The sequence below is a fragment of the Schistocerca nitens genome, chromosome 9 (genome assembly GCF_023898315.1).
Source record: "Schistocerca nitens isolate TAMUIC-IGC-003100 chromosome 9, iqSchNite1.1, whole genome shotgun sequence".
In the NCBI taxonomy this organism is placed as follows: Eukaryota; Metazoa; Arthropoda; class Insecta; order Orthoptera; family Acrididae; genus Schistocerca; species Schistocerca nitens.
In genome coordinates, this window is record NC_064622.1 from 442,979,987 (window position 1) to 443,464,907 (window position 484,921).

The 484,921-nt window shown below is 40.3% G+C and overlaps 2 protein-coding genes and 2 non-coding genes across 5 annotated transcripts; all 4 read left to right on the top strand.

Annotated features, from left to right (window-relative positions):
* Positions 1–108,305: 108,305 nt before the first annotated feature.
* On the top strand, positions 108,306–108,380 carry Trnat-ugu (transfer RNA threonine (anticodon UGU)). The gene has a single exon. It is a non-coding gene; the product is annotated as a tRNA-Thr (tRNA).
* A 72,229-nt stretch (positions 108,381–180,609) lies between these two features.
* LOC126202961 (phosphatidylinositol 4-kinase alpha) lies at positions 180,610–384,254 on the top strand. 2 transcript variants are annotated; one of them, XM_049937089.1, is made up of 40 exons: positions 180,610–180,766; positions 180,843–181,056; positions 181,144–181,323; positions 184,517–184,706; positions 193,625–193,711; positions 193,833–194,007; positions 206,004–206,181; positions 209,495–209,704; positions 220,116–220,181; positions 253,811–253,911; positions 269,198–269,345; positions 269,601–269,790; positions 276,941–277,127; positions 277,292–277,395; positions 280,216–280,375; positions 281,974–282,133; positions 282,264–282,403; positions 282,673–282,806; positions 282,924–283,025; positions 283,581–283,754; positions 285,219–285,384; positions 294,251–294,454; positions 294,816–295,056; positions 303,054–303,211; positions 317,056–317,184; positions 322,596–322,778; positions 327,381–327,576; positions 330,133–330,359; positions 332,276–332,457; positions 332,649–332,781; positions 350,854–351,033; positions 356,484–356,604; positions 358,152–358,295; positions 358,463–358,592; positions 359,945–360,122; positions 364,303–364,428; positions 371,127–371,249; positions 372,521–372,644; positions 372,755–372,914; positions 383,030–384,254. In XM_049937089.1, exons 1-40 carry the CDS (start codon positions 180,677–180,679, stop codon positions 383,253–383,255), a joined length of 6,321 nt encoding a protein of 2,106 aa, XP_049793046.1. In that variant the 5' UTR covers positions 180,610–180,676; the 3' UTR covers positions 383,256–384,254. The 2 variants fall into 2 exon arrangements, with proteins under 2 accessions (XP_049793046.1, XP_049793047.1); XM_049937090.1 differs by lacking the exon at positions 220,116–220,181.
* Trnas-cga (transfer RNA serine (anticodon CGA)) lies at positions 308,359–308,432 on the top strand. The gene has a single exon. It is a non-coding gene; the product is annotated as a tRNA-Ser (tRNA).
* A 20,279-nt stretch (positions 384,255–404,533) lies between the features above and the next one.
* Positions 404,534–440,134, top strand: LOC126203298 (uncharacterized). The gene is made up of 2 exons (XM_049937556.1): positions 404,534–404,841; positions 439,431–440,134. The coding sequence occupies exons 1-2, from the start codon at positions 404,670–404,672 to the stop codon at positions 439,949–439,951; spliced, it is 693 nt and encodes a 230-aa protein (XP_049793513.1). The 5' UTR covers positions 404,534–404,669; the 3' UTR covers positions 439,952–440,134.
* The last annotated feature ends 44,787 nt before the right edge of the window (positions 440,135–484,921 follow it).

Sequence of the window (484,921 nt, forward strand, 5' to 3'; positions counted from 1 at the left end):
TAAAACCTGGTTCCTAAATCTCTGTCTTACCATTATATAATCTATCTGAAACCTGTCAGTATCTCCTGGCTTCTTCCATGTATACAGCCTCCTTTCATGATTCTTGAACCAAGTGTTAGCTATGATTAAGTTATGCTCTGTGCAAAATTCTACAAGGCGGCTTCCTCTTTCATTCCTTCCCCCCAATCCATATTCACCTACTATGTTTCCTTCTCTCCCTTTTCCTACTGACGAATTCCAGTCACCCATGACTATTAAATTTTCGTCTCCCTTTACTACCTGAATAATTTCTTTTATCTCGTCATACATTTCATCTATTTCTTCATCATCTGCAGAGCTAGTTGGCATATAAACTTGTACTACTGTAGTAGGCATGGGCTTTGTGTCTATCTTGGCCACAATAATGCGTTCACTATGCTGTTTGTAGTAGCTAACCCGCACTCCTATTTTTTTATTCATTATTAAACCTACTCCTGCATTACCCCTATTTGATTTTGTATTTATAACCCTGTAATCACCTGACCAAAAGTCTTGTTCCTCCTGCCACCGAACTTCACTAATTCCCACTATATCTAACTTCAACCTATCCATTTCCCTTTTCAAATTTTCTAACCTACCTGCCCGATTAAGTGATCTGACATTCCACGCTCCGATCCGTAGAACGCCAGTTTTCTTTCTCCTGATAACGACGGCCTCTTGAGTAGTCCCCGCCCGGAGATCCGAATGGGGGACTATTTTACCTCCGGAATATTTTACCCAAGAGGACGCCATCATCATTTAATCATACAGTAGAGCTGCATGTCCTCGGGAAAAATTACGGCTGTAGTTTCCCCTTGCTTTCAGCCGTTCGCAGTACCAGCACAGCAAGGCCGTTTTGGTTACTGTTACAAGGCCAGATCAGTCAATCATCCAGACTGTTGCCCCTGCAACTACTGAAAAGGCTGCTGCCCCTCTTCAGGAACCACATGTTTGTCTGGCCTCTCAACAGATACCCCTCCGTTGTGGTTGCACCTACGGTACGGCCATCTGTATCGCTGAGGCACGCAAGCCTCCCCACCAACGGCAAGGTCCATGGTTCATGGGGAGGTTCAATATAATATAACTAGGTAATTTGTTTACAAAGTAAACAAATGTACTAGTCTCTTGTAGGAATCTTGTCTCTTGGCTGTTACATAGATATATTTTTTTTTTTACATCAATGTACACAGAACACAGCATAGTTACAGCACATATATATACACTCCTGGAAATTGAAATAAGAACACCGTGAATTCATTGTCCCAGGAAGGGGAAACTTTATTGACACATTCCTGGGGTCAGATACATCACATGATCACGCTGACAGAACCACAGGCACATAGACACAGGCAACAGAGCATGCACAATGTCGGCACTAGTACAGTGTATATCCACCTTTCGCAGCAATGCAGGCTGCTATTCTCCCATGGAGACGATCGTAGAGATGCTGGATGTAGTCCTGTGGAACGGCTTGCCATGCCATTTCCACCTGGCGCCTCAGTTGGACCAGCGTTCGTGCTGGACGTGCAGACCGCGTGAGACGACGCTTCATCCAGTCCCAAACATGCTCAATGGGGGACAGATCCGGAGATCTTGCTGGCCAGGGTAGTTGACCTACACCTTCTAGAGCACGTTGGGTGGCACGGGATACATGCGGACGTGCATTGTCCTGTTGGAACAGCAAGTTCCCTTGCCGGTCTAGGAATGGTAGAACGATGGGTTCGATGACGGTTTGGATGTACCGTGCACTATTCAGTGTCCCCTCGACGATCACCAGTGGTGTACGGCCAGTGTAGGAGATCGCTCCCCACACCATGATGCCGGGTGTTGGCCCTGTGTGCCTCGGTCGTATGCAGTCCTGATTGTGGCGCTCACCTGCACGGCGCCAAACACGCATACGATCATCATTGGCACCAAGGCCGAAGCGACTCTCATCGCTGAAGACGACACGTCTCCATTCGTCCCTCCATTCACGCCTGTCGCGACACCACTGGAGGCGGGCTGCACGATGTTGGGGCGTGAGCGGATGACGGCCTAACGGTGTGCGGGACCGTAGCCCAGCTTCATGGAGACGGTTGCGAATGGTCCTCGCCGATACCCCAGGAGCAACAGTGTCCCTAATTTGCTGGGAAGTGGCGGTGCGGTCCCCTACGGCACTGCGTAGGATCCTACGGTCTTGGCGTGCATCCGTGCGTCGCTACGGTCCGGTCCCAGGTCGACGGGCACGTGCACCTTCCACCCAGCCTCCCGCATGCCCACTATACGCCCTCGCTCAAAGTCCGTCAACTGCACATACGGTTCACGTCCACGCTGTCGCGGCATGCTACCAGTGTTAAAGACTGCGATGGAGCTCCGTATGCCACGGCAAACTGGCTGACACTGACGGCGGCGGTGCACAAATGCTGCGCAGCTAGCGCCATTCGACGGCCAACACCGCGGTTCCTGGCGTGTCCGCTGTGCCGTGCGTGTGATCATTGCTTGTACAGCCCTCTCGCAGTGTCCGGAGCAAGTATGGTGGGTCTGACACAGCGGTGTCGATGTGTTCTTTTTTCCATTTCCAGGAGTGTATATAAACAATGAAGAGCCAAAGAAATTGGTACACCTGCCTAATATCGTGTAGGGCCGCAACACGACGTGGCAAGGACTCGAATAATGTCTGACGTAGTCCTGGAGGGAATAGGCACAATGAATTCTGCAGAGCTGCCCATAAACCCGTAAGAGTACGAGAGAGTAGAGATCTCTTTTGAACAGCATGTTGCAAGGCATTAATGTTCATGTCTGGGGAGTTTGGTAGCCAGCGGAAGTGTTCAAACTCAGAAGAGTGTTCATGGAGCCACTCACTCTGTAGCAGTTCTGGACGTGTGGGATGTCACATTGTCCTGGTGGAATTGCCCAAATCCGTCGGAATGCACAATGGACATGAATGGATGCAGGTAATCAAACAGGATACTTACGCACGTGTCACTTGTCTAAGTCGTATCTAGACGTATCAAGGGTCCTATATAACTCCAGCTGCGCACGTCCCACAACATTACAGAGCCTCCACCAGCTTCAACAGTCCCCTGCTGCCATGCAAGGTCCATGGATTCATGAGGTCTCCATACCCGGACACGTCCATCAGCTCGATACAATTTGAAACGAGACTCCTCTGACAAGGCAACATGTTTCCAGTCACCAACGGTCCTATGTCGGTGTTGACGAGCCCAGGTGGGGCGTAAAGCTTCGTGTCGTGCAGTCATCAAGAGTACACGAGTGGACCTTCAGCTCCAAAAGCCCAAATCCGTGATGTTTTAATGAATGGTCAGGACATTGACACTTTTTGATGACCCAGCGTTACAATCTGCAGCAATTTGCGGAAGAGTTGCACTTCTGTCACGTTGAATGATTCTCTTCAGTCGTCGTTGGTCCCGTTCTTGCAGGATGTTACACCGGATTCCTGATATTCACGGTGTAACCTCCCCACAATAATTTATAATCATTAATACAAATAAATATCGTCATTCAGTGTAACCTGCCCACAAAATTCTTTCTGCTTTAATCTAAGCTCAAAATTCATTCACATTTAGCGTAACCTCAAAACAGAAAATATTAACATAAATAATACTCACGTTCAGTGTAAGCTCAAAACAGAAAAATTCCTAAACCTCTCAACAGTAAAAATTATAATTATGTCGTTCACATTCAGTGTAACGTCCCAATAAAAAATGAATTCAGTAACCTGGTAATAAAACAATGTAACTAACCTCTCAATTAAACTGTCGCTCACTTATGACTTTTCAATAATTCACTGTGAATTTAACCTGATAAATTTTGTACGACAGCAGTGCTGCGTCACGGCCCTGAAGGATCATTCTGAATAAAAAAAGGAAAAATTCTTACCTCAATGAAGTCGCCGGATATATCTGCTGTTACAATAAATTTTTCCGGCACAGCTCTGTGCAATGCTGGCCGACCTATCTGTCATTTATGAAAGGAAGCAACTGATTTTTCTATTGCACTAATCGGGACGATCTTGGATGGGAGAAATTAGTAAATTCTTTAAATTGGAATGAATGGTTGTTAAAAGTTACTTCTTATGAGGAAGATTATTATTACTAGAGATTTAAAACATTTACATGCGACTTGAGATAACATTACTACATATGCGCGAGGTTGCTTTTTACCTTATACACTAATACTCAGGCTCCGACATCGCTGCACCGCGACCGGGCCAGCCAACACGATACACCATACCAGACCAGAGCAGGCTCCAGACTAGCAACAACTTACTGCTACAGCTACACAGTTCCTACTGCAGTCAACACTGCGCTCTGGTCAGAGATTTTCTTATACCTTGCATATCGCAGGCAGCGCATGAGCAATACATCGAAATTACATCTGCTCGGACCTCTTACATAACCCTCCACTCGGGGGGGGGGGGGGGGGGTCAAAAATTTGGCAGCGATGGTGAGTCAATTGGACTTGCCATGGGCAACAAATTTTTCTAAAATCTACTTAATTAACTAAGTTTACAGTCACAGAGTATATATATATATATATATATATATATATATAAGTGCAGAACATGAAATGAAATACAGTGCACATGCACTGAGTACAGAACAAATCAAGCAATGACAAAATGTATATGCAATGAGTACAAAACACATTAACAAATGACATAAAGTGCACACGCACTGTATATATTTTTTACCATTTTACAAGAACTAGGATACGTAATGAGTACAAAACATATTAATAAATGACATAAAGTGCACACGCACTGTATATATTTTTTACCATTTTACAAGAACTAGGATACGCAATGAATACAAAATGTGGTGTCACCGCCAGACACCACACTTGCTAGGTGGTAGCCTTTAAATCGGTCGCGGTCCGTTAATATACGTCGGACCCGCGTGTCGCCACTATCAGATATTGCAGACCGAGCGCCGCCACACGGCAGGTCTAGAGAGACTTCCTAGCACTCGCCCCAGTTGTACTACCGCCTTTGCTAGCGATGGTTCACTGACAAAATACGCTCTCATTTGCCGAGACGATAGTTAGCATAGCCTTCAGCTACGTCATTTGCTACGACCTAGCAAGGCGCCATGTTCAGTTACTATTGATATTGTAAATAATGTACAGACAAGAGCTACGTTCAACATTAATGGATTAAACGTAAGTATTCCACCATCTGCGTCCGTTTTTCTAAGTTCTAATTTCCTTGTCCTGTTCCAGACCTCACGCCAGCCTGCGTGGGTTAAAACGCGTGCCTTTCGGCTTCCTCTAAAATTCGTGGTTTGGCTCTCCTGCCAATCCACAGCACAAAACATATTAATAAATGACATAAAGTGCACACGCACTATATATATATATATATATATATATATATATATATATATATATACCGTTTTATAAGAACTAGGAAAGGAAAGGGAAGGATTGCATCATGATTGTAGCACAGTAGGTTGCACGTAGCTGCACTGAAAGTCCATATCTTTCTACAGAAGCACAACACCGAGTGAGACAATCTGAAGTTCTCTTCCCTGAAGTATTAATCAGTGAAGCCAAGACACTGAAATGTTGTATTAATATTCAATGTTATCATTTTGGTAGTACATTAGGTACACCAAACATTGGGACCATAATAACATCTCCATCGTTCAAGGTGGTGGACAGCATGATGTGTCAACACCACATTCTTGTAAGGTACACCAACGTACAATTAGTGCAAAAACCAAATATAGTGCTCCATGATCATGAGGATAGACAGGACAAACGGATATTGCAGTAATTTCTGGTAATTAGGAGAGAAGGTGAAGGACATTAAGTCTTATACTAGTCATCATAGAGAATTACACTAGTCTATCAACCGATTTGAGTAATTGTTGGCACTCATTGCCTAGTTACTAAACATTTCTGTAGTATGTATGGAGTATTACAGAACATTATTCATAAGTCATCTGATTACACTAAATATTGGCACTCATTGGCCAGTTACAAACCATATTTATGCATTGTTCAGAAATCATCATTCAAAGCAAGAGTTAATTAATGGCATAGCATTAACATAATTCATCTAGTTATAGTAATCATTGGCACTCATTGGCCAGTTACAAACCATTTTATTCATTATTCAGAAGTGATCATTCAAAGCAAGAGTTAATTAATGGCATACCATTTACATAATTCGTCTAGTTATAGTAATCATTGGCAATCATTGGCCAGTTACAAACCATTTTTATGCATTATTCAGAATTCATCATTCAAAATGAGAGTTAATTATTGGCATAGCATTTATAGAGTATATCAAAAATATTATTTACAGAAATTATTGGCATAGCGTTTATGCATAATTACAAAACATCATTCAGTATTACTCAGAACTCATCATTCAAGTGACATAGGACACATCCAAAATGCGACACACTGCAACTATTACTCAAGGTCCATGGTCCAATAATACATAGATATAGTGGATTCAATACATCTGACAAATCTGCATTATATTTAGTACTGTAAATATCTCTTAAACTAGTAGCATTATTAGGGACTGGTATTTTTTTCTTTTTTTTTTTTTGCCAGCAATGCATTGCGTTGGGATCGATAATTAATTGCTAGGGCATGAAAATATTTGCTTTTGACTTATTGCTGCAAATAAGGATTAGTAACGTCATTCGTCATGAGTCAGCTGTAGCAAGGTTATGAAACAAGTAGAGTATATGTGATCACATTCATGAATGACACACACAAATGGGTAAAAAAAATGCAAGTACTAGAACAGGTTTAATAACTAACTGCTAATAGCACATTAATTTCATGAATAGCTTCTCCTGGAAAAAATACAAAATGGATTATTCAGCGGAAAGAAGAAACGCATATTATGCTGAAAAGTAGTGAACTTCGAATTAACAGGTAATGAAACGTGTACTCAATATGTATGTACTCTAGCTGTCCTTTCCAAAACATTCAGTCATTATACCATGCGATATAAGACATACTGTCAAAACGAACTGCAACAAATACTTAAATAACTACATAGCATTTCTTAACTAACAGTAAATATATAAACTTCATCATTATTCTCATCTGCAAAGAAAAACTTCATTATTCATATTACCATAACTTCATCACTATCATCAGCTGCAAAGAAAAACTTCATTAGTCATATTAGCATATTCTTCATATAACTATTCATCATTCATTATCATCTGCAAAAAAGACACTTCATTATTCATTATTCATATTACCATTTACTTCATACAACTATTCATAGTATAGAGTTTCTTATTTCTAGCATATTTCATCACTAAAACTAAGATGTGTAGTTCTGTCTGACAGCCTGCATCAATCGCCTCGTATTCTGAAAGAAAAAAAAATTAGTTAAGACTGCTATCATACGATGTGTATAGTATATTCTTGTTAATGCTTGTTAATTCTGATCAATTTACTCTTCATCACAAGGTATTCCATTTTCTTTTGTTCATTCCGAAGGTGAAATTCCCATTTCATAGTAATCCACTGTGGTTTGTTTAATTTATTTCTTTTACACGTTATTGCTTTCTGAAAATGATGAATAAGGATTACTATCTTGCATTTAAATCATATACCCATTAAATAAAAACTTTAGTGATATTATTAAGCATACAGCATAGCATGACAGAAAACGTATTATGTCAAAAACATAGAGAGTATTCAGGTGCAAAAATGTACACACAGTCTCATAATGCAGTAGCCAAAAGTGTAGAATAGTCAAGATATTGAGATATCATAAGGCAAAATGTCAAAGTCAGCTGGTGTTTGTTATATCTTAAAGATTTCGTAGTGCATACAAACAAAACAGGAAAACAATCATACGAGGGTTGCCCAGTAAATAATGCCCCATATTTTTTTTCTCCGAAATAAAAAATATTAGAAATGTGAAACTTTAGGTGCGAGTTATTTGAAGTTTCCCGCGTGTGTACGCAAAGTTTCAATTTCCTCCGACAGAGAGCGGTGGTGTAGGAATGTTCTAAAATGGCGTCTGCAAGTGACATCCGTCAGAAACAACGTGCAGTGATTGAATTTCTCGTAGCAGAGGAAGAAACCGTGGGCAATATCCATAAACGCTTGTGCAACGTCTACGGAACATCTGCAGTCGATAGGAGTACTGTTGGTCGCTGGGCACAGAGGGTGAAAGCATCAGAGGGCGGTGCTGCGGAGCTCCGAGATTTGCCGCGGTCGGGAAGGCCTCCCACGGCTGTCACGCCTGACATGTTGCAGCGGGCTGATGTTCTCATTCGACGGGATCGACGCATTACGACTCGACAATTGACACTGGAGTTGTCAGTAAGCAAAGGAAGTGTGGATGTGATTATCAATCAGCTTGGATACTCAAAAGTGTGTGCAAGATGGGTTCCTCGGTGTCTTACTGTCGATCACAAATCCCAAAGAAAAGACATTTCTTTCGATTTGTTGCGACGCTTTCACGTTGACGGGGAGGCCTTTTTGTCACGGATTGTGACAGGTGATGAAACTTGGGTGCATCATTTTGAGCCCGAAACAAAAAGACAATCGATGGAATGGCGTCATGCTTATTCTCCACAGAAGAAAAAATTCAAAACAGGTCCTTCAGCCGGAAAAGTCATGATGACTGTGTTTTGGGATTGCGAGGGCGTAATTCTCATTGATGTGATGCCAAAAGGCAGTACCATTAATTCAGAGGCTTATGTCAAAACATTAGACAAACTTAAGCAGCGCTTCCGGCGCCTTGGGCGTCATGTTAACCCACAGGATGTTTTGATTCAGCATGATAACGCTCGTCCTCACACAAGTTTGAGGACTTGTGAACACATCGCGAAACTGGGTTGGATAGTGTTACCCCATCCACCCTACAGCCCCGATTTGGCTCCTTCAGACTTTCACTTGTTTGGGCCAATGAAGAATTTCATTCGTGGAAGACGTTTTGCCGATGACGAAGAAGTGATTCACGAAGTGACAACCTGGCTCCGTAGGCAGAGTAAAGATTTTTACCGGCAGGGAATACACGCTCTTGTGTCTCGCTGGAAAAAGGCCGTCGAACTTGAAGGAGATTATGTGGAAAAATAAAGCAAGTAGACAAAACATCAGTCTTTCACATATGTAAATTTGATTGTTGTGGAATAAATACTTCTGGAGAAAAAAAATATGGGGCATTATTTACTGGGCAACCCTCGTACATACACGAAAAATGGAAAATGTGCACGGTCTGATATATAACGACAAGAAAAGCGACCTGGTAACCTTATCGTGCCGGGCACTTGCCAAGAAAAAATACGGTAATCATCAGTAAGTAGTCACATAGATAGAATTGCATAAGTGGTCATAAAATATGTGAGTTTATCTGGAAAAATGTGCACGGTCTGATGTGTAACGACAAGAAAAGCGACCTGCTAACCTTACCTTGCCGGGCACTTGCCAGGAAAAAATACGATAATCATCAGTAAGTGTTCATATAAATATCTGCAAATGGCATTACAGTGCGACAAATCATAAAGTATGTTCATTCAATAAAGGGTTTAATGTTGGAGACATGGTGATTGCCTTTACTTTTTCTGTTTCTCAAAGTTTCGACGTGTACTACATTGGGGTGAGGAATGCTGCGAATTCTGTATGGACCTGCATATAGAAGCTCAAATTTACTGCATCTACTCTTTCCTCTGTTGGATAAATAATGTGTGCGTACTAATATCTTCTGTCCAATGTGAAAGTCACGGCGAGTACAAACCTGTTTTTGCTGTCTTCTCCGGCGTTCTGCGGCACGTTTGATGTTGTTCAGCGCAATGTCAATTATTTCATGGTGTCGTAGTCGACGAGATGTAGGAAAGGATACTAATTCTTTAATTTTGTTAGGTGGTTCAACATTTTTCAATATAACTGTTGGAGATAACATAGTAGATTCATTTGGTATGGAGTTAATTACTTCCTGGAATGACAGTATGTGTGTATCCCAATCAATATGTTTTTTATAGCAGTATATTCTACATAGTTTACCAATTTCTTTCATTAGTCGTTCACAAGGATTCGAAGAAGCGTGATACCTGGATATATAGATCGGAGAAATGTTTCTTGTTCGTAACATACGTGTCCATATAGCAGATCGAAACTGTGGTCCATTGTCGGAAATTACTTTCAATACATGCCCTACATGAAATAGAAAATGTTTTACAAATGCTTTCGAAACAGATTTAGCAGTAGCTTTGCGTAACGGAGTGAAGGTGACAAATTTCGAAGTGAGTTCAACAGCGACAAAGATGTAGCAAAAACCTCTATTAGATCTCGGAATCGGACCAAAAATGTCTACAGCGGCCATGTGTCACAATTTAACAGGTACAATGGGATGTAACGGAGGAATATGTGAATTCGTGTCTGACTTAGCTTTCTGGCAGATTTTACATGACGCTAAAACTCGTCGAATACGTTTCTCCATGTTGGCAAAATAACAGTTCTGTCTCAGTATAAGAAAACATTTTCTGGCTCCATAATGTGCGTATCTTAAATGAGTATACCAAATTAATTTGTTAACCAGTTCGTCAGGAATGCATAGTAACCAGTTGTTGCTGTCCGGGTGAGAGCGGCGAAACAGAATGTTATTGCGAACAGTGTAATGGTTTCTGATGGTAACATTATTCCTCTGGACTCGCATTCGGGAGGTCGACGGTTCAATCCCGTCTCCGGCCATCCTGATTTAGGTTTTCCGTGATTTCCCTAAATCGTTTCAGGCAAATGCCGGGATGGTTCCTTTGAAAGGGCACGGGCGATTTCCTTCCCAATCCTTCCCTAACCCGAGCTTGCGCTCCGTCTCTAATGACCTCGTTGTCGACGGGACGTTAAACACTAACCACCACCACCACATTATTCCTATCTTGCCAAAGGTGTTTAATTTCTTTCCATACGTTGGCTTTACTCTGCTCTTGTGCTATGTCTCGTAATGATGACGAAATAAAATTTTCAAATGCAACTTGTTGAATATACATGACGCTAAAATTTGCTTGGCAGAAGTTGGTTGCGATGTCTTGCTGATTGTTGCTGAGAGAACGGGATAGTGCGTCTGCTACAATATTTTGTGTACCGGGAATGTGAACAATTGTAAAATTAAATTCCTGAAAATAAAGTTTCCATTCTGCTTAATCTGTCATGTGTAAATTTTGCGGAAAGTAAAAACTGTATAGCTCTATGATCTGTGTAAACGGTCGTATGTCTTCCATAAAGAAAATGCCTAAATCTCGCAAATGCCCATACAACACATAATGTTTCTAGTTCTGTGACAGAATAATTGCGTTCAACAGGTGACAGAATGCGACTCGCAAAGGCGATGTTTTTAATTACTGTAGAACCATCTTCTTCACTTTCCTGAAAAATGTGTACGCCTAAAGCGATGTTAGAACTATCGGTGGCAATGGAAAAATTTCTAGTAAGATCTGGATGTGATAAAAGTGGTGCATTCAACAAAGCTTGTTTCAGATTGACAAATTCAGAATGTGCTTGGCTATCGCAGGACCAAATAGTGTTTTTACCCGTCAGTTGACATAATATAGGGGTGTCTAAAGCAGAGTGATGAATAAATTTACGGAAAAAATTAATTAAACCCAAAAAGCTGCATAGCTGTTTCTTCGTCGTAGGAACAGTAATGTCACGTAAAGCTTGAAGTTTTTCCGGGTCAGGCGCAATGCCTTCTGCTGAAATTACATGTCCAAGAAATTTTATAGAAGTTTTGCCAAAGTGCGATTTGCTAAGATTAACTGTGAGTCCTTGTGCACGATAAGTTTGCAACAGCTGTTCAAGAATTAGATTGTGTTCAGACCAGTTAGCTTCTGCAATAAGAATGTCGTCTACATACGTTGTGATTCTTTTAGTTCTGTCGGAAGCATAGTATTCAAACCGCGAATAAATGCTGCTGAAGAAATAGTAAAACCGAACGGTAATTTACAAAATTGATAACAGTCACCAAAACAGAGAAAAGCTGTGTACTTTCTGCAGTTCGGATGGAGCTGAATTTGCCAAAATCCCGATTTCAAATCTAATGTGGAATAAATAGCAGTAACATGAAATTTCTGTAGAAGTTCTTCTAGTGTTTGAGGGTGATCTGTTTCATTAATAATAATGTCATTGATGTGACGCGAATCAAGTACGAGGCGAAGTGAACCATCCTTTTTCTTAACAATATGGAGCGGGTTTATGTACGGACTAACTGCCGGTTCAATAATTCCTTGGTCAAGCATAGCTTGCAATTCTTTCTTAACTTGTTCTCTGTGCATATACGGAATGCGTAAGGCGGGTGTATATCGTATTCCCTGTAGCTGCGGCATGGCATATATTGGTCAAACTATCAGGACCGTGGAGGACCGATGTACTGAGCATAAACGGCACACACGTTTACAGCAGCCAAATAGATCTGCTATTGCCGAACATTGCTTGGATACTGGTCACCCCATGTTATATAATAACACCGAGATATTGGCATGCACGTCCAGCTATTGGGACAGTGTTATTAGGGAGGCAGTTGAGATTAAATTAGCGAGCAACCTCGTGAACAGGGATGGAGATTTCTGTTTAAACTCTGTTTGGAATCTGGCTCTCTCCCTTGTCAAAAAACAGAGGGACAGAGTCAATGCTACCTCACCTGCGAATTCATAGTCTCACTATCGATAGCTCTGACTGGTCATCTTTGGTGACACTAGTATTCAGTGTGTGTGTTATCTTTCCTGCTTCAGTCCGAGAACCGAGGTTTTAAATTTGCATGTACGCCGCCTGTCCGTTGCAGTTTGCCTTGAAAATGGCGGGGTGTTCTCCCGCCGAAATATCGGCCGTCGCTGAAAGTGTTACCTTGCTGAATTCCCGGTAGTTATTTGAAAGTCATTCACTAGTCATATGGCCTCTCCTAAGGCAGTAAAATATCTTTCAACTAGAAAGACATTAGTCCAGTATGTGCTGTTCACATCCAACTGCCCAACACTACAATAGCGAATTCCAACAATGCAAACCAGCCACAGACTGCACACAGCTCAGTCAGTGATTTTCATACAGAGCCCTACGTGGTGTTACCAACAAACGACAAACGAACTCGGGTTACGAAACGAGAATCAAAACGAACAGCGTTGCCACCAATGTGTTATCGGCGTATCGGTATTGGCCCAACGGCTTTTGATGCTTGGTCGACATGCTATGGCTGAAAAATCGACGTTTTTCTGGACACTTCCACTGGGACGTGCTACGAAGCCATTTTTAATACCAGCGGAGCATAATTTATTAAAATAGAGATTCTGTAATACGATAAAGTCACGACCTTGGACACACCTGTAAATATGTCTTCCCCCGCGAAATCCAGCTTTTGTCCCTCTTCCGGCCAGCAGGTAGACGGAGCGCGCTCGGTCCTACAGGCGGCCACAATGGGACGGACTGGTTCCGGCGGCGGGCTCTTTGTGGCCCACGCGAACGCTCAGTCGCTAACGGCTCACTTCGACGAGTTCTGTGACCTGTTCTGCCAATCGCTGTTCCATATTATCCTCGTCTCTGAAACTTGGTTGAAACCAAACATTTCTTCCGACGCTATCCGAATCACTGGTTACACTCTCCTAAGGGCAGATCGTGAAACACGACGCGGGGGTGGTGTGGGTGCCTATGTTCGCTCTGATCTGAGACCTACTATACTATGCACATCGGATGCAAAGGGCGAAGGAGAAGCAGAGTTCTTGTTTTTCGAAATAAATACATCAAATCAGAAACTGCTAATTGGAGTGATCTATAAACCTCCAAACGTCGGTGCTATGTCCTCCTTTCAGTCTGCCCTGTCCTCGCTCGTGACACTGTATGAACACATAATCATTATGGGCGACACAAACATCGACTTACAGTTAAAATCTCCCTCTGCAGAAAAACTAAGGAGACTGTTCCACTCCAATGATATGAGTTTAACACCGCTGGACCCAACTCATCACACGCCACACAGCCATACACTCATAGATATAATAGCAACAAAGCGACCAGATAAAATAATTCGCGCCAATCAGACATCCGCTCCAGGACTCTCTGCTCATGACGTGATATTCTTAAATTACTCAGTACATACTACCAAAGAAAAATCTCACCTGGTAACCTACAGAAACCTAAAAAATGTTAACCATGACGCTCTTCAAAAGGATTGCTCAGACATCCCTTGGCATGATATAAGCAATGAAGAGACTTTAGACGGAAAAATTCGGGAATTATGTCGCAAAATTATTGCACTGCATGATAAACATGCTCCTCAACGCACTGTCAAGGTAAAGAGAGCTCCCGCTCCGTGGCTCACCACTGCATTACGCCAGTTAATGAATAAACGTGATGCTGCACATAGGGCCTTCAAGCGTAACCCAACTCCCGAGGCGTACGAAGCTTATAGGAAACTCCGAAATAGAACCAAGCAAAGCGTGAGGAATGCCAAAATCAGACATGCCCGCTCTGTCGTATGCGGCATATCAAAACCTGCTGCACTGTGGAAAAAGCTGCGCAGTTTCGGTATAGGGAAGCGAAGATCTGACGCTGTTTATCAAGCGTCTGCAGAAGAATTAAACGATTTCTTCTCAACAGCTGTAAACTGCCACGCAGCGACAAATTACCAGCCCCAAGATATCAATCTCTCGAGAGACAAGTTTTTCCTAAAACATGTCACTACCGGCACAGTACACAGGGCAATTATGAGAATCTCTTCCGAGGCAGTAGGAAATGATGGAGTCAGCATTGGCATGATTAAGAACGTCGTAAACACTATTACTCCAGTTATCACAGACATCTTCAACCTGTCTCTTGTTAGTAGTGCATATCCTACTGAGTGGAAGCAAAGTTTAATTCAACCTTTACCCAAGACTGACAACCCTAAGTCGCCAGGTGACTACAGGCCGATCAGCATACTTCCTGCAATATCTAAAGCCCTAGAATACATCGTCCATGAACAGCTGACGGATTACCTCAAAACTCATAACATCCACGACAAATATCAGTCAGGCTTTCGAAAGCACCATAGTACAGCAACTGCATTAATCAAAGTAACTGATGACATTTAACATGCTATGGACAGACGTGAAGCTACCATCCTAACTCTGCTTGACTTTAGCAAGGCTTTTGATACAGTTGACTTTGATATATTACTAATTAAAATGAAGCAGCTGAATTTCTCAAACAGCGCAATACACTGGTTCGACAGCTACCTCAAAAACAGAAGTCAACAAGTCATTTGTGGGTCGGAAAAGTCATCATGGAAAAACGTGCGCTCTGGAGTTCCCCAAGGCTCCGTCCTTGGTCCATTACTCTTCTCACTGTACATTAATGATATTTCTTCAGTGATTCACTCCTGCAACTACCATCTATATGCCGACGACATCCAACTGTACGTAAGTGCAAGCCCCAAGAACATTGCTGACGCAGTAGCGAGTATGAACGCAGATCTTTGCTCTGTTTCTCGATGGGCACAGAACCTAGGTCTGAAACTAAACCCCAAGAAATCCCAGGTCATACTTGTATCTCATCCAAAGTTAATCAGTCGGTACTTTCGCGAAACAGTCCCTCAAATACTCCTCAATGGTACCCAACTACCATACCAAAAAACAGTAAAAGACCTTGGAATAATCATGGATGAACACCTAAACTGGGAAGAACAAACAGTCACAGCTTGCCGGAAATCGCTCTCCTCCCTACATGCAATTCAAAAATTTAGAAAAATATTTCCAACCCATGTTAAACAAAAATTAATCCAAACACTAGTCTTGCCTAATCTTTACTACTGTGATGTAGTTCAACACGGCACAAATAGTGAAAATTCGAGATGCCTCGAGCTAGTGATGAATGCTTGCGTTAGATACGTATGCAATATACGGTTGTATGATCATATCAGTCCTTCATACTCCCAGCTAGGTTGGATACGCCCACATAAGGCACGCGATCTCCACACGATGTGCTTACTCCATCGATTTCTTAGCCACTGGTGCCCCCAATACTTATCTTCTCACATTAAACACCTCTCATCATTCCACAACCGCAATACCAGATCGGATACGTCTAGCATCTTGGCTGTACCTTTACATAACACAAAATCTTTCTCCGTGTCATTCTCCATCTCAGCCATACGACTATGGAACGCGCTCCCCTGTGATCTGCGTCTTATCCAAAACCACTCAGCATTCAAGAGGGAACTCAAGACTCACATATTAGGGACGGTATAGCCACCATTGTTGTGCCCCTCTCATCTTTTTCTTTCTCCTCTCCATCATAGCTTCGAATCTTACCATTCTATTTCTCTTCCTCTAACCTATCTACCTCTTCTATATCTCTTTCACCCCATTCCATCGTCTTATGTCTCTGCTTGATGAGAATAACTCACAAGCTGCAAGAATATAACGAGAAAATTCCCAACTAGCAATAGGACTGACAATCATAAAAGAAAAATATGTTTACTTTCATATACATAGTCATTATTATATGATTACTGTCTCAGACTTTTTAGAAGTCTGGTTAAGAATGGAGTGACGCGGACCTTTATCAAGCGTCACTTCCTTTTTGCTGTACGGTACATGTTATATTGCATTTAGGAACTTTCGGGTAATTGAACATGTATCAATAATTACGGATTTCTGTAATTGTATATATATGTTTGGATGTAGCTGTATTGCATTGATGTATTGGTGGATATTGTGTGGTATGACTCCTGTAGTTGATAGTATAATTGGTATGATGTCAACTTTATCCTGATGCCACATGTCTTTGACTTCCTCAGCCAGTTGGATGTATTTTTCAATTTTTTCTCCTGTTTTCTTTTGTATATTTGTTGTATTGGGTATGGATATTTCGATTAATTGTGTTAATTTCTTCTTTTTATTGGTGAGTATGATGTCAGGTTTGTTATGTGGCGTTGTTTTATCTGTTATAATGGTTCTGTTCCAGTATAATTTGTATTCATCATTCTCCAGTACATTTTGTGGTGCATACTTGTATGTAGGAACGTGTTGTTTTATAAGTTTATGTTGTAAGGCAAGCTGTTGATGTATTATTTTTGCGACATTGTCATGTCTTCTGGGGTATTCTGTATTTGCTAGTATTGTACATCCGCTTGTGATGTGATCTACTGTTTCTATTTGTTGTTTACAAAGTCTGCATTTATCTGTTGTGGTATTGGGATCTTTAATAATATGCTTGCTGTAATACCTGGTGTTTATTGTTTGATCCTGTATTGCAATCATGAATCCTTCTGTCTCACTGTATATATTGCCTTTTCTTAGCCATGTGTTGGATGCGTCTTGATCGATGTGTGGCTGTGTTAGATGATACGGGTGCTTGCCATGTAGTGTTTTCTTTTTCCAATTTACTTTCTTCGTATTTGTTGATGTTATGTGATCTAAAGGGTTGTAGAAGTGGTTATGAAGTTGCAGTGGTGTAGCCGATGTATTTATATGAGTGATTGCCTTGTGTATTTTGCTAGTTTCTGCTCGTTCTAGAAAGAATTTTCTTAAATTGTCTACCTGTCCATAGTGTAGATTTTTTATGTCGATAAATCCCCTTCCTCCTTCCTTTCTGCTTAATGTGAATCTTTCTGTTGCTGAATGTATGTGATGTATTCTATATTTGTGGCATTGTGATCGTGTAAGTGTATTGAGTGCTTCTAGGTCTGTGTTACTCCATTTCACTACTCCAAATGAGTAGGTCAATACTGGTATGGCGTAAGTATTTATAGCTTTTGTCTTGTTTCTTGCTGTCAATTCTGTTTTCAGTATTTTTGTTAGTCTTTGTCTATATTTTTCTTTTAGTTCTTCTTTAATATTTGTATTATCTATTCCTATTTTTTGTCTGTATCCTAGATATTTATAGATATCTGTTTTTTCCATCGCTTCTATGCAGTCGCTGTGGTTAACCAATATGTAATCTTCTTGTTTAGTGTGTTTTCCCTTGACTATGCTATTTTTCTTACATTTGTCTGTTCCAAAAGCCATATTTATATCATTGCTGAATACTTCTGTTATCTTTAATAATTGGTTGAGTTGTTGATTGGTTGCTGCCAGTAGTTTTAGATCATCCATGTATAGCAAATGTGTGATTTTGTGTGGGTATGTTCCAGTAATATTGTATCCATAATTTGTATTATTTAGCATGTTGGATAGTGGGTTCAGAGCAAGGCAGAACCAGAAAGGACTTAATGAGTCTCCTTGGTATATTCCATGCTTAATCTGTATTGGCTGTGATGTGATATTATTAGAGTTTGTTTGGATATTAAGTGTGGTTTTCCAGTTTTTCATTACTATGTTTAGGAACTGTATCAATTTAGGATCTACTTTGTATATTTCCAGTATCTGTAGTAACCATGAGTGGGGTACACTATCAAAAGCTTTTTGGTAATCAATGTATGCGTAGTGTAGTGACCTTTGTTTGGTTTTAGCTTGATATGTCACCTCTGTATCTATTATCAGTTGCTCCTTACATCCTCGTGCTCCTTTGCAACAGCCTTTTTGTTCTTCATTTATAATTTTGTTCTGTGTTGTATGTGTCATTAATTTCTGTGTAATGACTAAAGTTAATATTTTATAGATTGTTGGTAGGCATGTTATGGGACGATATTTAGCTGGGTTTGCTGTGTCTGCTTGATCTTTAGGTTTCAGATAGGTTATTCCATGTGTAAGTGTATCAGGGAATGTGTATGGGTCTGCAATGTAACTGTTAAATAATTTAGTTAGATGTGAATGTGTTGAGGTGAACTTCTTTAGCCAGAAATTTGCTATTTTATCATTTCCAGGGGCTTTCCAATTGTGCGTAGAATTAATTGCTCGGGTGACTTCATGTTGCAAAATTATCACGTCAGGCATTTGTGGTATCATCTTGTATGAGTCTGTTTCTGCTTGTATCCACCGTGCATGCCTGTTATGTTGTACCGGGTTTGACCATATGTTGCTCCAGAAGTGTTCCATGTCTGTTATGTTTGGTGGATTGCCTATTTTAATGTGTGTGTTATCTATTGTCTGGTAAAATTTCTTTTGGTTTGTGTTGAATGTTTGGTTTTGTTTCCTTCTATTTTCACTTTTTTTGTATCTTCTAAATCGTTTGGCCAAAGCTTGTAATTTCTGCTTCTTCTCATCTAATTGCTCTATTGCTTCTTGTTGTGAGATTTTACCTAACCGTTTTCGTTTTTTGTCTGATATTTCATTTCTTATAAATTGTGTTAGCTGTCCGATGTCTTTTCTCAGTTTTTCTATTCTGATCTGTAGCCTGTGTTGCCATGCTGGTTTTGTGTGTTTCTTCTGTGTGTTGGTTGGTTCTGATCTCTGCCTAGTGTGTATATTTACTGTAGTGAGTGCTCCTACATAAACCAGTAGTTGTAACTCTTCCATTGTTGTATTTTCATTTATTTTGTTGTGTATGATTGTGTTGATAGTTGTTATTGTTGTTTCGACTTGTGGGTTATTTGGTGGTCTATGCAAGAGTGGTCTAATGTCTGTATTTGTGTCTTTGTATTCTATATATGTCAGCTGAAATTTCTCTTCTATATCTAACATGTGTGTCACTTCGTGTTCTATTTGTGCTTGTTCTGGTGGCTGTCTTAAGATTTCGTTTTCCTCTGATTGTTTAATTGGTGCGTGTTGTTCTTTGTTTGTTTGCTCTGGGATGTTTGAGTCCATTACTGTATTTTCTTCTTCTTCTGATTGCACATTATTTTGTTCTAGTATTTGTTGTACTTGTTGTTTGATGTTTTCTAATTCTGACTGGGGTATCCTGTTATTTTTGATTATTACACGGATCTGATCAGCTAGTCGTTGTTCTGTTAAAAATTTTAATTCTGGGTATCTGGTAATAAATGTTGTGTATACTTGTGTTCTGTATCCAGTTGTGTTGGTTCCTAGGTTTGTTGCTTGGTAATAACAGAACATGAGGTGTCGATTAACTTCATCTGACCATCTCATCCTCTGTCTTTGTTTTCCTTCTAGGGTGGTTGCAGGAAGCATATCCTGCAAAACACCTCTATTTGGATTTGAATCATTTTCTAGTTGGCTAGCAGTGTCGTTACCATTGTGGGCGGGCATAGGGTTCAAGTGTCGTTCCCGACCATGACGGCGCTTGTCCGAGGCTTCTTTAGTTCTGTCCTGAACCAAGTAATCACACTAAAAGGGGGGTTAGCCCTATTAGTGGTTTGTTCTTTTCGTCGCCTTTTACGACTGGCAGAACATACCGGAGGCCTATTCTTTTCCCGGGCCTCCACGGGATTCATTATTATTATTATTATTATTATTATTATTATTATTATTCTTGATTGTTATAATTATTTTTTGATTGTTATAATTATCAGTGTACTACTTTTATAATCTCTATTTTTTTTCTTTAACATTAATACTGTATAACATGTTATATGTCCTTAATGTTCTGTAGAAACTGAAACTTGTTGAATCTGAGTATGCCTGGTTAGGTGTAAGAGAGGACCTGAAGGCCCTAATCTTGCCAGGTAAAATAAATGCATAAATAAATAAATAAAGTGCAATATGAAACCTACAAGCAAGAAATTGTGACACTCGTCACAAAAAGAGCGCAATACCCCTGCATTTGTCTCTACAAAGTTTCAAGCTAAGTTCATCCCAGATACCGAAAATTTATTCAGACGTCTATGAAAGGCATGTACCACATTCACGCTACTTTTGAACTGGATCTGACCTCAATAGCGATGTAGTGGCACGGCATTTCGGAAGTCAATGTTTGTTAACGACAAAAATTCCATTGAAACTCCCTGGCAGATTAAAACTGTGTGCCGGACCGAGAATCGAACTCGGGACCTTTGCCTTTCGGGGGCAAGTGCTCTACCAACTGAGTTACCCAAGCACGACTCACGGCCCCTCCTCACAGCTTTTCTTCTGCCAGTACCTCGTCTTTAAAAATTCTATTCTTCGCATGCTAATGGCACAGTTTAATAAATACAGTCATGACAAGGAAGTTGTTACCGTGTGGCAGCTGGAGCGGCACTAGCACTCCAAGCGGTGAGAAGGCAGACATTCATGTGCGTCGGAACGATAATGTTTGTTTTTAATTGTTTACTATTTTATTAACGGAATAGTTGTTACATTTTTGCGTTCTGTGCGTTAGTAAGTTACCAAGAGACAAGAATTATCGTCAAATATATGAAAAACAGCCAAATGACACTGATTCAGTGACAAAAGCTGCAACCCATTCATGAATAAATACTTTCGAATATGTCTATATCTGCGGCTTATTCCGATAAAAGCAAGAGAATATAGACACATTTCATGCATGAGAAGCTTATATTTCTGTTGTTGTATGTTGTTATTATCATAGGTACTTTCCTTGATACCTAACAGTCATTCATGAGGTCCTATGATTTGCACATTCTTACCCTTCAATCGACTTTCTGATACAAAAACATTTTTGTATGTGTGATTACTTTTGCTTGAAAAGTGTATGTGTTGAAGATTCTTGCCCTGGGTGGCTCACATTTAGCATCGATTGTGAAATTGGTTTCCCTATGTTGATAATCAGTTTTATTGCTTTTGACGATTTATTCAGCACGTCTGTGTGGTTTTCTCTAAAGCTACAGCTGAGAAGGGTTTTTTGATATGCTAAGTAATGCAGGGATTACATTCCACATAAGTTTCCTACGGTCCAAATTCACTGATTTGGCTGAAAGTGTAGCGAAGAAGATTCTACTTTTTTGGATGGATATAAGACATCTTTCTGTAAAGGGTCAGGTCCTCTGGTGTTTACTACCGATTTTTTTTTGTATTAAGGGAAAACGACGTTATTCAATTAATGTCTGTGCGTTACAGGAGAATCGTAAATAAAGGGCCCTGTAATACACTGTTTCATATCTGCCAGAGTCCTTAGGAAACTAAATAATCACAAATGAGGTGTAATATTTTAGTTATAGCCGACTTTAAGACACTAGATACACTCCCTGTTGTAAAAACTATGTTACAAACCGATATAGGCGTTAGTATTCGCACTCATCCGATATCGTATTCAGAAGTGTCACTTTCTGGCCGCTTGGGCTGCTATTATCGCTGAGTGCAACAAAGACGAGATGGAGTGTCGCGACTGTTTTGTTAGACTGTGTTGATATTCACGCCTGAGATATTCCTGCTGTAAGGATTCGGTAATATAGAAACATGTCTCTGATTATAGCGATTAATGAGACAATAAGAGTGTCACTTGTTTCTCCATCTGTCTGACAAGCTTGTAACTCTGCTCGAATATGAAGTGTTATAAATTGTACTATTACTGAACGGTGAAATCCAGTGGTGGCTCGTGATTAATTTCACGGAAAGTGGTCGAGATGGAACCTTCTGAAGGTAGGTTTCTGCTTATCACCCGATTATTTACCGAAATTAGGTCGGTTTAGCTGAAAACTACTGTCTCAATCATAGGTAATTTCTCAAACAAGAAATGTCGACTTAACGTCGCATGAACATGAAGGCTAGAGATACTCTCCCAGTTTTCTGTGCTTTTATTGATAACAAATGTCTCATTTACAATTTCTATCCAAAATGTAGTTTTTGTTCGTCTGGGTCAAAAGTAATTTTTATACAGCTCTTTAACAGTCATAACTAAAAACTAGAATGTGCATACAAGTTTTGATACGGAAGGCTAACTAAAAAAGGATAAAACGTATGTGTTATGATCATTAATTTTTCTATGATGGAGACCTTGCGGACCTAACCTGGTAGAATGGTAAGGTAATGTTATTTCCAATTACAATCTTCGTGAACACTGTAACTGTGCGAAAGTCATTTTTATAGTAATTTCCAATGTAAGCAGAAATAAGCAATAAATTATTCGTGTTGTAGCAATCGTCACATGACTGTGTAATTAATATCGACAACTGAAAAATAAGAGAATTGATAAGGTTGTAGAGAATAGGACTACCGACATTACAAAAAAAATTCTTAGGCTCTTGTAGCAAAACGTCATCTAACAGAAAGCAGCTGACATTTACGTACAGCTATTCCATGGCTGCACTAAAGATTAGTTGAAGTCAGATTTTACATAACAGTCACGTTCGTTAATTGTTAATATGTAGGCTACATCATTAGCTTCTACTGCGATATTTGACAGTGCAACAGGAGGAGGTGGACAGCACTAAATCCTATAAATCTTTTAGAATCACCTTAAACATTTTCTAGTTGCCGGCAAGTTTATGAAACTTAATGTTTCTGAACAATGGACACCGTTCTCGTCCACGGTAAACGACTTTCAACGTCTAAGAAGATTATTCTTATTTCTAGTATTGAGTCCATGAAGTGAGCTGTTAATTCGAAAAATAGATATGTTATTTATCTCAAATATAATGAAGGAATAAATTTTAACTCACACCACAAATGCTTGATATTACACGCTTTATAACTCTACAGCTACGATGCCAAAGTATGTTCAATACTATCAGATAAGACCAGGCCTTCGGGTAAACTAAACAAAAAAATCTAATTTTAATCACCTCCCGTCTCAGACTGTGAAGTCTATTCTGAAAACTAACTTTTGTCAGATTATTAACTTTCTGAAAAAACGTCGAAATTCTTTTTTTCTAAATTTTATAGGTGAGTGAAAAAACTGTGTGGGCTTATATCATTTCCAAATTGGAAAAAAGTATTTTTATATATACATGGAACATGAAAGTCATGAGACATCTGACGAAGAGACCTTGTCAGTAGCAGAACGGTTTGCCGACGGCAAATACACAAAGCAAGGAAACGAACTCTTAATGAATTTATGTAACAATCAAATACACATTCCACAATCCTAGAAGCGCATATGATATTGTTCAAAAACAAACATTGTTCACCACAGCGTAAAATGGAATTGTTATTTCTTCATTCCGCTTCTAGATAACACTATTTTACAACTTGTACCTTCCTAATCCTTGAGACAAGTTTTCAAATTTTTGTGTGAATAACGACAGCTAACTGATTCTTCATAACTGATTTTTTGTTGTACCAATGCACTTACCAGCAAATTTTCTTCTGTAAACAATACAGTTCCGGACTGATTACTTTTATGAATTACAAGCTTTGCATTGAGTATAGATACAGATAATAGTACAAGGCACTTCTAAAATATTTGTTTATTTCCATCAACTAGTATTTGAGACTTCATGGGCTGACCTCCACACGTAGTATTTACGTAATTATTTTCGAGGTGTGATGCTGGATACCAGCTTGCAGCAATATGAACGGTGTTACAGTTAATATCCGTCTGACAGTTTCCATTTTAGTTGGCTATTGATCACAAAATTAATCAGTTTTCACTCGAAAAACTGTCATTATAAACCCGCCAACATCCAGCAAGTGCAGCTGCCAAGTAAAAAGTGCGTTCTCATATACACTATATGATAAAAAGTATCTGGACGCCTACAAAAACATACGTTTTTCACATTAGGTGCTATGTGCTGCCACCTACTGCCAGGTACTCCATATTAGCGACCTCAGTAGTCATTAGACATCGTGACAGAGCAGAATGGGGCGCTCCGCGGAAATCACGAACTTCGAACGTGGTCAGGTGATTGGGTGTCACTTGGGTCACACGTGTGTACGCGAGATTTCCACATTCCTAAACATCCCAGGTTCACTGTTTACGATGTGATAGTGAAGTTCAAGCGTGAAGGGACACATACAGCACAAAAGCGTACAGGCCGACCTCGTCTGTTGACTGACAGAGACCGCCGACAGTTGACGAGGGTCATTATGTATAATAGGCAGACATTTATCCAGACCATCACACAGGAATTCCAAACTGCATCAGGATCCACTACAAGTATTATGAAAGTTAGGCGGGAGATGAGAATGCTTGGTGTGAGGAGCGTTAACATTGGACGATCGAACAGTGGAAAAATGTTGTGTGGAGTGACGAATCACGGTACACAATGTGGCGATCCGATGGCAGGGTGTGGGTATGGCAAATGCCCGGTGACCGTCATCTGCAAGCGTGTGTAGTGCCAACAGTAAAATTCGGGGGCGGTGGTGTTATGGTGTGGTCGTGTTTTTCATGGAGGGGGCTTGCACCCCTTGTTGTTTTGCGTGACACTATCACAGCACAGGCCTACATTGATGTTTTAAGCACCTTCTTGCTTCCCACTGTTGAAGGGCAATTCAGGGATGGCGATTGCATCTTTCAACACGATTGAGCCCCTGTTCATAATGCACGGCCTGTGGCGGAGTGGTTACACGACGACAACACCCCTGTAATGGAGTGGTCTGCACAAAGTACTGACATGAATCCTATGGAACACCTTTGGGATGTTTTGGAACGCCGACTTCGTGCCAGGCCTCACCGACCGACACTGATACCTCTCCTCAGTGCAGCACTCCGCGAAGAATGGTATTAAGGGATCTGACATTCCACGCTCCAATCCGTAGAACGCCAGCTTCCATTCTCCTGATAACGACGTCTTCCTGAGTAGTCCCCGCCCGGAGATCCGAATGGGGGACTATTTTACCTCCGGAATATTTTCCCGAAGAGGATGCCATCCTCATTTAACAATACAGTAAAGCTGCATACCCTCGGGGAAAATAACGGCTGTAGTTTCCCCTTGCTTTCAGCCATTCGCAGTACCAGCATAGCTTGGCAGTTTTGGTTAATGTTACAAGGCCAGAACAATCATCCAGACTCCAGAATGAGATTTTCACTTTGCAGCGGAGTGTGCGCTGATATGAAACTTCCTGGCAGATTAAAACTGTGTGCCAGACCGAGACTCGAACTCGGGACCTTTGCCTTTCGCGGGCAAGTGCTCTACCAACTGAGCTACCCAAGCACGGCTCGCGCCCCACGTGCTTGGAATAAGCTCACACTATTCGTTGTTTAACGTCAATTACTACCTTTCGCAGGATACGAATATCATTTTGCAATTGGTTTTGACCACCTGATAACTTAATATGACGGTAAATGACAGCAGCGTCTGCACACTATCCAAGAGGCCTAAATTATTTGTATGGATTAGAAACAGCAGAGGGCTTATAACACTTATTTGGGGAACGCCAGATACCACTCCTGTTTTATTCGATGTCTTTCCGTCAGCTGCCATGAACTGTGACCTTTCGGAAAATAATGTGAATCCAGTTGCAAAACTGAGATAATACTCCATTCGCATGCAATCTGATTGGAATCTGCTCGTGAGGAACTGTATCAAAAGCCTTTTACAAATCTATAAATACGGAACACTTTGAGCTTCCCCTGTCGATAGCTCTCATAATTTCATGAGAATAAAGAGATAGTTGTATTTTACAAGAACGAAATTTTCTGAATCCATGCAATGTGTCAATAAATCGTTTCCTCAAGGTAATTCATAATGTACGAACACAGCAGATGTCCAGAAATTCTGCTGCAAATCGACATCAACAATATAGGTCTGTAATTCAGCGGATTACTCCTAATTCCTTTCCTGAGTATGGCTCTGAGCACTATGGGACTCAACATCTGTGGTCATCAGTCCCCTAGAACTTAGAACTACTTAAACTTAACTAACCTAAGGACATCACACACATCCATGCCCGAGGCAGGATTCGAACCTGCGACCGTAGCATTTCCTGTGTATTGGTGTGACTTGGGCAACTTCCCAGCCTACAGATACGGATCTTTCGTAGAGCGAGCGGTTGTATGTGATTGTTAAGTATAGAGCTGTTGCATCAGCATATCTAATTGGTATACAATCTCAACCAGAGGGTTTGCGTTTATTAAGTGATATATACTGCTTTGCCACATCGAGGATATCAGCTTCAAACATACTTATGCCTGCACCAGCACTAGATTCGAATTAAGGAATATTTACTTCGTCTTCTTTTGTGGAGGAATTTCGGAAAACCGTATTTAGTATGTCTGCTTTAGTGGCACTGTCAACTGTAAATTACCATAGCTTTCGCACAGTGTAGGCATTGATTGTGTATGCCGCTGGTGTATCTCTCATGCGATCAGAATCTCTTTGGATTGCCTGCCAGATTTCGAGATAGAGTTTCGTTGTGGAAACTGTTAAATGCATCTCGCGTTGAGGTTCGCTCTAAATTTCGAGCTTCTGTAAAAGTTCACCGAATTTGCGGATTTTTGCGTTCTTTAAATTTGGCATGCATTTATCGTTGCTTCTTCAAGATCCCTGTACCAAGGGGGGGGGGGGGCGGGGGGGGTCATTAATTTACACCGAGAGAAAAAAATCACAACACCAAAAAATTATTAACGTAGAGTAATTAAATTTCGGGAATACATTCGTCTACGTAACTTAATTATTTAAGTGATTAACACTGCAAGAACACAGGTTAACGAAGATGCGAGATAAACCACTGCAAATGTGAAATTCTGGAACATTAATAACCGGTGCAGCCACCAGAACGTTGAATGCAAGGATGCAAACGTGCACGTATTGTATCGTACAGGTGACGGATGTCAGTTTTTGGGATGGAGTTCTACACCTGTTGGACTTGGTCGGTGAATACAGGCACGGTTAATGCTGTTTGTGGATGACGTTTGGAGTCCTTGTCCGATGATGTCCCATACGTTCTCGATTGGAGACAGATATGGTGATCGAGCGGTCCAAGACAATATGGCGACACTCTGTAGAGCATGTTGGGTTACAACAGCGATATCTGGGCGAGCGTTATGCTGTTGGAATCACCCCCCGCCCCCTCCCCTCCGAATGCTGTTCATGAATGGTAGCACAACAGGTCAAATCACAAGACTGACGTACAGGTTTGCAGTCAGGGTGCGTGGGATGACCACGAGAACGCTCGTGCTGTCCTACGAAATCGCAGACCAAGCCATAACTCCAAATGTAGATCCAGTGTGTCTAGCACGCAGACAGGTTGGTTGCAGGCCCTCAATTGGCCTTCTTCTAACCAGCACACGGCCATCACTGGAAGTCAGAACCAGCTGTCATTAGTAAACACGACAGTCCTCCAGCCTCCCTCCAGTGAGCTCTCGCTTGACAGCACTGAAGTCGCAAATAACGGTGGTATGTGGTCAGTGGAATGCAGGCTACACGGCGTCTGGCTCGGAGCTGTCCTTGAAGTAACCGATGTGAACAGTTCTTTGTGTCCCTGTGGTGCCAACTGCTGCTCATATTGCTGCTGCAGATGCAGTACGATGCGCCTGAGTCATATGCCGAACACGATGGTCTTCTCTCTCGGTAGTACCACAGGCCCGCCTGAAGCCATCTCCTCTTACGATCGTACCTGCTGGTGATCACCGCTGACAGCTCTCATATACAGTGGCTGCTTTCCTGCCAAGTCTTTCTTCAGTATCGCAGAAGGAACATCTAGCTTCTCATAGCACTATTACACCACCTCGTGCAGACTCAGTGAGGTGTTGATAAAGGCGGCGTCGCCTTAAGGGTATACGGAATGAGTTTTTCGATGAAAAAATCGATTTTTGGGTAAATGCATTTTCGAAAAATTTAGACCCTCCCGTTTAATACCATGTATAAAATATTTGTATGACGTGAATAGAACTATTTTAAATAATTTTTTAAAATAATTTCGACACACGATGTTCCGCACTTTGTATATGACACCCGAAATATACCTGATATAGACAGCCTTGCCAGAGATATAATTGAGCACAAGAGAGTTAGCTTTCCTGTTGGCTACACTGCTAGACAGTTGACAATAGATTCTGCACCATTTGTATTGTTTCCTTTGTGAGTACATCCATGTCATTGTTGTGAAAGTCGCATGTGAAGAAGTCATTGAGTTTTCTTTCCTTCAATATGCCAAGACCTAGTCTTAAGGTATTTAGAAAGTGTGTACATTGGCGCAAGAAAGTAAAGTGTACTAAAAATTCGCCTGATTCATTTTCATCAGTATCTGATGTCCCAGTAGCGACTAACCTCAACACTGGTAGAGATACATTGAGTGATGCTGCTGCCACTACACCAGAAAGTGCTTCAAGAAGAAAACTAGCTGGAATTGAAGAAGAATACAAGAAACTAAATGCTGGGACTACAAAATATGAGGTAATTAACGTCTCTTTATTATCAGACGTTTTGGAGAACAATGTGTGCTGCAAACAATGTGGAAAATGTGGTGTTTCATTGAAAACAAACTTACATGTAGGACTTGCTTGTGAATTAGAGTTGATGTGCAGTTATTGCAAACACAGTGTTACTTTCTTCAATTCGTCACACGTTACTGCAGGTACAGGTAAACTATACGATTTAAACATTAGACTGGTTTATGGATTACGGTGTATAGGAAAGGGCAGGGCTGCAGGTGCCATGTTGTGTGGTGTGATGAACCTCCCTCCTCCACCTTCAAAATTTAACAAACACATAATTGCAATAGGCTCTGCTGTAGAAGATGTGGCACAGGAAAATGCTTTCCAAGCATTGCAGATTCAAGGAGAAAATGAAAACTAAACATGAAGAGGAGTGCATGGCAAATTACTATGGGTCAAGTGGTGTAAGAAGTATTTATCAACGCTCAGTAAAATGGTACAACATTAGATACATAAATTATCTTGGAGATGGTAACTCAAAGGCTTTCAAAGAAATTGAGAAACTGAGACCCTATGGTAACGATGTGAAAATTTCCAAACTGGAGTGTGTTGGCCATGTTCAGAAAAGGATGGGATCAAGACTTCGACGCCTCAAGGCTAGCATGAAAGGCAAGAAATTGGGCGATGGAAAAACTTTAGATGCGAGAAATAGACTGACAGATGCTACAATAGATCATATTCAGAAGTGCTATTGTCTAGCAATAAGACAGAATACAGCAGATGCAGAATTAATGAGAAGAGCAGTCTGGGCTCTGTTTTTTCATACAGCTTCAAACAATGAGAATCCCCAACATGGGCTATGTCCAAAAGGAGACGATAGTTGGTGCAAGTACAACAGAGGCAAGGTAACTAAGAAACAATACAATCACCCTCATCACCTGCCACCTGCCATAATGGATTAAATAAAACCAATATTCCGAGACCTCGCAGATATTAGTCTATTAAAGAAATGTCTTCATGGCCGGACTCAAAATCCAAATGAGTGTGTGAACCATGTGATATGGAATAGACTACCTAAACTGTGTTTGTGGGTATAAACACACTTCACTTTGGCGTTCATGATGCTGTTTCATCATTCAATCAGAGCAATATAACAAAGTGCAAAGTTCTGCAGAAGTTGGGGCTCTGTGTAGGGCTACGAACTGCCGCAGCTATGCTTTGTTTGGACAAGGAACGGCTCAGGTCTTCAGATAATGCTATAAAAGTATATACAAAGATGGCTAGACAGCATAGCAGAACCATCAAGAGGAAGCTGTTGGACGATTCTGATGATACAAGCTATGGAGCAGGCTTGTACTGAAGTAAAAACTTTGAAGCTAATTTCCCGTAACTTTAGTTTTTTTGTGTATAAGGTACATTTTCTCAGGGCCTATTTATAGTAGAAAGATGAAATATTTTGTAGTTGTTCCTTAAGACCTAATATATCTGAAGTAAAAGATATGTGGAATTATTTTTTATTAATGGATGTAAATTTTAAAATACTTGTTAAAATGTATAACTTTTTTTAACATTTACAAAAAATAAAATATCTGAAAAACTATACATTATTTTTTCAAAATTAATAATTCAGCATAAAAGCAGAACATATCTCTGCGTTCTGTGAAAAAATCAAGAGTATCTTCCAAATAACAAATGAGAAAATGTTCCTAACTTTTAGCTCAATTTAACGTTGTAAGCATAGGGCGTTCCGTATACCCTTAAAGGCATCCTTGACTAACATCAACTGACCACGTCCGGTCTCAAAGATAACATGCTCACGACCGTTACAGTGTGAATTTAAGGCAAATCTGATATGCATCTGCATAGTGGCGTCACTAGCACCAGTCTTATGTTTCTGTATTGGTATTTGAATAGACATTATGTTTCAGATGTACGAGTGGAAACACGCCTACCAATTCCCGTTGTGGTGTCACAGCCAGACACCACACTTGCTAGGTGCCTTTAAATCGGCCGCGGTCCGTTTACAGGGTGTTTCAAAAATGACCGGTATATTTGAAACGGCAATAACAACTAAACGAGCAGCGATAGAAATACACCGTTTGTTGCAATATGCTTGGGACAACAGTACATTTTCAGGCAGACAAACTTTCGAAATTACGGTAGTTACAATTTTCAACAACAGATGGCGCTGCGGTCTGGGACACTCTATAGTACGATATTTTCCACATATCCACCATGCGTAGCAATAATACGGCGTAGTCTCTGAATGAAATTACCCGAAACCTTTGACAACGTGACTGGCGGAATGGCTTCACATGCAGATGAGATGTACTGCTTCAGCTGTTCAATTCTGGCGGTACACCTGGTCTTTCAAGTGTCCCCACAGAAAGAAGTCGCAGGGGTTCATGTCTGGCGAATAGGGAGGTCAATCCACGCCGCCTCCTGTATGTTTCGGATAGCCCAAAGCAATCACACGATCATCGAAATATTCATTCAGGAAATTAAAGACGTCGGCCGTGCGATGTGGCCGGGCACCATCTTGCATAAACCACGAGGTGTTCGCAGTGTCGTCTAAGGCAGTTTGTACCGCCACAAATTCACGAAGAATGTCCAGATAGCGTGATGCAGTAATCGTTTCGGATCTGAAAAATGGGCCAATGATTCCTTTGGAAGAAATGGCGGCCCAGACCAGTACTTTTTGAGGATGCAGGGACGATGGGACTGCAACATGGGGCTTTTCGATTCCCCATATGCGCCAGTTCTGTTTATTGACGAAGCCGTCCAGGTAAAAATAAGCTTCATCAGTAAACCAAATGCTGCCCACATGCATATCGCCGTCATCAATCCTGTGCACTATATCGTTAGCGAATGTCTCTTGTGCAGCAATGGTAGCGGCGCTGAGGGGTTGCCGCGTTTGAATTTTGTATGGATAGAGGTGTAAACTCTGGCGCATGAGACGATACGTGGACGTTGGCGTCATTTGGACCGCAGCTGCAACACGGCGAACGGAAACCCGAGGCCGCTGTTGGATCACCTGCTGCACTAGCTGCGCGTTGCCCTCTGTGGTTGCCGTACGCGGTCGCCCTACCTTTCCAGCACGTTCATCCGTCACGTTCCCAGTCCGTTGAAATTTTTCAAACAGATCCTTTATTGTGTCGCTTTTCGGTCCTTTGGTTACATTAAACCTCCGTTGAAAACTTCGTCTTGTTGCAACAACACTGTGTTCTTGGCGGTGGAATTCCAACACCAGAAAAATCCTCTGTTCTAAGGAATAAACCATGTTGTCTACAGCACACTTGCACGTTGTGAACAGCACACGCTTACAGCAGAAAGACGACGTACAGAATGGCGCACCCACAGACTGCGTTGTCTTCTATATCTTTCACAACACTTGCAGCGCCATCTGTTGTTGAAAATTGTAACTACTGTAATTTCGAAAGTTTGTGCGCCTGAAAATGTACTGTTGTCCCAAGCATATTACAACAAACGGTGTATTTCTATCGCTGCTCGTTTAGTTTTTATTGCCGTTTCAAATATACCGGTCATTTTTGAAACACCCTGTATATACGTCGGACCCGCGTGTCGCCACCATCAGTGATTGCAGACCGAGCGCCGCCACACGGCAGGTCTAGAGAGACTTCCTAGCACTCGCCCCAGTTGTACAGCCGACTTTGCTAGCGATAGTTCACTGACAAATTACGCTCTCATTTGCCGAGACGATAGTTAGCATAGCCTTCAGCTACGTCATTTGCTACGACCTAGCAAGGCGCCATTATCATTTGATATTTATCTTGTGAGGCACGTACCGTCAGACCGATGTTCACCAATTATGGATTAAAGTTAAGTATTCCAGAAGCTCCCTACTTTTTTTTACTAGACTCAATTCCTTTGTTCCAGACCTCACGCCAGCCTGCGTGAGCTTAACGCGTGCCTTTCGGCTACCGGTCATAGTGGAATGACTGTCTGGCCAGTCCACAACACCCGTCTATGTCGCACAACTCTTTCTTGGTTACCATTTTATTTTGTTAGTGCATTTGATACAAATCTCTCCATTCCAGCCGATACTGTTTCTCTGAATTTAAGATATACCTGGTATTACACTTTCATAGTTAGTTCGGAAGGAATACACTACTGATCAAAAGTATTCGAAGATTCCTATGTAACGCGGAAATGACCACTAGATGCCGCGACAGGAGGACCCGCCAGCATAAAAGGAGGTGGGGTATTGTGTTGTCAGTAGAGAAGCAATAAGAGCAGAATGGCTCAGCCAGGGGAGCTCAGTGACTTCGAACACGGGCAAGTCATTGGATATCTATCACCTGAGTGACAAATCTGTCAAGGACATTCCAGTCTTTCTAAATCAGCCCAAGTCGGATGTTGGCGACGTGATTGTGAAGTGAAAACTTGTAGAAGCAACCATAGCTAAAATGATATGAAAAAAACGTCGTATACCGACAGATAGCGACCGTCGAGCATTACAGAGGATGGGTGTAAAAAATCACACGATATTAGCGGAAGGAATCAGTCTTGACTTCCAAAGTGTTACCAGCAGGTCGGCTAGAACAAGTGACACAGCTCCTCATAAGCTACTCATTTCTGTAGTCAATGCTCAGTAGATGATTTGAAATGAGTGATTTGGCGTGGTGAATCACCCTATACCGTGTGGCAATCCGGTGGAAGTGTTTGAGTCAGGCGAATACCTTGAGAAGATCATCTGCCATAATGTGTTCTGCCTGCAGTGGAGTGTGAAGGAGATGATGTTATGGTAAGGGTATGTTTTCTCGTCGTTAAGATGTAGTCCCTTTGTTGTCCTTAGGGTGCCGCTAAGTGCGGAAGGATATGAACACATATTACAGCACTGTGTACTGTGCTCAGTAGTGGAGCACCGAGTGAGCGAGGTGGCGCAGTGGTTAGCACACTGGACTCCCATTCGGGAGGCCGTCAGTTGAATCCCGCGTCCAGCCATCCTGATTTAGGTTTACCGTGATTTCCATAAATCGCTCCAGGCAAATGCCGGGCTGGTTCCTTTTGTAGCGGCACCACCGTTTAACACAGGAAAGTTATATTCGGTGCAATATTTCTGAGTGCACAAGTTACAGCCAGGCGCGGGCCTGTTGACACTAAGTTACGCTGACCAGCAGTTGTGAAGTAGAATGGAGGCCACAGGTCCGTCAAACCGATGAAAAGAGTAAATGCAGTGGTTTGTATGGCGCAAGTTACAGGCAGAAAGGGCCCACTAGCGCAACCTAGGTGTTAGAGTACGTGGCTCGGAGTGACGCGTTAGCAAAACAGAGGCGCACAGCCGCGTATACAGGGTGTTACAAAAAGGTACGGCCAAACTTTCAGGAAACATTCCTCACACACAAAGAAAGGAAATTTGTTATGTGGACGTGTATCCGGAAACGCTTACTTTCCATGTTAGAGCTCATTTTATTACTTCTCTTCAAATCACATTAATCATGGAATGGAAAGACACAGCAACAGAACGTACCAGCGTGACTTCAAACACTTTGTTACAGGGAATATTCAAAATGTCCTCCGTTAGCGAGGATACATGCATCCACCCTCCGTCGCATGGAATCCCTGATGCGCTGATGCAGCCCTGGAGAATGGCGTATTGTATCACAGCCGTCCACAATATGAGCACGAAGAGTCTACATTTGGTACCGGGGTTGCGTAGACAAGAGCTTTCAAATGCCCCCATAAATGAAAGTCAAAAGGGTTGAGGTCAGGAGAGCGTGGAGGCCATGGAATTGGTCCGCCTCTACCAATCCATCGGTCACCGAATCTGTTGTTGAGAAGCGTACGAACACTTCGACTGAAATGTGCAGGAGCTCCATCGTGCATGAACCACATGTTGTGTCGTACTTGTAAAGGCACATGTTTTAGCAGCACCTGTATGAAATCATGATAACGTGATCCACTGAGCGTAGGTGGAAGAACATGGGGCCCAATCAAGACATCACCAACAATGCCTGCCCAAACGTTCACAGAAAATCTGTGTTGATGACGTGATTGCACAATTGCGTGCGGATGCTCGTCAGGCCACACATGCTGATTGTGAAAATTTACAATTTGATCACGTTGGAATGAAGCCTCATCCGTAAAGAGAACATTTGCACTGAAATGAGGATTGACACATTGTTGGATGAACCATTCGCAGAAGTGTACCCGTGGAGGCCATTCAGCTGCTGATAGTGCCTGCACAACTGGTTCTCCCGTAGCACCCTCCATACAGTGACGTGGTCAACGTTACCTTGTACAGCAGCAACTTCTCTGACGCTGACATTAGGGTTATCGTCAACTGCACGCAGAATTGCCTCGTTCATTGCAGGTGTCCTCGTCGTTCTAGGTCTTCCCCAGTCGGGAGTCATAGGCTGGAATGTTCCGTGCTCCCTAAGACCCCGATCAATTGCTTCGAACGTCTTCCTGTCGGGACACCTTCGTTCTGGAAATCTGTCTCGATGCAAACGTACCGCACCACGGCTATTGCCCCGTGCTAATCGATACATCAAATGGGCACCTGCCAACTCCGCATTTGTAAACATTGCACTGACTGCAAAACCACGTTCGTGATGAACACTAACCTGTTGATGCTACGTACTGATGTGCTTGATGCTAGTACTGTAGAGCAATGAGTCGCATGTCAACACAAGCACCGAAGTCAACATTACCTTCCTTCAGTTGGGCCAACTGGCGGTGAATCGAGGAAGTACAGTACGTACTGACGAAACTAAAATGAGCTCTAACATGGAAATTAAGCGTTTCCGGACACATGTCCACATAACATCTATTCTTTATTTGTGTGTGATGAATGTTTCCTGAAAATTTGGCCATACCTTTTTGTAACACCCTGTAAATAGGTGCCGGTTTTCTAACGAGGGGCATTCAAGTGTGGCAGCTCTCCTAGACATTGGGGCGTGTCACACCACCGCTTACACGTAGCAGCAGATGGGGCGCCAGCTTTCCAGTCCACGGCGGGTCGCTGGTTCGACCCTCTGAGGCCAATGCGGGGTCTGTAGTCAGCTAGCGGCGGGCCACTCGACGACTCGCTACCGCGGGCAGTCGTTTTGGCTCCCAAAACATGCCGGAAGCATCCCGAGGCGAGGGCTGTCGGATCGCAGTTGCTTGTTGTCGCCGCTATGTTAACCATGACGGTGAAGTAGAATGCAGCGGGGCACCCTGCGGCTCCCAGTGGGACGTCTGTAACACGTCATCTTCTTGGTGTAGCAATTTTAATGGGGAGTAGTGTACTTACTGGTAAATTGAGTTCTGTAATACATTATCGTTTCGGGCCGCCTATTGGTACGATCCCGCCTCGGATCCTTTAAGTACGAATCGCACCTAGTGCAAAGTGACGTTGCTGTTTCGGCAGGTTCGGCTGTTTCCGTGGCAGAAGAGCCGCCGCCGCCGCCGCCCCCGCCGCCGCCGCCCGAGCCCCCCCGCGTCAGCATCGTGGAGGACGGGTGGGGCTGCGTGCGCGACCCGCTGACGGGCATGCCGGCCGTGGTGCGCCGCTACACGTTCACCAGCCCCTCGGGGCTCAGCCTGCAGCTCGTCAGCTACGGCGCCGCCGTGGTGCGCGTGCGCGCCCCGGACAAGCGCGGCGTGCTGCACGACGTCCTGCTCTGCGCCCAGAACCTGCACGGTCGGTCCGCCGTCTCTGCTGCCAAACTGTTTCGCGTGTCCGTGCTTGAAGGGGGAAACCAGATGGCGCTATGGTTGGCCCGCTAGATGGCGCTGCCATAGGTCAAACGGATATTAACTGCGTTTTTTTAAATAGGAATACATATTCGTGTAGTACGTAAAGAAATATGAATGTTTTAGTTGGACCACTTTTTTCGCTTTGTGATAGATGGCGCTGTAATAGTCACAAACGTATAAATACGTGGTTCAAAAATGGCTCTGAGCACTATGGGACTTAACTGCTGTGGTCGTCAGTCCCCTAGAACTTAGAACTACTTAAACCTAACTAACCTAAGGACATCACACACATCCATGCCCGAGGCAGGATTCGAACCTGCGACCGTAGCGGTCGCGCGGTTCCAGACTGTAGCGCCTAGAACCGCTCGGCCACTCTGGCCGGCATATACGTGGTATCACGTAACATTCCGCCAGTGCGGACGGTATTTTCTTCGTGCTACACTACCCGTCTTAAAATGGACCGTTTACCAATTGCGGAAAAGCTTGATATCATGTTGATGTATGGCTATTGTGATCAAAATGCCCAACGGGCGTGTGCTATGTATGCTGCTCGGTATCCTGGACGACATCATCCAAGTGTCCGGACCGTTCGTCGGATAGTTACGTTATTTAAGGAAACAGGCAGTGTTCAGCCACATGTGAAACGTCAACCACGACCTGCAACAAATTTTGATGCCTAAGTAGGTGTTTTAGCTGCGCACATCTGTAGTAGACAAACTGCGCGAGAATCGGGAATCTCAAAAACGTCGGTGTTGAGAATGCAACATCAACATCGATTGTACCCGTGCCATATTTCTATGCACCAGGAACTGCATGGCGACGACTTTGAACGTCTTGTACAGTTCTGCCACTGGGCACAAGAGAAATTACGGGACGATGACAGATTTTTTGCACGCGTTCTGTTTAACGACGAAGCGTCATTCACCAACAGCGGTAACGTAAACCGGCATAAAATGCACTATCGGGCAACGGAAAATCCACGATGGCTGCGACGAGTGGAACATCAGCGACCTTGGCGGGTTAATGTATGGTGCGGCATTATGGGAGGAAGGAGAATTGGCCCCCATTTTATCGATGGCAATCTAAATGGTGCGATGTATGCTGATTTCCTACGTAATGCTCTACCGATGTTACTACAAGATGTTTCACTGCATGACAGAATGGCGATGTACTTCCAACATGATGGATGTCCGGCACATAGCTCGCGCGCGGATGAAGCGGTATTGAATAGCATATTTCATGACAGGTGGATAGGTCGTCGAAGCGCCATACCATGGCCGGCACGTTCACCGGATCTGACGTCCCCGGATTTCTTTCTGTGGGGAAAGTTGAAGGATATTTGGTATCGTGATCCACCGACAACGCCTGACAAAATGCGTCAGCACATTGTCAGTGCATGTGCGAACATTACGGAAGGGGAACTACTCGCTGTTGAGAGGAATGTCGTTACACGTATTGCCAAATGCATTGAGGTTGACGGACATCATTTTGAGTATTTATTGCATTAATGTTGTATTTACAGTTATTCACGCTGTAACAGCATGCGTTCTCAGAAATGATAAGTTCACAAAGGTACATGTGTCACATTGGCACAAACGAAATAAAATGTTCAAACGTACCTACGTTCTGTATTTTAATTTAAAAAACCTACTTGTTACCAACTGTTCGTCTAAAATTGTGTGCCGGTCCAACTAAACATTCATATCTCTTTACGTACTACACAAATATGTAATAAAAAAATTGGGTTCCTATTTTAAAAAACGCAGTTGATATCCGTTTGACCTATGGCAACGTCATCTAGCGGGCCAACAATAGCGCCATCTGGTTTCCCCCTTCAAGCTAGACAAGTTTCGTTGTTTGTAGTTTTTTCGTTTGACGCTTATTTTGTGAGATAATTGGCCCGGTCACGATCAATGGACCACCCTGTATCTTCCTGCCATTTTCAGACTGATCCGACTGAAGCTACAGTCTTTTAAACCACAGAAAACTGAAGTGCCAGAGACGGTAGTTGGCGGCAAAGAGTATTCATAAATTGAATCTATGGCTACGCGATCGTCCCATGGCATGATATCGATGTGTCATTGTCAGCTGCACTGTAGCGACGTCTTTGCGTGCTTATTAAACAAAGCGTGTGATTCAATGATCTGTCGAGCTTCGACCCTTATATATCACAAAATACTTCACTTTAATCTGTTTGGTGTTATCTCTTATATGGAACTTAATTGGAATATCAAAGATAATGTTCTATCTACACAGGGTGTCTCACCTAACTGTGCCACCTCAAATATCTCTCGAACAACAATAGATATTCAAAAACGATTTTCTCCAGCATGAACGTACAGCAGGGGCCTAAGAAACCAAATATTATGCGAAATTTTAAAACGTAAACAAATACTACTTTCAACAGAAACTTGTGTATTTTTAAATGGACACCCTCTATTATTTTCTATGCAAATCAACAGCACGAAAAATCACAAAAATAATGGCGTAGGTTGCATCGCAATACGTCAGTTACATTCCGAGAAATTGCGAAGCGAAGTTGACGCTTCAAACAAATGAAGCGCACAGCTATTGCACGTCCTGAGACTCAAGCGTGCACCTCACGTTGCATGTGTCAGGGGCTCCACAATGGGAAGGTATGCACAATCGACAAAAATAATGTGGTGTCACAGCCAGACACCACACGTGCTAGGTGGTAGCTTAAATCGGCCGCGGTCCTGTAGTACATGTCGGACCCGCGTGTCGCCACTGTGTGATCGCAAACCTAGCGCCACCACAAGGCAGGTCTCGAGAGACTGACTCGAACTCAGCCCCAGTTGTACGGACGACAGAGCTAGCGACTAGACGTACGAAGCCTTTCTCTCTCATTAGCCGAGAGACAGAATAGCCTTCAGCTAAGTTAATGGCTACGAACTAGCAAGGCGCCATTAGCCTTACAGTGATTGTAATTAGAGTCTCACTTGTGTTCACCATAGAGATGTACAAGAAGAAATTAAAGATAAGTATATGAGAAGCTACGTACTTTTCTTCATAGCATTAATTACGTATCCTGTTCCAGTACTTCACGCCCGTCTGCGTTAGTCTCGCGTGCCTTTTTAAGCCACCTCTATCTACAAGGTGTTGGCCCAGCTGCCGACACATCAAATAAAGTGACACGTCCAGCGCAAAGTTACGTTTTTCAAACTGTAAGTGTATGTTTATTCTAGAGAAATGACAACTACAGCTACAAAGAGATAAAACACTTGACTTCACTTTGCTAAACACATTTACTAGTGCCATGTCGCCCACAGAAACTGTATTGTTGTGCATTACATCCAGCATAGAAAATACACCCACATCTTGGCCAATGAAACTGTGACACGTCAACATACGTTCGAAGTGCCCTCCGTTTGCATTAATACACATTTGCAGACGGGTAACGAGAGAATGTTGCACAGATTGTAGAGTTTCTACAGATATTGCTGCACACGCCGCAGTAATACGGTGTTGCATATCCTCTACTGTCGTTGGGGGTTCTTGATACACTCTGTCTCTCACTACGCCCCAGAGAAAGAAGTGTAATGGCGTCAAGTCGGGGGACCGTGCTGGCCATCGCACAGTACCTCCCCGCCCCATCCGCTGATTTGGAAATGTCGCATCTAGAACGTCTTTGGTATTTTTGTATTGTGTGCCGGACATCCATCATGTTGGACCCACATTGATCGACAAGATTCCAATAGTAGATCTTCCATGAGGAGCGCTAGTGTATGTTGAAGAAATGATGCATATCGCTGTCCATTCAATGTTCGTTCCACGGTAAAAATAGGTACCTACAATACAGTTAGCAATGATACCGCACCAAACACTGATACTGCAGTGTCGTTGATGACCAACTTGGCGAATCCAGTGGGGATTTTGCACGGGCCAGTAGTGCATGTTCCACAGATTCACATTACCATGATTTTTAAATGAAGCCTCGTCCGTAAACAGCGTACTAATTACGAATCATGGATTACCTTGCAACTGCTGAAGTGCAAAACGACAGAATGCAATGCGGGATTCAAAGTCATTCCCGTACAGTTCTTGGTGCAGCGAGATATGGAACGGATGAAACCGATGCCGATGCAAGATTCTGCTCATACTGCTGTGACTTATTCCTGCACCTCGTGCAATTTCTCGTACACCCATCTGAGGATTGGGCTTTACAGCAGCCATAACAGCAATTTCGTTTCCATTGCAGTCGCTGGCGTTGTACGTCGACGTTTTTCTGGAGCCCAGCTTCATGTTTCAGTGAGTGTCTTGCAGATGTTGCCAATGGTTCGAGTGACGGACACCGCCGATCTGGGTAGCGTTCAGCATACAGTGTCACAGCTGCTGTTGCGTTTCTGTGACATTCGCCATAAATTAGCCAGCCAGTGTGGCCGAGCGGTTCTAGGCGCTTCAGTCTGGAACCGCGCGACCGCTATGGTCGCAGGTTCGAATCCTGCCTCGGGCATGGATGTGTGTGATGTCCTTAGGTTAGTTAGGTTTAAGAAGTTATAGGGGACTGATGACCTCAGAAGTAAAGTCCCATAGTGCTCAGAGCTATTTGAACCATCAGTAGCCTAGAACCGCTCGGCCACACCGGCCGGCCACTATCAAATGTTTTACCGTGCAGGTGGGTCTTCAGACGACCAAAGAGGTAAAAATCAGACGGAGCCAAGTCCAGACTATAGGGAGGCTGAGAAACAATTTTCCAACCGATTTTCCTGATTTTATCCTCGTCGTAAGGGCTGTATGGGGTTTGGCATTGTCATGGTGTAATCTGATGAGATGACCCTGAAGCTGTAGTCTGTGAGTGTTGATGGCACGTTGCAGCTTGTCCAATGACAAACAGCAACGGCCCCGCTTAATTGTGGAGCCAGGTTCAAAAAAGTCAATGAAAATGACACCACATTGATCCCAGAGGAAGGAGGCCATCACATATCGGCCTGCTTTTCGTGAAAGTCTTGGTTTCTTCTTCAAAGAGGAACCCGGATGACGGCACTTCATGGATTGGGTTTGCTTTCAGGTTCGAACAAAAAAACCATGATTCATCCTGGGTAATGACGTCGTCAAAACACTGCTTCCACTCTTCAGTAAAGGTCTTCATGAGACCCTCGCACACATTCTTCCTCATCGTTTACATTTCTCTTGTCAATAATTATGAGGCCCAACCTGCACAGATTTTTCTCTACCCTAGTGACTGCACGAGTGATACCACACTACCCAATGACAAACGAGTCATTTCAGCAAGCTATCGTGTCGTCACACATCTGTCATTTTGGATGATTTGGTCAGTGGTCTCCTTATTTACGTCACTCACTGCCGTCGATGGTCTACCGCAGCGTGCATTGTCCAGTAAAAAGAAATCACCTTCTTTAACCCTCTGCAACCACCGCTGGATACTGCTGCGACCCACTGTGTCCACCCCATAAACAGGGAGCAACTTCCTGTGAATCGATGTGGCAGAATCATCGCCGGTCTTGAAGAGGAACTATCACCGACCGATGTCGCAACCTGACATCTACTTCACGGTCCATTATAGCTCACCTGTAAATAAAAGAAAACACTTTAATACACCAACTTATAGCTAAATGTTCCAAGTATGTTCACATAAAATTTCATTCTCCTCCTGCAAAAAATTAAAAAAAATTAGAGACGACTGTGCAAAACTTTTTGAACACCCTTTGTGCCATTCAAAACTGCTGGTTATTAAATACTACGTGTTGCTCGCCAGGACAGGAGATGTGACTTGTTGCTGGTTGTGCAGACTACATCAAATACCAGAAGCTGATGGGCAGCGGGGTGCGGGGACGCGTCGCCAACAGGATCTGGAGGGGCCGCTTCCGCCTGGACGGGCTGCCCGTGTTCGTGTCGCGCAACGAGGGCTCGCACTGCTGCCACGGCGGCTTCTGGGGCTTCGACAAGGTATTCTTAACAGCCAGTCCTTTGCCTGAGTACGACTCAAACCGCTCGAGCTGTTATTGTTAAAGCACGAGACATCTCGGAATCTGCTCGAGATTTACATCGTCTCGCAACCTGGAGACTTTCAGTGGTACTATCTGCGCGAAGTGTCCTAGTAATATTGATGTGCCATGCGGTAGAACGTTACAGCTCTAGTGCGCGCTGGTATGCAACCTGTAGCCCACGGGCGTAGGTTTTTAACGGTGGGCAAACAGTTGATACTACTCAACAACCCGACATGTTGAAATTTTTCACACGGGAAGAACACGCAAAAGGAAATCCACTGTTAAAATTTTTCTTTGTTATTCCTTGTAGTCATCACGAAATTGCTAAGTGGCTATTGGATGACGAAAACAAACATTTTCCCTACACCAGCGCACATCTGATAAATGAAAACTATTGCATGCGTACACTTCAAAGCAAATACTAGTTTTATTTGGACAGAATTCGGATGGAGTAAGAAATGGTCATGGGCATTTTTCTGCCTACCAGGCATGCTCGATCAGATGCGTAAGATGTGGTGATGCAAACTGACTATGCACAAACGACTGTCTCGCAGATATCCTGAAATAACGAAGGGCTGTCGAAAATTATATTGTCCGACTATTTTCTGAAAAATGCTAAAACTTCTTTATTTAAATCTGTGTGTCTGTACTTAAATTGTTAAATGACAGAAGATGAAACTGCTACGTTATTAGATTCTGAAACAGCTGAGTAAAACTGAACGCACTGAGCCTACTTTCTCTTTACTTTTTCTTATCATGTCAACACTGATCCACAACATTCTAGCTCAACTTAACCTGATTGCTCAAAAAAAAAAAAAAAAAATTACAACCTGACTTCAAATAATTAATACAGAAGAATGGCCCTGAATAAGAAGCAATCCTCATAATAACCTATACATTTCATTAAGCACTTACCTCACTAAATCTTCAGTATGCGAACTACTGCAATACAGCGATCGTCGATACTGCCAGCTAAATAAAAGATTCTAACTACTAAAGCCACTAACTACTAATAGGCATGTGGTTAGCAAAGGTAAGATTTTGTTGCAAACCAAATAATGTATTTTTTTTTTTTTTTTGCCTCAACAATGTGACATCCAGTTCAAACACGAATACAAATCGTTATTGACATCTAGTACAAAGATATTCAGTCTCCAAGTCGAACATGTACAGATCGTTAGCCTACGCTAACACTTCAGACCTCTACCCACCATCAATGCCAACTTCTCACATCTAACATCCATCGCTGCTGGCTGTTCACCTCCAACAGCCCAACAGTACTTCCATCACTGCTGGCGACTAACTTCCAACTGCCCAACAGTACTGGCGATTAACTTCCAACAACGAGTCCGACCAGCCACAGAGTCTCTTACAAAGAAAGCGCAGTCAGAGATCCAATGCAAAGCGTTACAAAGCGCTCCCAACACAGAAGCACCCGACTTACAATGCTTTATACTTCCGAAAAATTTCTTTATCGAGGGAATGAACAACACCATTCGTTCCGGGTAGAATCTAAATTTTATTGACAGTCTTTAAGTCTTCAAAAGGTCCTCCTGGCCATGAGTCCAATAAAAGCAATGAATTATTTTCTGCCGCGCCGGTTAGCCGAGCGGTCTCGGGCGCTGCAGTCATGGACTGTGCGGTTGGTCCCGGCGGAGGTTCGAGTCCTCCCTCGGACATGGGTGTGTGTGTGTTTGTCCTTAGCATAATTTAGGTTAAGTAGTGTGTAACCTTAGGGAATGATGACCTTAGCAGTTAAGTCCCATGAGATTTCACACACATTTGAACATTTGAATTATTTTATGCAACCATTTTTGCAGATTTTATTACATCGATTGGTTGATTTTCACAACTATGCAGCATTTTTTCTTTTTTTCATTTTTGGTCCTACTTTGCCTTGAGGTTCCTGAAGATAGATGCTGAGCTGCAGAAACACATATAACTGCCATTGTTACACACGAATGTGTCGTAGCATTCATCGACTGCACAAGCGCCTTAGTTTTTCTCTCTATCTTTTTTTGTTTTTTTTTTTTGTTTTTTTAGTTCGAAACGATAAAGTGCGGTTTGCACGCAGTTCTTGCAGGAAGTCTGACTGATTGGCTTTATACATGACATTTTAAGGGATAACAAGCAGTTTCGTCTTCACGTCAGATAAATATTTCTCTATAACCTGTTAATAACATCTCCTCTATACGCTAACTCAAATAAACTTCATAATTTTGCGACTTCCTTTTCGGTATAAAATCCTGAGTCGGTTTAACCAGGTGGAAGATGCTTGGAAATCTGTAATGTTTATCTCACTCACAATTGAGAGGACCCAGTCTCGCAGATCTCCCTTGGTAAAAGGGCACTGACTCTTACGCGCAGCTAGATCTTTCAAACAATTTTCCTTCCACACTTTCTTGAGTTCCATTTTGGCGCGTATTTCATACATCGTGTAAATTTCTCTTCTATTTATAGAATACACGTTACGATTTTACGAATCGAAACCAGCTTTGCACAGTGCTTAACTTCAAGCTCTTCCTCCCTGCTTTGTTTAACCAATAAATTTCCAGCGTTTTCTTTGTCAATGAAAACTATTACTGTTGGTGTTTTACTTGGCCTAGGAAGGTACAGTACACAAAGTGCACGCGCAAAGTCTATGGAGCATCTGCTATGGACAAAAGTACAGTTACTCGCTGGGCACAGAGGGGGAGATCATCGAAAAGCGGTTCGGCGGAGTTCCACGACTTGCAAGGGTCGGGGAGAACATCCACGGGTGTCACAACTGACAGCCCTGACCTTACCCCCTCGGACTTCCACGATGTTTGGGTCATTAAAGGACGAGCAGTGAGGGGGCGTTTCACACCGTGAAGCACTGGCTCCGCCGCCAGGACAAGGATTGCTACCGACAGGGCATGCACGCCCTTGTTTCGAGCTGGAGGAAGGCCATAGAACGGGATGGAGATAACATGGAAAAGTAGGGTGTGTAAATAAAACATCATCCTTTCGTATGTGTTCAAAAAATGGTTCAAATGGCTCTGAGCACTGTGGGACTTAACTTCTGAGGTAATGTGCCCTAGAACTTAGAACTACTTAAACCTAACTAGCCTAAGGACATCACACACATCCATGCCAGAGGCAGGATTCGAACCTGCGACCGTAGCGGTCGCGCGGTTCGAGACTGTAGCCCCTAGAACCGCTCGGCCACTGCGGCCGGCTTTCGTATGTGTAATTCTCATTATGTTCAATAAAGAATTGTTGAAGAAAAAAATGAGGTGCATTATCTTCTGGGTAGCCCTCGTACACCCCTACTTGTAGACACGTTGAAGAGCGTGCCGCGAAACACCAACAAATATACCAACTTCACACACCGTATGGCCATGGCACGGTCAAACACGATTGCCACTTTTTGCCACTGTGTAACGTCCTTACATTTATCCATTCTTACGTACAATTTCCGCTTGCAACATAAATGTATCACTGACCGCTTATGCCTTATGCTCAGTTAGAGGCAGTGCGTTTGCGGTTGAGCACATGACTTTGTCGCTGCGCCATCTGTAAAGGCTTAACGATTCATCTGCGCGTGCGCACTGCAGTGAGTAATTTTTTGTCCCATTAGTTTAAAAATCACTTGCCAGTTGCATTTTCAGTAAGTGCATGAACTGAGAACGTCAACGTCCATTGTGTACAAATCTAAGAGTCGCCTGTCCTCCGCGTGTTCTAATCATTACAAACGAAAGCACTGAACCATTAAGTGGTCGGGTGCACAGGGTCATCACCGCAATGGAACGGAAATGCAGCACTCATCGGCGGTCTAAGAGAAGTCGTGGTCACGGCCAGTCAATGGGCGGGCGTGGGAGAAACACTGTCTCAAACCTTTTGAGTCAAATTGAAACTGATGATAGTAGGACCACAACCGATTGCATTTAAATAGAGAACCAATGGTCGGAAATGCACATTTATTGTGTTATGGACATACACAGCGTACAGCATATAACAAGAAAGTAGTTGATGTTATAGTTCAAAGTGACGACCACTAGTCTCAACGCATGCATGGCAACAGTGCATGAAGCTCTGTCGTACTCTCTCAGTGATCCCTAATCTCTGTTGTAGCAGAAGGCAGGCAGATTGGACTGTAGCAAACGGGTCTTCTTCCTTACTTGTGACTTACTTATCACAAGTAACATCGCTGACACTATCAACCATGTTGGTTAAAATCAGGTCTTCATCCTCTTCTACGGGGGTTTCATACACCAATATCTTCACGTAGACCCAGAGGACAAAGTCAAGAGATGTGAGATCCAGCGGTCGCCCTGGCCATGGGACAGAACGTCCCATTCCAGTCCAACGATGAAAGTACGTGCTGTTCAGATACGCGGTGGTGCACTGTCGTGTTGAAACCGCAGTTTTTATGGACAAGAAACGATACAGTCTCTAAGAACCGTGGCAGCACATCTCGAAAGAACACCAGGTAACATGGAGGCAGCAGGTGATATTTGGCAAGACTGGCCCTTATGCTGACAGAGAGCCATTGCTGGTGGCCACTGATGTAGGTGGCGTAGAGATTGTCCTCAATCCAGACATTGCCGTTGCGGCTGTTGAAAGAACCATCACAGGTGAGTGAGGCCTCATCGTGTGGTTGGACACACGGTCCAACACCATCTTCTCAAAGTCTGTTGCTTGGGCATGCCTTTGGAGTGGAACTTGGGCAGTTCTCTGTGGTGTGAATGATCCTAGCTCTTGTAAGTTGGTATCATGGAGATATACTTCTTCGAATGAGGATGATGCCTGTTAGGAAAGCGTTCTCTGTACATTCGCGTTGCTTTACGGGCACTACATCCTGCCACACCATATTTTAAATGCATGTCTGCCAACTCTCGTGATGAGTAACGTTCCACCTTTGACGCACGTCATGCACTGTACATAGTAACATACCTGACTGGGACACATCACAAGCTGTCTGTTGTGATGGACAGGGACAGTGGGTGCGCGGGGCACATGTTAATGCGCCGGTGCGAAGCATACGATGATGATGATGATGATTACGATGATGATGATGATTGGTTTGTGGGGCACTCAACTGCACGGATATAACAGCCTGTACAAAGTCCCAACACTTGCTCAGTCCAAACTCGCCACTTTCATGAAAGATGATGAAATGATGAGGACAACACAAAACCAGTCATCTCGAGGCAAGTGAAAATCCTTGACCCCACTGGAAACCGTACCCAGGACCCCAAGTTCGGGAACCGAGAACGCGACGGCGAGACCACGAGCTGCGGACACGAAGCATACGGTCGTCATGTGACACGGTGCTAGGAACTAAGTTATGTGCAGTATGTCTGGTGATCAGGAGTGTACAGTCATTCATTGCATGTTCCAGTCTACAATAGACTCTCGGAATCTTTGCGAGAGTACGACAGAACTTCAAGCACTGTTGCAATACATGCGTTGAGCCTGGCAGTCGTCGCTTATTACTACGAACCACGTTGTTGTTGTGCGGTGCACGCTGTGTATATATAACACAATAAATATGGATTTCCTACTATTCAGCAGCGTGGGGTAGCCACGCGGTCTAGACGCCTTGCCACGGTTCACGCGGCTCCCCCGTTTGGAGATTCGAGTACTCCCTTGGCTATGGGTGTGTGTGTGTTGTCCTTAGCGTAAGTTAGTTTAAATTAGATAAGTAGTGTGTCTACCCCCATGAACCATGGACTTTGCCGTTGGTGGGGAGGCCTGCGTGCCTCAGCGATACAAATGGCCGTACCGAGGTGCTACCACAACAGAGGGGTATCTGTTGAGAGGCCAGACAAACGTGTGGTTCCTGAAGAGGGGCAGCAGCCTTTTCAGTAGTTGCAAGGGCAACAGTCTGAATGATTGATCTGACCTCGCAACACTAACCAAAACGGCCTTGCTGTGTTGGTACTGCGAAGGGCTGAAAGCAAGGGGAAACTACAGCCGTAATTTTTCCCGAGGGCATGCAGCTTTACTGTATGGTTAAATGATGATGGCGTCCTCTTGGGTAAAATATTCCGGAGGTAAAATAGTCCCCCATTCGGATCTCCGGGCGGGGACTACTCAAGAGGACGTCGTTATCAGGAGAAAGAAAACTGGCGTTCTACGGATCGGAGCGTGGAATGTCAGATCCCTTAATCGGGCTGGTAGGTTAGAAAATTTAAAAAGGGGAATGGATAGGTTAAAGTTAGATATAGTGGGAATTAGTGAAGTTCGGTGGCAGGAGGAACAAGACTTTAGGTCAGGTGAATACAGGGCTATAAATACAAAATCAAATAGGGGTAATGCAGGAGTAGGTTTAATAATGAATAAAAAACAGGAGCGCGGGTAAGCTACTACCAACAGCATAGTGAACGCATTATTGTGGCCAATATAGACACGAAGCCCATGCCTACTACAGTAGTACAAGTTTATATGCCAACCAGCTCTGCAGATGATGAAGAGATTGATGAAATGTATCATGAGATAAAAGAAATTATTCAGGTAGTGAAGGGAGACGAAAATTTAATAGTCATGGGTGACTGGAATACAAGAGTAGGAAAAGGGAGAGAAGGAAACATAGTGGGTGAATATGGACTGGGGGAGAGAAATGAAAGAGGAAGCCGTCTGGTAGAATTTTGCACAGAGCATAATTTAATCATAGTTAACACTTGGTACAAGAATCATGAAAGAAGGTTGTATACTTGGAAGAACCCTGGTGATACTAAAAGGTTTCATACAGATTATATAATGGTAAGACAGAGATTTAGGAACCAGGTTTTAAATTGTAAGACATTTCCAGGGGCAGATGTGGACTCTGACCACAATCTATTGGTCATGAACTGTAGATTAAAACAGAAGAAACTGCAAAAAGGTGGGAATATGAGGAGATGGGACCTGGATAAACTGACTAAACCGGAGGTTGTACAGAGTTTCAAGGAGAGCATAAGGGAACAATTGACAGGAACGGGGGAAAGAAATACAGTAGAAGAAGAATGGGTAGCTCTGAGGGATGAAGTAGTGAAGGCAGCAGAGGATCAAGTAGGTAAAAAGACGAGTGCTAGTAGAAATCCTTGAGTAACAGAAGAAATATTGAATTTAATTGATGAAAGGAGAAAATATAAAAATGCAGTAAATGAAGCAGGCAAAAGTGAATACAAACGTCTCAAAAATGAGATCGACAGGAAGTGTAAAATGGCTAAGCAGGGATGGCTAGAGGACAAATGTAAGGATGTAGAGGCTTATCTCACTAGGGGTAAGATAGATACTGCCTACAGGAAAATTAAAGAGACCTTTGGAGAAAAGAGAGCCACTTGTATGAATATCAAGAGCTCAGATGGAAACCCAGTTCTAAGCAAAGAAGAGAAAGCAGAAAGGTGGAAGGAGTATATAGAGGGCGATGTACTTGAGGACAATATTATGGCAATGGAAGAGGATGTAGACGAAGATGAAATGGGAGATACGATACTGTGTGAAGAGTTTGACAGAGCACTCAAAGACCTGAGTCGAAACAAGGCCCCCGGAGTAGACAATATTCCATTAGAACTACTGACGGCCTTGGGAGAGCCAGTACTGACAAAACTCTACCATCTGGTGAGCAAGATGTATGAGACAAGCGAAATACCCTCAGACTTCAAGAAGAATATAATAATTCCAATCCCAAAGAAAGCAGGTGTTGACAGATGTAAAAATTACCGAACTATTAGTTTAATAAGTCAGAGCTGCAAAATACTAACGCGAATTATTTACAGACGAATTGAAAAACTGGTAGAAGCCGACCTCGGGGAAGATCAGTTTGGATTCCATAGATGTTGGAACACGTGAGGCAATACTGACCTTACGACTTATCTTAGAAGAAAGATTAAGGAAAGGCAAACCTACGTTTCTAGCATTTGTAGACTTAGAGGAAGCTTTTGACAATGTTGACTGGAATACTCTCTTTCAAATTCTGAAGGTGGCAGGGGTAAAATACAGGGAGCGAAAGGCTATTTACAGTTTGTACAGTAACCAGATGGCAGTTATAAGAGTCGAGGGGCATGAAAGAGAAGCAGTGGTCAGGAACGGAGTGAGACAGGGTTGTAACCTATCCCCGATGTTATTCAATCTGTATATTGAACAAGCAGTAAAGGAAACAAAAGAAAAATTCGGAGTAAGTATTAAAATCCAGGGAGAAGAAATAAAAACTTTGAGGTTCGCCGATGACATTGTAATTCTGTCAGAGACAGCAAAGGACTTGGAAGAGCAGTTGAACGGAATGGACAGTGTCTTGAAAGGAGGATATAAGATGAACATCAACAAAAGCAAAACGAGGATCATGGAATGTAGTCGAATTAAGTCGGGTGATGCTGAGGGAATTAGATTAGGAAATGAGACACTTAAAGTAGTAAAGAAGTTTTGCTATTTGGGGAGCAAAATAACTGATGATGGTCGAAGTAGAGAGGATATAAAATGTAGACTGGCAATGGCAAGGAAAGCGTTTCTGAAGAAGAGAAATTTGTTAACATCGAGTATAGATTTAAGTGTCAGGAAGTCGTTTCTGAAAGTATTTGTATAGAGTGTAACCATGTATGGAAGTGAAACATGGACGATTACTAGTTTGGACAAGAAGAGAATAGAAGCTTTCGAAATGTGGTGCTACAGAAGAATGCTGAAGATAAGGTGGGTAGATCACGTAACTAATGAGGAGGTATTGAATAGGATTGGGGAGAAGAGAAGTTTGTGGCACAACTTGACTAGAAGAAGGGATCGGTTGGTCGGACATGTTTTGAGGCATCAAGGGATCACAAATTTAGCATTGGAGGGCAGCGTGGAGGGTAAAAATCGTAGAGGGAGACCAAGAGATGAGTACACTAAGCACATTTAGAAGGATGTAGGTTGCAGTAAGTACTGGGAGATGAAGCTTGCACAGGATAGAGTAGCATGGAGAGCTGCATCAAACCAGTCTCAGGACTGAAGACATCAATAACAGTCAACAACAACAAGTAGTGTGTAAGCCTAGGGACCAATGACCTCAGCAGTTTGATCCCATAGGAACTTACCACCAAAAAGTTTCAGTTTGACCCAAAAATATGAGACACCCTGTATTTAGAGCTCTTGGCAAGTCTCCATTCATCGTTCCGTGTAAGCCTTACGCAGGGTGGTTCATGACAACCCTAAAAATCGGAACATCCAGCGAAAATCTGGGTATCTGGCTACACTGGCTGGTAACACAATGTGCCATTCACTCCAGTCCCCTGCTGGTTGTCATCACACTGGTGTGTCGGACAGCATGCAGCCAAGTGGGTATGTGGCAGGCGGCTGTGACGTCGTGCGTGTGTTTCGCCGACAGGTGGTGTGGCAGTCGCGATTGGTGGACGACCGGGTGGTGATGAGCCACTTGAGCCCCGCGGGCGAGGAGGGCTTCCCGGGCTCCGTTCTGGTGCTGCTCGTCTTCCGCCTCACCGTAGACGACATCTTCGTTGTGGAGATGCAGGCGCGCTGCGACCGGGTCACGCCCATCGACCTGCGCTACGGACTCCTCCTCAACCTCGCCGGCCACGTCAGTATCACTCGGCACGCTACCTGTAGTCTTAATTAAGTTATTCGTGTTAAAGCCGGCGCAGCTCCGTGGCTGTCGACTGAACCATCTGAAAAAAGAAATAATTTTTTGTATAGCTTTATTGATGAGGAGACACGTTTTAGTTTTCAGTGTTCTTCAGTTGGTGGAATTCCTTTACGTTTTTGTCAATATAAGACTTTATCAATTGCTTTTTTAACTTCATATACTCACCACCAACACTTTTACCTTCACCGATGCACAAACTGAACGTACTATTCGTTAAGTGCCTGCCAAATGAATTTGTTAAAATCGGGAACTGCATCTAAAGCCAAATTACAGTTTTCTTATAGGTTCCAAAACTACTTATGAAGTCATTCATGTTTATAGATTCAATATTTCCAACCCCAAAACTTGGCGTGCTACACTCCCTTGCAAAAAAAAAGTGAACCACCGAGAAGACAAGGCCGGATGACGATGTACACTACTGGCCATTAAAATTGCTACACCGAGAAGAAATGCATATGATAAACGGGTATTCACTGGACAAATATATTATACTAGAACTGACATGTGATTACATTTTCATGCAATTTGGGTGCATAAATCCTGAGAAATCAGTACCCAGAACAATCACCTCTGGCCGTAATAACTGCCTTGATACTCCTGGGCATTGAGTCAAACAGAGCTTGGATGGCGTGTACAGGTACAGCTGCCCATGCAGCTTCAACATGATACCACAGTTCATCAAAAGTAGTGACTGGCGTATTATGACAAGCCGGTTGCTCGGTCACCATTGATCAGACGTTTTCAATTGGTGAGAGATCTGGAGAATGTGCTGGCCAGGGCAGCAGTCGAACATTTTCTGTATCCAGAAATACCCGTACAGGACCTGCAATATGCGGTCAAGCATTATCCTGCTGAAATGTAGGGTTTCGCAGGTTTCGAATGAAGGGTGGAGCCACGGGTCGTAACACATTTGAAATATAACGTCCACTGTTCAAAGTGCCGTCAATGCGAACAAGAGGTGACCGAGACGTGTAACCAGTGGCACCCCATACCATCACGCTGGGTGATACGCCAGTATGGCGATGACGAAGACAAGCTTCCAATGTGCGTTCACCGCGATGTCGCCAAACAGGGATGCGACCATCATGATGCTGTAAACAGCCATTCGTGCACCCAGGTTCCTCGTTGAGTACACCATCGCATGCGCTCCTGTCTGTGATGCAGCGTCAAGGGTAACCGCAGCCATGGTCTCCGAGCTGATAGTCCATGCTGCTGGAAACGTCGTCGAACTGTTCGTGCATATGGTTGTTGTCTTGCAAACGTCCCCATCTGTTGACTCAGGGATCGAGACGTGGCTGCACGATCCGTTACAGCCATGCGGATAAGATGCCTGTCATCTCGACCGCTAGTGATACGAGGCCGTTGGTATCCAGCACGGCGTTCCGTATTACCCTCCTGAACCCACCGATTCCATATTCTCATAACAGTCATTGTATCTCGACCAACGCGAGCAGCAATGTCGCGATATAATAAACCGCAATCGCGATAGGCTACAATCCGACCTTTATAAAAGCCGGAAACGTGATGGTACGCATTTCTCCTCCTTACACGAGGCATCACAACAACGTTTCACCAGGCAACGCCGGTCAACTGCTGTTTGTGTTTGAGAAATCGGTTGGAAACTTTCCTCATGTCAGCACGTTGTAGGTGTCGCCACCGGCGCCAACCTTGTGTGAATGCTCTGAAAAGCTAATCATTTGCATATCACAGCATCTTCTTCCTGTCGGTTAAACTTTTTTGCACTTTTAGGCAGAGATGACAGAAATATGTTAATGTCATACAACCGCAGACTGTACATTATACATAATCCACTAGACAAATATACTCTAGCACTCTTTAAAATTCCAAGATCCTAAGTCAAATAACGGTCTGTAAATTCTCAACCAGCCCCTTATTTTCTGCACATGATTTCGTCATTTGAGGCTCACGTCAAATGTTTCTCTAGTTTGTTTTATTTCTGACTTATAGACAAATCATTTCCCATATTATTTGATCTTTTTTATTCTCAAGTTTTGTTCAAAAAGCATGATCTTTTTGAGACTTCGTTTGCTTTCTGTTCTATAAATGATCTGTTCTATAAATGACCTGAAGTTGGTGCTCGATTTCACGCGCACCATTTTAACAGATATCACACCAATGAAATTTCTTATGCGCGAAACAGCTAGGCATTGAAGAGATGAACTTTTGACATTTGATTTACATAGCTACCGACAGCTGCTTATGAAATATCTCAGTTTTCCCTCAAATCACTAATTAAGTTTTTCTTTATTACCATGATTACTTTGAAGTAGTTATGTTTTTATAGAACTAGACCTCACGCCTGTCAATTTGATACTCCATTGGCTATGAAAATTCGGAAAAGATTTTTCCCTCAAATTACTAATTACTTCTGCCTCAACTACCATGATTTGAGACAGTTTCTTATTTTGTGCAAAACTGGACGTCCTACTGGTGGGTCTGATATTCCATTTGTCTATTTCTCCTCAACAGTTTGACTATCAAGTTTCGGACAAAAACGTGTTGTGCAATTTATATGGAGTCTTTTTTCCTGCACTCAAACCTCCGACCAAAGAATGATACATTATACTGTCTTCTAAGTATTTTTCGTGTTTTTATGTCTCTATTTCTCCTGTAGCGTAAATAATTTACCATATGTAAACGCAAATGATCACTAGCGACAAGCGACTTTCAGTGCAAGAATAATATTCCAGGGACACAAATGAGGTGCGAGAGCGCCAGTCATATCGCAGAAAGTATAAAACTTTCACTTAGACGTCTTTGCAGTTCCGCATTTCCTGTAGCAAATGCGTTGCTTTCATGCCTTCCAATTGGCCGACGTCAGACTAAATATGTTTGACATAACAGGTTTTGCCAAACTCGTTTCCCTGTATTCTAGAGCATAATTTTGATAGGTTTTATGAGTGATAATCTGTATGTACTCTTGAATAGGCTTATCGTGAGATATAATTTATGGAGATAACATTGCCGGCCGGTGTGGCCGTGCGGTTCTAGGCGCTACAGTCTGGCGCCGCGTGACCGCTACGGTCGCAGGTTCGAATCCTGCCTCGGGCATGGATGTGTGTGATGACCTTAGGTTAGTTAGGTTTAAGCAGTTCTAAGTTCTAGGGGACTGATGACCACAGATGTTAAATCCCATAGTACTCAGAGCCATTTGAACCATCTGAGATAACATTCTGGGAAGCGAGGCACTGAATTAACATTTATGAGTGTGCCACTCACACTTTTACTACTCACAGTTAAATTTTCCATTGTTTGTCACACAGAGCAGGATGCAAAATGACTGATGCGTACAGATCAAAAAATTACCATAACAGACTGGAGCTAAAAATTTTAAAACAATTCATACAGTGTAATGCCTTTGTGATACCTATATCATGGCAGATCTGCCTCTACACCACTTATAGTTCTTGCTAAAGAAGTTGGTTTGAGGTACATGGAGTTCCCTTAAGTATTCGCAGGAAGCAGATGTATTACCATTTTATTATAAACTTCCCCAGTAAATCAGAGATGAAGTTACGTTGCTGTTGAAATGCAATTTTCATCACAGTATCTGAACACCAAAAGCAAAAGTATCGAAGTACCATTGTTGATTTGCCTCAGAATTATTTATGATACACAAGTATCAAGATGCCTATAGTGTAATAACCAAACATAGCACATTTACAAAAATAAAAACACAAACATGTACATACACAAATCCGATAATTATTCTCAAACACATAAATGAATAAATAACATACTAAAAAAAAAAAAAATAAACTCACTGTATGGTCAGCGGAAGCGTGTCTTCTGCGTGTAACAAATTTGAGAAAAATGTTCTTGTAAGATAGCTACATGCACGATTTAGTGGACTAAACAAAATACAATCAGATATAAATTCAGTGCACACTGACCAGAGAGGAACAAAATCAATTCAAATTTTACTGTTTCATTTCTGAGTAGATCTGCTGTACCTATTCTAAGTTGCAGTTTAGAAATGTCATTTTCGGTACTTTTTCGCTTGAAAGACAGGATCGTCTGTCTGTTATTGTTTGCCCTGCTTTGAAAATATGCGCTCACATGGAACAGAGGTGGCCACAATACAAAGACGTCGTTTCATTATTTCAAACAGTGTAGGAAACAACACTTGATTTTCTTTCCACCACAGCAATGGATCTTGTAATCTGTGTATGAGTGGCATCTTCATATATTTATCAAGCTCGACTATACTTGCAGCACGTGGATTGTCTACACTTTGGATCAAGCCACCTACAGCTTGGTCAAAATCTTGCCAAGTGTCGCCACTGCTGAAGGTGAATGTGCTCACCACAACTGGTTTGGTTGGTGGTGGATTTTCTGTATAACACCGAGTGGGTTTCTGTCGTATTGCACAACATTTGTTAATTATGACAGCTTTTGTTTCATTTAATCGATGCTCAGTTTTTGGAAATCCATGCTCCCTGAAGCGAGGATCAAATAAAGTTGCTTCACAAGCAACTGCTTTATCTGCAAACTTTTGAACGAGGTTTGTGGAGATTCCGTCCTCAAGTTCAGCAGTTACTGTATTAGTGGCTTCATTGCTGTGATCTGAGTTTTTCAGTCTCAGACAGTGACTTTGTAAATCTCTCTTAATAAGACAACTTTTGACAAGGTTACATTTCTTTCACTGCTAATTTCTGTTGTGACTTGCTCAAAATGAGATAGTATGTCACAAGATTTTTCAATAACTGACCAGTCTTCATTGGACAGTTTTGTTTGTGAATCCACTCTGAGGATGGCGAGGGTGCTTTTCAAAGGCTCTTTGATTTTCAACAGCCTGTCAAGCATTTCATACGTAGAATTCCATGCCGTAGGGCAATCTTGTTTCAGTGTTAAAATAGGGAAGCCCATTTGCTTCTGAATATTGTGTAATTTTTCAAGTGCTTGAGGACTTCTTTTGAAAAATTCCGCTATTGACTTCACTTTTTCCCTTGTATCTGTAATTGGTTCAAGGCTTGCTTGCACAATTAAATTCATTGTTTGTGCAAAACAATGTACATGCCACCATTTGCACATCATCACTGCCTTCACCATATTAGGTGCATTATCTGTAGTGCAAGTTACAATTTTATTGGTAATACCCCAAGTCAAAGTCACATATTGTAATTCACTGGAAATGTTTTCTGCTGTATGCTTGTAATGGAATTTAAAATTAGATAACAAATATGGCTTCAGATTGCAGTTTTTATTAATGAAGTGAGCAGTCACTGCAATATAATTCTCATTTTTCACAGATGTCCATTCATCAGTTGTAATGCAGATGTAGGATGCAGTTTGCACTGCAGATCTTACTCGCACTCGTGTGCTGCCGAACACTTGAGAGAGTAATCTGTGGGAGAGTGTTTTTCTACTGGGAGGTACATAGTTTTCATTTAATAAATAAGACATTTCTCTAAACTCTACACTCTCAACTGCATTAAATGGAAAGTATTCTTTAACAACAAGTCTTAAAATCTTTTCGTCTATTTTGGCTCGTTTTGATGAAGGCACTGGTCTTGATGCAAATCCAGTAATCTTTGTTTGTCTACCACACCTACCCACAACTGAACCGGTGGAAGTGCTGGGTATTTCTTACACTGATTGTTCATCTTGACGCACAGGCACTGAAATGGCAGATTACTGAACAGTTGCTGTGGAAACTGAACTGGCTTCGTCACTGCCCAGATTCATAAAAACTGATTTCGAACGAGTTTCACTTAAATTAAGTGTTGGATGCTTATGTTGCAAATGTCTGTTTAAGCAAGAAGTTGAACTACTTTTAAACGTCAACATGCCGAGCACAAGTTACACTTAATTTTGTCAGGATTTATCTTCATAAAATAATCCCACACCGGGCTTCGTAACGCCATTGCTGAAGACAGAAGAACCAACACGAACGGAATTGGAGGCGGGAGCAAACTGCACAAACAACGGATACGATACCTCGATTCCCACATTTCGTTAGTATGGATAATCTATATCCGTCCTGCGAATGTCCATGCACATAAAATAAATCAACGTGGAAAATAGGCACATGGATTATAGACTCACAAATAAAGCCACATAATTCGAATAAATAACAAAATACAAGAGAAAAAAAATTTTTGTCCCCCAAGGTGTTGCGAACCATTACTATAAATCCACAATGCTTCCCAGCCCTTCCTGTTCACCATTACATCATCAATGATCCGTCAATCACATTGTTTGAAAGTGCATCCAATTTACGTATATGTCTAAAAAGTGCCACTCTACGCCATTTTTAATTCAAAATGCTGTACCTTAACTTGCGTTTTTTAATTTGATTACTGTACATGAATAGAGAAGCGTATGTTATAGGAGATGTGTAATTTAACTGAATGTTTTTCACACTCTTATTATTTTGAAAGCGAATAGTGTGCTTTATTTTATTGTGTGTCAGTGTTTATAAAGCATATACTACGTCATTTCGGAATAGAGCAATCAATTAGAAACGAGGCTTTATTTTCGGAAATCTTAAACTTCATGCTGTTGTGTGTCAAAAATATTTCGACACTCTTGAAAGTGTTTTATGAAATAGTGTATTAAACGTATTTCAGTATCTGTGCGGTGCCCGAATCTCGTCCGAGACAAAGCGAAACGAAACATCACTGTTTCGATACAATTAGTCAGTTCCAAGCACAAGTGGACTGAAACAGCGTTATTTTGAAACAACGATACAGTTTCTGTGCCCGGCTCGAGATCGAATCTGGTCCCGTTATCCGACACAGAGCGGAATGAAACACCACTGTCTCGAAACAGTGAAACATAGCCGTTTCGAAACACTGAAACAGTTCCACGTATCGATACACTGTGTCGAAACATAGAAACTGTCTGCCAGTGACCCAGCTAACTAGTAGACAATGGCTGCCTTCACGACATAGAAGTCCACTCATTGCATTAACGAGGGACAAAGCTCATTGGATTAAAAGGGGGATACTTCGAAAAATAATTGCATTTTAGATAAGCCAGTGAGCCTTTCTCTGCCAGGCCGAGAAATTTTCAACTTGTACCCATACACGGAGTTCGACTGTTTCGCAGAAGAACCTCTAAAATATAAGTTTAGTCAAAATTTTACAGGTAATACCGAAAGCATTCACCATTAACACTATATTCATTCATCTCTTTCTAGGAGACAGGAGAAAAAGGACTTTTAGAGCACACATTGACGATCAATTCTACAAAATACTTCGTGCCAGCTGGTGACAACCATCCATCTGGTAAGTTGTAAGTAATAAGGAATCCACTGAGGCAAAATTATTCTAATCTCTTGGAAAGTATGCTCTGTGTTGGTTATATGTTAGCCCACTCTCAGGTGCAGGGTTGAGTGTAAAGCAGCGGGAGGACGGCCATTTTTGAAGTCATTTAACGATTTTGGGTGATTTTGAAAATATGTTTTGTTATTAGCGTCTTTGTTGAAAGAAGCGTGAGGTAATCTGAGAGAGACACCTGCAACTCCTCCAGATTTTTGTTTGTTCTCTATGGAGGCTACCCTCATTGTAAATTCTCCATGACCACGTACGCTATTTTCGGATATGTCAAAAACAGCAGACACCTTGAGAGGAACCCACTTGCCTTTCTCATACTGTGGCATCAAGCAGTCAGGCCTGCAAGATGTGTGGTTTGCCAAGCGAGTGGATTCTTCCTTAATTTATCGAGCAACATGAATTCTCGTATCTTACTATTTAGTTACAAATTATCCTCCTGCATGAATAATACGCAACGGAAACACGCATCTGACTATCAGTGATTTATAGAACGCTGACTGCACACTACGCACTGGCAATACCACATTTACTTTTTGTCTTTGATTTAACGGCTTTTATATAAATTCGGGACATTATGACAACATACAATTTAATGAAAAAAGGCCACCAATCACTTTCTATTCACTATCTGATTTATTCCCAAACACACAAATTCTACAACCTACAACAAATTCACATGAGAAATTCCGCCCAGTGGGCATGGCTTTACGTTAGTGAATCTCTATACTATGGTCTCGTAATCTATTTACCGCAACAGTGCACTCCCTGGATCGGATGGTGGATCTTTTATTATACCTCACACTTCGCCTCTCACAATCATCCTCACGAAACTTTCCTCCAGATCGAGCGATACAGAAGGAACAGGCATACCCACAAACCTTTCGAAACTACCTTGCTACCCCCATGCAAAACACACATACCCAAATTACATGACATATACAACACAACAATATGATATACAACACAAAGAACTGTTACAACATCATCACTTTCCGCTTTCCCACTTCAATCAATATCTATCCCAGTTTCACACGACACTGCCCCACTTTGTAATTCTACTTTCCTACTGTGAACTCTGGAGATAAACGCACGTCTTCCTGTGCAATGCAAGCCAAGTGGCGTTGCTGGAAAAACGGCCGACTCACCTTGATTCTCTCTCAGAGTTTAAATTTAGCGTCACACGGAATGATATTTCTTAAATACTTCAACTTATGATACACACGCTATTTCTTAAATATTTCAGCTTATTGTACACACGCTATTAATTCTTAAATATTTCAGCTTATTGTACACACGCTAGTATCTCAACTTATAACTACACGTGGGCTCATTGTGACCGTTGGTTTACTACAATCCCCTTAAAATTACCTGCCTCACTTTGTAATTTTCCCCACAAAAGTTCCTGGGAAAGAGAAATGATTAGTTCTAACTACTCTTAAATATTCCACATCCATACCATGCCTCCACACTTTCATTACGGAGCACAACAAAAAAACAGGTCTTTACAGCAGAAGGTTCAGCGCCAGAGTGCCGAGTCTGAAACATGGCCGTCTTCCGGTTCTCTCGCACCTCTCTCGAAGTGGGAGAAGCACCTTGCTACCTTATTGGTCAGCCACCTTTCAGACGCTCAAAGCTCTGGTAACTTCCATCTCTTTGGTCTCACCAAAGGTAGCCAAAGGATCGACTCAAAGATGATCATATATTCCGATTCACTATCTGTGGTTAGCAGACGACCATACATTCATTCATTTCACAGATCTCACCAAACTGGATGTAGGGATTTATTTTGAGGGAGTGCACATGTGATCAATTAAATAAATAAATTGTCATTCTTTCCCACACTGGTATCCGGCTTCGCTGTATTAATTGAAATTGAGTTACTTTTACACAAAAAATGTGTTGTTCTGACAAGAATTTCGTACCTATTTTCAATGTTGGGCGGTACTGTACCCTTTCACCACCGGCTACCCATGCAGAAAAAAATGGCACGGTACTATCCTTGCAATGCGAGGGTAGTTCCGAACATTTTTTTAAGAAAACTGTATTAAAACAAACGTAGCAATTCATCAAAATAACCAGGAGGAGACCTTAGCCCCTGGTGACCTCAAATAGACGACCAAATTATTGACAGTTGTTGCATTATTGTACTCTCCACAATCCGGAGTAACGTACACATACAAATATATAACAATCCACATGACAAATAAAACATCACATCATAGAAATGAAAAATAATATTGATATAAAAATTTGCTTTAGTTACTGGGATCTTCGTTATTTTTATGAGTAATCCAAATTTCAATAATTCTAAAACAAATAAAAAAAATACTAATTGTACTCATGAAATTTTAAATAGCTCACCGTCCAAACACAGAGCAAGTAATCTGACATTCATAAATTGCGCTGTAAAAACCCTTACACAGCAAAGTCTAAATACAAAACAAAATCAACAAAAGAAAAAAATTTCGTACACTAGTTACACGTAGAATGTCAGGCTCCATACCATTACTCTAAAATATACCTCAAACCTACAGCGAAATAAAACTGAGAAGAAAAACAATGAAATACACCACAAGTTACATACTGGTTACGTAATATAGTTCGTCTAAGACATCATGTCATACCTCATTAACTATCATCACCTAAGCAATTGCCACAACTACTCGACAGTGAGTTTAACCTTATCCTTGTCCATCAGTACAAATACCTGCTGCTAAGCTAGTCAGTCCATCAACTTTGATCAATACTCGCAATAAATAGTTAGCAATAAGTGCTTGAATCTACCAGTAGCTCTCTTATCTTACTCTACTGTTCATTTCTCTGTTGTCACACATATAGACGACAAGAACTTGCATTTCGACTAGCCTTCGTTACACTTTAATGTGAAATATCACCACTGTGATAATAAAAATAAGTGGCTTCAGTCAAAACACCAACAAGATTATTACTATGCATGACATCAAAATACATCAGTTAATTCCGATATTTGTTGTGCAATGCAAACTCTTGTCCCCTGTGACAATCTTACTGATCAATGCTACATGAACCGCTACGTTAGTATTACGCCACTGGCTTATAATTAAAGCATCATTGTACCAAATATTCTAATAAACATGCTACGTGAACTTGATAACCCAGAACAAACAAAAAAAAACACTAACTATTCTAAACACAAATATTAATAAAATACAATTACGCTTGCTGTCCCTTCAGGAATGAAACATATAAAAAAAACATTTACACAATTACAAATACATTATTCCCTATCTTGCGAGTCACACGGAAACATTTCATTCTGTGATTTTCTTGGGGTCAAAAAGTTGCTGATAGTTTTCCTAGAACCACTGTCTCGGTGTCAAAGCTCTCCCATGGTTTCCCGGACGAAAGTCTTTGAGTCACCCAATTCGGCATTTTGAACACGCACTGAACAGTAAACTGTATCTCTCATTAAACACAAATGTCATAGTCACTCTCAGAGTACCATCCACACGAATCTGTTCGTCCAAAAAATGGCCCTACAACTACTATTATCCACGGTTCTGTCCTTTCAGTTCATGGTGTAATTAAAAGTCGTAAGTTTCAACAAACAGCACTTATTCCCGCGCCAATTCAAGAAATGTCTCCTACTACAGACGCAAATGTCAATGTCCCACTCTAGTTTCTTGCCTTCATACAATAATTGTTCACCATACGACAACTGTCCTCTAAGTATACCAAGTGTCCCACATGCAATTCACAAAGCACACTTAACAAGTCATTGTCAAAAGTTTATGGATCCCACCATTCAGTGGTCAAGACAAAACAAAACGATCGTTCTGTCTGCTAAAGACAAAATCTTTTCCACCACTCACAACGTGGAAACACCAGTCCTTCACTTTCCACATTATGGAAAGTCGCAGTCATCTTGTTTCACGGCTCCACAGTCCAGTACTAGGTAATAGTTGCTGGTAACAAATGCTCGCCGGGCTCTGCCGTGCCTCGTCCATTCTGCAGTAGCGCCGCTGCGCGCACCGTTGAGCAGAAGAAACCACCCGCTGTTGCCTCCGCGGGATACCTTCCCCAGTCGTAAGGGTGGCGGAACTCATGAATGGCCAGTGATACGTGCGTGTCGCCCCAGGCCATTGACCTGCTGTAGCGGGCGCATGGAGTGTACCTCGTCCGACAGTGGAGTGGGGAGTGCCGCGGCTGTGTCGCCTGTCGCCATGGCGACGTCAGCTCGGCCCATTAGCGGTATGGGCGTTATGACACCCAATTAGCCAGATCTTCCGTGCATCTCGCAACATTACAGACAAAAGGAAATTCTTACATTAAAATTATACACCCTAGTTTTCTACACATACAACATCAACATTTATCTCTTTTCTATAGACAGCCCACACTCGTGCTATTCATTGTACCTGTCGTCCCACATACAAAACATGAAAGTGTAAAAAAAAAAAAACAAAAGGAATAATAAACAATCTATACTGCTCATAATTACAATATCAAATAGTAGGCTACTCTATCATCCTATCACAGTGAAAGTGTTCGAAACTGTTTATTCTAAAACTACAATATACAATGAACTTTTGTGCTTGTGACTGACTGAAATTAATACCCCTTGAAAGTGCTCTAACAAAAAATAAGAATAATCCACAAGGCTCACAATTACCTACCACATGTTATTAAATAGTAAACTACTTTAACATCCTAACACAACAAACATTTTAGAAACTGATGACTCTAAATCTACAACATACAATGCACCTTTGTGCTTGTGACTGACTGAAATTAGTATCTTTCTATATATTTTACCTTTTTTTATTATATATAACAACATTTCTAGGACATGTATGAACCATCCACATGATGTCAGATCCTGACCTGCCATCGAGGTTCATCCCAATCAAACAATACATAATAATGTTTTAGTTACAGATCGGTAGCATCCCCTTTACAGGAGTGTGCGCATTGATCACACTACTCTACGACTCTCACTCACCAGACATCACATTTTCCCTCTCATTCAATCCATTAATACACTAACAGAATAGGTCTAGAAGTCAGCTAACCTTAACACCACCACACTCACGACAACATACCATACCTTTGCTCCCTTTTACTCAACCACATAACACATGAAGCTGTTTCGGAGAGAGCATTCCAGTCTCCGAATTCGTCCTTTCACTCTGGCACCTCTCTCCATCGGCTTACCTCTGCATTCACTTTATGTTAAATATCAACTTAGAATCGCGACATTTCATCTAAGAACAAAAATACACAAATTAATCAACCTGCAAAAATAACTGCACACATTCTTGGTACCGTTTTGATTGGTTATACTGGTACCAGGCTTCAACAACAACAAAAAATATTAATTTTGCCCAATCGCAAATTTTATGCTAAGAATTAGATCTACACTTATATCACATCTCACGTCAGTATTCCACAACGTTCACCATCTGGGTCTCATACTCCCTTTACGTCCTTTCACATTGCGCAGTTGTCCTCGTCTCTTCATTCGTATTTCGGCTCTCCGTCCGTCCATTACTCCATCATTTCCTGGTCTTCCTTCGCCATTGGCATCAATCTCTATTGCAGCATACACAGGCCTCTCTGTAACATACATCTAAGACATCTCCACATTATTCAATTCTACTCACCTTTATTTACCACTGTTTCATCACGTCGAATCTCTCTTTATTAATCACCTTGCTTCACGTCGCTTCTCCTCATATACCACCTTTATCCACTACTATTTATCACGTCGCTTCTCTATCTACCATCTTTATTCACTCATTAATCATCACGTCGTTTCTGCTTGATCCTTATTCATACGACAAAAAATGCGTACATACACCACTCTGTCGACTCCTGTTCATGACTCATTCGACCAGTCTATTCCGTCACACTTCCTGACATCCCGCCTGAAAATTCTTATGTTCGATTTGACCCTGCACAACGTTACACATCACAATTAAATACACTGACTATCTACCATAAATTTCCTACCTTAGATCTATCCTTAACTTTTCCATAATTTGATGTTAGAAATGTGATGAAGCCCCCGAGATTGTTTTCCCTTGATCGTCTCAATTAGTACAGCATTTTCATGAACAATACGCCACACTCTGAATGGTCCACTATACACAGTAAAGAATTGGCTAGTTAGGAATCTGTGCTTACACGAAAATTAAATGTGTGCAGAGAATATACAAGCTGGGAGAAATGGGCAACCCAAGTGTTAGTAACTTTGATGCTAGTGGCCTCTTTCCCTAACACCAGATTCCAAACAACCATACACAGCACTTCATTATAGCTGTCACCACGACAATGACATACTATAGATCAGATGGCATCTAATTTAAAAACTTCGATCACGTTACAGATGTTACCTGTAACAGCAGTATTAACGTACCCTATTCCATACTGACCACAATGTTGACCCTTTTACATTACGTGTTTAGTACCTGCAATAGTCAAGTCACACTAATTCAACTGGACTCATTGGCATCATTACATAACATTTTAGCAACTGGATTCTTTGAGGAAACAGTCCTTTTACTTTACTGTTCGAAATAAAATTTGCAAATTTTACTGAGATACCAGCCTAATAGATTCCATTACTGGCGTTTTATTCTCTGATCAGAAGTATGGTATTTGCATTCCTACATATCAGTAGAATATGTCTGCTACATAGACAATTTTCAGTGCCAGCTGCATGTGTTTTAGAGCAAGATATTAAGGGCTGATATGTTGGATTAGTTTCTCCTATTCTTGAATCCATTATGACAAGAATGAAATGCCTGGATTCCATGCTCTCCTGTCATTCTGACAGTTTCTGCCGTTCCTACCCTCGACACTAACTGACCTATGAGTCGTGTCTCCGTTCACGATATTGCTCTCATTACCCAGTTCCTGTAACAAGTGCTGAAATGACGCGGAATCGTCTAAGCCTCTGCCTGCCATCGCTATACCTCTGCTCAATTTCACTGGCAACTTCGTTATACAGATCCTAAAGAGCTCCCCAGGTTCGTATGTCACATTCAAATACCTGTTTCGTCTGAACATTTCCTGACAGCACGACACTGAATCCCTTAAACCACATTCGTTACGATTTGGCATCATCAATATGCTTTGTGTAACCTGGTCCCCCTTACTTTTCGACCAGAATTCATTTAAATAGCTACTACAGTCTTTAAGGTCTTCCTCCATTTTCGCTCTAGCCTCGTCCCTCAAATAGTTATACACAAACTTCGTTTTGAGGAGCAGTCCCCACGATGAAGGTAACGAATCGTGAAATTGAGACAGCCTTGGACTATACCCAGTTGGGTCTGCCACCTGTTTTATCTGACACAACCGTTCTTCTGACTCTCTGAATTCGTCTTCCTCTTTCTGCCTATTTTCGCCTTTTGAGTTTATCTCACTCTCCTCCTGCAATCTACCTGGTGGTGTGTCACCTTCGCTACTGCACGCTAATTGCAACCGTGCTAGTTCTTCACTATGTTTCCTACTTATTTCTAATTGTGCCTCTTTAAACTGTAATGGTGGTTGTATCTCCTCCTGATCGGCATAAACCTCTCGCTGCGTACTGTCAGAACCTGTCTCGCCTCTTGTACTGATCTTTTCTGCATCTGCACTAATCGTATTCATTCTGACCACTACCTCTTTGATTCGCTCATCCGGCAACACGTCCCTACGCTCAGTAGTATCACTCTCTATTGCAAATACTTGTACCTCCAAATTATTAGCTTTTTCTTTCATGGCGTCACATACTTCCTTCACCGCATCCAGATTCTTCTCCCCCTCATCTAACCGATTATTAACTGCGGGCAGACGCTCATCGGTAACTGAGTGTCCCTTCCTCATTGCCTCTTTATTTCCCTTATCCAATGCCTCCATACTTTCCTCACTATCTTTATCCATCGTTTCCCATCTCTCCTCATTACCTCTAAACATCGCGTCCATCATTTCCATTAACTCCCTATGTCTCTCCTCAGCCTCCCTATCTCTCTCCTTATTATCTCTATCTAATCTTTCCTTATTCTCCCTATCTCTCTCCTCATTCTTCCTATCTCTCTCCTTATTATCTCTCACCAAACTCTGTAACAACTGTAGCATCATACCGTCATTTGCAACTTTCGACGCGCTCACCTCGTTCGCCTGTGACACCGTAGCCTCGCTAAGAGTAGCTGCACTTTCACTGCATACCTGTCCTAATCTCGGCTCGCCCGCGTCGTCGGGAAAGGCCCGCGTTCGTGAACAAAGCCCGCCGCATAAAGGATCACCCAGGAGCGGTCCAGTGAACAATTCAACCCCTTCCGAGTGTTTGTCTTTCTCGCTCGTTAACACATGGTCAACAGCTTCCTGCTGCACTGCTACGTTCACGCCAGACTCGCTATTCTCCATGGTGACTACACTTTTAGACTGCGACCTAGTTACTACGGACATTACGCAAAAAAAAATTATACCACGATCTTCCAGCCTTGTACGATCTAGCAATTAAAAAAATAAAAGATCCTCACCAATCCAGAAAGAAATTGCAAACAAAAAAAATTTTACTTCTTAGCGCTATCACAATATATTCCATCAAAAAAAATAAAAAAATCTTAACAGCAATAATCCTGGCAACAAAATAATCCTAACAAAAGGAATCCTGGCAGGGTCGAAATTATGAGAGGCACCCACTTGCCTTTCTCATACTGTGGCATCAAGCAGTCAGCCCTGCAAGATGTGTGGTTTGCCAAGCGAGTGGATTCTTCCTTAATTTATCGAGCAACATGAATTCTCGTATCTTACTATTTAGTTACAAATTATCCTCCTGCATGAATAATACGCAACGGAAACACGCATCTGACTATCAGTGATTTATAGAACGCTGACTGTACACTACGCACTGGCAATACCACATTTACTTTTTGTCTTTGATTTAACGGCTTTTATATAAATTCGGGACATTATGACAACATACAATTTAATGAAAAAAGGCCACCAATCACTTTCTATTCACTTTCTGATTTATTCCCAAACACACAAATTCTACAACCTACAACAAATTCACATGAGAAATTCCGCCCAGTGGGCATGGCTTTACGTTAGTGAATCTCTATACTATGGTCTCGTAATCTATTTACCGCAACAGTGCACTCCCTGGATCGGATGGTGGATCTTTTATTATACCTCACACTTCGCCTCTCACAATCATCCTCACGAAACTTTCCTCCAGATCGAGCGATACAGAAGGAACAGGCATACCCACAAATCTTTCGAAACTACCTTGCTACCCCCATGCAAAACACACATACCCAAATTACATGACATATACAACACAACAATATGATATACAACACAAAGAACTGTTACAACATCATCACTTTCCGCTTTCCCACTTCAATCAATATCTATCCCAGTTTCACACGACACTGCTCCACTTTGTAATTCTACTTTCCTACTGTGAACTCTGGAGATAAACGCACGTCTTCCTGTGCAATGCAAGCCAAGTGGCGTTGCTGGAAAAACGGCCGACTCACCTTGATTCTCACTCAGAGTTTAAATTTAGTGTCACACGGAATGATATTTCTTAAATACTTCAACTTATGATACACACGCTATTTCTTAAATATTTCAGCTTATTGTACACACGCTATTAATTCTTAAATATTTCAGCTTATTGTACACACGCTAGTATCTCAACTTATAACTACACGTGGGCTCATTGTGACCATTGGTTTACTACAATCCCCTTAAAATTACCTGCCTCACTTTGTAATTTTCCCCACAAAAGTTCCTGGGAAAGAGAAATGATTAGTTCTAACTACTCTTAAATATTCCACATCCATACCATGCCTCCACACTTTCATTACGGAGCACAACAAAAAAACAGGTCTTTACAGCAGAAGGTTCAGCGCCAGAGTGCCGAGTCTGAAACATGGCCGTCTTCCGGTTCTCTCGCACCTCTCTCGAAGTGGGAGAAGCACCTTGCTACCTTATTGGTCAGCCACCTTTCAGACGCTCAAAGCTCTGGTAACTTCCATCTCTTTGGTCTCACCAAAGGTAGCCAAAGGATCGACTCAAAGATGATCATATATTCCGATTCACTATCTGTGGTTAGCAGACGACCATACATTCATTCATTTCACAGATCTCACCAAACTGGATGTAGGGATTTATTTTGAGGGAGTGCACATGTGATCAATTAAATAAATAAATTGTCATTCTTTCCCACACTGGTATCCGGCTTCGCTGTATTAATTGAAATTGAGTTACTTTTACACAAAAAATGTGTTGTTCTGACAAGAATTTCGTACCTATTTTCAATGTTGGGCGGTACTGTACCCTTTCAACCTCATATATAATTAAGACAATGACGGCCAATGATCTCTTCAGTGCAGATGCGCATCAATCTCGAACTCTCATGGGAATCGGCGAAATGTAGCGAGTAATGAGGCTAGTGAACTGGGACACTGTATCAGTAGTGTGTGGGAAGTTGAGAATTTCGGTCTGACGGGGTACGTGCTAGGCTAGCCCATGTGGCTGTGGTCACCACTCTGTCTAGATGGCTTAGTGGTCAGCGCACCTGACTAGTAGGCAGAAGACCCAGGTTCGAATCCCAGTCTGGCACAAATCATCAATTTGCCCCATTGATATAAATCTGTGCCCACTGGCAGCTAGTGGCTGCAGGATCAAAATCTTGTGTGTTCTTTCGGACATGTCCAAAAAAATTTTTAAAAAGCAGACACTACATATATAAAACACTTGAGCAGTATTCTAGAATACGCTGTAGAAGCATTTGGAAATAATTATTTTGTAGACTGACTGTGTTTCCCTAATATTTTACCAAAGAACGTTGCTGTTTCACGTGACTTGACTCAGGAGCACTCTCAGCTGAGGAAGAAGAAGAAACGAGGCTGCCGGCCGAAGTGGCCGTGCGGTTAAAGGCGCTGCAGTCTGGAACCGCAAGACCGTTACGGTCGCAGGTTCGAATCCTGCCTCGGGCATGGATATTTGTGATGTCCTTAGGTTAGTTAGGTTTAACTAGTTCTAAGTTCTAGGGGACTAATGACCTCAGCAGTTGAGTCCCATAGTGCTCAGATCCATTTGAATCGAGGCTGGGAGTGAAAGGCAAACACATACAGACAAGAACTGAGACGGACATGGCCTGGGTATTGACACGTTGCAGCAGTGTTGCTGGCAACACTCTTGCGGACACACATGGACGTGAAATAAGACCTTCGGTTCTCCTACATGCCGAGCGGCGATCTTACATGCCGGGCGAAAACCAGATGGAGAGATTAGAGGACCTTTACTCGACCTTTTCCGGGTGCGACTTTCAGGACACTGACAGCGACTTGCGGCAGCGACAGACCCCCCGCGGCGAAATGGGCTGCCTGCTCGCTCAGGTATATGGCGACGCGACAGAACTTGTCCGCAATCACCGTTATTTCCCAAGGCGCAGTCCAGGGGCAGCTGCGACACCATCGACAACGGAATAGAGAGAAGCGCGGCCGAACTGAATCTGACTTCCAACTACTTAGGTATTTTACTACAAGAACAATATGACATGGTAATATTGTCGTGCTTCCTCAACTTGATGAAGAAGAAGAAGGTTAATAGGACTTTTGCGGCAAATGACAGTGAAGAGGGTTATACCATTTTGATTAACAGACACCTTTTTAAACTACGACACAAAATCCTGCCTTTATTTTAGGTCAGTTTGCGCGTGTTTTGCACCTTACAGAGAATAGTGCAACCTGTTCAAGAAACCCATCACTTCAGCTGAAAGCCTCGTAGTGGCGCTTATTTTCTTCTGTAATACACAAATTTTTTACTAAAATTATTAAAATAATTTTCTCAAAGGTCTAATATTTTAACAACTCGTAACGTTTTAATACATCATGGAACGATAAGTAATTCCTCATTTATTATTAAGAACGAATATTTTCAGATTATAATTGAACTCTTTCTGCTGCATGCTGTCACATTTCTCCTTTACGGTGAAGATAGTGAAATATAATTGGAAAATAGCTATTTATTAACACTCTTGTGTGTCATTTAGGTAATAGCATTTTCATGGTACTGAATCGCTGTAATAAAAGCCTTTATTTACTCTCCCACCATCGACAGGTTTACAGCAACGAAGAGAGAGAAAACTTAACATAAATTTTATTTATTAAAATGTCAAGTCGTTTTTAAGAATCTTATAAAATGTAGTAAAAATTTAACAACGCTTTAATTTTATTTTAAGAGGAAATACCTCTCTCGAATAATATCAGTCTATTCTTGCACTTTTGAACTTCTCTTCTTGTAGTTTTATATTCATAGCTTAGTTCCTGAATTTCATATGCTTTTTGAATCAATTAAAATAGTGGGCTGGGGTGTTCGCATAGCCACACTCACACTCAGTGGTAATAAATTAATATATTCCTTCATAAGCATAAAAAATTCTTACTGATTTGGTTACCTCTCGTACCAGATTATTTTTAAATTACTCTTCAGAAAATACTGCACTCAGTCACAAGTTTTCTTAAAATACCATTAAGAGTTTCGGCCTTGAGCTCATCGTCAGATGGTGGTCTTGACTTGGTTTACATTTGTATCATCCTGAAAAGCCCTTCTCTAATATGTAAAGGAGGGCTTTCCAGGATGACACAAATGTAACAGAAGTCAACGCTACCATCTGATGACGGGCTCAGGCCCGAAATTCTTAATGGTGTATTAAAATCACTTGTAGCTGGTTGCAGTGTTTTCTACAGAGTAATTTACGAAAACAGCTGCTGTGTTCTCCACCAAAATGGATAAAATAAAAAGATTATTTATCCCCGGTGAATTCAGTGGCAAAATTGGTCGTTTCGTTCCACGATAACTACTGGCTCGCAACACTTAGACGAATACTGACCATGTATTTGTTTTCTCCGTGTCTTGTTTATAATGGACCAACAGTAAAAATGACTAACTGTTGCCAAACGGGAGTTATCGTGGAACGAAACTGACTGATTCTACCACAGAGCCGATGAAATGAGTAGTTAATATCTGTATGATTTCTATGCTGTAATAAAACAGCAGTAAAAATTTCATAGCTGTAGGAGTTTTCGAGAAACCAAACATTTTAGTTAGAAAAATAGGATTCTTTAACTCTGTTTTTCAAAACGGTTAAACTTTCCGCCATTAGTGTTACAGCAGGAAGTTTAAATGAAAATCCTTAATAAGATGTCTAATAACATGATGTAAAACACTGACTGAAATGCTAGTACTTTAAGTATATGTGTGTTGTCAACGAAATTTAGGCCTGTTCTTAAATTACCTGGAAGCATTTTAGCAGCCCAAACGTATTTTTCCCGAAGACAAAGAAGCGGAAACTACTGGCAGAGAAAGTGCATGCTCAAAATCTAGAAATTTACCTATTGTCTTCCGTGTTGAACTGTACCCAGGAAAACCTAGTTATCCTACAGAACCCATGTCTTTGGTTTCACTGAGAAATTTGATCCTGTTCAAAGCATTAATTCCCTGCGACATGAAGCCTAAAGTTTCTCACTATGTTCTTGAAAATATCACTTAAATGTCAATAAATACAGACTTACTAAAAATAAGAGTGTACTGGCCTAATTATCTTTTTTTTCAGGTTTATAGCAAGAGGAGAATCTTTCTCATCTCTAGTATTTTCTTTCCAAATCTCTACACAATATGTCAGCAGAATTGTGGAAGAAGTACTGTCCGCATTTGTCTACAAACTTTTCCCTATTTATTTCCAGCTCCTTGAACAGAAAAACTTGTACTCATGATGCTTTGATTCTAAAGACAGTGATGCTGAAAGAGTAACTAACAGAGTATTACTTTCTGTGAGCGTCTTATTGTAGTTCTCTTTGTGTAGACATCATGTAACACTACTAGGTAGAACACCTCAGTCACACGGTTTCCATCCCAGCACTGGTCACTGGTGCAGTGCTGCGATGGCATCTGCACCAGCCATGCTTCGCAGCCCAAACTCAAACTGCGCATGTGCGAGCAGACAGCACCTGTCTCCGCAGTGTGTCCTGTTGCAGTCACAAGCCACTGTCATACCTTCATAACACACCTTTATTAGGCAGTTGCGCTAACCACCGCACCATCCAGAGACAGTGTCTATCGCAGTTGCGCAGTCTATCTCGGCACACCTTTCAGACGACCCATCTTGCCACTTAGCGCCACCTATCTGCACCTGTTTACCTTGATGGGCAATGACTGACCACCTTCAGTGCCGATGTAGAGTTACGTTCAACCTCGTGTGAGAGCCTCAAAGTAGTGAACATGGAGTACATGGATGGGGCTTTGGATAGGTTGCAGTAGGTGGGAATGTAGGTTGGCCGAGAGGTGTGCCATAACAGTCTGCACAATTGCAATAAATACTGTGTTTGGGTGGCAGAGTGGTTAATGTAACTGCCTAGTTCAAATCACGGTCTGACACACATTTTGCCGGCCGGAGTGGCCGAGCGGTCCTAGGTGCTACAGTCTGGAACCGCGCGACCGCTACAGTCGCACGTTCGAATCCTGCTTTGGGCATGGATGTGTGTGATGTCCTTAGGTTAGTTAGGTTTAAGTAGTTCTAAGTTCTAGGCGACTGATGACCTCAGAAGTTAAGTCCCATAGTGCTCAGAGCGATTTGAACCATTTGAACTCACATTTTCAGTCATCACCACTGATTCCGCATAAACTCCTTATGCAGCTGACATCAATAGTTCCTCCCTTTCCTTTCCATTCTTCCCATCCCCAACCTTCAGTATACATAACAAGGCAGCAGTCCCACAGCCATCTACATGACGGGAACCTAGTACCTGTCATCACACTCCCAGTCAGAACGAGTACACTTGGTCCCAACTCATCTGTTAGCAACATTCCATTGGCGCCATGCATTCGACCAGCGCAGTCTCCACAGCAGTCTTCACTTAAATGGGCAGCTACAGTACTACTGCATCATCAAACATCGTTACCACCTACCATATTTTATGACTGTAAGATGCTATGGACTATAAGATGCATCTTAATTTTTAAGTAGTCTTTTTAAAAAATAACATTTTTATCATTGTTATTATTTCACTGCAAAGCCAGACCAAAAAAATTCTCAGTTTATAAATCCTCAAAATCATCATCTGAACTTTCTTCTTCTTCTTCTTTGTCTTCGCCATTGCTGTCCTCTTCATATATAACATGGGTTTTTTCACTGACACCGAGAGTGTTACTTAAGCTGCACTTCATGAAAGATTTAACAATAATGTCTTCTCTCACTCTAGACCATGAGTATTTTATCCACTGATACACTTGTTTGATTGTACATCGTTTCAAAGTTCCCTTCGACGTGAACTCATGTTGGTTTTCATCCATCATCCATTTGTCCCATTCCTCTCACATACACTTTAAGTGGTTTATTTATCAAGACATCAAGAGGTTCCAATCGTGAAGTAAGTCCTCCCAGAATAACTGCAATCTCTTTATTTCCTTGTCTGAATTTCTCTTACACAATTTATAGACCACATCATGTGAATAGCTTTCTTTTTTTCCAATATGAAACTAGCTTCTAACAAAAATATTTTACCATTACCGATAACACAAATCACCTGCAGTTCAAGTTCACTCGCACCGTAGACTGCAATGATGCATCATAGGCTAGACAGCATTCTTGGTTTGTGATCGTGGGATGGGAGGAAGACAGTATTAGCAAGCTTGGACTCCCAGCAACTCATGTTTGTCGCATCTGTGCAGCGCCGCTGCCAGATTAATCCAGTATTGCCAGACAGAGGTACGTTTCCTGCATCATCGAATATATGGCCATATTTTAGACAGGTTTTAATTTCAAATCAAACACTGGACATTTTTATATTAATTTTGAGTAAAAGGAGCACCTGAATTTTGGAGGTAATTTTTCGAAGAAAAAACTGCTTCTTATAGTCCATAAAATATGCTAGGCAGAGTTAATGTCTATGAGCTGTCAGATAGCCCTGACAGTTTTTGGGCTTCGCACTGGATTCGCTCAGCTCTCAATGTCAGCTGCTGTTATGCTGCCACAGTACTCTACTGTCTTGGCATGCCCAGCTGCTGCTTGGTAGCTACTGCTTGGTAGCTACCATCAACTCCAGGGCTGCAGTCATTGGCTTCTTGCATTGAAGTACCGAATAATAAAGAATGTTGCTGTTGAGTAAACATTCTTGACTCTACAGTCGCCACAGTGCTGGAAATCCTATCCTGTAGCTTCCCTCCCATACCATTTTCGATGGACAGGTGGATGGGTGGTGGATGGACTTAGAGTAGTTGGGCAGTAAACAAGCTGGTCATCAGCGCCCTTTCGCAAGATAATGGTACTGCTGAATGAGGAGAACTCTTGTTAAACCGAAAAGCAAGTCTCATAAAACGATAGCCACATGGATAGAAAATGTCACAGACAAATTACTGTAGATATATTGTTGTCATATGTTAAAAGAATTAATAAAACAGTGGAAGTCAGTGAGAAGGCTGATTGATCACAGAACTAAAAGCATGAATGAGCCACTAAAAAATATATTGAAACCTCTGTCCATTTAAATTGATCAGGAATCCTAAGGCCTTACAAAATGTCAGCAGTTGTCATATCATTGTTTCGTCATTGCCTAAAATGAAGGGTAAGTCCCTCAGTAGATCAAAAGCTTCCTCCTATCAGGATACAGCATTACATGCCAGTGGGCCTTCTTGTCACAAGAGAGTACATGCATCATTGGACAGTGGTTGAAGGTGAGTGAAGACCACTTCATCGCTTTATGGAGTTCGAAAGAAGGTGCTCCATGACTGAACAGGCGGTTTGACAGACAGCATCTTGTAACACTCTTCCAGACACACTTTCCCAACACTCACTTTGTCACCAACAACACGACAGCTGGTGGCACGACACCACTTCTTAGTCAGAAGTGACCATGCTGCAACATTTCTGCCAGCTAGCAGTAATAGAGAGGTGAATGCTGACGTAATTCATATCAACCCTGTACTCAAAAAATTAAGCTGAGTCAGCAATTACAAAACAATTACATCTACATCTTTTCATGTTGTAGCTATTAAAAGAAATACTTTTTGTTTTAACTTTTTGTCATGCAAGACCCTACACTCGTGATGTCCCATCCAGTTCACCTTACATGGATATGCATTCACCTATAATTGACCAGAAGTGGCAATCGGACTTGTAATTGTTTTTGAGTGGACACTCGCGTGTAGGAACTAATCAGCATTCACTTTACTGATCTCTATATAGAATGCAGACATTGTATCTTATCACACAAATAGAATTTTGATTAACAAAAGGACAAAGAAACGTTATTATAAACACTGAAGAGGAGGGCACAAATATTAATGGGCAACACTTTGAGATGACAATGTTACACTGCAAATGACTAACATGGACACTATACATGTACTGAGTTAATTAGCAGCAAAAAGAATACTTTCATATACACAAAACACCTCTCTTGTAAACATTACTACTGTATAAAAACGTGCTTTGTACTTATTATTAAAACATTGCACTTTATGTCAAAACAAGCTTGCAATTCTGTGATTACACTATCATTAAACATCAAACACTGTATCCTGCACTTTATCAAACTGGAAGCTACTTTTGTCACACGCAAACAAATTTATGAAATCATGTAGACTGAAATGCCACCACAGAAATTTTTTGCTGTAGTTCAATAAAATTACACATTACCTTTTGGCGTCTTCTTCTGCAACGCTGCTTCCAATATGTAGTAATATTTACAGCAAAATTGCTGGTAAAGGTTCTTTGGCAACACAATGATATTTTACTCAATTGTACCAATAATCGAAATTTAGAACATGTTACATTTATAATCAGCTCACATATTTCCACACAAAGAGAAAGAAGGTCATGACTTTCACAACATGTCGTCCTAGTATTAAGACAATTACACATACATAGACTGAACTGCACCAATAAAAAATATGCTTTATTCTTTACACAGGAGGTGAGCATTGCTTATAGCCGCTTACAAGAATTGATACAGTACTATGAATTTGCAGCTTCTAGTTGTAGCTTAGATGTCGCTGGACTTCAGTCGTAATACTGTACTTGGCCAGCACGATAGATCTTGCTGCAACGTAATGCGTACCGCAAGCCAGCATACAACTACTTCAAATTGGCTCACAAAAATATATATATATCCATTTCTTCTTTCTTGAATAACAGCTGCTAAAAACACTACAGAACGAATAGTGGAAACTTTATCTCGTCCATATGAGGCTTTTATAATAATTATGCTCAATTTTACCACCACAACGTAGTGCAAGTGTTCACCGTTTCAGACGTTTGACGAGACTGTCTTCCTCCTCTAAATATAGAATGTTCTAGTGAGTAAAAAGGCGATGATTTTCTCGCCAAAACCCTTCTGCGGGGAAGTCTCTACTGATTATATTTTGAAACTGAAGCCATGACGCTGTACATTTGTATGTACATAAGTCAATGACAATTACGATGATAAAAGCAGTCTTACAGATTAGATATAACAACACACAAGTCGTTATTTAAACAGTACAGTTGAAAAATATGTCTACGATTTAAGATTACTCATTTCTCTGTCCGCCGCAGTACCGTACAGTGCTAGCTGAGCTCGTTTTACCACTGTTACCGCTAGATGGCAGAAGCATACCGTGCTTGCACTAACACCTCACTGCCTTCTATATATTGTTATCTATCTATGCACGGCTAAACTCGTAAAATAAATTATTTAATTGAAATATAACAGTTGTATATGTACAAGGTGTTAATGGTACATGTATCGTTAAACGCTGCAGCCTAGATAATCAGCACGTAAATGCGGCCCTCGGTGGTAGGTGGAACGAGGGAGTTCCATGCTAGAGAACGACCTCATGATAGGTGGGTGGATGACATTAGGAGCAACGTGGATGCATATAGCTGATCACATGGATACATTTAGAGGAGAGCTTTATAGAGCAATGGAAAACAAAATACAGAAAACCTTAATGAAATTTTCGCTCTGCAGCGGAGTGTGCGCTGATATGAAACTTCCTGGCAGATCAAAACTGTGTACCGCACCGAGACTCGAACTCGGGATCTTTGCCTTTCGCGGGCAAGTGCTCTACCAACTGAGCTATCCAAGCACGACTCACGCCCCGTCCCCACAGCTGTAATTCCGCCAGTACCTCGTCTCCTACCTTCCAAACTTAGCAGCAGCTCTCCAGCATACAAATGCCCGCGAAAGGCAAAGGTCCCGAGTTCGAGTCTCGGTCCGGCACACTATTTTGATCTGCCAGGAAGTTTCATACAGAAAACTTGTTTTATACAGGATTGTGTATTCTAAGTTCTAATGTTCATTCCATATGTCTATTACAGTGACGCTGCCGTACACTTATCTTACTTTAAATGTTCTGCGTGTTCTCAGATCACGTGCTGGATTCCCTAGGAACAAAATTTGATTTCCTGGAGCCACATTCCTTAGGAGACCGTCTGCACAAGATTGCACGTGGTGGATATGACCACACTTACTTCATCAATGTACATCCTCCAGGCGAACTAAGCTTCGTTGCCAGGTAAGGTACTCCACATTTAAAAGCGAGACTTCAACTATATGTAAGTGTTTAGAATTCCTCTTTCTCGCGCATATGAAAAGCGGAAAGATCAGTAGTACATTCATAAACTGAAGAAATATACATGCCACATTCCACGTATTGGATTTCCTGTCAAGAAATGACGATACCACATAATCGTTACAGCGCGGAAGCGCTAAAAGACCGCGCGGAATAGGAGTTTGTGAGCTCTTGGTGTTTGGCTACTTTTTCTGCTGCGAACTCCGGGGGAAAAGTTTTTGGTTAAGCCTGGAACAGTGGCCACCTGCATAGCCATTCAAACATACATCTTACTGTAGCTTTGTTGAAGTATATTAAGCAAAGTTGGAACGCCGAACCGGAGCTGGCGCCCAGGTAAATTGTGCGAATCGATTAATTTCTTTTGTAAAAGATTTTAATTGGGCTGAGTTTAATTTGTATGTGCACCGTTCGGATTTTACTTACAAGGACAGGCACCTTCGTTCGGAATTCACGTGCAAAAACACCCACCCTTGAATAACTCCGGAATGGGGCGAGACTGATGGTTCAAATTTGGTTCAGTGGTGTATCGGACTTTTGTCTAAGATAAATTTAACCGTTGGAAAATTCTTACTCCGTTTGGATTTTACGTAAAACAACAATTTTCTCTGGGAGGTTTTTGAAGCACGCCGCTCCTATAAACTTGTACAAATCGGTTCAAACGGTTATAAAAATAATTTTCAGAAAAAGTTTGCGTTATTTCTAACCAACAGAAAATGTTAAACTGGGTTTTCTTCTTTCGCAGTTCATCTGCTTATTTCAGCCAATCATACTCATACTTAATTTGGGTAGGATGTTACAGCATTTCGTGCGAAAACAATTATTCACATGAGTTTTTCTAGCGGCATTTTCTTAATTTTCAATGTTTATTATTGCATACTGTAAATAAACAATGACAAGAATTTTAAGGTAATAGGTAATAAGAAGAAGTATGCTTTTCAAGGATTTATTATTTGTTGCACAAATCGTTCAGCTTGCGATATATTAAGTTTTTAAGTAATTTTATCTGTTTAATATGGTCGTGTCGTAAGTTTAAGTAATATAAACTATTTACATACATTATTGTCATAAACTTCGCACAGTATTTAATATTTCGTTTGGTATCGTTCTGTTCTTTGCTGTTATTTTGTGCGCTGTACTAAGTATTTATCGCTGTTTTTCATGCGTTTGTGTACACAGTCTCATGTGAATAAAATGCTTGTAAATATAAAACAGAAAAAATTTTAAAAAATCAAACACAATTTTAAAAATTAAGAAACATAAAACAAAATAAAAAATAATAAAAATAAAAATATTTAAAAAAAACAAAACATAACTCTCCTGCAGACATGTGACCTTGAAATACTGGTGAGACTTGCGTGCTCTAAGGACACGGTAGGCTATACTTGACAGGTTCAACAATATGAGGCAAGTATAAGTAGAGGAGTCAGACTAACGAAGCCCATTTCAAAAAATGGTTCGAAAGAAATTTAAAAATCCTTTATCGGGTTAGTCGTCGCCCATGTCAACAAAAATCTACGTCGGTTGACAAGCTATGGCGGTCTAGTGTCAAGATTATGGTAGATTAAAAGCTGGAAACCAGAATGAAAAATGCTCATACCACAGCACAAGAAAGATGAATATGTCGTGGCAGTTAGGGATGTAAAACAAGGAACTAGCTTTTTGACCCATCTGACACCTTCAGAGACATTCAAATCGAAACGCCTTGACATAATCATGCTTTTTTACTTGTTAACCCCATCTCTCCAGTGCAGTGGGTTCTCTTAGCTGCAACGTATTGGCACTGCTCGTCTTGCAGTTTATGATGTAGTCCTGCATTTTCCAGTGATTATCTGCGTTGTCTTCCTTAGTGAAGGTCCGTTTTAGCCCCTACATGTGCAGTTCTCATCCAGACTGGCGAACATTATTCAGCCATATTGTAGACAAGGGCTAGCGCTGAAGTCCTCAATGTACTCGCTCTACAGCCCCATGTCGATCCAGATACTTTCGGCAGGATAGCATTACGCGATTTTAGTTTCTATTTGCACCTTTTAGATGTCAGTTTTACGTAATAGTGCCGTATAACTTCACTCAAAAGTATTTAGGCTTATCCACGTACCTGATGCGTTGGACATTCGTATAGAATTGCAGTTCTTTATTTGTATCTTTATGGTGCTGACCGTTTTGTTAGGGTTTAGAATAGCAGGTGTCAAGTATTTCCAGGTCAGCATTCAACGTTTTGTCAAGGTCGTTAAGAAACGGAGCAAACAGGTGTCAAAAACAAAGTCGAAACTGTCATTCATCCCGTCATCCCGTCATCCCGTCATCCCGTCATCCTTGCGGTCTCCAATAACATGCATGCCATCCACAAGCGTTTGTCAAAGGCTGACTCCACGTGGCATGCTCTGTATCAGTCTGCAGACGTTATCCTGTGGTATCCATTCCCATTTTCCAATTAGAGCCCTTGAAATTTCTTTGGTGGAACAGGACAACCACGAACACGTCTGTCAAGCATGTCCCACAGATGCTCGATGGAGTTTATGTCGAGATTCACCACTGGCCAACTCATTACTTCAATTTGTATGCTTCACAAACGACCTTGGTGACTCCTTCCGCGTGGTTCCTGTAATTATCGAGTTTGAGACGAACTAAGGGTCACCACCGTATGCAACAGACACAATGTGGTTCAACAGGATCTGTTCGATGTACTACCCGGCAATAAGGCTACAATGGACAACGACGAGATCCGTATGGCTGTCAACACTGATGCCTCATCACAGCATCATAGAACGATGGTCGAATCTGTCGATTTCCTGAACATTTGGAAGGTACCGCTCACCACAAATGAATACGGCCAGTATCTTGAGTCAGAGAAAATCTGCACTTGTCTGAAAATAACACGTTTCACCAGTGACGAAGTTGCCAGTTGAGATAAGAACGGCAGAACTGCAAGGCGAGCTGCGAGATGCTGCGCGTCAAGCAGAGTTCTCGAACAGCACGTTTGAACTGTAAGCCGATTTCTCGTAACCCGTTTCTCAGAGTCTAGTCGGACGCAGTGCTCCTTCTGAGATCGTTTTGCAGTGCTCTGGCAGTAGCCGTACGACGCCGCAGTGCAGAGATGTCCAGATACTGGTCTTCACGTGCTGTTGTAAAGCGTCGGCGACCTTGTCCAACTCGCCTTGTGTACTGACCTTTCTCTGTAGCTCGTCCTCAACCCATGTATAGCAGATGTAGACACGTTGGCATCTGCACCAACAATACAGAAAGTCCATCCATCTTGGATCAAACATCCTGCTATTGCAACTTGCACTGACTTAACATGTCACATTGCACGTGCTTGGTTAAATACAACGTCCACAAATGACAGCTGCCACCTGTGTGCCTCACTGGTGAACAACAGGTCACCCGAGCTCACTTCTTTCTACGGGGTCACGTGATACTATAATATATAACACAGTTGACGTCCTATCTTAAATGCTTGAGGGGAAGGAGGACGGGCGCCACTAGCAAGTTTTTGCCCCGGTTTGGAAAGATGGTAGGTCCTGGGCTTGTGTCACTACTTTTGCTACTCCCAAGTGTGAAGTGGCATGTTCTGTGAAAATAAAAAAGTACCCAAGAATAAAATTTCTTTAGCTTATTAATAATATTATCGTAATTGTTAGTAGCTGTACCCATTGACAGGTATACTCTGTTCACGAAAGTTAAGCACTCGTCCAAACAAATGTAAAAGAGACTTTCTATGAACTCTTAATTCAAATCTTAAATTTCTTGTTAATGCATTCTAAGACATAACAAGAACGCACCATGAAGGAATTATCCGGATGAGACGGAAATCGGCAGATGTGATGTGCATGTACAGATAACAAATGTTTACAGTTTCAGGAAAATTGGACGATTCATTCAAGACAAAGAATTTGACGAGCTGAGCAAGTCAATAATGTGTTTTCCACCTCTGACCGCTATGCAAGCAGTAACTTGGCTTAGCATTGATGGGTAGGGTTGTTGGATGTCCTCCTGAGGGACATCGTTCCTAATTATATCCAACTGGCGATCTGGTAGCGTTTCGCAGGGACCAAGTCAAGCATTAGAAATGTTGTGAATTGGCAGGAGCCCATTCACGGGGTTTGGAGGAAGCCGAAAGGCACGCATTTAAGCTCACGCAGGCTGGCGTGTGGTCTGGAACAGGTAAGTAATTATACTATCAAGAAAAGTACGTAGCTGCTGGAATACTTAACTTTAATCCATAATTGGTGAACATCGGTCTGACTGTACATGCATCCCAAGATAAATAACAAATGATAATGGCGCCTTGCTAGGTCGTAGCAAATGACGTAGCTGAAGGCTATGCTAACTATCGTCTCGGCAAATGAGAGCGTAATTTGTCAGTGAACCATCTCTAGCAAAGTCGGCTGTACAACTGAGGCGAGTGTTAGGAAGTGTCTCTAGACCTGCCGTGTGGCGGCCCTCGGTCTGCAATCACTGACAGTGGCGACACACGGGTCCGACGTATACTACTGGACCACGGCCGATTTAAAGGCTACCACCTAGCAAGTGTGGTGTCTGTCGGTGACACCACATTCCTCCCCCGCAAATCGGCGGACGGTTGTGGTATAAGGCTTCCGCCCGCCGTGGAGAGGACCCCATGTTAACGTATGCGACGAGATGGGGAGCCTAACAACAGGCGAGCTGTGCCACCCGCACCCTGCCATTCGGTCCGAGGGCAGCTAGGAAACGCCTGAAAACCTAGTCCAGGGTGCACGCCAACATGCGGTGTATGCGCCCGCAGAGAGACAGGAGGGATCGAAGGGTCGACCTCCATCGAGCCGTGGCACCCGACGGGCGAAGACGACATGTGGTCCGGAGCGGGCAAGAGTTCCATGTCGGAGGACAACTGGTCACGGGAAGCGATCGGCGGCGCGTGACCCAGGGAGGCGCCCGGCGGTTGCAGCGACGCGTCCACTGCGGGCGTCGCCGGCGGGAGAACAGGCGGCGGCGGCGGCGGCTGCGCGTCGCCCTGGGGCAAAATGGAAGGCAGCGTCGGTAACACCTGGGGCTGAGGCGAGCCAGTAGATGGGTCCCCAGGGTGCTGACCGGACGGCACCGTCGCTGAAAGCAGACGGGGAGCGGCAGAATCCGTGCGACGACAGAGGCGCAGCTGATTGAGATGCCGATGCACCTCACCAGAGGCACCCAAAACCAGATACATAGCGCGGCCGAGGCAGCGAAGAATGCGCCCTGCGAGCCAACGCCGTGAACCTCGATTGTTGCGATAGTATACAACATCGCCTGGGGCAAAAGCAGGTGTCTGCCGCTGCACAGGAACCTGACGCGGCGGATGTAGCAAAGACATCAAGGTGCGATGAGGGCGACCGTGGAGCAACTCAGCCGGCGAGCGACCATCTCGGGGCTGAGAGCGATACGAGGACAAAAAGAACAATAACGCGTCCTCCCGAGAATGCGACTCTTTCAACTTATACATCTGTGACTTGAAAGTCCGGACCAATCGTTCAGCGGCACCGTTTGACTGTGGCGAAAACGGCGCGGATGTCAGATGTTGAATACCATTGGCCTTGCAGAATGACTGAAATTCTGCGGACATGAATTGTGGGCCATTGTCGGAAACAATAGTCTGCGGAAGACCTTCAATGCAAAAGATAGCAGATAACGCTTGGATGGTGGCAGAAGACGTCGTGGAAGACATCCGGACAACAAAAGGGAAATAACTGAATGAATCGACAACAACCAACCATCGAGCATTCCAGAATGGACCAGCAAAATCGATGTGTAGGCGTTGCCAAGGGGAAGTGGCTTTTGGCCATGCAAAGAATTTCCGCGGTGGTGCGGATTGTTGTTCGGCACACACCATGCAAGGAGAGCACATTTGTGTAATCGCAGCATCGATTTCGAACCAAGTACAGTGCTGACGAGCAAGTTGTTTCGTTCGCACTATACCCCAATGTCCTTGGTGGAGAAGCCGTAAGACAGAGGACTGTAACGAACGTGGGACCACGACCCTGGACTGATCATTATCAGAACGCAACAGCAAAACACCACGTCGTACAAAAAGTCTCTCCTTGTGAGCAAAAAATCGGCGAACCAACGGATCCTCGATCCGTGACTTTGACAAGGGCCATTGCGTAGCAACAAAACGCAGATTGGTAGCAAGGACAGGGTCTGCAGCTGCAGTTGTGGCTGTAGCTACACGACGAAAATCAATCGGAAACGATTCGACCACGTCATCGGTTTCCAAATCAATGAACATGCAAGCAAGTTCGGAGGAATCGAATGCTCTATTCTCAGCAACAGACAAACGGGACAACGCATCGGCGTTTCCGTGCTTAGCAGTGGACCGATACAAGATATCGTAGCGGTACTGCGAGAGGAAAATAGACCAGCGAATGAATTTCTGCGCTGTACGTGAAGGTACAGGCTTGTTCGGATGAAAAAGCGATGTCAAAGGTTTGTGGTCTGTGATGATGGTAAAGTGAGGACCATACAAGAAATCATGAAAATTTGTAACACCAAATACGAGAGCCAATGTTTCTTTCTCGATCTGTGAATAATTTCTTTGCGCAGACGAGAGCAATTTGGACGCAAAGGCAATAGGGCGATCGTGCGAACCGTCTTTGTGCGCAAGCACAACACCGATCCCGAAATCCGATGCATCCACCATCAACAAAAGGGGTTTCTGGGGATCGAATAGCGTAAGGCAAGTATTTGAAAGCAACGCCGATTTCAACTGGCGAAAGGCGCGTTCGCATTCCGTCGTCCAGACGAACGGAACACCTTTACGGCATAAGCGATGAAGCGGAGCTGAAATGGAAGAGGCGTAGCGCACATATTTATGGTAGTAATTGATTTGTCCCAGCACACTCTGTAGCTGCTTCAAATTCTGCAGCGAAGGCAAGTCTTGTATGGCACGGAGGTGTTCTGGACTGGGATGTATGCCTTGGGCATTGAGTACATGGCCCAGATAGGGTAAGTCACGAGCGAAAAACACACATTTGTCCTTCTGCAAGCGAAGACCATTTTGTCGCAAGACCTGAAATAATGATCTGAGATTGGCTAAATGTTCTTCTTCCGTCTTTCCGGAGATCACAATATCGTCCAGATAGTTTGCTGCAGTAGGGAGCGACGCACAAACAGTTTGTAGATATTGCTGAAACAATGCAGGGGCGGGTGCACACCCGAAGGGCAGTCGTTTGAATCGGTACAAACCAAGATGCGTGTTAACCACCAAAACGTGCTGGGATTCTTCGTCCACCGGTATTTGCAAGTACGCATCTGCTAGGTCCAACTTCGAAAAATATTTACCCGGGCACAGTTTGTCAAAAAGATCTTCCGGACGGGGTAAAGGAAAAGTTTCAGTCACTAGTTGGGGATTCACTGTTGCCTTGAAGTCCACGCAAAGTCTCAACTTTCCGGAAGGCTTCTGCAAAATTACTAAGGGTGATGCCCAGAGAGAAGCCTGCACACGTTCAATTGCACCTTGTGATTCCAAATCGTTTAATGTTCTGGCGACCTCATCACGCAAATGCGTGGGGAACATTGCGCGCTCTGAAAAATTTCGGTTGCGCGTTTACTTTCAGTTCCAAATGTGCTTTATAGTTCGTAGCGCAACCAAGGCCCGGTGCAAAAATGTCTGCAAATTCGTCTCATAGACGAGAAACACTGGCTGAAGGCACAGTCTGGTTCACTGATAGGACCTGATTGACTATAGACAAGTTAAACAACTAAAATAAATCTAAACCAAACAAGTTCACTGCAGAAGAAGAACGAAGCACGTAAAATGACACAAGTTTTGTTTGTCCTTTGTATGTTGCAAGAAGGCTGCACTGTCCTAACACAGGGAGCCCATGACCTGAATATGTAGTTAGCTTAACATTTGCGGCCCGCAACAGAGGTGTGCCCAGCTGTTGTACGTGTCTTGATTCATCAATGAAACTGCAGCTCCGGTATCGAGCTGGAATGGTATCACGTTGCCATTAATGGCCAAGTCTACAAAAAGTTTATTGTCCTGCTGACGACAAGAGCGACTGTCTCGTGCAACGTGAACTGACACTGGTACAGAATCACTTGCGACATGACGGGATTTCCGGCGATGTCGACGCACACTATTTGTGGGACGAACACAGTCACTGTTAGAGAGAGTGGCACTGGGCGGAGTGGAATGAACTACATGAATTTCCATGGGCGAATGTTCACGAACCTGAGTATTCGTGGTTCAATTCCGGCGTGAAGCAAAGGGCCTGGAATGGTTGTGAGTGTCCGTTCTGAGCTTTTTCTGGCAAACACTTTGAACATGTCCTCTTTTATTACAGAAAAAGCAAATAGCTTGGCGTGACGGGCAATTCTCACGCGAATGTCTAGTAGCACACCGCGGGCATGATTTCACTGCATTTGCTTGCTGGCGCGGGACACGTGGCTGAGAGCCAGGCGGCTTTGGCGCGGCCGAGCGTGAGGACTGTTTACTGTTCTCTGCAGCTCGCCCGGCGGGCCGGTTAACCTGACACACAGGAGGCGAAGTTTCAAATGATGCCTGAGCAAAGTCAAGTTTGTCCATCACTTCTTGAAGGGAGGGATTGACTAGTTTCAAAATCTGTTCCCTTATACGAACATCAGAAACGTTCTGTGCAATTGCATCACGTACCACAGTATCTGAATAAGGAAGTCCACATTCACACTCAAAAGCACAATCCGTAGTAAGGTGTTGCAAAGTTGCAACCCACTCCCTATTAGTCTGACCTGCCGTACGTTTTGTACAAAAGAAGGTATACCTTTTTGCAACGACATTGACTGGTTCTTTGAAATATGCATCTAATGCAGACAAAATTTCGTCGTAGGACAGAGTTGCTACGTCGCGTCGGGGAAATAATTTCACTATCACACGGTACGTGGCCACTCCCTCCAGCTTTCCAGTGCAGCATCAAACGGACGAAAAGGTGGTGCAACTGCGTGTTGTCTCTGCGTGAGCGGTGGATCGGCTGCCGCCGCATCGGTTTGCATTGCACGTTGACCCTGGACGAGCTGTCCAAAGGCATCCAATAAGGCCTGTGTCTGCTGATTCTGCAAGCGATAAAATTCGGACAGTACATCTGGAGATTGTGGCGAAGCCATGACACACGTAAATCAGGGCAAATTTGGTACACGCGATTTAGCTCGTCGCCATATGTTGTGAATTGGCAGGAGCCAATTCACGGGGTTTGGAGGAAGCCGAAAGGCACGCGTTTAAGCTCACGCAGGCTGGCGTGAGGTCTGGAACAGGTAAGTAATTATACTATCAAGAAAAGTACGTAGCTGCTGGAATACTTAACTTTAATCCATAATTGGTGAACATCAGTCTGACTGTACATGCATCCCAAGATAAATAACAAATGATAATGGCGCCTTGCTAGGTCGTAGCAAATGACGTAGCTGAAGGCTATGCTAACTATCGTCTTGGCAAATGAGAGCGTAATTTGTCAGTGAACCATCTCTAGCAAAATCGGCTGTACAACTGGGGCGAGTGCTAGGAAGTGTCTCTAGACCTGCCGTGTGGCGGCGCTCGGTCTGCAATCACTGACAGTGGCGACACGCGGGTCCGACGTATACTACCGGACCGCGGCCGATTTAAGGGCTACCACGTAGCAAGTGTGGTGTCTGGCGGTGACACCACAAGAAACACTCGTCGTCGGTCATTATTTTTTTGAAATGGAAGCCCAGGATGGCGTATCATGAAGGGGATCGTATGGGGAATAGAACATACCGCTGAGCTGTAATGGTGCCGCCGGTGACAATCAAAGGGGTCCCGCTATAAAAGAAATGGTAGTCCAGACCATCACTCCTTGTGTAAGGTGTTCATGTCATTTTTTTGATCTTGGTATGTTATCGGTGTGCACGTCAGAGACAGAGTAAGTTATGTTACTTTTAAATAATCTTTGGTGTCTTCGTTGCATAGTCTTTACCTGTGCGTTAGTGTGGACGTAGGCACGGGTTCGCCAATTGGAACTTGCACAATCCTCCGCTGCATACATTCGGAACGGACGTGGCCCTCTTTCCCGCATTCAGAGCATGTTTTGGGTTGTCCATCGTAGATAACTATTGCTCTGCATCCGCCGATGAAGAAGTATGAGGGTACATGTTGTATCAGATCTATTCTGTTTTGACGCACCCCATTGAGAACGGGATAGGTCGTGAAGTTGAACTATTTTCCCTCTTCGTGTCTAAGCACTCTCCCATATGGGCGTAAGGCGTCAATCACCAAGTCATACGGAACCTCGAAGGGAAGTTCGAAAATACGTATGCTTCGTCAGCCCAGTCTTGCATGATCAATAGTTACTTCTCCAACATGTCCATCAGAGTGACGAAATTTGAGTCCATGTTTAGTATCTCGGATGATTCTGTCACACACTGCATCGTTAATCAGTTTGACGTTGTAAGGTGCCAGGACATGGGCACTTACACGTTAGCTTACCAACATTAGTATTAATAATAAAGGGAGTGGCAAGGGCATCAGATCATGACTCCATTGAATTATGATAAATATGAGGCACTCTCGAGCAGTACTCCCTGCATGTCTGCAGAATTGAGCCACTAACCTAAAGCGTTGGTGAAAAGCGTCGGAAGTTGAGAATTGTGGAATGTAAAGTCTGAAGATGGTCGTAGCTGGTCGGGGCGCGGTGGGCGGCAGATAGCGGTCACCGGAAACGGCGCTTTTGGGGGTAGCCCGGCATCCGGAGCCACGTGTACTGGGCAACACGTGGCGAAGACGGGAATTTCGTTTGCCCAGGGGCGTTATGACCTACTCGATCATTTGGTAGATCTCAGTGGAGGGATTTCGGCGATGATAGAGCGTTCGACATTGGCCGAAACTGAGTAATCTTCCGCGGCGTTTTCGTACGCGTAGGAGACAAGAGAATTGTGGAAGGACTTCGCCTTCAGCCATCGAGCGGTACGGACTTGGAGACGGCGTCTTGGCCATCGTCTTCGAAGGGAGATCTACGGTCTGTATCGCAGCACTGACCAACGCGTGTTCCGTGCAGAGTTCTGCGGTTAGACCTCTTTTTGTGCTCAGAAGCGAGATTTTCACCAACGCCTAACCACTTCCAACAATTTACCTAATATTCTCGATCTAGAAGTTATCCTTGCGAGGTGCCGAGTATTTATCAACGCAGCTGCAGGTAATAGGGGCGCGTAATTGCAAATTGTTAATGTGCCATTCTCAGGAGTGTGTGGGTGGACAAAGAGATTTACATTTTTTTTTTTTTTTGTAAATTTTGTCAGTTGTGGGTAATATCAAATTAAAATGCCAATATTACGATCGAATTGTCGACTTCATTCTAGCTAGCATTTACCTTGTGCCAGTAAGCTTTACATGTACTCTAGTCACTGCACAGCTTGTCCAGACGGGAAGGAAAGGTTTGCAGTCTTCTATGTCAGCGACGGACAGATAAGCATACAACATAAACGACACTGCTCACTATGGAGTGGTGTATTCCAATAAGTTTGTTGTAGTCAAGTTCAACGTCGTCTCGTAGGCATCTTTCAATTTCATAGGCTTTCGGTCTCGGATATTCATTCGAAAAACTAATCTTGAGGGTCCACCACAAACTGCTAGGCAGAAATGCTGCCAATTACACCACCATAGTGCTGCACGACCTGCTCAAGTCGAATGCCCTCCCTAAAACAAACCCAGGTTGGAATCCCAGCCGTGGCACAAATTTTAATTCATTTCTTCAGCTTCTATCATTGTTGTAGATAAAGCTGAGTCGTAAAAGTCTCGGGGAAAATTTAGTTATAATTTATTATAAGTAGTTCGAAAATTGTTAAATTTTACAATCTATGTAGAAAAAACTGTAGAAAGCTTAGTTTCACAATAAGGAGGAGGGAATTTTATAAGCTGTCTCGTTGTAAAGTGGGGTCTGATAACTCGCTGCCGTGTGAGCCACAAGAGGTTGCGGCCGCAGGCTGGAGCACGCGGGGAGCGGCCGCGTGCTGGAGCTGTACTCGGACCAGCCGACGCTGCACGTGCTGACGGGCCGCTACCTGCCCGAGGCGGGCTGGCAGGAGGTGCGCGCGCTGCCCATGCCGAGTCACGAACCTACGCTGCCCTGCGCCACTTACGAGGCGTGGCCCTGGCCGCAGCCGTTCGTGCCCCGCCGCCCCACCGTGGCGCCGCTGCCGACGCGCTACTCGGACGAGTCGACGCCGCCGCCGCGCGAGCAGGCCTCCTCCGTGTGGTCGGCCGGCACCTGCTCCGTCATCCTGTCCTCCTCGTCAGGCTCCTCCTGCGACTGGCCCATCGCCAAGCCGCGGAACCGCTGGGACAAGGCCACGTCGACGTCGTCGCTCGCGCGGATGCTCGAGGTAAACTCTTACCTGTTTGTCGTCCTCCCGTTGTTTCTTCTCCCTCATCAGTAATCTGACTCCCTTTATTCCATCCTCCGTCACTTTTGTCTGCTGTATTGCGCTCTGTTGAAGAGAACACTTTAGCAATGGTGTCAGCTAGGCCTTAGTCAACTGCAAAAGTTAACTCGCATAAAAGTTATTATATCTACATCTACATCCATACTCCGCAAGCCACCTGACGGTATGTGGCGGAGGATACCTTGAGTACCTCTATCGGTTCCCCTTCTATTGTAATGGTACTTGAATTACGTAACCATTGCGGCACCTCACCTCAACCTCTCGATACCAGCAACATTCTACTGTGTTTCTGTAAAATAGTTAACACATTTCTGTGACAACTTTCAAATTTGATTTCATTAATGTAGAGGTACTTCGATACATCGACATGTATCGATATTATTCTTATGTGTATTCTTTCTTTTGTCACTATGATCTTTGACATACTTGTAACTCTGATTTTTGGGCGCGTAAGCGGTTATTAGAGAGCCGAGCTTTGGTCGTCATGTTAAAAAAGACGCAAATACTAGTCAGTTTGTGAAATGTGAACTTTAACAGTGAGGAAGATATTTTCAAATATGTTTTATATTGTGAAGTGATGTTTTGGAACGAGTTACGTGATATTGCAACAAAAGTAATAAAAAAGAAGTGTAACTTAAATTTGGACTGCTGAATACTTTTTTACATCACCATTGTCCTAACTTGCAAATGTTTAATCTTCAAGAATGGTTTATGAAACACATCTATAAAACTTTCGAATATCGCAGAATAACACCTAGGCCTCTTTGCATCCGAGCTTGGAATCATCACTACCTAGATTTTCGACGATTGAGCCATAAGTTTACAAAGAGACCAGCATGGGAAACACGAAAAGATGAGTGCCTAGTTTATCCATTATTTCAAGAAATGACTTTATTAACTGTGCTCTAATGACTCCTGCCACATAATATAACTTTGTTGTTGCCCGAAAACGCAATATTTAGCAGCGTGAGCAACACTACAATCATAATTAATTTTTGACCTTTGTTGTGGTAGGGTTGTTAGACAGTCCCGTATTGTTCGTGGAAATAAAGATTGTCGGTATGCCTCTGTGTGGGCTCTAATCTCTCTGATTTTATCCCCATGCTCTCTTCGCGAGATATACGTAGGAGGGAGCAATATACTTCTTGACTCCTCGGTCAAGGTGTGTTCTCGAAACTTCATTAAAAGCCCATACCAAGCTACTGAGCGTCTCTCTTGCAGAGTGTTCCACTGGAGTTTAGCTATCATCTCCTTAACGCTTTCGCGATTACTAAATGATCCTGTAATGAAGTGCGCAGCTCTCCTTTGGATCTTCTCTATCTCTTCTATCAACCCTATCTGGTACGGATCCCACACCGGAGAGCAGTATTGAAGCAGTGGGCGAACAAGTGTACTGTAACCTACTTCCTTTGTTTTTAGATTGCATTTCCTTAGGATTCTTCCAATGAATCTCAGTCTGGCATCTGCTTTACCAACAATCAATTTTATATGATCATTCCATTTTAAATCACTCCTAATGCCTACTCCCAGATGATTTATGGAATTAAATGCTTCCAGTGGCCGACCTGCTATATTGTAGCTAAATGATAAAGGATCTTTCTTTCTATGTAATTGCAGCACATTACACTTGTCTACATTGAGATTCAATTGCCATTCCCTGCACCATGCGTCAATTCGTTGCAGATCCTCCTGCATTTCAGTACAATTTTCATTGTTACAACCTCTCGATATACCACAGCATCATCCGCAAAAAGCTTCAGTGAACTTCCGATGTCATCCACAAGGTCATTTATGTATATTGTGAATAGCAACGGTCCTACGACACTCCCCTGCTGCACACTTGAAATCACTCTTACTTCGGAAGACTTCTCTCCTTTGAGAATGACATGCTGCGTTCTGTTATCTAGGAACTCTTCAGTCCAATCACACAATTGGTCTCATAGCCCATATGCTCTCACGCTGTTCATTAAACGACTGTTGGGAACTGTATCAAACGCCTTGCGGAAGTCAAGAAACATGGCATTTACCTGGGAAACCGTGTCTATGGCCCTCTGAGTCTCGTGGACGAAGAGCGCGAGCTGGGTTTCACACGATCGTCTTTTTCGAAACCAATGCTGATTCCTACAGAGTAGATCTCTAGTCTCCAGAAAAGTCATTATACTCGACCATGATACGTGTTCCAAAATTCTACAACTGATCGACGTTAGAGATATACGTCTGCACATCTGTTCGACGTCCCTTCTTGAAAACGGGGATGACCTGTGCTCTTTTCCAATCTTTTGGAACGCTACGCTCTTCTAGAGACCTACGCTACACCGCTGCAAGAAGGGGGGCGAGTTCCTTCGCGTACTCTGTGTAAAATCGAACTTGTACCCCATCAGGTCTTATCAAGGTGACTACTGATCAGTTCTACCAAGGTAACTACTGTCTTATCATAGATCGATACCACCCCCGCCGACGTCACACAAGTGGCAACAGCGACCCACGTTTGTGACAGATGCCGATAGCCACGCGGGGTCCCAAAGGATCCAGTGATGCACGCCCGCTGCGCCACGCTTTCTGCCGTTCCGACTACGAGAGCCCCTCTACCGCCGCGATATAGGATGGCTGGCGGCAGCTACACGGCCAGTCTCAGTCGCAGTCTTCAGTCTTAGTCAGCCTTTCAACAGTTCGCTCGTGCATTAGTAGCCGGAGCCTCACATTGCACGACTCTTATTAGTTTTCTTCTTATAACACCTGGACTTTACTGCTGTTTGTTCTCTTGTAAAGTTTCTTCGCAAAGGTTGAAGAAGCCGCAAGTTAAGTAAAACTTCTGTTTCCTGCATTTACATTTTCGCTAGTCATTTCTGCTGCTATCCACCTTTCGCATGATGACAGCTGCTGCACCACTCTGTAGCCGACCTCTCCATACTGTTGTCACTTTGTGGTACATAACAGCTACGACGAACACAGTTACTGACAAGGAGACGCCACGACGTTTGGAATTTGCTTTAGATTTTGTACACTTTTAGTAGTCCATGCATGTCCGAAGAAACATTCATTGCTGCGACTACAACTGCTACGAAATGTACACTACTGGCCATTAAAATTGCTACACCAAGAAGAAATGCAGATGATAAACGAGTATTCATTGGACAAATATATTACACTAGAACTGACATGTGATTACATTTTCACTCAATTTGGGTGCATAGATCCTGAGAAATCAGTACCCAGAACAACCACCTCTGGCCATAATAACGCCCTTGATACGCCTGGGCATTGAGTCAAACAGAGCTTGGATGGCGTGTACAGGTACAGCTGCCCATGCAGCTTCAACACGATACCACAGTTCATCAAGAGTAGTGACTGGCGTATTGTGACGATCCAGTTGCTTGGCCACCATTGACCATACGTTTCCAATTGGTGGGAGATCTGGAGAATGTGGTGGCAACGGCAGCAGTCGAACATTTTCTGTATCCTGCAACAACGGTCGTGCATTATCCTACTGAAATGTAGGGTTTCGCAGGGATAGAAAGTAGGGTAGAGCCACGGGTCGTAACACATCTGAAATGTAACGTCCACAGTTCAGAGTGCCGTCAATGCGAACAAGAGGTGACCGTGACATGTTGTAAGACGTATGCTTTGCCGGCGATGGGCGACGCATGACAAAATCTCTGACCAGAGAGTAGTTTGTCGTTAGTTGTTGCTTGTCGCTAGTCTGCGCTTGTCTGCGCGAGTCGACAGTAGTAGTCAGTAGTAGTCGGCGGGAGTCGGCATGCGTCGGCTGTGTGCTCTGCTCGCGACTCTGGTCCGGATTCTGGAGGATGAGTATTGTTGTAGAAGGTAAAGAAGCAGCCTTGCGCATATTTAATAATGTATGTTAATTGTAATTTAATTTGTTCTAAGAAATGCCCCAATAATAATTTTTATAATATAAAGCAACTCTTTTAAACAAAAGCATTCATTTCAATTTAAAGAATTTCCAATGCATTATCATTGCTTCCAAGAATTATATATATATATATACGCCAGCATTGCACGAAGCTGTGTCGAAAAATGACTAATTAAGAGCAGATAAAATTGCAGTTTTATTGAGGTAAGAATTTTTGCTTTTTTTATTCAGAATACTGGGCCGAAGGGCAGCGCTGCTGTCCTCATAAAATTCATCAGGTTACAAAACTTTTTTTATTATTTTGGTTTTTAGGAATTTTTCTGTTTCGAATTTGACATTAAATGAGAATAGAATTTTTGTGGTAACATTAAATGTGAATGCATTTCTGCGCACAGACTATAAATGGGAGCCAACTTTGTTCTGAGGTTACAATATTAGAAAAATTCATTAATTATTATTCTTTGGGAGGTTACACTTGGCTCCATTTTCATTATTATTTAACATTTTTCGTGTGGGGAGGTTACACTTGGTGACCCTGGCAGGATCGTATTTCTTTGTGAATCTTCTGAGAAGTAGTCATATATCTGCTCTTATTTACTTAAACGTAGTTTGCATCTGGCGCAATGCATTTACTAATTTGTCACTTTTTCTTTCACAGATCATCGGCAATTTGTTGCTCTTTGTTGTATTTGTGTTGTTGCATTTTTGCATTGTCTTTGTTTCATTTGTGAATAATTTTGATTTGTGAAAAATGCCGCGAAAAACTGTTAACAGTACATCGCGATGTGTAATGAGTGAAATAGCCGACTCTAATAATTTGACCGATAATACTTGCAACACTCAGTGTAATGATGATAATCCCCTAATTGTAGACAATCAGTGCGTACCGACCACTAATATTGATTTTGATCCTAGTGATGAGCAAATAAATTCAATTGTGTCGTCTGTTAATTTAACGATAATGGATGACGCGGCACGTTATGTTACAATGAACGCTGCCCAGGTTTGCAAAATTTACGTAATGAACAGACAAATTCTGGTAACGAAAATGAACAGTGTACTCAAGATACGACAGATTTATTTGATTCCAGTGTAGTAACCAACAGTGCACATCCGATTAACAAGCATTTTCAAGAATCACAGAATAACCAAATGGTTACACAAAGCATGACAAGTGCACATACACCATCACACAGTACAGAGAATACAGCGGCTAATATTGGCATGGATCAAGTTATTGCATTATTGGTACAATTTGGTGAAAATGTTAAACAACTACTTAATGAAAATTCCAAACAACAGAATGAAAATTTCAAACAACTTAATGAATCGTACAAACAACTCAATGAAAAATATGACAGGTCGATCAAACTAATTAATGAAAGTTTCAAACAGTCAAATGAAAAACACAACAACCTTAATGAACAGAATAAACGACTTAGTGAACAGATTACAGCCGTTACCGTGCAACGTCATGATACTAAGGAACAATTACGTGAGGAAATTAAGGCTTGTGCTAGTAATGGTAGTGAAGAAACTAGATCTGTTGCACAAGAATTAGGTAATAGACATGCAGGTACAACAGAATCACTTAGAGATGAAAGTAATGCAGTCACTGAACAATGTTCAGAAAACGCAACACAGATACGCGACGAGTTTAATTTAAAGTCACCAGAACTTTCACACACTCTGGATACGGAAGTCAATAAGAAATTTGAACAACAGATCAGCCAAATTGACGAATGTTTTAAAGTGACAGAAATGAAAAATGTTTCACTCAATAACACGGCACAGCATACGCCACATTCCGAACATTTCTCACACTCGTACAGCCAGTATAACTTAAGTAATTTACAGAAACTACGTGACTTAAAATCCGAAAAGACCCAGACAAACAGATTCTTATGCAATCGTGAACCTGTTCACAAATTCAGTGACGATAACGTTGATTACGAGCAATTTTTATCCGTAAGAAAGTCTAAGGTGTTTGAAAATGACAGAGCATAGGTACACGCTTTAAACCGTATATGACAATTTATTTTTGTACTTTCATCAGCATTGCCTGTAGTGCAGAAATTAGAATTAGCATGGATACAGCAATTTGCTTCTGAATTTTTACCGCCATTGCCTGTAACACAAAAGCTAAAATTTATTTGCAGCGCGTAACAGACCTCAGGGGATTCATTACGCTTTAATGAATATGTGCCGTAGCGTGCCCAGGGCCCCGAGCCGTAGTAGTGCTGTTTCATCTTTAGTTTTCTGCACTGCTGCCTTCTACTATCCTTTATATCTATCAAAACGGCTCTTCAACTATCGCTCTATCTAGGATTAATAATGTGTAAAGAAAACCCGATATGACAAATTTTACCGAAAGTGACAGTTCTCTTTAGACACTCCCGAAATGACAACTACCGCCGTAATTTTAATAACAGATAAAATTATAATCATCAGTATGTACAACAAATAGCAATCGTCAAAATTATCAGCAAGAGGAACCACATTTTGGTAACAATAGACGTTTTTCCCAACAACAGCAACAAAACCAGCCGGTTAGTATACCTAACCAACAATGTAATGCACAAGGTCAAACAAGCTTTAATGTTTCGCCGCGTACGCGTATAGCGTCGCCCCCAACAAATAGTAATGCGCAGCAACAAGGGAATCAGTACGTACAGAAGACACACTACTTCAATTCCTATTGCAATGCACCGTATAGAAATGATTATCATGACAGACGTAAAAATAATGAGCACAATTTTCAGCGTACATTTAATAACAGTCGGTCTTATCAGCAGCAAGAACATCCGCAACAACATATTATCATGAATGAACCAGACAGTAGGTATCATCCAGAACGTAAGACGTCAGGAAGAAATAACAGAACAGTACAATTAGTGGAAATGCCACAGCATTCTCCCGAAAATAATGACACGTCAGATGGAATTTGACTAGATACAGTACAGGTTGCATATTCCAGTAACGCAAGCAATACTTTTGACACGCAGAATCTTGTTCACGAGAATGTTATTTGAAAGATGCTTTGTTGAATGCACCACTTTTATCGCACCCAGATCTTACCAGAAATTTTTCTATTGCCACCGACAGTTCTAACACCGCTTTAGGCGTACACATTTTTCAGGAAATTGAAGAAGATGGTTGTACAGTAATTAAAAACATCGCTTTTGCAAGTCGCATTCTGTCACCTGCTGAACGAAATTATTCTGTTACAGAACTTGAAACATTATGTGTTGTATGGGCTTTTACCAGATTTAGGCATTTTCTTTATGGAAGACACACTACCGTTTACACAGATCATAGAGCGATACAATTTTTACTTTCGGCTAAATTTACACACGACAGATTAAGTATATGGAAACTTTATTTGCAGGAATTTAATTTTACAATTGTTCACGTTCCCGGTACACAAAATATTGTAGCAGACGCACTGCCCCGTTCTCTTAACAAAGACATCAGCAAGACATCGCAACCAACTTCTGCAAAGCAAATTTCAGCGTCATGTACATTCAACAAGTTGCATTTGAAAATTTCATTTCGTCGTCATTACAAGACATAGCACAAGAGCAGAGTAAAGACAACGTGTGGAAAGAAATTAAACACCTTTGGCAAGATAGGAATAATGTTTCCATTAGAAACCATTACACTGTACGCAATGACATTCTGTTTCGCCGCTCTCATCCTGTCAGCAACAATTGGTTATTATGCATTCCTGACGAACTTGTTGACAAATTAATCCTGTATACTCATTTAAGTTACGCACATTACGGAGCCAGAAAATGTTTTCTTATACTGAGACAGAACTGTTATTTTACCAACATGGAGAAACGTATTCGACGAGTTTTAGTGTCATGTAAAATCTGCCAGAAAGCTAAATCAGACACGATTCACATGTTCCTCCATTACATCCCATTGTACCTGTTAAATTGAGACATATGGCCGCTGTAGACATTTTTGGTCCGATTCCCAGAACTAATAGAGGTTTTTGCTACATCTTTGTCGCTGTTGAACTCACTTCAAAATTTGTTACCTTCACTCCGTTACACAAAGCTACTGCTAAAACTGTTTCGAAAGAATTTGTAAAACATTTTCTATTTCATGTAGGGCATGTGTTGAAAGTAATTTCCGACAATGGACCACAGTTTCGATCTGCTATATGGACACGTATGTTACGAGCTAGAAACATTTCTCCGATCTATATATCCAGGTACCATGCTTCTTCGAACCCTTGTGAACGATTAATGAAAGAAATTGGTAAACTGTGTAGAATATACTGCCATAAAAATCATATTGATTGGGACACATACATACTCTCATTCCAGGATGTAATTAATTCCATACCAAATGAATCTACTATGCTATCTCCGTCTGTTCTACTGAAAAATGTCGAACCACCTAACAAAATTAAAGAATTAGTAACCTTTCCTACATCTCGTCGACTACGACACCATGAAATAATTGACATTGCGCTGAACAACATCAAACGTGCCGCAGAGCGCCGGAGAAGACAGCAAAAACAGGTGTGTACACGCCGTGACTTTCACATTGGACAGAAGATATTAGTACGTACACACTATTTATCCAACAGAAGAAAGAGTAGATGCAGTAAATTTGAGCTTCTATACGCAGGTCCATATCGGATTCGCAGCATTCCTCGCCCCAATGTAGTACACGTCGAAACTTTGAGAACCAGAAAAACCAAAGGGAACCACCACATGTCGAACATCAAACCTTTTATTGAATGAACATACTTTATGATTTATCACACTGTAATGCCATTTCCTAATTTTTTATGACCACTTATGCAATTATATCCACATGAACACTTACTGATGATTATTGTATTTTTTCTTGGCAAGTGCCCGGCAAGGTAAGAAGGTTAGCAGGTCGCTTTTCTTGTCGTTACACATCAGACCGTGCATATTTTTCCAGATGAACTTATACATTTTTTGACCACTTATGCAATTATATTTATGTGACTACTTACTGATGCCGGCCGCGGTGGTCTCGCGGTTCTAGGCGCGCAGTCCGGAACCGTGCGACTGCTACGGTCGCAGGTTCGAATCCTGCCTCGGGCATGGATGTGTGTGATGTCCTTAGGTTAGTTAGGTTTAAGTAGTTCTAAGTTCTAGGGGACTTATGACCGCAGCAGTTGAGTCCCATAGTGCTCAGAGCCATTTGAACCATTTTACTTACTGATGACTGTCGTATTTTTTCTTGGCAAGTTCCCGGCAAGGTAAGGTTAGCAGGTCGCTTTTCTTGTCCTTACACATCAGACCTTGCATATTTTCCATTTTTTATGAATGTATGATTGTTTTCCTGTTTTGTTTATATGCACTATGAAATAGTTAAGATATGACAAACACCAGTTGACTTTAACAATATTGCCATATGATATCTCAACATCGTGACTACTTTACTTCTTCTTTTTTTTTTTTTTTTTTTTTGCTACATTGTGATACACTGTGTTCATTTTTGCTTCTGAACACTGTCGATGTTTTTGACATATTACGTTTTCTGTCATGCTATGCTGTATGCTCAATTATGTTACTATAAACCAGTTTTTATTTAATGGGTATATGAATTAAATGCAAGACATTAATCTTTGTTCATCATTTTCAGAAATCAATAACGTGTAAAAGAAATAAACAGAAATGGGAATTTCACCTTCGGAATGAACGAAAGAAGATGCAATACCTCGTGATGAAGAGTAAATGGATCAGAATTAACAAGCATTAACAAGAATATACTATACACATCGTAGAATAGCAGTCTTAAATAATTTTTTCTTTCAGAATACGAGGAGATTGATGCAGGCTGTCAGACAGAACTACACATCTTAGTTTTAGTGATGAAATATGCTAGAAATAAGGAATAGTTGTATAATGAATAATGAAGTGACTTTTTTGCAGATGATAATGAATGGTGATGAATAATGATGAAAAATATGCTACTATGGATAATGAAGTTTTTCTTTACAGGTGATGATAATAATGGAGTTATGATAATATGGATAATTAAGTTTTTTCTTTGCAGATGAAAATAATGATGAAGTTTATATATTTACTGTTAGTTAAGAGATGCTATGTAGTTATTTAAGTATTTGTTGCAGTTCGTTTTGACAGTATGTCTTATATCGCATGGTATGATGACTGAAGGTTTTGGAAAGGACAGCTAGAGAACATATATATATTTTATACACATTTCACTACCTGTTAATTTGAAGTTCACTGCTTTTCAGCATAATATGCGTTTCTTCTTTCAGTTTAATAATCCATTTTGTATATTTTGCAGGAGAAATTATTCATGAAATTAATGTGCTATAAGCAGTTGTTCATTAAACCTATGTCATTTATGAATGTGATCACACATACTCTACTTGTGTCATAACCTTGCTACAGCTGACTCATGACGAATGACGTTACACATCTTCATTTGCAGCAATAACTCAAAAGCAAATATTGTTATCCCCCAGTAATTAATTATCGATCCCAACGCAATGCATTGCTAGCAAAAAAAAGTGTATTACCGGTCCCAAATAATGCTACCAGTTTAAGAGAGTTCTGAGTAATACTGATCAGCTCTGAATAGTATGTCACTTCAATAATGACTTCTGAATAATACTGAATGATGATGCTTTGTAATAATGCATAAATAGTATGCGCATAATTTCTGTAAATAATATTTTTGTTATACTCTATAAATGATATGGCAATAATTAACGCTTGTTTTGAATGATCACTTCTGAATAATACATAAAAAAATGCTTTGTAGCTGGCCAGTGAATGCCACTGATTACTGTAATAAGATGACCTATGATGCCAATGATTACTATAATTAGATTAATTATGTATAAATGGTATGCCAATAATTAACTCATTTTGAATGATGACTTCTGAATAATGCATAAAAAATGCTTTGTAGCTGGCCAATGAATGGCACTGATTATTGTAATGAGATGACCTATGATGCCAGTGATTACTATAATTAGATTAATTATGTATAAATGCTCTGCCAATAATTAATGCTTGTTTTGAATGATCACTTCTGAATAATGCATAAAAAAGCTTTGTAACTGGCCAATGAATGCCACTGATTACTGTAATAAGATGACCTATGATGCCAATGATTACTATAATTAAGTGAATTATGTTAATACTATGCCATTCATTAGCTCCTGTTTTGAATGATGACTTCTGATGGTTTGTAACTGGGCAATGAGTGCCAATGTTCTCTGTAAACAGATGATTTATGAACATTATTCTGTAATACTACATACATGGTACAGAAATGTTCAGTCACTAGGCGATGAGTGCCACCAATTACTCAAATCAGTTGTTAGACTAGTGTAATTCTCAATGAAGACTACTATGTGACTTAATGTCCTTCACCTTCTGACCTAATTACCAGAAATTACTGCAATATCCGTTTGTCCTGTCTATTCTCATGATCATGGAGCACTATATTTGGTTTTTGCACTAATTCTACGTTGGTGTACTTTACAAGAACGTGGTGTTGACACGACATGCTGTCCACCACCTTGAGCGATGGAGATGCTATTATGGTCCCACTAATTGGTGTACCTAGTGTACTACCAAAATGGTAACATGGAATATTATTACGACATTTCAGTGTCTTGGCTACACTGATTAATACTTCAAGGAAAAGAACTTCAGATTGTCTCACTTGGTGTTGTGCTTCTATAGAAAGATATGGACTTTCAGTGCAGCTGTGTGCAACCTAAAGTGCTACAACCATGACGCAATCCTTCCCATTCCTTTCCTAATTCTTGTAAAATGATAAAGACTTATACAGAGCGTGTGCACTTTATTTCACTCTATGTTATGTAAAAATGCTAGAGAGTATTACAGTGCGTGTGCATTTTATGCCATTTGTACTCATTACGTATACATTTTGTGATTCCCAGATATGTTCTGTACTACAGTGCGTGTGCACTTTCGTCATTTTGTTAACATGATTTGTATTCATTGCTTATACATTTTTGTGATTTCCTGATATGTTCTGTACTACAGTGCGTGTGCACTTTATTTCACTCCTTGATATGTTTGTTTGTTGTAAAAATGCTAGAGAGTTTTACAGTGGGTGTGCACTTTATGCCATTTGTACTCATTACGTATACATTTTGTGATTCCCAGATATGTTCTGTACTACAGTGTGTGTCCACTTTCGTCATTTTGTTAACATGATTTGCTAACATGTTCTGAACTACAGTGGTTGTGCACTTTCGTCATTTGTCAATATGATTTGTACTCATTATGTTTATTTGTTGTAAAAATGCTAAAGAGTTTTATAGTGCGTGTGCACTTTTGCCATTTGTTAATATGTTTTGCACTCATTGTGTATACATTTTGTCATTGCCTGATATGTTCTGTACTCAGTGCATGTGCACTATATTTTATTTCATGTTCTGCACCTATATGTATGTACATATTCTGTTATTGTAAAGTTAGTTAATTGAGAAAAATTTGTTGCTCATGGCAAGTCCAATTGACTCACCATCGCTGCCAAATTTTTGCTCCCCCAGTGGAGGGTTATGTAAGACGTATGCTTTGCCGGCGATGGGCGAGGCATGACAGAATCTCTGACCAGAGAGTAGTTTGTCGTTAGCTGTTGCTTGTCGCTAGTCTGCGCTTGTCTGCGCGAGTCGACAGTAGTAGTCAATAGTAGTCGGCGGGAGTCGGCATGCGTCGGCTGTGTGCTCTGCTCGCGACTCTGGTCAGGATTCTGGAGGATGAGTATTGTTGTAGAAGGTAAAGAAGCAGCCTTGCGCATATTTAATAATGTATGTTAATTGTAATTTAATTTGTTCTAAGAAATGCCCCAATAATAATTTTTATAATATAAAGCAACTCTTTTAAACAAAAGCATTCATTTCCATTTAAAGAATTTCCAATGCATTATCATTGCTTCCAAGAATTATATATATATATATATATATATATATATATATATATATATATATATATATATACGCCAGCATTGCACGAAGCTGTGTCGAAAAATGACTAATTAAGAGCAGATAAAATTGCAGTTTTACTGAGGTAAGAATTTTTGCTTTTTTTATTCAGAATACAGGGCCGAAGGGCAGCGCTGCTGTCCTCATAAAATTCATCAGGTTACAAAACTTTTTTTATTATTTTGGTTTTTAGGAATTAATTTTTCTGTTTCGAATTTGACATTAAATGAGAATAGAATTTTTGTGGTAACATTAAATGTGAATGCATTTCTGCGCACAGACTATAAATGGGAGCCAACTTTGTTCTGAGGTTACAATATTTGACAAATTCATTTAATTATTATTCTTTGGGAGGTTACACTTGGCTCCATTTTCATTATTATTTAACATTTTTCGTGTGGGGAGGTTACAATGTAACCAATGGCACCCAATACCATCACGTCGGATGATACGCCAGTATGGCGATGACGAATACACACTTCCAATGTGCGCTCACCGCGATGTCGCCAAACACGGATGCGACCATCATGATGCTGTAAACAGAACCTGGATTCATCCGAAAAAATGACGTTTTGCCATTCGTGCACCCAGGTTCGTCGTTGAGTACACCATCACAGGCGCTCCTGTCTGTGATACAGCGTCAAGGCTAACCGCAGCCATGGTCTCCGAGCTGATAGTCCATGCTGCTGCAAACGTCGTCGAACTGTTCGTGCAGATGGTCGTTGTCTTGCAAACGTCCCCATCGGTTGACTCAGGGATCGAGACGTGGCTGCACGATCCGTTACAGCCATGCGGAGAAGATGCCTGTCATCTCGAATGCTAGTGATACGAGGCCGTTGGGATCCAGCACGGCGTTCCGTATTATCCTCCTGAACCCTCCGATTATATATTTTGCTAACAGTCATTGGATCTCGACCAACGCGAGCAGCAATGTCGCGATATGATAAACCGCAATCGCGTTAGGCTACAATCCGACCTTTATCAAAGCCGGAAACGTGATGGTACGCATTTCTCCTCCTTACACGAGGCATCACAACAACGTTTCACCAGGCAACGCCGGTCAACTGCTGTTTGTGTATGAGAAATCGGTTGGAAACTTTCCTCATGTCAGCACGTTGTAGGTGTCGCCACCGGCGCCAACCTTGTGTGAATACTCTGAAAAGCTAATCATCTGCATAACACAGCATCTTATTCCTGTCGGATAAATTTCGCGTCTGTAGCACGTTATCTTCGTGGTGTAGCAATTTTAATGGCCAGTAGTGTATTAGAGTTGCGAATACGAACAACCATCTGCTGTATACAGGAACAACAGCAGTGAAAATTTATCTTGGACCGGGACTCATTCATTACAACGTTCTCAACAGCACAAGCACTGCGGTATCGTATTTATACGCCGATATCGGTGACTGATTTTGAATTAAAATGTCCTCCCTTGTACGGGAGTTACATAATGTACAGGTTGTGACGTAGGACGTTTTGGTCCAGCCATCGGTCGTGCAGGGATAGACAAAGCAGTTTACGCGATTACTCGGGTAAAGTGGGAAATTCGGCTTCGTCATTCCCTCACACAGCTTACAGTGGTTCATATTCGCAACTGCAAATACATTTCAAGTACGCAAGGGAAGTTTTACATTTCAGTGACTTATTGAACACGAGATGGGGACGGTCTTGCGGTTAGCGTTCAAGATCCGTCATCGGTGGATCGCTAGATCGACTCCTATTCATGATTTTTTAAATTTATATTTTTTCAGCACTATTCGTATTATTTCATATGTATCACATTTGAAAGGTAGTACGAAGAAGAGACACAAACTTTTGCACGAACTTTAATTCAATTTCCAATGTTATTTGGTTGTTTGCTAATTTTTACTATGATAGTAAATGTTATATTAATAATTATCGACAACTAAACGATCAATAAGGAGTACTACTCACAAGTTCGACACAGTTTGCGGGAAGTAACCCGAAAAAAAAAAAAAAAACCTCCCGGATTAGTGGTGAAACGAATTCAAGACTTTCGCACCATAGTATGTAATGTACTTGTTCACATTTTGTTGCTTTCTCGTGAATTTTTAACCAAAAACTATACTGTAGTGAAGCCCCGGACTCCATATTGATAAACTACCGCATGTTACATTTTTCTGTTGCAAAAAAAAGGACCATAAAGAGCCGTCATTTCACAGGCATAGATGAGATTAAAAACGCATTACAGAGAAAGCAGTAAGCACTCCAAAGACAGGATTCCAGACACATTTCGCTGATTGAAAAAAGCCATGGGATAAGTGTTTAAGTCTAATGGGAGTTTTTTTAAGGGGATAACATTGATGTAGACCAGGGTAGTCAACCTTTTCCACTTGCCGACCAAGTTTGTATCTCTGTTAGTAGTAAAATTTTCTAACCGCCCACCAGTTCCACAGTAACGGTGATTTATTAAGTGCGAGTAGGGAAGTACTTTATATAATTTATAAAGTAAAGTTACAGCAAGTTAAAGCATATAACAACAATTACTTACTAATTACTTTATCTCAAAACTTTATGAAAACCTAAAGAAAATGTTTGTACGATCTCTAACCACCTACCATTCACCACGAAAGCTGGAAAGCTCACTAGTGGGTGGTAGGGACAAAGTTGTCTACCACTGATGTAGAGGAATAAATAAAATTCTTTGCAAAAGCCAAAAATTCCTGTTACTGTGTGAAAACATCTCATAGTGATGAAGATGCTTGCACAGGACAGAGTAGTCTGGGGAGCTGCATGAAAACAATTTTTGGACTGAATACAACAACAACAACAACAACAATAACAACTGAAACTTATATTGAGGTGACAAAAGTCATGGTATACCTCCTAAGTGTGTTGGACCTCCATTTGCCCGGAGTACTGCAGCAACTCGACGTGGCATGAACTCAACAAGTCGCTGAAAGTTTGCGTCAAAAATATTGAACCATAATGCCTCTACAGCCGTGCATAATTGCGATATTTTTGCTGGCACAGGATTTTGTGCACATACTGTCCTTTCGATTATGTCTCATAAACGTTCGATGAAATTCATGTTGTGTGATCTGGGTGGGCAAATCATTTGCTCGCATTGTCCAGAATGTTCTTCAAACCAATCGCAATCGGTTGTGGCCTGGTGACATGATACATTGTCATCTGTACAAATTCCATCGTTGTTTGCTGCAAATTGTCTCCAAGTAGCCCAAAATAACCATTTCCAGTGAATAATCGGTTCAGTTGAACCAGAGGAGCCAGTCCATTCGACGTTAACTACAGACCGCACACTCGTGAAGCCACTACCAGCTTGTTGCCGACTTCACTCCAAGGCTTCATTGGGTCTGCGCCACACTCGAACCCTACCATCAGCTCTCACTAACTGAAATCGGGACTCATCTGTCCAGGCCAGGGTTTTCCAGTCGTCCAGGGTCTAACCAATATGGTCACAAGTCCAGGAGGTGCATCGCAGGCGATGACGTGCTATTAGCGAAGATACTCGCGTAGGTCGTCTTCTGCCATAGCCCATTAACGCCAAATTTCACTGCGCTGTCTTAATGGATAAGTCCGTCGTCCATCCCACATTGATTTCTCTGGATATTTTAAGCAGTGTTGCTTGCGAGCTAGTACTGACAACTCTACGTAATATATGACAGTAGTATCTGTTCCCGAAAGAACAGTTACCGTGGATGACCATGCAGCTTTGCTAGAAATGAAATGATAATTAAATAGACACCATAGCTGCATACAAGCGTTGATGTACTTCATTGGGGACATGTTGAAAATGTGTGCCCTGACCGGGACTCGAACCCGGGATCTCCTGCTTACATGGCAGACGCTCTATCCATCTGAGCCACCGCGGGCACAGAGGATAGTGCGTCTGCAGGGACTAATCCCTTGCACGCTCCCCGTGAGATCCACATTCCCAACATGTCCACACCACTACATTCGTAGTGCGCCTAATAGACACACTATCCTCTGTGCCCGCGGTGGCTCAGATGGATAGAGCGTCTGCCATGTAAGCAGGAGATCCCGGGTTCGAGTCCCGGTCGGGGCACACATTTTCAACATGTCCCCAATGAAGTACATCAACGCCTGTATGTATCATTTCAACTCTACGTAAACTTCGCTGCTCTCTTGTTAAGTGAACGCCGTCGGCCACTGCGTTTTCCGTGGTGAGCGGTAATGTCTGAAATGTTCTTGGTACAATCTTGACACTATGAATCTCGGATTCTCTAACGAGTTCCGAAATAGACTGTACAATGCGTCTAGCTTCAATTACCACTCCGCGTTCAAAGTCTGTTAATTCCCATTCTGTGGCCATAATCATGTTACACGACTCACCTGAGTACAAATGTCACTTCCGCCAATACACTACCCTTTCATACCTTGTGTACGCGATGCTACCGCCACCTATATATGTGCATTGTCACCTTAGCGTAATTTAACATACATGGAAAAAGGAAATTGTGTTTGGTCATTTAAAACTATGCCAACATTTTGTGTGATATGTTTACTGATTTCAAGTATACGCAGTACTGTCGCCCTTCTGTAAACCGTCACAGTTGACACTATGTGGGTGATTTTCTTTTGAAAGATGTTTCGCAAAGACTGACTCTGCCTTTCCTAGTCTCCAGCTCAAACTGAATCAGCCCTGCTGCCTAACTGACTAACACATACTTTTCGATAATGCTTGCAGGTGATTTTATGCAAACATTTATGACCATGCGTAATTCGCCAGCCGTGGCAGGACAGACTATGTCAAATTGACAACATCAATAATTTACAAGTGTAAACTGGGGTTACTTTGGCCCTTTGTGGCTAGCTTTGGCCCACTTGTCAGAGAAAGTTCTAAATTTTTTTCTCACTAAAATTACATCATTAGCATGAAGCACTACATCGTTAAAATAGGACACTGTGAGCTTAACCTTGACATTTCACCGCACATGACGAACGTTTTTTAGTCTTGGTGATCCAGCATGCTTCCACTGAGGCGATTGACCCTCAGTTCGAAGTCACGTCCGTAAACCCTTACTTCATTACCTGTTACACCACGTTTCAGTAGCTCTGCATCATTATCGAATTCATCTAGCGTTTTCTGAACAGTATGCACTGCCGTTGTTTTTGTTTGAAATTCGTGGGTTTTGGAACAAATTTTCTTGTGACTTTTCATACCCGATAAAAGCAAAAACGTTTCATAGTATGAGCCCACTGATACGTGATCTACGATATCAACAACTTTTCTGATTGCGATTCGGAGCTTGTTCATAATCATTTCTCTAACTTTTTACACAATTTCATCGTTTGATGATTTACTGCGGTGTCCATCACACTACTTCTCTTCGACGGCTTCACCGCCTTCTTCGAAACACTTACACCGCTCTTTAATCGTTGCTTATTCATAGCAGACTCTACCGAGCGAGGTGGCGCAGTGGTTAGACACTGGACTTGCATTCGGGAGGACGACCGTTCAATCCCGCGTCCGGCCATCCTGATTTAGGTTTTCCGTGGTTTCCCTAAATCACTCCAGGCAAATGCCGGGATGGTTCCTCTGAAAGGGCACGGCCGACTTCCTTCCCCATCCTTCCCTAATCCGATGAGACCGATGACCTCGCTGTCTGGTCTCCTTCCCCAAAACAACCCCCCTCATAGCAGACTCATCAAAAGCTATACTTAACGTTTCTAAAACTTCATTGCAATTTACTCCACTCTCATAGCAAAATGTAATAGAAATTCTCTGATCCATTTTTATGAAAAATAAATAATTACTGTTACTGCCAAAACACATGTAACCTTTCTGACAAACAACAATGGACTAAATATCCGGTATGAGAAACACTATAAGATACATTCATGAAATATTTACCAATACAGCACATGACAAATACAACGTACATCCATTAGAACCTGTTTACAGTAGTGAAACATGGGACTCCCTCTACAGTTCTTATGCCCTGCACTTTCTTCCATTACCAAGTTAGCAGTTCCTTGATCCCTCGGGCAGAAGGTGCCTCACCTACTTTGCACCCATAGCTGAGCTGCCAAAGCCCCCCCAAACCCCCCCCCCCCAAAGCCCCAGTCCCCAGATATCGCCCTTCTGCAATGTTTTCTATGGAGATTTAGAAAATTTTAAATTTTGTAATTATGTTTATAAAAAATGAAACATTAATGAAAAATATTACTTTAATGCACTGTATAGTGAAAAATATTGCACAGCAGGTTAAATGTACCAATAAAAATGCATTACAAACAGTCTCGACCGTAATAAAACATTTACTTCAATGTTACCGGTTTCGGTCAGAATGTGACCATCCTCAGGCCCTTTATATCATGATGGTAGGCAATAGCGATGAACGGAGCAGGTGTTATGACTTCACGAACTTCAGCTGTCTGCCAACTTGGTATAAGGGGTCACATTCTGACCAAAACCGGTAGCCATTGAAATAAACGTTTTATTATTGTCGAGACTGTCTGCACTCCATTTTTAAAGTACTGTAAGGCTAACCGCTGGTTCTCAAAAATTAATAAATGTGTGAAGCCGTGTTCACACACGCTTATGGCTTTCTGTAGTGGGACCTTCAGCTACCGTTCAGACAGGATGCCACAAATTCTTCGTAGATGCAAAGCTTTCAATATGGTATCAATTGAAATCATATGAGCAGGTATCAATGTTAGGGCAGGTTATGGCGTTAGAGCTGTGAAAACAATTAAAAACAAGAAAGATGAAACCGAAATGTTAGATTAGAAAACAGACTTCTCACAGGGATAGATCAAGGGTCAGAAACATGATTATAGAAGAAATAACGCTAGGAGTCGAAAGTAGGAAAATGCTGTCTGCTTCAGCAAATTAACCAACAGCTGGCATGCATATATCACCTACAGATAAGCTGCTATTCCAAGATCTTACAAGCTTATTGTATTCCTTAACGTAGGGATTTCGAATAACTGATTCTTAGTTTAACAGCTACCACACCAGATTCAAGGGCTACTTGCCACATATAATTCATAATCTGTACAGTGCTTGATCTCACATCTCACGAAGTTTCTACGACTCGCATTTTTGTTTCCATATTTAGTTTATTTTTTATTCATCCAAAAACTTTTAAGACTGTGGGATACATCATTGGTATGCAGATATTGCACGCGCGCTGATGCACACACACACACACACACACACACACACACACACACACACATAAACAAACACACACCTACAGAAAATCAAACATAGGTACTTGCTCTTGTAGTAGTGCGAAACTGTACCTGCCAACCACTGTTTTCATTTTTTTCTGTAGTGATGTAAAAACATACAAAGATCGAACAGAGTGCAGCAGCTGTTACTCCATAAACAGTAACAAAACGCTTGTGTTCTGAGCCATCAGGGAGAAATGGTGGAATGGAAGTGACGCCACGAAGTGTAACAAAGATGACCTTTTTGTGCAGTGAACATATAGTGCGTAATGGGGTGATCACTCTGTTGTAGAAATAATTCAAAAGCCAAGACCGCTTAATTACTGTTTACTGGATAACCGTTTTCAACACACTAAAGGTGCCATCATCGGATCTGAATGTAGATCAACATTTATAAATCATTTGGATGTAACGATACATGAGGTAGACCAGCTGATATAAAATCATTGTCACAAAAAATCAAGGGAATAGGGCAGTGTGATGCCGACCGTTGTTAGTCGAGCAGCATTTATGTACCAAATAGTTTTATCTTGTGACTTCGATTTTACATATTTTATGGAAAAGAATGATCATGAGAGCAGTTGTTCCTTGATTTTTTGTGACAATGATTTTATATCAGCTGGTCTGCTTCATGTATCGTTATATCCAAATGGTTTATAAATGTTGATCTACATTCAGACCCGATGTGGTACCTTCAGTGTGTTGAAACCGGTTATCCAGTAAACAGTATTTAAGCGACCTTGGCTTTTGAATTATATTGACCTTTTGTGATATGACAAAACTTGTGTCTCTTAAGTTGCGCCTCTAAAGACTGGGAGGTCACACATGCAACTGCATTGTAGGTGCAGTATGGCACTACCTGTGGCGTTACTTTACTTGCGCGTGTGAACCCAGTTTCATTGCAGTTTTAATATCTCCGCCAGCGTATGATATCGATAGCGGGGTAGAGGTGTCACGGCTAATAACTGACATGTGACACCAGAACAGTGAGAGACAAATCGTATGGGCCCAGCCTCACAAAACACAGGGCTAGAAAAGGCGCTGCGAGCTACTCTTTGAGAGTACGCTGCATGAGCTATTACAAATTTAGGCTACTATTTGGATACTGATCTGGTTATGAACTTTGACTTTCTGATTAACGTTATTGACATTTCTTCTGTGTTCAGTTTATGATGAATTTGGCTTTGGTTACACATTACGCACCTGTATCAGGAGTGGACAAAAAAGTAGTTCCAAAGGATTGGAAAAGGGCACAGGTCATCCCCGTTTTGAAGAAGGGACGTCGAACAGATGTGCAGAACTATAGACCTATATCTCTAACGTCGATCAGTTGTAGAATTTTGGAACACGTATTATGTTCGAGTATAATGACTTTCCTGCAGACTAGAAATCTACTCTGTAGGAATCAGCATTGGTTTCGAAAAAGACGGTCGTGTGAAACCCAGCTCGCGCTATTCGTCCACGAGACTCAGAGGGCCATAGACACGAGTTCACAAGTAGATGCCGTGTTTCTTGACTTCCGCAAGGCGTTCGATACAGTTCCCCACAGTCGTTTAATGAACAAAGTAAGAGCATATGGACTATCAGACCAATTGTGTGATTGGATTGAGGAGTTCCTAGATAACAGAACGCAGCATGTCATTCTCAAAGGAGAGAAGTCTTCCGAAGTAAGAGTGATTTCAGGTGTGCCACAGGGGAGTGTCATGGGACCGTTGCTGTTCACAATATACATAAATGACCTGGTGGATGACATCTGAAGTTCACTGAGGCTTTTTGCAGATGATGCTGCGATGTATCGAGAGGTTGTAACAATGGAAAATTGTACTGAAATGCAGGGGGATCTGCAGCGAATTGACGCATGGTGCAGGGAATGACAATTGAATCTCAATGTAGACAAGTTTAATGTGCTGCGAATACATAGAAAGATAGATCCCTTATCATTTAGCTACAAAATAGCAGGTCAGCAACTGGAAGCAGTTAATTCCATAAATTATCTGGGAGTAGGCATTAGGAGTGATTTAAAATGGAATGATCATATAAAGTTGATCGTCGGTAAAGTAGATGCCAGACTGAGATTCATTGGAAGAATCCTAAGGAAATGCAATCCGAAAACAAAGGAATTAGGTTACAGTACGCTTGTTGGCCCACTGCTTGAATACTGCTCAGCGGTGTGGGGTGCGTACCAGATAGGGTTGATAGAAGAGATAGAGAAGATCCAACGGAGAGCAGCGCGCTTCGTTACAGGACCATTTAGTAATCGCGAAAGCGTTACGGAGATGATAGATAAACTCCAGTGGAAGACTCTGCAGGAGAGACGCTCAGTAGCTCGGTACAGGCTTTTGTTAAAGTTTCGAGAACATACCTTCACCGAAGAGTCCAGCAGTATATTGCTCCCTCCTACGTATATCTCGCGAAGAGACCATGAGGATAAAATCAGAGAGATTAGAGCCCACACGGAAGCATACAGACAATCCTTCTTTCCACGAACAATACGAGACTGGAATAGAAGGGAGAACCGATAGAGGTACTCAGGGTACCCTCCGCCACACACCGTCAGGTGGCTTGCGGAGTACGGATGTAGATGTAGATGTAGTAAATAAATTACATATTATATAAATTTTTTAAAACAACTGAAAGTAAAACAAAGTATGTAGCCTTATGTATTTGTATCACCTACTGTACACTGATATTGGAATAACATGTAACATAAAAAAGATTCTATTGGCTACTGGTAATTATTAATTAGAAATAAAGGAGAAAGGGCTATAAAAATTAAGAAACTACCACTTTCCAGGAATTGCTTTTTTATCATAATTCTACGTTGCATTTCCCTGCTTTGAGTGAAGCAAACTCATTGATTACGTAATTTAAACAAAATTTAGCAGCAGTATCGTTTTCTGATTACAAGATAGCTAAATTATACAGTCTGCTTCCACCCATACTCGCCCTTAAACACTTTTATCATATTTAATTTGCTGTAAATGCCTTTGTAATCACTGGCACTGCTATAAATATCTGGAAAGCTACTTCGATGTTTGTATAATCTGTACTCTTTAAAAAAACTTCGAAATATCGACATAGAAAGCCGTGTCAATGTTGTTCGTCAGCTCTTCACCTTATCTTGAAAACTATTCACTGAATAGTTACCCTGTGTCAATATATAATCCACTATATTTGGAAACTAAATTAGCTGCAGACTTTTTTTTGGTGTGATATAGAGCTTTTTTCCTTTATAGTGATTCCTGAAGGAAGGGAGATAAATGTCAGATGAAATAATATATGAAGTCTGTTTCCTATTTCACTTATTATTGTATCATATACCTTGAAGTATGACACTAGCATATTCTCAGCACAGATCACATTGCTCACATGCAGCTATCTCTCCAGTGACTTTCTTCAATTTTATCAAACCTCTAACAGAAAAAACTCTTTGGACTGATACAAAATCACAAAAATTTTGGCTTTGGTTTTGTATTTGTGTACTCCTTCTTAACGTAGCCCCATTAGATAAGAAATTCGATGCAATGTTCTGTTAGTATAGTCCTGTTTCTTTATATGCTTTTATAAGGCACACAAATTTGCAGTCAATTTCTCTAAGTAGTACCTGTTGCTGTTTCTGTAATCAATATGTCTCTTTTGCTCATATTGATATGCCCCAGAATGGGACTCCAGGCAGATGTGAAAATATTTAAAGTTTCTCCCAGCAATGTCAGAGCAGACCAGAACTCAAGGCAGGCATCTACTTTGAATGCCAGTCTGGAAGAACAGTTGATGCTGCTTGCAACATGGGCATACCACTGAGCTAATTGTCTCACAGCACCCAAGCTCCAGGATGCCAATGCCAATGCAGCAAAGTGACACCATGAAGAGGAGAGCATAACGTCACACTTCTGATGACACATAGTGAATCACCATCACCTAAGTCGTATACAAGAACGGCTGTCATCACCAAGGTGATGCAACAATAACTGTACTGAAAGCCTGAAGAGCAAAGTGGGACACCATGGTGCGATGTAGAGCGCTAATGGGTTCAGAAATCTAGGACGTATTTGGTCATTCTTGCTTCACAATAACGTCATCAGCGTAGACCGTCTGGTACAAATACCCTGACTACCACAGCTTAGTTCTCTGTTTGCACGCAACTAAAACTCAAAGTGGGACTTGTGGCGCACCTTCTGTCATCTGTCAAGATGATTATGATCTGGCCAGAAGGACGTGGCTGCTGTAGGCAGCTGCTGCTTCGCTTCTGCCTTTGTTGATGAGAAGGTCTAGGTGCCTCTTACCACCAGGCCTTCTGGAGGTCTAACTGATGTTACTCAGTGCACTGCTCAACAATCGTCAACCCAGGAGAGTACAGTACCTACCGCTCACTGACCTGCATTGTGGGCTGTTGTCTTGCTGAGGATCCAGACGTAACATGTAACACTGTATGACTATGGCCACCTTGTGCAGAGCTGTTGACTGCCTTTCTGGGGTGCAGTTTATAACATCAATGAGCTGCTGGCCACAAGAAGCACCATGGGCAGCCACGACTGAGCTGCAGCTAGCTGGCTATGATGTGTGGGGCGCTGAATATCTGCCATCCTCGCCACAGCTGCTGAGACTGTGAGATGTGCTAGCATTGGAGCATACCAGCATGACGAGCGCCATTCTGCTTGTCCAGCTCCTGGCAGCCGTGAAGAAAGACAATTGTGTATTCATGAATATAATGTGTATTCTGATAAAGCCCTCAGACATTCGATTCCTCGCCACCGCATTCCATTTTGTTCACATAGAAATTCATACTAATCCAAACTTGGAGGTGGCAAAGGTATTGGCTGGAGAGTCAAGTAAACATCACATCTTGCTCCATTCCTCAATTAATGTGAATTAGCAGTACAAAGAGGAGAGTAAATCAGAGTGATCAAAACAAAAACAGTTTTATTCATTTATTCATTCACATGCCCTGGTCCATACATCCTATCATGAAAGATAGAGGAGCAAAGCAAGTTAAGTTATGCAGCTTCCTAGAACGTTATTTTTCTGCTGTTTCTATCTAATAATAGAAACTAAGTGCACATGTACCTTTACACATAACATGGTCAGCCATTTATACACTGATACTAAAGTTAATGGTTGTTTAATATGAACATTAATGTTGACTGGAATTTACATCCCTGAGTCTAAATACTACAATAAATTATAGAAAGCGTTGCTGATAAAGTATTGTTACAATATAATTGAAGTAGCTGCTGTGTTTCATATAGACATCTTTCTTTGACACTTTGTGTAAGATATCTTTTACTAATGTCTCTACCAGTATAAAAAGTACTGTACTTGGTAAAGTAATCTCTTTCTTTTCTTTTTCTGATTAAATTTTGTTTCATAACTGTTTAATCTTTATACTTTCAGGCTGCAACTTCCACTCACTTATCATTTAGGGATCGAGCTACTTCAATGTCACCTCTGAAACCTCCTCCAATTGATCTTCTGGGAGGAGATGACATACCACCGCCTCCAGAACCACCTCCAGACCCAGATGAACTTGAAGCAGAAAGGCAAAGGGAATTAGAGCAGCGCTGGGAAGAAGAAGATCGACAATGGCATGATGGAGAGCCAGTAAGATAATGTGAATGTTTTATCTGCTCATATAACTTTGTTGTCACAGTGATTCAACACGCATGTGATGGATCATTTCACACCATTGGATATTATTAGTCTGTCACAGTGGTCGTAAATGCTAGCACATTAGTCAGTTATTTGCAGGATGCTTAGACACAATTTAATGTATGGTACAATGTTTGATACATACAATGTATGGTACAATATAATGTATGGTACATACAATGCAAAGCGTTATGCATCACGAGTCAGATATCTAACATGATATGGGCAAGAAAAGATAATTTTCACAAACTGTCAACTACCAGAAATATGAAACAAAAGTGTTAGCTTCTCACTGCTCCAGAAGTCAGCAAATAAAAGTAAGAAATCATGGATGGTAAAAAGAAGTGAAAACAATTAGTAGAAATGATGAAAAGAAGTTGTGAAGAGAAGGGAGAACATGTATTGGCATGATAGTTTGTATAATTGTTGTGCACATCGATCTGAAACAGGATTCACTATAAAAAAGCATTTTAAACACAATAATAGAATTTAGCTCAATTAATGAAAGACTTTTCATACTAACATTTAAATCATCAAACAAATTTTACACTATTTTAAATAACAGAGCCAACAAATGAAAAAAGGGAATGCATAAAGAGCAAACAGAAAATTTTTGCCAAAATGTATCAACATCATAGATCAAATACTATCGAAAAACACAGTATTACTACTTGGAGACTTTAATGCACAAACTGGCAAAGAACATCAACACTGATCAATAGTAGTAAAATTCTCTGCACTTAAAAGAATCAATGCAAATGGAGAAAGACTTTTCACCTATGCAAGCAGTATAACATAGTTCTAAAATCCACATTCTTCAAAAAAACTCCCTAGAAGACACATTACATTGAAACAGAACTTGTTGTCCCATTCCATATTTTTCTAAATAAATTCTGGAGAATTATAGTGAGAGTTTTTTTTTACTCTGCAGAAGTAAGTCTGTGGGTAACAAGCAGAAGAGAATGGACCAAGCGGTGTTTACTTACTTATTCATTGTTTTTTATTTCGTGTGTGCCACGTTTCCCTGCATCCTTTCCCTTGTGCGACCTTGGACTGTATGAATGAGATATTATATGAAGTAGCAGAAAGCTTTGGTCAGAGGTCGTAGCATTGCATGAATAGAGTGGTTCTGTGGTAGGATAGTACCAACCCCTAAACACGAACAAGTTTGGCAAAGATAGTGTGCAACCCAGGTCAGAGAAGTCGTGAAGGCACGAGTATTGGCTCCATCAGGTTGGCAAACCATCCCCTCCACCACCTTTTGAACGAACAACGGTTAGGCGAGGTGTCTGCAGGTCCATTTGTTTCTGGGTAGCGGCGCTGGACAGACGTGGAGACGCAGCTCTCGATTTTGGTAATGTTAACAAAGGTACCAGAATGTCTCAAACCTGCTCATTAATACGGCCCAGATTTTGAAATCAGGTGTGATATTACCACGAAACCGCCATAAGGGAGTTTATTTTCATAATTTAGTCTAATTTCAGTAGAACTTAGCGTTTATACCTTGGTCAGTCCATGCACCATGAGCCTTAAGCTCACGGTCGCATTATTGCTCTGTCCTTAGCATAAAGTTCACTCATTTAATGTATTTTAATGTGGTCTTTCTTTTACAGTAATATTTTAAGGGATTTTTATTTATTTTTTCATCTGTTTTCTTTGTGTACTTGCTTTGCCACCACGTGGTCGGTTGGAGCAACTGCCACATTGGTAAACCGCAGTTTCGGATTGAAAATGTATAGTAGTCGAGAGAATGACCATATGGTAGTGGGTGAGTGTAAGATAGAGAAGGAATAATCTTGTGTGTCCATATTTTTTGCATTTCTGTTGGCTACTGCTACTTGGCCATGTGTGTGGAATAGTATTTATGTGATAGTTAACCACCTCCCCCCACCCCCAATAACTATTCGATTCACCTAAAATGAAGTGCATTACGTAAAACACATGGTTTAAACTCTTGTACATAGGAAAGTTCAGATTTTAATGCCCTTTTATAGAATAAAGACTTGCAAAATTTTCCCACCATTTGATAATAAATGTTCTTCTCCACATCTCAGTAACGTGGTGTTGTTTCTGAAAGCAAGATTAAACCAAAATTGGCAATCATAGTTAAGAGCACCACTTTCTATCCTTTCTTTAGCATACGTTTTAACGAAAATTGAAATGTTTAGGCAAATGCTCTTCTGCCCTGACCGAGTTCACTTGTAAGCTCTTTGCTGAACTTGTTCTGCATGACCTATAGTAATTGACTGTAATAAGCATGGGTTTATGTATAATTGTGTCCCTGCACAAAATTACATTGAAGGCAGGTCTGCACTCCCCTCTCCCTTTCGATAATTACGTGGCGAAAGTGATACATGTTAACTAGACAGACCAGTTTGATGATGTATATTCCAACAGACACACGGCTAGTTATTGAAATGCCATCGGTATTGAATAAATATCAGTTAACCTGTATGCTCGACTGATTATTTCATCCCTTCATCATAAAGAATAAATGAAAGTCAGTTCCACAACTGAATGCTGGGTCATGAAAGTAAATAATGGCTCTATGCTCCCTATTAAGCCCTGCATAGGTGCCTTCTGTAGTGGTTATAAAAAAAGTGTATTGCGTTATGCATTGCATTCAAATTTTTACTTGTTAGATAAACCCTCCCGCTAGAAATTATTAATAGTTGGCAATAACTCGCAGGGACTTGTAATTTCGTGGACCACGTGAATTTGTTAAACAATTACTACAGAGGGTATCTTGCAGGAGCTGTGGGACATGAAAAGCGACAGCAATCTTCCTACCAGGTCGAGTTATAACATTAACAGTACCACCACCAGTACGAAGGCTACGTTCCAGTATCACCAAATCTGATTTGTGGTGAAAAACAACTCGATCACATTGCTATAAGTAGACACTCTGCAATGGAGGTACTCAATGTAAGACCTGCCCAGAGCGCTGGTTTCGATTCAAAGCACTACCTATCTGTCATTAAATTCAAGGTGAGACCAGTATTTAGAAAGAGGAACCGATATCAACACAGAAGGTTTGACATACAGAAGTTACGATAAGAAAATGATTACAAAACGCAATTGGCAAAAGAATGCCTAAATGTTACAAACAACTTTGAAAAGACTTTAATGAGACTACAGGAGAAACAATCACTCTTAAAAGCAAATGGAAACGTACTTGTGAGAATGATGGTGATGAATTAATATAAAGAGACAGTGAGTTTGGACTGTCTGGAACACAAGTAAAAATGATGAAAACATGAAAACTTTTATGGAATCAAGGAAACATGCATCGAAAAGCCCCTAAAAGATAAGAGAAAACATATAAAAAATCAACTAAGGTCAACTGAGTTACCCTTTAAACAGAACAACACAAGACCTTTTTCTAAAACATTCAAAAATAGTTTAAAAAAGTATCCACCACTAAGTCTGCAATTTATGAACCCAAAAACACAGATGATGGCATATAAGAACACTGAGAGCTGAAGAATACTTCCAGACTAATTCAAACAACTATGTATCTGTGATCTGCTAAAAGAAGAATTTCATTTTGATGGTATAATTCAAATACAACCAAACTCAAAGACACCAACAATAGAGGGAATTACAAAAATCATAACACAACTTAAATGTGACTGAGTGGCAGGAGAAGCCAATATAGTTACTGAATTGCGAAAACACTCTAGTGGCAACATTATTCTATATCTAATGGAAATCATTAAAGAAATTTGGACAACAAATAGCTTACCATCATCATAGACATCAGCATTAATATGTCCACTACATAAAGGAAAGAAAGTGATTCTAGCAATTATAGTGAGATTTCCCTCTTGCCAGTGCTGTATAAGATCCTGTCCATGGCACTTTTTAAGAGAGCTGAAGGAATACTCAACCCACAGCTAGGAGAGTATCGGGCAGGATTTTGGAGAGAAGGTCTTCCAAAGAACAAATACTAAATCTACAGAACATAATAGAAATGAGGAAAATCGGAAATTTTAAATTTATGATATTATTTGTAGATTTTAAAAAGCCAATCACTCAGTTAATAGAAATTCACTAATCAATGCTTTAAAGGAATTGGACATGACAATAAAAAACAGAAATAATTAAAGGAACTTTAACAAACAGTTCCAAAGATCAAATACTAAATCTACAGAACATAATAGAAATGAAGAAAATCGGAAATTTTAAATTCGTGATATTAGTTGTAGATTTTAAAAAGCTATGTCAGTCAGCTAATAGAAATTCACTAATCAACGCTTTAAAGGAATTGGACTTGACAATAAAAAACAGAAATAATTAAAGGAACTTTAACTAACACAACCTCAAATGTTAAATTTATGAAGGAGCTCTTGAAACCCTTTGAAATAAAATCGGAAGTAAAACAGGAAGATGATTTATCACTTTTACTTTTTAGCTGCACATTAGAGAAAGTAGTGAGACAATGGAGAAAATCCGTTAACACTAAGTGTGTTCAACTAACAAGAAACCAAAATACTTGTAAAATCACCATAAATTGTCTAGCTTTCGTAGATGATATGGCATTAATTACTGACTCACTGATTAGTGCCAAAGAACAAATCACAGAAGTACAAAAACAAGCAGGCGAAATAGGATTAAAACTGTAATTTCAAAAACGAATTTCATAACAAATATCAGTGATGCCCCTCCAAATTGGAAAATTCATAACAACACAATATATGAAACAAACTGCTTTAAATACCTCAGAGAACGGATAACAAGCAACACAAAAGAAAAGATAGATGTAGAAAATACAGTACGTAAAATGAAAATGGCATTCCAAATGACAAGAAACATATATTAACAAGAAAGCTTTGTGCAGACACAAAACTAAGACACTATCAAACAGTGGTATGGCCTGGAACACTGTATGTATCAGAAATACTTAAAGGAACAAATCTTGGGGATCATCAGAAACTGGAAAAAGTTGAAACAAGAATTCTAAGGATTTTAGTGGGACCTAGAAGCGATAGTAATATTGAATACAAATTAAGATGAAACAGAGAGCTCTATTTGAAAATGGAAAAGCTAACTTATGCAATGAGGAAAAGAACACTACAGTTTTATTTACACATACACTGAATGGATAATAACAAACTAACCAAGCAGATCTCCAACTTACTAACCAAATACAAATACAAATCCACATGGTTCATGAAAATTTACAAAGATATGAAAACACAGGAATTAGGAGAGACATAATAGATAACAGAATACTTTGTAAGGAAGCAACAAAACAGAAAGGACTTCAGGAAAGAAAGATGTCTGCAAAAGGAGGAAAATGGACCCAGGAAGAAAAGAAGTCACTCCCTCAAAGAATGATGGAAGTCTGGAAACAATGAAAACTAAACACAAAGAAGGAACACCAAAGCTGATTTATGGTATCCTCCAAAAGGGTTATTTGAATAAATAGATATTATGTGTACTGACTTGAGGGTTTTTATAATTATAATCCAAACACTATTTGATCTTTCAGTATTTCCTACAGAATTCATCAAGTATACAGCAAAATCAAATTTTATCAAATAATCCAGTTACATACATAGTCACATAAAACTAAGTGTGTATATAAATATTACAAGGAGTAGTAATGACTAATTTCTATTAATTCTTTAATTGAGCTGAATTTGTTGCGTTTTAGCCAAGTTTCTATCCCTTTCTTAGATTTGTGTAAATGGTACTGAATGAGCTGTGTGTGGAAATCTTTTGAAAAATATTATACTTAAGTTATTGTACTCATTGTGGATAACGGTGAGTCTTGAATAAAGCTATCCAGCAAGCTGTCGCTTCTAGTATTCTGTATATGTACATCAAATCTTATGTACACTTCTCTCCACATTTTTCCACCATACATAAAACACTCACATAAATACAAATTAGATGTACTGTTACATTAAGAGAATATTTCACAAGTCTGCAGTCTAACAGGAAATACTGAATGAATACAAAGAAAGGCAGCACAAATGTTGTTAGCTCTGTTTTATACACAGGACAGTTTCAGGAAGACGCTGAAAAACCTAACTGGTCGACACTTTAATACGGACACCAACTATGGTATTTCTCAAAAGCCTACTTACAAGGTTTCCATAACCAGCACAGAATAATAAATCTAAGAATATGCTACAGCCTCCTATTTGTTGGTGCTATATAGTCTGCAAAAATAAGATTACACTAATTATTACACACACAGAGGATTTTACAGTCATTTCTCCTGCATGACGTATGCAAATGGAACAGGAAGAAACACTAACACTACACTGGAGAGTACCATCTGCTACCCATTTTATAGTGGTTTGTAGAATATGAAGGTAAATGTAGATATAGAATCACTGTTGTGACTGTTCATTACACAGCATTTTATTTTCCTTGAGTTTGCTTCTACTACTAATGCTTGATTTAAGTAGGTTTTTGTATAAATTATGAAGTGTTACTTTCTGGTTTCTTTAGTCAAAACATATTTATTCCACAAAATTAAATCTGACAATCTGCTTACTGGTTGCATGAAACCAACACCCTACTCTCGCATTATGCTTTCATAGAACAACCATGAACTACTATGCTCCTTAATAATGTTGGTGTCTAGAAAAGTGCTGTAACTGAGTTTCATACATAATGTCATAGAAATTTGCAGTTTATTTTAACAAACAATTATAAGATATTCTAGTGTGACAATTAAGTCAGAAAAGCTTACTTACTTCTGTATAAAGATATTTTCACCATTACAAATGAGTTACAAATGTCTTAAAATCACAGTTTAAATGTTGGTGCTATTAAGTACAGCACATGTTTCCTGTCAAATGAGAATTATCAAAACTAACAATATTTCTCCCTATCTTATTTAGTGAATGTAATTTTATCTTACATATTGCCATTACAATCCAGACATTTTCTTGATGATGGAAAATTTCGAAGTTTTGGAAAGTTTCAATGTGTGTCTATTAGACCATTTACTCAGCTGCTTTCCAGGTTCATTTGATGTACTTGTGTCTCTGTGCTGCCCTTCACCTGTTGGCTATGACTATTTCAAATGTATCTTGTTCAACAGTTCTTTCTTTGGATGGTTGTAACCATTGTTCTAACCACCCTAACAACTGGTGATATCCATTGCCTTTATAGACTTTCAAAAATCTGAGGAAGTCTTAGCCAGGTGAAAAGCGTATTTTGTAATAAAAATAACTTTGCAACCGAAGCTGCCTCTTTATATAATTATAAAAACTGTTTGCTGTACAAATCAGCCTATTGTGGAATGGCATGTTTGTTTGATGTTTGTTCAGTGATTTTCCCTGATGCCAACTTCCTTTGCTGTTGAATTACATGAACCATATCATGAACATGTTAAACTTCTTGCCAAGCTTTCCTTCATCATTAAACTAATGTGTCGTTCACTAGTTATCAAAGTGGACTTCCTGATTCGTAAACTTAACTGCATTCTCAGTAATTTCTTATTCATAAATTTCAGTTTGCTGCTCTCTCACAGCATGTATCTTTCTGAACATCAGTATGTAATGTTAACCAACACACACACGCACAGAGAGAGAGAGAGAGAGAGGGGGGGGGGGAAGAGAGAGAGAGAGAGGACTGTACATTTGGATGTAATATTTATCTCTAGTTAATTGTATCCACAGTTACAGACTCAAAGAGGTGCTTCATATGCAGAGGTTAATTCTGAGAGTATAGGTTGCTGATGTCTTGGATGGGGATACTCCAAACATATTTTGATCGCTCTTTTCTTTAGTTGGTCACTTGTTACACATGTTGAACAGAAAACCTGCAGAGAGACTAGGACCCTAGAGATGTTGAATTTGACAGCATTGCTATTTCACAGAAATTCTAAATTATTTGCTTAGATGAGTGGTACTAGAAAAATTAAAATATCAAAATGTATTTTCTTGTCTACAGGTAGTCCCTGAATCAGAAGTTCAGCATAAAAGGATACCTGGTATTAATGGAGTGCTGTATTATCGTTTTGGTGGAATTGAGTTGGCTACACAAGGATTTCCAGATGCTGTAAATAGAGTATGTAGCACAGTTACATATAAATTACAGATGTCTGAATGAACATGTAATATTAACAGTGTTGTTATAACCTAGACACAACTGCTTAACCACCATGGAGTTGTGCTTTAACTAAGACCTCTACAAACACGCTAACTGATTGTACTTGAGATGACATACAATAGTGTTGACTACATAAATAAGACTGGACCATTTATAGGTACATAAATGTGTTACATACAGGCTAAATGAGCCTCTTCAATGAGCCTCTTCATCTTCACACAACTGATTGCAATGAAATATCCCCTGAAAGGAGGTATTGCATGCACAGGAGATAACCTTAGTTGCAGGGAAATATATAGCACATAAAAAACAATGAAAGGAAAATTTAAGAAATGGAAATAAATCAAATACAAAATGATTAATGAGTTTCCAACATGATTTTTGTTGAATAATACAAGATTTTATATAAAAACATATTTTCATGGATTTATGAGGGGGAGGGGGTAATTGTTGATAATTGGTGGTTTCAAAATAAGGGATTAAATGTGGTGCTATAAATATATTCATTATTATGCTGTTTTGTGGTTTGTGTCTCTATCATATTTTGTACCCTCTGTTTTTGCCATTTCTTCCTGTAGCTGTTTCTTCACTCATATTTACCTCCTCATTACGATAACTTCCGTTTAATTCTTATTTCCAGGAAGGGATGGCAGGTACACAGGCTAGGCATGTGGTGCACAGTTGTCGAAGCCAGTGGGGAGTTGAGCATGCTGAAGGTGATGTGGGAACATTTATTGGGAGGGGATAATATGATGGAGGAAGGGGAAACTGTTGGGTGGCGCTATGGGGACAGTGGATTACCGGTTATTGAGACCAGGATAATTACTGAAATGGAAGCTGTAATATAATGACAACTCCTGCCTGCATGGTTCAGAGAAGCTGGTGGTGGAAGGAAGCATACAGATGCCACAGGCTGTGAAGCGGCTATTGAAACTGAGCATGTTGTGTCACCAGCTCTTGGCAGGATCCTGATGGACAATTGGTTAGTAGTCTCAACATAAAAAGCTGCGCATATGATAGGCTGCTTGCACAGGTGGCATGTCTTCTGATGGTGTAGGATGAACCTGTGACAGGAATGGAGTAGGAAGGGTTGTATGTGTGGATTTAATCATCTTGCATCTTGGCCTGCCACAGGGATATGATACCTGGATGTTATGTAAGTTGGAGCAGGAAGGATCTTGGACAGGTCATCCCTCATTTCAGGGCACTATGAAAGATAATAAAAGTCCTGATGAAGATGGTTCAGTTGTTCCAGTCAACGATGATAATGGGTAATGAGAGTGCACTCCTTTACAGCTGATTCTTGGGGATAGTGGGAGGATTGTTAGTGTGTGAGAATACCACAAACGAAATCTCTTTGTGGACTAGGTTGGAGGGGTAGTTCTTGTCTGTGAAGGCCTTCGTGAAACTGTCAGTGCACTAAACAAGGGAGTTCTCATCACTGTAGATATGTCATTCATGGGAGGGAATTTTTCATGTGTAAGGGACAGCAGCTGTTGAAATGCAAGTGCTGATTGTAGATAGTGGGTCTAATACGGACAGAGGTGTGGATGGAGCCATCAGTAAGGTGAAGGTCAACATCAAGGAAGGTGGCACATTGGATACAAAAAACTAGGCGGAGCAGATGAAAGAGAATGTGTTGAAGTTGTGAAGGAAATAGAATAGGTTATCTTGACCCTGAGTCTAGATCATGAGGGTATCAGCAATGAACTTGAACCAGGCTGGGGATTATAAGTTTTGAGAAGCTAGGAGAGTTTCCTCTAGATGGTCTATGAACAGGTTAGCATGTGGGAGTGTCATTTGGATGTCCACAGCGGTGCTGTCCATTTGTTCGTATATCTTCCTGTCAAAGTAAAAGTAGTTGCGAGTTAGGATAGATGGTAAGCTGTAAAAGCTGTGGTGGGTTTGGAGTCTGAAGGACGAACACTATCTCTCCCAACAGCCTCCAGATTCCAAATCCATCACCTCATTACGTAGACAGCTTATCAGCTATATCCTGACTCTCATCTACTGTTCTTTGAAGGAAAAGAATACAAAAAAAAAACAGGGCACAGCCATGGGCATCTGCATGGCACCCTACTGTAAAACATGTTTATGGACCATCTAGTGGAAACCTTCCTAGCTTCCTATAACTCCTAACCTTTAGTCTGGTTCAGGTTGACTGTGCTGATATCTTCATGATCTGGACTCAGGCAAGACATCCTATCCTCATTCCTTCACAACCTCAATACCTCTCTTCCATCCCCCCCCTACCCAACATACTACCTTCCTGCACATTGACCTCCATCTGTCTGAAGTTTCATCCACACTTCTGTTGACATTAAACTGACAAGCCACCAACAGAATATGCATTTCAACAGCTTTCATCTCTTTCGCACCGAAAATCCTTCTCATACACCATAGCCATCCATGGATGGTGTATCTACAGTGACGAGAACTCTCTAGTCTATTATGATGAAGCTCTGACAGTGGCCATTACAGGCAGATGCTAGACCCAAACCCATTCCACAAACAGATATCCCAAACCATATCCTCACACCCCCACCCTAATTCTCCCAACACACCCAAAAATCAGCTACAAGTGAACATCCTCGTCGCCCAGTATCACCCTGGACTGAAATAACTAAACCATATCCTTCATCAGGTCTTATCCCACATCATGACCTGAAATGACAGACACCCTACCCAAGAGCCTTCCTGCCCCTCCTAAAGTGGTGTTCTTTCACCCACCCAACCTAAAACACATCCTAGTCCAATGCTAATCCCACACTCAACCCTTTGCCACAGGAATCATATCTCTTTGGCAGACCAAGGTGCAAAACCAGCCCAAACCAGTCATCCAGCACTTCCTACTCCTTTCCTGTCTCAGGCTTATCGTAGCCCATCAGAGGGTGGGCCACATGGGAAACAAACCATGTCAAAAACACCTCTGCTCCAAAAACTGCATAGCTTCCTGTGTACATATGTCTACCAACCAGCTGTCAACCAGCATGAATGGCCCCTGCTAAACTATTACCAAGAAAAAAACTGACCACCTGGTGGCACAGCATGCAGCTGAGCACAGCATGCTCAATTTCAATGGCTGCTTACAACCTGGTCCATGTCAATTCTTCCATCCAACACAACCTTCTCCGGCAATCATACAAATTCTTGTCTTCTCAATTTCTTGCTGCCACGCAACACGTGAAAAATGAAGTGATAGAATATAGCCGCATTTACTGACGATTTCGTTAACATGTTGTCAACGATACAAAATCGTAGTGCGAATAAAATGGTCCAAGCGCGATTCAGCTGGTTGAATTGCAACCTTTGAATGAAATGCTTAGTACAGACACAGTGCAGTCGAAGCTCTGGCGTCAAGGCGTCTAACCAGTTGCATAGTGTGGAAATATTTTCAACACTGCACTGACTCTTATCCTGTGTTGTCGACAGTACCTGTGTTCTGTTAAACATAGCGGAGTTTTTTGACCTTCATGGCGTAGCAGCGGAATTCCGCAATTGTTAACATTGTAGCGTAATTTTACTTCATTTGGTTGAGTATAAACCACTTTAAATTTCCATTCCAAAGTAGAAAAAATGTTTATTTCTGTATTACTTTAATTCTAAAACGTCACCAATTTACAGACTACTATGGATTTAATATGTAGTGTGCATGCTGCATACAGTTTACAGCAAGTTTCCATATTCTTTCAGGTATGAGTGAGCTGATGACATCAGAGATGATATCACTTAAGATATCACATACACCGAAGAGTGCCACTGACAGTTAGCAATCGATAATGATAACAGGAATTAAAATTAATGTGTCAATTGACACACAAGATGATAACAATATGTTATTAAATCAACTGTTTACAGCACGTTTTGTGAATCAAGTGTGTGTAATTTGGGTACAGTAACTTTAACAGTAAACAGCTACTAAAAATAATGAGTGCTAAGGCTGGCTGTTTGACACCAAAGATGAAAATGGGTATGCAGGGATGAGCTTGCACAAGATGAGAAAAAAATCGAGAAAACAATTATTCTAAAATAGTTCAATGAAGACTTTTTAAAAAGTGGTTAGGAAAGTTAGTGATGGCGGCACGAAAGCGAAACACAAAGTATGTAATATAGTGCTAAGAGCAAAACAGAGTGAACTCCATTGGAAGCAACAGACACAGGATGAATGTGTAAGCTATGGACCATGCAACAACTATTTCTCATGTAAGAAAATGTTTCAAAAGTTCATACAAGTTAGACAATGGCAGTGGATATTATGAGTCTGAAGTTTAGAGCTAGACTAACACATTACAATATAAGAATTTCCATGGGAATACAGTACATATTGATGATATTTATGTCAATGCAGCTGAAGCTTACTGTCACAGAAGGTTATTAGATTAGATGAGATTTACTTTCATTCCAATTGATCCATATATGAGGAGGTCCTCCAAGATGTAGCTCATATTAGAAAAACAATAATACATGACAAATATTTCCAACTAAAACAAATAAGCTAATGTACCTTCCACAGGCCCAAGTGGAATGATTGTCAATTTTTTTAATGAACACTAAATGAAAGGATCATTTTACAACACTCATTTACTAAGATCACATTGAATTGAAATCAAATTTAAAAGTTAAATTTTTTTATTTATAAGATAAAAAACATATAATGGGACTACTACAATACCCATTTACATCGAACACATTACTGCACTAAAAAAGGTGTAAAAGTTAGATTATATATATATATATATATATATATATATGTGTGTGTGTGTGTGTGTGTGTGTGTGTGTGTGTGTGTGTGTGTGTGTGTGTGTGTGTGTGTGTGTGTATGCGTGTGTGTGTGTGCACAGAAAATCATTTGGTTCTACTGAAAAATTCATCAGTGGAGTAGAAGGAGTTGGCCATCAATAAATCCTTTAGGCTTCTCTTAAACTAAATATCATTGGTTGTTACTGAAAATGTGTGTTCCTGAATAATGAAAACCCTTTTTGTACAAGAGTAAGTGATTTTAAATCCTTGTGAAGATTATTCTTATTTGTAGTATTGATTCCATGAACTGAGCTGTTGCTTTGAAAAAGTGATATACTCCTATTTTTAATGATAAATTTCGTTAAGGAATAAATATATTGGGAAGCAGTATTTAGTATCCCTAGTTCCCTAAACAGGCCTCTGCAGGATGTTCTTGAGTTAACACCACATGTAACTCTTATTGCACGTTTTTGTGCCAGGAAAACTTTAGCTTCGCTTGATGAATTACCCAAAAAAATAATCCCATATGACATTATGGAGTGAAAGTAAGCTAGTATGCCAGCTTTTCCATTTTTATATCCCCTATGTCTGACAGAATTCACAGTGCAAATAGAGATTTGTTTAGATGCTTCAGCAGTTCTGTGGCGTGCTCCTCCCAGCTGAATTTATTATCAAGCTTAATCCCAAGAATTTAATACTGTCTACTTCTTCTGTCTGCTTGTCATATGTTCGGCATTTACTCGTGGGACACCCCTTACAAGTTCTGAGCTGCAAGTGGTGTGGTTTTTCAAAGTTTAGCGACAAAGAATTGGCTAGGAACTAGTGATTAATGTCCACAAATATTTTACTGGCCGATCTTTCAAAGACTACACTTGATTTACTATTTATTTCAATGTTTGTATTTTTGGCAAACAAAAAAACGCAGCATCTGGTAATGTTACTGATGAAAGTTCATGGATATACACAAGAAAAGTAAAGACCCTAAGATGGAACCTTGTGGAACCCCACATGTAATTAGTTCCCTGTTGGATGATTCCTGATACCTTAATATGCGTCTCTTTCCCAATAACACCCTTTGTTTAATGCCAGAGATGTAAGATTTGAACCATTTTGTAACATTTCCTGTTACACCATAATATTCTTATTTACTTAAAAGGATATTGTAATTTACACAGCCAAATGCATTTGACAATTACAAAATACACCAGTTGCTTGCAATTTTTTGTCTAATGAGTTCGGTACAGTTTCACTGTAAGTGTAGATAGCCTTCTCAATATCAGAACACTTTAGAAATCCGAACTGCGACTTTGACAGTATGTTATTTGTGATAATCTGGTTATAAAGCCGATTGTACATTACCTTTTCTAAAATTTTTGAGAATGCTGGCAAAAGTGAAATTGGACAGAAATTTGATGCTATTTCTTTATCTCCCTTCTTAAACAGTGGCTTAACTTAAAGCATATTTCAACCATTCAGGAAATATTCCACTGATAAATGACTGGTTATACTGATAGCTTAATATGTTACTTAAGTCAGAATCTTTAATTAACTTTGTTGGTATTTCATCATACCCATAACATGTTTTTGATTTTAAAGATTGTATGATGGATATTGCTTCTGCTGGGGTAGCGAGGGTCAAATTCATATTATGGAAGTTACTTAAAATGTCTTGCCTCAGGTATGCCATAACAGCATCTACAGTACCTGACAACCCCATCTTTTCAGTAACAGTTGTAAAATGTTTGTTAAGAAGTGCTGCAACAGTGTACACATCCGTTACCAATGTATCATTTACTCTTAATGCTTTTACTTTCGTTTTCAGATATTTGAACCATGTTGTACTGGACTGAGCCAAATACAAATTACATTGAGATAGTTAGCTTTTAACTTCCAGTTACTATAGTAAATCAGATAGTATGCATTGGGACTAAAATTGGATTAAATTGCATTTATTATATGTATTTCTCATTGTTTATTGCGTTTTTAAACTTCAAGCACACATAATACTGTTAGTATCATAATTACAGTTATAAACATAGTATTTGGAGCAGAAATTACTTTAACTAGCATCTTCTACAGTTACAAATTTATCAGAATTTGTTGCTTGTTAAAGTGTTAAATCGACACCATACAGTTGAAAGAACTTTTCACTGTCATAGATCAGTCCTGCACTTCTTCTTTAAATGTATCTGTACATAGCCCCACACTTTATCCATTTTTATCATTCATATTGCCAGTTTCTGGGCTGCTACTTGGTAAGGCAGTATGAAACATATGGTATACTGTAAGAACGAGACAAAGCGTAGATTAAATATCTTTTAGCAGTGGAACAGTAAGTAGGTCTTCTTCAGGGCATTTGACTTTCATGATGATAAAGTGACATTCAGTTGCTCGACCTTGAATCTTGTTTGTAAATCTAAACCCCTGGTACTCCATTTATTCATTTTGAATGTATTTGAATTCCATTACATTCGGATTTTGTTGGGATATGCGAATACATCTCATATTCATCAATCATACAGGGATGCCATTAACTTCTCTCTGATGGTTAATGTAGATGTAATGTTTGATTTTTAACTCTGCAACTTTTTATTATATTTTGTAGATCAATAAGATGGTAAATATGCTGATGCTTTCTGATTTTGTTCGCAATGTGGCCAAAGACTGTATCACTGAGTAAATAACTATGCTCCAGAATTTCAAAGTTTTGAGTGATCTCCTTTATATGGTTACAAAGGACGATGCAAGAAATGCATAGGGAAGTATACTAATTTTACGATTCTATTTTGTCCACCACATGTGTCAAAATACATTATGATCTTTTTTCTTCCATAATGCTCATTAAATAATTCAAAACACTAGAACCTATTTCATCAGGTGCCTCACTTGCCATATCTTCATGCCAGATGTTCACTGTGTCTTTGAATGTATTTAAATCATGTATGCCCAAATTGACACAAGAAAGTTGGCGTTTATAATAGACAACACCAGTACACACTTTCGGAAGAGGAAACGTCTTTTGCAGATCAAAAGAAAGTATGGTTCATTCTTCGTTCTTTACCCTATGTATGGTCCTTTTCATGATTTCTTGTGCAAGAAATAGCTGCCTCTGGTGGCATTCTTTCTCAGCTTGCACGTCTTGATGTGGTTTTAAGATATCAGGAGTTTCTTCTTCTGTAGTTAGAGAATTAATTTTCATTTGAATCAAATCCCACTTCTTGCTAGTGTCTATATGGGGTGGTTTGAATCATGAATTATATTCTGCCCTAAAAACATTCTCATACAAAGCTTGAGACAACTTCAGTTTCAAAATTGTTCTCTGTTATTTTTTGTTTGCAAAGTCTGTACACAGAGCTTAAGTTTATATTCTCTAGCAAGTGTTGTTTGGTCTGTCACTTCTGCAGTAGTGCCTTTTATAGGAAGGAATGTATATAGTTCTTGATGTGAAGAATCTTTTCCTTCATAAATTTATCATGCAGTTCATGCCTACCCCTGTTGTCTGGTACACCCCCTGATGTAACTTTCTGAGCAGCTCTGTGCAGTTTAGCACTGTCAGTACACCATGAGTTGACATACATCTTTCCATACCTTCACATCACCTGAATCTATAGGAATTATATAATTTCTGTTTTCAGAACTCATGCTTCTTCTGTCTTCCCTGGCACCGATTTCACATATTGTCTGAGTAGTGCACCTCGTGTATCGAATGTCCTGTCTTTGTAATACAGTTAAAAAAGATGTCTTCGATGTTCTGTGGAGACTTTCTCATAACGTTTGTTTTTGTACATGCAAGAGTGCTCTTTAAATACTTCACCAAGGATATTCCTTCCTGTTGTTGAAACATAAGATTTTCCCCTGTTTTCTGTGTTTCCCTCACATTCTTCCTCCAGTTAGCAGGATGTGGTCATCTAGGATCACTACCACATCAGTTTCCTCCAGAATTACTTCACACATTAGTCAAGTCCATGCCATGTCATGTTGTGGCACTTCAGCGTGCTTGCAGGGCCCTACACGATATTAGACAGGTGTAATTTCTTTGGCTCTTCAGTGTATAATATAAAATGTGATAGAATGAAAGTGGTTATCTGTGGAGATTTGAAAGTAAAATTTTTGCAAGATTCAGATCATTGAAATGAGATGGAGAATGGTTTTATATAGACAGTCAACACTCCAACTAGAATTACTGCTGAAACTAAATCTGCTGTTAATCATTTTCTATAAGACTATGTGACCCTAACTATAACACCATCATTATAAATATGGGTTACAATGATCATGAAGCTCATTTCCTGTCTATTGAACTAAACACAAACAGTAATTGGTGCCCAAAAAATAAATAATTGAACAGAGAGAATACAGTGATAACAACATCAGAGTGTTTTATGTTTTCAGTAGGACTGAAGTAAATACCGTATTCGACCGTTTCGACAATGTGTATCTGCATTATTTTCATATAGTATTTCAAATGAAAAAGAAGATGATTTAAATGTTTAAAAATGAGTATTGTATAACAAAAGGTATTATAACTTCCAATAGAAAGAAAAAAATTCTCCACTTTTTCATCAAACACAATAACAGCACTCCAGAATCTAGAAATTGCGTGAAAAAATATAACTAAATTCAACAAAATTGTAAAATAAGCCAAATGATGAAATAATAACTATGTTTCAAGTGGAAAAAATAAAATGAACGCTGTGTGGAAGTTTATTAGAGCAGAAAATAGCACAGAATCGTCATTGTCAAAGAATATCTCTCTGCAAATTGAAAATAATCTAAGACACTCTTTGATCTTCCTTGTCGGTTTGAAAATCGTCTTTACGCCGTGTTTGCGCAATATACGGCCGATTCTGTCCGTCACTTTGGGAATGTATGGCAGAAAGGCCGTACCCGACATTTCTTTTTCTGGTTCCTTACTTCGCCGAGTGTTTGGCTCTGTTACACTTCTAATGTAATTTGTGGAGTACCCATTGCTCCTCAGAACAGTTTCCAGGTGTTGCATTTCTCGTTTGAGGTGTTGAGGCTCACATATTCGTCCTGCTCTCGTTACGAGCGTACTAATCATGCCTCTTTTCTGGCTCGGGTGGTGGTTTGACAGTTTGTGTAGGTATCGGTCCGTGTGTGTCGGTTTTCGATACACGCTGTGTCCCAGGTTTTCGCCGTCCCTTGTGACCAGCACATCTAGAAATGGCAGTTTCTTGTCCTTTTCTACTTCCATGGTAAATGTTATGTTGGCATGGAGGCATGAAGACCGAAGATTATGAGCAAAAGATCCGAGACCTATTAGATCCGAAGACGTACCGAAAAATAAGCGCAGATCCGACGCAGCGTATCACTCTGAATAGGAATCGATTAATCAAGGCGTCTTCTCTGCCGGCGGACATACAGAGAAACCTGCGCAACACAGAAGCCCTACCACCTCGGCTGTATGGATTACCCAAGATCCATAAGAACAACGTTCCACTGAGACCGATCGTTAGCGCTCCTGGCTCACCAACGTATAAACTGGCGAAACACTTGGCCCCTCTGCTCCAGCCACACGTGGGGAAGACCGACACATACATTAAGGACTCAGGACATTTCATTGAGAAGCTGAAGAAACTGAAACTTGCGCCAAACGACATCCTGGTCAGTTTTGATGTTGTTTCGTTATTTAGGAAAGTGCCACTCAGTGACGCTCTGGAGCACATCGGTTCCATGTTCCCGCAAGACATCAAAAAGCTCTTCCATGCATGTCTCACCACGAGCTATTTCACGTGGAATGGCGATTTCTACGAACCGCTGGAAGGCGTCGCCATGGGTAGTCCTCTCAGTCCAGTGGTGGCCAACTTCTTCATGGAACAATTCGAAGCACAGGCACTGGACTCGGCGACTTGCAAACCTAAGGTGTGGTACAGGTACGTCGATGATACTTTCGTGGTGTGGAGCCATGGTGAAGAACAGCTCGGTGAATTCCTGAGACACTTGAACAGCCTCCATGCCAACATAACATTTACCATGGAAGTAGAAAAGGACAAGAAACTGCCATTTCTAGATGTGCTGGTCACAAGGGACGGCGAAAACCTGGGACACAGTGTGTATCGAAAACCGACACACACGGACCGATACCTGCACAAACTGTTAAACCACCACCCGAGCCAGAAAAGAGGCATGATTAGTACGCTCGTAACGATAGCAGGACGAATATGTGAGCCTCAACACCTCAAACGAGAAATGCAACACCTGGAAACTGTTCTGAGGAGCAATGGGTACTCCACAAATTACATTAGAAGTGTAACAGAGCCAAACACTCGGCGAAGTAAGGAACCAGAAAAAGAAATGTCTGGTACGGGCCAGAAAAGAGGCATGATTAGTACGCTCGTAACGATAGCAGGACGAATATGTGAGCCTCAACACCTCAAACGAGAAATGCAACACCTGGAAACTGTTCTGAGGAGCAATGGGTACTCCACAAATTACATTAGAAGTGTAACAGAGCCAAACACTCGGCGAAGTAAGGAACCAGAAAAAGAAATGTCTGGTACGGCCTTTCTGCCATACATTCCCAAAGTGACGGACAGAATCGGCCGTATATTGCGCAAACACGGCGTAAAGACGATTTTCAAACCGACAAGGAAGATCAAAGAGTGTCTTAGATCGGCGAAGGCAATGTCGGGAATATACCGTATACCATGCACATGCGGAAAAGTTTATGTCGGAATGACTGGACGATCAATTAACACCAGGATCAAAGAGCATAAGCAACATTGCAGGTTGGGGCAGATGGAGAAATCGGCCGTGGCAGAGCACGCACTGAATGAGACCGACCACGTAATAAAATTCGCCGACACGGAAGTTCTGGCTGTAGAGAAGCACTATCACACGCGCTTGTTCAGAGAAGCTTTGGAAATCCAAAAACACGCGAACAGTTTCAACAAGAAAGAGGAAAGCCTTAAGGTAAACGGATCCTGGCTTCCCGTACTGCAGCGAACGACCGTCGCAGGTAGCAAGAGGAGAACCGCACCGGAAATGACCGCGGAGAAGCCCTCGGACGTTGGCGCGCCAGGTACATATAGTCTGCGGCCGCGAGCTCGCCTCCAGTTCACCACCGGCAATGGAGGGTGAAGCTTTGACAATGCCAGCCACTCGTGCTGGCGAAACGTCAGAAAAATCATTAGATGAACGTCGGCCGAAGAACCCGAGACAGAAGCCAATAGGCAGTTTGTCAACAAGTGGCAGCCTCCAGTCTTCTTCATTGAATTCAATACCAAACACATTCATCAGACTGTGAATGAGAAGTACGCTAAATTACCTTCTTGTTGAAAAAACTTGGAAAATTGCTGCTCTCTCTTTCTATACATGTATATGCTGGTTGCAACTGCCAATAAGTTCTTTTCTTTTAATCTATCGCCAAGCAATTCAGCTTTTTCTTTCGTTAAGCCCAGATCCCTAACCAAATCGTTAAACTCGGTATGAGTAAACAATTTGGGCTCTAGACTTTCTGTATTACAATGGAATTCATCATCATCTGGTTCATGTAAATCACATTGTACAGCGGAAAATACTTCTTTTGGAATAGAATTTAAATCATCTGGTGGTTCAGGAACCGGCAAATCTACACCATGCCCTACTGGTCGGATGGGGGATGAAAGGTTAGGGTAGCTTATTTACCTTCTTATTTTTCGAATTATGACCAGTAATATCAACACCGCGAAAGTAGCAATCATCGGAATGATTTCATGGCTCCCTCCATATCATATGAATAGCAAATCTAAAGGCTTTTTTCTGCTTTTTGGACCATTTTTCAGATCACACAACATATCCTACGTGGTGTCCAAGATTTATCTTTATCACAAAGTTTAGATCCAAAGTATGACAGATAAATCTTTTTCACAAAGTTTGTAATGTTTCTTTGGTGTTTTTTAATCACAAATTCATCACAAATATAACAACAACTGTTGGCAGAGGTTTTACAACCACAATTAGACATTGTACTGAGCACACATACAGGAAACGGGAAAGTGAGGCTAGGTTGACAGTAAACAAAACACCATGTGTTAACACAAAAATAGGATCGACCTTTTTTTGCCAACAAATGTTTTTCAACAGTGCTACCAACGTCATCTACATTCATTACACCTCCTATTTAACTCATTTTATCTATATAAAAGCTGTTAAATTCTTTAAAAATCGCTTAATTTAAAAAATTTAACAGTAAAATGTGAAGAAATGGTGGGTGATACAGTTTTTTAAGTATCATATTTGGATTTCCCTCCCTAAAAAACATAAAAATTAGGAAATTTCAGCAAAAACGTTTTTCCACCGGTGGCCTGTGTTATGTGTTAAAACCACTAATGTATGCAATAAACACATCGTTATCAACTGGAACTTCTCCAAATAGCTTAATAATAGCTAAAGTAACTCCTCTACTCAAAAAAGGGAAGACTGAAAATATTAATAAGTATCGTCCAGTATTCCAGCTCAGTTTTTTCTCCAAAATATTTGGAAGTTTTCCACAAAGGCTTCAAAGCTACTTTACAAAAATTGATCACTCTTACCAAACCAGCACAGATTGAAAAAATCCAAGTCCACATTTTTTGGGTCTTCCCAACTCGTCTTGTATAGAGGGTGATTGAGTGATCCTGCATTCTCAGAATGCTAGGCAACAATTCAAGAAAATAACATAAGTAGTTTTATTTCAAGAAAGCAGATTGACAATACTTAACTTTTTATTTACAGCAAATGTTGCAAACAAGGAGCAACATGCAAACAGTAATATGATCTTCGCTATAGACAAAGTCCAAGTAAGTACTTGGTATGGATCACTACTAGCTGATCAACGAGTGCCATTCTACAACCTACATCTACATCTAGATCCATACTCCGCAAGCTACCTGACGGTGTGTGGCGGAGGGTACCCTGAGTACCACTATCGGTTCTCCCTTCTATTCCAGTCTCGTATTGTTCGTGGAAAGAAGGATTGTCTGTATGCTTCTGTATGGGCTCTAATCTCTCTGATTTTATCCTCATGGTCTCTTCGCGAGATATACGTAGGAGGGAGCAATATACTGCTGGACTCTTCGGTGAAGGTATGTTCTCGAAACTTTAACAAAAGCCCGTACCGAGCTACTGAGCGTCTCTCCAGAAGAGTCTTCCACTGGAATTTATCCATCATCTCCGTAACACTTTCGCGATTACTAAATGATCCTGTAACGAAGCGCGCTGCTCTCTGTTGGATCTTTTCTATCTCTTGTATCAACCCTATCTGGTATGGATCCCACACTGCTGAGCAGTATTCAAGCAGTTGGCGAACAAGCGTACTGTAACCTACTTCCTTTGTTTTCGGGTTGCATTTCCTTAGGATTCTTCAAATGAATCTCAGTCTGGCATCTGCTTTACCGACGATCAACTTTATATGATCATTCCATTTTAAATCACTCCTAATGCGTACTCCCAGATAGTTGATGGAATTAACTGCTTCCAGTTGCTGACCTGCTATTTTGTAGCTAAATGATAAGGGATCTATCATTCTATGTATTCGCAGCACATTAAACTTGTCTACATTGAGATTCAATTGTGATTCCCTGCACCATGCGTCAATTCGCTGCAGATCCTTCTGCATTTCAGTACAATTTTCAATTGTTACAACCTCTCGATACACCACAGCATCATCTGCAAAAAGCCTCAGTGAACTTCCGATGTCATCCACCAGGTCATTTATGTATATTGTGAACAGCAACGGTCCCATGACACTCCCCTGTGGCACACCTGAAATCACTCTTACTTCGGAAGACTTCTCTCCATTGAGAATGACATGCTGCGTTCTGTTATCTAGGAACTCCTCAATCCAATCACACAATTGGTCTGATAGTCCATATGCTCTTACTTTGTTCATTAAACGACTGTGGGGAACTGTATCGAACGCCTTGCGGAAGTCCACTAATGTCCATATACTGAGCTGATCTGAGCAGTAATGTCTGCCGAGGCTGGCAGGAGCGGCGCTTATATTCACTTCTTGCAGGGGGCGCTCCTGTCGCGGTGCGGTGCTTGTCAGCAGGCTATTGGCGGACGCTTCCTCACCGCCTTCTCTGGTCTGCCATTCTTCCTCTTCGTTCTGGTGCTTGTAGTTATGCCAGAACAACATTAATAGCTATGTATTAGTATTTAGGAGCTCTTTCTAAAGCACTAGATGACAGAGAACATGCCCCTGATATTGTCCTAGATCTCTCAAAAGCATTTGACATAATTGCCAATGAATTTCTTATTCATAAATTAGTTCAAAAAGGGTTCACACGGATCCCAAATCAGTGGATAAGATCTTACCTATAAGACAGCAGATGGTGATTTTAAAGCATGATAACATTAAAGAAAATGTCATTACAACAACATATATACGCAATAAATCGCCAATGAAGCATGGAGAGCCACAAAGTTTTGTGCTAGGTCTCTATTGCTCCTCCTTTTATAATGATTATTTAAATGATGTTAATCAAGTGAAAAACCAAATCTTATTTGCTAATGACATCTGCATTTTAGTAACAGCCGCTGAGAAAATTTCTATGAATGTATGCACAGATACTTCAATGTCCCTAATTAATAGCTGGGTTCAAACAAGTAAAATAATAATAAGTAACGAAAAAACTGTCTTTACGAATTTCTGCTCTTCTCCACTAGTACAAGAATTTGATAAAATACCATATCTCGAAAACACATTACTTAAATCAGATACTGGAACTTAAGTTCCAAGGTTATGGGTACAGAAAAATTTTAAATCTATTTATCATCTGAAAGAACTTGGAAAAAAGCTTTCAAAAGGCTTGTTATGCACTTCTTGTGTTAAACCAAAGTGTAAGCAGGTCAACAGTCATTCAGGCACATTATACATACTTCCATTCTGTACTCTGGGATGGGCTAATCTTCAGGGAGAGTCAGCCATCAACACAAAACACTTTAGGATCCAGAAAAGAGCAGTTAGGGCTATCTGCAGATATGAGTGTATTCTGTTTACAAATGGGTATCTTTTAAACAGGACTGGACATCTATGACGAAATAAGCATATCTATAGCCACAACACAAAACACATCAGTAAAACATTGGGCTTTCGGTGGGTTCATCACTGTAGATACTTTCTCTAGTGGGAGGTATGGACAGTACAAACAATTTATACAACACATTTAGACTACACTTGTTGGCGTTGTAGCGACGGTCAGCAACATCCATGGTGATGTTTACACTTTGGGCCTTAGTTGGGTTCATAACTGTAGATACTTTCTCTAGTGGGAGGTATGGACAGGACAAACAATTTATACAACACATTTATACAACACAGTGTAATAATACTTCATTAATAACACATAGTGCAAGACACATCGACTAGTAGCGATGTCTACACCCAACTGAAGTCCACAGATAACGCACTACTCGGTGTGTGGCCTCTGATCGTCGGTTTAATTCCACTAGTGTCCCCACAGATTCCTTTCTTGCATGCACTATGTTAGGCAACCAATGTGAATAAATTAAATAATACTGGTGTCACGATCATTTGTGAAATTTCATTTAATTGTAAACCAATCTCTTCAATGTGTTCAGTATCATGACTTGTATGACTTTCATACGATAAATGTGATTTGAGATTATAGAGCAGTAAGAATGATTTCTTTTACTCAAACTGGTTGCTTTCGGTATTTCTTCAAGTAATTCAATCCACAACCACTAAGTTCAGTCCCTATTAATGTGGATAAGGTAATAATAACTATGATTTTAGTACACTCAATTTATGTTCTTTTAAATTAAGGGGTACTTTTTCCCTCTTCAGGGACAGTTTCCAAGTTGCATATTGAGATCAGGAGAGGTCTACAAGAGGACTACCATTTATTACTTCAGCACTTTACCCAAAACTGAAGCTGAACTCAAGGAAGAAGCAGATCGACAAAACGAAGCAGAGACTAAACAGATGGAAGCAGAAGAGGCCAGACTGTTGGCTGAAGTAGAGAAAAAATTGGAACAAGTTCAAGCTCTTGGTGACATTCCAGAAGAACCGGAAGAATAGTCTACAAAATGTTTCTAATACACTGTCATAAGTGATAATTTATTGTGATTTGCCTATCATGCCATAATTGAAACATCAAAAGAATTACATTGTTTCGTTTGTGGATACTACAGATTTTGCTTTGCAGTTGAGACATGCAATAAAAGAAATGCTTTAAGTTCTAGAACAAAATTACTTCTACACCATGAACTTGTTCTATCAGTACCAATTTATTTACGGGAAAGAGGATAAACCATAAATAAAAAGTTAGAATCTACTGATAGAGTTTGTCTTACGTTATTACCATCACATGCCATTGAAGTGTACCAACAAGCAAGATCCTGATTAAACAGTTCTGCTTTATGTGTGTCTGTACTTGAGTTCTAAACTGAACCCTGTGTTTACTGGTGGTCGCATATTTTCATGTAGACTGTGCATGTAGAATCTCCACTCACTATGCTGTACTCCACACTGTGAAGTATGGCAAAGTTGATAGTATCCTCTTGCCAGATTGAATTCAGGGACACAATTTGTTGACTTCCTCAGTACGGCATAATTTTTAAGGACGCTAGTTGCTTATTCCTTACTCAGCGTCGTAGTGAATAGTTCTGTTAGTAGCCGAGACAGTTCTGTGTAAGCTCAGTTTTTACTGTCATATACAGGGTGAAAAGCATTTAAACCGACAAACTCTGGGAGGTTGTAGGGGACATCAAACCAAATATTTTTCCCTAATGCCATTTTTTCCTATGAGGATTATTTAAACCGGTGGAGGCCGTATTACGATCTCCAGTTGTTAGAGGGCGTATTACGCTCTACAGTTGTAGGCAACTGCTGTCCACCAGTGTAGCGGTGCATTGTCTCTGTTTACTAATGGAGCGATGCACCTGGAGTGAGTACACTGATATGGTTGGTGCGTATTACGTAGTGCACCACAACGGACGAGCTGCACAGCCGGTTTATGAACAACAATATCCTAATCGCCGTATCCCGCATCATACGACCTTTGCTGCTGTGTACCAACGTCTGCGTGAGACCGGGTTATTTAGCAGATTACCTGGACCGGGACGCCGTCGCACGGTAAGAACGCTGCAATTTGAGGAAACTGTCTTGCAGCATGTGGAGAGGGATCCTTCAATTAGCACTCGTGCAATTGCACGTAACGTGGGGACGAATCAGACGAATGTAAGAACAGTCCTTCGAGAGCAATTGTTACGTCCATTGCACCTACAGCGTGTCCACAACCTGGAACCAGTTGATTATTCACCCAGAGCACAGTTTTCACAGTGGTACCTGGAACAGTGTGAAATGCATCCTACATTTCCATCCTCTGTGTTGTTTACCGATGAAGCAACTTTCGGGAGTGATGGAGTCTTTAACATACACAGTTCGCATGTTTGGAGTGAGGATAACCCAAGTGCCACAGTTACTAGAGCTCATCAAGTGCGGTTCTTCGTTAATGTGTGAGTCGGTGTTGTTGGGGACTGTTTAATTGGGCCGTATCGGCTACCTAGGCCATTAAATGGCAGGCAATATTACAATTTTCTCGCCAGAGCATTGCCAGAACTGCTGGAAGACGTCCCGCTCCATACAAGACAACGCATATGGTTCCAACATGACGGGGCGCCGGCAGATTTCAGTCGTCGTGTGCGTCCATTCCTGGACCGACGGTTCCCAGAAAGGTGGATTGGCAGAGGTGGTCCTGTACCATGGCCTGCTCGATCCCCAGATATGTCCCCTCTGGACTTCTTTGTGTGAGAAGAGATGCGCAACCCTGTATACGCAACTCCTGTTGCATCAGAAGAGGATCTGGTTGCCCGGATAGTAGCAGCAGCAGGAACAATTCAGGGTACTCCTGGGGTTTTTGCCCGTGTCAGACAAAACATGATCCTATGGTGTAACCTTTGTTTACGTGTCAATGGAGGCATTTTTGAAAATCTACTGTAACTGAAATTGGGTTGTGTTAATGTGTTGTCTCTTGGTCATAAAAAAATGGAAAAGTGTTTGTTGGTTTAATTAATTTGCCACCAGAGAATTCTTCCTCTACTGGTTTAAATACTCCTCATAGGAAAAAATGGCATTAGGGAAAAATAATTGTTTTGATGTTCCCTACAACCTCCCAGAGCTTTTCGGTTTAAATACTTTTCACCCTGTATAAATGTGCAACATAATATAGATGGGTCTGTGAAGGTAGTTGTATGAAAGTGGTAATTGTGACTATTCAACGGTTTTTAGAGGTATGAGTGTCATATTCCGTTAAACAGTTTAAGTTATTTACGTAATGATGTATAATAAATATTCCTACACAACCAATTTTCTTATGAGTTTGCCCCTTGCTCCACCAATGAGGCTTTCTCAAAAAGGTTTTCCAAGAACTTCACTTTCTACACAGTACATTTGAGAAATTATCAAACAAGCAAAGCCAATACAAAAATATTGAGCAGTTCTAGTTGGTCAAAATGTTGGGCTCAGACAAACACTGATAAATCTGTTAGATGCAGGACCAGTTCTAGTTATTTTTGTGTGCCATCTGGGTAATGTATTGGCTCCTCCTATTCTCTCCTCTTCACTCATTATTACTGGTCCAGTCAAGCTGCAGTGCCAACACATGTGAATGGGGGCGACGTGATTTAACTTTTTTATACAGTCTGTGTAAATAATGGTATGTATTTGAAGATATGTGGGGAGGGTGGAGTACTGAACAGCTGTTATTATTGTGTTCACCTGTAACACTACCTGTTCTCATTAATGTCTTTATTTGAGTACAATCCCTTTTCCTTCCCGCTGTTGGGATACGCAAGTCGGGACATCCTGGATGTGGAATGTTGAGTGTTATAAATGGACCAGTGTATAACAGTTGCCGCTTGTGATTGCGTTTCTTGTGTTTTATCGACTTTGGATGGGATTGTAGCAACACTTCCTGACCCATTTGAAATTTAGTTACAAGTCCTAACCTCTTACCATATGATTTTTTTGTACCTTCTGCCTTTTCCTTTAAGGTTACTAGAGTTTCTCTTACATTCTCCTCCATAGTCATTCTTTTAGGTAGCTTTGGTAACGATTTTTTCCATTCATCTATTGCAGCTTTCTCGAACATCAACTCAGTGTGAACCCAGTAAATTTGTGTGTGGTAAATTATTTAGTATCTGCTGGAATGGTGATGCAAATTCAGTCCAATTAGTGTGTTTCTGTGGAATATGTGTATGAATGAATCACTTAAGCCCTCTGAACAGTCTCTCTATGGGGCTGGCCTACAGGTGAAAACGGGGAACTAGTATGTATTTGACAAATTCTTTCCATTTCTTACTGGTGAAACATGACACATGGTCAGTCAAGAGTATCCTCGGCTGTCCTAAACTAGGGAAGTAATCTTTCACCACCCTACTAATGATGGGGCCCAAGGTTACTGAGCTTACAGCATATAATTTGAGGTGTTTAGAAAAGACATCGTAAAATGTTATCACATATTTCGCTCTCCCTTTTCCTTGCGAGCCAGTCATGTTCATTTATACTAATTCAAGAGGTTTTGTCGGCACAATTCATTCAAACGAGGTTCGTTTCTGTGTTTAGTCTTTTGACACATTAAAATTTTCTGATCGCTTGTTGTATCCTACGACTCACACTCGGGAAATAGCAGTAAGTGCTGATTTTGCCTGTACATTTGGAGACACCAAAGGGCCCTCAAAAGTTATGAGTGCATTCTTGTAAATACAGGCACCACCGAGCTATTCTTCTGTGTAGTAGTTTGCAGGTTAGGAGAAATGAGAGGGCTTGATGATCACAGTAAACCTTCTTGTGCCTGCCCCATAAATAATAATCAATTTTCGAAACGCCCACACGACAGCGAGTGCTTCGAGTTCGGTTGTAGAGCACGCCCTCTCACATTCTGTAGCATTCTGCTCGCGAAACTAATAATGTTTATTGGTTGTCTGCCATTTAGCTCTTTGATTTGGAAAGGACATGCCACTAGGCCTTGTGATGATTTGTCTGAACTTGAGAAAATTCCTGGTTCATGTCAGAGTAGATTAAAGTATTGACATTGACAAGAGCCTTCTTTATGTTTTCCAAATCTTTTTGGCATTGACTTGTCAATATCCAAGTATTGTTTTTCCTTAGTAAATTCAACAGTGCATCACTCTTTAAGAGTTGGTTAGGCAGGAATTTCTTAAGAAGAAGGCCAGGTCTACATACACCTTGAGCTGTTTCATGTTTTGCGGAGGTGGAAAGTATCCTTCGTCCACATACAAGCGCTGTGTGCTTTTTGCTCTCATTGTTTAAGGCTATTTGCCAGTAGGGCGCTTTGAGATCGATCTTGATAAGAAATCGAACTCCATGAAACTTCAGCAGTTGTTGCTCTAAATTTTCTGGTCGTGTCCTCATTGGGACGATAATTTTGTTTATGTTCCTTCCGTTAAGTAGTAACCTCACACTGCCATCTAGCTTTGCAGTTGCTAATAAGAGACTACAGTAGGGTGAGTGAGAAGGTCCTATTACCCTCCCCCCCGCCACCCCCCCCCCCCCCCCAATCGATCATGTGCTCTGTTTCCTTCCTTATCGCTTCATTTTTAACCACAGTGTGTAGCAAGAACAACAGTGGTCAAACATCGGCCCCTGGCCTCTCAGCACATGATGTAATATTCCTGGCCTACTCTGTGCAGCCCCCAAGGATCAAATCGCGTTACATACCTTGTAGGAACATGAAACGTATTGACCTTGACGCTCTAACAGCCGATTGCTCAGAAACCTCATGGCATCAAATAATCAGAGAACCTACAATCGACGATAAAATTAATGAACTTGGTGATAAACTCACTGCCCTCTATGACAAACATGCACCTGCGCGCACAATCCGTGTAAGAAAATCTCCTGCTCCATGGCTGACAGCTGAATTACGTCAAATGATGACTAGTAGGGATGCTGTCCACAGGCGTTTCAAGGCAGATCCTAAACCCGAGCGTTTCGAAGAATATAGAAAGCTACGGAACAGTGTAAAACAATGCATTCGCAATGCTAAAATCAGGCACGCTCGCTCCCTTGTATACAGCGATCTGACGCCCACGACTCTATGGAAGAATCTCCGTAGCTTGGGGGTCGGAAAGGCAAAATCAGAAACTATTTTTCATGTGTCAGCTAACGAATTAAATGAATTCTTCTCTGCACCTCTGAATACCGGCACGGCTGATAATTACCGTCCACAAGAATCCCCAAACAGAATAACTAACAACGATACCTTCCATCTAAAACATGTAACAACAAATACGGCAAGAAAAGCAATAATGAGAATCTCTTCTGATGCAATAGGCAACGACAGTATCGGTATAACCATGATTAAGAATGTTGCCGATTTCTTATTACCTGTTTTAACTGACATATTTAATTTTTCCCTCGTGAAAGGAATATACCCCACTGCATGGAAAAGAAGCATAATTCGACCCATCCCTAAGATCGAAAACCCGCAACTGTCTAGTGGTTACCGACCAATTAGCATACTGCCTGCTGCTTCCAAAGCACTTGAATATATTGTTCATGACCAAATCACTGAACACTTGCATGAATTCAGCCTATATTACAAATTTCAATCCGGTTTCCGTAAATATCACAGTACAAACACTGCTCTAATTAAAGTAACTGATGACCTGAAATATGCCATCGACAATCGAAAGGAAACAATATTGACGCTACTGGACTTCAGCAAAGCTTTTGACACTGTTAACTTTGACATATTGCTCAGGAAAATTCAACAGCTTAATTTCTCTGATAGTGCAATGAGATGGTTTGAAAGCTACTTAAAAGACAGACAGCAATGTGTTGTCTGCGTGAATGAAAAATCTTCCTGGAAACATGTTTCCTCGGGAGTGCCACAAGGATCAGGACCACTTCTGTTTTCTTTATATGTCAACGATATTTCGTCGGTTCTGTCCCCCTGTAAATATCATTTCTATGCCGACGACCTCCAGCTCTACCTAAGCGTCAGACCTGAAGATGTAAACACTGCAATCGCTCAGATGAATGATGATCTGTCTTCAGTAGTGACATGGGCGAAAAACCTGGGGCTTAAACTAAATGCAAAAAAGACGCAAGTAATCTTAATAGCCCATCAGAAATTAATAAGTTCAGATTTCCGCGAACGGCTACCTCCTATTCTGCTCGACGGTACTCCAATACCGTATCAGAAAACAGTAAATAACTTGGGTGTAACTTTGGATGAGCATCTCAACTGGGCGGAGAATGCAGTCGCAGTGTGCCGAAAGACGTCTGCTTGTCTCTATGCTCTCAAAAAGTTTCGGAACATATTTCCACAGGACTTGAAACGCCAGCTCGTGCAAGCACTCGTTCTACCGAACCTCCACTATTGTGGTGTGATTCAACAAGGCATGAGTAGTGAAAACAAAAGACGGCTAGAACTAACCATGAATGCCTGTGTGCGTTACACCTGCAACATTCGCCGATATGATCATGTTAGTGCTTCATACTCCGAGCTAGGGTGGCTGCGGCCTGACAAATTGCGTGATTACCACACTCTATGTCTACTTCACCGACTCCTCGTCGCGCAAGCACCCCAGTACCTTGCTTCAGAGATTAAAAACCTGTCATGCCATCATAATCGAAACACGAGGTCACTCTTATTTGGTATCCTAACTGTGCCCACTCACAAAACAAAAACTTTTGCAAACTCCTTCTCAGTTGCCGCTGTCCGCCTCTGGAACAAACTGCCCCTTACCTTGCGCAAAATTCAATCTCCCGCTGCTTTTAAGAAGAAGTTGAAGCATTTCCTACTATCTCCACAAAATTAATGTACAAGGCTAATCCTCTCATCTGTCAAATAGCAAAGTTAGCGTCTCCTATCTTGCTCCTGAGATGCCTTCCTCTTCATCTATCTCTATTAGCCACGCAATCTTCTTTTCCTTTATATTTCCTTAATTATGTCTCTCTATTCTTCTCCTCTCTTCACCATGAGTCTCCCTCATACTCCCTGCTGCCAACACTCCTATCTAAAATCTGTCTCTTCAATAATGTCTAATTATAACAGTACTTATGATCTAAGAATATAAACTCTATATGTATGTATTTTTCCAGGTGTACCTTTCTAATTGCTTATTTCACTTTTTGTACTAGATGTAGTTTAACATGCCCACTAAAACATATGAATGTAAAATAAGTAGAATGCCTGGTTAGATATAAGAGAGGGCCTGATGGTCCTAATCTTGCCAGGTTAAATAAATAAATAAACTGTTTCATGGGGGTAGACATCCATCTTACAGGCATAATCTTTTATTACTCCCAGTCGTTTTTCAAACACATGAGCATATTGTTGAATGAGTGCACTTGGCTCCGTCCTTAGTGCCTCAGATGAACAAGTAGATTCGTTGCCCTTGGCCTGTATTGTTAGAACACCTATGTTCTCTCTGTTACACTGTTCGTGTTTTCGTTTATCGAGTAATAATACCTCACTATATAACAACTCCTCCCCCCGGGAACCATGGACCTTGCCGTTGGTGGGGAGGCTTGAGTGCCTCAGCGATACAGATAGCCGTACCGTAGGTGCAACCACAACGGAGGGGTATCTGTTGAGAGGCCAGACAAACGCGTGGTTCCTGAAGAGGGGCAGCAGCCTTTTCAGTAGTTGCAGGGGCAACAGTCTGGGTGATTGACTGATCTGGCCTTCTAACACTAACCAAAACGGCCTTGCTGTGCTGGTACTGCGAACGGCTGAAAGCAAGGGGAAACTACAGCCGTAATGTATGGTTAAATGTATATATAGTTACTGTATGGTTAAATGATGATGGCGTCCTCTTGGGTAAAATATTCCGGAGCTAAAATAGTCCCCCATTCGGATCTCCGGGCGGGGACTACTCAAGAGGACGTCGTTATCAGGAGAAAGAAAACTGGCGTTCTACGGATCGGAGCGTGGAATGTCAGATCCCTTAATCGGGCAGGTAGGTTAGAAAATTTAGAAAGGGGAATGGATAGGTTAAAGTTAGATATAGTGGGAATTAGTGAAGTTCGGTGGCAGGAGGAACAAGACTTTTGGTCAGGCGAATACAGGATCATAAATACAAAATCAAATAGGGGTAATGCAGGAGTAGCTTTAATAATGAATAGGAAATAGGAGTGCGGGTAAGTTACTACAAACAGCATAGTGAACGCATTATTGTGGCCAAGAGAGACACGAAGCCCATGCCTACTACAGTAGTACAAGTTTATATGCCAACTAGCTCTGCAGATGACGAAGAAATTGAAGAAATGTATGATGAAATCAAAGAAATTATTCAGGTACTGAAGGGAGACGACAATTTAATAGTGATGGGTGACTGGAATTCGGTAGTAGGAAAAGGGAGAGAAGGAAACGTAGTAGGTGAATATGGATTGGGGGAGAGAAATGAAAGAGGAAGCGGCTTGGTAGAATTTTACACAGAGCACAACTTAATCATAGCTAACACTTGGTTCAAGAATCATGAAAGAAGGTTGTATACATGGAAGAACCCTGGAGACACTGACAGGTTTCAGATAGATTGTATAATAGTAAGACAGAGATTAAGGAACCAGGTTTTAAATTGTAAGACATTTCCAGGGGCAGATGTGGACTCTGTTCACAATCTATTGGTTATGAACTGTAGATTAAAACTGAAGAAACTACAATAAGGTGGGAATTTAAGGAGGTGGGACCTGGATAAACTGAAAGAACCAGAGGTTGCACAGAGTTTCAGGGAGAGCATAAGGGAACAATTGATAGGAATGGGGGAAAGAAATACAGTAGAAGAAGAATGGGTAGCTTTGAGGGATGAAGTAGTGAAGGCAGCAGAGGATCAAGTAGGTAAAAAGACAAGGGCTAGTAGAAATCCTTGGGTAACAGAATAAATATTGAATTTAATTGATGAAAGGAGGAAATATAAAAATGCAGTAAATGAAACAGGCAAAAAGGAATACAAACGTCTCAAAAATGAGATTGACAGGAAGTGCAAAATGGCTAGGACAAATGTAAAGATGTAGAGGCTTATCTCACTAGGGATAATATAGATACTGCCTACAGGAAAATTAAAGAGACCTTTGGAGAAAAGAGAACCACTTGTATGAATATCAAAAGCTCAGATGGAAACCCTGTTCTAAGCAAAGAAGGGAAAGCAGAAAGGTGGAAGGAGTATATAGAGAGTCTATACAAGGGCGATGTACTTGAGGACAATATTATGGAAATGGAAGGGGATGTAGATGAAGATGAAATGGGAGATACGATACTGCGTGAAGAGTTTGACAGAGCACTGAAAGATCTGAGTCGAAACAAGGCCCCAGGAGTAGACAACATTCCATTAGAACTACTGACGGGCTTGGGAGAGCCAGTCCTGACGAAACTCTACCATCTGGTGAGAAAGATGTATGAGACAGGCGAAATACCTTCAGACTTCAAGAAGAATATAATAATTCCAATCCCAAAGAAAGCAGGTGTTGACAGATGTGAAAATTACCGAACAATCAGTTTAATAAGCCACAGCTGCAAAATACTAACGCGAATTCTTTACAGACGAATGGAAAAACTAGTTGAAGCCGACCTCGGGGAAGATCAGTTTGGATTCCGTAGAAATATTGGAACACGTGAGGCAATACTGACCCTACGACTTATCTTAGAAGCTAGATTAAGGAAAGGCAAACCTACGTTTCTAGCATTTGTAGACTTAGAGAAAGCGTTTGACAATGTTGAGTGGAATACTCTCTTTCAAATTCTGAAGTTGGCAGGGGTAAAATACAGGGAGCGAAAGGCTATTTACAATTTGTACAGAAACCAGATGGCAGTTATAAGAGTTGAGGGGCATGAAAGGGAAGCAATGGTTGGGAAGGGAGTGAGACAGGGTTGTAGCCTATCCCCAATGTTATTTAATCTTTATATTGAGCAAGCAGTGAAAGAAACAAAAGAAAAATTCGGTGTAGGTATTAAAATCCATGGAGAAGTAATAAAAACTTTGAGGTTTGCCGATGACATTGTAATTCTGTCAGAGACAGCAAAGGACTTGGAAGAGCAGTTGAACGGAATGGATAGTGTCTTGAAAGGAGGATATAAGATGAACATCAACAGAAGCAAAACGAGGATAATGGAATGTAGTCGAATTAAGTCGGGTGATGCTGAGGGAATTAGGAAATGAGACACTTAAAGTAGTAAAGGAGTTTTGCTATTTGGGGAGCAAAATAACTGACGATGGTCGAAGTAGAGAGGATATAAAATGTAGACTGGCAATGGCAAGGAAAGTGTTTCTGAAGAAGAGAAATTTGTTAACATCGAATATAGATTTAAGTGTCAGGAAGTCATTTCTGAAAGTATTTGTAGGGAGTGTGGCCATGTATGGAAGTGAAACATGGACTATAACTAGTTTGGACAAGAAGAGAATAGAAGCTTTCGAAATGTGGTGCTACAGAAGAATGCTGAAGATTAGATGGGTAGATCACATAACCAATGAGGAGGTATTGAATAGGATTGGGGAGAAGAGAAGTTTGTGGCACAACTTGACTAGAAGAAGGGATCGGTTGGTAGGACATGTCCTGAGGCATCAAGGGATCACCAAATTAGTATTGGAGTGCAGAGTGGAGGGTAAAAATCGTAGAAGGAGACCAAGAGATGAATACACTAAGCAGATTCAAAAGGATGTAGGTTGCAGTAGGTACTGGGAGATGAAGAAGCTTGCACAGGACAGAGTAGCATGGAGAGCTGCATCAAACCAGTCTCAGGACTGACGACCACAACAACAAACATATAACAACTGTATTTTTACGCTACCATCTCCTCTGCGACTGTTATGGGTTGTTCTTTCTCCCATAAGATCTACTGATCTCTTGCTAATCCACTGCGAAATAACACTTACCATTACCTGCATCAATCTATACTTTGAATAATCTGAAAGCATCCATCCCCATTAAACAATTGACAATTAGTTTTTCTACTACTGGAAAGGTACATTGTATGGTGATGTCTTTGAATGTTATGGGTATACAATCCTGTAATTTTATTTACTTTGATCTGATCCCGTCTGCAGTCAAGACATTGCAATTTTGTACTTTTAAAGTCGGTATGTCTATATCCTTCCTAATTTCATTGAACAAACTTTGTGAAATAATGTTAGTTGTAGCCCTCTATCTAGTACAATTGGTACCGTGACATAGTCTATTTTAGCTGTTATCATGGACTGTGTTATTTCTTCTGCTTTTTTAATACCACTTCCGTCTTCGATACATAATTCTTCCTTAATATCGGTATCCTGGCCATAGCATATGCAACAGTTTGTAAATACATGCGTGCCCCCACTCCTCTCCTCGGCCTGCGAGTGAGGGCTTATCGCGACCGGCTTCTGTTTTCCTGTGGTGTTGCCGGAGTAATTTCGTCACTTTGCGTTACCGCTACTATATACACAGTAGGATCAGTTTTCTTCCAATTTGCATCGCGCCCAGATCGTGAAACAGTTTCTGTCTGTCCTTGTCCTCTCTCCTGCACGTGTCCCCTGTTTCCTTGTTTGTAACCATTGTTGTTTACGTTAGGGTGCCTCCTGTAGTCGGTATAACCTGGCCATTTGCCATATCGATTGGACCTTGAAATTTGGTATCTAGGTATTTGGATCATAGTGACCTGGACCATGTTCTCTCCTATTGCTTTTCCTTTTTTGATGCTCTATGACTGTAGTTCCTATTTTTGTAACTTTGCTGAGGCAGTGGTTTCCATTACCCGACCTATCAGACTGTGTATTCCTGCTCTCAACTGGAGGTTGTCCCTCTTCGCAACTGAGATCGATCGAGTCGAGAATAGAGAGGAAGTACTCGAGATCTTTCTCTGAAATTGCCATCAATTTTTCCTTGATATGCGGCTGCAACCGACTCTTGACCATCTATAAGACGTCAACATGTGATATTAGATTCGTCCAGTAACGCGTCTTATTCGGATGTTTTTCAAAATACTGACGCAGTCCTCCTTGTTCACCATTCGAGAGCTGAAGGTTCAACACCTCACGACGCAACCTCTGTTATTCGGATGTTTTTCAAAATACTGACGCAGTCCTCCTTGTTCACCATTCGAGAGCTGAAGGTTCAACACCTCACGACGCAACCTCTGTTGTACAGCGATTGACCAGAATTTGTCAAGAAACGCTCGCTCAAATGGTTCGTGTATGTGGCAACGTTCAGCCATGTCGGTAGCCCAAAGCAAAGTGTCGCATTGGGTATAGCCTACTACGAATCTGACCTTTCGTCCTTCCCTCCAGTTACGTGGCAGCACCTTCCGGAATACCCTTATGAATAGGACAGTGTTTGTTTTCTTGCCCTCAGTCAAATATATTGGAAATTGCCTTTGCCTGATTAGACCATCATCTACTAAAATAGATCACAAACAAAATGTGCTCACAGGCTGCAGCACCGTCTCCTGCTGCGTGTGATTGAACGCAACATATGAAGGGCTTACTTCAATAGTGGTACAAGTCCAGTTTTGTTCATTTTGAGATACAGAGTCCTAAAGTTAAATGAGCGCCGAAAACTCTGAAGTTGAGGTAGCAGAAATAATCAAGCATATGGCTTCTTGCTAGAGATAAACCTTTCTTTCTGTTTGTTAGGATCATTATTTTCAGAAGCATTATAGGCAGAAAAGTGGAGGTAATGGACTTGAACCACTATTGAAATAAGCCCTTCATATGTAGGAGCCATTGGTATTGGCTGTCACAAAGTACACTACTGGCCATTAAAATTACTACACCACGAAGATGACGTGCTACAGACGCGAAATTTAACCGACAGGAAGAAGATGCTGTGATATGAAAATGGTTACCTTTTCAGAGCATTCACACAAGGTTGCGCCGGTGGCGACACCTATAACGTGCTGACATGAGGAAAGTTTCCAACCGATTTCTCATACACAAACAGCAGTTGACCGGCGTTGCCTGGTGAAACGTTGTGATGCCTCGTGTAAGGAGAAATGCGTACCATCACGTTTCCGACTTTGATAAAGGTCGGATTGTAGCCTATCGCGATTGCGGTTTATCGTATCGCGACATTGCTGCCCGCGTTGGTCGAGGTCCAATGACTGTTAGCAGAATATGGAATCGGTGGGTTCAGGAGGGTAATACGGAACGCCGTGCTGGATCCCAGCGGCCTCGTATCACTAGCAGTCGAAATGCCAGACATCTTATCCGCATGGCTGTAACGGATCGTGCAGGGACGTCTCGATCCCTGAATCAACAGATGGGGACGTTTGCAAGACAACAACCATCTGCACGAACAGTTCGACGACGTTTGCAGCAGCATGGACTATCAGCTCGGAGACCATGGCTGCGGTTACCCTTGACGCTGCATCACAGACAGGAGCGCCTGCGATGGTGTACTCAACGACGAACCTGGGTGCACGAATGCCAAAACGTCATTTTTCGGATGTAGCCAGGTTGTGTTTACAGCATCATGATGGTCGAATCTGTGTTTGGTAGCATCACGGTGAACGCACATTGAAAGGTTGTATTCGTCATCGCCATACTGGCGTATCACTCGGCGTGATGGTATAGGGTGCCATTGGTTACACGACTCGGTGACCTCTTGTTCGCACTGACGGCACTTTTTACAGTGGGTGTTACATTTCAGATATGTTACGACCCGTGGCTCTATCCTTCATTCGATCCCTGCGAAACCCTACATTTCAGCAGGATAATGCGCGACCGCATATTGGAGGTCCTGTGCGGGGCCTTTCTGGATATAGAAAATGTTCGACTGCTGCCCTTGTCAGCACATTCTCCAGATCTCTCACCAATTGAAAACGTCTGGTCAACGGTGGCCGAGCAACTGGCTCGTCACAATACGCCAGTCACTACTCTTGATGAACTGTGGTATCGTGTTGAAGCTGCATGGGCAGCTGTACCTGTACCCGCCATCCAAGCTCTGTTCGACTCAATGCCCAGGCGTATCAAGGCCCTTATTACGGCCGGAGGTGGTTGTTCTGGGTACTGATTTCTCAGGATCTATGCACCCAAATTGCGTGAAAATGTAATCACATGTCAGTCCTGGTCTAATACATTTGTCCAATGAATACCCGTTTATAATCTGCATTTCTTCTTGGTGTAGCAATTTTAATGGCCAGTAGTGTACGTTTCCTTTCTTTATCGCCAGGTACAGCCGCTGGTGAATGCGTGTAAGCATTCACGCTACCTGACATATCCATTTGGCTTTGATTTTTGACTGCGGTCGGCTTCCTATAGCTACCGCTACCACTCACGAGCCCTTTACGTATTCGCTCTTCTGCTGCTTTAATATCTCTATCGATTTTAGCAATTATTTTGCTTTCCTTCTGTGTCATTGTCTCTTCCACGACATCTACGTACGTTTTATACTCCTGCACGAACTTTAGCGCAAGCGTAGTGTCGCTATCTAATGAAGCTACCTCAGCTCTTTCAGTTAATTTCTTCATATCTTTGTCTATACGTTCCTGGTATTTTTTCACGAATCCGTGCCCTAGCTTCAAGTGTTCTGCCTCTCCTGCTAGTTTTTGTACTTCATCCGGTAAATCTCTGCAAACTGACTCCGATTCCGTGACGCTGACTTGCACAAACTTCACGGTTTATGTAATTTCGGTCTTTGCAGTTTATAAATTATTCTGAATTTCGGTTATACTGTTAAGCCTGTCCACGGTCTCCTTTTGATCTTTAATAACGGACGAAAACTTCTGATATATATTATTTAAGACCGTGGAAAAGTCTATGCGTAAATCTTTCGCCAAATCTCTGCGCAGGTCCACGCGCAACTTTGTGGTCAAGTCGTCAAACTCCTCTGCTAAGTCAAATTGCGCATGTTCATACATACTATATTACACTACTGGCCATTAAAATTGCTACACCAAGAATAAATGCACATGATAAACGGGTATTCATTAGACAAATATATTATACTAGAACTGACATGTGATTACATTTTCGCGCAATTTGGGTGCATATATCCTGAGAAATCAGTACCCAGAACAACCACCTCTGGCCGTAATAACGGCCTTGATACGCCTGGGCATTGAGTCAAACAGAGCTTGGATGGCGTGTACAGGTACAGCTGCCCATGCAGCTTCAACACGATACCACAGTGCATCAAGAGTAGTGGAGGAGGAAGAGAGGAGGAGATTAGTGTTTAACGTCCCGTCGACAACGAGGTCATTAGAGACGGAGCGCAAGCTCGGGTGAGGGAAGGATGGGGAAGGAAATCGGCCGTGCCCTGTCAGAGGAACCATTCCGGCATTTGCCTGAAGCGATTTAGGGAAATCACGGAAAACCTAAATCAAGATAGCTGGAGATCAAGAGTAGTGACTGGCGTATTGTGACGAGCCAGTTGCTCGGCCACCATTCACCAGAAGTTTCCAATTGGTGAGAGATCTGGAGAATTTGCTGGCCAGGGCAACAGTCGAACATTTTCTGTATCCAGAAAGGCCAGTACAGGACCTCCAACATGCTGTCGCGCATTATCCTGCTGAAATGTAGGGTTTCGCGGGGATCGAATTAAGGGTAGAGCCACGGGTCGTAACACATTTGAAATGTAACGTCCACTGTAAAAAGTGCCGTCGATGCGAACAAGAGGTGACCGAGACGTGTAACCAATGGCACCCCATACCATCACGCCGAGTGATACGCCAGTATGGCAATGACGAACACACGCTTCCAATGTGCATTCACCGCGATGTCGCCAAACACGGATGAGGCTATCATGATGCTGTAAACAGAAACTGGATTCATCCGAAAAAATGACGTTTTGCCACTCGTGCACCCACCCAGGTTCGTCGTTGAGTACACCATCGCAGGCGCTCTTGTCTGTGATGCAGCGTCAAGGGTAACTGCAGCCATGGTCTCCGAGCTGATAGTCCATGCTGCTGCAAACGTCGTCGAACTGTTCGTGCAGATGGTTGTTGTCTTGCAAATATCCCCATCTGGTGACTCAGGCATCGAGACGTGGCTGCACGATCCGTTACAGCCATGCGGATAAGATGCCTGTCATCTCGACTGCTAGTGATACGAGGCCGTTGGGATCCTCCGCATTACCCTCCTGAACCCACCGATTCCATATTCTGCTAACAGTCATTGGATCTCGACCAACGCGGGCAGCAATGTCGCGATACGATAAACCGCAATCGCGATAGGCTACAATCCGACCTTTATCAAAGTCGGAAACGTGATGGTACGCATTTCTCCTTACACGAGGCATCACAACGTTTCACCAGGCAACGCCGGTCAACTGCTGTTTGTGTACGGGAAATCGGTTGGAAACGTTCCTCATGTCAGCACGTTATAGGTGTCGCCACCGGCGCCAACCCTGTGTGAATGCTGTAAAAAGGTAACCATTTTCATATCACAGCATCTTCTTCCTGTCGGTTAAATTTCGCGTCTGTAGCACGTCATCTTCGTGGTGAAGCAATTTTAATGGCCAGTAGTGTACTTGTATTTAGGACCCCGATGACGCGCTAACGCCTTCTGTACCTTTCAGTTTTTGTTCGCTCATGATCGGGTGCTGTTCGACGCGCGGGAGAAAGACCGGCCGCGGCCCATATGTCACGAATGCAGGCCTGGACTCGCTCGCTCACTCAGCTCAGCGGAGAAAATGCGTTTCTAAATCTGTTAACTCGCAGCTGGGTGTCTACGTACTAACGAGAGTTGCATCTTCTACTGGAATCTGCTATTATGAAGTCTTGCTGATTAACAGTTCTACAACAAAATATAAGAAAAAAATGTTCAAATGTGTGTGAAAGCTTATGGGACTTAACTGCTAAGGTCATCAGTCCCTAAGCTTACACACTACTTAACCTAAATTATCTGAAGGACAAACACACACACCCATGCCCGAGGGAGGACTCGAACCTCCGCCGGGACCAGACGCAAGGTCTTTGACTGCAGCGCCCCAGACCGTTCGGCTAATCCTGCGCGGCAAAATTTAAGGTCAGTAATCGATATAAATGGTATCTTGTTTATAGCATTTCTCTCTGCTTAGCAGTCCTCATTTCATACAAGTAGTGGTGCCGTATGTAACTGATAATCGTTTTGACATGATTTCAATTTTATTGTACCCCAGTAAAGCCGTAATAAATTATAGGTAGGCCTATGGACTTCTGATCATTGTAGGACTAATAACAGTAAGACTCGATAATAACGGATTCCAATATAAGATGCAATTATCGTTTCTACGTACTCACCTATTAACGAGTGAACAGGTATAGAAACGTAGTTTGTCTGCTGAGTTGAACGAGCGAGCGAGAGCAGTCCTACTTTCGTGACGTATGCACCGCGGTGTCTTTCTCCTGCTCCTCTGTTCTGTTCACGCGACGTCGACCAAATAGATTTTGCGAAATCGACGCTAGCACGTCTTCCTCTATTATCTTGGAAAAAAAAGGTTGCTGGAGTCGCATGCGAGTTATCTCTTCTATTGTGAATAATGTTACATCATCTATCAGTACATTTTCCTGCCCTATATGAGTTGAGATTGAATAAAAGTCATGACTGTGCCGCTGATATTCAACATCTTGTGGTCCACTAGCATTTGTCGCCTGGCTATGCGCGGCGACATTTTCTGTATCTAAATTTCTTTCACTGTTCTGAACAATAGCTTTACAGACTGATTCCATATTGACAAATGATAAACAATGCCATAAAATCTTCATCAGGTTCCTTCCATTTGGAACGTCAATGCACTAAGCGACTGTGATCTGATTTATAAATCATAGAGCACAGCAATCAGTCGTCCTTTTTTTGCAGGTTTTATTCGGCAATTGATAATGACTAGACAATAGCCGAAATCGGGATTTTCCAAATAAAACTTGTAAAAAAGATGACTGATTACTGAGCTATATCATTTATAATTCCATAAAAATTAAAACAGTAATGTTCGTTAGAATACATTACTTTTAAAAACTTTATCTGCAATTTAGACTGTGTCCAAATGGCGACTAACTGTTGCCTGCGCTATGGCCTACGTAAGATTGTAGCAGTTGTTCAGAACAACAATACTACTACTACTGATAATATTAATAATAATAATAACCATAGTTCTGCAGTTTTTAGGGCAGGATAGGATGTGGGTTTAGAACTGATAGAAACGCAACCAAGGGTAATCAAGCCAGCTTAACGATTGGATGGTGCCTACCTTTGTTGCAGAATTGTTGTCTGTCTATTTTTCGCTGCTTACCTCCAGTATATAATTACGATAGTTTTCCTCTGTATCTCTTTTTACATCCTCGATTTTGCTATTCGTCTCATTCATCCACAATAGCTGCAAACATGTAACAGGAATACAGTACAATTAGGACATTTACAACGCGTACGATACAAAACTTTTATCTACTCACCACTGTGTCCGTTCAGCACTGTCCGGTTACTGGTAGCAAGTTGAAGCGGGAGGGGGGGGGGGGGGAAGTGCCTTACTGGTAGCAAGTTGAAGCGGGAGGGGGGGTATTTTTAGGAAATACGGTGCGAAATTGTGATTTAGTGTGTTTCAATGCGCGATGCGCCAGCCTCACGGCAATGCTTCTCATTAATGTCTTGTAAAGTAATAACCGTGGAGGTTATCGCTTTACCTCGCTTCTCCTCAATAGTAGCGTATCCGGAATCTTTTTCTGTGGCCTCACTCTTACTAAATAAATAAATTTCTTCTGACCATGTCATGTCGATAAGGCATCGTCTTTCTGATATAAAATTTTTAAAGAAGGAATCTTACTAGCGTGGTTTTTTCCTTCTACTGAATAAAACCCCCTTCGAAACTTGTAATAAACACTGCATTGAATACTTTTTGATACAACTTTACTCTTTCTTCCATCACATCTCCATAAAATATCCTGCCATAGAGGCGTCCGAAACAAGAGAAGTGATTAACAAAAGAAAACTGTTAACAAATGAACATGAAAAAATTTGAAATTGCTGAGATAACATTGATTATATACCACATGTTGTACAATCTTGCTAGGTTTATCATCCTGTAAATCATGGGAAATAGAGAGACAAACAATTTAAAAAAGTTACAGTCTTTCACGTATTCCAGTTTAGGCACAATGATGTGCATAAATATATATGGAACTGTGTTAGCAGTAGATCAGTCACTGACAACACTATAGAAAATGTGAAATCAGCCAAATAACGGAAGGAGTAAAAGTAAGAACTCGTTGCATAATTGAGACGTGAGTCAACAGACGCATAAACAAGACCGAAAATGTTGCTAAGCTGTAGGACTGTTCTATTTCAGAGCTAGCTAATATAGTACACACACACACACACACACACACACACAATAACACCCACACCCACACACACTCACACTCACAGAGAGAAAGAGAGAGAGAGAAAAGAGAGCCAAGACAAAGTTATTCAGCACTACCAATTGGTCAAAATGTTGAGCTCAGATTAACACTCATAAATCTGATAGATGCAGGATAGTTCTAGTCATTTTTGTGCTCCAGGAGGGTAATGTATTTTCTCCTCTTATTATCTCTTCTTCACTCATTACTACTGGCCCAGTCGAGCTGCAGTGCCCGCATAATGTAGCCAGGTGCATTTCTCTCACTCTCTCTTCGTTCTCGCTCTCGCTCTCTCTCTCTCTCTCTCTCTCTCTCTCTCTCTCTCTGTGTGTGTGTGTGTGTGTGTGTGTGTGTGTATACTACATTAGCTAGCTCTGAAGCAGGATAATACAAAAGCTTACAAGTTAGCAACATGTGCAGACATGTTTATGAGCTTGTTGACTCTACAGCACCACACGTCTCACCTATACAACGAGTTGTTACTTTTACTCCTTCCATTACTTGGCTGATTTCACATTTTGTATAGTGTAGCCAGTGATTGTTCTACTACTAACACAGTTCCACGTTATTAATGCATAACATTATGCATAAATGAAGTGTTCATTATTCGTAAGTCATGAAAATTACAAAAGTCAACTGAATTTAAAATGCGCATGGATCTCCTGCTGTACGAACAATCATTTTTCTTAGTTTTATAAATAAATTCTTACATTTTATCACAAAAATATTCTGTGTTCTGCAGGTTTCCATCTTCTGCGATACAGATTCTTCAGATTCTTAGATATCCCTTTCTTACTGTTGTTCTTAGTTTTAATATTTGATCACTCATCCATCCATTCACATATACTGATATGATGTATCCAGTGCTTCTTAATCGATGTAACTGCACCTGATGCCACATGTTGTTTATGCAGAACACCACCATACATCATACCGTGTCATATCATAACTCCATAGAATCTTTTAAATTCTTCTTTGTTTCAAGTTGTAGCGGTGCTATCCAACATTACTGTGGAAACTGAGTTGCTAGCGCAACATTATTGTTTACTGCATGCCGCCACTACCCAGGGCGCTTGTCATCAGAAACGCCCTCTGATGGATTTCTCACCCCATGAACCTCAACGTGTCCCTGAACATAGTTCAGTAGTCTCTCTCAGTAGTAAATGGCTTTACTGTGTGCTTCCGTTTGTACTGAACTGGATATCATGACTATAGCTCTCAAGCACACCCAGCTACATGTTGCCAATGAAATTATGTAACTGTAAATCAAAACATAGGTGTTTAACATGTCAAACATTTTTCTTGAAAATGGCTACACCGCTGAAATGTTGCAGTATACAAAATAAAAATAACCAAGAGACGATCTTCACTGGAGATAATCATTGCTTTGCTATAATTTTGCTTTTCTTTCCAAGCTGAAAATATCATTTTTATGTATGATATTTGAATAGTTAATCTAATGTCATCTAGAGGTGCTCTATACACTAGCTTTAGTGTGAGTACCACCTGGACTTCAAACAGATTGTTGTTTTGAATATAGATTATTTACGAGTATGACCACACACCATTTTAATAAGAAATTTCCAGTTTATTATCAATAATGTAGTTTTCTGAGTGGCTTGAGCGATCTCACGCACCCATCTTATGATTTGAGGACACCAGTAATTTCTTACTGAAATTGTACCAGAAAGTAAACTATTTTCAGAACAAGTATTTGGACAATCGCTGACATCTGCAGTACAACTGAAATGTCATTCTTCCCTACAGACTGTGAGGTATTCCTGGTGGAATCTGAATAGGATTACTTCTATCTTTTCCCTGGCTTTGGATGAAGTTCACAAATCTGTCACGTTTTGTCTTCTTTCAACCTCCTAATGACTTCATTTTTGGTTCCGTTTTGTGATTTTTCTCCTTAGTTTTCCTTCTTGTTAATTGTTTTCGTTCTTGTTGTTTTGGATTCGTTATTTGTTCATTTGGTCAGTCCCACATGGGTCGGCACTCCAGTGGATCTTGACATTTTCCAACAAATTTTCTCCTGAAATATATCTGCAGTTTACAGACCCTAATTACTTGCCCAACACATACCAATGGGAAATCTTGTGGTGGATAGTACAACAGATATAGCATATGGTTCTTCATGATCTGCAGTAGCTCGATGTCACACTTAGCTGAACTGCCCGAGCAATGGCAGCAAATTCTAGAATTGGTTTGGTGGTAGCATAAAGGTGGAATGGAGTACAGATTAGAGTGTTTAAAGTCTGGCAGTTGCCTTCCCTTATATCTCATATAAGTGTGAGCACATCATCAGATGGTGGCCATACATGACACCAAGAAAAAGCTGCACACTGCCCTCTACAGTGATTTGTCCCCCTCAGCGTGAAGTGACTACAGTTAATTGTAGGAATGTGGTAATTGCTAATACTGAGCACCTAGCATTTTTCCCCAGTTGGAAGCCAGGACTTGTCAGTGTGAGTGTTGCAGTTTACATGTAGCTGGAGAGGAGAGTGCTCTGAGTGCATTCTTAATGGGAAGACTGATGTTACCCACATTTAGGGCCAATTCCTCCACAGGTAGTAAATGACAAAATGTGTCGTGACCTTGCCAAAATCTGAACTGCTGTTCAGTTATAATTCCTTCTGCTTCATCTTGGAGAGGTAGTCTCATACAGTATATATTAAAATTAACTCATTTCTCATCTCTTAAGTCGATTTGTGTCATTACAGTATGTAGATGCTAAACAGAAATGCTGATATCCATATTTAAGAGCCGGATATTGAAAAAGCAAATTGGGTGGAAGCTGATGGCCAGCCTTAGATATTTCCCTACATTTTGGTATGGTAATTATCTCAGTGTATTTATACATAATTGGTTGGTTAGAAAATAGAAGATCGCTCACACAGTAAATTCATTCACTCACACATTGTGTTCCGTATATTCTGTCTTGATGAAGACTCTTGAGGGATGTAGAATGAGGCAATGCACAAGTAGCTGCTGCAAACAGTGTCTGCAAAGTATTACAGATTATGACTAGTACTAAGCCACTGACTCTGACAACAGTAGAAAATATATCTACATATCTTCATATAGCATCTGTCAATAGAAAAGCAGGAGCTTTGGTAAAAAAAAAATTCACCGTTTCTCCTCTTAAACTGTTCAGCTTCTGTTTTCATTTAATACTCCAACAAACATTTCCACACAACACTATCAGCTCTCTATATATAACAGCAAAATTAAAAGCAGTTTGTTGCAGGGCTCGTTGATAGCTTTCCAAACTGAATATGGAGTGCTCGTAACTCAGCTATGTACATATACGAAACATTAATTCTACGAGGTGCATTCAAGTTCTAAGGCCTCCGACTTTTTTTCCTCCAGACTGGAAAGAGATAGAAAGATGCACATTGTTTTAAAATGAGGCCGCATTCATTGTCAATACGTCCCAGAGATGGCAGCACCATACGGCAAATGGAATTTTACCGCCAGCGGCGAGAATGAGAACTGTTTTAAATACTTAAAATGGCGACGTTTTCCTTACTTGAACAGTGTACAATCATTCGTTTTCTAAATTTGCGTGGTGTGAAACCAATTGAAATTCATCGACAGTTGAAGGAGACATGTGGTGATGGAGTTATGGATGTGTCGAAAGTGCGTTCGTGGGTGCGACAGTTTAATGAAGGCAGAACATCGTGTGACAACAAACCGAAACAACCTCGGGCTCGCACAAGCCGGTCTGATGACATGATCGAGAAAGTGGAGAGAATTGTTTTGGGGGATTGCCGAATGACTGTTGAACAGATCACCTCCAGAGTTGGCATTTCTGTGGGTTCTGTGCACACAATCCTGCATGACGACCTGAAAATGCGAAAAGTGTCATCCAGGTGGGTGCCACGAATGCTGACGGACGACCACATGGCTGCCCGTGTGGCATGTTGCCAAGCAATGTTGACGCGCAACGACAGCATGAATGGGACTTTCTTTTCGTCGGTTGTGACAATGGATGAGACGTGGATGCCATTTTTCAATCCAGAAACAAAGCGCCAGTCAGCTCAATGGAAGTACACAGATTCACCGCCACCAAAAAAATTGCGGGTAACCGCCAGTGCTGAAAAAATGATGGTGTCCATGTTCTGGGACAGCGAGGGCGTAATCCTTACCCATTGCGTTCCAAAGGGCACTACGGTAACAGGTGCATCCTACGAAAATGTTTTGAAGAACAAATTCCTTCCTGCACTGCAACAAAAACGTCCGGGAAGGGCTGCGCGTGTGCTGTTTCACCAAGACAACGCACCCGCACATCGAGCTAACGTTACGCAACAGTTTCTTCGTGATAACAACTTCATGCTCCCTACTCACCTGACCTGGCTCCTAGTGACTTTTGGCTTTTTCCAACAATGAAAGACACTCTCTGTGGCCGCACATTCACCAGCCGTGCTGCTATTGCCTCAGCGATTTTCCAGTGGTCAAAATAGATTCCTAAAGAAGCCTTCGCCGCTGCCATGGAATCATGGCGTCAGCGTTGTGAAAAATGTGTACGTCTGCAGGGCGATTACGTCGAGAAGTAAAGCCAGTTTCATCGATTTCAGGTGAGTAGTTAATTAGAAAAAAAATTGGAGGCCTTTGAACTTGAATACACCTTGTAGTGTACCATGAATAACATATTATTTAGAACTGGCGTAGCGCTCAGTGCTTCGGTCACGTAGATTGTAAGGTCTGCAACGAATTTTTTTTTTTCGTTTTTCTTTAATCGAATTTTTATGGTGGTCACAAATTGTAACACCTAAATTTTTCATGCTCATTAAGGCCACAATATCTTAGTCTTTTCCGAATGTACTTCCAACCAAAAAGCGATTGTGGTTGCTGGAGTCCAAGGTTTTTGTTAATCATGCCTTTTGCGTTCTTGTGGTGATATTCCATATAAACTTTCATCCCCTAACACATATTTCTTCGTATTTAACCAAAAAGTGAAATACTGATTTTAATAGATTCAGCTTTAAAAATTTTCTAATGTAAGGAAATATTTTCTTAACAATTTTTACCTTCTATTTCACTCCATTAGGGACTGAATTGCCAAAAACAGTAAAACACGGTGTTTTCATTTCTGACTGAGGCGTCAACTATCAGTTTTGATACATGTACCTTTAAAAATGCCTTAGCAGTTCTTCAACAATGATTTATTTTCAAAAAAGCTTTCACCAACTATTTTACGGCCTTAGTGGTTGAATTTCCAAAAATACCATGTATTTTTTATATCTTACTGAGAAACCAGTTTCCATGGGTTTAGCTTCAAAATTGCCTTAATAGCGACATATTTTCAAAAGGGCTTTCATCCCCTATTTCACTCCCCAGGAGTGGAATTTCGAGCATTCCGCTCTTAAACGAGGCCAACAGTACAAGATCAACACCCTCTCCAAATTTCAATTGCCTATCCTTAGTGGGTTGGGGCGGGTGATGATGAGTCAGTGACTCAGTCAGTCAGGACATTTCCTTTTAAACTGCAGTGCATGCACAACAATCCTGCCATATAATGAAATGAGACAAAATAGCGGTAGGCGTACCAGACAAACCTGGTCGGTGACGTTTTTGTCAGAACAAAACATAGAGTGTCACACTGCAGCAAAGAGAAATTTAATCACAACTCTCCTGGCAGCCAGTATGCGAACTCTTTTGATAGCTTCACTGAACAAATCATCTGATGGCTTCTTACTGATCTGTGTTGATGTCTGCCGCTACACCAGCCCTCTCGTTCAGAGCGGAGCATCGTCCATAAATCATTTTCAACCACTAAACACTTACTTAAATTGTCTCCTTCAGACGCCATTGACTCCACATATTTAAATATTCTATCAAATACGTGCTGGGTTTTTACCACCTTATATGCAGTGAGCACTTTAGGCTGGAGAATTTTTTATCTGTTGACAGAAATTAGGACACATAAATCAGTATCAATAGTTACATAACCTAAAATAGCTGGTAATTCGTTAGTGACACCAATAAAACACAGCACTATCTTCCTTTCATACTCGATGCAGCACCATTGTTTCTTGTTGATATGGGTTACACTTGAAAAGTAATTGCATATGTCTCCCAAATCTTAATAGTGATTTGTTCTTCATACTGCGCATAATCTTCCAAACCTCTTGTCATTGCTATCTCAAGTTTGTCACATTCTACCTTCATGATGGTCCAGTTGTCAAGAATTCTGGTGAATTTGGGAAAATTGAAAGCACTGCCTTTGGTTTCGGCTTGAGATATCTTCGTACAAATGTCTTTATTTCTCCATCAACTAAAAACTTTTCTGTCTTGATTACATATTCTTCAGTAAAATGTTTTATGCACATTACTGGTTTCCTTAGCTTTGAGAAATTGGGGTAATTCTCTGCACCACTTTTTCCTTAGTTCGCCATCGCTTGGTAAAGAGAATGTGCTGGCCGATCGGTTTTGCGTATTTTATAACTTTTACAGCCAGCCACATTACAGCATCTTGACATTTCTAGTACCTTTTTCTGAAAACAAAAATTCGGTGTAGCTTTTGCTAAGTAGATATACACATTTCAAAATGTATTTGTGCACATTTAGGTAGTTTACATTACAGCTTTCGGCATAACCCCTCAATCAAACGTAAGTGTTCTCTGCTTATTGAGTAGTTGCAGAAAATAATTATATTAGCATTTGCTAAGTATTTACTGTTCAAAGAACTGAAAATTCATAAACTTTCCTTCGATAACAGAAGATTGTAGCAGCTAGTACTTAACCCACACGTCAATACAAAGTTCAGCATGCTGAGGAACACATCACGAGGTGCACAGCTTTCAAAAAACAGATCTACTCGAGGCCCACAAGAAAGCTCGGTAGGCCCCGGATCTATTCTGTCATGTCACAAACCAGATGACTTCCACTGCCCATACCGGTATCTTTAGTTGGCCATGTGAGGTACGTAGGGAAGGTACAGTTATTATGGCGCGAAACCAGTAATCTTGCTTAATAAAAATTTGCTAATAAAAGTCATTCTTTTCAATACAGATATCAGGAGAAGCCTACAGGTCATAAGTATTTTTACAACAATATTACAATGCCAGAAATCGTCCATCTTAATAAATATAGAATAATGTTTAAGCTAATGAAAATGTACGAATGGGGCTGAAGTATCAAGAGTGTAAGTACGAAATGCAGGTTATGTGCCATAGTCGCCAGTCGCTGATACGATGCCTCCCCATTTTGTTCTATCGTGAGACCATGCTATCACGAGATTGTTAGTTTTCAGTTAATTATTATTAATTGTATCGATATTATCTGTTTATGATGTTTAGTAAATAAGGCATCCGGTTTGAACATTATTCCGAACATCGCTTAGAATCACAAGAAGAGAACTGCATTTTACAGAGAACACGATCGCGCTGATACTGCTTCTGTGAGGGACATAAATTTCGAGAGCTTCTCGGCAAAACAGTTAGAAAGAATCCTTCACAATGACCCACTAAGATGGTCCAACGACAGTTTGTCTTATCCTCCACTAAACTTGTATGGAAAAGCACGGCCAGTCATACTGTATGACTCTTATACTGTCCTATACAGACTCATTGGCTAAACTGAGACATTTATACAGATTTAGTACAACAGACTGTTTGTGGTAGTTTCTTTCACTGAAACTGGTCTGTGAGAGTAACAGAATAAAAACGATTCATACAGTCCATTATAGTTTTCCATATTGAGTGAACTATTCATTCTTTCTTTTCAAGTGAAACCAGTCAATAGTTTTACTGTCAGCTGAATCATGTATTCGTTGTTTCAAGTGAAAACACCCTTTAGTGTTTGACAGCTATTCATTCAGTCTTCTGAGTGAAACCAGTCTATAGAACTTTCATTGGTTAAACTAAAGCAGTGGTATGCAACTGGGGTACATCTAACCCCAGACGATACTCCTACCCTCTCAGGAGACCTGCCAAATGCTACAGTGTAAAGTCAAGCGCCGGCACGCCAATCGAGAACGACAGGGCTGTGAGAAGAATCAGCCAGTTGCACACTGACCGGACCTCCCTCCACGACGACCACGCGACAACAGGAGCCCCTATGTGAAGAGGACATAAGCTACAGTCATTAAACAGATCTCAAGCAAATTAATGAATGATAATAAATATCTTTCAGAAAAAGTTCTTGCAACAAGTGTTATGAAATTAACAAGTTACCTCACCTCAGTATTTGCGAAAGACAATTATTGGCATGGAGCGCAAACCAGTGGGAAGAGAGAGTTTCAACAAATTCAAATAAAAAATAATTGTTAATTATTTTGTTATTTTAAGAAAAACAGCAACCAGCTATTTTTATATATTTTATTTATGTTAATATGTGTTTCAGGCTTTCATCCATCTTCAATTAGCATAATACATATTGTATACTTCACTCAGTACATCATTAGAACATCGACAAGAGACTGGATGCTGCAGTTGTATAAGCTTAAATAAAAATACAAAAAAATGTGGCTGGTTGTTGTATTTCTTAAAATAATATAATCCACATCCACAGAGCTCAACAAACAGTAAAATGAATAAAACAATTGTTCATTTATTGAACATGAATTTGCAATGCAGCTCCGATTATTATGCTTTCAATATCAATCAAAAATTAGTATTTAATGTCAGAAGTACAAAAAATAATAACGAAATACATGAAGTTAGATAGTTAATTCATTTTAAAAACATGGTTTCATTTCTATTTAAAATAAGATACCAGTACTTTATTTATGTCTACAAAATTTCACAACTTAGTCGTAGTTGATGTACAACTGAAAAGGCTGAACATGCATGTAAGTGAAACCACTTAAACACAGAGAGCGACTGAAAACGTTCATACAACTGACTTAATTGTCAGAGAGTTGTATTAGTAGGTTATTTCAGACTGACTGAAACCATTCAAATTCGAAAAGTAACTGAAAAGCATTCATATAGCTTATATGGTTGCAGAGACTAGTTTCATTTGATTGTTTCAATCAAATGAAAAAACTGACCAAATTAAAAACCAATTGATTGGCGAATCAGTTGTTAAAACCAGTCCATGACAATACTGTGTATTGTCACATTCTGCCTTAACTCCATCATGGAGGGCTTCGGGTATGAGTTGGGCTTGGTAAAAGTGGGGAACAGCTGCTGGCTTGACATGAATAATTCATCAAAATTTATCAATTGCTTGGAAAGGATTCTCGATGGGCAGCATGTTTTCTGCGTTGAGTGATAATCCAAACTGACTGATGGCGTCCATGCCGAGAACTTCGTTTGTTTTCAATGAGCTAATGACCAAAAGGAGATCTGTCTAGCTATTCACTTACATAATTCTTCAGCTTGAAAGGTTTCTTTAACCTGTGGCTTGTGACCATTATGTGTCATAACCCTTCTGGTACACTTTGAAATGAAAGAGATACAAGAGGAACATATATATTCCAGATGAAATGTGATGCAAGAGTTCCGGTGTCCACTTGAAATACTGCTTTTTAACAAAGATACAAATCTATTAACAAATTATATGGAGTACCCTTTTTTTGGGTTTGTATTCTATGAACTAGATCACTGTCATGCAGCTTCTTGGCGTTACAAGCAGCACAAGAATTACAAGTCCTGCTTATATGACCATGATTCTCACAACAGAAGCAAATTTCGTACCACTTAGATCACTGACAGCGTGAGTACCATAAAAGAACACTTGGAACAAGAAGGTAATAGAGCTGTGTACACGTCACTGGACTTTCATAAGAATCGCCTCTGGGAAATTCAGAATATGAATAGTGTTGTGAGGAAATTACTGATCTGCTTCAAGAGCTAGTATTGTGTGTCACGAGCTACCTCAAAGAATGATCGCTGATCTCTATCACTATGTGTCAGTCCTACTTCCACAGAAGCGCAGAAGTCGGGTGTTGCCTGCTACTCATGCGATACACAGGCAGAGCTTATTCCCTCGCAGCTCCTCTCTTCCTGTGGCGGTCTAAGTTCTCGTATGTGTACGCTCTGGGGCCACTGCTACCTAAAAGTGTCGGCACTATACTTCTGTGAACTCATGTTGTTTACGATTGTTGTCCCTAATTGTAGCCTGCTTCCTCACCAGCTAAGCCAGTTGTTTCTTCACATCTGAACACAGTGCCAAAGCTTCTGAATCCGTTTGCCAGCGTTTTTCAGTCCCTTGTGAAAATCCTAAACGTTGCGAATATCTAAGAACGTCGTCCAAAGAAGGATGGTTCAAATGGCTCTGAGCACTATGGGACTCAACTGCTGAGGTCATTAGTCCCCTAGAACTTAGAACTAGTTAAACCTAACTAACCTAAGGACATCACAAACATCCATGCCCGAGGCAGGATTCGAACCTGCGACCGTAGCGGTCTTGCGGTTCCAGACTGCAGCGCCTTTAACCGCACGGCCACTTCGGCCGGCCCAAAGAAGGACATGGAAACTTGAGGACCTGAGTACGCATGTCATGAGAATAGCGAATAACCCAGTCCCAGATTAGGGAATCAGCATATGACAGTTTGTGTATAAAATCTATTTCTGCAAAGAACTAAAGAAGACTGCTTCACTCTGATAATATGAGTATTACACCTCTGGCTCTACCGCATCATGTGCCGTACAGCGACATCACAATCATGTAATACCAATGAAGAGGATAGAAAAAGTAATTTGCGTCAGTCACCCTTTTGTTCCTGGCCTTTGTGCCCATGACGTGACGATGTTAGCTGCCTCGATGCAAGCTGCCAGAGAGAAATCTCACACAATAATGGGTCAATCGTGATAAGACACAAAACGACTGTTTAAACATCCTACCGCAAGATTATAGGCTTTGTGAGTCTAATTTTAAAATAAAGACACACACACATAGTCATAATTTTATTATATATTATATATTATATATGATGCAATGAAAGCTTCCTCTTGTGTTTCCTATAGAAGATACCCAACCCTTCCTCAGCAGTCGTTGTTGATGCAATACCTTGATCGATATGCATCATTTCCAGTCCATTTAAACGAGTTTCTGTCGTCCTGCTGAGAAGATATGTCTTCAAACGGCTTAAGATTGAGAAAGGTTTCTCTGTAGTGCTGGTTATTACACGAAATGTGTATAACAACTGACACAAGACTGAATATTTGGCAGCGTCGTTGCGCTTTTATGGGGCTCTATTGGAGATGTTTCCATACTTTCGTCCATTTGTTGACAAATTTGTAGCTCTTCCTCCAAAGCTTCAAAACAATGTAGATTGTCATTATATGGTTCAGTGATTTGCAAAACACGTTGTATTTCTTTCTCACTATAGTTTTGGGAATGAAGATTTTTTAGATGTCCGATTGTTTGTAGCTGAGTCAAATGGCTCTGAGCACTATGGGACTTAACATCTGAGGTCATCAGTCCCCTAGAAATTAGAACTACTTAAACCTAACTACCCTAAGGACATCACACACATCCATGCCCGAGGTAGGATTCGAACCTGCTACCGTAGCGGTCACGCAGTTCCAGAGTGAAGCGCCTAGAACCGCTCGGCCACTTCGACCGAACATGTAGCTGAGTTGTAGGGAGTGTTAGTGACATTTCATTTAACAGATGAGCAAGAAAAAGTATGAACAATAACAGACAGCAATACTCTTTACAGACTGTATCTGAAAATTGAGTCTGTTGGTCTGTTCAGAGCATAGCTGTTCACCGCTTCATCAACTGAGTGCCACCTGTAAGCATTTGCGAAAGCTCTACATCGATTAGTAATAATGTCTATCATTTTATTTATAGGGGACGGTGGGGAAAAGTGGTCACTCTTATTGAAATTGAATTTTCATGAAATCATAGATGTTAACTGAAGCTTGTGGCATATACTTCTCGAACCTACTTATTGTGAGGTGTCATACCATATATTTATAACTAAGATAACGCTATATTTTATAGAATACTTAAACGTTTTTCTGAATGCTTACATAGTGGCCACTTTTCTCTCTTTAATGGGATAAAGTGGCCAGAACCTTGCCACCATTCCCAATAGATCGTTTAGTTTTAAAGAAATGGGTAGGCTTATAGTTTTTGTTTCACCATTGATTATTGTTAGGAGAACAATAACACAAATTAGAAAGCAACATGGCACAAAAAGGTCAACAGTTCCTAATGATATCAATAGAGAAATAAATAATTCATGAACCGTTACTATTTCAATCTAATTCAATCACAATTTCTCCACTCAGAAACAATATTAAGCCATGTACAAAATTCGCTCATGAAGTTGTCATCATCCTCATCACATTGAGCACACAGTTCATTAGTCCAGCATTTACAGCTCTGACATCTTATCTACACGGTCTTTGCCTACCATTTCAGACTCTTTGTTAAAACGATGTGGGATTTTGTTGTGCTCTGCCACCTGGAATGCTGATTGCCACAGGTCATTCACTGTGATTCCATAAAACTGCTTTTCTATTTAAAAAATGCAGTTAAGGGTTTCTTGCTCTTGTTCTTCACTGAACACTGCCCTTAAGCTGCCCATATCCTTGTTACTGCCAACTGCACCTCTATTTTTCCCTAGAACTTTTCGTTTTAGCGTATTACCTGGAATATTGAAATGTTTTGCTGCTGCTGAAAAAGACATGTTAGCATTCTTTACTGCTTCAATATTTGCTGTGGATATTTTGCAGCGTATTGATATGGATGTCAGCTTCCTGGAAAGATGTTTATTCTCAGATGAGGCTACCTTTCATTTATCAGAAAGGGTTAACAGGCATAATGTTCGGATTTGGGGTTCGCAAAATCCGCATGTTGTCATTGAACATGTTCGTGATAGCCCGAAACTAAACGTCTGGTGCGGGGCTAATGCACGACAGGATTGTTGGACCGTTCTTCTTTGCAGAACAAACATTGAATGGGTCAGTGTAGCTGGACACATTGGAGCAGTTTGTGTACCCTCAGATACAAGACTTGCAACTCAACATCATTTTTCAACAAGATGGAGCTCCACCGCTTTGGTCAACAGCTGTTTGTTATGAGTGTTATCAGTCCTGTAGATAACTTCCACACTGCCCACTGGCCCATGACAATACTGACACAGCTATAATGCTGCTCAGTTCCTATTATGGCTGCCTTTGGTCATTATCTTCCAGTAATGCCCTCCACATATATAATAGATTTGGTATTTTACCATTTTTTGTACATGATTCCCACACATGTGCTACACTACTTTGTTCCTATTCTGTCAGTCAGAGTAGTTCAACCACAACAAATGTCTTTATATTTTCTATAGAACCAGTTGATTTGGACTACTGTACATTTATGCCAATATTGAGTCACTTTACAGGTACATGCAGTGCTAAAACGTAATTACAGTAAATATTTGGGGTATTATGAATCTATCAAATATAGTGAAGTTAACTGTTCTCCTTACTGCATTGCAGGACAGTCACATTACCAGTACCAGAAGTGCCAGACCAAATAGCTTAAGCAGGAAAAGAGTATCTCAGGATGTGAAAGGGCTTCATAATCTTCAGCATGAGTTATTCAGCAGAGAAAATGCTGCATTCAGTCCATATGGCATCAACAGATATCTTACACAGTTTCAAGAGTGTTTAACACAGTTTTCAACCAATTACAAAAGGGAAAGCAGCTATGTGATGAATATTTTTGCAAGTAATCCATAAAAATCCATTATTGATGTACTTTCACTTTTGTCACTGGTTAAAAATAATACGTTAAACATATGGCATTGGTTTAAAACTGGCATGTTAAACACCTATGAAGATGGACGAGATATCTGTGACTACTTGGCATATAGAATGAAGTATAGTCTATGTAGAAGATGATGATGCTCTTTCACTTCTTTATGTAGGTTTCCTATGCATAATTGAATTTAATCTATCGTCTCTGATACTGAACAGGATGGTTATGCAATGCAATATGGAAAATACCAGTTTTCTCTATATTTGTTAGTCTTGTAGCACAATAAAAACTAATTGTAAATCTACTGTAGATCTGCATATGCCTGTAAACTGACATGAATATTGGCTTCAGAGTGATGACAGATTAACCTCCAAAGGATCACTAAGTCACCTCTTCGTTTACTGAATTATAGGATTGGATATATCTTACAATATGAATTTGAATTTACTCCATTGATATCCTTCTCTGCTTCAGGTTATTCATGTTTCCTACAATGGAGTGCCACTTGTCCTTCCATACTATCACAAAAATCATTAATCTTAACTAAAATATCTTCATAATTTCGCTCTGTTTAGCAGTACTTGACAGGCACTACCAGTAATCTCTATTCTATCTTATGGAGGCTGCTAGTTACGACTCAACTTCACAGGATTTTTGCATTCTTTCTATATTATTTTTCTATGAATAGAAATGCAGTAGCACTAATCTCCTTGTAGTCTTTCATCATATGATATCCTTATCACAATGCAAGCACACATTTTCCGTAATTCCACAGAATTTAGCTAATGATATACACCCACAATCTGCTCAGCATGAATACCAGTATTAAGGCCAATTCACACTGGTTGTCATATCAAGTCATGTCACAGAACCATCACATCAGTATGTATTAACATTGTTCATCGTGGCACATCACATCATGTCATTTCACTTAGCCCAGTACTGAACAGTGAAACTAAGGTCATGAGTTAACATCTGTGATACAAAAAGTCAGAGAATAGTATTGGAACTGAGGATATAGTAAAAATAAACTCTATTAATGTTCAAAGCAAACTTCTCAATGTATATTCTTTATCGATTTTGTGTGGTAAAGTGTTGAGAAGTGAAGTGTTCTTTTTAAATGTCGACATTTATTTGCTGTCGAAAATATATGTAAACAAACACATCAAACAATATTTATAAAGGAATAAATAGAACCTGTTTGCCTTATTCATTATGTTTTTTTCTCTATGAAATTGATAACATCATAAACAACGGAATTTTATTCCTTCACTAGAGCTGACTTTTTCACTTAAAATGTTATTTAAGGAAAACTGCTTCATCAGCTTATATTCTTGTTTATTTATAGTGTGGCAGTCAGCTCTGCTCTTTTATTGTAAAACCTGAAAAATTGTCGCTTACATACGTCTACCCTTGTGTCTGGAAGAACACTCAACAGAAAAAATATCCAACTCTTTATAGAACATTTGCAATTGCCACAAAAATAAAGTGCAATAAAAAAAATATTAAACTCAGTGAGGTGTTGGTAATGGCGTCTTCGTCAACCCAAAGGTGTGCATGACTAACATCAACTCGCTATGTCCAATCTCAAAGATAACTAACACTGACGACAGTTAAGGCGTTATTTAAAGAAAACCTGATTTGCATCCTCATAGTAGCGTTTCTAGCGCCACTCTTACGCGATTGGCGCGAAATTTGAATAGACATCGTCTTCCAGAGATAGAAACATGCCTACCAACTGTCATCTATTGCACAGAACTCCTTCTTGATGCTGCGACTTTTTTCCGAGAGTGTAGGTTAATGGAGGTACCTTACCAGCGACGAGGAAATTCTATGACTAGCAACGGCAGCCTGGTGTCAAATATAAGGATCTATGATTCATTGTGCTTTACCCCTGCTGTCGACTTAGTCATGTATTCGTTCTTTGTCGATTATGGAATAAAGTGCATGTTATAGGTAACTGTGTCAGTACTAACTTTACCATTATCCCATTCTGGGGTAAAATTTACGTTGGTTACCCATGATGTATCCATACAGTTCATTTGAATGCTCTTCATTTCCAGCTAAATTACCATACATCGACAATGGAGCCAGCTTGCAACTACAGAACACTTAAATTCCTAGATATATGTTTAGTGCTTCATGGGAAATACTCAGCAGCCGATGCTTTTGGCAGCTAGAAAATGATCTCTCTTAGTATGGTACTGAACAATGTATCCCTAATGCAATCTATTGGGTTATTTTGTTCCAGACTTTACTTCACATGCATAACATTCCAGTACAAGTACTATATACTAGTTTGTTGGACATACAAATTCTCAAATGGACACTGATGATGACATGCCTGCCAGACCATGTCCAGTGTTGGTCAACCACTTCATGCTGCATCACATGGTACTGAACTTAACCTGCACGATGAGCGGATACTGTGAACGCAACCACCATGGCTCTCCAGATATTTTCCTGGCCATCAGCACAACCATGCATGAGTGACTTTGCCGCCCATTTTGGTTCACAACTTAAGCTGCCTCCATACTGCTGAGACCAGTCTGTGATTGGTTCATCATTTCTGAGTTCTTTCTGGCCACACATGGCCTCTTGAACGACGTTGAAAAATCCATTACTTTGCTCAGCACCTTACTGAATATGCTGACATAATAAGTAATATTATTCTGATACCCTCATATAGCAATAAATACAGTGCTGTGAAGTCTGCACTACTCAAACATCTTTCACAGACATCAGAGCTGCAAGTAAGACAAGTAATTTGTGATGAGAACATGGGCAGCAGGATACCTTCACAAATTTGATGCTGATTATGTAAATTGGTGGATGTTAACCACATGCCTGATAGCACAGTTTGGACTCTGTGGAGCGTCAGGCTGCAACCTCAAGTACAGCTGCTGATGAGTTAACGTATGTATGAATCATTGGCAAACAAATTAATAATGGCAGACAGGGTTTTTCCTGTTTTACAACACTGACAATATATAAACAACCATGGCTCTCAGCAGCTACCCCTTGCCAACTGGGTAGGTGCGGCCAAACCAGACCAACCACAACCAAACAGTGCCATATGTGATGTCAGCTCCGCCACAGGTGATGAAGACCTTCAGCCAACCATAAGAAACATTCACACAACCGGCACCCATGCCTCATGCTTTGACATTTCTATGTGTGAACAGCTCTGTTGTTCCCACATGCAGTTTGGTGACACAGCTTGCAACAGTGGACAATTGATGAAGCAAAATGTGATCTGCAATAATCACACTGGTTTGACAATTCAAATCACCTCCCCTTGCTATATGATGATGAAGCACCTTACACACTGCCTCTTCACCAGAGTGATGGACTCTACATCTTTAAGATGTACATGGACAATTATTTCTCATTGACATAGGTTTAGAATTGAGTACCTCGCCCCATGGACATTTCCCAGCAATGAGCAATATACCTGCCATCCATCTCTATGTGGCGAATGACTCCTCTATTACCGTCTATCGATCTGCATCTCTTTCTTGGCTCTGAGGAGTTGTTTTTGTGGAATTTCCTCTTTGCAGATGTCACCAAACTGATGCTTGCGGTTGACTTCCTCTGACACTTCTATATGTTTGCCTGGTGTCATCGATTATGGACCCCACTGGCGTGATGGGGTTCTACTATCCCTTTCTCGAAAAGCATTCAGTATTATGACATGATTGACGAAGGTCAACGATACCTGCACAGCTGTGTTGCGTTACTGGCCCAACTGCAATAACTGCAACAGCATTATTTCGACACAAGGTTAGAGCTGCAATGCCTACAGGATGAAAGTGAAACCATACAGTGGATCATTCACACAGTGTTGGATGAACTTACAATAGCACAACACTACCTGACGTCTACCCTGACGCAACAATCTCATCCATCTGTTTCAACTGATTCCAATACAGTAACTCAACCAGATAGCTGTACAGTAGGGACACCTACCATCGCAGCATGCATGGCAACACTGCATCCACGTCCAGCTCAGGTTAGTAATGTATGTCCTGTTCATCTTCCATTCACATCATCTGAGTGTGTTACCATCCCCACCATGCAGTCACAAATACAGTTTGCGCCACATACAGTGGGATGGTGCACAAGGTTACTAGCACCCTGGCCCCTCCTGTCTGCCTCAGACCATGGTGGTTACCACAAGATAAGCTCTATGTTGGCAAAAACTGCCGTTAATGAATTACTGCAAGTTGGAATCATGTGACCTGATAGTTCATGGGCTTTTCCCATCAAATTAGTGCTCAAGTAAGATGGTAATATTTATGCTAAGTGGAGACTATAAGGCCATGAATGCCCACACAGTCATTGATAGCTACCTGGCCCCACAGATACCCATGAGTAAGGAGGATATTCAAAGGTGGTCACCATGGCGCCCTTCGGTTTATATGAATTTCTGCATATGTGTTATGGTCTCAAAAACATGACCCAGACCTGGCAACAGTTCATTGATAGTATCCTGTTTAATCTCCATTTTTGTTATGTGTATTTATATGACATTCTAATTTTCTCTCCTTCACAGGAGGAGCACGAGCTGCATCTCAGACTAGTTCCCAATGTGCTTACTGGCAACGGCACCATCATTAACAATGACAATTGTCACCTTCATCAGCCTGAAGTACTCTTCCTCAGCCACCTGTTCAACGCCACTGTTATCTGCCCTACACCACAGCGAGCAGAGTGCGTCAGGCAGCTACCTCAACAGCGAGATTTCCATGAACTACGCCGTTTCCTCAGAATGATTAATTTCTATCGTCGACAGTCCCCTAATGATGCTGCCATATGGGCACCGCTCACAGAAGTTCTAACTGCCAAGAACACAACTGGTATGTACAAGGTCGAGTGAACTCCACGTATGCAACATGCCTTGACAAAATTAAAGACTGTCTCGTACATGCCACGACTTTAGGGTATCCACTACCTATCCCTCAATAGACGACTATGTTTGGCGTGAGTGACTTGGCCATGCGGGCGATCCTGTAGCAAGAACTTGCGGGCATTCAAGAGCCCCTCGTTTTTTTTTTTTTTATTATTTCCGTGTAAACCGATGGATTATCAGTGCAAGTGGCCGCCTACGATCATGAACTGCTGGCGGTGTTGAAGCGGTCTGTCAGTTTAATGATGACGTGGAGGACAGACTTTTCATCATTTACACACATTTGGTGCAATAGATATGCAACGCTTCGAAAGATTCCTGCCCTTGACGGTTCTGACACCAAGATCATACAGTGCAATTCATATCTAATGTCTGGTACTGCGAACGTAGATTGTCCTGTGTCGATTACGGAATAAAGTATATGTTATAGGCTATGTAACTGTGTCGTTACTTTACGTTACCATTACCCATCCTGGAATAAATTTAAATTAACTTCCGATGTTAATAGCGACGACAACGTCAAAACTTTCTTCACGAGAAACTCTTACGTGAAGCTGACGGCTTGTGGAATTCCTGCTTTTGAATTGTATTGTGGTGTGTTTTGACGTGTCATGACATCCAGTGCGAATTGGCCTTTACTGTCTTGTTATTAAAATAAAAGAAATGCAAATCATAAAGACTGAATATTCTCTTGCCGAGTCCGCTGAAGGAACACATCTGATGACACATGAAAAACATCGTTGTTCTTTGACCACTTTATTTCTTATCTTTACCTTTTTGTGATTCAAGATCTTTGACTTGCAAAATGTCAGTTTGGACTTAGATGTTGGTTGTAAACAAATTTGCGGCTGCTGGACCAGTAGGAATTATTTGAACATAATGATTGGCGAGGAAAAACATGTTTTTAGAAAAACTGTACAACATTTGGCGAGATCCCTTGCCGCCATCAAAAATACTCCATGGGAGAAAGTAAGAGTTTTCTTTAGGTACCACTGATTCGTCTGCTGTGGATTTGCGTCAATACAGTTGTTATTTTTAATTTCAGGTGAACACACTGTTTGCGTTGTGCCCACAAGAAAATGCACAAGGGATATTTCGTCTTGATCAGAGGGGACAAGATGCGGTCATTGCTTTGGGTCTTTATTTTTTGGAATCAAATTTCCAGCACAAGGATAGGATTCTGCCGTATTTTGTAAGGTTGCTGAAGGGTCTCGCGAAAGCAGTCTGGCTAGATGAAGTGCGCACTACATCTACGGAAAGTAAGAATAGTTGTCATTGTTGTTATTTTCTATTCGTGTTCTGTAATGACTGTCATAAATGACTTTCTTGTTCAATCCTCCATGCAGAAGTACCAGTAGCAGAAAGATTTAGTTTCTGCTTAAACACACTCCTGTCAGACGTTGCAGCGAAATATGAAGCCGTACGAGATGAGATCATAGCGACTCAAGTGGACTTTCTTGGAGTGCTTACGAACTTGTGCAGGAGCTACAAAGAACAGACTCCGCCTCGGGGATCGACGGCAAAACGTAAGTGATGCGTTGATGGTTGTATTTGATTATTAATAAATTAAATATTTGTTAACTTCAGCGGTTTACCCAGTCATTTTAAATACTCAATTCCTGTAGTTCAGAGAAGTATTAAGTATGTGGCAGAAAGCTAGACATGCTGGTCAATAGTTTCATTTTATCTTGAGACTTTGAGCTGATTTGGTGGTGGTGCAAGAAGGGTTAGCAGTGTCATGTGCTGTATTCAGAAGTAGTAATGTTTGGTCTACACCTTTACACTCAGTCCTTTGAAATCAGCAAAAAGATCCAGCAGGCACTAATCAGCCGAGCTGTTTCCATTAGCTTCAATGCCTTGCAAGTGGAGGACAAAAGCATTTGAACATCTGAAGAAGTTTCAAAGCAATTTGACAGTAAGAGGTATAAGGGTCAAGTTACATTTATGCTCTGGAAAATAAGATCAATTAGTAATTCTAGAGGTTGCAGGTAACAGTTTGCACCATAAACACACTTATTCAATGTAGGATGACATCAGCCACAGTGTTGAGAATGCTACTCACTTAGCATGAAGATTGTATCATGTGGTGCATCATGTGAGAAGCCCTGATTTGCATCTACATCCATACTCTGCAAACCAATGCAAAATGTGTGGCAGAAGGTACTGCCCATTGTACAAGTTATTAGGTTTCAATACTGGGCCCACTCTTGTTGCTGATCTATATAAATGGCCTTCCAATGGCTTTAAAGGGCAGTTGATAGATGAAAAGACCTGTAAGTGGTTCACTGTTAAAGTCTTAATCTCACAGAAAGTCATAATATGCAATTTCAGACAAGCATTAGTGACATTTAGCACCAGCAGTGACGTTAATGGTCATTTACTGAATGAAGCACGGCCAGTAAAATTCAGTGGGTTCGAGCCAGATAACAAATTACAATTGAGTCAACAGATCGATAAACTAATCAAGAAGCTCAGTTTAGCTTGTTATTCTCTTAGAAACACCTCTCATTGTGTTTACCTAAAGACAAGTGTGTTGGCTAGTTTTGCATGGTTTCACTCTGTGTTCTCATGGGATTACCTCCTGGGACAGTGCACTTAAATTAAACAAAGTGTATGTACAGCTGAAGTGAGCAATAAGGATATTGTATCAAGTAGATAATCGTGCATATTACAGATGCCATTTTAAGGAACTTGGAATTCTTACTCACTTCCATGTACATTGTTGCTGACGATAAAAACCAGTTTTAATGGAACTGTGATGTACATAATCATAATATAGGCACATTTCATGTACACTTTGCTGCTTGTCCCAGGTGTAGAGTAGAGTTTTGTACTCTGATGGTAAGATGAATAAATAAGTCTAATACCACCTGCTGTCCTTGATCAGTGAAGTCCTACCAAGCCACAAAATGCCCCTCAAATGTGATTGTGACCAGTACCTTTAAACTTTTCCATACTTTGAAAATGTAATCATTAAGTAAATAGTTGTACAAATTATTTACAATAAATTTTGAAGCTGACAGGACTAATGGGGCAATGTAGAGGGTTTGGGTGGGGACAAACTAAAATTGAACATAACTACTGCAAAATCACATAAATTACAAAATGTTCAAATGCAGAAATGATAGAAACAGGATATAACAAAAAATCAGTATAGAAATCCGAAAATAAATAGCACTACATGCGTATTGACATATCGTGAAAGATATCATAAAAGTATTGACAACCAGAGATACAAACTTTCTGGCAGATCAAAATGATGTGCCAGATTGGGACTCAAACTTTCGACCTTTGCCTTTTGCAAGCATGTGCTCCAGCAACTGAGCTACCCGAGTGTGACATGACTGATTCACTCAGCTTTGCTTGTGCCAATACCTCATATTGTACCTCATTCTGGAATCAGAGTTAAGCTGTGTGGCTCAACATAAAATACTGATACCAATACAGAAATCCTAAAAGAAATTACAGTACACACTAGTAACAAAATAAAAAAAAAAGACAGCACGGTATGGACAATGAGACTCCAGATATATACTTACACTATAAAAAAGATTGCGCTACAAAATTCAATAAATAAAGCTAATACACTAAGCAAAAAATTGCAAAAACTAACAAAAGGCGATGTCAGCAACAGTTGACCTGTCCATGGTACCACAAAACCAGAACCGGCTTGTACGACGAATATCAATGTAGGTAAAACAAGCTGCATGATACCTGCTACTCACAGTCCAACACAATAATTACCAACATCTAACAACCCAACCAAAAAATTCATAAGCAATTGCAGTAACAGCAATTTCGAAATACAAGAACCCACACAGTTATGCACAGAAACACACATGCAATACATATTGTAGTAAAAATATTAAACCCATGAAAACATACTGGCCAAAGTCAGTCAACATACAAATCTAGCAATGTAATGATAGCAAAAACCATCTCATCAACACAAACTCTTGAAATCTCGTAATCTTTGTTGTCACATCCATGACTAATAAAAATCAAAACAAAATTAAATTCCAGTCATAAACAACAGACTGCACTAATAATTTCAACTTGCAAATGACTCTGTAACTGCTAACTTCTAAATAACTCACTAATAAACTGCCACAAACTCTTCCAATATTATTATTATTATTATTCTCATTATCACTACCGCTACCATCACGACCAGCACTCAGAAGGTCTAATATCACCCACTGCAAACAGTTTAGAAACATGAGTACCACCCACTAGAGTGCTGCACCTCATACTCAAAAACATCACCTGCAGACAGAATACATTACAAATATGATGCATCACCATGACATAATACATCATCGTTATATCTCAGATCAAAGCAGACAAGTGGTACTGATTGCCCTAGTTGACACGGTAAGATATTTAACAAGCCCCCATCTGACATAGTGCAGATCTTGACTCATTTCACATTGCTGAAGACTGCCATTTTTGCTGAAATCTACTGATAAATAAGTAAATAACTAAACAATTGCTGTATGCAAACTACGAACAAATGGTATTTTATTTATGAATTTTTTGAGAGCCAGCAATGCCTATGGTGTGTAACTTACTCAATTCTCACATTTTAACAACTACATGAATCAAAAGTATGCCTTGATAAAATAACACAACCATGTTTTAGAGTGAAAAACTCATTTGAGTCTATGCACTGCCTACTGGATTGCTGTAAACACTGTAATATTAAAATTCGTTTTTCAGTGACATTATGCAAATCAACAGTACCAATCTTGATTGGACTGGCACGTTCAATGGGACGTTTTTGTGCACCTGGTGATACCCCGTTATTGTGCCGAATTTTTCCAAGGCCGGAACCACCTGTGCCAACATCATATCGCAATGAGGGATCAGCTTATCAGCTCAACAAGAACAGAAGTTTCTCAAATTTTTGGTTAGTGTTTTTTATTGTGACAGCAGCTAGTGAAGAACTATTATTGATCTTTTCTGTGAATATTTGTCATTCTGTTTGTGTTTGCTAATAGGTAATTAAAACACTAATGTATTAGATAGTGAGCATCTATGTTTATGTTGATTATATGTGAATGAATTCACAATTTAAAAACTGACATATTAAAATCCACATCTAAAATACCATAAAATGTACATGAAAGAGTAAAGTGATGCAGAATTAATGATCTACAGGAAGGGGGGATGAGATGACAGCTACTGGATTTATATGTCAACCCTGATGTCCATGTCATATTATAGTGATAAGAGTAGCTGAGTTTAATTCTGGAAGTCTGCAAAGTGGACTTCTGGGTTTTTATTTTATTTTATTTTTTCATCCTTGAATGGTTACACGTTGTGTTTCAACTCTGGAGCTGTCCATTTGAATTTTTATAAACATTGGTACTGAAGTAAACATCTTAATGCTGTATTTCATGCACCTGGTTCATTTGCATCACACCATTTTTAGTATGCACTGTTATCTTGTTTATTCCAACTTGTAAATTGTAACAATTTTCAGCATGACCTCCTACTTTTTGTAGTTATCACATTCAAAATATTTTTATTGTACTCTGTGTTTCACTGCATCATCAATAATTCATTCTAGAACATAATTTTGTAACATTTGATCTCAAGTGGACCAGTTTTAGACATGGTCCCCACCATCCATATCTGAACTAAGTAAAATTTATTGAGTAGGTTCAGCAATGTCTTGGATGGAGATGCATATAGCTTTGGTTCAAAATCTCCTTTGGTTTCATGTCCACAGCATCTTGTACATAGGGGTCGCAGGTTTGCACCACCAATATGCGTGATAAAGTGCCACCTTTGGGTAGGTTTCAAGAAGGTACACTTAACTTACGAGCATGTGCTTTTGCATACTAAAACAACTTTTTGTGCTGAATAAGAATATATTACTGATTAGATTTTTAAATTCATCTGGCAGCAGCTGTACTTCTTCAAAAATAGCAGAAAATTGTTTGTGTGACATGGAGAGCCTATCTTTAACCAGCCATAAATTAAATTTTTATGGGCATGTTGAGAAAGAATTGGTAATATGATACAAAGCCACCTTGTCTTCTTGTGGTTTTTGTACAACAACCTTTGTCTTTCTCTATCAAAATATATGCATTGCCAAATTTGATGACAACATTTTGGGTATCAACTATATACTCTTTAATCTTTTTATATTGATGTAAGTAGAAAGAGTATTCTTTAGGCTTCAGAAGCTGTATAGTTAAATTTTTGACCCATACCCACTAATGGCTGCAAAACATCACTCAAAGTTATTACTTGTCATTCACAGTGCACATGCCCAAATGTGACATTAATGAGTAAACAGAAAGTAATATAAGTGAAAACTGCTTTTATATCAAAAATAAAAATGAAAGTCTAGTTGTACACAAATCAACTTCAAGTAATAAGTGGCAATAAAGTAAATGGAAATCCAGAAACACTGCTTTAAACACACTATGCACTGAAGTAATTCTTTTCTGCTTCAGACTGAGTGAATTGCCTGCAACATCTTGTTCAGAGCAAATATACTGCGTTTCTGATGTTGGTGTTTCTATGATTTTAAATTTGTCTTGCTCTGGAATCCAACAAGTAGTTTTAGTAGATGGGCAGTGGAAGGAATGGAAGGACTATGGGGCTCCATAAAGCTGACCAAGATACTCTTGTGTTCAAATGAAACTTCACATATATTTCATAGCCACCAAGCATTGTCATACATGTAAGCAGCATACGGTCTGCATTGTAATGTTGTAGTTGGAACAGCTGGGATAGTTCTAGGGCACTGATGACCTCAGAAGTTAAGTCCCATAGTGCTCAGAGCCATTTGAACCATTTTTTGTGAATGCTGCAGTGTCATTGGGAACTTTACTTACTCTGATCTTGTTCAAATCACTGGGCCTGAACTGGTGATTTACTGTTGTCCCAGCAATTGTGTGGCCTTTGGCAAACAGTCTTTCTTTGTCAGGCTGAATTTGTTGAATTTCTTTCTGGGTAAAAAAGTGCTTGAAATGTTTTGTCATTACAGAACTTTGAAAGATCTGCAGGCATCAATATTTCATTATCTTAATGCTTCTGCAAACTAGCATGAGATACCATTCTTCTAGCTGTTCCTCAATTCCACCACGAGGAAATTTTTCATTCCTGGTTCCAAAGAAATTTCACTTAGTAGGTATATCCAAGTCCTTTTCACACAGTCATAAACCTTGAAATTATTGTCTTGGGCAGCAGATCCCACCACTAAAATAGTGAATGTGCGTAAAAATGTAGAATAGGGGCAGTGGCATGCTTACATGTTTCACATAGGAATGTTGTCATTGCTTGCTGTGAGGTTCAATGGGAGCAAAAGAAGGTGTGTCAGCTGTTTATGCTACACAGCCAATGAGAGAGCAGCAGCCAGATGACATGTTTTAAAGTAATAATTCAGAAGAAAGCTGTAAAAGAGTATTATAAATTTAACTGCTCCTTGTTTCAGTCACACCTCATATCTGCAAACCAAGAACAGCGTCGCAAGTTATAAGAAAGACTTACACTATCCTTTGCTCACCCTATCTTTGGCACAGAAAGGGGTAAAATATGCTGCTATAAAATTTTTCGACAAATTACCAGATGAAATAAAATGACACCAGTTAATAGCTTCAAAAATAAATGGAAATCATATCTCCTCGACAACCCCTTCTGTACCATAGGTGAATTCTTGAATAGGAATAAATAAATCTATAAATATAGTATATGCATTTTGTGCTGTGGAGCATACAACCAACTAACTAATATATTTGAAATATTTCTCTACTTCGCGTTGCTATGAGTCAATCTGTGTGAGCCCATTACGTAAGTGGTTCAGTGTTTTTTTTAATTAAATCATGCGAGGAGGTAGATAGTTCAGCATTTATTACTATATCCACTTAACTCAGTATGGTCACATGGATCGACTGTGTAGTCCTTTCACCATCACATTTGGTACATTTCATGTCTAGGCATTTAATCCACGAGACATGCACCGACGGACTGTGTTGCCATCATAATCACAAGATATTTATCTCAAAGCTCACTAATGCACCAAATAAGAGTAAACAAGATAATGTTTTCAATAACGCTGCTAGAAATACGTTGCCTATCCTCACCTCTCATTGATTATGTCAAAGAATCATCCCGCTGGCTACATGAAACCGATGTGTTGCCAACACATGAGCAGTAGAGCAGCACTGCTGTGACTGGCACTGGTCCTGAACTAGATATTAGCTGTGAATGTGCTTGATTTCTCCTATCATTATCCTCAAATATTTAACCTGCCACTGTGAATACATGAACTGCAATCATGATTAAGGCAGTCACCTATAATGCATATGCTGATATTCTGTAGTTCTTTACACAAGGGGATGTAATGTGACATGGCTGTTATTCCAGTGAAACCCTTGAACACCATTTTCAATGACAAATAGTTCTCAGCAAAACTATAAAAGTGATCACTTTACTAGTTGCAAGATTTTGTTTCAGGGGGCTCAGATATGAACTTTGCTGTTCTCAAAGGAAAAGGTGGTTTATCAGACCATCAACTTTTAGAACTAGTTCCTCAATAAAATCTTCTACAGTTGCATGACACATGTCTAGTGTATCCATGTCAATATGAACCCACCATTTGTGTTCTACGAGGGTAATTCCAAAAGTAGGGTCTCCTATTTTTTTTATAAGTACGTAGACCTGTTTAATTCTTCAATGGTTTACATCAGTTTAAAGCTTGAACATTTAGCTGTTATTCAACATAATCGCCATTTATGTCGATGCATTTTTTAGACGCTGTGGCAGTTTTTGTATGCCCATGTCATACCAGCTTGCCACCATGCTGTTCAGAAAGTTATGAACCTCTTCTATCACCTTGGCACAGCCAAGAAAATGCATCAGAAGAGAACCTGAAGCCTTTTTGTGATCTTATCATTGAGTCTTTTTTCCTCCCATTTTGCAGATACTGCCGGGATGCCAGCCTCCATCTTTAGTTTCATTGCGTGCTTCACCATTCTCACAGACACACTGAATTCTTTTGCTGTTTACTCTGCACACCAACTGCTGGGAGACAGGCTCAGAATTTGAACTTTGAAACATCCTGACAGATTAAAACTCTGTACTGGATCGAGACTCGAACTCGGGACCTTTGCCTTTCACAGGCAAGTGCTCTACCAGCTGAGCTACCCAAGCACGACTCACGACCCATCCTCACAGCTTTAATTCCACCAGTACCTTGTCTCCTACCTTCCAAACTTCACAGAAGCTCTCCTGCGAACTTTGCAGAACGAGCACTCCGGGAAGAAAGGATATTGCAGGGACGTGGTTAAGCCACAGCCTGGGGGATGTTTCCAGAATGAGATTTTCACTCTGCAGTGGAGTGTATGCTGATATGAAATGTCAAGGCAAAGGTCTCGAGTTCGAGTCTCGGTCTGGCACACGGTTTTAATTTGCCAGGAAGTTTCATATCAGCATGCACTCTGCTGCAGGATGAAAATCTCATTCTGGAATTTGAACTTTGTTTAAATGACTTCAACAATGCACTTTAATTTTTAGTTTATTTATTGGAATATCCATAGTCATACATTTCTGGTACTGCTTCACCATTTGTCCTTGTGCTTCCACAGCATCAGTGGAGCTCACACCAACATCTCAACCACCCCTGTGATGGGACCTTGTGCTTTCTGAACATTCTACCTTGTGTAACCTGTTGAATCCCTTTTACCAACTCGTTCAAGATTTAAGGGCAAATCTCAGAGAGACACTAGTTAAATATTCACTGTGTAGCAAGTATCAACAGCGTCCATATAATCAGTAGGCATTGATTCTCGCTCATCCTGCTGCTGTAGTTGCTTATAAGCAAATTCTTGTCTATGTCTAGGACAAATCTTCTGTCCAGGTTTGAAAACTTTCCTAGTATACAGTTTCAACTTTTCAGCATGAGAAATGTCAGTTGGACTTCATAACTTCTTCTTTTTTAAATGGATTACAGCAGGTATTTTGCCAAAACTGAAATTTCGTCAGCAGCAGGGCATTATGGTATGAAGGTATTTGGATGTCTTTTGTAATGTTAAGTCCAGATCTGATTTTCAAAAGCTCTTTGCCCAACAATGACATTTCTTTCACTGCTTTAAGCTCACTTATACCATGATAAAATGGTGCCGGTCAGTGTCATCTCAACCCCCCCCTCCCCACCCTGCCCCCTGAAAAAAAAACCAGGTATTTCTTGGTTCATTTCATGATACATAAAAAACACAAAATAGTACAGCCACAAAACTTTCTAAGAGCAAGCTTATCACAAGATCAACACAAGAGAGATACTGACAGTTCAAAGATAATATATATTCCTTCAAAGATGGTCTAAAAATGTTGTAATATTTTCAATAATGTTGAAAAACAAAAGTTCAGTAATGAATTTACGAAACCTTTTTGGGGTCATTTCATCTGTTAATAGAAACACACAATGAGATTATAAGAATGTTGTAACAATGTCTCAGCAACATATTCAACAGTGATTTATATATCTCAAATAATACTTAATGAAATGTAATCAGGGATGAATTTATGAAACCTTTTGGGTGCAGTTTCATTCATAAGTAGGCATGAATTATTATTTTGTTTTTTTTTTTTGCTGCTTATTTCTTGGAAGCTGATTTGCATATTTTAAGATTTTAAACATGGCTGAAACAGCAATTGTTGAAATTCTTCACGGTAAAAGATGACAGCCAAATCAGTTGCAGGATAAAGATTTATTAAAATTCTTGACCATGGTTTCGATATATCTAAATATACCTTCATCAGAAGTAAAATACACTAAAATCACATCCTGCAATGGAGATTCATAAAACAATTGTGCCAAAAGCATCGTCAGTAGTTAAAACATCATCTCCATTTATACAACATAATTTCGGACAGAAGGTCGAAGCGAACACAGTTCAGCATCAGTACTTCGGCTGTGAACTAGCGTGATTTGCATATAACTACACTTGTATTTTTATTGACATAAAAGCAGCATCCACTGACTTTATTTTCTGTTTACTTATTGTCACATTTGAGAGTGTACAATATGTAAAAAAAGTAAGAACTTAGAGTAATGGTTTTAAGACATAGGCGGACATGGGCCAAAAATTAAACTGCATAGCTTCTGAAGCTTAAAAAATAGTCTTTCCAGATATAGCAAGATAAAAAAGATTAAAGAATATGCAGTTGACATGTGAATGTCCAAAACTATGCAAAATTTGGCACTCAAAATGTTTTCATCAAATTTGCAGATGCATACACGAGGTGCTATCCAAAATTTTCGGGACTGGTGAAAACCTTACCTTTGGACTAATGGTCACCATCACCCTCGAAGTAGTTCCCACCCGCATGTGCAAACCGGTCCCAGTGCTTCTGCCACTGGTCAAACGTTTTCTGGAAGTCCTGTTCTTTCAGGGTGCTTATCACCACCAGTGATGCTTCTTGAATCCTCTCTAGAGTGTCGAACCAAAGGCCTTTCAACTTGAGTTTCAGTTTTGGGAATAGCGCGAAGTCACAAGTTGCCAAATCTGGCGAGTACGGTGAGTGGGGTACAACCACCATGCTGTTTTTTGCCAGAAAAGTCTTTGTGAGCAAGGACATGTGACAGGGCACGTTGTCACGATGCAGCAGCCAGTTCCCTTGACGCCAAAGTTCGGGCTGTTGTCTCCACTCGTTTTCACGGAGCCATCGCAAAATGTCACAGTAGTACGCTGAATCCACTGTTTGGTTAGGTGGGACGAATTATTTGGATACAATTCCTTTGGTATCAAAGAAAACGATGATCGTGCTCTTCACCTGTCTCGCTTTTTTGTGTCTTGGAGAGCCCAGTCTCTTCCACTGGGACAATTGTTGCTCTGTCCCCCAAACACTTGCTGAATCATTGCAAGAGTCTTCGTAACACTTTTCCCGAGATTCGCACAGAATTTGATACAAGCGCGCTGTTCTGTTTGCGTATCCATCGTAAAATAGCCACACGCCAAACACAGAGTGTTATGGAAATCATTGTGGACACGCAACATGTCCTCCCAGCTGAATGCCACTCCACACATTGACCCATCAGATATGTAGCTCTCGCCACCTAGCAGTGCAAAGATCTACTATTTCTACTTTGTAGATGACAGCACCAGTCCCGAAAATTTTGAATCCCACCTCATATCTTCATAGAGGAGAAATGACATTTTACAAAAAACGCAAGAAGACGACAAGGTTGTGTGTGATATTACCAGGTCTTGGCTGAAAGCATCCTTAAAATTGTAATGAATGGCTGGTTAAAGGTGGTCACTTCAAGTCATTCAGTGCATTTTCTGACATTTTTGAAGTGGTACAGCTGTTACCAGATTATTTAAATAAAAATCTGACCAGTAATAATTTCTTATTCAGCACAAAAAGTTTTTTTAAGTACACAACAGCAGCAGCTTGTACGTTAAGAGTACCTGTCGCAAAATTTATCTAAAATTGGCACTTCTGCATGCGTATAGGTGGTGCAAGCTTGCGACCCCCGTCTGCAAAAGGCTGTAGAAATGGAACCAAAGGAGATATCAAACTTAAACTTTGTACATATTGATTTTGGAACATTCCCATAGAATGTCATTAGATTTGAAAATGGGTACTGGAATGACCATTCTGTGGGTGGTGGGAGGACAGCACGTGCACACATGCATTTTGCAATTCAGTTTTTCAACATTTATATACACATACAAGAATTCTTGTAGAATGTGTTTTCTTATTCTTTTATGTTTAAACTAAGAGACTTGTATACACTTATTATTATTATTATTATTATTATTATTATTATTATTAGACATGTAACATACTGTGAAAATTGCCATATGGAGTATCAACAGCTGTAAAAAGGAGGAGAGCAACATAAAATACAGTCTGTTGTGCTTTGTTATTCGTATATATTTAAGAATGTAACATAACATGTTATCTTTGACCAATGATGCTATTTATCAAATTATTGGGAATGTGGGTTTTTTGGGCAGATGTGTTCTTGTTTTTAATGCCTTCAGACATATTAAAAAAACTACAAAATATCACACCACAGTGAGAAGATAAAAGTAGAGTGTGGTGGTGGGGGGGGGGGGGTGCACGTGTGTGTGTGTGTGGGGGGGGGGGGGGCATGCATGCAGAGGAAGGGGGAAGATGTGTTTGTCATACCACCTTTTTTTGGCTTCATCAACTCTCAACTAATCACCTGCCAGATTAACTGAGATTGTGGCCTGTGCTACAGATCAGCCTGTCACCAGAGCTTTCATTTAGTGCATATGGTAATATCACTGGCCTAAGCAGAATGGCTGTATCGCGAGCTGTGGTATGCCTCTTGATACTTTCTTCACCCTTGTTCTGAGTTTTAAGCATCGATTTGTATTGGGCTGTCTCGTCCTGTGTTACTGTTGATGGAATTGATGCTTGTGGAGCCCCAAGAATTGGTGTCTAATTTTTGTCATTTGTGCTATAATTGTTTTGAATTTTAGTGTTATTACATTTTCTCCTCTGAACCATTCCTTCTAAATCCTGTCTTCTTCTTACAAGTTGTGACATAGTCACAGCAAAATTCACACAAAATTAAGATAAGTTTTTTTTTTATTTATTTCATGTAAAGACCACAATATTGTATGGCACATAATTAATTTTGGGAGACCGATGGCCCTAATAGTCTGGTCCCTTCAATCCCACAAACCAACCAATTAATTTTGGTCATCAAGACCTACAAGTTGCAACATAGCCACCTTAAAATCCAGAGTTCCCCATCCTCTAATTGTTGTTCTGTATTTTGCATTTGAAAATTTACATCTGTTCAGCTAATTCCAAATTTTAATTTTTTTATAGGTCTATTATTCCAAGATCATTATCAGGCAATCTTCCTTCAATTGATTTACCATCTAGTAGCAGTGTTGATTCAACATCTGATGTTCTGTAAGTTATATTAGATAAGTATGTTTTGCAGAATTTTTATGCTTGTGAATTATTATCTACGTTAAAAATATTAAAGTGAAAGTGGAATGTAATCACATAATTACAATTTTGTCTGTGACAGATGTGTTAGCACTTTGAAACGTCATTCAATTCAGAGTTGCCATTCAGTGCCATATGATGCAACCACGTATTTCTTTAATAAATATGGTTCCAGTTTCAATCAGTTTCCACAAATGAGGTTTGTTGAGTCACCAGAAAAAGGAAGTCTCCTCCAGTTTTCCATCGTGCATTTGCAGGTATTTATTATTATTATAGCAATGGAATGAATATAATAATTACAGTACCATTTGTCTGTAGTGATTATTGGCTACTACAGAAAAGGAATAACAGAGATAGTGGCTACAGTTAAGTTCACCTAATGACCACTGGAAATAGAGAAGGAAGCTGCATCATTTGGTCTAGCTAACACATGTAAACAGTGAACTGATTAAACACTATTCTATGTGGTTGTAGTACTATGAGCATCATTATTTCAGCAAATTTAACTTTAGTAGTTGAAAAGGTAGTTATTGAGGCTTTAGAGCAGACAAACATCAGGCAACAATATTAAAATTTGAAGAATATAATGTTAGTTACTTTATTAAAATTAGGACCAGGGTTAGGGATTTGTGAGAGATTTTTCTTTGTGTGTAATTTGCAAATCACTTTGAGCAATTAGATGGACATCTTAGTCATGAGGACCTTAGACCTTTTACCAACCTACAGAGCTGAACTATTGAATAACTTAACATAGAGGAGGACATCAGTGATCATGAGGCTGTGTTAACAATCACAGCAGATGTTCCAAGCAATGTTAAAAAGGGCAAGAAAATTTTTTTGCTTAGCAAGAGTGAGTAGATACAAATTACATAGTATCAACAGTGTTCAGCTCTGAGGATGGAGATATGGAGTACAAGTGGATAAAATTCAAAAACATTATAAACCATATAGCAATGATACGAGTCGCAGATAGGTACAACAAAAGAATCTCACAATAAAACTTATGGCCATGGGCCTTGACCAAAAACAAACACACACACACACACACACACACACACACACACACACACAAACACAAACGCAAACGCAACTCACACACACGACTACAATCTCAGGCAACTGAAACCATACTGCGAGCAGCAGCACCATTGCATCATGGGAGTGGTGACTGGGTGGGGATAAGGAGGAGGCTGGGTCGGGGAGGGTGCGGGATAGTATGGTGGGGGTGGCAGACAGTGAAGTTCTGCAGGTCAGGTGGAGGGCAGGAGTGAGATGGGGAGGGGGGCGGGAAGTAGTGAAAAAATAGAGAAATAAAATGACTGAGTTTGGTGGTGGCATGGCGGCTGTGTAGTACTGGAATGGTAACAGGGAAGGGGTGGGATGGGAGAGGAGAGTGACTAACAAAGGTTGAGGCCAGGAGGGTTATGGGAACGTAGGATGTATTGCAGGAAAAGTTCCTACTTGCACAGTTCAGAAAAGCTGGTGTTGGAGGGAAGGATCCATATGGCACCGACTGTGAAGCAGTCATTGAAATGAAGAATGTCATGTTTGGCAGCGTGTTTGGCAACAGGGTGGTCCACTAGATTCTTGGCCACAGTTTGTCGGTGGCCATTCATGTAGTCAGACAGCTTGTTGCTTGTCATGGCTACATAGGGTGCAGCACAGTGGTTGCAGCTTAGCTTGTAGACCACATGACTGGTTTCACCCGTAGCCCTGCCTTCAATGGGATATGTGATTTTCGTGACCGGACTGGAGTAGGTGGTGGTAGTGGGAGGATGTGTGGGACAGGTCTTGCATCTAGGTCTATTACAGGGGTATGAGCCATGAGGTACGAGATTGAGAGCAGGGGTTGTGTGAGGATGGACAAGTATATTATGTAGGTTCAGTGGATGGTGGAATACCACTGTGGGAAGGGTGGGAAGGATAGTGGGCAGGACATTTCTCATTTCAGGGTACGACAAGAAGTAATGGAAACCCTTGCGGAGAATGTAATTCAGTTGCTCCAGTCCTGGGTGGTACGGAGTTACGAGGGGAATGCTCCTCTGTGGCCTGACCATGGGACTTTGGGAGGTGGTGAGTGACTGGAAAGATAAGGCACGGCAGATTTGTTTTTGTACAAGGTTGGGAGGATAATTATGGTCAGTGAAGGCTTCAGGGAGACCCTTGGTATATTTCGAGAGGTACTGCTCATTACTGCACCACTGGCGTTCAGACTGTATGGAAGGAACTTCTTGGTAAGGAACAGGTGGCAGCAGTCGAAGTGCAGGTATTGCTGGTGGTTAGTATGTTTGATATGGACGGAGGTACTGATGTAGCCAGATTTGAGGTGGAGGTCAACATCTAGGAAGGTGGCTTGTTGGGTTGAATAGGACCAGGTGAAGCAAATGGGGGAGAAGTTGTTGAGGTTCTGGAGGAATGTGGATAGGATGTTCTCACCTTCAATCCAGATAGCAAAGGTGTCGTTAATGAATCTGAACCAGGTGAGGGGTTTAGGATTCGGGGTTTTAGGAAGTATTCCTCTAGATTGACCATGAATAGGTTGGCATAGGATGGTGCCATGTAGGTGCCCATAGTCGTACCCGGGATTTGTTTGTAGGTAATGCCTTCAAAAGAGAAATAATTGTGTTTGAGGATATAGTTGGTCACAGCAACTAGGGAGGTAGTTGTTGGTTTGGAATCCATTGGGCATTGGGAAAGGTAGTGTTCAATAGCAGTAAGGCTATGGACATTTAGGAATGTTTGTGTACAGGGAGGTGGCATCAATAGTGACGAGCAGGGCACCGCCTGGTAAAGGGACAGTAACTGTGGAGAGTCGGTGGAGGAAATGGTTGGAATTTTGTATATAACAGGGTAGGTTCTGGGTAATAGGTTGAAGGTGTTGGTCTAGGAGAGCAGAGATCCTCTCAGTGGGAACACAGTGACCAGCCGGAATGAGGTGTCCTGGGTGGTTAGGTTTATGGGCTTTAGCAAGCATGTAGAAGTTAGGAGTGTGGGGGTTAGTAGAGAGGTGGACTCTGGGGAGAGATTCTGGGATGGGCCTAAGGATTTGAGTTGTGACTGGGGATTCTGCTGGGTTACTGGAATGGGGTCACTGTGGCAAGGTTTGTTGGTGGAAGTATCTGACAGCAGGCGGAGTCCTTCTGCCAGGTAATCCTTGCAGTTCAAAACAACAGTGGTGGAGCCTTTGTCCACAGATGGGATTATAAGGTCAGGATCAGTTTTTAGATGGTGGACTGCAGTTCTTTCTGCATATGTAGTGTTAGTCTGCATGTTGAGGGATTTGGGGAATGATGGTGAGACACAGTTCAAGGATAAGAAATTCTGGAAATTTAAAGATTGTGGTTTGGGGACAGTGGGGGTGAATCACAGTTGGATGGAGGAGTGAACTGAGTTAGGCAAGGTTCGATATCGGTCTTTGGTTGAGTCTGATTGGCAGGGTTGGCGGCGAAAAAGTGTTTCCATTTTAGGGACCAGAAGAAGGATGGAAGGTCTTTAACAAGTCCAGCATGATTGTATTTGGGAATGGGGCAAAAGGCGAGGCCTTTGGAAAGGACTGATATTTCTGTGGGGCGAAGGCTTCTGGAGGAAAGGTTCATGACTGTGTCACAGGTCTGTTTAGGTTCTGCATTCTGTGTGTCCCATGGCCAAAAGCTTTAATTGTGAGTCTTTTGTTGTGCCTATCTGCAACTCAGCATCTCTACTGTAAGGTGAGTAGCAACAACTCTGATAATATTGTTGCATTTCATTCTGAATTTTCTGTTGTTTGTTCTTGCTAGGTTCCTCTGCCATTGTGTAATCTCTGTTAAGTGTTGTGATACATGTGCAGCATAGCATAATAATCTCAATTAATAAACATAAAGATATACTGATTTGCCCCTGACACAGATCTTCACAGAAAATTTCTTTGATCAGTCACTCAACATTTTGAGGGTGGAAATGTGCAACAAACAGGAAGAGGAAAGAAAAAAAAACACTTACTGAGATCCGTATACCAAAGTGGTATCTCACAACCTCTGCTACATGTGTGGTGCACTGTTGTCAGGCTAGCTGCTCAACATTTATTGTTGACCAGCATTGAATGGCAAGAGATTTGCTGCTGTGTGGCCTGTTTATCTTCTGTTGCAATCCACAATACACACTGCTGACCCTTGTCGATGACAGTTGTGGAGCAGCATATTTTCCTCACTCGAAATGGTTGTGACAAATCCTTAAGACACAGAGATACACGGAAAGTGAACTGCCTTTGTAAAGTCAGAAATGGTGTAATCCCATTCATCAGGTCGGCACTATCAGCTGTCTCACCCATCTTTCACTAAACTATTACATTGTCAGCCAGCGCATAGTTTGGTATGTCAGACTGTTGCAGTCACAGTGGTGATAATAAATCTATCTTGAGCACAGTAGCTGTCTCTGACACACAACCTCAGCCCAAAGTGTGTCCAGATTACAAATTTTGTGAGCCTATACTATGGGCAGCACTGAAAAGCAATTTCAAGTCTCAGTTGACGAAAAGTGACACTGTTGAATGAAATTATCCAAGATTAAGTAGTTACATATTCTAAAACCTCTTGTTCAGTAAGAATTAATGGCTTTGTGTTTTTGAATGTTTTTCTAATGCTTGAAAAATAAACAGAATAAAATTGTGTGTGTAATAAACTATTTATTTACATTACCAATGAAAATAACCATTTCCAGTCAATGATCAGTTCAATCGGAGCAGAGGACCCACTCGATTCCATGTAAACATAGTCCACGCCATTACAGATTCACCACTAGCTAACACACTGCCTTGTTGACAACTTTGGCCCATGGCTTCATGGGGTCTGTGACACACCCAAACACTACCACCAGCTCGTACCAATTGAAATCAGGGCTTATCTGACCATGCCACAGTTTTCCTGTCATGTGGGGTCCAACCAATATGGTCATGAGCCCACGAGAGGTGATGTCATGCTGTTAGCAAAGGCACTTGCATCAGTCGTCTGCTGACATAGCCCATTAATTCCAAATTTTGCCACACTGCTCTGATGGGTCATTCATCATACGTTCCACATTGATTTCTACCGTTATTTCATGCAGTGTTGCATGTCTGTTAGTACTGACAACTCTACGCAAGTGCCGCTGCTCTCAGTCATTGAGTGGAGGCCATCGGCCACTGCATTGTCTGTGGTGAGAGGTAATGTCTGAAATTAGGCATTTTCCGCACAGTCTTGACACTGTGGATCTCAGATTATTGAATTCCCTAACGATTTCCAAAATGGCATGTCCCATGAATCCAACTCCAACCACCATTCCACATTTAAAGTCTGTTAATTCCTGTTGTACAGGCATAATCACATTGTAAAACTTTTCATTTGAATCACCTGTGCATACAAATGATAGCTCTGTCATGCACTGTCCTTTTATACTTTGTGCATGTGATACTACTGCCATCTGTATTGGTGCACATTGCAATCCCATGACTTTTGCCACCTCAGTGTAGTTGCTGTTACCCTCAACATACTGTCCTCCTCTCTCTCTACGATGCTCTATGTGAATTTTCCATTGATGGAAACAATGCTGGAAGTCTTCCTCTATGAGCCCCTTGATGACACGTGCTCCCACCCCCTCCCCCCCTTTTTTTTCTTTCACTTCTTCAGCAGACTGAAATCGTGTTCCTTTTAATACAGATTTTACCATGGGGAACAAATAAGTCATGTGGTGCTAGGTCAAGTGAATAAGGTGGGTGGTCAAACGCTGTACTTCCCTAGAAACCTTTGTAACAGACAATGTGGCATGAGCCTGTGCATTGTATTGATGCAGAACATTTGACTTGTTCTTCCACAATTCGGATCTTTTTTTCTCATTTTCTTGCGGATTTGAGCAAGAACCTGAAGATAACAATATTGATTAGTAGTTTGATCTTCAGGGACCCAGTGAACATATGCTGTTCCAGGAATATAAAAAAGCACTTTCTCCATTGTTTTTAATCTTGTTTTTTCTCATTCTAGCTTTTTTCGCTTTCGGTGAAGTTAGGCCCTTCCAGTGCATGGATTGGCACTTAGTTTGTGGAACATTAGTGAAAAAACCCAGATTTGTCACACGTTATCACTCTTTCCAAGAAATTAGGAATATTTTAATGGTTTTCAAACAATCATTTCAGTGAGCTGCTTTCTGTTTGATAGCGAGAATTTTCAGCACCTGTTTCGCACACATGTCATGCTAAGTTGGCTACGTAAAATTTGCCTTGCACAGTCTTTGTCTGTTCCTACAGTTGCAGCAATCAATTGAATACTCAACCGATATTAGACTGAATCAGATTACCTACTTTTTTGTTATTTTCGTCCATTTTTGATGAGTCATTTTCAGTGTCTTCCCAGCCGTCTTGGAAACGCTTGAACCAATCAGAAACTCATGTACATGATAGTCTTTGCCATACATTTCTTTTAGTAAAAAATAGGTTCAGTAGCTCTTTTTCTAAGTTACATTTGGAACCTCATGATATTTTGTTGCTCTGACAGACAATGACATCAAAGCTGTCATTGACCTGCTGGTGTCCGCCCCAGTAGCTAAGTGGTCAGTGTGACAGACTGTCAATCCTAAGGGCCCAGGTTCGATTCCCGGCTGGGTCGGACATTTTCTCCACTCAGGGACTGGGTGTTGTGTTGTCCTAATCATCATCATTTCATCCCCATCGATGCGCAGGTCGCCTAAGTGGCGTCAAATCGAAAGACCTGCACCAGGCAAACGGTCTACCCGACGGGAGGCCCTAGCCACACGACATTTCCATTTACCTGCTGGTGTCCAAGAACCTGAAGGAGCTCCAGTCTTATTTTAGGTAAGATGTCATGTTGTGCTCAATTCATTCCCCAGGCCATGCACATCTGCCATCCTCTTAACTGGCATTGCCAGAGAGGTGTTAAGTTTGTCTGATCTGCAGATTTGCAATGGGCTTTTCAGTCCCTCAGCCAGTGTTTTTGCAATGCTCCATGTCTGGCTTCATTTACATTGAATAAACCTGTGACCCTGGGCTGTGAGGTGCCTCAGTATAGCATTGGTGCAGTCCAGTCCCACTGGAAGCTAGATGACACGCAAGAGCCCATCACCTATACATCAGAAATGCTTCCTGCCACACAGTTTACGTATTCGAAGTCGAAAAGGGGGCACTAGTTATTATTTTTGGAGTTAAAAAGTTTCACATTTTTTTGTATGGGATGAAGTTATCCTCATCACTGACAACAGACTGCCAGATTCCTTCTTTGGCCCTCATTCCCAGTTGCCCAATTCGACTGTCGACTGATTGCAGAGGTGGACGTTCTTCCTCAGTAACTACTGATCTGATGTTCGTTACTGCTCCGCCATACAGCATGCCAATGCTGATGCGCTATCACGGCTACAAGTGGAGCCTAATCTGGGGTTTGATTGGCAAGATGCTTCTGTGTTTGCATTTGATAATGCCTTGCAGCAAACCCTATTGGTTTTTCCGTTGACCACACTAGAGATCATGACCGCCATGGCTGCAGACCCGCTTTTCTGGAAAATCATTTCAACTGTCCAGATGGGTTGGCTGGAGGGCATCTCTTGGATGTGGATCCAGCATGGAGTATGTTTTTTCTTCAATGTCATCAACTCAACAATGTCCATGGGATCCTCATGCTTGCCAAGGTGGAACAATGCTGTTGAGTTGTGGCTGCCCTGATGTTTTGCGCTTGCAGACTCCATTTGCCTCTTGCATTGTATTGAGATATGACTTGTATAAAGGCATTGGTGCTATGTCACATCTACTGGCCTGTGATCGAGTCTGACATCGAACATCTGGTGTGGGCTTGCAGAGCTTGTGCACAGAACCTGGCTACACTGCTGTGCAAGTTTTCACCTTGTCTGGTCCTGGAGTTCTCTTGGGACAGGGTGCAAGTTGATTTTGTGTCTCCATTTTTGGGCAGCATGTGGTTGTTTGTGATCAATGTATTTTCCAATTACCTAAACGTAGCCAAGCTGTCCTCTAGTGTCAGCTGCCACTGTTTGTTTGTTGTCACTTATTTTTGTCCATTAGGGATCCTCAAGGACACTTGCGTCTTATAACTGTAGGCAGTTAGTGTTGTGGAAGTTTGAAGATTTTGCATTATAGTGATGTCCTGGATTATAGTGATATCCTGCATTTGCCTGCCACCTCGTTTCATCCAGATTCTAACTCGGAGGTGGAGTGTTTCCTGCGTACATTCAAGACCCAAATAAAGAAGTCAGTGCCTGTCTCATCCCATGGTGATGCATTGTCGTTTTCTCTGGCTAAGTATTGGGTGATGCTGGTCATTGGATGCCGTCTGGTGGATTTGTTGCATCCTGAGTTGCACGTCCCGGACCTCTGTGAACCCACTATATTTTCTTTCTGGGTCTGCTCTTTGAGCCCAGTCCTTTGGCCAGTGGCAGGGGCTGCTTCTGGGTGTCAGTGTGGGTCCCAAAGGCTGTTGGATTTCAGTAGGGAGCATCCGCTGGGTGGCTGGGTTGTTCATGATGTTTCAAGCGTGGGCTCCCACTTGCACAAGTGTATTTCCTTGTTGCTTCCCCCTTCATGCCCTCTGCTCTTCTCCCATTGCCTGCAACCTCAGGTTCCAATTAAGCTCACACCTGCATCTTCCAATGTAGAGCCCATGGATTTTAATCCACCCTCCTCCTCCCCCCTCCCCTCCCCCCTCTCTCCACCCCTCTCTCCTACCCCTCTCTCCTCCCCCCCCCCCGCCCTCCCCACCCCACCAATGGAAGTGACTTCACCTCCAATTCTGCTGGTGGAACTGTTGTCTCAGTCTCAGGGCCTTTCCACCCTTCCAGCAGAACAAGTGGCAGTGCATTGCCTCCTTTGGCAGTCAATCTGCTGCCGGGTTCTCTGATGGCCTCTCCAGTTCTGCGACAGAGGTCGTGGCCCAAGCCCTACATTGCCTTCTCAGGTTGAGAGGTTTAGCATCCCAGTGAGTGGACATTGGGGTCTGCCACACTACCTACATGCTGAGTTATTCACACATCTCTAAGAGGGTTCTGACTTTCTGCTTCCATAGATTGACACACTCAGAGAGTTTAATTTCCTCTCAGGGGTTCTGCTCCCCATTTATTATCATGCCACCTTTGGCCCGTGAAGTACCTCTGCCGGCAGTGTAATGTAGTGGCATTTTCAAACCAGTGTAGATACTAAAAGTTGCTCTCCATATATCTATTCCAGATCTGGATGAACTCGAGGCAGAGCAGTAGGTGCTCAGCAAATTGGATTGAGCACTGTGAGTCAAGTTTTTAAATCTGAATGTAAAGACTACATTTAGGAATGAATGGACCACATTATTTGCATGTGATCTACAGTGCTGCTGAGTGACCATACAAAAGCCTTCTGTAAAGTGTAGAAGATAGAGTACTTCTTGATGGAATAAAGGGTGCTGCTTGGCAGTTCGTGACTGAGTTGGGACAGGCTTATGTGCTTACCACCTGCTGACAACCTTGCAGCTTTTGGAGCAAAATGGTACCATGGCATCAGTGCTGAGCTCCAACTATTCCACTAAAGCAACATATGTATGGTCAGAGCATCAGAAGGATTTCAGGGAGAGATCACATGTGTTCTGTTAATGCTGTAATAACATGGCAGACTGTTGTTACCAAGTAATGCAATATTGCCAAGACCATGGTGGAGCATTCATGTGACTCACTGCCACAGCCAGCTACCAAGCAGTTTCTGAGAGGAATAGTTGGTACTTCATGCCTGCCAATATTAGATCTGCCAATGTCATACAGAAGCTAGATACAGCATTGTCTGGCCTCAGTTTCTTACAAAATCCATTACAGCTTGTTGTGGTACCTCACTGCCAAAGGTTGGGAAATGCTTCTTAACTTTTATAATGTCATGTAGAACATGGAAAAATTTGCTGATTCATGGAAGGGAGCTATTTTCATTTCACTCTTTTAAGTCCGGTAAGGACCAAACATGCTTTATTCAACCAGTGTCTTATCTCTGGTTCTTAAAAAACCAAACAGCTCCTATTCAATTTCAGTGAGTTCACAAAATATAGTGTTTTAGTAACCAGACCCTGCTTCTGTTTACCATACAAATAAGTTTCCCTATTGAGGCATCACATAAACAGGTATTTTCTTTTACCTGGAAAGGGCCTTCCTAATATTACTTGGAGACATAATATCCTTCAACAGTTTCAGGTGCAGGGTTTCCAGGGATCTCTCTCTCTCTCTCTCTCTCTCTCTCTCTCTCTCTCTCTCTCTCTCTCTCTCATTTTCCTTAGTACAAGGACCATTCAGTTTTTAGTTCATCTTATAGCCTTACAGCAGGCATACATCAACTGTATGATAGTTAGGTGACTGAGGAAGTGAGCATTAAGATCTGGTTTTTAGTTTTCCACATAAAAATCTGTGACCTTTCCTCTTTTGGAAATACACTCCCCAGTTTGCCATTGGGCAATGTTATGTAAGTCCCACCATATCTTTTCAAAGCAACAGTTCCATATCTTCATGTGGTTGTGCTATATGTGCACCAGATCCATCGGGAAAACCTTGAATAGTCACATTACCCTCATGCTTTTCACCTCTGAGATTTTAGAATTGGGATTCACCTAGTGCCTGATATTTTAAAATGCTTTGTATGTAACACTTGGCGAGCAGTTTCATTTTGCTACAGTTTTTGTATGACTGTTAATGCATGGTGTATTGATCTTTCATCTTCTTGGAGATACTGAATGAAAGAATTACCCACAGGCGGAATTTAGGGTCAATCTCACTTCCAGCCCTTCAATTATTGATGCTGGTGAACCATCACTTTACATTAGACAGCATTTCCATGTGATGCAAATTGCATTCAAAATACACACATTTGCACACCATACAGTTGTTGACCTACCTGTGGAGTAATTTGCCAATAATTATCTACAAGAAATGAGACGCTATCAGATTCGTGCAAAAGTATGTTTTAGGAGAAACAGAATGTTTTAAATTTGGCCAATTTTTGAAAAGAAACCACACAAAATGTGTTTTGGATCTATATTTTATCATATTTTGGACAAGCACCGCAATTTTACTACTATGTGTACATGAGAGTCAAAATGGAGAGACTTCCCTGATCACCGAGTTGTCTTTGACCCTGTCCACGCTGGAATAGATTACGTGTGGCAGTGACGAGAAGTTCCATACCTACTTTGATTCTCTTAGTTCTGTTCAAGGTCCTAAACAAATTGACATAGAGGTATTGGTTAATGGTGTAGAACATACTGCACTCATTTCATCTACAGCAAAAGCAAGGGAAGGAGATGAAACGTGAGTGGGAGAGGAGGGTCAAGCTGTTTTAGCAACCAAGGAGCCCAGCAACGATGGCAGTAGATCAGGTTATCATTACGTAACTGGCTACTGCCTCACTGTTGAGGCAGAGGGTCACGCACCAGTGAGGAGAAGACTAAATGCTATAAATGGTGAAAGCAACGACTCAGCCAGGATGTTTTGCCATCCAGCCACACATCTGTAATGATGTATCTCTCATCCATCTTTTTATATGACATAGTCTCCTCAAAGATTGCTTTCTAATCCAGCAATAAGATTCATGAGTTGTGATGCTAGTGACATTCATTTTTTGGGACAACATAGTGAAATGGAGCAAATCTCATATTTTTATGAATGGACGCCAGTAAATGTAAGGATCAGCCCTCTATTTAAGCTGACTATGAAAAAGTTTAGTGTGTGTTTTACAGGTTTGTGTTTTGTCTGTATATTGTCTTGTTTGTCACCATCAGTACCAGGCATTGAATAAACACAGAAAAACTAAGTAATCTCTAAATAGCCAGTGCCTTATTTCTCAATATATTCTGTAACTTGCTGACTGTGAAACAATTGCCTGTGGCACCAACTGGGCCACTCGGGTTCCATCACCTAACATTATTACCACTGACATTTCATTTTGCAATTCAAAATATGAAAATGTCATTGTGTGTCTCCATTTTAGTGCATCCAAAATAGATGCTTCTTGAGAAATGTGATAGCCTGTACTACTGGAGCCACCGGTTTCTTCTCAGAGAATTTAGGAGAATACATATCATGGGAGTAAAGCCTAGTAGGCAGTACACTCTTCAGAAGAATGTTGCTGATGGCATTCAGAAATTATTTGCAGTAATAATATTTTCATTAAATTTTATACCAGAAGTTATATAAACTGAAACGTGATTGCTCAGTATTTTCTGTCTCTGGGTAACTTAATGTGTAACGTAGTTGTTTTCCATGTAATATATCGTGATTGTATTTGCAGACAATCCTGGCACTTGCTAAGAAACTGCTGACAAAAGAAATGCTGGTGTTCTTGGATGAACAAGCTCTCGAAGTTTATTGTTCTGGTCATATCAAGATATTCCCATACAAATCTTTTAGTGAGACTATAAACCTTGTCATTGTTACATTGTTGCGTGAGCTGCTACAGTACCAGAAAGGTAAGGTTAATTGTGAATTATTCTAATGCTTCAAATCTGTTTTGATGAACTTTTTAATAGCTCACTTTAGAAGTCCTCATAAGCTTAATGCCAGTAATTTCCATTTTCTTATCACATTTCCAAGATAGTCAGTAGACAAGGCCTTCATAATACCTGATTTGCCCACATGATGATATGACTGTATTTGTCTATATTAAGATGCTCCTAATAACCTTTGATGACTTTTCATGTGAGGTATTGATAGCTTACGTGCATTAGTTTCATTGTTTGTGGGTTCCCAGTGTCATTACGCATTATTTAATTTTGTACAGTTGCTTAGATTGCATTTTCTTGTATGATTTGTTTGAAATTCATAGTCACAGTTTCATCTGGGTGTCTTAATATTATAGAATAACTGTTGCGCTGTGCATTGGCTTTTGCAGAAACATGGAAATAGTAATTATTAGAAGGAAAGTTGCTATTCACCATATAACAGAGATGCTGAGTCGCAGATAGGCACAACGAAAGTCTTTCTGTTGTGCCTATCTGCGACTCAGCATCTCCCCTATATGGTGAGTAGTAACTTTCCTTCTCATGATATTGTTACATTCCATCCTGGATTTTCCATTGTTTGAAATGGTAATTCTTTATGTTGCAGATTTATAGCAGGTATTTTGAAATATATTGTAAGCTCAGACATAATGAGGTATCTTAAACAGAAAGTTCACTATGCCAACCTGCATTCGTTGTGTAAAATGCAAACTGTGATTTCCTCACAAGACATCCTGAAAGCCATGGATCTGTGGTGGACTGTGATGGTATTTGCAGACTATACTGGCACTTGCTAAGAAACTGCTGACAAAAGAAATGCTGGTGTTTTGGATGAACAAGATCTCGATGTTTACATTGCAATATTTCTTGATTTCCAAAAGCAGTTTGACTCAGTACTACAATTAAACAATAGGAACTCCAGATTGGAATATCAACAATGTAAGGAAAAGATAGATTGCGACTTACCATAAAGACAACACATTAAGTTGCAAACAGGCACAACTAAAAACTCTTACACAGCAATCTTATCAGTACCGTATGTAGCCATTATGTACTGTGTTGTGATACTGGCTGAAAACTGGAGTGTGGTAGTACAACACTGACTACCTTAAATTATCTACCCAACAGATGCACAATTGAGTTTCACAGTCTTTTACTTTCACTGTCCACAACCCCCCATATACACATTTAATATGGTCAGAGCACTGTTGTTTAACTTTTGATAAGCCTCATTAATAGTTTTCAGGCGAACATCCACAGACTGCTACAATAGTTTACTGTTGAATATCTATGAGCAGTAAAAACCTAACAACAAAGTTCACATTTCTTGAAGAATAGAAAGGCATGTATGGAGCAGACGCTGTCATTGGTTTTTTTTTTACACACGGCATAATTATGTAACAAGAGTAGGTCAATCATGCAGGCTGTTGTCCTTGTACCCACTGAAAAATCTGATTTCATCCCAAGAACCATATGTAAGCCTGACCCCTCTGTGCACCTCTGGTATGGCCATCTGTAACAGCTGAGGTGCACAAGCCACCCCATAGCTGCATAGTCCATGGTTCATGGTTACAATACTTTGAACACTGGTTGAACTGGTTGAACACAGTGACACAAATATTCACATAATGAAACCTCAAATAAATAAAATGTCAAATCAAGCCACAATGAAATAAAATAGTGTAGGTGTGTGGTCAGGAACTGTCACAAGGTGAGGCTTCCTGCTGTACCTTGCATATGTGAAACAACATTTTTGTAACATTCGGTAGAAGTTTAAATTTGTCATCATGAAAATACAATCTATTACTTGGGATTACCATGTCAAAATGTACATTATCTCTTGAGAGTGGTGTATTCTGAAAATTGCATTTTTATCTTCTATCTTTGGCTGCCTGCTACCCATAGCTACAGTATCTGAAGTTCCATGTGCCGCCAGGAATATAGAGAATGTCTTCTCAAGTCACATCCCTGTTTGCTGTAGCATCTGAGTTGCTATCAATATATCTGGTTGAACACAGTGACAAAAATATTCACATAATGAAACCTCAAATAAATAAAAATGTCAAATCAAGCCACAATGAAATAAAATAGTGTAGGTGTGTGGTCAGGAACTGTCACAAGGTGAGGTTTCCTGCTGTACCTTGCATATGTGTAACAACATATGTGAAACAACTGTCAGCCTGCCATTCTACATATGGTAGAGCTGCATGTTCTTGAAAAATATAGCAGCTATAGTTTCCACATGCATTCAGCTGTTTGCGGTACCTACATAGCCAAGCCATGTTGGCTAATGTTACAAGAGCAGTTCAGTCGTGCAGGCTGTTGTCCTTGCACCCACTAAAAAAGCTGTTGTCATCCCTGCTGTATCTTGAATATGTGAAACAACTGTCAGCCTGCCATTCTACTGTCTTCACCAATGATAGTATTGTGTAATCACAGGCATTTTTAATGCAGATTATTACTGTACTACCCTCGTTTATTTAGTGGTGTGTGTAATAATAGTCGTTGTTCATAAAAATGATGGTGGCAGAAATGAGATGTTCAAACTGGGAAATAATTTTTGGATATCTGTTGGTACCTCATATTGATCAAAAAGTGTTCCATAGTAATTTTTAAAGATTTATTTACAAACAGATTTATTTATAAATGAGGCCAGGATATTACTGTATTGGGATTATGCACCTCCAGAAAGTGTAAAATTCATAATGTGATCCTCTGTTTTAGCAGTTCTTTCACTATGAAGAGGTTGAAAAATCAGCAAATCAGTTGCAAATAAAATTTTATTAGCTCTTGACCTAGGTTTTGATACTTGTAAAAATATTTTCTTCAGAAATAGTGGCCGTGTTACATCACGTTGCTGTTCCGCATCCGTGTTTAAAATTCTTTCAGTATTATGTAAGATGACATTACTGCCAGTCAGATGCTGTTTACTAATATATGACCAAGTTGCAGTGTACAGTGTCATCAGCCTCTTGAATGAGATTTTTTTACCTGTATATTCTTTCTTGCAATTGTAGAATTTAAAATTGAATTTATTGAGTATGGTGAACATCTTCGTAGTCAGTGGCATCACCACAAAAAGATTGTGGCATGAAGGCAACATTCTTACAATTTGATTGTACATATATTTAGACCAAGAAAAGGTATGAATAAATACACAGCCTATGTTGAAAATTTCACCTTGATTCAGTAATGGTGAACATTAAAAAGTTAATTTAACAGAAATAATTAATTATTGGTTTCTGCATAAATAAAGGCTTCCAAATCCTCTCTTCACTTACAGATTTGCCAAGTCCTTTCACACGTGATGTCCAGGAATTTGTGAAAGGATTATTTCTCTCAGGTCAGACAGAATTGCAATCACGTCACCATGATGCCAGTGAACAAGAGGACAAAGAAAGCAAATTTGCAACAGTTAACAAATTTGAAGTGAACGTAATGGCAAATGCTGCATGTGTTGACTTGCTTGTGTGGGCTATTGGTGATGAAACAGGTGAGCTTGAAAAAAATATTTATAATGTTTGAATATTCATTCCAAATATATTGTAGAAACTTGTCATTAAATTTTGAAAAAGTAGTTAGAGATATAAAGTATAGAAACACTTGTAAAGTATATCTAGATAAACTAACTTGGATGATTATAAGCATAAATTAAAACACTGCACAAACAGTGAATTGTTTCAATGCAGGAAACTAAGTCTTCTTACACCAAGTTATAAATGCAGATGTATTTTATGGTTGTATCACAGATGCGTGCATTTCTTCTGTGTTATTTAACATTTTGATAAATATCAAGCAAACTGATTAGAATACTAATCAAAGCAATTGAGAACTGAAAGTCAATAGAGTAAAGTAAACAACATTAAAATAGTATGTACAATAAGGGAAAGGTAACCACTCACCTACAGAGGATCGATGTCTGGAGCATACATTCACCACCAGCTTTTGAGTACCATCTCTTTTTCTGAGAGTAGTACACACCACATGGACACCCAAACGCATGCACCTGCAGCCACGGCAAGCTATGAAATTTGCTTATGATTTACTCACCCAATTATTGTGACTTTGAGACTAGTCTGATGATCACATTTATTCTGATCCTTGTGGTGGTGTGATTGTGGAAGGTGGTTGAGCAAGGTTACTGTGTCAATACAGCATGTAAGATACTCTTTTGTTGAACAATCAAACAATGGAATATCAGCATTGTAGGAAAAGACAATTGCTACTTACCATAAAGAAGACACATCAAGTTGCAGACAGGCACAATTGTAAGACACTCATGTAAAGCTTTCGAGCACAGCCCTTACGACCACCAACTCCAGTATCTTGGACCAGAACGCAACATCATGTGGGATGCAAGAAGCAATCTGGAGGGGGCAGGGAAGGGGAAGAGATAGTAGTGTATGGGTGGGGGGAGAGACTAATGCTATCTGGTGGAGTGTGCAGGGACTTTTTAGACTGCCAACAGGCACAGTGTCAGGTGGTTGTGGGACAGGGAGGTAGGTAAAAAAAAAAAAAAAGGAGAGGAGTGGGGAAAGACAGGCAGATGCATTAGCATAGGGATGCAAATAAACAGGGTGAGAGATGAGAATGAGGAGGAGATGATGGGGAAGAACGGGTGGAGGGTGTGGGGACAGTATGTTACCGTAGTTTGAGGCTGGGATACTTATGGTAGCGGAGAATGTGTTGTAAGGATAACTCTCATTTGCACAGTTCAGAAAAGCTGGTGGCGGGGGGCAAGGATCCAAATGGCTCGGGTAGTGAAGCAGCCATTGAAATCAAGTGTGTTATGTGCAGTTGTATGTTGCACCACAGGGTGATCTACTTTGCTCTTGACCACTGTTTGGCAGTGGCCATTTATCCTGGTGGACAGCTGGTTGGTAGTCATACCAATATAAAATGCTGTACAATGATTGCAGCAGATATGGTAAGTGACATAGGTGCTTTCACAGGGGGCACTAGCTCCCAGGTGGCATCTCCTTTCCGGGCCACTTTGCGTACACCCCCATGGTGTGTTCCTCGACTTGGCACAGGGCCCGAAGGACTCAGTCCCTCCAGAGGCCTTCCACCGCCGCTTTTATTCCATCCTGGCCACGTATCAGGGCTCTGACGTTGTTTACACTGACGGTTCGATGATTGCTGGTCATGTCGGTTATGCGCTAACTCTAGGGGACCATTCCGAATAACGTTTCTTGCCGGCTGGCTGCAGCGTTTACACTGCTGAGCTGGTCGCCATCTTTCGAGCCCTAGAGTATATCCGCTCCTGCTCAGGTGAGTCCTTCGTGATCTGTAGTGATTCCCTGAGCGGTTTACGAGCTCTCAACCAGTGTTTCCCTCGTTCTCGTCTGGTGATGGCTATCCACGAGTCCCTGCATACTCTTGCCCGTTGCGACCGCTCTGTGGTCTTTGTGTGGACCCCCGGTCATGTCAGTATCCCGGGCAATGAACATGTTGACCGCCTGGCGAAAGAGGCCACCAGTCAACCATCTCTGGATGTTGGCCTCCCAGAGACTGATTTGAGGGCAGTCTTACGCCGCAAAGTTTTTGCGCTATGGGACGATGAATGGCGCAAACTGACAATGCGTAATAAACTCCGTGCTGTCAAGGAGACGACAGCTGTGTGGCGGTCATCCCTGCAAGCCACTCGCAGGGACTCAGTAGTCCTTTGGCGGCTCCGCATTGGCCACTCCCGGCTGACACACAGTTATTTACTGCGCCGGGGGGACCCTCCTCTATGTCACTGTGGGGCGGCTTTGACAGTGGCCCACATTTTGTTGGCCTACCCCCTTTTAGCTGTGGTCAGGCAGACATTTGCGCTGCCTTGATACGCTCCCTGCCCTTTTAACTGATGACCCTGCTATGGCTGGCTTAGTTTTACGTTTTATTCGGGCAGGGGTTTTTTATCATTTAATCTGAGTGTTTGTTATGTCCTTTTGTGTTGATTCTGGCCTTTGGCCTACGATTTTAGTCTGAGTTTTAGTGTGTTTCTTGGTGGTTGGCTTTTCCTTTTTTGTTTCTATGGTTGGCCAACCACCGTCACACTCTGTGTGTTTTTAGTTCATCTTGTCTGGTCTTTGTCTAAGTTTCTCTTCTTCTGTGTCATCTGTGCTCTATTCTGTTAATCGCTTTTATTCTCTGTGGGTGTTTTTAGTATTTGGAAAAAGGGACCGATGACCGTAGCAGTCTGGTCCCTTTAATACCACAAACCAACCAGCCCCCAGGTGGGGTAGGATAAACCTGTGACAGACCTGGAATAGAAAGTGAAGGATGGGTGGATTGAGCATGTTTTGCACGTGGGTCTTCTACAGGGTTATTACCCTTGGGACAAGGGGTTGGGATTGGGAGTGGCATGGGTATGGGATAGGATGTTGTGGGCATTGGGTGAACGGTGGAACACCACTTTGGGCAGGGAGGTATCTTGCATAGGATGTCCCTCATTTCAGGGCATGATGATAGGTAATTAAAGCCCTGGCAAAGAATGTGGTTTTGTTGTTCCAGTCTGGGATGGTACTGGGTGATGAAGGGGCTGGTTCTTGGGGGTGATGGGAGGATTGGGGGTGTGAGGGGAAATGGCACAAGAGATCTGTTTGTGAACTAGGTTTGGGGCATAGTTCCTGTCTGTAAAGGTCTTGGTGGGACCCTCAGCATATTGCATAAGGGAATTTTTGTCGCTGCAGATATGCCATCCCCGAGTGGACAGGCTATATGGGAGGGATTTTTTGGTGTCATAGGGATGACAGCTGTCAGAATGCATGTACTGTTGGTTGTTGGTTGGTTTAATGTGGACAGAGGTACAGGTGGAGCAATCAGAGAGGAGGTGGTCAGCACGTAGAAAGGTGGCAACTGGGTTGAGGAGGACCACGTGAAATGAATGGGGGAGAAGGTGTTGAGATTGCGGAGGAATGAAGATAGCAGTGAACCTGAACCAGACAAGGTGTTTGGTGTTTTGGGAGGCTAGGAAGGTGTCCTCTGAATGGCCTATAAAAACGTTGGCATAGGAGGGTGTCCATGGCTGTGCCGCACGTTTTTTATATATCTTCCCTTCAAATGAGAAGCAGTTGAGGGTTAGGATAAGTTAGTAAGATGTATGAGGAATGAGGTAGTGGGTTTGGAGTCCGAAGGACATTGGAAAAGGTAGTGTTCAATAGTGGTAAGACCATGGGTATGAGGGACATTGGTATATAGGTAGGTGGCATCAACAGTGACGACTAGGGATCCAGGAGGTAAAGAAGTGGGGGTGGTGGAGATGGAGAGTCAGGAAGGAAGTGGTTGGTGTCTCTGACATGGGAGGCTTGATTGCGAGCAGTTGGTGGAGGTGTTGGTCAATGAGAGTCAAAGTTCTTTCAGTGGAAACACAAGAACCATATGCAATGGGGAGTCTAGGATTGTAGGGTTTGTGGATTTTGGGGAGCACATAGAAGGTGGGGTGTGCAGGGTGTCATAGGATTGAGCAGGGAAATGGATTCAGGGGAGATGTTTTGGGAAGGACATAAGGCTTTAAGCAGGGATTAGAGTTTGTGTTGGATTTCTGGGATGGGTTCACTTTGGCAGAGTTAATAGGTGGAGCAGTCAGATAATTGGTGGAGGAATTCTGCCAGGTAGTCACTGTGGTTCATAACAACAGTGGCGGAACGTTTGTCTGCAGGTAAGATGACTAGGTCAGGATTTGTTTTGAGGTTGTGTATGGCTGTTCTTTCTTCTACTGAAAGATTTGTGTTCTGAGGAAGGGACGTGGGGAAGTTTGAGGTAAGGATTTCCTGGAAGGTGGCCAGCGGTTGGTTAGGTGGGTGGTTGTTTGGACGAGGGGGGGGGGGATCACTGAGGGATTGGAAGGGCAGTAGATCTTTGACAAGTCCAGCATGGTTAAATTTGGATGTAGGGCTGAAGATGAGGTGATTCCTTTGGATAGGACTGAAACTTCTGTGGGACTGAGGGTTTTGGTGGAAAGATTAACAACAGCGTTACAGGAATGTTTTGGCTCTCAATTTGGTGAAGAGTTGGTAGTTTTGGAGGACGTGGCAAGCTGAAAATGTCAGCTTGGCAGGGTTTAGCTGGTATGAGGGGTGGACAAGGAGGAACACTGTGGGTATGATAGGGGTTAGATAGTGGTGCCCCAAGGTGGTAGTAGGATGTCAGCAGGTTGGATGACTTATGGAAATGGTGTCTGGAATGCTGCTTCAGGTGCTGGAGAGCAAGGTATACAGTTTCAGAGTGGTGATGTATGGAGTAGAGATTGCATAGTAGTAGTATCTTGGGGAGGGAGCAGATGTGGTTCTGGGATGCCTGTGCCATGAAGATGTGTTTTTGCAGTTCCAGGTTTATGAGGGCCAAGGATTGGTAGAATCTGAAAAGGTGTAGGTCAGTGTGAAAGAAGGGATGGGATCCAGAGAAAGGAATCTTTACAGATAGGCCATTTGGGGGGGATTTCATGGTTTAGGCAGCATTTGAGAAGCAGGATGTGGGACTGGGTTTTAACCAGGGAAAGAGATACCTTCCTGAACTTGCACAGAAAGATGGAGCAAGGGTCAATTGTGGCAGGGATTATGTAGAGGAAATGGGATTGATGCAGAAATTGACAAAATTGATGTTATTAGTTTTGAGAGGAGCTGGATAAGTGAAAAGACACGTACAGATGCTTAAAAAAATTGTAAAGACACAAGTAAACATGCACAGATACACAAAAATACCTGTTCCAGTCCTGTCAGAGGTTTATCTTATCCCATCAGGAGCTGGACCACCCGTGAAAGCAGCCATGTTATTTACCAGCTTTGCTGCAATCATTGCACAGCATTTCACTGGGTGATCAAAAAGTCAGTATAAATTTGAAAACTTAATAAACCACGGAATAATGTAGATAGAGAATGACATGGGGAATGGAATGACATGGGGTTTTATTGGAACACCCCCCCCCCCCCCCACACACACACACAGAAAAAAAAAATCACAAAATGTCTGACAGATGGCGCGTTGTTTGATGATGATATTATGCTCAGCTGCCACTTTCGTCATGCTTGGCCTCCCAGGTCCCCAGACCTCAGTCTGTGCAATTATTGGCTTTGGGGTTACCTGAAGTTGCAAGTGTATCGTGATCGACCGACATCTCTAGGGATGCTGAAAGGCAACATCCGACGCCAATGCCTCACCATAACTCCGGACATGCTTTACAGTGCTGTTAACAACATTATTCCTCAACTACAGCTATTCTTGAGGAATTATGGTGGACATATTGAGTATTTCCTGTAAAGAACATCATCTTTGCTTTGTCTTATGTTGTTATACTAATCATTGTTATTCTGATCAGATGAAGCGCCATCTGTTGGACATTTTTTGAACTTTTGTATTTTTTTGGTTCTAATAAAACCCCATGTCATTCCAAGCATGTGTGTCAATTTGTACCTCTCTATCTACATTAATCCGTGATTTATTCAGTTTTCAAATTTATACTGACTTTTTGATCACCCGGTATATTGGTATGACTAGCAACCTGCTGTCCACCAGGATTATTTATTTAGCATATGGCTAATACAAACATATCATAAAATCAAATTACATATACATATGTATATATTTACACACAAGAAACTTAAGTTTGGCTTTACAACTGAATATCCAGTCCTTCAATCCAGCACACTGCATCTGGAATTGCTAGCAGGAAGTCCTCTTCAGCACCTTGATAGGTTCGAATCCTGCATTCACTGACAATGTGCTGAACAGTCTGGCATGGAGTCCTGCAGTCACAGGCTGGATTAGGCAGCTTCTTCCACTTAAAGAGAGTATCCCTGCTTCGGCCATGGCTGATGCGGATTCGGTTGAGAGTAGTCCAGGTATTGTGTGGTAGGTTGAAAGCACTTGGAAGTTTAGCATCTGAGATGATGATATGCAGGCGCATATCTGTCACTGCTTCCCACCGACCTTTCCAATCTTCAAGGGGTTTGAAATCCTTAGCAACCATGTCAGCAGCATTGCACAATGATGGATGGTGTGATTTCAGTCTCGTACGATTTAAAAGTGGCAGGTCGCTATGCACAGGTAGGTTAGAATTCCTGTAGATCTTGTGGAATTCCCTCATCAGGGCAGTACATCTGCGTAAATCAGGAGGCATTATACCGGTTAACAGTGGAAGCCAATAAACTGGAGTAGATCTGATTGCGCCAGATATTATGCGCATTGTCATATTCAGCTGGGTGTCAACAAGCCTTGTATGATGACTGTTCATCCAAACAGGTGCACAATACTCAACACTTGAGTACACTAAACCCAGAGCTGAAGATCGCTGGGTTGTTGCTGAAGATCCCCAGGTAGTTTCGCATAGCTTATGGAGGATGTTGTTTCGAGTTCTCAACTTTTGAGTCAAGTTAAGAAGATGGTGTTTGAAGCATATTGTACGGTCCAGGATGACATCAAAATATTTTGGGTTCCAATTATGATGATGAATTCTGCCTCTGAAACTTACTTCCAGTTTTACATTCACCAACCAATTATTTAAATGGAAGCAACACACTTCTGTTTTACTCACACTGGGTTGGAGTCTCCAGATTTTGAAGTAATTATCTAATACAGGCAGGTCATTGGCTAGAATCTCTTCTGTTGTCTTTATTTTCTGGTGTTGTACAGCTAGAGCCAGGTCATCGGCATAGCTGAATTTTCTGGACAAAGTGTCAGGTAGATCAGATAGGTATAGATTGAACAGTAATGGTGAGAGAACTGATCCTTGGTGGAATCCATTGTTTAGCTTCCCCTCCTTATTTATGTTGCTTCTAGTGATTACCTGGAACTTCCGATTGCTTAGCATGTTGTTAATCAGTTTAGCCTTTGTTATGCAGGAAATGATGCGGAGAAATTTGTAGATAAGGCCTTCCCTCCACACAGTGTTGAAGGCGGCAGTTAGATCAACAAATGCCACAGATGTTTTCTGCTTCATTTGGTATCCTGACACTATGACAGATGTGAGAGACAATACTTGGTCGTAGCAGTTACGCCCTGGTCTGAAGCCTGCCTAATCAACTGGAACATTCTCTAAGGTAGTGCTGCCTAAGTAGGGCAATGGGGCGGTAGCTTTCTACCATGTTGCTGGGTTTGCTAGGTTTCAGAACAGATATTACATTCACCACGATGAACGGCCACTACCAGACTGTGGTCAAGAGCAAGGTAGACCACCCTGTGGCACAACATGCAGCTGAATGTAACACTTGATTTCAATGGCTGCTTCACTACCCTAGCCATCTGGATCCTTCCCTCCACCACCAGCTTTTCTGAATTGCGCAGATGGGAGTTATCCTTAGAACATGTTCTCTGCTCGCGTAATTATCCTGGCTTCATTTTCCACCCCCTTTGTCCTATAATCTCCTCCACATTCTCATCTCCCACCCTGTTTATTTTATCCCCCCCTCCCCCACACCTTCCTATCCCACAACCTCCTGACAGTGCACCTATTGGCAGTCTAGTCCCTGCAGCACACTCCACCGGACAGTGTTCGTCTCTTTCATGGCCCCTATACTGCTATCCCCTCCCCCACTCCCTCCAGACTGCTGCTTGCATCCCAAGTGTTGTTCCATTCATGCCCGAGATGCTGGAGTTGGCAGTCTTTTGTGCATGAGATGTGCTTGCTTTGTGTGTCTTTTACTTTTGAAGGCTGTGGGTGAAAGAATTGTACATGCCTGCAACTTGATGTGTCTTTTGTTGAACAGCCAAAGAAAGCTGGGACACCATGTCCTAATATCAGATACTGCTTTAGTTCATTGCCTGCCCAGCAACTCGATGTGCCAAAGGATTGGTCAAGAAAAGACATCAAAAATAATTGTAGCGCGTTTCTCTTTATGAGATTAAAATTAGGAATAAAAAAGGTGGTGTATTCATTAATGCACTGAACTTATGTTCTACAGTTGACTGTTGACATCTGTGCTAATTTAATCTGATACAAATTTTATAACAATTAGGTAGGTCCATAAATAGGTTGCATCCCCTATAGTCTTAAAACGTGTTAGTGAACTTATTGCTGTTTAAGTGTTTTTGCTACATAAAATGCTCAGTATTTTCAGTAATTTAAAATATAGGAGGAAATGAATGTTGACATTATTGAAATATCTCATTCCTAATCAATGAAACAAGTATTACTGGAACAAGACTGACAGAATCACAAATGGAAAATGAGAAAAAATGGTATATTTTTATTTCTGATTCATTAACTGTAACTTGTGTGTTTTCGTATCTTGAAGCCTGAATAACATTTCCTTCTAAATAGGTGCTGTACAACTTTCCTTTAATTTTTTCAATTTGTTATTTGTATCATTCATTTGATGAAGCAAATGTTTTAAAAATATAAAACTTGGGGTCTGACTCTTCCGTTTCTTCTGCTTTGTGCTTTGCTTAGCCGTATCCCAATTATTATTTTGTCATGGTTAATTATGTTTGCTATTTACTATGTAGCAAAAGATAGATTGCTAATTACTGTAAAGGTGACAAGTTAAGTTCCAGACATGCAGAATTAAAAGACACTTGTGCATAAGCTTTCAGCCACACCATTTAACAGAAAAAGAGAAACACACACAATTTATTCACACAAGAAAGCACGCCTCACACACACGAGACCACCAACTTCAGCAACTAGGGCCTGATTTGCTATTTGCTTTTTAATTTATCGTAAGACTATACTTTCAGATTTTTATATAATATAGCAAAAAAATCTATGGATTTTTACAACAGTATGTTTAGGAGAGGAATAGATTGCTTGTTATATTGAAATTGGAATGCAGTTGTATGTTTTCTTATCTTTTATGCAAAAACGGTCCTAACATGTACTCACAGGGAGGAACTGGTACACCGGGGTTTGAAAAGGGAAAAAGCTATTATAGTCAACAAAAGGTTTCTCATAGAAACATTTACGTGGACAGAAAAATACTAGGCTTTTTTTATTATAAAGTCTTTAACACTCGAGCTGGAGCTAAAGAGTTTTGAATACAAATAAATAGCAAAACTACAAATTACCTCTTTAGATACCCATGTGAAAACATAATTGTATCTCTGGCATTTATTTTTACCAAAGACATTCCACGAAGAATTACTAGCAGCAGTGAAGTAAACAATTTAGTCTCATTCTAGATGGATGTTTTATCATATCCAATCTGTTTCAGTATTAACTATTCAGAAACCATTTAAATTCTTAATCATAACATGTTTTTCATTTACATTTGCATCATACTCACTGTTTTATGGATAATCCACAGTTATTTTTTGATCTCAGTTATGTTATCTTGAGAAATAATTAAAATGAGTCATTACAGACCTTAGCTTCATAGAAGTTCAGTTTGAGGAGATTTGGATTTTTGTGAATGTTTTTGCATTCAAGGAAGTAGTTGTGAAAACAGGTGCAAAAATCAATGTGTGTCCTGTCATTCTCATACAGTCTTTTCGATTAATAGCAAAAAGTTGTTTCATGATCTGGAGCACTTAGTAAATTATGTAGAATTAGGTGCTAGCTCATGAGTGACAGATAGGAGAATAAAAATGGCCTTTGCAGTTAATTGCCATACACCTGCTAGTACAGAATAGAGCATGGGTATTCCCAGAAATAGACAAAAATTATAATATTGTAGGTATAGGTGACACAGATACACAGTACCAACTGCTGGTACAAATCATTCTAAGATTTCTAATTTTTTCACTACACTTTCAGGGAAGTTTTTTGGAATATTTCTTACAAAAATAATTCTGAAATGCTTTGTGGGATTTCAGTAATGTATGAAACAATACTGTGTATCACATGTTGTAAGTAAGTAGTGAATTGTTTCTGCTATGACATGGAATTTCCACACAGTAGGTACACTGTTTTGTGCCAGTTATGAAACATGACACATTGCATTAGAAGTTAAAGTTTTCTTCAGCATGTGGTGATTGGTATATTCCAGAACGATGCTGCTGTGATGTGTCCTTGGTGACATCACTGTCGGCCTTCGTCAGTCAAAAGAGTTCAGGTTGTATGCCATTTTATTGAGGCTGCAGCTGACTAACTCTTTAACATTTCTTGCTATGGATGTTGTTATATGTGCAGCCTTCTCTCTGATAAAACATTAAGTTACAAGCACAAAAGGCAGTGTAATGTCTGTCCTCAGCAATTTATATAGAAAAGCTTTATTTCCCTATATTTGTTTGTATGATCTTTTGCAAACTGTCATCTGCAGGATCAAAAATTCATTCCTAATTTAGAGATGTTACTAACAAATGAACAAAATTTTTAAAAAAGTGCTTCAGTTGATTCGACGGAAGGAATACCCAGCATGTGATGCATGTAAAGTTGTAGCATCCTGTTGTTTGCCATCAGAAGATTTGTGCTTGAAAATAATCCAAAGGTGTACACAGTTTATACAGTACCACCCAAGATAATTCTTTGAAGTTGACTTGCCAGTCACTTTGTAGAGATTCCTCCAGTTACTCCAAGAGTGCTGAATAAAGAGCAAGCATGTTCCATAGCCTTTGTTGAGTCTTGAGAAAGGCTAGGTAAACTCGGTTATTTAACATTTCACCTGCTATGCACAGTGTGTTCTGTTGATTGATGATGGCTTCATTTATTAGCTGATTTATGGCCCAATATGTAGTTGTCCTGCTGTGATTTTTCCATTACCATTTATACCCTCTCATGAAGTGACACAAACCCCTTCTGCAAACTCTTACTTACATACCCTTGTCTTTTTCTCTTGCTGTTAATTAAATACATACACGTATATTTTTGTCAGTTTTTCACATGCTTTTGAGTGTTTTTATGTGATAAGAATACACTGATAAGTAGGATAGAAAATTATTTCTTGGTATCACTGTGTACCAGCACAGTGGAACTGAACAGCTGTGAACACATTTTATTGTTGTGTGCTCTGTTTTATTGTTGTGTGATACTATACATATATAAAAATGAATATAGGCAACACTTCTTGAGAACAGTAGATTTTTTAATGCTCTACAAATAACGTTTTTGTATTAATATATATTGGGACTAATGGAGTCCTTTTTTGCCACTTTGTGATGTCATGTGTGGAGAGCAGCTCACTTGCGTACTACAATAAAATGACATAGGATACATTGCTACTCACCACATAGAGGACAAGTTGAGTGGCTGACAGGCACATTGTAATGATGTGGCATCCTGGATGGTTGGATTTAAGTACTTTAGGAACTATGTACAAGATAGGAATGTGGGAAGTGGTGTGGGTGAGGATAGATGTAGACCAGGAGAAAGATTCTTGTCTGGACTGGGGTCACTGTGGCAGGGCTTGTAGCTGGACATACGACATTCAGCTCTTCTGCCAAGTAATCTTTGCAGTTCATTAACAGTTCATTCTGCAAATGTGAGGTTGGTTTACATTTTGAAAGATTAGGGGAATGATTGTGAGATGAGGTTTGACATTAGGAAATTATGCCAAGTTACTAGAGGATGATTCAGAAAGGGCAGGAGGAGGGTGGGGGGTAATTAGATCACAGCTGGATGGAGCAGTAAATTGAATAAGACAGGGTTCAGTATGATTTTGAGTAGAGTTTATTTAGTAGAATTGGCAACAAAAAAAGTGTTTCTGCCATAGGAACCAGTATGAGGAAAGGTCTTTGACAAGTCCAGCATGATTTTTAATTTGGAAGTGAGGCAAAAGATGTGAGCCTTTTAAAGGGCTGATACTCTGAGGCATTGTGGCTCTTGGAGGAGAAATTCATGACTGTGTTGCAGGTCTATTTAGGCTCTGGTCTCTGTAGGATGGTGGGAGTGAGTTTCTAAGGGTGTGGCTGATGTAGTTTGTCTGCAAGGCAGGGTTTGGTGGTTACAGGGGGATGTTTGAGGGAGCCTTTTTTACTATTGGTGGATAGTGATACTTCAAGGCGGGAATATGAGGTGAATAAATTTGATAGTTTCTTGAGGCAATATTTTGCATGGTGCTCTAGTTCCTGGAGGGAAAGGGTTTCAGTCTGGGAAATGAGATTCAGGAATTTGAGATTGTGGATCAATAGGATGTTACAGATGAAGCAGATGTAATGAAAGGTGGCTTGAGTGTGATTTGTATATTTTTTTCAGGGCTAACTTGATGTGGGCTACAGGCTGATGGAATTTGAACAGATAGAGGTCATAGTGAGAGGATTGGTTGCAACCAGATATGAGTAATTTGATGGTCAGGCCATTGGCAGAGGGAGGGAACCCATGAGCCAGAAAACAGCAAACAATGCAGGAACATTATGTGGGACTGTGTTCTGGTTAGGGATAGGGAATCTTTTCTGTATTGGCACAGATTGGAGACAAGGGATCTGTAGTGAAGAATAAAAGGGGGCAATATCTCAGAAAGCACTGAAACCAGATGAAATATAAAAAGGAATTGATGCTGGCGAGGGAAGTAGGAAGAAATTCTTTATCTTCTTCTCCATCATAAACATTGCTGTCTTCACGTTTTCATATTATAAATACTTAAAGAAGGTGGAAGTACCCCACAACAGTATTTTAATTGTGGCACAGGAGAAACCAGTTTGTACCAGTCTGGTGTTCTAAATAAAAATAAATTGGTTCCTGGGACCAGTGTCACCTAGAATAACTGTGCGTGGTCTCCTGGGCTTACTCAAACACGAATTTTACGTGGGTCAACTGTTGCTTCCTAAAGTCCTCATGGAATTTGTTAGATAAGGCTAACTTTACACAATGCCCCGCCTTCAGAAATTCAACAGTGAGCTTACCTTGTTGTTACTGGATTGCACAGCATTCTGAGTTACATCAAAGGGCTTTTCAGTGCTAATTAATTTATTCACAAACATCAAAATCAGCAGAAGAAAGACTGTGTAATTGATATTTAGAAACTGATGATGTTGAATAATGAGCTGGCTGAGAAATTGGTAACAGCAGCTTTCACCGCTTCAATACTTGACTGCCACGAGGCCACTGATCTCAGCAAAGCCATTCGTCTGATGCCATGTATCCACTGGTAGCCACTGCATAGCCATAATTATGCCTGATGCCATGTACCCACCATCCTGGTGATGAAACATCCATCATTATGCATATGGCAGTCAGTGTGTTAAATATTTTCAGTAAAGCTGTGAGAGCAATGCAAAAGGATTGTGAACTCAAAGGTTGGTTTAACTACCACATTACTTGGTATTATCCTAATGATGTTTGTATGCCTTTACTTTCCTCTAATGTGTCAACTAACAGAAAATACTTGGTAAAGTACTCTGTAGTCAACCCCGTCAAGTGTCCCCATTTGTAATTTGCACCAATTGCTGTGTGAGTCTTGTAACGTGCATAAGTGAAGGTTTATTTGAAAATGTCGTACTGATTGACATTGACAAATGTAAATATATTAAACTGCTAAAAGGTGTGTCCTCAAGGTTTCTGTATGTTCTAAATGTGGAAGTAGATGAACCTAATTGTTTGCTTTAGAAGATCCACAGTAAGATTTTTCTAGTTTTAAATTTCTATCAATATGTACTCACCAGAATAAAGATTTTCATGCTATGTATAATGTTCCTGTTTGTATTCTATGTTTATTGAAGTAAATTTTTTGGTAATAAAATTGGATGAACTGGATCTTTTTGGAGCTAAAAACAAGCAGTTTTTGGAAAGAAGATGGAAAAGAACCATCAATAACATCCAAAAAGGAGATTTACTTTTTTCTTTGATGATGCTTTTTCACTTGGTTTAACACTACTCACCACTTGCTGAAAGAATTAATTTGGTATCCAGTTTCAAATATTGTTGTAAGTTATTCACATATGGTATGGTGACATGAGCACAGGACGTGTAATATGACTTTATGGAACTGCTCCCAAATGCCATATTATAGTTGTTTGTGACCTTTTGAATCCTTCATTTTTAAACTGATCATTCACCTGAACAGCATTGTAAAAAACATGTTTGTCAAAACTTAGTTAAGAGTTAGAATAGTGTGATATCTGATGTCCTGCATCGCCTCGTTAAATTGTAATTCCTTGTTGTGGTGAACAATATTGTAAATGAAGGCATCATGGGGGATGCACCAAATGTTGTTGTAATGAGCGAAGTGCAAAAACACTTAGATAAAGAAAGGAAACACGAAGTTAAAGTTTGTAAGTTAAAGGAAAATAAATGTGAGTCATTGAGGATAGTAGATGCTCTTACACATGGAGGAGGAAAAACTGCAAAACTGTCACATGATGCAGTGTATGATAAGAAATTGTAACTGCTATTTATAATAGAAAAAAGTTTCCCATAATTCCTGTGGTCAAAAAGTTGTATGTGTTAACTATTTACAGAGTTCTAATATAGTAATGTGACACTTAGTCAAAACTGGAATGATATGGACTGAACTTTCACTCAAATGTAAGCCTCAAATATCACAGGATTTGTTTGGTACATTTAAAATATTAGCAATGGGATTTTGTTCTTTTCTAAGAAAGAACTGCCACTGTCAGTTTTCATGTGGAGATTTATGAGCAGGTGATAAGATGCAGCTCATTTGCATTTTTTTCACACGTTATTTTGATAAGCAGACACAATATTTGCCATTCCAGTGGATTGAAATGGCTTATATGAAGAGAGAAATAAAAGAAGAAAGTTTGTCTCATCACCATTTTTCACTGACATACCATTTTCTTTTGAAAGAAAAAAGAGGTAAGGTAGGCATGGGTAAGGTAGGCTTTTGTCAAAGGACACTATGTATTGTTTGCACATTACATCTCACAACATGAAATTCTGGTTGACAAATAAAGGAGCAGTTGACCTCCTGAAGGCAAAAAAGGAAGGCATCCCAACAGGCATCATAAAATCCTAGACCATGACAGAGACTTTGTGAGGAAATACTGTGAATCATTTCCAGTGTAAGAAAATCACTACTCTAGGCATAAAGTGATCAGTTGCTATTTAAGTTCAGTTCTGATGTGTTCAAAATATATCACTCTTTCCAGAAGTATTTTCCAAAACTATATATATCAGCAAAAGTATATTTTGAGAAGTGATTGTAAACTAAAATTTGGTGTGCCAATGGTAGATGCATATTCATATTGCAATAGACTTTTAATGCAGGTGGTTATTGCAGATTCTGCTGAAGAAAGCAAAAACATCTAAAATGGAAAGTGCAGGTGCAGATGCAACCTACAAAATGCTTGCTGCTGATTCCAGAGAGAGGAGGGGGAAAATAACCCAATAGGTAATATTGTGATTTTGTGTATTGACCTCCAGCTGGTAGTCTCCTGTCAACAGTCAAATCATTCTTGTGTATTTTATTAATGGGAGTACTCTTCTCACAAGCTGGCAATACATAATACTGGCAGTAACAATGCTTTCGCGTGTTCTTGGCATGAAAGTGTAGTGTTCGTGACTGATGGGTCCAGGTAGCCAGTAACAATGGAATTTTATTGAGTCTAATAAAAAAATACAATGACAGTTTCCTGGAATGTGAGTCTGCACTACTCAGTTCAGTCTGATAAATCACTGAAGTACTGGAAAGTTCTAGTGTGTAATCATTGACGTTCCGTTGGAATACTCGTATGTGGATAAAGTGCATGGTAATAGTGTCCCATGAGGGTGAGATCAAAGTTGAGTGAATTGGAGACAAAGTTCCATGAAATGGTGACCAGTGGACAAATGTTTGGGCATGGCAGTGAGGTGCATCTCAACCGGCTTGGTGCAGTGACTGAAGGGTTTGGCTCGGACAAAAACTGCTGGGAGCAGGAGGAAAAAAAGCAGGATGATAAAAGCAGAATGGTACCAAAGGAGCCCAAAGGAATGGGTCATGGACAGGGATAATCAAAGGAGGATGGCCTGTGAGAGATGGACCAGAAGCATGTATGTAGGGACTGTGACGATGGTGGCACTGGGTGCAATGGTGTCGGAGGCAGTGACCCCTTTGGAGGTGCAGATGAGTCCTGCAAGATTGCCCTGAAATGAACAGGTGCTGTCAAATGACTCTACAGAAGGAATAGAAAAGGTAAAGGAAATGGCAAAAGAGCATGGATTAATTGGAACTAGAAAGGATGGTGTGCATCGAGGGCAGTGAGGGGCCCTGAGGCGGCGGGAGCATTGAAGGGTTTCAGTATGTTGATAAATGACCAGTCAAGTGTTGAGCAGCTGCATGGACAATGGTGCAGAATGTCTATTGTGCAGATGAGCACTGAGAATGTGGGGAAGAGGATAGATGCAATTGAGGGAAATGCCTCAGAATAGTGTGTGTTTGCTGGAGCATGAAAATTCCATAATAAGCATTGAATTGGTCCCACAGATGAACATAGCACACAGTAACCAGGACTGTACCGTTAATTGACTGAAGAATGTGATAGGTGTGAACATCAGGATAAATGAGGAAAGAAACTTGTTGTTAAGTGGCATAATGAATTGCAGAGACAGTGAGTAGATTTCCAACCACATGAGGTACAAAGGCTATGGTTCTAACCCATCGTGAGTTCCTGAAGGAGTAGTAGCTGCATTGTCAACACTTGAGTAGGAGTAGCAGCCATGTGGGTTAATTTCTGTAAGAGAAGCTCGGAGTCTCGATTTAGGTGCTGTGAGTGAAGCAGAAGCTGCACAAAGACATCAGAGGTTTGTGGTACCATACTGAAGAGAGACAGCGGGCATTAAGAGCACGTGCATACAGCAAAAAAAGCAAAAAAATATCAGCAACAGTCCAAAGTGGAGCACAGGGATGGATGGCTACTCTGTGCAAACAAAAAAGGCTGACAGTCTGGATGCTAGTCATTGTAGGTACATGTTGTTGTTGTGGTCTTCAGTCCTGAGACTGGTTTGATGCAGCTCTCCATGCTACTCTATCCTGTGCAAGCTTCTTCATCTCCCAGTACCTACTGCAGCCTACATCGTTCTGAATCTGCTTAGTGTATTCATCTCTTGGTCTCCCTCTACGATTTTTACCCTCCATGCTGCCTTCCAATACTAAATTGGTGATCCCTCGATGTCTCAGAACATGTCCTACCAACCGATCCCTTCTTCTAGTCAAGTTGTGCCACAAGCTCCTTTTCTCCCCAATTCTATTCAATACCTCCTCATTAGTTATGTGATCTACCCATCTAATCTTCAGCATTCTTCTGTAGCACCACATTTCAAAAGCTTCTATTCTCTTCTTGTCTAAACTATTTACTGTCCACATTTCACTTCCATACATGGCTACACAAATACTTTCAGAAACGACTTCCTGACATTTAAATCTATTCTCAATGTTAACAAATTTCTCTTCTTCAGAAACTCTTTCCTTGCCATTGCCAGTCTACATTTTATATCCTCTCTACTTCGACCATCATCAGTTATTTTACTCCCTAAATAGCAAAACTCCTTTACTACTTTAAGTGTCTCATTTCCTAATCTAATCCCCTCAGCATCACCCGATTTAATTTGACTACATTCCATTATCCTCGTTTTGCTTTTGTTGATGGTCATCTTATACCCTCCTTTCAAGACACTGTCCATTCCGTTCAGCTGCTCTTCCAAGTCCTTTGCTGTCTCTGACAGAATTACAATGTCATCGGCGAACCTCAAAGTTTCTATTACTTCTCCATGGATTTTAATACCCACTCCGAACTTTTCTTTTGTGTCCTTTATTGCTTGCTCAATATACAGATTGAATAACATCGGGGATAGGCTACAACCCTGTCTCACTCCCTTCCCAACCACTGCTTCCCTTTGATGCCCCTCAACTCTTATAACTGCCATCTGGTTTCTGTACAAATTGTAAATAGCCTTTCGCTCCCTGTATTTTACCTCTGCCGCCGTCAGAATTTGAAAGAGAGTATTCCAATCAGCATTCTCAAAAGCTTTCTCTACATTTACAAATGCTAGAAACGTAGGTTTGCCTTTCCTTAATCTTTCTTCTAAGATAAGTCGTAGGGTCAGTATTGCCCCACGTGTTCCAACATTTCTACGGCATCCAAACTGATCTTCCCCGAGGTCGGCTTCTATCAGTTTTTCAATTCGTCTGTAAAGAATTCGCGTTAGTATTTTCCAGCTGTGACTTATTAAACTGATAGTTCGGTAATATTCACACCTGTCAACACCTGCTTTCTTTGGGATTGGAATTATTATATTCTCCTTGAAGTCTGAGGGTATTTCGCCTGTCTCATACATCTTGCTCACCAGATGGTAGAGTTTTGTCAGGGCTGGCTCTCCCAAGGCTGTCAGTAGTTCTAATGGAATATTGTCTACTCCGGGGGCCTTGTTTTGACTCAGGTCTTTCAGTGCTCTGTCAAACTCTTCACGCAGTATCATATCTCCCATTTCATATGGATCTACATCCTCTTCCATTTCCTTAATATTGTCCTCAAGTACATCGCCCTTGTATAGACCCTCTATATACTCCTTCCACCTTTCTGCTTTCCCTTCTTTGCTTAGAACTGTGTTTCCATCAAAGCTCTTGATATTCATGCAAGTGGTTCTCCTTTCTCCAAAGGTCTCTTTAATTTTCCTGTAGGCAGTATCTATCTTACCCCTAGTGAGATAAGCATCTACATCCTTACATTTGTCCTCTAGCCATCCCTGCTTAGCCATTTTGCACTTCCTGTCGATATCATTTTGGAGACATTTGTATTCCTTTTTGCCTCCTTCATTTACTGCATTTTTATATTTTCTCCTTTCATCAATTAAATTCAATATTTCTTCTGTTATATTTTCTCCTTTCATCAATTAAATTCAATATTTCTTCTGTTACCAAAGGGTTTCTACTAGCCCTCGTCTTTTTACCTACTTGATCATTGCTGCCTTCACTATCTCATCCCTCAGGGCTACTCATTCTTCTTCTACTGTATTTCTTTCCCCCATTCCTGTCAATTGTTCCGTTATGCTCTCCCTGAAACTCTCTACAACCTCTGGTTCTTTCAGTTTATCCAGGTCCCATCTCCTTAAATTCCCACCTTTTTGCAGTTTCTTCAGTTTCAATCTGCAGTTCATAACCAATAGATTGTGGTCAGAGTCCACATCTGCCCCTGGAAATGTCTTACAATTTAATACCTCTCTGTCTTACCATTATATAATCTATCTGATACCTTTTAGTATCTCCAGGGTTCTTCCATGTATACAGCTTTCTTTCATGATTCTTGAACCAAGTGTTAGCTATGATTAAGTTATGCTCTGCGCAAAATTCTACTAGGCGGCTTTTTTTTTCATTTCTTAGTCCCAATCCATAGTCACCTACTATGTTTTCTTCTCTCCCTTTTCCTACTCTCGAATTCCAGTCACCCATGGGACATAATCCTTAGTTAAATATCCTTATTACTTTTGAATACATTGTGGGAGTGAACAGTGATCAATATGTTACAAATTAGTGGTGATTTACCACCAGAAGGAGGTTCTTACGCATTGGTCTGAAGATGACCACAGTAGTGGTCAAAACCGGTCACTGTAATAAGTAAATTGTGATCAACACTGTTTTTGATAGTAAATATCTTCTGGCCGCAGTTGCCATGCGGTTCTAGGCGCTTAAGTCTGGAACCACGCGACCGCTACGGTGGCAGGTTTGAATCCTGCCTCGGGCATGGCTGTGTGTGATGTCCTTAGGTTAGTTAGGTTTAAGTAGTTCTAAGTTCTAGGGGACTGATGACCACAGATGTTAAGTCCCATAGTGCTCAGAGCCATTTTTTAGTAAATATCCTTATTGTTATTGTGGTGGAGACGAAAATGGTGAGTCTTTGAACCCTTGTGCTACAGACTGTGACTAAACTTTGCAAACTGTGATCCTAGTATGGGGCAAGGATGGTTTAAATGTTGTTCCTGGTCACCATTGTAGTGTTTGTGCCCAAGGGGAATAATGCACGATAACCGATGTGCCTGGGTAGCCAATAACAGTGCAGCTTTATTGAAACTCATAAACAAAATACAATAACAGTTCCTTGTAACATAAGTCTGCAATACTCAATTTAGTCTGATAGTTAATCACCGAAGTACTGGAATGTCCTATCAGGTAATCACTGACCTGACTTTGCATTAGAATGTTTGTTTATGTGTGAAGTCCATGGTAGTAGTGTCCCATGACACTGGTCTCAAAGGCAAGTTGGAAACAAAAGTCCCACAAAGCAGTAAGCAGAGGATGCACTCCCCAATGGCCTGATATTTGATCGCAGTGGTGAGGTGCTCCTCGGTTGGCTCAGTGCAGTAGATTCAGATTGATGGACCACTAGGTGCGGCCAGCGTGGAGGACACAGTGTAGAGTGCCCTCAACAAAGGCAGTCCAGTTGATGTAAAACCTGAAATGTGAACTGACTGCAGAGCACTGAGGAGGGGACCTAAATGCTCGTTACTCGCAGTAACACAAGGCTTGTTGAAGCAAGGTAGTGCCACGATTGCAGTGCCATGATAGCAGTGCCATTTACCACAAAGCAATGCCTATGGTGGTGACATAGGTGCAGTGCAGTACCATGGTGGCTGTTGAAGGTTTGATAGTAAACAGTCCTCTGTGTGTGTGTGTGTGTGTGTGTGTGTGTGTGTGTGTGTGTGTGTGTGTGTGTTGATGAGGATTGTTTCTGTTCAGGCCCTAGAGGAAGTATTGGTAGCAGGCTGCATCTGCAGCAGACTGCGGCAAATGACTGTATTGTTGGTCGCTGTTACTAGGGAATATGGCAGAAAGAATTAACAGGAGAGGTTCATCAGAGATATCTTTATGCATTTTGAAGTATGTATTAACACATTTCAGTCCATTCGTTGATGTTGAGGTTTGGAATCATATAATTTGGTCTGATCCTTGCATTGGGCAGAACACCAGTGGCATATGTTTCCCCTTTTCCAAAACCTGATCAACTGTAAAAAAAAAAGTCACTTCCTTTTCTCATTACATGGCGTAGTTTGCTACCATGCAGTACAGATTTTGCCTTGTTGAGATAGACCAAACAGATGATTGGATTCCAGTCACTGCACTGTCCACGTCACTGGATCCTTGGCTACAAGGTGGAACAAGAGGATTCCATGGATCTTAATACGTTAGATCAAGGACTGCATTTAGACTCATTTAAAATAATTGAGTGGCTTTGTTTACAAGTTTTGTATGACAACCTGACTGCACTAAGTGGAAGGAAAAGTGTGTTTGCAAAAGCATTGCGGCCAACCTCAGAAGTACCAGGGAAAAAAAAAAAAAAAATCTGGCACCATCCAACATTTCAGTTTTCCCTATCTAGTGTGATAAACTTTTATCAGCCAAGAAAAAAGACGAATTTTACATGTGTATATCCCAACTTGAAAACAAGATTTCAATTAGTAACAACCAATAGAGTGGAGGATTTGCACAACTGAATAAAAAACAAACATTGATTAAGGACTGAAAAAGTAAATGTAAATGTTGATGTTTAGTTAATTGCAACAGCAATGGTGCTAAATTTTGTAGTATCTTCTGCAGCTATACCAATTGCAATAAACAGTAAGTGTTTTTAACTGTTTCTTCAATGAATAAAACACAAAAGCCCATAGGTTTCAGCAGTACAATGTAGTAACTGCACGGGTAGAATGTTGATCATCCTTAAAAATTTAAATAGTGCCTTTTTTTTTTCAATGATATCATAAGCAATTGTGTAATAACTTCTACAAAAATATGAAGAATGGCATTTTACTTCTATATGTTGGCTATATAAAAAATCCCAAATATGTAGGCATAAAACCATATATATGCAAAAATACGAAGGCTTGCTGAAAATTAATGCCTCCAAATTTTTTTAATCCATTCTCTGTATATTGGTTGAGGTATTACGTATCATGCTGATGGAAACTGCAGTTCGTCACCACTAGAGTGCTTCAAATTGTAGTGTGTAAAATGGTGGTGTGTAAAGCAACTATGTCAGTGTGTGACAGACCGCATACTGTAATTGAGTTTCTAACCACAGAAGAGTTTGTCCACATATGCATCACCCTCTCCTTCAGCATGACAGTGCCAGATCACACATGAGCACTGCAATATCTGCAGCAACCCAATGCCGTGTGTTCACTGTCATCAATCCTCCTCTGTACAGTCGTGACTTGGTCCCACTCGATTTTAATCTGTTTCCAAAACTTAAAGAACAGCTTTGAAGACTTTGCTGTGATAGCAATTAGGTGATGCAAGCAGAGGTGAGTTTGTGGCTTTTTCAAGAAATAAAATGCCCTGCATTGACGGTATCAGGAATCAGGTCTCTCACTGGGGAAATATGTTCATCGGCAGGGTGACTATGTTCAGAAATAAATTTGTGAAAATGAAGAATAAAGGTGTAGAATGTTAACAAAGTGTGCTTCATTTTAAAAAAAACTTTTGAGAGGTTTTACATAAAAAGTTCAGAGGCGTTACCTTTCAGCACACCCTTGTATTAACATATAAGACCATATTTACCTATGACCAGGCCATGGAATTTGTTATTAGGTGTGGTGAGAATTTTAAAGATTTTTTTGTAAAATGTTGCATGTGACTTAAAAACTGTAAAATATTAACCAGTGCTCTGCTAGACACAATTACACTATCAACCTGGCCCAGCTTCACACGGATAGCATTAAAAATCTACAGCCAGACGACTCGTGTGGTACAGCGTATTTTGATTGTGGTCCATTGCATAGAGTTATGAATAGATTTCAGAGAATAATGTTAAGTAAATGAATATCATCACTTTCATATATATTATGTGACATAGGCAACGCATGGCTAGAAAGTTGTTTGGAGGCATTAATGTTGTGTATTCCCACATCCAGTTGTGTTTGGAGTGGCATCTCATGGCAATAACGGGAGAACATCATGATGTATGTAATATGTTTACAACCAACACAAATATTGTATGTGAATCCTGTGTGTGTGTTTCAACATGTGTTGGAGGCTGTCTGAGGTGGCACAAATAAGAGAAAGAAAAAAAAATAAGAAAAAATACATGCGATGTGCCTGTTTGGCTCGTATTATTGCATTTTTCCTGTGAAGCATAGCACATATGCAACACTTCTTTGTCATGGACTCTTTATGGCATACTCCTCACAGAGAATCATGTGAACATCTAGGTTTGATTCAAGGTAGGCAGAAAGCTGAAAGTTGAGTCATTTGCTGCACTGCTGAAAGAACATACTGTTTGTAAGTAAAGCAAAGTTGCTGAAGTAATTTTTCTGAAAATGTTTTACATGTAGCATAAAAAATAAAGCACCATTTATATTTTCCTCATGAATTCGTTCTGAAACAGTTGCAAGGAAACTATTGGTTAAAAATATTTTAGTATTTAAAATTGTATGTCTCACATCACAGCCTGATGATAACACAGTCATCAGTTCATTATTGATCACATTCATTATGATATTTCAAAGTTGAATAACTCACTGCGTGTTGTGCAAAGAATTTGAAGTAGATTAAAAGTGTGAATTGTAATTGCAAATCTAAGAAAGCAGGAATTGACAGATGGAAATTGTCATCGTATTTTGAATTGCATATCTGCATATTATTACGAGGTGAATGTTGGGTTGAAACAGAGTAAAAAAAACAATTGACACAGCTAGGATTTGACCACATAATCTTTTGGGTTCTGGCTACGCATTCTACAACTAGACCAGAACATCAAATGCAAATCACATTCCTCTTGCTGCATTTTTGAGACTCTGATGCTCACTCGAGTATGGGAGCTGTTCACTAGGTGGCAGTGGTATCATTTTCACAGCTTAAGTCATCATAATTCATACAATTTGTATGGAATATTTATAAATTATATACAGAACCTTACTTGTTAATCAGCTTATCTATCAGTCAAAACCAGATCAGAATCTGTACACCATAAACTATCTGCACAAGTGCCTATAAGTATAGTTTAAAAATACTTGTATAATTTAATGATGAGACCAAGAAATGGAGAAACATTTTACATTGTGTTTTAGATACTACAGTATTTTAGCACAGCAAAACATTGCTTTCTGCGGTCATCACAATTTCTTAGAGTTGGTGGCAATTATGGCAAAAGATGATCCAGTACTGAAGGAACATAGGTTCTAGAAGAGGTCACTGGTTGGTCAAAGGGAGTACCTTTTTATCTGTCAAAAGGGATACAAATTGAATTTATTATTATTTTTGGTGAACATTTTAAGGAAAAATTATTGCAGATGTAAAAAAGGGTTAACATTACAAAGTAATTTTTGACAGGACTCCCAATGAAAGCAGAACTGACCAAGTGGGTCAAATAAGATATGTTCATATAGAAGACAACATTGTGGAAATTTGAGGATCCTTCTTACATTTTTTTTATATCTAGAAAAACTGCAGAGGATATGTCAAAAGCTAATCAACAGCAGCTGGAAAAATATGGGTGGAAATTACATTGTGCAGCTCTCAGGATTATGACAATGTTGTGTGAATATCAGATGCACACGGAGAAGTACAACAAAAAATGAGAAGTTGATCCAAAAGCTATGTTCAGTCTTTGTGCTAATCATTCATTCATTCTTTCTTTGTGGAGTCCATGCATGCATCTACATACGTACTCTGCAAGCCACTGTATGGTGCATTGCAAAGAGTACCTTGCACTATTACTAATACTACTACTACTGCCAGCCACTTCCTTCTCTGTTCCACTCACAAACAATGTGGGAAAAATAACTGACTGTATGCCTCTGTATGAGCCCTTATCTCTCTAACCTTATCTTAATGGTACTTACACAAAATGTGTATGAGCCCTTATCTCTCTAACCTTATCTTCATGGTCCTTACACAAAATGTATGTTGGCGGTGGTAGAATCATTCTACATTCAGCCTCAAATGCCAATTCTCTAAATTTTCTCAATAGTTGTCCTTAAAAAGAACATCACTTTTACTCAAGTGATTCTTATTTGAGTTCCCAAAGAATCTCCCTAATACTTGCTTGCTGTTCAGACCTACTGGAAACAAATCTTGCTTCAAAGTCAGTCTTTAATCTGACCTGGTGTGCATCCCAAACATTCAGACACCACTCAAGAAAGGGTCATACTAGTGTCCCATATGTAGTCTCCTTTACAGATGAACCACACTTTCCTAAAATTCTCCCAATAAACCAAAGTCGACCATTCGTCTTCCCTACAGCAATCCTTACACGCTCATTCCATTTCATATTTATTTACAACATTATGATTAGATATTTAATTGATGTGACAGTGTCAAGCAACACACTACTAATACTGTATTTGAACGTATGGGTTTGTTTTTCCTACTCATTTACATTAACTTACATTTTTCCACATTCAGAGCTAGATGTGATTCATCACACCAACTAGAAATTTTGTCAGGGTCATCTTGTATCCTCCTACAGTCAATCAATGATGACACCTTCCCGTACTCCACAGCATCAGCAGCAAATAGCCGCAGAGTGCTGTTAACCCTGTCTGCCAGATCATTTATGTACGAGGGCAGATCAAATATAAATGGGATTTTATTTTTTATTTAAATTCATTCAGTGAAAAACGCAAGGCAGTTATAATTTATTTTTCCATATAGTCTCCTGCTTTGGAAATCCATTTGCCCCAGCATATTGGCAGCTTTTTGATGCCCTCACCGTAAAAGGAACTGGATTGTGTCACCAGCCAGTTGCGCATGAAGTCTTCCACACTCTCGTCATCTTCAAATCGTCGCCCTCCTAGAGCTTCATTAAGCGGTCCGAATAAATGGATAGGGCAGGGCGATAAGTCTGGCCTGTAAGGAGGATGATCAAAGTTAGGGCTGCAGTACGGGCTCGCGAATTGTCGTGGAGGAGAATTGATTGGTATCGTCTTTTTTGGCAACATGCAACTCTCGCCTTGTTAAGTAGTTGGCAGTAGTAAGGAGCATTGACTGTGCGTCACACATGCAAAAAGTCAATCAGCAAAATGCCTCACTGATAGAAAAAAATGGTTGAAAGAACCTTGCCAGCTGACATCTGAGTCTTAGCTTTCACTGACGCTGCCTCCCCTTTCCTCCACCACTCCTTACTGGCTTGTTCGGATTCTGGAGTGTATTGGTGAACCCATGTTTCATCGCAGGTGATGATTCGACTCAAAAGTGCATCACCATCTTCTGCAAACATTGCTGTAAGCCTCTGACAGACATCCAAATGTGTCAACCTCAGATTTTCAGTCAAAAGTTTAGGGACCCATCTGGAACACACTTTACGGAACTACAGCTCCCATAATGATTCCAACTTTTTGTGCAGTTTCTGATATTATTGTCTGTCGATCATTGTCAATAATGTCTTTAACAATATCTTTAACCGCATTAATGTTTTTGTCTGTAATGCAGGTCCGAGGACGGCGATCATGTTGCTGATTTTCCACACATTCTTGGCTTTCCTTGAACCTTTTATGCCAGGCAAATGCACACGTCGTTGATCGTGTTTTATCACCAAACTGTGCCATCAATCTTTGGCAAATTTTCACTGCTGTAAATCCTTCACGAGCAAGAAATCTGATAATTATGCGTTGCACAATGGAGGGATGCACCTGTTGCTCAGACATCGTGAGCATTACTGATGAAATGGCAGGAAATATCTAACAGCATGCTCTCCTCACTTCTAATGGTCCCGCCTAAGCATAGCAGAAGTGCGGGGCCAGTCCTACCAACTGTTGATGTTCAGGAACAAAAACCTCGTCTATATTTGATCCCCCCTTGTATTTATAAAATAACAGTGGTTCTATCACACTTCCTTGGGGCACACTTGATGATACCCTGATGAACACTTGCCATAGAGGACAGCGTTGGGCACTGTTACAAAGTCTTCGAGCCACTCATATATCTGGAATCTGTTCTGTATGCATGTGCCTTTGTTAACAGTCAGCAGTGTTGTACCATATCAAGAAGTCTAGGAATATGGAATTTGCCTGTTGCATTTCATCAATGATTTGCAGGATCTCATGTGAGAAAAGAGGAAGCTGAGTTTTTTGTGAGCAATGTTTTCTAAAACCGTGCTGATTTGTGGACAGAAACTTTTCGTTCTCAAGGAACTTCCTTATATTTGAACTGAGAATATGTTCAACAATTCTGTAGAAAACCAATGTTAAAGATATTGGTCTGTAATTTTGTGGGTCTGTTCTTTTACCCTCCTTGTATACGGTACAGGAGTCACCTGCCCTTTTTACTGGGACTTTGTTCTGGTTGAGAAATTTGTGATAAATAAGTGAAGGGCCAATGCTGTAGAGTACTCTTTGTAAAACCAAATTGGGGTTCCATAATGTGTTCCCTTTAGAGTCACCAGTCTTGGAACTGTAGAGAAGTTACATTCATTCTTCTCAGCTTCTACATGTAGTTGAAAGTTACTAGTAGGAAAAACAGGAAGTTTTAAATGATTCCAGAATGAGATTTTCACTCTGCAGTGGAGTGTGTGCTGATACGAAACTTCCTGGTGGATTAAAACTGTGTGCCGGACCGAGACTCGAACTCGGGACCTTTGCCTTTTGGGAAAGTGCTCTACCACTGAGCTACCCAAGCACGACTCAAACCCCGTCCTCACAGCTTTACTTCTGCCAGTACCTCGTCTCCTACCTTCCAAACTTTACAGAAGACGTCTCCGCAATATCCTTTCTTTCAGGAGTGCTAGTTCTGCAAGGTTCGCAGGAGAGCTTCTGAAAAGTTTGGATGGTAGGAGACGAGGTACTGGCAGAAGTAAAGCTGTGAGGACGGGCGTGAGTCATGCTTGGGTAGCTTAGTTGGTAGAGCACTTGCCCGCGAAAGGCAAAGGTCCCGAGTTCGAGTCCCGGTCCGGCACACAGTTTTAACCTGCCAGGAAGTTTGAAATGATTGCCTGATACTCACAGGAGTACTCATTAAATTCATTTGAAGTCAGAACAGAAAACACGAAAATAATTGTGAGCACTTTTGGAGATATGCAAGATTTATCCAAGGCAGACCCTGATAATAGGTCTGCAGCAGCTTGCTGCTTTCAGCTGTATGTGATTTTACCATTTTGATCTCCATCAAATTTTGGTACATGATACTGCAGGTAGTAAATTTAGTCCAATATCTACAGTCTTCAAAAATGAGTTCAAATAAGTGACTCCCCAAATTAAAAACTCTGAATGTGTGTTTAGTGAGGGAATGATCTACAGTTATAGGCAATGCTGTTACTTTTAGTGCTAAAAATGCAGTAGACATTAACTTTCACTGATGCAGAAGGAGCATAAATAAAAAAGTTCCAGGTAAAGTAGCTCATGATGTTGGAGTATCGAGTCGAGAAGTAGTTCATTGATCGATGTTTGAATGAAACTTCCTGGCAGATTAAAACTGTGTTGGACCAAGACTCAAACTCAGGACTTTTGTCTGTCATGGGCAAGTGCTGTACCAGCCGAACTACCCAAGCATGACTCGTGACCATCTTTACAGCTTTACTCCCACCAGTACTTCATCTGGTTCCTTGCAGACTGTACAGAAGTTTTCCTGCAAAACTTGTGGAGCTCTCCTGGAAAAACGGATGTTGCGGAGACATTCCCTAGCCACAGCCTGGGGGATGTTTCCAAAATGAAATTGGTACACACTTCACTGCAAAGTGAAAAATTCATTCAGGAATGTTTTAATGCATAGGCTGATTTGTACAAGACATGCCACAATGATACACTGCCATAAAGGAAAGGTACTAAATTTTCTAAACTGTTGAAACAAAATTTACGCTTCAAGCTTCCAATGACACTTTGGCTGTAGCAATGGAATTTATGATAGTTTGATCAGGAGCAAGTGCTGCAGGAAATGAAAAGGTGTCATAGACATCTACGTGCAGCTGATAAGAGTGTTGACATTGCTGCTCAGTGGACAGCCCAATGAATCCTCCAATTTACAATTAAATGGAACTCCAGTGAATCATTACACTGTATATCACTTATGATTCAATAGTTCTTTATCATTTATGTCTGAGTCGTATCAAGCAAGAGAAGTTTTCTGAAATAAAACTAATTGAAATTATCTCAACACTGTGATGAATCAGGAATGACTAGCGAAACTGTCAACAATTTAAGGAAGAGGATAGATTGCTACTTACGATAGAGATGTCTCATTAAGTTGCAGACAGACACAATGAAAAAACTGTTTGTTACACATGTAGCTTTCAGCCAAAGCCTTTTTCAAAATGGTTCAAATGGCTCTGAGCACTATGGGACTCAACTGCTGTGGTCATTAGTCCCCTAGAACTTAGAACTACTTAGACCTAACTAACCTAAGGACATCACACACATCCATGCCCGAGGCAGGATTCGAACCTGCGACCGTAGCAGTCGCACGGTTCCGGACTGCGTGCCTAGAACCGCGAGACCACCGCGGCCAGCAAAGCCTTTTTCAAGGAAGGAAAACACACACACACACACACACACACACACACACACACACACACACACAATTCATTCATTCATTCATTCAATTCATTCAGTCGTACACGCTTGAAGCACACATGACCGCCCGACTGCCATCTCCAGCAATTCGGACTGGAATGCCAGTCTGTCCATTTTATCAACTGAAAGAAAAGTTTCAAATTAAATTAAGTTCAGTGACATGACATGAAATGACATTATTGAGAATTTCAGTAAAACAAAGGCACAAAAGCATGTAATCTAATAATATCAATAATAACTCTACCTCATACTAAGGTTACAAAACTAATTGATATTATCATTGTACAAGCCTTATTTCCAGGCATATAAAAATTATTTTTTTTATTCTATTCTCTGTTATTTCATTGAAATCTGATGGTTGTTGTGCTAAATGCTGTTTTATATTCTAAGTTTCTCATCAATACCTTTCAGTACGTACACTACTGGCCATTAAAATAGCTCATGTAGATGATGTGCTACAGACGTGAAATTTAACTGACAGGAAGAAGATGCTGTGATATGCAAATAATTAGTTTTTCAAAGCATTCACACAAGGTTGGCACCGGTGGCGACACCTACAATGTACTGACATGAGGAAAGTTTCCAACCGATTTCTCATATACAAACAGCAGTTGACTGGCATTGCCTGGTGAAACGTTGTTGTGATGCCTCGTGTAAGGAGGAGAAATGCGTACCACCACGTTTCCGACTTTGATAAAGGTCGGATTGTAGCCTATAGCGATTGCGGTTTATCATGTCACGACATTGCTGCACGCGTTGGTCGAGATCCAGTGACTGTTAGCAGAATATGGAATCGGTGGGTTCAGGAGGGTAATACAGAACGCCGTGCTGGATCCCAACGGCCTCGTATCACTAACAGTCGAGATGACAGGCATCTTATCCGCATGGCTGTAACGGATCGTGGAGCCACGTCTCAATCCCTGAGTCAACAGATGAGGACGTTTGTAAGACAACAACCATCTGCACGAACAGTTTGAGGATGTTTGCAGCAGCATGGACTATCAGCTCGGAGACCATGGCTGCGGTTACCCTTGACGCTGCATCCCAGACAGGAGCGCCTACGATGGTGTACTCAATGATGAACTTGGGTGCACGAATGGCAAAACGTCATTTTTTCAGATGAATCCAGGCTCTGTTCACAGCATCATGATGGTCGCATCTGTGTTTGGCGACATCATGCTGAACGCACATTGGAAGCATGTATTCGTCATCGCCATACTGCCGTATCGCCCGGCGTGATGGGTGCCATTGGTCACACGTCTCGGTTACCTCTTGTTCGCATTGACAGCTCTTTGGACAGTGGACATTACATTTCAGATGTGTTACGACCCGTGGTTCTACCCTTCATTTGATCCCTGCAAAACCCTACATTTCAGCAGGATAATGCACAAAGGTATGTTGCAGGTCCTGTATGGGCCTTTCTGGATACAGAAAATGTTCGACTGCTGCCCTGGCCAGCACATTCTCCAGATCTCTCACCAATTGGAAATGTCTGGTCAATGGTGGCCGAACAGCGGCTCGTCACAATACGCCAGTCACTACTCTTGATGAACTGTGGCATCGTGTTGAAGCTGCATGGGCAGTTGTACCCATACACACCATCCAAGCTCTGTTTGACTCAATGCCGAGGCTTATCAAGGCCATTATTACGGCCAGAGGTGGTTGTTCTGGGTACTGATTTCTCAGGATCTATGCTCCCAAATTGCGTGAAAATGTAATCACATATCAGTTCTAGTATAATATATTTGTCCAATGAATACCCGTTTATCATCTGCATTTCTTCTTTGTGTAGCAATTTTAATGGCCAGTAGTGTATATTACAATTAGTAGAGTGCAGAGTAAGCACAGTATAAATGCTTATCTTTTTCGGCAACTACATCTATATTACTCAATTTTTACAAAAATGTACACTACAATTACATCATTTTACAACCAGACTGGTGGATTCATTTAGTTTCGCTACCTCAGGCATCTGACTGGCTTAGTTTGCCAATGCTTTGATGAGACATAAAAGATTCAGATCAACTACATGTACAAATAACAATCCATTTCTGCAGAATGTCCCACCTGAAATACAATCAGTAGGTGGCTAACATTCTGCTCATTGCACAGTGATAACTTTGAAGACTTGTTAAGAATTTTAACAGGTATGCTGATAATACATAAGAAAACTACAATTGTGATTACACGTAAGTTGAATACACATGTCAAAATTACACTGATCAGCCAGAACATTATGACCACCGGATTCATAGATGCTATGTCCACCTTTAGAATGGATAATAGCAGTGACACATCATGACGTGAAAGCAGTGAGGTCTCGGTAGGTCGCTGGAGCTAGTTGACACCTTGTCTTCACACACAAGTCACTTAATTCCCATAAATTCTGGGGAGGTGGGCAATGAGCTCTGACGCCAGTTCAGTTACATCCCAGATGTGTTCAAACAGGTTCAGATCTTTCAAGTTGGGGGACCAGTACATCAACTGGAACTTGCCACTAATTTCCTCAGACCAGTCCACCTCACTCCTGGCCTTTTGACATAGTGCCTTATCTTGTTGAAAATTACCCCTGCCATCGAGAAACATGATTGTCATCAAAGGGTGTACATGTCTGCAACCAGTGTATGATACTCATTGGCCCTTATGGTGCATTGTTCAGTCTCCAGTGGCCTCACGGATGCCTGTTTGAATTTTCCCCAGGACATAATGGAGCTGCCGCTAGCTTGTCTCTGTCCCACAGTACATGTGTTATAGAGCGATTCCCCTGAAAGAGGACAGATTTGCACCCTCCTCTTGGCATGATGAAGAAGGTATCAGGATTGATCAGACCATGCGACACCCTGGCACTGTGCCAACGTCCAGTGCCAATAGTCACGTACTCGTTTCAGTTGTGTTGACTGATGTTATGGTGTTAACAATTAGCACATGCGTAGGTCATCAGCTGCGGAGGCCTATCATTAGGAGTGTTCAGTGCACTTTGTGTTCAGACACCCTAGTACTCCGCCCAGCATTAAAGTCTGATGTTAGTCTCGCCACAGTTCACCACCTGTCCTGTTTTACCTGTCTACCCAGACTATGACATCAGACATCTGTAATAAAGGGTAGCTGTCCAACCCCATGACATCTGGACGTGGTTTCACCATGTTGTTAGGAGACTCACCACAGTGCTCCTCAAACACCAAAGAAGTTATGCAGTTTCCAAGATAACATGTTTCTTGTAGTGGCCATTTTCGGAGCAGTTGTATATAAATTTCAGTTGTTTCAAAGAAAATGCCTTTTGCATGCTGCACATTGAATTTTTATTTTTATTTATGCACCCTGACACGTTTCGCCTTTTTTTCAAGCCATCTTCAGTGGGTGTCAGGTAACTTCTAATTCACTGCATCTAAGCAAACTGCTTTTTCTCATCCGGCAACCAGGTGGACATCTTACAGTTCACTTTCAGTTCACTGTTTTTGTTACACATCACTGTAACTGCCATCTTCTTGTTCTTATGTTGGATTAATAAGTGTCTAATTAGTTAGGTTTTTCTCTTTTATATGGTGTTCAGCAATGCCCCTTTCTCTTGCAATTTCTCACAATACTTGCTCAAACAAATCTTATTTTAAAATCTAGTAGAGTGCTATTGTCATGAGCTATTGTGCTATCCACATAAAAATTCAATTACTTGATTTACAAGAGTGTTTATACACTTATCACACAGAACATTACAACCGCTAACCTACTAACAATATAAACATGTCTAGGATATAGTAGCATCACCTGGCAAGGAATGACTGCTAGTAAGAAATATGCATAGTGCATGTAGTGTAGTGAATGTGCTGTCCGTGTGTAGTATGGGGGAGGCATGTGATTTGAGGAGCATTTGAAAAGTCCGCGCAAAAATAAAAACTACTTACGTGTTTGGGATAAACCTTTTTTATTTTTCAACATAGTCTTCTTTTAGACTTATACACTTTGTCCAATGCTGTTCTAATTTGTTGATCCCTTCTGAATAATAGGACTTGTCCAAGTCTGCAAAATAACTATTAGTTGCTGCAATCACCACCTCGTTTGAATAAAATCTTTGTCCCGCCAGCCATTTCTTCAAATTGGGGAACAAATAGTAGTCCGAAGGAACCAACTCTGGAGATTAGTGGGGGATGTGAAACTAGTTGGAATCCTATTTCCATTAATTTTGCGACCACAACTGCTGAGGTGTGTGCTGGTGCATTGTTGTGGTGGAAAAGGACTTTTTGCAGTCCATTCGCCAGCATTTTTCTTGCAGATCAATTTTCAAACTGATCAATAACAATGAATAATATGCACCTGTAATAGTTTTACCCTTTTCCAGATAGTTGATGAGGATTATCCCTTGCGAATCCCAAAAGACAGTCGCCATAACCTTTCCGGCTGAAGCACTGGTCTTTGCCTTTTTTGGTGCAGATTCTCCCTTGATAACTCATTGTTTAGATTGTTCTTTGGTCTCAGGGGTATAGTAATGTATCCATGTTTCATCCACAGTGACAGAACGACGCATAAAGTTGTGCGGATTCTTCCTGAACAGCTGCAAACTGTCACTGCAACGCTTCACTTCACACAATGGTCAAGCATGAGCAATCACGGGACCCATCGTGCGAATAGCTTTCTCATGTCCAAATGTTTGTGCAAAATATTATGTACCCATTCATTCGAGATGCCCACAGCACTAGCAATCTCACGCACCCTAACTCTTCTGTCATCCATCACCATATCATGGATTTTATCAATGATTTCTGGAGTCGTAACCTCCACAGGGTGTCCAGAACATTCAGCATCACTTGTGCCCATATGGCCACTCCGAAAATTGTGAAACCACTTATAAACTGTTCTAATTGAAGGTACAGATTCACCATAATGTTTATCAAGCTTCTCTTTAATCTCCTGAGGCATTTGTGCCTTTCATAATGTAATGTTTAATCACCACATGAAATTCTTCTTCAGCCATTTTTTGACAATCACTCGACTTCCTTGATTCACACGAATGCCAAACACAAAGAAATAGACCAATATTGCTGAAACTTAGTGTGTGTTCTTTCCAAAGATGCTACTAACTAAACATGACCTCGATATGTGCCGGTGATGCCATCTCTCGGACTTTGCATGGGCTTTTCAAATGCCCCTCGTATCTGAGTTTGATCGAGGGCAGACTGTGATGGACTGGAGGCTCTGCTTAGCATCTTGGGAACTTGCAGTTGTTTAAAAAAAATGCCTTTTGCATGCTGCACATTGAATTTTTATTTTTATTTATGCACCCAGACGTGTTTCGCCTTTTTTACAAGGCATCTTCAGTGGGTGTTAGGTAACTTCTAATTCACTGCATCTAAGCAAAATGCTTTTTCTCATCTGGCAACCAGGTGGACATCTTGCAATTCACTTTCAGTTCACTGTTTTCGTTACACATCACTGTAACTGCCATCTTATGGCAGTTACAGTGAAAACCTAACTAAGAGAAAGGGGCGTTGCTGAACACCATATAAAAGAGCAAAACCTAACTAATTAGACACTTATTAATCCAACATAAGAACAAGAACATTTTGAAAAACATCTTTGATGATAATATACTAGCCAAATATCAAGGAGTGGAGCCATCACCACTACCAATGTTCACTTGAATGGTGGCAACAACCAACAATTGATGAAAACATCAAAATACTGAACAGTGCCTAGTATCAACAAGCTTATTGTTGGTAGTTCGTGGCGGCGGCGGTGGTGGTGGTGGTGGTGGTGGTGGTGATCATAATCATCATCACACTAACTTTCCAGTGATCTGTGAAAAGTTCATAAGCAGACAGACTGACTAGTGGTTATTGATATCTGAGTCCTTATATAAAGGTGCTTATCTGTGGCATCAACCTTACACGTGTATAAAGGAAGGTCAATTCAGTAAAGTCTGTGAACAAGGATGATGAAACCTGACACCCTGATCTAGTCGGTCTTCAGTACCTAGGGTTACTGCCCAAAAGTTCAACTCGGTATGTTCTTCAGCGACCACTGTAAGGTGCTGTGATGGTATGTTGCATGTATCAAGGAATGATAATTTTAGCATCACTACCTATACCAAGAGGCTGTCTGTCTGATTTGATGTTTGTGTACATAACTTTCTGATATTAAAATGAATTCTTTGAATTCCCAGTGGCTTTGCATGGAATACTGGTTAACAGGCATATCCAAACTATTGAAGCAGGCCAGAGTCGGTCATTCTGCTGATGAAGCTTCAGTAATACAAAAAGTATTATTGGCAACAAATCGTGCAAAATGTGAATGTGTATTTTTTTTGTCATAGGGGAATATTTGAAAATCGTCCCCTTCTATATACAGAAGGCACTTAAATAAATTTGTGTATAACCTACATATATTAAAAAATCTTGTATGATATGACACTTTCAGTGGGGCATATTCTATGAGGCATATCTTGTTTTAACAACAAATTCAATTGAATCGTTTCCCCTGATATTATACCATGTATTTCTGTAAAGATGTGGTTTCGTCCAATAATACAATTCATTTGTAAATGTTGGAACTGTGTAAAAACATAGGGTTTGCTAAGGTTAAATGTGTTCTAAGAAGTTAATAGTGATAAGCCACCACATATTCTATCTTTCAGTTCATAGAGACTGTCGAAGGACATTGATGGAGAAAAATTTTGCAACACCGAAAAGGAGTTGTCGAGACAACAAAAGTTGGTACATGTATTTATACTCCTGAAAGATGATTTCTATTCAAATTTCACACCAGTTGCATAAGAGTGGTGCTGGTAGCACCACTATGATGATGAAAATCACATTTGATTTAAATACATGCTGTAAGGGTTGTGAGTGTTAGTTACCTTTGAGATTGAATGTGGTGAGGTAATGTTATCAAGAATGCCTTTATGGCAATGAGGATGCCGTTATCCACAGCTCACTGAGTTTGAATGAGGTTGTGTAATAGGGCTACGAGAAGCAGGAGCACTCTCATGGTTATCCCACGCACTCTGACTGCACTGAAAATTTGTATCTCAGTGTACTAATTTGACCTGTTGTGCTGCCATTCATGAACAGCATTCCAAGAGTTTTTTCTCACAGGATAATGCTCACCCACATATTGTTGTTGTAACCCAGCATGCTCTACACAGTGCCGACATGTCATCATGACCTGGTCAATCACCAGATCTGTCTCCAATTGAGCACATACGGGACATAATTGTCAACAACTCAATCATCATGCGTCCCAGTATTGGTTGACCAATTGCAACAGACATGGAATTCCCTCCCGTAAACTGACATCCGGCACATGTAAAACACAGTGCATGCACATTTGCATGCTTGCATTCAGTATTCTGGCAGTTAGACCAACACTTCACATTTGCAATAGCTTATCTCGCTCTTACATTAACTTCTGATCTTGTAATGTTAATCACTTAAATAGGTAAATGTATTCCTGAAATTTCATGACTCTGCACGTCTGCCCCTGGTAGCTGAATGGTCAGCGTAATGGATTGTCAATCCTCTGGGCTTGGGTTCGATTCCCACCTGGGTCAGGGAATTTTCTCCACTCAAGGACTGGGCGTTGTGCTGTCATCATCATCCTATCATCCTCATTGACTGCAGGTCGCTGGAGTGGCGTCAAATTGAAAGACCAGCACCCGGTGAACAGTCTGCCCGACAGAGGGCCCTAGCCATATTATGATTAAATAAATTACTCTGCATTAATTATTTTTTGGTGTTGCAGTTTTTTTCCATCAGCATATATTAAGACCAGGATTACTCGTCTTTGTGCAAGACATTTTGTCCCCATCATAACCCACCATCTCAGGATGCAAAAGACAAATGGCACACAGAAAATTTTTCTGTTATCGTCAGTCTCCTTTTCATTTCTGAACCCTCACATCACTACTCCTCTTCCCACTCTGCCCGCTTGTTGTCACTACTAGCATATGCTTTCTTTTGTATTCATTTATTGTCTCTTCTTTTAATTTTTCATATACTCATGCCTTTTTTTTTTCCTTCGCCATTTTTGTTTCTCTCTTGTTCTGGCCACATCGTCTTATCTGATTTTATTTACAGCATGTCATAGTGTTATGTCTGATTTGTGAACCTTTATCATTATGTGACTTCCTAGGCCAGAGAAACACTCATTGTCATTTCCTAATTAGTCCCACTTTCACTAACCCTATCAATTCTGTTGCCAAATTAAATAAGTCCCAGAAATAAGTTTCAGAAATAAGGCCCAGGAATTAGAGACTTTAATGCTATCCATGTGTGCCTACTGTGATGGTAAGTAGAGATTTTTTTCTATATATACTTAATTCGTGTTTTATTTTGATGGCAATTTTCCTTGTAAATATTTTGTGACTTAATCTGTGATGAGCAGAATGTATACATTTGTCCAATAAAATACCTAAACTTCACACTGCTGTCTAGGTACAGACAATAACTGAAGGATAATGATCCATACATTATATAGGGGATTGCAAGTAGGTACATTGTCAACAATGGTTGAATGCACTGTTTATAATATAACTGTTAGTCATGTGAACCTTATTTTCCTTCCAATTTCCTCTCCCAGCGCATCCTTTGCTTGTGATCACACTAACTTCCCTTCCACTCTCTCCTAAACATTTCCTCTTGGATATGCAGCATATTGTGTCATTTTTCTGTTGACAGCTTTGGAATGTTAGCAATTACATACATTTCTTCCCTTATCTCTGAATTGAGAAAGAGATGTAATTACTTTTAAAAAAGGTAGAAGTATTCATTTTCTTTTTAAAAAAGTAATGGAAATTACTGGGTTGAACAAGGCATAAAATAAGGGAAAGGCAAACCACTCACCTATATCGGATCAATGCGTGGAGCACAGAAACATGTAACAGAGAACAGCATTCATTCTAGCTTTTGAGCACAATCTCTTTTTCTAACAGTAGTACACACATTCACACATACACAACACACAGACACCCAAATGTACTTCATTTTATGTATTTTATTTATAAACTGTTCATAATTGCTAGTTTCTGATTCTAGTTCAATTATGCTTGGCAAGACAATAATGGCAGTTTGATTGTGCAAATTGAGGAACTTTCCAAGATTTTTGTTCGTTTGAATAGAAACTCAATAAATTTCTAACACTTTTACTACAAATTTATGCACTCTTACAGCTATTAGTTTACATGGTATTATTTACTGATGTATACACTGAACTAAATAAAGAATTGCTTCAAAATGTGATGAATTATTGCATTTAAAAATAATGATTTCCTACCAATAAATCCATTTGCGCTGTGCTTGCAAAAGTAGTTTTACCAAAATCATAGGCAGCACAAGGAAGCCATATGAGCAATACACACTTTAAAATACATCTTCCTTATAGAACTACTGCTGCAGTTGGAAGATTAAGTTCAGTAAGTTACATAAAGAGGTAGCCATGTAACATCTCAAATAGAAACTCAAAACATTTGCCTATGGCAGTGTGTTGAAGAGGCATTGTGACTCAAGTTTAAATGAATAGTTGACCATGCATTGGATAGATATATACCTACTAGAACAGTTTGTGATGGGAGGGGCCCTCCATGGCATGCAGTCACTCTAAAGGAACAGTGGCTACTATGTCTAAAACAAAGCATAGGGCTACAGACGAAAAGACACTTAATAAAACACATTTGGCTGTCATCAGGGTGAAATGCAAAGTCTTAAATGACTATCATTGCAGAATTTTATCGAATGACTTCTCTCAAAATTCAAATATATTCCGATTGTGTAACAAGGCTGTCAGTAACACCAAAATTACTGTCCTGATGCTCATTGATGATGTAGGAAATGAAATACAGTGTAGAAAAGCAAAAGCAGAAGTACTCAATTTCATTTTCAAATATTTCTTTACTAAGAAGATACATAAGTTCCACCCCAGTTTAACTATCACATCACTGCTAAGACAAATGATGTAGTTATTAGTGTCAGTGGCATTGAGAAACACACAATATCAAAAAATTAAACAAGACTCCAATGCCCTATGAGATCTGTCAGATTCTAAACACAATTTGTTACTGAGTTAGCTCCAGTGTTAACCATAATATGTTGTAGATCCCATTAACAAAAATTGTTCTTAGTGATTGGAAGAAAGCACAGGTCATACTCTATTCAAGAAAGATACCCAAAGTGACTGATTGACAGGAATGGGTGAAAGAAAATCAGTAGAAGAAGAATGGGTAGCTTTGCGGAATGAAATAGTGAAGGCAGCAGAGTATCAAGCAGAGTATCAAGTAGGTAAAAAGACGAGGGCTAGTAGAAATCCTTGGGTAACAGGAGATATATTGAATTTAATCGATGAAAGGAGAAATTGTAAAAATGCAGTAAATGAAGAAGGCAAAAAGGAATACAAATGTCTCAAAAATGAGATCAACAGGAAGTGCTAAATGGCTAAGCACGGGTGGCCAGAGGACAAATGTAAGGATGTAGAGGCATATCTCACTAGGGGTAAGATAGATACAGCCTACAGGAAAATTAAAGAGATCTTTGGAGAAAAAAGAACTATCTGTATGAATATCAAAAGCTCATGTGGAAAACCGGTTCTAAGCAAAAAAGAGAAAATAGAAAGGTGTAAGGAGTATATAGAGGGTCTATACAAGGGCGATGTACTTGAGGACGGAAATGGAAGAGGATGTAGATGAAGATGAAATGGGAGATATACTGTGTGAAGAGTTTGACAGAGCACTGACAGACCTAAGTTGAAACAAGGCCCCGGGAGAAGACAACATTCCATTAGAACTACTGACAGCCTTGGGAGAGCCAGCCGTGACAAAACTCTACCATCTGGTGAGCAAAATGTATGAGACAGGCAAAATACCCTCAAACTTCAAGAAGAATATAATAATTCGAATCCCAAAAAAAGCAGGTGTTGACTGATGTGAAAATTACTGAACTATCAGTTTAATAAGTCACAGCTGCAAAATACTAACGTGAATTCTTTACAGACGAATGAAAAAACTGGTAGAAGCCGATCTTGAGGAAGGTCAGTTTGGATTCCATAGAAATGTTGGAACACTTGAGGCAATACTGACCCTACGACCTACCTTAGAAGATAAGTTAAGGAAAGGCAAAACTACATTTCTAGCATTTGTAGACTTAGAGAAAGCTTTTGACAATGTTGACTGGAATAATCTCTTTCAAATTCTGAAGATGGCAGGGGCAAAATACAGGGAGCGAAAGGCTATTTACAATTTGTTCAGAAACCAGATGGCAGTTATAAAAGTCAAGGGGCATGAAAGGTAAGCAGTGGTTGGGAAGGGAACGAGACAGAGTTGTAGCCTATCCCCAATGTTGTTCAGTCTGTATATTGAGCAAGCAGTAAAGGAAACAAAAGAAAAATTTGGAGTAGGAATTAAAATCCATGGAGAAGAAATAAAAACTTTGAAGTTCACCGATGACATTGTAATTCTGTCAGAGACAGCAAAGGACCTGGAAGAGAAGTTGAATGGAATGGACAGTGTCTTGAAATGAGGATATAAGATGACCATCAACAAAAGCAAAACAAGGATAATGGAATGTAGTCGAATTAAATCATGTGATGCTGCGGGAATTAGATTAGGAAATGAGACGCTTAAAGTAGTAAATGAGTTTTGCTGTTTGGGGAGCAAAATAACAGATGATGGTCAAGTAGAGAGGATATAAAATGTAGACTGGCAATGGCAAGGAAAGTGTTTCTGAAGAAGAGAAATTTGTTAACATCGAGTATAGATTTAAATGTCAGGAAGTCGTTTCTGAAAGTATTTTTATGGAGTGTAGCCATGTATGGAAGTGAAACGTGGATGGTAAATAGTTTAGACAAGAAGAGAATAGAAGCTTTCGAAATGTGGTGCTGCAGAAGAATGCTGAAGATCAGATGGGTAGATCATGTAACTAATGAGGAGGTATTGAATAGAACTGGAGAGAAGAGAACTTTGTGGCACAACTTGACTAGAAGAAGGGATCGGTGGGTAGGACATGTTCTGAGGCATCAAAGGATCACCAATTTAGTGTTAGAGGGCAGTGTGGATGGTAAAAATCGTAGAGAGAGACCAAGAGATGAATGCACTTAGCAGATTCAGCACAGGGTAGAGTAGCATGGAGAGCTGCATCAAACCAGTCTCTGGACTGAAGACCACAACAACACAACAACAACCCAAAGTGATCCATAAAACTACTGCTCAATCCCATTGATGTACATCTGTTATAGAATCCTAGCTCATATTCTGAGCACAAACATAATCAAGTATATCGAACAGAATCACCTTGTCCATGCCAATCAGCATGGATTGCAAAAATGATTATCGTGCAAGCCCCAGCTTGTGGTTATCTCACATGATGTTCTGAAAGCCATGCCATGAATAAAGGTAATCAGGTGGATGCAATATTCATTTACTTCTGAAAAGCATTTATCGTAGTTGCACACCAATGCACATCAACAGATGTAAAAGCATGTAACTTCAAATGTGCCCCAGGAAAATGTGTTGGCAGTATCTCAGTTCATGTTGTATATTGATGATCTGGCAGACAATATTAACCTCAGATTTTTTGCAGATGATACTGTTATGTGTAATGAAGTAATATTCGAAAAAGCTACTTTAGTATCTAGTCATATCATAATTAGATCTCTTAAGTCATGCAAAGACGGAAACTTGCTTTAAATGTTCAGAAATATAAAACTGAACAGTGGAAAATCCAGAATGGAATAATGACAATATTATGAAAAGGATAAAATGCTATTCACCATATAGTAGAGCTGTTGAGTCACAGACAGGCACCAGAAAATGACTGTAAAACAAGTAAGCTTTTGGCCAAAAAGGCATTCATCTAAATTACACACACACACACACACACACACACACACACACACACACGAAACTCTCACGCACATGACCACATTCTCTTGCCTTGGCAGCCAGAGATTGTGGTAATGCGTATGTGAGTGTATGGATGTTGTCTAATTCAGATGAAGGCCATTTTGGCCGAAAGGTTACTTGTGTGACAGTCTTTTTGTTGTGCTGTCTGCAACTCAACATCTCCACTATATGGTGAGTAGCAACCTATCATTTTCATAATACTGAAATATAAAACTGTACGCATCACAAAATGAAAATATGTAGTAGCCCATCACTATATCATCAGTGAGCTATATCATAATCAGCCAACACATAGAATTACATAGGTATAACAATTTGTAGGAACGTGAAATGGAATGATCGCATAGGTTCTACCACAGTTAAGACTGACAACAGACTTTGATTTCTTGGCAGCATATGATAAATTCCGTGTGTCTACAAAAGAGGCTGCTTAAAAATCACATGTATGGCCCATTGCAGAATATTTCTCAAATGCAAAGGATTCATACAATATTGGACTAACAGGGACTATTGAGTTTATACAAAGAAAAGCACATGGATGGTAACAGGTTTGTTTGACTCATGACACAGTATCGCAGAAATACTGAAAACCTTGAGTTAGCAAAACCTTGAAAATATGTGTGTTACCCTCAAAACCCAACTTATAATGTTTGAAGGGCAGTATTAAGTGAGGAATCTAGAGATATTCTTCAGTCTCATATGTATTGCTCCCTTAGGAACTGTGAATAGAAGATTAGACTGATTACAGTGTGTACATACGTATTTATCATTCCCAGTGCCATACACTGTTTTACCGAGCGAGGTGGCGCAGTGGTAAGACACTGGACTCGCATTCGGGAGGACGACGGTTCAATCCCGCGTCCGGCCATCCTGATTTAGGTTTTCCGTGATTTCCCTAAATCACTCCAGGCAAATGCCGGGATGGTTCCTCTGAAAGGGCACGGCCGACTTCCTTCCCCATCCTTCCGTAATCCGATGAGACCGATGACCACGCTGTCTGGTCTCCTTCCCCAAAACCAACCAACCAACCAACCATACACTGTTTTAACAAGAAGAAACAATAACGTGCCATACAATGCAAAGTATCACCAGGCATGCAATTCACAGTGATCTGCACGGTATGAATGTGGATGTAGATGCTCAGGGATGGAAATTAGTGTCATCATACTGCATTTATTTTGTGTGGCTATGAAATACTAGTGTGTTTATGAGATGTTTGGGAGATAAACAATGTAAGTTAGGATGCTAACCATTTCCTTTCATTCTTCTTTTAAATGTTTATGCATTCTAATGCATAGAAAGACAAAGGTGAAATGTCATGAATAAAGCAAAGCAAGTACATTGCCAAAGAAAATGAACCCTTACAGACATAATAATACTACATTTTTGTAATTTCATTCTAAAATGGAGTAAACTAAAGTTCACTTTGCTGTCAGTGTTGTGGAAAGCAAGTCTCCTACTAAATCTTGCAGATTTATTAAAATTCTTCAAATAATTTGTTTCAGGTGCGGACAGTTTATGTGGAAGATTGACAGAAAAGATAAACAGCAATCAAGGGCATAGACTTATACTTGCACATATGCCTCTTCTTATGGTGTGCTTGGAGGTGAGACTGTACTATCGGTACACATTTTTGTTAATAAGAATAAATTTGTGGGTTATGAGAAATACATTTTAAGATAATCTCTTCATGGAACAAATCCTTATGAAGGAAATACAAATATGTTGAGGGAGGGAAAAATTAAATGAGCTGCTGGGTTAGAGAATTCGGAACCACTTACGACAGAAGGAACTGAGATCTGATCTGAAAAATGGAAAATGTTATAGTCAAAAATGTAACTTCAAAAATGTAACTCATAAAGGTCTTGTTTGCTGAAAATTAAAATTAAGTTAGGCAATGACATGGACGAAGTCCAAGCTTTGGTGTGACTTGCTACCCATTTAGTTCAGAGTTACTCAAATTTTCCAGTATAGCAGTAGCAGTGTAGCCCCATTATCATAGTCCATTCTTGCTCACTGGCAGCTCAACAGTTCTCATTTTGCTAAAAAGATTGATAATTGACTGAACTTTAACTGACACACTTCTTGCATTACTTACAGATGAATCTTTATTTTTGAATTCTTTCATATCATTAATTGGGCTGGCGTAGATACTAGAAATGGTGTATATTATAAGTTCATTATGTTACTGGATTCAAAGACTTGAAATGGAAATCAATGGAAGCAGATAATAAATTATGACAAGAATAACAAGTTAGTTTGCGTAGCCATCATCTGCAGCAAGCACAAAAATATTCATTTTGAAAATAAAAGCCACCTGTTTCTTGCTGCAATGACTTATACTGGCACATATGCGTCTTATGGTGTGCCTGGATGCGAGATTCTGATATCAGTACACATTTTGCTAGTAAGAATAAATTGCATGGTTGCAACCAGAAAACTGTGGCTTTTAGTGGCAAAATGAATGCAATAAAGATATTTTGGAGGTTGACAGTGAGCAACTCTTTGTGGTGTGAGAAAAATGCTGGATATGATAGTGGTCCTCATATTGCAGCATACCTGTAGAAATAGGAAGTTCTGTTGAAGAAGTCAGCTGATGCATTGCAGGCATGGATATTTTTGTGTGTCAAGAAGTATACTACTTTGTTTTCCCTGGTTGATTTGACATGACATGAAACATTTGCTTTGCTTTGCTTTGCTTTGCTTTGAAGTTAGATTGGTGGTGTAATAGTGAGGTAAAAGCTATGATGAAATTGGTGGTGTATTCATGTATAGCTTGTTACTGAAACACACTCATTTACTATGAATGCACCGTCTGAAGGTGGGGAAGCATTTCACATGAAAACATTGAGAACTGTCGCAGTTGTATTGCCCATTACTGTATTTAGGTTGTGAATTTGACATGAAGCTGTCCATCAGCTAGATGTAGCTAAACAAAAGGGAGTATAGCATGAGATTCAGAAATGGAACAGGTAAATCTTACCGGTGAAAATAGGGTGATTATAAAGAGTACAGTAGTTAAGCTTCTCCATTATTTCAATTAGTAAAAATATTTTTTCAGAACCAGAGAAGCTGTTGACTATCCTTGTATTCGTGGAAAAGTCTTCCCTAAGTGAACTGTCAAAGCTGCCATTACAGGGAAACACTCTGGATTCTTCCATTATTGTGCTCAAGAAATATTTGTTTGTGTGCCCCTCAGAACTGAAATAGTTATTTGTGAGTGCAAATTTGATTAAGATGAAGAGGAATCAAGCATCGGTTTGTTGATCAGTTGAGTACTATATTGCCAAATGTTGAACAGTACACTTTGTATGTGCCGAATGTTTCTGTTGGGGAAAATAATATAAGTAATGATAAGTGTGGAGTAGAAGTGGAACCAATATAGATTACAGATGGCATACAACATTTTTATTGTCTTTAATAAATGAACAAAGGAACTAAGCAGTAAGTTGAAGCTAATGTTCAGGCACACCAGGGTTACATCCAGTGTGTAACTGGAAATCATCATTCGATAGAGCAGGTTATATAATTAGAAAAAACCATAAGATGATGGTACATGATTCAGGAGTAAGATGATCTGTGATCTCAGGTTAAGAGATCTTGAGAGGGGCATGAGATTTAAAAGGTGTTTGCCCGGTGGCACCTTGTTGATGGTACCATGGTGGCATATCTAGTTGGTACATGTGAATATGCAGGCACAGACTCCCATTGGTTAAGCCCCACAGTAGTAGACCTTTCCTGTAAAATGATTATGATAGTATTATGATGCTTAGTTCACAATTTCAGATTGTGAGAGTTTGATTTTGCTGAAGGCATCCAAGCAGTCAAGAACCACACAAGAAATAGTAAAAACCACAACAGCTAAAACATATCATTTGGATTTGCTGCTCTTGCATTGGTCATGTTTGCTGATAACATTTTTGGATATAAGGTCCACCTGTTATGAAGAACGCTCATTTCAGATGTTGCGGACATGTTTCAGCACCTTTGTTCCATTTTCAGTGGTGGTTCTTAATTCAAATTTGTGAAATTTCAATATATTTTGAATGTTACTTATCTACAAAAATTATGGCTAAAGACAGTTTTTGTTTGTTGTTGTCATTACCTTAATTTTACATTATACAGTTATGCAGGACCTTCTATACACTATCGTGTATTGGTTGCTTGTTATCTGCAACTGAATGATGGCAATGTGAATTTTTTGGCAAGTTAACACATCACTTTATAAACCAAATGCAAGTTCTTTGTGCCACAATATTTCATGTCTGTATTTACTGTTACTTACATATAGCTTTGCAAAGCCTTTTCGCTTTTGCGTTTTCATGAATTATTGAGAATCACAAATGAATAGCCGCTGGTGTGGTCGAGCATTTCTAGGCACTTCAGCCTGGAACCATGCGACTGCTATTGTCGCAGGTTCGAATCCTGCCTCGGGCATGGATGTATGTGATGCCCTTAGGTTAGTTAGGTTTAAGTAGTTCTAAGTTCTAGGGGACTGATGACCTCAGATGTTAAGTCCCATAGTGCTCAGAGCTATTTTGAACAAATGAATACTACACATATTTTGCACACTCTTGTTTGTGAATAACACACTTTTCACATTTCCAAAACAGTGTTGTGTGTCTATACAGTCCCAGTTGGCGTTCACTTGTTCTCAAATGAGTTTGGCGCCAAATTTGAATTTTGTGTACTCTCTCTCTCTTAAGCTGTTTGTGTTGCCTTTTCTGTAAAGTTCCTATAATATGTTAATCAGTGTGCCTTTGCACAGGTGAACCTTATATCCAATCAAATGTTTATTGTGAAAATAATATTGAAAATTACATAAAGGTAAAATTTTTGTCTTGTATGCAAACAAAACAAAGAATTGTTTGTTTTCTCCTGTTTTGACAATTTGTTCTTGTATTTTCAGAACACCTTGAATAATTTTGTCAAACACTTTCATTATTTTAATTAATAAAGTGCATTCTCTTCTTGAAAGCTAATGTTTGTGTCTATTTTTGGTCCTGTTAGTTCTCTCTCTCTCTCTCTCTCTCTCTCTCTCTCTCTCTCTCTCTCTCTGCAGTCAATTAGTCAATTGTAAATGAAAACATTTTAACCTAGTTCTGGACTTCTGTCCACAAACCTAAAACTGGGCTCAGGTTTAATTTAATATGCAATTTTTTTATGAAAGATGGGAACATAAAATTTAAATATTTAGGAGTAAAGAAGGCCACTCACCTAATAGCAGAAGCATTGAGCCACTGACAAACACACACAAAAGAATGAAAACTGTATTAGCATTCAGAAGAAATCCTTTAATGAGCTAGAGTAGAAATAAACACCTCTGTGCAGAGAGACAGAGAGAGAGAGAGAGAGAGAGAGAGAGAGAGAGAGAGAGAGAGAGAGAGCCTAGCTCATCAAAGGTTTTCTTCCAAAAGCTAGCAAAGTCTTCGTTATTTTGTGTGTGTCTGTTGACGACTTCCTGCTTCTGTTATTCAGCAAGCAGTCCCCTTTATTCGTAAATTATTTATGTTCTGTCAGAACTTTACTGTATGGTATATAAAATAGGTAAGTATATGTCATGTACATTTTTTCCCACAAGGATTGATACAAAGTATATTTCTGGACATGCAGCTCAGTTGACAATTCCATCTTTCTGCATAAAATCGGAGTTCACAGCTGAGTGCATATGATCCATCTGTTACTGCATAATTTTTCTCAAGAGGAGAATTAACTGTCTTGTAAATAATCAATAAAAGTTTGCTGTGATACTAGATGAATTAAGTCTGTCACTCTTTGATGTGAAAGTCTTCAGATTTGTACATTGTGCAAAAACAAGTCATACAAATGAGTAGTCCTGCACCCAGTGAAACTTCCTGCTTCCATGAGTCACATGAACAGCAATCTGTTCCCATTTGGTTTTGAAACTGGTGTTGCTTTGGCTAATTATTTTTGGTCATGAAACGTAACATTTTATTTTTTAACGTGATATTTCACACATTCGCACAAAATAATTCCAGAGCAAAATTCCCCTTCTTTGCTCTGGCCAGACATTGTGCTAGAGAAAGATGTCTCACGTGTGTGTGTTCTTAGTGATTCTATGAACACAGTTGTCATGTGGTTACAAACATAATATTGTTTAGCAAAACATTATGTGCATGTGTTCACTGCTGAAAAATGCATCATTTTACAATAGTGCTAAGTAATTCATTCTTATAGTGTACTCGCAACAATATAAACTTACATTGTTGAGTTGTCAAAAGGCACATAAACAAGGTCATGGTTTGTGGACTGAATTTGAAATGCAGTAAGATTCTCTGTGTTTTGTTTATATGCCTTTTGATGACACATTTCTACCACTATTTGGCGAGTTGTTACTTTTACTGATGTAAATAATTTACATTCTAGCAGAACTTTCCATTACCATAATTAAACTTAAGTTGGATTTATGAGGATACTATGTACACATGGACAAAAATAAATTCAAATTAATGGTATTGTTGCTGTAGCTGAGTAAATAGATGGTATACTCTGCAATGAAATCAGATAATGTCTGGCTTTACAGTCATTGTTAGATTAGACCCTGACCAGCAAATGTAAATCCAATCCCCCCCCCCCCCCTCACCCACACACACACACACACACACACACACACACACACACACACACACACACACAGGGTATTCAGAAAATGTTTGAATTGCTTGTAGGTATGTTTCAGAGCAGGTTGCCCTGAGACTTAAATGTTAAGAAAAAATTTGATATGTTGGGCCATGTACAAGTTATTTAGCATTGAAGTTAGCCAGTCAGGTTGTTTTGTGCTCAGATTCAAACATCCTGTGAAGATCTGTGTTGCAAAATGTATTCTCCATGTGGTTTGCTCAAATTGAACAAGAGAGCTATACAAAAACAAACGGGGGAAAATATACAACGGCAGGCCAATGGGTCAGCAATTCTATGCACTGCCATCTTCGCTATGACAACTTCCGACTTTAAGTGTGTTGGGCTATGTAGTGAACCTCTACATGCTCGTCATTCAATCATCATCAGGAATCATATGTATGCAATCAATCTTTGTTGGAAGAGTACATTTAGCTGTGAAGGTACAGAGGAGGAGGTGCAATAGAACAATGACAGAGGTAGGCTTGACACATATGTAGTGGTAACGTGGTGTGTCATCAGTACTCTTTCAAGCAATACACCAATCTGCATTTAGCGTATATGATGCTGTGGGTCAGAATGGACTGGGGGCCCACAACATTTACAATGCTAGATAATTCTGTGTGTGGATACCTTTGTAGTGGTTGATGGACGATTAAGGGAGACTGGAAGTTTTACTGTAACCAGTATCACTGCTGGACAAGAATGCTATGTACAGAACACTCAATTAGGACAAAACTTTCTTGGTACAGTGGCTATAATACCTAGTATCAGTTCAAGGGCCATTGGTAATGCTTTGGGGTATGTAAAATTATTCCGATGTTCTTGAAGTATGCCTGTAAACTACACATGGTAAAATGTATCTGTTTGCTTGTCGCTGCAAGTTTTGCATGCTGCAGTATTAGATGCCCTACATGACAGAAACCTATTTCCGTACCACTTACAGAAGGTGCACAATGTGGTGGCAAAGGAGTATCCCTCTTGTTACCAATATTCTGTGTAGTACTTAAATCAATATAACAAACATCCTCATTTTGAATGGATGGTTTTGTGGACAAATGAGGCATGCTTCACCAGAGGAGGACCATTAAACTCCCAAAACAGCCACATTTGGATGGGCACAAAAATCTTATCAGCATAGATTTAGTATAAACTTTTGGGCAGGTATTGTAGGTGACTGGATCCCATCCTACTTCCTCCCCATTTAAATGGACTGGTGTGTTTAGCATTCCATGAAAACATCCTTCCCCTGTATTTGAAAGGCGTTCCTCTGGCTATCTGGCAGGAAATGTGGTTCCAAAACGATGACACATCACCACATTCCACTGCTGTGGTATGTGAATATTTAGATATGTTGTATCCACAGAGGTCGGTTGGCCAAGATGGTCCAGTTCCCTGGGCAGCTCATTTCCCATATCTGACACCATTGGATTTTTACATGTGGGACCACATGAAGAAACTCGTCTACATGATTCTGGCAGACACAATCAAAGATCTTCTTGTGAGAATAGTTGTAGTCTTTGATGAAATCCGTGAAATCTTTGATTTTGGAAAGCTTGCTGACTCCATGATGCAGCATTGCAATGCATGCAATCAGGCTGGAGGAGGACACTTTGGGCAGTGTTATGTTTCACTCCTGAAAATTATGGTGTCACATTAATGACATGACAAAACATCAGTTGTACTGTAAAACGGTTAATCATTATTTTCCATGTATTTGTTATATGTATGGATAGTGACTGCATACGGGGTTTATTGTTTTTCCATAATTATGTTGAAACAGATAAACAAGGTTAGACATTAGTCAGGTGCAATTGTAATCAATTATTGAACATTATGGATACTGTAGCCATTGGAATGAATGTACACATTTGTGGCAAATGCCAATGGATTTTACGTAAACAAAAGTTGTACAGTTCCAATACTTACAAGAATTTCATACGTAAACATTTAGACAACAGATACAGGCGGAATGAGTTTATTTGTGTGGCCAATCACCGCAGCAAGCACAGAAATAGTTGTTTCATAAATAAAAACCGCCTCTTCTTGCTGCACTGAATTTTATTTCTCCCAGATGTGATTCACCTTTTTCACTTTAAGGCATCATCGGTGGGATATAGAATGATACAGTTTTGTTTTGATAGTATTATCTGTAGATTATAGAAGTTTTTTATCTCAGTAAGTCACTACTTACAGTCCTTTGTGTTTTTGATTGGCACCTGTGTTACCTCTCATCTGGCCACAAGCTCAAGTTCGCACCACAGCTCTGTTCATGAAACATAAGCATATTTTTATATTTTGAACTTTTTTCTTCCCACTTTTCATCTTGTTTGTCCTTATTGTTACCACACACTATCAGGCTTAAGTCACTAATTACAGATATTAGATCGAAAACTGTGAGTTCAAGACATAACTACTGTGCATTCACTATGTTTCTCATCCTGTTTGGTTTGTTCATGTACATGCTGCCAACCTAATGAAGTATATTCTGAAAACAGCTTCAGAGAGACAGAGTACATAAGCATGGATTTTTTAAAATATTGATGTAATAGCTGTCAGAGAATGATTAGAAGAATTGGTGTTCAGATGATTTGAGTTTTGGTTTAAATGTCTCGTGGAGAGGTTCATGTACAAGTGAGTAGAAAGGGATTGACTGGATGATATTATTATTATTATTATTATTATTATTATTACTGTGATAATAGTCCTCTGTTGTTGTGCTCCTCTATTGTTTCATCCATCTGTGTAAATATTGAGTTGTTTGGCATGTGTACTTGGTCATTCAACATGGTTTTCTTTCCTGCTTTTGTTTTCTGTATGTGTTAATTTTCTTGGGGTTAGGAGGCGATTTTTTTATTGTTGATTCTAATTATTATCATGCTTTCTACTCTAGTGGTTGGCTTGTGATTGTGTTCTGTTGTGTGTTCTACAAATGTATATGGTTTGTCCCACACTTCAAGGCTCTCATGCATTCTTTGTATATGACATCAAATGTTGTGCCTTTTTGTCCTGTGTATCTGCCATCACAAGTGTTACACTGTAATAGATATATACCTGCTTTCTGGTATATGTATCTGATTTTTTTTCAGTTTTGGGGAGTATTTTTGGATAGAATTATTTGTTGTGTATGCTATGTTTATTCCCTGCTCTTAAAAATGTTGGTGACTTTACGTGAGAGTTTGTGTTTGTATGTCATTGTGTACCGTCTTTTGTTTTTTCTTGTATATAATGACATACTTACATAAAAAAACAACTAATCTACAGATAACACTATCAAAACAAAACTGTACCATTCTGTATCCCACCAATGATGCCTTAAAGTGAAAAAGGTGAATCACGTCTGGGAGAAATAAAATGCAGTGCAGCAAGAAAGATGATTTTTATTTACAGAATAAAGGTCCAGATATAAAAATAAAATGATGTTCCTGCTCGTGGTCAAACTGGGGACCTCACATTTCTCATATCCAGCTGTCTACCCAGACCATGCTGTCTGATATTACAACAGGCTGTAATTCGGAGCTTTATAGCTACGTGATTAACAACGTGGAGCATATGTTTAGCAATACCACCTTTCACTGACCATTTGAATCCGATACATATAAATCCAGTGTGTGTAGCATGCAAGCAGGTTGGTTGCAGACCCTCAACCGGCCTCCTTCCTATCAATACATGACCCTAACTGGCACTGAGGCAGGACCAGCTTGCATCGGAAAATCCAACACATCTCCACCGTGTCCTCCAATGAGTTCTTGCTTGACACCACTTAAGTCGCAAATGGCAACAGTTTATGCTCAGTAGAATGTGTGCCACAGGACATCCATCTCAGAGCTGTCCTTGAAACAACTGATTTGTTAGTTTTTTGTGTCATTGTGGTGCCAAGTGCTGCTCAAATTGCTGCTGTAGATGCAGTATGATCTGCCAGAGCCATATGTTGAATGTGATGGTCTACCCTCTTGGTAGTGCATTTGGCCATCCAGAATCCTTTCTTTTTGTGACTGTAGATTCTCTTGACCACCACTGCCAACAATTATGTACAGTGGCTACATTCGTGCCAAATGTGTCTGCAGTATCACAAAAGGAACATCCATCTTCTTCGAACCCGATTACATGACCTTGCTCCAACTCAGTAAGGTGTTGATAATGGCATCTTTGTTGCTTTAAAGGCATTCTTAACTAACATCTACTCACCCAATTCAATCTTAAAGGAAACTAAGACTCATGACCTTTACAGCGCGTATTTAAACCAAAACTAATCTGCATCCACGTAGTGCTGCTTTACACACAGATCAGGAGATACGGCTTCATATATCACTGAGTTGCTTGAAAAACTATCACTACATCAATGATTTTTTAGTTTATTACTTCTTTCTGTTTACTCTATACGCAACACAACACATTTTGCAGACAGTATCCATAACTGCCACAAATGTACCTACAAGAATATATCATTGTAGTACCCATAATTTAGTAGATACGTGACAAATAATGAGATGTGTGAAAAACTGTGGCATCATGCATAATGTTATAACTTATTACTTCTTTCTAGTAACTCTATTCACAACACATTTTCCAGACTATAACCATGTATATCTCTGGATATAACTGCAGAATTATGTCCTTGTTCAGCACATTGTTCAGGAGATATGACATTATAAACATTAAGCTATGTGAAAATGAAGCTGCAGGGTGAAATGTATGTACAAATACCTGTGAAATATGTTAAATATATGTGAAATAGATGTAAAATAGATGTTAAATATATGTAAAGTATATTTGACTTGTGTATATGAGAGCAGAGCCGTGTGTAAAAAGGTCATGCTAAACCAATGGAATGATTGCAACCATATTTGGTACATGCATTAGTTACAGCCTGCAAAGATGTTCCACAGAGGTTAAGAACCATTTTGCACTCAAATTTCAGATGCACTTAGTTAAATGTATTAAATTGATTGAAAGTGAATAATTGTGATTGTTACCCCAATAAGCTTTTATTTGTTGTTAGCTACATTTCTTTGAATCAACAAAGCATTATGCAGAACCACTCACTGTGCCTAGAGTGGATAAAGAGCAAGTAATAATTTAAACACAGCCTCCAAACATACCAGCCACTTGCCTTGTGCTTCAGGAATGAAGACAGACAGTTAACCCTAAACAACAAAGAAAACTGAAATATTAGCAAGCTACTTCTATAAGTTGTTAAATTTGATAAGTTGTTAAATTTGATAAGTTGTTAAATTTGATAAGTTGTTAAATTGTGAGACACCAGGAGTAAACTTTCCAGAACAAAATCCAGGAGACCCACACATACAGACTCAGAACCACCCAGCTTGTATGAAATGCAAAATATCTTTGAAGATCCAAAGAATGACAAAGCCCGCAGGAGGGTTCAGTAATTGCTGAAATGTGGGAAATTGTGGGAACAGAAATGAAGCTCCATGATGTCTTTCAAAATATCTGGGAAACAGAAGATTTGAAAACAACATTACTTCACCTAATTCACAAAAAAATGAGATAAAACTGACAGCAACTACTATAGATGAATATCCCTCCTTCCAGTGACTTACAAAATTCTTTCAAAAGCATTACAGAACAGATTAGAAAGCGAACTTGGACAGCAGTTAGGAGAGCTGCAAGGAGAGTTTAGAAAAGGATGATCCTGTGTGGAACAAGCTTTAAATCCGAAGTTCATAATCAGGTACAGAAGAATGAAATATAAAGATATAAAAACATTTATATAAAATTTATTAACTTCAAAAAAGCACAGGATTCTGTTGACAGAAAAACATTATTCAACAGCTTAAAAGAGTTTGGAGATGACAACATATTGGTGGCAGTCATAAAAGACACACAATCAAATACTGAATGCAAACTTAAATTTCTGGCAAAACCTCCAAGGCCTTCGAGATGAAAACTGGCGTAAGGCATGGAGATGGACTCTCTTCCCACTGCTGTTCAGTTGTGTTCTAGAAAAGGTAATTAGGGAATGGAGTAAAATAACAGAAGAAGAAGGAATTAGAAGAATCACAATTAGGAGAAAAGGGGATAATCTGAATTTTGATTGTCTAGTTTTTGCAGGTGATCTCATCTTTTTTTCTGAACCTGTAGTAGATGAAATAGGCCTACATGTATCTTTTGAAAAAACAGAGTACATGACAGATATGCAGGAAGCACCAAATTATATGAAACTGTTTATGGCAGAATAAAAAAGGCTACAAAATTGAAATATCTACGTGAAATAATACAACCAAATGCTTTACACAAAGAAGCTAAACTAGTAACATCAAGAAAGATGGAGGCAGCGTTTTAACTATCAAAAGACATTTATAACAAGAAATCTATTTCGATAAATATAAAATTTCGGCACTACAGTACTGTCATTAACCTAGAATGCCTTCATGCATTAGAATGCATTCCGTTAAATACAGCCAAAAAAATCAGGTGAAATAGAAAACAAGGAAAGGAAAATAATTTTGAAAATCTTGGAACCAAAATATGATAATGGGAAATGGAAATTAAGAAGTAATAAACTAGTTTATGAAAAAATAGAGCAAATATCAGACACAATGAGGAAGACACCGACACCGAAAAAGGCTAGATGAAAACAGGATTAAAAAAAAAATCAATGACATGGACAAAAGAAGTTAAAGCAGACCTAAGAGAAAAGGGAATAACGAGAACTAGTAGAAAGAGAAAGATTCAGAGCAAAAGTGAAAGGTTTCAAGGAGAAAACAAAGATAAAGACAGTTGCAGTATGGACAGAAGAAAGAAGAGAAAAGCATAATGGAAGAATGAAAAATTACTGGAAGAAAGGAACGAAAAAAGAAAGAATACATAAGTTATTTCATGTGGCCCTTAATAGACCAATTTTAAAAAAATCCCTCCCTCTCTCCCTCCCTCCCTCCCTCCCTGGGTTTGTATTTACTGCAATCTTCTAGTAGCCCATCTCCCCCTCTGCCCTTTCTCTGTCCACCTCCTTCTCCCCTCTATCTGTTCCCATCTCCTCCTCCCCCCCTTGCTGTCTGTCCATCTCCTCTTACCCCTCCATGTTATCATGTTCACATAGAGAGGGAAAGAAGAGGAGGGAGGAGGAGAAGGATAGACAGAAAGGGGGGAGGAGGAGGAGGAGATGGACAGAGAGAGGGATGAGGTGAAAATGGACAGAAAGAGGGGGAAGGGGAAGATTGGAAAAAATACAAACCTGGCAATGCTGGGTACTCAGCTAGCAATGTATAAAGAGGGTTACCTTTTAGAGAGAGAGAGAGAGAGAGAGAGAGAGAGAGAGAGAGAGAGAGAGAGAGAGAATGAATTTCCTGATATGTTCAAAATAGATTTTATTACTTTTTTTCCACTCTAAGCCTTCGGAGTAGTTCTGCATAATGCTTTGTTGACTCAAAGAAATGTAGCTAACAACAAATGAATGCTTATTGGGGTAACAACCACAATTATTCACTGTCGGTCACTTTAATACATTTAACTAATGTGCATCTCAATCAGTATTGCTTTTATATCTCCTCGCTGTTTTATTTCCTTTTATTCTTTCTAATATGTATTCTTGCTTAGAATAATTTTCATTTTACATTTCAACATTTTGTTGTCTCATTTCTTCTGTTATAAAGCAACACCTTGTAACAATAATATTTTGGATGGAAGACAACCAAATTCATTTCTTTAATTTTTCTTGGGTTTCATTTATTAGCATACTGGTGTATTGTTGAGAAATGATGGGTGCTGTACAGGGTGTTACAAAAAGGTACGGCCAAACATTCAGGAAACATTCCTCACACACAAATAAAGAAAAGATATTATGTGGACATGTGTCCGGAAACGCTTAATTTCCATGTTAGAGCTCATTTTAGTTACATCAGTATGTACTGTACTTCCTCGATTCACCGCCAGTTCGGTGCTTGTGTTGACATGCGACTCATTGCTCTACAGTACTAGCTTCAAGCACATCATTACGTAGCATCAACAGGTTAGTGTACATCACGAACATGGTTTTGCAGTCAGTGCAATGCTTACAAATGCGGAGTTGGCAGATGCCCATTTGATATATGGATTAGCACGGGGCAATATCTGTGGCGCGGTACGTTTGTATCGAGACGTATTTCCAGAACGAAGGTGTCCTGACAGGAAGACGTTTGAAGCAATTGATCGGCATCTTAGGGAGCACGGAACACTCCAGCCTATGACTCGCAACTGGGAAAGACCTAGAACGACGAGGACACCTGCAATGGACGAGGCAATTCTTCGTGCAGTTGACGAGAACCCTAATGTCAGCATCAGAGAAGTTGCTGCTCTACAAGGTAACGTTGACCACGTCACTGTATGGAGAGTGCTACGGGAGAACCAGTTGTTTCCGTACCATGTACAGTGTGTGCAAGCACTATCAGCAGCTGATTGGCCACCACGGGTACACTTCTGCGAATGGTTCGTCCAACAATGTGTCAATCCTCATTTCAGTGCAACTGTTCTCTTTACGGATGAGGCTTCATTCCAACGTGATCAAATTGTAAATTTTCACAATCAGCATGTGTTGGCTGACGAGAATCCGCACGCAATTGTGCAATCACGTCATCAACACAGATTTTCTGTGAACGTTTGGGCAGGTATTGTTGGTGATGTCTTGATCGGGCCCCATGTTCTTCCACCTACGCTCAGTGGAGCACGTTATCATGATTTCATACGGGATACTCTACCTGTGCTGCTAGAACATGTGCCTTTACAAGTACGACACAACATGTGGTTCATGCACGATGGAGCTCCTGCACATTTCAGTCGAAGTATTCGTACGCTTCTCAACAACAGATTTGGTGACGGATGGATTGGTAGAGGCGGACCAATTCCATGGCCTCCACTCTCTCCTGACCTCAACCCTCTTGACTTTCCTTTATGGGGGCATTTGAAAGCTCTTGTCTACGCAACCCCGGTACCAAATGTAGAGACTCTTCGTGCTCGTATTGTGGACGGCTGTGATACAATACGCCATTCTCCAGGGCTGCATCAGCGCATCAGGGATTCCATGCGACGGAGGGTGGATGCATGTATCCTCGATAACAGAGGACATTTTGAACATTTCCTGTAGCAAAGTGTTGTGTTTGAAGTCACGCTGGTACGTTCTGTTGCTGTGTGTTTCCATTCCATGATTGATGTGATTTGAAGAGAAGTAATAAAATGAGCTCTAACATGGAAAGTAAGCGTTTCCGGACACATGTCCACATAACATATTTTCTTGCTTTGTGTGTGAGGAATGTATCCTGAAAGTTTGGCCGTACCTTTTTGTAACACCCTGTATATCCACTCTAAAAAGATTCTTGGTGAGATGGCTAACAAGCAGAAATTGAATGCTGTTGACTGGTATTGACCTTTTTCTGATTGTTGCCAACTTGAGTTAGCAGACAGTATTGTATTTAGTACATTTGAGTATATGGAAGTAGAGCTGACACACTGAGCTAATGATCACTGAAAGGTCATATGTAATTGTATTTGAAATAATCTTAGTAATTATGATTTTATACAGTTAAGCACAGTTGTGTCTGCTAGTTAAAGATGGTAGTAACCAAAAAGGAATTGGTATAAATCAGTGGAATTCAGTCTCTACCAATCCTGCCACTCTCATTATCAACCACTCTGACTCTCCTAGAACTGGAAGTATAGTAGATCATTAAAGTAACTATATTCTGTTGTCATAATTGTATTCGTTTCCTTCTTTGTCTTTCCTTTCATGATTTTACTGCTCCTTCCCTCATTACCCAAACAAATCCTAATTATTATCAGCTACAAATTTCTTATTGTATATCAACATTCCTTTTATAATAAAATGCATTTTATAGAGACTAAACTGAAAGAGCAAAGGCATTATCCTGAAGGATATACTTTTAATGATGTGGTACATGTACATTGTTGTTGTTTTTTCTGTTTCTTATCCACTCTTGTCTCTTTCTCTCTCTCTCTCTCTCTCTCTCTCTCTCTCTCTCTCTCTCTCTTTCTTACAAATTTTATGCTATCCTATTTATTACCTATCCTTGTAGGTTACTAGGGCTAGAACCAATGAAGAGTATTGCCTTTTCATCATAAATAATCTCTGCATGACAGTGAAGTCTGTTTTGACATAGTTTGAAAATTTTGTCAGGAGAGAGTTTGATGCTTGGCTATTTCATGCTGTTGGCTTTTATATGCAGGTTGTGAGGCAATTAATTGTTTATAGTCTCTGTTATTATTATGTGTACTTTATATTTCTATTCTTAAATTTTCAGGGACTTGGTAAACTAGCACAAAAGTTTCCAAATATTGCAAGCACATCTATATATTGCCTGCGTGACTTTTTAGTCACTCCAAGCCCAATTCTCTTCAAATTACATAGACATTATGCTGACAGTAAGGACACCAAACCAAAGATAACAGGTTTGTACTGCTTTCTTGTTTGCTCTGCCAGCCAAGAATGTCACTTATTAAAAAAAAATCATTTCCTGACAATAGCCAGCACGCTTGTCGACCTGGTATGTAGAAACAGAATGTAAGGCAGACACTTAATCTTCAAAGCATAATTTGAGTAACTGGAGAACCACAGCTTATTCAATGTATTTAAAATATAAGATACAGTTGAAGCTAATCACATATATGATAAAAATGATTTTATTTCCTTCTTCTTATGTGCAGTTCAGGGCAAAGAACAAAAAGATCCTGATTTGATGTCCACATCACAGACCGCATTTGAGAAACTACGTGATGCAGCAATAGAAAACCTATGCATTGCATTACAAGCGGCATACACACTAGATCCATACTGTGTCCGAGCTCTTGTTGCATCAGTATCAAACAGGCTCTTCACTGCAGAGAAGTCTGACAGGTTTGTGCTTTTATATTGTTATTTACTTATTGGTCCTGCGAATCTAGGACTGCACACTGTACAAAATATATTTGACCATTTCTTAATTACTACATATATTTCTTGAAATTTTTACATCCGTAATTTTTAGCTAAAAGTAATATTACACATTATTTTATTATTCTATATGCTTTACAAAAACAACATTAATTGCTGCTACAGTTTTGTTTTTCTAGATATTTCCTTGCTACATAGGAGAAGTAAGTAATCATTCACATTTGATTGGAAATTGTTCCTGTCCATTAACATTTTTGTTAATTTGGGTTATACATCATACATTTTGATGCCAGGATGGAGTGTGCTTTTCTGTAATAGTGCTGTATTTGTCTGTTGTACATGTACTTCATTTATTTGCTGTGTGGTAGCTGTGTACAGATTTATTATGGGTGATGCAGGGACTGATAATGTTTAATCTTTTATGATAATTACATTTTCTAATACATGGAAATGGTAGAATTTCTTTTTTATATAAATAGTTGTGTGCATGATGATATTTGCTTCAGTCCTTCCATTAGTCTAATAGTATTTTCCTTTAATTGAAATGATTTCAGGCTTGCTCCACAGTTTCACCAAAATACTACACCATATTTCAGTTCTGAGTGAACACCATCAAAATATTTGATCCTGAGATTATCATATGACATACTATTGCTTAATATTCAAATTATGAAACAGGGTTTGCTCAGTTTTCTGTTTATGTAGTTAACAAGTGTAAGCCATTTCATGTTGTGTTGTATCGGTATAATGAAAAGTTTTGTGCTTTCTGTTTTTCCGGTTGTTTGTCCATTTGTTTCAAAATGAAAATTACCTGGTGTCCTGTTCTGGGTGGTTTGTCCATTTCGACAAGTTTTTTTTTCTAATTTATAATCAAATTGTTTGCATCAAAGACCTTAATGCTGTTTTCAAAGGTTTCTTTGGTGCGACCTGTAATGAAGATGCTGGCATATCTGTAAATTGGTATAATTTTCTGTTACTAGTGTTCATATCTAAATCATTTGCATGTAGTAAAAACAGGCTATGACCCAATATGAAACATAATAAATCTGACTGGTGGATGCTGACAATGCCAATCATTTCATGTGTTATCTGTGTGAACTGCTTTCTTTCGTGGAGGTATCATTTAATCCAATTACACGCTGCTTCCCTAATACCCCAATTCTCAGTCTTATCATTGATGGTATTATGGACTTTTGACATGAAGTTCAAAAGTTATTATGTAGTCCTTTCTGATGAAGTTAGAAACAACTATGTGATGTATTATCATGTAAGTAGTGCTTGCAATACTTTTCCTGTTGTCCATTGTGTTAGTAAACTTGGTTATAGTATTTTCATGTAATTTGTTTAGCAAAAAAGTCATCACTGAATTAATGTTTTTAATGTATTAGTTTATTGGCTACAGATCATGAAAGTGGTCATTATGGGACAAGTAGGTAAAAGTCTTTCATTTGATATGGGTAGCCAAAATAACAACTGCCAGAAATTTGAACAAAAAGACTAATTTGTTGAGCTATATTCAGTGACACTGAACCTCAGTGCACCTATTTTCCTGTGACAGAAAATATATGTGTACTAGACTTAAAAAGCTAGAACATGGACCCAACACTAACGCAAAAGCACTCATTTTGACACATTTCATCATCTACCTTTGCACAACAATATGTGTTTTCTTTGATTTAACTGAAGCATTTGATTGTTTAGACTGTACAGTAGTATTGCATAAGTTGGAACATAATGGGTTTAGGGGAAAAACTCAACAGTATGGAAAATAGGAAGTAGTGTGTTGTCCTCCTGTGTCAGCAAGCAAGGAAGGTATTTGAATCTGATTGAGAATATGAAAAGTAGAGGGTGATGTAACGTAATTAATCGTAGCTTATAGCATAATCAGTATCAAGCACATGGTTTTCAGAGAACAAATCAATAATTAAATGCAACAAAAATGCAATGTCTACAGTTCTGATATGGAACTCTTTTAAAAGTGAAACTTTATTGTCTCAGGTGGTCTAACATCCAGTGAAATTGACAATTTATTCTTAGAATTGAGGATAAATGAAGAACTTTCTTGGAAGTATAACATTCAAGATCTTGTGCAAAAACTGACTGCTGCTATTTTCATCATAAGAATAATCTCCATTGTAGGCTTATTTGCTTAGCTTCACTTCATTGTCCTCTATGGTATTGTATTTTGGGGAAACTTTGTGTATTCTCCAAGAATTTTCTTAGACCAGAAAAGTGCACCCAGGCAGATTTACAGCATCACTGCATGAAATTCATGTACACTATTGTTCAGGTGAGAAATCTACCTGCTTCCCTGCATATACACACACACCATAATGGTATGAATTGTTGACAGTATTGTTTCATTCAGAAGAAACATTCTTTCAGTGAACATGGCTGACACTTTATTTAGCCTTGTACTCGTACAGTAAGATGTGCAGTATTCAGGTTTTGTTTTCAAGGGAAATGGTAGAAACTAAAAATTGAGTGATAAACCCCAAATTTTGAAATCTAGATTTTTAGGCTTCCTTGTGGCACACTCCTGTTCTGTGCAGGATTTCCTTGCAGTTGTTCGTAACTGTTCTCTATAATGGATTACTTATTCATATATTCACCCAATTTTCTTTGTGTTTTACAAATTCATTAATTTCTTTTGTTTCTATAGTTTCTAGCTATCATTATGTAAACCGTGTTGTGGCTCATCCATGATCAAGTAGCTTGAAGGTGCATAGTCTCACAGAATCCTGTCTATTGTGTAAATAAGTGAGAATCTGTACTGCTTGTAAGACATTGGCAAATAGTCATCTATGCAAAATCCACACACAGTGTCATCATTGTATAAAAGTAAAAGAAAAAGATAAAACACATCCATGTGAAAGTTAACAAAATATTCATGGTCACTTCCCTTGTACTGGTGTCTTCTTAAAATGGGGGCTTCATTTTAAACAATGGAAAATCCAGGATGGACTGTAACAATATTATGAGAAGGAAAGTTGATACTCACCATATAGCAGAGACGCTGAATCGCTGATAGGCACAACAAAAGGAGTTTCACACTTAAAGCTTTCAGCCAGTGGCCTTTGTCAACAATGGACACACATTTGCACACTCACCCAAATGCAACTCACACACATGACTGCAGTCTCAGGCAACTGAAACCACAACTGAGTGCAGTTTCAGTTGCTTGGACTGCGGTTGTGTGCGTGAGTTCCGTTTGTGTGTGTGTGTGTGTGTGTGTGTGTGTGTGTGTGTGTGTATTGTTGGCAAAGGCCATTGACCACTTGGCCGAAAGCTTTAAGTGTGAAACTCCTTTTCTTGTGCCTGTCTGTGACTCAGCATCTCCACTATATGGAGACTACATTTTAAGATGAGAACCACAAAAATTACAATGACTTGTGTATGGATGTGTCTAATCTTCCTTACCTTTATACAATGATGACAATGCTCTGAGGATTTTGCATAGACAAATATTTTTCAGTGCCTTCCATGCAGTACAGGAAGTATTACTGATGATGAAGGCACTTGCCTTCAAAATTCTTACATTCCATACAAACTGCAAAGGTTGTGGATTGCAGGTTTACATTCAGTAACACAATATCAATAGAAGGGACATTGTCCCTAGTAATACAGTGGAAAGCAGTTCTTTTGAAAAACTAGAGAAAAAGCTAAACATATCAAAGGTACCATTAGAATTATCATTAAAACATAAAGTGACGAAGTTAGATTACCTGTAGCTGGAAAAAGATTTTTAGGGTGTGGAGCAGCTGATTGATAAGCAGCAAAGGGAAATGGAGTATGAGAGATGAGTCCAACATTATTCTACAGCTGTTTACATAGGCTTAATCTTAACTATAGTGATAGTTACAGGTTACTCTTGCTCAAAGTCTCTACGTCATAGGTATATAAATGTAAGTTTTTACAGACTGTTTTGGTGGTGGATAATGTTGCCAGTCAGATGTGTTAAGAACCTGTGGGAGGGGAGGGGGGGGGGTGCAGGGAGTGGCATGATTACAAGGTTTTATTAATGTAAGAAATGGCATGACTGCAAGGTGAGAAACTTTATTAAGAGCCACACACAAGGCATGGTGTCAGGCAGACATCAGAAAGCGGGCCAGTGCTCCATATCAAGCCAGACTTGTTGACAGTCTGCTGAGGAAGCAGCATTGCTTTGTGAGGACACATCCTCAGGCACCGAGGTTACTAGTAAATGCTGCCATATAGTGAGGATATTCGAGAACCTTCTAGAAGATTGTGGAATAATCTTTAGAAAGACCTTCAGAAGAGTCTGGGGAAAACACCTCTGCAGGAGAAACTCGCACGAAAGTTCTTGGAAAACCAGTGTATAAATGGCCTGTATAGGGGGCCAAGACACATTACCAGAAAGCAGCTTGGGTAGAGTGACACTTTGATGCTGATGCAATAACAACTACAAGAAGTCTGTACATGTTCGAGGGATGACAATGGAGTTTCTGATACGTATCCAGCAACAGTTATCATTTCGAGTTTTCTGCATGTTAGAATGGAAGCAGCTGTGTGAAGCGACAAGTAGTAATTGATATTCTCTCTTTGTCAGGATATGAAGGGGAACAAGTAGTCTTGCACTAATCTCCTATTGTGATTGATTTCATGTAGTCACAATAAATAATAGTGGATATATTTTCTGTGTATCAGAAAATAAAGAGGAACAAGTGCTGTCTCACACTTCTCTCTCATTGTGGTTGAAGTATTTGCTTGTGTATTGCCAGAACAAGTTTCAAATAGAGTGCTCATCTCTGATAATGAAAGGTAGAACTCAGAAACCATGAGTAATTGGAAAGGACTAACATACAGAGTGGTAGGGTGCACTACTTTATTTGCAAAGATACAAATGCTGCTGTAGGATACCTCTTCAAATAAGGTTCTTAAATTTAATCCTTAAGTGTTTGCACCCATATTCACTTCCTGTGAAGCCAGCTACCTCTTCTCTCCATTCCAAAATTACCTGACCTAAGCATCCTAGGAGACATTCTAGCTCTCACTCCATTAAAGGTACCTTAGTAGACCTCAGTCCACAGTGCCGTCGATGTCCTAATTGCACCATGCAGGCCACATCCTTAGCCAAGCTGGTGATACGACCTGTGCCAGGATGCAACAGTGCTATATTAATCATAAGCTCCAACAGTTGTGCTTTAAAGTTGTGCTTTATAATATTTTACAAGAACTGTATGGAAAATAATGCTAAAGTGGTTATAACTTTTTGATTGACTAATCTAGACTGTTCATATTACACATGTTGTTGTGATTATTCATGCATGCAAACCATTATCACAATTTAAAACAATGCATTTTTGCCACTGTTGGAGTCAATCTTTTAATTTTCCCTGGAAAGTAACAAGTTATTCACACCCACATGTACCAGTTCCCATCTACATCTGCATCTAGATGTTCTGAATCACTTCATTCTCTTTGAAGCCTGCTCTTCAGTTGATCATACAAATAGAAATCAAAGACTGTTGGATTAGGGCTCTAAGTTAGTTGGGTATCAATGGACTGTAACAATTTGCCGATCATATGATTTGTTGCCAAAGAGGTGTTTTGTCACTCATTGTCACAATGAGCACAATTTGCTTTGAGATTATTTTATTGCACCTTTTTCTTTTTGGCTTGTTGAAGCTACTGGAGTGCTCTTTAGTGTATTGCATGATATTGATATGTCTGCATTCCAGAAAATGTAGAATAATGGTGTTCTTGTAATCCCCCTTCCCCCCAAAAGAGTTGATCACTTCTTGTGCTGCTTGTTGGCTCTCAGAAGATGAAGAAGATGCACCAAATGCAATAAGGCAGAGGACTCACATTTGGGAGGATAGCATTTCGGATCTCTGTCTGGTCATCCTGATTCAAGTTTTGCAAGATTTCCTTAAATTGCTTAAGGCAAATGCTGGGATGGCTCTTTTGAAAAGGACACAGCCCATTGCCACCCCATATTCCCCAACCTATAATGACAGTTCTGTTAGACTGAGATGTTCAGCTAATGTCCAGCCTATATCCACTGGTTCTTTACTGCCTTTGAATGCTTCATGCAGACTTTGCACAATTTTCTTTGTGAGTTTATGTCTACAGTTTAATATGCAACCAACTCGCAGATTGAAACACACGAGTCCATGTGAATTATGAATCATAACTTCCAATCACTGACAATTCATGTCAGTGGTGAGCCTCGATGGTCTTCCACTATGCTGGTTGTCTTGAATACTGGTTTCATCTTGATCCCTCTGTGCACATTGCTCTTGTCGGTGATGTCATTTTTTGTGCACATTTTGTAGCCTTTTATGGGTCTCAATAGCCTGCTCCCTTCTACCAAGAACTTCATAACACTGTGTGGCTTTGACTGACAATCCTTTCTTTATTTGCCAGGAGAAAAAATCTGAAATACCTGTATTTAATATGGCAAACCAATTTCATACTCGACTACATCAGTTGATAAAAAAGTTATGACTCCTTCAGCGTTAGTTTTGGCGCAACACCTATACCTTTCACCTGGATCCAAAGACTGACAATTCTTTATCAAAAAACCTATTACTCAATAAATATTATGGACAGACAGAAAGGAGGAGAGAAACAGGAAAAGAAGAGTTAGTGAAAAGAACATGAAAATGAATGAAAGATACAAAGTTCCAGTTGTCCATAATATAAGAGATCCACAACTCAGTGGGAACATGAATAATATATAAAATCTGAGTCTTTCATATTAGTAACAAATACAACACAGTTACACATCATATGCAGTACAGCAAGAACTGTATTAAGGGTTTAATGGCTAAGTTTCACTTCATTAGTAATAATTATACTTCCACATTGTGAAACTTCTAGTTTTTTTAGAACAAAACTCACTATATGATAGTAAGTGAAACTGCAATTAATATCCATTCTTCTCTGATTATTTCTACATATTAAGTATGCAATGTTTCCTTTAGCTGTGATAATGCTTATCCATTTCTCATGGTATTAAAAAAAAATCATGCCTCACAAGTAATAAGACACAAGAATTTTAATTGTGTTAGACATGACGATTAGTTTATTTCATAATGAATTATTTTAATTTCAACTATTAAAATTAGTCTGTTATTTTATTTTACAGTGAATCATCTCTTATATCAACAAATATAGTTATAATGTTAGGTCATGTTGCTGTTGCACTTAAGGATACCCCAAAGACAACAGAAACAATCCTGCAGTTCTTCCAGCAACGATTCTGTCGTGTTCCATCAACTCTCGACAACCTCATTGTAGACCAACTTGGATGCATGATTATCTCTAAATGCGAGGTATGTTATGTGCAGAATATACACAAAGCTGGTTTTATTAATGATGTTGTAATCAATAGTGTTGTTCATTTCTTAGATAAACATCTTTCATGTGTTTTCAGTCTGCTTCATGACTGATCATTTATTTACATCATTTCTTAATATTTTCTCTTTACCATTTGTAGTCTCAAGTATCTGAAGAAATCATGAAAATGTTTACAACAATAACTGTGGAAGCAAGCAATGCTGCATACAGTTCCTCAACTGATGACAGGAAATGTCAGTATAGGTAAGTTGTCATATGTTGATGGATTTCAAAGACTGGAATTGGTGTGTATTCTACTTACAATAATATAATGAACTGTATCTTGCATCTAGATTATTTTATCACTTTTTTCTTTCAAAGTTCTTCAGAAGTATCTTGTATTGAAAGGTTGCAGAGTTAATAGTTACTGAATACAGTTCGTGAAGATTATATAGCATCATTCAGTTGGTTAGTATCATGGTTCCCAGTCTGTGCACCCCAGTACCTCATGGTGCCATATATGAGTTACATGGAACAGTAAGTGAGTGTAGCAAGTTTGATTCTGAGATTTGAGAAGTTGTGTAGTGAAAGAGGTAATCCATTCCATTAATTATACTCCTTATTAATCTGTTCATTGAATTACTCAGTCATGACTGGTCTGGAAGTGACTGCCTTGAGTTCAGAGAAACATTCAATATCATGAACTTGAAGCTGATTTTTCCTAAGGATTAATATTGTTTGTTAGCATCTGTTACCAAATGACACTCTCCTTGCATTAAGAGAATAAATGGCTTTGAGTAATCAGTGATGTCGACCAGAAAATATTTTGTTACTGCTCAACTTACCCTGAACTCAGTTTTATCCCTAATGACCACCTTCATTCCACCTAGCATAGTTATCGGTATTGTGGCTGGTGCTGTGGTGACATTCCAGTGACTGTCTCTGCAGCTCATAATAATGTAATGGCATATTAAGCACTTTGCATGGTTGTTAAACTATTAAAAAGTAAAGCAATTCCCATTCTGCAGTGAACAATGTAGCTTCCCACTTTTTCTTTTTTTGACAAGTATGTGGATGCAATAGTAAACCAAATGCAGAGTGTAATTTTGTTTCATTACAAGTAATACTGTCAGTAAACTGCTTGGTGTCTCACAAGTTGGCTGCTTTGTTCAAGTGGCGTCCGCCTGTAGCCTTCATTTTCCTGTTCCTCCTCACCCCTCAGCTGCACTCATCACCATGCTCAGTGCACTAGGCAGGAGTACAGCTGAAGCACTGTTTTTCCAGGCCTGTGTTAAGGGCTCTAAAACCAGAAAAGTTTGGCAACCACCCATTTAGTGCAGTAATAATATAAGGGGCATTCAAAAAGAGATGAGCCGGAGGTGTAATTACAGAAACCAGTACCTGTATGTTAGAGATATTGACCCTGGATGTTGAGACACTTGTCCCTCTGTGACGCAAGGCAATGAACTGCTGTATCGTTAAATTCCCAGGGCTGCGATGTTAACCAGTTCCGCATGTACAACTGGACGTTGTCGTCCGAGGTGAATCGTTTGCCCCTCAGAGACTTTTTAAGGGGACCGAAAATGGCGTAACCACAGGGAGAGAGGTCCAGACTGTATAGAGGGTCACTGAGAACCTCCCATTTGAATTTCTGCAGGTGTGCCATGACTGTGTTGGCCATATGAGGCTTTGCATTGTCACGGAGCAGAATGGCCCCATGAGTGAGATTGCCCGGTCGTTTTGATTTGATCGCCAGGTGAAGGCTGGTCAAGGTTTGCAAGTAATGCTGGGCATTCACTGTTGTCCTGTGCTGCAGGGAGTGAATCAGAAGGGGGCCACATCTTGGTCAAAGAAGAAAAGGCTCTGAGGGGCAAATGGTTCACCTCGGATGACGACATCCAGCTGTACTTGCAGAACTCGATAACATCGCAGCCCTGAGAATTTTATGAGACAGCCATTCACCTCCTTGTGTAACAGCCGGACAAGTGTCTCAACAACCAGGGTCAGTACTTCTAACATACAGGTACTGGTTTCTGTAATTATGCCTCCGGCTCGTTTCTCTTTGAATGCCTCTTACACTTTCAAATGAGAATGTTGTATTTGAGTTCATGGTCAGGTAAAAGCAAGCTTATGAACCCCTCCCACTTTCTACACCTGCCTCCAATTTTGCTCTCACCCCACAACCCCCACTCCACTTGGACACAGACACACAAAATATAGAAAAGCTCATAGACAATGGTATTACTCAGGAATTAAAGGTGCCTCACCAGTAATTTCCCACGTCTAATTTTATTTCTATTTTTCTATAATAAAAGCAAAATCTCTGTGAAATATATATGGCGACATGAGAAAATTTGCCTGATTTATCGGAACTTGAAAGTATCACACGCGAGGTGCTAACCCTCCTCACACACACACACACACACACACACACACACACACACACACACACACACACACACACACACACACGCAGACAAACAAACAAACTAACTCTTTAAGAGACACTGTAGCCCCTTCCTCCCCCACCCCCTTCTCTATCTCCCTCCCTCCCCTCCCCTCCCCTCCACTCCACTCCACTCCACTCCACTCCACTCTCTATGTGAAATGTAGGCTCATCATGAATAGTCATTTCCACCAGATACATTTTGGATAACTTTGTGATTCTGGTTAGCAATAACAACATAAGAAAAGCTGTCATGGCGATTCAAATTTCTTATGCAGCAGCTTTCACTACCCAGACTGAGCTGCAACTTTATTAACTGGGCAGCAGACAGAATTCATAAATTATGCCCACTTCTCATTACCAGTGCAACTGCTATGAACTTTATTAGCAGACTCTTTTATCTCCACCTGGTAGGTAAAAGACGATAATTGTGACAGACTCTTCTTTTCATTCCATTGTGCTGCTTCTGTATTCCCTATAGTGTAACAGTTATCTAATGGTATTTTTTTTTAATGAACTGTGAATGACAGTATCAGTTTAAAGGTGTTTAATGGCACTGTCAGCAGCACCCTATGAACTGCGTCACAAGTCACATTGGGAGCTACTTCTCTCAAGCTAACACTAGTTTCTGTATTTAGACATGTTTCAGCAGCTGTTGTGAATGCCTTAGCCAATATAGCAGCAAACATGCAGGGGGAATCAGCAATGAATGACCTTTTGGGGAGACTTCTGGAGCTGTTTGTGCAGCTTGGACTTGAAGGGAAGAGAGCCTCAGAGAAAGCTCCTGCCGCACAGAAGGTACTGTTAGCCAAAGTACTATAACTGTCCTTATGTTAAGAAAAAATATTTTTATTAGAATTCCAGTAAAATTTTCAAATAATACTTTTCTCTGGTACCAGTTCTGGATGTGTCATTTTCAATATTTTTAACACAAATCTGAAATAACATGAAGTGTTGCTAAGGAGAAAGACAGTGTCCCATAGACTCGTTGAACACATTATTGATAATTTGGAAATATGATTAATTATGTCAAAAGGAAAATTCCTTCAATAAAAATGTAAAGTTATGAGACAGAATTGCTGATCGGTACTTACTTTCAGAAGGAAAAATTACAGTACATCAGATGGACAGACATGAAAGTACACACACTATCCTCCTATTCAGAACAAAGAAATCTGTTTCCCGTCGTCTTGGGGTCTGAGTGACCTGCCCTTCCTTTTTGATCTGCCCCAGCCTTAACACTCTCCCCTGCCTGAGGAAGGAACTATTAGTTCAGAAAACTAGGATAATATGATGTACTTTCACATGCTCTATAAGTAATGTAAGTTTCACCTCCTGAAAGTAAGTGCTGGCAAGCAATTCTACCTCATAAGTTCATAGAAATATGCTGTAATATTGATACAGAAAGTGATGATGGCTCAAGACATCTTAAGTCTGTGACATATTGGCTGGAGAAGTTTAGTCGCTGCATGGTGTAGCCATGCGGTCGGAGGCACCTTGCCATGGTTCGCATGGCTCCCCCCCTCAAAGGTTTGAGTCCTCCCTCGGGCTTGGGTGTGTGTGTTGTCCTTAGCATAAGTTGGTTTAAGTTAGATTAAGTAGTGTGTAAGCCTAGGGACTGATGACCTCAGCAGTTTGGTCCCATAGGAACTAAAGAAATAGGCATGTGCACTATATTCTTCAAGTTAAGACAACAATTTTCATGCTGATTTTCCATATCATTTCAAGAATTACAAGAACATGTCAGTGCTCTATCTGTATATCAGTGCTTAAACAATTACAGCTCCAGAACTGAAGATGGATACTCTATTTATAGTGTACTGCCTCACTCCTCTAACCCAAAGTTCCATCTAGTAACCATTGATTTTAAAATTGCAAGTGGTATTGGAGATTTCAGAAACTAATGCAATAGGTATGAAAAACAGTGTTTGTATTTTTAGTCATCTCTAATCACCCACACCTAAATGTTAAGTAACATTAGTTATGTGCTAATACCGTGTTTTGCTGTGAAACCTGTTCATTTGTTTTTAAAAATGTATCCAGAATATTCTGCATATGCAATGGAACCTAAACTTTCCATGTAAACCATATGGTGAAAAAGATGTAACAACATTCAGATAGATCAAAAAATTATAGTTTACAGTAAAACATACAATGAGTTGCAACACCCAAAAGAACAGGAAAAAAAGTGTACAAAACTTACCTTCCTTGTCTTGTATGATAAAAAAAGAGGAAGAAGGGAAAAGGACAAGAGAAATTAACACGTTGTTTGAATGCTAAAAAGACTCACGAATTTTTGTTTGCTTATTTCTTGATATCATTTTGTCAATTAAGTTCATTTCAGTGGCTAATACCGTTGATCATTACACAGAATCTCTTCAATGTTTGTGTTACAGGCTTCAAGTAGCGCTGGCAATCTTGGTGTACTTATTCCAGTTATTGCAATGCTAATGCGCCGTTTGCCTCCAATACGTCATCCAAAACCTAGACTACACAAACTGTTCAGAGATTTTTGGTTATATTGCGTAGTAATGGGATTTACAGCATCTGATTCAAGTGAGATTTTTATTTCCGTTTTACTTGTTGAAAATTCTTATGTTCATTTTATGTTGGATTTATCATGAGAAAGTCATTAAACATATTGAAGTGAAATTCTGTGTGTGTTTATTTTGTTGTGTTGTTATAGGGTTGTGGCCATCTGATTGGTATGATGGTGTTAAAGTAATTGCTGTAAAGTCACCATATCTTGTCTCTCAGACTTCATCACGTTCTGAAATGCGAGAATTACAATATACAGCTGCTGTTCGCAATGATAGTGTATCACTTGTGAGTAACTGTAATCACCAACATAATTATGCTTATTTCTGTGCATATTATTTTATTATTGTTAATTGTTTCATTATTTTTTTTCTCCTGCATCTCTCTCTCTCTCTCTCTCTCTCTCTCTCTCTCTCTCTCTGTGTGTGTGTGTTGAGAAATACTGGGGATGAGAGTGTATAAAAAATATTACACAGAAAACTTATTGCATCAGATCGTATACATGAATACAACATAATGTTTTGAAATTATTTAGTTATTATCTGTATATGTTGCAGAATGAACTTCAGGATCTCAAGAACCAGATACTGATTCTCCTAGAACATCCACCGGACATTGCAGCTTATGTAAAAGCACTGTCATTTGCTCAAACTACATATCTATTGTCTGTATACTGGCTTGAAATAATGAGGTAAATTTTGTTTTAAGCACAAGAATAAGATTGTATTATCACTTTCAGCCTTTTTGCACAGGCTATAAAAGGATTTGTAATTGTCACTGTTGATATTTTTAATTTTTTTCTTGACAGAGTTGAGAATTCAAATGAACCTAGTTTGCAACCAATCCTGGAGTACCTGAGCGATTCAGCATTACAAAAAGACAAATCAGGAATGTGGTCTTGCGTATGCAGGTGCCGTATAATTTAATGTCATACTTTATAAAGGGAAGCACATGTATCACTACACATTACATAAATGTTGGTACTGTATGTACATAGAAACGAGACTGGTAAAATATTTGCAGATAATGCTGCTCAGTGCAGAACATGGCAGCTCTGAATGACACACAATAGATTTTATAAAGTTACACGCCACCTATTCACAGATCAGTTCAGATGACCTGCTTGATGGGTATTTTTTTAACGGTGTCATTATTGTTCTTATGTAGCATAATGCCAAAATCCCCATCATTTGATGAAGGAGAAGGAAATGAGAGATAGTCACTTTGGTTGTTATACTCTATGTAATTTGCTGCCCTTTTGGGTATAATTATTCCTACATGTATATAAAAAAATTCAATGTGATTTGAGAGGAGAACTTTCCATTTAATTTCTTAATAATTGTTTCATAAAATTTAGTGAAAAATAAATGATGAAACATGTATTTTAATGCTTTATTATTATTATTATTATTATTATTATTATTATTATTATTATTCATATAATGGTACACTAATCTATCCACAGCGTTGGTGACAGGGTATTTGCTAAATTTGTGGATGTGATGTCAAATAAACCAAAGGATGAAGCTCGTGAAAGAGAATTAGAGAACCACGCCCAATATCTTCTTGTAAATTTCAATCATATTCACAAACAGATAAGAAGAGTTTCTGACAAATATCTTTCTGGTCTTGTTGACAGGTAAAGTGATATTGAAACTAAATCTCAGTTTTGAGGAAGTGGTATTATATGAATGATTATGTTGCATATTTATTTTTCTGTTTCTCAATCTACATATAAGTAATTAAACTCATTTTGCTCTTGTCTCTGCGCTTCAGTTTCATCATTAAACTGTTCTGCTTGTCACAACAGTAATTATAACAGTAGTAACAATAATTATACTAAGAAGAAATTGGACATGAAAAATGTAGTCCTCAGTGACAATAAGTGAATTTACTGTGACTGCCCTTCCATCTATTGCACCCCTCATTCTGTCCACCTCATTCCCATTCTTTCAGCCATAACATAGATTAACATTAGCTAACAGCAGCAGCAACAAACTGTAGTGAGTAAATTTAGTTTGCTACATTGGGTGAAGTTATCGAAATTTAAATTGTTTTTGTCAATGACATAACTGTTATACATCAGTTAATACAAATACAATTCTTTGGGAAACATGCTTTAAAATATTCATCATGTTTTTAAAGGATGTGGGTGGTAAAATTTAGGAATTGATTTGAAGATTGTGAAATCAGATTGACATGTTAAAAAAATGCTACTGGGATAGAAGTGTTAGTACCATTTCAGCTATTAGAAATGGTAATTGTGATTACTGTAATTTGCAAATGAATTGATTTTTGTCACAATAAAAAAGGAAAAAGGGCAGCTGAACTGTGAAGAGAGTAAAAGATCACCACAAGGCCATGTCATCCTATAGAAAGATCAGAATAACTTTAGGGAAAATTAAATGTGTCAGCATGAATTAAGAGAGTGAAAGAAATTACACTGTTAAGCACAGAGGAGACAGCAGATGGTTGGAAAGTGTACATTGAGGACATAATACCAAAGGGGGGAACTGTCTGTTGGCATGATAGAAGAAGAAATCTGTGGTGGTTTGGAGGACATAGAGGAACCAGTATTAGAGTCAGAGTTTGGTAGAGCTTTGAAAGATGTATGATCAAATGAGGCAGAAGGGGTAGATAAAATTTCTAGAGGTATTGGGAATGTGGCAGAAAAATGATTATTCAAGTTAGAGTGTAGGCTGAAGACTTACTATCTGATTTTCAGGTGAGTATCATCTACACAGTGCCAAAGATATCAGTGGAAGATAAATGCGAGAACTGTCACATTGCCCCAGCAAAGGTAAACGCTCCAGACAGGCAGCTACCAGCTCATTGCTCTATGGTGACTTTCTCCTTTCATGTGCTAATCATCTTCACTATACTTGGTCCTCTCAGTTGTTGATAAATAGACAGTCACACTATTCTTTCATAACATCTAGTGTCAAGCTTCATTTTTAATTTAAATATTTTAAATATGAAAGTAGGAAAAGAAAATAATGCTTCAACAACTGATCTATTACAATAGTTTCTTATTAATTTAACAAGCAGACTTTACTTTCTCCATATGATGTCCATGTTATTGATATATTCTTTGCATTTACAGATTCCCACACTTACTGTGGAATTGCCGCGTGCTGTGGTCAATGCTAGATATTTTGCAAGTTTTATCTTTTTCACTTGAACTTGATCCTAATAAAGAGACTCCAACAGTTCACATACCAGGAATGCCGTATACTTTACTACTTATGGATACTTTAGAGGCAAGGGAGGTTAGTACAAAATGTCTTAAACTATATCCTGGTTGCATTAGTAAGTATGTGGTGATAAATAAATCTTTTGTAGGATAAATTACTGATAAATTATTAAAAATGTACATGTAAATAATAAAATTATGTTTGGTGTTGTGTTTAATTTCTGTAGGCAGTTAAGTAATTGATAAAGCTGGTAATTAGATATAAAAACACTTTTCTTTCACCGAGCAAGATGGTGCAGTGGTTAACACACTGGACTCAGGTTCAGGAGGATGATGGGTCAAACCTGCATCTGGCCATCCTGATTTAGGCTTTCCATGATTTCCCTAAACCACTTCAGGCAAATGCTAGGATGGTTCCTTTGAAAGGGCATGATCGTTTTCCTTCCTTATCCTTCACTCATCTGATGGTATTGATGACCTCACTGTTTGGTCCATTCCAACCTACCTACCTACTTACCTACCTACCTACCTTTGTTCCTCCATTATAGATAACCACACGTGTTTTTCAGGAATGCCTTTCGTACAAGAGTTGTGATGAAACTTACCTTGCACCTAAACAAAATGAAGTGGTACAGTAATAAGACACTGCACTTGTTTATGTGAGGATGACAGTTACAATCCCTGTCTGGCCACTGAATTGCAATATCCTTTCCCATTCTTCTTCAATTTGAATTTATGCTCCATTTGTAATGACCTCATCGCAAATGGGATGTAAAACTCCAATCTTTGTTCCTTCATCCATCTAGAAAAATTGTCTAGCCACAAAAAATGAAGCTTTTTACAGCACTGGCACGAAAAATACATAGCTTCAAGTGTGACAACTGATTGCTATGATAAGCAGGTGTGCAATAACTCGGTGTTTCACACAGGATGGCAGTTAAGTAATGTCCACCTGGGCATTGCCTCTGGTAGGGTGAAAAAATGTTAGCAAATAAAAAATGCAAAAGTTTCCTTAGAATACCCTAATTAATTACCATTCTTCATTTATCGATGTGGTCACCAATTGTTGAGTGCAGCATCCACATGGCTCCAATCAGGCTATGCAAATGCCATCATCTTCATGAACAGGAATCAGACTGCAAATAGAACATTACCCATATCGCCAGCATTGTCTATTGTTGAAGATGTGCCACTACTGTCAACAAGATGAGTTCCAGTAAACAATCTGGATGCTCAGGCAAACTGTGAAGCTCCTGTCAGAGCCAGAAGGGTTCTCAGCCTCACAAAATAAATCTCTGTGGCGGCAACAATCATATCCACCACAAGTGGACAAGAAACTCTCTAGGTCATCAATCAGTTGCCATGAACCTGCCACAACTTGTCCCTAAGGATATGTGCAGAGATGCAGCTGAAACAGGACACTGGTTAACTCAGTATTGTTGTTGAAGAGTCATGCATTGCTCCAGCCATCTTTGAATGCATAGTGGGCAACATGTTTCAACATCTTAAATGAATGGTGTGTTTTTGCTACCTGGATGATATTTTCATTTTCTTGAATATATTTAAAGATAGATTTAAGTGTCAGGAAGTCATTTCTGAAAGTATTTGTATGGAGTGTAGCCATGTATGGAAGTGAATGATGGACGATAAATAATTTGGACAAGAAGAGAATAGAAGCTTTTGAAATGTGGCGCTACAGAAGAATGCTGAAGATTAGATGGGTAGATCACATAACTAATGAGGAAGTATTGAATAGGATTGGGGAGAAGAGAAGTTTGTGGCACAACTAGACTAGAAGAAGGGATCGGTTGGTAGGACATGTTCTGAGGCGTCAAGGGCTCACCAATTTAGTATTGGAGGGCAGCGTGGAGGGTAAAAATCGTAGAGAGAGACCAAGAGATGAATACACTAAGCAGATTCAGAAGGATGTAGGTTGCGGTAGGTACTGGGAGATGAAGAAGCTTGCACAGGATAGAGTAGCATGGAGAGCTGCATCAAACCAGTCTCAGGACTGAAGACCACAACAACAACAACAACAACAACAACAACATTTAAAGAGCCTCTAAGTTGCTTGAAGACTGTGCTGAAATGTGTCCATGACACAGAACTAGGTCTGAATTCAAGAAAGTGCCATTTTGTCACCAAAGAAACAAAAAGCTCAGGCCACATAGTTAACTGAAACAGTGAATCTGTCCTGATGTCGAAAAAGTAACTGCCATAACAGATTTTCCAACTTCTTGGCACATTATGATCTGACAGGTTTCCTTGGAATATGCTCCTACTACCAACGTCTGGCTACACTCCATACAAATACTTTCAGAAACGACTTCCTTACACGTAAATCTATACTCGATGTTAACAAATTCCTCTTCTTCAGAAACGCTTTCCTTGCCATTGCCAGTCTACATTTTATATCCTCTCTACTTCAACCACTATCAGTTATTTTGCTCCCCAAATAGCAAAACTCCTTTACTATTTTAAGTGTCTCATTCCGGAGGTAAAATAGTCCCCCATTCAGATCTCCGGGTGGGGACTATTCAGGAGGACGTCATTATCAGGAGAAAGAAAACTGGCATTCTACGGATAAGAGCGTGGAATGTCAGATCCCTTAATCGGGCAGGTAGGTTAGAAAATTTAAAAAGGGAAATGGATAGCTTAAAGTTAGATATAGTGGGAATTAGTAAAGTTCGGTGGCAGGAGGAACAAGACTTTTGGTCAGGTGAATACAGGGTTATAAATACAAAATCAAATAGGGGTAATGCATGAGTAGGTTTTATAATGAATAAAAAAAATTGGAGTGCGGGTAAGCTACTACAAACAGCATAGTGAACGCATTATTGTGGCCAAGATAGACACGAAGCCCACGCCTACTACAGAAGTACAAGTTTATATGCCAACTAGCTCTGCAGATGATGAAGAAACTGATGAAATGTATGATGAGATAAGAGAATTTATTCAGGTAGTGAAGGGAGACGAAAATTTAATAGTCATGGGTGACTGGAATTCGTCAGTAGGAAAAGGGAGAGAAGGAAACATAGTAGGTGAATATGGATTGGGGGTAAGAAATGAAAGAGGAAGCCGTCTGGTAGAATTTTGCACAGAACATAAAGTAATCATAGTTTACACTTGGTTCAAGAATCATGAAAGAAGGTTGTATACATGGAAGCACCCTGGAGATACTAAAAGGTATCAGATAGATTATATAATGGTATGACAGAGATTTAGGAACCAGGTTTTAAATTGTAAGACATTTCCAGGGTCAGATGTGGACTGCCCACAATTTATTGGTTATGAACTGTAGATTAAAACTGAAGAAACTGCAAAAAGGTGGGAATTTAAGGAGATGGGACCTTGATAAACTGACGAAACCAGAGGTTGTAGAGAGTTTCAGGGAGAGCATAAGGGAATAATTGACAGGAATGGGGGAAAGAAATACAGTAGAAGAAGAATGGGTAGCTCTGAGGGATGTAGTAGTGAAGGCAGCAATGATCAAGTAGGTAAAAAGACAAGGGCTGGTAGAAATCCTTGGGTAACAGAAGAAATATTTAATTTAATTGATGAAATGAGAAAATGTAAAAATGCAGTAAATGAAGCAGGCAAAAAGGAATACAAATGTCTCAAAAATGAGATCGACAGGGAGTGCAAAACTGCTAAGCTAGAGGACAAATGTAAGGATGTAGAGGCTTATCTCACTAAGGGTAAGATAGATACTGCCTACAGGAAAATTAAAGAGACCTTTGGAGAAAAGAGAACCACTTGTATGAATATCAAGAGCTCAGATGGAAACCCAGTTCTAAGCAAAGAAGGGAAAGCAGAAAGGTGGAAGGAGTATATAGAAGGTCTATACAAGGGCAATGTACTTGAGGACAATATTATGGAAATGGAAGAGGATGTAGATAAAGATGAAATGGGAGATACAATACTGTGTGAAGAGTTTGACAGAGCACTGACAGACCTAAGTTGAAACAAGGCCCCGGGTGTAGACAACATTCCATTAGAACTACTGACAGCCTTGGGAGAGCCAGACCTGACAAAACTCTACCATCTGGTGAGCAAGATGTATGAGACAGGCAAAATACCCTCAAACTTCAAGAAGAATATAATAATTCCAATCCCAAAAAAAGCAGGTGTTGACTGATGTGAAAATTACTGAACTATCAGTTTAATAAGTCACAGCTGCAAAATACTAACGTGAATTCTTTACAGACGAGTGGAAAAACTGGGAGAAGTCGACCTCGGGGAAGATGAGTTTGGATTCCGTAGAAATTTTGGAACACGTGAGGCAATACTGACCTTACGCCTTATCTTAGAAGAAAGATTAAGGAAAGGCAAACCTATGTTTCTAGCATTTGTAGACGTAGAGAAAGCTTTTGACATTGTTGACTGGAATACTCTCTTTCAAATTCTAGAGGTGGCAGGGGTAAAATACAGGGAGCGAAAGGCTATTTACATTTTGTACAGAAACCAGATGGCAGTTATAAGAGTCGAGGGGCATGAAAGAGAAGCAGTGGTTGGGAAGGGAGTGAGACAGGGTTGTAGCCTCTCCCCGATGTTATTCAATCTGTATATTGAGCAAGCAGTAGAGGAAACAAAAGAAAAATTCAGAGTAGTTATTAAAATCCATGGAGAAGAAATAAAACCTTTGAGGTTCGCCGATGACATTGTAATTCTGTCAGAGACAACAAAGGACTTGGAAGAGCAGTTGAACAGAATGGACAGTGTCTTGAGAGGAGGCTATAAGATGAACATCAACAAAAGCAAAATGAGGATCATGGAATGTAGTCAAATTAAATCGGGTGATGCTGAGGGAATTAGATTAGGAAATGAGACACTTAAAGTAGTAAAGGAGTTTTACTATTTGGGGAGCAAAATAATCGATGATGGTCGAAGTAGAGAGGATATAAAATGTAGACTGGCAATGGCAAGGAAAGCGTTTCTGTAGAAGAGGAATTTGTTAACATCAAGTATAGATTTAAGTGTCAGGAAGTCATTTCTGAAAGTATTTGTATGGAGTGAAACATGGATGATAAATAGTTTGAACAGGAAGAGAATAGAAGCTTTTGAAATGTGGTGCTACAGAAGAATGCTGAAGATTAGATGGGTAGATCACGTAACTAATGAGGAGGTATTGAATAGAATAGGGGAGAAGAGGAGTTTGTGGCACAACTTGACAAGAAGAAGGTACTGGTTGGTAGGGCATGTTCTGAGGCATCTAGGGATCACAAATTTAGCATTGGGGGGGGGGGGGGGGGGGAGGAGGCAGTGTAGAGGGTAAAAATCATAGAGGGAGACCAAGAGATGAATACATTAAGCTGATTCAGAAGGATGTAGGTTGCAGTAAGTACTGGGAGATGAAAAAGCTTGCACAGAATAGGGTAGCATGGAGAACTGCCATCAAACCAGTCTCAGGACTGAAGACCACAACAACAACAACAACAACAACAACCAACGTATCACAAAGGTTTTCTTTCGCAAGGCACAGCAACTACAAGAACTACTGCAGGGAAATGCCAGATTTTATTGGCACAAGTGCGAGAATGATCTTTCTGTATCATTAAGGATGTGCTGACATTTTCACCAGTAACGGCACATTTTGACGAGAATGCCAGGATGGAACTACACACAGGCACTAATGGTTTTGCCATAGGTGCAACTTTTATACATATCTTGCATGCACTGAAAGAATAATTGCTTGGGCCTAATGTTCTCTAAGTCTGTGAAGAATTTCTATTAGACTGAGAAAGAGTGTATTGCGTTTATTTGGACATTCACTAAATTGGAATTGATATCCTTGGGAGGTTTCCGAAGTCAACGAATAGGAATAAATAGATAGTAGTGAGTGTTACCTAACTCATGCAGTACACTTTTACCAAGTCTCCCTAAATCACTTACTTTCTTTAGAAGAAATAATTTTGAAACATGGAGCACCATGTTTAATGATCTCTTGTCAGGAAAGTGTTTCATTCAAGACTGGTAGCAGAAGTAAATTCACAATGCAAAATTGTTCACTCTATGGCAACTGCCTACGATCCATGGCCAAATGACCTTTTAATAAGACATTGGGTAGTATGTCCTCAATGCTTGTTGCCTTCAGACAGACTTACTGGAGTGTGATGCTCCACAAAAGTAAGACAATACAGATTTCACATCATTTTTCCTGAACCTCAGTCCATTTCAAAGTGATGATACTAAGTGTGATTATGTCAAACAGCTCATCACTTGAACCAAAGAAGCCCTAGAAAGCTGGCACACTTGTGGATGTGGGATTCCCAGGATTAAAATCATGAGCTTTAAAAAAGATGCCAAATACCAGTTTGTAAGCCGCAAACTAGATAAAATAGTATGAATTTATACACCCATGAGGAAGGTTGGGCCATCATAAAAATGATTAAAGTGCAAGTTTGGCCCATTCTGAACCTACATTGCTTTTCAGACATTACATTCAAAGTCAAGGATAATAATCCTACATCAAGGAGACAAAATTTGAACATGTTGTTCAATTCCTTTGCATGAAACACTGTCATAATTCGGGCACAGACCGACAGTAGGGGCTCCAAATATTTCTAATGTGGAGGTCTCCCCAACAATCATGGTTGATCAATGGAAGTAACATTGCAGTGACCATGAGAAAGTGACTTGACCAGAATGTGAAGATACAGCTATGCTACTGTACAAAGAAGCACTGACTAGTCAGGTCCAGGAAGTTAGAATCCACTTTGAAACAGTGGATTCTTGGTTTTTCAAGGAAGGGGAGCAGTGCAGCATGCTGTGCATTGTTCACTGTCTTGTAGCAGATAGTCACTGGCTTGTATTGCACATATCATTGTATCAATTCTCTTCCCCAAATTGCTTATCATTTTAACATTTGTAATTTATGAAAGGTTCTGGGACTTATTTATTTATGAAATATTGGAACATATTATAATAATGCATGTGTTATATGCAGGAACACACACTGCATTCACAGGCATTTCAAGTCTATTTGTACCTTCATATGCACTCAATGAATGTGAAATATTAGTTCGGATGATGACCCTGCCATCATAATATTTACTTGATTCTGGATTCACCTAAATCTGTAATGCTTATGCTTGTATCATCTGCAAACAGAGAATCTTTAGGTTTAGTTGTGACAGTTAAAAGCAAGTCATTAGTTTGTATCAATACAATATGCAGCCATGGTATGAAACTACTTGAAAAGTATGTCACGAATAACCCAGTTGGATGCTAGCTCATTTCCTATTATGTGGGAGTGTATGGATCAGCTGAGATTAAAACCAATGTACTGTCTTAACCTTAATTTGATAATGTTTCAATTCAGGCAGTTCTAGCTGATGATTGCCTGAGGGCAACTAACCATCAGCGGAAAGGATAGGCAAACAGCTCACACACAGGCAGTCGTAGAACCAAGCTGCAGCCTATGCAGTCGTATGCCTCAGCTGAATGCCCACATCCTGACTTGGACAAATGACTCGTGCACACTGCAGAAATGGGCATAAATGAGGTGCAGTCTGGCAGGTAACCTACCACTTGCACCTGTCTGGCGGATGAGCTGTGGATGCTCACAGTCACCTGTGTCCTGTAGGTGTAGTTGGAACAGCTTGTTCTAATTTAGTTAGCAGTGTGCTGTGGTCTACATAGTCAAAAGACTTTGCCACGTAAGGTAACCAGTGGCCCAGTGTGTTAACACCACCTTCCTCAATTCTGCAGAGGTTTTTACCAACGGTGAAGGTTCAGAGTTTAATCTCCAACCATCAGAACTTCAAATAGTAGCAACAATGTTGCCAGTCATATACTGAAGGGCACTGCTGTCTCCCAAACTGCTTCAGGCCATCACGAAGCATGCCACTGTTTACAAATCTCTTCATGTATGTTCAACAGAGCGGAATATTCAGAGTGCAGAAACTGGAAACTTCTGAGGACAGTTACAAGTTGAGGCTAGAGGTCTGAAGAGTCTTTAAAGCTTCTCTTTCAGTAAAATCTTTTATTTTCTGCTCAGTTATTCCATTTATGAGGCAGTCTCTTCTTATCAGCCACTCAAAATTGCAAAGTGTACTCCTAATGAAACCTATGAAAAACGTAAAATTTGTGAGAAAAGCTAGTTAGGAAGATGTTATACAACTACTACTTTAAAAGGACATTTAATATATTTATATGCTATAGGATATGAAGAATTCTGGAAACTTGAACATAAAATGTGGTTTCCTTACCATGCTCCACTTCAGATGTACTCTGTGAAACTAAGAAACAATTTTGAAATAAATATACTGTAAAATAAAAAATGATTGCCCTTCAAGACACTGTTAAGTTGCTTTGAGCATCATGGACTCCAACATTTGCTGCAATTTATGACAAACTATGAGTTAAAGGTACACAATTCATTTTACTTTAAATACATGTGTTATCAATTACATAAAAATTTACAGTCAAACTAATTTGCTGTATAAGAAAATAATTTATAATAAAATTGAATTGTTATAAAATACCCAAAAACTGGCAGTTTTACACAATACAATTGTTATTCAAAAAGTATATGTAATTACTGCCTTTTACTATGACTTTGATTTGAACAAAACAGTTATATAGCCTCCAGGTTAATTAAATCACCAACCACTGCACCCCTATCAAGAATGATGTTAGCCACTGCCATCACCATTTCTTCCTCATTTCTTGTGTAGAGGTCCCAAGATTGGACATTATAACTTGTCTTTGTGATAATACTTTGTTGAAATGATATGTTGCACAAGTAGGACAATGCTAACACAGAATGCACGAATCTTCACTCTCTGACTTGATATCTGATAACATCCATAAAAAGCTTTCCACTACAGAGACTTAGTTATTAACTGAATAAACAGTAATTCCAGTTTGATATTTTCAGTCAATGTGTTTATTGTCATGTACATATTATCTTGAGATTAGATGTATGTTTTTTATTTCAGAGCATAGTAAAAGATTTTGCTGCACGATGTCAAGGCATTGTGCAAGAAGCAATGAAATGGGCACCTCAGGCTACACGCTCTCACCTGCAGGGGTACCTTAACCAGATTCAGAATATGGGTCAGTGGCACCATGCCGGTTTAGCACTTGCGACTGAGTGTGTCCTGCAGTACTCTGGAATCACCCCACCAATTGGTCCGATCAGTGTAAGTCATCGTTACTAATGTGCAAAAAATTCCATATGGTGTTATAAGCTATAATTCAAATCTTTGTGTAGATATAATACTCTTTGCAACATAGTTTTTCTCTGACAGACTGCATTCATTTGCTTGTTCCATGACATTATGAGTAATGTGTGAGAAATTAGTGTGTTGAGAGGAGAAGTAATGAACCTGGGTATGAATGAAATCAATATGTAGATGCGCCATGAAAGCAGAGTCATGTGATAAAACATTTGTGAACGAATTAATGTTCTTACACATAGCTTTCTCCTTCAGATTCCCTAAAGATTCCACAGTGCTATTTCCAACCTTGTGTGTTTTAAGTAATTGTAATGTTACATTTCAGGTAGGTATTGTTGATAAGCGGCCAGGTTGTGTTAACAGTGACTCACCAAGGTTTATGTCATCATTGTTGCTGCGCAGTCGTTCTGCTGGAGAAGTTGAAGGAATGTTGCAGGGTGGAGAAACGCGTGAAACTTTAGCCGATCAGTTGATTGAAGCTGTTTGGAATACATGTAAAGCAAAAGACAGTGAAGCTCATCATAGTGCTCTTTGGAGAGCAACAGCGCTTCTTATTTCTACTCCAGGTATTATTGTATGTACTGAAATTCACACATTTAATGAAATAAAGAACAATGTGGATGAGTTACTTACACTGAGGTGAGAAAAGTCATTGGGCAGCGATATGTACAAATACAGATGGTAGTAGTATCGAGTACACGGAGTATGAAAGGGCAGTGCATTGGAGTAGCAGTTGTTTGTACTCAGGTAATTCTTGTGAAAAGGTTTCCAACGTGATTATGGCCAAGCAACAAGAATTAACAGACTTTGAATGCAGAATGGTAGTTGGGCCTAGACAGGTGGGGCATTCCATTTCAGAAATCATTAGGGAATTCAATATTCCGAGATCCACAGTGTCAAGGGTGTGCTTTGAATACCAAAGTGCCTCTCATCATGGACAGCACAGTTGCCAAAGGCCTTCATTTGATGACTGAGAGCAGCAGCATTTGGAGAGAGTTGTCAGTGCTAACAGACAAGGAGCACTGTGTGAAATAACCACAGAAATTAATGTGGGACATACGATAAATGTATCTGCTAGAAAAGAGTGGTGAAATTTGGCATTAATGGGCTATGGCAGCAAACAACCAACACAAGTGCCTTTGTTAACAGCATGACATTACCTGCAGTATCTCTCGTGGTCTTGTGACCCTATCGGTTGGACCCTAGATGACTGGAAAACTGTGGCCTGGTCAGATGAGTCCCAGTTTCAGTTTATAAGAACTCATGTTAGTGTTAGAGTGTGGCACAGATGCCATGAACCTGTGAACCCAAGTTGTCAACAAGGCACTGTGCAAGCTGGTTGTGGCTCCATAATAGTGTGGGCTGTGTTTACATGGAACAGACTGTGTCCTCGGTTCTACCTGAACTGATGATTGACTGGAAATGGTTACATTTGGTTACTTGGAGACCATTTGCAGCCATTCATTGACTTCTTGTTCCCATGGCAATGCACCTGTTGTTCACCATTGGTTTGAAAAACATTACAGACAATTAAAGCAAATGATATGGCAACCCAGTTCACCTAATGTGAATTCCATCACAAATTTCTGGTATACAGGGTGATTGGAAATTCCCATTACAAACTTCTAGGACATGTAGAGGGTAGTGAGTACATAACATTTTGAATAGGAACCCATGTCGGGAAATGTATTGATTCCGTTCTACGACAGTTTCAATGCAGATGATTATCTCATCCACACCCACATGAGGAATGTACTTAGGTGTGACCCAGTACAATTGTTGCAATCCATTTGAAAAGAATACTGACTCATTCCATTATTACTTATGCATTTGCGTCACAACTTACACCGTATGGTTTACATTAGTCAACAACAACAAGAACCCAGCATCTACGGCACCAGCCACAACATACCGATACATTACAACAATGGCTTGATGTGGCGACCAGCAATGCTGTTACACACATTGTACCTCCGAAGCGTGTTCTGGTACACTCACTCCATCCCACTTGGTGTCTCTTCAATGTCTTGTGCAGTGGCCAGAACTCATGCCAGCAGATCTTCCTCTGTCTCTACAGGTGTCTCGTAAATTAGGCTCTTCATACGACCCCACAAGTAGTAAGTAGTCCATAGCGGTTAAATCCGGCGATCGTGGCGGCCATGCGGTTGGACCACCACAGCCTATCAATCTTTCACCATACTGTCTGTTGAGATGTCTCCGGACAGCCAGTGAAAAGTGAGGTGGTGCTCCATCATGCTGAAATCACATTTCCTGATGGATATTCAATGGCACAGCTTCCAAGAATGGGTCCATTATGTGTCGTAGGAAGACTAAGTATGCGGGACCCGTGAGCTTGGATGGAAGGAGGTATGGTCCAATCACATAATGTCCAGAATACCTGCCCACACGTCAATTCCAAACCTGTCTTGAAATCCCTGAACATGTGTGGCATGAGGGTTTTTGCCCACCCAGACATGGCTATTTCGAGCATTCAGAACACAATTCCTTGTGAACCTACATTCATCTGTGAAGAGAACTCGATGTGGAAACGGGCGTGTCGATGCAACAGTGCAGGAACCATGTGCAGAAGGTGGCGCATTGTGGAAAGTCTGCTGGACCCATAGCGTGTACCCTTTGTAAGTAGTACGGATATAATTGTTGTTCATGCAGGACGTCCAAGACAGTACTGTGACTAACAGCCATTGCACGTGCATTTTTTTGTGTACTCGTTGACGGGCCGTCTTCAATGCGACACAGTACACCTTCTTCAAATTCGGGAGTGCGGCGTCGCCATGGGGCACCACAGTCCTGCCTCCTCATGGTGAAGGTATCCATTTCTCGTAGCCGTTGTGTAACTTGGGCAAACAGTTTGTGCGATATAGTGTGACGGTGTGGGAAACGTTCGTGATACTGCTGACTAGCAGCTCTTCCATTACCTCCAGCTTCGCCATACACAAGGAGCATGTCTGTGTATTCTGCAAACATGTACTGCACCATGTTTCCTCTATTGGTGATGCATAGGTATTGACTCAGTCTCACAGCAAAGTGGACAATAAGTGACATCTGGGGATCGTTTGACATAGTACACGTCATCGTGTCTACCCTGTTGCATACCAGGACAGGGAACTCTGAGATATTTCTCTTTCCCTAAGCAGACGTTGACGAGGTACACATCTGAATTGAACATGTCGTAGATTGGAAACGATACAATTCTGGACATGGGTTCCTATTCAAAATGTTCTGTACTCACTACCCTCTACATGTCCTAGAAGTCTGTAATGGGAATTTCTGACCACCCTGTGTAATCGAGTGGTCTGTTCATTTACAAAACCTATACTGGCAACACTTTTGCAATCATGCACAGCAATAGAGGCAGCATGGCTCAATATTTCTGCAGTTGACTTCCAGCAACTTGTTGAGTACATATCATGTTGAGTTACTGCACTACTCCAGCCAAAGGGAGGTTGGACATGATATTAGGAGGTGCCCCATTACTTTTATCACCTGAGTGTAGAATTGTGACAGAGGTAATGTTAGTTTGGATGCACCAGATATCAAATTAATGGCAGTTTGTGTTAGTCATCAGAAAGGAGATACAGATGGCCAGTTCATCTTGCATGTTAATGTGAAGAGGTAGTATCAGTAGAAGAAGCCAAGAGTTTAATTTTACAAGACTTATGAAATTATGTAACAGAGCCAATGAGATACCACAGATCAGATTATTTTTGCACTTATTGAACAGTGAGAAGTTTATCTATAGTATATCTGGACTAAAGTTGTACAGTAGAAACTGAGTGCATGACAGAAATTTTAGAGGTTAAGTGATAGTTACTAAAGGCTTTAAGAAAAACTGCAAACACCTTTTTCCTGCAAATACAATCATAAAATGCTATGATAAATTTGTCGTGTATGTTTTTCACTTTTTGTGAATACCCATAGAATTTAGTTTGCACCTAAATAAAGATCTTGGAAGCCATTATATTCATTAATTGTGATTGTTGTTGTTGTTGTTGTTGTTGTTTTTGTTTTTGTTGTTGTTATCTTCATTCCGAAGATTGGTTTGATGCAGCTCTCCATGCTGCTCTATCTTGTGCAAGCCACTACATCTCTGAATAACTGCTGCAACTTCTATCCTCCTGAATCCACTTACCGTATTCATCTCTTGGTCTCCCTCTTTGATTTTTACTCCACACACACACACACACACACACACACACACACACAAACCTGCAAAACTGACCCTCCTCCAAGTCAGGTTGTGCCACAAATTTCCTTCATTCCCAATTCTATACAGTATTTCCTCATTAGTCATGTGATCTACCCATCTAATCTTCAGCATTCTTCTGTAGCACCACACTTCAAAGGCTTCTATTCTCTTCTTGTCTAAACCGTTTATCATCCACGTTTCACTCCCATACATGGCTACACTCCATACAAATACGTTCAGAAAAGACTTCATGGTACATAAATCTGTATTCTACGTTAACAGATTTTTTCCCTTCAGAAATGCTTTTCTTGCCATTGCTAGTATACATTTTGTATCCTCTCTACTTCATCAATCATCAGTTATTTTACTGCCCAAACAACAAAACTCATCTACTACTTTTATTATCTCGTTTCCTAATATAACTCCCTCAGCATCATCTGGTTTGACTACATTCTTGTTTTGCTTTTATCAATGCTCCTCATATATTCACCTTTCAAGACACTATACATTCCAGTTGATAGCTCTTCCAAGTCCTTTTCTGTCTGTGACAGACTTTCAGTATCATCGCCAAACCTCGAAGTTTTTATTTATTCTTCCTGAACTTTCTTTTAACTGCCATCTGGTATCTGTACAAGTTGGAAAATGGCCTTTTGCTGCTTGTATCTTACTCCTAGTACCTTCAGAATTTCAAAGAGAGTATTCCAGTCAACATTGTCAAAAGCTTTTCTAAGTCTACAAATGCTACAAACATAGGATTGCCCTTCCTTAACCTATCTTCTAAGGTAAGTCATAGGGTCAGTATTACCATGCATATGTCCACATTTCTCCAGAATCCAAACTGATCTTCCCTGAGGTCAGCCTCTACCAGTTTTTTCCATTCTTCTGTAAAGGATTCATGTTAGTATTTTCCAGCCATGACCTATTAGGCTAATAACTCAGTAATATTCACACCTGTCAGCACCTACTTTCTTTGGAATTGGAATTACTACATTCTTCTTGAACTCTGAGGGTATTTCGCCTGACTCATATATCTTGCAAACCAGATGGAAGACTTTTGTCATGGCTGGCTCTCCCAGGGCTATCAGTAGGTCTGATGGAATGTCATCTACTCCCAAGACCTTATTTCAACTTAGATCTTTCAGTGCTCTGTCAAGTATCATGTCTCCCATCTCTTCTTCATCTACATCCCATTCCATTTCTATAATATTGCCTTCAAGTTAATCTCCCTTGTATAGACCCTCTATATACTCTTTTCACCTTTCAGCTTTCTCTTTTTTGCTTAGGATTTATTTTCCGTTTGAGCTCTTGATATTAATACTTCTGCTTCTCTTTTCTCGAAAGGCCTCTTTAACTCTCCTGTAGGCAGCTTCTATCCTTCCTCTTGTGAAATATGCTTCTATATCCTTACATTGGTCCCCTAGCCAATTCCTGCTTAGCCATTTTGCACTTCCTGTCACTCTTGTTTTAGATGTTTGTGGTCCCTTTCACTGCTTCATTTGCTACATTTTTATATTTTCTCATTTCATCAGTTAAATTCAATATCTCCTGTGTTATTTAAGGATTTCTATTGGGTCCTTTCTTTTTATGTATTTAAATCTCTGCTGCCTTCAGTATTTCATCTCTTAAAGCTACCCATTTGTCTTCTACTGCATCCCTTTCCCCTGCTCCAGCAAGTCATTGCCCAGGGCTTCCTATGAAACTTGCAACCATCTCTGGTTGTTTCAACTTGTCCAAGTCCCATTTCCATAATTTCCTGCCTTTTTGCAATTTTTTTAGTTTTAATTTGCAGCATATAACCAATTAATTGTGGTCAAAGTCCACATTTGCCCCTGTAAATGTCTTACAATTTGAAATTGGTTTCAAAATCTCTGTCTTACCGTTATACACTCAATCTGAAACCTTCTGATGTCTCCAGCTTGCTTCCATGTATAAAGCCTTCTGTCATGTTTCTTTAACCATGTGGTAGCAATGATTAAATTGTGCTCTGTGCAAAACTCTACTAGGCAGCTTCCTCTTTCATTTCTTTCCCCCAGTCCATATTCATCTATAATTTTTCCTTTTCTTCCTTTTCGTACTATCGAATTCCAGTCCTCCATCACAATTAAGTTTTTGTCTCCCTTAACTATCTGAATAATTTCTTTAATCTCGTTATACATTTTTTCAGTCTCTTCATCATCTGCAGTGCTAGTTGGCATATAAACTTGTACTACTGTGGTGAGTGCGTGCTTCATGTCTGTCTCGGCTACAATGATATGTTCACTATGCTATTCATACTTTTTTACTAGCATCCCTGTTCTATTATTAATTATTAATCCTACATCTGCATTATCTCTCTTTGATTTCGTATTTATAACCCTGATTTCATCTGACCAGAAGTGCTGTTCGTGCTGCCACCAAACTTCACTAAATCCCAGTATATTGTACTTGAACCTATCTATTTAGCATTTTTAAATTTTCTAACCTAGCTGCCCAATTAAGGGATTTGACATTATACACTTCTATTGGTAGAACACCTGTTTTGTTTTTCCTGATGACAACATCCTCTTGAGTAATCCTCCCTGGAGATCTGAATGGGGGACTACTTTACCTCCAAAATATTTTACCAAAGATGATGCCGTCATCATTTAATCGTACAATGGAGCTGCATACCCTCGAAAAAAAACTATGACTATAGTTTCTCCTAGCTTTCAACCATTTGCCATACTAGTACAGCAAGATGATTTTGGTTGATGTTACAAGGCCAGATCAATGAATGATCCAGACGTTTGCCCATACAACTACTGAAAAGGCTGCAGCTCCTCTACAGGAACCATACATTTGTTTGGCCTCTTTAATACATACCCCTCTGGTGTGATTGCACCTACGGTATTTTGATCTGTATTGCTGAGGCATGCCAGCTGTCCCACCAACAGCTTGTTCATGGTAGGGGGGAGGGGGGGGGGTCATTGTGATTAAATGCTGAAATAACTTTGTGTATGTGTCTGATCCAGAAATGTAAGTCAGTGAAGGTGAGGATCAGTCCTGTAGTCATATGAATTCTTATGGGGATTTCCTGGCAAAGCAGACCTATCCTACTGTGTCAACAAAACCTTGTACATGCTTTACTTTTCAAGGAAGCTAGCATGTTTCCACTATTAGTAATAATACATGCTAGCTACAACTCTCCCACTACTTCGCCTCTTTCTACATCTTATCTGACGATGCAATTCTCTGCATAATCCTGTAGATAATGTGTGTTGCTGATTGGGTATTAAATGGTGCAGTTGGTCAGACCATCATTAATAAGAGTTACTTGACATAAATATTGATTCAACATTATCTGTAAGGTCAACGCACCATTTCAAAAACAATGTGCCTCAATCGATGGGAGTAGGAGGTATGTGGAAGACTAATTTGACTCCTGGTTTCAGTAATTATGCAAGAAGATGGGTACCAAATTTAAATGGCATCCAATGTGTCATCAATGTTCTTTTTCTGTACCACAGTGCTTTACTCACATGATCCTTTTGGAAATAGTGTGGCCTTTAAACCGACTTACCCATCCATTTATAAGGGGACCTACAGTTTAGTGTAGACTCTGAATCATCATGCAGCTTGACATTTTTCACATTAACAAATCAGTGCCAGAGGCGAAAGGAGTGCTAAACGACTGAAATATCCTAGGACTGACTGAGGATTGAACATTGAATCCTTGATTTTTAAGTCTGAATTTACCAAGTCACGAAACTACACTAATTAAATGGATAGTACAAAAAACATAAACTGAAGGGGATATATCAGTGAACTGAAAGCTGTATGGTGGGCATTACTCCAAGAGGCAGGAAAACAAACAAATGGATCATGAGGAATGTATCCAGGGGAATGGATGGTTGGTTGACCAAGATATTTCTTTGCTAGATTCCAAGAGATAGCAAATTATAAAGATGATGACCTAATAGAAGATGGGTGGATGACATCTGAAAACATGCAGTTGCAATTTTACTGTGTAAAGGTGGAACCTGTAATGCATGGAAATGTTTGGAGGATGCATTTCTCTAGGAGTAGATGTCAAATTGCTGATGGTGGCACTGGTAGTGATGATTATGCTGTCATGGTTTTTGAAATATGAATATGTATGACAACTCAAATTGTTCTTAAAATATGTTTTGTGTACCTCCACAGCAACTCTTTGAAATATGTTTAATACTTGTTCCGTGAGATATTGTTTCTGATGAATAAAAACCTTTTGGAATATTAATTTGCTGATGTACATTTACTTTTGATGAAATTGTGAGACCTGGAATTGTAAGTTAAAATGTTACACTGCAAAATATCAAGCTGCCATCTTTGCTACAAATTTTCTTTCTTTACTTACAGGTGTGTATCGAAAATTGTTGCATGTTGTGGCGTGGTCACAGGTGGAGTTGTTTACAGAAAAAGCAATGATGACAGCTGTTGATTGCTGGCAGTGGTTAATGACTGCAAGACCAGATTTAGAACTACGATTTCTGCAGGAAATGTTGGCAGCATGGCAGGTACGATAAAGCACTTATTGTTAGATCCAGAGGAGCAAAGGCAGCATGGCAACTGTTATTACTGATCCAAATGACGGAATACGCGCACGCACCAGCCTTTTCTGTTATATTTATCACTTAACACTGGCATCTGCAAGAATTGTCTTAATTTTTATGCGACAAGAAAATGATTCAAATGAAGGTTATTTGACTCCAGAAGTCCTGTCAGCTTATAGTAATGAAAATACATTGGGGGGGGGGGGGCTTTTTTGCACTAGAATATCAAACCTATATGAGACAACTTCAGTGACATTACTCTTGTAGGTAGAACAAGAAATTACAGGGTAAAAACTTGTTGAGTGCTGTACATATAGGAGGCCTCAGTGGTTTCAGTTTCTATGGAGAGCAGTGTAAACTACATGACTTCGTGCCATTTGAACAACCAGAAAAAAAATCCCAATGTTCTATATATTTTTACTCAATAATTTACCTTCAGAAGGTGAAATTCCAATTACTGACAGCAAGGAAAGACAAATTAGTTGGGGAAGGTTCTAAAATATTAGCAAGTGACTGAGACCCGGTGGAGAGGGAGCCACCTGTTGTGATGATGTAATGCAACACTTTTTGTCTGTTTTTGTTTCATCTTTGTCTCCACCAACACTGCTACTAAACTGGCCTCTTTCCATATGATTCCTGTGATTGCATCACCTGTCTTTATCCATTTAGATAAATGTGAAATATAGATATTCTGCAAACTGAAGTGAGGTTCACCTATGAAGAGCATATTCCTCCATTCATTAATTATATGAATTGCTGTTAATGACTCCATAATAAATAGATCATATCTGTATTGTCCACAACAGGCTGCATACTGTTGAGCATCTGGTTTGTACAGGATGGATAAAGAGCACTGACAGCACTTAGTAGGTTGTATATGATGGCAAACTGAACATTTTTTAAGCAGAACCAATTTCAGAAAACTCACATTTTCGGCATAATGGGGTATCGAAGTTAAAAATAATTCAAGTATGTATGGATTGGTGTTACCCTTTCTTTAAGAAACTCAACAAAAATACCACACCATGCAGTACATTACATTATTTCGACCTCCAACTTTGTTGCATACTGTACGTTGGCAGTTGAAAGACTGCCACACAGGCTGAAGTACATATGGCTGGTCACGTAGTGTTTCATACGTAATGTGGATTCATGTGATAAGATTCTCTTCAGATGTTACGGAGGTTGCGTAAACCAGTTTTAATAATATCACACGCTAATGTGCAAGAGCCATAAAATCTGTTGACTGTGGTTACCATGGAACAGGTCATCCTCTACGAATCCACTGATTTGAAAATGGTGTGTCTGGATTATACTGCACATTTGCATCAAAATGAACTCAAGATGTGTTATTTTACAACCAAATTATATGATAAACCCCTGGTGACATACCTTCAAATAAGGTAGGAAGAATATCTCTGAGACACATGCAGTAGATTGGTCTTGTTATTATAATTGCCATTAAATACATAGACTGATCTAATCACATTATCCCAGCCTATATGTTCATACTGGACCTTTATTGGTAATTTTTAACTGCTTAGGCACATAGATTTTTGTTAGCAAAACATGAGTGTTGTCAAAGTTCACAGTGCTATTCAGGTATACATTCATTCGTTGGTAAATATCGCCAAAGCCTGGAGTTGTGGCTGGAATATGCAGTGCTGGAAATGCCATTGCAGAAATGGTACTTCTTTTAAGTGGTCCTCCACTACTATTGCCTCAACTTCCTGTGGAGATGGTATGGATGTAGATTTTGTTGATAGATAATTTCTCACACATTAGCATGAGATGCACACAACACTTGCACCACTAGGCAAGTGCTGGGGGCCAGTTCCTTTTGGAGGTGTTCCAAAATGTGCTCTTCAAAGCCAACCATTCAAACCAAGTGTATACAGGCATCAATGTTTGGTACCTAATATCAGATAGAAATGCGGAATAGTGTATACAGTTTTTAGAAGACCTCTCATGCATACAGTAAATTTCTCAGTACAAAGTACTAAGGTATGTACAGGAAAGTGTAAAGGGCACAATAAGCATGCTTTGCTGTATGTACACACTAGAGTTTGGGAAACACACTTCACAGAAAATACGGTACCTGCTTACAACTTTCAGGCTTTTGATGTCTTCTTTTAATTGCTGCAAACATCAAAGGGGCTGCAGTATTTCTATTAGAAAACCTTTCGTCATACAATTGTGCAGCAGGTCTGCCATTCCCATCAACTTTGACATATCCAAGCAGCATTTTTAGCATTTATTGCTTGTTTACTGGTATGTGTCAGACAGTTATCAACTGTTACTGTTCTGGCATCCAACATAACTACCCAATTATGATAAAGGCAAAGGTCTGTGGGAAGATGGCAGTGAATACCCTGGAATGCTATTAGTTGCAGTCTGTGAATACACTTTCAAGTGATAACTAGGTTGCACAACTAATTAGGCTATGAAACACAATATGAAGACATATTGAGGCCACAATTCTCAGACTTCAATGCTCCAAACTGTGTATATTTCCAGACAGTGGTTCCTTCTTAAAAACTGACCAATTTTCCATTCCACAAATTATAATGTTGTCAGTGTTTTCTTGATATGTCCTAGATACCAACTGGTCTGCAGCTCTATTACACAGTTTTATGAAAAGGAAAGTTGTTACTAACCATAAAGCAGAGATGCTGAGTTGCAGATAGGCACAACAGAAAGACTGTCACAAATAAAGCTTTCAGCTATTAAGGCCTTTGTCAACAATAGACCACACACACACACACACACACACACACACACACACACACACACACACACACACGTGCACGCGCGCGCTCGTGGTGCAAATGCAACTCACATGATGACTGCAGTCTCAGGCAACTGAAACCACACTGCGAGCAGCAGCACCGGCGCATGATGGGAGGGACTGATGACCTCAGCAGTTAAGTCCCATAGTGCTCAGAGCCATTTGAGCCATGATGGGAGTGGCGACTGGGTGGGGGTACGGAGGAGGCTGGGGCAGGAGGGGGAGGGTTGTATGATGGTGGTGGTGGTGGTGGTGGTGGTGGTGGTGGTGGCGGACAGTGAAGTGCTCCAGGTTAGACGGTGGGCAGGGGAGAGGTGGAGAGGGAGGGGGGTAGTGGAAAAGGAGAGAATTAAAAAGACTGGATGTGATGGTGGAATGATGGCTGTGGAGTGCTGGAATGAGAACAAAAAAGGGGCTGTGTGGATGAGGACAGTGACTAATGAAGGTTGAGGCCAGGGAGATTACAAGTATGTAGGATGTATTGAAGGGAAAGTTCCCACCTGTGCAATTCAGAAAAGCTGGTGTTAGTGGGAAGGATCCATATGGCACAGGCTGTGAAGCAGTCATTGAAAGGAAGGATGTCATGTTTGGCAGCATATTCAGCAACAGGTGGTCCACTCGCTTGTTGGCCACAGTTTGTTGGTGGCCATTGATGCAGACAGACAGCTTGTTTGTTGTCATGGCCACATAGAATGCAGCACTGTGGTTGCAGCTTAACTTGTAGATCACGTCTGGTTTCACAGGTAGCCCTGCCTTTGATGGGATAGGTGATGTTAGTGACTGGAATGGGTGGCAGTGGGAGGAAGTATGGGACAGGTCTTGCATCTAGGTCTATCACAGGGGTATGAGCAATGAGGTAAGGGGTTGGGAGCAGGGGTTGCACAAGGATGAATAAGTATATTGTGGAGGTTTATTTGTGACAGTCATTTTGTTGTGCCTATCTGCAACTCAGCATCTCCACTATTTGGTGAGTAGCAACTTTCCTTTTCATAATATTATTACATTCCATCCTGTATTTTCCATTGTTTAATTATTACACAGTTTGTAAGGTAACTGTATATTCTGCAGCCCTGCAGACATCATTGGATTTTGTTATGCATGTCAGATACTAGTCTTGTGGACTGGATACTCTTGGTCAACCTTTACTGGTCTACAATAAAACTGATCAGCTTCATTACTTTTGGGTATTCTGTCCTGTTTTTCATTATCTTTGAATCATGTGTCTGTCTGAAGAAAGGCATTTTCCTTTTCTGTGCAGGTAACACAATTTTGGTTTATGTGGACAATCATGATGACAGTTTATAGTGATTACTCCCATTTTCTTTCCATTATCCTCTTTTCATGATTACTCTTAACATTTGGAGAATCCTGTGAAATAGCTATTGATATTTTCACTGGTTGCATGATGATGATCATGTGACAGTCATAAATCCTGAAAACCATATGAACAGTGCTTTAATTTTCATCAGTCTAGTAACCTTATTCCAGTTTCATGAGACATCTTGATAGGTTTGGTCGTTTTCTGTCTCATCCCACCAGTTCAGTTTTGATTTGTCAAGTGGGTGTATTCTCTGCTCTATGTACTTCATCAGAACTCTGAGCATTAGGTTCTCAGATCACCAGTGCTGCTACCTACTGGTATTTAAAGGAATTCAAGGAATTCAACACAGTAACTTTGGCTCACTTATTTATTCACAACATCCATTACAGTCACAATTGTATACACACATGGGCTGCAGAGGGCAGCACAGCTTACAAATTTCTGTAAGCCACCAACAGATGGAATAAAAGTCTCTTATTCCTTGACATCCTCCCCACCCTGTTCTTTCTTGAGGGGGATGACCATCTGGACCAATTGACAGACCAGAATGAGATATTCACTCTGCAGCGGAGTGTACGCTGATATGAAACTTCCTGGAGTGCTAGTTCAGCAAGGTTCACAGGAGAGCTTCTGTAAAGTTTGGAAGGTAGGAGACGAGATACTGGCAGAAGTAAAGCTGTGAGGACCGGGCGTGAGTCGCGCTTCGGTAGCTCAGATGGTAGAGGACTTGCCCGCGAAAGGCAAAGGTCCCGAGTTCGAGTCTCGGTCGGTGCACACAGTTTTAATCTGCCAGGAAGTTTCATATCAGCATACACTCCGCTGCAGAATGAAAATCTCATTCTGGAAACATCCCCCAGGCTGTGGCTAAGCCATGTCTCCGCAGTATCCTTTCTTTCAGGAGTGCTAGTTCTGCAAGGTTCGCAGGAGAGCTTCTGTAAAGTTTGGAAGGTAGGAGACGAGATACTGGCAGAAGTAAAGCTGTGAGGACCGGGCGCGAGTCGTGCTTCGGTAGCTCAGATGGTAGAGCACTTGCCCGCGAAAGGCAAAGGTCCCGAGTTCGAGTCTCGGTCGGTGCACATAGTTTTAATCTGCCAGGAAGTTTCAATTGACAAACCTTTGTACCACCTGGCTGGCAGAGAATGATGCAGCTTGTTTTATTTTCTCTGCCATGCCACATTTCTTCCACCACTGCTCTCTTCTACAAATGCCATGGTTTGATATCCTCTTGAAGCAGAAGAACTTACTCGATTCTTGGTTTTCTTCTTGAGGGATATCCGTTCACCTCATGGTAGCTTCTAAGCAGCAGGAGATATTCATTTTTCCACCTATGCTTAATATTGTTGTTTACCTTTCGTCTTTGTCAGAACTCATTGCTGAGGTATCTCCTAGTTACTGGTTGTGGCCCACATGGAATGGTTACTAGTTTTCCAGCATTTACAGAGTGGGCTGGCATCAATGGTGTATCAATGTCTCTTTGAGTTATGGGTTCTGAATGTACTGTGGTATCTATTGCTGTCAAAAAGGTGTTTAGGCTATCTTCATTCATCTGAGAGCAGCTGGGCGTCTTCCTCCCACAATGCTTGATGATGGATTCTATCATCCCTTCCCACCAGCTTCCTCACCAAGCTGCCTGTGGTGGTGTGCACATTCAGGTGATTCCATGGTGGGCACAAAGTAGTACTGTATGTCAGTATGCTGGGCAGTTTTGAAGAGTTCAGACAGTTCTCTGTTGGCTGTATGGAATAATGTAGCAGCGTCTACATTCTGCAATGCGTTGCATGGCCTTCAGAAATCTATCAGTGGACGTATCGGTGACAAGTTCAATATTAATTGTACATGTTGTGGTACATGTCAGACTTATTGATTTGGTATCTGTTTGTAACATATAATGGTCCAGCAAAATCAGCGCCTGTTACTGTGAGTGGTCTTGTGGGTTGAACTCTGTCCCATGGTAGTGCCACCTCTATTTCTGCTTACTGATGTGTGCATATTATCTTGCAGGGCAAGCAATGGTCAAGAACTATCCTGAAAGCTTATCATCTTTCCTAAACGCAAACTCTTCTCACAGTTCACCTAGCACCATACGTACACCGAGATGATGCAATGCTACGCGCGCGCGTGTGTGTGTGTGTGTGTGTGTGTGTGTGTGTGTGTGTGTGTGTGTGTGTGTGTGTGTGTGTGTGTGTGTGTGTGTGCGCGCGCGCGTGTGTGTGCGCGTGTGTGCGCGCGCGCGCTCGCGTGTACGCTTAGGGTAACTGTTCTCCCTTAAATAGTTCAGCTCTGAATAGCTCCTCTTGAACTCTTCTGAACCAGTATGTACAGGCCTTTTGTAATTGCAAAGCACTCAAAACTGCCAGAACTTGCCAGTCTTGTTCTCAATAAATTGAAATGCAAGGGCAGTTATGTGCACTATTCACCAGTATGAACTGAATTTTGCAAGTTGAATGGGGGTTCACTGATGCTGATCAGAGTGACATTTGCTCAGGGTTTGGCTTCTGGCATTGATTTAGCTGGAACTGGGATGTCCACTGGTCATGACTGTTTGTCTTTTGGAAGCCATGGTAGACCACACTACCAGATGTCAAGCATTACTTGTAGATCTGCTTTTAGTCCCTGTGTGAACTGATCTGCAGGATTTTGTCTTCCAGGACAATGACTCCATTGACTGGGTATAGTGTAGGTCAATGTTTCTGTCACCTGATTACAAAGGAAGGTTTACAGTTTGTTTGGATCTTTTTGTATTCACTCTAAAGTGACAATCAAATTCTGCTACCTGCCCAAAGTAAGGAACAAGTCATGAGCTGACCACTGTGGCAGGCAATTCCAACCTAGGCAAGGTTACCTTCTCGTTTGCTACAAACAATATGTGCTGTGTAACCAATGTCTGTAGTTGTCTATACATACAAAGCAGCCCAATAAGCTCTTTCGGGTGGATTGAGAACGTGTGCACTTCTGCAGAATCACTTTTGCCAGTTGCGCTTATCCAATCTGTAAATGCACAACAGTGACAAATGATAAAGCTTTGAGACACAAGAATCCAACTATGAGCAAGATCTGTGGGCAAAACATCCTCCCACGTAAGACCTCTCCACCAAATGTCTGGGAAGATTAGTTTAGTGACAATCACAATGGGTGTCAACAGACCAAGGGGGTCATAAAACTGAGCAGCCGCTTGAATAATGTTTCTCTTGATTGCCAGTTTGTCAGCCTGGTCTTTAGCTGTCCTTCACTAGCCAGTGGAGATACTCATCTTCAGTATTCTAATTGATCCCAAAACGTGCATTACGAGATTGGTTTCAAGGCCTTTGGCATGCCATATTGCTATCAGTTCTTTCAAATTAGTCTCTCATTTCGAAAGTGGAAGGCTTATCTGCAGGAAGAATGCAGTCGGTTGATGATAAACAGTTGCAGAGCTGTCACTGTCTCACATACAATCTATAAAGTCATCCATGAATACAGAATTGTCAGTGAATGCTGATAATCAGGGATATTTGTCATTATTTAGTACTACTAGTTTCCTTATGGCTGCCGACAAAAGGAATGGGCTTATCAAATGTCCAAATGGCAAACATTTGAGTAAATATGACATCATCCATAATAGCATAGGCACCATTCTCTTGTGAGATCTCTGTCCTGTTCATTCAAGATGAACTATAAGGAGGCTTGATCCACATCAAACAATAGTCCTGTCAGAAGAAGTTTGTGGAATCATTGCAAGGTTGTGAGTAAGTTTTGCAGTAAATTTGCTCCTGTTTCAAGGGTATCATCCAGGGATGCAGAATCTGGTTCATGTGAGATGCATTGAACAAAATCCTGTATTTAATGTTTCCATTGCTGCATTTCTTCACTACGTAGTGTGGTAGGTAAAATCCATTCTCAACTGTGTGGTCCTCAAGCAATTTTTATCTGATCTCTCGTAATGTAGTTTGATGTGGTCTCATGATAAATGAGCTTCACTTCTTCATTCCTTTGCATTTTGTTTTGTAAGGAGAGAAGATTTGTTTCAACAGTGGTGTGATTGCTAGAGAGAAGTGTATGCTTCTTCCATGGTATACAACTCTGCTGTCATTCTCCATTCAGTATGACACTAGGAAGTCTTGTGATGCAGGGTAGGAGCATGGGTGTCAGGCTTGCATTTGATGCTGTGTTTTTCCAGTTTCTCCAAGTACCAAAAACAGTGCACTGACTCATCAGAAATCTCACTGCAGCTGCCCTGATTGAAGTTGACAGTTGCTTTGTTAACTGCAGTACCAGTCCTGTTTCCACCAAGAACATATTTGAAAATTGTGGGAAGAAGAACGAATGAAGGTGATACTTTAATTGGTTGTTCCAAGGCCGCAATTTTCCAGTATTAACTAGCTCCTTTCTGGACTTCAGTAGATAGATCTTCTGTGTCTCCCATCAAATATGCCAGCCGTGTACCGTTCTGCAAGTCCATATCTCCTATGTTTGTGGTACTGCTGGTTGATGTGAGAACTTATTGCTGCTTCCAAAAACTGTAATTGTAATGTGGATGTGGATAGAGTATCCCATCATATTAAAATGGACCTTACTCTTTGAGAGAGATGAAGTGTAGGATGATTCAAATGTTGTTATCCCCAAAGTTGAGGTTCCAGGTACAGTGAATTCAAGAGATTCAGTCATTGAATGTTGCGTGAAACTTGATTGATTCCCATTGTGTAGGATGGTACATACCAGTTTACTCTTGCCAGTTGGTCCACTGATACTGACGCAAACAGTTTGTGAGAACGTGAAGTTGTCATCATTTCAGTCTTGTTCACTGTTGTGAGGTGTCTATTACAGACACAAATATGGTGCTCGCTCTTACATTTTGCACAAGATGCCGTTCCCAGTTTAAAGGACTGATCACATCTTAAGTCACAGGAAGTAGTGGTTTGTTATCTTTGTGGTACGTATTCTAGCCTATAAGCTTGCAACCTTGGGACAGTCTTCATCCCAGTGCTCCCTTTCTGCGCAGTATGTACAGAAGGGTCCTGGATTGCATTGTTTCATCTTCTTGTCGCCCTTTGTGTTTACCTTCTCGTGAAAGGCAGATGCTGATGGTACGTAATTCTCTTGTGTTATATAATCCACTTTTATCTTGTGTGTGGTGATGGCTCACTCCCCCTCTTCGTTTAGAAACCCCGTAGGATGTGTAAGATTCCCTCCTAGGAGCTTTTGCTATTGTGCATAAATAAGCCAGTTTCTGCAATTTTTTTTTTCTGGAAATGCATGGAGGAGTTTGGAGGTAAACACTCTCCAATAAGAAGCCACATCCTCTCCTTGCGCTCATAGTGCTTAGATCTGCTTGTGGCACTCAGTGTAGGTGGCGCTGAGAGTCTGTGGACACCTGAAATAGAAGCATTAAGGTTCTCGAAGAAGTCGGGGCACTTTTGGATAATCCTATTATTATCCCCATTGTTGGATTTCAAAATTTGCTTCGTCTGTTCATGTGTCAGCTCTAACAGCAATCCCATCAACCAAAATCCATGTGGGAATATGTGCTTTTTCATAACCGACACTTTTCGATTGTCATCTGTGGAAGCTCTGAACTGCTCCCAGGATCAAGATCATTCTTCTGTGTCACCAGAGAAAGGATCCAGTGTGATGGTAGGAAACTTCATGTCTACATAGGCATGTTGGTGAGCTACTGATGTTTGAAAATGCATATCAGCTATGTTTCCTTCTCCTGAATGTGCTCCTCCTAAAAGCTCTTTCACCTTTTGGATAGTGTGTTTGCATTTGTTGGTGTAGTCTTCACAATCTTCTGTGTTGACCTTGTGTACTGTGTTGTCCAATAAATCCTGTATTGAGTCATTGAGTGAGATCAGCTCTTCTAGGGTTTTCTACAAGCAGTCCTGACATGTCCAGTTCCTCTGCTGGCGTAGAAACATTGAACCCATTTATCTGGATCACAGAACATGTAGCTCTTGAGCGTAGAGTTCACCTCCTGCATTGTAGTTTCTGGAGAACCGTAGTGATATCTTTCATTATGCGTTATTTTTTCTTACTGTCACGCGAGTGTGTCTGTAGCACTAGTCATCCCTGTCAGAATATTGTTAAGAGATGACGCTGTTTTGCAGTATTCACTATAGTACCCCCTAGGGTTTTCACTATTGCCAACAGGTAGTGTGGCTGTGCAGTATTCACCATTAACAACCCTTAGGAATGCTCACTGTTGTTTGGCAGTCTAGTAATAAGTTAGCAGTCCCCTATGCGCTGTGTGAATAATACGCTAACTGCACAGTGTTACTCCATCGCCAACATGCATGCACAGATTAACCATATATAGAAACAATCACTCAGAGATGCCCACGCAAGAGCAGTTCCAATCACCCCCTTTGTTATTTAATAATTCTCTTGGCTAACAGAAAAATGAGAGAAGAGGATTGGCCATTGCAGCCAGATACATAGGCAGTTATTGAAAATATACCGAGTGCCTGAAACCGAACTATACAGTGCTCCTAAGTGTATACAGTTCTATATTTATTGATATTTTTTAATTTATTTATGAAGTCACACTACGGAAACAGTTTATTAATTCTTTGAGGTGAGTAAATGGTCCGTAATCCATCTTACATGGAAATTCACAGCACTCTTGCCACCTAGCCACAATGTGAAATTTAACTTGAAAATTACGTTCTGAAGGCTTAAACTGACTCATTGGCTCTCATTATAACTTCTTCCAACATACAGTAATATCAGCAGTTACCTTATTAATCTTGAAATACCCACGTGGCATTAATGGCAGCAACAAATGTCGTATTCTTTTGTCTCTCTTCCTCTTATAATTTATCTGTGTGATCTGAAAGTGGCATGGTGTGATGATATTTTGCCATTTAAGTTGCTGTCAACATATAAACCTCTTGAATGTGTAGTAGCAATTTATCTCTCCTCATAGTTTCTTGGTTTGGCACCAAAATGTTGTTAATCACAAGTATTTAAAGAAATTCAACATAGTAACTTCAGCTCACACATTTATTCACAGCATCCATTACAGTTACAGTTCTGTACTCACATGTTCTCCAGAGGGCAGCAGAATCTGCGGTTTTCTGTAAGGCATCTACAGATTGAAGTCTTTTGTTCCCTGCTACCAGCCAGCACCCTGCTTACTTCTGATGATATTTGTAGTCAATAACTATCCATCATACCATAATTTTCTCTATCAGTGTGCTGTCTCCACTCTCTCTGTAAGAAGTCCTAAAATTTACATACTCTCTAATGCTTCAAGGATGTCTCTTTATTTTAATCAATGTTGTTAGGGCCAATGTTTTCCAGCTGCGAAGTACAGTTGGTTAAATGATGGTGCAGCAGATCCTCAACTTTAGTCTGTGTGAGGGGGCTTTGTTTCTCAACATACTTCACTTACTGAAGGAACATCTGTCTTGTCCTGTTATTTTCTTTAAATCTTTAATTTGAGATCTTATTCATAAAACATGGTGAACCGTGTTCATAGGTACTTACTAACATATTTAAAGCCTAATCTATCTGCATGCAGCAAGATATTGGGTACCTCCACATTGAACATCAGCATGTATTCCATTTTACTTCTTTTGATCTCCCAGACAGGTTTTCACAGTGTGTTACTTTATGTGCTCTACTATTCCTTAGAATTTATCTTTGCCTTAGCTCCACAACACTATGCCCCTTTAAAGGCTCACTGTTTATTATGTCTGTTCAGTTCTACATCGTTCCCCTGTTGCAGTCATTGTCATTGATGACCCCTTCCAGCTTTAGACTGACTGAAAGGGGGGACAGTGCATCATGCTGCCTCAAACTGCATTTCACTTCAAACATCAGTCATCTCTCCACCATACAAAAGTGTCACTACCAGTCCAGATGTTTCCCCGAAATTCTACATCTTAACTGCAGAATGAATCTCTTCCCTTTAGCTTTTCCACCACTGTCTTCATGTGTATTATTCTTCCTCAACCTATAGATGCACTTCTTCAGTTTTTAGATAATCATTGCTGGTACCCATGTTTTCCTTCTCTCCTTGCAACATCCTATGCCTTTTTACTGTCTACAATGAATATTTATTATTATGAAAATTGTTCTAATATTTGTCCCTTAATTCGATGCTGTGTTCTCATTATGTTATTGTAGTTAATATTTTTACAATATTAATTGATTTTAATAGTGAATATTAACAAGTGAAAATAGTAAATTACATTTTTCTAAAAGTTATTATCTAATGTCACACAAATGTACTTGCTTTAATCATTTTTAAATAAAATATGACTTATCTCGTTTAGTTGTGTAAAAAATCCAATACCATTGAGAAACACTGAAAAAAAAGGCAGCAAGTTTTAAATTGCCTGCTGTGTTAATGAAAATTAAACTGTAAATACACACATCAAAAAACATTTTGCGTCACCCCCAGTTCCCAGAACTCTTGAAGACAGATGTTGACCGTGGATATTGTATCACAGACACAGTCCCTTTGACTGTTCAGGGATGTCACTAAAACTGCCGAAAGACGTAAACAACCAAGCACAAGCAGCACTTATTAGACGGAGAGGGTCCAACAGCCGATCAGTTCCAGTTATTCCACCAGGAAGGAAGTACACGGCTCATGTTCTCTGTAGTTCAACCACGCCGAGGCGGTCAATACCGCAGTTCGATCACATCCACATTGTTACATTGTGTCAGGAAGGGCTCTCAACAAGGAAAGTGTCCAGGTGTCTCAGAGTGAACCAAAGTGATGTTGTTCAGACATGGAGGAAGTACAGAGAGACAGGAACTGTCGATCACATGCCTCACTCAGGCCACCCAAGGACTATGCAACCATGACACCATACAGCACGGTACAGATGTGGGCCCATGCCTCGGATAGATATGGTCAACGTGACCCACCAACCATTCTTGAAGGATCTACACCGAATTGCCGTTGAGGAGTGGGGCAATCTGGACCAGCAATTCCTTGATGAACTTGTGGATAGTATGCCATGACAAATACAGGCATGCATCAGTGCAAGAGGACGTACTACTGGGTATTAGAGGTACAGGTGTGTACAGCAGTCTGGATCATAACCTCTGAAGGTCTTGCTGTATGATGGTACAACATGCAACGTGTGGTTTTCATGAGCAGTAAAAAGGCGGGAATGATGTTTGTGTTGATCTCGATTCCAATTTTCTGTACAGATATTCCAGAACTCTCTGAACCGATGTGCTGCAAAACATTTTTTTGATATGTGTATATTATAAATCACGTACAGAAATGTTTAGGAGCAACTACTTGTGCCATGAGAATACATGCCAACTTTAGAGACATAAAAGCAAGGTAAGTTTACAAGCCACACATATTTTGATTCATCGATATCCTACAGATAAAGTTTTAAAATAACTCATATCTCATACGAAAGGAACTTATTGCAGAAGATTAAAATTTGTTCTCAGCAGTCAGTTCCAGTCTGAAAGTAATAAAGCAGAAGGAAGTAGTCACACTGGGAAATTGACAGTATTCAGACATAAATATATTTAGCATATGTGTCTGTTTTTCAAATTACATATGCCAAACCATTTTTATTGTAAATATTACTTACGGAATATATTATTATCAGACTAATGTCGTTATTGTATGTCGTCTGAACTCTGTACTGCAGCTATATCTCATGAAATTTGGTGGCAGTCTAAAATGTCTGATAATAATTACTAGTGTACTGGGTATCCAGCTGTTCAATTATTATCTGTTTGCAGTGTTCTGTTGACAAGAAATTGGGGCTGTTCTCAGAGGATGTGGATGAAGTAAGCCCCCTAGCAGCATATGAAGGTTGTAAACTTGAGCCTTGTCCACCTTTTGTGAGGCCACATGACGTTTGGGTACAGGTAGGTAAAGAAAATTTCAGTTTTATGAGGTATATTTCTTACTTTTTTTATTTCCTTCCCTGTTTTTATAAATACCTCAAAATGGTATTAATTAAAGCCACATGAATTCATTACTAAAAGCTATTCATTACTAAAAGATATTTCATTGAGGCATACATGAGCAACTCTGGGAATTGTGGAATACATTCGTTTAAACTAAGAGCTATGTTTTTTACAAGTATGTGCTTGTATTCTGTTAAAAAAATTGTTGCACTCTTCCACAATACTTACAAGGCTTTCATTACACAACATTACCCTGTGTGAAAACAAATTCTTGTTGCTTCATATTGTTGGGGTGTTATGAACTAAGTACATAACAACAGAATTGTTGGATTTATCGAAGTCAGTGGATCACCCTTTATTTCATGGCACTTATTTTGTCATTATCACCCAACAGTAAATCTCTGTACTGAAGCTGTGGAGCTGCCAATTGCCATGAAGTACAGCCTCCTCATGAAGTGTGAAGTTTACAGCATCCTGTCTTTTACCCAGTTATCAGATACCTGCATTACTACTCTTTTGTGAGTCATCCATGAGCAACAATTTTGCTAGGAGTCTGCGAGACCCATAAGCTAACAGTGTTAGCTGTTGGTTTTCAGCAGTGGTGGAACTTGATTACTGAGGATATCCAAACATCTACTAGAGTTACAAAAGCACAAGAAGAAAAATGATTCTGAATATATTTTTAGTTCTTAGTTATCAAATTTTAAGTGAACATCATAGTCACATTGTCATACGAGATGTGTTAAAAAATGATGGAGTTTTTGTTTTTGGAGAAAATTTTATTTAGTATGTACATGAATGTTATCCACTTTAAAATAGTCCCTGTCAGATATTACACACATTTGACAACGGCCCTTTTTCCAGTCCCAAAACACTTTGGGAATTAGATAGCTTTTAGCTCTCTTAGGGATGAGATTTTAATCTAATTTATGCTTCTAAAAGTGACAGCCTTTTGACATTTTCTTTATTTTTGGGAAGAGAGAAAGTCACACGAAGCCATGTCTTGCAAACATGGAGGCTATGGCATCATTAATGTATTTATTTATTTATTTGTTGGTCAAGAATTCATGAAAATCAGAGAAGTGTGAGGAGGTTCATTATTGTAATGCAAAAGCCAACAATTGTGTCACCACAAACCCAACCTCCCATCACCAACTGCCCCTCTCCACGTAAATTAGATTAGATTTACTTTCATTCCAATTGATCCGTAGTGAGGAGGTCCTCCAGGATGTGGAACATGTCAGAAAAACAACAATACATGACAAATATTTACAACTAAAACAAATAAGCTAATGTACCATTCCACAGGTCCCAAGTGGAATGATCGTCATTTTTTAATGAACACTATATGAAAGAGTCATTTTACAAATACTAATGCACTGAATTTAAAATAAAAAAGTTTTTTATTTATTTATAAGGTCATAAACATGTGATACAACTACTATAATACTTATTTACAATGAACACATTACTGCACTGAAATGAAATGGTGCAGAAGTTAGATTGTACTTACACACACACACACACACACACACACAATAAGTACAATATAACTTCTGCACAATTTCAGTGCAGTAATGTGTTCATTGTAAATTTGTGTGTGTGTGTGTGTTTGTTTGTTTGATTTTAAAGATTTTATGATGGACATTATTTCTGTTGGGGTAGTGAGGGTCAAATTCATATTATGAAAGTTACTTGAAATGTCTGGTCTGAGGTATTCCATAGCAGCATCTACTGAACCTGACAACCACATCTTTTCAGTAACAGTTATAAAATGTTTGTTAAAAAGCTCGGCAACACTATACACATCTGTCACCAATGTATCATTTACTCTTAATGCTATTTGTACCTCTTCCTGTCTGGTTCTACAGGTCTCCTCCTTCACTATATCCCATATTGTCTTTATTTTGTTATGTGATATGACTATCTTTACCTTGTAATATATTTGCTTTGATGTCCGTATTACAGTCTTTAATATTTTGCAGTATTTCTTATAATGTGCTATAGCATCAACATCGGAACTGTTTCGGATTGATAGATACAGTTTTCTTTTTGTTTTACAAGATACCCCTATTCCTTGTGTAATCCATGGCTTCTTTGTAGGCTTTGCTCTAACCTTGGTAAGTTTTGGGGGAAAACAGTGTTCAAATAAGGTAAGCACTTTATTAGCAAAAGTGTTATATTTTTCATTCATGCCATGAGCACTGTAAACATCAGTCCAGTGAATGTCTCTGAGGAGTGTCCTAAAATAATCAATTTTTGGCTTATTGATTACCCTCTTGAGCTCAGATTTAACAGATTTTATATCCTGTTCAGTATTAACATTTAACAGAAGGAACTGCATGTCATTGTCTGAGAGGCCATTGACTATTGGTTTTTTAATATAATTTTGTTCATTGGACTTTTCTATAAAGATATTATCAATGGCTGTTTGTGAGCAAGTGGCTACCCTAGTGGGGAACTTTACAGTGGGAATTAAGTTGAATGATAGTGTTACTAACTCAAATAAGTTCTTGTTGGGAGAGTCTTTAAGGAAATCTATATTGAAATCACCAGCAACCACTATTTCTATGTTTTTGGTTGTTAAATGGGCCAGTACAGCTTCAAGGTGGTTTACAAACAGATTAAAGTTAGCTGCAGGTGCTCAATATACACTAAATATTACGAAGGATTTTTTGTGAAATTCTAATTCTGTTGCACATGCTTCCACATGCTGTTCTATGCAAAATTTATGAATGTCTATGTTCTTAAATTTATGACAGTTCCTGATGAATGTGGCAACTCCTCCTTTCTCCATTTCTGATCTACAAAAGTAAGATGCTAACCTAAACCCTATAACACTTAAAAGTTTTGTACCAGTGGTCATATGATGTTCAGAGAGGCAGATTATGTCAGCTGGGTTTGAAGACTCTAATTCATCTATGCAGATAGTTAATTCATGATACTGATACTGAACAAGTAAAAAGTACAACTTATTGATATTTCATCCTCATAGCAAGAAGAACTCATGGTGCACTGTGCTTTTAAAATTGAAGAATACAGTGAGCATTACCTTCACATTTGACCTCACATGTTGAGCTTTATTTAGTCTCCCAGAATGCTTCTGCTGGGATGATTGAGCCTTGGTTTCAACATTGTATCTGGAGAACCCGTGTTTCTCACTTGTTATGACACATTTCGGTAGTTTGGCATCATTGTTGACTTCATGAGTAACATATATTTCATAGCAAAAACATCTAAGAAAATTTCATTGTATTAGCCAATTGATGTGCCAACATCATTAGCAACTTCTATGATTGTGGTTCGGTGATTGTTCAGTCATTTCTTTTACTTTTTCCGTGATTTCATCTTCAGTGTTTCCATGGCTTACTTCGCTTATACCACTTGTAAAACCATGTTTTACTAAGAGAAGACACACCCAAAGCATTATTTAACATTTTTAAAAGTTAACTGCACTTTATTGTGTTCTTATAATAAAATTTAGTACAAATTCTGTGATTCATTTTTAACCAAGATAAATAATTGCTTATATGTCTGAAACACATGTAATCTTTCTAACAGCTGACAACAGATTAAATATATGATATCACTAATACTTTTCAGTCATGTTTAGCAACACAACAACGAAAAAATCATGCAAATGGGAATAATACAGCAGACAAAATTACAGAATTTCCATTACCTTTTGAACACACCTCAGATACACTAAAAAGTCTAATCATGGATATTCTATTGACTGCTCAGCTGTATTCCCTGTACGAGCCATTAGGATTCACTTACTAAAGAAAGTTACAGTCTATAATCCTGAGCTACTTGCAGTATTGAAAGAAATTGAGGAAAGGAGGTGATAAGATACACCACCATAAAATCCTTTTAAGATATTTCAACAGACATACCAAGCAAAGCAACAGTTCAGTAAGTTTCAGGATTCCATCCTTTCCTCACAAAATCGGGGTACCAGGGCATTACAATTTAGACAGATGAGTTGGCTGATTTGGCAGCTAAATATGCCATAGACAGAAACACAGCGGTGCATGAGAGTCCCTTGTATATCATCTACTAACTGTGAAGGTACAGGAAAGTTTGTCAGTGGAAAGAAAAGTGGCTGAGAGTGAGGAATATGAAGTGGCAGGTAGTGAAACCAACTACTCTTCCTTGGTGTATTTCCTTCCCATCACTTATTTTAGATGAATTCACTCCAATATGTTGGCCAAATTGATATGTTGATTCCTTCTGCAGGTGATACTGTCCAGTGTGCGGTACTTTTGAGATGTAGATGTTGGCATGCCTAATTAGAAAGACCAGTAACCCCCCACCACACACACACACACACACACACACACACACACACACACACACCTGATTCTTTAAAGAATCAAATTTTCATCTGTAAAATGACATATTGTCTGAACTATGTGTTGTACAATGATATAATTTTGCAGGTACATCAGTGATATATGTGGATACCACCTGCAAAACATGTTGTGAATAGAGTTAGTAGTAAAGTAGTAATAAATTAAAATGTCGTGCCTGATGCTGCAGTTTTACAGCATGAACGGAAAATTTCGTAAACTCTCTTCCTTTCATTATTTTGTATATTTAGGGGTGGGTGGTCAGTGGGAAGAACTTGCTTAAAGCTTTGAAATTACACTTTTGTTGGAAGTGCTCTCATTCTCAAATACTAGATGAATTATTGCTAAATTATTTTCACTGTTTTTAATTTCTGACTTTAATGTGTCAAAACATTTCTCATGACTGAGATTTTCTTACAATTATTGACTGTATTACCTGGTTTTTAGAAATGCTGTTACATTTATGTTGTTATTCTAGTATCCTTAGAGATAAAATATCTATCTCATTTATCTGTGGTGGTATATAATTTTACTTTGTTTAAGAGTGCTAATGACTGTGATTTATATGCTAACAACAACAACATTGATTTTCTCATTGCTTGGACACTGCAATAGTTGTCAGTGGAGATCCAAAACATTTGTCCTGGTTTCTGAATGGACCACTGGAATTCAATATCATTTTGATGCCTCTCTGTGCTTACACCCAAGAAATTTGCTGTGGTGTAACTACTACATCAGTTCAACCTTCAGTCCTCTCAGGATTGATATGTGGGCATTAAAAAAATAATCAGCAACCTTCGAAAGAGCTGAGAACCTGAATTGCAATGTTTAGCTATCCCTTTCTCCAGAATTTGGTGTCTACTTGGGAATCTGTGTACTGAAACTGTGTAGACTGTCACAATTGTTTCATATTGTGCAGTCCTGTAAACCTAACTTAAAAATTCTCATTTTCAGAAAAAGTTCCCATAAGATAGGTTCTAGAGTTTTGTTTGTAACACATTCTTTACATTTGTACAGTTCCTGTCAGAGGTGGTGGAAACAGCTAAATATTGCAACCAGGAAGTTGTGGAAATGCTGGCTATGCTGTTACATCGGTCGTTACCAACAACAGTTGGTGTGGATCGTCAGACACGACATGTTGTTTCAGCAGGAGCTAGATTCTGGCTTCTGGCATGTGGGCTGTCATTGCTACAAGGAGATGTAAGTATTGACATAATATAAGGGAACTGTACTCTAATATAGACAGAATTTTTAATTTCCTGATTGCTATGGATCTGAAATTGTAGCATCTATTTTTTTGCATAGTTCACATCAAATATTTTTTTCATTAGAACACTGCTCTCAGAAACTTCCCTATCCAATCTGCTGTAACAGTAGCCCTACAAGAAAACATGATAGAGCTTGGTTGTTTGTAAATTTTAATTTGGTTAGCCTATTACACGAATCCTTCTTCTTCTTCTTCTTCTTTTTTTTCCCCCCAATCATATATGTTTACATGTCTGTACTGATGTTCCTTTGTGTTAATTATATCTTTACTTTTTGGGCACACAGTAGTGGTTGCAGCACAGTAGCCCACATACAGGTTTGTTGTGGCAGCTGCTTCCTCCTCACTTTCCAACAAGACATCAATGCTCAGTGAATCCATTTCACTGCAACTGGTATACTACTCAGTCTGCATACCAGACAGTGAAATCTGATGCATATCTTTACTCAGTTGTGGAATTTTATATGACTTGTCATCTTAGCTTAGGAGGAGACCAGTTCTCAGCATTCATCATAAATCAGAAATGAACCCACACTCAGTGAATTTCATTGTACCTCATTAATTCTGAGCCAGATCATTGAAGAAGAGTATACAGCAAAGAAAAATCCATACCATCATTCTTCATTGTAATTTGACATTTAAATAACATGTGAGGCGATTAAAGACTATTTTGGCCTTTCATTCACTGCCAACTCTCATATAACACATTTATATTAAGAAAATATGTTTCCAGTGGGTGGCTGGCCATACTATTAATGCGCATGAGGCAGCAAAGCTTGAATAACATTGACAAGTGCCACAATTTTGAGATCAAGAGCTACCCTGAAACTAAATGTTGGTAACCTGTCACCCAAAAACACTTTCCCGGACTATAAACAACAGGTTTGGAATGTCACTCAGGCAGACTGGCAGCATGGTTGGTTTAGGACTATAAAGCTGTCCATACAGAGGTGCAGGAAGTTCCTTTGAAGCTCTAACTAGAGTGTGTCAGGTATGTCAAAGAGTCATAGCAGTCAGAAAAGTTCAGTTTGTCCCTAGTACTGTGTTCACTGTTTTTTGTTCTCCTAACACATCTCCTAAATTGTTTCATCAATACAAGAAAAAGACTAACTTGTCACCACATGTCACTTTTTCCAGTGATTGTTTGGTATAGGGATTTTTTACATTTTCACGCTCAGATGTGTCTTTAATCATATCAAGGGAATAATGACATTATTCAAGCTTTCGCAACAAACTGTTGCCTCATCAGGAAAGAGGGAAGGAGAGGGAAAGACGAAAGGATGTGGGTTTTAAGGGAGAGGGTAAGGAGTCATTCCAATCCCGGGAGCGGAAAGACTTACCTTAGGGGGAAAAAAGGACGGGTATACACTCGCGCACACACACACACACACACACACACACACACACACACACACACACACACACACACACACATATCCATCCATACATATACAGACACAAGCAGACATATTTAAAGATAACAGTTTGTTGCGAAAGCTTGAATTTTGTGTGTATGTTTGTGTTTGTTTGTGTGTCTGTCGACCTGCCAGCACTTTCATTTGGTAAGTCACATCATCTTTGTTTTTAGATACATTTTTCCTACGTGGAATGTTTCCCTCTATTATAATCGAATAATGACATTACATTGATTGCAGGCATTTGACAAACTTGATGGGAATTCTTGCCATGAAGAAAGTCTTCGATGAAGTATTTTACTTTTGTTGGTGAGTAATGCAACCAGTGGTAAATATTGACCAAAATTATTATTGCTCACTGGTTCTGTTATTCACCAACAATCATTAATGGCTGTGGAGTTTACAAGCTCCAGCATGTATTACACCATTCTGTTTATCATAGCTAATCATTTATCCACGCATGTTGGAACCTCAGAGTCTGCATAAGCAACTCTGTTATATGAGGGCTGTTCAATAAAGAATGATCATAATTTTTTTGTGGTCATAATTTCTCATGCTAAAATTTAATCTTATTATATTCTGTTAGCTTAATGTGCAACAAACACGACGTAGTAGCTTCATTGTTGCGACTCCCAGTTCCCCCCTATGAGAGGCAGGCAAGGTCAGACATGTTCAGTATCGCCTACCACTGCTATGGAGCTAACACCCAAGGAACAATATGTGGCTTTGAAATTCTGCTTTTGTCTCAACAAATCTTCAGCTGAGGCCTATACAATGCTACAGGAGACATATGGAGAGTCTGTTCCTCCTACAGTACAGCTCGAAGTTGGTTTAAAGTGTTTGAAGACGGGAGATAATCAATTTCAAAGGAAGGTGGACCCGGTGCTCCAGTTATTGCTCTTACGGAAGAAAACATCAGCATTGCTGCTGTCATTATGAGAGAGGATCAACGAACTACTTTAAGATCACTTTCTGATATCTGAACATTTCATTGGGTGCCACCCACATGTTGGTGACAGAAAAATTACACATAACACGTGTTTGTGCGCGATGGGTTCTGAGACTGTTGATTCCCGGAAGAAAACATCAGCATTGCTGCTGTCATTATGAGAGAGGATCAACGAACTACTTTAAGATCACTTTCTGATATCTGAACATTTCATTGGGTGCCACCCACATGTTGGTGACAGAAAAATTACACATAACACGTGTTTGTGCGCGATGGGTTCTGAGACTGTTGATTCCCGAACGAAAGGACATTCGCATGCAGGTCTGCATGCAGTTAAAGTTGATGTTAGAGGAAGAGACTGAGTTTCTTTCAAATGTAATCACTGCTGATGAAAATTGGCTACATCATTTTGATCCTGAGAGCAAACACCAAAGCTCAGTGTGGGAATATCCTTCATCACCAACCCCCAAAAAAGCAAAAGTGGTTGCTTCTGCTGGGAAAGTTATGGTCATCTCATTCTTTGATATTCATGGAATGATTTATCAGCATGTTGTACCTGCACACAGACCAGTAGCTGGACAATACTACAGTGATGTCCTGAAAACATTGCAAATCCATATCAGGCTCAAAAGACCACATTTCCATGAAGCAGGCTGGATGCTGCACCACGATAATGTGTGGCAACATATTGCCAGTGTTGTTGCTGAATATCTTGCAAAAATCAACATGAACTGCATCCCTCACCTTCCCTATAGTCCGGATTTGGCCCCATGTGACTTTTTTCTATTCCCTAACATGAAGAAACACCTTCGTGGGAGGAATTATCAATCATCAGAAGCAGTGGTGAAGGCTGCAGAGGCGATTTTGAAGGACCTGTCAAAAAATGGTTTCCAGCATGTATTTGAAGACAGTAACCAACATAATTGTCAGGAAATAGTTCTGCACCCATAATGTTTATCATGGACATCATTGTGTAAGTAGGTTGTTGCTACAGTAAATCAAATTGGCCTGTAGAATCATCATTTAGAGACCATAGCTGAGTGAGTGGCAGAACTGAAACAAGAACTATGCCAGCACCAGCATTGCTGATGAATTTCACTCTCTCTGCTGCTGTTCCAGTGACAGTGCCGTGTTTCACTTTGTGTTTAAAGAATATCCATGACAAATATTAAAACTTGTTAAACACATTTTTGAGGCCCCAGTCATTAAATACAAGTATTTTTGGGTGGAAGATTAGACATTTTGTCCCTTAACATAATTTTGATCATTGTGGGTACCCAAAAAACCAGGAAACATTCAGCAGATCTCATTTTGTTATTGCTGCCCACATGCTTTTGTGTGTTTTTGGCATTTAGGACAGACTTAATTTTACTGGATTCATTTGTCTTCTTCCAGAACAATGTGTCTGGATTCATTAGCTTGTGTTATAAATTTTGCATACGGGAATTGTGCTTTCTGTGTACACCAGTATCAAAAATGCTTTTATTCTGTGCTAGGTGATAGGATGTTCATGCCGTGCAACAATGTAGGTGCAGGTCTTGGGCTTACACAAGCCAGGTATACCAAAACAACAGTGTAGTCTTTATCACACTGAAACATGCAAAAAGAGAAGTGTGCTGTGCTTCTATACTCCAGCAGTAAACTAATGTTTGCATTGATATGATTCATGTTGTCAGAGGAAGTGTTCAGTACATCAGTACCTCCATAGAGATAGTTAGCCTTGAAATCACTTTGTTAAAAGTCATGTACTGAAAAAATTCCACAATATTATTTCCAAAATATGATGCTGTTGTGGAGCCTGTCACTGTGTCATTTCTTGCTAGCACTGAGAACTTGAGTAGCAATTTTATTTTGATGCATCTGTCATGATACTGCTTTATGAATCAGAAGGGAGCGTATTAAATTCGTTAGGTATTGCAAGGACACAGAATTGCCTGCAGATTCAGAGCAGAAAACAATTTGTAACGCTGCCTAACAGACTGCCTTGGCAGATTTGGGAAAATTGATCATGACTATACTTTTGTATTGAATTGTGCAGTTTTGGCAAACAAAGTGACAAGGTTTATTTTGACACATTGCTTGGGATTACTGAGGATGTTGTTTGAATTTCAATTGATTAATAGATAAAGCATTTTTCCCATTGTCAGACTAAGAAGCTGTTGTAAATTCAACAGGTATTGCCACGATCCTTGGCTCGCAATGTTTTGCGTGAACGTGTCTATGCTTCTTGCCTGGACTACTTCTGCAGTCCTCCTCCACACTGCCCAACACAGAATGAGAACGAACTCCGAGAGGACATTCTGGTGCTTGTACGCTTCTGGCAAGCTATGCATTCTGACAAAAAATATCTCAAAACATCTGTAATAGGTGGTAAGTTATATTATTGATTAGATGTTAAGGGCTATCTTTCTTTCATTTTGAACTGATGCATGCAGTTCACAGATGGAGACTCCCAACACCACTTCAAACTTTTGTTGTAACTTCAATATTTTGTGCTCATTTTCCTTCTGCACTAGTTGCATATAGGAAAGATTAATCTTCCTGTTGATTTGCATAAACTTACACCTACAAAACAGTAATACTTTTATTGAAAGTATTTCTCACTACACCAGCAGTTGTCGATAATTTGTATGTAAGCCTAATTTGTTTGCCTATTCTGTCATCCTGCTGCACATTTACCTTTGTACTTCTGAAGACATTGTTCACTGTGTTGTACATCATTCTTTGAGTCATTATGACATATTATTAGTGTTTCATTTGCTTATTTTTCATGAAAAAACTATGTATGTAAATATGTGTGTCGGTTTGGTTTCAACTGGGTCTTACCTAAATATTGCAGGTGATTAAAGTTTGTTCTGAATCTTAATGACATCTTTCCATTCATTCACCTGTCTTTCCTCATAAAGTTTGTTCTGAATCTTAATGACATCTTTCCATTCATTCACCTGTCTTTCCTCATCTTTCTTCCACAGGCCCCATCATCAGGAAAGTGAAAGCAAGCATGAAAATATCCTATGTATTTTGGGTTCTTCAATTTGACTTATAGAGTAACAGTATTTTCAGAAATTACTGGACCCATACTGTCATCATTTCTTATTCCACCCCCCCCCCCCTCTCTCTCTCTCTCTCTCTCTCTCTCTCTCTCTCTCTCTCTCTCCCCTCTGTGTGTGTGTGTGTGTGTGTGTGAGAGAGAGAGAGAGAGAGAGAGAGAGAGAGAGAGAGAGAGAGAGAGTTATGTTATGGTGTGGTGCTGGTTTTTACTGTTTTGGGAGATTAAATAAAAAACTTTTTTTCCTTTCTCTTTCATGTTTTCATTTTGCACAGATTTTTGTCAGTTCTTCTTCACCCTTTCAGACATGCATTATTTCTGGAGGAAGGAAAGTTTGTATTTATTTGGTAATGCTCTTAAGTGATTTTTTAATGATTTTAGATGCAAGATTTAAACAGAAATATGTACCCATTTTCAAAACATACTTTTTAACTAAAATTACTAATAACAAAATATTCTCTATTCTAATAAATAGTAGAATGATCATTCAATAATTTCCATGTAAAATAACAATAACAACATTAAATTATGTGGTGGAATATAGTGAACCAACGACATCTGTATATTCTGCTGATCACAAGCTAGTATGCAATGTCACATGCTGCTGCGTATTGCTACATTAACTTGCAGATATTTTTATATTGATACCCAACAAGTGGCAGCGCTTGCATGTGATGAAAAGGCCAAACATTTACAAATATGTACCTCTGATTTCCATAGGGAAAAAGTACTTCTGCTGCAGTAAGACACAGTAGAAATTAATGTACACAGTTGTAGCCAGAGGATCAAAAGAGATTACAAGGCATAAAACACTCTGTGTCCTAAATTTCCTGCTGCTTTATCTATTGAAGGTGAAGGAAGTATCAACATAAACAGAACAATGGAAAATCCATGATGGAATAGTGACAGTATTATGCAAAGGCTAGATTTCTATTCACCATGTAACAGGGATTTTGAGTTGCAGATACACACAACAAAAAGGCAGTCAAACATGTAAGCTTCATCCTTCATCAGAATTAGACTGCACATGCACGCGCGCGCGTGTGCACACACACACACACACACACACACACACACACACACACACACACACACACACACACACACACACTCGACCATGAGTACGACCACCGTCTCTGGCTGCTGGAGGCCAGGCCTCGGCACCCAGAGACTGTGATCATAGTGTGTGAGTTGTGTTTTCGTTTGTGTGTGTGTGTGTGTGTGTGTGTGTGGAAGATGCGAGTTGTGTTTTCGTTTGTCTGTGTGTGTGTGTGTGTGTGTGTGTGTGTGTGTGTGTGTGTGTGGAAGAGGGGGGGGGAGGGTGCATTTAGTTTGATGAGGGCCTTTTTGACCAAAAGCTTAGATATTTGACAGTCCTTTTTCTGTGCATATCTGCGACTCCTCATCTTCGCTGTATTGTGAGTAACAGTCTGTCCTTTTCATAATATTCTCAATGTAAAGGAAAGTGAGAAAATAGTGAAGATTGGTATTATTATAGGGTTTTCAATCATGTATGGCTTAGCCCAAATGGAAAATTTGTGTCTTCTAAATGTGAGCATCTGATGAAAAGGAAGATGTTAGTGTCAGAAAATGTTTGAGAGCAGTGAATTTCTGATTGTTTTCTCACCTTGTAGTTGTAGATGTAGAACCTCATGTGTCTAGTGAGTGCGTCAGTTATTGTTTCATATGACTACTATTTTAAATTTATCATGATACAAAATTCTGTTTCAAGACTAGATATTAGAATCTATATGTGAACGTAAAACTTATGTGTAGTATTAATGTGATAACCTTGTAATGAAAAATCTCTCTGTCCTTGTAATACATTGTGTCCTGTTGGCTGTAAGCGCCTTTTTATTGAATTTTATGTTTTTCAGATTTTGATCTCTTTGCCCCATCATCGACCTTTCATTCCATGAGTAGTGATATGAGGTCAACATCTGGAGACTTCACACGCCAAGCTACTGGCTGGATCAACACAGTGCCTCTGTCCTCTAGCACCAACACATTATCAAAGAGATCTGCACGTAGTAAGAGAGTACCCAATGCTGATGTCTTTGTGAAGAACTACATTAAAAAGAGAAATCTAATACTTGAGCTTCTGGTGGGTGAAACAGCTCATTCAGCTTGTAATATTATGAATATAACAGATTGCTCCTTGATACCCCAACAGTTTGTGCATGTTACTGAAAGAGAAGAAAAAACATATAATCAGTAGTCAAAAAGTATAGTATTTGTAGTTTGGAGGATCCTTTTTTATATTAATCATTGTTATGTGTATTACATGCCATGTCATTACTTTACATTAGTTGTTTACTTATAAAAAGAGAATTACGTGCAGGTTAATATTTACCACATGAACAGCTATGTTAGTAGAATGAAATTTTCACTCTACAGCGGACTGTGTGCTGATATGAAACTTCCTGGCAGATTAAAACTGTGTGCCGGACCGAGACTCGAACTCGGGACCTTTGCCTTTTGTGGGCAAGTGCTCTACCAACTGAGCTACCCAAGCATAACTCATGCCCCGTCCTCACAGCTTTACTTCTGCCAGCAGAGCACTTGCCCGCAAAAGGCAAAGGTCCCGAGTTCGAGTCTCGGTCCGGCACACAGTTTTAATCTGCCAGGAAGTTTCAGTTATGTTAGTGTCAAATTTTTGAACAGCTGAGGAAACCGATTTAAAATTTCAAACTGTAGTGTGAGAGATGTTGATAGCTTTTCATATAGAAACAAACATTTTTTGATGATGTATTATAATTGCATGGGTAAAAAAAAGTTGTTCATCAAGGGGATGAGAAGGAAACAGTCCTCATCCCATCTGCTAAGTCTCCCCTGACTCATGGCTCTGGGTGACTTTTCCAAACTCTATCCCTTTTCCTAAACCTTTCCAGTCTTTTCCTTCACCCCTCTTCCTTCCGCTTCAACCCTTCTGCCAGGAGGAGGAGCTACTGGCTGCAAAAGCTTGCTTAAGTAAAACCTTTCTTTATGTGTATGTGCTTCTACCACTGCTTGGTGAATAGATTCTTTTTATCGATCCACTTACCTAATATGCTTCATATAGAGGAAGTGTTGAACAGAAGATAGCCCCATAAAGTATATTTGTGCATGCATGTGCGCTCTCTCTCTCTCTCTCTCTCTCTCTCTCTCTCTCTCTCTCTCTCTCTCTCTCCCCCCCCCCCCTCCCTCCCTCTCCTCCCCCTCCCTCCTTCCCTCCCTCTCTCTCTCTCTCTCTCTCTCTCTCTCTCTCTCTCTCTCTCTCTCACACACACACACACACACACACACACACACAATGCAACCTGATAGCATAGCCTGATAAAAGTCTGTGCCCTTGGTCTGGGACACATGACCACTCCCCCTTGCAAAGACTGCTCTTTTATCCCTCGTTTTCCCAGCTTTTCGATTTGGGCTACCCTTTTATACCGTCTGCTGTGTGTGTTTTAACTTCCTTATTTTATAGTTTGTCTTTTCTGACTGGATCCATCCACTTTTAGCTGACCCTCTCTCTTCCATGTGTAACTTTGTAATCACGGGTCTGATGAGCTCACCGTTTAGTCCCATAAACACCCCCCTACTCCCCCTCAATCAGTGGGTCAGTCGGTCAGTCAATCAATCAATCTGTGCCCTCAATTTACAACTTTAATGTTTTTCTATGCGGCTGATGAGACAGAATATTATCAAGAAAAATATGAAACATCTGTAAATGTCATCTTAGTAATTGATGCAAGCATGCATGCATACCCTTCTGTTGATTTTATTTGTTATTCCACTATGCAGATAGTGTTGGGGGATGGTGTTTGTAATTTGAAAGATCCTTTGATCTATTAATCATTGTTACACGTATTACATGTAATTGTTTTCTTTTGTTACCTATAACATACTTCTTGATAATTATTAGTGACTGAAATTCATTAAACATTTCAGGACATACTGTTAAATGACCATAATTCTGTAGAAACACCTCACATATTATGTGAGATCAAGTGCACTATACTTGTAGTGTTCTGTCTTTTTGTGCAGGCTGTAGAAATAGAATTCTTATTGATATGGTACAATCCAATGGGCCGCCAAGAGAGACAAGTGCAAGGAGAAGACACAATAGCTGCCTGGCGCTCAAAGACAATGACAGAACGTACATGGAGGGACAATGCTCGGTTAGCATGGGATATAAGCCCCATACTGGCAGTCTTTCTTCCTCTCAGGTTTGTAAACTTTCACTGGTCTTACAAGATTATGAGAGACCATTGTGTTCTGCAACTATTACTATTACTGTTATTGTATGTTAATTAATTAAAGATAGAGAAATACTTTTTCTGAATCTAAGTTGAGACACTTCCTATTATAGCTCCAATCCACATGTTTCAAATAAAGATTCAAGTTTGATGTATTTTAGGTTGAAAAACTCAGAGAGCATAATTCGTGAGGTGTCCAACCAAGTACGTGGGAATCCTACAGTTGTGTCTCACATCCCACATGCTCTCAACTATCTTGTTACAACAGATGCATTGCTTAATGATGCCAGTGAGGTATGTTAGCAAATTATTCACTGTTTTAGTAGCTTATTTTTCTTTCTTTCTAACAGCAAACCACCAAATATTTCCTTTGTATGCATCTTGGTTATTTGTTTAATGTTTGAAGACTGTTGCTGCTTGTGTTTCTATTAATAATTTAATATTGTATCTGTTTGTACAGATGTGTGCAACATATTATCTTGTTTTGGGGCCAAAGGAAAGTTTGTATAGAATGAGATTTTCACTCTGCAGCAGAGTGTGCGCTGATATGAAACTTCCTGGCAGATTAAAACTGTGTGCCGGACCGAGACTCAACTCAGGACCTTTGCCTTTCGCGGGCAAGTGGTAGAGCACTTGCCCGCGAAAGGCAAAGGTCCTGAGTTTGAGTCTCAGTCCGGCACACTGTTTTAATCTGCCAGGAAGTTTCGAAAATTTATATAGGTCGATAGGGGTAATTCATACAAACATTACTTAGTAAGTTTGTTTATTTCTGTACTGGCTTGACAGTATGACTATATTCATCAAAAATTTAGGTATCACAGCTTTTCAGAAAGGATGCAATGTACTTAGTGGGCTGTCTAAAACCACCAGAAAAACAATTTCAATAACACAGCACAGTAGAGTTACACCAAAGAATTCATAATTTTTTCTTATTTTCAGTTTTTTGGATGATGAACTGTCCTTTACTCAAGAAAGAAAATTGTACTGTAACTTGAGGTAAGCATGTGGTACAGCTGCAGTTCAGGAGAAGACCATATGTACAAATTCCAGCATCATTCTGGGTTGCAGAATTGGAGTATCATATCAGTATAGACTGGCACCAAAGCGGTCATAGAGTAGTGTTTAACACTGCTGTCATGACATGCAGTAGTCCAGACTAGACTCATTCCCTTTAGTCCTGAAATTTATCACTGCTCTTTCAGCATGTGGAAAATCATTTGCACTCCATGCAAAACATTATGTCACCTTAATAGGTGTTAACTGTAGCCCATACAGCACAATGTTAAACAGTAAATCAGAAAAAAATTCTAATCTGTGTAACTTTTCAACCCCCTGACAAGCCCAATAGTCACCATCATCATCATATGATCATTTTCTGAGAACCACTATTTGAACTTTAGATTGAATGACCAAGTATCTGCTCATCAGGGCTCTGTATCCCCGAATAATTCATACTCAATTTCTGAATTAGCAAGAATTTTATTTGTAACAATATTATGAAGAGGAAAATTGCACTGTAGCCATAATTTTATTTGTATGCCATTGAGCATCTCTATACTATAGACTAATGTGTCATTATTGCCCACTCCCCCTCCCCCTGGAGGAGATGAGGGTTGTGCTTGGTTATGCTTCCCACATTTGTAGTTTCCACTAAGCTACACGTGCTGGATGTGTCCTGTCAAATTTCAAGTGTCTGAGGAAGCTTGACCATTCTTCACTAAGTACAAGTTGGCCAACCTGGAGTTCTATAGATGGTAGGATGGTCAGTGCTACTGCTTCTCTAAAACCACAAGCTCTTTGCAGTTTCAGCAATAATTATTACATGTACTGCTGGAATGTTGTATGTTATGGAGAATTTGGAGCTTGGTTTAACTGCATCCATCATTAGCATAGTATAACATTTATAGAAACCCCACAGTGTTGTGAAGTGCTTTGTGCTGGTGGCAAGGATAATAAAATAAGTGGGTAACTTGTGGGACATTTATCACACCTTAATTATTAATGGAAAATCTCATATAAGATGTGAAACAAATACTAACAAAGAGATAGAGGGGCTGGCCAGTACTTACCTCAGCTCAGTACAGCCGATAGATACACATAAAACAGAACTGAAATTTTAAGATCCTAGCTTTCGGAACAAATGTTCCTTCATCGGGGAGGAGAGAGGGAAAAGAAAGGGAAGAAGGGAAAGGAGATTCAGTTACTCACAACCCAGGTTATGAAGCAACAGGGAAAGGAAAATAGGGAGGGTAGCAAGGATGGAGGCATGGTTGTCAGAGGGAAGCCAAAGATATTCTACTCTAAGTACTGTGCCAGCTTCAAACCAAAGAGGATGCATACAGAAGTAAAGAGATATATAGTATAAAGATAAACACAACTATGTAGGATGAAAAGATGCGTGAATAGCTAAAGAGGAAAGGGAAAGAGGAGAAGACTGAAGAGTGAATGGGAGTGAGGTTGTTTAACGTAAGTTCAGTCCAGGGGGATGGCGGGATGAAAGGATGTGTTGGAGTGCAAGTTCCCATCTCCGCAGTTCAGAGGGACTGGTGTTGGGTGGGAGAAGCCAAATGGCACGTACGGTGTAGCAGGTTCCTAGGTCCCTAGAATTATGCTGGAGGGCATGCTCCGCTACTGGGTATTGGGCATCTCCTAGGCGGACAGTTCGTCTGTGTCCGTTCATGCGCTCAGCCAGTTTAGTTGTTGTCATGCCGATGTAAAAGGCTGTGCAGTGCAGGCATGTCAGTTGATAAATGACATGTGTAGTTTCACACGTAGCCCTGCCTTGAATTGTGTATGTTTTGCCAGTAGCGGGGCTAGAGTAGGTGGTTGTGGGGGGATGCATGGGGCAGGTTTTGCAGCGGGGTCGGTTACAGGGGTAGGAACCGCTGGGTAGAGAAGGTAGTCTGGGAGTATTGTAGGGTTTAACAAGGATGTTACGGAGGTTAGGGGGGCGACGAAAGGCAACTCTGGGTGGTGTGGGGAGAATTTTGTCAAGGGATGATCTCATTTCAGGGGTTGACTTGAGAAAGTCATATCCCTGGCGGAGTAATTTGTTGATGTTTTCGAGGCCAGGATAATATTGGGTGACAAGGGGGATGCTTCTGTGTGGTCTTGGGGTAGGAACGTTGTTGTTGGACGGGGAGGAGTGTATTGCTCGGGAAATCTGTTTGTGGACAAGGTCTGCAGGATAGTTGCGGGAGAGGAAAGCACTGGTCAGGTTATTGGTGTAATTGTTGAGGGATTCGTCACTGGAGCAGATACGTTTGCCACGAATACCTAGGCTGTAGGGAAGGGAGCGTTTGATGTGGAAAGGATGGCAGCTATCAAAGTGAAGGTACTGTTGTTTGTTTGTGGGTTTGATATGGACAGAGGTGTGGATGTGAGCTTCAACAAGATGAAGGTCAACATCCAGGAAGGTGGCTTGGGTTTTGGAGAAGGACCAGGTGAAATTCAGATTCGAAAAGGAGTTGAGGTTATGGAGGAAATTAAGGAGTGTTTCTTCACCATGAGTCCAGACCACAAAGATGTCATCTATAAACCTATACCAGGCCAGGGGAAGCAGCTGTTGGGTCTTCAGGAAAGCCTCCTCCATGCGGCCCATGAAGAGGTTGGCATAGGACGGAGCCATCCTGGTTCCCATGGCCGTTCCCCTGATTTGTTTGTAGGTCTGGCCCTCAAAAGTGAAGTAATTATGGGTGAGGATGAAGTTGGTAAGTGTGATAAGGAACGATGTTTTTGGAAGATCTTTGGGTGGGCGTTGGGAGAGGTAGTGCTCAAGGGCAGAGAGACCATGGGTATGTGGGATGTTTGTGTAAAGGGATGTAGCATCTATGGTGACAAGAAAGGTTTCAGGTGGGAGAGGAGTGGGAATGGATTTGAGGCGTTCTAGGAAGTGGTTTGTGTCTTTGATGTAGGATGGGAGTCTGCGGGTGATAGGTTGTAGGTGCTGGTCTACCAGAGCTGAGATACGTTCGGTTGGGGCTTTGAAACCTGCTACAATGGGACGGCCAGGATGGTTCTCTTTGTGGATTTTGGGTAATAGGTAGAAGGTAGGGGTACGTGGCTCAGGTGGAGTGAGTAAGTCTATGGAAGCCGTTGTGAGGCCTTGTGAGGGACCTTGGATTTTTAGGATTTTTTGCAGCTCAGTCTGGACGGAGGGAATGGGGTCCTGGGTAACAGTTTTGTAGGTTGAGGTGTCAGAGAGTTGACGCAGTCCTTCTGCCACATACTCCACACGGTCAAGTACGACAGTTGTGGAGCCTTTATCCGCCGGGAGGATGACAATAGAGCGGTCTATTTTCAGCTCCTTAATGGCACGGGATTCAGCTGGGGTGATGTTGGGGGTTGTCGGTATGTTCTTCAAGAAGGACTGGGAGGCAACACTGGATGTGAGGAATTCCTGAAATGTCTGCAAGGGATGGTTTTGGGGGAGGGGAGGAGGATCCCTTTGAGAAGGCAGTCGGAACTGTTCTAGACTGGGTTCAACACTGGGTCCAGTATTTGGGGGCTGTGTTTGGGTAGTGAAGTGATATTTCCAGTTGAGGTTCCGGGTGAATGAGAGGAGATCTTTAACCAGGGCAGTGTGGTTGAATTTAGGTGTGGGGCTAAAGGTTAAGCCTTTTGATAGAACAGATGTCTCTGGAGGAGAGAGGGATCTGGATGAGAGGTTTAGGACTGAATTGGGACTGGTGATATGTGGCATTTGACTGTGGTTATAGTTGAGATTTGGTCTGTGTGGGGTATGTGCTGGGATGGGGAGATTGAGTAGGGTGGCTAGGCTAGGTTTGTTGGCTATGAGGGGGGTTTGTTGAAGGTTCTGTTGTGGTTGGTGTTTGTGAGGGATAGGGAGAGGGACCCCACTTCTTAGGTGTTGCACTAGCACTGTGGATAGTTTTTTCAGGTGGTGTGTGGCATGGAACTCAAGTTTGCAGCTGGCTTCTAGGATGATGTTCCTGAGTGTGTTCTCCAAGCAAGGGTTTGAGAGGTGGAGGACTTTGAAGAGAGATAGGAGCTGTTGGGAGTGGTGGTTACATGAAGTAGTGTAGAGATTCAGGACAAGTTGGGTAAGGGCTAAGGATTGAAGGTTCTGGAAGTCCAGGAGAGACTGGTGGAAGGAGGAATTGCACCCGGAGATGGGAACTTTTAAGGTAAGCCCTTTAGGGGTAATTCCAAAGGTTAAGCAGGACCGGAGGAAAAGTATGTGGGATTGCAGTTTGGCTACAGTGAATGCATGTTTCCGGAATGAATGTAAATAATGTGGTATAGGATTAGGGTACATAGTGGGTAACTGGTGGGTAGGGAAATTAAATAACTAAAGTTGAAATAGTAATCATAAGAAGGAATAAAACACGGAGGGAAGCACGAGAAGGAAAGAAATTGTGTTGGTAATGTTCAATACCAAAGGAAGACCACTAAATAAGAAAAATACGGAAAAAGTTGACCAGACCAAGCAAGTATGTCCAGATCAGGGGAAAAGAACACACATTGCTCAAAAACAGAGATAGCGAGTGGCGAAAAAAGATCGCGGGTGCCGCAAAAGCGATCGCGGGTGCCGCAAAAGCGATCGCGCGTGCCGCAAAAGCGATCGCGCGTGCCACAAAAGCGATCGCGCGTGCCGCAAAAAAGATCGCGCGTGCCGCAAAAAAGATCGCGGGTGGCGCAGAAATGTCCCAAAAAAATTTTCTTGTGGCAGAGAAAGATAGCCAATGGCACAAAAATATCGCCAGCAACAAGAAATCGACAGAAATGGATGATACTGGTAGGTGTGGAAGAGATTGTTGGCAGTGATTGTTGGCTGGGAAACAGCGAATAACGAACGTTACAACTATGGAATGTTGAATAAATAAATAAATCAATAAATAAAAAAGAGAAGAGGACTATAAACGGAACAAGATAATAGGAGGAAGATGAAACTAGCACAGTTGGTGACGAAAATATTTATTTATGTATATATAAAACACTGAAGAAGAGAAAGTGTTAAGATGACAGACGTAAGTGATAGCTAACAAAGGGACAAAACAATGAAGGATGTGGACCATATAGGTAATCTAAATTATTAATGGAAAATCTCATATAAGATGTGAAACAAATACTAACAAAGAGATAGAGGGGCTGGCCAGTACTTACCTCAGCTCAGTACAGCCGATAGATACACATAAAACAGAACTGAAATTTTAAGATCCTAGCTTTCGGAACAAATGTTCCTTCATCGGGGAGGAGAGAGGGAAAAGAAAGGGAAGAAGGGAAAGGAGATTCAGTTACTCACAACCCAGGTTATGAAGCAACAGGGAAAGGAAAATAGGGAGGGTAGCAAGGATGGAGGCATGGTTGTCAGAGGGAAGCCAAAGATATTCTACTCTAAGTACTGTGCCAGCTTCAAACCAAAGAGGATGCATACAGAAGTAAAGAGATATATAGTATAAAGATAAACACAACTATGTAGGATGAAAAGATGCGTGAATAGCTAAAGAGGAAAGGGAAAGAGGAGAAGACTGAAGAGTGAATGGGAGTGAGGTTGTTTAACGTAAGTTCAGTCCAGGGGGATGGCGGGATGAAAGGATGTGTTGGAGTGCAAGTTCCCATCTCCGCAGTTCAGAGGGACTGGTGTTGGGTGGGAGAAGCCAAATGGCACGTACGGTGTAGCAGGTTCCTAGGTCCCTAGAATTATGCTGGAGGGCATGCTCCGCTACTGGGTATTGGGCATCTCCTAGGCGGACAGTTCGTCTGTGTCCGTTCATGCGCTCAGCCAGTTTAGTTGTTGTCATGCCGATGTAAAAGGCTGTGCAGTGCAGGCATGTCAGTTGATAAATGACATGTGTAGTTTCACACGTAGCCCTGCCTTGAATTGTGTATGTTTTGCCAGTAGCGGGGCTAGAGTAGGTGGTTGTGGGGGGATGCATGGGGCAGGTTTTGCAGCGGGGTCGGTTACAGGGGTAGGAACCGCTGGGTAGAGAAGGTAGTCTGGGAGTATTGTAGGGTTTAACAAGGATGTTACGGAGGTTAGGGGGGCGACGAAAGGCAACTCTGGGTGGTGTGGGGAGAATTTTGTCAAGGGATGATCTCATTTCAGGGGTTGACTTGAGAAAGTCATATCCCTGGCGGAGTAATTTGTTGATGTTTTCGAGGCCAGGATAATATTGGGTGACAAGGGGGATGCTTCTGTGTGGTCTTGGGGTAGGAACGTTGTTGTTGGACGGGGAGGAGTGTATTGCTCGGGAAATCTGTTTGTGGACAAGGTCTGCAGGATAGTTGCGGGAGAGGAAAGCACTGGTCAGGTTATTGGTGTAATTGTTGAGGGATTCGTCACTGGAGCAGATACGTTTGCCACGAATACCTAGGCTGTAGGGAAGGGAGCGTTTGATGTGGAAAGGATGGCAGCTATCAAAGTGAAGGTACTGTTGTTTGTTTGTGGGTTTGATATGGACAGAGGTGTGGATGTGAGCTTCAACAAGATGAAGGTCAACATCCAGGAAGGTGGCTTGGGTTTTGGAGAAGGACCAGGTGAAATTCAGATTCGAAAAGGAGTTGAGGTTATGGAGGAAATTAAGGAGTGTTTCTTCACCATGAGTCCAGACCACAAAGATGTCATCTATAAACCTATACCAGGCCAGGGGAAGCAGCTGTTGGGTCTTCAGGAAAGCCTCCTCCATGCGGCCCATGAAGAGGTTGGCATAGGACGGAGCCATCCTGGTTCCCATGGCCGTTCCCCTGATTTGTTTGTAGGTCTGGCCCTCAAAAGTGAAGTAATTATGGGTGAGGATGAAGTTGGTAAGTGTGATAAGGAACGATGTTTTTGGAAGATCTTTGGGTGGGCGTTGGGAGAGGTAGTGCTCAAGGGCAGAGAGACCATGGGTATGTGGGATGTTTGTGTAAAGGGATGTAGCATCTATGGTGACAAGAAAGGTTTCAGGTGGGAGAGGAGTGGGAATGGATTTGAGGCGTTCTAGGAAGTGGTTTGTGTCTTTGATGTAGGATGGGAGTCTGCGGGTGATAGGTTGTAGGTGCTGGTCTACCAGAGCTGAGATACGTTCGGTTGGGGCTTTGAAACCTGCTACAATGGGACGGCCAGGATGGTTCTCTTTGTGGATTTTGGGTAATAGGTAGAAGGTAGGGGTACGTGGCTCAGGTGGAGTGAGTAAGTCTATGGAAGCCGTTGTGAGGCCTTGTGAGGGACCTTGGATTTTTAGGATTTTTTGCAGCTCAGTCTGGACGGAGGGAATGGGGTCCTGGGTAACAGTTTTGTAGGTTGAGGTGTCAGAGAGTTGACGCAGTCCTTCTGCCACATACTCCACACGGTCAAGTACGACAGTTGTGGAGCCTTTATCCGCCGGGAGGATGACAATAGAGCAGTCTATTTTCAGCTCCTTAATGGCACGGGATTCAGCTGGGGTGATGTTGGGGGTTGTCGGTATGTTCTTCAAGAAGGACTGGGAGGCAACACTGGATGTGAGGAATTCCTGAAATGTCTGCAAGGGATGGTTTTGGGGGAGGGGAGGAGGATCCCTTTGAGAAGGCAGTCGGAACTGTTCTAGACTGGGTTCAACACTGGGTCCAGTATTTGGGGGCTGTGTTTGGGTAGTGAAGTGATATTTCCAGTTGAGGTTCCGGGTGAATGAGAGGAGATCTTTAACCAGGGCAGTGTGGTTGAATTTAGGTGTGGGGCTAAAGGTTAAGCCTTTTGATAGAACAGATGTCTCTGGAGGAGAGAGGGATCTGGATGAGAGGTTTAGGACTGAATTGGGACTGGTGATATGTGGCATTTGACTGTGGTTATAGTTGAGATTTGGTCTGTGTGGGGTATGTGCTGGGATGGGGAGATTGAGTAGGGTGGCTAGGCTAGGTTTGTTGGCTATGAGGGGGGTTTGTTGAAGGTTCTGTTGTGGTTGGTGTTTGTGAGGGATAGGGAGAGGGACCCCACTTCTTAGGTGTTGCACTAGCACTGTGGATAGTTTTTTCAGGTGGTGTGTGGCATGGAACTCAAGTTTGCAGCTGGCTTCTAGGATGATGTTCCTGAGTGTGTTCTCCAAGCAAGGGTTTGAGAGGTGGAGGACTTTGAAGAGAGATAGGAGCTGTTGGGAGTGGTGGTTACATGAAGTAGTGTAGAGATTCAGGACAAGTTGGGTAAGGGCTAAGGATTGAAGGTTCTGGAAGTCCAGGAGAGACTGGTGGAAGGAGGAATTGCACCCGGAGATGGGAACTTTTAAGGTAAGCCCTTTAGGGGTAATTCCAAAGGTTAAGCAGGACCGGAGGAAAAGTATGTGGGATTGCAGTTTGGCTACAGTGAATGCATGTTTCCGGAATGAATGTAAATAATGTGGTATAGGATTAGGGTACATAGTGGGTAACTGGTGGGTAGGGAAATTAAATAACTAAAGTTGAAATAGTAATCATAAGAAGGAATAAAACACGGAGGGAAGCACGAGAAGGAAAGAAATTGTGTTGGTAATGTTCAATACCAAAGGAAGACCACTAAATAAGAAAAATACGGAAAAAGTTGACCAGACCAAGCAAGTATGTCCAGATCAGGGGAAAAGAACACACATTGCTCAAAAACAGAGATAGCGAGTGGCGAAAAAAGATCGCGCGTGCCGCAAAAGCGATCGCGGGTGCCGCAAAAGCGATCGCGCGTGCCACAAAAGCGATCGCGCGTGCCGCAAAAAAGATCGCGCGTGCCGCAAAAAAGATCGCGCGTGCCGCAAAAAAGATCGCGGGTGGCGCAGAAATGTCCCAAAAAAATTTTCTTGTGGCAGAGAAAGATAGCCAATGGCACAAAAATATCGCCAGCAACAAGAAATCGACAGAAATGGATGATACTGGTAGGTGTGGAAGAGATTGTTGGCAGTGATTGTTGGCTGGGAAACAGCGAATAACGAACGTTACAACTATGGAATGTTGAATAAATAAATAAATCAATAAATAAAAAAGAGAAGAGGACTATAAACGGAACAAGATAATAGGAGGAAGATGAAACTAGCACAGTTGGTGACGAAAATATTTATTTATGTATATATAAAACACTGAAGAAGAGAAAGTGTTAAGATGACAGACGTAAGTGATAGCTAACAAAGGGACAAAACAATGAAGGATGTGGACCATATAGGTAATCTAAATTATTAATGGAAAATCTCATATAAGATGTGAAACAAATACTAACAAAGAGATAGAGGGGCTGGCCAGTACTTACCTCAGCTCAGTACAGCCGATAGATACACATAAAACAGAACTGAAATTTTAAGATCCTAGCTTTCGGAACAAATGTTCCTTCATCGGGGAGGAGAGAGGGAAAAGAAAGGGAAGAAGGGAAAGGAGATTCAGTTACTCACAACCCAGGTTATGAAGCAACAGGGAAAGGAAAATAGGGAGGGTAGCAAGGATGGAGGCATGGTTGTCAGAGGGAAGCCAAAGATATTCTACTCTAAGTACTGTGCCAGCTTCAAACTAAAGAGGATGCATACAGAAGTAAAGAGATATATAGTATAAAGATAAACACAACTATGTAGGATGAAAAGATGCGTGAATAGCTAAAGAGGAAAGGGAAAGAGGAGAAGACTGAAGAGTGAATGGGAGTGAGGTTGTTTAACGTAAGTTCAGTCCAGGGGGATGGCGGGATGAAAGGATGTGTTGGAGTGCAAGTTCCCATCTCCGCAGTTCAGAGGGACTGGTGTTGGGTGGGAGAAGCCAAATGGCACGTACGGTGTAGCAGGTTCCTAGGTCCCTAGAATTATGCTGGAGGGCATGCTCCGCTACTGGGTATTGGGCATCTCCTAGGCGGACAGTTCGTCTGTGTCCGTTCATGCGCTCAGCCAGTTTAGTTGTTGTCATGCCGATGTAAAAGGCTGTGCAGTGCAGGCATGTCAGTTGATAAATGACATGTGTAGTTTCACACGTAGCCCTGCCTTGAATTGTGTATGTTTTGCCAGTAGCGGGGCTAGAGTAGGTGGTTGTGGGGGGATGCATGGGGCAGGTTTTGCAGCGGGGTCGGTTACAGGGGTAGGAACCGCTGGGTAGAGAAGGTAGTCTGGGAGTATTGTAGGGTTTAACAAGGATGTTACGGAGGTTAGGGGGGCGACGAAAGGCAACTCTGGGTGGTGTGGGGAGAATTTTGTCAAGGGATGATCTCATTTCAGGGGTTGACTTGAGAAAGTCATATCCCTGGCGGAGTAATTTGTTGATGTTTTCGAGGCCAGGATAATATTGGGTGACAAGGGGGATGCTTCTGTGTGGTCTTGGGGTAGGAACGTTGTTGTTGGACGGGGAGGAGTGTATTGCTCGGGAAATCTGTTTGTGGACAAGGTCTGCAGGATAGTTGCGGGAGAGGAAAGCACTGGTCAGGTTATTGGTGTAATTGTTGAGGGATTCGTCACTGGAGCAGATACGTTTGCCACGAATACCTAGGCTGTAGGGAAGGGAGCGTTTGATGTGGAAAGGATGGCAGCTATCAAAGTGAAGGTACTGTTGTTTGTTTGTGGGTTTGATATGGACAGAGGTGTGGATGTGAGCTTCAACAAGATGAAGGTCAACATCCAGGAAGGTGGCTTGGGTTTTGGAGAAGGACCAGGTGAAATTCAGATTCGAAAAGGAGTTGAGGTTATGGAGGAAATTAAGGAGTGTTTCTTCACCATGAGTCCAGACCACAAAGATGTCATCTATAAACCTATACCAGGCCAGGGGAAGCAGCTGTTGGGTCTTCAGGAAAGCCTCCTCCATGCGGCCCATGAAGAGGTTGGCATAGGACGGAGCCATCCTGGTTCCCATGGCCGTTCCCCTGATTTGTTTGTAGGTCTGGCCCTCAAAAGTGAAGTAATTATGGGTGAGGATGAAGTTGGTAAGTGTGATAAGGAACGATGTTTTTGGAAGATCTTTGGGTGGGCGTTGGGAGAGGTAGTGCTCAAGGGCAGAGAGACCATGGGTATGTGGGATGTTTGTGTAAAGGGATGTAGCATCTATGGTGACAAGAAAGGTTTCAGGTGGGAGAGGAGTGGGAATGGATTTGAGGCGTTCTAGGAAGTGGTTTGTGTCTTTGATGTAGGATGGGAGTCTGCGGGTGATAGGTTGTAGGTGCTGGTCTACCAGAGCTGAGATACGTTCGGTTGGGGCTTTGAAACCTGCTACAATGGGACGGCCAGGATGGTTCTCTTTGTGGATTTTGGGTAATAGGTAGAAGGTAGGGGTACGTGGCTCAGGTGGAGTGAGTAAGTCTATGGAAGCCGTTGTGAGGCCTTGTGAGGGACCTTGGATTTTTAGGATTTTTTGCAGCTCAGTCTGGACGGAGGGAATGGGGTCCTGGGTAACAGTTTTGTAGGTTGAGGTGTCAGAGAGTTGACGCAGTCCTTCTGCCACATACTCCACACGGTCAAGTACGACAGTTGTGGAGCCTTTATCCGCCGGGAGGATGACAATAGAGCGGTCTATTTTCAGCTCCTTAATGGCACGGGATTCAGCTGGGGTGATGTTGGGGGTTGTCGGTATGTTCTTCAAGAAGGACTGGGAGGCAACACTGGATGTGAGGAATTCCTGAAATGTCTGCAAGGGATGGTTTTGGGGGAGGGGAGGAGGATCCCTTTGAGAAGGCAGTCGGAACTGTTCTAGACTGGGTTCAACACTGGGTCCAGTATTTGGGGGCTGTGTTTGGGTAGTGAAGTGATATTTCCAGTTGAGGTTCCGGGTGAATGAGAGGAGATCTTTAACCAGGGCAGTGTGGTTGAATTTAGGTGTGGGGCTAAAGGTTAAGCCTTTTGATAGAACAGATGTCTCTGGAGGAGAGAGGGATCTGGATGAGAGGTTTAGGACTGAATTGGGACTGGTGATATGTGGCATTTGACTGTGGTTATAGTTGAGATTTGGTCTGTGTGGGGTATGTGCTGGGATGGGGAGATTGAGTAGGGTGGCTAGGCTAGGTTTGTTGGCTATGAGGGGGGTTTGTTGAAGGTTCTGTTGTGGTTGGTGTTTGTGAGGGATAGGGAGAGGGACCCCACTTCTTAGGTGTTGCACTAGCACTGTGGATAGTTTTTTCAGGTGGTGTGTGGCATGGAACTCAAGTTTGCAGCTGGCTTCTAGGATGATGTTCCTGAGTGTGTTCTCCAAGCAAGGGTTTGAGAGGTGGAGGACTTTGAAGAGAGATAGGAGCTGTTGGGAGTGGTGGTTACATGAAGTAGTGTAGAGATTCAGGACAAGTTGGGTAAGGGCTAAGGATTGAAGGTTCTGGAAGTCCAGGAGAGACTGGTGGAAGGAGGAATTGCACCCGGAGATGGGAACTTTTAAGGTAAGCCCTTTAGGGGTAATTCCAAAGGTTAAGCAGGACCGGAGGAAAAGTATGTGGGATTGCAGTTTGGCTACAGTGAATGCATGTTTCCGGAATGAATGTAAATAATGTGGTATAGGATTAGGGTACATAGTGGGTAACTGGTGGGTAGGGAAATTAAATAACTAAAGTTGAAATAGTAATCATAAGAAGGAATAAAACACGGAGGGAAGCACGAGAAGGAAAGAAATTGTGTTGGTAATGTTCAATACCAAAGGAAGACCACTAAATAAGAAAAATACGGAAAAAGTTGACCAGACCAAGCAAGTATGTCCAGATCAGGGGAAAAGAACACACATTGCTCAAAAACAGAGATAGCGAGTGGCGAAAAAAGATCGCGCGTGCCGCAAAAGCGATCGCGGGTGCCGCAAAAGCGATCGCGCGTGCCACAAAAGCGATCGCGCGTGCCGCAAAAAAGATCGCGCGTGCCGCAAAAAAGATCGCGCGTGCCGCAAAAAAGATCGCGGGTGGCGCAGAAATGTCCCAAAAAAATTTTCTTGTGGCAGAGAAAGATAGCCAATGGCACAAAAATATCGCCAGCAACAAGAAATCGACAGAAATGGATGATACTGGTAGGTGTGGAAGAGATTGTTGGCAGTGATTGTTGGCTGGGAAACAGCGAATAACGAACGTTACAACTATGGAATGTTGAATAAATAAATAAATCAATAAATAAAAAAGAGAAGAGGACTATAAACGGAACAAGATAATAGGAGGAAGATGAAACTAGCACAGTTGGTGACGAAAATATTTATTTATGTATATATAAAACACTGAAGAAGAGAAAGTGTTAAGATGACAGACGTAAGTGATAGCTAACAAAGGGACAAAACAATGAAGGATGTGGACCATATAGGTAATCTAAATTATTAATGGAAAATCTCATATAAGATGTGAAACAAATACTAACAAAGAGATAGAGGGGCTGGCCAGTACTTACCTCAGCTCAGTACAGCCGATAGATACACATAAAACAGAACTGAAATTTTAAGATCCTAGCTTTCGGAACAAATGTTCCTTCATCGGGGAGGAGAGAGGGAAAAGAAAGGGAAGAAGGGAAAGGAGATTCAGTTACTCACAACCCAGGTTATGAAGCAACAGGGAAAGGAAAATAGGGAGGGTAGCAAGGATGGAGGCATGGTTGTCAGAGGGAAGCCAAAGATATTCTACTCTAAGTACTGTGCCAGCTTCAAACTAAAGAGGATGCATACAGAAGTAAAGAGATATATAGTATAAAGATAAACACAACTATGTAGGATGAAAAGATGCGTGAATAGCTAAAGAGGAAAGGGAAAGAGGAGAAGACTGAAGAGTGAATGGGAGTGAGGTTGTTTAACGTAAGTTCAGTCCAGGGGGATGGCGGGATGAAAGGATGTGTTGGAGTGCAAGTTCCCATCTCCGCAGTTCAGAGGGACTGGTGTTGGGTGGGAGAAGCCAAATGGCACGTACGGTGTAGCAGGTTCCTAGGTCCCTAGAATTATGCTGGAGGGCATGCTCCGCTACTGGGTATTGGGCATCTCCTAGGCGGACAGTTCGTCTGTGTCCGTTCATGCGCTCAGCCAGTTTAGTTGTTGTCATGCCGATGTAAAAGGCTGTGCAGTGCAGGCATGTCAGTTGATAAATGACATGTGTAGTTTCACACGTAGCCCTGCCTTGAATTGTGTATGTTTTGCCAGTAGCGGGGCTAGAGTAGGTGGTTGTGGGGGGATGCATGGGGCAGGTTTTGCAGCGGGGTCGGTTACAGGGGTAGGAACCGCTGGGTAGAGAAGGTAGTCTGGGAGTATTGTAGGGTTTAACAAGGATGTTACGGAGGTTAGGGGGGCGACGAAAGGCAACTCTGGGTGGTGTGGGGAGAATTTTGTCAAGGGATGATCTCATTTCAGGGGTTGACTTGAGAAAGTCATATCCCTGGCGGAGTAATTTGTTGATGTTTTCGAGGCCAGGATAATATTGGGTGACAAGGGGGATGCTTCTGTGTGGTCTTGGGGTAGGAACGTTGTTGTTGGACGGGGAGGAGTGTATTGCTCGGGAAATCTGTTTGTGGACAAGGTCTGCAGGATAGTTGCGGGAGAGGAAAGCACTGGTCAGGTTATTGGTGTAATTGTTGAGGGATTCGTCACTGGAGCAGATACGTTTGCCACGAATACCTAGGCTGTAGGGAAGGGAGCGTTTGATGTGGAAAGGATGGCAGCTATCAAAGTGAAGGTACTGTTGTTTGTTTGTGGGTTTGATATGGACAGAGGTGTGGATGTGAGCTTCAACAAGATGAAGGTCAACATCCAGGAAGGTGGCTTGGGTTTTGGAGAAGGACCAGGTGAAATTCAGATTCGAAAAGGAGTTGAGGTTATGGAGGAAATTAAGGAGTGTTTCTTCACCATGAGTCCAGACCACAAAGATGTCATCTATAAACCTATACCAGGCCAGGGGAAGCAGCTGTTGGGTCTTCAGGAAAGCCTCCTCCATGCGGCCCATGAAGAGGTTGGCATAGGACGGAGCCATCCTGGTTCCCATGGCCGTTCCCCTGATTTGTTTGTAGGTCTGGCCCTCAAAAGTGAAGTAATTATGGGTGAGGATGAAGTTGGTAAGTGTGATAAGGAACGATGTTTTTGGAAGATCTTTGGGTGGGCGTTGGGAGAGGTAGTGCTCAAGGGCAGAGAGACCATGGGTATGTGGGATGTTTGTGTAAAGGGATGTAGCATCTATGGTGACAAGAAAGGTTTCAGGTGGGAGAGGAGTGGGAATGGATTTGAGGCGTTCTAGGAAGTGGTTTGTGTCTTTGATGTAGGATGGGAGTCTGCGGGTGATAGGTTGTAGGTGCTGGTCTACCAGAGCTGAGATACGTTCGGTTGGGGCTTTGAAACCTGCTACAATGGGACGGCCAGGATGGTTCTCTTTGTGGATTTTGGGTAATAGGTAGAAGGTAGGTAGAAGGTAGGTAGAAGGTTTCTACAAACATTAACCTATTTCTTCTTTCTCTTTGCCAACGTTAGAGTATTTGCTGGTCAGTGGAGACCTTTGAGTATACAAAATTGAGGCTTTTTTTTGCACATGACATCTCTTATTCTTCTTACAATTACCTAATCATAATTCAACACATAATATATCATGCTGTTGCTAAGAACACATTTCTGAACTGACACTCTTGGTGGGCTTTCTAAAGTCGTCTTTGCTGAGTGGGTGTAACTTCATTCCATCGAGCAATTAGAGAATTAAAAGTTGGCTCAAACAGAACCCCACATACCTGAGAAACTCCAAACAAATAAGGTGTGATAAATAGAGGGGCTGGCCAGTACTTACCTCAGCTCAGTACAGCCGATAGATACACATAAAACAGAACTGAAATTTTAAGATCCTAGCTTTCGGAACAAATGTTCCTTCATCGGGGAGGAGAGAGGGAAAAGAAAGGGAAGAAGGGAAAGGAGATTCAGTTACTCACAACCCAGGTTATGAAGCAACAGGGAAAGGAAAATAGGGAGGGTAGCAAGGATGGAGGCATGGTTGTCAGAGGGAAGCCAAAGATATTCTACTCTAAATCAAATCTGGAAGCAGGATTGTGTGGTATTCATCGAAGTCTGGGGATTTTGTGTCATTCAAATGTTAAATAATTAGTCTTCAATGACATTTGTCATTAGGCCTGTTTCAAGTATTTGTGACATCACTGCTAACAAATACATGTACTTCAAGTGCTTCCACTTCATCATGTGTTGTGGAATTATCTTTGTGGCAATTTATTCCTATTGAAGAATATCTTCTATTATCAAACAGGTCTGAACTGTATTAGGAGTGTATACAGGAACCCCTACTGTATACTTTGTAAGAAAGTTGTAATACTTACTAGAATATATCCAGTCCATTATGTGCTTCATAGTTAATGACAGGTGTGCTATGAAATGACTGAGATGTGCTATGATCACATTACAAGAAGAAAAACTGGCTTCAATTGTGACCCAAAGAGCTTGAGTCTGGTGCAGAAAAGTGTACTGTACAGCAGTGTTAAAATAATTAATTCATTGTAGAACATTAAATGTGTATGTGACACCTTTGCCTCACTTAAAATAAGTATGTATTTACTTGTAAAGAACATTTATTCTTTAGATATTTTAGAAAAGACAGATAAACTGTTTTCATGAATCCTCTTTATGTGTTTACTACAGTCTTTTGAATAATTAGACAACAAAGAATAATCTTTTGTACTACTTCCATTTTATCCTGTAATTGCTATTCTTTTTTTATGCTTTATTCTCTCTGACTGTTTTTGGTAAATTAATTGTGCTGCCCTTGAAAACTCTTCATTTTACATGTAGAGTTCATTTTATAATCTGTATTTTGACTCATTCTACATTCTAGTGTCACACTCACATAAATGTGTCAGTGGGCTATATACAATAAATAAATAAATAAATATTTTCACAACAGCACAACCATGGCTATGAAAAAGAAACTGCTTTCATTGGGGGAGGTGGAGTTGTCTGGAACATTCTTAACACTTTTTGCAATTTAGTTCTGAATCAAATTCATACCAGTTACCTTCTTTTTTTATCTTCTTAAATATTATCAACATACTTTTGTTCAGATTAAAACTGTGTAGTGGACTGACAATAGAACCTCGGACCTTTGTCTTTCATAGGCAAAATATGCAAGAGAACTGTGAAATTTGGAGGGGGGGGGGGGTGTAAGTACTGGCAGAGGTAAAACTGTGAGGGCAGGTCGTGAGCCATGCTTCGATAGCTTATTCAGTAGAGCACTTGCCCACAAAAGTTTAAGGCCTCAAGTTTGAGTCTGGGTCCAGCGAACAGTTTTCATCTACCAGGAAGCTTCAAATCAATGGATCTTCACTCTGAAGATTGTGTGCTTAACTGATCCTTGGGATATAATTTATTTACCACTATTTCTCTCCTAGTAATATCCTGTGTGGAATGCCAATGTACACACATTTGCTATTTGTCTGCTTCAAATGTTTCATATTAATATGGCCAATTCATATGCAGTATTTTATAGATTGTGTAAATGAAAGTACCAGAATAAGCTTCTACTTACAAAACACTCATATGTTTATTTAATTTCAGATTGTCCACTGCCTGACCTGGGCTCCTGTAACCCCAATCCATGCTTTGTCGTTCTTCTCACGGCAGTTTCCACCACATCCCATCACAGCCCAGTATGCAGTCAGAGTGCTCAGTAGTTATCCTGCAGATGCAGTTCTCTTCTACATTCCACAGTTGGTGCAGGCAGTGAGACATGATACGGTAATATAATGGCATTTTACATTATTTTCATTGTGTGTCGAATTTTTAAAAGGTTCAGCTTTTCAGGAACTATAATCTAGGCATAATGAGAGCCTTCTTTCCAGCTGAAAATAAGAAATATAAAGTTTTGTTTGGTTTTAGGGCACAAAAGTAGAAATAAAACTATAATAATAAGTTGAGCACTGGCCAGCAGTTTTGCCTCATAATGTATTAGTTTCTTTAATTTAATTTTCCTTTGTTCTTATTACCTTGTAGAAATTATGTTGAAGTCATTAAGAGAGACATTTAGGCAGTGGCATTTCTTGGAAATACAGGAGCATGATTAAAATAGAGCTGTCCCATAGAAATCCTAAGAAATAATGTATTACTCTTACTAAGTGTGTATCCTGACTCATGCTTCTGAACTAGGACATTGAAGAAAAGGGACTTAAGCAGGCTACAAGCATGTGAAATGAAATAAGAGAAGAAAGGAGGGGACAGAATAAGAAATGGAGAGGTCAGGGAGGTTCTTAAAAAAAAACAGTGAGGCTTAAGTGCAACAGGTATGTAAAGGGAATGACATTTTGTAGAATTGCAGAAAGGTGCTTGAACTGAGGTTCCAAAGCAAAATGCCTAAAGGAAGACCAAGGGATAGTAGGCCGAAAAGTATGGAGGAGAGTATTTGGAGAAATGAGGAGACTGGAGCATGGTTGTGGCACACTAGCAGTGGGAGGATAAAGAAAAACTGAGGAGGTTTTGTGTTAAATTGATCTGGCTTGCAATCAAGTTAGGTATACAAGCACAGAAAGAAATAATTATTTAGGCTTTACATCTAAATCAGTGGCATTCGACCTGATCCCTACTGCCCACTTAGAGGGCATTGCAGCCTTCAACGGGCAATAAGTGGTAAGACTTGTAAAAACATTTTCGTTACATTGTCTTAAAAATTTGGTAAGTAATTATTATTATATGCTTTAACTTGCTGTAATTTTTCAAGTAAAACTATTTCCCTACGTCATAAATCACTATTACTGTATAACTAGTAGGCAGTTAGAAAATTTTCCTATTAGCCAAGATAAAAAAAGTGAGTGGTGGGTACAAAAGGTTGTCTACCTCCAGATCGAAATCATTTTCCAAAACTTGTGTTTGCGAAAGACCTCTAATTACACTCCTATTAAGGTTGTGCTGCACCTTTCTCGAAGCTCCTTGCCAGATCTCCTATGTGTTCAGGTCTCTTAATAGCTGTCCCTTTATTTCTACCCGTCGTTCTGACTTCTCTTACCTATTCTTACTCTAGTAAATCTTCTTCAACCATTTTCCTCTATTTTTTCTGCATTTGCAAGCTTCTTAATTTAGACCACCAATCATGCCAGCCAAGCCATGTCATCAAATGTCTGTGCGTTTAATCTTGTTCCTCTCAAAGTAAACTCCACATGAGGAGAGACAATAGATGAGATACTGGACTCATATTTGGAAAGAGTGTGGTTCATCTCCCAGGTTTACATTATGTCTGGTTTCCTGAAATTACTTCAGGCAAATGCTCAGATCATTACTTTACATATTCTGGGCTAACACATCATCGTGGAAAAAATTATTTCTTGCACAGATGCATGTAATAAAGATAATATGTGTGGTGTCCATTCTAGAACCTCTTGCAGACAGTTCTATAAACAGTTAGACATACTGAAAACAGCCTCACAGTGAATTTACACTTTTATGAAATTTGTTGTCAACCATTACAGCTTGAAGACAACAATAATATTCATAAATAAACACTAGATGGAGATATGGTTTACTGTTCATTCCTCATCCTTAGTGTGACACAGAAAAGAGTGAAGTATTTAATCATAAGAATCTTTGACCATTTACCCAGTGACATAAAGAAATTAATGGATAATGAAATTAGCTTCAAATGCAAATTGAAGCCATATTTGACTGCATAGACTTTCCTGGCATAATAATTCATGGTAGTCTCCTCCGGTTTGCTGCCAAACCCTAAAATCAGCATGACTCAGTATTTCGGCTATCCACCTGTGGAGCCATCTTCAGGAGAAATGCTACTACTGATGCTACTAGATCCCATTGAAAACTGATGCCAAGGCTAGAAATACTAACCCTATTTGAACCTCATACTGTGCACTGTGCCTGCACAGCTCACCACAGGTGTAACTCCCAAGACTGATCTTTTGGCATGGGTGTCAATGATGAATCCCACTTACAGTCTATTCTCAAGCACTCAGGCTGTCCACACCAAAGAATGTTGTGTTTTGATACATGATAGTACAGGTTCCATGACCTGCTAAGAGGAAACTCATTGTTTCTATTAATCAGATTGCCTGCCAACCTAATTTCAGTTGCTTCCTTGTAAATACTGCCCCAGAAACAGGACATACTGGCTACTATCACAATTGCAACACAATTCATCCCATTTTCCTTGTTCAATTAATTTTCTGCTATCACTGATTTCTCAGACTGCTGTAACCCCATCTCACATACCTGTCCTGAACCATGCGAATCGACTGGTCGATGTAAGTCATCCCAGTTTATTAAAGCTTTCTTCAAGTGTTACCAACAGCTGATAAATATTTGGAAAAAAAATAATTTTTTCTGCCAATTGCTGGACAATTTTATTTATAATGAATAAATAAAATTTTACAGCTATTAACACAAAAAATTATTTTTTCCATCCCATATTGATATGGAATTTTGTATATTTCAGGCTCTGTAGCTCCCAAATAAACTTTGACAAACTCAAGTAGTGTCCTAATGTCAAATCTACTTAAAACTCTTCCATTCTTAAAGGATGTACCCCCAGCATAAGGAACGAAGATTAAAGATCTATGCTTCTCTTCATGCACTGCCATGGATGGTGAAACTCCATAGCCTGATGAATCTGCTTCTCCGAACATCTGTTTTCCTTAACCACAGACGCCAGGTGTGCAAGTTCCTGTGTCAGGCTATCTGTGTTGGAAATACAAGATATATGAGAAAAGTAATGAGACTGATAACATTGAGAGAGATCTGGCAATACTGTGTTGTCCTGCTTGGTATACTAGTGTGTTCATCCCTTCCAGATGCTGAGTCCCTGCTTCAGCTCCATACAGTCATCACATGATTTTTGAGAGTGGTTTTTCACTGGCACAAATGATTTTTTGGAAGGCCTAGAACATGTTGAAAATGAACCTCACTCAGGCACTTCAAAAACTGATGAAAATGTTGAATGTGTGCATGCTGTTGAGAGGTCAGACCAAGGTGTAATGATAAGGATAATGGGTGACCTGTTAAACACTTTCACTGTACGTAAAATGTTGGCTGAAGTTTTGCCCATGCAAAAATATACCAAAATGGTGCCCAAAAATTTCACAAATGAGCAGAATATTGCCAATAACCGTGGCTGGTTCATTCGCAAAGAATCCTGGATTTTTTAATACGATCCTGAGTCAAAGTGGCAAACTGAAGACTTGCACACTGAGACATCTCCTCAACTAAAAAAAGCTCAAACAAGCAAATCAAAGATCGAAACAATGCTGATCCTTTCTTTGACAGTAGGAGTTTTGTGCATGAAGAATTTTTTCCTCCAGAACAAACTGTCAACCAAATGTTTTACAAAGATGTCCAAGAAAGTCGGAGGAAAAGGGTGAATCGAGTGAGACAGGACATTACAGAAAAGTGGATTGTGTATCAGGACAATGCCCCAGAACATTCAAAAGAATGTGGCTGTTATGTTAAAGGCCCTACCAGTTGAAGCCCTTCAGTGCTGCTGCCAAGACTGGGACCAATGACTCTGCAAGTGTACAGCTGCCAAAGGAAACTACTTTGAATGGGATAGTATTGCTGTCTGAAAAAAAATAAAAACTGTGGTAGATAAAAAAAATTAGTCTCATTACTTTTCTCGCACACCTCGTAGTGCGTGCCCTTCAGTGGAACAGTGTGTGGAAACTCTTTGCATACCTATAGATGATTACATTTCCCAGCCACAGCATCAGTTTTCAGTGTACTCATCAGCAGCAACAGCATCTCTCCTGAAGATGGGGGGCAGGTGGCTCACTGAGATATCAAGTCATGTTGATTTTAGTAACCACTAGCAAACCCAGTGAGACTACTGTGAAATAATATCTGCATGACAATTCCTTTTACTTCATAGTTAAGTATAAATCACTAATTGCATAAAAAAGAAAAGAAAAATTTAAGAAGTCATGTAAATGATCCACTTCTTGTCACCTTTTTCACTGAGATGAAGTACTGTAGTTAAAAAACTGACTCATTCCATATCATAGCAAGAGGTTGGAGTTATGATACATAGAACATGATGATAACTTTTACAAGGCACAGTTGATTTGCTATCTCATACTTGTTCCACTTGAGCTTGTGCTTAAACTCTTTTGATCTTGATGGTATGTTAAAACTCTACTCCCTCCTTTCCATCCCAAAAGTAGAGAGTTTTTTAAGTTAGCAAACAATCATATCTGCTTTTCATGTGCCACTTAGCTCTTTATTTTAAAATCAATTTAAAAAAACAGTTCTGGATTACAAAACAGAAAATGTAATGAGTACATCATGACAGAAATTTGTGATTCGAACACAAATTGCCTACATATCATGATCAGTACTGTCAACCATTTAGGCCATCACTGCAGGCCTATAGGATTTTCTGTTGTTTCCAGAAACTGCAATGAGAGTTGCCTGAATGCCATGACTCCTACCCCATGGGAAGTCCTCTAGTTTCTGTTCTTGGAAGTAATAGGAAGGAAACATCAGTGATACTCAAACTGTGAATCAGTCCAGGAAGGCAGGCTCTGATGGCCTAAATGGTTAGAGCAGCAGCTTGCAAAAAGCAGTAGACATGGATTCAAATTGCTGAGCTGTAGAAAGTTTTATTTTATCTCATTGATTTTTATTGATGGCATATCTGTTGATTCTATTTATTTCATTTTAGAGAATATAATTCAGATGTGTCAAGGAGTATAGTATGTTGAAAGTACCATTAAAAGAGTGCAAATACATGTTTCCGTATTTCCTGTTTGAGTATTGTTGTTAACAGTTATATTTATAACCGAATTTCTGTTGTATCTTAGGACATAACCTTTTTTTAGCTTCAAAAGAAATTTATAAAACCGGTTGAAGTGACTGACAATCCTTAATTCAATATAAACTATAATTACAAAAATAAGTTACATTATTCTCATTTTTATTACAGATGGGGTATGTGATAGAGTTTATCAAATACATTTCCAAAAAATCACAAGTTGTTGCACATCAGTTGATCTGGAACATGCAAACTAATATGTATGTTGATGAAGAAATGTTGTTAACAGTTATATTTATAACCGAATTTCTGTTGTATCTTAGGACATAACCTTTTTTTAGCTTCAAAAGAAATTTATAAAACTGGTTGAAGTGACTGACAATCCTTAATTCAATATAAACTATAATTACAAAAATAAGTTACATTATTCTCATTTTTATTACAGATGGGGTATGTGATAGAGTTTATCAAATACATTTCCAAAAAATCACAAGTTGTTGCACATCAGTTGATCTGGAACATGCAAACTAATATGTATGTTGATGAAGAAATGCAGCAGAAAGATCGTAAGTTCATCTTGTGCAATGAGCTTGTGTTTATATTTAAATTTACAAAATTTCTGGGGAAAAAAATTGTGTGCGTTAAATCCCAAAAACTTCATATTCTGTAAAACAATCTACACTAAACCAGAATAAATACAGCAGAATTCCTGTCATTGGCATATCATACAATAATATGCAGAAAGCAGGAAAGTGATAGAAACATCCTCTTGCAATTTATTTTGCTACCAGGTGGTTAACTCTGCTGTAGGCCACTGTTAGGGGTTTATGATTCAGATGTGTGGACAGCTCATTGGCGGTTGCATGTAAAATGCTGTGTGTTAATTACAGTAGCATTAGCATATGATATGCCTGCTTCCACAGTTGGCACTGCCTCTGACAGAATAAGAGTATAGCCTATTATGGGATTGAAGTAGGATGTGCTGGTTGGATTTATCGGAAATGTCATGCAATTGCGTCTTCTACATGGGTAGCACTGATGTTGCAAGGGGGATCTATTGCATGAGAATTTTATAAATGGTGGAGTGGACTCTCTTAATATGAGTATTTTCCTTGTTAAACAGATGTTCCATGTTTCATTGTGTATGTTGCCGTGGCTGATTTTGTGACTCGACTATATACGTCTTCCCCATTACTTGAGAAGAAGAATTGTATAGGTTTAGCCATAGCTGATAAAATATTTATTTTGGAAATAGAAATTCCACAGCTGCACTAGTTTTTATTTTATTTATTTATATTTCTCTCTGTGTAATTAATTTCAAGGTCACACCCCAATCTCACCCAGGCTATCAGGGTAGACTCTTGAATTACCAGTAGTCACAACCGATTAAAATTACCTAGGAATTGCTGTGGAGTGTCTGTTTCTAAAACAGATATGGTGTGTGTGTGTGTGTGTGTGTGTGTGTGTGTGTGTGTGTGTGTGTGTGTGTTAGTTCATGTCGTCATGTGTGTGAATTTCTGCTTCTGACCTGTGTAACAGCTTGAGCAAATTGTACACGTTGTATTGCATAAAGCCTTGAATCTTATAACTTGACTGATTTATTGCATTCTTGCTGTTCAGTATTAATGAAGATGCTGAGTCGCAGATAAGCACAACAAAAAGACTATCACAATAAGCTTTTGGCTAACAAGGCCTTTGTCAGAAATAGTCAACACACACACACACACACACACACACACACACACACACACACACAAACACAAACACAAACACAACTCACACACCTGACCACAGTCTATGGCAGCTGGAGCTACAGTGTGGCTTCAGCTGCCACAGACTACTTTTACTTAATGTGAAATGAGTAGTTTTATTATTTTTAGGAGGTGGTACCTACAAATGGAATCCTGGCTGCAGATTCAGAATTATGTAACTCCCACAGCTTTTGAAAGTATGCATAAATTCTTGTAATGTGCTGTGCCATTTATGCAGTAATGTAAATGATGTAGTAATTTTGTTATTTGAATCAGTTTTTAATTTTCCCTTTTCAGTTTTTTTCTCGTAATGTAAAAAGCATTTGATATTGAGCAAACAATAATATTTCCATTTTTTGCAGCAACACTGTATGATATCCTCGATTCTTTAACGAAAAGTATTGTGTCCTCACTGTCTGGGCCTGCTAAACAGTTTTATGAACGAGAATTTGACTTTTTTGCAAAAATAACAAACATCTCGGGAGAAATCAGACCATTTCCCAAAGGTACAGTGAAAACTCATTACAATATGAATAGCTCTTTAATCGAACAATCACTAGCTTTTATATTGTTTTATTTTTACACAGCTTTCTAGTTTGTAGTTTTTAGACCACTGTAAGAAAAGTCTTTTGAATATTCTGCAGAGTAGATTATGTGTTTCCCTTTGTTGCAGGCCCAGAACGTAAACGGGCTTGTCTGGAGGCACTTAGCAAGATAAAAGTGCAAGCAGGTTGTTACTTACCGTCAAACCCTGAGGCAATGGTGTTGGATATAGATTACAAAAGTGGTACACCAATGCAGAGGTTAGCTTCATTTTGAAGACATCTGACCATTATAATGCCTGTAATACATACGCTTCTGGAAAAAAAAAATAGTACACCCTTTTAGAGGTTTCCAATTCACTCAAGATTTATTGCTGCAACTGTGCATATGGAGTACATGAAATGATTACATTTACAGATCAATAGCACAAGCAGTTCTGATGTGTCAGGTAGCGACCCTTGCTGAAACACCCATATTAGTATGTGGTGTAACCTCCACAGGCAGCAATGCAGGACCTGACTCTGGCATCCAGTTGATCATACAGATGGCAAAAACTGTTCTGGAATATGTTATACCACACCAAGTCGACCTGTTAGTTCTATAAGAGTTGTTGGTTGACGAGTTGGACTAATCACTTCTCATCCCATCATATCCCACACATGCTTGGTTGGAGACAAGTCCAGAGATTGTGTTGGTCAGGAAAGTTGCTGCATGTCTTGCAGAGCACAATGAGTTTCATGGGCAGTTTGTGGATGAGCATTATTCTGTTGGAATAACACATCATTTTCCTGTTGCCAGAGGGCAAAAAGAATGGGTCTAAGAACATTCTGCTTGCACTGAGTGCTGGTTTGCATCCCCTTCAGAAACATCAAAGGTGAACAAGAGTTGCAACTTATCACAAACCAGACCATAAGACCTGTGGTGGGGCCAGTGTTTCTTCAGCAGAAGGACTGTACAAGACAGCACTCATCAGGCCTATAGGTCTATGTTGTATGCGCAAATGATCATCACTTGCTTGCAGGTAGAATCTGCTTTCAATGCTGGAGACCATGCCATGCCATTCCATCTTCCAAGTGATCCTCCAATGGCACCAGTCAAGCCATGCACATCGTTGCTGTGGCATGAGTGGAAGACAGGCTAGAGATGTTTGTGCCTGTAGTCACACTGCTAAGAATCGGTTCACAACAGTTCCTGTTGACATGTTCGAGCTCAGTAGCCCTCTTATCTGTGCTGTGGTAGCTGTACGATCTACCACTGCTGCCCTTACAATATGATGATCCTGATGGGCGTCTGTGTTGCTTGGACATCCAGAACCTCATCTGTGGGTGTGAGAATGTTCACATGACCATTGATACCAGCATCATTGCACAACTGATGCAGCATTTTCAACTTGTGTGGCAATTCCATTTCCCCACCAATGTGGCGTATGGGCGTCATTGGATCAAAATTGACATCGTCATTCCAGGTGTACTAATTTTTTTTCCAGTAATGTATTTGGGAAAACATTTGCATGGTATATTCTTCTACATATTATGTATGAATTTGTATGTGATGTATACTATAGTGTGTTATCAGCATATAGCCACAATACCAATTTTTTGTTTTTTCCCAGTGCTGCAAAAGCTCCATATCTTGCACGTTTCCGTGTAAAACAGATGGGCATTAATGAGCTCGAGACTGCGGCAATGGAAGTCTCACAGCAGCAGCTACAGTCACCCCCATTACAAAGAGACTCGTCTAATATTATTTCTGGTTTAGGAATTGAGAAGTGGCAAGCAGCAATTTTCAAGGTACTGAAAAGATATGTTGTTATTTAATTTTGATACTCAGCTATTTGTTCATGCTCCAAGCATACAAAATTTGTTTTGGGTGATTCCAGTCTTGCTTGCGCTAGTAATGATGATATATTATAACTGTTGAGTAGCCAAATTTAAGATTGGTGCTTTAAAAACACCATTAGAATTTAGTGAGCTACACAGTGCCTTTTGGTTAATGGTCTGTGGTCACCAAGCTTATCGTGTTTCCTTCTTTTACCTGTTTTTTATACGTGCATGATAAGAACATCAGTGCCAAAACCAACTAGTATTGTGTTACATTAGTACAGTTATTTTCTTTAATGTATTATATACTGTTTGCTTTATATATGGAGGATGATTTATTAAGTTTTGATGAAGTAAAAATGATTTTTCATCTTGTACTATCCTCATTTGTTTTTTGGGTGGCAGTACTGCCCCTTCCTTCAATACATATGTTTCCTCCATCTTTTTAATATCTTTTTCCATATGAAATGAACTCTTGTTCAAGGGACATTGCATTATTGAAGGTACCTTTAGTACCGGGTGGGAGGGTTTGCATGCTCCATCGAAGTTGAGGGCTATGCCGGCGGTAGCGTAGCTACTGGCAGGGTTACCCAAGCTGGACGGGCCTCAACAGAGGAGCCAGACGAAATGTGTCCCTTTTAGGGAAGGGGATCTCTATAGGTTTGGTGAAGCCATCCCTCCTAGGGGAGAAAACCCTGATACCAAATACTGGTCCTCCAAGTTGGGGGTTAGGTCAATGGGCCAGCACCCTATTACCCACAAAAAACTTCTACAAGCTCAAGAATCTAAAGCGGACCCTCAGAAATCAGATAGAAACACTTTATGATACTTCATTGGCAAGAAAAAGAATATTGAGAGTTGGTACATGGAACGTTCAAAGCCTGACAAATAAACACACTGAAATAGAGAATGAAATTAGTTGACTGAAGGTGGACATAATTATTCTGTCAGAAACAAAAAAGAAGGGACAAGGTAATGAGAAATTTGGAAATTTCACCCATTTTTGGTCTGGAGTTGATAAACATATACGAGCAAAAGCAGGCGTTTCCATTCCAATTAACAAATCTCTGAGCACTTACATCAAGGACTACACATTTTTATGTGAAAGGATTGTCACTATTACCATCAAGTTATATGACATTCAAATAGTTATAATAGGGGTGTATGCACCAAACGACGATGCAGCATAGCAAACCAAAGACCATTTCTACCAGAAATTAGACCATCTACTCAACCAAGTCAAAGAGCACCAAAAAGTAATAATAGCAGGAAATTTTAATGTGAGGGTTGGCTTTCAAGTAAATGATGCAGTAGTAGGAAGATAATGGAGAAAATGTCATTAATAGTTCTGGAGAAAATCTTGTAGAATTCTGTAACCAATATGACTTGAAAATTCTGAACACACACAATTCACATAAAGATATCCACAGATATACATGGGAGAGACCCTCATTACAGCAGAAATCAATAATTGATTACATAATTACCAAGCAACGGCCAAAAATTGTAGTTCAAGTCTGTAGAGTCATGCGGGGAGCCAACTGTTGGTGTGATCACTACTTAGTTTTAGCAGAGTTGACGTACCCATTTAGGAGAAAAACATCAACAACTGGACAAGTGGCTGATGACAGCAGTCATGAGAAATTCGAGCAGGCAAGGTATAAGCTCTTTCTCCTGAAGCAGATCAGCATCAAGGATTTATTTCAGCGTAGCTTAAAAAATGAACTGAAAGTGATTCCAGAAGATGACAGTGTTGCTTGGTAATTATGTATTCAATTATTGATTTCTGCTGTAATGAGGGTCTCTCCCATGTATATCTGTGGATATCTTTATGTGAATTGTGTGAACCAAAGACCATTTCTACCAGAAATTAGACCATCTACTCAACCAAGTCAAAGGGCACCAAAAAGTAATAATAGCAGGAAATTTTAATGTGAAGGTTGGCTTTCAAGTAAATGATGCAGTAGTAGGAAGATAATGGAGAAAATGTCATTAATAGTTCTGGAGAAAATCTTGTAGAATTCTGTAACCAATATGACTTGAAAATTCTGAACACACACAACTCACAAGTAGGTAAGATAATGGTTGAATCAGTGCTGTGCTATGGATCAGAACTATGGATCTTAAATGCGGATCTCAAAAGAAGATTAATAGCTGCAGAAATGGATTATTTGCGTAGGAGTGCCAGAATACAAAGAATCGAAAGAAGAAATAATCGTGAAGTAAGAGCTACAATGAAGGCAAATGATACAGTGATAGATAGAATTGAAATAAAATCATTAAAATGGTATGGACATATGATGAGAATGCCAGATCATCAGTGGCCAAAAAAGGTTTATGAATGGAAACCACCCGGCAGATGTAAGTGCAGAAGACCACGACAGACCACGTAAATGGAGTAATGGAACATCGCAGCATCGACAAGGAAGGTGTGCTAGATAAAGAGGCTTGGCGGAGGATAACAGGAATTAATTAATTAATTAATTAATTAATTAATTAATCTTTGTATTGATTAATCCTGTAATAATAATAAATGAACTCTTGTTCCAAAAGTTGGTGTTTTAACAGCATTTGTTAAGTTTCTTGATGTGCAGCTCTTATATAAACCGAGCTCTTATTTTCCCTTCCGTAATTTTGATTTAATATTGATTGTTGTTTTGAGATAGAGGCAAGATGTAACATCAATAACCTGCTTGCATTTTCCTCTTTCACTGCTACAGATGTGCTCTCTGCATTCCATACTAAGAGCGACTTTTGTTATGCCTGTGCTGAGAGATGGCATTCTGGTCAACATGGAATACTTATCATCCAATTTTTCAAAAGCTATTAGGTGAACAAATTTGATTTTTGCACATCTAACAGTCTGATATTGTCACTCATAAAAGAACTGAATTTCTTTTTGTTATTAGTCATACCTAGTGCACTGCATCAAATTAAGTAAAACACTGTGTTAAATTAAAGAGTTCGCAGGGATAAAAACACATTGCATAAACTTTGTGAATGGTTGGTTTTAGGTCATACGCGACAGTGATAAGATATCTTAATTTTATTTAAAATTGAAAACAGAACAATATCTTCTTTTGTTATTGTGTTTTATATCCAACAGATTGTCACGCGCAATGTGCCCATTCACATTCTTTCTCATTGCAAATCATCATATCTTGTAAACGATTCACAATATCGAAACAAGCTTTTTTTTTTTTTTTTTTTTTTTTTTTTTTTTTTTTTTTTTTTGCAAATGATAGCATACAATGAGGCATTGTATGTTGCATGCTAAATATATGGAACTTTTTTATTTACTGAGATACGGAAGTAACTCATCTGCAGCAGTGATAGGTCTGCAGCTCAGGACATGTACAGATGTCTGTAGCACTATAGGAAAACCCAGTGTGGTGCATATATGTCCCCGTAGCATCTGGGGAGCAGCGTAGCAGGATATGCATACACGTTCACAGCAGCAAAATGGTTAAACACAATTTCAGTATTTGTTCCATGTGAGGTAGCATAGGCATCAATGCTACGGGCTCATGTTTAGGAAAAGTGGGATTAAAATTTCCTTACTTCAATTTCTCTACAGCTATGGTTACTTTCAGAAGGCCATGGCAGGCTCCTTCCCCCGAAAATATCAACTTGTTTTCAATAACCCCAGTATCGATGAGATGTTAAACTGTTTAACATTGCTTTCCTTCATGGTACATGCTCTCAGGAAATATGCATGGTGCCCAAAAACTAAACTACATAATGAGGCACAGTGCTCACATTTAGTTACAGTCTGTTATAGGATAACCGAAAGGACATGTGTGCTCAACTTTATCACAGACAGGGGAGTACGGGAGTGACTGTTACATTTTTTATTTGCTATGCTCTTTCAAATTCTTGTGAATGGATTGCTTATTCAGTTCTAAGAATTTGAGAGTGAGTTGTCTCACTTTTTCCTTTCTAAGTTGGTGTAGTCATTTTCTTCCACTTGGGGGGAGTACAAATGCAACAAAAGTGATATAGCATGTTTATGTTAAAATTTATATTCCTACAATGTCCATTGGGCCTGAGGTTGAAGACTTTAATTGAAAAAGGAAACCAGAGTAAAGTTTTAGCTTGAAAACAGTGTCACATCATAAAAAAAGTACCAATACAACATTTTTATTTTCAGGTTGGAGATGATGTACGCCAAGACATGCTAGCCCTGCAGGTTATTGGAATATTCAAAAATATTTTCCAGCAGGTTGGACTGGATCTGTACCTATTCCCATATCGAGTTGTTGCCACAGCACCTGGAGTAAGTGTTGGTGACCCATGTAAACCATTTTGTAGACTTTATTATACATCTTAAGTTTAAAAAAAATGCAGAAAGATAGACAAGCAACAGAGAAAAATCCCGTATATATTATTAGCATTTTCTTCTTGATAATAGTAATACATAAATTTTTATGATGATACTAGACATTGACAACATTTATGTTTTTTATTTGGTTATCATGTAGAACTAAAGCAACTAGGTCTTACTCCTCATATTCTATTGACCAACTTATGGTCCACTTTATACATCACTTTCCTTCTAGAATGAAGATCCTCAATGACGGATGGCTTCTTCATTAATTTTTACAACTTTCTGTACTCTCTTCTTCCTTGACTTTTTGTGAAGGTTTTTTGAGTAGTGTAAAACTACCTATAACTATTTCCTTCTTCATCCTGAGACAGCCCTTTAATCCACTGTGATAACAGTAAAGGATGAATGTACTGAAACATACTGAACACTTAACAGACTGATAACTTCATTTTATTGTTCTTTCCAAAATTCCTTTGAAGTATATAAAATCAAGCAATGGAAATTCCGGGATAGGATGATGACAATATTATGAAACGGATAGTTGCTATCCACCACATCACGGATTGCTGTGACACACACACACACACACACACACACACACACACACACACAGTCTCTGTTTGCCAAGGCCTTACTTGTGTGTGTGTGTGTGTGTGTGTGTGTGTGTGTGTGTGTGTGTGTGTGTAAAAGCTTGCTTGTTTGACAGTCTTTTTGTTGTGTCTATCTGTGGCTCAGCATCTCCGCTACATGTTAAATAACAACTACCTTTATCTAATAGTGTCGTTATTTGAAATATATAATATAGTTATAAATAGTTGAAAAGACTATGCTTTCTAACAAAGAGAAATTAGAATAACTGGAACAGATTAAAGTGAGAAACAGATCTTTAGTGTTCAATTTGTCATTAAGAACTGAGGGCAAACAGAGATGCTTTGACATATATTCTGTGCAGATAATGCTCCATATTGTCAAAGAGTTTGAAAAAGGACTTGTATAATGACTAGCAGTCAGGGGGAGATCTCTAATGCGACATGCTGCAAGCCACTGATTTATGAATACATACCATACTCTGGGGTGAATAGGGACAACTTTGGTATTCCTTAGCAATAAATTGTTATATTGTGTAACACTGCTCAAGTTGTCCATACCTATAACAAAAATCTGCTCTCCCTTTTCCCTTTTTGAATATACAGGTGTTTCAAAATGAATATACAGGTTTTATGGCTTTGTAGCATTTATTACATTTAACTTACAATTATAAATAATACATCAAATGAAAAATCAACTATGACAGTTTTCCTTAAAAGTGTTCAATGTGAGCACCATCGTCACACATCGAGTCGATAGGCAAGTTTTTCCATAACCTTGATCACTATGTCTATAGTAATTGTTGCAACAGTGCTGTTTCTGAAGTCGGATAGATCACCTGGTAGTGGAGACATATACACATCATCCTTTATGAACCCCCAAAGGCAAAAATAGCATGGGGTCAGATCGTGTGTGACCATGAAGATCATATAAAACTAGCTCTGTCATCCAGTATCTTGTGGTCAATCCACTGGTCGGGTACAACACAGTTCAGCCAGTCACATGCTGAGTTATGTCAGTGAGATGGTGCACCATTTTGCTGCTGATAAACACCAATTACAGTTGCTTCACCAAAAAAGCTGAGAGGAGTCTCGCTGCAACTGTACCATCTCATGAGGATTTGCTTACCCTCAGATACACACATTGTGTGTGTTCACATTTCCATTTAGGTGAAATGTTGATTCACCACTGAAGACAACACAATCCAGAAAATGTTCATCTCATGCAGCAAAATTTCATTTGCGAAGCTGGCATGTAAACCATAGTATGTAGGCTTTAGAGCTTATAACAGCTGCGAACGACAAGGCCAAACTTATTTCTTGGGACTACACTTGATAGACTCTCACTTGTTCAAGATGCTTTTCATTCATTCTTGGTCATTCCATACTCTTCCCTTTGCGCATAAGTATACAAACAAATCCGTTTGAGTTGCTCTTTCATTTGATGTGTTATTTATAACCGTATATTCATTTTGAAACACTCTGTATATATGTTCTGTTTGTATCAATACTCCCCCCCTGGTTGGGGCGAAATGGAACTGGTATTTGTTTTAATATAAATGTGATGTTAAGTCATGCAGAAGGCAGGCAACCATTATTATAATAATCAGTAGTTGTGCATTCAGGCTGACTAGGTCGCAATGGTAAAAGTCAAACATCGAGCAAGGAATGACTTTATTGCTCATATGATGCATTTTGGAATTTATCCATCATCAGAGATCTACAAAAAATCAGATAAAAAAGTGTTTTATTACATAGTAATACTTGACTATAGCATTCCACTTTGGTTGAAAAACACCTGGCACAAACTATACTACGTGTACCCAGGAGCTATTGCAACATGTGGATATATATTTCCAGTTGTACATGAAACAAACACAGAGCACAGAACAAGAAAACATTTTTGCCGCCAGGTGGCATTACAAAATGTATATTGACACCAGGGCGCAACAACTAGTGTACAGTTGTTACAGATTACAGTGAACCAACTTATTCTAAAATAGGTATTTTCTTTACATAAATGACACTGACTTCACAGTGATACAAAGTAAATGATACAAAGTTACACAAAATATTTGTTAAATTCAAGAGTACTACATGGTGCCACACATTGCCAAAAACTACAAAGTCCACTAGAGTAACACTCGATCCATTACCTTCCACTGATGCTGTCAGCTCATCAAAGAAAGTGTTGATAATTGTTGGGGACACTTTTGCTTGGCTCCTTTTGACACAAGTGTTTAGAGAGTTTAGCTTTGTATCTAGTCAGGAAGCCAAGTTCCCACTCATATCTGGGCATGTTGTCTTTAAATTTAATTAAATACCTGCTCTCTCTGACCAAGTGACATTTTATGAAGCAATGGAAGTGAAAGGCACTCCAAGGATAACCTCACATTATAAGGCAGTCAACAAGTTTTACTTCAAGATTTTTAGAAAGACAAGTTTCACTACCTTTATTCTTGAACTCAGTATTCCCACCAGGAATATCTTTTGATTGTTCACTTAGAAATTTCAGTTTTTTTTATTTCCTTTTGGACATTCCATATGCAACTGTTTGAACAACCTGCATTACCATCATCTCATCACAGTACAATGTACACTTGATCGAGGGTTTCTTTTTGTATGTCCTAGGCATCATGAATCACCTTAACTTTGAGGTTAGGTTAACAAATGAGTAAACAAAATTGTTAAAAATAGATATTTTTAAGAAAAATGTGCTACCAGTAGGTACTTGTGGTATTTTTTGTCCTGTCTATCACGCCGATATAACTACACAACATTACTTAAAAAAAAAAAAAAATTAAATCATTGCTTTCAGAATGAAGCTAACTATACATTTGTTATGTGCAAATACACTGAACTGAGAATATTAATTCAATAACAGGCCAATCTTTGAAACCCACAAGATTTTAAGAGGTAATAAAATTCCGTGCAGATTATCAGCTCAATATAATGTCTGCCAACATGACAAATATTAAGACACGATTTTGGTGCCAAAAAATCTTGTAGACAACAGATTGTCCATCATTACTTCACTATTCACAACACCTTAGACAATACACAAATGATCTGTTTCATTTAATTACTTTGTCCCAACTTTTGTCGACAGTCACCTATTTTATGGTATTTGTCCTCAGAGTCATTCTGGGACAAGACATACACTTGGTGATGCATAAAACATGGTGATGCATAAAACATGCAGTATATCTCAAAATGGTATAAAGATTGGCAACTTGCTTGAAATGATGAAAAATATAAAATGATGCACTTCACAAAATGAAAAATATAGTATGCTACCACTATAGTGTCAGTGAGTCACAGTTGAAATTGGTCTACTCACACAAGTACTTTGGTTTAACATTTTATACATATATGAAATGGAACCATCACATAGGCTTGTTCATAGGTAAAGCAGATGGCAGACTTCAGTTCATTGGTAGAATACTAGGGAAACACAATTTGTGTACAAAGACATAGCTAAAAATCACTCATGCAACCCATCCTAGAATGTTTCCCAAATGTGTTTGGGTCATGTACAAAGTAGGACTAATATGAGATATTGAATATATACAGAAAATGGCATTACGAACGGTCACATGTATGTTTGGCCCATGGGTAAGTGAAGAAACTGAACTGGCACACACTTGAAGGTAGACATATACTACCCTAAGAAAGCCTACTCACAAAGTTTCAAGAAATGGTCTTCACTGATTGCTTTAGAAATTTACTGCAGTCCCCTATGCATCTCTCCTACAAGGACAGTGAGGACAATACTAGTTTAATTACAACATGCACAGAGGCATTTCAGCATTCATTGTTTCCATGTTCCATTTGGGAATGGAATGGGGAAAAGCCCTAATAACTGGTACAGCCATCTGCCATGCACCTCACAGTTGTTTGCAGAGTGTAGATGTAAATGTAGGTGTAGATATGATACTGAACAAGCCATAGTATGATGTGATTGGAATTTACATAACATGATTTTACGTAAGTATTATTTATTACAATGTTGTTTTAGTTTCGCAGCCGGCTCATGCATATACAAAATAAATGCCTGGTTGCCATAGCCACATATTACAACTTATTACGAAGATATTACAATTTCACATTTCCTCCTCCCTCCCTCCCTCCCTCCCTCCCTCCCTCCCCCTGACGTACACACACACACACGCTTACTCACTTAAAGTATAATACACAGTTGGTGCAGTTGCATATGGTGTTATTTTACATTAGCATTTATTTATTTTACAGAAATAATTCCTGCAATTGATTTCATGCTTTTTTTCACATATACATGACCCAAAAATTCAGATACAGTGTAAAAGCTATGATAAAGCAAAAAAGTTTCCAGATTCCTATTAAACAAAGAAACTTCATGTTTTTTGTTTCTGATGGCAGGCTGTTGGCAAGTTGAATGCCTTCGTTAAATGGTGAAATTTTAAAGCCAGAGATACACATTCCCTGAAAATAAAGTTTCATTTTCTTTCTTGTACCATGATTATGATTATTCACTTTTTTACAAACTGACATATTTATAATATGTAAATGTTTATAATATGTAGATACTGCCAACAGTGATTTTTGGAAGAGAGGTTTGCAGCTGTCATTTGGCTTTGTGCTGTTAATTACATTCACAGTCATCTTCTGAGTGTGAAGAATGCTGAAGCTGTGTGTAGAGCCTGCCCAGAATATAGTAGTCTTGTGTGGTATGCAAGGATGTGCAAGACAGCACACTTTATTCAGCTTACTGTTAGTTTTGCTGGTGTATGTTAGCCATTTTAAGTTGATCTGGATACACAGGCCTAAAAATCTTGTGTGCTGCAGGTGATATTACAGAGCCATTTATTTTCATATTGGGCATACATTTCTTGATTATCAGATGAAACTTCAGGAAGGTGGTTTTCTTTGTGGTGAGTATCAGGTTATTTCTATGAAAACAGTCATCTTCCCTGACTCACCTGTACTTTCAGTTGTGACCCCTTGGAGCTCATGAGCATTTCTGCTGCTAAGGAGGATACTGGTATTATCTGCAAAGAGTGGACTGGTATTGGCATTGGTGTTCAGAGATAAATTACTTATTATAAAGGAACAGAATTGGTCCAAGAATTGAATCCTGACACCTTATGCAATATCTCTATAATCATAGCAGTAAGTTCCCACATGCCCTTGATCATTTTTTTGTTATTGCTACTTTCTGTTTCCTCTTTGTAAATATGAGCTGAACCCATACAGAAGGGTGCCTCTGATGTCATAGGACTGCAGTTTGTATAGTATAATTTTGTGGTCTATGACATAAAATGCCTTTGAAAATATAGGAAGATCCCAACTGCTTTTTGTTTTTTATCTAGAGCATCTAAGGTGGAGTGTATGTAATTGTACATGTAGCAGTCATTTTTTATTCTTCCATGAGCCATGCTGAGCATCAGAGAGGATTTGATCCCTTTCCAGAAAATTAATTAATCTTTGATAAATTAATGTTTGCAGAAGTTTATGAAACACAGAGAACAGTGATAATGTTGTGTAATTTTCTGCATTATTTTTCTCACTGTTCTTATAGATTGGGATAATATTCTGTTGCAATTTGATGTCATTCTGACCAGTGGTGTTATTTCTACAGTGGTTTGGAAGTTTAATTATAATCACCCTGTATATTTGTAATTTCTTGCGACTTAGTGATTCCCATTGTAAACATGGAGATAATGAAGAAATAATTTGAGAGCTGGGATATGAACCAGGTAACTGAAACAGAACCCCTTTCTGTAAAATGGGCAAGCCACTTTCAAATATCTTTCTTTTTCCCCCTTTTCAATTGAAAATATTTTTCTAGAAGCTGCACATTTGAGTACTATCACAACTACTTTTGCTTCCCCCTCCTAACCAGACAGGCAGCCTCAGCCTTTATACTCAGAATTATCTGTTCCATCCACTTTTTTTTCTTTTTTTTTTTCTAATCTACGTAGCATAAGCTTATGATACAATTTAGACATCTTTTGTGTGTGTCTTGTCATGGTTATGAAGAACAAGATTAGCTTGGTTCTTGATATTTGAACTTTTTTTCAGTGTGGTGTTATTGAGTGTGTGCCCAACGCCAAATCGAGAGATCAGCTTGGGCGGCAGACTGATTTTGGAATGTATGAATATTTCATTAAGACCTATGGTGATGAAAAAACAAAGGAATTTCAGGTAATTTTCTGTCTTCCCCTTTTCATTAAAAATTGTGGTGATAAAATACCAAAGGAATTTATACATTTACATCTGCATGTCACAAAACGTCCAATGGTACATAGTGTACCATAATCTTTCCTACCCCTTTCCCTCCCTCCCAAACCCTTCTTATTTGCTTCACAGATTTGCAAGACCAGATTTATTATTATTATTATTATTATTATTATTATTATTATTATTAATAATAATATAACTATTGTTCTACCAAGAACCACCGGAAGATTCTGTTAACATGACCAAATTTATTTGTGTAATTTTCTCTCCTAGTCATTATGTGAGACATATTTTGTAGGATGTGGTAGTCTCTGGATTCATATCAAAATGTGAGCTCTCAGAATTTAACAGTAACTGTTACTAAGGTGTACCTATCTTGTACTGACTCCCATTGGTACATTCATGAAATTGATTGTCATTTAGCATATAATCATTGTAATTTGTAAAACTGCAATTAACTTTCAAATGATTTTTAATTTCCATACTTATGATTCACGTAGCATTTACAGCACTCTAGCCTCCTTCAAAAAGCAAAACAGGAATAATCTATTACTGATGTTTAAGTGTAGCTACACAGTTAAGCTGTTAATCTCAAATATTGTCAGAAATGTTGAAGAATTTAAAACAATGCTTGGTAATGGGATGAAGGATGTTTTGCTGTATTGCCAATACTCATAACTTTTGTACAATACTGATGCAACTGTGTTAAGTAAAGAATGAAAGTATGTACTTTTTAAACGCAATTTACGAGTCCTTGAAGGAGAATTGTACTGGTTTTAATGTTTGTTGTAGCTTACTGTGATATTTTTTGTGAAAAGGATACAGATTTCTTAAATTTAGAGGTCTCACTGCCAAATATGGTGCAATTTAACCTGCAGTTCCGTGTCAACATTGGATGACAGGACATATGCTAGTATCATCAACAGTTCTGGATGTATTTGAAGTCAGTGGCTTGGTGGCATGCCCTTTGAATCTTCTGTTTTAAATTTCTCCTCTAAAACTTTCTATTGAACATTTCTGTGTAGAAGTTTCTAGTTGTTCCTTTCATTGAAAAATAAAGTCTGCAAGAACTTATAATAAATAAGCAGTGTTTGACATTTTAAATGGTTTTTGTGATGCGGAAACAAAAGTAAAATTGCTACTACCTACATTAAAGTACACACTATTGTCTTGCATTGTTTTTATTTTCTTTTAAAATAAGAAATATTTAAATATTTATTAATTTTTTTCTGTAGAAAGCAAGGCGTAACTTCATCAAGTCAATGGCTGCCTACAGCGTTATAGGCTACTTGCTGCAAATAAAAGACAGACACAATGGGAATATCATGTTGGACACCGAAGGCCATATAATCCACATCGGTGAGCATTATACTGATTCTATTTTGTGCGTGTTTCTTCACCTACACTTTACAAAATTTTGCAAGTGATGTTTGGTTGTATTGTTATTAACTCCTTTATTGCACACACAGATTTTGGCTTCATGTTTGAGAGCTCACCTGGTGGAAATCTAGGCTTTGAACCAGATATCAAGCTGACAGATGAAATGGTGATGGTCATGGGAGGCAAAATGGAAGCTGCACCATTCCGGTGGTTTATGGAACTTTGTGTGCAGGCATATTTGGCTGTCAGGTTTGTAAACGAATGATAACTGCTCTTCCATAATGCAAGACATGAATTTTAATTCTAGGTAACACCTTTGTCTTACAAGTGATGGAACATTCTACTAGTCATTATCGGGGCTGCACACAAGGTACTGACAAATGCCCATAATGTGTCAAATAATCAGTTTTGCACTTACGAGCCAAAATATGATGACCTGTGTAATAGTATGTTGGTTCACCTTTGGAATTCAGTGCAGCAGTGCTTCTATGTGAAATGAATTTGACAAGTTCTTCGTAGGCTTCCGGAGACATGTGGCACCAGATGTCTTTGCTCATTTCACACAATTCCTGTAAATTATGAGCCAATGGTTTGTCAGTGCATAGCTGGCACCCAATAATCTCCCAAATGTGTTCCATCAGATTGAGATCAGCCAAATTTGGCGGCCAAGATATCAACAACATGAACTCATTATCATCCTCCTCAAATCGATTCTGGCCTATGACATAGAGAGAGATTCCACTGCAGGTGCCATCGTTCCAGAGAGACAATCAAGTATGAATGGATGCTGATGGTCTGCAATAATGTTCTCATAGTTCACAGCTGTCAAGTACCTTGGATTACTGCCACAGGTCTCACGGAAGCCCAGGTGAATGTTCCCCGCAGTGTACTAACGCACCCACCGGCCTCTTTCTGTGGCATGGTACGTGTTTTAAGCAGCTGTTCACCTAAGTGACACACCATCAAACTGTCAATAAATGTGATTCACCCAACCAGATGACATATTTCTATTCACCTGGGGTCCTATCTCGATGATCCCATTATAATGTTTCTATGCTTCTGCAAATAAACTTGAACACTTAACTTTTACCTCTGCTTTCCGCCGAAATGGCAGTGTAACTCTCCAGAAAATAAATAATACTTCCTTTATGATGCTTGCCAGTATCCACATACAGCATAACAAGACAATTTCTGTGGTACACTAATTATTAAATATAGCTATGGAAACAATCAATTATTGATAAAATTATTTAATTGGATAGATCAAAAACCTACTCACCCAGCGGGAATGCCCACATAAAAGACTGTTATGATTGGCAAGCTTTCACGGCCAGTGGCTCCTTCTTCAGGCAGAGGTGTTGAAGGGGGAGGAAGGAGGGCGAAGGAAAAGAACTGGAGAGGTCTAAGATAAGGGGTAGATTTTGGGAAAGTCACCCAGCCTTTACCATACAGGATGAGAAGGAAAGACTCATTATTAAATTTATTGTTATTAAAGACTGATTTTTAAATGATATAGACAACACATTGGAATTATTATGGGCAAGGCTTTACCATGGCATTCATGCACCAGCATAGAAAGTTTGTCGTATAACGTAATTGTAGTGTCTGTGTGCGTTTGTGATATAAAGTTTCAACAAATCTATTGTTCACATTACATAAAACTTTACGTGAAATATTAGTATTTTTTCAGTTTATTCTCAAATTTTAATCCCACACAATTTATATATAATAATTACTTTTTCTTTACATAAATTATTAACTTATATTTTTTGCATAAAGCACCTTCTTTCTATCCATGAACTTGCAAGCCTGTCCAGGATTCCTGTATGAACCATCACCATTCAGTATGCCACTTCTCCTCAGTTGTACTCTGCTCTTATGTAGTTCTCTGAAATATTATTTAGTCTCCATTCAGACAAACCACAGTCGCAGAAAAACATAAATAATATTAAACTATTGAAATGCATGACTAGACTTTACAGTTTCTAATATCACACAGTGAAAAGTTCATTCTCTCAGGTAATAGTAGTATTAAAGAGTAAAAGTATATGACTAAATCATTTATGTTTCACATAATACAACTTATCTGTATACACAGAGTCTTTGTAATTAGTATATCTTGTTACAGCATTGGCAATGCATATAGTGTTTGTGCTGCCAAGATTTACAAGATACCCAAAATACTAATTAAATTTATTACCAAACGTAATGGATATGATTGTTTTGTCAATTCATTTGGTGGTTTTCACAGTATGACAGCATAAGTTTCAAAAGAAGTATAAATTGTCTTCTTATTTGCCTCTCCAATTTTACTTTGGTTAGTCAATAACACTAGCTGGCAAATTGACTGGGAGCAATTATGTATATCTTCACAGATATACAGTTATTTGAATACATTGAATTTAATTGGCACATTAGTCTTATTTTGGATTGTCCCTTCCTGGTACAATCATCTCTTCATCTTGTAGTCAACATAGTGTACATAGGTGCTCCGCCATAAACTGTGGATTAGAAATGGTAATCTTCTGTACATTGTGGCAGTTATTAGATAATTATGCATCTCAGATGATGATGATGATGATGACGATGACGACGATGATGATTATGATGATGATGATGATAATAATAATTGACAGATAGTATAAATAGTTTCCATCAAATACAATTGTTTCAATGCATTGAAGTATGTGCACATAAGTACCGGGTGCTTCAAAATTAATATTGGGGTTTTAAGGCAGCATCATAATGAGTGATGTACAGTCTGTCAGATGTGTCTGACAGAACAGATACCACTCACAAGGGGACCCTCCATGCTGTAGATCACAGATTTTGATGCGCTTCAAATATGTTGTAGAGGCACTTACCCTGAGTACCTGGCTATCTGGTTTTTTAGCGACGGGCGTTGGTTTTTGAGAAAATCGATTTTGGAGTTCATTGCGCACTGTGTATACCCGTAACATTACATATATTCCGAGCAAGTCAGCGTAGTGCAGTGGTGAAGGTTCACGGCTACCACGCTGGAGGTACCATGTTCGAATCCTGCTCGCAGAGTAGATTTTTGGCGTATTTAATGGCATTTGTGATTTGGCCTATTGATTCTTTGTTCAACTCCTCTACTTGTGGATCTTCTTCTGGCTGCACTACTACAGAAACACTTGGTTCTTCCATTTCACAGAATGTTTCTAACACACAGCACTAGAGACGCTTTGAGAGCAACTGACGCTTGTAGTTAGATGCGAACATAAAGGAATGCAACTCGCATCCTCATTGGCCACAACTAGGAGCTAGGGTTCTCATGATGGCTAATGGTTTTCACGGGAGAGGGAATGATAATGGGTGGAGATCGATTTCAGGTAATACAAGAAGCGACCGTTGAACGAACATTTGGAACTCCAACTGCAAACCACAAACGGAATGAATATTTGAAAAAATGAATAACTGAATATGTCTTTATAATTTCGCACACCTTACACTGTTTGTTGATATTCTTTGAAATAAAATTGAAAAATTAGGACGATTTTTGTGGGGAAAAAAGTACACGAGCAGGATTGGAACATGGTACCTCCAGCACGGTAGCCATGAACCTTTACTGCTGTGCTGCACTGACTTGCTCAGAGCGTATGTAATGTTACGGGTATTCAAAGCACCCAGTGAACTTCAAAATCTATTTTCTCAAAAACCAAGGCCCATCGCTAAAAAACCGGATAGTCAGGTACTCAGGGTAAGTGCCTCTACAATGTATTTGAAGCAACCGAAAATCTGTTATTTACAGTATGGAGGGTCCCCTTGTCAGATATATGCATAAATGTACACTATATAGCTACTATTCAGTGTTACAATTCACAAACCCATAACACTTTTGCATTCCCATGGTAACATTATTAACTTTTTTTTTGTTTAGGCAAAGAAACATTTACATTGCATATTACATTTGGAATAACCTGTTGTTCTATAGTTTAAGTTTATGAGTTACAGAGTATCATCATTTGAAAAATGTTTGACAGACATATTTGCTAATAGCTCACACTTGTTCAAATATATTCATTTTAGTTTAATTTTCTGATATTTTAATTTCTTTAAGTACTTTTACTTCTCTTTTTGCTAACACTGGTAAAATTTCCAACTACATATCTGAGGTGTGTAACACTTTGTTGACAAACTGCTTCCACTAAAGTGAACTCTTAACATGTCAAAAGTTATGTTTTCAGTCTCTTTCAACTAAATGTAATTTTCTACAATACAAATATTTTCAACTTTATTTATTTAATCTGATTCTATCTTTACAGTCTTATTTTTGACAAGAACACCCTATGCATCTAATTGTTTGTGATCCCAGTCTTATTTTCCAAATCCTTTTTCTGATACTGCCAACTGGTAACTAAAGTTTGATATCTTGTATCTCAAATTGTTTGTTCATTATTCATAATATGTAATTTATCCCCCAGCGACTGTCTTAGTCCATTCGATAACAATTCTAAATTGTTACTTAGTGTACATTTTGATTGTTCTACACCCTTAATCACTTCACTTGTTATTCCCTCTATTTTTCCATGCAAGACTTTATTTTAATTACATAAATTACATTTCATTTCAGTCGTTCATTTACCTTGATTCTTAAATTGTTCCTGTGTAAATGTTTGTAGCCATTTGTATAAATTATTGTATTTTCAGTTATTCACTTTAATTTGGTTCTTTTCCACCTGTATAGGCTGTATCCCCAGCCTGGGTAATAAGGTATTATTGTCCAAATCCTTCCATAAAATTTTCTTTTCGTTCTGCTTGCCAAAATAGGTTTAGGAAAAGGGTTAGAGTGTGGAAAAGTCACCCAGAACCCAGGATTGTGGGAATACTTACCGTACAGGACTGCTGACAACAGTAACACATGAACAACTGACCAGCCTCTCCATTTCCTTCATGTTCATTCTCTGACGCAGGGCCGTAATTATCTGTCCCATGTCAAAGTTGCTTATGTCAGTGGATTTCCCCATTTGTGGCCCATATTACAAGAATGATTCCATATTTATCTCTGCTCATTCCCTCTGGTAAGTCTCTCCTGACCCAAGGTTCTGGGTGACTTTTCCAACTCTACCCCTTTTGCTAAACCTCTCCAGTTCCTTTCCCTTCACCCCTCTTCCTTCCCCTTCAACCCTTTTGCCAGAAGGACGAGCCACTGACTCAGAAAGCTTGCATAAGTAAAACATTTTTATGTGTGTGTTCTCCTGCCGCCATTTGGTGATTAGATTTTTTTATCTATCCATTTACGTTAGAACTTTTGTATCTGCTTTCCATGAAAAGATGGCGTAACTCTCCAGCAAATAAATAATCCTTCCTTTATGAAACATTCTTGGTAACCACATACAGCGTTTGAAGACAGTTTCTGTAGTACACTAATTTCTAAATGTTGTAGCCAACACATTGGAATTAATCTTTTATATATTTATTTCTACAAATACCACTCAAACTTCTCATCATAAAGTATCATACTGGAGTGATGTAATACAAATCAGAAAGCCGATCTGAACTGCACTTGCCATTTGGCTATTGATTGTGGTGCTTATATAACATACAACAATGACACAACCTTTTTATGTATTTTTTCTACTGTACATGATTAAACTTACAATTGACATTTATGTGCTTTCATGACACTAATTATGGTGTTTTGCTTGACAAATGATGACAACAAATTTTATATATTTAGTATGCTGAAATAAATCAGTTTTTATATCAAAATTTCATGAAATATTCACTGATAACAATAGTACGACCACACCCCTTAATTACTTTGTAGTTACGCCATGATATTTGATGCTTGGCATGATTTCAGTCTCTTTACATTGAGTTCCGTCATTATTACTGCAGCCTTTTTGTGTCCTGTTCTTACAAATAATGTTCTCCTTGTATGTTTACATTTGATGTAACATGTTCTGGGTTTGCAATACATGAATTGATTGGATTTGTGTATTATGCACCTTATTAATTAGTTTCCATAGATGTAGTAAGTGTCAGACAATACAGTTGAAAGTTCCGGATGTGTATGACTTTGCGTAAAGATAACGTAGTAGAATCCCAAAATATATGGTATCGTTCTCTTTGTTTCATACTGCCCTATTCTGCTGCATTACACTGAGCCTACTGCAGCCATAATTGACTATAGGGAACATGTGGGGAGTTGGAGCCTTATGTTTAACAATGTTCATTGAATGGTGTGCTCCAAAACACTTGGTCCTGCACCAGCATTGCACTCCGTCATCAGATCTGATTCAGATAGCCACCTGTCCCACTTTACAGAGCAGGCAAGCCACAACTCTGCATTGTGTAGTGAGACATTGATATCCAACACCATGTCACCTACTCATGGTTTCTCACCATTCTTCAACCACTTTCTATTGATGCCGACAACAGCACCACGAGAACAGCTGATCAGCTTCCCTGTTTCTGAGGTGCTCATTCTCTGGCACATGGCCATAACAGTCTGTCCCACATCAAAGTTGCTTATGTCAGTGGATTTCTCCATTTGTAGCCTATAACACTAGAATGATTCCCCATTCATCTCTGCATATGTATTTTCCTTACACTTCACATCCATAATGCTATTAGCTGAAATTCTGTCTCGTGGGTGACAGTGGCCATAATGGCTCATCAGTATATGAATAATACAGATTACGGATATTATTCATTCTGTAGTCTCAGACTGAGGACTTCCTCGAAGATATGTAACATGTCAGAAAAACAAAAATACATAATCAAGATTCATGTACAAGCAGTTGATATACTAATGTTCCTTCCACATAAACTAAGTGATATGGTATTCAAAGGCATTGCCAGAGTGGAGATATTTATACATTTTTCATTTGCAAAAGAAAAAGTTAATCACAAACAAGAAACATGGAATGAAAGAGTGAGAATAGCAGTATTACAATGTAATTTTTCACAAAAAGAAAGGGATTGGGAAAAATGAACCAGAACTACTAGAAATGAAGCCAAGAGAAGAGATCTGGAACAAATATACTGAAATAAGGAATAAGAAGTTTAAAGAACTGTTACAAAAGAGAAGGCCAAGACATGGAAGATATTAATGCAGGAACTGGAGGTGGATAGCAGATGCAATGAGAAACTTCTCTACAGTATTATCAGAGGTAAAAAGGGAACTGGTGAATACCGTAAAGGCACTTGAAGAAGAAATTGTGAATCTAGTAAGAAAAGAAAATAACTTCAGAGAATACCTGTCAGGACAATTTTGACCAACTGCTTAATAGATCAGTTGAAGAACATAACACAGAACCAAATACTCACACCAACAGTGAAGAAACTCCCATTGGGCAGAAAAAGGCCGCCTTAAAATCTGCACCTAAAGGGAAATATGCGGGAACAGGTGAAGAGAATGTGGACATGATAAAGGCAGCAGGCATGCAGGGCCTACAGTAAATGTACAGAACACACAGTGCAGAGTGGAAAGACAACAAGATGCCAGCAGACTGGATTAAGGGTGTCAGTAATACCTCTGTTTAAGAAAGGCAGTAGATTGAAGCCCATTAATTAAAGAGGAGTAAAAATGCTTTGGCACGGGTTGCAATTTTAGAGAAGATCATAGAGTGAAGATCAACAAAAATCATAGAACCGCAGCTGGAAGAGGAGCAGTGTGGCTTCAGAAGCAATAGATCAACAATGGATCTAATTTTCAGTATCCACATACTCTTGGAAAAATACTGGGAGAAAGGCAAGAGCCTGTTAATTGTGCTTGTAGATGTAAAACAAGGTATATGATAGTGTTGCAAGATAGGAGATCTGGGAGTGCTTGAGGAAAGGAATGTGCTTGAAGAACTAGCAGGAAAAATCCAGATGCTATACAAGGACTGTACCAGTTGTATACAAGTTTGGGGAGGGACAATTTGGCCACCTTGTCAGATCACGCAGCATCCACATTTGTGGGACATTCGAATGTGACAGTGGTATGATGTTGCATTGCATGATAACACAAGGAAGGATAAACATATTGCACACCAAGCACACCAGTTCCTTTTAGATCTGCACCAGTTTTTTGAGAAAAAATAGTGAAATCTCTCAACATTCTGTATCATGCTGAACCATTGGTCAGAGATTAGCAGCAGCTGGAGTAGGCAGTTATTGTCCTCTACATGGGCTGCTGTTAACACCACAATACAAACAGCTTCGTTTGGAATGGTGCTGTGATTGGGAAGCGTGGTCTCTTCCTTCCCAACTCCCCCCTTCAGATGACCATTATTGGTGGGAGTGGCAGTCACTTGGCGAGAGGTCCCGTTTTCCAATATTTTGTTGAGGAACAACAAAGTTATTTCTGGCATCATGATATGAGGACCTTTCTTTGTGATTTACATTTGAGGATGTTGTGATTCATACTGTAAAATGCCTGTGGCATATTACAGCATCTATCAGTAGCTTGTAATTCATTGTCTAATCAATACATTCTCTCTATATGTGTAAACATCCTCTTCAGTATCAGAACCCTAGAGAAAGCTAAACTATGACTTGGGCAGTATGTTACTTGTAGTCATACGGCAGTACAGGTGGCCATTACTACCTTCAGGAGGCAAATTCCAGTACCACTGAGATCCCTGGCTTTCAAAACTGTCAGTTCATCTCTCATGGGGAAAGGGTGGATAGTCTGGAAAGGAGGGACAGGTTACTTGGACCCCATGTTGAGGGCAATTATCTTAAGAGAACATCCTATTAGTAATCTGTTTTTGTTTTTCTTCAAGATTTCATCACATTACTGCACTTTATAATCTCTTTTCAGTAATCTCTAAATTCATTGAAGCAGCTTTGTTTTTTGCTGCATGCCGAGTGAGATGGCACATTTGTTCAGACACTGTACTCACTTTTGAGAGGACAGCAGTTCAAATCTCTGTCTGGCCATGCAGATTTAGGCTTTTGTGGTTTCCCTAAATCATTTAAGGCAATTGCCACAATGGTATTTCTGAAAAGCACAGCATCAATTTCCTTCCCCTGTCAGGGCACTGCTTCCAATGACCTCATCATTCACTGGACATAAACATTAATCTTACCTTCTTCTTTTGTTTCCTTTGTGGCAGTAGCATAGTGTCTGATTTCATCTTCCACAAAAGTGCATAAAGAAAAAACCAGTAGGAAAGTCTTTTCATAAAATATCTATCATCATTACTTTTTTAGAAAGTATGTTTCTTTTCAGTAGAAATTTGATAACCCAACTTAGAGGCTCTTTATCCCTTCATATTCAGGTTCACTTGTGTAATAGTACAGAAGGATGTACAGAAATTTTTAACGATGTTAGAAGTTCCTCAATATCACTAACATGTACTGTGGTATGAGGGTTAAATTAGAGCAGTTCTCCTGGGCTTTCCTTTTTAAAGGAACATTTGAAAACAGAATGAAGCATTTCAGCCTTTTCTTTGCTACTCTTAATTTCAGTTCCAGTCTCATTCACGAGTGACTGAGCACTAACAGCCTTTACATATAACCAGAATTTCTTTTTATTTGACTCTGCCATCTACTGATGAACTGAGAAGGGGTATCCACTAAGGATACAAGTTAAACAGCATTCTCAGCCATAGTTTGAGGGTACTGAAGTTGTGCAATATTGTAAAAATGTGGCATCAAACAATAAGCAACAGTTCATTCCACATGCATGTGGACATATCAGTGAGCCTAAGAGAATTGCCCAGCACAGACAGGTTAACACCCATGAATCTGTGGACATATCAGTGAGCCTAAGAGAATTGCCCAGCACAGACAGGTTAACACCCATGAATCTGAGAGAACTATCTGGCCATAACAAGTTGACACATATGGGGAAATGAGTTATTTCTCCTTTGTCTGTTTACTGTTGCTAGTAAATGAGTGGAAGAATGAATGAAGTGCTGAGCCAAACTGAACAAGTGTGGTGTGATGAAAGTTATCACCTTTGTTGGAACTAAATTGCAATTTACAGCTGTTTCACAGCCCAAGTTCACTTTTATTTCCATGAGGTACAAATAGGCTGAAGATTTTAGGTTCAGTTTTGTAAAAACTTGTAATATTTTTCTCATTCCCTCTTCTCTCATCTCCAGATAAATAGATGTTGGTTCTAAGAGCTTGATAATCTTTCTGTTTTATTATGTAATTCATCTGTAGCTGCATTTCAAGTTCACAAGTAGATCTCGTCGACGGCTTTATGTAGATGCTTTGTTAGGTAATGGTTATACTTCATTTTGTAGACATTTTTCCTCCTCATGTTTTTCCCCTTCTTACTTGTTCTTTAGTAGTTATTTTGATTGTATATGAAATATTTGTATGAGTAATAAATCTGGAAATGAATTGGATTTTCCATTGTTTGGAAATGAATTGTGTTATAAATATTATGATTTCAGGCCATATCATGAAGCAATTATATCTTTGGTGTCACTGATGCTAGATACAGGGTTACCTTGCTTCCGAGGACAGACGATTAAACTCCTTCGAGCACGTTTCAACCCTGGTGTGACGGACAAGGAAGCAGCTGCAGCAATGTTAGGGATTATACGAAATTCTTTCCTCAATTTCCGTACCAGGACATACGACATGATACAGTATTACCAAAACCAGATACCATACTAAAAAATGCCACTGTAATTGTTGGTATACATCATATTATCATCTTCATGCTCTGTAAATTGTGTAATTTATTGTTAATGTAATTCTCTTTTGTTAAACTGTGCAATATAGTCTTTGTAAATATATTATGCGGTTTGACTGCATAAAACATTGTTACGTTTATTGGTTGCACTTGCAGGTCAGAGTCAATCATGACAATTTGTAAAGTATTTGTAAATATAAAAAATATGCAATGCAATAATTGTACTTAATTATTTTACGTAAATAATTTCAATATGTATTGTTCACAATGCAGAAAACTGAGTGGTGAACAATATCATAAATGCATAAGTTTCATTCAATTCACCATGACTTTTTCATTTTTTGCGTGATGTATCATACTTTGTACTGTTTGTCATTGTCGTATTACAATCAGGCAGAAACTGCTGATATTTGTTTACATATACTAGTTAGAGTTGTTTTTATATTAAGAAATAAGTGTCATCATAGTCGTGAATTAATTTTCTGTCCTGTAATAAATAAATCAAAAAATTATATTAAACAAACAAGAGTTCTCGAATTGCATCAAAAGCAATGCATACCCTCTTTCCATTTTATGACAAATGTTTGTTTCTAAATATCACTTCTGTTTCATCTGATAATATCTCTCATTTTGAAATAATTGTTGTTATTGTTACTGTGGAACGGATGTGCACATCCTGCCATTATTTAATCAGTCATTACTATAAAATATGCAGGCTGAAACTTGTTATGAATGAGTATGGTAGTGAAGACACTCATAAAAAGAGAAAAAGCATTGTAATTTGCATGTCATTATATGTTCTGTGTTTTTTAATGTTGGAACAAGGAATATTAAGAGTAATGTTAAACCAATGGTAATTATCTAGTGGTGTTGTTAAATTATTTAGTAAGTTCTTAAAGTCATCTGAAATGAATAAGAGTGTATTAACATCAACTATTAAAACTGTTTATTGTAATGTTTTATCAAAATTGTCAGTTTTACATTCCACTGTTCTGTATTACATTTCATTCCAGTACAACAATACAAATTATTTTCAATGAACCCGTAGTTTTACCTCTTTACAGTTCCTTTAATACTAACAGAACTTATTTTGTATGAGATTCAATAAGAGAATCAATCAAGATAAAAATTAGTAGTGACTATGGGCTACTTAGCAATAATGAATTTATAATGGTAAGGAAATAATGTGTAATAATTGCCACATATCTAGCATTTGGTAAGCAAGACTTGTCCCTGAATCCTACAACTTTGGGCTTTGGAGGGGAGGGGGGGTTCATAACATTCACATATTCACATTTCTGATCTTGGGATTAATCGTAGCTGCCATTTCTGTGTACTGTAAACTCCAGATAAGACTCAATGACCATTGTTAGATGTGATGGCGATACATTATGTACTGCAGTGAGAGGGAATCTGCATGTGATCTTCTAGATCATGAGGAATGTAGAAAGCCATATATAGTGCCAGCCATTCAAAGTGAAATGCTAGGAAGGATAGGAAGTAACAAAAATTGACTGATTGTGCATATAGAATCCAATAGGAAGAAGACAAGATTAAATTTATTATTTGTGGATACACTGGATGAGAAATTCAGTACAGATAGCTGACACCTCTGGCAGCAGCAAAGCTGCAACCTGGCTGTGCATCGACTCAAACTGAGCTCGAATGACAGGCTTGGGTATTTCAGGCCATGCTACTTCATTTCTATGCCACAATTCATCAATCATGTTGTTGTTGTTGTGGTCTTCAGTCCTGAGACTGGTTTGATGCAGCTCTCCATGCTACTCTATACTGTGCAAGCTTCATCTCCCAGTACTTACTGCAACCTAAATCCTTCTGAATCTGCTTAGTGTATTCATCTCTTGGTCTCCCTCTACGATTTTTACCCTCCACGCTGCCCTCCAATGCTAAATTTGTGATTCCTTGATGCCTCAAAACATGTCCTACCAACCGATCCCTTCTTCTAGTCAAGTTGTGCCACAAACTTCTCTTCTCCCCAATCCTATTCCATACCTCCTCATTAGTTACGTGATCTACCCACCTTATCTTCAGCATTCTTCTGTAGCACCACATTTCGAAAGCTTCTATTCTCTTCTTGTCCAAACTAGTTATCGTCCATGTTTCACTTCCATACATGGCTACACTCCATACAAATACTTTCATAAACGACTTCCTGACACTTAAATCTATACTCGATGTTAACAAATTTCTCTTATTCAGAAACGATTTCCTTGCCATTGCCAGTCTACATTTTATATCCTCTCTACTTCGACCATCATCAGTTATTTTGCTCCCCAAATAGCAAAACTCCTTTACTACTTTTTAAGTGTCTCATTTCCTAATATAATTCCCTCAGCATCACCTGATTTAATTTGAGTACATTCCATTATCCTCGTTTTGCTTTTGTTGATGTTCATCTTATACCCTCCTTTCAAGACACTGTCCATTCCGTTCAACTGCTCTTCCAAGTCCTTTGCTGTCTCTAACAGAATTACAATGTCATCGGCGAACCTCAAAGTTTTTACTTCTTCTCCATGAATTTTAATACCTACTCAGAATTTTTCTTTTGTTTCCTTTACTGCTTGCTCAATATACAGATTGAATAACATTGGGGAGAGGCTACAACCCTGTCTCACTCCTTTCCCAACCACTGCTTCCCTTTCATGCCCCTCGACTCTTATAACTGCCATATGGTTTCTGTACAAATTGTAAATAGCCTTTCGCTCCCTGTATTTTACCCCTGCCACCTTCAGAATTTGAAAAATAGTATTCCAGTTAACATTGTCAAAAGCTTTCTCTAAGCCTACAAATGCTAGAAACGTAAGTTCGCCTTTTCTTAATCTTTCTTCTAAGATAAGTCGTAAGGTTAGTATTGCCTCACGTGTTCCAACATTTCTACGGAATCCAAACTGATCTTCTCCGAGGTCTGCTTCTAGCAGTTTTTCCATTCGTCTGTAAAGAATTCGCATTAGTATTTTGCAGCTCTGACTTATTAAACTGATAGTTCGGTAATTTTCACATCTGTCAACACCTGCTTTCTTTGGGATTGGAATTATTATATTCTTCTTGAAGTCTGAGGGTATTTCGCCTGTCTGATACATCTTGCTCACCAGATGGTAGAGTTTTGTCATGACTGGCTCTCCCAAGGCCATCAGTAGTTCTAATGGAATGTTGTCTACTCCCGGGGCCTTGTTTCGACTCAGGTCTTTCAATGCTCTGTCAAACTCTTCACGCAGTATCTTATCTCCCATTTCGTCTTCATCTACATCCTCTTCCATTTCCATAATATTGTCCTCAAGTACATCACCCTTGTATAAACCCTTTATATACTCCTTCCACCTTTCTGCCTTCCCTTCTTTGCTTAGAACTGGGTTGCCATCTGAGCTCTTGATATTCATGCAAGTGGTTCTCTTCTCTCCAAGGGTCTCTTTAATTTTCCTGTAGGCAGTATCTATCTTACCCCTAGTGAGGCAAGCCTCTACATCTTTACATTTGTCCTCTAGCCATCCCTGCTTAGCCATTTTGCACGTCCTGTCGATCTCATTTTTGAGATGTTTGTATTCCTTTTTACCTGCTTCATTTACTGCATTTTTATACTTTCTCCTTTCATCAATTAAATTCAGTATTTCTTCTGTTACCCATGGATTTCTATTAGTCCTCGTCTTTTTTACCTACTTGATCATCTGCTGCCTTCACTACTTCATCCCTCAGAGCTACCCATTCTTCTTCTACTGTATTTCTTTCCCCCATTCCTGTCAATTGTTCCCTTATGCTCTCCCTGAAACACTGTACAACCTCTGGTTCTTTCAGTTTATCCAGGTCCCATCTCCTTAAATTCCCACCTTTTTACAGTTTCTTCAGTTTCAATCTGCAGTTCAAAACCAATAGATTGTGGTCAGAATCCACATCTGCCCCTGGAAATGTCTTACAATTTAAAACCTGGTTCCTAAATCTCTGTCTTACCATTATATAATCTATCTGATACCTTTTAGTATCTCCAGGATTCTTCCAGGTATACAACCTTCTTTTATGATTCCTGAACCAAGTGTTAGCTATGATTAAGTTATGCTCTGTGCAAAATTCTACAAGGCGGCTTCCTCTTTCATTTCTTCCCCTCAATCCATATTCACCTACTATGTTTCCTTCTCTCCCTTTTCCTACTGACGAATTGCAGTCACCCATGACTATTAAATTTTCGTCTCCCTTCACTACCTGAATAATTTCTTTTATCTTGTCATACATTTCATCTATTTCTTCATCATCTGCAGAGCTAGTTGGCATATAAACTTGTACTACTGTAGTAGGCATGGGCTTTGTGTCTATCTTGGCCACAATAATGCGTTCACTATGCTGTTTGTAGTAGTTAACCCGCACTCCTATTTTTTTATTCATTATTAAACCTACTCCTGCATTACCCCTATTTGATTTTGTATTTATAACCCTGTAATCACCAGACCAAAAGTCTTGTTCCTCCTGCCACCGAACTTCACTAATTCCCACTATATCTAACTTTAACTTATCCATTTCCCTTTTTAAATTTTCTAACCTACCTGCCCGATTAAGGGATCTGACATTCCACGCTCTGATCCGTAGAATGCCAGTTTTCTTTCTCCTGATAACGACGTCCTCTTGAGTAGTCCCCACCCGGAGATCCGAATGGGGGACTATTTTACCTCCGGAATATTTTACCCCTCTCAACAGATACCCCTCCATTGTGGTTGCACCTACGGTACGGCCATCTGTATCGCTGAGGCACGCAAGCCTCCCCACCAACGGCAAGGTCCATGGTTCATGGGGGGGTCATCAATCATAGTTACTGTCAAATGGTGGTGTGCCACTCACTCAGCAATAAATGACCAGAAGTTTTCAGTATCTGAGACATCTGGAAAATGTGCTGGCCAGGGTAACATTTGAACACCACCAGTATTAAGTTAGATCAAGATAACATAGGTAACATGCAGTCTTGCATAATCTTGTGGGAAAAAGATGTCTTAGAGAACCCAAGGATATGGCAAGACCACAAGCCATAATGTGTCAGAAATTCAGCACCTGTTGTCCAGCTTACCTGGTATGCAAAACAGAAGTCTTGTATACCCAATGGCATTTCATTCCATTACAGCATGTGCTGGGCCCATATGACAGTACAAAGTAGGCTAATTTTTCTGTCTATTGATTCTGTAATCACTTCGAAAATGTTGCCTATCTTCAGATAATACATCGTAATGGTGCTATTAGTTCACTGTCATATACTAGGTAGACTAGTCCATAGTGATCAGCAGACAGAATAATAAGTCTACTTTGTATAAATAAAATTCATGAACAATCCCTTGTGACAAATATGGCCAGTTTCTGTATGACAATCGTGAACACAATCTGGCAGTCTTCAACCTTCATGATGCTGTAAACAGAACTCAGACTCGAATGAAAAGACAATGTCGTGCCACTCTAGTGTACAGTGTTGCAGTTGGTTACATCAAAGGAAGCTGCAACAGTGGGTCATGCTGCTGACAATCTGTGGTGCTTTATATGTCTTCGCATTTTCTGTGTGGATAATTTTCTTGTTGCAGACAATCCAGTTCCATAACTCAAAGTATCTGACATAGCTGTGCAATACTGCACTGCCAAGCATGCTACATGCCTGCCCTCTTTGATGCTAGTCAGGTGGGGCTGTGACTGAATATGGGCCTCCTGAACACAGTGATTCCATAGTCACATGGCAGTTGTCAGACACCGAACAATATGAGTAGCAGTGTTGTGTAACAGTAAACTGCAGTATCAACAGACATGAATCTGCTCCTGTTAAATACATATAACAGTAAACTGCAATATCAATAGACATGAATCTGCTCTTGTTAAAACCAACAGATGTCGGTAGATGTTTCTCCTTCTTACAAGAAGCACAACGTGATCTTCCCACAAACTGCCAACATTCAAATGAAATTCCTAAATGAGAAACCCACTGTGTAATCTTCCCTTGTATCTACATGTATATTCTGCAACTCTCTAACCCTCTGTGCAGTGTATGTTAGACTGTGCACCATACCAATAGTATCTGTTTTCTTTGCTATTCAGTTTCCATTGAGTGGGAGAAAAATGATTGACTGTGCATCACTGAATATGCTCTAACTCTCTTATCGTATTCTCTTGATCGCTACATGAGGTACACAAGGGTGGCAACATAATGGTCATGTTCTTTTTTTAAAAAAAAAAATTACTCAACATTGTTTTGCAAGAACTGTGTGGTCTTTCTCCCAAGGATTCCCATTTAAGCACTTGAGCATTTCTGTTACACTTCCGTACAGGCTAAACTGAACTGTTATGATGCAGAATGTAATGGCTTTACTCCTACTTTGTGCAGTTACAATAAATTGTTGATCATTTGCATACTTGAGCATGTATGTATTACAATTTGGCATTTGTTGCAAGCTGCCTTTATCTTCTTCCTTCTTCTTCTTCTTCTTCTTCTTCTTCTTCTTTTCGTGAAACATTTCTCATTATGCAGATCATTCACAGAGCCTCTGCCAAGCTTCTATTTTGTCCCACATTTATTCCCTCTTTTGTCCTCTTCAGTTTGCATCAGCCTTCACCTCATCTCTCCATCATGTTCATGGCTGTCCAGTCAGTCTTCTTCCAGATTCTGTCCCTTGTAGAGCTCTTCTTGGAAACCTTTCTTGTCCCATTCTATTAATGTGGCCAAACCACATAAGCCTATTTTTCTCCATAATCTCTTTTAGGGGATTGATCTGAAGGATGTTTCATATTGCTTCATTTCTTATCCTGCCCCTTCTCATCTTAGCCAGGACCTTCATAGAAAGCACATCTCTGTCACTTGTATTCTGCTCAGATCTTTTGTTGTAATTCTGACACACAAATCAAAATTGGCTGATAATATGAGGTATATAATGATCTTTGCTTTGGCAGGTTTCTTCCCATTTCTAATTGTGTCCGATATACAATAAAATTTTGAATAATTTTGTGCCTTTCTTGGTTAACTTCCTCCCAAGAAATCTGAAAGCATCTACTTATTTAATATTTTTTCTATTACAACATTCATCCTTCATTTTTTTCATTTTTCCTGCCAATCTTCATTACCCTGCTTTTTGTTAAACTTATTTCCATGCCCACTCCTTGAGTTTCTCCCTGTCAGGTATTTAGTTGTTCTACCAATTTTCTTCTCATTTTCTTTCCTAATCGTCACATTGTCTGCATATGTTATTCAGTTTATTCACCATTGACCACTTGCAGCAGAATAGGTCTAAACATTAAATATACAATTAATAATAACTTTACAGTAAAATTTTTACAATTTCTTTTCTTATAGGAATATTCTTATGTACTAATGTCAATGATTATTTCAAAATATTCTGTTATCTTATAAAATGGGTGTTTGAGTAACCAGTCATAAATCTTACGTTTGAAAATATCACTGGTCAGTGACCGAGCAGATGCTGGAAGTTATTGAAGAGTTTTAAACTAATTATTTTGTGTGTGTTTGCAGTCTTTGTGAGTCTGTGTCTTGGTATGTCGAAGTCCAGTTTGCCTCTGGTGTTGTGGGGATGTATGTTCTCTCTGGTCTCGAACTCATTTGAGTTTCTTTTGACAGTGCTGTGTAGATGTATAGATTCACAACAGTTAATATCATGTGCTTGATAAAGAGGGGGCAGCAGTGTTCCTTGGGTTTAACTTTGCTCATTATTCTGATTACCTTTTTTTGAATTTTCAGAATTTCACTGACAAAGCAAGAATGTCCCCATAACAATATGCCGTAGGAAATGTGTGATTGAAACAGGCCAAAATATACCACCTTTAGATACTCATCAGTGACTACGTCTGTCATTCTCCAGATGAGATAACACACTCTTGCTATTCTCTTGCAGATATGGCTAATGTGTTCCTCCCAGTTTAATTCTGAATCAATGTGGAATCCTAACAGTTTTATTGATTTGCTTTCAACAGCTGTAGTTAAACCCAGAATTAGTTCTTGTGTTTTATCAGGATTACATAGGAGTTCATTAGAAGAAAACCAATTCATTACTAGTTCTAGTTTTTCCTGTGTTGCCTGATGCAGTTCTGTTGTGTCATGGTGTGCATTGAGCAATGTTGTGTCATCTGCATAAGATACAATTGAATTTGCTCCTACATGGTAAGGTAAGTCATTAATTGCAATGATGAACAGAAAAGGACCTAGGACCGAGCCCTGAGGCACTCCAGTCTGAACTTCCTTCAGCGAGGAGCATCTATTTTTAATTGATACAAACTGTCTCCTGTTACTTAAGTATGATTCGATTACATCTAAAGATGGTTTGTGTATGCCATAAAATTCCAATTTTGCAAGTAGGGTGTTAGATGGTACACAGTCGAAGTCTTTGCTAAGATCACAAATTACGACTGATACTAGATCCTTATTTTCGAATGCAATTAACACCTGGTTAACAACTTCAGTGATAGCAGTAGTGGTATTTTTACCATGTTGATATGCAAACTGTCTCTTGGAGAGGAGATCATGTTTATCAAAATAGTTATTTAGTTGATTACACATTACATATTCAAAAAATTTAGAGAAAATTGGGACAATAGAACCTTGCCACAGCTTTTACAATATCCTCTGGTGTGACAACATTCCAGTGGAAAGTATACCTCCTATGGGGCACAGCACCTAGATGATCTAGTGCACAAGTGCCATTTTGCTTGATTTTGTTTTTCAGCTCACTCCGGAGGTTAGAAAGTAATTATTTACTTCTTCTGGGACCAGCATTGCATAATGTGTATGGGTTTGTGAATTATATTGGTTGATGATATCCCATCCTGCTTTACATTTGTTGGGAGCCCTTTCAATGTAATGTTCACGTGCCTGTTTTTTGGCCAAGGACAGTTTGTCTTTGTACATTTTAGATAATCTCTATGAGAAGTATTATCTAGCTCAGGTCCTTGTTTACAAGAATTTTTATATATTCTGTACAGTCTGAGTATCTCCTCCCTAGTGAGAGCTAGCTCATCTGTATACCATTTTAGCTGTTTGTTTTTCTGTTTATACTTTTGATTAATGGTGAGCAGGAGTACCATAACTCTGTGAGTATTTCCAGGAAGTTGTTAAACACCGTTTCACCAGCACCCTTCTCAGGTTGTGTGTTGTACACAAAGCCTCCGTTAACATCAGGTATTCTGTCAATAAATAAATTATTATATTCATCTTTCTGCCCTCTTACCCGTGTGACATTAGACTTGATTCTGACTGTTTTGTCTGATTTAGGCAACTGATCACAGCAGAATGTTAAAATCAATGGTTCATAATCAGCTAGGGCTCCACTGGCAAGTCTCACGTCATACATATCTCTAGAAAAATTTATTATAATATTATCCAACCACGCATTATCCCGTGTTGGTGTGTAATTTGTACATTGTAAATTTAGTGATCTTAAGATATTAAAAAATGTTCTAGTAACATGTTCATCACTGTTGGCCATTTCAATGTTGAAATCGCCACAGATAATTAGTTTTATATTAGATTTCAGTATTTTCCTCATAAGCATCTCAAATATTTCAAAAATGTATTTACATCTCCTCCTGGTGATCTATATAAGCTAACAATTATAGTATTCTCTGAGTTTAGTCTTATACAGCTAAATTCTCCATCTAGTTCTGCACAGTAAGAGCTAACATCTATTTTGGTAAATATTATACTATCTTTAACAAATATTAGGGCACCTCCATTCTTTCTTTCACTTCTACACATAATGTCTCCAACAGCATACCCTTGAGGAACAAAATATTGTACTTGATCTTCTGTTAGCCAATGTTCTGAGGTACAAACAACATCAACATTTTCAATACTGCAAAAACGTTCTAATTGTAATACTTTGTTCCTAATACAACAAATGTTCGTTTGTATCACAGTAACAGATTTATGTTCACTGTTTATTGTCTGTGAACACTCTCTCTCGAATGTCGCTTTTAGCACCTAGTTCAAGTACAGATGGTTTATTACCCGCCGATTCAGACTTTTATACAAAAAAATGATGTACATTCCAGGTATTACTCAAACCGCTACTATTGTAGATTGTTTTATTCCGTGTGAGTCTTTCTTTAATTATTTCATTGACACATTCGCACACAAACTTTTTCCCTTCAAAGTTTAGGAGGTGCCCATGCCTGGTGTGAAGGTTATGCTGCAGTTTACTTATATCGACCACAGCACAATTTGCATATTCAGAGCACAGTTTCTTTATTTTAATATTCGTTCTTCGAATTTCTTTATTAACACATGAATTATAGATTAGATCGTGCCTATGAGGCACTGTAGCAACAACTGTACTCACAGTCTTAATAGCAAGAGAATACACACTTTTTGTGTGCAGAAATGCAGATGTTTGTACAAGTACTTCTATTTCCATAAGATTTTACTGTGAGTTCTATGACTTTTACTAACTCTTCAAAAACCAGTGCCAGTTGTTGAGGTGGACCTTTCAGTAATATCAACACTTCACCCACTAAGAGACTTTGAGCAACTAGTCGTCAGAAATTTTCAGTAGGTAAAAATAGTGACAGAAGCCCATGTTATGTGATGTAATGCATTTATTGTTGTAGAAAGATAGAAAATGATCAGGTGACTTGTGGTAAATGTAGTTTCACTGAATATCAGTGAGGTACAACATTATCACCACTACAATATTGTGTACATTGTTTCAGAAATCATTCAGTATGGAGTAAAATCTAAACGATTTGCAAAAAATAAAACAAAACTGAGGCATTCATGGTAACAGTAGACATATCATATACAGGGTGAGTCACCTAACATTACTGCTGGATGTATTTCGTAAACAACATCAAATACTGACGAATTGATTCCACAGACCGAACGTGAGGAGAGGGGCTAGTGTAATTGGTTAATACAAACCATAAAAAAACGCACGGAAGTATGTTTTTTAACACAAACCTACGTTTTTTTAAATGGAACCCCGTTAATTTTGTTAGCACACCTGAACATATAAACAAATACGTAATCAGTGCCGTTTGTTGCATTGTAAAATGTTAATTACATCCGGAGATATTGTAACCTAAAGTTGACGCTTGAGTACCACTCCTCCGCTGTTCGATCGTGTGTATCGGAGAGCACCGAATTACGTAGGGATCCAAAGGGAACGGTGATGGACCTTAGGTACAGAAGAGACTGGAACAGCACATTACGTTCATATGCTAACACCTTTTTATTGGTCTTTTTCACTGACGCACATGTACATTGCCATGAGGGGTGAGGTAAACGTACACACGTGGTTTCCGTTTTCAATTACGGAGTGGAATAGAGTGTGTCCCGACATGTCAGGCCAATAGATGTTCAATGTGGTGGCCATCATTTGCTGCACACAACTGCAATCTCTGGCGCAATGAATGTCGTACACGCCGCAGTACATCTGGTGTAATGTCGCCGCAGGCTGCCACAATACGTTGTTTCATATCCTCTGGGGTTGTAGGCACATCACGGTACACATTCTCCTTTAACGTACCCCACAGTAAGAAGTCCAGAGGTGTAAGATCAGGAGAACGGGCTGGCCAATTTATGCGTCCTCCACATCCTATGAAACGCCCGTCGAACATCCTGTCAAGGGTCAGCCTAGTGTTAATTGCGGAATGTGCAGGTGCACCATCATGCTGATACCACATACGTCAACGCGTTTCCAGTGGGACACACTCTATTCCACTTCGTAATTGAAAACGGAAACCACGTGTGTACGTTTACCTCACCCCCTCATGGTAATGTACATGTGCGTCAGTGAAAAAGACCAATAAAAAGGTGTTAGCATGTGGACGTAATGTGCTGTTCCAGTCTCTTCTGTACCTAAGGTCCATCACCGTTCCCTTTGGATCCCTACGTAATTCAGTGCTCTCCGATACACACGATCGAACAGCAGAGGAGTGGTACTCAAGCGTCAACTTTAGGTTACAATATCTCCGGATGTAATTAACATTTTACAATGCAACAAACGGCACTGATTACGTATTTGTTTATATGTTCAGATGTGCTAACAAAACTAACGGGGTTCCATTTAAAAAAACGTAGGTTCATGTTAAAAAACATACTTCCGTGCATTTTTTTATGGTTTGTATTAACCAATTACACTAGCCCCTCTCCTCACGTTCTGTCTGTGGAATCAATTCGTCAGTATTTGATGTGGTTTATGAAATATATCCAGCGGTAACGTTAGGTGACTCACCCTGTATAAAGGTCTGGCAATCATGTAAAAGGCATTTGTCTTTCACTACAGCCCTTGACAGACTGTTTTCAAAAGTGGTCACGTCTACAAATGTACAGGCATCTGTCATCCAACTTAGCACCTACATCTCTACTCAATCTGAGGTGGTAGCACTTTTTCGTGGATACATCTTGACATGAAATCACTGCGCCTCAATTTGAGTATGCTCTTGCATACTCATGAAGGTGAAAAAAACAGAGCAAAAATATAAACACACAAAATCTGTACATAAACTGCCATACCGAAGAACATTTGTGTAAAACATTTTAACATATCTAGATACTGCAATGACTGGATCAAAAGAGCAATTCACTTGAGAAAGTTATGAAATAATGAGACAGAATGGTTAACCACTTCAAAGATTAGAACTGCATTTCAACTCTGACATATATGTAACAAGCGTTAACAATGTGCTATCACTGTGTGCACCTTTTTATTTCCACCGAAAATCAATACAGATGCAATTGTGCAATATTGTTTCTTAAATGATGACACTTATTTGTTATTGGAATTCTAAGCTGCTCAACATATGTGCTTCCATGTGGACAGCATGTGATTTTAATATTAACAAGCAAAGATTTGTTCAGTATTCAGTGACTAGACAACTCTGGCATATTGCTACAGTTACTATTGTATCGTATGCTCCTTATACTGTTTTCTGAGTAGTTGCAATCTATTGGCTTTGATAATTTTCATTTTGTCTGTTTTATCAACAGAACAGAAGATAACCACTTATAGCAGTTGAAACCACTCATATTGTGATAACTTCCATGGCCTATACATATTAGAAATTTTATGCATCACAATGAGATGATGAGCTCCTCAATTAAACTATACTGAATTTCATGTAGAACACTTCCTTCATTAACTCCTTCCTTGTCTCAGGGGCACATCATTATAACAGAATTCATACTGAAATAGAACTAGAGCAGGTTCAGGACATGCTTGACGACATTTAAAATCTTAACACATGGTGAATCCTCCTGTATTTGTTTTCAGGAAATCAATTTTGAGGCCTTTTTACATCTGTGCTGCAAGGGGAATGCACCGTCACTGAAAGAATGAGCTTAAAGTTGGAAGCACTTGTACATGAGGGATTCTTCTCAGCATCATGTAATCTAACATGGCATGTTCCATCCAATTTAATCATGTGTTCTGTTTATCATCACTTGATCCCACTGACTACAAATCCTTCATAGACTGAACTAGAATACTGTGATCTTTTTTTGCATATTCAAGGTACGCAATGCACTTTTGGCCTGTAATTCTGTCTGACTCATTGGTAGGAAATCTGTCGATCCAGAATAGTTATGATGAAGCTAGGAATGTCACATGAAGCTAGGAATGTCACATGTGTTCAACATAACATAAGCCCTCATCAGTTATGCCATTCATTGACTTCTTCCTTGTCTCGGGAGCACATAAATGCATAATCACTAGCACTGCATCAGAATTGTTCTTCACTGCCTTGTCATTTTTCTATCCTGCTTAATTGATATAGCTTAAGGTGGATTTCATGGAGGTCTTCCTATCTGGGTCTGAATACCCAACAGAGCAGTGTCCAAAAAAAGACTTTTGAGATGGAGTCTGATGAAGGACGACTGAACACAGTCCTCTCAGTTGGCCACATACGAAAAAATGACAATGTCCAGGATATGGCAGATCATATTTTCCAACAAAACTCATCATCATCAGGTTACCTTCCATTCAGAAGGCTGTTGCACTCAGCGACTTTAATATTGACTTGTAAATAATAGATTTCTGCTAGAAACTAGCCATTCTCAATGCACTATCATTTTTTATCAATGCATGTAATGCCTGTTGGTTGGGCTTCATAGTTCATTGAATACAAAATTCATCAAGCCACTGACTACTGCATTCATCAAACATCAAGGAATTTTAGCAGGTAGGCTGTCCCTTAGTGAAATGAAGAGTGTTTTTTTCTGATCAAGGATGGATAAATGACATTGGAACAAGTCAAGTTACACCATCTATAGAGAATCTTGTAACAATTCAAGTTGCAAAGGCAAGGTTTTGTTGCAGAAATAGAGAGAGCAGATGGAGTTTATGGCTAAACTTCTTGACCCTAATAAACAGATCAACTATTTTCAAATAAACAAGATTTGTGGCTATTTTCACAATGAGGTTGGGACACAAGAGTATGTTATTTCATGGGACAATGTTGCAGATAACGCCGTAGTACTGAGTTGACGAAGTTGAATCAGATATAATTCAACCGAATTTCCATCCAATTTAATGCTAATTTATTTATACTTTTTTACGAACTTGAAAATTTGTAAAAATCAGAAACTTATCTTTTTTAAACAAGGAACATATTGACTTCATAAACTATTTTGCTTATTTTGACAAAATTTGCTTGGTTCTCAGAAGGGATCAAAAATTTGTAAAAGTGTATGATCGGTGGGGATCCTGCTGAAAAACAATATGTCCTTTTCTAGTAGTAAGTGTTGTTCCTCTTATTACTAGACTTATAATTGTTTACGCACAGATGTGTCTGCTGCAATCTGAATTTCCTTCAGAGAAAATAATAGCCTGCATCCATAATTAAGGAGTTCCCTTCACTTACATTATTGCATGTCACATAACTTTACAATGAACACCACTACTTGCCATGTTGCAAACAGAGCTTATCAAATCTTGAATCTAGATATTCCGATAATTTGTAGAAGTTGATAATGAGGTATGTTGTTGGCTTTCTTTTGAACTAGATGGAAACCCATATTTCTTGTTTCTTTCTGACGGAGCAGATAACTTCACTGTGCAACTGAGACAAGAAGACAAAGTCTTCATGAAAATTATTTTTTGTCTTGTATTGTGATTGCATGCATCACAGATCAGCTGAAATTGATTTTCATTTTCAGCAATATAAACCATTAAGGAGTAAATGTATTGAAAAGTGAGTATAAGAACTCTAAGGTCCTTAACACATTGACTGCCACACGATTAGTGATGGATATTTCACTGCCAGGCCAGGCATGTGGTGTTAACACTGTGTCAGGCATGTAGTTCTGCTGTGGCCACCACTGGCCACGCAGCAGTCAAGGCATCTGCATTACACAATATTTTTACTGCTTACTTCTGCTGAATAAACAGTTCATTTACTTAATGTGTGCTACCCAGAAGAATCTCATAAGAACAAGGAGTGACAAAATGCAAATAAAGGTAACATTCTAGTCTTTAAATCAACACAATTAGATATTACTAAGGGTAAAACATGGTAAATTGCACTTCTTGATTACTTTACCTGTGTGTTGACTCTGTTTTAAGCTATCAACTGTATCCTATGGAGTCGTATGCAGGGTCATTCAGTTTGTATATACCAAGTAATTTTTGTCTCTAGATTGAATTTTCACTCTGCACCAAAGTGTGCAACAATTTGAAACTTCCTGGCAGATTAAAACTATGTGCCCAACTGGGACTCGAACCTGGGAACTTTTGCTTCTTGTCGACAAGTGCATTACTGACTGCACTATCCAAACACAATTCATAAAATTCTCCCAGTGTCTCATCTCTCCCAGTGTCTCATCTCCTACCTTCCAAACTTCACAGAAGTGCTCCTACATACTCTTCAGAACTAGTACTCCTTAAAGAAAGGATATTGCACAAACATGGCTTAGTTGCAGCCTAGGTGGATTGTTTCCAGAATGAATTTTCACTCTGGAATGGAGTGTGTACTGATTTGAAACTTTCCAGTTCGGCACACAATTTTAATCTGCCAGAAAGTTTTATTTTTGTCTGTTTTAAGTCACATAATACAGACATCAAAAAAAGTTTGGCATCCCAGGACTCCTGAAGACAGACGTTGACTGTGGATGTTGTATCACAGACACAGTCCCTTTGACTGTTCAGAGATGTGACTAAATCCACCCAAAGATGTAAACAATCATGCATGAGCAGTGCCTATTAGACGGAGGGGGTCCGACAGCCGATCAGTTCCAGTCATTCCACCAGGAAGGAGGTATACGGCTCTTGTTGTCTGTAGTTCAACCATGCCTAGACGGTCAATACTGCGGTTCGATCGTGTCCGCATTGTTACTTTGTGCCAGGAAGGGCTCTCAACAATGGAAGTGTCCAGGTGTCTCAGAGTGAACCAAAGCGATGTTGTTTGGACACGGAGGAGATACAGAGAGACAGGAACTGTGGATGACATGCCTCGCTCAGGCCACCCAAGGGCTACTACTGCAGTGGATGATGGCTACCTATGGGCTATGGCTCAGAGGAACCCTGACAGCAACGCCACCATGTTGAATAATTATAGGACGTTATGTTATGAGTCACACTGTTTACAATAGGCTGCACGATGCGCAACGTCCATGGTGAGGTCTATCTTTGCAACCACAACACCATGCAGTGCAGTACAGATGGGCACAACAACATGCCGAATGGACCACTCAGAATTGGTATCACATTCTCTTCACTGATGAGTATTGTATATGCCTTCAGCAAGACAGTCGTCGAAGATGAGTTTGGAGGCAACCCGTTCAGGCTGAACACCTTAGATACACTGTCCAGCGAGTGTGGGAAGGTGGAGGTTCCCTGCTGTTTTGAGGTGGCATGTGGGGCTGACTTACGCCGCTGGTGGTCATGGAAGGCGCCGTAATGGCTGTACAATACGTGAGTGCCATCCTCTGACCAATAGTGCAACCGTATCAGCAACATATTGGTGAGGCATTCGTCTTCATGGACGACAATTTGCGCCCCCATGGTGCACATCTTGTGAATGACTGCCTTCAGTATAACAACATCGCTCAACCAGAGTGGCTACCATGTTCTCCAGACATGAACCCTATCGAACATGTGTGGGATAGATTGAAAAGGGTTGTTTATGGACAACATGACCCACCAACCTCACCGAAGGACTTATGCTGAATCGCTGTTGAGGAGTGGGACAATCTGCCGTGCGGGATTAGCCGAGTGGTCTAAGGCGCTGCAGTCATGGAGTGTGTGGCTGGTCCCGGCGGAGGTTTGAGTCCTCCCTCAGGCATGGGTGTGTTTGTTTGTCCTTAGGATAATTTAGGTTAAGTAGTGTGTAAGCTTAGGGACTGATGACCTTAGCAATTAAGTCCCATACTATTTCACATTTGAACATTTTTGAGTGGGACAATCTGGACAAACAGTGCCTTGACAAACTTATGGATAGTATACCACGATGAATACAGGCATGCATCAATGAAAGAGGTCATGCTACTGGGTATTAGAGGTACCAGTGTGTACAACAATCTAGATCGCCACCTCTGAAGGTCTCACTGTATGGTGGTACAACATGCAATGTGCAGTTTTCATGAGCATCAAAAAGGACAGAAATGATGTTTATGTCGATCTCAGTTCCAATTTTTTGTACAGGTTCCAGGACTCTCAGAACCGAGGTGATGCAAAAGTATTTTTGATGTGTGTATGATCTTTGTGAGATTAGCACTTAAACCGCCAGTTGTGAACCACTTGTGAGTATTTTCAGCTATCATCTGAGCTGTTTTTGGCAAGGCTGAGTTTGGATCCTCGATCAGCATACATGTGTCATCAATAAATATTACAGTTGTTTAACTGCCCTTACGGGTGCTGGAAGATCATTGATTCATGTTAAAAGTAAGAGTGGGCTCAGTACTGGTGCTTGTGGGGGTCACCATGGTTGTATCCCATTCTGAGGCTAGTTTCACACCTGAGACACAGCCTGTCTATGTGACCCTCTGTTTTCAGCTGTGAAGGTAAGACTCCGTCAGTATAAGAGGGATATGCCATTTGTGCCATAATATTTTAGCCAAGTGGCATTTAGTGGGCTTCACAATCAATAGCATTTCAGCAATGGGTCAACATTCCTTGTTTAGCTCTTCCAGGACTTTACTTATGTGGTCTTGGATTGCTTCCTCTAGTTACCTGATACTCAGTTTGCAGGTATATATGCTGTATAACTTGTGTATGTGTAACTTGACTTTGTCAATTGCTGTAATAGCTAAACGACAATAAAATTTCATTCATTCATTCATTCATTCATAGTTCCCTTTCCATTTCTAACATTCACTTCAAATGATCTTTTCTTTCATTCTTTTTATCATGGAAGTATGGAAGTTATTCTGTGATGTCTTAACAGATGTCCTACCATCCTGCCTCTTCTCATCAATTCTCCGGAGAACCTCCTAATTCATTACCTTATTAGTCCACCTAATTTTCAATATCCTTCTGTAGCACGACATCTCACATGCTTCAATTTTTTTTTCCCTGGTTTCCCCACTTTACTTGTTTCACTGTTATACAATTTTGTGCTCCAAATAAACATTCTCAGAAATGTATTTTGTGGTGTCACCGCCAGACACCACACTTGCTAGGTGGTAGCCTTTAAATCGGCCGCGGTCCGGTAGTATACGTCGGACCCGCGTGTCGCCACTGTCAGTGATTGCAGACCGAGCGCCACCACACGGCAGGTCTAGAGAGACGTCCTAACACTCGCCCAGTTGGACAGCTGACTTTACTAGCGAGGGATCAATGACAAATACGCTCTCATTTGCCGAGACGATAGTTACCATAGCCTTCAGCTACGTCATTTGCTACGACCTAGCAAGGCGCCATTACCAGTTTATATTGAGATTATAATTCATGTATCAACAAGAGCGATGTTCTCCAATTATGGATTCCAAGAGCTTCGTACTTTATTTATTAGACTCAACTCCTTTAATTGTTCCAGACCTCACGCCAGTCTGCGTGAGCTTAAACGCGTGCATTTCGGCCTCCTCTAGCAACACGGTGTTGGCTCTTCTGCCAACACATCATTTTTCTCATATTAAGGCTTATGTTTAATACTAGCAGATTTCTCTTGGCCAGAAATGCCCTTTTTGCCAGTGCAAGTCTGCTTATTATGCCCTCCTTTCTCTGTCTATCATGGGTTATTTTGCTATCTAGGTAGCAGAATTTCTTAACTTCATCTAAGTCGTGATCACCAATCTTGATATTATATTTCTCATTGTTCTCATTTCCACTGTTTCATGACTACTATTCAGTAATAAGGCCTTCTTGTCCTCCTTAAAGTTTTTCTCCTATACTGATACTTAGATTGCACCCTATGTCATGTACTGTTAGTTTGCTTCTGAACGAGGAGACTGGGTTGATACTGCAACATATGAAATATTAGATCACTTTATTTCAACTTGAACAAAATGAAATACTTAACTTTGTAACAATCCATGTCTACAGGCACGTCACGGTTATTTATCACTGTCACTGAAATTGGCGTATCACTTGATGCAGAATAAGATACTAGTCTCTTCTCAGATAGTACAAATTACAACAAACATTTATCCAGAGTTGTCTAACACAATTTACGCACTGCTGGCTCGGTCGAGAGACGATGCTGTCGTCTTCGGCAATGATCGCTGATTGGGCTGAGTGGCACTGTGCTCAGATGTAAGCAAACGCGCTGATGCTGTGGCGTATGGAAACTCTTCTGGGCGTGCTTTCGCTGACTGCACTCATTCATCATTGCGTCCGACAGCGACTATGGTTGCTTGTGGTTTCGTCGCGAAATACCAGTCTCGCCTTGGCACCTCGCTCTTCTGAAGACACCACGTAGTCTGAATGCTTTTATCCTCGGTCTACAAAGCATTGAAACTAACAGAGACAGACTAAACGTATCAAGAATGCTGTGTCTCATGGATCTCTTAACTGATTTGGAAATCCTATCAGTAATCCAGTTTTCTGATCTGGACGTTACTGTTTAATACACCGGTAACAGTTCGGAAAACTGCTAAGTCGTCTTGCTCCACTGTCGTTCAGTTCAACGTTTCCAGATAAGATGCTATCTTTCTAGTACTGTGTAGCGGTAGAGACAGTCACTGAATGACCAAAATTTTATCGCTCATTACGTTTAGAAGTTTATTCTATGTGAGTGAAGTGAAAGTCTGGCTACATTCCCTCGTTAGAGGTATCTCAAGTAAACAATTTAGCTGCAGATATCAAAAATATGTACAGTACGCTGAATGATAGCTAATTGTTTGCAGCTCAGGATCAACCAGTGAACAAGCTTAGTCGTGCCTATTCTGTTCACCTTTGTTACATCGGCTTTCTGATTACATCGCTTTACGAGCGACAATTGCAGCCGTTAACATTGCTGTTGTCATTCTTTTTCGTCGTGTGTTTTGTCTTCAGAGCTAATTTTATTTTATTTTTACGCAACATTACGTCTGAAGTGAGCAGAAAAAAGCCTGTGATGGTCCTGTAACTGAATATTTGTTGCTCACGAGGCATACGAAAAACAATTTAAGCCGTCTGAATAGTGTTGTTGGATTCATCTAACAAATTATTGTTACGAATTTCCGCTAGTGCAAAACGTTGTCTCCCGCACTGGTAAACTAACATATACCAGTACCACTCCAAAATCAAAACGACTACGATGATATCTCCGAAAGGCAACTTGAAATCACTACATGAAACCCTACATGCGATGTTCAAACTCCGTTGATAAAACAGTTTCTTTGGAATTATGAGTTTTATTGGGTTCATCTGTGCATTTTCGTAATAGTACCATACTGAAGCCCTGATGCATGCGCTTGAAGAAGTACCGCAGTAGAAAAGAAATAGGTAAAACAAAACCAAATGAAAATTTGCCATACAAAATTTGACAAATATTGGCTTTACATAACACTTTTACTTGGTATATCGGAATATGCCATCGTAGTGGCAAGTCCAGTGGCTGTTCATCCTGTTTATATACAGCACTCCATAGTTAGCATTTTAACAGTATAATTAAAAATTCGTATTTGTTCATTAAGTGTGTCAGTGTATATTTACAGTTGCCATAAGACTCGTTAGTAGCCAGGGCGACAAAGTTTGTATTAGACGCAAATTACGTTGCGGTTCTGCAACAGAGACAACGCTCCTACGAAGATTGTCCGTTGACGTACGCTTCTGACTCTGTGGTATTTTCGCCACGCCAGCGTTCGGATTACGTCGCTGCGCTCGAGCGCCCTCGACCGCTCTGCGCATGCGCACTACGTGAAGGTCGATGCAATACGTCCGACATATTGTGAGTCAGCGTTGAGATGTAGCGAACGTATCACGTTCTTGAGTCGGACGTCTTAACTCATTGCAACTGATTTTCTTCGCACGCAGCAATACATCATCTTTCCATCTTAAGTCAAAATGTTAGACAACGCGACATTAATCCTCGAAGTGAAAAAGCGACCTTGTTTGTGGGATACGTCACATAAGTACTACACCGACCAAGCAGTTAAACGGAGAGCATGGGAGGATATAGCAAGATCATTTTTCGAAGACTGGGATGAGATTCCTCCTTCTGATCAACAAGCAGCAGGTACGTAAGCGCTTTGCTTGTAGATAATATTATTTAATTGTGTTATAAATGCTTCTTACCATATCTGTACTGGCAATTCACTTTTTAACTGTGGGGCGAAGGGTGAAATATTGCACCGATCTTAAGGTTTCTTAAAGATGATACATGTGAAGAATTTCTTTCTGCGAGCTGCTGTAGCCTGATTGAGCCTCGTGATCTCCATGGGAGCGATGTCTAAGTGATGAAGACGATTCACAGCTATGGTCCTGAAAGCGGTCGCAATTCCTGATTAGTTGCTTGGTAGACACCAGGCATCTTATTTCACGAACCACTCTCTTCAGTTTGTGTAGAGTTACTGTGCGCTTCTACGAGTCGAACAAGCGTATAACCATTCGACCTGCCCTGTTGTGTACCTCGTACGTTTCCTGTTTATACAACCTGTTTATTTCCCGCACACATGAATATCAGTAACGGGATTTAACTATTGTTCTGTAAACAGTCTCTTCCGTGGGCAGTGTGCAATTTTAAAGAAGAAAAAAGCGCTTTATAGAAATCTCGCGTTTTGTTTGCGTTGCCTACAAGGAAAGTCAGTACCGGTCCAACGTAATAGCTATATTTCAGTCGTTGCGGTGACGTAATTTTAACGAGTTAGCGAGTATCATCTTCCACTAGTCGAGGCAAGTATTTTCGCCGACCCGTCTCCCTCATTCTTGCCCTCTTCACTAAAAAACAGAACCGTCGATTCTCCAACATGTATTATTATATTGACGAGAAGAAGGGATGGATTGATAGGACATAACTGAAGTAGATGTATAGTTAATTTCATGTTGGAGCAGGGAGGCACAAAAATGTAATTACAATTATAAAAATTTTCTGGGCTTTTTTACGAATATGGAGAGAAGGAGAGCAGTATCAAATTTTAAAGAGTTATATGAAGCCAAGGAATAACATTTGCTGACCCACAGCAACTGTTTGGAAGTAAAATGATTTTATTCCCACAAACTTTTATTTTCGTTTTTATGGCAGTGAAAACTATTTGAGGAATTTCTGCTACAGTTTTGTCAGAGTAAAGTTGAAGTTTTCCAAGAATCTTTTTAAAAGTATAGCACGCGGAACATTGTTAATTGTTGATGGGGATGGTGGAGGGATAGGCCTAATAATCAATGTAAAGTGGAGCCCGTGAATATGGATACTAATCATCTCACTCATTCACAGGTGCCAGCAACAGTAAGAACTGTGTAATTACTAATTAAACTAACTGGAACTAGCGTGTAATTTTAGGAAATGAAGTTAAGCACTTGGTCGTAATACGATTTAAAAAGTAATCCATCACTCTTCTTTAAATCTTTCTAATAATAGACGAATTGTCTTTGAGAGATATATATTTTAAAAAAATATTTATTCTAACAGTGTCTGCTGCAAATTATCAGAAATGATACCTAGTCTCGATCAAGTAATGATCAGTTGTGACAATTTGTTATGAGACTGTTACAATGAATATCTTTTCAATTTCGAGCGAATGGATAATCGGACTTGGCTGGAGCTTGTGTGGCCACAAGAGTTGGTAACTTCGTCATATTATACTCACCAGATGCAATAACAACTATTAAAACATACAGAAAATCTCATTTGTTCCATTTTTAGGCCTACGTCCACTATTATCTTCCCCTTAGCGGCTGCCTACTTCACCAACTGATCTTGCCCTTAGCGGCTGCCTACTTCAGCAACTGTATACTTGGTGGAGTTGATCCTGTCGACTATGTTGCACTGTTGTGACGAAAGAGAGATGAGGCTCGTATAAGTCTGTTGAATGCTGCCCTCCATTATTGCATAATATTTAGAACCTACGTCCTACCAAACAGGTGATACAAAATATCTAATTTTTACGTTTACACAAATAGAGCTTAGTATTTGAAAAAGATACCTTGCGAGGAGTTTAGAAAAATTCCCTAAATTTGCAGCTCCGGATATACGATGTTCCCGAACCGGAGCAAAAACTTGATACTGGCGCCCCCTCCTCCCGCCTCCCTCCCACTCGAGCATTTGAGATAGGACAACAAAATTTTTTTAAAAAAATTGATTTTTTACAAACATGTTCATTTTGTAGCGCACATCTTTCTGAAAATTTTGATGTATGTTCGAGGAAATGTAAGACATGTTATTTGGTCTCAAGTGTGCCAAAGTGAAGTGCCACGCCTATTCATACAGCGTTCTTCTGTCGCACGTCACTGCATTTCGCTCTGTGGAATTCAAACGTGCATATTTTGTAATGGAATCCATCAAACCCATATTCAGGGCAGAGAATATTAAAATGTCCTGTGGTGCCTCTCCTACTCCCAGTCGCCGGTTTGACATCCTACCCCCTCCTGCCCATACCCCCCCCCCTTCACAAAAAAAAACACAATAATGGGCGGGCTTATTTGAGACCGGAAGAATAAGAACTCTTCAGAAACTTTGCGCTGTTTATTGGCTATTATCTGATACCTTTGTCTTTTGTGTGACATAAAATTAAATGTAGGAAAGATAAAACCAGAAAGATAAAACCAGTCAGACAAGACACAAGCAAAGCAGTACACATTTCTTCACTCTTAGGTCCCAGCATTTTTTCTCTCTATCTTGCTACAGCTTTACACGGCGTGCTTCCCTTTCTGCAAAAGAATTTGTTAGCTCATCAAAATTCGTTAACATTTTCCTACATGAAAACTCAAAATGTCGTCCAATATTGAAAAAGCTGTTAATACGAATAGTACCCAAGAGTGGTGTAGTTTCTCGATTTGATTGCGTCTATTTTGTCACTGTCTGCTAGATAAAACGAAATAGGCCTTTCTAATATTGCAGCTGTTATAACACACGCCAAATAAGCGAGACTGTATGGGCACAAATGGTCATTTTTATCTGCTTCATTTACATCAATAACACGAAAGAATATAATTAACGAAGTACCAATATCAAATCCCTTTTAGGCCTATTAGAAGCAAAAAGTTTTGTTAGGAAATAGTTACAAAAAATGGTTCATATGGCTCTGAGCACTATGGGACTCAACTGCTGAGGTTATTAGTCCCCTAGAACTTAGAACTAGTTAAACCTAACTAACCTAAGGACATCACAAACATCCATGCCCGAGGCAGGATTCGAACCTGCGACCGTAGCGGTCTTGCGGTTCCAGACTGCAGCGCCTTTAACCGCACGGCCACTTCGGCCGACGAAATAGTTACACATTTCATTCATATGCTCAAGTTTCTCCAGCATGACCTCGAAAAGTAGTAGTAGTACGAACTTACTATATAAATTTGGAATCGTCATGTTCTTCCATATTACTTGTGTGATGTCCCCGCTTCTTCTCCTTCCTCGTTGTAACAAACAATCTTGTCATCACTAATTCTGTAACTGTTCCTGCCGTTGTCAAAACTTACTCTCCGGTTAATTTCACTAACCCTGCCAGAATAACCGGTTTAGCTATCCCTCGTTTATTCTCCTAACAGGCGTTATTACGTGTTCGCACAACACAGTTTCCGCCCTATGCCGAGAATAGAGCTTAAGCAGCTGTTAGCTGGGGACTGTACAACTGGTCCTTAGTAGTGTAGCGACCTGGTAAGAATTTTCTGTCAGAATTTCATTTTCTTGGGTACACTGAGAGGGTAATATGTAATCTTTCTTAACTGTTAGTCGTTTATTTCCACTCTGATAGTCTGAATCTATGGATTTCGCTTGTAATTATAACAACGCTTATCATTATTTGGAAATTTGTGGTAATGTCTTATGGGACCAAACTACTTAATCTAACTTAAAATAACTTACGCTAAGCACAACACAGACACATACCGATGCCCATGCCCGCGGGAGGACTCAAACCTTCGACGGGGAGAGCCGCGCGGACCGTGACAAGGCGCCCGAGACCACGCGGCTACCCCGCGCAGCACTTATCTTACGTACACTCAATCATTCATATATACAAACAGCGACTGGTTTTCACCCATTCGGATTTCTTCGGTTAGCTTATAGTCCCGTCCCCTTTTGTCTTCGGGAAAGTTTTTTATTTCTTGTTGTGAAGGGAATTCCCCTGGCAGACCCATCACGCACTCTATGCACGCAGCCGGCCGGAGTGGCCGTGCGGTTCTAGGCGCTACAGTCTGGAACCGAGCAACCGCTACGGTGGCAGGTTCGAATCTTGCCTCGGGCATGGATGTGTGTACTGTCATTAGGTTAGTTAGGTTTAATTAGTTCTAAGTTCTAGGTGACTGATGACCTCAGAAGTTAAGTCGCAGCCGGCCGAAGTGGCCGTGCGGTTAAAGGCGCTGCAGTCTGGAACCACAAGACCGCTACGGTCGCAGGTTCGAATCCTGCCTCGGGCATGGATGTTTGTGATGTCCTTAGGTTAGTTAGGTTTAACTAGTTCTAAGTTCTAGGGGACTAATGACCTCAGCTGTTGAGTCCCATAGTGCTCAGAGCCATTTAGTTAAGTCGCATAGTTTTCAGAGCCATATGAACCATTCTATGCACGCATTCACAAAATCGACTTCTCATTCGTTTAGAAATCAACTTAGAATATGTTCAGAAACGTTCAAAAACCCAGGGGGATACGTTCCAAAATCATATGAATAATCGATAGATCAATGTGCGCTGAATGCTAGGCGCTTTGTGAAAGAAAGTTTTTTGCTTCAAGAACATAAATTTGGCGCCCTCCTGAAACTGCCGCCCGAGGCAAATATACCGGTTTATGCCACAATCTTGGTTAATGAATGTTTGTGACGACCATTCAACACTTACTTTCGGACGCGCGTAGTGGCCGCGCGGTCTACGGGCGCCAAGTCACGGATTGCGCGGACCCTCCCGCCTTGAGGTTCGACTCCTCCCTAGGGCATAGTGTGTGTGTTCTTCTTAGAATAAGTTAATTTAAGTAGTGTGCAAGTCTAGGGACCGATGACCTCAGCAGTTTGGTCCCATTATGAATTCTCTCTCTCTCTCTCTCTCTCTCTCTCTCACGCACACACACACACACACACACACACACTTACTTTCATTTGCGATGTGTATTAGCGGATGATGTGTTTCCCATTCCTTGCTTGCGATATAAATATTCCGTACGGTACCTCTTTAAGCGCCGAACATTGTGGTTCTATTGTTACGGAAGCACACATCATATGAGCACCAACATTTTGCCCACATTCAGATTCACTTAGCTGCGATATAATGCATACACAATTACGCAGAACACCGTTGACCACGCCTGACACTTGCAGCGTATTGCGGAAATTGCCCATGTGCCGTTCGTGATGAAATGCAACAGCGTAAGCTGCAGCCCTTGGTAGCATCTGCATTTACGTTCAAGCATGCATTTCTCACTGTTTTTCCGTATTTTTGCCGAGCCCCTGTGTGTTGGCGGTGCATTACAAAGTATGACACCAGGGCGGCTAACATGTCTTTGAGCACATGTTGTCCTTGCGCGCCCTATGTGGAGGTTCAAACGGTTTAAATGCCTCTGGGCACTATGGGACTTAACATCTGAGGTCATCAGTCACCTAGAACTTAGAACTACTTAAACCTAACTAACCTAAGGACAGCACACACATCCATGCCCGAGGCAGGATTCGAACCTGCGACCGTAGCGGTCGCGCGGTTCCAGACTGAAGCGCCTAGAGCCACTCGGCCACATCGGCCGGCCTATGTGGAGGGACCCACTGTTGCGAATGGTGTAACTACGGTAATCGCTATTAGTGTGTAGGTCTCCAAGTTTAGGTCTGGTCATCAACACACATTTGTTTGTGTATAAGCAGAATACTGTAAGCGTGCACAACTTTTTAAATGCCGCTAATACGTCTACGTGTAAATTAATCTATCCGAATAATTGGCAACCAATGCTGCACAATCGCAATACAGTCATGAGATGTTCAATTGACTCTTTTATTAGAACACGTTACGCGTTTCGTGATTACACCCATTTTCAGACATCACAAACTTCAACTCCTTTCTAACCAACCGTATACGCTCTGCTTCAAGACTGCTTGTGTCGCAGTTATAGTCATGTGTTATTGGATACTTTCTTCGAGTTGTCAAGGCTGTACGCCTGGTTGGTTAGGAAGGAGTTGAAGTTTGTGATGTCCGAAGATGGGTGTAATCCCGGAACGCGTAACATGTTCTAATAAGAGAGTCAATTGAACGTCTCATGACTTTATTGCGGTTGTACAGCATTGGTTGCCAATTATTAACATAAAAATGATCGCAGGCTTCAGACGGGATTTTATGTCCTGTATATATTAATCTATCCGGTTATTAAATGCAAAGAGAGAAGTGACTGCTGTTTTAAATTATTGCCGCAGGGTGGCGAGCACCAAACTAGTCGAAATTACTCTTGTAGTAACACGTCTAGTCTGGACTGTTTTAGTAAATTACTTCCGTAGTAATATACTCTTTTAGTAACTGTTAGAGAGCAGAATTTCTATTTACTTTCTTAGTTTTTCGTTTCTTCTCGGAAAATATTGATTGTTGGCAGACATTATTCCATCATATTTTAACAATAATATCGTATTAACGTAATTTAAGCTAGAAAGGATTATTAAAATTCAAAGAAGCTAAATGCTCTTGTATCAATGATGAGGTAGGTATCTAATGAAAATGACACTTGCTATTAATGGATCAATCTATTGTTCAGTACTTAACACCATCATCTACAGTTACCACCGCCCTTTACTGATGGATGACACGCGCTAATTTAAGCGGCACCATATATTATTCGCGCAAACTAAGTTAGCACTCGGCGCGGTGGCTGACGGGAGCGATCGTCAAGGCATTTTCCATACAGTTTTTGTGCAACTTGAGATACAAGCAGGCAGCAACATCAAGGTAGCTAAGAAAATTTAAGTGTTAATAAACGTTCAAAAAACATACCAGAAAGTGAAAAAGAGCGGTTTCTTGAAATAATGAAAAATTACGTAACTAATATTGGATCTGAAAAGCAGGTCAATGTGCTAAAAAGTAAGAAGGATTCTTCGGGAAAATACAACTCCGAAGCTCGTACTCGAAGATCACAAAAGCAGCTTAAGCAATTTGGAAGAACATGAAAGCTGAATGTTATCGAGAACAATTACAAACTGGCGGTGGAATAGCTGAGATGGTTGTTGATGTGATCTCGCAAGTTTTCGAGGAATAACTGGAGTTAACGACCATGACACAACTGAAGATAATGTGGAAGGTTATCAGAAGATGTGTTCATGAAACAAAGGCAGAGAACGTGTAGTTTTAGTGAAGGGAGTTATTGCAAAAAAGCAGACAATCTTCATTCGTCAAAAATGCTTTTAATACGAGAAGAATATAGTGTAAAACTTGTTAGTTGAAAGACAAAGAGAAATCGTTGAAGAACATAACGTTAAAACGGAAGTTACGACAAATTCAAGAACTAAATGCAGCAAACTTCCGGTTCCAGTTCTTCAGGCAATGTGCTCAAGAAATTTAGATTTTTGTAAATAAATATCGATACGTTTTATATTTATAAAACATATTTTATTTGCTCCATATTCGAAAGATTCGCTGTTCAGAAAGAAGTTGAAACCTAGGAGACAAAGCACGGCTCCTGTCAGAATGACGCCCCAATAACGACTCCAGAAAGATTCCTTAGGGAACACAAACCGCTGTTTGAAATCATTGTGGCTATACATCGCAAACAGGTCTCTCCTCTCCATTAAAACTCTCATTTTTGGAATGTATACTTCCTTTTCCATCCCTATATATTGCTCGTAGTCCAGGTAATCTATAGAATTCGAGATTTAACCCGGAGAAGCCAAAGAAAACACCTGTGCTCCTACTGCTGCTTAGGAGAAAATTTTGGCCTTATTTCCTCTGTCAAGTTACTAACGTAGTAGCGTAATCTCTGATGGTGCTCTCTACCAGTTATGGAGTAAATAAATTTACTTCGTAAGTAAACGAAAAATTTTCTTCTGTAGTACTTGAATTCTTCAGTTCAGCACTCTAAGACTGGAAGTCGCCGGTTCCTTCTGTCTGCATGTGTATGAAAACTTTAACAAATCCTTTCGAAGAACCATGTTTACCAACAATAATATCCAACTTGATAGAAACTGTGCCAACAAACTGAAAGGAAGTTGTTGCTGACAGGAGAAGGAATAATAAAAAAAGTCAAACTTATGTCTCGAAATGGACGGCGTGTCTTTACTCTGAAGTGCAGTACAAAACACAACAACGAACGCGTGTAGGTTACGGCGTATTGAAAGCCTTTTGTGTGAGAGACACAACTCGGGTAGTGGTTTGCATGCCACGTGCCGTAACTGTGACTCTGCGGATGTGTACTGCAGTGAAGCATTTGCGTTGTTGGTAGAGAAGTGGAATGATAAAACGCAATGACGGAATGGCTCTGAGCACTATGCGACTTAACTTCTGAGGTCATCAGTCGCCTAGAACTTAGAACTAATTAAACCTAACTAACCTACGGACATCACACACATCCATGCGCGAGGCAGGATTCGAACCTGCGACCGTAGCGGTCTCGCGGTTCCAACCTGTAGCGCCTAGAACGTCATAGATGTTTGTTCCGTGGCCGTGGGTTGAAGTACTTGACATTACAACAATCAGCCACTTTTTAGGGTCTGTACAGCTCCTTCATTTTGTCAACACGTTTTTATCGACAACATTCTGAGCGCTGCAGCTGTTTTTGCTCTGTAACTTGCAGCTCTTTTAACCGCGTTTATATACATAGCACTAACACTTGTATTTTCACTGTAGCTTCAGCTGCAGCCATCAGAAGGCAGTCGATAAATCAGTTGCACTGAGGAAGAGGTAAATGTGCTATGGCAATTGAAGATGGGTGAAAGATCGACACATGTCGTTGAATAACTAGAGCTATATCAAAACTGTGTGGTTGTCTTTTGCTTTAGAATAGCATGAGAAGGCCAGTTGCGAGATAGATGTGCAACTGTTGTAAATGCTCTTGCTTGCAGATTAATTTAAATACTCCATAAATTGTTGTTGTACATTAATTATTAAATACACAAGCCATAAAAAATATTTTTTCAATACTTTGCAATGGGTTCTAGCTAAATCTTATTTATGGTCTTTTGGCCGTGAACACATCTCTGCCCAGCAAGCCACCTTATGGTGTGTGACGGAGGATGGTTTGTGCATCACTGTCACTTCCTCCTTTCCTGTTCCAGTGGCGAATGGTTCGCGGGAGGAACGATTGTTGGTAATACTCCGTGCGAACTCGAACCTGTCAAACTTTAGATTCATGGTCTTCTCGCGAGATATACGTAGGGCAACTCAGAACATTGGGTGAATTTTCTAGGAGTGAATGCTCTCGGACTTTTAACGGTATACCACACCTTGACGCGCAATGTCTCTTGTTAAGACTGCCACCGGAGTTGCATGAACATCTCTGTGATGCTTTCTAAGCGTACGCGCTGCTCTTCTTTGGATCTTTTCTGTTTTCTTTACCAATCCTATCTGGTACGCACACCAGACTGACGAGCAATCTCTATATTTAAAAGGGCAATGTCCTGACTGACTCAACATCGACCAGCCCAAACCGCTAAGGATAGAAACTTGAAGTTTGGAGAGGATGTGGATCTTATACTGTATGCGCCGTTTAAGAAGGGATTTTTCGAAATTCCAACCCTAAGGGGGTGAAATAGGAGATGGATTTTTTGAAAAATGTCGCTATTAAGGCAGTTTTGAAGCTAGACCTACAAAAATTGGTATTTGATCTCTTGGTCAGAAATAAAGAAATACGTGTTTCAGTATTTTGAATGTAACCCTTTGGGAGTGAAATAGTAGGTGAAAGCTTTCTTTTGAAAATATATCATCAAAGAACTACTGAAGTATTTTTACAGCTACATCTGTGAACACTGGTATTTGACTTGTCGGTTACAAATACAAAAATAAGTGTTTCGGTGTTTTTCGAAGTTGAACCCCTCTGGGGGTGAAATAGAGGATGAGATTTTTTATGAAAATATTTTATTATGAAAGCATTTTAAAGCTAAATCTATGGCTTCTTTGTTAGAAGTAAAACATACGCATGTCACTACTTTTGGATAGCACACTGGACTCGCATTCGGGAGGACGACGGTTCAATCCCGTCTCCGGCCATCCTGATTTAGGTTTTCCGTGATTTCCCTAAATCGTTTCAGGCAAATGCCGGGATGGTTCCTTTGAAAGGGCACGGCCGATTTCCTTCCCCATCCCTCCCTAACCCGAGCTTCCGCTCCGTCTCTAATGACCTCGTTGTCGACGGGACGTTAAACCCCACTAACCTAACCTAACTACTTTTGGAAGTTCAACCCCTAAGGGGGTAAAATAGGGTGTGAAAAGTTTTACGAAAATATTTCATTGCGAAAGCATTTTTGAAGCTAAATCTTTGAAAATTGGTGTCTAGCTTCTCGGTTAGAGATGAAAAAATACGTGTTTCACTACTTTTGAAAGTTCAACCCATGAAAGGATGAAACAGCGATCAGACTGATTCACTGGCTCATCATCGCCCAGTCCAAATGATTAAGGATAGAAATTTCAAGTTTGGAGAGGATGCGGATCTTATACTGTAGGCATCGTTTAAGGAGGTATTGTCCGAAATTCCACTCCTAATAGAGTGAGACAGGAGATGAAGGGCGTTTTGAATGTATGTCGCTATTATGGGAATTTTGAAGCTAGAACTAAGAAAACATTTTTATGTGTTTTCTCAGACAGAAAACGAAAAATACGTGTTTTTTTTTTTTAATTCGAACACTAAAGGGGTAAAATAGTGGGTGAAAATAAATCTTTATTAAAAAACTGCTAACGCATTTTTAAAGCTACATTTATGAAAAATGGTATTTGACTTCTCTGTTACAAAAAAGTGTTTCACTGTTTTTGCACGTTCAGCCGCTAAGGGGGTGAAATAGGGGATGAAAACTTTTAAGAAAATACTTCATTACATTAAAGATTTTATAGTTAAATTTATGAAAGCTGGTATTTCACTTCTCGGTTAGATCCCAACTGTCCGAAGTGGCGAACTCTCTTGAACCTCATGCCATCTATTTCAATTAATTCTTGCTGCTCGTATCTTCTTAACTGCATGAACTCCGCTCTGTCTTGATTCACCTGTAGCTCAACTTTCTGTGCACCATTTTCTGGCATATTTTTTTCAACTCGTGGTTTATTCAGTTAGCAGTACTATATCATCTGCTTATGCAGGACAGTTACAAGTATCATCCATCTGTATTCCAGAACACTCTATTTGCGTACATTCCTTTATTACTTTCTCGAAGATGACACTGAACAGTCTGTCTCGTATGTGTCTGACGTGACACGTAGGAAACGCACTGCTGTCCTTAGACCCGTTCGTCCAAGTTTCACAATTCTCGCTAGCTGCTCAGAGATTCTGAAGTCACGTAGTGCATTGTATAGGAAATTCCTGTGTATGCTGTCGTATGCACGTCGAGAATCGACGAAAAGACCGTAGGTATTTCTATGCTGTATCCACTGTTTTTCAAACAATTGTCTTAGGGTAAAAATGTGCTCTATTGTCGATTGATTTGGTCGAAAGCAAGCTGATGCCTCTCTACAGTAATGTCCATATTCCGTTTCCCTTCCCTTCTTGTGTATACAGCATATTACGGCCAGTTTCCACTGTTCTGGCAATGAGTCATTCTTCCGTATCAACTGGACCGGTTTATATATATATATATATATATATATATATATATATATATATATATATATATATATATATATATATATATATATATATATAAGTGCAAGCTTTCACCTCCGTCTTTGATTAATTCTCTTGTTATTCTGTTCCCCTCTGGAGCCTTGTTTCTGAGTCTTTTGATTGCAATCTTCACATCTTCTTCAGTCATTTTCCATTCTTCATCTTTCCTCCGTAGTATGTGCAGGTAGCTTCTCGTCTGGGTCTGGGCGATTCAGGACTTCTGAGCAGTATTCTTTCCATCTTTCTACAATTCTTCCCTTGTTATTTGTCGAGTTGTCGTTCTTATTGCTAATGAATTCCGCATTTCCTGTTTTTGGTGCACTGGGAAAACTGTCTTGAATTCTTGTTGTGACTCTCTGCCTCAACTTGTTCTAATAAACTGGTTAGATATATCCGTTTCTCTCTTCTCATTATTCGCTTCGTCTCCTTTCTGATGCTGAGAGAAAATGATCTCTTTTCTGCTCATTCTCCCTGCCAGCCAGTCATTCTCTCTCATCTTCCTCCTGTACTCTACAACCTCCTGACATGTCTCGTTGAACCATTTCTCTTCTTAATTCTTTTCCTTCTTCTCAACGTATCCTCTGCTACACTTAGTACCGTGGACTTGGGTATGCCCGAAGTAACTTTTAAGTCTGAAAATTTTTACTTCTATAAAGAACGACATGCTGTGTTTTGTTTGCAAAAAACACTTCAATCTCACACTTGGTCTGATACTCCGTACTCTTGTATTTCGCTCATTAGGCGGCAGTGCGGAACTTTATCGAATGCCTTACGGAAGTCAAGAAACAAATCAACCCGGGCGCCGGTATCTACAGCTTTCTGGGCCTCGTGTGCGAACAGAGCGATCTAGGTTTCACACGATAGTTGTTTTCGGAACCCATGTTGATTTTTACGGAGGATATTTTCGGTCTCCAGAAAAGTCGTGATACTCTAGCAGAAAACGTGAACCAAAATTTTCCGACAGGAACCAAAATTTTCCGACAGGCAGACATCAGCGATATACGCCTATTTTTTGGTGCGTCTGTTCTACGACCCTTCTTGAAAACGGCAGTGACACATTTTACAAATCAAAGGGGAGTGGACCGAGCGAGGTGACGCAGTGGTTAGCACACTGGACTCGCATTCGGGAGGACGACGGTTCAATCCCGCTTCCGGCCATCATGATTTAGGTTTTCCGTGATTTCCCTAAATCGCTCCAGGCAAATGCCGGGATGGTTCCTTTGAAAGGACACGGCCGACTTCCTTCCCCGTCCTTCCCTAATCCGATGAGACCGATGACCTCGCAGTTTGGTCTTCCCCCCCCCCCCCTCCCCCCTCCAAAAACAATCCAAAACTGGGAGTGGGGACGCCTCGCTTCTCCAGCGAGCCTACGGTATACCGCTGCTAGAAGTAGTTCGTTCGCGTGCAGCACATAGTCGTATAGAGATCCTGTATTCTTTCCTCAGATGAGCTATTTGAGGTGATTTTCTATCTCTCGGTCACTTACTTCGATGTTACTTTGCCGTTCGTGCTACGATCTGAAGGGCGAGCTGCAGTAGACCTTCGTCAGTGAAACACTTTTGCAAGAAGGAATTTTTCAGAGTGTGATTTTCCTATAATTTAGAAAATTAGCGAAACACGTGCACTTGGAATGAAAAATAATTTAGTTTTTCAGTACGAAAAAAGTTTTTATTGAAGTACACATCTGAACACATCTCTTTATTACGTAGGAATCATGTGTTTGTTGGACTATATTTCTTTTCTGTCTCCGGTTAATTGCCTGTTGTGCGTCTCCCTGAAGTGCTAAACAGCACACTTCCATCACACTGGTATTCCAGCACTCCTGATACCACCTTTCCACCACTTCGATGTCTCGATGAAAGATGTCACCTTGTTTCCAAATGACACCAACCATATTTTTTGAGAAGGAACTCAAAACGGCTGTTCAAAAAGTGAATTTGGAGGCTCATTAAACAACCTAAATTTCCTGAACATTTCCGACTTGTTGGTTATAACAGGAATATAATGTGGGCGGCGTTTGCTGCCTAAGAACTTAACAGTAATCTTCTCGAGTAATTCACAATCCTCTCTCTCTCAGTCATGTTTATGATGCAGGCGGGTAAGTGAGAAACTGTGCGCATTCATATCCGTAAGTCTTTTATCTGTATCCGGGGGTATCAAAAAATTGTAAACTATTTAAAACCCTTTGGAATTCTGGTGTTACTATGGTAGGCTTGCGTCTCGCCTCAATTTTCGTCTGCTGAATTCGGACCTCGTAATTTATATTTCGCAGACATACGAACGCAGAGGCTGATGAAGACTACATTTTGATACAGCATAGTCAGCCATACTCTTGATTTGGACATTACGTTACAATTCCTTGTCGTGATTAATGAAACGGATTTTGTGAAATTTTCCACATAATATTTATTCAACATCGGTAAGTCAAGTGAAGTCGTGTTACAAGTTGCCACATCTTGCATGCTGGCGTGCACACAAGAGGGCGGAGATGGGGCGATACGAAATGGCAGGCAGCATTGTAGATCGAGCCGATAGCGTCATTGTGCCGCGTCCGTGGTGGGCTGTCTGAGGAAGATGGCCCCAAAAAGATTCAATGTTTTCAATAGGATACGAGCAAGAGGGGGCAAGAGTTGACGGTTTGAGCAAATATTCGGCATTCGGATGTTGACGGAGCTTCATGAGCCAGCCACGCAGCCTTTAGTGTTCACTATTTATGTTTTCAGTTAGTCTTTGAGCATAAAATCTCTGATTCACTTTTTCAAGAAACTCGGTAACACAAAAGTTTCAGTAGGACTATGCAGAGGCTTCGCATTTACTGCTTTAAAATGGTCAATAGAGGATTCACTATGAGATTGCTTTCTTTATTATTTAGAAAACGTAGTACGGCTCGCCATGATACACGATGATTGCGAAATACATGGGAGATTCACCACTTTATCACGAAAAGTAAGCAAATATTTTACTTTAATTACCTGAATATGTCATTGCAGGACAGATAATTCTTTCACATGCTTCAATAATCGTCGTATTAATTGTGCTAGCAGATATTACGGCACTGAATCTCAAAGCATTCGATTAACCTACCTTCGCCTAAAAGTCTCCCAAGTCTCAAACTTTCTGTCAGATTAAAACTGTGTGCCGGACCAAGACTCGAACTCGGGACCTTTGCCTTTCGCTGTACCATCTGAACTACCCAAGCACGACTCACGCCCGGTCCTCACAGCTTTACTTCGAGAGCTTCTGTGAAGTTTGGAAGGTAGGAGGCGTGGTACATGCAGAAGTAAAGCTGTGAGGACGGAGGATGAGTCGATCACTTGCTTGCGAAAGGCAAAGGTCCCGAGTTCGAGTCTTGGTCCGGCACACAGTTTTAATCTGATTCTGGAAACTCTCCCAAGTATCATCTAATCTTCTGTCAACTGCTATTGGCTCTCCCATTAATATATTTTCTTCTCTGTTATGTCGTATCAACATCAACAATTTGTCGTAAGATGCAGGTCTCAGCCGGAAACAGTTCCATAAAGTCTTTCGGTCCCGCGTTTATGATTTTAGTCAGTAAATTAACATACGACAAGTCGCTTCTCTTTTCAGCTTTTCTCAGACCCATTTCCTAGTTATTTTCTGTTATTTACCGGCTATAACTAAAATAATTGCGGTACTTGCTTTCTTTTCGTTGTTCAGATCTTAACCGTCGAAAATCTCCTTTCCAACTAACAATATTATTGACGATGTGATGGTTGCTATAATTTATTGAAGGTTTGACAAACTAGTATTGTCAATAAAAGCTGAACGTGTGCAGGCCCCAGAAGCAGAAACAGTGGCTGGGTTCGCACACCCCAGCGTTGCCAGTTCCTAGGAAAAAAGCAACGGCATAGCGTGAGGCATGGGACTGAGGCAGAGTGTACTGGAGACGCTGTAAAACATTTCCTCCCCTCCTCTCTCTCTCTCTCTCTCTCTCTCTCTCTCTCTGCGCGGAATGGATCACGCAACTGCCTTCTAAAGGCCGATTCACACTTGACGGGACGTCTAGTCACATCACAACATTTCACACACACTCGCACTTCAAACGGCGGCATTCATAGAGGCCGTGAATGGGAGGAACGGAACGTCACGTCACGTCGCCGTCAGAGTTTCTCGCGAAGAAAGTTTTGAAGCTGACGATAGTGGGGGAACTGTGTCGTCATCTGCTAGCATCGAAGTTAACATATATTCGCCCCGTTCATTAATTTTTATAATAGTAGATTTTGTGCTTTTAGTGTCTTCTTAACCTTTACCTTTTATTCTTTCGCTTTGTTTTCGTGGCAAATTGCTAAAGTCCCATAACGACTCGGATGTTTTTTTACATTGCATGCTCTTTCATAAACTGTGGTTACTTTGGCCCTAAATAAACTTTATCATTGTTAGTTTCTCAATTACGATACTATACTCAGTCTTTTTGTATGGCGGATGGTATCTTCTAACCTCACCTTCACCTTTCGGTCGATACTGGGCTAACAGAATCGACGCGATCCAAACATTTCTCCGTAAATTTTTTTCTCATCTCTGGCAACAGTTTTGCCTTAAATGCCTCAGTCTTACAGCTCCTACGTACTCTCACCATCAGAACATGCTCTTCGCAATGTCAGTATTCCGAATGAACTACACCTGTATCGAGGAACTGATGACCTTGCTGTTTAGTCCCTTAAACCCCAATCGACAAACCATCCAACTAGTGTGAATCCGCTAGCGTTTGATGGTGACGTCACGTGGCAGTCTGCTCCTTTAATATGCATTACTGGAAATCACCAAGATGTACGCAGCTCTTTATCTAGTGGTTAGTAGTCATTGTTGCTGTCTCAAAATCCTGGGATCCGAGTTTGCTTCCTAGCTGAAAAAAAAATGGCTCTGAGCACTATGGGACTCAACATCTTAGGTCATAAGTCCCCTAGAACTTAGAACTACTTAAACCTAACTAACCTAAGGACATCACACACACCCATGCCCGAGGCAGGATTCGAACCTGCGACCGTAGCAGCCCCGCGGTTCCGGACTGCAGCGCCAGAACCGCACGGCCACCGCGGCCGGCGCTTCCTAGCTGAAAAAATCGTTTTAAAGCGATGCATTTCACAATATTATAAGCGTTGCTTAGTGTAATTGTATCAAAGTACAGAGAAACATTGATAACATGAGTGATTCACATTGAAATTATAACAAATCATCGACACCTCCTTACAAGAACTAGGTGTTGTAATCACCTGATCCGGTCCCTATCATCCATTTATCCGAGATTTATGAGTTAAACAGATCCGCCTCCCCTCTTCTTCTCTGTAATTAAATCCCAGCAGAGAGGGTCGCTGCTTCCGCTCTTCAAGTCATTGTAGGGAGCGCCTGGTCCCACGTTGTCTCGTCGACCGTTGCAGTCTTCGCCGTAACCCTTGCAAGAGACCCTCTCAAGGCTGTATCACTCGGGCCACATGAACCAAGATTTTTTAAAGAGTTGTTACTCCTTCCCCCTCCTCCTTCTTCTACGACGGAGTTAATTATGGCGTATTATATATGTGATATAAAAACAGGAATCAGACCACGAAGCGAAAATGGGTGTCCAAGTGTAATTTTTATATACAGTGTGTATCTCTATCAGCGGCGAAATTTGGCACGTGTGAAAGTGTACGAAAGAAAAGGCGGGATGGGCGCCAAATGGTAAGTCGCTTATGTGGAAAAATATTCTCCAACCAGTCCTGTCAACAATGCATTTACCTTCTTCATGATACTGCACATTCAAGCCAACATAGTGCTATTCCTTGCTGAGAGGGTGATTATTGTGATTTCCGAAATAAAAAAAGGTAAAGATCTCATCTACCCAAGATTTGTTCGTAAAATTCACTGCTTTACAAGGTAAGGTCCTAGTGGAGGTAGGATGCCGTTGCAATCCTTCGTACTGACTGACCCAGCCAGTTATAGTAGGCCCACAATTTAACGTGGACTCCAAACCACGACATAAATAACAATAATCGTCGTACAGTGAGGTGACAAAAGTCATGAGATACCTCCTAATATCGTGTCGGAGCTCCTTTTGCCCGGTTTAGCGCAGCAAGTCGGCGTGGCACGGACTGAACAGGTCGTTGGAAGTCCCCTGCAGAAGTATTGAGTAATGCTGCCTCTGTAGCCGTCCATAATTGCGAAAGTGTTTCCGGTGCAGGATTTAGTGCACGAACTGACCCCTCGATTATATCCCACAAATATTCGATGGGATTCATGTCGGGCGATCTGGGTGGCCAGATCATTCTCTCGAATTGCCCGCAATGTTTTTCGAACCAATCACCAACAGTTGTTGCCTGGTGACATGACATCGTTGTCTGGAAACAAGAAGACCATGAAGCCTGCTAATGGTCTCCAAATAGCCGAACATAACCACTTCCTGGATCCAGCCCATTCCATGTAAACACCGCCCATACCATTATGGAGCCACCGCCAGCTTGCACAGCGCACCGTTGACAACTTCGTGGGATCAGCGCCACATTCGGACCCTACCATCAGGTCGTATTAGCTGGAATTGGGACTCATGTTACCAGGCCACGGTTTTCCTGTCGTCTACGGTCCAACCTATGTGGTCACGAGCCCAAGAGAGAGCTGCTGTTAGCAAAGACACTCGCGTCAGTCGTCTGCTGCCGTAGCCCATTAACGCCAAATTTCGCCGCACTAACGGACACGTTCGTCGAACGTCCAACATTGATTTCTGCTGTTACTTCACGCAGTGTTGCTTGTCTGTTATCACTGACAACGGTACGCAAACGCCGTTGCTCTCGGTCGGTAAGTGAAGGCCGTCGGTTTTTGCGTTGTCCATGGTGAGACGTAATGTCTGAAATTTGGTGTTCAAGGCGCCCTCTTGACATTGTGGATCTCGGAATACTGAACTCCATAACGATTTCCACAGTTGAAAGTTTCATGCGTTTAGCTCCAACTGCCATTCCGCGTTCAAAGTCTGTTAATTCCCATCGTGCGGCTATAATCATGTTGAAAACATTTTCACACGAATCACCTGAGTACAAATGACAGATCTGCCAGTGCACTGCCCTTTTATGCCTTGTATACTCACCGAGCGAGGTGGCGCAGTGGTTAGACACTGGACTCGCATTCGGGAGGACGACGGTTCAATCCCGCGTCCGGCCATCCTGATTTAGGTTTTCCGTGATTTCCCTAAATCGCTCCAGGCAAATGCCGGGATGGTTCCTTTCAAAGGGCACGGCCGACTTCCTTCCCCGTCCTTCCCTAATCCGATGAGACCGATGACCTCGCTGTCTGGTCTCCTTCCCCAACAACCAACCAACCAACCTTGTATACTCGATACTATCGACATTTGTATATATGCATATTGCTATCCCATGACTTTTGTCGACTCAGTGTAACTGATCACTTGTAATAATATATAAGCTCGTGGTCTCGTGGTAGCGTTCTCGCTTCCCGAGCACGGGGTCCCGGCTTCGATTCCCGGCGGGGTCAGGGATTTTTCCTGCCTCGAGATGACTGGGTGTTGTTGTGTCGTCTTCATCATCATCATCCATCCCCATTACGGTCGGAGGAAGGCAATGGCAAACCACCTCCACCAGGACCTTGCCTAGTAAGGCGGCGCTCCCCTACGCTCTGTAAAGCAGTAGGGGACTCATCATCAATACAGAAGTAGACAGACGTCTCAGTACTGAACATTTAACCACAAGGCAGTTATCATTGCGCGTATTCGCATTTGCACCCGCCGATGTCTGCATTTGGCGCAGTCATTTACTCGCTAAGTCATCATTACTGCGGACATACCGTCGGATTCACGTAGATCCCTACATGTTCCGAGAAACATGCATTCTTTCAGTTTCGCTTCTGACAGATGAGGAATCTTCTTGCAGACATGTTTAAAATGTTTACCTTTTGCGTAAGGCTGAGTTTCGTTGGGACCAGCGTATTGTAAAGGTGGTAATAGAACTTTTATCGGATCCACGAGGTTTTTTCACAAAACGTTTTCCTCACCAGCCCTGATAATTTTCTTGCAGGTCAATGTTTACGGATGAGTGCTGAAATCTCGCCCTACTTTCCCATTACACTCAAGTATTTGTATGAGTTACTGATCCCAGTTGTAGCTCATTGATGTTGTAGCAATAGAATATTACTTTTCTGCATTTTCCGAAATGCACAGATTTACAATTTTGAACGTTTAAAGCAATTCGGAAGTATCTGCACCACTTCCCAATCTTATCAGTCTGAGTGCATATTTGTGCAGCTTTTTTTTTTTTTTTTTTCAGATAATACTTCATTGTAGCTAACAGCATCGCATGCGAAAAGTCTGACGTTGCCTTTCTCATTGTCTGCCAAGTCATTAACATACAGCATCTCTAGTCACGTCCTCAACACTCTTTTTCCTGGGTCACGCCTGGAGTTATTTCCACATTTTCTATGACTGTCCGTCCGAGATAACATGCTGCGTCCTGCCTATCAAGATATCTTTTATCCAGTGAGAAGTTTCGTTTGATACCACGGCAATTGAAAGGACAGCACTATCTCCGGAGCAACACTTAAATTTTCCATTTAAAGAAACTATTTACTAAGTTCAGCTAATCTTCCTCTGATAGACTTAAATTGTTGTCGGCAAACCTCAAAGTTGTTATTTCTTCTCCCTGGACTTTAATTCCCTTTCTGAATTTCTCCTTTATTTCTTCCTTAGCTTGCGGCAAGGAGACGGTACGAATTTCTTCTGACCGATTTTATTGATAGAAGCTGTAGGGAGCGACTAGGACTTCTACATATATAAACAGGAAGACGCAGCTTCTAATCGTTTTCGAGAAAATCGTGCTTTAAAATTTTAGGTGTACTTATACGCTTGATACGTTCGCTAGCATTCAAGAACTCAGTAGGTTTGTTTATAAAAAAAAATTTCTGCTACTAGTCATGATTTTCTTTATTTAATTTTCGCACGAAGTGTTTTGGGAAATGATTCCCATTTTCAAGTGCGTTTTTCGAGTGTATTAAGCCATTTCTATTAATGTTGTCAATATGTGAGAAACTGCTTCATTTCGTTGACTATTACTGCAATATATAAGAAACACGCGATTTTTAGTTGGTTATTGACTCTTTTGGTGAAGTTAGTGGCGAAATTTAGAAGAATTTGTACTTAACAGTTTTCTGATAGTCGATTTGTGCTGAGTCTCTCACACACACTAAACATCACACACAACTTGCTGTACGCTTTACACATCGAAAATATCGTCTCACCGTGGCTGTTTGCTGATGATGCTGTGGTGTACGGGAAGGTGTCGTCGAGTGACCGTAGGAGGATACAATACGACTTGGACAGGATTTGTGATTGGTGTAAAGAATGGCAGCTAACTCTAAATATCGTTAAATGTAAATTAATGCAGATGAATAGGAAAATAATCCTGTAATGTTTGAATACTCCATTAGTAGTGTAGCGCTTGGCACAGTCACGTCGATTAAATATTTGGGCGTAACATTGTAGAGCGATATGAAGTGGGACAAGCATGTAATGGCAGATGTGGAAAAGGCGGATAGTCGTCTGCGGTTCATTGTTAGAATTTTGGGAAGATTTGATTCATCTGTAAAGGAGCCCGCTTATAAAACACTAATACGACCTATTCTTGAGTACTGCTCGATCGTTTGGGATCCCTATCAGGTCGGATTGAGGGAGGACATGGAAGCAATTCAGAGGCGGGTTGCTAGATTTGTTACTGGTAGGTTTGATCATCACGCGAGTGTCGCGGAAATGCTTCAGGAACTCGGGTGGGAGTCTCTAGAGGAAAGGAGGCGTTCTTTTCGTGAATCACTACTGAGGAAATTTAGAGAACCAGCATTTGAGGCTGACTGCAGTACAATTTTACTGCCGCCAACTTATATTTCGCGGAAAGACCACAAAGATAAGATAAGAGAGATTAGGGCTCGTACAGAGGCATATAGGCAGTCATTTTTCCCTCGTTCTGTTTGGGAGTGAAACAGGGAGAGAAGATGCTAGTTGTGGTACGAGATACCCTCCGCCACGCACCGTATGTTGTATTGCGGAGTATGTATGTAGATGTAGATGTAGACTACTTGTAAGAAGATCTTTGTAACTGTTTTGTTGGTCCGGTGAGCCGGCCAGTCGATGGATGGTTTTTACGCGGTTTTCCATCTGCCTCGGCGAATGCGGGCTGGTTCCCTTTATTCCGCCTCAGTTACACTATGTCGACGATTGCTGCGCAAACATGTTCTCCACGTACACGTACACCACCATTACTCTACCACGCAAACATAGGGGTCACACTTGTCTGGTGTGAGATGTTCCCAGGGGGGGGGGGGGGGGGGGGACGACCACTGGGGCCCGAACCACACAATAACCCTGGGTTTCGGTGTGGGGTGGCGGAGGGGTGAAGTAGACTGCGGTAGTCGTCGTGGGGTTGTGGACCACTGCGGCTGCGGCGGGGGCGGAGCCTCTCCTTCGTGTCTAGGTCCCCGGTTAACATACATACATACAACTGTTTTGTTTGTATATTTTCGATGTGTAAAGTGTACAACAAGTTGTGTGTGATGTTTAGTGTGTGTGAGACTCTGCACAAATTGACCATTAGAAAAAGTACAAATTCTTCTACATTTCGCCACCAACTTCACCAAAAAAGTCGATAACCAACTAAAAATCACGTGTTTCTTATATATTGCTGTAAAAGTCAACGAAATGAAGCAGACTCTCGCACATTGACAAAATCGATAGAAATGGCTTAATACGCACAACAAACGCACTTGAAAATGAGAATCATTTCCCGAAACGGGTCGTGCTAAAAGTAAATAAAGAAAAATCGTGACTGGTAGCAGAAGATTTATTTATAAACAAACCTATTGTTTTCACAGTCGCAGGCTTTTAAAAACCTTTTATAATGGATCAAATCAGATTCAAGAACTCCGCAGCCGAGAGAGCAAGCGCGAGGTCTGTGGATTGCATCTCGCTGCTAGTACTTTTAATTTCACTCCCACCTTAATTCTAACAACAGATTTACTATGACTGTGCAAATTATCGGGATCTAATGAACCATTTATTATTTTCGTAATCTTTATCCATAAAAAAGGAGAAACGAATTTTCGTAAGGAGAGTGGAAAAGAAAAAAGGATACACGATAACTTTCAGTCAAATTAGTACAGTCATTGTGTATATGTTACTGTGTCTAGCAGGTGGTTACAGTTAAAGTGGAACCACTCACGAAGAACCAGTGTGAACTGTAATTATGATATGGCAGCGAAACATGGTAGATATTCTAAAGCGTTAAAGCGGAACTGATTTAAGCTGGAAGAAAATAGTTATAATATTGGTCACCAGGTAGCAAATCTGGCGCCGTACAGCATCTCGTCCACGTCTTTGATGCTAATATTGAACAAATTGTGTAAGTAGCGGTTAATGATGAAATCAACATTATGCGTTTCTCGCTTGTGTGACCTTTTATGCCCACACCCCGTTCCTACTCTGTTAGATATGAGAGTATTTCTATGTGTCTTTCTCGCATTGACAGCGCCAGGCTGGTGTCCAGAATTGTTTTTATTGTGGCGTAAAACTGTTCCGCACTAACGCTTTAGAATATCTACCAAGTTTCACTGGCATACGATGATTACAGTCCACACTGGACCTCTGAGCCCGCAGCTCGTGGTCGTGCGGTAGCGTTCTCGCTTCCCGCGCCCGGGTTCGATTCCCGGCGGGGTCAGGGATTTTCTCTGCCTCGTGATGACTGGGTGTTGTGTGATGTCCTTAGGTTAGATAGGTTTAAGTAGTTCTAGGGGACTGATGACCATAGATGTTAAATCCCATAGTGCTCAGAGCCGTTTTTGAACTGGACCTCTGCGACTAGCTGCACTTCTATTATAACCAACTGGTACCAAGGGCGCTCATGGGCCACGTGGGGGTGGGGGTGCTGCATACCCCCGCCCCCTTCCTAAGTTTCAGGCAAACGAAAAAAATAGTGTAGTCAAGAGTATTTATTTAAAAAAAATATTTATAAGTTGGTATTATGCAGGTTTTTAACAGGTTTGGAATTGAAACTTTATTATGGCTACTTACAAGTTGCCTTTCGTCTTCCAAAATATTAAAAATATTTCATACTCATCTGGTTTGCAACCCCCGTCCCGTACAAACTATCGACACATTTATGGTTAGTATAATGTCTGATGATGAGGTCCCATACTCCGAGGAGCGTAGGGGACGATGCGGGAAACCCGCACCGCCGTACTAGGCAAGGTCCTAGTGAGGGTAGTTTGCCATTGCCTTCCACCTACCGTAATGAGGATGAATGATGGTGATGAAGACGACACAACAATACCCAGTCATCTCGAGGCAGAGAAAATCCCTGACCCCTCCTGGAATCGAAACCGGGACCCCGTGAGCGAGAAGCGAGAACGCTACCACAAGACACGGATATGCATCATGGCACTTAGAGTTGCAAAACACAGTTTTCTTTTTGCAAGAAGATCTCAGAGTGATTTGTGTTGGCAGCTGCATTTGGAGAATCCCTGGCCACTTCCTGTCGATTGAGACGTTGCAACTGGCCTCAGGGCAACAGCTATCACTGCTGGAACTTTCTCCGCTGAGATTATAATACTGTTTACGACGTTAGCCATCAGTACGAAGGCAACCGCTGCACATGTCGTACTCATGGTGTTCTCGCACGCGCTTAGTAACCAGCATCAGCAGCGAACAGCCGCTGCGTAATGAAGTCACGTATCGACTGCTTGCGAACACACACGAATGTGCGGCGCACGAGCTGTTTTACGCAGCAGCCGCGCTCAGTCGATATGTGGCTTAAAAGGGCAAGTTTTGAACTGGGACCTGAAACAAGATGGAGATGGCAAACCGAATGTATCAAGGAAACAAAATGGAGATGGCAAACCGAATACAGTGCGAGGTCACAAGTTCCACAAAAACAACGTCGACATCTAACAGATGTTAAAAAAACTTTACCATTAACTTGCACGATGAACACCGAATGAAAAATCACACGCCATAGTGATCACTTAGTTTCGCATCATCAAGATCGAAGGCGAACTCCTTGGGAGTTACAAACCGTGCAGGACGTTCAGCTGGTATCCACTCTTAAAAATGCGTGTAGAATCATATTGGTGGAACGAGGTGATGAGAACTGATGGAATGCGATGGCATGCAACCGAATGAAAAACAGTCTGTCGTGGAGCCTATCGTGAAATTGACTATCCTTTAAGTCGTAGCTACAGATAGTGCGATAGTATGTTTTGTAGGCACCGAAAAATCAAACACCGAGAAGCTGAATTGTCCAGTGGTTGCAGGTGGTATGAACGGCAGTGTCATAAACATTTTTAGGAGGAATAGTTCGCACTAAAGGAGTATGATTTTTATACGCAGACCATGAGTCAAGCAGAAGAAATTTATTTCGAGCAGCTGCTGGCCAAATGCAGTGGTCATACCATAGTTGTATTTGTCGTACGCCCATTTTGCCACTCTTGCTTGCTGTGACCTAAACATTCGCTACTGCCCTTGCAAGATCACGCACACGAGAGAGACTCGTAGAGGGCAGCGCAGTTCCAGCTGCTCACTGCGCAATAAATAACTTTCCATTCAATTTACCATCCGGATAAACAGTCAGCTAATTGTATACGAATGCGTTGAGGCATTGATGTCAGTTGATCTTGATACAACTCTTTTGATACCTCTCATTTCCAGGATTCCATTCTTACGCATTTCCTTTTCAAATCCTGACTGATTGGAGTTGAAAACAGATTCATTACTGAACGATGGGATAAGTTTGTTTATCTTATCTACAAATTTTCTTGGCGATTCTGCAGTTTGCTGTGCATCATCAAGTTGACATTCATTGTTTGAAATTTAGTTATCCTCCATCTTCCATTTCTGTAGCACTGTTTGAAGTTAGGGGAACCATCCACTACTTCCCTTGAAATGACTGTAATCTAAGTCGCGCGTACTTTGATGTTCATAACGTACTAGATCACTATCATGTAGATACCGCAAATTGTATTGAGTATCCTTATGCACTACACAGTCATATTTTGCGGACTTATTCGAAATCTGTTCATAATTATTTATTTAGTATGCTGCTGATATCTTCCACGTACGTAAATATGTTTAGTACACGCTCCTTGGACAACACTCTGAACTCGCATTCGGCAGGATGACGGTCCAAACCCGCGTCCGGCCATCCTGATTTAGCTTCTCCATGATCTCCCTAAATCATTTCAGGCAAGTGCCGTAATGGTTCCTTTGAAAGGGCACGATCAACTTTCTTCCCCACCCATCCCTAGCCCGATGGGACTGATGACCTCGCTGCTTGGTCTCCTCCCCCAAATCAGCCAACCAGCCAATCCTTGGACAACGATTGTACTTCATTACGTTTCACTGGAGACGGGTTTTGTGGCTCCTTGTCCGACACGGATGACGAACTACATGGCTCGACACTTGTTTCAGTATCACTTTCACTTGTTAAGCACGAATCGTCGTCATTGTACTCCTCATGTACAGTGTCCGCAAAGTCGAGCGTACACGACACCATTCATTCCACTGACTCATCTTGCAGAAGCGCTAGTATTTCATCTGCCACTTCTTTCTCACTCTGACATTCCTTGGATTTCTTTCTGACAAAATGTCAACTTCGGCAGCTGTTGCTGTAGATATAATGCAATGTTTGTTTTGTTTATCATTGCCATTACTCGGCATTGTATCAGCACCACTGTGCACTGCTGAGAGTTACTCGTCAACACTACGCTCTGTGGCTTCATGCTGTTCTCACCAGCCGCGCGGGGTAGCCAGGCGGTCTCAGGCGTCTTGTCACGGTTCGCGCGGCTGCCCCCGTCGGAGGCTACAGACGCGAAATTTAACTGACAGGAAGAAGATGCTGTGATATGCAAATGATCAGCTTTTCAGAGCATTCAGACAAGGTTGGCGCCGATGGCGACACCTACAACGTGCTGACATGAGGAAAGTTTCCAACCGATTTCTCAAACACAAACAGCAGTTGACCGGCGTTGCCTGGTGAAACGTTGTTGTGATGCCTCGTGTAAGGAGGAGAAATGCCTACCATCACGTTTCCGACTTTGATAAAGGTCGGATTGGAGCCTTCGCGATTGCGGTTTATCGTATCGTGACATTGCTGCTCGCGTTGGTCGAGATCCACTGACTGTTAGCAGAACATGGAATCGGTGGGTTCACGAGGGATTACGGAACCCGTGCTGGATCCCAACGGCCTCGTATCACTAGCAGTCGAGATGACAGGCATCTTATCCGCATGGCTGTAACGGATCGTGCAGCCACGTCTCGATCCCTGAGTCAACAGATGGGGACGTTTACAAGACAACAACCATCTGCATGAACAGTTTGACGACGTTTGCAGTAGCATGGACCATCAGCTCGGAGACCGTGGCTGCGGCTACCCTTGACGCTGCATCACAGACAGGAGCGCCTGCGGTGGTGTACTCTACGACGAACCTGGGTGCACGAATGACAAAACGTCATGTTTTCGGAAGAATCCAGGTTCTGTTTACAGCATCATGATGGTCGCATCCGTGTTTGGCGACATCGCGGTGAACGCACATTGGAAGCGTGTATTCGTCATCGCCATACTGGCGTATCACCCGGCGTGATGGTATGGGGTGCCATTGGTTACACGTCTCGGTCACCTCTTGTTCGCATTGACGGCACTTTGAACAGTGGACGTTAGATTTCAGATGTGTTACGACCCGTGGCTCTACGCTTCATTCGACCCCTACGAAACTCTACATTTCAGCAGGATAATGCACGACCGCATGTTGCAGGTCCTGTACGGGCTTTTCTGGATACAGAAAATGTTCGATCTCTCACCAATTGAAAACGCCTGGTCAATGGTGGCGGAGCAACTGGCTCGTCACCATAAGCCAGTCACTACTGTGGATGAACTGTGGTATCGTGTTGAAGCTGCATGGGGTGCTGTACCTGTACACGCCATCCAAGCTCTGTTTGACTCAATGCCCAGGCGTATCAAGGTCGTTATTACGGAAAGAGGTGGTTGTTCTGGGTACTGATTTCTCAGGATCTATGCACCCAAATTGCGTGAAAATGTAATCACATGTCAGTTCTAGTATAATATATTTGTCCAATGAATATCCGTTTATCATCTGCATTTCTTCTTGGCAATTTTAATGGCCAGTAGTGTAGTAGCGACTCCGGTCAAAGAAAATCATCGTAGCGGCCGGGAGAGTGGTGTGCTGACCACACGCCCCTCCTGTCCGCATCCTAAGCTAGGGATGAGACGGCGGTCGGAATCCGCGAGTGTGACCTTTTAACATTCCTTATCAACAGCACAAGTTTTTCGCTGCCACAAATCATTTTTGGAAGGCCAAGAACACGTTGAAGACGAATCTCGCTCAGGAACACCTTCAACTTCAAACACCGACGAAAACGTCGAACATGAGCGTGCTCTTGTGAGATCAGATCGACTTTTAACATTAAGGATGACGGATGACTTGTGAAACTTAAACTTTCACCATACATCAAATTTTGACCGAAGTTTAGCACACGCGAAAGATTTGTGCCAAAAATGCGCCGAAAAACCTTACAACTGAGCGGAAGGACACTCTAAGAAACATGTGCGTTGATCTTCTTGAGAGGATTGCTGATGACCACGAATAGTTCAATCGGGAGGTCACAGATGATGAACCATGTATTTTTTTAGTGCGATCAAAGATTGAAACAATGCTGATTTGCTTTTTTGACAGGAGTAGTATCGTGAGTAACGACTTTGTTCCTCTAGGACAAACTGTCAACCAAGTGTTTTACAAAGATGTCCTTGAAAGGCTCAGGAAAAGGGTGAATCGAGTGAGTCCGGACAATGCAGACAAGTGGATGCTGCCTCATGACAACGCCCCATGTCACACGGCCACTTCCATCACGGAATTTTTTATCTCACAAGACGTTCCTGTTGTTCCGCAACCCCCGTTTTGACCTGATCTGAGCCACTGTGACGTTTTTCCCGAAACTGAAAAGTGTTTTAAAAGGATTTCATTTAGGGACTCTGTAGAACATTCAAAAGAATGTGACCGACATGTTAAGGGCACTACCAGTTGAAGCCTTTCAGCGCTGCTGGCAAGACTGGGAACAACGACTCCTCCTGCGTAAAGCTGCTGAAGAAAACTACATTGATGGGGACAGTATCATTGTTTGAAAAAGTTAACAAGTTCGGTAGATAAAAATTCAGTCGTATTACTTTTCTCACACACCTCGTATACCTTCACTAGTGGATGTGTGTTTTTCAGTTTGTTAAGCTTTCAGTGATTAGTTTAATGATAGTATACATGCGCTAGGGAAGGTTTGTTTTCTCTAACCATCCACTTCCGCCCTAGCAGACACTCAGCAACATATCTCATAATACGCATTTAATATTGATTTTCTGCTTCAGTCACTCTGTCCATTACGCGTTAGGTGGACTAAGAGGGGGGGAGGGGAGGGGGGGTGGGCGAATGGGCGGCCCACCATCGGCTTATGGTATTGGCAGGTGAGGGGGGGTCTCTCCAGAGCTCTAGGGCCTGGAGATCTGGAGTCCCCCCCTCCTCCCCCCAGGACCAGACCATTTTTGATCCAATCCCAAACAAGAACAAAATTGTTCAGTAAATAAGTAGTTTAGAGTTCCAAGCCCCATACATTTATAAAATATAAACATAGACACGTACTTATCTATTATCAGGTAATACCAATTGTCAGTAGGTGTTTTCAAAATGTTTTGAAATTTTGTGAAACGTTGCATGAAACGTAAAAACCGTAGAATAATAACCAGTTGTCTGCTACATGCTGTATTATTTTATATGCGACGTTTTTTGGTACCTATGCTATCCACACAGGAGTACTATCAGTACTGTTTAAAAATACACGCATAAGTGCAGTGAAGAGCTTGCCAGTCATTTATTACTTTTTAAGTCAACTAGATGGACTAGAGGAGATGTCCAAAAATATACAACAATAGCTGGTAAAGATAGGCTGCATATTGCAATGAACAGGGCTCAAGGTCAGGACGCCGCGCGGTCTGGGTCGCCTTTCCACGGTTCGTGCGGCTTCCCTCACCCCCCCCCCCCCCCCTCAGTAATTTGGTCCCATAGGAACTTACCACAGATTATAAATTATAAGCTCAGGACAACGCCGCGTCATTGTCAGGTATATGTATAAGACTACAACGAAAAATTTGAGAAATTAGTTAAAAAGCTTTGTTCAGTCTCTGTGCTAATCATTCTTCAAATCTGTGTGGAATTCATGTATTCTCATGTGTTCCCTCTAGCGTCACCTGCTTTGGAACTATAGACAAGTTATATGTCTTCTACTCGTCTGCTACATTTAGATGGGAATTACTTGTAGAGGAAACGGGAAAAAGTTTAAAGTCATTGCCTGATACGTACAGGAGTGTTCATTACAATTCAGTTAGTCATAAAAGAAAACATGGAAACAGTTGTGAGCATGTTGGAAGACATGCAAGATCCATGTGAGGCAAACTTTTACTTACTGTTACTTTTGGCCCTAAAAAATGCAATGATATGGGCATTAAGATTGATCGATGAGGAATGAGGAGGTAAACGAAACAATACTGGGTGAACTAGCTCGTGAGGTTCGATAGTCGATTCAAGACGTAGTTCATCAATCATTGTTTGAATGCATAGACATTGTATACAAGAACTGTCACAATGGTACACAGCCATGAAGGCAATCACCAAAGATTTCCAAATAACTGAAACAAAATTTATATTGATGCTTCCGATGATGCTCTGGCTGTACCGCGAAGAATCTGGCAGAAATTTAGTATGAGTTTGATAAGATGCAGATGCTGCAAGAAATGAAAAGGTATTGTAGCCATCTACTTGCTGCTAGATGGATGGCCCAATAAGTCCTACAATTTATAATTACATAGAACCTCAGTGAATCATTATCATGTACAGCACTTATAATTCAGTACTTCTTTACCTTTTGTGTCTCAGTCTTATCACCCAAGAGAAGTTTTTCTAAACTGAAACTAATAAATTATCTTCACTCTACCATTAATCAAGAACGATTAGCCAATCAGTCCATGTTATCAACTGAAAGAAAAGCTTCAAATAAAATTAATTTCGATGAAGTTGTTGAATATCAATAAAATAAAGGCACGAAAACATGTACTATAATAATAACAGTAATAACTACTACCTCATACTAAGGTTGCGAAAGTAACAGAATTGTAATTGTACAAGCTTTGTTTCCAGACATATAAAAAAAGGTAATTTTCTTATTCTATTATTTATTAATCCCTTACACTGTATCTGGTGGTTGCTATACTACATGCTGATTCGTGTTCTAAGATTCCCACCTACAGCTTCAAATATTTGTTTACAATTATTAGAGCGCGAAGCACACTCATTATAAATACCTGATTTTTTTGTCAGTCATCGCATCAATGTTATTCATTTTTTACAAAATGTACATTACAAATACATCAATTTCTAAGCAGACTGGGGGACTCATTTAGTTTGCTCCCCATCCCCCATCGGGCTTAGTCCACCACTGCTGATGCCATCATTATTATGGATTTCTTTCTGTTTACATTTGGAATTCCCTTTGTTTCAAAGACACGTACATCTTACGTACTTTCGGCATGCAACAGTGAGACAAATGTATCGTCAGGGGTGCATATGGGAAGTGTGGTAGGACCATTCTTGTTCTATATATGCAAGGCGTAGCGAGTGCAGATGGAAAACTATTTACCATACGGGTTTCAAACTTTATGCAATTGATGCTAGCAGATGGAAAACTATTTACCATACGGGTTTCAAACTTTATGCAATTGATGCTAAGATTGTGCGCTGAAGGATTTGCGTTGTTGGTAGTGTTAGTGTCACGACTTGCTGTTAGGCGCCAGTACTGGTACGGTGACATGTAGTTGAAACATAAGCACGCGTATGCATTACAGTTGCAGACAGCATGGATCTGGACAAGCGAGCTGGGTTTTTCTCGTAAAGCTGTTTTACCACAACAGCAATTCTGCTACTGCTCTTCGCAAATATCGACACATTAACGGAATATGGAGGGGTCCGCTTTTTGCTCCAGGGTTGAAGAACAAGATTTGGAAGATCAAATTAATTTTTATTTGGGAATAGCTCCTGGGGGAGCCGACTGTCAATTGCACCATAGATTGTTGAAGTTACTATTGTCATGGCTGAGAATTCTGTACGCAATGTTCGATCTTCAAGCAGTACACGAGCTGTGTCACAACAGCTGAACATTCCATGATCCACCGTTTGAAAAGTGCTGCTAACAGTTGTGTAATGGCATGCCTAATGCTGTTGCAGGCTGTCGTAGATTTACATGGTCGCGTCTCATCGAGGAAAGTTTGTAACTTGGAACACATACATGGTACGCGGCCGGCTGCGGTGGTCTAGCGGTTCTAGGCGCGCAGTCCGGAACCGCGCGACTGCTACGGTCGCAGGTTCGAATCCTGCCTCGGGCATGGATGTGTGTGATGTCCTTAGGTTAGTTAGGTTTAAGTAGTTCTAATTTCTAGGCGACTGATGACCACAGATGTTAAGTCCCATAGTGCTCAGAGCCATTTGAACCATTTGAACCATGGTACGCGGTTAATAAATGTCATCTTCTTATGTGGAAATTGAAATGATTTTCTTTCAATGGTATTTTCATCATTTCTCTTTCACATGCCCTCACAAGTTTTTCTACAATGTTTCGTTGTCCCACAATCTTTCGTTTTTCACAGGGTCCCTCTCAAGTAGAATAAGTTTAATTATAATCGCCATGCACATAGACAACTTGATGGATAGGGTGATCAGTCATCTGTGACTGCTGACGACGTTGCAGTATATGGCAAAGTGTCACTGAGAGATTGTATCAGGATACAAGATGACCTCCATAGAATTTCTATTTGCCCTAAACGTGGGAAAATGTAGGTTAATGCAGATGAGTAGGAAACACAATCCCGTTATATTTGAATACAGTATTAATGGTATGCTGCTTGACACAAAAACATTGATTATATATCAGAGTGTAACATTGCAACGCGACATGAAATGGAACAGCATGTAAGGTCAGCTGTAGGGAAAGCGAATGGTCTACTGACTTTCGTTTATTGAGAATTCGAGGAAAGGGTTGCTCTTCTCTAAAGGAGACTGCATGCAGAACACTTGTGCAACCCATTCTTGAGTGCTGCTCATTTGTTTGGGGCCCCGCCAGTTCGGCAGAAGGGAAGACATCAAAAGAATACAGAGGTGTGCTGATAGATTGGTTACTGGTAGGCTCTATCTTAACGGAATCCCTGGAGGGAGGAGGCAGACTGCAGATTGATTCTACTGTCATCCACGTAAATCTCGTGTCATCCCCACCAAGAGAAAGTATGACAAATCAGGGTTCGTGCAAAAGCATATACCCAGTCCCTTTTTCCTTCACGTCATTTGCTAGTGCAAAAGGAAAAGCGAATTACTAACAGAGGTACGAGGTAACATCCGCCACGTACTGTATGGTGGCTTCCGGAGTACGTATGTAGACGTAGATGTGTGTGTTCTTGTACGAGTGATGGTAAGTTAACCTTAATATTGGAACATTGAAACGCATTTAACACATTTTTACATAAACCTTAAATTTTGTAAACCATGCAAATTATTCTTATTTTTCCGGAATTTGTGCACCCCAACTGTCTGCGTCTAGTGTTATCCCATTAGAAAGTATGCCAACGTTTTCTCGATATTTGCAACCGTGTAATAGAGGTGGGACGTGGGAGTCGTCCTAGTATTCACCCAGTCAAACATTGGAAACCGCCTAAAAGCTGCTTCCATGCTGGCCAGCGCACCGGACCTCGTCGTTGTACGCGGCTTCGGTTCTGGGCCAGCGCGCCTCCGCGAATCCCAGAACCGGCGTGTTAACGCACGTGGCTACCAAGCCTGACACAGTATTGTTCCCAAATTTTAACTTGTCACATCATCACTGGGATGTGGTGATCGCAGTACCGTTAGTCGTTTAAACTTTTGCTGTCACGATCACAAAAGTATTTTTGATTACATATGATTGGTTTCAACGTCATAAGCAATATGATCAGATATAAAATACTTGGCAACAAATTGCACGTTAATGCACAATTATAAACATATTATCCTTCCAAATGTCACATTCTATATCTACTCATAATGCTGACATGTTGCTTTCACTGTTTAAAACTCTTAATGTTTCCCTGTGGTCGGTGATGGTGTTAACGAATATTTGTACGTCACAATGAGGACGCTGATAGCTTTATATAGATTTTTATGTGCTGTTTGTTACTTCTCTTGCGAAGAGTAATAACGACACCAGTATTCCATTTTCTGGGAATTTGTACTTTTACAAATGTTTTGTAGAAAAATTTTGCACGAAACTTTTGTGTAATTTTCTCTCCACCTTTAAACATCTCTATAGAAATATCATAATCCCTGGTGTCTTCTTCACACCAAAAATTGCTTTTTAGATCTCATCCGGCATTACTTCAGAACTGCTACTAATTTCTTTGTTAACTATATGTATTTTTAACCTATAAAAACACCTGAAGAAATGTTCTTAAGTTTACATAATTTTCTCTCTGTATGTGTATGCAAAAAAACCTTTCACTGTTGTAAAAAACATACATTTTTCACAACTGTCGAAACGAGACATGACATTCTTTATCTCACAATCAGCGCAGCATGCCACAGTTACGGCACAACATTTGATCAGAAGGAAGTGCAGCTGTTGCTTAATGGTGGCCTTACTATGGAAAAAGTAGTGTATTTAAATAAATAGTAACCGAGGCATAAAGTAGATGTTACTTTCACATTATCATGTTAGCGGCAGTACTCGATAAGCTGTCTCGTTATGATTTATATCGTCTATTCGTGTTGAGCAAAAGCAGGCTTTTACAACTCTAATACTGTTATTTCATGTTTGTTTCAGTTGAAGAAGTACAGAGGAAGTGGAAGTCTATCAGAGATTATTACACGCGGGAGAAAAGAAGAGAAGCGGATGGCCTTTGTTCAATACCTTCAAACAGACTAAAGAGAAATCCATATTTTGAGTTGATGACTTTTTTCCAGCCATCGAGAAGATCAACAAAATCGTTGGTGAAGTACCAGCATGAACCATCTGAAGAATATGCTACTGAAGAATTAAGTGAGGACTTCACAGAAGGGTTCAGCAACCAGTCACAAGAAGCAACTCAACTGCAGGGGTACTCGCTACAGGAGGTTCCAACGAAAAAACGTAGAGCTATTAGCTATACAGAAAGCACAGACGAAGTTGAGGCATATTACCAGGAAACAACTGCAGATGTCGATGCTAACAAAAGCTTCTTGCTGTCTTTTGTACCTGAAATGCAGAGAATGACAGATCGTCAAAATTTTGAATTTCGTATGGCAATAATGAACGCATTAAACAAGATTGTGTACCAAATACCTGCGGACTCGGGAAACTCGTAATAATTTGGAATGTATTATATGCAGCATTCTTGCGACTGTTTACAGTTTAACCAACCTTCTGGCTAAGCTTGCTACTTCAAAATAATACGACCATATTCTTGGCATAGAACTGGTAACGACTGAAAGTACATTACAATTGTAACTATTTTGTAATAAAATATATGAAAATACATTCAAAGGAAACATGAATATCAATGCGAACCACTCCATACCAGCAACTAATTTTGGTGTTTTTGCGAGTACCTTCATATTACCCAGTGCAACAAATTTTCACTGAAAATCCATAAATTACTTATATTTAGGATTTCTAGAGTTATTTAGATATCATATGATAAAAATTAGCCATTAAAAGAAATTCTTATCTCGGCTTCAGAAATAAGTGCCCTATTTAACTATTAGTTGTTGTTGTTGTTGTTGTTGTGGTCTTCAGTCCTGAGACTGCTTTGATGCAGCTCTCCATGCTACTCTATCCTGTGCAAGCTTCTTCATCTCCCAGTACCTACTGCAACCTACATCCTTCTGAATCTGCTTAGTGTATTCATCTCTTGGTCTCCCTCTACGATTTTTACCCTCCACGCTGCCCTCCAATACTAAATTGGTGATATGTCCTACCAACCGATCCCTTCTTCTAGTCAAGTTGTGCCACAAACTTCTCTTCTCCCCAATCCTATTCAATACTTCCTAAACTATTAATCAGTTGCAGTATAACCTAGAAACACTTAGTATAAGGAATTCATTAGTAACTGTGAATTACCGTACTGTTATCCGCTGTACGGTGAATGGCAACTATCCTTTTTATAATATTGTCGTTATTCCATCCTGGTTTTCCATTGTTTGATTTTACTCAAATAATATGAAATTGCTAGCACTGATAAAATTCACTAAACATCAACTCACAAAATCACTAAATTCAACTAAAAGAAACTCAACAATTCTCCATGTTTTCTAGTTTCTTATAAAAATCAGGAAACATACAAAAATAATCCATTAATTTATATTGAAGAAAGATAATAACAGTAGGTAGCACTATAATACCTTTCGTTCAGTACTATAAACACTTTTACCACCATCAATGTTATGACCTGGCATTTTGAAGCATTTTTTATTTCCCCTTGGCTTGTCAGTTATGAGTTACATCTGGAACAGCAATATCTTGAATAATAATAATAATAATAATTAGCTGTAGTCTGCTAGAATAGCAGGAGTACAATACTTACATACCTCTTCTCCAGGGCTGCAGTATATTGATGATATCACTTGCTTTGCCTATCAGAAAGTGTGCAGCATGCTGTTTCATATGTTTTGTGTTACAGCTCATCCGTGATAGCAGTTAAGTGACTTTACTTAAAACAATAAACTAGATGGCATGGCCCTTTAAGCTGACTCATTACTATTCCCACATAATAACACAGGTTCTCTAACCACACATGTGAATTACCTATTAAAAGTATCTGTGTTTTAAAATATTCAAGTAAGATTCTCAGGTTCTGGATTCTTTCAGGGTAACTCACACATTTTAGTTATATACTCTGTTCATAATAAGAATAAACCTAATGTAAACGTTACACCATGTATTACTCCGCGTTTGCTTGAATCTTACTGGATTTCGTTTCATGTGGAGAGGAAGCTAAGCTGTGTCCAGTAGTCAAGTACGATCATGAGGATACGTTTTGTGCTGTTACACGCACATAGACTGAGCGATAAAGCCGGGACAACAGCTTTAGCAGCGCATTATTCATAAAAAATGATGATTATGATGTTACAATTACGAAATGTAGATAGTACAAAGCGAACGAAAAAAAAAGACTTAGGCGAGACTTGATCTAGCGATCCATGAACTGCACTAATTATGAATCTACTGCGCCACTGGAAATGGAAATGCTGTGTGGCTATAGCCTCCCGTCGGGTAGACCGTTCGCCTGGTGCAAGTCTTTCGAGTTAACGCCAGTTCGGCGACTTGCGTGTCGATGGGGTGAAATGATGATGATAAGGACAACACAACACCCTGTCCCTGAGCGGATAAAATCTCCGAGCCAGCCGGGAATCGCATCCGGGGCGTTAGGTATGACATTCCGTCGCGCTGACGACTCAGCTACCAGGGGCGGACACTGCGCCGCTGGTTCCACTACATACCCATGGTACGTTTCTATCTCAACTCTATCAAATAACGTCCCTCGAGAAACTTCAAAGCCGATTTTGTCTGCAAATGTATGCAAAACGTTAAGAAACTCCCATTTCTCGGCACTTTTTAACCGTGTTCCACATACGTGTTTCACAGAGCACAACAATACAGAGACTGTCACTGTACACGATTTTTAAATAAAAACTTCATAGCTAAAGCATGATTAAGAAAAGCGTTGATGGCTGTGAAGGCGATAGTTTCCCAAAGTTTCTTTTAATGTAACTAAGTGACAAGATATCTAATACATAAGTAGGACCTACTTCCAAGAGCATAACAATAAGAGAGTATGTGGGCTGTGGCCTCTGACCAGTTATCACGTTTGTGGTTGCTTAAATGCATATGGTGAACAGAGTGTAGCAGTCTGAATGTGATAATACCTCACTTGGATAGTTAGACAACGCTGGGTTCTACCTGCCTGTGTACAAACCAGACCCTGTCCAAACAGATGTGACAAGCTTTTAGAACTATCACTTTTACTGCTGTGATAATAACGTTACCCTAAAGACATGCATAAGAAAATGCACTTCACTTCATAAAATTTAGATGCTTTATGAATGGAAAAGAAATTGCAACACCAAAAAATAATTTATGTAGAGTAATGAAATTTCTGGAATACATTTGTCTAGGTAACTTATCTAAGTGATTAACACTGCAACATCATAGTTTAATGTAGGTGCGAGATACGCCATTGCAAATGTGAAATGCTGGTACATTAATAACAAGTGTAACTTCCAGAATGTTGACTGCAAGCATGCAGATGTGTCTGCCTTGTGTTGTTGTGCAGGTGCTGGATGTCAGCTTGTAGGCTGAAGTTCCATGCTTGTTGCACTTGGTCGGTCAATACAGGGACGGTTACTGCTGGTTGTGGATGAGGCTGGAGTTGTCATCCAGTGATGACCCAGATGTGCTCGACTGGGGACAGCTGGTGATCTAGCAGGACAAAGCAACATGTTGACACCCTGTACAGCATGTTTGGTTACAACAGCGGTATGTGGGCCAGCGTTTTCCTGTTGGAAAACTCCTCTGGAATGCTGTTCAGGAATGACTGGACTGCTGTTTATGAGATGCAGCACAACAGGGCGAATCATCGTGGGTTAGCCATGAGAGTGCCCCTTTTCACCCCAGACACTCCTGGATGATGATGGCATTGAAACAGAGGATGACATGCGTAAAGCTGAAATACTAAACACCTTTTCCCAAAGCTGTTTCACAGAGGGAGACCGCACTGCAGTTCCTTCTCTAAATCCTCGCCCAAACGGAAAAATGGCTGACATCGAAATAAGTGTCCAAGGAATAGGAAAGCAACTGGAATCACTCAACAGAGGAAAGTCCACTGGACCTGACGGGATACCAATTCGATTTTACACAGAGTACGCGAAAGAACTTGCCCCCGTTCTAACAGCCGTGTACCGCAAGTCTCTAGAGGAACGGAAGGTTCCAAATGATTGGAAAAGAGCAAAGGTAGTCCCAGTCTTCAAGAAGGGTCGTCGAGCAGATGCGCAGAACTATAGGCCTATATCTCTGACGTCGATCTGTTGTAGAATTTTAGAACACGTTTTTTGCTCGCGTATCATCTCGTTTCTGGAAACCCAAAATCTACTCTGTAGAAATCAACATGGATTCCGGAAACAGCGATCGTGTGAGACCCAACTCGCTTTATTTGTTCATGAGACACAGAAAATATTAGATACAGGCTCCCAGGTAGATGCTATTTTCCTTGACTTCCGGAAGGCGTTCGATACAGTTCCACACTGTCGCCTGATAAACAAAGTAAGAGCCTACGGAATATCAGACCAGCTGTGTGGCTGGATTGAAGAGTTTTTAGCAAACAGAACACAGCATGTTGTTCTCAATGGAGAGACGTCTACAGACGTTAAAGTAACCTCTAGCGTACCACAGGGGAGTGTTATGGGACCATTGCTTTTCACAATATGTATAAATGACCTAGTAGATAGTGTCGGAAGTTCCATGCGGCTTTTCGCAGATGGTGCTATAGTATACAGAGAAGTTGCAGCATTGAAAATTGTAGCGAAATGCAGGAAGATTTGCAGCGGATACGCACTAGGTGCAGGGAGTGGCAACTGACCCTTAACATAGACAAATGTAATGTATTGTGAATACATAGAAAGAAGGATCCTTTATTGTATGATTATATGATAGCGGACCAAACACTGGTAGCAGTTACTTCTGTAAAATATCTGGGAGTATGCGTGCGGAACGATTTGAAGTGGAATGATCATATAAAATTAATTGTTGGTAAGGCGGGTGCCAGGTTGAGATTCATTGGGAGAGTCCTTAGAAAATTTAGTCCATCAACAAAGGAGGTGGCTTACAAAACACTCGTTTGACCTATACTTGAGTATTGATCATCAGTGTGGGATCCGTACCAGATCGGGTTGACGGAGGAGATAGAGAAGGTCCAAAGAAGAGCGGCGCGTTTCGTCACAGGGTTATTTGGTAACCGTGATAGCGTTACGGAGATGTTTAATAAACTCAAGTGGCAGACTCTGCAAGAGAGGCGCTCTGCATCGCGGTGTAGCTTGCTGTCCAGGTTTCGAGAGGGTGCGTTTCTGTATGAGATATCGAATATACTGCTTCCCCCTACTTATACCTCCCGAGGAGATCACGAATGTAAAATTAGAGATATTCGAGGGCGCACGGAGGCTTTCCGGCAGTCGTTCTTCCCGCGAACCATACGCGACTGGAACAGGAAAGGGAGATAATGACAGTGGCACGTAAAGTGCCCTCCGCCACACACCGTTGGGTGGCTTGCGGAGTATAAATGTAGATGCAGAGAGTAAATCCAGATGTAGATCCAGTGCGTCTAGGCAGCAGTCAGTTTGGTTGCAGGCACTCACCTGGCCTCCTTATAACCAAGACACAACCATCTCCGGCATGAAGGCAGAACCAGCTTCCATCAGAAAACACAACAGACCTCCATCCTGCCATCCAATAAGCTTTTGCTTGACACCACTGAAGTCGCAAATGGTGGTGTTTTAGAGTCAGTGGAATGCATACGACAAAGCGTCTGGCTTGGAGCTGTCCTTCAAGTAACCAGTTTGTAAGATTTTCTTCTGTACTGTGGCGTCAGCTGCTGCTCAAATTGCTGCTGCGGATGCAGTGGGATGCGGCGACGCCATACACCAAACACGGTCTTCCCTCTCGGTAGTGCTACGTGGTTATCCGGAGCCCTGTCTTCGTGCAGCCGTACATTCCTGTGACGACTGCTGTCAGCAGTCTAGCAGTCGTGTACATCGGCTACATTCCTGCCAAGTATTCCTGCAGTATCGCAGAAGGAACACAGATTCTCATAGGCCCATTACATGACCTTGTTCGAACTCAGTGATGTGTTGATAACAAATAGCGTCTTTGTCGCATTGAAGGCATTCTTAATACATCAACTCATCACATCCAATCTGAAAGGTAACCAACACTCACTACTGTTACAGCGTGTGTTTAAGATTAGATTAGATTTACTTTCATTCCAATTGATCCATAGTGAGGAGCTCCTCCAGGATGTGGAACATGTCAGAAAAACAACAATACATGACAAATATTTACAACTAAAACAAATAAGCTAATGTACCATTCCACAGGTCCCAAGTGGAATGATTGTCATTTTTTAATGAACACTATATGAAAGTCATTTTACAAATACTAATGCACTGAATTTAAAATAAAAAAGTTTTTTATTTATTTATAAGGTAATAAACATGTAATACAACTACTAAATACTTATTTACAATGAACAGTTTACTGCACTGAACTGGTGCAGAAGTTAGATTGTACTTACACACACACACACACACACACACACACAAAATCAGTTGGTTTTACTGAGAAATTCATCAATGGAGTAGAAGGAGTTGGCCACCAATAAATCCTTTAGGCTTCCCTTAAGCTGAATTTAATTGGTTGTTAAGCTTTTTATGGCTGCTGGCAAGTTATTGAAAATATGTGTTCCTGAATAATGCACACCTTTTTGTACAAGACTAAGAGACTTTAAATCCTTGTGAAGATTATTCTTATTTCTAGTATTGATTCCATGAATTGAGCTGTTGGTTTGAAAAAGTGATATATTTTTAATGACAAATTTCATTAAGGAATAAATATATTGGGAAGCAGTAGTTAGTATCCCTAGTTCCCTAAACAGGTTTCTGCAGGATGTTCTTGAGTTCACACCACATATAACTCTTACTGCTCGTTTTTGTGCCCGGAAAACCTAAGCTTTGCTTGATGAATTACCCCAAAAAATAATCCCATATGACATTATGGAATGAAAGTAAGCATAGTATGCTAGCTTTTTCATTTTTATATCCCCTATGTCTGACAAAATTCGCATTGCAAACAGAGATTTGTTAAGACGCTTCAGCAGTTCTGTGGTGTGCTCCTCCCAGTTGAATTTGTTATCAAGCTGTAATCCCAAGAATTTAACACTGTCCACTTCTTTTATCTTCTTGTCATCGTATGTTAGACAAATACTCGTGGGACACCCCTTACAAGTTCTGAACTGCATGTAGTGTGTTTTTTCAAAGTTTAGTGACAAAGAATTGGCTAGGAACCAGTGATTAATGTCCACAAATATTTTATTAGCTGATCTTTCTAAGACTACACTTGATTTGCTATTTATTGCAATGTTTGTATCATCGGCAAACAAAACGAACTTGGCATCTGGTAATGTTACTGATGAAAGGTCATTGATCTACAGAAGAAAAAGTAAGGGCCCCAAAATGGAACCTTGTGGGACCCCACACGTAATTAGTTCCCAGTTGGATGATGCCAGATAGCTTGATACATGTCTCTTTCCTAATAACACTCTTTGTTTCCTGCCAGAGATATAAGATTTGAACAATTTTGCAGCATTTCCTGTTACATTATAATACTCTAATTTACTTAAAAGGATATTGTGATTTACACAGTCAAATGCCTTTGACAGATCACAAAATATACCAGTTGCCTGCAATTTTTTGTCAAATGAATTAAGCACATTTTCACTGTAAGTGTAGATAGCGTTCTCAATATCAGAATCTTTTAGAAATCCAAACTGTGACTTTGACAGTATGTTATTTGAGATAAGATGGTTATAAAGCCGACTGTACATTATTTTTTCGAAAATTTTTGAGAATGCTGGCAACAGTGAAATTGAATGGAAATTTGCTGCTATTTCTTTATCTCCCTTCTTAAACGGTGGCTTAACTTCAGCATATTTCAGCCATTCAGGAAATATTCCACTGATAAATGACTGGTTACACAGATAGCTTAATATGTTACTTAGCTTAGAATCACATTCTTTAATTACCTTTGTTGATATTTCACCATACCCACTAGATGTTTTTGATTTTAAAGACTTTATGACGGACATTATTTCTGTTGGGGTAGTGAGGGTAAAATTTATATTATGGAAGTTGCTTGAAATTTCTGGTCTGAGGTATTCCATAGCAGCATCTACCGAACCTGACAACCCCATCTTTTCATTAACAGTTATAAAATGTTTATTAAAAAGTTCTGCAACACTATACACATCTGTCACCAATGAATCATTTACTCTTAATGCTATTTGTTCCTCTTCACGTCTGGTTCTACCGGTCTCCTCCTTCACTATAACCCATATTGTCTTTATTTTGTTATCTGATATGACTATCTTTTCCTTGTAATATATTTGCTTTGACATCCATATTACAGTCTTTAATATTTTGCAGTATTTCTTGTAATGTGCTATAGCATCAACATCGGAACTGTTTCGGATTGACAGATACAGTTTTCTTTTTGTTTTACAAGATACCCCTATTCCTCGAGTAATCCATGGCTTTTTTGTAGACTTTGCTCTAACCTTGGTAAGTTTTGGGGGAAAACAGTGTTCGAATAAGGTAAGCACTTTATTAGCAAATTATTGTTTTCCGTCCTCATAGTAGCGCCTGTCTCATGCGAGTTCACCACCTAATAACTAATATTTGCTATAAAAAAATTGCCTTTTAATCAAAACACACTGAAAATTCATAGTACTAAGATATCAAGAAACACAAAATCGTCAACAAACTTATACCAGGAATACATAGACCTTCCCATTGTCTCGTGGCTTTGGTACAAATTTCTACCCATTTGTAGACGCCCATACCAAACTACCAGTCAACTCAATTCTTTCAAAAGGCTCTAGACCGTTTTTCTTCCACTTCAAACTTACGCTTCCCATGAAGTTTTCCACGCCTCCTCCAATAACAACTTGCAAAGTTTACCATCACTACCTCTTACGAAAACCTCTTTTAGCTCTACACTTATTCTTACTTGGTAACTTCTCTGGGGTATGTATTTTTCCCCTCTATGCTCTAGCATATCGACAGCTCTAACATTATTTGGAGAATACCTATTTTCCTCACAAAAATTGGTACATTTCCGTTTATATCCTTAATATCCTGTTCAAACTTCCCAGTAGGTTTTATCTCCTACTAATAACTATTCTAACATTTTATGACAGAACAATATTTACAATCACTTGTCCTCTTCTATAGCCTTGTCCACTGAATCACTGTTACATTCAATTTTATTCCTAACCAAAGCGAAGACATGCACTGATGAGCGAAAACATTATGACCATCTGATGAATAGCTTGTTTGTCTGTTTTCAGATCGAAATACATCACTGATTCTGCGTATCAGAGATCCGAAAGTTTATCGGTAGGTTTGTAGAGGTATGTGGCATTAGATGTCTATGCACAGGTCATGTAATTCGCGTAAATAACGGACCGCTGACTTGTATATGCGGTGATGGAGCCCGATGCTTGCTTTTCAAGTGGCCTCGGACCAACACTTGAGCTCCCCCTTGAAGGGAGCATTGAACTACTTTTCGTTTAATCTAGATAGCTTTCTCTTTAAATTTCTGTTCACCAAACTATGTATTTCTTTTTCCCATTCTGCGTTCTGAGGAGGACAGTATATTTTATCTAACAGCCCGTCTCCTTGTATTATTTTTAGTATCACTTTCCTAGGAGCAGGCTCTATACTATCAAGAGGTAAAAAAATTAAGTCTCCTCTCACATTCACCCAGGAATATTGGCCATTTAGCATTCCTATTACAATAATAGGTTCTGCACAAACGATCAAATTCCCACAAAACTCTCATGGCCGGTTGGCCTGAGGATGAAATTTAGCAGTTACCAGCTGTTGCACCTTTTCTCTTAAAAATTCTTTTAAAACATCCTATGCAAATTGAGCATCATTATCAGACAGGAAGTGCTTACATTTCTCTAGCTTTGGAAAATATTCATTCTTCAATATTCTGGTCATGGTTTTACTGTTAGAGGTTTTGACAGGAAATAGTTTCACAAATATGGACCACACATATAAAACTGCAACAATATATAACACTCCACCTGATCCACATGATAAGGGTCCCAAAATATTGATAGATGAGAAATTCCGTATGTGTGTGCAGGTATAATAGGAGTTGATTGAACCTTCATACCACTTCTCAGGTGTTTGATTTGTTGGCATAACTTTGGCCGATCTTGCATAATCCATTTCCAACATAACAATTTTGTAAATGCGTCAAACATTTTTATGCCAAAATGGCCGTGCATATCATGTGTATATCATACAAATCTGTTTAGGCACGCCGTTGGAATACATATCAGCCATCGAGGCACTACTGTAAAATTCCTTTTAAATAATACTCCTTCGTGACATATGCAATTTGACTTTCACTTATTCGATTCAGTACATTTACATAAACTATCTCACTATGTTGTGAGACGTTGATACCTCTATTGCTCATGTTCAATATTTTTCATCTATAATTTTAACTCATTTTCATGTTATTGTCTACTGACAAACGCGGTGAATTATTTCCCCATTTTGATGCAGTTTAGATCACCTTTCATTCCTAATGGTAAACGAGATAAAGCATCTAGTACTTCATTCTCTTTTTCCTTGATGTTGTATATTTGTAAATTATATTCTTGTAGGAAAAGTAACCACCTTATCAGTTGGTGGTGGAATAGCTTCCTAGTCATCAGGTATTTCAAAGCTATGTGGTCAGAGAAAATAATGCCTGTGAGTCCGTATAATAAATACTTAATTTTCTTAACTGCCCACGCTATAGCCAGAGTTTTTTCTCTGTAGCTGAATAGTTTTTCTCACAAGAGTCATCATACTACTAGCAAGGGCTAAGGTTATAATTTTATTTCCTCCCTGATTTTCATATTTTTGAAATACTTCGCATACAGTACCATAGCCTAAGGCAACTACAGCCAAACAAAACTGTTTATACATATCCGGATGTCCTAAGATCTATGGGTTCCTTGAAACCTGTTTTACGACTTCCTACCCCGTTTACACATTTCATTCCAAGACTAGTGCACGTTATTTTTCAATAAAGCATGGAGGTTAACACAATTTATTATATGATTCGGCACTTACCTCCTGTAAAATCCAATGAGTCACAGAAACGAATTTTAATTGCTTCTTATTTCTAGGCTGGGGACAATTCTTTATGGTTTCCAGTTTTTCTAAACTCAGGTTTACTACAGTGTTGACTTACTCGATGCCCCAAAAAATTTATTCTTTTGCACCCTAAGTAAGCTTTCGAAAACCTAATCTCAACTCCTTTCTTTCTCCATCTCTGTACTTCCAGAAGCGAAATGTTTTATTTGTAGTTTTTGGTCACAGTCATAATGACAGCCACAAAGATAAACACTTTCTCTAATAACTCCTTACCTGAAGCTAAATCTAGGGCACAAATAAACTCACCACTGTTACATCTAGTCCAGATGTTAAGACTCTGAATTGATGCACCTCTCCCTGAACAGAAATGTGGTATGCATTCTAGAACCTGCAGCAAGAGGGGCCTACTAATATCCTGCAGTCAGACTGTGCTTAAAGACTTAGCGTCAGAGAATCTTATTAAAAGTTCTTCCATAGGCAAGTGCCGAGCACTTTCTGTTTCAATAATTTTGATTAAAGATCTGGCATCAAGACCCAGCCTAATATTGCCATTGAGTTTTTTCACTGCCATAATGGAATTACAATAGGAACTACCAGATCGTGGGAGAATACCCCAATTAATCATCCAATTAATGTATCTCATTACGCACAGCCTCGAGCATAGTTAGCGCTATATGACACAGAGGCTTAAAAAGGAATATGAGGCTAGATTTTCAACTTGCAACCGTATCCTTCGATGACACCTGCTTGGTCACTAAACACGTCCAATTCCACAACAATATTTCAACAAATGGGTTTCCGTTTTTGATATTTAACTTTAACTCACTTGATTTTTTACACTTTTCTTTCACCAAATTAGCCCATTCATTGCTTTCACGGCTTTCCTCTAACTCTGCTTCGTCTTCCTGTTCTAATGTCTCTACCTTGCTTTCAAATTTTATCCTCCAGCTAATCAGTTACTCTTCACTATGTGTGAATGACTGCCCCTTACTTAATAAAAATTTGATAACCGTTCCAAACAACAGCACAGGCAAATTTACGTGGGTCAACGCAAGTGTCAACTGTTGATCTGTTAGATTAGAAATCCTCGAAGTAAGTAACTATGATTATTGTGCCACGACGATTTCAAAAATATAACTAGATGCACCTATCCCTTTGATCTGAAACAAGGAAGGTGTAATCCACTATTTTTCGTTCCTAGCTTCAGTTCTTCTACCAAATCTCACCTACTAGAATCGGATTAGGCTATCTGTGCACTATTATTATTTAAGGACCTATGGACCTCTGAAGAACTCCCTCTACTGCTATTGTGAGCACATCATGCTTCTTCCGTTACAGATGTCATGGCCACAAACCCTTCATTTAATTCTCTCAACTACCCACCTTTGGGGTTTATCAATTCTAGATTCTGTAGTTTTATTTAAACTTTACCTGGCTCTGAATTTCTTGATTATCCACTACTATACGATCGTTAACATCATCTATTAAAAAATACTAATAGACATTTCCTGTGATTCTTCAAATGCTTCAATCTCTACAAGAAGTGACCTAATAACTTCTTTACATCCAACATCTTCTTGTTAACTTCCTCACATTTTCGGCTTTGTTCAGTACATAAGACTTCTAGCTCCCTGTTTATCCCCTCGCGCCCTTTTTGTAATTTTTCTATCCTGCTAAAATCCGTAGGGCTTTAATTGTTCATCCTCTATTAATTCTTATTATCAACGCAACACACGCTGTGTTGGAAGGTCCTCCAGGAGATACAAATGTGTAAATATCTGGTTAAATCAACAACAGTTGCGATTCACTGAAATGACAAGTATGTGATCTTCACACGATCTGACCACACGAAGAAAGCACAATCAACATTAAATAAATAAATGTTATACTCAGACTTCGTAGCTCGTAGTTTTTTGTCCTGCCCTGCCCCTCAGATTGTCAGCGGCGTGGCTGGCAGGATCCAGGTGTGTCGTCGCTGATTGCTGCTAATTTAGCTTCTGGACAAACTTGTAACTATGCCACAGCTTACGAAATTTGTTGGATTACAAAAATACATTTTTTTTGCTTATTTAGGCAGTATAAAATATTACTTCACGTAACATAATATTTCTGTCGCAAGATGTAATTCACCTGTGCGCTATTGTTCAGTACCTACAACACAATGATCCAAATTACTAAAACTCCTCCCCCACATATATTTCAACTTTCAGCATTTACTTTGTACATCCTGGAAACCCACGGACGACATTTTCTGTAGCGTGGTATTTTATATATTTCGTATTACAACTCATGGGTGATAGCAGTTAAATGACTCTACTTCAAAGAACTGGTAAACTACGAGTAAATGGCACAACCCTGCAAGCTGAGCCCTTACCATCCCCACTTATTGTCACAGATTCTCTGACCATGCGTGTGGATGACCTATTAGCGTATCTGTCTGTGTTATAAAATTTCAAATAAGATTCTTAGGTCATGGGTTTCCCTGGGCTCGCTCACACGTCATTGGGTTATAGCAATGTGGATGTAGTAGTACCACACTCAGATTGCTGCACAATACTGGGTTACACGTGTTATTATTTAAACCAGACACCGTCTAAACAGTTGTAGTATGCGTTTAGTGGTATTACTTTTAGTATTATGATAACACCTTACCCAAAAGGTGTGCATAAGAAAGTGCACTTCGTTTCGTAAAAGATACCGGTAGAAATTTTATTAATATTTAGATATCTGTGAGATCCTAATCAGTAGAATTCTTTATTTACTTTATCATCTGTAATTAGACTCTGATTTTTTGAGTAATTTTTGCTCTTTATATAATATTCCATAGTTAACAGGAAATGATTAAGCTAGGGTTGCCATCCGTCCCAATATATCGGGACCGTCACCGTTATGGACCTTCTTTCCTCAACAAGACCAAATTTTGTCCCGATTTTGAAAAATTCCGTTATGAGCTTGGCTCAAGTGCTGAAATAACACCGTCTGTTAGCACAAAACGTATATTATGCGAGTATTTGTTTTATATTGCCGTACACAACGCCACTGCGAAAAGAGTATTTCCGCTGATGTCGGCCCAGTCGACTGATGACTTGTTTCCAGGAACTGAGGAATTAGTCTTACGGTGTCAGGTTAACTACAAGCTAACTTGCGTGGAGTTTGTATGTATAAGGGAAAATAGACATGCTGAAAAAGATGAAATCTTCCGAAAAGTATAGTGTACAACTACTTCTGACGCAACAAGTTCCATCATGTGATTGTGTTCTAAATAAAAAGTAATTATATAAAATAAATTTTTTACTTCATTTCTACATTTCCATCTCATAGTGTCCCGACGAGGTCCCAGCCGGATATGGCAACCCTAGATTAAGCGAATTATAGTATCTTGTAAAGAACATCACTGAATTTGATCGTTTCACATAAGCAATTTATTTATCCTTCCAATAGAATACAAAATTACTGTCTTCTTTATGATTAAAAATGGGATAAAATTAACACCCACAACTATGTAATAGACCGAGTAACTGATGTAAAATCAAAATGCAAAAATAGCTACTCCTCTTTTGTTTATAATTCAGCGATTAATGCGAGCGAAGATTGTTCTCACGATAAAGTTAGCGACGGTGACTACTTCTTAAGAGTTTGATAGTGAAACAAACTGCTTGTCCTGCATCAAATCAAATCTCTATCTGGAAATTAGCAATCTTTGCTCTCATATTATCTATCGGTTTATCTGGGTGAGTCCTATCCCAAACAAATATTAAATAATTCAGTAAATAATTATGTCAACCACAGATATCACCACTGACTACTATCTCTGGTTAGATATAATCAGAACCTGTAAATTCGGCTAAACATAAATTTAATTTTTTTTTAAAATGAAGGAACTGATTTTTTTCCCCTTCTATCCCTATCAGAATCTTTTCTTATGAGACAATTTTAATCTTTTAATGTAAATATAACTTGCACATAACAGCGAGTTCTCTTCTTTTATTGATTTTGACTTTAATTAATAATACCTTTCTTTGCCTCCCCCCATGAACCATGGACCTTGCCGTTGGTGGGGAGGCTTGCGTGCCTCAGCGATACAGATAGCCGTACCGTAGGTGCAACCACAACGGAGGGGTATCTGTTGAGAGGCCAGACAAACGCGTGGTTCCTGAAGAGGGGCAGCAGCCTTTTCAGTAGTTGCAGGGGCAACAGTCTGGATGATTGACTGATCTGCCCTTGTAACACTAACCAAATCGGCCTTGCTGTGCTGGTACTGCGAACGGTCGAAAGCAAGGGGAAACTACAGCCGTAATTTTTCCCGAGGGCATGCAGCTTTACTGTATGGTTAATGATGATGGCGTCCTCTTGGGTAAAATGTTCCGGAGGTAAAATAGTTCCACATTCGAATCTCCGGGCGGGGACTATTCAAGAGGACGTGGTTATCAGGAGAAAGAAAACTGGCGTTCTACGGATCGGAGCGTGTAATGTCAGATCCCTTAATCGGGCAGGAAGGTTAGAAAATTTAAAAAGGGAAATGGATAGGTTAAAGTTAGATATAGTGGGTATTAATGAAGTTCGGTGGCAGGAGAAACAAGACTTTTGGTCAGGCGAATACAGGGTTATAAATACAAAGTCAAATAGGGGCAATGCAGGAGTAGGTCTAGTAACGAGTAAAAAAATAGGAATGCGGATAAGCTACTACAAACAGCATAGTGAACGCATTATTGTGGCCAAGATAGACACGAAGCCCACGCCTACTACAGTAGTACAAGTTTATATGCCAAGTAGCTCTGCAGATGACGAAGAAATTGAAGAAATGTATGGTGAAATAAAAGAAATTATTCAGATAGTGAGGGGAGACGAAAATTTAATAGTTATGGGTGACTGGAATTCGGTAGTAGGAAAAGGGAGAGAAGGAAACGTAGTAGGTGAATATGGATTGGGGCTAAGAAATGAAAGAGGAAGCCGGCTGGTAGAATTTTGCACAGAGCACAACTTAATCATAGCTAACACTTGGTTCAAGAATCATAAAGGATGGTTGTATACATGGAAGAAGCCTGGAGATACTGACAGATTTCAGATAAATTATATAATGGTAAGATAGAGATTTAGGAACCAGGTTTTAAATCGTAAGACATTTCCAGGGGCAGATGTCGACTCTGACCACAATCTATTGGTTATGAACTGTAGATTAAAACTGAAGGAACTGCAAAAAGGTGGGAATTTAAGGAGATGGGACCTGGATAAACAGACTAAACCAGAGGTTGTACAGAGTTTCAGGGAGAGCGTAAGGGAACAAATGGCAGGAATGGGGGAAAGTAATACAGTAGAAGAAGAATGGGTAGCTCTGAGGGATGAAGTAGTGAAGGCAGCAGAGGATCAAGTAGGTAAAAAGACGAGGGCTAGTAGAAAACCTTGGGTAACAGAAGTAATATTGAATTTAATTGATGAAAGGAGAAAATATAAAAATGCAGTAAATGAAGCAGGCAAAAAGGAATACAAACGTCTCAAAAATGAGATCGACAGGAAGTGCAAAATGGCTAACCAGGGATGGCTAGAGGATAAATGTAAGGATGTAGAGGCTTATCTCACTAGGGGTAAAATAGATACTGCCTAAAGTACTGATTAAAGAGACCTTTGGAGAAAAGAGAACCACTTGCATGAATAACAAGAACTCAGATGGAAACTCAGTTCTAAGCAAAGAAGGGAAAGCAGAATAGTGGAAGGATTATATAGAGGGTCTATACAAGGGCGATGTACTTGAGGGCAATATTATGGAAATGGAAGAGGATGTAGATGAAGATGAAATGGGAGATATGATACTGCGTGAAGAGTTCGACAGAGCACTGAAAGACCTGAGTCGAAACAAGGCCCCGGGAGTAGACAACATTCCATTAGAGCTACTGACGGCCTTGGGAGACCCAGTCCTGGCAAAACTCTACCATCTGGTGAGCAAGATGTATGAGACAGGCGAAATACCCTCAGACTTCAAGAAGAATATAATAATCCCAATCCCAAAGAAAGCAAGTGTGACATATGTGAAAATTACCGAACTATCAGTTTAATAAGTCACGGCTGCAAAATACTATCGCGAATTCTTTACAGACGAATGGAAAAACTAGTAGAAGCGGACCTTGGGGAAGATCAGTTTGGATTCCGTAGAAATGTTGGAACACGGGAGGCAATACTGACCTTACGGCTTATCTTAGAAGCTAGATTAAGGAAAGGCAAACCTACGTTTCTAGCATTTGTAGACTTAGAGAAAGCTTTTGACAATGTTGACTGGAATACTCTCTTTCAAATTCTGAAGGTGGCAGGGGTAAAATATAGGGAGCGAAAGGCTATTTACAATTTATATAGAAACCAAATGGCAGTTATAAGAGTTGAGGGGCATGAAAGGGAAGCAGTGGTTGGGAAGGGAGTGAGACAGGGTTGTAGCCTCTCCCCGATGTTATTCAATCTGTATATTGAGCAAGCGGTAAAGGAAACAAAAGAAAAATTCGGAGTATGTATTAATATCCATGGAGAAGAAATGAAACTTTGAGGTACGCTGATGACATTGTAACGGAACGGAACGGATAGTGTCTTGAAGGGAGGATATAAGATGAACATCAACAAAAGCAAAACGAGGATAATGGAATGTAGTCGAATTAAGTCGGGTGATGTTGAGGGTATTGGATTAGGAAATGAGACACTTAAAGTAGTAAAGGAGTTTTGCTATTTGCGGAGCAAAATAACTGATGATGGTCGAAGTAGAGAGGATATAAAATGTAGACTGGCAATGCAAGGAAAGCGTTTCTGAAGAAGAGAAATTTGTTAACATCTAGTATAGATTTAAGTGTCAGGAAGTCGTTTCTGAAAGTATTTGTATGGAGTGTAGTCATGTATGGAAGTGAAACACGGACGATGAATAGTTTAGACAAGAAGAGAATAGAAGTTTTCGAAATGTGGTGCTACAGAAGAAAGCTGAAGATAAGGTCGGTAGATCACATAACTAATGAGGAGGTGTTGAATAGGATTGGGAGAAGAGAAGTTTGTGGCACAACTTGACTAGAAGACGGGATCGGTTGGTAGGACATGTTCTGAGGCATCAAGGGATCACCAATTTAGTATTGGAGGGCAGCGTGGAGGGTAAAAATCGTAGAGGAAGACCAAGAGATGAATACACAAGCAGATTCAGAAGGATGTAGCCTGCACTGGGTACTGGGAGATGAAGAAGCTTGCATAGGATCGAGTAGAATGGAGAGCTGCATCATACCAGTCTCAGGACTGAAGACCACAACAACAGACCTTTCTTTGAAATAAAACATTCTCAGCTTCAAGGGTAGGGTGGAAAGGAATATATGTTCACTTCTTTTTCAGTTTACATACGAGCATGAAGCTCGTCTTTTTATTTGCTTTCTTCAAATACGATCTACGAAGCGTCAGGTGTAGAGTGCCTATTAATCCCGTAATGCAAATTACAAAGAAATCTGCTCTGGAACAAAATTCTTGTTTTGTCATCACTTATTTAGACCTTAATTTTCACAAATTCGCAAAGTTTCCCTCTTTTTCAGGCGTTGGCACTACTCAGAAAGTTTCCCTTTAATTAACACCAAGTAAATGTGGATCACTCGTCACATATTTCCAAGTGTACGATACCGCTAGTCGTGATTCTAATTAACAGTTTCTCTGGCAATAACGTTACTAAAACTCAGAATTTCGGATCTCAGCAACCTGTAAAGTTTTGCTTTATTGACAATGAAACTCCTCCAACTGTATTGATGATTTACTGCCCGCCATCCATGTGGAGCACGTGTTGGTCTCACCGTGGACTTCTAGTACTCAGCCACACACAACTGATATCATCAAAGTGTACGGGCCTGAAGATAAAGTTGACGCAACGTCGAAACTAGTAGCCAAATAATTATGAAATCTCAAATACAGCTGGAGGAGTTTCATTTTCAATAAAAAAAATTATACCAGATGATATCCCACCATCGTCCAATTTAAATATGGATATACGAAGAGTCAAGTTTTGTAGTGGAATTGTAAAGCTGATCCGCAAAATTAACCACCGTAATCACTGAAACCAGTGATACATACATTCACTGCTCGTTGCAAATCCACGCCAATAATCAGCGACTGAGGCTGTAGCTTGCTCAGTGCTTTCTCCATTGGCTATTTCACTGGAACTCGTTCGATATTACGCCGATCAAAAACAATATCCTCAACACACTAAATTCCCCAACACTGTTGGTCACAATACCCACTACCACTGAATAATCCGAAATGAATTTCACTGTCAAATATTTTCTTACGTTGACAAAGATCTCCACAAGTTTTCACCGTTTACCGTGAAATATCTTATGCCCGCTGCTTCGCTCGCATGGACTGTATGGTTTGCACAGTATTTTTCTGTTTTTCCTTAATTGAATCTTTATGTTGCCCTCAAATTGCAACACCTTCTAAACTTTCCACGCTAATTAAAGCCATAGAGAGCGTTGCCTTTTACGAATGAACTCTGACCAAAAGTGGTTCTGGTAGCTGGAGCTCAGGGTTCTTCTTATTAACCATGGCGTTTGCGTTCTTGAGGAGATATTTCCATAAAAGCCTACATCCTGTAAGACATATTTCTTTGTATCTAACCGAGAAGTGAAATGCCAGTTTTCATAGATTTACGTTTAAAAATTTTTAATATAACGAAACGTTTTCCTAAAAGTTTCATTTCCTGTTTCACCCTCTTAAGGACTGAATTTGCAAAAAGACTGAAACACTTTTTTTCTAACAGAGAAGCCAAATACAAATTTTCATGGAATCTTTCATCCCCTCTATCACTCCCTTGGGGGGGCTTGAATTTCCAAAGCCAATGAAAACTCCGAAACAAGTATTTTGTTATTTCTAACCGCGAAATCATATATCATTTTTCATAGATTTAGTTTTAAAATGCATTATTAGTTCTTTAATAATGACTTATTTTAAAAAATCATCGACCATTATACCCCCCTAGTGTCTGAATTTCCAAATACGCTGAAGCACGCATTTATTTCGTTCTGACTGAGAAACCTAACCAATTTTCGTAGTTTTAGCTTAAACATTGTCTTAACAACGATAAATTTTCCAAAAAAACCTTTCATCCCCTGTTTCACCCCCTTAGGAGTGAAATTTCGAGCAATCCCTTCATAAACTCCACCCCATCTCCAAATTTCAAGTTTCTATCTTTAGCGGTTTGGGCTGGTCGATGATGAGCAAGTGCATCAGTCTAGTCCTTCTTCACCCTTTCAGCGCTTAAATTTCCAAAAAGAGTGAAACACATATTTTTTTCATTTGTACCGAGAAGCCAAATACCAAGTATAAAAGATTTAGCTTTAAAAATGCTTTCAGAATGAACTTTTTCTATGTCACCCCCTTGGATGTTGAATTTCCAAAAAACGGTGAAATGCGTATTGTTTTATTTCTAACAGGGAATCCAAATAAAATTTTCATAGATTTAGCTTCAAAAATGCTTCCACAATCAACTACTCCTATAAAACAGGCCTTCCTTTCTTTCACTCCTTTAGGAGTTAAATTTATAAAAACATGAAACATGTACTTTTCTAATTTATAATCGAGAAGTCAAATGCCAATTTTCATTAATGTAGCTTCAAAAATACTTCAGAAGTTCTTTAATAGTGATTTATCTAAAAAAAACTTTCACCACCTATTTCATCCCCACCGGTGTTAAATTTCCAAAAATGCTGAAACACTTATTCCTTTATTTCTGACCAGATTTTGTCAACCACATAGTACAGTTACATACGGCAAGAAGCGATTCTACTAATAAGTAAAAATAGGTACTCAGGGAACATACACGTTGAAAGGTAAATTTGTATGTGCATTTTGAATGGTTTAATGTGTCTATATACATTTAATTGGTTTTTCGTTGTTTTATGTACATTTATTCATTTGGTCACTGTTATTAATTAGTTTTATTTTTATTCTTGTATTTGTAGCACCGATGATGGCTGTTAATCAGTTGAAATCGATTTGCAAAAGTAAATAAAGAAAACATGATCTTGCGACTGGTTACTGCCACTGGGCGCCGAACCGCACAATAACCCTGGGTTCGGTGTGTGGCGGCGGTGGGGTGTGTGGAGTAAAAAAAAAAAAACCTTGCCTCACTTTCAATTTTCATTATTATATTCTTTGTCAGCACAATAAAATTGATAAGGATTACTGGTTTTCATATTCGTTGCTGCATGGTGATACCCGAATGTGTTTCCTGTTGTAACTAATTACTCATTCTGATTCGTTGATCTTCTTTGTGAGGGGAATGCAAGTCCCAGATAACGATCTATTGTAACCACTCGATAGCAAAATTTACTTTTTCTGTCACTCTGTATCTTGGTCAAGTCACACCCGTCGACAAGAGGAGTAGCAGAGGCGATCCAGAAAAACTGCTATCTACTATCGTTGGCAATGATCTGTTGTATTATGTTGTAAAATATTCTGCTTACAAACGCAATATGGTATGTCGAACAGAACGACCTCCTACTTGCCAAGCAGTGCGCATTCCGAAAATATTGCTCATGGGAGACCCAACTCGCACATTTCTTTCACCCTGACGGTCGGTGTCTACAGTATTCACTTCCAAAACGTGTCTGACTCAGTATCATACGAACTTACGATCATAACATCTACCAAACTAAATTTGTGATTGCATCAATGGTTTGTTTGTACTAAGGACGCAGGACGTTGTTTTCGGTGGTTTGTGATCGACAAGTCAGTTTAGGTGTGGCCCAGGGGAATGTGTTGGGATCCTTACTGTTCACGTTGTATATTAATGAACTGTCACACATTATTAATGCTAACCTCACACTTTCTGCTGTTATTTATTGTGAGTTACTACGTAGGAAAAAACTGCACAAATATTCAGATTGGATTTGAAAGTGGTGCGAAGATGGGCAAATTAATTGAAATATTCAGAAATCAAAAACTGTACACTTTACAAAACGCAAAAGCGTAGTGTCATAAAACTAAAATACAGGTTGGTGCACCAAAAACCGGCCCCGAGTACAGACTGCTTGCCAATTACGCACCAATTGTTGCCCACCATGAGCAGGTACTACAACAAATAGACAAATATGTTATAATTAGACGATGCCCGCCCCGATAGCTGAGTGGTGCCGGCACAGTAGCTCAGCGTGTTCGGTCAGAGGGTTTAGCTACTCTCTGTAATAAAAAAACTGAGTGAACGGATCGACGAACAACCTAAACGAGTGTCATCGGACGTCCACCATGAACAAATTCAACGAACAATATAGAACAAAATGAGATAAAGAAGGTTCCCACGCCTGGGTTCCCGGGTTCGATTCCCGGCGGGGTCAGGGATTTTCTCTGCCTCGTGATGGCTGGGTGTTGTGTGCTGTCCTTAGGTTAGTTAGGTTTAAGTAGTTCTAAGTTCTAGGGGACTTATGACCACAGCAGTTGAGTCCCATAGTGCTCAGAGCCATTTGAACCATTTTGAGATAAAGAAAAAGTGGTCAACGTGACGGATTGCCGTCCTACGGGCCCGGTTTCGATTCCCGACTGGGTTGGGGGATTTTCTACGCTCAGGGACTGGGTGTTGTGTTGTCTTCATCATCATTTCGTCACCATCCGGCGCGCAGGACGCCCAATGTGGCGTCGACTGTAATAAGACCTGCACGAAGGCGGCCGGACCTACCGCGCAAGGGGCCTCCCAGCCAATGACGCCAAACGCTCATTTCCATTAGACGATAAAGAAGTATCAGATAAGTTAATACAAAGATCTATATTTACTCCCTCGATCTTATCTTTTACATTACTTTAGATTAGGTGCTGAAAATGACCTTGTGCTCCAATGCACTTTTGCGCGTGTCCTAACATGTTAATATACACTTTGGGCAACCCTGTCGCACGGTTCTTCAAATTTCATTACGAATATTGTCCTTCAAGTCTTGTAAAGTTATTGGGTCATTTGCGTAACGTTTCCCCTCAGACTGCCCCACAGATAAAAAGATCCGGTGGACGCGGCTGCCACAATTCTTTGCTGACACTCCTTTCTTCTGTGAATCTTTCATAATTCATGACACTGAATCGCGTGAAGTGTGACAGGTTGTCCCATCTTGTTGAAAGACAACGCACGTTAAAGAGTGTGTGTTGGTGGGTGGGGGGGGGGGCTCAGGGCTCAATTTCTAAAAGATTCGCGTATACACAGATACACAGTAGTCCCAATTGTTGCTTCGAAAAGTGAGACCCACAATCCAGCTTGCTGACACGGCACATCACACTCAGATTTTTTCACTGTGAAGAGACTCCTCATTAATCGTATAGGGATTGTTTGTGGCCATTACCTGATGTTGCGGAAGTTCACATGTCTTATCAGGTGGAATCAGGCTTCATCACTCATGCAATTCAGCATTCCACTTTCAGTTATTTGACATAGCCACGTACAATAATTCATACGTTTTGGATAACCTTCCTCCTTCAGTTCTTGGATACATGTCATTTTGTAGGGCTCCATCCCGATACGGTGTAAAACATGTTGACAAGACATACCCGATACGTTCAGTTGTTGCGACAATTGACGTGTCGACTTCTTGGATCATCCGTGTGGAATATCCGCGATCACAGTAGGTGTACTAATGTGTGGTGATCGATGTTTTGTGATTGCTGCTGATCCTGTAATGCGCCACTTTGTCACGAAATTCTGTATACTGCTCTTTGCTGGTTTGGAAACGCCAGGAAACCTGTTTGCAAAAATGTCAAGCATTTCCTTAAATGAAGTGGTAGACATGTACGCCTCTACTACTGCCATTCTTTTCTGAGGAGGATACGTCTCACTGAGATATTTACTTCACACATCTTAACCAAGCCACAACGGTTTTCTTATTGACGATACAAAACGTAGTCGCCACAGCTTCGGAACAGTAGATAACTGGAAATGCCGTGTGATGGGGGCCCCCCATAGCGTAGACCGTTCGCCTGCTGCAATTCTTTCGAGTTGACGCCACTTCGGCGACTTTCGTGTCGATAGGGATGAAATGATGTTGATAAGCACAACACTACACCCAGTCGCTGAGCGTAGAAAATCTCCGACCGAGCCGGGAATCGAACCCGGGCCGCTTGGTATGACATTCCGTCTCGCTGACCACTTTTTTTTCTTTTTTCTTTTTTTTCTCACTTTTGTTCGTTGCATCTGCTCGGGGCGGACGTCGTAAGACATCCGTTCAAGTTCGTTGTTGAGCCATTAACTCAGTTTTTTATTACAGAGGGTAGCTAAACCCTCTGACCGAACACGCTGAGCTACGGTGCCGCCTGACCACTCAGCTACCAGGGGCAGCTACCAGGGGCGGACGGAACAATAGACGACAATTGGCCGGTTTTTCGTGCACCACTCTGTATCAATAAATCTGTAAACTCATACAAGTACCTGAGTGCAACAACTGGTAGGGATATGAAATGCAGTTATCGTATAAGTTTAATTGGAGGTGTAGCACGTAGCAGTCTGCAGTTCACTGGTAACATAAAGAGAAAATACAGGCACTCTACAATGAAGATTCCTTACGAAAACGCTCGTTATTGCTCCATTGTGAGGGATCCATATCAAGGAAGAGTAAATTGAACGTAAACGACGGAGGACAGCAAGATTGACCAAAGATCTGACTCACCGGAGAGCTTACGCAAATGCCGAAAAACATGTATTGGCAGATACCTGAAGACAGGCGTCAGCTATTACACGAAAGTCAATTTGCAAAATTTGTGAACCAGAATTAAATGATGAATGCTGGAATAGCCGACAGCCCCTACTTCTCTATCTCATAGGGACTGCGAAGACGGCGCTCACAGAAATATTTAAGAAGTTGACGCCAGTGTGTACCACCCGTCTCTCACGATCGATGGTAGTTATGGTACCTGCAAAACTCTAATGTACACTCATGTTCAGAAAAAAGAACACCTTTAACGACTAACGATAGGACGTTAGTATCTCAGGACATGTACATTAGTATGTTTAGCAGAAATTATTAGCATTTGAATCATGTCGGCATGCGGATCAACATCGATAACGCGGTGCAACACCACCTGCCGATAAAATGTGCCTGCAGCTCTCGTCGTTGCTATAAACCGAAGGTAATGGATCAGTGTGACTGAGCAGAAGTGCAGAATGCCTCGCAGACGTATGCTCGAACGGTATCGTCAAATCAGTGACTTTAAAAGAGGGCGCATTATTGTCTTGGGAGAATATCATCCATCCATCCGGGAAATTGCTGCTCTTTTGGGACGAAATGTTTCGACTGCGCGACGGGAGTGTGCAGAATGGTCCAGGGAAGGCCGTGAAGCACGACGAGATTGGTCGGGTCACACCACCCAGACCACACTCTGAGAAGATCGAATGACATTTCAGAACAGATCTGCCTCCTCCTTGACTCTGACGCAACTGTGGAACAGTGTAACACGTCGTACACTGTCAGGGGTGACAGTCCATCGCTGTTTATTACTGTGTGCTTAACATGCGCGTCGTCCACTTCTCCGTCTACCTTTGACGAATTTGCAGAAACATGCTAGACGGAAATTGTGAATGGACCGACGCCACTGGGGACAGGAATGGTAGCAGATAGTGTTTTAGGACGAATCCAGATTATGTTTGTTTAAAAATGATGGCCGTAGTTTGTTTCGCCCCTGGGCGAGCAGCATCACAGTGACTGCATTCACATAAGATGTACAGCACCAACCCAGTGCCTTATGTTGTGTGGTGCTATTGGATACAACCACAAATCACAGTTAGCGCGTGTCCAGGCCACTGTGCTCAGCGTGACCTACCTGAATGATATCCTGTGACCCGTAGCCGTACCCCTACTTCACAACACCTCGCCATTTTTCAGCAAGACAATGCACGATCACATGTTGGTGCACAAACACGTGTCTTCTTGGTGTCACAGGATGTCAGCCTTTTACCCTGGCTCGCCATATCACCAGACCTGTCACCAATAAAAAATGTGTGAGATATTGTGAAACAACAGGTGCAGCACTGTGACCCAATGCCAACCATCACAGATGAACATTGGAGCAGGATGGATACAGCATGGATGGCTATACCACAGGACGTCATTCGCGCCGTATACACATCCAAGCCATCACACATGGAACAAGTTATCGGGACCCATGGCGAACCCTGTGCTTATTAGGCCACAGGACATGTGCTGAACTGAGGTGCCTAAATCATTTCTGCAGAACATACTAACGTATTTGTCCTGTAAATATGAACGCGCCATCGCTAGTTGTTCAAGGTCTTCTGTTTGTTTCTGAACATGGGTGTACGGTATATTCCCTATGAGTCAGGTAGAAAAAACAGCCGTTAATAAAGTTTTATGAGTCCCTTCAACGTGAGAGCTTTCTGAAGAAACGAGATATCACATAATTTGTTACTGATTTAGTGTAAAATAATTTTATGTGATCTCTCGTTGTTTTAAAAGAATAGATTTTCAAAATAAAAAATCAGTATATTAAAATGGTAGCACAGGGCGCTTGAATTACAGATGGGCAGATTAATTCATCTTTGGGAACTAGTTCACTAGTGACCGTTCCTTTTTGGGAACCGTTCATTTTTACTTGTTCCTTTATTATATGATCATGTGTTTTATGAATTTTAGGTAAATTTCCCGAAAAAAAGTCAAGTATACTCAAGTATTATTTCTGCATTATGAATTCACTGATTACCTACTGTAGACTTCAATTTCATTTGCTCAATGTGCTCTCAGAGCACATCATGTTAGTCAGGTGACGTGACGGGCCAACAAGTGCAAGTCAACCAGAGAGAGCCCAGGACAAGTTGAACGGAAGTAGGAATTATGGAACCTCTTTACGACCCAGTGCGGACAACCCTAACTGTCATTCACTTTTGAGGGAAGATTGTAATCTTAGCAAGTACAGTGCCATGGCTTTCTCCATGTTTACAGAAAGTTATACATATTTGTGTGTGCAGTACTAGCATGAAAAAACTGGAAGTAAACATTGTCTGTTAAACCTAAATTAATAGTTTTCTTTTACAATTTGCGAGTGTGTAAATTAACTATGTACGAAGCGTGATATTGTGTGGGAAGTGAAGATTTATTTGGAAAATTAACGACTTCTGACAAAGGAGCGTAGAAACTGCATACTAAAATTGAATGTGAAATGACACAATTTCTGATACTTAACTGATTTCATTCAGATATGGTTTTATGTACATAGACTGAAGCGGCGAGTGAAAATTTGTAGTAAGGCTGAGAATCGAACCCAGGTCCCCTGCTTACTAGGTAGGTACGTTAGCTACTTTTTTTTTTTAGTTCCACAAGGGCCTGAGACTAGGGTCGGGGGCAGAGAGGGCAGGGGTCGTCTTCTGAGGCCTGGCCTCAATGTCCCGTTTCCACCCTCCCATCGCCAAGGAAAGGAAACGTGTATACTGACATGAAAAACTTGCAGCCTTCTGGTTCTGGTACTGTTAAACAGAAGAAGAGGAGACTGAATAACCCATCTGAGGCGCAACAAAAACAATCTGTACAATATCAGGTCAAGAGCACTAATAAAAGGAGGGAACAAAATAGGCCAAAGGTGATTTGTACTGGCAGTGACACCAACAGTGATACTGATAATTATTCTGGGCATGACTCTAGCAGTGACATAGACATTGCTGATAGTTCTTCTGAATACGAAAGTGAAGAATATTACTACCAGGACAAGTATGAAAATCAGTTTCATCAGCATACAACACATGCAACTGCAGGCCCTGGAAATACTGACCACAGACAGCTAAGGCCAAATGATTTCATCTTGGTGTGTCTTATATATGATGAAGTGACAAAAAAACAGACTCTGAAACACTATGTGGCTCAAATAAAGAGCATTAATAGTGACAAAAGCAATATATATATATATATATATATATATATATATATATATATATATATATATATATATATATATTAAACGAAGATGATGTGACTTACCGAACGAAAGTGTTGGCAGGTCGATAGACACACAAACAAACACAAACACACACACAAAATTCAAGCTTTCGCAACAAACTGTTGCCTCATCAGGAAAGAGGGGAAGGAGATTGAAAGACGAAAGGATGTGGGTTTTAAGGGAGAGGGTAAGGAGTCATTCCAATCCCGGGAGCGGAAAGACTTATCTTAGGGGGAAAAAAGGACAGGTATACACTCGCACACACACACATATCTATCCACACATATACAGACACTTACCAAACGAAAGTGTTGGTTTAGATATATTTTTCCCACGTGGAATGTTTCACTCTATTATATTCATATCATTAATTTGTCACTGTTGCATTTCGAAATCTTTTCTGTCATCTTACTTTCTCTTTTTGTTTGTGCAAGTAGTTTCACTTTGTATTTACCTTCTCCTTTTTACCGTAATCTACCATACAATTTTTTCCTGCATATATTCCCTCAAGAAGAAGATATAGGCTCCATTACCTTAAAAAATGTTATCTGTGTGGTTACCCCTTTATTTGAAAGAAGAGGACGTTACTGTTGTCCATTGGAAATATAACTTTGTACTTTAATTTGGAGGTACTTCTGTGTACTGCATTTCACCCTCATTTATTCCAGTTGAAATTTACATCAATAAGAAATTTTCATTAATGTTTACAATTTGTACCCAATTTTATATTTTTGATAGATGAAAATATATCACATATCTTCTTTTATAATTAGTTCACTGTTGCAAGTATCCCATAGTAGTTCAAACTTGAAAAACTGCAAGTTTTCAGTATAAAAGCATAGGTGTTTCAAGTAACACCCTCCCATGGGGGAACTTGAAACACCAACATTTTTGTAAAAAATCAGCAGAAAGAAATTTAAGAAATAGTTTTTTCAGCAGGATCCTCACTGGAATGTCACCTGTATTTTAAAATTCAGTAACTCATTATTTTTGTAAAATTGAGAAAGCTAGACACTGAGGAAATTCGAAAGTATTTCAAGTAACCCCATCTTACACTATTTATTTGGCTCTAGCAAAGCCAACCCTTGATTAATTCCAAAGTAATTAACAGTTTCATCAAAAGTATTGTTTGCATAACTATATGTGTAGTTTCAGTGTAAGGATATATAAGGGCCTGAATTTTGGTCCTAAGACAACCAGTCCGTGGCTGTGTTTCATCAACAACAATGCATCCATGAAATAAGTGTAACACAATTAGGCTGTGTGTTAAAACAATGACAGTGTCTGTTCCATACGTACTTTGTTATTCTTCAAGAACTGTGTGGTTAGGTTTTTACTGCTCGTAGATGTTCAGTAGTAAACTATTGTAGCAGTATGTGGATGTTCACCTGCACACTATTAATAAGGCTTATCGAAAATTATCTAATTGTGCACTGGCCATATTAGTCCTGCCAGGGTAGCCGAGAGCTCTTTAACGTGCTCCTTCCTGGACTCAGGTAGGTGTGCCCGGCAGACTAACAACAAGAGCTGGTGTACCGGCCGGCCTGTATGTGGTTTTTAGGTGGTTTTCCACATCCCGCTATGTGAATGCCGGGATGGTCCCCACATTCCACTGCAGTTCCACGACTCGCAGACATTTGAAACATGTTCGCACTCTTCCACAGCTTACACTAGATGCAGACAGCTGGGGTACACTGATTCTATCCCGGGTGGTATGGGGTGGCAACAGGAAGGGCATTGGCCACCCCTAAAAATTAACATGCCATGTCCGTTTAACCATTACAACAGACCCTGCCAGTTGGGATTAATGCTTGGAAAGAGAGAGTGTACTGGCCATATTAAATGTGTATATGGGGGGTTGTGAACAGTGAAAGTAAACAACTGTGAAACACAAATGTGCACCTATTGGCTACATCATTTAAAGTAGTACATGTTTGACTTCCACCCCCCATTTTTCAGCCAGTATAGCAACACAGTATGTCAACACCGAGGACAACAAATGAAGAAATAAAGTAGGCACAACATCACAAGTCTAATGAGTACAGAATATGGGTTGAAAGTAAATTAAAGAAAGACTTAACATCAGGACTGATGGTCACGAAGTAAATGAAGTTAAGGAATTCTACTACATAAGCAGCAAATTAACCAATGGCAAACAGAGCAAGGAGGCCATCAAAAGCAGACCAGCACTGGTGAAAAGGGCATTACTGGCCAAGAGAAGTATACTACTATCAAACATAGGCCTTAATTTGAAGAGGAAAATTCTGAGAATGTACGTTTGGAGCACAGCATTGAATGATAGTGAAACGTGAACTGTGGCAAAACAGAAATGAAAGAGATGTGGTGCTACAGATAAATGTTGAAAATTAGGTGGACTGATAAGGTAAGGAATGAGGAGGTTCTGCACAGAATTGGAGAGGAAAGGAATATGTGAAAAACACTGACAAGAAGAGGGGATAGGGAATGACTTTCATGGTACTAGAGGGAACTGTAGAAGGCAAAAACTGTAGAGGAAGACAGAGGCTGGAATACATCCAGCAAGTACTTGAGGACATAGGTTGCAACCTGCTAGCATGAGTTTCTTAGAAGTAGATACCTTAGGGGTTGCGAAGCAACTCAAATCACTTGATATGGGCAAGTCTTCAGGTGCAGATTGTATACCGATTATGTTCCACTCAGATTACGCTGATACAATAGCTCCCTACTTAACAATCATATACAACCACTCGCTCACTGATAGCTCTGTACCTACAGATTGGAAAATTGCGCAGGTCGCACCAGTGTTTAAGAAGGGTATTAGGAGTAATCTATCGAACTACAGACCTATATCATTGACGTCGATTTGCAGTAGGGTTTTGGAGCATATACTGTATTCAAACATTATGAATCACCTCAAAGGGAATGATCTATTGATACGTAATCAGCATGGTTTCAGAAAACATCGTTCTTGTGCAACACAGCTAGCTCTTTATTCACATGAAGTAATGGCCGCTATCGACAGGGGATCTCAAGTTGATTCCGTATTTCTAGATTTCCGGAAAGCTTTTGACACCGTTCCTCACAAGCGACTTCTAATCAAGCTGCCTATGGGGTATTGTCTCAGTTGTGTGACTGGATTTGTGATTTCCTGTCAGAAAGGTCGCAGTTCGTAGTAATAGACAGCAAATCATCGAGTAAAACTGAAGTGATATCAGGTGTTCCCCAGGGAAGCGCCCTGGGACCTCTGCTGTTCCTGATCTATATAAAAGACCTGGGTGACAATCTGAGCAGTTCTCTCAGGTTGTTCGCAGATGTTGCTGCAATTTACCGTCTAGGAATGTCATCCAAAGACCATTATCAGTTGTAAAGCGATTTAGGAAAGATTGCTGTATGGTGTGGCAGGTGGCAGTTGATGCTAAATAATGAAAAGTGTGAGGTGATCCACATGAGTTCCAAAAGAAATCCGTTGGATTTCGATTACGTGATAAATAGTACAATTCTCAAGGCTGTCAATTCAACTAAGTACCTGGGTGTTAAAATTACGAACAACTTCAGTTGGAAAGACCACATAGATAATATTGTGGGAAAGGCAAGCCAAAGGTTGCGTTTCATTGGCAGGACACTTAGAAGATGCAACAAGTCTACTAAAGAGACAGCTTACACTACACTCATTCGTCCTCTGTCATAATATTGCTGTGCGGTGTAGGATCCTTACCAGGTGGGATTGACAGAGGACATCAAAAGGGTGCAAAAAAGGGCAGCTTGTTTTGTATCATCACGTAATAGGGGAGAGAGTGTGGCAGATATGATACGCGAGTTGGGATGGAAGTCATTAAAGCAAAGACGTTTTTCGTCGCAGCGAGATCTATTTACAAAATTTCAGTCATCAACTTTCTCTTCTGAATGCGAAAATATTTTGTTGAGCCCAACCTACATAGGTAGGAATGATCATCAAAATAAAATAAGAGAAATCAGAGCTCGAACAGAAAGGTTTAGGTGTTCGTTTTTCCCATGCGCTGTTCGGGAGTGGAATGGTAGAGAGATAGTATGATTGTGGTTGGATGAACCCTCTGCCAAGCACTTAAATGTGAATTGCAGAGTAATCATGTAGATGTAGATGTAGATGTAGATGTAGATGTAGGTGCTCCTCTAAGATGAAGAGGCTATCACACGAGAGCAATACATGGTGGGCCGCAAGAAATCAGTCAGTAGACTGATGACTCAAAAAATGTGGTGTAATAATCTACATTGTTATATGCCAATGATATTGTCTTCTGAGAGTAATTGATAAAATAAGTAGGAGAAATGAGACTTCTAAGCTCTGTATTATGTGTGCACTGTGATGCTTAATAGTTATTGTAACAGTTTAGAGAGAGAATGAAAGAGATGAGTAAAAATGTGAGTGATTGTGCAGCTGAAAACTGTAACAATTATGGCCATAAGCCTAGTGTGCAAGTGAGCAGATAAAATCAGTGCTAACAAGTTTTGAAATGTGCAAATGAGTTGGTGATACAATTGATCTAGGGGTATCAGTACTGAAAGAGTACTAACATAAGTGGTCCCAACACCTAATTACAGTGCCCTCTGTGAGACCACGGCAAGCATTACTATACCACCACTAGGATAATGGGACTTTCAACAATCCATAAAATGATGAAGAGAGCACATCTTCTGAACTTCTCAGAATGGTATTTCATTCACCAGCCAATTAGGAAGAAGATGAGGTATCAGAATTCCAGTGGCCAGTGTCGTATTTAGATGAGATGTTGTTTCAAATGTTACACTGCAAACACATGCCAACAAAGTGATAGTGTCCAAAAAGTATTATCAAATAACAGTGTTGATCAATATTTAACTTTGGAAAGATATCTATCATGTGACAGAATTCCACTTGTAGGAATAGGAGATTATATACTGTTCTTGTCTCTGTCTCTCTCTTTCATGAGGGTAATGACAAAATGTTGTCATTATTCTCTGTCATGTTACGTACCAGTACGTAACAACTACTAGAAGTTCATGTAGTGATTATAAGTAATGGTACAGCAGATTTTCCCTAACCGGACTTACAAATACTTTCATAGTTAGTATACATTTCGTGTTCTGGACAATTTATTATACAATACAGGGACCATGAAAAATATATCTTCCTTACTGAAGCTTGTATTAGTTTAAGTCACAGGCAAATTTGCTCATAATCTAATATTGATACTGTGTATCTCACACTTTTGCATCCTATTATTATGATTCTCTTTTTGTTTACCATACACTAATGCATTCAGAATATAAACCTATAGAACTGATAGAATTTTCAGCATTTAAAGTAATGGTTTAGGTTTCTGTTTGCACTTCTCTTGTACATCAATGGCCCTGTTCCAATTTCTGATTGCAGGGTGTGAAAGACACAGTGACAGGCTGCAAGAAACAAAAGCCCTTAACACGCTGCCACCACCCATCTGATGGAACACCATTGGACAACCATGACTTCCAGACATGGTCTTTACAAGGAGACAACCCAAGCTGCTGCTTGCTAGCAGACAGAAGAAGTGCCCACCCAAAGCTGTCAAGCAGCTGACTTGATAAAGTTTGTTGGATTTGCATCCTGTGATATGGCAGCAGTGAGAGCCATTTTTTCATGATAGATGGTGCTCACATGTGCAGTGAGGATGCTTTGGGAAAATATTTGCTTGTTTTATAGAATTTAAAAAATTGTTGATGAAATGTATGAGTTGTGAGCTTCCAGAATGCATAGGAAGCACAAGTAGAGGAGGGATTCTGGGTGAAGGATCAACTTAGTGCCATTTATGATAAGAGATTCTCCAGTAAAGTCTCCAGCCACACACATGAACTGTTATATAAGAGAAGCAAAAAATTCCATTGAGGAGTAATAGAAAATAGATAGAGCCATTGTTGCAGGTTATGAAAACCCAACATAAATTAAAATCAGTGTGTCATATAATGGAGCCATTCATGGACTTAATGCCAAAAACCAAAAAATGTGTATGGTTAGTAAGGGGTTAAGAAGGGAGAAGCTTCAGAGATGTGGAATGCATCAAGGTTAACTTTAAGAAAAGATACATGACTTTTATAATTTCAAACTGTGTACTGTATTAATAGAAAACTATCACTGTACTGGTACTGGTTTGAACTACTTGTGCGTATGACAACTAAATGTTGTCATTTTCCTTTCAAGTATTAGGCTGTTGCCTGCTCCAAACTCACAAACAAAATCATTCCCATCTTTTTCTAGGTCTTGCAATATCTCTTTTCGAATTCAGCTCATAGTTCAGGATCTTCCAAGGAATTCTGTGAGCTGGAATTCTTATGAGGTGTTGTCTCCAATCTTCATGATATTTTCCATTTTTTTTTTCATTCCTGCTGAACATATTTAATCCTGTTAAAATATCTTTGTTTCCAATCAGATCTATTCTTGTGCAGCCCTTCATCTTTCTTAGGAACTGCATCTCTGCTGTTAGAATTCTATTTTTTTAATTCTTAATTTCTTTTTTTTTGTACTAACCCAACTTTTGCTTCCACAGGATAACACAGGACCCACCATTACTTTATAGAATTTCATGATGGTTTCTGTTTGTACTTTATGGCTGATTGTTCAGTTAATGGTACCATAAACAGTTTGGAATATGTGTATTTTATTTTTAAAATCAGGGTCAAAATAAAAAACTTATAGCAAAGCCTGAACAAGTGACTTCAGACACTTGTTCTAATACTAAATTATCCAAAACAATTTGTGATCTGGCTGGATATTTTAGTCAGAATGCCATTATTTTTGTTTCGTTACTAGAAATTTTAAAGTTGTACTTCTTGCCAATCTCGCTCAGCTGGTATACTGATCATTGGAGGTAATTTTTGCTCTTTTGAATAATAATGATTTCATTAGCAAACAAAAGCACTTGCAGATATTCCTCATTTATTATCTTAATTCCTTTGTTTACTTTATATTTACATTTGTGAATTCAATGTAAATATTAAAAAGGTCAGGTGATGGTGCACACCCTTGCCTGATGCCTTTGTTAATAATTATTTCTTCTAATTGATTCCTACATGTGTTTATTACAATGTGTGTAGTTTTTTAAAGACTTTTCACTACCTCTATTAGGTGATAAGGGTATCCACTTTCAGCCATGATCTTCCATTAGACTATCATGGCTCACACAGTCAAAAGCATTCTCAAGGTTGATAGAGGTCATATAGGTTTTTATTTTAAATTCTCTGTGATTTTAACTACAAACACATTGTCTGTGCATGAACGATATTCTTCATGCAGTTATTGATTATCTTTGTGTATAGTTTGTAGCCAGTGTTTAGGAGACTGATGCTATGATAGTTTTTACAGTCATTACGTTTCCTTCTTTTGAAAAGAGAGATTACTACTGCTGTATAACAAGGATCTGTGATCTTGCAGTTTGACCAACATTCACTTTTTAATTATAAAAGTCTTTTATCTAGTGGTAACACACCATATTTAATTGACTCTGTATTTGTTCCATCTATTACAGTAGCTTTTCTGTTCCTCAACACTTTCAGAGCCTCCTATAGTTTTTCCATAGTAATTGAATCCACTGTTTCATTGTAAATACTTTCTCCAATGTCATCTTTGGTCTTTTGTGTACTCCACAAGTACATATAATGATTTATTCATAGTTCATTATGTGTAGGGCAGTGTCTTTTTCTTCCTCACTGAGAGATTTCATGACCTTGTATGCACATTGCTGTCTACCGTGTATCCTCCGCTATACTAAGTGATTGCTATTTATGTTTGATTGGTAGACTAATATTCATTTGAGTCCATCAGCATTTTTCAAAGAAAAATAATTACTTAAAATTGTAAAAAAATAATGTTCAGTGAACCTTCTGACAGGTCCTCAAGTGTAAATTACAGAATAACCATTGGTCATGTACCTTTACAGTGAACAATGTTGCTTGCCCTGTAGCTAACAGGAAGTTTCAATGTTTTGTAGAAGGAGCAGTTACTGAGATATGTTGTTAATTTTCTGCTGAATTCATGGGCATTTCCAATTTCATGCTTTATCTTGGATTGGTTCTTTACACAGTATTCTTACTGCTCACTTCTGTACAACAAAAGTCTTTTACTTTAAGCGCATTTACCAGATTGTAATATCATAACATGAAGTGCATCCAGTACTCTAACACACACACACACACACACACACCCACAAACAAGTGTGAGGCACTCTTTGCAGATGGCATAGCACTGCTACACTTGTGGCCTTTTGAAAGTACATGCATGCGTTAATGCATTCCACCTCTCGTAGGGGGATCATGGATTCTTGAGATGTCCATGCTGTCCTCCTTGTCCACTAGCTCTGGATAAGGTATTATGCCGCAATGGAAGGTTATGGTCTGAACTGTTTTGTGTGCAGACACATTCTGTGCCCACTTTCCCTTATAAAACTGTATGGTAACACTGGAAATGTCGGGGAAGTTTTTATGTCAATCTCAGGCATTGGCTTTGGTGACAGTACTTGTGGTGCTGACAATATTGGTATCAGTGGTTACTGAGGAATGGGTGATGGAATCCCTGACGATGGTGTCTGAAGCAATAGAGGAGCTGCTGGCTCAGCCACTAAGGGTGGATGCCCTTGCCTGCATGGGAGTGGGGAACCAGAGCAGCAGGTGATGTGGTGCCTGATGTGGATGGGTTTGGAGGTGGTGGTGTGACATCAGGGGGTTCCTGGCTAGCTGTGTGAAGGTGAAGCTGATCATGATACCTCATCCAGAGGCCATCCCCACTGTGGATGTCACAGAGATGCCATCCCGCCATCTGGCAATGACAGCTGGAATCCATTGGAGATGATCTCTGAAACCATGTGTCCAGACAACCACATCTGGCCAGAAGAGATGTGGTGGCTGCATAGGTTAATGTCCAGGTGTAGCAGTGTCTTCAACTGGTGTCTGTGGAATAGCTCAGCTCCTCTTCTGGCTGAATGGCATGAAATAGTATGAGGAGACAAACTGAGCTAAGGCAATGTCAGATGAAGAGTTGGCAACATACTGTTTCATCTGAGTTTTGAACATTTGTACTAAATGTTCCACCTCACCATTAGATTATGGATAGAATGACAGAGCAAGGATGTGATGCGTACCACAGGAATTGCAAAATGCCACAGATTCTTGTGATGAAAATTGTGGACCATTATCAGACACTAATGTTGTGGGCAAGAATAGAGTGAAAAAATTTTGGACAAGGGTGCAACAGTGGCTGTTGTAGATGTGAAAACACAATGAATGATATATGGAAAATGAGAATATGCTTCAACAACCAACAGCCAATAAGCACTGTCAGAATGGTCAGCGAAATCGATACCTATATATCCCCAAACACGTGATGGCATCGGCAAAGGAGGCAGCAATGCCCAAGGAGCTGCTTGATGCATTGGAAGCTGTGGATAGAAGGCAACCAGGTGGGTGATGGGTGATGTCACCATCTGAGCCAGGTCTAAACGTGTCAATAGGCCAGTGCTTTTGTGCCTGATGCACCCCAATGATCAGCATGTAATAAATGGAGAACCTCCAAATGAAGCACTGAGGGGATCACCACCTGAGGGGCACACGATCTGCATCTAATAGTAGAACACCATCCACAACAGAGAATCAATGTCGAAAGATGTAATAATTATGGACGGGGTCCAATGCCCAAGAAGATGGAGGATCTGGTAAACAGTGTTGTGTGAATGCTATGACCTTCTGCAAAACGAGATCTGAAGCTACAGCCTTTGCAGTCCATGTGCTAATTACAAAAAAACCATCAACCATCTGTTGTGCAATGACATCAACGTGCAAATGAAGCAATTTCTCCTGATGAACTCCTGGGTCCAGATTGGCCAGCAGGCGGGACAAAGTATTGGCATTTGCATGTTAACTCATAAGGTAGAAATGCTTCTCATAGTTGTAACATGAAAGGAAAAGAGCTCAATGTTGAATGTGATGTGCGGGTTTATCTGATAACAAGGCAAAAAGACTGAATAAGGAAACCAATGGTTTGTGATCGGTGACCAGGTGGAACTTGCAACCACAGAGAAAAACACGGAATTTTTTTAAGGACAATATTAATAGCAAAATCAGGCTTTTTGTGATGATGCAGTTATCTACAATGAAGTACTGTCTGAAAGAAGCTGCATAAATATTCAGTCAGATCTTGACAAGATTTCAATGTCATGCAGAGATTGGCAACTTGCTCTAAATGTCCAAAAATGTAAAATTTTGCCCTTCACAAAACGAAAAAATGTAGTAGCCTATGACAGTATCAATGAGTCACTGTTGGAATTAGCCAATTCATACAAATGTTTGGGTGTAACACTTTTTAGGGGTGTGAAACGGAATTATCACATTGGTTCAGTCATGGGTAAAGGTGATGGTAGACTTTGGTTTATTGGTAGAATACTGGGGAAGTGCAATCAGTCTGCAAATCATCATCATTAGTGTTCTGTGAAAAGGCAGGTTTTCACGTGGTAGTTCTCCAGTCTGCTTGGTCTTCTGCCATCCTCTGCAGGTCCACATAATTTCCTCTTCCCTTTATGTCATCTATCATCTTGTATCTCCTTCTTCCTCTCAGTCTTCTCCCACAAACCAGTCCTTCCAAAGCATCTGCTAGCAAGCACTCCCTTCTCAATGAATGTCCCAACCAGTTCTTTTTCCTTTCTCTTATAACCTTCAGCAGACATCTTCTCTCACCAAACCTTTCCAGTACTCTTTCATTACTCACTCTTCCCATCCATCCCCCACATCCACATCTCAAATGCTTCTAACCCTTTTTCATCCTCTTGTCTCAGCATCCATGTTTCTGCCCCATACAGAGGCACACTCCAGATGAAACATTTGCCAGGCCTTTTCCTTAGACCTTTATCTAATTTGCCACTTAACAGTCTCCTCTTTCTGTTGAATGCCTACTTCGCTATGGAAATTCGAGTTTTCACCTCCTGCTGACATTTCAAGTCTTCAGTTATTGTGCTTTCAAGATATTTAAAAGCACTTACTTGGCTAATGGACTTGGCTAATGGTAGCTTATCTTATTCTAATATTGGACAGTCTGCATCTTGTACTGATGACCATACTCTTTGTTTTTGCTGTGTTTATTTGCATCCCATATTCCACACAAGCTTCATTCAGATCTTTCAGCATGTTATTCACTGCCCACTCACTTTCTGCCACTAATACCATGTTATCAGCAAATCTTATACATTCTATTCTCTTTCCACCAACACATATTCCTCGTTTCCCATCTAAGCCTTTCACAATAATTTCTTCAAATTATGCATTAAACAACAGTGGGGAAAGGCAACAACCTCATCTAAAACCTTGTCCAATGCTGCTTCCTTCTGACATTTCATTTCCAATCCTTATTCTTACTTTCTGGTGTAAATATATGAAGGTCACTCCAAAAGAAGTGCACACTATTTTTGTAAAAATAGAGTTTTCATTCTGCATGTGTGAAAGTTTTGCAGTGTGTAGATACATCCTTCCCACTTGTTTTCAAACTTAGTTCAGTCTGTTCCCATGAGTGGCACTGTCACAGACCGAGCGAGGTGGCGCAGTGGTTAGACACTGGACTCGCATTCGGGAGGACGACGGTTCAATCCCGCGTCCGACCATCCTGATTTAGGTTTTCCGTGATTTCCCTAAATCACTCCAGGCAAATGCCGGGATGGTTCCTTTCAAAGGGCACGGCAGACTTCCTTCCCTAATCCGATGAGACCGATGACCTCGCTGTCTGGTCTCCTTCCCCAAAACAACCAACCAACCACTGTCACAGCATGTATTTCAAGATGGCTGCTACACTTGACGTTCATCAGAAGCAGCGTGCTGTCATAGAATTCCTGTGTTATGAAAACGAGGCAGTGGGAAACATCCACAAGAGGTTGAAAAAGCTGTATGGAGATGCTGCTGTCGATCGCAGTACAGTTAGTCAGTGGCCAAGCAGGTTAGGTGATGAAAGTGGGCATGGCAATATTGAGGATTGTCCTTGCTTGCAGCGGCAGGCCTTGTATTGCACACACTCCAGACAATGTGCAGAGAGTTTACGAGTTGGTGACTGCTGACAGATGCATCACAGTGAATGAATTGTCACGCTACGTTGGGCCAGGGGAAGGAAGTGTTTGCAGAATACTGAAAGTGTTGGCATTAAAGGAGGTTTGTGCCAGGTGAGTTCCCAGGACGTTGACAGTGGCTCACAAAGAAACAAGAAAAATAGTATGCAGTGAACTTTTGGAACAGTACAAAAATGGTGGAGATGAATTTCTTCAAAGAATTGTGACAGGTGATGAAACATGGCTCCATCATTTTTCACCATAGACAAAGAGGCAATCAATGGAGTGGCATCACGCAAATTCACCCAAGAAAAAAAAAAAAATTCAAAACCACACCTTCTGCTGAAAAAGTTTTTCGATTCTGAAGGACTCTTGGTTGTGGACATCATGCCAAGTGGAACCACCATAAATTCTGATGCATATGTGACGACACTGAAGAAACTTCAAGCTCAACTGAATAGTGTTCGACCACATCGGCAAAAGCAGGATGTTTTGCTGTTGCATGGTAATGCACGGCCACATGTCAGTCAAAAAACCATGGAAGCAATCACAAAACTCGGATGGACAACACTGAAACACCCGCCTTACAGTCCTGACCTGGCTCCATGTGACTATCATCTCTTTGGGAAACTGAAAGACTCTCTTCATGGAACAAGGTTTGAAGATGATGACTCCCTTGCGCACACTGCCAAACAGTGGCTCCAACAGGTTGGTCCAGAATTTTACCGTGCGGGTATACAGGCACTGGTTCCAAGATGGTGTTAGGCAGTTGAGAGGGATGGAAATTATGTGGAGAAATGAAAATATTGTTCCTAAAGGATGTATCTACACAATGTAAAACTTTCAAACAAGTAGAATAAAAGATGGATTTTAAGAAAAAAATAGTGTGCATTTCTTTTGGAGTGACCCTCGTAGATTCTGTATCAGTCACCTATCTTTCCAATCTACTCCTTTCCTCTTCAAAATATCCATCAATTTGTTCCACTGAACTCTGTCAAAAGACTTTTCTAAATCTATAAAAACAGCAAAGATTTCTCTACCTTTTTCCATAGGCTATATCTTTCCCCTATAGTTCTTAACAGGCCAATAGCATCTCTTGTTCCTTTTCCTCTTCTAAATCTGGACTGCTCCTCTTCAATCCCTCTATCCAGTTTGCCATATAGCCTTCTATTCAACACTCTCAGAAAAACTTTGGCTGCATGAGAAATTAGACTGATGGTCCTATGCTCTTCACATTTTTTAATGTTTCTCTTTTTCTCTGTTGGTATCATAACTGTTCCAAGGAAGTCCTCAGGCCATTCCCCTTTGTCATATGTCACATTACAGAGGTAGACTATTTCTTTTCATGCCTTTTTTCCCAGACTCTTCAACAGTTCTGCTGGCAAATCATCAATTCCCATGCCTTCCTATTCTTCATTTCCTTCAGCACCTTTTCTACTTCTGCTTCCAAAATGGTGAATCCCTTTTCCATCTTCCTGCACATATTGCTCCTCTTCAACCTTAATTTCACTTTGTACTTCATCTCTCTTATACAGACATTCAATATATTCTTGCCATCCATACAAAACCTCCTGTTGTTCTTCTGCTAGAGTACCATCCGCTCTCTATTTCCATGTTATTCCTCTTTCTTTTGCGTTCAAGAACTATCTCACTAGCCAGTCTATACATCATTTCATACTTTCCCCCTTTCTCCTTTTTCTCTATTTTGTCACATTTCTGTTTCATCCATTTTTCCCTTGCTTCTTCAGTTTCTCTTCTTAATTCATTATTCAGTTTCTTGTACCTCTTTTTGCCTTCTCCAGTTTCTACATTTTTCTACTTTCTCCACTCTTCCATCTTTTTCAACATGTTTCCTGTTATCCATTCTTTCCTGGTACTTTGCAATACACTATTCCTAGAACTTCTTTGGCACAGTCCATAAGTCATTCCCTCATTTTTATCCATTTGTCATTAACACTTTCATCAACACTATGTCTTGCCCATTTTTCCATAAATCTGTTTTCCAAATCTGATGCCTTTCCTACCTCTTTGAGTCTTTCTATGTTTAATCTTTCTTTTGCTTTACCTCTCCAGACCTCTGAAAAGGAGATTGCTCGCAAATCACTGGTGTGACCAATTTTAGAATATTGCTGAAGTATGTGGGACCCATATCAGATAGAAGTAATGGGGGATATTGAACATATATGTAGAAGGGCAGTATGAATAGTCAAAGGTTTATTTAATCCATATGAGAACATCACAGAGATACTGAAGGAACTGAACTGGAAGACTCTTGAAGACAGACACAAAAACTATTCTGAGAAAGTCTGTTCACAAAGTTTCAAGAACCAGCTTTAAATGATTACACTAGGAATATACTACAACCCCCTATGTATCACCCACAGAGGGCTCATGAGGATAAGATTATGATATTTACTGTATGTACAGAGGCTTTCAAACAACCATTCTTCCTACGCACCATACATGAATGGAACAGAAAGAAGCCCTAACAACTGGTGCAATATGACATACCCTCTGCCATGCACTTGACAGTGGTTTGCAGATTATAAATGTAAATGAAGGTACATCACTAAGCAGGGTGCAGACTCCAACATGGTCTTAAGGTTGGAAGACCTGATTTCACAAGTTAGTGACCAGTGAAACTGAGTCCCTTTGCACAGCAATACATGTAATGGCTGCACGATTGGTGCTGCCCTAGGCAAAAATTCATGGTGGTAGGCGACTTTGCCTAGAAAAATCAGAAGTTCTTTGATTGATGTAGGGCACTGAACCATCACAATAGCAGAAACATGTTGATGCAGGTGTTTGAGGGCCTCACAAGAAACTTCAAACCCAAAACAACGATAGAAAGTTGAAAAAATTGACATTTGTCTAAATTACACTTCAACCAGTTTGGTTGGAGAACAGAGAAAAAGAGTACAGAGATGCTGTAAATGTTCCTCAGTGGAGGCACTGGATACAACAATGTCATCCAAATAGTTTGCACAACACAGCACAGATGCTATAAGTTGTTCCAAAACCTGTTGAAAAATAGCGGGAGTGCTGGTGCCTCCAAAAGGCAACCAAAAGTATTGGTATAGTTCCAAATCGGTATTGACAACTAACATATGTTCTGACTCAGAATCTAAAGGAAGTTGTAAATAGGCATCCAACAAGCCAATTTTTGAGAAATATGGACCACCTGATAACTTTGCAAAGAGTTTATCTGGCACTGTATCGGGTAGTATCTACTATAGATTGTGCATTCACAGAAACTTTAAAATCACCACAGAGGCATAACTGGCCTGATGGTTTCTTCACTATAGCTAAGAGGGTAGACCATTCACTTGAAGCAATAGGCTGAACAACACTGGATTCCATGAGGTGATCTAATTCACCCACGACTTTTTGCCTGAGTGCCACTGGGACTGGACGGGCATGGAAAAAACAAGGCTGAGCATGTTTCATGGTAATGTGTACTTCAAAAAGTTGGCACACCCCAGTCCAGGAGAGAAGAAAAAGGAAAACTCAGAACATAATGCATTTAACTGTGTATACAACACTTGTTCAGACACTAAATTCGCTTCATGTGAAATTGTAAAACCAAACAACTTAAAAACATCTAATCCAAAAAGATTTTCCTTACATGCAATATCTACAACAAGGAATATAAGTGACTGGACTACTGACTTGTAGATCACGGGGGGCAGTGAATTGGATGAGAGTAAGAATACTCTGTTTACTGTAATTTACTAACTTTCGTGACACAAGGAGAAGCAGAAGGGAGCCCAAGTACATATAAGTCTGTGAGTTTAACAATGGTACTGCACCTTGCATGGGGAGAACTTTACAAAAAAAAACCATAACATCAATGAAAAGCTTGTTTTGTCCAACAGAAATAGGCAATACAATATTTATGTTCATTTCTGCAACAGGATCACTGTGCTAAATTTTTTCATTGCAAACAGTAACAATTTGACCTGTTTTGTTGCCCACCATTTTGGGTAGTCTGGGCACTCATGGTTAGTGAAACAATAAGGGCAGGATAGGAGCATGGAATGTGTACATTGCTGTTTACTGGCCTGTTTACTTTGTTGGTGTGGCTGCTGCTGGGAGCGAGACTGGCTGCCTTGGTTCTATTATCGTGTGTGGACCACCATGACCATGTCTTCCCCCTGCAAATTATCTGAAGATTGGTGTGGACAAGAGAGTTGGATTGCTGATACCTCACAAAGTGACTCAGTTTGGTTACCTGCAGCTTGCAACACTTCAGATGACTGTGCAGTACCTGAAACCTTGGAGAGGGGGAGGATTTTAACACTGGAGGACATGTTCTCACACCTCACAATGTGGAGCTAAACAAATGATAACATCCTTCACCATCTAATCAGCATGCAGCTCTTTATGCACATCAGATATAAAATGATGATGATGACTTAACCCATGGAGTTCAGCCACCCAAGTTTGGTAGGATTGATTGCTTCTTACAGCAGTAAATCTCAACCTGGGATGCAATAACATGGGTGCACTTACAGTAGTATTTTTAAAGAAGTTCACACATTTGGTCAAATGTTTAAGAAGGGGGATCCTGCAAAGCAATGAGTTGACATACATCTTGATACACTCTTCACAATATCTATGACAGGACAAGGCATGACGTAAAATGGCATCAGTAAACTCAAAAGCTTGAAATTATTGTTGCAGATGTTTCTTGTATGCGTTCCATTCCTCAATGGACTCATTGTACTAGAAAAGGGAAGCGGATGAACCAGGTCGTCATGGAGGGCAAAACACCAGGTGACACAAACTAGGGAGCATGCCAACTAGAGAAAACAGAGTCCAATGATTGAAGTACTTGAGTTTGATTCTCCAGCACATATGATTGGTTCCAATGCTGTTGCAAATGATTCTTGCCGTTTGATCAACTGACATAAAATGTCCTCCATAACACCATCAGCCATTGTGAAAATGAACAAATGAACCACAGTTGAAATTTGCACAGAGAACAGGACCACAGTTGTCGCCAATTGTGTTGCAGTTATTTCAAGTACAACATGACCAGTAGACTGAACAGTTTTATTCCATGAATCATTAACTACTTGAACACAGTATTTAAGTAACTTTCAGCAGGAACCAATTACGTGCACAAAGAGCTGTAGCAATACACCTAGAGAACTGAGGCAAAGCATAGCTCGGCTAGCCTTCTCTCTGCCACACAAACACACACACACAGACCTGATTTGAAAGTAAGTGCATGCATCACTTCACTGAGGTTAATTCATTCCTGTAACATCACCTGACACTGTGACTTTCTGCTTAGTTCCCTAAAAGAGGAATGCCACTAATGCCATAACTTTTTAATTGCTGATAACATTAAATGTGTTGCATTTAATGAGAGCTGTACCTACTGATTTCACTGATGTTA

Bases quoted from the DNA above. Each gene is read 5' to 3' on its own strand.
- LOC126202961 (XM_049937089.1), top strand. From the start codon at position 180,677: ATGATTGGCGAGGAAAAACATGTTTTTAGAAAAACTGTACAACATTTG. The intron at 280,376-281,973 runs GTACTGTTAGCC...TTTGTGTTACAG, and splicing joins AAGCTCCTGCCGCACAGAAG to GCTTCAAGTAGCGCTGGCAA. The intron at 371,250-372,520 runs GTAATTTTCTGT...TTTTTTCTGTAG, and splicing joins AAAAAACAAAGGAATTTCAG to AAAGCAAGGCGTAACTTCAT.
- LOC126203298 (XM_049937556.1), top strand. From the start codon at position 404,670: ATGTTAGACAACGCGACATTAATCCTCGAAGTGAAAAAGCGACCTTGT. The intron at 404,842-439,430 runs GTACGTAAGCGC...TGTTTGTTTCAG, and splicing joins TTCTGATCAACAAGCAGCAG to TTGAAGAAGTACAGAGGAAG.